This window comes from Alligator mississippiensis, chromosome 2 (assembly GCF_030867095.1).
Source record: "Alligator mississippiensis isolate rAllMis1 chromosome 2, rAllMis1, whole genome shotgun sequence".
Taxonomy (NCBI): Eukaryota; Metazoa; Chordata; order Crocodylia; family Alligatoridae; genus Alligator; species Alligator mississippiensis.
Window position 1 is genome coordinate 218,714,636 of NC_081825.1, and position 537,203 is coordinate 219,251,838.

The following is a 537,203-nucleotide window of genomic DNA, read 5'->3' on the forward strand; positions in this document are numbered from 1 at the left end:
GCTTGCCAGCAGCTTTGTATTTACCACTAGCTACTTCATTCCCAGACACTTGAATCAGGACTAAATCTTTGAAGCAAGTCACTGATACTGGCAAATTGCTTAGGCACCAAAGAGAAGATTTATTGATAAATTAATAAAGTTTACATATAATTCAATATGACTGGAAGGGATTGTTCTCTCTAGGATGTATAGAGCACCGTGCAGTAAACAAAGATGAGCATGAGCTGAAATCTGGGATACCCCCAACCCCAAAGATTCAGAATCACAACTTGTATCCAGGTCTACATTCACAGGCAGGATCTTTACCTTTGGTAACATGCTGAATCCAAACACCTCTGAATTATGGGACAGATAAGAGTCTGACCGGATTTGGCACATGATTTTCATCCCAGCCCCAGGTGCTGTCTATGGAAATTAAAAGGCAAAGACCCCATCTAAACAGTAGTGTGAGTAATCTGTGCATTATCGACATAGATACTGATGCAAGTGGGAGAAGACTTTCTAAGGGATTCCCTGCCTGAGGGAATTCTCTGCTTGAGGGATCTTAGATCAACATTTTCAAAAGTGGCAACTGAGAGTGGGTCTGTGAGCATCCAGTCAGAGCAGTGGTGGGCCTGACTTCCAGAATTCAGATTTTAATTTGAAGTCAATGGTGGGGCCTAAGTATAGACCGTCAAAAAGCCCAAGGTTGAATCCATACAATCTTTGTAGGTTAGACTAAACTGTGTAGATTGGACTGATAAGTAAGTGAACAGAAATTAACTTTTCTGAAAATGCAGCCACATGTTTGCAATGGCTCAGGCCAGAAGCCAAGGGGCACTAGAGCCTGCCTTCCTCCTTAGCTGGAGCAGACATCTTGGGCCAAGGCTAGCCCTCCCACCCTGCAAGGGGCTGGAGGTTTTCAGGGCAGTTGCAAAGCATCCTGGAATGCTGGGGGACTATGAGTTAACTTGAATCTGGAGGGCATCTGGAACAGAAGTTCAATAAACTGATTTACCCTAAATCAGTTAAATCTGATACTATATCTATCCAGGCTTTTCTTAAACCAGTTTCGCCCATGTCAAAGCAATTTGTGTGCTGCTTCTGTTATGTTACAGATTTGAATAGGTTTCCTATCACTTACACCGGTTTATGCGGACTGTTACATTGCAAGTTTGACTCTTATGATACTTAAGACAGAACTTCAATTGCAAGACTCCTTGGAGTGTTTGTAGAAGGATTGGGATGAAAGAGGAGAGAGAAACAGTAGAACTGTCTTTCATTGAAAAGAGGATTTTTTCTCCTGCTTATTTATTGTATTTTTTTAATATAACACTTCACTTGTAGTGCTGGGAGTACATCTACAACAACAGTTTCCTGCTAGATTAAGAAAACTTGAGTATTTAGAGGCATCCTTGAGTTACTTTTTCAAGTTTTCTTTGCAACCAGGCGAGCTAGACGCATTTTTTCTCTCAACAGAAGCTGGGATCCTCATCAGAGCACAGGATTCCAGATACTAGGGCTTGAAGAGAAATGCCATGTCCCATAAATCTCACAATAAAATTGTGACAGTTGGTGTCAAAGAGGCAGGAGATGAAGCCAATTCACCCGAGAGTCTTATCTATCCCTTTCTGCTCTGGAACTGCAAAGCCTACACGTAGAAGGGGATTAGTCTCTCGTATGAAGGGTTTTGAACACATGAGAATACCCCACAAACAGGGAGCAGTTAGTAGGAAAGGAACATCCTCAAGCAAAAATACAGTTTTACTGCTCTCTTTTGTCCCACCCACCTACACACAGCAAACAAGACTAATATGGCCTGTTTTTTACAGGTGCTCTACACCCATAAATCCCACTGGCTTTAATGGGAACTGCAGATGTTCAGCTTTTCTGACAATCAGGCCATAAATCTCTACCTATCTTTTATTTTTCAAGCTAGCTGTAATTAAACTTCTACATTCCCAGTGTTTCCAGAGGTTAGGAATGAAGTGTCAAAAATGCAATGGAAGGCTCTGTGGCTTCAGCATCTTAACATCCTTGAGAACTGGGATTACAGCCTGGGGCAGACTTTATCCTCCTGCCTTGGGGAGGAGAAGAGCCCCACTGTTCAGAGTTCACCTTGCACTAGTTGCGACCCTTGTTAAGCTCAGCACTGCTGCAGCTGCCCATTGGTGGCTCGTGGTATTTCTGTAAAGATTACTATGTAATTGTATTAGATCCACTCCACTACTACTGATAAAGCGCAGCCCTGTGAATAAATGAGAACAGGGAGAGGGCAAATGAAATGAGATTGGTTCTCGGTTTGTGAACTTGAACTGATATTTTTCCAACATTTTATGTCCCAATTCTTAGTCTCTGTTTCTAATCAACAACTCTCTCTCCCTCACAGTGCAGTTTCCTGCCAACCTGCCCTGGCCCAACCTCTGCATGTAAGAAGCTCCCTCTCTCTCCACTACCCCGGATGAGGTCTATCTCTCTCTCACATGTCAGCTGCAATCCTGTTCTCCCATTTACTCTGTGGCCTGGTAACCACAGCTAATGCTGCTGCCAACTGTGTTGTCTCCTTAGGCCATATGTGCCTCTGTGCTATATCATGTGGTTATTTTGTTCTCCCATGTCAGCTTACAAACAGTCAGTCCAATGTGAGCATAGGTCATAAGCTAAAGCTTCTAGATCTGCATGGCTGCTTCTCTAACTTGCATTTTTGTGTAAATGAGATAATTTAAGCCTTCACACTTGTTTGTGCTCACACACATTTTCTACAAGCACACAAGCAAGCAGTTAAGGGAGAGTCACGTTTAATGCTGCGTATGTTGCCATGCCACTATCAAAAGTCCTAGCAAAAAAGGTCAGGAGATTAAAGTGCTGCATTTAGTATATATTCACTGCGGCTGATTCTAAAACACCACCGTTTTCTTCCAACAGCTTTTTTATGCTGCTTTGTGCTGCCATCCTGCATTGTTCCCGCTGCTGTATTGCTTTGTGCCCTTGTGCTAGGGCACTGAGGTACGGCGGGAGCTACTGTTGCTCATCAAAATTTAATCTTTTCTGACATCAGGAACATCTGCAGCATGGCAGGGAAAACACACACACCACCTCGCCATGGTGATACAGAGAAAGCCTCCATTGCCCCTGAAAGGGAGAGATGCTGTGAAGATAGAAAGTATTATGTCATGTTTGCTTTACAAAACGAAGGCTGGAACCAGCCAGATGTTGCATTCTTACAACTCCCTGTGGAGCTGACAAGCATGGCTGAAAGTCACAGGCTTTCAAGATCAAGACTGTATAATATATTGCCCCTCCCAATAAACAACCAAAATGTAATCTGAACTCCCTCTATTAATACAAGAATCAAATATGCACCCACATGCATATTTCAGGACTGTTAAAATGAATACCCTGGTGATATTTTAACTTGCATTTTATCAGTCAGTCACTAGGTGTCTCTGTTCTGTACGGAGATCTAGTCACTCTGGGTGGGGATGTGCGGGCTAGTAAACCGGGAAGACAAAGCTGGAACCTGGATGTCCATTTTTATCTGTAATTTGTAGCTGTTTTGTTTCATGAACTCTCCCTGTCTATGTTTCTACAGACCATAGCCAATACTTAAATTTGAGCGATATCTAACAAGAAATGTCGTCCATTCATATAACTTTTCCTAAACACTAAACAGGAAAGGCACCCCATAGTCAAGCATTTGAAATGTAACACCATAGCTTACCTCTAGGCACCAAAACTAGGAACAGAGCTACATAACTTAGAAAGCAACACATTACTAAATGGATACGGCTATAAAAAGAGATATGTTTGCTTGAGATAACAGGAACCCGCGTTAACCACCCGCAAGGTTCTTTCTAGCTCCCTGTATTATGCTCATAACACCTGAACATGTCACCAGTAGACACAGTCAGAGGTGAGAATAATTGTTGGGCTGAGATGTGAAGAACATACTTGTATGTTTAGAAGCAGAACAAGCAACTTGTGGATTTCTTTTAGCTAATTTTACCCTTCTAGAATATGAAATGAAGTGAATAATCAGCAATGTCATCAATGAACACAAGCATGATTCAAATCATGAAGCTGCCCAGGGACTTCTACTTTTAACCCATCTATCCCCATTTGCACTCTCACAACCTTAAAAAAAAAAGTGGTCCTTTCAACTAGCAAGGAAATGGGGAACAAAGAATAATGTTGTTTACCTTGGCCAAATAAATGTCGCCCCTTGAGTGATTATAGCTGTCTCTAATTCTATTCATTTGAAGTATACTTTAACCGAATATTAAAATTTGCGAAGCAAGAACATGAGGTTTATCAATGCTAGACCTCCTCAGATAGGGCTCTCTTCCTCCTGAGGAGGGAAGAAGAGTTTCATGGGTTGACAATAAGGGAGGTAACTGAAGCTGAAAAGGGGGACTAGAGTGGAATGGAGATGGGGTGTTAAATGACTCGGGTGCTTATTCCTTAGGTTTTAGGGTTTTTTTTATAGTTTGTATTGGTAGAAAATGCAACCTAGCAACCTTAATGCCAAGTAGGAACATTTTGTGTGGGTGTATATAATGTATATGTCGTACATCTTCAATCATTCCCAAATTTGCTTTTTCCTAGCAATGGCTAATACATTTGGAAAATCCCTTTGATTTTTCTATATTCATTGGTTCCTCTGATATTCAGGCCTGTACCAAGTACATGTATGGATGTGTGAGCTCAGTAATTTAACATTCCAGGAGAAACTGAGAGCCAAAGCATTTTAGGTGTTATATATCCTCCTTTGTGCTACCTGTACAGTCTACAGGCTCTTGCTGTCAGTATGAAAAACAACATAGCAAAGGCCCATCAGCAGTCTTAGCACCACACAATTCCCTTATTCCTTTCCATTTCTGTGTCCTATTTGTTCAACTCGACATATTTATTACTAGTTTCAGTCTTGCATGGTCAACCTATCCTATGGGCTGTGCAGCACAAAGCAATAGGGAGAACTTAATAAAGGCAAGTCAGACTGCAAAGGATATTCCTCAGGGCTTCTTTGTGGGGGAGAGACTTTATAAGCACAACTTTGCTCCTCTGCAGATAGGCTAACAACATATCTGCCAATATTTCTTACTGAGGAGTGAGGGTGATATTACCTTGGCAAGGGAGGCTGAGAGATTTTCATTATTTACAGTAGGAGCTGGTCCCCCAAACACCAGAAGTCACGTTTGTAAGCTTGAGGCAGTGATGCTTTATTCTGCAGCCTGCACCAAGGTAAAGGAATGAGAGGCCAGGGAGGAAATGGCTCAGGAAAGAGTAATGGAGCAACAAGTGTACCGATCAATGGTTCTTATCTAGCCCCCACGCTGAGTGAGTGAAAGCAGTTACTGTAAGTACACCACACAGACATCAGCGTGAAGTGAGATGGGGCTTCAGTCAAGCTTCTGGTGGCCAAATGTTAGTACAAATTAATCTCTCTCCCATAACTGCCATTAACTGGCTTCCTTGCTGCCACCTACAGAATGGATTCAAGTGATAGAGTTTGCAATGTACTCAACATCCCCAGAGACCCTTGGGTTATCTTGCTGGGATCCTATGATCCCAGCTGACTTCCTGCCCCTGGGCCAGGGGGCTGGACTCGATGATCTTCTGAGGTCCCTTCCAGCCCTAATGTCTATGAAACCTATGAGGTGTCTACACCATGTCAGTCAATGCTAGGGAGTGCTGCTTTGAACACATGCCTTGCCCATTCACTCCTGCTCCATGCTCACCGCATGCCAAAAAAAAGTTATATAGTTGTTATTTGGCACATGCTCAGTACTGCTCTCAGCCCCGAGAGCGTGGGCACAAGCGGATGGAGGGAGTTCTCATAACAGTGGTCCTAACCATGGTCCAATGCAATGTAGACATGCCCTGTCAGTTTGTTGTAGCACTGTTACCCAGTATGTTTCTAACATATTTCATGTCTGTCTTTGGAGCTAAAAAAAAAAGTGTGATGGTAGAGTCACAAACATATTTCACATTTGTGCATATGAGAACTTGTTTCAGGTTTTGAAATCTCTGGTCTTTGCCTTTTGATTTAAAGGAAAATATTTTTACTAGCTAGTATTAGTAGCCGGTTCATTTTTCCCTTTGTATCATTGCTTGCTTGTTGCACACTCTCTCACTCTCTCTCGTTCTCACATTCACACTCACACAGACATGTCGCTTTACTGGAGAGTGCTGGACTAGATGGGCCAATGATGTGGTCTGTTATGGTCAATTCTGTAAGATTTATAGGGAGACAAATGACAGAGAGAAGAGAATGAGAATAAAAATGGTTGACGTAAGTGTGTGCAAAAGAGGAGAAGCTGGACACATTGATAACACAAACACTACTGTCTGTGGAGGAAAGAACTAGAAATAACTATTTCAGAGACATCAAATGTCCCCTAGGGAGTGAAAGAGTTAATAATGCAAGCTGTTTTCTTTGTGAAGCAGACATCCACACTGCTAATGAACCTGAAAGCAAGTTTTTCTTATCACAGCTATGTTTGCATTCACAGATCTGACCACAGCATAAGCTTTGTGGTGTGACAACATTCAGAGACACTCCTCCATCCTTTCTGATAGGCAGATGAACAGCCAGGTCCAATCAGCTGTTTCATTAACCATAATAATTTCATTTTTACACAGAACCTTTCCTCTCTTCTGGGTTCCTCTACATGAGATACTTTCCTGCGGAGGTGACTAATTAACTCAGCAGTAAAGCATCACCATCTGCATGTGCAGTGCTATTAGACTTCAGTAAACTAATTAACTCCACTGTAGGATAGTGCTGCCTGACTGACACAAGTATTATCCTATAGCAGTGTAGTTACATGCAGTAAAACACATATGTAGTCAATGATGGGCCCTTGTGCCCCAGCCAGCCCGTCTGCAGCACATTGAGCTGGGTCAGAGCAGCCTCGGGTTGGCAGGCTGACCCCTGGGGATGCCTGCCAACCAGGGCTGCTCCACCCCGGCTCAATGTGCTGCGGTCTCAGGCATGTGTGCAAATATCATATTAATATCATGTGTAGACACACCCTCTGTATATCGTTTAGAGATTGTGAGTAGTTTTTATAATTTATGTGTGTGTATCTGCTTAATTGTACGAGGAAATAATTTTATCTTCGACAGTTACTTGCATGTGAAATGACCAGTTCTTTATGCATGCTGCACTCCATTCAGAGTGTTAGGGAGAGGTTAGATTGGGTTCAAAAGGGCCATCTGATCTAAGGTAAGTTGGGATGGGGAAGCTAGTGGGGGAGCTGGGAGGATGGGGGGGCAAGCACATTCAGGGGGAGGATCAGGGGTCCCTGGGGGATTGCAGGGGCAGGCAAGCTCCACAGGAGTGATCAAGGACGATGGAGGGGCAGATGGCATCTGTGGGAACGATCAGTCAGATTAGGGATGCAGGCAGTGACCACAGGAGGGATGGGGGGACAGGCAGGGTCTACAGGAGCAATCAGGGGGGGCAAATGGGGCCCATGGGGGGTTTCTGGGGTCCAGGAGGGTCTGGCAGGACTCACAGGGTCCATGGGTGGGGGGGAGGGGTTGGGGAGGACCAGGGGCACTTTTAGCCCCCTGACACCCCCCCCCACCACCACCACCCTGGTGAACCTACACCCTCATCTCCCTCACCCCTCTCTCCACTGATACTTACTTGCTCAGCTCCCAGCAGTGGCAAAGGCTGATAAAACTGGCAGCAGCTTCTAGGATGAGAGGTTGGGGGCAGCTGGCTGGTCTGTGGTGGGGGGCAAGGGGCTGGGGGGGCTAAAATGCCAGGCTGGGGTGGGGGGCATGAAAAGTGCAGCCCTGGTCTAATGTAGATGAAGTACGTCTGACACTACATGGATCCAGGTGTATCTTAGACTGGGTTCCACAATTTTTAGACTGGTCCGTGTGCACAGGTTTTCTGTACTGTTACAGGTTTAGACTGATTTCTGATCACTGAGACCAAGTCTAAGTGTAAAGTATAAGGTCTGCACCTGGGGGGAACTAAGTTAGATCTGGTGGCCATTTTGAAACTGATCTAACCTTCTCCCTCCCCCACAAATGTTTGCACTTAGCCTTGAAGTCCTTGTGAACACTGCAGGTGTGAACCAACAATATCATGTGACAATTTAGGACTAAGAATCTATTCAGTAGACTCTCTATAGAGAGAACATAAGAGACGACATTTTGCCTTGGAAACCAGGGTAAAAGCTGTCTTTTGAGACACATGCCATGGGAATTATCAATGGCCACAATTGGTCAGGCCCTGTGTTTTACATCTCAGCCAAACAACAGAAGCCCTGGGAAAAACACATCCCCTGAGTTATCAATACTATGTGGGAAGGGCAGGTGCAACATTTGCTCTCTCTCTCTCTTTTTGTGTGTGTGTGTGTGTGTGTGTGTGTGTGTGTGTGTGTGTGTGTGTGTGTGTGTGTGTGTGTGTGTATATAAGAGAAAATTTCAAACCTTGAGGTAGAACTAAATTTTGGCACCTCCTCATCGTTTTGATTTTGCCGGTCCAAACACATTATTCTTGGGGAGCTTTTCAGTTTCTCCTATTAAGGACAACATGATTTGACTGTCTGTATAGTTATCTTTTTAATTAAAACTTCAGGAGAGAAAGGAAAGCCAAAGAGCAGGCCTGTTAAGTAAATTATATCAAATGTGTAATCTCTCCCCAGTGCTTATTAGCTGTTCTGCAGGAACTGCTCACTCTGATGAGGGAGATGTGTAAAACACTGGTACATTAAGCCTGGGCCCTGCTACCTAATATGAACTAGATCCCTGAGAGTCCAGTGATAAGGAAAATCCCAGGTGCTGACACATTCCCACATGGCTCTGCTTCCTCCTAGAGTGAGAACACAGCAGAAATCACTTGACAGGCAGGTTCCTCTTTTGTCTCTTCACTAGGGACCAGAGCAAAACTGAGAGTGACCTTGACAAGTTGGGGTAGGCAACACTCTTAGCCAAAGTGCTGCTATAAAAGGCATCCATCTGTGTTCCTTATCAAGTTTTTCTTAGAGGACCTACATTTCAGTCAAGACTGGCATTGGATCAACCTATTCTTGAGACTCAGGGTTTTCAGCAGTGTGTCAGTGTCTAGGAAAGCAATAGTCCTAATCACATAATGCATTCCCTAAATCTCAGTGTTCAGCTGAGAGGGATTTTATCTGTGGAGATTTTGTACTTAGAAGGGCAGAAGGTTAAAGTCTCAGGGCCTGTTGTGAAAAGTATCAGGTGAACTCAACACCCACTGAAGTCAAGGATGTCTGATGAGATTAACTTTCTGCATGTATGTTGTAATTCTTAATGACTATTATTTATTCAATTATCTAGCACCATCCAGATGGGGCATATACTTCAAAGGACTGGTCCTCCACTGTACTCCTAGCTCAAGGGTGGGCAAAATGCAGCCCGGGGGCCAGATGCGGCCGGCCAGGCCATTCTATCTGGCCTACGGGGCCCCTAAAAAATTTAGAAAATGAATATTTATCTGCCCCTGGCTGCCTGTCATATGGCCCTCGATGTCTTGCCAAAACTCAGTAAGTGGCCCTCCGCCCGAAATACTTTCCCACCCTTGTCCTAGCTGTTAATAATGCTATCCAAAAGTTAATAATCAAGAGGTAGCATTGGGTTGGATCATTCTGAAATATGGATTTGAGGTGGTCCACAGCCAGAAGAGTGACCTTGTGGAGTCTTTCCAGTAAATGTTCTCCTCTTGTAGTGCCAAAGTGCAGGACTCAACTGATTTTAGAAGAGCAAGGTCCCCTAAACCCACAGATTCTGGGATGGGGAAGAGCAGCCTCAACTTCACTGAAACAGAAAGACGAAATTTTTTCCTCTGTAGGCGAGTCTACGTGAGATGCTACTGCGCAGTTGTTACTGTGTATTTATTTAGTACTTGTATTAGCAAGTACTAAATAAATGTGCAGTAACTGGAATTACAGTGCAGTAGTGCTGGCAAACATCTTTTGGTGACATTACAGTGCAGTAGCCTAATAATACCGTGCAGTAGCATATTAACACTGTCCATGCTGTGACGCACTACTGCACAGTATTTTTCAGCTACTGTGCAGTCAGTGTCTCATGTAGACATGCCCTGTTTATTCAATGCCTAGTGCAAAGGGATCCTAGGGCACAGACAGAAGTGACTATTTTCACCCAAGCTGGGCCATAGAAAGCAGTCTATAGCTGTGGCCAAACACAGGTGCACAGCTGCAGACCCCTTCAAAAATGGCCAATCAGGTGAAAATCTGAACCCTTGTTGTATGAGGGTTCAAATGAAGACATTTCAAAACAAAGCATCTTCTGTAACTTCTTTCTGCACTGCCTCCCAGCTATGGTTTTCAAATGGGAGGGGGGAAGAAGAGTGGAGGGAGTTTGGTCTGAGGTTTCTTTCATCCCCCACAGGAGGGTGAAGTGGGTGTATTGGAGCCTCCTGGGGGGGCCTCCAGCGCTGCCTGGGGAACCCCTAAACTAGATGCAAGCTGGCAGCAGCAGTGAGATTTCCCCTCCCTGCTGGAACCAACAGTGAACTTCTGTTTGGTCTGGGGGATTGATGTAACTCAGAAGGCTTCCTGCAAAGCATTCAAAATTAGAGAGGGGAGCTGCACTTCTGTCTGTGCCCCTAGTCTATGACTGGGCTCTCTGGGCACTACTGAAATACACATAGATGAGAAATCATGGATGACAGTGGAGGAATATCTGTATTTGTTTTATGAAAAGTAACTATGACTCAGTTTTCCCACCCACTTTTGTGTTGTGACTCACTGTGGCAGAATGGGTTAATGTCTTCCCTAAAACAAAGGACATAAGAGCTGGGTATTGATCATGAAGGTATGTCTGGCTTAGTCTTAATGAACTATCAAGTGCTGTCAGCATCTGAAAGGAAGACCAATGACTGGGCATTAACTTTTAACAACTGGCAACTCAGGGAGACAGAATATATAAAAATAGTGTGGCTGGAGTTTGAAACAAAGAGTTAAGAAGTCAGGACACCGAGGTAAAAGCTTTGTTGCTCACCTTAGGGAGAGGTAGAATCCTGCCTGTACAGATGTACATGAACTTTATTTTGCCATTTTTAAGGTAAGGATACTAGTATACTGTTTTCCAGTTGGCCAATAAAAACTGTCTGTTTTCAAAAGGCTGTTCCATGTTGCTGATAAGATCTGCTAGTTGCATGGTCCTGATGAGGGTAAATTCTCTAATACAAGTTCAAATTTCCTTGTGCTTACTGCAGGAGACAAAATGGGAAATGGAGGTGCTGGAGCCAGTACCCAGTCTATAAGCAGTGGAACTGCAGGGCTTCATCTTGCAAAAGATGGAGATATAGGGCCTAGTGCCCTAGGACCTGATACACAAACTGAGATGCCCTCAGGGAGACTGTGTAAAGCTCAGAGGCAAGCTCACCCTGTAATTCTGTGACAAGGGATCCTGGTTCCACTGTTCCCCTCATAACACACACTTGTGCCTTCTCCCCACTCTCTTCCTGCCACCCACCAGCATATCTTCCATGGGAACTGTTCTACCAATGCCTCTCTGCTGCCACTAAGAAGACACAAAGAAATAATACATTTTTAAGCTTTTAAAAATATCTCCATAAGTAAAGGGTGGACATGAGCATGGATTGGTGCAACACTGAGTCTGGGCCCTTCTTTAGCTCCAGCTCAGTCTGCTGTACAAATCCCATGAGCAGCTTTCACCCAGATCTCCAAAAGAGGCAGGGAAGAGATGGAGGGGACTAATGGTGGTGGTATTTCCACTCAGGTAGGTGGGAATCACCCCTCTTCTCTAGTGGGGATACTCTAGCACTTTAATCTTTAAGTGTAAATAACTGGAGTTGTTACTATTACTAAATTCAGCATGATAATTTTCATCTTGGCAGCAAGCCTGTGGCCTGAGAGTGACAGCTGTATGTTGGGAAGATGTGAAAGATTTAATTAGTGAATGACTGAATTTCTAGGATTCTGTATGAACGGGATTGCTTTCCTGGAGAGAGCAGCACTTCTGGCATCTCATTTAGTGATTACAAGAAAGCTTTTTTCCTGTTGTTAATGAACCATTTCGCTCTACATATCTAGGCTTATTTACTGAATTTATCATCATGATACCCTCAAGGATGGCTTCCCAAAATGATTAAGTGGGTCCAAGAAGGTATTTCCTGCTCTTCTCCTGGACATTATTCACCTTTTCCCTTTGTTCTCACACAGGGATTAAGAGGTAATTGGCCAGGAAGGTACTAAAACCCTACAACTACTGCAGTTCTCCTATTGTAGTAGAAGGATGATGACAGGGCCTTCATCTCCTCTGTGACATGTTGTTAGGGAGCTTTGTGTTTTTGTGCTTTGCAATTGTGGTTCATGAGCGTTAGGAATGGATAATTTTTTTTAGGAATCTTTGGGCAAAGAGTTACCTGTAAATGCAGGGTATTGGCCTGAGAGACCCCTTCTGCTCCTAAGGTTGCAAAGGTTTGTATTGTACTACTACTACCCCATTTCCCCCTCAGGTCCTGCAAAAGGGATGGAGTTAACACCTACTGATTGCTTCTGAGGAAGGCATACTTCTCTTTGGTATACTATGCTGGGGCTCATAGACTTGAGACTTCATTATGTGTGTTGGGGAGGCTGACCCTTCTTATAGTCCTAGATGATCTCCTGTTGACTGGGTTTGAGACACTGAAAAATCAATTCCCCCATTGACTTTAGTTAGACAGGAAGCTCTTTGCAAAGGTTCAAAGTGCAGTTTAAGGAAAATTAATGAGGGAAAGGAAATGGTTCATGGAAAGCAACATGACGAAAACTTCAACGGAAAAGAAGCAATTAAAAAGTAAAACAGAGTAACTCATTTTTAGGAAATCCTTCCATGAAATATTTCTTTGCTAGTATAAGCCAGTGATAGCTGAAGTACCTAAACTGCTGAAATGAAAAATGACACTGTTCTAGACTCAGAAAGGTTTCGCTGTGATAATCAGGATCTTCAAGCAAAGACAATTGGGGAAGGTATCTCTGTCATACATAGTTTTGCTCTTTCCATGACGTCAAGTAAAAGATGTGCTGAGGTGGTCAAGAGTAGACTGAAGTTTCTTGTCAAGTCATTCTCTCAGACCACCAAGCTCTTCGGTGACCTAAGGTCTTTGCTAGCGGATAACAGCTTGTGATATGAAGTGAACTGATAGTTCTCAGTCCTGATTCTTCCTGCCCACCAAGGACAATGGCCAACTGACTGAAAAGGCATGGAGGAAGAACTACTCTCCCATCCTGATCTGTGATTGTTTGGGGATAAGTATCAGGTTTCCTGAAGGAAATTTGCATTGTATCTCAGTTATAGTGTGAACCAGTTAAGGACTTTGGGAGTTGATTTCTAGGCATGCTCCATGCCCAGGGTCTCACTGACTTTACATGGAGTTGTAGGTGCTCTGCACCTCTAGAAATTAAGACCTAAATTTAGGTTAAACAAAGGCAAAGATGCATTCAGCAGGGCCAATATTAAGAAGCACATAAGCTCACACTAGACAGAGAGAGTGCCAGCACCATCTAGGAAACAAGGTAGCCCATCCATCATCATCTCCACTCTGACATCTTTGGGTTGGATTCTAATCTTTAGTGACACTGGAATAATTCTATTTACTTTGTCATAGTCACTCTGTATTTACACTACTGTCACCAGGATCGCAGTCTTTCCTTGGCTTTTATTCTATTTCAACATCTCTACTACTCCCAAATAGCTACGTCATAAATTTCTCCTCGCTCCTCCCATGGGAGGGAACATAACCAGAACTCCAAAGCCTCCGAGACACTTCATGTTAATAAAAAAAGTGAGGTGATGGCTCATCAGAAAGGTCCCCAAGGAAGCATTTGCCATTGTCAGTTCTTGAAAGATGATCAGCCGTTAGATTAATCACCCATAAAATATCACTTAGGCCAAAGTGAGTTAGCTAAATATATGGTCTTATGAATTTGCAAAGTTCCCCTTCAGGCTTAAAGGCAGAAAAGAATAAAGAGGCTGAAGTGGTGGGGTTTTACTGTGTAAGCACCAAGTGGGGCAGTTCCCTGGCTTTGCCTGGCAAGGTTTTACTGCTCTTACAAGGGGTCTTCATCTCGTGGACCAGCCCAGCATTCACCATCTCAGTTATTATCTTCACAAATGCTAGATTTGGTGGGCAGGATGATGAGAAGAGCCTGTCTGGAGGTCAGAATTCAAGTCCTAAGCAGTGTCCATCTGAAAGGAGAGGGGGTGAAATGGGGAGAGAACTTTGTCTCTCATGTTGTTGGACAGTGACCCCTGCTGTCCAACTGGGAACAGCGTTGACAAGAGTCCTGCAAAATGGGACCTGTTCAAGGAGATAAGGCTAAAAACAAAGGTACCATTTAATTATATATTGTGCCTTGGTCAATCACAGTGAGGATTTAGGCTCTGCATCTTATATCCTATTCACTAATAGCTTTTTCCACCCTTAAAGTGGCTTCATCTATTGGAGGAGATGGCAGAATATAACCCTGACAATTGCTTATTGGTGAGAAGAAGGAACAAAAGCATGAGAAAAGTGGTATGCCATTCAAATCATGCCATTTTCCAGTCAGGGAGCTGAGCTAATCTCTGTTTTGTGCACTCAAACATCTTCCCAGAAGACATGATGATCTCCTGCCACATTATAAACATTGAGTAAGCCAATCTCTTAGAGATAGATAAGATTACTTCGTCCACCACCAAAAATACAGCGACCTTTGGAGCAACACTTTTCAACAGTGCACCCTGGCATGACTGAGGGATGAACAAACATGCATTGGGAGCAGTTTCAAAAGGGGAATAGGCACTGTTGTTCTGGGCCTTGTAGCAGCTGTATCGTTCTAAAATCTATGTGCAGGCAAGCCAGAAGCAATACAAACCAGAAATATGAAAACTCTCCAACTTCAGCAGGGTTAAAGCTGTGGCAATTTTACTACTTTTGTGTCACTCCCAGCCTGTGCACATATAATTGTTAGAATATAACAGCTGCTGCATGCTCCAAAGGAACAGCTCTCTCTCCCCTCTTGAAACTGCTCCAAGTGTCCGTTTGTCCATAGCTGCAACAGCTTAGCTGAGCATCTGCAATTGCAGTTGAAGAACAGATACTGTGAAAGTGGAATGCAATTAGCCATGTGGAACATAGGCAATATACTGAGGGCAGACCTTGGATTTTCATGGGTTTATTCGCAACATCTGTCAAGGGAGGAAGTTTTGGGAAAATGCTACAAAATTCTAAATGTTCTTGATTAATGAGAGAACAGCAGGACACAAGGCAAGATTCATATCAGGGTGAAAATATCTAACTCAGCTTTAGCCCTGATAGATCATCTTCTATTTTTGGCCTCCCTTCATGGAGAGAAAAGATGGTTCATCGGGACTTGGGCTTAGTTCCCAGCTCTAAAACAGATGTTCTTTGTGATCCCAAACAAGTCACTTAATCTCTGTGTGCCTGTATTGCTCATCTGTACCTCACAAAGGTGTCACAAGGGTACAGGTATTAACCTTTGTGGTGTTACTGAGTATGTAAGTATCATGGGGTCTCATTTTATCTAGGACTGATTGTCCCAATTTGACCCAGATCAAAACAGGAGTGACACAGTTATTTGCTTACATTGCCCTTCCAACTGCATTGCTGATCCTTTGTCAGTAGGTGGCCAGGGAGAGAGCACAGTGACTTCCTTGTCCTTGAGATGAACCACAATATTTGTACAGAGATACAACAGGATGTCTAGGGAAAAGGCTTAGTGCATTTAGCCGGAATACTTCAGGGGATTTGAAGCATGACGGTGGGTGTGTACATCTGTATAATTCCAGGACAAAAGGCTTTCTATTGGGATAAATGCAATGTCTGTTTATAACCACATAAAGAAACGCTTATATTTGACCACCCAATCCTTGTAGAAAGGTGTGGTGGTAGAAGAGTTGAAGTATCTTGCTATGGCTCCAGAGGAATGAATTCAAGACTTGTTCCCCAGTTGATGTAGCTGTAAATGGGTACATTTGGTTTTGGGAGCCAAAGGTGGCTGACCATGATGCTAGCCATATCCCTTTTTTATGTGCTGTTTGTTAGGGTGACTATATTTGGATCTTGGGGAGCACTGGATTTGCAGATGAATACAATGCTGTAACCTGTGGCCTAGCAAAGCTACTGACCACAAGGCAGAATGATATCTAAGCCAGCCATTTGCTTATGCTAAGTAACCATCTTAATTGTGTCAACTATTTTCTGAGAAAAAACAGCAAGTGAGTCTGTGTGCTGTGAATGAGGTGAAGGTTTAGGAATGTGGAAGATGGTACAACCTGGGATAGAAAAACAGACTGGAATGTGAAAAACAACACATAATTGGTAACAGAATCTGAGATGAATATATGCAAAAAGGTAAATAGTGATTGGTGAAGAAGTCTCCAGAAGCTTCCAGGTTTTGGCGAAAGTCCGCCCATTGACCGAAGGAGTAAGTTCATGGCTTTGGACATGCACTCATAGCAAAAAGGCATGTAAATGAATGAAATGCATAGGCAATTCCATGTTAATGAAGTAAACCGTAAATAGAGGCGGAGCTTGAGATGGGAGGAGAAATGGGTGGAACATAGGAGGGGTAAGGGTAGAATAAATGTTAATAAGCATAAACCAAAGTATATAAAATGTGGAAAAAGCTATTGTTCAGGGCGGCTCCCCGGCTTGTTGGTTTTTTGAGAGCTAGTCCGATGCTGTCTCCATTCTGAATAAAGCTGTTGTAAGCAATGTGTGCTGGTGTTTGCTCCCTGCTTGCTCTGGCTAATGAGTAACAGGATCCATGGGCAATTGGATTGTTATCTCCCTAGTCGTTGGGCACCGAATGGAGTTGGGGTCTAACACTATTGTCTACAGAAACTGGTGTGCCTTAACCATGGTAGCTCAGGGTTGAAACCTTTACCTTGAAACCCTTCACAAATCAAAAGCAAGGATGTTGTAATTTTCTGATTACTGACAAATCAGCTCACTTAGGATTTTACCATACATATATATTGGTAACACAGAAACCCCCTTGATTTTTGTCACCACCTATAATGCAAGGGAGGAGACTACCAGGAGGATGCAAAACCCCTTGGAGTTGCAGGAAAGTCCTTTTACACCTGAAAAAACTTCCTAGGAGTCTTCTAATTCATCCTTTTCTAGGAGTGCAGGGAAGCCTAGGGCCTCCAATGGAAGACTCTCTTGCCTGTACACAAATGCCAGGAGCCTGGGGAACATCAGGAGGAACTGGCCTTTCTGCTAAATAGAAATGACAATGATTTTATAGGGATAACGGAGACCTGGTGGGACTCCACCTATGACTGAACCAAATGTGTAGATGGTTATACCTTGTACAGAAGAGATCACATTGAAAGAAAAGGTGGGGGTGTAGCTATCTATGTGAAGGAGCAGTATACTTCCCTACAAGTGGAGATTGGCACCCAAAGAGGGCGACTTGAGATTTGGGTTAGAATATGAAGGAAACATGGTAAAGGAGATATAATGGTAGGTGTCTACTACAGACCTCCAAATCAGGAGCAAGAACTTGATCATGAATTTGCTAGGGAACTGGCTGAGGCTGCACGCTCTCAGTACATGGTTGTCATGGGAGACTTCAACTACCTGGACATCTCATGGGATGAGCACTCAGCCAAATCCAATTGGTTCCAAAGCTTCCTCACATTCATGGATGAGCTCTGCCTGTCTCAAGAGATTGATGGGCTGACAAGAGGTAAGGCGCTGCTGGACCTGGTATTGGCCAAAGAGGATGATTTAATCAGTGACCTAAGAATCGAAGGGAAGCTGGGAGACAGTGACCATGAGTGGATCACTTTCGTTATCTGTTGCAAAGCTGGCAAGTCAGCCAGCAATGCAGAAGTCCTCGACTTCAGGAAAGCCAACTTTTATAAACTCAGGAGGCTAGTTGTCTAGGCCCTGAGAGGCCATAATCTGACAGGGAGGGGAGTCCATGATGAGTGGTCACTCCTTAAGGAAGAGATCCTTGAAGCACAAGGGAAGTTCATTCCAGCCCATAGGAAAGGTAGTAAAAGGGCTAGGCAACCCCCTTGGCTAAATTCTGAGGGTCTACTACAGACCTCCTCACCAGGATGACAAGCTAGACAAGGTATTCTTCAAGCAGCTTTCAGATGCCATATAGGCAAGGGAGGCAGTGGTCATGGGGGATCTAAATTACCCGGATATCAGCTGGGAGGAACAGGCAGCCAAAACAAGCTGCTCAAGGCAATTCCTACACTGTGTGTAGGACCTCCACCTAACCCAGGGGGTGTCCAGTCCCACCAGGGGTAGCGCCCTGCTAGACCTGGTCCTAGCAACAGGGGATGATCTCGTGGGGGACCTGCGGGTACACAGTAACCTGGGTGATAGTGACCACCACTTGGTAGAGTTCACTATCTGGTGAAGGGTGACAAAAATATCCAGTAATGCTAGAGTTTTAGACTTCAAAAGGGCCAACTTTACTAAACTTAAGAACCTAGTTAGTGAGGTGGCCAAACTCAAGAGCATTGGGCTAATGGGGGTCCAAAAGGGTTGGAAGTTACTCAAGGGAGTGATCCTTGTAGCACAAAAGGAGTCTATTCCCTTATGCAGGAAAGGGGCTATAGGGGTAAAAAAGCCCTCTTAGCTGAACAGGGAGCTTCAGGAAATACTGGGAGCAAAGAAAGAGATATATAGGCAGTGGAAGCAGGGGCAGCCACCAAGGAGGCATACACCACCGTGGCGTGCTATTGCAGGGAATCAGTTAGGCAGACCAAGGCATGACTGGAGCTTAGGCTGGCTACAGCAATCAAGGACAATAAAAAGTCCTTCTACAGATATGTAGCAAGCAAAAAGAAGGCGCAGAGTAGCATAGGGCCCCTGCAGGACAAATCAGGTCAGTTGGTGGTTGTTGCAGACAAAAAGGCAAAGCTCTTCAATGAGTTCTTCGCTTCAGTATTCCTTAATACTGACCATGACAATCCTCCCACCTTGAACACAGACAGATGTCCAAAAGGCACCAGACCGCCAAAGGTTAGTGCTGACTTAGTTAAAGAGCATTTGGAAGGGCTGGATGGGTACAAGTCAGCTGGCCTGGATGACCTCCATCCACGGGTGCTGAAGGAATTGGCCAGTGTCATTGCTGAGCCACTGGTATAGCTGTTTGAGCTCTCATGGTACTCCAGACAGGTCCCTGACTGGAAAGAGGTCAACGTGGTGCCCATTTTTAAGAAGGGGAGAAGGGAGGAGCCGGGTAACTTTAGGCCAGTCAGTCTTACCTCTATCCCTGGGAAAATACTAGAAAAAATTATCAAAGAGCATATTTGTGAAAGCCCAGCAGGGAAAACGATGCTGAATGGAAACCAGCACGGGTTCATTGCAGGTAGATCCTACCTGACAAAACTTATAGCCTTTTATGACCAGGTCACACACTGCCTTGGCACAGGAGCGGAGGCTAATGTCGTCTACCTGGATTTTAGGAAGGCCTTCAACACAGTTTCTCATCCTATTCTCATAGGGAAGCTAACAGGCTGTGGAGTGGACAACTACACAGTTAGGTGGGTGACTAACTGGTTTAGGGACTGCACCCAGAGAGTGGTGGTTGATGGGTCATTTTTAACCTGGAAGGAGGTGGGCAGTGGGGTCCCCCAGGGCTCGGTCCTTGGGCTGGGATTATTTAATATCTTCATCAGTGATTTGGATGAGGGTGTGTTGAGCACCCCCTCCAAGTTCACAGATGATACCAAATTATGGGGCAAAGTTAATACACCAGAGGGCAGGAAGCAGTTACAGGCTGACCTGGACAGGTTAGATCAATGGGCAGAATGTAATAGGATGCAATTCAACAAAGATAAATGTAAGGTACTCCACCTAGGAAGGAGGAATCCCCAGCACACCTACAGGTTTGGGGATGTCCTCCTCAGCAGCTCAGAGGCTGAGAGAGATCTTGGAGTCATAGTTGACTCCAAGATGAACATGAGCCAGCAGTGCAATGAGGCCATTAACAAAGCCAATCGCACCTCATTATGTATTAGCAGATGCATGACCAATGGATCAAGGGAGGTGATGCTCCCACTCTATGCAGCACTAGTCAGGCCGCAGTTGGAGTACTGTGTCCAGTTTTGGGCGCCGCACTTCCACAGGGACACAGAGGATCTGGAAAAGGTTCAGAGGAGGGCCACCCGCATGATTAGTGGTCTCCATGAAAGACCCTATGAGGAGAGGTTGAGAGATCTGGATCTCTTCAGCCTATACAAAAGACGGCTGAGGGGTGACCTTGTGGCTGCCTATAAATTTATCAGGGCAGGACAGCAGGGAATTGGGGATGTGCTGGTTTCCAGAGCACCCCAGGGAATAATGAGGAATAATGGGTGCAAACTAGTGGAGAGTAGATTTAGGTTAGACATTAGGAAGAAATTTTTTACAATAAGGCTGGCCAGAGTCTGGAATGGGCTTCCAAGAGAGGTGGTGCTGTCACTTAACTTGGAGGTCTTCAGGAGGAGGCTTGACAATCACCTGGCTGGGATCATCTGACCTTGGTCCTCTTTCCTGCCAGGGGCAGGGGGTCGGACACGATGATCCATTGGGTCCCTTCCAACTCTATAATCTATGAATCTATGATGGATAGCACCATGGCTTTGTTGTGGGTAGGTCTTGTCTGACCAATCTCATTTTCTTCTATAACCAGGTGACACATCACCTGGACAAAGGAAAAGAGGTTGATCTCATATATATAGACTTTAAAAAAACCTTTGACTTGGTGTCCCATGATGTCCTCATGGCAAAATTTGGGAACTGCAGCCTTGACAACCTTACAGTCCAATGGCTGGGGAACTGGCTCCAAGGTCAGACTCCGAGAGTGGTAGTTGACGGAACCAAATCAACATGACACTCGGTGACTAGTGGTGTCCCCCAAGGCTCTGTTCTTGGACCTGTACTCTTTAATGCATTTATAAATGATCTGGACTCTGGTGTCAGAAGTGGACTGGCTAAGTTCGCTGACAACACCAAACTATGGAGAAGCGTGGTCACACTTGAGAATAGGCTGGTGATCCAGGCTGACCTCAGTAGGCTCACAAGGTGGGCGAATGAAAACCTGATGGCATTCAATATGGAGAAACGCAAGGTGCTCCACCTCAGAAGAAAAAACCCACATCACACTTATAGGCTCAGCAGTGCTATACTCCCTAGCACTGTGAGTGAAAGAGACTTGGGGGTCACAAATGACCACAAGAAGAACATGAGCCACTAATGCGATACCACAGCCGGCAAAGAAAACAAAACTCTGGCTTGCATCTACAGATGCATCTCAAGCAAGACTCCGGATGTCATCCTCCTGCTGTATTCGGCCTTGATGAGGCCACAGCTGGAGTACTGCATCCAATTCTGTGTTCCACAGTTTAGGAAGGACGTGGAGAAGCTTGAAACAGTCCAGAGGAGAGCCACACATATGATCAGAGGGCAAGAGAGCAGGCCTTATGAAGAGAGGCTGAGAGCTATGGGACTCTTCAGCCTGGAGAAGCGTAGTCTCAGGGGTGACTTGGTGGCAGCCTATAAGTACGTAAGGGGTGGGCATCAGAAACTGGGAGAACGTCTGTTCACCAGGCACCCCAAGGAAAGACAAAGTCCAATGGTCACAAATTCCTGGAAGACCGTTTTAGGCTGGACATAATGAAAAATGTCTTTACTTTCCTGGAATAGACTCCCCCCAGAGGTGGTGCAAGCACCTACTCTGGACACTTTCAAGAAACGTTTGGACACTTATCTTGCTGGGATCCTTTGACCCTAGATGACTTCCTACCCCCAGGGCAGGGGGCTGGACCTGATGATCTTGCGAGGTCCCTTCCAGCCCTAATGTCTATGAAATCTATGAAATCCACAGCTGAAAAGCATTGCTATTTTTGAGCAATCCCCTAACTAAGCTCCTTTGCCAGTGATCAGGCAGCCCCCGTCAGGGATGGAGGCGGTGTATGTGTATGTGATAAAGAGTGAGAGAGCAGTATGTATTATTACAGGCAGTAGGCCTGCCATCTGCTCTACAGAGAGGATCACTTAAGAACTCCCTCCTCACCAAAAAGGAGAAAGGCTGTTTCTATAAAGTTAAATTATCATTATTCCTGATGCACAACAAGGAAAGCAGAGAGATGCACTGTTTCTTATCTACTTTCTCCTGCACGTAGCACATGGATTTTAGGAGCAGATACTGTCAAAACAGTATTCTGTTGCTTCCTCACCTCAGAAGGCTGAAAGATGCAAGGCTAAAGCATTACACTGGTAAGGAAAATATACGTGGAGGACACACTTCTCAGGCTTGGTTCACTCTCTGTATGATGACTGTTTGTCCACACTGCTATATTATTATAGCATTGCATTGGACATTCAGGACTCCAGGCACAGGTTGATTATTGTAAGGTTGCTTTGTGACTGTGAAGTCCCACACACTTGTTGGTAATTATACATCCTAACAAAAAGTGAGACAGCAACAAAGTGTCTTAGCTGGAAGAGAGCCTAGGGAGCCCCAGGTATATCCAGGGAGGAAAGGTGCTCCCTGGAAGCAGCTGGCAAAGGAAGGAAACAATGGGGAAGAGATATTGCCAAGATGCTTTGATGTTTTGCTCTTAACAGATCCCAGAACAACTTCTGGAAGTGAAACACCTGCTTCCTGTGATAGTTGAGTTTTTCAAAAACTTGACATGGAATATTACTGGCAAGCCACCAAGCAAAAAATAGATGTGACAGAGAAAATCTACAGGAGAGGCAAGTATAAGTGGTATTCATGCCACAGACAAGTCTTGCAAACAGGGATCAGAGGATGGTCTGATATGCTCGGGAAGTAGTTTTAATATATCTCTACCTTGGGCAGGATGAGAGAAGAAGTCGCATCTTGACTTAAATGCACACAAGAAACACTGGTTGCAGCTCTGCAGATACGTCCCAGCCCCAAAGTGGATGTGTTTCACTGCAAGCTGAACTGATTAGTTAAGAAATAAACCAGAAAACTCCTTTCAGCTCCACACTAGGGATCTTGGAGCTCACATGCTGTTTGCCTAGAATGCCCAAAGCTTTGTACCCAAAGCCTGAGGGATGCCAAGAGTAAGCTGAGTCTTTCAGAGAAGTTTTAGTTTAATCCACTGTCCTCTTTTCTGGTTCTCTTACTAAATTGTGGGCTCTTTATTCAGGGAATAGGTAATTGTGGACCAAGAGCATGACTTGCTAGGAAGGAAGGAGCATGTTAGAAAGCGAAGCTCGAGGCCTGTGTGGAGATTGTATGTATGAACAAGGAAGGAATTTATTTTGGTGAATGTATTGACTGACTGAGGAGGGACAGTAACTTGTTAGTAGCTTGTTAGCAGGGTCAGTTTAGGCTGACACAAAAGAAGGATTTCTTGTATGGAGGGAGTAGGGAGTGGAGGCTTTTCCAATAAAGCATGAGGGGATCCTTGGGGAAAAAAACAGACTCTACTAGGGCAGTACTGGAAAGCAGGCAGCTGCTCTATCATACCAGTCCCAGCAAGAGCTAGACTCTCCTGTGAAACACCTAAAAGCAGTGAGAAAAATCATGCAACTGGGAGGATGGAACTGAAGGGAACCTATAGTCCAAGGGTGGGCCAACTAGGGTGGCCATCACAGAGGACATCCCAGTTTTCTGCTACTCTGTCCTCTCTCCTCTATTGATATGAAACCAGATGCTTTTATGTCCTCTGTTTTTCTCTTCAAGAGAAAAATGGTGCTAGCTATATCCCTTTCTTGTGTGCTATTGTCTATAGAAACTGGTGTGCCTTAACCATGCTAGCTCAGGGTGGTTAGGTTTGGAAAGACCTTTACCTTGAAAACCTTCACAAATCAAAAGCATTTTCCAGAGGCAAGGATGTTGTAATTTTCTGATTACTGACAAATCAGTTCACTTAGGATTTTACCATACATATAATTATTGGTAACACAGAAACCCCCTTGATTTTTATCACCACCTATAATGCAAAGGAGGAGAAGACTGCCAGGAGGATGCAAAACCCCTTGATATGAAATCGGATGCCTTTATTTTTCTCTTGAAAAATACGATATTTCGTACGATACAATAATATTGATACGGTTTCATATCAATAGAGGACAGAGGACAACTGCACTGTCCTCTATGATGGCCACCCTAAGGCTGACCCTCCTGATGTAAGGGTGGAAGGAAATCTCTGGAAGTGAGAAGGGAAGACTTCCCAGTTGCACAAAGTCATCTTAATTGATGTAGGGACTTCCCCAACTTCAGAAAAGGAGATGTCCTGATATGACTACCAGACCAAACAACCTAAACTGCTGCTTTGGGGTATTTGGTGGAAAAGTGGTGTGTGAAAGGGCAGGGTTGACTTCTTCCCAAGCATTGGGATCTTGGTAACAGCAAAAGCTGGTTGTTTGAGGTTTTTGTCTGGAATGTGTTGACGCTCCTGCCAGTTTTAGAAGACCCAGAAGTTCCTGGCTCAGCGTGTTGCTCAGGGTCATGCTAATCACCAAATCCGGGGTCAAGAAAGCATTTTTCTCCATAATCGGACTGGCATGGCTTGTGGGGTTTCCCCCCCTTCTTCTGTAGCATTGGACATGGTCCTTTCCTGAGGATCCTCTGAACACATACATAAATAATGTTCGTTGTCAGTCTCCGCATTGCCCCTGCTTTTACTGAGTCTTTTTAAGGGTGGTTTTGGTGTTTTTGATTTTGTTCCCTGTATATGTGGGTGAGGGCTTGATGGAGCAATTTTGGGGGGTTCCTTTGGTTAATGTATGCCTGAAAATGTAGGAAGCTGGACTTCATGATCCAGGATGCCTCACCTTTGTGCTCAAGCAAGTAAATAAACTGAGTCACCCGAGGAATGAGAGGTAAATTGTCCACTCGTGATTGAATGCACTCGTGGTGAGATGTTCAGCACAAAACTTTTGCACCAATGAAGTCTCACTTAGGCCTTGCTTAAGATGCTATGACGCAAGATGCTGTAAAAGTGTGGAACAATGGTGTTAGCAATATCACATAAAAATGCTGTTCAATGTATCGTTTCTCAAAAAAATCTGCCTTTCTGCAAAAGGCTGAGTCTCAAAGAAAACCCAGTGAATAGTGAACCCAGGGGAACAACTCCCTGCCTTAATGGAATCTCTGGACCCGCACACCGTTGTGTTGGAATATGCCTCGGGGAGAAGAGGAATTTGTCCTGTTTGTAGTCCCTTCTGTGTTCCTTCCACTCTGCTTGACTCTGCTGCACAGATGTCCTGGCCTTGGTCTACATTGCCCTTCTGATTTTAATTATGGCTTCTAAGTGCTTGTGCCTAGCACCTCCTTGCACAGACTGTGAATCGGCAACGTGGCCCCTTCTCCCACATTGTTTAGATTGGAGATGTAGTGGTGGGCCTCTTGCTCAGAGGAAATAATGATGTCAGCATAACAGACCCAATTCCTACTTCTGCATCCTGTGCTGGGAAGTTGCAACACAGCCACTGCAGGAATTCAAGATGGGGGGGCAAGGATTGGCGTGGGGAAACCCAGCAGCAAGTATGTGCAACAGGCTCCTGCATTATCTAGGACTTCAAAATAGGACTTAAGAAGAATTTGATCTTCCATGGGCCTTTTACTAGCAATCTGTACAGTGGCTGATCTTGACACACAAAAATCAACATTGCCTGATTTCAAAGGATGTTAAAGTGCTTCCCATATTTCCAACATTCAGTGCATTTGCCCTTGCCCTCAGTTCCCAAGGGGTTAATTAGGATTTTATCCTTCTCCAACTGCTTTCTGCTGAATGGTATCTGTACATTGGTTAGTTATTGTGGAGTTATTCAGCATATCTGGCTTCTTACACTGATTTGCTTTTTGTCTGTGACAATTTAGCCGTATGTGCTGAATCAGGGAATTGCAAATGCTAGAGCTGGAAAAGGCAGACAAATCACTCTGTCCATCTCCATCCTGCTGCAGGCCTCTCATAGTGTCCTGTCCAGTCTAATTTAAACCATCTCAAACAAGAGGGGACAGTTACTCTTCTCTAGACAGACTATTTTGCAACCTCTCATTTATTATCATTCATGAATAGCAACAAAGGCTTGTTATTCATGAATGCAAGGGATGTATGGAAGCCTTCAAAATTTGTAATGCATTTTTTTTTATACAAAGAAGGGTGGAAATTTACCTTTAGGATATTTGAATGATTGTGCAAGATGATATACATGTAGGGGTTTTTTGGAGGGGTGCCTATGAACTCTGCCCTGGAAATACTGGTTTGTAGGTGATAGGTTGCTGGTGCACCTCTAGATTATTATGCCTTATGATTTGTTATTGCTCAGATGTCTTGTAAGAGCCATAGAAGCACACAATAAAACAGACAGCCTTGAACAAGATGCAGCTCATGTTAGGGTATGTTCAATTTTGGATTTTTTTTTTTTACTTTCAAAGAAGGAAGGGAACAGAAAATTAGGAGTGAGAAACATTTTGTTGAGTGAGAGGTATTTTGAGTGAATACCTGTTCCCTTTGTTTCACTGCAAAGACTGGGATGCAATGTGCTGCCCAGTGTAGCAGGCATAGGTAACTATTGTGTCCCAGTTCAACCCCGTAAATGCTTTTTGTTGTGGGTATATTTATTAATTAGCAGTCATGCTGGTGCCAAACTGACCCTCTAGAGATGGAAGTCCTCTGTGTATGCAAACAGTAGGACCAGCAGGGCTGAGGTGCATTTGCAATGCATTTATGGGTCAACAAAGCCCACTGAGCAGCACAGGACAATTTGGTAGACTTTGGACCAGACTTTCTGTATAGGAGAAGCTTGTACTATTTCTGTTCTGGTAATGAACATAAGACTTTAAACTCAGGCCTGTCTAACTGGCAGCATTCAGCAACCTGAGTGCCTATTTTTGTGATAAAAATACAACATTTACTAGGAACCATTGGCTAATGTTGTAACCTCTTACCAGAAACTTGCATCTATCACAGGCCAGGTTCAAATTGTCACCATGCTTACCAGGGCATCCCTCCTTGATGACCTCACTTCCTTATTTCAGTAGTTATAGTTCTGTTTCATGAAGCTGTCACTATTTGCGATAAGGGTTCATTGTCTATTGAGGCGAGTGCATCCTGAAGTTTTGGAAGGGTTAACGACAAGACAACTTCAGTGTAAGAATTTCAGAAGCTCCAAACGTATCCACCCAGGAAAGACCAAAGCCTAGGCCCCTGTTTTGTGGCTCAGTGAGCAACGTAAAAGATAAAAAGGGTGTTTTATCTCCGTTGAAAAGATTAATGTCAAGCGGGAGGATTAGTTCTCTGCAGCGCTGGAGATTAAGTTTGGATTTTGCAAAGTTTCCCATTATCAGCTTCCCCTTAGACAATCCCCACAGGCCTTCATAACCCTCCTCTGCCAACTTTGGAGTTCAGTGAGTATCTTTTTTTCAGCCATTAGTTCCTCTTTCTGAAGCTCTACATTAAAACAATCATCACATCATAGGTCTGTGCATCGTCTTGGGCTTTTGTTTGCTCTGCCATGCTTCCAGTTTCCTTTCACACGCACAGACGCCACCCCCACCACCTGCCTATCCCAGATGCCTAAATATAGATAAAATCTTTATTCCAGAAGGGAAATTGTTTCTTTTCTTAGAATGAGGAAAATACCAAGACAAAGATGACATGTGTCCTGCAGAATCAAGTACATGAAAGAAAACTGAATCATGTTGCCTTCTCAAGCTGTGATTCTGCTAGTTTTCGACTTCTTAGAATGCTGTGGGAGTGTGACCTGGAGCCTATTCTGGCTGATGTATCAGCCAAACAGTTAATGTACTTCCAAATGTAGGAGGACTCTGTGCTATCAATTAGACTTCTGCATGATACTCCTTGATAACTTTTGGAGATCTGCTGGCTAGCTATTGCTAGAGTTGGGCAACATTTTGTGGCCAAAACATCAAAGATGGAAAATAAAACCAAACCCAAAGTTGGCAACACTGAAACATGGTGTAAAGTGCCTCTGCTTTGCCAAACTGCCCATGGTTGAGGGAAATCACAGAAGTTGAAATAAAATGCTTGAAAGAAAGCATTTCAATGGGGTTCAAAATTACTCTTAAACTCTACATTGTTTTCAGTTTTCATTTAGAAGCTGTAGCTGCCCAGATCCAAATCAAAACCCTGTTGTTCTGGTTTAACAAAGTTGTTTTATTCTAGGTCAAATGAAATGTTTTTTCTCGATTTCTGGCAGAGTGCAGAGAAGAGCCACGTGCATGATCAGAGGTCAGGAAAACAGACCTTATGACGAGAGGCTGAAAGCTATGGGGCTCTTTAGCCTGGAAAAGTGCAGGCTCAGGGGTGATCTGATAGCCACCTATACGTTTATAAGGGGTGTTCACCAGGATCTGGGGGAATGTTTGTTCACCAGAGCGCCCCATGGGATGACGAGGTCAAACGTTTATAAACTCCTCCAAGACCATTTCAGGCTGGACATAAGGAAGAACTTCTTTACTGTCTGAGCCCCCAAGGTCTAGAACAGCCTGCCATTGGAGGTGGTTCAAGCACCTACTTTGAATGCCTTCAAGAGAAATTTGGATGTTTATTTTGCTGGGATCCTATGACCCCAACTGACTTCCTGCCCCTGGGGCAGGGGGCTGGACTCGATGATCTTCTGAGGTCCCTTCCAACCCTAATGTCTATGAAATCTATGAAATTTCCAGTGCACTCAGTTATTAACAGTTTTAATTACCCAGCAATAATTGGCTTTGTGCCATCAGTGCCCCTCAGAGATGATCCAATACACATGACAGAGGGTGTACTGGAGCCCTGCCATGTTGGTAAGACTCCAAGTTGTCATCAACTCTGAACCTTGAATGGGAGGAAGGGTGGGAGGGGGTGAAAAAATCTTCCCTGTTGCTGGCTCCTGGAAGAGCAGATGCTTTCAACAAGCCATAGGTGCATGCCAGATGCAAAACTGAGACAGCAAGGGAACACTGAGAGATTTCGAATTCAAATTGTGTGCAGCAACCCAATGCTGTCATTAGACAGGTGCTACTGACTTGGAGAGGACGTAGACCAAGATATTTGCTGTAGAACCTGTGATCTGTTGCATTAAGCTTATTTCCCATGAGTCTTTTGTCTTTGAGAGATCAATGTCATCCTCCATCTCAGGAAAGCCCCTTTCAAAAGGGTTGGTACCCTCATCTTCTTGCTAGGGCAGAACACCCATTCAGTTCAAGGCAGTGAGGTTCTAATTCTTGTGAAGGAGAGACACAATACACTTGTCCTGATACCATAGGTTTTAGCCTAAAAGATTACACTCTTTTTACCTCATCCAGCATCTGAAGTCTCAATGAGAATGGCCAGTGACTCCCTAATGTGCCAGGCCAACTGCACAATGTTGCGGTGAGGCTGGAGGTACAATTTCTCGTAGACTTTAGCGAGGAGCAGCTGGCAGCATAAAACATGATTATCTCTCTAACTGCATTATTAGTGATTATCACACTCTTCCTACATTCAACTGCAGTACTCAATTACCTCCTATGGCACTTGATTTCTTCCTCTTTATTTGAAATGCCTTCCCATTTAATTTCATAGGGAGGAGGCCCTGAATAGGAGTCCTTCCTGTTGACAAGAGCTAGTGTGGGAGAAGAAAGAATCTCATTCACGGCTTTCAAATGTAATTACAAATATTTAACTAGTTAAGCTGAATCTTAGGTGTGCCTCAAATGTGCTTTACAGGTGGGGAAACCTAAATGCTGGAGTTCAGTAACTGTCTAATGTCATACAGTGAAGTAGTGGCAAAGCCAGAGATAAAAGAACCCAAATCAGTGGCATACAGATGGTCCGCCACTCTAAAAAAATAAAAGATCTGACACCTCTTTTAATTTAAAAAATACTGTATATCTTTCCATGCACACTCAGGGCAGTGTTTCCTTTCTTCTTTTTTATTGTAAATTGAAAGCACCAGACTATAAAGAAGTACTTGATTACTTAATGTGCCTGGCCATCTGTGACTCTTCTGCATACTGTTCACAAAATAACACCAGTTTATATGTAGTGTGAACTGTCTGTCTTTAGTGTGAAGAAAAGAGAATGAAATAAAACGGCCATTAGTCTTCCCTCTCCCACTTCCCTTTTCCACCTTCTTTTGGGGATTTTCCCCATGACACCTTCATCACCTGACAAGTAGGAAAGTGGATTTGTGTTATCCTTTTGTTGGATAATGGAAGCTTTAATGTGCTGTTTCTTAATTTTTTTCCAATTACAATTCTGACATCATTTTGCCACTGTTAGGCTGAGGCCAATTAATTGGGAATGTTCTTTCCTGTATTTCTTTCACTTCCCCCTCTTCCATTACAATGATTTACATTCTTCATTTCAGTATTTGTGGTCTACATGACCCCTGATGCCAGTAACCTGAACTGGAACTTTACTGAGGCTGTACTGTTTACATTCTAGTATATCTAGGGACTATGCCACTGACCTTGCAATAAAGCACTGAAATTTGAGAGCAGTGAAAAATGTGTTTCAAGTTTTAATAATCAAGAACATATTGAAGTGAAGGTCCCTTTTTATGATATCTTATAAAATACTGGGAAAAGGTCTCATTCATTTTTCCTTAGCTTTATTTTTTATAGATTACTTAAAGGGATGCTGTTGGGGTAAATATATATGTGAGAAATTATTATGGAAATGACCTTTATGATATTAAAAACCAAGGAAAACTTGCAAATTTAAATATTTTCCCCTGTGGCTTCACAGTGAACCACAATGAAGTACAAAATTTACATTGCATTAGTGGCTCACACTCTTTAGGTTCTTGCACTGTGCTATAAGAACGGATTGGTAATCCAGTTACAAACAGGTTAAAAGAAAGAGCCCATGTTGGATATAATAGTGTCCTATAACTGAGCTAATGCCCTTTTAACCTGATTAGGGGGCCTGCCTAGATAAGAGTACCTTGTTACCTGGGTTTCCCACACTAGCTGGACAATTAGGTCAGTAACACTCCATCCCTTAAGCAGGGCCAACTGAGCCTGAGTCTGGTGATTGGTTCCAGGGCTGCTCTTAAGGAGCTGTTGCAGCACCAGGCCCCTGCTGTGCAACAAACTGGTCTCAATTTGTGTGTAGCTCTCGCCCACGTGACCACTGGCAATGCATAGGAGAGTGGCGGTGTACCCCCTGCAAAAAGGCAAGGGCAGTTGCCACTTGCCGCCACCCCTTGCTGCTGACACTGCTGGCACTGTCTGCGTGTGGTCCGCGATCACCGTTGGCCACTGCTGCCATCCCCCATACCCCTCCCCCCCGCCATCAGCACCACAGCTGCCTGTAGGAGCTCCTGATTGCCACCGCCATGCTCTCGCCACTGACAGTGCCACCGCCACCTGCAGGAGCTTGCCGTGACCCCCCAGCCTCCGAGGGCATGCGACATTCAAGCACATGACTTCCCTGGTGTCTGTTCCTGCATTCCTGCCCATGTGCCCAGTCCCTGCACTTTGGAACCCATTTGACCTGGCCTTTCCTGGTGGAGCCTGATGCTTCCAGCTGTGCCACAGGAGCTGTATTGGCCCAACCATTGAGGGCACGGGGATTTCCTCATCTATGTGCCTACTTTTCCAGGAAACTGATCCCTTCTAAGTGTAATTATAATATTATGAACTAGGAATTTCTAGCCATCAAGGAAGCTTTTGAAGAATGACAGCACCATTTAGAAGGGGTTTAGTTCCCGGTGCAGGTACTAATTGATCATAAAAATCTGGAATGCTTGCAGGCTGCCTGAAATCTCAACCAGACACCAATCCAATGGTTCTCCATTCTTTACCAGGTTTAGTTTTACCATCACCTATCAGCCCAGGACCATGAACAGTAAGGCAGCTGCCCTGTCCTGGAAAGATGAATATTCAGAACCCCTTCCTGCAACTCATTTCACAGTCCTGAGTCCAAGGAATTTTATCAGGGCCATAGTAAACAAGGACCTGATGGCAGATCTGTTTCATGATTCTCAGGATCCTTTCAAATCTGACAGGACTCAGAAGGGGCTGAATCATCCCCCACATCAAATTTCCAGTTTTGTGATGGCCTGCTCTGGTACAAGGGATGCCTGTACATCCTAGAGAGAGAACTACAAGTTAAAACCTTATGGCTGTGCCATGGTGCCTCTCTTGTGGAGCACTTTAGACTTGCCAAAACCACCGGTCTAGTCCTCCAAAGCTTCTGGTGGCTCCAACTTCAGTAGAGTGGGCTTCCTACGTTGCTTCCTGTGAGGTGTGTACTAGCACCACGACACCACCCATGAGGCCACAGGGCCTCCTCCAGCCACTACCAACACCAGACCAACCTTGGCGCACAGTATCTAATTTTATCACAAACCTAACCTTGACCCTTGGTCACTCAAGCATTCTGATGGTAGTGGATCTTCTAACTAAGATGGCAAATTTTGTTCCCTGCCTTTAGAGCTCTACAGCTCCTGAGACTTCACAGCTGTTCGCTAACCATGTTTTCCAGCCTCATGGCCTCCCCACGAGCATCATTTTGGACTGAGAACCTCAATTTATATCTCATTCAACTCCTAAAGCTATTAGACATCTAGCCACTTACCTCATCTGCCCAACATCCACAAACTGATGGAAAAACAGAATGGGTCAGTCAAATACTCAAACAGTATCTCTGGTGCTTTCTAAATTACCACCAAGACAATTGGGTCTCCCTACTGCCCCTTGCATATTTTGCATACAAATATGCTGAACATGCTTCCACTACTCAGTATCCTTTTTTCTCAAATTATGGTTTCCACCCCTATTTTCATCTCCTACCTCACTGCCCACCCCAGCCCTCTCACACACCAGCCACCAGGTCCAAAGGGAATTAAAGAGCAACTGGAAGCCACCAAAGAGGTCTACAATAAATTTGTGGATAGAGGTCATCAAGAATCGCCAGTCTTCTCGATGGGAAATAGCAGGTAGATAACCAGAGCTTATCTGAGGTCCACATGGCCATCCACCAAGCTTGATTACTGGTAGCTGGTACCCCGTCACTGCACAGATTAACCCAGTTACCTGCAAGTTAAGGATCCCTAGGACAATGAAAATACATCTGGTTTTTCATATCTTATTACTAAAACCTCATAAGCAAAACCCCTTTCCAACCTGCACACCCACTCCTACACCTTCCATGCAGGTCCAGGGACAGGAAGAGTTCTTGCTCCATCACATCTTGGATTCCAGGAGGATCAGGGGAAATGTCACTTGCTGGTAGACTGGGAGAGGTATGGTCCAGAGGAATGATCCAGGGAACCAGTGATGTTCATGTGCCAGAACTAATCAAGAGTGTTTCATTAGGCTCATCTAAACAAACCTGACCCTACTGTGTCTGGAAGCTGCCCTTGAGGAGGGGTGGATAACTGTAAGGTCTCTGTGCTTCAGCTAGACAACTAGGTCAACAACATTTAACTCCTTAAGCAGGGCCAGATGAACCTGAACCTGCTGATTGGTTCCAAGGTTGCTCTTAAGAAGCTATTGCAGGACCTGGCCCCTGCTATGCAACAAACTGGTCTCAGTCTGTGCGTAGCTCTCATCCATGTGACTTTCCTGATGCCTATTTCTGCCTACGTACCCAGTCCCTGAACTTTGGAACTTCAGTTTGACATGGTCTTGTTTCCTGGCATCCAGTTCTGGTAACCCCTTGGCTTGGTATGCGAACCTCAATTTGATCTCAGTTCATATCCTGACATCCACTTCTGGTAACCCCCTGGATCAGTACGTGAACTGTAGTTTGACCTTGGCTCGCTTCCTAACCTCCATTCCCAGTAAACCCTCTACCTCAGTGTGTGAACCTTCATTGGATATTGGCTTGCCTTCTGACTATGGATGCTGGTAACAAAGCCCAGTTCTAATCAAATCACTAGGCTTAACTCCTCCATGGACCCTGACACTTACAATATGGCCATGGGATGAACAAATAAGACCGGTCAGTTTTATTCTCCAGTGCAAAAGCATGTGGCTGGCTGTTCTGCTCTAGCTACCTGATACTGCAGGGCGAGGTAGTTGATGTTACGTAGCTTGGCCAGCATTATTTGTGTAACAAAAAGTTTCTTCTATAGAAAGAATTTTCTTCATTCTGACACTCCTGTCCTCAGTAGAAAATAATTTCTCCAAGCTATCAAGCCTGCTTTGTGGAAGGAGGACTGGAGGTTTTGGTACATGCATTGTCTTCCCTATTCAGAACAGATTCAGCAAAGACCAAATGCACCCTCCATGATGCCCTCTCTGCAGACCGCTGTTTTTTCCCCTAAGGAGGAGAGGAGGTTGAGGGAAGTCCTCCAAGAGGACCATAAATTCAGGGAAGCAAAGGAGAACTTTACCAGATGCAAGATAAGAACAGGCTGTGGTGACAGGTGAAGGTGGCAAAGGCTAATCTACAAATAAAGCTTGACGAACGTGCATAACCTTTAACAAAATGTACAATATGACAGACTTTTAAAAAGGACAAATATGGGGACTTTTATGATCCTTTACTCTGAACTGCTTCCTGCCATAGGGAAGATAGTTTCATCCAACTGGTAAGGGCCTGTGCTTTGGGAGACAGAGAGATCTGTGCTCTCTGTTTTCTCTTGGCATGCCATTCTGAATGGCTAGAAACTTTTAAATGTTTGGAAAGTCTATGGGAAGATACACCCTTTAGCAAAATCAAAAACATCTCTACTATAACCTTGTGAGCCCTCTGTTGTTTACTGGGAAAAGCTAATAGGAAATACAAAGAAACAAGAGCATTAAGATGAAAAGAAAATAATTATATTGGATGTGATATCAAATCAAGGGCAATATTTTCTCTCTCTGCTGGAGGCACTTGCATTTGATAGGAAAGTAGTGGTATAAGAAGTTATTGTTCTCCTAGAATAGCTGAAGCAAATGTAAAAATCTCAGTCTGGTATTAAAAGTGACTGTAGAAAGCTGAGTAAGGCTATCTTGATCAATATCACTGTTTTCTCATGTATAACTCTATTTATTTCAGTCTACATAAAAGAATCCAGAATTTCTGCTCAAGGGCAAGGCATGTCAGACATATATCTGTGCATCAAGCTAAAGTGTACGCAAAATACATTTTAGGGCCATTGTTACAGGGTTATTTTGGGCAGCTCCTGGAGCTCTTAACACCTGGATTATTTGCACACCAACTCCTTAAACTAGTTTTAAACACTCAGTTATGTGGCTCAAAGTTACGCCACTCCAGGGCAGGATTATTTCTGATCTGTGCTACCCAGCTCATGTTACACTAAAGTGTAGTCACTTGAGGCTGCACCTTAGTGTAAACACTGCCCGCCCCCCACTGGGCTGGATCAGGTCCACTGTACTGCCTCCCCTACTCCCCCACCCTACCCAGCCCCCCAGATCCCTACTCACTGCCTCCCCCCACCTTACATGTAGCTATGCTATCTGCCCTGGGGAAGCAGGCAGGGAAGCCCTGAGAAGAGCAGCAGCTGGTTAACCCTTCCCTGTCTGCTCCACCTGGGACAGACAGTGCAGGCAGCCACAGGTAAATGGGGGGGGGGAGGGGGGGGAAGGCAGGGGCAGGATGGAGAGCCCCAGGGGCAGGGGGAGGGGGGGAGGTGGGGAGCCCCAGGGGCCAGAGGGGAAACCTGGAATGGGAGAGGGAGGATTCTTACCTTTCAGTCCTCCCGGCCCCTGCTGGCCTAAACGTGTGACTTCTCTGAACTTGAGCTAGCACTAACACCAATCAACATGTGTGTGGCTCACAGTATAACATGTAACAAAGCCCTTAGATTAGAAGAGGTCTTTTTCTGAAGCCTTGGTGTATGTGCCATTAAGAAATGAACAAAGACTACCGACCAAATTTAATTCTGTGAATTAGTAGAATTCTAGGAACTGCAAGCAGTTCTGCATATGTTGGCATGTGCATCATCCCTGCTGAGAGCCCATTAATACCTTGTGACATTGAGCTCAGAAGTGCCAAGCTAAGAGAAATGACCTCTTAGAGGACATACGGCTTAACCTTCTCCTTCAAATAATTTAGAAGGAGAATTTATGGCTAAAGGTTAATTCATTCAGAATTACCCAGAAGATGGTTATAACATCTGTCAGTGAACTAAGAAGCTTGTGAACAGAGACTTGCATAGAACAGATGTTGAGTCAGAAGGTACTAATGTTACCTAAACACTCATTTGACCCTAACTGTATTCTTATTGGTATCTCAGTGTTAATACGTTCCTGTCTGCTAAAAGAGGATCTGTGGTGTCCCGTGGTTATGTGTGTCAGAGCAAGAATAATATTTTAAATATGAAATATCAGGTTCTGATACTTATGATAGCCATTTACTCTTAGAATCAGCAGTGAACCTGAGCCCTGGTGTGTTTTAGATGTTAACGCACTGAAGGTGCTGTCCTTTGGTATTGTGAGAATGTTACGGTTGTATTATGGTGTTAATATTAGGCAGGCAGGTTCTGTCCTCAGAAAGTGACTAGTTACAAGACTGAAATATTCCTTGGATGAGGAAATCTCAGTCTTATTTCAGTATTTTAACTTCCTTTCTGTACCACTTTTGAAAGGCCTGGATCAGTCTGTGTTTCCCTTTCAGTCAAGGAAAGGCTATATGTCAAGCTACCATGCTCTTTATATACTGATTCTGGATTAGCTGAAGAGTCTTGGAAAAGCAGGGCTGGAAGGGACCTCCAGAGGTCATCTAGTCCAACCTGCTGCTCAAGGCAGTATCATCCCTATCCAAACAATTGTATAACCTGTTTCTAAAGATACATAACAACCCTGTCATACAACTACAAGGCAAATTGCCCCAAATGACCAAGAGTATCCTAACCTGCCACAGGTAAAGCAGGGAGCTGAAGGCACTGTCAATGTCCAGTTGCTACAAAAGTTCTTAAAATATGTTTGAAAGGTATCAGGGAGAGGACTATGCCCCTGCTACAGGGAAAGGCAACCTAGCCCTGGCCCCACAGCCCATGCTGGTTTGGCCATAGGGTAAAATTTCTTCCTGCTGCCAAATATGGTGATTGGTCTAACCCTGAGTGGAGGGGCATGACCCCTCAACCAGAAACCTCCAAGATTTTGTTTTAGCAGGAGCACTGCCATACCCCAGTCAAAATCTCTAGCTTTGGCTGCATCTAAAACCTAAGCAACCCCCACCCCCTCAACCCCCCCCCCCCCCACAAAACTCTCTGACACCTGTAACAAAAAAAGGGTTAAAAGGCATCTTTTGAGACAGACCTGAGTTCTGTCTGAGACCTAAATGAATTAGTTCTACAGCTTGCGCCACCTTCGGAGAAACACATGAGTTTAGGACCCAAGATGGCCACATTACCATAATAAGAAATACATCCCCCTTTCTCCTTAATGTCTTGCTAAAGTGGGCAAGCAAGTCAAAAAAATAATTTCAACTTGGTATAAAAAGTTCCAGCCCATGTTGTAGATGCTTTTATACCTCCTGCTGGGAGGAATTCACCCATCATACTCCAGCTTGAAATGCAACAGCTGCAGAATCCCAGCTGAAATGCTAAACAGGAGCAGTTCATTTCTTCTGTGGTATGTTATTACAGGACTCCTGTAGTTCTGGGGGCAGGCAGCAGGCCGTGAGGCTGTTTTGCTTGGAAGCCACAACTATAAGTTATGGCATTTTTAATGTATAAGCACTATAGTAAATCCCACTAATATGTGTGCCAGACTCTTGAATACTGAAAATCATGGGCTTGACAGGATGGTTCAAGGACTGGGAATAGAGATTGAGCATTTTCTCTCTAAATTACCACTTTAATTCAGCCTGGATATAACCAAACCTAGGTCACTTCAGCTAATGGTTAGTCAATGACCTGTGTTTAAGACAGAATCATAGGAAAGTAGGGCTGGAATGGATCTCACAAGGTCATCTAGGCCAGCACCACTCTCAAGATAGAAGCATCTTTGATTAAGCCATCCCAGCCAAAAGTCTGTCTAACCAGCTCTTGAAAACTTCCAAGGGTGGAGATTCCACAGCTCGTCTAGGCAGCCTGTGCCAGTGCTTGACAACCATCGTAGTCAGAAAGTTCCTTCTAATCTCCAGCCTAAATTTCCCTTGCTGAAGCTTGAGACCATCGTGCTCAGTCCTGGCCCCTCTGGTCATTGAGAGAAACACATCTCCATTTTCTCTGTAATTGCCCCTCAGGTATTTGAAAACTGTTAATAAATAGCCTTTCAGTCTTCTCTTTTCCAAGCTAAATAACCCTTGTTCTTTCAGCTTTTCTTCATAACTCTTGCCTCCAAGGCCCCTAATCATTTTTCTCTATGTTGAACATTTTCCAGGTGATGAGCTCATTCTGGTTCCTATTGGTCAAATGTTCATATTGCAAAACACCCTAGAGCTACTGGCTTTGCTGGAAGTCTCAGCAGAGATGCTGACTTGCCCTCTTGGCTCTAGCTGGTAGACTCTCCCAACCGATTGGCAGGTTGGTTTGTGGAGGTGGTCTTGCTTAGTTAACTAGCTAAAGAGATGTGCCTCTCCAGTGCCTGGCTCCTGTCTCCTCTCTTATCTGAGGGGATGGACTTTGGTGTGCTCTGTCCTTCTATCCCAGGCATCACAAAGACCAGCTCCATAAATTACCACTACTTTTGGTAAGGAAAATGAGTCCTTCCTTCTCTTCAAAACTGAAAATAGAGTTAGGGCAACTTTGGCTATTTGCCTATGTCAAACTCTTGTATTTTTAAGGGCAGACATTGTACACCATACGGAAACATTTCTAGAATACTGGTACTAAGAAGCCACAAACAAGATACTCTCCCTTTTGGCAAGCACTATACAAACACGCACAATCTGGCAATCTGAGGAGACAGAAAAGGGGGGAGGGGGAAAACTGAAGCACAGAGAAAGGGGCGAAACTCACCCAGATTTGGGCATGGACCAAGACAGAAATCAAATCCAGGTCTCCTGTTTTCACATTCAGAGCCTTCCCTGCATAATCCTACTGCTTTTCCATATACTGTATAGAGACCACATATGTGTGTGCAGGGTGAAATGCGTATGTATGTCTCCAGGAAGCTATTAAGATCAGGATTTTACAAAGCAATCCTCTATGAGTATGCTCATAACCTATATTAAGGTTTGTTTCTGTGAAATGGCTGTCTGATGGTTAAACAAGACGGGAGAACTTTAAAAAGCAACTTTGGGACCAGTTTTATGTCATATAATGACATTTACAGGTAGCAAAATTAATAGATTTTTGTTTTGTTTTAGCTGACAAAAAATACACTAAAAAGTCATGCTGGCAATTTTGGCACCATCTATCAAATGTTCTAATGGAGCAATGACTTTGAAACCATTCTGTAATTTGAAATGCTCTTGCTAGTCTCAATTTATCCCCATTCTCATTTTCATGGCTGTGGGTAAATATCCTTGTTTTTCAGATGCTTTCAGCCTTGCTTTCCTCTGATGTTTCTCTTAGGGGCATTCTTCAAATATAGCTCTGGAATGAGACCCACATGAAGGGCACTGGGCAATGAATATTTCAGATATTTTGGAAAATTGTTTACCCAAAAAGGAGAAGAAAAGGGTCACAACTGTAGGAGACGTATGAATTTGAGAATGCTGGTTCTTGGTTCTCAAGTGACTAGGGTTGTGAAGTCTTCCAGAGTGGGAAAAGATACTAGCTTAATGAGTGTTCATATAATGTGAAAAAGTGACAAAATACAGGATGCCTTTGCTTCTCTGTTCCCAGAGGACCTCAAAGGGGGAGTTTAGTGGGATCCCCCAGGGGATTTTAGATTAAATGGCTTACAAGAATACAGAAGAATTTGGGAATCCAGCTTCCTGGCAGGCCCACCAAATGGGTATGGTATAATACAATATACAGGCCAGTCCCTATACAGCCCCTTGCATCATAAACTTTGTCTGCTAGGGTAAGGAATTAATATATTTAAAGGCCTGAAGAGAACATACACCTAGCATCATCTGTCCTTCTGCATCACATAAGGTTTTCCTGTGTTCCAGCTTAAATCCAATAGCAGTGCTTGAACTAGAGGAAATCTTTTAGAAGCATTAAGTCTTGCTTTAAAAATTTCCAATGATTGAGAATTCACCACAACATTTAATAAATTCCTCTTCCCTGATGAGTAGCACTTGCTGTTAAACATTTTGTCTGACTTCTAGCCTGCAGTGGTCTGGCTTCAGCTCCCAGCCATTTGTCCTTGCAGTACCTTTGCCTGCTAAAGCTACTGCTTTGCAGGTATTTTAGCAATGGTCAGCCAAACACCTCTTAACCTTAACCCTCTGTTTGAAAAGATAAAGAGATCGTGTTCTTCAGTCTTTAACTAAAAGGCATCTTTTCCAGCTCTTAGGATCCCTGTAGTGCTTTTGGTTGCTACATCATGCTTTAACCTCAAGTTCACCTGTGACTGTCAAGTCTTTTTCAGCACTGCTGCTACCCAAGATAATCCCCCATCCTGTTGGCATAGCCTACTTCCTTTGTCCCTAGATGTATAACCTTATGTTTGGCTATGTCAAAATGCATATGATTTGGTTGTGCCCAACATGATCCAGTTCCGTGACCTATCCTCTTCATTATTTAATACCCACCCAGTCTTGTGTTATCTGTAAATTTTATTGGTAGTGTGGCCAAGCACCTTTGGGGTACTCGCCACGTGGTGGTGGCTGCAGTAGGCTGGGGCAGAGCCCAGCAGGCAAGGCAGCCAAGTGAAGCCCTCCCAGATCTCAATTTAAGGGGGGAGGTATGTGGCAGACCACCTTTGTGGGTGCTCGTCACTTGAGGGCTCTCAGGCTCCAAGGGGAGCCTGTTTTGGAGAAGCAGCAGGGGAAACCTTCCCTTAGTTCCATTTAAAGGGGGAAGATGTGTGGCAGGGCACTGTGGATGCCTGCCACTTTAGACCAGAGCCAAGCAGACAGCAGTTGCTTGACTGAGGCAGCGATTTTAGATCCCTGGCTGCCTATATAAACAGCTCAGTTCCCTGCTGGCTGGCAAGGCAGCAAGGTCTCCTGGCTGCGAGGCTTCATGTATCATCTGGAGGTAAGGGAAGAGCTGTAGGACATGGATTGGAGGCTCCTGGTCCTGGGCATGACCTAAAACTGTCCCCTGCCATGAGTGGGTGGCCTGGTGGGGCTCTCAGTGGCATGGGAGCCCCCAGGAAATGCCAGGCCAGTTATCACCCTGGTAAAAGGCGAGGAAGGGCACCTTAACCCTAGCCCCTCACCTTCAGGTGGGTTGCGTAACACCGGAGGTAGTTGGGGGCCAGGCATGGCTGTGGCCACCTGAGCCCTGCGGGGTGCAAGACCCTAAGAGACTCCAAGGAGGGAGAGTGGGGGCCTAGGCATGGCTGTGGCCACCTGAGCCCTGTGGGGTGCAAGACCCTGAGGAGAGAGAGTGGGGACCAGGCACAACTGCGGCCACCTGAGCCCTGTTGGGTGCACTACCCCAAGGAGGAAGAGTTGGGGCCAGGCACGGCTGTGGTCACCTGAGCCCACCGGAGAGGGAAGCCCCATGGCCCCTAGTGGAGGGGGTGGTGTGGTGCCCCAAGTGGTGGGGGCAGAGATGAGTAGCCCCAAGTAAAGCAGGGCAGAACATAGCACATTGACATGCTGCTGCAGGGAGGGGAGTGAGAGTCCCCTGTGAGACCCTGGAGCACCCATCGTGGTGCCAGATAAGAAGGCCCTGGTGAGGGGTAGCCCCAGTGAGGGGGCAGAGATGAGGATGAGAGATGAGGTGGGGGGGAGAAGAACCAGAGGGCAGAGTGCCTAGTGTGTTTACATGTATTGAGTTGCCCCTGTCAGGGGACAGAGTAAGCTTAGACCCGGTCAGGTAATTGGCTGGCCGCTACCCCGGTGAGGGTCATGGGAGAGGCCCAGAAGATGGTACGTCTGCCACCCAAGGGATGTACTAGCTAAGCCTATGGCCTAAGGGGCTTGCTCCAAGAGGGAGCAAGGCAGAATGAGTCGTGGATGTATGAAAAAGGCCCTAGTGAGAGGAGGGCGGTATGAATGCGTGTGTGACTGTGGCCTGACGGCGTGGCCTAAGCTTGCTCCAGCAGTAGGCTGGGAGCACTGTAACAGCTGGATGCCATTGGCGAGGCATGGGCTGCAGCGTAGGGAAGGAACGGAGCCACAGATAGCACCCCCTGGCATCAGGGCAGAATTGGGCAGCCTCCTGCCTTAATTAACAGCTATTAATTAATTAAGAACAAGGCATGGCAGATGAGTCAGGTGGGTGGCGTGCCCATAGGCAAGTGGGGAACCTAGCACTGTGGCTAGGCGGGGAGCCCCACATTGCCACAGTAGTGATTTTTTTATTTTTCCCTAAAGCACTGATAAAAATATTAAATTACATAAGGCCAAGACCCCACAAGAAACACTGCCATTTGAAAATAATTATCTGTTGATAATTAATTCCATTTTGAGACCATCAATTAACTGATTTTTTTCAATGTGTGCCAAGTTGATTTTTTATCAGTCTAGTTTTATTAATCAAACCTAATAGGCAGGGTGAACAAATGATGGATGACATGGAGAAGGCTGACACATTCAATGTTTTTTGGCCCCATTTGCCACCAAAGAATTCTTAAAACAAGGTAACAGCTAAAGAATACAGGTCAGTCACATCATACGTGCATTTAACTTGTGCAAATTCAACTATACGCGGGATGGGAGGGGGGGTGGGGCTTGAGCTTGCACGCGGCGCTGCCACTTACCTGGAGGCCCATTCTGGCAGTGACAGCCACTGCCTCCAAAACCTTCCACTGTCACCATGGAGCCGTGCCTGGAGCTGTATAGCCAGCCGCTGGGTGTCAACAGCAGCGTGGTGGTGGCCAGGCAGCACACAGTCATTCCCACCACCACCCCGCGCTGCGCCACTGCCACCAGCCGCACAGCTCTAAGCACAGTGCCACGTGCAAACTCAAGCCCCGCCCACCCTCCCACCCCGCATATAGTCACCGATTTTCGCCTTACGCAATTTTTGCTTTATGTGCTGACTTCAGCACCTAACCCCCGCCTAAGATGTGACTGACCTGTATGTAGATAAAGTAATTTTTTTTTTCATGTCAGCTGGACTTGATGAAATTTACCCTAGAGTACTTCAGGAGCTAGTCTTTCAATCATTAGCATTGATCTTTGGAAACCCATAGATTCATAGATGTTAGGGTCGGAAGGGACCTCAATAGATCATCGAGTCCGACCCCCTGCATAGGCAGGAAAGAGTGCTGGGTCTAGATGACCTCAGCTAGATGCTCATCTAACCTCCTCTTGAAGACCCCCAGGGTAGGGGAGAGCACCACCTCCCTTGGGAGCCCATTCCAGACCTTGGCCACTCGAACTGTGAAGAAGTTCCTCCTAATGTCCAATCTAAATCTGCTCTCTGCTATCTTGTGGCCATTATTTCTTGTAACCCTCAGGGGCACCTTGGTGAATAAATACTCACCAATTCCCTTCTGTGCCCCCGTGATGAACTTATAGGCAGCCACAAGGTCGCTTCTCAACCTTCTCTTGCAGAGGCTGAAAAGGTCCAGTTTCTCTAGTCTCTCCTCATAGGGCTTGGTCTGCAGGCCCTTAACCATATGAGTGGCCCTTCTCTGAACCATCTCCAGATTATCCGCATCCCTCTTGAAGTGCGGTGCCCAGAATTGCACGCAGTACTCCAACTGCGGTCTGACCAGCGCCCGATAGAGGGGAAGTATCACCTCCTTGGACCTATTCGTCATGCATCTGCTGATGCACGATAAAGTGCCATTGGCTTTTCTGATGGCTTCGTCACACTGCCGACTCATGTTCATCTTGGAGTCCACTAGGACTCCAAGATCCCTTTCCACTTCCGTGCCGCCCAGCAGGTCATTACCTAGGCTGTAGGTGTGCTGGACATTTTTCCTCCCTAGGTGCAGCACTTTGCATTTCTCCTTGTTGAACTGCATTCTGTTATTTTCTGCCCACTTGTCTAACCTGTCCAGGTCTGCTTGCAGCTGTTCCCTGCCCTCCGGCGTGTCCACATCTCTCCATAGCTTTGTGTCATCTGCAAACTTGGACAGAGTACATTTCACTCCCTCGTCCAAGTCGCTGATGAAGACATTAAAGAGTATCGGTCCAAGGACCGAGCCCCGCGGGACCCCACTGCCCACACCCTTCCAGGTCGAAGCCGACCCATCCACCACGACTCTCTGGGTGCGACCCTCCAGACAATTCGCCACCCACCGGACTGTGTAGTCATCCAAGTCACAGCCTCTTAACTTGTTCACCAGTATGGGGTGGGATACCGTATCGAAGGACTTCCTGAAGTCTAAGTATACGACATCCACCCCTCCTCCTGTGTCCAGGTGTTTCGTAACCTGGTCATAAAAAGAGACTAGATTGGTCAGGCACAATCTGCCTGCCACGAACCTGTGCTGGTTTCCCCTCAGCATAATTTGTCCTGCCGGGCTCTCGCATGTGTGAGCCTTGATAATTTTTTCAAAGACTTTGCCAAGGATGGAGGTGAGACTGACTGGCCTATAGTTGCCCGGGTCCTCCTTCCTCCCCTTCTTGAAAATGGGGACCACATTGGCCCTTTTCCAGTCCTCCGGGACTTGGCCCATGTGCCACGAGCGTTCGAATATTCCCGCCAGTGGCTCTGCAATGATGTCAGCCAGTGCCTTCAGTACCCTTGGATGGAGCTCATCCGGGCCTGCTGACTTAAAGGCATACAGTTCTTCCAAGTAACTCTGCACCATCTCCGGGTCTACGCATGGAAGTCTGGTGCCTTGCTGCTGTCTCTCTACAATCCCAGTGAGAGACTTGTCATGCCCCTCATTTAGGAACACTGAGGCAAAGAACTCGTTGAGGAGTTCAGCCTTGTCCCCCCCGTCGTCACCAATTGTTTCTGCCCATTTAGCAGGGGTCCTATTCCTCCCTGGGCCTTCCTTTTACTCCCTATATATCTAAAAAACAATTTCTTGTTGTCCTAAACAATTTCTTGTTGTCCTGGAAGACAGGTGAAGTCCCAGAGAATGCAAAACACAGTACCTCTCTTTAAAAAAAAAAGAGTGGAAGGGAGAAGGGCACAAAAGGAGATGAAGAAAATGACGGATCAGTTAGCTTAATTTTGACACCCAGGAAAGCACTGGAACTGATTATGAAACAATCAATTTGTAAGCACCTAGGTGGTGATAAAGTAATGAGAAAATTAAGGTAGATTTGTCAAAAACAGATATCATGGCAAATTAATCTAATTTCCTTTGACTAGGCAACTGAGAGGTAAGTGGAAAACAGTAAATGTGATATATTTTGAGTTATGAGAATGTCTCTCCTGAAATTCTCATACGCAAATGATGGAAATACAGTTATAAGGCTGCTTTGTAGTCTGGGTCAGCTCTGTGAGGCTCAGTCAGGATCCTACCCTGAAGACCTTGTTAAGTATAGCTCGCTCAGTTAAAACTAAGTAAGGCCAGTTCCCTCTGATTGGTTGTGGGACTGCTTTTAAGGAGCTTTTCTAGTACCTGACCTTTTTAGTGTGCAACCTACTAGTCTCCAGTCTCTTGAGGGGCTCCTGTCCCAGCAGTGTCTCTGGCTCTCCTGGTTATTGACCCTGCTATTGGCTTCTCCCTGGATTTTGGCTTTGTATTGCCCCGTGAATGTTTCCTGGCTTATGACCCTGGTTTGGCTTCTGGACCTCTCCTACTGATTGTCCCTCAGACTTGGTAACTAGGCTTCTGATTCCTGGATCCTGACACTGGCTTGGTGTGTGGTACCTGACTTGTGGCTTCTGACTGCCACCCTTACAATGCCCAGTCCTACTCCCAGCTCTACCTACTAAACCAGCCAGCCAGTCTGGTAGATTGTGACAGTCTAGAATAAATTTATATGATGCTGTTGCACACTTGGAGAAAATGTCATACAAGGTCCTTTTGAACTTTATCTCATGTTTAGTACTATTCATCATTTGACTCTTATATTACTTAATTAAGATTAGAGAGGTCCCTTTTAAAATTGGAGGATGCCGTCAAGCGGGAAGGGGTTGTAAACATTCAGGGAAAGAAGAGCAGAATCCAAAATAATGGTGAGAGATTGGAGAAAGGACCTGAGACAATTAAACTAAATTCTGTGAGCGCATGTGCAAAGTATAGTGCTTAAAAATGAAGATGAATGCAAAATTCTAATACTATAAAAGACTTAGTCTGCCTGTCTGTCTGTCAATAATGCTTTATTCACACTCTGATTGGTTGTCTCGACAGCCAATCAAAGTGCTCCAACAGACAGAGACACACGGAGCGCTGCTATGACAGTGGAGACTGAGGGGCTGGAGATGGGGGCAGGGCCAGCAGCACTGGCCTCAGCCCCCCCACCTCCTGGCCCTGCTCCTTGAGGCACAGGGTGACAGTGGGGACCAGAGCACTGCCATGATGGAGAGGATGGAGGTGGGGGAGGGCCAGCAATGCTGGCCTCACTTCCGCCCCCCCGGGCCCTGCTCCTTGGAGGTGGCAGTGGTGGCACAGGGTGGTGGAGCACCACCATGACAGTGGGGACTGAGGGGCTGGAGTGGGGGTGGGGGGAGGTGAGGCCAGTGGTGCTGGCCTTGCCCCCTCCCTGGCCACCTGGGAGCCAGGGGCCTGAGCGCCCTCCCCCAACAACAGCTGGCAGGGAGGGTGAGACAGCGGGGAAGATGGGGGGGAGGGAGGAGAGTGGGAAGGGGATGGGGGGTTAACGGTGGCAGTGCGCAGCCGCCCACCACTGCCATGTGCAAGCTCCCCTCCCCCCCCCGGTCCTGGGAGTCAGGGGGGTAGGCACATGTGCCCGCACCCAAAGCAGCAGGTGGGAACTGAACTCAAAATGATGGGGGGGCAAGTGGAGGAACGAGTCCAGGCCCGAAGCAGTGGGTGGGGAAGGAAGGGAGCGGGCATGGACTGGAGGTGGCAGGGGAGAAGGGGGGAGCCAGACCACAAGCCACAGTGATGGGGGGCAACACAGGCCTCTGTCCCCCCCCCCGCTCCCCCCACCCCCTCCCAGTCATGCTTGACCATCACTTTGCTAGTGCAGAATAACTGGCTGGGCAGCAACTCTGTGGCAAATGATTTGGAAGTCATATTGAACATAAGCCAACAATGTGATGCTACCAAAAAAATTTAAAAAGCACAAATGCCAACTTGATATGTATTGATAGGAGTGTGGTATGTCAAACACAGAAGACAATGATTCTACTCTACTCAGTCCTGTTAAGGCCACATCTGGAAACCTGAGTCCAGTTTTGGGTACCATTTTTTTTTTTTTTAATGTAGACAAAGTAGAAAGGATCCAAAGAAAATTAACAAAGATGAGAGCTTTAGAAAAGTGATCTCTGAGGAGAGGTTGGAAAAAATGGGGTGAAATCAAGGTTCTTTCTGTTTAGTATAGAAAGAAAGAACATACATTTTTCCATGGGTACATAGCTATTGAAAAAAGAACAGTGTTCAAACGCTCTCCCAACCACTAAATGAAGGATAAGAAGTAACAGGCTTAATTTAAAGCAAAATAGATTTAGGTTAGATACTAAGGAATGCTTTTTAATTATAAGGAAATTAAACACCAGAACCAACTAAACAGGGAGGTTGTAGAATTTCTCTCACTGGAGTTTGAGTACCACTGTACCACCATTGAGTAACCAGTTCCTGAGTCTTCTGGCCCTGTGGGCTGGACAAGTGGCCCGGGGCCTGTTCATAGGCCATCCTGCACAAGGGGCTGGCACATGGATGTGATCTTATGCACCAGTACAATTCTGTGCACTGAATCTGGGTACATGCTGGCCTGACCCTGCACACTGGAACTGGCTGGGGAGTGACTCCATGCATGGGTCCCAGTGCAGACGGGTGATCTATGTGCAGGGCTACATCATCTGGCCCACTGGGTCAGAAATTTGGCTGTAGGAGAGTGACAATTAAGACTGCCACTACGAGGGGTGACTGGTGCCTCTTAAGTCTGGGGGGGCACAATTTTTGGGCCCAGGGGCGGGCCAAAAGCCCCATATCCACTCCTATACTTCTGTGCCACAGCTTAGTGCCCCCTCCCCCCCAACACGCTGCCAGCCCACACAGCAAAAAAACTACCTGTCCTGAGCGGTGCGGAGTCAGGAGCCAATCTCAGGAGGGGCATGTGCCGCGCCCCCATATTTCCCTACCAGTTTTCTGTGGCCGCCACATTTCTGGGCCCAGGGAAGCCACATGGGCTGGAGGACACAGCTCTGCCGAATGATTCTGGTCTGCAAGCTGGAGTCTGTGCACTCCTGGATTAAACAAACATCTGTCAGGGATGATTTTAGAATCCTTGATCCTGCCTCAGAGCAGCAAGATAACATTGATCTTTCTATGGTTGCTTCTAGCCCCATATTTCTATGTTACTTTATCACACAGTACCAAGTCAAGTGTGTTATAGCAATCTAAGTACATTATATCAGCAGGATGATCTTTATGAAGTACACATGCACTTTCATCAAAAAATAGAAAGCTAATTTCACAAGACCTATGTTCCACAGACCTCTGCTAATTAGCAATCTTACTACCTTCCTTTAATTCAAGTCCCATATCAGCCATTATTTGTCTCCGAATCAATGTCAGACTGACATGTCTGTAGTAACATGGGTCATTCTGTTTATAATTTTTAAAATATTGGCATAGCATTAGTTTACTTCCAGCCCTTTGGTCCTTCCTCAGTGTTCCAAGAGTTATTGAAAATCAACTTTAATGGTCTGCAGAACTCCCCAGCCAACTCTTTCAAACCACTCAGGTGCATGTTACTTAGACCTGACAATTTTTACAACTCTAACTCTAGTAACTGTTGCTTAACTCATCCTTAGTCACTGTTGGAGTAGAAACTAATCCATCACCATCCAATGTATGAATACATCATCAGCTTTTTTCCCCTCAAATATACACCAGAAATATTTATTTTAAAAGGTCTACTTTCTCTGTGTTGTTACTGACAAATATACCATGCCCATCTATTAATCAACTAATTTCATTGCTGGGATTCCTTTAGTCTTTAACTCTGCTGGCCATAGGAGTTACCCCCTTGGTTTCTTTTGCTTCCGTTATCAATTTTCTTTACTTACAAATCTAAAGACGGCATATAATGAGGGTAGAAAATGTACAGATATATATAAAATATTTGATGATTCCTGAATGCAGCTCCTATCTTTGAAAGAGGCCAGGATAGATGCAGCCATCTTTTAACTCAAAGTCTCCTGCTGGGTGCAGATATTTTGCTTTTGAGTGATACTAGCTGCAGTATGGCCTCCCGTGTCAAATATTGGGGTGCCTCCTGGCAGGGTTTTGACTGTGGTTTTAGTAAAACCAATTCCCATTTTCATGCCATCACAGCAGTTCTGACTTGCAGCACTGTTGGCAGCCCACCTCTGGAACTGGCTAGTACTAAAGTTTGTAAGCTCAGGGGAGCAGTGACTGTCTTGATCGCTATACAACTGGCTTTTTACATACTAGAAAAATGCCCTTACAGTGCTCTTGCTGCCTGTAATAATATGTTACCAATACATTAGTTGTATAAATAATCCATCTGTTACCCCAGACCAGATAAAATAACTCAGTAATTGTAGACTATAGTCTTCCCACATCCTATGAATTTGAACAGTACTTAGCCTAAGGGTGTAACTGTAAGACAAATAACAATTAAAGTAGAGGAGTCAAAACTAGAACTTTGGGAATGAACTACCTGATTTTGGATGTGACTTGTATTCAGATCCAAATCTAATTCTGCCATGCTGTTCAGTAGCAGTATTCAAACCAGAAGCAACCTGTTCTGTTTTTAATTGAGCTGTGACTGAAATCTTGGGAGACTGCACTGCCACCAAAGCTGACCCCACTTTGGTTTGGAACCCAGGCATATCACTTCATATGAATCTGAGCACAGTTTCCTGGGCCAGCAATGCTATAAGAGCACAATATTTATAACATGAAAAGCCACCACACTGCACACTTCCCTGCACTACTACTACCATATGTATCCTAACCAGGTGAAGGGAACCAAGGGCACTGTTCCCCACCCTACAATCTTCTGTTTTCAGCAGCATTGGACTAGCTTCACCATTTAAAGTTTTAATTCTAATGATTGTTTTATTAGCTATCTTGTACTCTCTCATCCCCCTATGTCTACAAATGTTACCCATTGTTTCTTTAAATCAGCTACACATGCCCTGCCATCAACTTGGTGTAACTTGATCTTAATCTTGTGTTCCAGACATTCCTTGATGCATATGCGCAGCTTTGGAAAGTGCCCTATTAACTACAAAAGGGCTATTAGTGAACATGACCTCTATTATTAAATTACAGAGACAGGAAAACATGTTCAATAAGCACAAGATGCCCTGAGGAGTAGCTCAAACCAGACTTTTTATGTAAATTGGACTTTATAGCTGGAGAGGGAAAATATACAAAGAGGGCTTTTACAAATACTGGATGGTGGGAGATGCTATGATTTCAGGTGCTAACAGAGCTAATTGTTGGATTCTAAAGGCCAGTGTGCTAATTTGAGACTGAGACCATGCATTTTACTGGCAGCACAAGCCAAGTTTCCAAACGGTTTCTGTGAACTGAAAAGCCCTTTGTGCTCTGGACATGCAAGCCGAATGGCCGTGTGTGAGTGTTTGTGTTCACATCAGCCTGCCATCTGGATAAGTTCTCTTTTGTTTCTTTTCCAATGAAATTTTAGGAGAGGGAGATGGGTGGTAGTTGAAGGTACATTTCACAGAGTCTGTAATTGCTTACGAGCTTTCAAAGCTAACGGCATTAACAAGAGACTGAGAGAAGATAGACAAGGGTCTGCCGCTCTCTAGAGCATTGTCAGGAAGAGCAAAGAAGCATGAAGAGGGAGGGTGGGGAGAGACTGCACTGACAGTGCATGTGTAATCTAATCTAGGCCATAATCATTTCCTACTGGCTCAGCATCAGTCAGATCATTAGTCTGACCCTGAAATTAGATCTTGTCTGTCAGTCACATTCTCATTCAGACCTGGACCAACTCGTCACTGAAACTTCCTGTCTACTATTTAAGCTGGCATGAGACTTTCAATTCCTGTTGCATTGACCTAGACATAGGAGCAAGCTTTTACTGGATTCTTATTGCCAATCAGGAAAGTCATCACACATGAATGGTTAAAGAGGCAGCAAAGAATAAAAACCCTCATCATCTTAAGTTTTATCCCAACACTAACAAACACTGGAATCTATCACATGGAATTTAAAAAAAAAATATTCAGTCAATGAATTCTATATGCTTTCCATGTAATGTGTAATGGGCAGAATTCATGCAGGCATGACTCAACTGTCTGCAGTGGGCAGTGGGGATGAGCTTGATCCAGTGTGTTTGGCCAGTAACCATACAAGCTCATGCTGCAATCTTGTAATCTAAGTGCGGTCTAGTGAACCAGCCTACTGAGGTTGGAGTTTTTAGGGGAAGCTTACATCTTGAAAGAAACGCTGCTAGCAGTGGACTTAGGATCACTATTCTACCAGTGTCATGGTATTACTGCATGGGGATTGTTATGTCTCTGGGCTTTATCTCCCTGAGACTTGATGACCCGGCTACTTGTCATCTATCATTAAAAAGCACTTACAAAAGTAAGGAGTCACCACCAAATTCCAGCGTAACTGTTTTCTGTATTATCTTAATGCTCCTGCATTTTCAATTGTGTGTTCCTTGCAGTCCTAACCAATATTGTAGTGCTGCTGCATTTCTTCCACAATGGTAGCTGCATTTCAGTGCTAAGCATTACAATCTAAGTATATATGGACACACAGTCACTAGACTAAAAGAGGTTCAGACTGGGATTGTACCAATACATGGTGGATAGGTCTATCAAGTAGCTATTAAACATGATAGGTAGGGCTCTAACCTTGAAATTGGGACTTCCTAGGCCTCTAAATGCTGGAAACTGTAGTGGGAGTGGGGCAGGGGATTGATGCTACTCTTTCGCTTAGTATCCACTCTCTGCCACTGTCAGACAGGCCTATTTGTTGTGCAGTAACAGCAGGCCTAAGCTTACCAGGAACTACGAATACATCTCATGGCTATAGAAAGGCCACTAGGTGCACAACAAGTGATTGCTTCACACAGCAAATGACAAATACTAGGATCAATACTAAAGGTTACAAATTAATAAGCAAGATGCCAAGTGAGGACACCAAGCAGGGACCTCTGGCTAATGTTCACTGCTCCTTGAAAACATAGGGAGTCATTATACAGTGCCCAGTGAAACCCAGCTTGAAGATGTGTACAGACAGGGGAAAGGAAAACACTCCCGCAATTACCTGGGACCCCTGCAGCCAGGCTCTCTTTCCTGGTGTGGTATATGGTTAGGAAGAAACTAACCAGAAAGTCCCAGAATTTCTTTGGGACTACAGATGGTATGTAGATAGAGTTGGAGGTGTGGGAGAAAACGCAGCCCGAAAAGGTAGAAGAGAGCTGGCAACCTGGCACACTCCAGATGTGCATGCATCAAGGTCTCCCTCTCTCTATAGAAGGCACAAATACCTGGGAGTCTATGAACTGTACCACATACACTTCCATGCTGAGGTTTCCATGCAAGAGTCATGAGAGATAGGATACTGGGCTAGATGGATCAGTTGTCTGATGCACTATGGTATTTTTTATGTTCTTAGTATTTATAAGGTGCTTGGTCCTTGGCTCTGATTCTGTAAAGTGGAAATGTATGTGCTTAACTTTAAATACTTCAGCAGTTCTGTTGACTTCATTATTAGTATGTACAGTCAGTGGATGAAAGTTAAGGCACTTAGCATCTAGCAGGATAAAGCCCTGAGTGAGATTCTCAGTTAGTGAGGCAAAGTGAAGCATGCTGGGTACCATCTGGATGAAAGCTGATATAGAAATGTATCATTGTGGTCAAAATCCTGATTAACTTGCTTAAAAATGTAACATTTTAAGCTCTATAAAAGAGATAATCAGGCCCTCAATTTATTAAAGAATGAAAAATCATCAGTTTTTATAATAAGAGGAATTATAATTCCTTATGAGTTCTTTAACCATCATCCTACTTGCTGGCATTTCAGGAGGGTTTGGAATAATTACAATGTATTCATTTATTCAACCCGGGTCTGATCCTGAAGCCTGTAGTCAGTCCAAACCCTTACTGAAGTTGGTGGGAGTTTTTCCTGATTAAGAACCCAGGATTGAACTCCAAAAGAATTAATTCAGGATATGGCCTAAGATGACTCAATTTAACTTAGCTTTAGGAGACTTTTTCAGGGTTTCCAATGAATGTTGCTTGATCCTTATTCTTCTATTCACTCCCTTCTTGTTTTCACTATGGCCTATTTTTTTTGTCTTTTACTACATCTGCATCTTCCTGCATATGAAGTCATCAGCATGTGTAGTGCTGAGAGCATTTCAGCAAGGTTCATGCTATATATAAATGCACACACACGTATTTCATTATGTATTTTTCATGACCTGGGGATAGGGGACTAATTTTAGAAGATGTGTTAAAACAGAGGCTTGAGGTGAGACTACACTGTAAAACTCTCAGGGGCCAGCTCTGCAGCTGGAATAAATTGCTGCAGCTTTTACACCAGCTGAGGATTGAAACCCTGGCTCCTAAATTACACTAACTGTTTATTTCACAGTCCAGATGTATTGATTTGAATTTTGTAATTTATGGGTCAGAACTTCTGCTAATGGATGTTTGGAGGTAGGTTTCTGTATTCAGGGTAGGGAACATCTATTGAGCTGGTCATTCATTTATTGATTATCTATTCTACCACTAAACGATCTTCTCTGATCACTCATCTTCATTATGCTTGGGATTCTGGGAGCAGCTTGTGTATTTTGCACACTCCCCATCACACTAATGGATATTATTGATATGGTAATTGCTTAGGAGGCAATCTTTGGACTTGTAGATTACAGAATTGTCTCATAAGTCTACAAGTTGTCTATTATGACTACTCTAGAATAATTTAAGTAAATATTGAAATGTAGATAGAATTGGATAATTAAATTAATTTCATATGAAAAGGTTCAGAAACATTTTAATTTTTGGAATAAAATTAAAAGGCCCAGTTTATCTGGATTTCTGATTGGTCCCTGCAGAAAAAAACAACCCTCCAAGTCAGGAAGGTTATACAAACAGTGATATCTTGCTCTGATATTGTAGCTAGAGATTTTGAACCACTTCCTTAGGTCAACACTTTCATTGCCCCCAAGAGGGACACTGGCAGGGTTCAGGTTCTGGGCCCTGAGTATGGTGAACAGGAGCCCCTCCATCTGGGAAGCCAGATTTTGGATCCTGCAGGACTTTCTGCACATATCTTTTTCTAAGCACTCCTGCAGAAGTCAACGGGACCATCTGTGGTAATAAAGCATGCAGGTAAGCATTTGGAGGAACAGAGTCCAGCACAGATCCCTAGCAGGAGGCATAGTCACATGAGCAGGTAATGACACTTCAGGAACCCTGCTGAAGTCACCAGCTGTTGACCTATGCAGAAACGGAGTTGCCCCACTTCATCTTCACAAACGCTTGACCCAGGAAAGGCAACAGGTAAAGGTAGGAAAGAGACAGTGGGGTGCTTCCTGAATGGTTTATAAATGAGACGATCTAATTTAACAATTTACAAATATACATATAGACGTATTTACAAATATGTAAAGTGGTTACGCTAGAAAAAGATTTCTTGCAAATGAATCTGATAGTGTGGACCACGCCACTCTGCAGGGTCAGTTTAACGGATGGGGACTGGGATTAGAGTCTGGCCCTAAAACTTGTCAGATTCTGTGTTCTAGCTCCTCTACAAAAGCAGTTTCACGAAAAGCAGCTGAAACCATGAGGCTTAGAATACCGCTGGTGTGAGATGGGGAAGATTCCCTGGGAAAGAGTTGAGCAAACATATATCCACTGAGAAGTGAGAGGGGTTTTGGAGGTAATTGGAACATTTGGCATTCCTGCTATTCTGGGCTAGCACACCAGCCTTTAGGAGGCTAGCTATAAGTTAATGGCTTTATGTAAAAAAGGGGACTGTAAAAATGCCTTTGCCCTGCCCTTTCTTTGTATTTCCTGAGAGGGACAGTTCAAAACTGGGATCCTATGTTTTTAGTATGGTCAAACTATGGCTAAGATGATGATAATCATTACTAATACCTGAAAGAGATGCTCATTGAAGGCAAAGCTGTAGGTTTAAGTTGCTTCACACATTATAGGGCTATTGGTACAATGTACCTCAGTCAATTGCCATGCCTACAATAATAGTGGAAAAGCACTGAACAGGGCAGCTTCCCCTATTCCAGTTTATAGGGCTTCCAGGCACTGTCCTGAATCTGCTGCACTATTTGGCTCTGGTGTTGGAGGGGCTATAGGTGAAACTGCAAGACCCAAGACTGTCTGGCACTACCAGGAAGGGAGAGGGATGGCTATTAGTGCCATCCTCCTGGTAATTCTGTTTAGGGCCTGGCACAATTATGTACCAAGGCCAAAGAAGAGTACGAAGGAGGTTAGTACAAATGGCAGTAATGAGATGAAAGGGCAATGGAAGCAGAATATCAGACATCACTTCCTGACAGGGAGCTCTCTTAGCCTGTGGAATAATCTTCCGAGAGAGAAGAGGGTGGGAGCCCCCTCTCTGGAGCCATTCAGAATGAAGTGGACAAAGCAGACAAAGAATTACTGTGCTGTAGGGGACAATCCAGCATTGTCAAGGGGCATGGACAAATGGAGCTAACATGTCTCTTCCATCTCTGATTTCTGAGTCACAAACACTAAGTGCCATTAAAACCATGTGTCAAGCCAAATGAGAGCTACACAGCAGGAGGCCATTTGCAAGCAGATGATCTGTGCTGAACAGAAGGGGAAGGAAACCAGGAGCCCTGTCAAGGGCACAGAATTATGAGAGAGATTTTACCTGGGTATTTTTAAGCAAAGACAGCTCAAGTTTCCTTCTGGTTTCTGAAACACTAAGCCTGATATCTGGCAAGAGAGGAGGCGGCTTTTATACATGATTAGGTTAGGTTCCACCAGTGTAGGATTCCAGGTCGAATTCTTAACAGGATGTATAAATCACATCTGGATGCTTACACAAAGAGGGAGCAGCATGAATCTCCAGAGACTATTTCTAATATTAACCACTTGAGTTCTTCAGGAATACAATGTAACTATCTGAGGAGTGAGCACATGGAAGCTAAAAAGGTAACAGGTTATACCTGCTAGCTAGAACCCTTTATTCTTGCAGCTTCATGTCCAGGGAGCTGTGGAATGTCTGATTATTTAGGGAACAAGATAGGTTATTCTAATTTTCTCTTGGTGAAATCTGTAGGCTTCTTTTTTGTGAGGTTTCTAGTGTGCTTTCTCCTACCTAAAGATTGCTCATTGCTCTTAATTAAATTGATATAAAACAGTGGTGGATGCCCTATAAATGCTTACAATGAATGTCCCTTTTATATGTCAGAGTACCTATTTGATCATCCACGTGTGGGAATCTGGATGTCCTATTAAGACTTCCCCTTTGAAAACTGAGCTCTAATTCTGCTTTCTAAGCTGAATGCTGGTGGAACAGTCAGAAGAGCTCCTAGCTTGATACAAAGCTACAGATCAAAACATTACAAAGCCATAATGAAGATGAATTCTAATGGGCAGATGGATATATGCCGATATGCTAATGTGCCTGTTTCACTTGATAAATGCTAATGATGACGACCATTTTATAGACATTTTCGGACCCACATTTATCATTTTGCTGTGAGATATTAAAAACTGGATTATTATTATTTTGAATTCATCAAAAAGCTGTTGCTAAGCCCTGTGCCAGGCTCACTGGCATGCCAAAGTGGCAGGCAGTCATTTATAAAACACTGCAATATATTAGTACAAGTTTTTGTCCTTAATTAACACAACCCCAAATTTTCATCACCATCAATCCTGTTGCCAGCCCTGACATGTATAAATGACCAGAATTAATTTTTTTCCCCCTGAGTAACTATTTTTCGAAGTGAAGCCAGCAGGTATAGATTACTGCTAGAGACATTATTAGATTTTGCTTCTTCATATGACTTCTGGATTATGAGGAGAATTGTAAAACAGAATACGAGTTGCATAGTCTGCTGCTTAGAAAAAGGTTATCAATGCCACATGTCGGGCTTAATCTTCCAAAGTGCTGAGCACCCCCAATTCCCAAGGCCATCAAGTTGTCTTCAAGAAGCTGATACTACAAAATGTGCCACATTGGTAGCCCTTTGTCACATGCGAGTAAAGGCCTACAGGATTGCTGTGAGAGTGGAGGGCACTCAGCAGCTTTCAAGATCGTACCCTTCAAAGATTAGAATGATTAAAAGCTAATACTTTCTGCCTTTTCATACCTAATGTTATCTGAAGGACTTCATATAATTTTGTAGGAAAAAGTAGAAGCTGATAACAACAGCTTTCACTTATGGGGTACCTTTGACGTGTGGATCTCAAAGCACAAGGTAAACATTAAATAATTAACCTTCATTACCAGTATCTGTTTTGAACATGTTTTGCTGTGACTAAGGCCCCTGACAGATGTTCACATGATGGGCTTTGATTCCCAGTCCCAAGAATTGCACCTCCTGCCATGCCACACATGTATGGCCTGAGGTACAATTGTGTAAATAGGAATCAGAGTACAATTACGCCATATTGCCAGTGCAGGGGGAAACCTTGAGTCCTGGGACAGTCTCAATTTGCTGTTGCCTGGCAGGAACTGCCCCAGGTTTTAAGCTCCATGGTGGCACATAGCCTTTTGTTCAAAGAGGAGATTAAGACACCCAGTTTATCCTCAAAAGTGCCATGATGAGCGTGGCTGGGTACCTTTGGTGCCTGCCACTTGAAGGGCAGCAAACAAGCAGCAGCCAGGTGACTGGTGATGAGGGCAGCCACTTTGGCCCAGGGATATAAGCTGGGCTGCAGTTTGCTGCAGGAGGAAGGAGGTAACATCAGGCTGAGACGCTGCTCTGGTCAGAGTCAGGAGGTAAGGGCAGGGGCTATGGGGAAGAGGTGTCCCCTTGTCCTGGGTAAGACATAAAACTGCACCCTGCCAGGGTGATCTGGTGCGGTTCCTAGTAGCATGGGAGCCCCCAGGAAATGCCAGGCCAGTTACGTCCCCAGTGCAAGGCGGGTCTGGGTGCCTTATAACCCCAGCCCCACATCCCTAGTGGTGTTCTAACAAGCAGGGGGAGCCCAGGGCTCGATCAAGGAGCCCTAAGGCAGAGCTCAGGCTGGAGGAGGGACCTGGGGCTGCACCCAGGCAGCAGAGGAAAGCCTGGGGGCGTGAGTCAGACCCTGTGTGAGAGGGGTGATGAACAGAGCGGCCCCATGAGTGTGGGTGAATGAGAAGGCCCAGTGGGGGCATAGTGGCCCAGCAAGAGACTAGGAATGAAATAGGCCTATAGTAGTACAATTGCTCAGGTGAGGGTAGTGGGAGACACCCATCAGACTGTGCCAGGGCTGACCGAGGCAAGAAGAGCTAAGCCCAATGCCAGGTGAGGCCGGGCAGCATGAGTGTAGCCTCTGAGAGAGGGCAGTATGAAAGAGGCTGGGTGAGAGCCAACAGAGTGAGTGGGACCCTGGTGAGAGAGGGGTGGTATGTGAGTGGTCCTCCAGGGCTGTAGGAAAGAGCTAAAACTGTGTGCCCAGTTTGCTCCAGCCATAGGCCAAGGAAGTAACACCATAGTAACATCTGTGAGGCATGGGACCCATGGAGAGAAGGTTAGAGTGGGTATTAGGCCCTTGTCAGCAGGGCGAGTAATGGGTATCCTCCCACCTCAGTAATAACTCTTATATTTTCCATCAAGGCGTGGCAGGAAAGTGAAGCAGGAGGTTACCCCAGGGTGGCCGACAAAGCAGGGGGCCAACAAAGACCTGATGAGGAGGCCACCCTGTTACAATGAGATTCTTAACTTGAATGAAGGCACTCAATCTTCAGAGGCAAGTTTGCAGCCAGTCAAGCCGTGTGGACCCGATCACCATTTAATCACATGTAATTGCATTAAATGCTATTTATGTCAGTAGACTGGGATATTTATAAACAGAGGATTATGATGACCTCATTGTAGGATCAGCCAGAAGGAAAAATTGCATTTGGTAAGGAAAATCTCTCGGAAAAATACACATCTTTCAGAATAGTAATGGAAACACTAGATATTGTGGTCAGTAGCAATTATGTATGTAACCAGCCCAGCTCTGTGTGACAATTTTCACTGCTTTAAGTTCCACAAAAGTATAATCAGGGGCAGATTAACTTTTTAGTGGCCCTTGGGCAAACAAACTCATGGGTCCCTACTTTTTTCACTCAATTATAATATGTAAAATAAGCACAACTGGGCCCTTTCTTCACTTAGGGCCCTAGGAACGCTCCTAGTTTGCCTATGCATTAATCCAGCCCCGAGTACAATACCTGCATATGAGAGAGAGGCTTATTTACCAAGTCAATCTTGTAATAATATGGGCCAATGGGAACAGTATCCAGGAAGCCAAGATGAGTATGTGATTTAAAAAAAAAAATTATTTGGCATAAATTTCTTCATTGCATTTTGATTGCATTTGTGGTACTCTGTATAATCTGGATCTATCAAGGTACCAAGCAACCCCCAATTCTCCCCAAACCCCTGCTATAAGACCCTCCTAGTATCATCGGGAAGCTGAGTTGCACAGACAGACTTGTTCAAACCTATGCTACAAATCTGCAGCAGAACTGGAATTTGAAAATAGATTGGTTGACTGGCATACTGGTTCAACGTCTTAACTAGAATATCATCCTTCAACACCTGCAATCTAACTATCTTCAATTCTTGTTAAAGCTAATTTGAATATATTGCAGATTACATAGGGGGAAATCTAGAAAATGTGCTAAAATCTTCAATGTGACTGTGCAGCTTTACCTGCATCAGACTTGTTCTTGGTCTTATGGAAACCACTAAGAATTGCCCTCACATTAAGTAGTAGTACAACTGATACCCTCTTTATTGTGCTTACTGATGGACTGAAGAGAAGGAAACTCATGTATAGCCTTAGAGGCCTTTCGGAGTCCGTCACTCTTCTCCCAGCACACTCTCTCCAATGAACACAAAAGAGGCTCCCTCTCTTACTGTGCTACCGAGACCATACTTCTTTCTTGGACTCCCCTGCTTGCTGTTGCATACCTGAGCAGCTGACATGCACTGTCGCTTTCTTTCTGGCCTGGGAGAATTGTTTAGAGCCAATGAGTGTCATATCAGGAGCATAGGAGAAGTGTGGGGAGAAGCCACATTCTGACAGTGGAGAGGAAATTATTTTTCCCACAACCCTGATGTAGCCACATCTGCTAGGAGGCAAAAATCCCTTCTCCTCTCTTAAAGTCCTCCCCTTTTTCCTGCAGTCTCCTTCCCAAGTCAAAAGCAATATTCAACTCTGGATACTAGCTAGTTGTCAAGTTAGTGTCTACTTGGAAATTAACCATTAAGGGTTAAAGCTTCATTCCAAACAAAAGCTAAATTTAGGTATTCAGATAATACTTTTATTTTAGCTAATAAAGCATGCTCATCTTTCCAAATGATGTGAAGTTCTTCTCATCAATAAATCTCTAGCTCATAAGCTTCTCTGACTATATTAAACATGCATTACAAGAACTCCACTTGTATCCAGAAGTATTTTTGTACAGATTAGTTGAAGACAATTTTAGAAATCACTTGGCAGCTTTTGGCTGTTATAAACTGACTTTAATTCTTACCCAGAAGAACTCGTGCACTCAGCATTTCTGTACAACTATTAAAGGTATGCTGTGAGCTTTTTGAGAGTTAAAGTTTATTACATGCATGCAGATTTAGTTGCCTACCTACCACGCACTCAGGAATAACTTATGGTCCAAAAGGTATCACTGTTTTTAATGAACGGGCCCCAAATATCCCACAAAAGCAAGAGAGATCAAAATGGTTATTGTGAACTAGTGCAGATCTCTCAATCCGTCGTGTTCTTTAAACACTGAGAAAACAACTAAAGACCTGTATCAGCCTGCCTTGGGTCATGAATGTAGCCCCCCTCCCCAAAAGACCATTGAGGGAAAGACCCTGGAGGTCTTTCCTACCTTGATAGCCACCTCTCCCAGAAAGTGAATGTTGATGAAGAGTTCTAGCACAGGATCCAGTGTAAAAGTGCTTCCTTTGAGAAACTGCTTTGGTGTGTCTTTATTCATTGTGATCTCTGAAAAGACACCAAGATCCAGGTCTATAATGCAGTTATCATCCCCACTCTCCTCTCTGGATGTGAAACGTGGGTGATATCAAGAGCCTGGAGAGGTATCACCAACAATGCCTCTGGAAAATCCTCCACGTCAAATGAGATTTGTTGCACAAACGGCAGCATCTTTGCTGAAGCCAATCTTACCAGTACTGAGTTGTTGATCCTCAAACACAAGTCTCACTGGACTGGACATTGTGTGTAGATGCCTGACTCTCAACTCTCAAAACAAGTGCTCTATTCCCAGCTTAGTAACATCCTGAGATCTCACAGTGGCCAGAGGAAACGCTACAAGGACACTTTGAAGGCATACCACAAGAAAACAGATGCTAACATCCAAGAGTTGGAAGGAGCTGGCTGCTAACCAGCTCCAGTAGCGTTGCAACCTCAACCAAGTGGCAGCCTATTTTGGGGTAAAGAGTCTTACCCTCAAAACAGAGAAAAGAGTACAGAGGAAGGAAAAGGAGAGGAATCTGCACCGCCTGCAACCTACTCTCCCCAGTGAAAAGACCTGCAACTTCTGCAGACAGGTCTGTGGGTCAAGGATTGGATTCTTAAGTCACCTCAAGACACATCGGTAGAGATCATCTTTGAATGGAGGTATTGCCAATGAGTTGTTACACAAGGATACCTGTCTCTCCAAAGCAAGGCCTGCTGTTGCTCCCGTTGAACATAAGGATTTCAGTGTTGTCAGGATCCAGCTCATGAACAGCAAGTATATTATAAAAATGCATTACGGCATTCCTAATGCTGGGGTTAAGTGACTGACTGTGGTTTACAAGGACTGTGAGTGCCACTGACTAGTTTTGATTGATTAGCTATAATGAAAAATTCCATCAATTTCCAGTGACAATATGGTAAGACAGATGGCAGGACTTCCAGTGGTGAAGAATGAAAGAAAAGGCTTTTTGAGAGGTAAGAAATCTCAGTGCCTTGCTTAAGTGCAGAAAGAAAGAGACAGCATGGATCTTATGAGACTGGATCTTTGTTTTCAGAGACTGGACGCTTAGCTACAGATCTGACTCTCCCTCTCTCAATAACCCTTCCAGGGGGCAAAACAAGGGCCCCTCCATGCATGTGTGCTATGTGATGCACAAGGGTATGGACTTGCAACTTTCCCTTATGTCATACATCCATTCCTCATGTTCAGGACCTTCCATAATTGTTGCTTGGGCAATCGGGGTCCAACCTAATGGGTTTAATTAAAATATACTCTGTTTAAATGCATATCTCTGGCACTGAAAACATGCTATGGAAGATGCTACTCAATGAGTATTATTTATAGCCCTGTCAGTGTTGTGTTTAGAAGCCATGAAACCGGCTGGCTCCCCATATTTACAAGGCTTCTTAATAGCCTGCTTCGGGACTGCTATTAGAAGCCTTAAAAATAGAGGAAGAGAAACAGAGAGGGAGCAGTTGTGAGACTGACTAGTTCCTGTTATTATCAACCAGGACTCGTAGTAGAGGTGATGTCTTTTATTAGACCAACTAGGTTTTTGCAAAAAAAATGAATGAAAGAACTGCATTCTTGAGGTATGCAATTAACCCTTTTTTCTTTTAAAATCCTGGTTGGTCTAATAAAAGATGACACCTCTACTACAAGTCCTGATTGCTTTTTCCTCTAGACCAGGGGTGGGCAAAATGTGGCCTGGGGGCCGGATGCGGCCAGCCAGGCCATTCTATCCAGCCTGCGGGGCCCCTAAAAATTTATAAAATTAATATTTATCTGCCCTTGGCTGCCTGTCATGCCACCCTTGATGGCTTGCCAAAACTCAATAAGCGGCCCTCTGCCCAAAATAATTGCCCGTCCCTGTTCTAGGCCAATATGGCGACAACCTGGATACCTGTCATTCTCGAGACTTTTAACAGCAGCCCTTTGACTAATTTCTCCTCCACTGTTTCTGGTACATTTATATGGAGTGTAATTAGTTGAAAAATAGGTATATGCAGTTAGCAGGGTACTTAAATTTCAGAGCCGACCCTGGAGCAGGGAGTTCCTATGCACCTAAGTGGTGCTGGGCGTAGAGGAGCTGGTTACACTGGAAGCAGCTGGCAACAAACTGGGAAGGGCGGCGTGCTGGGCAGCTGAACAGACCAGGTACCGAGCTGATGTGCACAGCAACGGCTAGACACGACTCCAGTGCCCAATCCAGGAGGGAAAGCCTAACCCTTCACCAAACAGGAGGCAGGCCAAAACAAGCAAGATTAGCTAAAAATAAATCGATATTTTTAGATGTTGCTTCTCTGTATTTTTCTCTCTCGTTTTCTTCCTTTCTCTTCTTCCTTTCTGTCTGTGGCAGACGCAGCGGACTCCCCGCTCCTCCGCTGCAACCCGGACAACTTCCCTCCAAGCACACACGTGGCCGCTTTGTTTGCAGGGGCCGGAGAGGTGAGATGAAGACTTGCCGAGCCCGGCCGGGAGCGGCCCAGGGCGGCACCGCGCTCGTTGCAGGGCCGGGGGCAGCAGCGCGCACGGAAACTTCCCGCCCGCGCGGAGGGCCGGGGAGGAGCCGCCCCCGGCCGCGCCTCCTGCCTGCCCTGCCTTGCCCGGTGCGGCCCCGCCCCGCAGCCGCCGTCTGGGCCGGGAGCGAGCGGAGCCGCTGCGAAGTTGTCGGCGCGGCCATGTGGCTGCTCTGGCTGGTGCTGGGCTCGGCGGGTGAGTGCGCGGGGCCGCGGGCTCGGCGCTGTCTCCCGGGGCCGGGGCCCGCCAGGCGGGGAGGTGCCTGCTGCGGCTGGAAGGGGCCGTGGTGTCCCTGAGCTCCTGGGGCTGTGGCAGGGGCTGCCTCGCATCGCGGCGGCGGCACAGTTGTGCCGAGCCCGTTTGCGGGGGTCAGGGCAGCCCGCCCCGCTGAGGAGTGCCGGAGGTGGCGGGGCGGGCGGGCACCACGGTGCCGGGGCAGAGCGCCCTTCTTGGCAGCCCTAGTCCTGGTTCAACAAGGCCAAAGGGCAGGAGCGACCCCTCACACGGGGCTTGAAGCGGGGTACCTTAGCCTGTGGGTCGCCACCCGAAAGTGGGTCACACAGAAGGGTCGCGAGCAAATTTGGAAAATGGATCAGCAAACTTTAGAAATGGATTCTCCCTTAAAAGGAAAACACGTGGGGAAACTGGGGCTTTCCCCTTGCAGGCTGGCGGAGTTGCAGCCTGCTTGGCACGCCCCCTGCACCACACCCCCACCATCTTCCTCATGCACTGGGGGGCGGGGGCGGGGGGGGGCAGGAGTGAGGGGTACTGGGTCAGGACGGGCCATCGATGTTTACAAATGGGTCCTGGTACACAAAAGGTTGAGAAGCACTCTTTTAAAGTCCAGTGAGACCTGGCAAGATGGACCTGCTAGTCGGCTGTGTGCCCCCCATTAGAAGGTGGAGCCAAAGTTGTTTCTTAGGGTGCAGCTGCCTTTTCAGGTTTAGCAATGTTGCCAGTAATAAGGCCATAACTCAGAGAGAGAGACAGAGAGAGAGGAAGGAGTATGTGGTACAAGCACCTGGTCACAAGGCAGCAGTTGCAGGAATCTCCAAGTGATTCAAGTGCACTAAGGTGCCTATGCAGACAGCATATGTAGTTGGGGAGAGGAGTTTCCTCCTTTGACAATTATGGAGCTCAGGCAGAAATAAGAGATGCCCAAAAGTATTGAGGAAATTGAGGCCCCCTCCACACCTTACAGGTATCATGCAATTAACTGATTAATTGCACACATGCCTTGAGACCAGCTACATGTGCAAAGTAACTATCACTCCATAAGAAGTGCCAACTGGCTATAAAGTTAGTACACATTTTCCAGGTTTAGCTTTATTGCTGGTTGCCATCTAGCTTTAATTTGCAAATGTAGCAGGGTCCTTGAACATACATGTCAGGGGGTTGTGTCCATCTCCCTGACTCGTTTCTTAATGCTTAGCCGCTTTGTAAATTATCACCTTAAAACAGTTTTACAAAATTGCATGCTGGGAGGTGAACTTCAGTCTCAATCTGCAAGGCAGATATGATGCTGTCCCTCTGGGTAGGGTGAAGATAGCATTACTGAGTCTTGGCAAGTCGTCTTTTCTTTTCCTGAAAGCTTGTAGTAGGAATCTCCCACACACCTGTTTAGTGAAATGATAAGCCAGTGTATTTGTTAAGGGTGAAATTACTGGGTTAATGCTTGCAAGGAGAGCACTGATTCCAACTAGCCAACCTGAATGGATGATAGTTGAAAATGCAGTGTTAAGAAATTGAGTAAAATACACCCAGAGGGTGGATCAGTATTTCAAGTGTCTCACTGTGTTTGAACATTTTCTAGTTTTATGAAAAAATTATTTTCAGTTAAATCATACAGGTAAAATGCTTGTCAGATGCCATACAAAAAAACTAGAACTCTTGGTTCCGAAATGATACGTTTTATTAGACCAACTGCAGTTGGTCTAATAAAACGTATCATTTTGGAACCAAGAGTTCTAGTTTTTTGTATGTCTTTTTGTCTCAGATCAACACGGCTGCCAAGTACACCCCTGTCAGATGCCAGGCATATGCCTGTCAGTGCTTGATCATACTTCGTGCAGCCTTGCCGCAGGTACGAATTACTTCTACAGTCTGATTTTAGCTTGCACTTTTTCAGACTGTGTCTGTGAAAGTGTGACTGGCCTAGCTTGGTGTTGCTGCATTTGTTATTGAATCGCTCCATAGCAATGTACTGTCTGAAATGGCTGTACAAAACGAGTAAAAACTGGAAAATCAAGCTCAATTTCTCCAAGAGTGAAATTTATTTAAGTTTCACAACTTCCTAATAAAGCTGCTTGCATAATTTATACTTGGATTAAATGGGAAGCTACCCTTGTTGGCCGTTTTGTTCCTCTGACTTACTGCAGAGGAACAGAGCTCTTCCGTCTCCCCCCCTTCGACCCCCCCCAAAACAAAACAAAACAAAACAAAGCCTTAAAAATAAGGGAAGGCACAGTGAAGATTTTCTTGTGTTAAATCCTGAGGCATGTAATATCTGTGGCTCTTGCATGGGCTTTTTGCTGTTGCGTCAGTAGTTCATCTTTTGGAAACCTTCAGGCAAAGCTTGGGTGTGTGCACCTAAACTATGTTCACTTCATTCTATTATTATGTGCCATCATACTCTGATAGTGTTGCCAAAATTTGTCTAACGTACTCCTAGTAACATATCCATCTTGTGCTAAATGTAGTTGTTTCTGAAATATAGCCAATCTGTCAAGATGTAAGAATGTCATAAAATACACATAGGCAGACAAGGTTCCTTGGGTGAATTTGATATCTTTTATTAGACCAACTCAAATAGTTGGAGAATTAAGCAAGCTTTCGGGTTCAAAAACCCTTTGTCAGGCTAAGGAAGCTTCAGCAGTTGGTGTGCGCTCTTCCTGGGTGGAATGAATACACATACTAATATCAGTCTAATTTTTCTTTACACATTTCTATTTATATTGAATTCTTCCTTCCCCCTTCTTTTTTTTCCTCCCCTGACCATAGGGGCAAATAGCAGCTGGGATTCTTATGAAAACTAGTATTTTAGTTTTCTTTTTATAGGTAGAATAAGTCTGTCATAGTTATGCAATATCTTCCCTACAGTTATTTAACCAGAGCCTCAGGTTTTCCTCAGGACAAGAGGGTACTTAACATTCAAAAAGCTTTTTACAAACACTTTTTGGGAATCCTTGTAATGTTCACATTTCCTTTTGAAGAGGGAAATATTGAATTTTTGGGGATTTTTTCCCCATGTTTTGGTATGCGTTTCTTACTTCGTATGTATTGGCGTCTGCAGTTGTGATGATTCACACAGGGAGAACTAGTTTGTCTCTTCCTGGTCCCCACTAGTCTCTTGAGTTTTAGTTTTTATAACCGCTGAAAGTAGTTTTTGTTCCATAACTGGTCTCTTTTAGGGTGTAGGAGGAAAAGCTTGGAACTTCTGGGGATCAAGCCTAATCATAGAAAACCCAAAAAATGTACAAATCTCTGAGTTAGCATTTGTCCCAGACAGTATGCAAGAATGTTTGAAGACTTGCCTTGTTTTAGTCAAAATTTGCCTTGCTAATCGTACGGCCCTGTACAAAGGCCAAATGTTATTTCTGATCCTGAAGATTTTTTTTTCTTGTTAAGAAGTATGGTGTGAATTAAATCAATATATTTATGCCAACCTAACTCTTGGGACTTGTATATGTGGGAAAGTTTATTAGTTATTCAAGTATAATGTACATGGGCCCACAACGGTGCTTCTTAATAACTTTAATAGTGGCTTTCTTTCAGTTCAGTTTAAGCCCCTTTCTGTGCATTACAAACTAAATTGGAAAACACTCTTAAACTGTAAAATTTCCTAATGATGGGGTGCCCATGTGTGTTATATAGGTGGTAAAACTTTCACTTGTAGAGAAGAGACAAATGAAGAACAAGCTCTGCTTAAATTTTGTTCCTTTTTTTTTTTTTTTTGGCTTTGTATCTTTAAACTCTTCCAGCGAGGCCTAAAACAACTAGCTTAAATTAAAGACTGTGTTTTTAAATCTGTTTTCTCTTCAGTTGAGAGCAAAGATTGCATAAATCTAAGCTTAACATGCATGCTTTAATAATTTTAAAGGTATAACCTGAGGAAAAACAAGGGTAAAGGATTATTGGGTTTGCATAACAATAAGCTCTTTAAATCTTGTCCATACTGGGGATGTGATGTAGTCTTAGAAATATGAAAAACCTAAGATGGCTGGAGAGTCAGAATGCCATACACAACTTGGATTCCTGTGTGTGGCCTCCAGAATGCCAAGATGCAATTTAAGTCTTCCCTGATTAACAGGCCCTACACATGATATACATGTTTCCTAAAAATGTGGTCAACTGGCCGTTTGTGGAGCAGTTTTTCTTTTTTCCCTTGTTCATCAGAGCTAATGCTGTTGGAATCAGTGGATAACTGCCAGGGAATAAACTCAAAACATGCATGCACAAATTTCCATCATCACAGGCATTTGTGAATTCAGGAACTGTGCAAAAAAACAGGCGGAGATTTGGTTGGCGAGTAGAGCGTATTAAATTTAACAATACGGATTAACTTAAAACCTCTGTGTGTATTTACACAAATGTACAATGTTTGCTTAGGTTGCTCTTCAAGTACCTGACTTTCAAAGCATTGCAGAGAGGTATGATTTTTAATGAGAATTTTGTGGTGGAGAAATCCCATCTATTGTATGGAAAACAGGCCCTTGAAAATACTATTATGCTGCCATGTAGGATAGAGTGGTTTTCTTCCTTTTTCCTTCCGAGGATACAGAATCATTGGCTTGTTGTGAGCGCTTACAGTAAAAGCTACGTATGAAGAGTAATAGCAAGTGGTAATGAAAAGCTTTACAGATGAATACTTGAAAGTGAGTAGGAGTATTTTTGGAATAGTTATTCCACTCCTCTCCTCTAACTGGCAAGGCCAAAATCATACACACTCCTCTCTAAATAGTGCATTATCTACTCTCAAGAGATTTTACAACAGACTTGATATTGGTATTCCTTGGTCCAGCCCTACAAAAAACCTGGGCCTGACTCTCTTAACCAATGCGTCTCTCTCTTATTGGGCCTGTCCATCATGGGCTTATGAACCAAAACAGCATTCCTAAAATTGACAATAATTCTGACAGTGCCTTTGTACAAGTCAAGAAACTGCCTGCTCAGCAAGCTACTGGGAATGAAGGTGCTGTGCAATAAGCTTCAAAGCTTTTTGTTAGAGAAGTAAATCTGGTAGTATGGAGGAGGCAAGAGGCAACACTTGGGTGAAATGCCTTGTCAGCTATTGAAATGGGGCTTTGAGTTTCTACTCGGGTTGTATCATAGTATCATAGTGCTTAGAGTTGGAAGGGACCTAGATCATCAGGTCTGATACTTTGCCCCTTGCAAGAATGGGTGCTGGGGTCATATCACCCCAGCCAAATATCTGTCCAGCCTCTTCTTGAAGACCTCCAAGGTAGGAGAGAGCACCAGCTCACTTGGGAGCACATTCCAGAGTCTGAAAGCCCTAACTGTAAAGCAGTGTCTCCTGATGTCCAGCCTGAATCTTCTATCGATTTGTGGCCATTATTCCTAGTAACCCCCAGTGGTGTCTGGGGGTACAAAGTCTCCCCCAATTCTTGCTGGTCAACCCTGGTGAGTTTGTAAATGACCACCAGATCCCGTCTCAGCCTTCTCTTGTGGAAGCTGAACAGGTTCAGGCCCTTTAGCCTCTCCTCATACAGCCTGCCCCTTGACTATGCGAGTGGCCCTTCTCTGGACCACAATGCTACATCCCTCTTGAAGTGCAGTGCCCAGAACTGGACGCAGTACTCCAACTGTGGCCTGACCAATGCCACATAGAGGGGAAGGATCACCTCCCTGGACCTGCTTGTGATGCCTCTGTAGATGCACAGCAAGGTGCAGTTAGTCTTACTGACTGCTTCCTCTCATTGGCGGCTCATGTTCATCCTGGAGTTAACAATGACTCTTAAATCCCTTTCTGCCACCGTGTTGACAAGAAGGGTGTTCCCCAGCCTATAAGTGTGTTGCTGGTTCCTTTTCCCTAGATGCAGCACCTTGCACTTGTCTGCATTGAACTCCATCCTATTCTCATTCACCCACCTCTGCAACCTGTCTAGATCTAGCTGGATTCTGTCCCTCCCCTCCAGCGTGCCCACCTTGCCCCACAGCTTTGTGTCGTCAGTGAATATGGACAGCATGCATTCCACACCCACATCCAGACTGCTGATAAAGATGTTGAACAGTACAGGCCCCAGGACCGAGTCCTGGGGGACTCCACTGCCCACATCCCTCCAGGTCGAAAACGACCCATCCACCACCACTCTCTGGGCGCAACCATCTACCCAGTTTGCCACCCATCTGACTGTAGGTATCAATGCCTCAGTCACAAGTTCTTTTAAGAGAATGAAGAGTTTTTGTATACCTGGACATTGTGTGGGGCAAGGCCTTTTGTAACAGTGCTAAGCATCTCAAGTTTGAAGGCATTCCCTCTGTTCTGCTTGTCTATATTATTATTATTATTTCCCTACTCATTGGGCTACTGGAAGAGGAAAGGAGCTCCCTTCTTGCCATCACTCTCCTGTCCTATCCTCCCCTTATTATCAAGAGTCTCCTGACTGCTACCAGGGATGTATCTCTCTGCTGCTTTTGCTGCTGGCAGTCAGGTAGTTTCAGTGTTCAGCACCACATCTGCCGATTAGATGTTCCAAGCAGTAGCAGAGTAAAATTGATGATTGATTGCTGCAAGGGTTTTAAATGGTAGTATTGCAACTAACCAGCAACCAGTCATGTCAGTTTCTGCTCGCTGGCCAAACCCAGAAGTTCCAGTTCCCTTGTTGCTGTAGCTCAGGGTGTGTGCGCCACATGCAGGCCTGCTTGCGAAGCTGGGTTGCAACAAGGAACCATGACAGGATGAGGAAGTGGGATGTGATGTCACTATTGCTTATGAAACCAAGAGTAATTATAAGTAATGTTATTTGTAATTTTATCTTCTGTTCTGAATACAAGGGAGGGCAAGAGGAAATTACTGGCAGATAAATTTGTGCGAAAGTTGTATCTTGATGCAAGGACTAGTCAGTCCATGGTGTTTGGTGAATTGGGAGATGATTCAGTCAAATTCAGTGGCTGAATTAAAAAACAAAACAAAAGTAAAAGGTCATTTTTATGAGAATACTGAATTATGTACCTGTATCTATGGGGAAAAATGTATTCCAGTGTCTTGCTTCACAGCATAAATTGATCATCTGCAAAAACAGGAGTGGAATGTCACCTCTTGCAGCTAGACGGCACAGTTGCTAGTTGCGTTCCTGTTGTCTTCTGAAACATCCTGGATTTACCACTGGTTGAGGTGCTCTGGTATGGCATCTTCTTTGTCCCTATGCATTCAAAATAGTACAGCTGAGCTAGCAAGCAATTCTGGCAACTTAAGACAGTTGTCCAGGAACACCCGATGCAAAGTTAGACTCATTATTCTTATTCTAAAGTTGGATTCTTATTGGAAAAACCTACCAAAACAGCATATTTTGTGGTCACAATGTCTCTGCTTTTGTGGCAATGAATTGATGTGGCATGCTTAGGAACAATATAGCAGAACTGAGATTTGGAGTAATCGTAGCCATGGCCTTAATGTCAGTGCCCTTGCAATGACAGACCTAATGATTGTTCAGCTTTGTGAGCTGGTGGGGGGCTCTGGGTTGTCATTATTTAATTGTCTTTTCTGCTGCAGATTGAAGCTAATAATGCCCTACTTTGGTAAGCAAGCAGCTTGTTACAAGTATTTAAAGTGGCATTCTCAGAGGTTTGACTTGAAAGCAGTTTTGTTGTCAGCAGGTGTTAGTTCAAGGTAAAAGGGGTGAATAGCCCTTGGCTTTTAGGTTAAAAAAACCCCACCCTTTAAAAATGACTGTCACGGCGGAGTCCTCTCAGAGGGCCATGATCTCCTCGAGGTCCCTCGCTCCGTGTCAGGCCGGCCCAAGGCACCCTCTAATTCTCGCCCACCACGTCTTGCTGGAATATGATTGGGAGGCTGCCTATGACTCCCTGGGCACGGCTACTCGGGACCTCTGTCCCCGCGGTTCTTCCGGACCCCCTGGGGGTCTCCCGATATGGTGGGTGTTCCCCGGACACCTTAGCCTTATGGGCTATGCGTGGCTCCAACCTCCCCTGATACCACGCCCCAAGCCTCGCAGATGTAATAGACATTGGTATGTCTGTACGCCCTCTTCCTGGGCCTCCTCTATGATCTAGCCCACTCTGGGCTTTCTCTAGTACCCAGCCTCTCATTGGGCATCCCCTGATGGTGCGGTCCCGCTCAGGGACTCCCTAGCGGGCCCCGGCCCTTCCGGCCAACCGCACGGGTACCCTCTCTGACCCCGGCTCACCGCGCTGCTACTCCCTGTCTTCTCGGGGGCAACCGCAGCACCCTGCCTTGGTCTGAGGGGTGTTGCCGCACTAGCCTGAGGCCGGGCTCGCTATGCCCGTCTCGGGCTCCTCACTATGGCCCCTCTCGGGCTCCTCGCTATCGCCCTGCTCTAGGGCTGCTCAGTAATACGATGTGGCGCTCCCCCTCTTTGGGGCTCACCGTGCCCACCCTGGGCTTCTCAATGAAATCGCCCCTCGCTCTGGGGCTGGGGTCTATGTACCCTGCGTGCAATCCGGGGTCTATGTCCCCCCCCCTGTCTGCAACCTACTGGTTGCGCCCGCGACCCACTGGCCATGCTCCTCGCCGCCAGTCGCTCCCACACTGGCGTGCAAGCTGCGCCTCCACTGGCGCTATGAAATTAATGCGCTCTCCTGGTGCTAGCCCACGACCTCACTGGCGCTAGGGCACCCCACACTCTCTGGGGTCCCTATGAGAGGATACTGTGCCCTCCTTGGGCTCTGGGGCCCCCACGCTCCCGTGGCGCCCTTTATGAGGACACTGCGCCCTCTTGGCGCTAGGGCACCCCACACTCTCTGGGGTCCCTATGATTGAGGTCTCCTCCAACCCCTACAGCCTCACCCAAGCCTCCAGGTGTAATATCACAACGTCAAAACAAAACCACAAGCCCCTAGGCTGTAACACAAATGCAAGCTCAAGCCGTCTGGCTGTAACTCAAACCCAAAGCCCTATGGCCATAACAACATTGCTCCATATGACCATGGTACTTGCTGCTAGGCTCCTTTCCACATCCTCACTCCCAGAGCTCCTGCCTCCCAGGCTGCTGGCAGAGAACTGCTAGCCTGGCTTCAGCCCTGGGCTTCATAAGGGCCAGGCCCTGCCCCCTACAGGCAGCTGGCTCCGCTTAGTTGCTCCGGCAACCCACAGCTGTGCTCAGTTGGCTCTGCCAGGGCTCTCTCCCTGGCAGTTTCTCCTCTCTAGGAGCAGGCATCCGGGTGCCCTGCGACAATGACAGAAGCGAAATTTTCCTCTCTTTTCTTCTGCAAATCTGCCTTGACAGATTATGCCAAGATCCAATCAAGTTTTTCAAGCAATACTGATTTTAATGATGAGTCGCATTTTAAATGATATATCTGCAGTGAAGCCTTGTACCATACGTTGCCCCCTGCCTTTGAATTTAAATAGCCCAAGGATTATTTTATAGGCTGGCATCAGTCATCAGTGGTATGCAGGTAAGCTTGCTGACTGCTGGAAGTTGTATCAGGCAAGTTGCAGCAGTATGACGTAAGATGTGGACTTACATGAACATAGTGGTAAAAGATGTGTGGACACACTTTCTTAGTATAAAAGGGAATTATTTTGGTTTCATGGAAGTCAATTAGGAACAGGTTTGACACAAAATCATCATTTCTTATGTTAAAAGAAGAGTGTGTGTGCAGCTTCTTGCACTGGTTTAATTGCATTAGATTCAGAAGCCAGCTTCTGGATGCAACGTTCTGTTGTTGACAAGGCCCTGCTATCATCACAGGAAAAACCTTTTAGCCAGAGTGACTTTGTGCAGTCTTTATTTACATGAAAAGAAATGTGGTGTACTGAAGCAGTCCAAAGGTGATCAGTAAAATGCTGCTTGGCTCAGTTACATGGCACTGTTTCTCCTGGTTTCCAGCTGCTGTACAAACGATCAGGCTCTTCATTGTGAAGGAGAGCCTGGAGGCCCATGGCTGGACACCACGGGCTAACTTAGCTAACTTTTCTGGCGGCCTGTCTATAAAAGCAGAAGGAAAGTAAGGAGATGCTACTTTTGGGTACTGCCTCCCTACCTGTAGAAGAGAAGAGCTTAGGGGAGCAAGGAGAAGCCTGCAAAGGAGTAGATGACCAGATGTACACAGAGAATGGCTTGTGAGCAAAGAAATGAAAAGCAAAAGAAAACTGCTTAATGTCATTCCCAAGAGCATAAACTAGTGATTACTCTAAGGGCAATTAAAATGCATGAAGTGAGGTTGTTTTAGCAGCTGCTACAGGGCAGTGCTGTGTGGACAGGACAGGGGTTGACTTGTGAAATTGTTCATGGCAGGTCACTGTAAGAAGGAATTTATAGTGGATTGTGTAGGGTCCTTTGAAGCTGGGAGTTGGTGATTCAGTAGTAGATCTGGACAGGTGTCTAGAGTGTCCTTCCGTAGGCCGCAGGCAACCTTTAGGTGCATCTGTCACACAACTTTAAAATGGGTGCAAAACCTTCACCCACCAGGCAGACAGGCTAAGAGGCTTAATGGATTAATAGTTGTGAAGGGTTTAATCTTAATACTCTCATGATATGCCATATTATCTTTCAGTGAGATTTGAAAAAAAAATCCTTTTCAGTTTGTGTAATTTTTTCCCTCCTCAAGCTGAGACCTGCTTTTTTGACTGTATTCTGAGCCTTTAGTATTGTGAAACTATCTTTATTATCTGCTTAATTGGAAAACTGTTCTGCAAGAAAATGTCTGTCTTGAAATACAACTAGTGTGTTTTCAGGGACAGTGTTTCTGGAAACCCAGCTGATTGTTTTGTTTGGTTTGAAGTGGAAATGGTTTTAAAACAGGATGGTTTTAAATGAGACTAAAACTGAACCATTTGGGAGAGGTCAAACTTGATGGCCTCTGTCCAGTGAATTTTAAAATGGCTCAGTCCAGAAGGGGAAAAGTTCAATTCTAATACAGTGTTTTTAAGAGAGTTTTAGTACAGTCTATTGCAGGTGGTAAGGTTACTGCAATGATTGGGGTGTGCTCACAGTAGATGCAATTTAAGATGAAAGTATGTGAACATGGGCTGCTAAGAATAATTTCTTTTTTTTCCCCACTTACAGACTCTGGACAGAGTTTATGATCAGTTTTTTGTGAATTCTTTTGTAGAATTCTCCAATTTTTTTGCCTTAACCACGGTAAGTTTGTCTTGGGTCCTTCTCCTTTTTTATCCTGGAAGTGGTATTGTTACAGTGACATAATTAAGATCACGCACTGCCTGAATGCATAAGAGAAACAGTTCCTTCTGCAAAGTCTTTACAGTAGGGAAGAAAGAAAGCAGTCAGACTAAATTTGACAAGATATGGACAGCCACTAAAGAACCTGACAAATGCACACATTTTGTTAATAACATTATTTTTTCTTGCTTACCTTACTGCTGGTTTGGTGCAAAACCAACCTGCACCTCCATTATTTGTGCAAAGTGCTATTCATTTATAATCAAAATGTACCCTGTGTATTGAGTATGCAAATCTAGTGACTGTTTCACATTGGACAAGGATATTGCCAACAAACTGCTCACTAACTAACATCTCATTGCAGTGATGACGCCTGGGGGTGCCTGGGCAGGGTGCCGGTGGGCCGGGTCCTGGCTTTGAGCAACTTAGGGCCCGCTGGCAGTTCATCTCCCAGCAGGCTCCGCTGAGGCAGGAGGAAAGAGATCGGGCCCCTCACAATAAGTGACAGAGCCCCTAAACTGAAATGGTGGATTTTTAACCATTTCAGTTCAGGGAGAACTAAACCCCACCTCGCATGTACAAGTGGCCCTAGATTTCTAAAGGGAAGGTCTTCATTTTCTGGAATAAAGCCCCTCGAAGATCTATGAAGCTAGGCACACAAGAAAAAAGCAAATGCAAAGAGAGAAAGAGAGGAACAAAGAAAGAAATCCTCCAAATGTCGCTTCCAAATTTCAGTGAAACAGCAGGCTCCATCCATGTTCATGTTTTGCTCCTGCACACATACCTCCCCCGTTTAATTGTTAAAATGCTTTGCAAACACTAACATCACCCTGTGAGATAACGCATTTATATTATGGTTAGTTAAGTATAGGACTAACTAACCTCTTGGGTATAGGACTAAGAGGTTCATGTTTTCAATGCTGGTGGTCACAGTTTCTAATGAAGTAGTCATGCTTCTACCCTCCCCACCCCCACAGAAACAGATTCACCATTAGTTTGGAAATGGGAGTGGAAAGAATACAATCAATACAAAGACTATCTAGAGGTCACTAGTGGCCTGTCCTTCCTTCCAGCCATCCAAAGGTCTGCAGCAAAAATAACCACTGTCTCCCTCTTGCCTAGATTTATTACCACCTCCCCTTTTCTTAGTGTGTCAGGTTCAGACTCCTCACCTTCCCCTGCCTTCATCTCTACTCTCACACTCTTTTCCTTCTCCTTACCACACTTCAGTGACTTTGTCTCCACTCACTCCTCCTTGGATGATCCTTTTGTCTCACCTCCTCCCACTTGCATCTCAGTATCTCTCTCTCATGCTGTCCTTTCCCCCTCCCCCCTCTTTGTGTCAAACGGCTTGCATCTCAGCCAGATCCCTCTGTGCTCAGTTGTGGGCCAGCCTGCTCTTGCTAACCTTCATTCTGTGTAGTCTGCTTTTGTGTCTGACTTAAAAAGACTGTGGCATACTTCATCATTTCTTTAGGTCAGGCTCACTGTACAGCTCCTGGCATTCCTTCCTCCTCCCCACCTCCTCCAATGGCTCTTTATTGGCCATGCTTCCATCTTACTGTATTTTGGGAATTCCCCATTTTCCCCTCTGCCCCAGTTCACTGTCTTCCATTTTTTTAGTTTCATGCCATGATAGGAACCATGTTCCTCCCTCCATATTGTCAGTATCTCCTATATCTTCTTTGGGTAGGACCTAAGTACTCTCAGCCAGCAAAATTCAAGATAGGTGTCTTACCCCTCACCCCCTCCTTCCTTGCCAAATCATGAAATCTGAGGAAGAAATCAACAAGATAATCTTTTTTTTCCCCTCACTACTCCTTGTCTGCTGTTATTTACTGGACTGTGCTTTGATTTTTAACCTCACTGTGTAGCACAAGCCATGATGCTCTCTGTGGACCCTGATTGCTTCTCTGCCATCAGCGGGGAGGGGTGGCATTACTTAGAGCAGAGGTCTGGGAGCCAGGATTCCTGGAGTCTCTTCCCAGCTTTCCTACTCAGTCAGTCTTGAACAAGTGACTCAATTCCTCAGTGGCTGTTTATGAGATAATCTTAATAGTTACATACCACCCAATGTAGGGCGTGTTTTATGTGAATGAATTCTTTGTGTGTTCACTGTATTTGACATCCTGATAATCAACATATTAGAACAATCCTAAATATTGTTTTTAAATATACAGAATCAATTAACTTTTGCTAGGTACCATAAAGCACATCAGTTCTTCATAAATAGGTACATTTCTAGACTTGGCACTTATAAACTTATACAGGAAATGCATTGTGGAAATGGAAATAAACTTCACAGGCAAAGTACTCCTGTGATATTATAACAAGCCAAAAAACTAACAAGTCTCTTATCAAAAGCACAGATTCCTCAGGTAACCAGGACCAGAATTATGCAATATCGGGGGTTGGGTAGAATTACGCAGTGTTACAAGTATTAATCCATCTGATTGGAAGGTAAAGTGAGTGTCAGTGTTAAGGCCTATTCTGGGATGTCTGTTCAGCCGCAGGATCCTGGGTTATTTGGAATTCATCACTACGCTGATCTGGACCAATAAGTAAAAGAAACTATAGTGATTCATCCAGTGGCAAAACACATTTGTTTTATCAAGATCTTGGCATTATGTAGAACAGAATCTTTCAATTTAGTCATCTGAACATCCAGTGAGTGGAGAGACAATGTAGATCCTGAGATCAAGACCCACACGGAGCTGACAAAATGGATATTGTTCTTGATGGGAATTCTGGAGTCCAGAAGCACTGGCACTCATTATTTAATCAATTTTAAAAGAATAAGTCATTAAACTAATTGGACACAGTTGAAAAATCGGCCACAAAAGCAGCTGCGGGACGTGTTTTTATTGCCCTCTGCTAAGAGACAGTTAAAAAAAAATCTTCTGAATCCTATTAAAAAAATACATCCACTCTGCATACAGTTCTCTGCCTGGGGAGAGGTTGATGGAAAGAACAAATCATGTGAAGCAGATGTTAGTCACATCACTCAACATACCACTTGAAGGAGTTCAGATACTGTGATTACAAAGGCATTATAAGAACCTACACTAAACAGAATGCATACTACAGAGTCCCCATACCAGGAGGCACTGGGCATAAACATGCTGTGCTGCTTCACATGGGCTACCTCCTGCCCTGGAAGCAGTGTGGCTGTATGTGCACAGTGCTGTAAGTGGGCTAATTGTCACTGCTGAGTGGCAGCAGGGTTTCTGAATTGCAGTATTAAAGTACCATCCTATAGCCAGGTTTATTCCTTGAAAGCTGTGTATAAAATGAATGCAAGGTACTCCCTTGCATTCATTTTATACCTTTTCAGTCTGAGCCTCTGCTTTCAAGCCAAATCCCCCCCAAATTAAACTATTTAAATGCACATTTTCTAGCTTTAATTAATTCTTGTCCTTGATGGACACTTACTGACCATTTTTTGCTTTGTTGCTATCCTAGATTACAGACAAATCTGTTAAAGTATAATTGCCACTTTATAATCTGCAGGTATATAATATAACAATGTAGATTTAGCCAAAGTTTTAAACTATCTACTGATTTTGAATGCCCAAACTTAAGGGCTGATCTCCCATAAGTCTAAATGAGATACCTAAAAGCAGTGGCCATCTAAAAATGTTGCCTTCCATGACTGCTGTCATGCATGGAAAATATCCGTCCAATTTGGCTGTTATTTGACAGAGACTCCTTAGATGCATTGGTGGCCAATAACTTTTTATTGTATACATTAGAATGATTATATCTGGGAGGTCTTAAAGCAGCTCTGATCTTTTCACTTCATCCAAGTCAAAGACTTGAGAGATGACATCCTCCTTGATGTACAAGTCTGATCAAAGTGGTTCTTCTGAAAAGTTGTAATGGTTGAAAAGTTGAAAACCTGCCAGGTAGGTTTTATCTGCTTCCTGATGAATCACTTAAACCATGGCTCTGGTCTTTTAGTTGGTTAAAAGTCCTGAAGTTAGGCTCTGGCCTCTTACTTTCTAATTTCTACATGTTGTCTGTAGATAAATGCCCACTTTGATGGATCTTATTACTTCATTACCTGAGTCAGAATCTAAAAATCTTAGAAGCAGGTTTTATTACTCTGACAAGGCATTCACGTCCTAACTGAGTTTTAGTGGAGACTGCTTGCCAGTATGGCTTATTATTGCTGTAGCTCCTTGATGTATTTGCATGGGAAATGGCATTCAGTCTGTTTTATAAAACAAAGTTTAGTTTAGCTTCTTTTTTTTCTCCATTTTAATTAATATTACAGTGAAGCAGCATGCACCTTGTGTCAGCATACTTTCCCTTTTAAAAAGCGATTAGTGTAACTTCCTTAGTACTCAGGTAAGATGTTTAACCTCTCAAGAAATGTGCAGCTGAAATATTCATTAATGACTGGATTTATTTTGGCATCTTCAACACTTTTTATTTTTTGTTTGTTTGTTTTTTGCCTTCCTCCCCATCAGTGCAAGTTTGCTTGTTTTATTTGAGGCTTCAGATACTTTAGAAGGTGCCAAATTTTTATTTTCATTGTCTAAAAGAAAATTAAGTGGGGTTTTTTTAAATTATGGTCTGAACGTTAAGAGCCAGGCCATGCTTGTTGCTGACTTTGTGTAACTTCAGTGCATTTCAGCTTCAGTTTGCTCAGCCATAAAATGAGCATAATATAAATGCAGTTATCTCACGTGGTGATGTTAGTGTTTGCAAAGCATTTTAACAATTAAACGGGGGAGGTATGTGTGTGGGCGCAAAACATGAACATGGATGGAGCCTGCTGTTTCACTGAAATTTGGAAGCGACATTTGGAGGATTTCTTTTTTTGTTCCTCTCTCTCTTTGCATTTGCTTTTTCTTGCGTGCCTAGCTAGAGATCTTCAAGGGGCCTTATTCCAGAAAATGAAGACCTTCCCTTTAGAAATCTAGGGCCACTTGTACATGCGAGGTGGGGTTTAGTTCTCCCTGAACTGAAATGGTTAAAAACCCACCATTTCAGTTTAGGGGCTCTGTCACTTATTGTGAGGGGCCTGATCTCTTTCCTCCCACCTCGGCGGAGCCTGCCTGCAGCTGGGAGACAAACTGCCAGTGGGCCCTGAGTTGCTCAGAGCTAGCACCCTGCCCAGGCAGCCCCAGGGGACATCACTGCAATGGAGGGAGGTACCAGGGCCCCCTGCAGCTCACACACCGCCAGCAGCTTTCCCCTCTGGCTCTGTGTACACTCCACTGGAGAAAAAAGAAAAAGGATCGGGCCCCTTGCTGCTTTTTATTTCTTAGTGGAGCCTGCCCGATGCTGGGGGGTGAGCTGCTCGTGGACTGGGGGGGCCCCAGTCGTTCCCTCCAAAGGGGCAGCACCCTTCAGGGCTGCCCAGGCAGTGTGCTAACAAGCCATGTGCTGACTCTGAGCTGGGGCAGCACCTTGCCCGCTAGTATCCTGCCTGGGTGGCCCCAGTGGGCATTGCCACCATGGAAAGAAGGACCAGGTCCCCTGCAGCTCAGATGCCACCGGCAGCTCACACCTCAGCCACAGGAGAGGCAGACAGGCTGCGAAGGCAGATGGGGGGTGGGGGTGAGAAAGGCAGGTCCCATGCTGCTTTTTTTTTTTTTTTTCCCTTGCCAGGGCTTCCAGCACCCCGTGTGCTGTCCTTGTCTTGACCCTGGGGCAGTGCAGGATGGCTGGATGTGCTGGTGGCCAGAGAAGGTGGCAGGAATGGTGCGTGGGGCGCTGGAAACCTGTCAAGCCCGTGCTTCCACAAGCCTGCCTGGGCTTCCAGCACCCCATGCACCGTCCTCTCTACCTTTTTTGGCTACCAGCACACCCAGCTGCCCTCCTGCCATCCTCCCGTACTGCCCCAAGGGCAAACTAGCCCGTTCCCAGGTGGTCCCCAGTGACAGGAAGGCAGTGGGGACAGTGCATGGTTTGCAGAAAGCCTGCCAAGCCTCTCACCATTCCTCCCCCCATCCCGGTGGAGCCTGCCCATAGCTAGACAGTGGCCTCTGAGCTGCAGGTGGCCCTGGAGATGGATGTATCTTTGCAATTTATGTGGCAAACTAAAATACATCGGGATGTGTTTTAGTTTGCTACATAACAAAGTTATTTAATTCTCAATATGCCGCCGCACGTGTAAAGTGTAACGCCATTTAATTGCCCTTTTTTTAGCAATTTACCAGCTAAAAAGGGCAATTTTGTCACGTGTACAGGCGTCCTAGCTCCTTTAAGGCATTGCGTTCAAAGTAGCTTGGCCAGTCATAAAAAGAATTATGTTGGCATGGCTTTGTATGTTTGTGTATTCACTTTTGTTGAAATGGGCTGTGTTTACCTATCAGGTGTCTGGTATCCTGTTTCATTGAAATGTTGTAGTAAATCTGTTTGTTAGGGAGCCTGAGTGAGAGAAGCCAAACCTTAAACCAAAGCATTCAATGGAGGTAGTTTTTCCAAGAAAAGAACTGCTAACATTATATTGCTTATTTTACTCTGGAAAAAGAGCATGCAAAAAACAAAACAAAACCAGAAGTATACAGTAAGTTGCTCATAAAATGGAAGCAACATTTGTGAAGTCTTTGTCATGTGTTCCATCAGAATTTAATTTCATTTTATTTTTTTGGCTAGTTCTAACATACTTTATGTACTAGGACAGAATATGAACGAAATCAACACCTACAGCAGGAGTTAAAATGAAACCTGGGTCAGTGCAACAAAAGACTGCTGGCTGTTAAGTGGCCCATATAAACTGCTGGGGAGGTAATAGATTCAGTGGAGCATTCATTTCTTAAAAAATAACTGGCAGTGTAAGTAGAAGCTAAAGATTAAACAGGTTTGGGAATCTTAGGGCTTTGGCATAGGTTACCTGTATGTCAGAAATATGTAGAATGTTGCAATGTCATAAAATTGTGGCATTTTCAGAGCAGTTGCTGGTGAAGGCTTCATGTTACTTCAGCCCTTCCCAAGGGCTGGTGTGCAGGGATCAGGACTCTCTTCTTCCCCTTATGGTAGGAGAGGGTGGCATGTAGCTGGGAAGAAGAGAAAACAGCCCTCCACAGCTAGCAGGTGCCCAGCCAGAGCAGAAGGTGGGAGGGGAGAAATTTTGCCAAACTTTTTGAAGGGAGGTTGGGGGTGGGGGGAGTAAAGAAAAAGGAGTCTGTGGTGGGGGGGAATCTAAAATTTGCATGTGTCTCAGTGAATTGGGATGGGTAGGGGGAGAGTAGAGTTAGGGGCAGCAGGGGTCATGCTGCCTGGGATGGGAGAACTGTCCTGGCCTGGGGGACTGGGGAAGAGGAGCATTAGCCAGGCCACAAGGCTGAGAATCAGCATGCGTGCTGCATTGCACATAGCACATGTCAGGGCAGAACTGAGGACCTGGATGCTCGCTGCATGGCACAGAGCATATATCAGGACAGAGCTGAGAAACAGGGGTTTGCAGGGCCAGGGGAACTGAGGCACAATGAGGTGGCTTGTTAGCAGAAGGAGGGGGCGATTGACTGGTGTGGGGGAGGGGAGACAGCATTTCTCAGCTCTAGGCTGGTCTCCCTCACCTTGGTATCAGTTTACCTTGGTCTGCATAAATCCTGTAAGGTTATGAAAAGCATTTTCATGTAATTATTTAAAGCATTTTTATTTGAAATGAAATAAAAAAACTGAAAACAATACTCTCATGTCATATGTTAGTAAACTGTGGGTGGTGCTAGAAGGCTGAGCCCTAGGGAGCTGCCTAGCTGAGCCCAGCTGGCTAGCCCTGTGCCAGCCTGTCCCAGTAAGCCTGCTGGTGCTGCCCTTTCTGGGGAACAGTGAGGGGCCAGGATTGGGTCAGGGTAGTAGGGTTGTGCAGGCTGAAATGGGGCATAGCGGGCTGTGTGTTCCCATCCTGGCCAGAGGAGTGGGAGGGAGCTTAGACAGAGCCATCTGCCTTCAACAAATCCAGTGGCCCTGTCCCAGGTGGGTGGGTTTAGGGTGGCACCAGTTATCCTCCCATGAGTCCTTCATGGTCCCACCCATTTTAGGATGGAGTGGAGTAGTGAGCAGAGCTCTACCAAACAGGACCTCAGGCCCCCATCCTATCTGAGCCTCCACAAGCCTTGCTCAGGGCTGCCTGTGCCTTCAAGCCCAGTGGTGTGGGAAACTCCAATTAAGCTCACTTCACCTACGGGTAATTGAAAGTTTCACACAGGATCATGGTCCTAGTGCCATGTTCTCTTCTGGGCAGGTGGGTAGAGGAGTGCTGCTTTCCCTCGCACCCCCAAGTCTGGTACTGGATGAGGGAGGGCTATGGAAGGCCAGGGCAGAGAAAGCATGCTTCCTTATCAACTCAGGATAATACTCCCTCCTCTCCCTGCCACCCTCCTGGTGCCTGGGAGTAGAGCCTGAGGGTACCCAGCCCAGACCATTGATAGGTAGTAAGGCAAGACCCTGGAACCAGAGGAAACATGCTTCATGATCTTGCTGCACTTAAACCTGGCAGCCCCCCACTCAGTATGGAACCACCAGGACCCTGGAGTCACGGGAAGCATGTTTTCTGTGGCCATGTGGTTTTAGGTTACCAGCACAGAGTCTCCAGACGGGGTGGGGGGTGGGGGGGGGGCGGTTATGTGGCCATGGGAAGCAAGCTCTCCACCCCCTGCCACTGCACTGTCTCCCTTGAACTCCATCCTTCCCCTGGCTATATGGTTGCTCTGCAAGTAAATGCTGAGAGGGCTGGGGGTGAGGGAGGAGACCATTGGAGGGTGGGAAGGGGTAGAGCTGCTGGGAGCTGTGCATCCAGGGAAGCTGGAGGAATGGAAGTAAGTTGTTTTATTTCCCAGAGCATCCATACAATACCCTGGAATGACCTAGGCAAAGGGAATCAGAAATAAACCTCAGCTAGATTGGCACATCTTGGAAATGTGTAGAGGGTATTTATGGCAGTTAAACACCACTTAACTAATGACTGCTCTCTTTTTAAATGCCTTCATGCCATTTTTAAGGTAACTTGTGTCAAGACCCTTACGCTTAGAGGGATATCACCTCAAGTCTTTGTTTTACTGCTCATCTCTAATTGGACTATCGAGGAACCTATATCTATGATGGAGTGACTTCAGAACTCTCTGATCAGATGAATAGTAGCCATTTAAAGCAAGAAACAAGCAAAGGATGTTTTACTCTATGCCTTTGTTTTAATCCATGTATGAAACACCCCTGGGTAATGCCCTTTAAATTAAAAGTTATTTAATCTACTTTGTGCTTTTCTTTTGGTACCTAATCTGTCCTCATCACTTAAGCATCCAAGCACCTAACAGACCCTTGCAACATGCCCTGAGGATAAGGAAGTGTGTTATACATGTTTGATTTTGTAATGAGGAGCTGGGGCCCAGAGGAGTAGGGAAGACTTCTGAAGCCATGCAACGCCAAGATTTGAATTTTGATCCCTTGTGTTTCAGTTCAGAAAATAATTTTTATCTGAAAGTGATACCACCAAGTTCAGTTTTGAATGTGTTTGGGGGAGATTCAAGTTAATTTCACTTTTCCTCATTTCTCTAGCTGTTCCTCTGATGGGAATGTTACTGTCAGTCAGCTCACAGGCAGTTTAGGTACTATTTTTGTCTGGCATTCCTCTGAAAACATGAGGACACAAGTTTAAAATATTAAAACTTGTCTGCCAAGCATTCTTACCATGGTTCTTACTAACAGAAGGTATAGGAAATATTAGAAAGATAGTTAAGGTGTAGGTAGAGCCCAGGGCTTATCAATCCGATATATTTCACCATTTTCTAATATCACTTCATGAATAACAGGGGATGTAGGGGAAATTTGATAACGTAATGTTTAAGCAAATTTTTGTGCTGCTTATATCTGTTTCATTGTCTGGCAATATAAATAATGACAGGACAGCGGAAGGCTTGAAGGTAGACCGGGGAAGATATCAGGAGATAGTGCAGTGGTTTTTCCCCATCCTCCTAATTGCTTTTATGCATTAGTGATAGGAAATGTGCCTGCATGGTTTGACAGTGTTTGTGGTGTTGGTTGAAGTATGTGAAATCCAAGACTAAATGACTTTGCTTTCTACTGAATGGAAATTGACTTGATTAGTAAGAAAGTTGCATAACTTGGAGGCGTGCTGTTTGTATTAAGACAGACTTAAAAGAATCTTGGAAGAGTAGGATTTGGAGGCCTGCTTTGATATATCCAGGCACTTTGGCCTCTGGCAATATGTTAGGGCTTAAGTTTTCCAAAGTTCAAAAGAAAATGCAGCTTCTAGTTTTCTTTGGCTTGATTTCGGCTGTATTCACTCTTCATAACTTTGTTAGACCAGCAAATGCACACAATAGTGCAACGTGATGATAACATTATTGATTCCATATTGTACTTTGTGCACATACTTACTGTCCCCTATTTAAAGTAGGATTTAAAGGTGAGAAAACTCAAACATGAAGTTTGCTTTTGGTAAAACAGCAATTCTGTTTGCCCTGTCCCGCAGAAGTGCTAAGCTTTTCGGGGTTTATGAAAGTGAAAGACATCAAATGCGGGATATCTGTTGTTCATTATCTATCACTTAATTGGTGTTAAACTATCTGAGTTAATTTTTTTTAAAGCAGAACACTGAAAATGTATTTAATGTTATGTTTTGTGTTTCCTTAGTTTCATTCAATCCACTGCTGTTCAAAAAAAAAAGGATTTCATATTTGTTCTAGCTTCTCATCCCTTTTTCATTGACACTGTGCAAGTATTATAATTACTAGCAAATTGTCTGTAAAGAATGGTTGGGGGCGGGGTGGTGGCCCTGCACTGCCCTGCTCCACCCCCCCACTGCCGCTCCAGGTCCAGCCCTGCTCCACCCCTGCCGCTCTGAGTCCAGCCCTACTCCACCCCCACCCCCTCCTGGCGCTGCAGGTCAGACCCTGCTCCCCTCCCTGCTTTGGGTCCAGGCCTGCTCCCTGCTTTTCCCCTCCACTTTGGGTCCAACTCTGCTTTACCTCCTCCTCCCGCTGCTTCGGGTCCAGCCCTGCTCCTTCCCTCCCCACTGCTGCTTTGGGTCTGGCCCTGCTCTCCCCCCCTCCTGCCACCCTGCTTCGGGTCCACTTGGCCCGTGTCCACCTGCCTCCTGCTCCCCTCCTTCCCCCCCCCGCCCACTGCCTCCCCCTCTCTGCCGTCTGTTCGGGGTAGGGGAAGGGGGCACCGCCACTGTGATCTTCCCCTTTGCCCTCAGGAAGGGAGGTGGGGAGGGCAGCCCTGCTGCTTGGATGGCTGAGGAGTGTTCCCCACCACCAAGCTTCCCTGGCAGTGGCACAAATTTGGTCCCAGGCTGCCCAGCCAGGTGAATGCGCTGTTGGCCAGAAGCTTTATGGACAGGCAGAAAGACAAACAAACAGACTAAGCCTTTTATTATATTAGAATAGTGGAGATAAAAAAGAAATGGCTGACTTGGCCCAGAAAGTGAAAATTTCCTTTCTGAGTTGTGGAACTAGATTTGAAGGCAAATTGCAAATAAGATAAAGTTGGGAGATTCTTAGACACATAGAGCTAACTTTAAAACATAAGTGAGTTTGCCGGGTTTTTGTGTGTTTGGCTCATCTGTGTAGAGACTCTTTCTGTCCTGTGTTCCATTTGCTATCCCCCATTGTGTGAAGTTCTTAGATTGACTCCAAAACGTGCTTCTTGTCTGCTTCTGTTGTCTGTAGGCTTGGTTGAAGGAGCTCATTTTGATTTACGTGTATGTGCTCCCTCTTTGGAATAGTTTTCTAAAGGCAAATGTAGAGAGCATATGTTAATCACAATCTTTTAAAGAAATGGGAAACATCTAAAATTATTTAGTCATTGAATAGTACATCAGGCATTAGGAGCTGGGATTATAAAGCTTCTCCTTTTCAGGGTTTCCTGATCAAATGATGAAAGTAGCTCCAGTCACTGCTTATAATGTTTCATAATAGATATCTGAGGTATGTGTGACCACTGCACTTTTCTAGAGCAAGACAGACTCTGTGGGATATACTAAATTAGAATAAAGCCAGGAAGCAGTGCAATATCACATGTAGCCATGTCTCTCATTCATGGAAATGAATGATGGAAAAGCTCTATTTGGTTATGTATCCACTTCTCCCAAGACTACAGTAAGATTATATTCAGTGCACCGTACACCAATTATTAATTAATGTAATAGAGGACTTTAAATATTTAGCATATTATCTTCTAATCAATCCTTTTGTTTTGATTGTGTAAAATAAAGTTTCTTTAATATCTCTTAGGCTCCAGTAAAGTGAATAATTCCCAAACACTGCTCTAGATTTAAATCCCGATACCCATATGCTTGCAGAGCGCATGATTGTTTTTGCTGTGCCTGATGGATTGCCAAGAAAGCATTAGTAGTGTTGTAGTAGCCATGATGACTAGGGAATATGTGAGAATCAGAGTTGTTTGGTAATGTCTTTTATTGGATCAGCTTTACTGTTGGGAGAGATGTCAGACAAGCTTTCCGGCATGAAATGCCCTTCCTCAAATCTGAGGGAAAAAAGCAACCTAAGCTAAATACCAGGTAGAACAATTACTGTTGTTCTATTCTGAAAGCCCATTCTATAATGGAAAAGATAGCTTTAGAAAAGAGAAGTAAGCAATAAACCCGTGAAGCAAAGTGAGCAGAAGTAGTTACAGACCAAGAAGAACCCTTGAAATAGATGCACCTAATTTTCTTTAAAAAAACAGTTCCTTTCCTTACTACCCGTGGAGCAAAGAGAGGTTAGCAAGTGGAGCAGGGAACTTTAAATAATCCATAAAACTTTTATCTGTGTTAAAATATTATTTTTTAGTGTCCAGGCAAGTCACATAATCTTGTTCTCAGACCCACCTTCTCAAGGTATTGCATGGATTTCCCTTGAGGACAAGGCCTGATGAGTGTTCATAGAATCATAGAAGTAGGGTTGAAGGGACCTTGTAGATCTTCAAGTCCGCCCCCCTGCCTGGGCAGGAGGAAACTGGGCTCAAATGACCCCAGCCAGGTAGACATCAAGCCTCTTCTTAAAGACCCCCAGGGTAGGAGCCAGCACCACTTCCCTTGGAAGTTGGTTCCAGATACTAGCCACCTTAACTGTGAAGTAGTTCTTCTGGATGTCTAATCTAAACCTAATCTCCAACAACTTGTGGCCGTTATTCCTTGTTATCCCTGGGGGCGCTAGGGGAAACAAAGTCTCCCCCAAACCCTTCTGGTCTCTCCCTAGTGAGTTTATAGACGGTTACCAGGTCCCCCCTCAGCCTTCTCTTGTGGAGGCTGAACAGGTTCAGGTCCCGTAGCCTCTCGTTTAGGGTCTGCTCTGCTGTCCCCGGATCATGCGGGTGGCCCTCCTCTGGACCCTCTCAATGTTGTCCACATCCCTCTTGAAGTGGGGCGCCCAGAACTGGATGCAGTACTCTAACTGGGGCCTGACCAGTGTCACATAGAGGGGGAGGATCACCTCCTTGGCCCTGCTTGAGATGCACCTGCGGATACACGATAGGGTCTAGTTGGCCCTGCCGACCGTGACCTCGCATTGTCAGCCCATGTTCATCTTGGAGTCAGTAATGACTCCAAGATCCCTTTCAGCCTCCGTGCTCTCAAGAAGGGAGTTTCCCATCTTATAAGTGTGCTGCTGGTTACTAGTGCCCAAGTGCAGCACCCTGCACTTGTCAGTATTGAAATGCATCCTGTTTTTGTTAGCCCACCCCTGCAACCTATCCAGGTCTTGCTGCAGTCTTTCCCTCCCTACTAGCGTGCCCACCTCACCCCAAACAGTTGATCCTTGAAAACTGTTCTCCCACTGATGTTGGGATGTTTCTGCCTGTGACATGCCCCTGGCCTCAGAGGTGGCTAGAGTGCCTTTGAGACATACTCTGGAGGTATCCCCACACCTTCAAGGGTGTCCTTCTCTTCCAAACCCTTCTCTGTCCTCTACTGCTTGACTAAAATACTCCAAAGATCACCTTCTTGACCTATGGTGCCTCAGCTTTACCTGTCTCACCTGAATCTTGCCAGCTCTTAGCAGAGGGGATTTTGCCAGCTAGAAGGATCAAATCTTTGTCCAGTCATGCACTCAGAAAAGATGGACCCCACCACCCCCTTCTAGGGAAGAGTCCTGCCTATATGGTCAAATATGCTGAAATCACACTTGCCCTGGCAATAAGTTTATAAATCCTTATGTTATCTTTTATTATAAGAACAAAAGCAAACCTAAGAAATCAGTAACCATATGCTGAGATACAGAGATAGTAGAGTAAGCAAACAAAAGAAAATATCAGAACAACCATCTAATCTTACCCTGCATCTTAATCTGTGTCCAGGAGCAAGCTTAAGGCAAAGTTTAAGTATAGTTTATCTGGCCATTTACATACATCATCCATTGTATTCTTGGGGAGCCCACACACAGTGCATATAACTTCCTGCCCCTCCCACCCCAAGGTGTATTTGTTTAACCGAACAGGAGTCTTTCCTGATTTAATTAGGATCAGGAGAATATTTCCACCCTTTTAGGCTTGAAGATTTCTAATATATATATATATATATATATATATATATATATATATATAAATAAATAAAAATCAGGGGATCTTACAACACTGTCAGCTGTCCTGTGAAATATGAATTTTACTTAGGAGAAATTTTACAATCTTTGCATTCTCCTATGCCTGAAGAAGGGTGAGTGTGCCTGAAAGCTTGCAAATAAAGAACTTTTTTGCAAATATCTAGTTGGTCTAATAAAAGATATCATCTCTGCCGCGGGTTCCTATTCCTTTTGCCTGTAGACCAATATGGCTACTGTGGCAGAAAGGCCGCCGTCTGTGTCCCTCTCCAGAAATCTGTCTCTGCCAGCATGAGAGGCTGGTGTTGAATCCCTCAGGGCGGGGGATCTTCCTCCCTGCCTACACGACAAAAGCCTGGTGCCTCGGAGGCAGATGCTCTGGTCACCTGGGGAGGGGGAGGGAAAAGCCCCACTCACCGGCCCAGGTAACCAGTGATGCTTTTTTAGATTGGTTGGCTAGTGGCCAGCACTGGCAGCTTCAATTGGACCGGGCTGCTGAGGTCAGAGAGGTTATTTAAAGGCGCGGGCCAGGAAGAAGGCAACCATTAGCCATGCGGTCACCCAGGTGAATCTGGAACTGGCTCTCTCCTCATAACCGCATGCTCAAAGAGTGACCTGCCTCCAGAGGAAAACTCCAGCCACCTTTGGATGATGCGTGTGAGTAAGCTACTCGAGATCAGACTAGATATTTAGCTTACAGTAACTCAGATGCGTGTTTAAACGGCTACCTCAGCCATTCTAGTTTGCTCTATGGGATTCCTCTGAGATTTCTCTGATATTGCTCTACCTTTTACCCTGTTTTCACCCTGCCCCCTGTAATCAATAAAGTTCTCCTTTGTGACTGGTGTGGGAGACTTATTGAGGGGTGGGTCTAAATTATGCCGAGGAGGCCCCTTAGGTCTGTGGACTAAGGGAGACTTTTTCTACTAAGCCCCTGACTTGGGGAAGTGCCCCAAGTGCCTGTATTGGGTCTAGTACCCATTGGACGATCAGGCCTGCGTTTTCCATGGTGCACAGAGCCAGAATTGGGTCCAGAGCCTTGGATGGTGGCAGTGGGAACCCCAGGCTAGCGGGTGTGCTCCAGGGAAGGGGTGGGCCAGACGTGAGGCACCCCAGGGAGGGCACTCGGAGCCTGGAAGGTGGTTGGGCGCAGTGAGGTGGGCGGCTCAACGCAGGAGTGCCCCTACTGGCCCACCACAGCTACAACCTGTACCTCTGAAATTTGGAAGATATCAAATTTAGCTGTTTTAGAAATGAAAGCTTCATAGTTTTATAAGAAGGAAGCAAATTCAGCACCTTGGAACCTGAAAGCTGACACCTTGGTACCTGTCTGTTGTTCCAGCCAGATCTGTATGTTCACAGAGCTCAAAGTGCCTCAATACAAGAGAAATTCCTTGCCGAAGAGAACATTCCATTGCCCCATCCTCCTGTGAAATATGAAATATCATATTTCAACATCCTGCTTGACACCAGACAACACAGGTAAACAGATTGTTGTAACTTTTACCTGAGCCTAATTTGCACAAAATGAACTGTTCCACCAACCGGGAGATCTTGCAACACCTTCAGCTGTCCTGTGAATTTTCATTTCCACCTAGGAGAAATTTTACAATCTTTGCATTCTTCTATATCTGAGGAAGGGTGTGTGCACCCAAAAGCTTGCAAACAAAAGGTTTTGGGTTTTTTTATTTTTTTTTATTTATTTTTTTTGGCAAATATCTAGTTGGTCTAATAAAAGATCTCACCTCTACTGCAAGTTCTGATTCCTCTCTCCATTGAATACATTGCTCTGTCCATGATCTGTCACAGCATCTGATGAAGAGAACTGAGTGTATTTGTTTTCTTGGTTTTGTTTTGTTTTTTGGTATGTGGTTTTCCATTCTGGATGTGGATCATGGTATCTAGAAAGCTGATGTTAGTGAAAAGAAAGGAGGAGTATTCCACAGAGCGTGTAATGGAGAGGTAGCTGTTGAAGTTTCAGTAGAAATCAGTAATTGAATATGGGTGTTTACTCCAGATGAAGATGTTGTTATCTGTGTACCAAAGATGCAGTGCAGGTTTGGATGTGCATAGTTTTTTAAAAAGACTCTTCTTCAAGATGGCTTATAAAGAGATTAGCATGTTGGGGACCATCTTAGTGTCTATGGTTGTACCCTTGGTTTAGATAAGGGAGGATGAAGATATGACCTGCAGAGCAGTCATCTGGGGCTTCCCTTGAGTCTGGAAATTAGGTAGTGGAGGAGTGGTGGCAATGTTAATTGCTGCCACTGCTTGTCTTGCTGCCAGACTTCCAGATGTGGGGGGAGCCCTGTGTACCCACAGAGATGGCCTGTGTGCCTGCAGACCAGACTCTTGGGGCTCTGAGTGAGGTACCAATGATTTAGATGAAGTGTCTGTTAATGAAGGTAAAATTGTTCTGGGTGAGAATGAGACGGATGAGTTGTGGCTGGAAATCCAAGTCTTGTCTGTGGTCTTCTAGGTATTTCTAGCAGGCAGTGATGCCTTCATAGTGTGGGATGGTAGTGATTTCCATGGTGGCAAGTACAGCCTTCTCAGGGAGATGCTTTATGTGGATTTGGTTAGAAAGTCCATTTGGTCTTGTCGCACAAAGAGCATGTTTTTTCTATAAGTGGCTTCAAGATGTTTTCTATGAACCCTGATTGTTGTTCAGTAAGAGTACTGTAGCTGGATATGATGGGTCTGACAGTTTCCTCATTTGTGTATCTTGGGGAACATCTTATGATGGCAGAAAGGGGGTTTTAGTTTGTGTAGTTTTTCTTAGAGCTGACAAGGAAAGGATTTGAAGCTTTATTTATTTATTTGCCATACTGGCATGGTGTCCTCTTTTTCCTTATAACAGTATTGGGGAATTCACAATTCTCCTTGTTGATCCACTCCTAGTGCTTGAGGATAACTGGTTTTTTTTTTCCTCGGTCTGATAATTTGATTACTGTTTGGTTGTTGGATCTTAGGGACTGTATGGCTTTTCTCTCCATTGGGGAGAGGTTGTGGCAGTGATCACGTTAAACTTTGTGATACCGTGACCCCGAGTGCTGGATGGTGGCGGTGTGGGACGGGGAGCTCGCACGCGGCAGCTGCTGCCACCATCCACCACTCTGCGCTGCCGCTGTGTGCCTTTTCCCTGCGCCATCACGCATAGCCCCTGGGAGGTTTGTGGCCCCACTTTTAAGTTGTTTGCGACCCACCAGGTGGTCGTGACCCACAGTTTGTGAACCCCTGTGTCAGACCAATTTTATTGTTAACTTTCTTCCTAAAAGTTGATGGTTCTACCACAGGGACGTGTTCAGCAGGGATCCAGGTTTCTGTTTGCTAAGGAAAATCATGGACTTTTTCCTTGAAAGTAGAAGAATGCAGGAAACTGTGGCTTTCTCTTTTCAGGCTGGCAGAGGGTGAGGAGAAGAGCAATCAGGCAGGGGGTGCTTTGTGCATGTGCACGTGCCCACATGCATGTGGCAGCCAGGCAGCATGATGGAGAGCAGCTTTGGCCACTTTCTTCAGGATAAGTCTATGGGGGGACATAGATGATGCATTGGGGAGGAATGGGGGGGACATGTATCTCCCAGATTTGTGCACCCACAGCAGGTATAGGGCTGCAGCCTGACAGGTGCGTGAGGGTGGAGCAGGGTGGCAAGAATCATTGAAGCCACCACCAGGACCCCCATGCCAGCTGCGCTGCCAGCAGCAAGAGGAGTAATGGACTGGGAGTGGGGGCTGCACTGCCCTCGCCTCCTCCTGCTGCCAGCTGCTTGTGTGCCAGGCCATGGTTCTGTCCCGCTGCCATGGCCCGGCTGCCACCACTTCCCTCAGGGTACAGCCCCATGCTCGCTGTGGGCTCTTAAATCTGGGGGGGCACATGCCTTCTCCCCATGTCCCTCCCAACGTGTTACCTATGGTTGGGCATGGCCCTGCCCTACTCCACACACTCACTGCCCCATGCACTGGCGGGCTGGGGGTGGGAGGCAGTGGGTCAGGAGTGAGGGGCATCAGCAGGGGTGCGTGGGTGGAGGGGTGCAGGTCGGGAGTGAGGTTTACCAGTGGGGACAGGGAGCTGTAGGTCAGGAGCGAGGGACACTGGCAGGGTTGAGGGGGCTGTGGCTTGGGCATGAGAGGCACCAGCATATCAGGGCTGCTCAGCACCACAAAGCAGCAGGGGGAACAGCTGTAGCTGAATCTGTCTCGTAGGTAGCAGGGGGAGCTCTGACTTCCTATGATTTAAAAAACAAACTCAAAATCAATCACTGAAATATATAGGTGTTTAGAATGTATTTTATTGTAATGACTGAGGCACTGGTAGGCTTCCAAAATCCTTGGAATTCAATCAGCTATTAGATAAAGGTGCCAAAAAGTGCCAAAATTGTAAATATATCAATAAAACATTGTGTTCAACTGATACCCATATATATAGTGGCATTTTAATTGTAGAAAAACATGGATTTGGGGGTTTTCAACCAGAGAATCTGGGAGTTTTTTATCAGCAAATTTGCAAGTTTTAAACAGAAAACCAGGATCCCCGGTGTTCAGTCAGAATTTGTCATTGTTATTATGTGGCTTTGTAGGGAGAAAATGGGTGAGGTGGTTTTGTATTGGTTGTGAAAGAATTCCTCTAATTCCCCATGTATTAAGATTTTGTTGGGTTGTTTGTCTGGGCAAGGGTTTCAATCCTTTGGAGACTACAGCATGAGTAAAGGAATGTTTTTATAAATTGACTATTTTGGTGAGTGGTATTCTCCTGGTTTGTTTCTGTATTACTGTTTCACTGTCTGTTGAAATGATTGTTGTTTATGTTAGTGGTTCCACTTCTTACATTGCATAGCTGTCATCAAGTTGTTTGGTTTTTGTTATTTTTTTTGGAAGTAGTTTTGGGCTTGCTGCATAGTCATTTCTTGTGAATTTGCTGCAATGTCTATTTCTTGCAGTTTATCAGAGTACGTAATAATTTCTTGTGTTAAGTTGATCCCTCTTTTGGAGTAGATGAGTGCATCCAGATGTGTGTGAACGTTTGGTTCCCTGGGGACAAGTAGCAGCGGCCCAGTTTGCGCAGCAGCTACTTATCCCCGGGGAATGCCCATGCTACATGCGCTTTGGCATGCAGAAAGTTACCCCAGGGGCGGTAGGGGAGGCTGGGACCATCACTGTGCTGGCCCCAGCAGCCTTACCTCGGGTCCTTGGGGCCTCCCGAGGCTGCAGCCATGGCAATCTTGCTGGGCAGAGCTTGGCTGGCAGCCACAGTGCAGTGCAGCTCTGAGCTGCTGGCTCCGCTTTTCAGCAGCGCATGCTGCCTGAGCATGTTCTACTCCATTTTTTTTCCTGCGTGTTTTTTACCCAACTGGATATCCAGAGATTTAAAAAAAACCTGCAGAGTAAAGTGGAGCAGTGGATGCTCAGGCAGCGTACCATTGCAGCGCGGAGAACACCGGACTGTGTGATATGTGGCATTGCAAATGCTTTTGCAGGACCACATGACCATGCTCATCTGAATGTGCCCGGTCAGTGCTTTTGATGTCCTACTTAGCTATATAGCACATTTAGAGTTAGCCTTGGGTTTGCAGATGGCAAGTCATCTGGCAGTATTGTTTTGTTTCTTGCATAAGCTTAGAAGGTAGATGATATTATTTAGTTTTGGCTTCTTGGATGCTTACAGACTTAAAAAATAAAAAATGGCACTTTAAACTCTGCACACCCCTGTGCTGAGCCCAGTGCGTGCCTAGAAAAGGCACTGCATTAGATGGACCCAACTTACCCAATGTCTGTATAGATCAGGCATTTCAGCAGGGCTTTTTTGGCAGTTTTATCTACTAGCTGATTCAATCAGCTAGTAGATAAAAGTGCCAAAAAGCTCCACTGAAGTGAATGATCTATACAGACATTGCAGAGCTGGGTTGAACTAACACTGCCTCTTCTGGTAATGCACTGTTTTTGGTTATGTTTCATGTCTATCAGAAGCCCTTGTGTCTTTGGGTTGAAGAAAGCTTATACAATAGCCTATAGGAGGTGGGCGTAGGAGGACAAATACATAACTTTAATAGACACCGAAAACATGAACTTAACACAGACACATTTATTTTGCTTATTATAACCTACCTGTTCCCTCTGTTAACTTCTCTTCTGAACTTTTTTTTAACATAATTTAGGTTTATCCACTTCAAGGTTTTTTCTTTGTCTGCAAGTACTTGAGAGAACTTTTCTTTCTTCCACAGGTTTACTTCCTACTTCCCTTTATTTATTTATTTATTTATTTATTTTTAAGTAACCATTTGCATTTACAGAATAGGGTTAAACATTTGTAATTGTTCTACCTGCTATTTAGTTTAGGCTGTATCTGCTTGTTTCCCAGATTAGAAGAAAGGCATGTTGTGCCTAAAAGCTTGTCAAACATTTCTCCCTACTGAAATGTCGATCCACTAAAAGAGGTTACCAAACAAATCTTTTTCCTTCTAAAACTTTCTTACTAGAAACCTTTTTTTTCCATAGACATGATTAGTTTTACAATAAGTTAAAAAATATTTTGCGATTGAAGATTGGAGAAAGAAAATGGAATAATTGTTAGTGGTTTTAATTCTCCTCTCATTTAGACCAGGGATGTTCAACATCTGGCCAGTGGGCAAGAACCAGCCTATGGAATTGTCTCATCTGGCCTGTGGGCCTCCCCAGTGGGTCCAGAAATTTGGCAGTGGAGGAGCGACACCACCTGTCCCCTGCTGTCAAATTTCATCTAATCTTGGTGTAGGTGACTTGGCGGGAGCAGTGCTGGGCTCCCAGGTCCAAATCTCAGCATGTGGAGGGCAGGAGGGGGCAGCAATGGGCCCCCAGGGCCCAATCTCTGCACAGGGCAGGGAAGGGGCAGCATTGGGACCCCGGGCGATCCAGCCTGCAAATGGGTCCCATGCCCTTCATCTGGCCCCTGGGGCCAAAAGTTCGAGCACCACTGATTTCGATTTTACACTGGTATGTTTTTAATTTGGACCTCAGTAAATAGAGTAAGAAACAACTTATTTCTGAGAATTGAGTTTTTAAAAAAAGGCCTTTAAAATTGGCTCTATGATAAATGTGTCTTTAATTTAAACCTGGATTTGTGAAATCTAGATATAGGAATACAGGGAGTATTAAGAAGAAAAAAATATCAGCCGAAAATGGTTGCTCGTTGATCAGAAAGCAGAGTTGGTCCTAATGCTTCTGTCTTCCTTGAGTAAATATGGAATAACTTTCCAGAAGTTTCTGTTCCTCTAAAATATGGGTAGGCAGGGAAGAATTGGTCCCAGGAAGCCCATCACTTTGTAGCACAGATTTTTATTGTCCAGCTGTTCCAAAACTTTAAAATCCCACTACACTAAATGCTAAAAGTTTTGTCCAAACCATCTTGGGTTTGATGGACATTGAGTGCATCAAAGGTAAGCTTCTGAGGAAACCCTGCCTACTTTCCTGACAAGTCTCTGAGGACCTTGTTTGTTCCAGAATGGCTACCTATATATACCATGCTAGCTTTGCAGCCAGAAGACCAAAAGCATTAGGAGCCCCAGCTTGAACCTAGATCCAGATCCTGCAAAGGTCAATATGGGTATTCAAGATGCATGGTGTTGGAACTGTCAGACTTGGCAGGGTTTCCACGTTCCTTGTTACAGAGCTGAGGGTATTAAGGTTTTGGGGTTACAGCTCTAATTGGATCTTGGCTTCTGGCTCCACAGTCTTAACATTACACTGGCGCTCAGAGCCTGGAAGTAGCAGAATGGGTTCACAAGGCCTGTAGCTTTAGGGCAGCATCGCCATGTCAGCCTCACCAGCCATTCAGCGAGAACAGAGGGGGCCTAGAAAATTGGAAACCTGGGGCTTCCCTGCATAGGACAGTCTGTATGGTGGAACTGCCTCAAAGCCATTGACCATACAAGCCTCAGCCCCTGCTCACTGAAACTGTGGAGTACCTTTAATTTCATAAACTGCAACTTCTGGTATTTCAGAAATGAGAAGCTTTGCTGGGTGGGGATTTCTGGTTTATGGAAACATTTTTACTTCATGCGTTTCAGCAAGCTCTAGTCTGCTGTTCCTTCTAAACAGCTTTGTCCCCTTATTTCTTCCAAGGCAGAAAAAGAAAATGAACCAGACACAAAGGAAGCTATTGCAGTTGTGGTGTCTAGCAAAATGAGTGGAATTCTGAAATCAATGGCAAAACTAATGGGAGTTTTGCCTTTGATTTCAGTATCCTGGGATTTTACTCCTATGTTTAATGGAATGATGAGCCTGTTTAGATGCATCCCTATGTAATCTACTTTTTTCAGTTGCTCACTGAAAACTTTGTTTTGTTTTTTGTTTTGAAAAGCAGAGAAGTGGGAAGGAAAAAATAGCAATTAATCATTGCTCTTAAGGCCTGCTAAGTGTAAAGCCGTGCATCTTCAAAAGGATCGTTTGTATAAACAAAATACTTGATTCTATATGCTTGGACCCTTGCAATTCCATTAGCTTCAAAGGAACTAGTGTAAAATTTTTGTAGTAGAAAGGAGAGCAAGGCCCCAAGTGTTAAAAGAATCACTTGATTTCCCTTTCCTCTTTTCCATAAGCAGTATCTTTTCTTTTTTTTTTTCCCCTCCTCTGGTTTTGGGTCTTCATCTTCTCTGTTTAGGTACAGTGTTAGCTTGATTCTCATCTTGCAATGCAAAATTTTTTGTGTTAAGTAAAAGTGTTTGATCACAAAATGTAGCTGTTAGCATTGACTTCTTGATGGCAAAGTGTCTCTGAAAACTGGAGCGTATCTTGTGTTACAGGATAAGTTGGCAGTGTCACCTGGTTCTGGCTGTCAGTGTGAATGAAGTTAGCTGCCTGTCTTCTCTGGGCCTCAAAGCAATGTCATTCCAGGTCCCTAAACCTCCACCCTTCAGTTGTGCAGTATAATATTTGGTGCCCATCATGTATTAGCTTTGATCAAACATCTTTATTAATGAGTAGTCCCCAGCTCTGGTAATCCAGATTTACAGTGAGACTCTGGAAAACGTTGAGTATTTCCTGTACTTCGGAAGCCATCTCTTGCAGAAGGTTGACATCGACAAAGAAATCCAACATCACAGTGCAAGTGCAGCCTTCAGACGTCTGAAGAAACAGGGATTCAAAGATGGTGACATCAGATCCAAAACCAAGCCCATGGTTTATCAAGCAGTTGTGAATCCCTACTTTACTGTACAGAGTTGAGATGTGGACAACATACAGGAGACATCTCAAGTTGCTGGAGAAGTACCATCGATAGAGGTGCTTTGGCTTGGATACATTGGTCCATCAGTCTGATAGTGGATCGGCACTGATATAAAGAAAATTGTCTATATCAGAAATAGGCCTAATTTGGCCGATAAATGACCTGTGCATGTGTGCAGCTGCAGCACAACATGTAGACAGTGAGGAGCACAGGCAGCAGCGTGGAGAGCTGCATGCAGCTGGTAAGTCTGTTGTGGTGGAAAGGGAGGGGGAAGGGGTGGAGCGCAGGGGGACAGATGAAGGCCTCCATGGTGAGGAGGGTGTGGGGCTGGGGCAGGAGCAGGCACTGCTTAGCTAGGGTTTGCCAGGACAGAGATGTGGCTTGTCCAGGGACCACAGGCAGCTCCTGCTGCTGCACGCAGCTTGTTCGGCAGCTCTTTTGCTCATCTGGTGGCTCCCGCTGCTCGTCCAGGAGTGCCTGGGGGGGGGCATGCCCCCAGATTTGCATGGGGCGAGCAGCAGTGGTGCTGGGAGGGGGGCTGTGGGGCAGCTATGGTGATTTTTGAGGTTGCTGCAGACCTCCCCCATTACCCCCTCCCAGTGCCACTGCTGCCACCTGCCCGGCGCCGCCCTGGTGCCAGCCCCAGCCTGTAGCTGCAACTGCAGCCTGCCCTGCACAGATCTGGGGCACATGCCTCCCCATGCCCTCCCGGGGTGTGCCCCCCTCTCCCTGCACCCCCTGGAGTAGCTGTGGCTCCATCCTATGCCCTGCTGTGCCCTAGCTGGGCAGTGCCTGCCCCATCCCCACTACCTCCCTCACCACAGGGGCCTTCATCTGCACCCCCCCACCCACGCCCCTTCTCTCCCCCCCTCCCCCCCTATTTCACTACAACAGACTTAACAGCTGCATGCAGCTGTATTGGAAATTGGATTGGTATTGGCTGATATGCCTCCTTAAAAATCAGCTATTGGTATTGGCCCCCAAAATCTCCATCAGTGCACACCTAACCATCGATCCTTTGAATCCAGTGGGAAGACAGATGCAGCAACATTAGTGTCCTCTCAAGCAAACACCATGGTCATAGAGGCAATGATTATCTGACATCAACTTTGCTGGGCCAGCCATATTACCCAGATGTCTGACCCCAAAAGCAAGTTTTATTTTCCTAGCTCAGTCAAGGCATACACAAGAGAAGGGTAGTAAAAGCACATCAAGGACATCCTTGAGGCCAACTTGAAAAAACGTAACGTTAACGTGTGGGAGGCCCAGGACCACCCCAAATGGAGGAAGAGTCTGTTGCAAATAAATCAGTACTTTGAAGCATCATGGTGGGAACAGGAGACAGAAAAGTGGGAACAACAGAAACAGCATGTCATAGACCTAATCAACAATCCAGAACCACCCACCCTGCACAGAAACATGTGCCTGAATTGCAACAGAGTCTGTCAGTCCCAGATCAGCCTTGTCAGCTGTCTTCAGCCCCACAAATAAAGCAATCGTGGAAGACAGTCATGTTCGCCTGCGAGGCATTGCCAATGATGATGGTTTCCTTTATTTTTGAATATCTTCTGTGCAAAGTTCTTAGCGCTTTCCAAGTAGTTTAACTGCACAATATCCATGCTATCTGTTTGTAGGTGAGATGCAATTGGAATACTCCACGCACCTGTAAGAAGGAGTGTAGCTGCTGCTGTAAATAAATTTCTTGGTAAAATTGCTGGATGTGAGAGGAAATAAAGGAAACCCAATAAACGGGATTTTCCCAGTCTGGGAGTTCCCTGCAGACAGGAGCATCTAGACATTTTCTTACCACTTTCCACTGACTTTTCAAGTGCCCCTATTCTCCATTTTCCTTTCTTTCAATTTTCTTGATTGTCCCTCACTCTCTCCCCCAGTTGGGTATATTTGGTCCATTAGAGGCGAGTGGAAGATAGATTCCTACCTTGATGGGCTTATATTTTCTAGCCCAGTCTACACTATCTAATTTTACTGGCAGAACTTTGAATTCATCCATACTCAAAAGTCCTTTGTGGCGAGACAGACTTCCTTTCTGACAGCAGGGTTACGTTCTGCCTTGAGCTTGTCTAGCGGCTGGAGGAAGGTGTGTGTAGACTCTCCCACACCTTCTGGCTGATACTGTCCCTTGAGCAGGTGGTGCCTTCCCAGCGTGCCTTTCCTGTTCTGTGGCACAACTGCTGCAAGGGAGCTGGTGAAGGTGCACAGATACATTTGCATTTTGGCAGATAGCCAGCGGCTGGCACTATCTGCTGCCAGAACATCTGCCAGCAGTAGCAGATAAGTATAGAGAAGGCCTAGGATAGTGACATTCATCTTGTAGCCCTTTGCTTAACATGTGCTGACAACCTATTCACTCCGAGGTAAGCTGTGGCAAACCCTTCTATTGTGGCTGGCACAACTTATTGTCCCTGAGTTTGAACACACTCGGTGTGAGTCATGAGCTTTCCATGACTTCAGTCACTGTTAGAGAGCTGATCAGACTGCCGGCCATGGGGAATTAAGCAGGTGTGCATTTATTCTAGAGTTATTTTATGCAGGTCAGGCATTTACACATTTAAGTTTCTTATAATTCACAATCTACTTCAATCATATTAAAACACACATATGTAACTGGGTATTGATTATACATGTACTTTGATTTAAAAAAAAAAACCCAGTGCCATCTGGTTTTGTACCCAGCACAAGGCCTTTGGTTCTGTTCACTCAGGCTAAGTACAGACAGTCAAAAAGCCTGAGGCTTAATTGATTCAGTCTTCGCAAGTTGGTCTAAACTGCAGAGATTAAACTGAGAAACACCTGGACAGACATCCATTTTTGATTCAGGAAATGCAGCCACATGCCTGCAGTAGCTCAGGCCAGAAGCCAGAGGATGCTAGAGCATGGCTGTCTGGCACATAGCCAGCATGGGTTGTGCAGTTCACTTCCTCTTCCTGTTGCTCCTGAGGTCTGAGATTTACAATCCAGAATCACAGCAGCAGGACTGTGCAGGGTTGCTCATCACTTCTTCTTCCTGTTTCCAGGTGCCTCTGGGATTTGTAGTCCATAGTCGCAGCCAGCACTAAGTAAACCAAGCAGTAAGTTTTTGGCAGGGCGGGGCAGCTCTGTACTTGTGGAAAGAGAATTTTAATCCCCATCCCTAGCCCCAGAACCCAGCCAGGGTTTGCTGGGGAAAGGAGTGGGGACAGTCCCTGCCTCCCTCCCCTCACCCCTCTATTCTGGAGCAGACAGAACAGCACAGCCCAGCCCAGGACTGGAAAGCATGCTGGGATGCTGGGGGACTGTCATTTGACTTGAACTAGGAAGGGGTGTAGGATAGAAGTTTCATAAACCAGTTTGACCCAAATCAGTTAAGCCTGATACTACATTCAACCAGATTTATTTCAAATCCATTTCAGCCATTTTGAAACTGGTTTATGTGCACTGAACTTCTGTTCTGCTACAGGTTTAAACCAGTTTCTGATCACTTAAACCGGTTTATGTGTCACTTCTGTCCCTAGCCTCAGTGCCATTGGATACTGCAGGTCTTTGACATTTTGAGAGAGTTTTAGCAGTTAACCCTTCCAGTCATGCTAATAAGACTTGTGCATGACTTGGCCAACAACTCCAGTTCAAGATTAAAAACTGTAGCATGTTAACACAATCATGGACAAGCAGGGGAAAATACTTTAAAAGAGGTAAGCCTCTTTAATGTTTGCTGATTCAAGGAAAGGCAGACAATGCATGCAGTTTCAAATCTTTGCAGAAAACATCAAAGAGCTGCAGCTGACAGTTTAAAGAGCCATGTAGGGCTAGGTAGTTGTAGTCTGAGTAGTACTGGCTTAAGACATGGCAAAAGACCGACTGACATTAATGGATGTAAGGTGTGGGGGGAAAGGTATTGAAAAGATGGAGCAGACTGCATGAGGGGGCACAGTTTGTAACACAGCAGAAGAGAGAAGCTGGTGCCACCACAATTTTTTTTGTTTCTCTCAAATTACTAAATGCAGAAAAGTTTTGATATCAAGTCAAGTTTCAATAGAAGAGGAGGAAAAGTGATTTTTTTTTTTTTTTTTAGCAAGGCATGTAAAGAATGAAAGTGGTTTCCCAGGGAAAAGCTGCATGAGAACTAATGTGACGCTGTATGGAGGAATATAAACCAGGTGCATGATGGCCTCCTGCCTAGGGAAGTTATAACTACGGAGCAGTTATCAGGAACGGAGTTTATCCTGGCAGAATATTGTGTGTGCTGCTTAGTAAAAAAGAGGGAAGCAGCGTATGATTGTAGAAGGTGTTGCACATAGGATGAAAGTCTTTCTCTGTCCTCTTCAGGGTTAACATCTTGTGATCAAGGTGGCGACTTTATTCACAAAGCCTGAATGTGTGGCCTTGAAAATGGAAAGGAAGCTACTCTGAAACGATAACTGGTGATCCCTGTAGCTTGGCCTGTGATAGTGTCATATTGCAGGCATACTTGCAATATGCATCCCCAGTGCCTTGGATTTATGTGATGTGTGCTAGTTACAGTAATTAATGAATTAATGTAATTAACTTTGCCTCATTTAAGCTGTGATCTAGTCATAGTTCATAATGTAAGAAAGTATGTATCATGATTTTAGGGATCTTTTAGAGCTGTGGTTCTCGATCATTTTAGACTCAAGGTACCTCTCAGATACTGCCAGCTGTTAGTTTTCACTTCTTTTTTTGACCATAAAAAAATAACAGAGGAATTCTTCTGTTGCAGGAAACTCTAAAGACCACAATTAGAATATTTTTATATTATGGATTCCAGTTGAAGTCCCTACATTTTATCTTGTTAATCACGCGTGGGTGTTATTTAGCACCCCACGGTACCTGTAAAAGGATCTCATGGCACTCCAGGGTACCACAGTACCTTGGTTGAGAATCACTGCTCCAAAGAAAACTCAGATACTGGGAAAAGAGTTTCTGGATAATTTTGATGCTCCTCTTCTCTCCAAATTGGTACTCTAGTATGCGGACAGGAAGCGCTGTCCATCTGGGCTATTTACCTTTCATATGAAGTAAACAATTGGTCCTGGCCATCAGTTTTGAATCATGATTTAAATCACTATTTAAATCACTGGTCAGGAATTCTTGATTTAATCACTGTTTTCTACAAAAAGTGCGTTCTTGGTGTTTGATATAACCTTAATACATATTATTCACAATTCAGAGATAGATGTAGGTTTCATTTTTAGAAGGTGCACACTATACATTTTAAAGCAGTGATTTATTTTGATATTTTTTCAGATTAATTTTGCAGCTGCATCAGAACTGAATTATGATTTGTTTATTTTATTACCAAAGCTAATTGAAGCAGATACTTGTAAAGTCATTGGGAAGTGAACTATGTCCAATTCACTAGATTAATCATGGATATTTGGGGGGGATATTTTTGACATGCTATATTAGGAGGACATCAAATGAGCCCTGCAGCCATATATGTTATTATTTTGTGGCTTTCTTCACTTTCTGCTAGTTTTCTTCTCATCTTTGATTTCTTCTCTCTTATGGCCTGGCAAATATGCTGCCATGATAGGGTTTTCCCTTCTACCATACTATTCCTTCACTAGATCTCAAATCAATGGAGAAGCTATACTCACAAACTTATCCCTCAAGACTTCTGGAATAGTCTGCTCAAAATATATCTCTTTTGCTTGTACTGTCCCTCCCTCCTTGCATTTATTTATCTCCACACTCCTCCTTGCCCAGATCTACTCCACCCCCAACAATCCTCTATTCTTTTAACTTCTTGAAATGTTGCACGTTTAGAGAGAGGTAAGGGCTTGACCCTGTGTACACAGACTTGTAGAGAAGACAGTAGGGCTGATGGGTAAGTAATCAATCTGTTCTGTCTCATCTCCATATACTGCTGTTAACAAGGATGTTACCTCTGGAGACACAAAACCACAGTTTAAGAACTAAAACTAAGCTTCACGGAGATGCTTAATGGGTTCTTCTAGACTGAGCACTGAGCCCAGTTGGGAAGAGTAGTTTTCTTTAATCTTTACTAATCTATAGAGGAGCTTCTGGGAACCCCATAAAATGACCTGTTGTGACCTATTTATAAAACTTTTCTAAAAAGGTTACATGAATATTTGTCTCAAATAATATATAATTAGAAGTTATAATCTCTATTCCATGATGATATCTTCGAGCTTTAACGTATCTTTAAACTGTCTTTATATAGGAAAAAGCAGTTTAGCAACAAAAAAACCCCCCAAAAAACAAAAAAACCCCCATCTGATTTAAATTTTAAAAATCCATTTTTTTTAATGTTGAATTTTATCCACCCTGTTGGCTATTAAACATACCATGGTATTTTCATAGGAACTGAATTATTAGCATTGCTGTCCTGAACAGTTTTGTAGCCAATGTTGCCCATCTACTGTGATGGTCCCTATCAGGAGAGTCGACACAAATGGTTAACAATTAATTTTTTCTTTATAGGTGTTAACTTCCTGAGTCAGGAATATCCATGTAGGTTGCTTGCAAAGCGCAATGACAACATAAATCTCTTTCTGCTGTATATTATAGACTATTGCATTTGAATGCAGGAAAATTAATTGCATAAGGGGCTAGGAAGACAGGAAAAACCTATAATAGTTTATCACGTTCTGCATTTTTTATGAGTGTTATAAATTTAAGTTATACAAATTTATTATTTAGGCTTTGTGCATTCATCAGTCTCCTTATTTAAATAGGGCTGACAGGTCCTTCCACAGAACAGGGGCCCTGTTGTTTAAACTGAAAATGAAGGCTGCTGAAAAGAGATGCCTTGAACATAATGGACAACAGCAGAGTTCAGACCTCATGAAAATACTCCAGTTACATGGCCATTAATAGCTGAATTATTAATGCAGTGTTGCTGGTGGAAGACGCTTTTGACTGTTGGCTATCCTTTTACATTGGCACATTAATCGTTGGAATTACAGGAGTCGCATTCCATGTGGGGCCTTTCATAACACAAGCCGGCTTTCTTTTCAGATTTTGGGCACAGCAGATAGACTGAGTTTTCAGTGTTGTTTCTTCAAAGCTCAGAGTCCTAATTCCTGAATGCGTGGAATTTACTTTGGTGGGTGGAGTGGAATGAACAAGGAGCAAGGGGCAGACAACATCCTCTTCAGTACCAGCAGGTGAAATCAGCCTAGGATGAACTTATGAGAGCTCCTTTTAAAAATAGAATAGCCTGTCATACTAAATATTGCAAAATTGTGGGTTATCAGACAGGATCACTTACTTTTCCCTCATGTTCTTGAATCCTGTGTCTTAGTGCTGCTGCTTGCTTTATGTTGGTGTAGTAATTAGTGCAGCCACCCTGTTGAGTTGCTGTGACATGGTGTCACCGAGCATTAGCCATTACTAACAGGAAAGCATCATTTTTTTGGAAGTTGCCCTAAAGGCATTTTAATTGAGGGCTTTTATCCATGTTCAAAATGAAGTTTCCCTGATCCATAGGCTGTGTTACCTAGGTGCAGAAGGACTTGACCCTACTCCTTCATGGACAGACATATTTATAAATGACTTCCATACTAGAGTGCTCGCTCATGTGTCCATCATTTGTGGTTTGGCAGAAGAGAGTGAATTTCAGAGCATTTATAATTTTTTTTTTTGAATGCCGCCCTCCCACCCACCCCCCCATTCCTCCCCGTTTTTTGTTTGGGACGTGGTCTTCAGCATGTACATTTTTGCTGTTCCTTGGGCTCTTGCCTTATATGATCTCCTGTATTTCTAAAATGACAATAGTATGGGAACTAAAATTTTCTTAATTTTATAATTTGGACCTCTTATCCTGAAGAAGTCTATCAAACTACATGTACAAAATCACTTCTCTGATCCCTGAAACACCAGCAGAATTGAGGGGAAAAAAATCTCTGTATGTGACAGGCTATTGTTTTTCAACCCATGGATCAGATGTTGTGACTTTGCCCTGCGACTGTTCTTCCTGTGTGGCAGAATGACATGAGAGCCTATACATTACTTACCTGTCTTACATGGCAAGTGGAATTATCTTTGATATTCATGTATCCAAGTAAATGGGTCTCATCCGTGAGTGAGTGGCTTGTGTCTATGAAAGGAGCTTTATTAGCTCTCAGCAACCTTTTGATTCACAGATATCTTCAGGAGAAACATAGGCCAGGCACTACTGCTGAGAAATGTGTTCAGAGCAGGTTTGCAGGATTCATTTCATCTCTAATATATGCAGCTTAATTAAGGAGAAAATATTTTTGGTAGTAGTAGTGTTATTATGAGGTTGCAATAACTCGCAGAGTTAGAAATGAGACTTGAGTTCTTCATCACTGGGTCAAAGTAGGCAGAGCTTTCTGGTGATCTAGAGGGTTTAAGGTGATATTTCTTTTCATTCCTCTGAAAATCACATCCCAACCAACTGTTGCCCAACAGGTCTTTGTGCCTCTATGGTGTGAATCAAAATGGAATCCAGAAACTCTTTTTTGATATCCCATCACTAGTAATGGGCAGTGTCAGCAGAAAGGCTAAGGAGTGGTGGTGACCATAAATTGAACTCATGGGGCATATAGATGTGCTCTGGAAGGGGGGAGGGGAGGGCACATTAATTAGCGAGCCATGCTAATTAAAAGTACCTGAGTATCATGTGCATCAGTGTCCCCATGCCAAAAAATGGCAGCAGGGCTCTTCGAACTAAAGCTTGTTGAATGAGCTTTTGTTTAAAGTATCCCACCACCATTTTTTTGGTGCGGGGACGTTGATACATGCGACTCTGGAGGCTGCTGGAGCGCATTAATTTCCATACTCCAGCAGACTTGATTAATTGAGTCTGCTTCAATGTACTGCATTCACAGCATGTTGGAGGACTGCATGGGGGACTGCATGTCTATAGGAGTCCATAGGGCTTGATTATCCCAGTTCAGGGCCACAGTTCACTACCAGGAGATGATTTTGGGGAACTTTTCACTGCCGTTCTTCCCCTCATGTTGTTCATTCCAGTGTCAGTTGTAGTCAGTCCATTGCTAAACTTGTACTACTTCTCTGAATTATTTTTAAAAATAACTATAGAGATGCTATGTCGCAGGGGTTTAGGTTGTAGCCGTGTTGGTCTAAGGATATAGGCAGACAAGTTTCCTTGGGTGAATTTGATATCTTTTATTAGACCAACCTAAATGGTTGGAGAATAGTTATTAAGCAAGCTTTCGGGTTCAAAAACCCTTCCATGTCTAATTTCACTGTTTTTGGTACATCCTCCAACCTGGATTAAGGACAACAAAAAGTCCTTTTTCAAGTACATTGGGAGCAAGAAGAGGGCACCAGGCAATGTAGGGCCCCTGCAAGACACAAACGGTAATCTTGTGGCCACGCCAGACAAAAAAGCTGATATTTTTAACAGTTTCTTTGCCTCTGTTTTCTTGAACAGGGACCGGGATATCCCACCTACCAGAGGTAGGGACAATCTCGGGGATAGCTCTGTCAAGCCTTCAGTCAGCGCAGATGTAGTTAGGGATCTTGTGGAAGAGTTAGACGTTTTTAAATTTACAGGTCCAGATGCCCTCCACCCAAGGGTGTTGAGGGAGCTGGCAGGGGTCATCGCGGAGCCTTTGGCCCGGCTGTATGAGCATTTGTGGTCATCTGGCCAGGTGCCAGGGGATTGGAAACTGGCTAATGTGGTCCCAATTTGTAAGAAAGGGAGGAAGGAAGACCCAAGTAACTATAGGCCTGTAAGTCTCACCTTGGTGCTCAGGAAGATCTTGGAGAGAATCATCAAGGAGTACATCTGTGGGGGGCCTGCAGGGAAGATCATGCTCAGGGGCAGTCAGCATGGGTTCATCAAAGGCAGGTCCTGCCAGACCAACCTGATTGCCTTTTATGACCAAGTAACTAAATCCTTGGATGATGTTGTCGCTGTGGACATAGTCTTTCTAGACTTTAAGAAGGCCTTTGACACTGTCTCTCACCCCATCCTCATCAATAAATTAAGTGACTGTAGCTTTGATGCCTGCACAGTTGGATGGGTAAAAAATTGGCTGATGGGGGTGCACCCAGAGAGTAGTGGTGGACGGGTTGTACTCAAGATTTGAGCAGTGGGGTCCCCCAGGGCTTGGTCCTCAGTCCCGCACTGTTTAACATCTTCATCAGCGACTTGGACGAGGGGGTGGAAGGCACGCTGTCCAAGTTTGCTGATGACACGAAGATGTGGGGCGAGGTGGGCACACTTGAAGGGAGAGAGAGGCTGCAACTAGATTTAGAGAGACAACAAAAGTGGGCAGATGAGAATAGGATGGGGTTCAACGTAGATGAAAGCAGGGTGCTGCACCTTGGGAGAAGGAATCCACAGCATACATACAGGCTGGGGAGTTCCCCTCTGCGGAGAGGCAGAAAGGGATCTTGGAGTCATTATTGACTCCAAGATGAACATGAGCTGCCAATGCTAGACCGCAGCCAGCAAGGCCAGCCATACCTTGTCATGCATCCAAAGGTGCATCTCAAGCCGGTCCAGACAGGTGATCCTCCCCCTCTGTGCGACTTTGGTCAGGCTGCAGTTGGAGTACTATGTCCAGTACTGGGCGCTGCACTTCAAAAGGGATGTGGCCAGCCTGGAGAGGGTTCAGAGGAGGGCCACCTGCTTGGTGAGAAGGCAGCAGGACAAGCACTATGAGGAGAGACTGAAGGACCTGAACCTGTTCAGCCTCAGCAAGAGGGGGCTGAGGGGGGGACCTGGTGGCTGCCTACAAACTCATCAGGGGAGATCAACAGCAAATAGGCAGAGCCCTTTTCTCCCCAGCACCATCTGGGGTGACGAGGAATAATGGTAATAAGCTGATGGAGAATAGGTTTAGGTTAGAGATCAGAAGGCAATATTTTACAGTTAGGGTGGCCAAAACCTGGAACCAACTTCCCAGGGAAGTGATCCTTGCCACTACCTTGGACAAATTCAAGAGGAGGTGGGATGGGATCTTGTGAACCCAGCATTCATTCCTGCCTGTGGTAAGGGGTCAGGCTAGATGATCTGATCAGGTCCCTCCTGACCCTAGCTACTATGAAACTATAATGGGGCAGGCGTAGGTTTTATGTATTTCTGGTGTAACAGTTTAGTGCATTGAAGAAATGTAGTTGGAGCCAGTCCTTTCCCATACTCGGCCACAAGTAGAAGAGACTCAGACATACTTGCTGAAGAGAAAATTTTTGTTTTAAAAATGTAGTTACTTTAAAAGTTGATCTTTTTCCCCTTTCTCTCCACCTCTGACTGAACTGTAGTACTGTTAACAATTCTTTGTCCTCAAGTTAAGTGTGGGAAAGAGATTTTTAAAACCCAGCACTTCAGACAAGCTTTACTAACTTTAAAAAAAATCTTTATCTTTCATATGAACTCTGTCCTGTGTTTTGCAGAGTAGAAAATGCATGAATTTCTAATGTGAAGTGTGGTTTGCTCCCAACTAGTTGTGCACTGCCTACCAGTAAAGGAACACTTTGTTGCAAGACCCACCCTGCTAAATATATACCAGGTCATTTTTGGAAATTTATTGCCACTAAATTGGCAGAATGGCTGGAGCCAAACACACCTGCTTTGCAATTATATTTGTTGGGTTGATAATTATGGTAATAAAGTACTGGGGCAAAGAGACCTGTCAATTAGAATTAACTCTTACTGGCTGTTTTCTGTTTTTTGGGTATCAAGGTGAGCCATGGTTGAGGTTCCCAGGTATTACTTCAATACAAATAATGGTTGAATTCACATGAGCCCTGCAAGTAGATAGGAAAACTACAGATGTGTGCAACATTGGCCTAGATCATGATTGCGACTCCTGAGTGTTACTCTGTCACAAAATAAATATTGAATAAATATGATGATCTCAGTCTCACAAATTTCCAAGTGGAAATGAAATACAGAACAGAATCAGAAATTTAACTTGAGTCTGAATTCCGAAGGAATTTTGCGACGCTGTTCTACAACTCTGTTCTACAATAGTTGATCCCATAATGTTCCCTCATGGCTAGATTTCTAACATAATTTCAAGATTTGGTTTTCTTAGAAATTTGAAATCAGTCTCCAAAATGAGGGTAACTTTTTATTCCAGTCCTTTCTGAAATATTGCTTGTTATCTGCCTCAGATCCTTCTATTAGGACAAGAGGAGGGCTATTGGATGTAGTGAAGAGTCTTCGTTTTTGAAAGTGATTAAAACAAGAAAACAGGAAGTTCTGTGGGGCTGTCAGGGACATATAGGGACTTCTTGGACTGTATTAACTCCTTGAAGACTGCATTTGGAAACTGCTAAGCTAAGTCTTAAATGTGAGATGACTTTTAGGATTTGTCAGTTAATCAAAAGTACTCTGATTTGAACTTCTGGAAATAATCGGGAACCAGACTGCCCAGGGCATTTCTGAGTTATTATGAAGTGTGTTTATGTTAAGGTTTCCTGACTTTGAGGCATCTAAATTCCTTTTTGGATTACAGACATAAGCACCCATTTGGAAAAAAATGGGCATTTCTTGTTAAGCAACAGCAGAGCTTCTGAAGTTTCCTGTTCATGTTTTGCTGAATTTTCTCAATGAACTCCTGTACTTGTGTGGTTTGGAGGAGGTGAAAAAAAAACAACCAAAACCAAAAAACCTAGCTTGCTACTGTTCCTGACCCCTTGTCATCCCCAGTAGAGAGAGAGAGAGTATGTGTGTGTATATTTAAAGTAGAATTAGAATTGATAGGAATGTTGCAGTTAGACTTAATAAATCATGAAAATGAGAGAAGAGAAAGCTTGATTACATCATCTAGCTCATCACTGTCAATGCAAAAGTGTTTCCTACAGTGAACGTTCCTACAGATTTTGTCTGAACTGCTGAATACCCACAATTGTCTCCTTTTCTTTCCCCTGGGAGGCAATTGCATTGTCCAACTGAGCATGTTAAGACTCAAAGCCCAAAACTTCCTCTGCTCAATAGTGGAAGAGGGAATTCCACTATTCCTCTTTTCTGGTTGTATTGCAAAATATTGCTGATGTGTCACAATCCAAGATTAACTTTATATCTCACAAACAACTGCATTACTTTCCTGCCAGCTTTTAATTGTCTTAATATACAGCATACTTGGCTAACACCTTGCTGCGGTCATATTGGTTGGAAAGAATTGGTCATCTATCCCACACAAGAAGATTATACCATCCATATTACACACCCCACATTAATTTTCCATCTCCATAGATTGAAAATATATTCTATTGTAGTAAAGAGAGATATTTTCTTTCAAGGTGAAATTAAACTCCTGTGAAAAGAATGAGCCTCTGCCTTCAATATAATTCCCACGGTGTATCTTCATAACAGCATGTGTCCCATTGACGAAATGCAAATGCCATTCATCTTTTTATTATTGATTGGCTTACAGAAAGCAGTGGAAATCTAATCCATGCAGCAATACTGAGTCAGTTTATCTTCTGTACTTATTTTTATTCTTACCATATAAAGCACATCAAAGAACTCAGCTGAGAGGGAAAAAATCATGTTTTAGAAAAGGTGGTTATAAAAGCTGTTATTTTTCACTTGAAATGATTATTTTCTAGCTGTCTAGTACTGATTATGGGAATTTACCAACTTCAAATAAATAACCACTTATCTACTTTTTACCCCATTTAACTTGTTTTAAGGGTTGCATTGGGGAGGGGCAGGAGACCTATCCAGAACTGCAAGAACTTGACAAATGCACAGAGTGCTTTATCTTATTTAACAGATCTAATATCTGAAGACTTTGGCATTACTTGTGCTCTGTGATGTATTGCACTTGAAATGGACCCATTTATGAGGAGGTCTCCAAAGTGGACTTATGAAAATCAGGGGCAGCCCTTGGCATTATACAGTGAAGTTTGTGGTTGCTCCATGGTTTGTTAGATCTTGGTGTGGGCAGGTTTGGGGGCAGGTAAATAACACTTACCAGATTGTTGTAACTCTTGAATGACGCTTTGGAGCCTATGACTTTTTTTTTCTTTTGTTATTCATTCAAATTCTTGATGTTCCTGTAGTATTTGGTGTCTGTTCCATGCAAACACAAAAATTGCTGGAAAGGGCTCTTTGACTTCAGATTTTCACTGCTGATGAATTGGTTTTAAATTTGCTTGTACAATTTGTCCAGAGAGATGGAAGAATAAGCATATGTTGTAGGAATTAGTGGAAATAAGTGCATATAATATATACATAGTTGGTGAGATGCTTGTTGAGACTCTTGGGCAGCTCTAAGCATGGCAGTAGTTGGGTACTCTCTTGATTTAAAGGAGCAAGTCAAATATGACTTTTAAATTGGGAGAACCCAATTACGTACATGCATGCAATATTGTATATTTTCAGTCATTATCTGCATTTGTATCAGCACAAAACATTTGTATTATGATGATACCTTCTTTCCTGACACTTGCCTGTCCAAAGTTAAGAACTAGTATCCCACCCATATCCTCCTTGGCCTGTCAGCAGCACTGGATATAATCCGTCTGCTCCTCTTAAATGTTTGTCTTCCTTTTGCCTCCTTGTCTTCTCCTATTTGTGTAAGCTGTTGCTTTAACATGGCCTGTGGAGGATCTTCCTCGTGCTCTTTTGAAATATCTGTGGTGGTTCCACAATTGCTCTTAGTCTCCTTTTCCTTTACACCTGAACTTTTGGTAATAGCCATAAAAACAAATTCAGTTACCCTTTCTGTGCTGAAAACTCACAAAGCTACCTCTCTGGTCCAGATTTGAGTCTCTCCATTCAAATTAAAATCTAAATCTGTGTCTGTGGCACCTCCTTGTAGAAACTCAACCAGGTAAGAATAGAGATGTTAATTTTCCCCTCTCATCTCAAACCCTTTCTGCTATACTGTGTCTTGATCACTAGATAACTTCACCATCTAGGCTTTACCATTCAGGCCCGTAACCTTGCTATTTCTTGGATACTCATTCAGTTTCCATCAAATTTTGTCAGGGCATCTTTAACATGGTCTTTTCTATGAACCCACAGAGCTGAAAGCCTCATCTAACTTTCATTAGTTGCCACAATATTTTTTTTCTTTTCAAGTTTGGTCCACACACAACCATTTAGGGTGCTTCTGCAAATACCATTGTCCTAATCTCTCCCTTTGATAATGTCACCCTTTCTCTGTGAAATTCCCCTGCCTGTCCATTTTGTCTTCTCAAACATAACCACGGTCTATTCCAAGCCTTCCTGTCTCACTTGCTATGGAGATGCTGACCTAGGATATTGGGTCTCCACTTCGTATATTTTCAAGTGCATACTTCTTGTATTCTCTCCCCTGCTGCTCTTCACACTTAGGAGCTTTTGAAAAATATTCATGAACTTATACCACATCAGACTTCTTGGATATGATGCATACAAAAAACTTGACAACGATTAGATTGCAGTTGTGTTGATACCACTGCATCACCACTGGTCACACTGATCAATATTGTCCAGTTGTTCTCTTGTATTTCCCATCACCATCTATGTTTCTGCATCCATTTGTTCCTCTTGCGATTTCTATGTAGATTGGAACCTGTTGGTAAGAATACTTTCTTTTTCCCTCCCCCTCCCATGTTTGACCATTGTCTAGCATAATGAAGTCCTAATACATGACAGGGTCTTGTGGGTGCTGTAATTATAAAATAATTGTAATTTGGATAAGACATTCTTGTACCTAATGTTCATCACCTGCCCACATACAACTGTTCTTTAGTATTGTAGCAGTTGCTTATGCAGATACATTGCATTTTTTTTCTTTCCTCTTTCCCAAATTGTCTGTCAGATGACTGATTTCTGTATTGTGGTCTGTAAAACACCCAGTGGAATACTAATTATGATTACAATCATAAAAGTAAGCACTGGGCCAAGGGAGAGCAAGGGTGACATTCTTTTGATTGTCCTGCTGATACTTCAGGTCAACATGGTTGCCTGGTCTTCTGCATTCTCATTGCTCCTACTTTTATCCTGTTCCATGTGGCTACGTATCTAAGCATAGGTTGTCTGTAGTGCTATATAGTACAGGTGACCTGTGCCAGGCAATCGGGTATTTCTTCCAGAGGCTTTATGATACAGTGTACCTTGTAATGAACAGAGGCTACTGCATAGGTAAGCTAGTGCAGTGGTTTTCAACCTGTGGTCCATGCACCCCTGGGGAATCTGTGAAAGATGGCAGTGAACAATCACAAGTATGTTAATACCCACACTTACAAATCAAAGGGGTCCACACTTCCATTCAAAATTTTTTAGGGGTCTGCAAATGAAAAACGGTTGAAAACCACTGCTGTAGTGAGATACTTTACAGCATATCTGGGATTGTAGGTGTTTTGTTCTGTTTTTTTTAATAATGAAATTATATATTCAGATTGATCACCTAAATTATAGTTTGTACTGCCTTGTAGAGTAGTTCCAAAGATGTGGTAGGGATTACTTTAAAAACGACTGTGTTTATAAACAGCTCTCATATCACAGTGGTGCAGAGAGATGTGGGGGGAATAGATGTGTGTGGCAAGGCATGTTGTTTTGGCTAGACCTATAGCAACAACTCTGGGATTTTTCTTTGTCTGGTGTGTGACATAATTAAAAGGTACTGCTCTCATTAGCTGATGAGAATACTTGTCCTACAGTTTGCACAGCTAATTAGTATCAGTGCACACAATACCTATACATAAGTTTTAAAGCAAGAAAACTTTTGTCAGCAGCATCAATTCATAAAAGAGCTTCTCCTGCATGGTGCCCAGGACTTTACAGAATCAAGACTTAAAGAGCAGTGTAGCACCCCACAGTAATTTTTGGAAATAATGAGTCTCTGTTTTGCAGTTACAAAAACTTTGGTTTCTGTTTCTACAGTGAGAACAGTTAGAACCCAAGGCTCTTCCTGTGTTGACAAAAGCACTTGGATTATTGAAACAGAACCTCATTCACCAGTTTTGCTGTTAAATGGAAAAGTGCACAGTTACTTATTTTGGATATTGAAAGCTAACAGGCAGCACTCGCTTCCTGGCCCTCTTACATTTGTTGACTGTGGTTGTGTTTTGGATTTTACTAAATTGATAGGTACGTTAATGATTGCTAAAGTAGCTTTAATAGCTTAATTCTGGATGTGATCCTTTTGCAACTCTAATTGACATTTTTCTCTTTTCCTTTCCTTAATCTGAGATATTAAAGTTAAAAATACAGTCCAGTGTTCACTTCTTCATTCAGGATTCTCTCTCCCAGAGCATCCAGCTTTGCATCATGTCATTACCAGTTTATACAAGATTATGATTTATTCTGAGTGTTGAGCAGAAGTATCCATTTGTCAAGGAAAACGTTAAACAAGAAGCACCATGCTTGCTGGGAACACAAGTAGCTAAAATAACTTATTTTAGCTGCTAAATGACAGAAACTAAACGTATTCAGCTCTAAAAAGAGTTTTTTTAAATATTTGTGTTTTACTAGAAAGAGTTAACAGACAAGGCTAGTGGTGCTCAACCTTCTAGCCCAGAGGGCCAGCTGAACAGTGCAGGATCAGTCCAGCACATGTGGCCAGCTTGTGTGTACCAGATCTGGCCATGGAGTGAGCCCACTCCCTAGCCCCACTGAGCGACAGTGTGATTGAGGGCACAGGGCCACATCATCTGGTCTGTGGGGCTCCCCACAGGTTCAGAAATTTGGTAGCAGGGAAGCAGCAATTAATGCTGCCACTTCTCCTGCTGCCACTACTTTTCACACCTGTGGGGAGACCCACATGCTGGATTTGGCATGTTGGTTGGAGGTTGAGCTCCACTGAACAAGACTATAGGGTACCAATGCAAGATTAAAATGCTCCTTAAATGCCTAATGCTTGTGCGGGCCGGGGGCGAGCCGGGCCTGTCTTTGCGCACACGGGCTGTGGCCAGCAGCCCGGGCACGCGGGGCCGGAGGAAAGTGCGCGGCGGCAAGGCACGCACAGGCTAGAATTAGTCACAGAGGCGTAATGGTTGATTGAAAGATTATTTACTTACACCCAAGATGGTCGCGGTGTAGGCTGGACAGTTTCCAGGTGCAGCTCCGCTTAAATCCTCGTTGGAGGACTACGACAAATTCGGTTCTTTGGCCCCAGAGTTGTAAGGCTCCGCGGGTTTGGCAAGTCTTTCCCACGGAGTTGTCGAAGCTCTGTAGGCTCTGTTCGGTTCTCAGGCCCCGGAGTTGTTAAGGCTCCGTGGGTTCGAAAATTGAGTATATAGGAAAGGGATACGTCTAGGATTGCGCTCGGCGACGGGGAGAGGCCAGAGGCTGTTTAAACCTCTGTTGCCTGCTTAAGAAATGCGTTGGGTCCGTGAGGATCCGCAGCGCTTAGAGATCTTCACGCTCTTTAAGTGATTTCTCTCCAACTTTGGGCGGAAGCCATCCAAGCCCTTTATACGGCCAGCAAGCCAATCGCCAGCCACCATGTATGCATATATTAGAGTTGCCCAATAATGTGGCACGAACTCTTATACAAATGGCGGGAACTCCTTTGCACCGTGCATCTCCAAGATGCAAAAGAAATGCACCATGCAAAGAAGCTGCAAATTTGGCGGGAAAGTCCCCATTGCACCGGAGTTCTCTCCTGCAGCAGAGAACTCCACCGTGCAAGGAAGCTGCAATTTTAGCGGGAACATAATTTAGCGTTGCCGAAGCGCACACAAACAAAAACTCACAACTCTGGGTTGTGACAATGCTGTTTTCTTTTTTTTTAGACTGTATGTATCCTTTTGTGTCAGTAGTTTATAAAGTAAAGGTATATTTGAATCTTTTCTCAAACCTGCTCTGAGTTTATCCAAAGACACTATTATTAACATGATGTTTCCCACCAAGGTATCTATGGAGAATGGCTTGTTGTTCTCTTCTCTCCTGTAATAAGCCAGTCAAAGTTAGAATTTAGAGACAGAGACTTCTCTTGAAGACGAAAAGAGGTTCACCTTGCAACATTTCTCTCTGGAGGGATGTTGGGCTTTAGAATATAATTTTTTTTGCCTACAGAAGTTTATCTGTAGGGTAAAGGCTTGACTGGTGAAGGAACAAAAAAAAAAGATAGAGCTTCTATAGATCGGAAAGTGTAAATTTTACCTTGAAGGTGGTGGATTTTAAAATTTTTTTTTGAAGTAATTCAAGTTCTGCACCAGGCATTGTAATGCTGAACTGAGAGAGTTGTTTTTCTTGGTGACATCCTTCAGCTTAGTTCTGATCAAAAGGCACTTCATAGTGCATTTGTCACTATGATATATAGATTGCCATTTATGAGTTTCTTTTTGCTCTGCATGCCAAAAAAAATGGTACTGACTAGTCTGAATATCCAGTCTGGTATTATTTGACTTTCTGGTTTTAAAGTGGGTGTAAGGATGGTCCAATGATGGTGGAGTTTGTCAGCACCACTGTCTTCCAGGTAGCGCTAAGGGATTGTTAAAGCACAATTATTCCTTAAATGGAAAGTGAAATACGAAAGCAGACAACTCAGCGTCCTAAAATGAAAGTCTAACTTTATTACTACAACAAGTATTATCTTAGCAGTTTCTATATTCAGAGAGAAAAACATTCAGTACAGTAATCTCACCCAATTGCAGATGGTACTTTGCTCAACAGAAAAGACAGACACTTAGTTCCTGGAAGCAAAGGGTACGTTGTGGGCTGGGACGATCCAGACAGATGTTGAAGGCTAGATTTATGATGATGACAATGACGACTAACTTTCTTGCTCCCCCCTTTTATGCTTTTCTTCAACTTCACTCCTTTGATGACTCTGCTTTTGTATTGGTCTCTCTGTGGTCAGCATCCTGTCCATCTTTTATCCCATCAGCGTATTTCTTTGTCTAACAGACAGACCCATCACAAGCACACCTCTTAATTTGGCCTTTTCCTGGTGTCTTACTTTGGGCATTGTCCATTAGTCTCCCTTATCACCTTTCATTAACATATCCAATCCTTTCATCCCTCTGATTCAGCTGGTTAGTGCCAAGTTCAGTTAATTGGAGCCGATAACAAAGCCATTGCTATGTTATGTTAAAAGTACTTCTCACTATGATAAAAATAAAACGTTAATAGGACAGAACTTAAGCAATGATTAAATAAGGCTAAATATAAACAATACTATAAGCAGGTGCAACTTCAAAGCATTAAATATAACAAGCTACCCTAACAAGTTGGCATGGGATGCAGAAGGCCAGAGCTCAGTTTTCTGCTCCATCAGAATCTTCCTCCATGTCCTTGAAAAGTCTTTCACTTCCTTTGTGAAGTGAGAGTAATAGCATTTCTGCATCATATTAATGTGTTCAAGATTGTGAGCTTCAGGGGCAGATTCCAGGAGAGGAGGGTGCAGTTGCATGTCTCCCTCCCTCCTTCCTTCCCTCCCCTTTGGATTCCTTTTCTTCCCAAACTTTAAAAACAATTGCCTGGGAGGGGCAGCAGCATTTCTGTTCAGACAGCAATGAGAGAGTCAATTGACTTTATGGCTCATTATTAGGGGTCTACTTAACTTGAGGCGAGACAAAGCAATTTTCATGGCTTTGGTTGCAGCACAAAGAGCTGATTTCGCAGGCATTTCCCGGCAGCCCTGCCCCTTGCAGCCGATTGGTGGAGAGGCATATACTGTATAATTTAATAGCAAATCCCGTGGAAAGTAAATCGTTATATAATTTATCATATTATAAATCTAAATATTAAATTTAAATCTAAATTTAAATATATTATAACTGTATATACAATATTAATTGTAACATATCTTAATTTATTATATGTAGCATTCTACAAAAAGTTTAGAAATATTAATGCTAACAATAGAAACTTTCACTTCACTAACTACTGGCAGCTAATCTATGTCACTAGCAGACGTGTCAGTAACTGTCAATCACATGAGCTATGGCTCCAGTGGTTGTCATGCTGTCTTTGTATTACAGTAAGCATTGGGACATTTTAAAACAGTGTATTATATGAATAATGGGTTGGGTTTGTTAGGCTGATTTCATAGGAAATCATGGCTAATGCACTATTATGTGGTGATCAGACAGTGCCATTTTTCATGTGAACTCTGCAAAACCACTAATTAAGACCCCCTACTCATTATCAGCTCTCTGATTTCTGCTAATCTATCTCCACTTCATAGGTATTAACAGTAGGGGTGTAGGAAGTGGGCAGTATTAGATTTGGATTCAGCCCAATTTGGGGGACAGTGATTTGATTAGCTGATGTGGAACGCTGTCCCAATTTGATTTGGCCGAATCTGAAGGTTTGATTCTGATTTGGAGAATCAGCGATTCAACCATAGACACAGCTTTATACGTTTTTTCTCTGTACCTTGAGGCACCAGGTGTGGCTTGTGAACACTGAGAAGGTGGGGCAGATGGAGTATCCCATGGGAGCACGGGCAGGGTGGGGCCCTGCGTGCTAAGTGGCGAACCCACAAATGGACTAGAAGCACTTCCAGGTCTGCTGCTGAGTATGCAGGGACCCCCCCCCCCCACCTCCCCAGCTTGGCAATTGGCCATGGGGGGACCCCGGGTGCCCCCTCAGACCCAGAAGGTACCAGTCATGGAACCAGAGGGTGGGGGAGGGTCCCCCACACGGTCCGCGGCAGACCTGGAAGTTGACCAGAAGTACTAGTGGTCCACTTCTGGGTCCACCACCAAGCGCGCGGGGGATCTTCCTGTGCTTTCGTGGGACACTCCATCCACCCCACCATCCCAGCATTCGTGAGCCATGCCTGGTGCCTTGAGGTACATAGAAAAAAACATATAAAGCTGTGTCTATGGTGGAATTGTAGAATCTCTCCAAATTGAATTGGAGGCTTCCGATTCGATTCGGAGAGATTAATGGGTCTCCTGATTTGATTTGGATTTGGAGATTCGGTCTCCAAATCGACCCGAATCTCCTCCGAATTAAATGGGTAATGGAAGCTTCACATGGCCTTTGTTAATAGCCCTCTATCCTTTTTAATGGTCTTGATGTTCCACCACTCAAACTAGGCAGGCAAGGTTCTTTGATCTTATCTCTGCATGTCTTTCATGTGATATCTTTTACTAGACCAACTGAGTAGTTGGAAAAAAGTTCTTTGCAAGCTTTTGGGCGCACTTGCCCTTCTTCAGGTATAGGGAGTCTCTGATTATGCCCGAAAGCTTGCAAAGAACTTTTTTCCAGCTACTCAGTCTAATAAGATATCACATCTGCTCAAAAAACTTTACCTTCCTATGTCCCTTGACCAACTACAACCAAAAACCCAGCTGCTCAAACTATGCTTTCTTCTGGAATTGTGGTGTCAGTTTAGTTTTAGTTCTAGCTGAAAATCTGAATTCAGGTATGGTATACCATATTTACTTGAATCTAAGAGGACTCCCTAATAATTAGATTCTATATATGGAAAATTTATAAATTTGTTATAATTTTCCACATATAGAATCTAATTACTGGAGGGTTGTCATATACTTCATCTCTCCCACTGCTGCAGAGAGGCAAGCAGTGGGGAGACAGGTGGTTTGGGGAGGTTAAGCAGCTTGCTCCCTACTTGTGTCTACCTCATTGTCATGTCTGCTTCCCTCCCCCTTTCCTCTCCCCCCACAGCCTTTGTTCCCTTCCTTCTCCTTGTCCCCCCCCCCCAACCTCTGCTCCCTGCTCTTCCCTCCCTCTTACCCTTGCTCTGCCCCAGCAGGCTTTGTCCCCATTCAAGCCTGGGGCATGGGGCACACCTGGAGCCATGCTCAGTGCTGCAGCTTGCAGCATGGACAGAGCCTACTGGCACAGAGCAAAGTAAAGGTGGGGAAGGAGAGGGGAAAATGGCGGAGCAGAGGCTGCAGGGAGCAGAGACTGGATGGGGAGAGGGGGGGAAGAGGCTGAAGTGGGGAGTTGACAGGGACCAGAGAAAGTGAGAGAGGGGAGGGGGAAGGTAGGGACTGGAGCTGAGGCACAGCAGCTTGCTGCTCCCCACCCTCGCACTTGAGTCTGTCTAAGACAAGGGGCTTTTCCTCCATGTTAAATGGGAAAAAACCCTCATCTTACAGTTGAATAAATATGGGATTAATGACTAACAGTGAAGCATTGGCAGCACTACCAATTGCTCAGGAAGGCTAAATTTTGATTTTTGAAGCTGAATAAAAGATGTACATTTAACTGTAATGACTACAGGACTAATGACATTATATTTTTTGACTATTTTGACTTTTGGTTTGTTGTGGGTTTTTTAAAACGTATATTACCTAACAAATTAGTGTTCATGTTGATAGTTGTTTGTTTTTGCTTTGATCTTAAACTGAGTAACACAGTTCTAGTCCCGATATAGCATATTAGTAACACTTCTTGTTTCTCTTTAAATAGAGAAAAGTATATATAGCGTTGTGTGTGATATGCCACATTTTTTTTACTGCCCTTTTCAAAATCCTAGATCTGCCCATGGGAGGCTTTCAGATATTATGTTGATGGGGCTATGTAGTTACAGTAGATTCCCATTCTGACTGGGAATACTCAGCCCTTCATCATCTTTGGAGGTAGTAAACCACATGCTAATAGTTTATCTGTGTGAGGGTCTGTCTGCACAGACTTTAAAAAATATGGTTCTCTGGTCTACAAAGGCTCTTTTGATCTGTCCTTGACCTAGTCCCATGAGTTTTGTCACACCTAACCTCAGTTTTCTAGTGTAGTATGTCTGTCTTAGGAAAAGCTAGATTTTAGTAGTGTGCATTGTGTTTATGGTTGGAAAAAGACTTTGATCTTTTTAAGATTAAAGGCACTGCATGTATAAATTGTTCCATGTAGCATAGTACCCTGTCCCTTATACTGCAGCACAGGATATAAATACAAAACTAAATTCTGTTAAATTCATGTTTAATGTACTAAGGGAATTGTTGGATTTTGTTGCTTTGTGCCGGTGCATTTTTGTGTGTGTCAGTATGTACTGTCACATACAGTATGCTTATTTTTGCCCGCATCACTTTCACAAGCTGTGATCAAATTAAAACTTTAAGAAGTTAAACCAAAAAAGCATACATTTTTAGCAAGAGAAGTTTTGAAAGAGGATTATAGATCAGGCACTGGTAATATGATTGCAGCCGAAGCAAAGTTAGCTACAACAGCTTGTCCTTTGGGACTTAGCACTGTGATATTCTATAAGGGTCTAAGCCAAGCTGTTGGCACCAGCTGAGTTGGGAAAGTTGGAGCTGATTCAGGAAATGGCAGATCTACCATAGTGCCTCTGAGGACAAGTGTTGTTTTCCGATGCTGGAGCTGAACTTCCAAAGTCATCAGCCTGTAAAACCAGACAATGCCACCTTGAAGTGTTACCACATGAGAAATATAAAAGGTTTAGTGCTCCAGTGTTTGGGGGGGTGGAAGGGAAAATGCTGGTGAGTCAGTAGAAGTGGCATCTCTTGGAGATGTAAGACTCCAGGAGCACTTGTGGTCATTGGCTGCCTGTACACATGCTCCTTCTCATTCTAATTACAATGCTCCAGCATCACTGCGCCATCACATGTATTAATCTCCTGCATATTTTAAAATGGTTGCAGGGTGCTTTATCTAAACCTCGTTGATCAAAGTTTAGATAAAGTGTCCCCTGGACATTTTTAAACTCACGGGGGCTTAATAGTGCTGTGGTAGTTTAATTGGAGTGGCTGCCCAGAAGCAGCTCTAATTATAACAGTCCTCCCCCCTCCCCGCCTTCGAGCTTCCATATGCAGCCATTGAGACTACTAATGATCTATTGAGTCCTGCATGGCTTGGACATGCATCTGAGGTATGTCCTTATTTTGCTGCACCTGAAGGCAAAAACTCCAGCAAAGGAGTTTGAGTGTGCCACTGGGTTTTCATCTTTATTGGTATTGAATCAGGATCCCATCATGCTAGGGGTTCTACAGTAGCACAAGGATAATTGCCCCCAACTGCAAAATGAGAGGTAATTCATGTGCCTAAAATTAAATATGAGCAGCCACTATGAGTGTGCACATGTGTTTTGTGGTACCCCAAAGCCATTTGAGGCACTGCAAACTGAATGTAGTGCATGTGCACCTGTGTGCCACACTGCTAACTTCCAGCATAGTGGGGTTTTTTGACACACTGGGAGATCTTGGCATCAGAAAAAAAACACCACCAAAAATAGTGGCACTGCAGGAGCATGCCCTGCCAGAAACTACCCTGGGCAGCCAGAGACATGGCTAGGCTCCGAGTGGCAGGATCGCTGTTGCTGTTGCCTTGGGAGGCCCCTAGGACCACAGGTAAGGCTCCTGGGGTCAGCACAGGCGCTGGCCCAGCCTTCCCTACCCCACCCGGGTCTTTTTGCCATGCACCATATTTGACCCACTACTATTTGCCCAGAAGGAAATGCGTGACCCTGCATGTGTGTGCTTGTGGGGATGTGCCAAAGTGAACTACTCATGCTTATAGGTAGATACGTATAAAAACCCATATCTGAATCTATCTTGAAAGCATTCTGACAGAGCATTTTCTCCGTGTATAGTTTCTGAACTTATTTCTTTCTCTGCCTTCCTTTGGTCAGTAGAATCAATAGAATCAACAGAAAAAGAAGCAATAGTCTCAAGTTGCAGCAAGGGAAATTTAGGCTAGATATTAGGAAAAAAATTCTCACTAGGAGGGTAGTAAAGCACTGGAACAGGTTACCCAGAGCAGAGAGGTTGTGGAATCTCCTTCCTTGGAGGTTTTTAAGACCTGACTAGACAAAGCCTTGGTTAGCGATCGTCATTTTTTGAGCAGGGGGTTGGACTAGATGACCTCCTGAGGTCCCTTCCAACCCTCATTTTCTACACTTTTATGAATGCGTTTGTCCTTATCTGTTCTCCTAGAAAGTCATTCAGGTATGCAGCAATTGAACAGTGAATATTAAAATGGTCAGAAGAGAGTGGCTGCTTTTTTGTGAGATGAGGCACATAAGGTGGAGCAGTTTCTTTAAATTGTCTGGATTTTTATTCTTACTTAAACTTTCTGTGCAAGTGCCCAAAGGTAATGGCTTAGCCCATCTGAATATATTCAGAACGAATTATTAGGGAGCGTGATGATGATGATTACGATCCTCCAGGGTGGATTGCACTACATAAATGCATAATCTAATTATTTGCAAGCTGACTTTTCTAATCTTAAAGTCAGTTTCTTTAAAATGACAGAAAACCTGAAGCTTAAAGCCTCCCTCCCCCTGGAATGCTGAGCTTGTAGCAAGGCTGTCCGGGTGTCTGGGAACCTGGGTCTGAAATCGACAGGTGGCTTTCCACCGCAGGAGAATTATTGTGGGGGAATCTACTACAAATATAACCCCGGTTTTCTCAAATGGTCATTACACTCAGCGGCTAGAAGCCCTGGGTTGCATACTAGTCATTCTTTCTTCTTCATGGCCATCTTAATTATAAATCCTGCAATGTCCCATAGTGGAGACTTTTAATATGACAAAGCAGCACATTGCTTTGGTCTCCAGTGACTACAAGGGATTATCAGCCTTATCCCTTATGGGATAATAAGGGCTTAACTGCTTCATTGCTGAATTCTTATCTGCAACGTCATATGTGCTTTTTTTAGGGGTTAAAGGCTTAAATGCATTGTTGACAGAGATCCCACAACTACAGTGGGGAGTAACCATGAGGTTATAAATTAGCGATGAACTCATCACATTCTAGGCAAAGTGGCAGCATGGTTCAATTATTGGGTCATTGGACTGGATTTTGGAAGACCTTCTATTGATCTGAACAAATTAAATTTTATTGCTCTCCCTCCTAGTCCCCACCCTCCACACCTTTTCCCTAATTTTTTTCAACTTGAAAGCTCTCTGCAGCAAAAACAGCACAGTGACAGCCCAATGGATTTGCTGTAATAATACAAATAGAGAGAGAGTCAGGTTTTCTGACTCATTAGAGTAATGAAGGGAGACACTTTCATCTCATTTTTACAGTATGAGTGTATTGGTACCCAGCTACAGTAATAGACAAAGTCAGCAGGGTCACTGTTGTATAGTCTGAGCTGAGTTTTGGGGAGCAGATCAATGACCCTTCAGTCTTGGAGCTGCCGTGTTCCACTGACACCTCTTTAAAGGTTGATTTGAAGTTAAAGCAATCTCAGATTTTGCAGGATTATGACCAGGTGTTTGTATACCTGTTTAGTGCTGGAGTATGAGATTGGCTTCATATCTTCAGGATGGGGAGTTTTTTATAACTCGTAAGTAAAGTTGTGAAAACATAATTTTATCTTTTTCAACTAAAATGATAGTTCCTCTTGGCACATCTGTCCAGTACAAACCCAAATTACATTCTTGAGAGAGAGAGGAATAGTCACATCATCAACCTAAAGCAGAAGACAGTGGTCAAAACCCCTAAATATTATTCCTAGATCTGCTACAGGTCTTTTATGGGACCTTATATAACTCTTAGCCTCCTTACCCCAGTTGGCACACTTTTAAAACGAGGATACCACTTCTGCCAGAGTGGTCATGTAGGGATTCATTCTTTCTGATCATTAAAGTGCTGTGAGATCCTTTGATGTCAGAAGTACAATCCTTGCTAACTTTATATAAAAAAGGAACCTAGTTAGGTAATGTAAGAGCAACGTACAACTTCCTTATCTAGTCTTTTCTCTCCTGTTTACTACTGCTGGTAAACATTCCTTCTGACATCCTGGCAACCACATGGAGCCAGTTTAGTAATAAAATATGAAACCATTTCCCCTTTTCACCCTTTGCCCTTTCTCTTTTTGTTTAAATCTGTATTGATTTGGTGCCACCTACTGCTTCCACATTAGCTCTGTTTGTAAGCAGCCCACGTTCCCCTTCTCTTCCACCACACTAAACAGGCCTTGTGAGCTTTGACCCTGTTGAGTTTTTTGGTTGTTTTTTTTGTCTGTATATAAGCTGAAGTAACAGCTGCACTGGAGGAAGCTAAACTTGGGGTTGCAGATTGCACCAGAAATCTCCCACTGTCTGCACTGATTAAAGTAGGCCATGTGCACCTCTTCACTATGCACAAGGAATTCCTGTCCCATCCACTTATCAGAATGTAGGTGCAAATTCGCTGTTTATTAACTAGCATTCATAAAGCACACTTAATTCAGAAAGAGTTTGGAGCTGTGTGTATGGTGTAGGCACATATTTTTGTAACCAGCACTAAAATGCCATCTTTGGGGTGGAGCAGGGCAGCTGTTTGATGCTGGTGGACACATGGAATAGGAAGAATAGAGTACCCTCATTTGTTTATGGTAGTGTCTGGGTTGTACAAGGCACTTTTCAAACCTTCAGTCAGAGGCACTCTCTCCTTGCCTTGGGCACCTTAGAGGTGAATGACAGACATCCAGCAGTGGAGTAAGTTGAGATTTCTTAAGTGATGTGACTTTTCTGCTTTCAAACTGGATGGCTAGACCTAATCTATCCTAGATCAGGGTGTCCAACTAACTCCACCCCTGGAACTGATCTGTACCATGGGGCTCTCCGGGGGCTGGTTCTGGATACGTTGTGTGGCAGGTGGTGGCAGCAAGGGTTGGCACAACTATTGCTTACCCCTGCCAGGCATTGCCAGTGGGGCTCCATGCACCCGCTTTCAGTGGGTGGGTCCTGCCTCTGAGTCCCCCAGAACCCACATGAAGCACTTTGGGCCAGACCGCCTGCGGGGTTTAAGGTTGACAACCCTGCTCTAACTTGTACAAATGTTAGGATCAAAGGCAGTGGTTCTCCCAACGTCTGCCATAGGTTGTCACTGATCTTCAGAAGAAAAATAATTGGGGCCACCTAATGAGTCATTCTTTAGATTGAAGGTTTAGGAAACAGAGGTTCATTCTTGTGAATGAACGTTACTTATGGATTTGCATTTTCTTGTGCCTGTCCATCTGCCTTCATAAGTAATCCTCCCTTCCTCCCAAACTTTGAATCAGAAATGTAACCATCACAATTTTAAGTGGTGAGGGAGGAGAGAAGGATTAAAATTGTTCAGTCGGATTAGAAGTCTTCAAATAATCACTAGCAAGTGTCCATTTTTTTTGCCTGTAACAGATGGTTTAGGTGGCACTGGAGCTGTAGAGGGAGCTTGTCTCATCCTTCAGTTCTCAGCGCCAGCTTGGGATGCTTGTCTTTCTGTACTTCTGATATGTTTGGCATCACTGCAAACAAAAGCAATCCAGCCAGAGACTAGTCCCTACGGGGATTTAGGAGGCAAGTTTACAAATAGACCGCTACAGGCAACCTTGTGGGTGGCATCAAATGTAATTTTTTAAGGCAGGGATCAGGAGTTTTCTGGCAGAGGGGTTGGAATGACCCAGCTCCGGGCAGAGGAGGGTGGGAATTGGGGCCCAGCTGCCACTGTCACTTCTCCCCACTGCTCAGCTGAAGCGTAGCGTGGTGAAAGCCCCCTTCTGCTGCAGCCTGTGTTGCCTGACTGTGGCATGGCACAGGCAGAGACCCCCTGTGGTGCTGTCCAGGGAGAGCCCTCCCCCAGCTGCTAAATACAGCCATAGCCCCCACTCTGCAGGTTGGATCCAAAGTTGCTGCTGACCACATCGTGCTCCTGGGCTGTAGGTTGCTAACCCTTAATTTAAGGAGATACAGAAATTAAAAGGAATTCTTCTTTGCCCTCTCTGGGGATGGACTTGGGCCAAGAGGCTGCTTCTATCCCTATGTTGTGTAGTGCAATTAATGTGGAATTTATGTTCTACACACCCTGCTTAATCTAGGGTTTTCTCCTGAATGGCAGGCAGGTACGCCATCTTCATTATACAGTTGAGTAAATTCAGATAGAAAAGTTTGTGACCTGTTGAACTGTAGAGGCAGGAGCAAAACCAACAAGAGTTCTTATTTGTAGTCTTCTGTCATATGTAGAAGTCAACACTAATTCCTGCTTCCAGTAAACTAGGCTGTGTCTGTGCCAGTCTTACCAGAAAAAATGTTCTTAATGTGGACGAAGCTTGTATATGCAGACTGAGCAGCTGGCTTGGTTGTGTCTGTTGGAGATCACACTTCTTCACTACCCTGACCAGCATAGTTATGCCCGAAGTCTGGTGTAGGTATTGCCTTTGTGAGTCAGTTTTATGTTAATGAAACAAGGTAGAAAGTGGGAGTAGCAGCAGGGCAAGTGCTGTGCTTTTATGTAGCATCTTCATATGACAAAGCAAAAATTAAACCTCACAGTTTCCCACGAGACAGGTAAACGCTATCTCTATCCATGAAATGGAGATGATAAATTGAGGAAAATCAAGTGAAGTCAGTTAGTTGATAAGAGACTTCAGTAGTCTGAATCTTCTACTTAACTAGTCTCTCTCTTTTTATTGTTAGCCAATTTCTTCTAGTGTGTTAGACAGTGGGGACTTGGGATACATCATTTCTCTTACCAGAGAGAACACAGAAAGATCAGATTTGAGTACTGTGCAGATGTACTTTGTAGAAGGATGATTTCAGAGCTCAGACTCTGGTTTTGCTTCCTGCCTTTTATCATGTCAGAGCATTTCATCCAAACGGGGACGCAGGAGTAGATGCAAATACATATCTGATACTCTGTAATCAAACTGATCTCTTTTCAGGGTTTCTTGTTTCAAAGCACAGATACTGATCAGTTGTAGCTAGAGGTCTAAACACTTTTGGAATATCTAACCACGTTGGAAACAGGTTTGAAATATTGGTAATATTTAAGCTGCATACTGTTGTATACCAGTTATAGCACGCGTGGGTCTTTTAAGCTAAGTACAGGCATTTGGGGGAAGTTAAATCAGTTCAAAATGGCTGCCCAATATCAGGTAAGTCAGGATGGGGGGGCTAGCAGGGGGTTGGGGGTCCAGCAGGTTGGAAGGGGTGGGGGGCAGGCATGATCCATGGGTTGGGTGGGGCTTCAGGTGCGACCCACAAAAGGTAGTGGGGGCAGGTGTGACCCACAGGTAGGGTAGAGGGGCAGGCATGACCCACAAGGTTGTCTGCTTGTGGGTTGTCCAGAGTGTCTGGTGAAGTCTATGGGGAGGGTTTGGGTGGGGATCAGGGACTACATTTAGCCCTGGATCTCCCCACCCTCGCAAACCTATACCCCAATCCCTCCTGCCCCTCCCCGCACTGGGACATCCTTGCTCGGCTCTGGCAGCAGTGAACACTGATAAAAGTGCCTGCGCCCAGAGCAGCTTTTGGGATGGGGTTTGAGAGGGCTAGCTGGACTGAGGTGGGGCAAAAAATACCCCAGTGTGAGGATGCGGGGGGCAGAGGGTGAAAAGAGCAGCCCTGGATCTGGGGCTAGTAGCTGGGTTTTCCCAGCCCCAAGGCTGCATAGGTAAAACTTAGAAGTGCCATGCACTGGTTTGACCTAAATCGAGTATGTTTGATACTACGTAGGTCCAGGTTTATCTTAGTTCTGTAGTTTTTAGACTGCTTTGTGTGCATGGAACTTCTGTACAGACTAACTGCTGGTCATTGAAACCAGGTCTGTACCAGGATGAGCTAAGTTTAAATCGGGCGGCTATTTTGATCCCTGTTTAAACACCTGAATATCTGTAGTTAGCCTTAGAAGAGACATGAAGAACTTTGACCTGATTTAGGTAGATAGGAGGTCCAGTTTGTCCTGAATATTGCCTACTTTTATCTTCCTGTACCTCCCACCAGAGAGAGAGAGCAGCATTGCAGTAGCACTGAATGCTGTAGAAATTGGTTTGGAATCCTTTGCAATGAAAGATGTTGTCTGAGTGATATACTTGTCCTTCTGTACTAATAAAATGTGAAGAGCGTAGTATGAAATTTTTTTCCCTGAATACTTAAAACTTTTTTTTTTTTAAAGCAAGTGTTAAATATTTCGTGCCAATATTTTTGGAAGGAGCCATACTTCCCCTCCCCCCCCAACCCCCTTAAAGTGAAACACGAGGCCTTTTTTATTCAGCCCAGATGGTGTGTGCTTTTTAAAGTGAGCAATGTGTTACAGTGAAAATGGGCCACTTTTTAACTTTTCTTAACTGAATGCATGCATGTAGTTAGTATCTGCTTTAGATTCAGAATTAGTCAAAGAGACTTGTAGGGTAAATATATCAGCTATTGGAAGCTGCCTCTGCCAGACTGAAGGAATTTCTGCCATTGCCAACAGCCAGTAGTATAGCAACTTGGCTGCAGAAAAGCTGACAGCTGTGTGGACATTATTTTAAAGTAGTGGTTTGATCCTTCAGAGAAATGGACAGTATGAACTAATTTGGTCTTTCTTACATCTGTTTTCAGTGTTTCTGTAACACCTACTCCCTATGAATTAGCCAGCATCCTGTGTTTTGGTTGAATGGGCAGAAATAGTGCATGCCAGGGGTCAAGGGGCAACAACTGGATTGAAGATGCATTCACAGACCTTTAGATTTGTTGATATTGATTAGGAGAGACTGAAGGAGACTCCCAACACTTGTGACCAGTTGTGCTTATTTTACATATGATAATTATTGAGTGAAAAAGTAGGTGCCCACGAGTTTGTTTGCCTCGGGTCCACTGAAGGGTTAATCCGGCCTTGCTAATCATAACTGTGAAGTGAAGATTTTATGTGAACTTAGCTGAGATATTTATTCACTCTGTATCACTTTCCCCTCTGGTAAAAAGGGGCAAGGAATTCTTTTTTAAAGGACATTGTTAGGATAAATTTGAGTGTCATTAGAAAGCCTATAAACAATCCTTTATTAGCTGCTGAATGGGATTTAATATCTATACCAAGAATCCTGATCTATAATATCTTTATCTCTTTGGGACAGCATAATCATTTTGTATTTAAAAGGAATATTAAAAGGGGAAGAGAAACTTGGAATGCAGAGATTTCCTTTAAGAAATTTGGCTTGACCTAGAATGAATCTGAGGCACTTGTCCTGGTCATTTTAGGTCAAATATAGAAAACAAATAAAATACTAGAGTTTAGAAATTCCAGAGTCTACAAGATCCACTGTATCTGAATCATGTTCTTTGGAAACCGTTATGACTAGCTGTCTTCTGCTTAGAGAACAGTAATTAAGGCAAAAGAGGGGGGAGTTAGATTTGGGTACCATTCTTAGCTCTGCCAGACTTCCTGTAACACAACTCTGGCTCTCATTCAAGGGTGGATTCAGGGAGGTGCAGTTGCAGCCTCCCCACCTTCGATTACTGCTCCACCCAAACTTTAAAACCAACTGCCTTGGAGTGCAACACCATTTCTATTCAGGCTTTGCTGAGAGAGTCGATTAACTTTATGGGTCATTATTGTCTCTCTGATTCCTGCTAATCTCTCTGCCCTTTTCACAGGTGTTAATAACAGTCTATCCTTTTTAATGGTCTTGATGGCAACAAAAATATGCGAACCCTAGATCATACTTTTGCTTCCACTGATAGCAGTAGTATCAGAGGAAGATAGGCCTACACCTGCTGTTACTTGGATTTGAACCTTCTTAGTGTGGACTAGGGCTTCACCTTAATTTCCTCAGCTGCAGAACAGAGATAATACTACCTGTATTTAGTGCATGGTAAATCTTAATTCATTAATGGTGTAACAGGATAAAGCCTTTGGCTCTTTCTGTCTCAGGATCTCTCAAGAAAATGCCTGTTATTAAAATTACTAAACAGGGACCGTCTCCAAAGAGAGTGTTCCTGTAGCGTCACATTGCCCATATGTATGTGTGTTGTTTTTTTAACTGATCCCATTAGGATCTGGTACTGAAGTTTAAGGTGTTATATACTGTATAATTAGACTAAAAAGAATGAAGATCAGCTGTGAGCCAAGAAAAAAGAGGATCTAGCCCTGTTGTTTTGGTTTTAACCTGGCTAATCATATATTGCTTTCACTGATAGTGGGGCACGTGCACTGTATTTTTAGCATATTGGTTGCTTTTTGCTGTTAAAAAGTTACTGTAAGGTTCACAGTGTTCACCTTCTGTGTGTAGTTGTTTAAAAGTGTTGATTTGACTTAGCAATTGCTTAGCAGATATAGATCAGTGATGCAAAGAATGACTTGAACTGGATTCAGGTGATGATAACAATTGACTTGTTGGTTGAGCATAAAATTACAAAACTCCTTGTATCTGCAGTAATGCTCTGAGGCTCTTCACTTGCCAGGTGCTTACTGCTGGTAACTGTAGCCAGCAGTGGCTGCAGTTGAACTGATGCTTCATGTTGTTTTCTCTGCAAGAGTAGTCAAGGACAAATCGTTTTCAGTACTACTTTAGGAATGGCGATTCAAATCTGAACTGGATCTGGATATGGTTTGTCTCAAGCTGCTGACAGCAGTAGATACTTCTGCTAGTGAAGACAATCTAGAGTGGGCAGGCATTCAGCTCAGGGACTCTTTCCAGCATGTACTAGGTAGTGACCTCTATGCATTGGGATGTGGGTCAAATGAAATTGGCTTCACTTGAACGGGTATGTAATGAAGCAGAGAATGGAAAAAGAAGAAATGGATAAAACTGACAAAAGCAGAAGGAAATAAAAGTGTTTGCATTGCATGTGGTCTGGGCCTGTTCTTTGAAAACTGCTTTCTTTTATGCAGCACTGCAGATTAATATGGATAGAGCTGAAAGTATAGCTAATAGTTAAATTTCCCACCTCATAAACAATCGAAAATACTAGTTCTTAACAACACAGGCTAAATTTTTCTAACCATGGCATCTGCTCCAGCCAAATTATCTGGAAAAAGTTTCAGTAAAAGAATAGATTGGCCATTTGCAAAGATAAAATTAGAGCAAAATGTTACATAACTGGTATTGAAATAAGTGTAAGATCCTCTCTCTTTTGTTAAAAAAGAATAGGCCAGGGGTCAGCAACCCCCCACACGCGTGCCAAGCATGGTACGCAAGGCCATTTTGCTCGGCACACCACCGCCAGCCAGCTGCTGCCAGCCATGGAGCTGAAGCTGCTTCCAGCAGGTGGCTGGGAGGCTGCAAGCCCTGCTGCAAGAAGACCGGGCTCCATGGTTCCACTGCAGCAAACAGTGGCTCCAGGCATGCTGGCACTCTGGCACCTTCCAAGGTAGACGTTGTGGTTTTTTCGGCACTCCAGCCAAAAAACGTTGCCTACCCCTGGAAGGCAACTATCAAGGGAGCAGAGAGAGTAGATTGTAGTATTATCATCCCCAAGTGTTCAAAGAGCACAAGAATATCTTAACAATCAGAAGTTGTTATTCTTTTTTTATACGTTTTCTTTCTTTCATTTTTTAAATTTGCCTTTCCTGGTTTTTGAGTCCTTAGGATACAAAGAGTAAAATTTTTAATTTGCACAGCAAAGTTTTAGGGTTAGAAATGTTGTTGTTGTTCCCACTCCTGCTCCCCCCCCCTTCATTCCCCAGCTCCTAAATATGAGAAAGCTGAGATTTTCTTAAAATTACCTGTCTCCAAGAGATGAGGCTTTATGCAACACACCAAATATGTTCATATTAACATTTAGAAAGTTGGTAATAGTGAGATTGGAATGGGGGAGTGGAGGCTGCTGGGAAGGGGGTTAGGACCACTGATGGGGGTTGGAGAAATGATGTCTTAGGGGATCAGTAGCTGGAAGAGAGAAGACAAAAATGGGATGAGAACCCTGAGTAGGGTTGGCAGTCTACGCAACTGAGGCGGCAAACTATGAAGGGAGGAAAAGCATCTTTCTTCCACCATCTGTCCCATTCATTATTATTCTGTAGTTCAGATTTGAAGCTTTACAGTATTGCTCTTCACTTTGAATCGGAAAAAAGGGATTCCTATCTGTGAGCTCGCACCTTCAGTTTTCTTTAAGAGATTGTTGCATATTCCCTCGTCTATTTTTCCTGAAGTTTAGTGGGGTACCTGCATTTAACACCTCCAAGGAATTGAGATTACTGAGTGGAGCCACATTTGACCCAGAGACTTGGCCTTCATGCTTCCATCCTGCTCTGAAGCCCTCCTTCCATTCTAGTGCTGAATCTGCTTTCTTTGCCAGACTGTTTTAATGTGCCAGCTGCCTTTCTTGCCTGTGAACAGATGTATGCCAGGGGACTAGATTAAGACCAGGAAGCTCACTTCTAATTTTCACTAGCAGCACTGTATTTAAAACTAAATTGAAAAGCTAGTATGCATTAACCAACATACCATCTAGTTCCCAGCCCCTGGGGGATAGAAAAATGTTTTGCAGACAAAATACTAATCAGGCAGAATTATGGGGATTTGGAACCCAATTTGTAGTCTTGTTTGGTTTTACATGGGTATATGCCTTAGAGGAGAAGGAGCCCAGAGATCTCTGCAATTTGGGAAAATCCCACAGGATGTAGTGGCTGGGAATGAGGGAGGGGAAGATGATGCTTCTGGGTTGGAGAGTAATAGTAAAGGGTAAACTTCTCAAGGAAGCAGGTTCCCTGAAAATCATCATGTGTTTTAATTCTTCCATTGGTGAGCAGCAGCATCATTGGCTTTGCATTTGTCTGTATATACCAGTGGACTACAATTTAAGAAGTTAGAGTCACTTCTGTATATCATGTTGGATCTTTTCTTTTTGTCCCCTTCTTTTGCAGATAGCCAGCTGTTGCCTGGAAACAACTTCACAAATGAATGTAATATTCCTGGAAACTTCATGTGTAGTAATGGGCGCTGTATCCCGGGGGCCTGGCAGTGTGATGGGCTGCCCGACTGCTTTGATGAAAGTGATGAAAAGGAATGCCGTAAGTTATCACTGCCATTATCTTTGCACATTTTTATCATATGGCTCTTTTAGGTATCATTATCTTCTTTGCTTTGATACGAATTCTTTTTAGTGATGAAGCATCTGCTGGACTGTTAATCTTTCAGTTAGTGATGATATACTCTGAAAATGCCTTTGATTCCAGAGCTCCCAAGCTCCTAATGTGGTTAAACCTCATGTCATCCCTGTGATGTAGATACCTTAAGCCCATTGTTATATTAAGAAAAACTTACCTGTGCTTTTGTACTAAGCACACTCGATTTCAGTGGGCTGCCCTCTGCATAGGCATGTAGGTGAAATAAAAGGCATATGCATAACACTTGGAATGGAGAAGGAGGTGACTCTCCTATCTTTTTTTGCCCATTTAGACCAGTAAGTTATTGGTTAGGGCATTTATTCTGAGAGCCAGTAGAACTGGGTTCTGGCCAGCCCTCATCGAGAGTGAGTTGCATCTTCCTTCTTTCCAGCCAAATGATCTAGTTATCAGGCTACAGGCTGTGCATTGTTCAGAGCACTTTCTTCTGAACAGTGACCATTAGCACAGAGATACTACTCTTGTCTTTAGCACTGGCTCTGTAAGTGTGCTATTTTTTATTTAAGAATCTTCCCTTCTGAAACTCCTGTCTTGAGGAAGAGAAGCAATGGTTCCTGTATCTCTCCAACTTACTTTTCATGTTATTTAAAAACATCTCTTAGGCTTTATCTATGATTCTTACTTTTTTTCTCTTCCTTTATAACCTGAGCTTGAGAAGGTAGGTAGTTATTCTCTAGAAAGGTATCAAATAAATTTAAGATTTTTTTTCTCCTTTTTTTTTTGTTTGTTTTTTGTTTTTTTTTTTTAACAGGAAACCACCTTCTTCCCCCAATCTCTTCCTCTGCAGCATTTTGAACCATAGGAGCTAATGACAGCCTCTGGGAATCTAAGCTGAGTCTCCTGTGTAATTGCATTTTCTTTTAAAAAAAGAAGGCTTTTATTTTAGTTAGTATGAAGCTTGGCATATTAGTTAGCTTAGTTAGTAAGATGGTTGGCATTCTATACAAAAAACAAGACTGTACAGTCCATGGGTACAGATATGTGATTAAAAACTATACAGGAAGATCAAACTAGAAAAGGTTCAATGAGATTCTAAAGTGGGTTAAAATTAAAAAAAAAAATTCACAACTGTCAGCTTAAATGAAAAAGGGGCCACATTTGTTTGACCTCCTTGATGCTTTTATTCATCTTAAACCCTGTTGTAAGAAGCTTACCGTTACAGTTTATTTCCAAGTCATTATTCACTCTCCTTATATGTGCACTGAAAGAAGGAAGAGCTTCAGCTAAATTCATCAGATTAGAAATAACATGTCTGGTCAAGTGCTGTTCTTTCATTAACCCTCCTTGGATTTTCTGCCTCACTGAAAGTAAAAGAGTTTTACCTACTGTACAGTAAGAATTCACCTAATTGCTGACATAGCCACTAAACTAATTTTATTTACTTTTATTGCTTTCTCTTAGAAGTGCCTAAGACACCAGACAAATTTTCCAGTCTTTTATAAAACATCAGGCTTTGACCTGCCCCATCTTTTTACCAAGTCAGTTTTGTGACAAAACGATAGTAATAAATATTAATACTTTGTCTTAGCCATTAAAATGTAAGTTCCTATTAAGGGACAGTCCTTGACTTATATATAAATAAAACACCTAGTGCTCTGCGTCTTGGTTTTCACTTGGAGCCTTTTGGTTCTAATGTAAGATGATGATAATTAAGAGTGGGATAATAATAATTGAGATTCCTTTCTGAGCTCACCATGTCCATCAGTTATGCATACAGAAGTTGTCATTGGTGTATATCATATCTTTCCAAGCTTGGTGGGGCCCAGTGTGCTTCCATGCCACAAACTGCCAGACCAAAATGTGCTTTTTAAAACTAGTTGAACCAAATGCTCTTTGTCCTATAAGATATTTATAGGATGCAACCTTGGAGCTTTCTCCTTTTGCTGAGAACTTTGTCATTCTCTGCAGTTCTTTTCCCCTGCCTGTAAATAGACTCTTCATGAAATATCACCAAGCTAGAGTTGGCGCTCATTTGTTCACGAATCAGTAATAGCCAAATGTGCTTTGTGACCACCTCCATTCAGCTGCTCTCTTTATCAGGAATTGGCTGAATCCAAGTGAGATGAAGGCAGTAATGAACACAGTAACTGACAATAAAATTTAAATAGCTGTAAAACCACAGTTCATAAAATTATTTTTTTTCCTCAGGCAAATTATAATAAACTCTTCAGATCAAAGTTCTGCATTGCGATCGTGTATTTAGGTTTCCACAGAATTGTCCTCTCCAGGTTTTTTATTTAAATAATACTCTTCAGCTCAATCAGACTAACAAACAGATTTTTGGTTGAGTGTCCTTTTGGGCCTGCCCAAATGAACAAAGATAATTAGGCTATTCTTTCCTCTTCCTGTATATTTATCTGCCAGCTGATCCCCTGCAGGAATGTAAAATTAGCATGGAAGAGAGTGAATTGGGAGAGCAAATGATTCATATCCTGCACTGGCCTGCTGTTGAGAGGTCGGAGAAGCCAAAAGCAGAAGGGAGGTATTTGAATTCTCAGACCTCTGTGAGCTAAATTGATCTTCACATGGGCAAGATGGATCCAGTGACACGTCCCAAAACCTTTCAGGAGCTTGGGGTTTCCCTTTTCCTTAGTCTGGTGGCTGCTAGGCTGCTTTAAAGCTAAAGGTAAAGACAGACACAGAAATTATATTGCTGTGAAAGGACACGATACAAGCTGTTATGTCTGCTTGATTCTGTAGTGATATAAGCAGTAGCAAAACCGCTTCATCCAGGGGTGAATTAGCAATTTAGCTCACTGGTGTCATTACAGGATCACACAGGCCTAGCAGTTACAGCAGATCTGAAGCAGCTGTCCCTTTCCCCTTTTAAAGCAGCTAAAAAGTATGTATCCTAGATGTTCATGTCCTAATGTTTGCCCTTGAGGAACTCCTTTAGTTACCCTCAGGATATATCAATTCTGGTGGCTGAGCCAAGCTATAAGCCCATTAAACTTTGTGCTGTCCCAAGACTGTTGGCAGACATCTGGTTACAGCTGGGCTTTTTTTAGGTATGCTTCCACTCCACTATTAACCCGGGTGATTTGTACCCAGGATTAAGTAGTCGCATTAGCCTGACCTGGGAATGAGCACTTCTATATCAAGGCTTTAACTGTTACTCTGTCCTTGTTTCTGCAATTGCTTGTGCATGTGCCTGGGGACATATCTTGTGAAGCATTGTGCAAAAGCACTCTAAGGTTTTTTTGTAATCAGTTATGGAGAAACTTATCTTGTCCTTCAGGGGGAATTGTGGGAAGGGCATTGGAGAGCTATCAGTACTCAGGTGACTAAATCAGCTTCCTCATTGCACACAGGTGGATCTCAGCCCAAGCTTAATTGAAGTTCAACATCTATTCCATATCCCAAGCTAATAGCACCTCCAGACTTGGGCTATATATTTTTCTGTCTGGATAATTAGGCTTGGGGGCTAGCATGCCTCTTACATCTGGCAGAGACAGGAAAGCCTTTGGAGACTGGTGATACTGACTTCACTGTTTGTTTAATAGACTCTTATGGTCCCTTGTTCGCAGTTCTTGATCAGCACAGGCATGGGATCCTGAAAAGGGTGTATGCATTGAGAGTGGGAGATGGTGGGCACAGTCCTTGTCCTGTGGCAAACAGACTGAAGTTCTCATGATTGACTGAAGTTCAAAGCCCATGGCTGTGGAGGGGACTCCAGGATGGAGTGAGCTAATTTATGCATTTATGAAATCATGAGTTCAGAAATGGCCATGCTAGATCAGCCTTGCATTCCACTGTGTAAGTGATTGTTTCTGCCAGAAGCTGAAGGAAAGGGTGCAAGAAATCCAAGACAGAAAAATCATGGAATAACTGGTGCAGTTTTTTCCCAGTCTCCATGACTTTAGTGCTTGCCTTTATTTTCTGAAACATGAAGGTTTATGTTCCTTTGTTCATCCTATTTTAATGAAGATGTGGATGGTTTTTAGCTCTCTCTTATAAATGTCTAATCCTGTTTAGAATTCTCCAGTTCTTGGCCTTAATGATAACTTGTGATCAGTCACTCAAGAAGTTCAGTATGTCATGTGTAGTTAGAATAGAATAAATAATATTTGCAAAAAACCTTCAGCAGTTTGGAACAGGCTGGTTCCTAAGCGGTGGTGACACAGGAGCCACTAATGTGGTCAGTTTCTTGATAGAGAGGACTGGAATTGAATTAAGAGCATGAACAGTTCTAAAGGTCTAGAATTTTCTGTAGTTAAGACATACTAATAGGTAGACTTTTTAAATGGGCCTGAAGAGTAGATTTGATTTGGTTCCTGGCTGCTATTGGCGGTGGTCAGAGCTGTTTTAAGGATGGCGGGGGGCATGGGATGGTCAAAACGCTTTGCAGGAAATGGGAGGGGGTTATTGCAAAGTTAAATTACTGGGGTATATAGTAAGGGTGCACCAATAAAGATTTTCTTAGCCAATACTGATAGCCGATTATTAACCAGCCATATTGGCCTGTACCCATCTGATTTCCAATTTACAAGAATGCAGCCAGGCAGCATGGAGAGCAGGGTCCTGCAAGCAAGTCTCTGAAGGGGAAGGGGCATGGGGGAAGGAAGGAGCGTGGGGGGTGGCAGTTGAGGCCCCCATGGTTAGGGAGGGTATGGGGCAGGGGCTGGGAGCACTGCCCAGCCAGGGCAGTGAATGGAACCCGGCACTGGGGCAGGTACTGGACAGAGCTGTGGGTGGCTCGTCCAGGGGATCAGCATCTTGGCGTTTAAAAATAGTGGCGAGGGTGCTTCAAGCACCGCCCCCACCATTTTTAAGTGCGGGGATGCTTTTAACCAGAGTGGAGCCAAGCAGGGCAAGAGCAGGTGCAGGCTGCCTGCTGTGGGCTTGGGGCTCTCCACTCTGTTGTCTTTCCCCTGGGGGTCCCGCATCAGCCATTCGCCTCCTGCTTGCCTGGCAGCAGGAGGCACAACTTGCCTCTCCCACCACTGCCAGGCAAGCAGGGCACAAGCAGCCGGTGCAGGGCTCCTGGGGGAAAGGCAGCAGTGGGGAGAGCCCTGAGCCCACAGAGGGCAGTCTGCATCCACCCCACACATAAATCTGGGGGGGAGGGGTAACATGCCCCTCAGGCCTCCCCTGGAGGGTGTGCGTGGCGGAAGTGCCCCTTTTGCTCCCCCTCTCCCCCCAACACCCTCTGGACAACCCACCCATGGCTCCGTCCTGCTCCTTGCCCCAGCCCTGGGTCCCATTCACCGTCTTGGCTGGGCAGCACCCCCAGCTCCTGCCCTGCTCCCTCTCTCACCATGGGGCCTCGATCTACACCCTCTGTGCCATTTCCCTCCATCATGCCCCTTCTCCTCCACAGACTTACCTGTAGGTCACTGTTCTCCACGCTGCCCAGCTGCATTCCTGCGTGCAGCTGCATACGACATCCGGAGGCCCTGGCCAGAAGGCATATTGTATTTATTGGTGACATTATTGGCTACACCAACCAAAAAAAGTCAATAGCTGATAATGTTAATTTTCTTTTTGTCAGTGCTGATCTGATATGCAACCAAAATATTGATTCACCTCTAGTATATAGGAAAGTTTGGGAGAGTTTTTAGGCCTTGGAATCCAGCTCTTTGTGCTAGAATTCAAGCAGTCACCTTTTCAAAATATGTTTATAGTCAAAACCATTTAAGGTGCCCATAGCTAAGTTAGGCAGCTGTTTAAATGGCTTAGATAGCATAAAGTGATGTTGTTGCCATGGGCTAAGTACAGACAGTCAAAAAGCCTGAGGCTGAATTGAATCAGTCTTTGCAGGTTAGTTTAAGCTGCAAAGATTGTGAACCAATAAGCAAATGAACTGACATTCACTTTTGATTCAGGAAATGCAGCCACATGCCTGCAGTGGTCAAGCCAGAAGCCAGGGGGTGCTACAGCATGGCTCTCTGGAACATAGGCAGTGTGGGCTGTGTGTTTGCTTTCTCTTCCTGCTGCCCCTAAGGTGTCTGGGATTTGCAGTCCAGAATCAGAGCAGCAGGACTCTGCAGGGTTGCTCATCACTTCCTATTTCTGCTACTAGGTGCCTCTGGAATTTGTAGTCCACAGTCTCAGCCAGCACTAAGTAAGAATGGCAGGGCAGCTCCATACTCATGGGAAGGGAAGTTTTAACCCCCACCCTCCCTGGCCCAAGATTCCAGCAGGAGTGTTCCTAGGGGGAGGGGTGGGGGGCATTGAGCTGTCCAGTGAGCCAGCCCTCACTCCTCTAGCTAGGGAGCAGAGGGGAAGGGGCAGCCCTGCTCTCTGGGGCAGACAGCACAAGCCAGCCCAGCCCAGGGATACAAAGCATGCTGGGATGGTGGGGGGACTCTGATTTAACTTGAGCCAAGAAGGGGTCTGGAGCAGAAGATTCATAAATCGGTTTGACCTAAATTAGTTAAGTCTGATACTACATTCAGCCAGGTTTATCTTAAACGTTTTGAAGCTGGTTTATGTGCACTGAACTTCTATTTTGTTACAGTTTAAACCAGTTTCTGATCAACGCTGATCTGGGTTTTCTGTTTCCCACGGGAAAACAGAGAAAAATGGGGATTTTCCCCTTTACCCACTGAAAACATGGATTTCTCATTTTAAGATACGGGGAGAAGTGGGCACGCTAGAAGGGAAGAATAGGCTGAAATCAGATCTAGACAGGTTACAGGGGTGGGCAGATGAGAACAGGATGGGTTTCAACACTGACAAGTGCAAGGTGCGCCAGACTTCCATGCGTAGACCCTGAGATGGTGCAGAGTCACTTGGAAGAACTGGATGCCTTTAAGTCGGCAGGCCCGGATGAGCTCCATCCGAGGGTGCTGAAGGCACTGGCCGACATCATTGCAGAGCCACTGGCGGGAATATTCGAATGCTCGTGGCGCACGGGCCAAGTCCCGGAGGACTGGAAAAGAGCTAACGTGGTCCCCATTTTCAAAAAGGGGAGGAAGGAGGACCTGGGCACCTATAGGCCAGTCAGTCTCACCTCCATCCTTGGCAAAGTCTTTGAAAAAATTATCAAGGCTCACATTTGTGAGAGCCCAGCAGGACAAATTATGCTGAGGGGAAACCAGCACGGGTTCGTGGCAGGCAGATCGTGCCTGACCAATCTAGTCTCTTTCTATGACCAGGTTACGAAACGCCTGGACACAGGAGGAGGGGTGGATGTCGTATACTTAGACTTCAGGAAGGCCTTCGATACGGTATCTCACCCCATACTGGTGAACAAGTTAAGAGGCTGTGACTTGGATGACTACACAGTCCGGTGGGTGGCGAATTGGCTGGAGGGTCGCACCCAGAGAGTTGTGGTAGATGGGTCGGTTTCGACTTGGAAGGGTGTGGGCAGTGGGGTCCCGCAGGGCTCGGTCCTTGGACCGATACTCTTTAATGTCTTCATCAGTGACTTGGACAAGGGAGTGAAATGTACTCTGTCCAAGTTTGCAGATGACACAAAGCTATGGGGAGATGTGGACACGCCGGAGGGCAGGGAACAGCTGCAGGCAGACCTGGATAGGTTGGACAAGTGGGCAGAAACCAACAGAATGCAGTTCAACAAGGAGAAATGCAAAGTGCTGCACCTACAGAGGAAAAATGTCCAGCACACCTACAGCCTAGGGAATGACCTGCTGGGTGGCACAGAGGTGGAAAGGGATCTTGGAGTCCTAGTGGACTCCAAGATGAACATGAGTCGGCAGTGTGACGAAGCAATCAAAAAAGCCAATGGCACTTTATCGTGCATCAGCAGATGCATGACGAATAGGTCCAAGGAGGTGATACTTCCCCTCTATCGGGCGCTGGTCAGACCGCAGTTGGAGTACTGCGTGCAATTCTGGGCGCCACACTTCAAGAAGGATGTGGATAACCTGGAGAGGGTCCAGAGAAGGGCAACTCATATGGTTAAGGGCCTGCAGACCAAGCCCTACGAGGAAAGACTAGAGAAACTGGACCTTTTCAGCCTCCGCAAGAGAAGGTTGAGAGGCGACCTTGTGGCTGCCTATAAGTTCATCACGGGGGCACAGAAGGGAATTGGTGAGTATTTATTCACCAAGGCCCCCCCGGGGGTTACAAGAAACAATGGCCACAAGCTAGCAGAGAGCAGATTTAGATTGGACATTAGGAAGAACTTCACAGTTCAAGTGGCCAAGGTCTGGAACGGGCTCCCAGGGGAGGTGGTGCTCTCCCCTACCCTGGGGGTCTTCAAGAGGAGGTTAGATGAGTATCTAGCTGAGGTCATCTAGACCCAACACTCTTTCCTGCTTATGCAGGGGTTCGGACTCGATGATCTATTGAGGTCCCTTCCGACCCTAACATCTATGAATCTATAAGGTACTGCACCTGGGGGGGAAGAACCAGCAGCATACATACACGCTGGGGAACTCCCTTCTCATCAGTGCAGAGGCAGAGAAGGATCTTGGAGTCATTATTAAGGCCAATATGAACATGGGCCAACAGTGTGGGGACGCCGTCAGGAAGGCCACCCGCACCTTGTCATGCATCCACAGATGCATCTCAAGCAGGTCCAAGGAGGTGATCCTCCCCCTCTACTGGTCAGGCCGCAGTTGGAGTACTGCATCCAGTTCTGGGCGCCGCACTTCAGGAGGGATGTGGACAGCATGGAGAAGGTCCAGAGGAGGGCCACGTGCATGATCAGGGGTCAGCAGGGCAGGCCCTATGAAGAGAGGCTAAGGGACCTGAACCTGTTCTGCCTCCACAAGAGAAGGCTGAGGGGGGGATCTAGTGGCTATTTACAAACTAGTCGGAGGGACCAGCAGGCATTGGGGGAGTCCCTGTTCCCCTGAGCACTGCCAGGAGTGACAAAAAATAATGGTCACAAGCTAGCAGAGGGTAGACTCAGGCTAAACATAAGGAGGCGCTACTTCACAGTCAGGGCGGCTAGGATCTGGAACCAACTTCCAAGAGAAGTGGTGCTGGCTCCTACCCTGGGGGTCTTTAAAAGGAGTCCGGATAAACACCTGGCCGGGGTTATTTGACCCCAATACTCTTTTCTGCCATGTCAGGGGGTTGGACTTGATGATCTGCTCTGGTCCCTTCTGACCGTACCAACTATGAAACTATGAATGGAGAAACCTGCAGATTTTGCAGTTTTGCAAATTGCTGTCTGCAGGCTGGCAGATTTCCAGCCTGCAAGGGGCTGGGAGGGAGTGGGAGGAAGGTGGTCAGGCAAGTTTGGAGAGCAGCTCCCGCAGGTAAGTGTTGGAGCAGGGATTGAGACCTTCTTCCCCCCCATAGGAATGAGTTGGCCAGGGATGGGGATGGGGCTGCTGCCCAGCCAGGCAGGGCTTGGGGTCACAATGCATGGCTTCAGGGCCCTAGTGTGGAGTGGGACAGGGCCACAGGCAACTCGTCTGGAAGGTGGGGTGGGTGGGGCCAGCTTCCTGCTGCTGCACACACTCCTGGGGGTGGTGCAGGGATGACCCATGATCTGTGCACGGGGCAGGGGTGGGCGCAGGCTGCTCACTGCAGGCTCAAGCTCCCTGCTTTGCTGCCCTCCCCCGGGCCTCTGCAGCTCAGTGGGTGGGACCCAGCCCTGCAGGACACAGCAGGGCTACACAGGGAAGCTGCTTGCTGCTGTGAGCTCCACATTGCCCTAGCAAGGTGTCCCCTGTGCACTCGGTAGGAGCAGGGGTGGCAGTGTAGGGTTGTGCCCCTCACTGCTGTCATGCAGGCAGTGAACACATTGCCAGGGCAGCGCGGCGCTTGCAGTGGTAATGAGCTTCCCTTTGTGGCCCCACTGTTCCCTGCAGTGCTGGGTAGCACCTCCTGGGCACCAGAGACCCTGGAGGATGGCAGCAGGGGGGAGCCTGAGCCTGCAGCAGGCAACCTGCCCCAAGCACACATCTGGGAAATATGGGGTTTGTTGCGGGGGGTGGGGGTGAGGGGCATGAGCAGGGCCAGGGGCCTGGGGAAAGCGAGGAGTACGAGCAGGGCCAGGGGGCTGTGGGGAGGGGGGAAGTGAGGGGTACGAGCAGGGCCAGGGGGCTGGGGGGGGGGGGGAGTGAGGGGTACCAGCAGGGCTGGGGGGGCTGGGGAGGGAGTGAGGGGCCTTTCATTTTAATCACAGATTTTTGGTGTTTTATCAGAGAATTTGCTCTTTTTTTTTAATCGGGGAAAACCAGGATCCCTGCTGATCATTAAACTGGTTTATGTGTAGCTTGTTTCCCTATCCATGATGGTCCAAGAAATATGTGAGATTCAAGAATTCTTGCAGGTGATATCTTTTATTGGACCAACTGCACAACTGGGATACACATATAGGGTTAAGTATGACAGTACCCTTGCCGTAAGAGACCTGAGGAAGGGTACTGTGATACCTGAAAGTTTGCCAACATCTATCCCAATCACATGGCTGGTCCAATAAAAGATATCATCCACAAGAACTCTTGCCCCTTGCAAACAGGATAAGCCATATGGTACCTCCCATTGTTCTCAGTATTAAAGGTACTGGAGCTGGACAGTTCCTGCAGACACAGCATGTGCCCAGGGATGGTTCGTGAGCAGGGGTGGGCAATTATTTGGGCCCAGGGGTCACATAGGGATTGTTGATGAGTTGTGGCAGGCTGGGTCAGCAGTGCCCCCCCTGCCCCCAGAAACTTAACAAAATTTGCTGTGTCCAGTCTGCTCCTGGCTGGGGCCAGCCGGTGCGGGCAGAAGAACGGCCCTGCCTGTCCTCGGTTGGGCTCAGCCCCATGCAGTGCCATAGGGGCAGTTGTGGGCTGGATCCAACCAATTGGAAGGCATTCCCCATGGGCAGGATCCAATCAGCCGGCAGGATGGATCTGACCCACAGGCCATATTTTGCCCACCCCTCCCCAAAGGGTGTGCGGCTGTGTAGTTGCACCCCTGCTTCTGTCATTGTTGCTGCTGTTCCCAGCTGACCAGATATAAGGGGAGCCACATAGCTGCTTGTGCTCTGCTCCAGTCTTGGGTTTGTGGCTGTGCCAGGTCCAGCAGGGGACAGCAGCGGAAGTGGGTGAATATCCTCTTTCTGCACTTGCTCGCAGTTTCACGCCCCGCCCCCCACACACACACATGCACCATGAGCCCCTGCTGACTGGGAGCAGGCACTGCAAGGAGGAACTTGCCCACCTCTGTTGCCATCCCAGCTGACATGGGGACGGGAGCCCCAGAGGCACTCCAGCCATGGGTTGCTGGGAGTGGCTATATGGGGAGCTGGGCTCAGCCAGAAACAGTGTCTGCAGTTGACAGGTTCCTTTCTGGCATCTGCTTCTGACTGGAATAATTGCATGCACAGATACAGACTGGGGAATAATTAGCTAGGCTTCAGTACTGCAGAGAAAGACTGAGGGTTATGGTGGACCATAAGCTGAATATGAGCCAACTGTGTGCTATTGTTGCAAAAAAGGCCAACAGCATTCTGGGTTGTATTTAACAGGAGTGTCTCTTGCAAATCAAGGGAAAGGATTGTTCTGTTCTATTCAGTATTCATGAGGCATCACCTGGAGTAGTGTGTCCAGCTTTAGGCCTCACACTTCAAGAAGGATGTGGACAGTTTGGAAAGAGCCCAGTGCAGAGCAACAAAAATGATTAGGGGCCTGGGAGGCACAACTTATGAGGCAAGGCTGAAAGAACTAGGGTTATTTAATCTGGAGAAGAGAAGACTGTACAGGGATTTAGTAACAGTCTTCAAATACCTGAATGGCAACTGTTAAAGAGATTTTCTGTGACCATAGCGTTGGCTTTAACCTTCAGCAGGGGAAATATAGGTAGGAAATTAGGAAGAACTTTCTGATTATTTCAAACATTGTAACAGGTTGCCTAGAGAAACTGTGGAATCTCCTTACATGTTTTCAAGGACAGATTAGACAGACACTTGGCTGGAATGCTTTAGTCAGGGATGATCCCGGACAAGATGACCGTGTGAGGTCCCTTCCAGCCCTATGTTCCTATGATCTTCTGTCCATCCAGCTAATCTTTCACAGGCTTTACAGGTGTTTTAAGTGCTTCAAAAGTTACCTCTGTCCACACCCTCAGGTGATAGTTTCATGGTTTAGCAGCTGTGAACCTGACTAGCAGCAAGCAATTTTGGCACTTTTCTCCAGCCATGTCTATAGCTGTGGCTGTAAAGCTGATACTGCTGCACATCATGGTAGTAGTGGATATGCACTAAAGGGTTTAACAATCCTCTGTGTATCAAGACAATAGCTGTTTGCCAAATGAGTACGCTGTATGTGGTCTAGATTGTATACACATCCCACTGGGGTCCTGACTTCAGTGCAGTGTTAGCCTGAGTTAGCATAATTCAGGTTAGGGTGGCCCTTCTGTAAACTCCACGGTTAACAACACAGGATTGGTCTTAGCTGGTAAAAAGCTGCATTTTTTTTTTTCAACCAAGCATGGAGATTTAGGATCAAGTTCAGTGAATTTCTTTACCATGTGAAAAAAACTAATACTTTGATTTCCACTGTGGCATTATGTCAAAGTAGTGAAGACAAGCTCACACAGTGGCTCTGTTGGCAGCACAGTCCCCCTATGCCCACTGTGGCACTAGCTTGAGCATCAGCAGCGCTCTAGATTCAGCCCCAGCTAGAGCAAGTTTAAAGCATATACTTGAACTGGAAGTTTGTGTGCATTTATTAGGAGTTCAGGTAGGGAAAACATTTAAGTTGTTCCTCAAGCTAATCTTGTTTTCAAGACCAGTCCATCTAAAGTAGGAAGGTAGAGTTCTGGAGGGCAGTAAACTTTGATTGCTGAACAGTTTCCTTGCATGTTGATACGTACTGAGTAACAGTCTGTTCCTTTTGTACTATAATTGCTGCATGCAGAAAGAGACTAGTAACATTATTATAATGGACTGGTCAGATTATCTTGACCTCATCCTTCCCCCCACCCCCCCAAAATATTAACCATCTGCCTCGAAAGAAAAGAGAGAAAAATAAAGGAGAATAAAAGGCTGAAAAATCACTGAGCTCTACTTGTTCTATTCCTTTAGTGCCTTTCTTCTTTCCTGTCATGTGAGACGTACTCTTTTAATGTTGTCAGTTTCCACATTTTAGCTGAAGGTTTCCTTTTTGTTCTCTCTTTCCCCCAAAAAGGTGGAAGCAGCAGCAGCATCTTTTTTCCCTTCCTCTTCCACGTTTACAATATCTGTGCCGTCTCCCCCTTGGCTGTCTCCTGTGTTTTGCTACTTGCTTCTCTGCCCTTACCTGTAGTCATTCTAGCCTCCTCTCTGCTATCTGTTTGCAGTTCTGTTTCACATTCTGAAATGTAAATCAGCTGTCCCATAGCTCCTGCATGCACAAGTGGGAAACTGAGGCACAGATATTGAAAGCAATTTCCTTGTGGCCACACTGGGCACCACTTTCTGAAGCGGGATTAGAAGTTGGATCTGATTTTTATTTCAGTAGGTTATGTTGTTGCAAGTTAATATACAGCCTCTACCCATCTCCAACAATGAATAGACATCTGTAATTCTTTCCACGTGGCTTCTTGGCCAGTTCCTGTCTGGTAAGAAGATAGTGTATAAGCTCTCCTTCATAACAGGAAATAGCCACAACAAATGTGTAACCCTAGCGATTGGTTTTGCCTCTTCAGGGCTGTTGCAGTAATGCCAACTGGCTATTTCTAAGTCATTATTTCTAAGTAAAATTAAGTCTGACTCATGATCTTGTGATAGAACTCTCAACTCTCAGTATTTTTTCTTATGGCGCGTCTCATGTGAGCCTTGTGCAGCCTTCCAGGGCTGGGCCGAGCAGGAGGAAAGTTTGGGGTGGTCACAAGGTGAAGCCCAACCAGGCTAGAACTGGCTGCAAATTCCCTGGGAGCCCAGGCAGGGCCCAGCTGGGGAGGGAAAGGCGGGGATGCAGGGAGTCCAGCCATGTCAGCACCGAGCCCAGGGCTGTAACAGGTGGGGGGGCTGCTCAGGGCACATGTGCAAGGAGCCAAGGGGAGCGGGGGTTAGAATGGAGGATCTTATGATTTACATACCAAATCTCTTAATTTTTAATAGTTTGTCTTGATTTTTGACATGGTGGGGTTGGCAATACGGCTGTTGTCAGACGTATGTAGTCTTTGTAATATAGTGGAGATCATTTAAGAAGTACAAAATCTTAATAGCCAAAATGTGCTGTCTGGGGGCTTCAAGCCACTATCTCTGAACTTCCCAAAGAGCCTGAGCATGTTTGTGTATCATCAGCTGTGTGCTGTCTCCATCTTTTTTCTGCATGTAATCAGAGCACCGTTGTTTATCTTGTACTCTAAATCAGAAAGTGTGCGTGTGCATATAGGTGGTGGCGGGGAGAATGGAAAAGTGCAGGAATGAGGATTTGCAGAGGAGGCTGGAAAATACTTGCTTATTCCAGGATATTTTTAGGAAGAGTGAAAGCATCTAATGTAGAATTCATGTCAGTGGAGACGTTCTTTTCAGGTCAAATGTAGGCTTCACTGATGTCAGGGGTTCTCCAGTGGAAGCAAGGTGCTCTCATTGCCGGGTTTATCATTATCTTTTTAATTTGCGTTTCCTGTTCTTTTTGTTCTTTTGTATATAATTTTATTGTTTCTATAATCATCTAATAAAATGTGAGCACTGAAAACGGCTTTTGTCAGCTAATGAGCAACATCCTCCAGCTAGTGGGGAAATGGCATGTTGCTGCTTTTCTGTCAGCTAACGAGCAGCAGATGGTGCCGATTCGGAGCATGGCACATCATCTGAGCTAACTGCCTGGCATGACAGGAGCCAAAATTAGAGATGTACCAAATACTTGGGAACTCCAGCTTCTCTTTCATCCCTCTTTTGAGAGTAATTTCTTTTATGCCAAGTCCTGTGTATGTTCAGTTCTGTTCCCGTGAACTGGCAGTGATGCACAGTGACCAGCTACCTTAATCCATGTTATGTTGGAAAAGCTCATGTAGAGGCTGTAGGCTGGAAAGATGCCTGAACCAAGATGGCCAGGGGGCGGGTGGCAGGGGTGGTGTTTTGTAGCTTCCAGGTCATATGTGCCTCTCAGTTTGCAATTGCTATGGGGACAAATTCCATCTGAGATATTAAAATCAAACTGGCACGTGTCAGGGGGAATTGCTTGTGAGGCACTGTAGTTTTGATTTCATCCCCGAATTCTAAAATTCCCTTGGGGGGGGAAAAAGAAATGATTAATTTAGCCTCAATCATGCTTCAGATCAACAAAACTCTTGGAGACAAATGCTTCTCATGGACTGTAAGATCCATTCACACCCCCTCACCCCAAATTGTATTACTCCTGTATTCACACAAGTAACAGAGGTTCTGTGATGGTAACTCAATTAACTTGTTTTTTGGATGCTTGTTAGATGATGCAGATTGGAGTTTGGGGTTGTGCACTCCTGGCTGAGCTAGCATCTGCAGGACTATATGGAGACAAAAATAGTAGTGACTTATTTTGTTACTGAAGCCCGCTGATCTGACTAACATTTGGGAAGCTGATGTGCTGAGCAGGGCTTGGCTGCCTGGCAGCTGGTTGAACCAGGACCCAGGCAGCCCTGAAAGCTCTGGCTAATGCTATATGGATTTCCTGGTTCTGTGAAGACAACTGGAAAGTCCTGAGATTGCCAGCCTGGGAACTTCCAGGATCCAGAAATCCCATTAATTTTTGGTATTCAGGATAAAATACAGCAGGACTCGGGGGGGGGGGGGGGGGGGGCGGAAGAGGCGTGTGTGAATTCAGTTCCCAAAACTCAAGCATTTTTGTGGAACATACATTTGATTTCCCACTGAGCTCTAGTGTTCACTACAAAGGTGCTCTTTTTAGTCAACTTTTGTAATCCAGATCATGCTTCAGAAGCATTGGGTGACCTAAGCACAAGTGGGAAATAAAGCCTAATTTTTTTTCATATTTCCTCCTAGTGTTTTGTACACTTATTTCTGTAACTTCTCTATTGGGTACATTTTCAGCAGCTTAATGTAATGTAGCTTAATGTAATTTGCTTTTCTGTGTATACTTAATATAGTTATAATGCTTGGTAGTCTCTGAACACTTATAAACCTCCTCACAGCAGCCCTGTGAAATGTGGGGTATTGAGGGAATGGGTGAAGAGTGGGGGGTGGCAAATGCAAACCCACGTCACACACATACCTGCTCTTTGGCAATTCTGTATTGGCAGGGGATTAGACTAGATGAGCGATTATATTACTGTGTGAAAATACAGCCTGCACTAACCACTTTTAAGTATCCCCAGGGTTTCCTGTACATTTTTGTACTACCTCTAATTTAAAGAACCACCTACCAGACACATGTTTACTGCTCCCTCTGGTGTTCACTTGCAACAGGTTTTAACTGCTTCGTACAGTCGGGAAAAATAGATCCTACAGAAAATGTTCACAACAACAATTGTATACAAGGTTGGATGAGTTATGAAGAGAATTAAAAAACATACCAGATGAAACCCACACTCTGCAATTAATAAACTGGGTCTCCTGAATTACGTGACAGATCTTTTTGTGTGCTCTAAAACCTTTCAGTTAGAAAATTGAAACTCTCACAGAACAAAGGCAGGATCTGTTTTCATTTCAAAACTGATGCTTCAGAAGCAGGCATTGACATACGGAAACTATTGAATAATAGTTCATGAAGAAACTTCTTTATTAAGCTGTGAGGAATTTAGAAGAAGTTACTTTTTAGGCTTCATAAAAAGGAGTTGGGATCCAGTTTGTGGTTGCTCTTTGGTGGCTTTATTCAGCAAAGCAGCTGCACAGACCCCAGGAGGGTGTACCTGGGGCAGGAAGATTTGTAGCAGCTGCCATGCCTAGATAGACCTCCAAACAGCAGCAAACAGAGGAGGTGGCTGGCAACCTGGGATATTATTAATTTACCTAATTAGCACAGTGGCTAAACAGCTCTAGGAGGCCTAGGCATAAATACCTAATCCAGCTACTCTCTCCCCTGTCCCTGCACTGGGCTCACCACTGGTGTGTAGATTAATTGGGGGTGGAGCCTTTGGGCATACTTCTGAGCTCCTGCACCCAAGCGCATGTCTAGAGTTACTGTGTTGAATCAACAGGATTGCATCTGTGAGATCAGAATCAAGCCATAAGTCAGTGGTTCCCAAACTTTTTTTTCTTCAGCATGACCCCATTTATGGCCCCACTTCCTCAGCATGGCCTCTCACTCCCAACCCACAGTCCCCCACCCCTGTGACCCCATCCACTGATGGGAACTGCTGCCATAAATCCACCATGCAACATGATAACAATCTGGAAACCCATCAAGAGCTGTCTCTTGCTTCATTTTCTGCATTCTCACTCATTAACATCATAGAATAAAATGATGGCAGCAAAGCAAGAACATATTGACTTTTATTAGTAAATGTTTAGGATTGTGAATCCAAAAAAAAGCTGACAAAGCCGGTAGGGAAATACATAGTGCCCGAGCGAGGGACTAACAATAGAAGGATGGGGGTGAGGAGGAGAACACAACTAGGTTACAGGAGATGCAATGTTAGCCAACTAAGCCCGGAGGGAGGGAGGAAGGGGGAAAGGGACGGAGGGGGTTTGCGACGCTGAGAGAAAAAGAAGATAGATACACACAAACCCGTTACAATGGTCCGCAATGGTGGAAGAAGTGGTCCAAAGAAAAAGTGTCTCAGTCCATATAAAGTCTCATCGCGGGGGTCCTCTTTGGGTGGAGCAGGGTCATCCATTGTTGAAGAATCCTCTCGAGGTGAAGGTCCGTCTGGTGTTGGGGGGGGAGAGGGGGGTTTCAGGCGGTCCCCTCTGGGTCCGGTCTGGCGGTGGTTTGTCTGGTGGGGTCGGTGTACTGGTGGTGGCCCGTGATGTGTTCCACGTAGATGTCACAGGACCAAGGGATGGTATAGGACACCATGAGGCAGCGCATGAGCTTGGCGTAGCAGCGGGAGACCCGGCAGGCATGTAGGATGCTCTCGTTGCTGGGGTCCCAGGCTCCGAGCGTTCCCACGATGAGCGCGTCGACCGTCACGTCGTAGCCGCGGCCCCTCAGGATGTCGGCCAGCAGGGCGTACTTCTCCCGCTTGCGAGCCCGGGCGTCAGTGAAGGCTTGGCGCCGGTTCTCGAAGGGGATGGTAACGTCCACGATAACGACCTTCTTGGCCTCCTCATCAGTGATCACTATGTTGGGATGCATCTGGCTCTCTCAGCCCGGGATGGTGCGGTTCATGGAGACTAAACAACTCCAAGTGCCATTCCATTCATCCTCCTTATTTTGCCTGTCCTGGTGACATTTTGGGATTTAGAAGCAGGACAAGTATTAGTCTTTTTGTCTCCCCTAGACTTGTAAAAGCAGTCAAGAATAAATAGCCAGTTTAACCAGCCACTTCAGAAAAAAAATTAGCTTTGTAGGGATGGCAAATGTTGGAATCTCTGTAAGCTAATTAATGACTGCTTATTACCACAGTACAATTATTATGGTTGAAGTTATTTTGCTTGGATTTGCTCTGCTCTGCAGAGTCAGAGGCTAATGAATGGCTTTCATGTACAAGAACAAAGGGCACAGAATAGCTCAGGCTGCTATCCTTTAAATACCAGGCTTTGGGATAGACATGCAGAGCTCAATGCACTGGAAGAATGAGATGTAGCATTTTGTTAATAAGAAATGTCTGCCCAATTCTGTGGTAACAACAGTAAACCCCTGGAGCGGTTTAAACCATATGAGATCTTCCTTGAAGTAGAGCAGCAGGCCAAGAACCCAAGTCAGACTAATCCTATGCATCTGTAAAGATTACCGACAGTATGTAATTTAATGCATCAGAGGCAAAGAATTTTCTTGGAGCATCAGTTACTCTTTTCTAGTTAGCATCAGTCTCCAGAATCTCAGATTGTTGGTGTGTATATGTATTCAGGCCAATGGGATTAAGATAGAGTGCTGCATGCTTGGAGCCATTTTCTGGGCTGTACTGCCATATACAGAGAGGAGGGCACCTATTCACTGCTCAATTGCATTGCACACTAGCAGCGTCCATGGAGATTTGCCAGTGACGTCTTTGGCTAGGCTGGTCTCTGGACTCTTGCATCCTAGTTAATAAACAGGTGCAACTTCAACTAAATATGCATAGATTTTTTTTCCAGATATCAATGGCTTGGATTCCTATTTCTGTATACATATAGGGATCCAATTTATTTCACCCCGCTTGATGCCAGGATGTTAGTAGGAATGTAGCTGCTTCATAGAATCATAGAAACTTAGGGTTGGAAGGGACCTCAGGAAGTCATTTAGTCTAGCCCCTTGCTCAAAGCAGGACCATCCTCAACTAGCTCATTTCAGCCAGGCCTTAAAAATCTCCAAGGAGAGAGATTCCACCACTTCTCTAGGCAACCTGTTCAGGTGCTTCACCACCATCCTAGTGAGAGAGTTTTTCCTAATATCCAACCTAAAACTCCCTTGCTGCAACTTGAGACCATTGCTGCTTGTTCTGTCATCTGCCACCACTGAGAACAGACTAGCTCCATCCTCTTTGGAACCACCCTTCAGGCAGTTAAAGTCTGCTATCAAATTCCCCTTTAATCTTTTTTGTTTGAAAGTTATACTGAAATGAGACTTAAGAGCAAAGTGGCACATTGTTCCTTTACCATCAGTGTGTCACAGGGCTAGTGGCTGACATTAATTTGCTGTAGTTGCCACGAATTGTCTATAGCAGGGGTAGCCAACCTGTGGCATGACTGTCTCTGTGTGGCACCCAGAAGATTAGGGAGGGCATGGTGGCTGATACAACTTGAAGCAGAAAACAAAGCAGCACATTGGGAAGGCAGCACAGGAAAGGAAGCAGAAGGTGAAGCAGCAGATTGGGCAGGGGAAGGAGATTGGAATGGCACTTGGGAAGGGTTTGGGGCTAATTTTGTGTCACTCCTGCCAAAAAGATTGGGACCCACTGGTCTGTACTCTACTGTCCTCTACTGGAAGGAATCAGCATTGGTAATTCCCCTTCCCTATCATTTGGTCCCTCCCCCTCTGGCCATCCTGTGGATGGTGCACTAAAGCAACACATGTTGAATGGTAAGTGCCCACGTATTTCAAAAACCTGTTGGGATCAGTTCATGTATGTTGCATTGAAGAAAATCTGCAGTTGGTTCCATAAGTTGGAAAGGGGTATCCAGTGCAACCCTTGTTGCCAAGCCATCATTTGTGCCCTACTGGTGCTATTGGGCTTACAGGGTGCATCTACTTACGTGCTTTAATGCGCATCAGTCTATTTTAATGCACATTAAAGTGTCACTAAGAAACCATGTTATGTAGTTAATGTGCATTAAGACAGGTTAATGCGCATTTTCCAACATCTCACTGTGCTTACACGCGTGCAGGGAGCCAGCATGTTGGAACATGAAATCCAGCACATTGGAGCAGACTCAATTAATAGAGTCTGTTGGAGCACATAAATTGATGTGCTGTGGCAGCCTCGTGCATCGTATGTTTTAGCGGCACAGCATGCTTCCGCACTGAGAAAATGGCAGCAGTGCGCTTTGAACTAAAACACTTTTGATGTGCTTTAGTTAAAGTGCACTGCTGCCATTTCTCAGTGCGGAGGCACTCTGCGCCACTGATGCGTGTGACGCACAGGCACTTTTAATTAGCACGGCTCGCCAATTAAAAGCGTGCTTGGCACTATGTCAGAAACACATGTAAAAATGCCCATAGATACTAAATTTAATGCACATGAACTAAAGCGCATTAATGCACGTATAGGCATGTCCACAATGCTTCCTTCAAAGCACAGGCTCTACATATGTGTGTGTGTTTAGAAACTAAGGGGCCTTTGTTACTAGCATAGTAAATCTTTTGGCTTTTGTATATCTGATCTTTCAGGAGGGCCAGAATTACACTTGACTTTACAGAACAGAGACTATGTAGCCCAGCCTCCTTGTTCTGTGTACCACAGGCACCAACATAATGTACCTGTTGAACAAAAATAAATGTCAAGTGGTTGATTAGAGAGCTTGGTCTGAAAATCCATTTCAATTGCCCTTGATAAAACAAAAGGGCTTCTAACAGAGGAGACATGGTAAGGGTCAAAGAGGCATAGGGTAACCCTGACTGCAAGAGCAACTAAGATCTTTCACTGTAATTTGTGGCAGAACCACCACTGACTTCAAAACAAGTGGGAGTAAGCTAGCAAAGTAATCATATTTGTATTGCTTTCTGGGAAAGGAGCAGGGAGTGCTTCTGGAAAATGAAGCCCAGAACTACTCAGAAAAGGCTTCTTAAGCAAGGAGTTAGAGGAAACAAGCTTAACAGATCCATTTTTGGGGGTTCTAGAAAATGAACTGTGATGGAGTCTCCTGTGGTTCAGTGGTAGAATTCTTGTCTGCTACACAGGAGACCTGGGTTCAATTCCCAGGTACTTATACAAATACAGCCATTTAGGCATCAAGTGTCTGGACCCATCCTAGATTCCATCTCAGTGGTCTCTAAGGATAGAAAGTCCTCCAAAAAAACTCCTGCCTAGGCATATGCATCAAATGTCTACGATGACCTCTCATATACACACCATGATTTGGAAGGATCAACAGCTGCCAAACCTCATTCAAGGAGGGGCAGGCTTTTTTCATACAAGGTGAGCCTGTATCTGTGGGATTCTTTTTTTTCTGGGAAAGTATCTGCATCTTGCTCCTCTAAGAAGGACTTGGCTGTAAATGGGAGAGGGAAGAGTTGTGCCACAGAGGAATGTTATTTAAGGGTGGAAAGAACAGGAAGCTTCCTCACCCTGCTCCTCTCTTTCTTTCCTACTGAGAAGCTGTTAGCTGAAATTCTGGCTGGGAGATATGATTTGAAGCAGGCTTTTTCTGTTTGGTTCAATCCAAGTGTCAGCTGGGTTTGATAGAGATAGTTAAATTCTGTATCTCCCACTGGATCAGTTTGCATAAATGTTTTCAATAGTATTTATTCATCGTAGCAGCATCTGTCTGAAGATCTTAAAGTACTTTATAAATACCAGTGCCTGCATCCTTAAAAACATCCCTGTGAGAGAAGTTAATTTGTTCCCATTTTCAGTTAGGGAAACTGAGACATAAAGATTTTTAGTTAATTTGCTAATGCCTGAGAGTAAGTTTGTGGCAGAACCAAGAATAGACTACTGACCTCCCAAGTATTAGCTATGTGCCTTCATCACAAAACCAACCATGCTTTTTAAGTTGTTACTGTTTCACTGGTGATACTGCCTCGCTCATATGAAATTTCATTTTCTAGATGCTTCAGTTAAAGTCATCGATCCACAAAATGTCCCTCTGAACCCAGTCTGCATTGCAGAAGTCACCAAATATGAAGGGCAGGAACAGTGTATTTCTGGTCTTTTCTTATTGGTTGCCTTTTGAGTCTGTGCCTATTATTGCTTTTGGAGACTAATCCTGAATAGCCCAAGCATAGGTGAGATGCATAGGAGCCTAAAATACCATTTGGGTTTGCGCTGGAAGCAGAATAGGCGTTGAGCTGGTAAGGAACAATCATGGTGCCTGGCAGAATGACCTCCTAGGCCAAGGGTGAAATTCTTCTTTCCAGTAGGAAAGAGTTGCTCTTAATGCCTCCAGGCCAGCACAGGCTTTGGAGGTGGAATTTTTAGCAGAATTCCTAAACAGGGCTGTTTCTAAGTGCAGAGTGTCAGATTTCTTATGCAAAGTAAAACATTAAACAGTTAATGGAACAAGAACTCAGATTAATTTGGAAGGGGCTCCAAGCCAACAGATTTGTATTTTCTGTTTGTCCCTTTTTCTGAGTCCTTAAGCCATCCAGTATTGGACTAGAATCAACTCTGATCCTCATTTGCACTTGACCAGTTGAACAGCTGACGCATTTATGATAACTTTTATGATGAGGTGACTATGCTGAGGGTTTTGTTTAGTTTGAAGCATGGCTACAAATAAGAAGAACAACTATGATCGTTAAGTTGAATTTAAAGCCTTGCAAGTACTTTGTGCATGCTAATTTAATTCTCACGTTATCCTTTTATGACATCAGTAGAGGTGAAACTCTCCCAGGTTTAAAGAGCCAAACTGAGGCAGAATTGCCAGAGATTGAACAATGTCAGTGACAAAGTAAGAAACAAATACCAAGAAATCTTCTGTTCCCTTCTTTAACCAGGGTGACAAACTGAAAAAAACAGTGTACAATTATCCAGTGACCAGAATTTGCATCTATTATTGCATTCTTGTAGGGCCGAATTCCACTGAATGAGTCAATCCAAAATGACTGCATGGAGGTCAGTGAAATTACTCTGAATTTACATTAGTTTAATGTATGATTTTGGATATGTCCGCATCATAATTTATTTAAACACTGTTATAAATGTTGAGTAGGTTTCTAAACCTGTATTCTTCTCAAGGGAAACCATTCTTCCAGTAATCTGAAAATTACATTTTTTAAGCCTCCTTGGGTACCAAGTATAGGGCATTGTAATTAGTATTGTATAGGGCATTACTGTTTTGGACTTGTTAAATCTAAGATAGAAAAGAAAATAAGACTCCTTTTCACCAAATGTACTGTTCAAATCCAAGACACTTATGTCTTGTGTCTCATCAGCTTTGTAAAAACTATGAGAGGTTGCTAGACTTAAAACCCTGGGATAGTTCAAGAACTTACTTGCCTAAGAGCAAGCAAGGGCTACCATCCCTTTAGCACCCTAACTACAAAGCTGTTTGCCCTTTTTTTCCCTCTTTCAAAGGAAGTGATTCGTTCTCTCTGTGGTGGGGGCAGTCTCTAATTTATTCCCACTAGCTTAATTTAATTGTTGAATCTTTTAATTATTTGCTAGGAGAAAAATGGTACTCATTAGAATAGTTTTCTATTTCAGGTTTCCTATTTCCTATTTCTGTTGCATTTCTCTAGTGATGTATAGGTACACACAGCTTTAAGTAATCAATTGGAATGGTTACACTGGGTTCTTGCATGAGAATGAAATCAGATAATCACGGGGAATTTTTCAATGCAATAGGTGCTGTGCAGGACATGGGAAAACAGCCATATTTTGGACACAAACTAACTGAGGTTCGAATAACTGCATTTCTACTGTGTGTGAAAATGCATAGTGTTAATGACCCTGAATTAATACTGGGGAATGGTGCCAGCTTTTTAGTCTTATTTTCCATGGGACATGCCTAGGAGAGGCAGTGAAACCTACTCAGTACCAGGCCAACATGCTTCTACCCTACCCCTAAGGGGGTCTGCCCTTAAGCCAGCAGGTCATGCCCTCCCATGCCCACATAGTGTGTTGACTGCTAATGGCAGTGGGATTTGCTGGTCCACTAAGAACTGAAATTACAAAACTCTTTTTAAAAAGGGCCCCCTGAAAAGCAATTAAATAGCTGGGAATAACTTTCTTTCACAGCTGAGCTGATACGGATTTGCATCAGCGATCCAGAGGTGAAAGGTGGTGCAGCTCATTGCCATTTTTCTTATGGAGCATAGCTTCATAAAGCAGAGTCCTTATATTGATGCTAAGCTCTTCACTCAGGAGTGGGGGCTATGACTGGGGAAGAAGGAAACTATTCTTAACTCTCTCATAAAGCAGTTGCTGTGTTACTGCTTTATACCCCAGTTGTATCAAGCTGTTTGAGCCTTCAGCATGGTCTTGCATGACAGAGGGGCATCATGGTGCTTTGGCCATTTTGCTGGAATGTCTGAATAGCCAAAAAAAGCCCTGGTGTAACAGAGTAGCTGGAGTTAGGGAGGGACTGGCAGAGAAGAGGTTAAGAAAATATTAGTGGCAGAAGCATAATGCAGCATCTGCACATGGTACACAATTAGTTTAGAGAGTTGGGGCTCTTGCATGGAAGATATCAAAGTTTGATTAGTCAAATACATCATCATTATTGTTGGATTGAGACCTGTGAGCATGAAGCAGCATAGACCTATTTTGCATGATTGCTATTGAAATTGTGGGGAAAGGAGGGAGGGAGTTTTGAGGCAGTATGTATAGCTTATTTCCAACTGCAGGGAGTCTTGACATGTCTGCTCCTTAACTGGTGTTTTGAAATACAGCTGCATCATCAGTAAAGTTTTCTTTGCTTCCTAATGGAAAATATCTGAGAAAGTATGAAGATGTCTCTGTTTTTTTAGAGAATTAGGTGGTGGGAGGAGTACAGAGGTATCTGTTTGTTCTAATGGGTGTGCTGTGTGTAGTAGCTATTCTTTACAGTCCAGTATCTTGGTGGGATGCACCAAGGTGGGGTAGAACAAAGAGTGAAATGCTGGAGGCATGGACCAACTGATTCAGGAATGGAGATCCAGCCAGTGAGTTTTCCTCCCTGGAGTTCCCTTTGTCAGATTTAGTGCATTGACTACAACAAGACAAACCATTTAGTACATGGAACTTAAAAATCCTCCGTTTGGGACCCTCCTGGTCCAGAGGCTTCCTAGCATGTGGCTCTGACTTCTCAAAAGCTTTTCTCTTTGACTTCCCAGCAGTGTGGTTTTTTTTTTGTATTTTTTTTTTTTAACAATTTTGGGATTGTCTTGAAGATCCTGAGCCAGTCCTTCTGTTCTCAGCCTTTGTTCTTTACTTCATCTTCTGTACCTCCCCTGCTGGTAATTAGCTCTGCTAACTGATCTCTTGGCTAATCAATTGCAGCATTAATTATGCAATACAAAGCATCTGTGCATCTGAGAAAGAGGTTCTGCTTTATTACTCTCCAGTTTCAATCATGTTTTGGGACCCTATAACCAAGCCGCAGGGTTTCATAATTTCTGTTTAACCAAGTATATATAATTATGTTTGTACACAGTGTATGCTGTGTCTGCCTCACTTCACACTGTAGATATTGTTCTTCTGTATGCTGAAAAATATAATGAAATAGATTAAACTTTTGGAAAATAATGCATTATGAGTTTCACTCTTTTTGTGCCCTAAAGCTAGTAATATGTTCTTCTGTTAATCAATGCTGCAGAACACTGCCTGTGAGCTGTCATTTCTACATTGAAATAAACAACCCAATTCTAAGGGAAATTGCTATTTTTAAAGTAGACAAAAAAAAAGTTAAAAACAAAGAGCAAGTTTGCTTTTAGGGTGTAAATTCCTACCCTGTGCAAAAGGGCAGCAGGAAACTACCAAAATAGGTCTCAGTTATGACTAGTGGGGTGCACAGACCTTGTGAAGTTCAGTATTAACCAGTGAATTAACATGAGGCTTCATGTTCTAGAGATCAATTTTTATGCTGTGGCCAGTAGCTATTCCCAAACTCAGGTGACCAGCCATTTTCTGATGATGTAGTTTTGAGAACTGGGCAGTGATTTTAGGGAACTACTAGTGGATAATTGTGGCCAGTGTAAGGTTCTGAAATGCATAGTTCAGTGGTTCATTTCTCTTGTGCTCTTTTTCAAATGCTCCAATCTCTATTTGAGCCTAGCTGATGTAGGTACAAATTAAGACTTGTGTTACTTCTGAGATTTCTCCATAGCAAATGTAGCTGGACAAGGGGGAATATTAACTTCCACCATACATAGGTATACTGGAAATTTCTGTTTATTGAATGGAGGTAATTGTACTTGATATAAGCATGGAAATCACGTGGGCTGCTGCTACTCAGGTAAACTGTTTTACTCTCCATGGGTCATAGCCATCTACTTAGATACCTGACTGAAGCAGGATTTTGGTGATATGGACGCTTGTGGAAGTGGGCCGAAGCAAACACCATAATCATCAAACGGTAGCAATTTGCTACTGCCTCTATCTAAACCTCCAACCTAGAAGTGAACGTTTCTAAATCCCACACACTTGCTTATCATAGGCATTTGAGAGTCTAAGGCTTTAAAAAGATGTTTGCTTTTTTTTTTTTAAGGTTCCTGAATAGTTTCTTGTGATTCTTAATTGGACTTAAATGGTTTTCTGCCATGAATGAAAACCCTGGTCCCATTGTTTTTTTCTCATCTTCAGTATAAATTGACTTAGTATCTTATGTTTCTTAACAACTTGTCAAAAGATCAGCATTAAAGTTGCAAAGACCAGCACTCAGGAGTTAGGAATAGCCAGCATTAAGGTTGCCTGTGCTCTGTTAGTATGGCGAGGGGAGGGGGTGCATGCACTAGGAGTTGTAACCGAGTAGAGTCATTGAGTCTTTTAACTGCTACAATCAAAGTTTCTGAAGCAGAAGCAGAATGAAGTTTCCCCAAAAGGCTTGTAAATTGGCCAAGGTTACATCTATGCTAAAATTCTACCAGTAAAATTTCTGCTGGCATACAGCTGCTGACATTGCCGGGTCACTAGGAATGTGTTTGCATTTGTCTGCCCTTGTTGTTGCAACACTTTCTCCCAGAAGCAGATTGTATCAGCAAAGGTTGTTCGGCACCACAGTAGACATCCCAGCGTTCTCTGCATCGCTTTCTTGCTGCGCTACTTTCTCAGAAGTTATTGTAGTGCATTGTGGGATATCAGCTATCCTCTTGGGGATATGCAGTGATTTTGCAATTAAGTTTCCACCATTGTTTTCATTCCAGTCTGTTATCTATTCTTCCTTGGGTTTCGATTCCTCTGCCATTTGGGTGTCAGGGGTGGGTGAATGAGCTGAATCGCCTGTTAGAGAGAGGGTGACTGGCTCTTTGGTATTTGTGGAACTACAGCTACCTCAGTGACTAATCACACAGCATTAAAAATGAGACAGCTTGAAGAGAAGGTAGTGAATGAAAGTTGGCGGAGACTGTAGCTATTTGCTGTCCAGCTTTACACAGTGGGTTAGGCTTTGGGGGGTTGGTGAAATGAGCAGTTAGTGGTGAGATTGGATTCTGATGTTAGTCTGGGACTGTCAGCCATAGGTGAAGAAATTTCAGATTCCTTAAGTTGAGTGCACCAGTCCAGTGGCATGAATATGAAAACTGTTTTGGTTGTGGGGAAAATGGGGTGAATGGGTGTAATTGGACTCAGAGAATGCCTGTAGACATTACAGTAATTACAGCGCATTGAAGCAGACTCGATTCATCTGCACTGATAACCTGTGCTAATAAGCACCCGTGGCATCTTGTGTATTCAGCATCCCCATGCTTCAAAATGGCAGCAGAGGCGTTTTAACTAAAGTTCGTTGAACAAGCTTTAGTTAAAGTGCCCCCACTGCCATTTTGAAGTGCAGGACACCAAATGTATGAGACTCTGCAGGTGCTTTAATTAGAGCGGCACTTGGATCTGCTTTAATTAAGTGCCCCACCCCTGGAGCATGTGTAAAGATGCCCAGGAAGCTTGCAGCCTTGGGTTGGGCTAGATCAGTAGGCAGTCCATTTGGTGTTGGAAAATGCATGGCGTCAGATAACTGTTATTCAGATGTGCAAGGCCATTATGTTGCATAGAACTGTGCCTCTGACCAGTTTGCAGAAAATGGTAAACACTTTCATTAAAATGAGCTTTCCTAACAATAGTGAGGTGATGAATGAGCTTCTGTCTTGATTCTTCCCCACCCATCCCTCCTGTTGGTGTTGAGTTCACAAACAAAGTAACCTGTGGTGATACCATCATGCATGGACCACAAAAGGCATTTTGTTGACACTTAACACTGGGTGATCGGAGACAGCTAACGACGCTCATATCTTAGGAATACTGTATGCAGGGACACTTTCTCTGCACTGGCACTTTCACGTCAGAGGTATTCCAATGCCAGCTGCAATTCTTGCTGCCCCCATTTGCCCTTTTGCTTTCTTGACTCATTAAACCACATACCAGACAGTAGAAAGAAAGGATTTGGCTGGAACCTCAGGGAAGTACTGGATGACCACCGAGGATAAGTTTGGCAGGTTAAAGGGCTGGTAGAGATGGTTTACAACTAGGCTGGATCTCAGTTGAGCCAAGTATTTCTATTATTTTTGTAGCATGTTGTATTTGCAGTGCCAAAGGGAAAACTCTGCCAGCAGGTTAGAGGGAGAAACTTGGAAGACTGCTAATTTAGGATAGCCGATACAAGAGCAATTACCAGAGTCTACTGAGGTTCTGAATAGCTGAAGGAGGCCTTAAGAGCATGCTCTGACCCTTTGCCCTAGCCAGGATAGTTTGCTGCACAGTGGTGTTCTGGGAGTGTGCAGTACACGGCCAGGTTATGAGTTGTTCTGAACTCTGAATCTGATGAGATGTATATTGATTTGGGACTATCTTATCTCTTTAATGTAAACCAAAGAAAATAAATCAGATTTTTCACAAAAACAGAAGCCCATTGCATCTTAATAACTAACAGCCTCTATTAGAAAGGAATACACAATGGGTTGACTGCTCTGGGCTGCAGCCCAAGTGTGCGTATATGTATTCATTCATAGCAGCCCTCCTTACTGTCTAGTGCAAATTTGTGCTACTGTTGCAACACATGCTGGCACTTTGAGGGTGGAGTGTGGGCTATATAGGTGTGCCTGTATAGCCCAAGGAATTGTCCATGTATCAGGGCTGTCTAAGGATAAGTCTCTGGATGTTTTGGTGCACTTCTCAGTGCATTTTGGTCCTTCTGCCTTTTCTCTAGCATGCAGTCTGTCTGTCCCCTAATTCCTTGGGCTTTGGACTTGAGACTCTTGAGCAGCTCCAAAGCATGTCTTCCCTTTTTGAGGGTTTTTTGTTTTTTTTGTTTTTTTTTATGTCGGTCAGTCCTTTGGGATGTGTGGGATGGGGAGGGAGTTTCTCAAGGATACCAAACCCAAGGTCATCAAAGCAGTCTAATATACAACCATTATTTACTTGTAACACTTTAAATATAAGGCAAAGTGCCAACTCAGATTTTTCCCCCAGGTAGGTTTGCCTAAAAAAGTCAGGTCTGTACATCATTATCAAGAGATACTTCTGAAAACCTTTACCAATGATGGGTGTGTGCTGGGGAAAGGGGAGGGGCAGGTGACTGTAGACTTAATTCGGTAAACTGCTGAACTTGCTACTGTCAGTAATGGTTCATAGATTCATAGATGTTTGGGTCGGAAGGGACTTCAGCAGATCGAGTCCAACCCCCTGCCCTGGGCAGGAAAGAACCCCAGCCCAGGTGCATGTCTAGCCACCTATTAAAGGCCCCCAATGTAGGGGAGAGCACCACCTCCCTTGGAAGCCCATTCCAGATTCTGGCAACCCTTACTATAAATAAGTTCTTCCTGATGTCTAACCTAAATCTGCTCTCCATCACTTTGTGGCCATTGTTCTGGTGCCCTGGTAAACAGAGCATCTCCTATTCCTTGCTGCCCTCTGCCCCCACAATGAATTTGTAGGCAGCCACAAGATCACCTCTCAGCCTTCTCTTGCGGAGGCTGAAGAGATCCAGTGGCCTCAATCTCTCCTTGTAGGGCTTTCCCTGCAGGCCCCTAACCATATTTCACAGTTTGAGTGGCCAAGGTCTGGAACGGGCTCCCAAGGGTGGTGGTGCTCTCCCCTATCCTGGAGGTCTTCAAGAGGAGGTTAGATAAGTATCTAGCTGGGGTCATCTAGACCCAGCACTCTTTCCTGCCTATGCAGGGGGTCGGACTCGATGATCTATTGAGGTCCCTTCTGACCCTAACATCTATGAATCTATATGAGTGGCCTTCCTCTGAACCCTCTTGAGCTTGTCCACATCCCTCTTAAAGTGCGGCACCCAAAACTGGATGGACACAGTACTCCAACTGTGGCCTGACCAGTGCCGCATAGAGGGGAAGTATCACCACCCTGGACCTGTTTGTCATGCACCTGCTAATGCATGATAAAGTGCGGTTAGCTTTACTGATTGCTTCGTCACATTGATGACTCATGTTCATCTTGGTGTCAGCAATGACTCTGAAGTCCTTTTCCGCTGCTGTACTTCTGAGAAGGTCCTCCCCTAGCCTGTAAGTGTGCTGGTGATTCCTTCTTCCTAGATGCAGCACCATGTACTTGTCCTTGTTGAACTGCATCCTATTCTGTTCCGCCCACTTTTCCAAACTGTCCAGATCTGCCTGGATTTGTTCCCTACCCTCTAGTGTGTTAACTTTACCCTGTAATTTGGTATCATCTGCGAATTTGGATAGAATGCTTTCCACACCTTCATCCAAGTCACTGATGAAGACATTGAACAACACAGGTCTAAGGACCGAGCCCTATGGGACTCCACTCCCCACATCTTTCCAGGTCAATACCGAGCTATCCACCACCACTCCCTGGGCGTGACCCCTAAGCCAATTTGCCACCCACCTGACCATGAAGGAGCAGGGCAGGAGCAGGGGCTGGGGTGAATGGGGTCCCAGCCAGGCCAGATGGTGGGCAGAGGCCTTGGGGTGCCACACCACCTGGCCCGGCCAGGGCCCCACTCACCCCAGCCCTGCTCCTGCCTATGCCCTGCTCTCTCCCTCACCACGGGGGCCTCAATCTGCTCCCCTCCATGTCCCCTTCCCTTCCCCCTGCTCCTTCCTCCATAGACTTAACTGCTGGGGGGAGTGTACACGTACACACTCAGCCCCCACAAATAATTTTTTCTCTCTCCACCTATGCAATGCCTGCCAGAGCCCCACTCCTTCCCTCACCATGGGGGCTTCAATCTGCGTGCCCCCTCCCCCCCCCCCGCCAAAAAAAACCCAGAAAAAAATATGAAGGGGCACATGAACTGAAACTTTGAGAACGAAGGGGTACACTTATTAAAAATGGTTGAAAACTCCTGATATACGTCATGGCTGTTCAGTTTATCAGGTTCTGGAAGACCTATCCTTTATGACAGTGCTAAAGGTCCTGGAGCTTGTTGCATTGCTATGAGAAAATCTTTTTCTGTAGAAGAAGAAACAAGCTGCCTTTCCTCTATGAATTTTTGGGCAATGATCAAATAATACCTGCTCAGAAGTTTTGGGTGTTTATACTCTAAGAGCTGATCTAATTAAAGCACCTGGAGCATCTCGTGTATTGGTGTCCCTGCACTTAAAAATAGTGGCGGGGCCACTTTAGATAAAGCTCATTCAATGAGCTTTAGATGAAGCTTATCAAGTGAGTTTTAGTTAAAGCACCCCCGTGCCATTTTTAAAAGCGGGGATGCTGATACAATACACGAGAGTCTGTTGGAGCACGGTAATTACCATGGTCCAGCAGATTCGATTAATCGAGTCCACTCTGACATGCTGTAATTACAGCACGTCGGAGTAGCCTTGCTGCTCATTGTCACAACCCAAAGTTGTGATTTTTTGTTTGTGTGTGTGCTTCGGCACCGCTAAATTATTTCCCGCCAATTTGTTGCTTTCTTTGCACGGTAGAGTTCTCTGCTGCAAGAGAGAACTCTGGTGCAACGGGGGTTTCCCGCCAGATTATAGCTTCTTTGCAGTGTGCATCTCTTTTGCATCGTAGTGATGCACGCTATAAAGAAGTTCCCGCCATTTGTTTTAGGATTCGCGCCACGTTACTGGCCAATTCCTAATATAGGCACACATGGCGGCTAGCGATTGGCTTACTAGCCGTACAAAAGGCTTGTGTGGTTTCTGCCCAAGTTGGAGGACTCTACGAACACCGGAGGAGGGAGGACGAGAGAGATTCTGTGTGAAGATCTCCAAGCGCTGCGGACCCAACGCGCCTCCCCTAAGCAGGCAATAGAGGCAATAGAACCGAGCCTACGGAGCTTTCGCTTCTCGCCTCTCCCCGTCGCCGAGCGTAATCCTAGACGTATCCCTTTCCTGTAACCGGACCCGCAGAGCCTAGCAAACTCCGGGGAAAACTTATCGGACCCGTGGAGCCTAAGTAACTCCGGGGAAACTTTTCGAACCCAACTTAACAGGACCCGCGGAGCCTAGCAAACTCCGTGGGAGCAATCGATTTGTCAGAGTCCTCCAACGAGGATTCAAGCGGGAGCTGTGCCTGGAAACCTGTCCAGCCTACACCAATACTATCTTTGGGTGTAAGTAAACAATCTTTTCAATCAACCATTACGCCTCTGTGACTAATTCTAACTCGCGTGCGCTAAACCGCCCCGCGGCTCTCTCCGGCCCCGCGTGCAACGAAGACGGGTCTGGTACGACCCCGGTTCACCCCCGGCTCGCCCATGGCGGCAAGAATGGGATCGGAATCACCACCGCACATGGCGATGAGGGCGGGATTGGGGCCCGGCCCGCACGCTCATGTATGTGCACACTTTAAGTACAGTTGTGCCAGAGGGCCAAAAAGGATGTCCAATCTAAAATAAACTGCAAATTCCACAGGTGGAGAAAAGTGCTGTGAGCCTGCCAAGCCATGCTGCTTTGAGCTAGCAGAAGTTTCAGCCAAACGTATCGGAGGCCTCTGCTAAAGATTATGTTTTGGAAGGTTTGTTTTGGTTGCTTTAAAATATTGTGTTCTTGTTTAATCTATTACAAATAGTGCACAGTCTTGAAATGAAAGAATCAGCTACTCATTAATGAAGATGCTTGGCATGTCTACATGGGCAGTTAACGTGCCTGAATTTTCTGCGCGGAACATTCAGGTTCATTAAAGCATTCCCTGGTGCACATCTACACATGAACTCCCATCAGGAGCAAATTGGAGCTCAAGGCTCCCCCAGGTGCCAGCCCCAAGCTGGCAGAGGGTGTTTGGGTTTAGCCCCAAGCTCTGGAGGGCTGAGGGGTGGCGTGGAGGAGCTGTCTTGGATTGGTGTGCATCCCCAGCCGGGGGGTGATCGGGCTTGCCCTTAGTTGGCGGGGCCAACTCTCGCACCCATGTGGAGATCAGGATGAGTCCCAATGTCCACATGGCTGGGAGGCAGCTGCCCAGTAGCTGGGACAGCTCTCTGCCGCATGAAAATTGGGATGGTTTAATACTGGTATCTACAGTACCTGTATCTACAGGTACTAGAAAACAGCGCATTATGCTAATATACTGCACAGTAATTGCTGCACATGTGTAGTCACTGACACTTGAATGCAAATTAGATTTGTTTAATGTACTGTAAAGTGTCTCATGTAGATGCACCCAGTAAGTCTACATGAGCCCCCTTTTCTCTTCGGTTGGTTCTGCCCCAGGTTCAGTGGTGTTTCAAAGTGCTTTTGGCAGTCTGTGAAATCTGTATTTCCCCACATCCCCATCCACAGGTGACTCTGTTGCCATATATGCAGTGGAAGACATTCCATAACTATTTCACAATGTCCTCTAGTTTTTCAGTTTTGATGGTAGGATTCCTGCATGGTGTCTAGTTCCATATGGTTGCAGCAGCTCTGTGGCTTTGGCCTCCTTTGTCATCTGTGTAGGACTGCTAAAATTTCATCCCCTTTTGTTGGCGTTGGACCTTGGGCTCCAGGTCATGCATATCATTTGCAAAGGGCAGACTGACACATTTTACTCCCAGGTGAATTCTGCAACTATGCTTGCGCTCTTCTTTCCACCCCTTACAGGTAGAGGAAATCCATTTGGTCCTTTTAGAGCCAGGCAACAATGTGTTTCATGGTAGTTTTGTTGGTGGCATTTCCTGCAGGCTAATGAAGGTATGGTAGGAAGCAAGGTGTTTCCCAAATAAGGTCTTAAAGTAAGAGAGATGGGTTTTCCTTACTTTAAGAGAAGCAGCAGAGATCAGAAATTCTGCCTGCTGTGGTGGTACTTTCAGTGGTCTTTGAAATCTGTAGCTGAGGTGGTTTGAAAAAAAAAAAAAAGGAGTATGAACTTTTCTCAGACCCTAAGGCTATTCAATTACATTGATAAAATCCATGAAACCACAAGCTCTGTGTTTACAAGTTTTATCTGTAGAAGGAGTTCTGAAGTCTTTCAAATATTTTGCAGTTGGGAGGGTTTTTTTTCCACTGCCAAAGTTAGTGTGTGTTAAATGTGGTGGTAACTCCAGGATAATTTATTACCTGTTTTCTTCAAAGCAATGGCCCATTATTTCTGAGTGGACCTTGGATTCACTTCAGAAAATATGGTAGTTTGGTGGATATGTAAAATTCACTGATAGATCTCATTTAACGCTTCCTAATCTGAACTGAGACTGTCTTATACGATGAAGAGAGAGTTTGAGAGGAACTGCAGACTTTGTTTTGAAGGGTATTAAATCAAGTAAGAGGTATTGTGTGACTTCTCTTAAAACAGTTTATATTACAGTATCTGCTGAACAACATAGGAAAGAGGCTTCAGTGCATCTGTACTTGCTTCAGCTCTACAAGAGAGAATCTCCTGCAAATTTAATACTGAAGTCTCAGAGCCAAAGCAGCCATCACCCTTCTTAACGGCTATCACTTTTCTGTTTCTGTTGCCATCCCTTGTGCGTCCTTTTGATCTCTCCCATACCACTGCTTCATCATACTCTCATTAAACTTTGCCAGTCTGTGCCATGCAGGCTCATTCTGGCACTGTTTGAAGTCCAGTTCAAGGGGCCTTATCAAAATCTATGTGATGCAAAAATGGGAGATTTTTTCAGCTACCCAAACATGCACACATAAAAGCCAGCTTTGTGAAAGGGCACTGCCATGAACATCAGGGCTTTGTGGGGTATCTTGCATGATTTAAGTTTTGGTGATATGGCATGCATAATCTCTACGTACAGGTAATGTCAAGGTGCATTTAGCCTTATCGCCCTTCTGTTCACATGTATAGTGGTATTGGATATAAAATGTATTTCTTATGTGCTATAATAGGGCCAGGATTGCACAATATGAGAATGACTTTCAAGTAGTAAACTATGCGTTTCTTTGACCTGTAAGAAGAACCCCGAGCCTAAGTGTTTGAGGAGCAGTAAGGGGAGGAGCAGTTATGCCTTGAAATTAGCATTTGACTTGAGTTGTTTTCTCCTGTCCCACATGGATGTGCTCTCAGGCACAGGAGCCAGACTTTACCTGACAATGGCTAATCAAACTATTTGGGGGAAGGAGATTTCTTCCCATGGGGGGGAAATTATCTGTGAGCATCTTTAGGATTAGTAGTCTCCATGTCTGAAATTATGCACATATTCTACTTTTAATTAGATGAGGAAAGGTGTTACTCTATCAGACATGCACCTTGGTGGAGGGTGGGGGACAGAGAGTTATATGCATAGAGTTGGCCTCCCGAGAATCAAAGAGTCGATATATATGAATAGCTACATAAACAACTATATTTAAGCCTGCCTTGAGAGCATGGTTGGGTCTTCAGTTTTTCCTGGATATAGGGAAATGCTGGAGTCCCCCAGCTCATGAGCTTGGTGGAGACTGCATTCTTGGATTAAAAATGTAGAGCAAGAACGGGTTAGTGTTCTGATATTTTCTTTTGTTTGTTTATTATTATACTTCTGTCTGTATCTCAACATATGGTTACTGATTTCTTACACTTGTTCCTGTTTTATAATACAGGAAGATTTTGGTTATCTTTTTATATCCCACTTTTTGTCAGTGATTCCAGTGATTTTAACCATACAGGCCTGCCCATTCTAAGAAAAGTAAGGGGGTCCATCTTTTCATAAAACTTGACTGGTCAAGGGTCACGCCACTAGCTGGCAGAATCCCCTCTACTAAGGGCTGGTGAGGCCTGAGACAGACAGGTAGGGCTGAGGCATATCGGGCCAAGGAGTTGGCTCCTGGTACATCTCAGTTTATTCTTAGCGTTCAAGCAGCAGTCAGTAGAGATGGGTTTGGGGCAGAAGGGCGCCACAGAGGTGTGGAAGTACCTTGGGAATGTCCCAGAGACGCACCTGGCATGCATCTGGGACTGGGGACTGTTACAAGCACTGTAAGATCAATGACTGGCTGTAATTTGGAGGAAGCCTTTCAAAAGGAACCAGAATGCTGGGATACAGGTGTAAGGACATATTAGCTGCAGGCTAATTCTAAATAGCTTAAGAGAAGGGAATCAAGGAATTTGAACATGTGTTGTTCATCTACCCTATTGGATCCCTGAGATAGGCTCTGGGGAATGGGTTATCCATGGTTGCGTTATCCAGACCTCTTGCATTGAACAAAAGTGATGGAGACCTGTGTTTTTGCAGCGTGGGGCTCTGAGTTCTTTGTTTGCTTTTGCCATGATAAAAGTGGCCTTGCTGTGCTGCAAAGCAACAAACAAAAAGATCCAGATTATGGAGTGGTTGTGTTTAAATCTTGTTTGCTCATGGTGTTTTGATGCTCCTGTTTTTATTCCTTATTATTTACTGTGTTGGTGCTCTTAAACTGACATAGTCACTGTCATGAAGAACTTATGATCCAAGAAAAGCCAAATACCAGAGGAGAAAGGAAGACAGTTCATGCAGTCCCTGTTTTCCTGTTGCAGAAAAAAAAGTTGCAGTCTTCCTAATATTTATTTAATAAAGTCAAATACTTAAAAACTAAAAATGTTAGAATTCAGAAAGTTGCCAGTGTAACTTCTAATGTGTATGTGCATGGATGCTGAATTAACAATGTTAATTCTAGCATTTTTGAATGCTTAATTTCTAAGCTTAATGTTCGTGTGTGTGTGTGTGTCTGAGTGTGTAAGTGCAAACTGAAAAAACAGAAATGTCTTAAGTGGAACTATGGTGGCACCCACGTGTGCCATGGAACCTTTAGGGCTGCTCCACTGACGGCATCCAAGCAAACCAACTGATAGCAGTAGTAGGTTGTCATCTTCCATGTGGACCAGAACTAGAAAGAGACTGAGCATACACAATCATTAGTTGGTTTTCACGTAGATGCGTTTGACTTCAAAGGAACTTTGGGGTCCCATCCAGGTCCTGGATGGGAGTGTGCACTAGTATCCCCAGTTTCTTTGCCCTGTCAGTCACAGGACCCAATTGCCTGGCACTTCAGCTAATCTTTCTTCTTTTCCCACTGTTCCGGCCTCTTGTCTTGCTCCTCCCACATGGTTTTACCAATTGCTTTTCAGTCCCAGACTTTCTTCACAGGCTCTTCATTAAATCTGGGAGTTCCTCCCTTCCCCTGATTCCTAATCCTCTTTTCTTTGTGTAGCAAATTCCTTTCTCCCTCTACACCTCAATTTCTAATCCCAGTTTCCCTCCCCTACTGCCAGGCTCTTCTTTCCAGTCTATGACCCTATGCCTAGCTCTTGTTTCCTATGCATTTAAAATAGGTATCTTCTTCAACTAGGCTTCTTGAGCCTGGCAGGAAGAGCATTAAAAATCAGTAACATAATTAGGGAGTGGAGGGGTGGAGGAATTGGAAACTGAGACATCAGCTCTTCTTTTGTGTCTTAGGGACAGCGGCAGGGGGACCCTGCAGCCATCACAGCTATATGCATCATAGCTGCCAGTTACCCTGCTTACACCTCTCTTACGAACCCAGGAGAAAGGAGCCCCCGATTTACGTTCTCATTTTAAGTACCTAGACCCATCGCAGACTGTAATAGACCATACTTTCAGGGAAAATCTTAGGCTGTGGCTGCAAAGCTCTTACCAGTGCACCCACCTCTGCATCTGGCCTGCTGGGCGAGCGTGCAAGTTACTTCTATCCTTGTGTCTCCATTTTCTGCCTGTGTAATAGGTAAATGGTGATGACTGCCTTCTGTAAAGAGCTTTGGCGATCTTGTATACTAATTGTGAGTTTTTTTCCACCCAAAGATGGGAAATTCATGTGAATTTCCAAGGGGATAGCAGAGGGCATTCTCCTGGATGCTGTGAGGGCATGGTCCGGCCCTCCTGCTAAATTTTGAGTCTGTGGTCAAACCCTAGGTCTTTTAGAATCCTCCTAAGAAAAGGTCACCAGAACCTTTTAACAGGGCAAAAATATTTGGGTTGACCAAAAGATTCAGGTTGAGGCATGGAAACATATAGTTCAGCCAGACGGTTTGGCAGCATCATAAGCCACTGGAAAACTAGTCTTACAGTGGAGAGATCACTGACAGCCTTAATACCGGTTGATGCTATCACCTCACCTCTAATAATAGCTCCTTTTGTGATGGAAATGTTTTGGTCTCCTGTAAACCGTTCCTAATTCCTGCTGTTTTTGTTTGTATTTCAGCAAAAGCCAAATCTAGATGTGGGGCCACATTCTTCCCCTGTGCTAGTGGTATCCATTGCATCATTGGCCGCTTCCAGTGCAATGGCTTTGAGGACTGTCCAGATGGCAGCGATGAGGAAAACTGCAGTAAGTGCCAAGTCTGTCTGGAAACAGAGAAACATCTTTTTCTTTCAGCAAATCGATATAACATGGGAAGGAAACGCTGTTGAGCCCTAGTCCTGAGTCAGATGCACACTCCCTATTATTTACTACCCAGCTTGTCTTGTGCTTTTCACTTTGTAAATGACAAGACACCTCGGTAGTAAGCAGATATTTATAGTGTTAATAACAGTAAGGAATCTGCCACAGCAGGGAGTGAAAACTTCAGCACTTCTTAAAAGAGCTTCTCTTTCTCTCTCTGTCTTTTAAAAACTAACTGACTTATCTTGGCCACAGGTCCTGCTTTTAGAAAGTCTGTTTATTCTCTGTTTCTAAAATGGCATTTGCAAAAAGGTGAGCCATAACTCCACAATGGCCCCAAAGCACCCCTCATTACCCTTTTTGCATTGCCCCTGTGACTTCAGATACTCCCCCAGCTCCACTCTGTCCCCTGTTAGCCACACATCCTCATGCTCAACTCCACCCCAAACCCATCAGACCCTGCCATCCACTTTACATCCCGCTGCATCCTACCCTGCCCCTTCACTGCCCCCATGAATCCATTGCACCCTGCACAGACTTATCCTGATTATGTCCCAGTCCCCCCAACCCTGCGCTATCCCTCATGCTTCACTGAGCCTTCCCCTGACCCTTTGAGCATTCAACCCTCACTGCAGCCCTCCCAACCCCCCTTGCACTCTTATTTCACCCTCACAGACCCCACCGCCTCCTTTAGCTGCAAACCCCATCTGTCCCTCACTTCCACCCCATAATAACCCAGCCCCTCCCTATTCCACACCTCTACCTCACAGGCCCTTTCCCCCCACCAAATCCCTGTTGCCCATGGACCCCTGCCCCCCATTCAGATCTTCAGAGCCCCTTCCCTTAAACCCCTCCGAAACAGTCCCCCTCACATCTCACAGCCCCCAACCATGGAGCAGGTAGGGGCAGGGCTGTAACTACTGCCCTGCTCCCCCACTTCCTCACAACTTGCCCATAGCTGGCCTCCATTGCTCTCTACCCTCAATTTACAGAAATAAACAGGATTGAGGGAGGATTTGCTCTAGTCATTGGCCGTGCTTTTACCTGGGAGACAAACCACTCTTATCCACCATTCCCCATTTTATGCTGCCATGATTGTGCTGCTGGCTCAGCCTTCTATATCCTCTGTAAAGGGTCACTGAAAAAACTTACCTCTTTGCCTCATCTTTGCAACGCCTCCTGTCTCTGAATGCTGCCCCACTGCAGAACTAGGCCTGCTTCTAGCTATTCCCTTCCCCCTCCTGTTTCTGATTTATTGCAGATTTCTATTCCCTAGAAACAAAGCCATTCAGCACAGGTTCCTAGGTAGAAGCACAACTTTATTGGACATGCTGGGGGCTGAGCACAGACACATTACCAGGGGTAAATAACAGACAGGATAATTGTCAAAGAAAGCCTAGCTTAATTAGAGGTAGATCAAGGGGTGCTAACAATGAAGAGGTTAGCAGGAATCAAGCATTGCTATAAATTCAGTTGACTTCCTCAGCTCTCCTTGAACAGAAATGCAGCTGTCTGCCCTGGGCAGTTGGTTTTACAGCGGAGCAGGAATCAAAGGGGTGAGGGGGTGCAAATGAATCCCAAACCTCCACCCTCAGATCTGCCTCTACTGTTTAGCCTTTTATTATTGGTGGCAACAGAAGATAGTAGGGTCCAGCTGGACATTCAGATCCCAGAATCTGGCTGTTGAAAAAGCAGCACTTTTTTCATGTGACTTCTAACAAGACAATTCCCCTCTCTCTGTTACTTAAATGTCACTTAAAACTTTCTAATGGGAATTCTGTTGCAGACAGGCATTGTAAGGCTCTTGTACGCAGAGGCGAATCTCACCCAGATTGGGCAAATTTGAGCAGCTGAAAAAAATTAACTTTTGCTTTGCTATGTCATCTTTTTGTTTTAGGAAGAAAAAGTTGACTTATTTGAGCAATAAATATACTTAGACACCTTGGTATATCCTAGTTTACAAAATTAAAAATTGTTGAGGTGAAGAGCATATTTTGCTTAACTTCTTGTAAAGAGGATAACATTTTTTCCTAACCTGAAGATGCTTGATGATGCACTGGCTTGAGTCATTCTCCTGGTGGGTAGTTTGCAGAGAAGTCAAGGTAGAAAGTTTGAGTTTCAAATACTTTTAGTAAGAACTTTGCACATGGCTGGATAGATCTGTTTGTATGTATAACTACTGCTGGGGTTTATCGTAGCAATAAAAAAAGGTCATGTTCAGTATGTTCGGTGGCTCTGCTGCTCTTAGCAGAGCTTAGTAAATACCCTGACGTGCTGTGGGTCTGTAGGTGGTAGCTTGCAATAAATACTCTCTTGCTAGAGTGAGCTGGATTTTTTTTTCCCTTAATTACATGTAAAGGTCAAATGGAGGACAACAGACACCAGCTTTCTCAGATAACAAAAGGGTGATGCATCACTGTCTGCTGCTTGGAGGACATGTCCTCCTTGTCTTTATACTTCCTTCCCACACCCCTTGAGGTCTCTATGGTAGCACAGATGTCTCTGATCTTTCTTTAAGATGCCATCTGTTGATGACTTGTAATGCCCATTTGGCATCCTGGAAGGTTTTGAATAGGTATATGGCACCCCTGCTGAGAGGATGAAGTTAGATAAAGAGGATTAAAGGGCATGGAAATGATTGTGTTCTTTGGGTTACTTTTGGAACAAATGGCACCAGAAGGAGCTTTGGACAAATGTGCCTAGAACAGGGGTGGGCAAAATACAGCCTGCAGGTTGTATATGGTCCACTAGGCACTTTAGTCTGGCCCGCAGCACCCCACAACAAATTGTACCCCGCCCAGCTGTTCTGCCCATGGGGGTGGGAGCGAGGCGCCTACATCTGCCCTCAACATACCCTATTATGCCTTGCTCCCACCCTTATGCGTGTCCCTCTAGCACTGGGTGGGGCTGCTGCTGCAGGCTTCTCTGCTCCCTCTGGGCAGCAGGTAGGGAAGTACAGGGGAGGTGGGGTTGCTATGTGCAGCATTGGCCAGAGCCAAGCACCAGTGCCCCTACCTGATGCTGTACCATGGGGGGAGTGTGTGTGTTGGGGGGGTCCGCACACCTCTCCTACCCTCCCACACCATAAATGCCACGCATGCGCGCGCACACCAGTGTTGTCTGCCTTGACTGCAGGAGAGGACAGCGTGTTCCAGAGCCACACCCACACCCCACAAACACCACACAACCCCCCAACATACCGTATGGCCCCACATACCTGCATGTCCTCACAAATTCCCCCCACAGCACCACACATACACACACACACACACACACACTCTCTCTCTCTCTCTCTCTAAAAGACTAAGAATTTATTTTTGAGCTATTATGCAATCACCTCTATATACAGTACACAAACACAAATCATGACATATTTTTTTGGTAATAAAATTTAAATACGTGACAGTAGGTGTTTGACTTTTAGTGTATGATTTGTTTTTTTGTGGATCTAAGATGGCAACCCCTCCCCCCCCCCCCCCGGAGCATTTCTGTGGGGGAATGGGAGGGACTTCCAGTGGCAAAGGTCAAGGGTTAGGGAATGAGACTTCTGGTCCCAATATGGTGACTAGGGCAGCCATCCAGGGGTGGTGCTATGCTTGCGGCCCTCACCATCTCACCAAACCTCATTAAGTGGCCCTCTGCCTGAAATAATTGCCCGCCTCTAGGCTAATAAAGCCTTTGAGATGGTGGGAGGGAAAACGGCTATCATCTTAGCACACATGCAGTTTGCTACCAATTTCGTAATTTCCAAAGTGGATACAGTATGCAGTTCTAGGCATACCTTACAATTAGTTGTATAGCTCCAGTTCACTCCCCCTCTTGCAAGCTTCTCTAAGGCTATGTACAGGCAGTCAAAAAGCCCGAGGCTGAATCAGTTCAATCTTCACAGGTTAGTCTAAAATGTGTAGATTCAACCAATAAGCAAGTGAACAGACATTCACTTTTGATTCTGGAAAAGCAGCCACATGCCTGCAGTGTCCCAGGCCAGAAGCTGGGGAGCACTAGAGCTTGCCTCTCTGCTTGGCTAGAACAGACAGCTTGGGGCAAGGCTAGCCCGCCCACCTTGTGAGGGAGAGTTTGCAGGGGAGGTGCAAAGCATTCTGGGATGCTGGAGGAGTGTGAGTTAACTGATTTAGGTTAAATCAGTTTATTGAACTTCTCTCCCAGATTCCCTGCAGATTCAAGTTAAATCTGATACTACATCCATCCAGGTTCATCTTAAGCCAGTTTCAGCCATTTTGAAAGTGGGTTATATCACTGAACTTCTGTTGTGTTACAGATTTGACATTATTTCCAAACACTTATACCAGTTTATGCATAATTTCTGTTCTTAGCCTAGATGCAACAGAAGCAGTAGCCCCTGATGTGACCTCTGAAATTAACTGCTATGTGTTTATGCAGCAGCTTCAGGGCAATGCAAAGTTGGCATTTTCATTATAAACACATACTGGGGTGTATACACACATATAATTAGCCCAGACATGGAATTATATACTGTAGATTATATGCACAGAAGTCTCTAAACTCTTTTTTTTTCCAATTCTAGGATTCAGAAGTTGTACCACATGACAGGCTTTTTTGCTTAGCTTAAAGCAGAAAATTAGGCAGCCAGTTACTCTTTGACAGCCATAATCCCCTTTGTAATTCAGTCAGGGAAGCACTTTGAAACAGATGAGGCATCTAAAGGGACACTGTCAACTGCTTTTTAAAGTTAAAATTGGAATACTGCATTCAGTTTCAATCACCTCATTTCTAAAAGTTGGAGTGGGTTCACAGAAGAGTGACAAAAATGATCAAGGGGCTGGAGGAGTGATTTATCAGGAGATATTAGAAGAGCTAAGTTACGTACAGCCTTGCTTAGTGACTAAGCAGGAAGATAAAGCCAGAAATGTACTATATGAATGGTGTAAGCACTCTTTTGGGAAAGAGATTATTCGTGTAGAAATTTGGGAGAGTAGTTTGGATGAGAAGTGTGGTACCCAAAGGAATGTGAAAACTTAAGATGAGTATCAGGGAAGTCTTCCTGATTTAGAGATGTGTTAGGCTGTGAAACTGTGTCCCAAGGGAAGTGATGAAAATCTTACAGTTTGAGACATTTTGAAATAAGACTGGACAACAATGGAAGTGCTATAAAAAACAATGCTGGCTAGGCTGTGTAATAAGAGGGCTTTTTCTTACTTTTGTTCACTGTGTTTTTTTTAGTCTAGAGCGTACGGGCAGGCCTTGCAGGCCATGAGCCCAGGCCATGTCCGTGAGGCCCAGGTGTTCGGGCCAACCTGTACATACTCTCTACTGGCCCCGATTTGTCACCCTCCCTGGAATAAAGGCCTCTTAAAAGTCAAAGTCCTATTTTTATGATTCTATTTGGACAGCAGGCTCTTTGGGCTAATCTTGTCTTTCTTATTTTGTGTCTTTGTATCACATAGCACAATGAGTTCCTCTTCTGTGTGTGGTGGCTTTGAGCATTGCTGTGACAGAAATATTGCACTCGGGGAGGGGGAAAAATTAAAATAACATTAGTAAGGTTGCAAAGCCAAACACTCAAAAGTTAAAGAACATCAGATTTCAAGTTTCTTATGTAACTTTAATTTAGTCTCTTAGTGCATATGTATTATGATGCAGTCTCTAATTAGACAGCCTGTCTCCGCTTTAGTTCCATTGCCTGGACCCAGTACAGCATTTGGGAACTGCGGTTGTAGGCTATATGAAGTGGGAAGCCCTATTCAGACTGGGAATGGAGGATGTTTAGTGGGGATGCAATCTTTGGGGAATTAAAACTGCAAAGCTCTACGAAGTCTCTGAAAAAGAACAGTTTGCAGATGCCTTGCAAAGGCTTATGCCATGACCATATTTGAACAAATTTTCAGCGGGATGGCAAGAGGCATATCCTTGACATAAAGGTTATTCGGTGTCAAATTTCAAATCCCTGCTCTAAAACGTGGCAGAACTTTTCTAGGAAAGGTCATAAGAGGGTTTGGTTTTGTTTTTTAAAAAAAGCAGGAGGGGGGACACAGTAAAACAATGTTTCTTTTTTAGCATAATCCAAATAATGTATTTTTCCACAGTCTTGTGCTCAGAAATGATTGAATACCCTTAATTAGAAATTAGAAAAATGCCTGAGGCTGGTACCCCATCTGGCATTTTTCAGCCTGGATGGCTAAAGTCTGACAAAGTTCTAAGTAACTACAATGGGATCTTATGACGTACCAGGCAATGTTACAAATAGGCAATGTTAACAGTTCTGCCTGTAACGTCAGTGAATATTAAATATCAAAGTGTGCGTGTGCATGAACATACTATCATGTAGTAAAAGAGGGCAGGATTTGCTACATCACCTATTCCATAGTAATTGTCTATGTGCATTCTCTTATCCTGTGGTATATTAAAGATAACCCACGGTAGCATAGTGTGAAAGTGGGATACTGCTAAACTACCCTGATTTGGCTTTGGTTTACCGTGAGTAAGAGTCTCTGGCTTCACAGTTACCACAGAGCAGATGAAATGTGACAATCCCTTAAGCTCTCTTGCCTGACTGTGGGCGTGTCTACATGTGCTATTAAAGTAACTGAATAAACTCGGGCATAGTTTGTGATGGAGTTTATTGCTCCTGGGCTTGCTGTTTGCTAGGGCTGTATGAAACGGCTGTGTTTCGATTTGGTTTTGGATTCGTCTGTTTAAGAGGAAAGTGTCTCTGTGGCGGTAGTCATGGGGGACCTAAACTACCCGGACATCTGCTGGGAGACGCAGACAGCAAGGTCCCATCGCTCATGCAGGTTTCTAACCTGTGTACAGGACCTCCACGTGACACAGGAGGTGCATGGTCCCACTAGGGGGAATGCCATACTGGATCTGGTATTGGCAACAGGGGATGACATGATAGGGGACCTCCAGATCGGTAGCCATTTGGGAGACAGTGATCACCTAATAATAGAATTCAACATAAGACGTCGAGTGGGTAAGGTAACTAGTAGGGTGAAAGTGCTAGACTTTCAGAAAGCTGATCTCAATGCACTCAGGCGATTAGTCAAGGACGCACTGCAGAGTAGGAGTTTTGAAGGGATGGGAGCCCAAGAAGGGTGGCTGTGCCTTAAGGAAACGATCCTTTGGGCACAAAGCAAGATGATCCCCGAGCGAGGCAAAAGAGGGAAAGGGGCCAGGAGGCTTCCATGGCTGACCAGAGAAATCCAGGGCAGCCTAAGGGCCAAAAGGGGAGCACATAAAAAGTGGAAACAAGGCGAGATCACTAAAGATGAATATACCTCCTCTGCTCGTGCTTGTAGGGAGGCATTTAGACGGGCCAAAGCTACCATGGAGCTGAGGATGGCAACCCAAGTAAAAGACAACAAGAAATTGTTTTTTTAGATATATTGGGAGTAAAAGGAAGGCCCAGGGAGGAATAGGACCCCTGCTAAATGGTCAGAAACAAATGGTGACAGACAGGGGGGACAAGGCTGAACTCCTCAACGAGTTCTTTGCCTCAGTGTTCCTAAGTGAGGGGCATGACAAGTCTCTCACTGGGGTTGTAGAGAGGCAGCAGCAAGGCGCCAGACTTCCATAGGTAGATCCTGAGGTGGTGCAGAGTCACTTGGAAGAACTGGATGCCTTTAAGTCGGCAGGCCTGGATGAGCTCCATCCGAGGGTGCTGAAGGCACTGGCCAACATCATTGCAGAGGCACTGGCGGGAATATTCCAACGCTCGTGGCGCACGGGCCAAGTCCCGGAGGACTGGAAAAGGGCTAACGCGGTCCCCATTTTCAAAAAGGGGAGGAAGGAGGACCCGGGCAACTATAGGCCAGTCAGTCTCACCTCCATCCTTGGTAAAGTCTTTGAAAAAATTATCAAGGCTCACATTTGTGAGAGCCCGGCAGGGCAAATTATGCTGAGGGGAAACCAGCACGGGTTTGTGGCGGGCAGATCGTGCCTGACCAATCTAGTCTCTTTCTATGACCAGGTTACGAAACGCCTGGACACAGGAGGAGGGGTGGATGTCGTATACTTAGACTTCAGGAAGGCCTTCGATACGGTATCCCACCCCATACTGGTGAACAAGTTAGGAGGCTGTGACTTGGATGACTACACAGTCCGGTGGGTGGCGAATTGGCTAGAGGGTCGCAGCCAGGGAGTCGTGGTGGATGGGTCGGTCTCGACCTGGAAGGGTGTGGGCAGTGGGGTCCTGCAGGGCTCGGTCCTTGGACCGATACTCTTTAATGTCTTTATCAGTGACTTGGACGAGGGAGTCAAATGTACTCTGTCCAAGTTTGCAGATGACACAAAGCTATGGGGAGAAGTGGACACGCTGGAGGGCAGGGAACAGCTGCAGGCAGACCTGGACAAGTTGGACAAGTGGGCAGAAAAGAACAGGATGCAGTTCAACAAGGAGAAATGCAAAGTGCTGCACCTACAGAGGAAAAATGTCCAGCACACCTACAGCCTAGGGAATGACCTGCTGGGTGGCACAGAGGTGGAAAGAGATCTTGGAGTCCTAGTGGACTCCAAGATGAACGTGAGCCGGCAGTGTGACGAAGCCATCAGAAAAGCCAATGGCACTTTATCGTGGATCAGCAGATGCATGACGAATAGGTCCAAGGAGGTGATACTTCCCCTCTATCAGGCGCTGGTCAGACTGCAGTTGGAGTACTGCGTGCAATTCTGGGCGCCACACTTCAAGAAGGATGCAGATAACCTGGAGAGGGTCCAGAGAAGGGCAACTCGTATGGTCAAGGGCTGCAGACCAAGCCCTACGAGGAGAGACTAGAGAAACTGGACCTTTTCAGCCTCTGCAAGAGAAGGTTGAGGGGCGACCTTGTGGCTGCCTTTAAGTTCATCACGGGGGCACAGAAGGGAATTGGTGAGTATTTATTCACCAAGGCGCCCCCGGGGGTTACAAGAAACAATGGCCACAAGCTAGCAGAGAGCAGATTTAGATTGGACATTAGGAAGAACTTCTTCACAGTTCGAGTGGCCAAGGTCTGGAACGGGCTCCCAAGGGAGGTGGTGCTCACCCCTACCCTGGGGGTCTTCAAGAGGAGGTTAGATGAGTATCTAGCTGGGGTCATCTAGACCCAGCACTCTTTCCTGCTTATGCAGGGGGTCGGACTCGATGATCTATTGAGGTCCCTTCCGACCCTAACATCTATGAATCTATGACTCGTTTCAGTGTTTGGATCACTGTCCTGTTTTGTTTTGGCCGAATCTTTTTCGGACAGGCTGAAAAGGAAGCTTTGTACAACCCTACCCAGCCAGGTAGAGCTGCAGGGCCTCAGCGGGGAGCAGGACAGTACCATGTGTGGCTCATCCAGGGGAGGTGGAGGGCCACTGCCCTTGTGCAAGTGAGGAGACCGCCGCACGGGTTTCTGATCCGTGTCACGCTGGGTCGCAGGGCAGGGAAGCAGTGCGAAATGGCGAGCAAGCCTGCTGGTCGCCACCGCGCAACTTGGCTCTGCAGGGAACAAAGGTCTGCTCTGGGGGTCTCCTTGCCGCCACTGCCTGCCCCCAGCTGCCCTGGCAATGTGAGCATCAGTGAGGAGATCCCAGCACAGATCTCCGTTCCCTGCAGAGCCAGGTTGTGCGGCAGGGATTCCCCAGCCCCCAGTTCAATTTTTCCCCAACTCTTCCCGGGGGGGGCGCAGGCCCCCAACCTGTGCACTGGGTTTCAGCAGGCTGCTACTGCAGCCTGGGGCCAGCGGCAGCACTGCAGTCTTGCTGGCACTTGGCGTTGGCTGTGCTGAGCAGCTGCTGCTGGCCCCAGCCTGCAGCGGCAGCCTGCTGAAACCCTGTGCGCAGATCGGGGGCCCGTGCTCCCTGGGAAGAGCTGGGGGAAGCGATCAGAGAGCTGGGGATGCTAACTGGGAACTAGATGTCAATATCAGAGCAGTCCTTCTCTCCCTCTTTCCCCTCCCTCTTAGTTTTTGTTTCCCTGCAAGCCCGACTCCGAAATTCTCCAAAACATTCCCAAAACATTTTGAAGCCTTCCAGTTCATTTCAGAACTGTTTCTGAGCCTTCCATTTCAATTTGGATTTGGTGTTTCAGGCGCCGAAATGGCCCGAAACACCTCTGAAAGGTAATAGCTGCCAAAATTTTGCACAGCCGTACTGTTTGCACGTGTGCCCAGGACCACAGCATGTTGAGCCAGGGTGAAGCAGCCCTGGCTGGCAGGAGGTATGAGGGTCAGTCTGTCATCCTGGGTCTGCTCCAACCCGGCTCAACATACTGCAGAGGAGCTGGCTGGGGGCACGAGTGTGCTTCACCGTGGGGCTAGCTGGCAGCCAGCCCCTGAGCTGAAGCATCCTCATGCCCCAGCCAGCCTGGTCAGTCTCTAGATGTGTGCTGGAGTGTACTAAATAATGCCGCAGTTGGATAGTACTTGTTTACTGCAAACTAATAGTGCTGTACATGTAGATGCTGATGTTTTATTGTGGAGCTAATTAGCTCTGCAGTAAATGTCTTATGTAGATGTGCAGTAAGTAGTTTTTGTGTCTGTGGACTGTGAGTGATTGTGATAAAGTACAGTTTTAACACGAGGCCTATCAAGGCAGGGAGCAATTAACTTCCTGTTACTTGTAATGAATGTTACTTTATACCTCCCTTTGTTTAAAAGTAGTACATTTACATGATTTCCAGGTCATTCCAACAGACTTGGCGAGTCAACCAAGTTTTGAATTGCGATCCATAATGAGTTTTAGGAATGCCTAAAGACAGCTTAGCTCTCTGGGTGACAGCTAGAGTTTCTAATGGAAGATCATACTTTGTTTTCTCAGCAGCCAATCCCTTATTGTGTTCAACTGCCCGATTCCACTGTAAGAATGGACTTTGCATTGATAAAAGCTTTGTGTGCGACAATCAAAACAATTGCCAGGATAACAGTGATGAAGAAAGTTGTGAAAGCCCTCAAGGTAGGTACAGGGTTTGGGGTTTTTTAATTTAGCTTCTCTTGTGAAATAGTATGCCACACATAAATGCTAAGAAACTGATTTATGAAGAAATGTGATGTTACTGGCTTGACCCCTGTTGGAAGTACCAGTTCTATCACGATCTTGAAAGTAGTCTTACCCAATATGCATGTAGCCCTCTAACTGAGCACCCTAAGGATTCCTTACAGCCGTTTTAGGGTAATCAGTAAATGTGTCTGTAGCCTGTTTAGCATAGTTGGAATGTGCTTCTATAGCAGCTTTTGTAGGAAGATCTTCAAGTGCTTATAAATCCTGAGAAGGCCTCTCTTGGCTTCTGTGGGAGTTGGAATGAATTCAAACAGATAAATAAGAAAACCCTGTGAATCCCCATACTTCGAGGTAAGTCAGTGCTCTACCCATTTTACAGGTAGTTTCTGTATGCATGGGGGAGGAGTTGGGTTTTTTCCTTCTTTTTAATTTGAACTCACAAAAAAAATATTGTAGCCTGAAAAAATATCCAGCCTGAAAAATGTCATCTGTAAAAATGAAAGTTTCGAAGATGTGACCAGCTGAAAACAGGTTTAGATAGAAGGGAAATAAATTGAAGAGATGCAACCCTGGTGTGCAGCTTGCACTGTAATACATAGTTCATGACTCAGTTGAAGTGCTATGGGTGTCTAAGGTGAATAAGAGTATTCTGGAAAGTTTTCATCTTTATTTTAACATTGTAGCCTCAAAAAAAAAACCTGTAACCAAATGGGCATGTTATCCACTGCTCAAATTGCAGTTAGGATCCCCATATGCTGTTCCTACCACTCAAACATTCTGGAACAGATTTGTTTATGTCTTTCTGAAATTGGGATGGCATTTTCCTATCTCTCAAGGTTGTTGAAACCTAATTAAGCTGTCCAAGTTTGCGCAGGTAGAAGACACTATAAAACTGCAACATATTCTTTCTTATTATAAAAATATAGATATTATAATGTAGCTGGGAATGCTATCCAGGTTTGAATTTTCCTCTGGTAAGTGAGTATATGCTGTCTGATGAAAAATGAAGCTGCGACAAATGCAATGTGCTGGATTGCAGTTCTGCTGCAGGAAAGGTTGGCAAAATTGCAGCTGGGGAGATCAGAGGGAAAGTTTTCTAAAAGGGTTGGGGTTTGTGGAGCAGTTTTCAAGCATGGAGTCAAGGAAACGGGCTCAAAACTGAAAAGAGGACCGTTTTTAATAGTGGTTGGCAGCACTGATGTTTTGGTATTTTCACTGATTTGGGGGGGGGGGGGGGGGGAATCCAGAGCTTAAAGACTATGATAAATATTTTTAACAAATGTGAAGCAGCAATCCACTGATATGTTCCTAGCTAGTACGGTGAAAAGCAGCATAGTAGCAACATTCCCAACTTCTCTATAGCATTTGCTGTTTCTTCTTGCATCCTGTTTCCCTGCTGGACTTGAACAGAAGAGCTTGGCACAGACCGGGTTCATTTAGTGAGTGGACAGTCTGAGAACACACCTCTGCTTCCAGAGCTCCTGCTGGGCTGCTGCTACATCATGATCTAAATCCTTCTTTTAAAGGAATGACTCTGAAGGAATTATCATGTGTGCACTGCTGCTGTTATGATGCCATTGCAAGGATGCTGAAGGGTGCATTGTTTTTAACTGTAGGCCTGTGGCAGTGTAATAAGATTAATGTGCATGCGGGTTATTTTGGCATTTGAGGCTTAAAGCAGCAGTATTCTTTTCAAGGTTGGGATGACTACTTCCTCTGCAGATTAATTGGCTGGATCGCCTCCAGGTTGTTTGTTGTCATGACAGTTTGCTTTTGGACGTGACTGTCAGGCTTGGGAGAAGAAAAGACCCGCATTTCATGAGGATGTTACTTTTGTCTTCAGTCCTCTGGAAAAGTCAGATTAAGGGGAGTCATTCAGTTGGATTCTGTGCATGAATGAGCCCCTATACAAGGAAATCATCCCCTGATTCTGTGCTTTTTCACTCGGGCCAGAATAGCAATTTGCACAATGCAGTCTACTGTGAAAAAAAAACACTTTCACAGCTATCAAGAAGAGAGACTGAATCTGAGCACCACACTAGGGGTGAGGAACTCCACAGTTCAAATCCTTGCACTGGCAAATGATTTCTGGCTCTTGGCCTCAATCAACAAAGCTGTGACACCATTTCCAGGTGATGTAGCTCCCCACCCAGCACATCCACGTGATGCCCAGGGCAATGCTTGCTGCCATAGTGCCAGTCCCAAGGGCATGATCACCCACTGCTATAGTCACAGCTGGTTTTTATGCCCTCCCCACCCACAAAGGCAGCTCCTGGGGCTGTTTCCCTCGTCTCTCCCACCTTAGTTATGCTACTGCCATTTCCATACCTGCTTAGCTCTCTTGATCTGTCATGCATATTTTAACATATTTTTATCAAGCATATTTTATTGGATCTCTCTAGCATATTTTAACAACCCTCATAGCTGCAGAACATTGACTGCCATAATCCTCCTGCCTTACCTGTGGTAGGTTAGAGTGTTATGTCTTGTGGCTGAGTCAGGGTTGACTGTACAGTTTTACTAACAGGTTGGACAGTGGTTTGAATAGTATGATCCTGCCTCTGAAGGCCGGGAGTGGGGAAGGTTAGACTAGAAGACCTCTACTTTACTTTTCTATGATTCTATACCTGACTCTTACAAGTCTAAAGGATTAAACTCTATACAGTTTAGCATGCTATATTTCATACTTCAGTATAAATAAAGATTTCATATATCCAAGTTTACTATTATGAGTCTTCACTAGGCTTCAAAAGTATTAAATCCTCAATTTTCTTGACAAAGGCTGGTGTGAAAAGGAATGTTGTTTTTCTCCTATTTCCTTGTTGAGGATATTGAATCAGCATGATGTCTGTTGGAGGCTATGTTGAGGAGGAGAGTGATGATTACTTGTTTTACTGCAGCATGTAAGAGTCCTACTTAAGGACTGGAACTCTGCTGTGCTGGGGGCTGTACCCAGAGCCAAAAGATGGTCCCTGCCTCAAAGAGCTTACAAGCTATGCATTATTATTAAAATATAGTGTAAACATTTTCACTGTGAGTAATGTTGAATGTACTTCCAGTCCTGTACAGTATATTGAAGTCTGTATTGTTCTTGGGTGCATCTACATGTGCAATTAATGCACATGAATAAACTCTGGAGTTTATTGCTCCCAGGCAGGATCGCAGCACATTTAGCTGAGGTGGAGCAACCCTGGCTAGCAGGAGGCCTGGGGGTCAGCCTGCTAGTCTGGGACTGCTCCCCCAGCTCAGTGTGCTGTGGAGGGGCTGGCTGGGGCACGAGGGTACTTGAGTGCAGAGCTAGCTGGCAGGAAGCCCTCACGCTGAAGCACCCTCGTGCTCCAGCCAGACAGGGCAGCATCTACACGTGCGCTGCTGCAGATCATAGAATTCAATATGTGCTAATTAAGCCTCACAACTACATAACATAGCAAGTTGGCATCATTATTCCAATTTCACGGTTTAAAAAAGTGAGGCACAGAATAGCTGAGCAAAGTGCCTGAGCTCATAATGTAACTTGTTGGCAATCAGGAGTAAAACTCAGAAGTGGCATTTCACATGCCTGTTGTGAAAATTAATCAGTGCTTATGGAATGGTGTAGAATACCCTGGAAAAATGTGCTTTAGAACAGTGAAATATTAATTGTGACCTTGCTTTGTGCCTGCTCTTTGAATACCCTGACATTTTTCTTAAATTAACACCTCTTCACATCCCTCATGAGCTTCAAAGGCCTCCTCTGTTTTGCTGTCATTACTAAAAGGCTCTAATAGTACATCCATTTGGTCTAAATGTGTCAAATACTCTTTGATGCAGTTAAAGGCCATTTCACTAGGGAATGGTCACTAAGGAAAGCAAAAACCACCTGGTGAAAACTTTATTGATCTAGCACTAGCATAGAGGACTTCAAAATGAGCCAGTGTCAATAAGTAATAACTTTTGTTAGGTCATCGCAACTCAGACTGAACCTGAGGCTGGGGGAAGTTGGTGGATGTATACAAGGCAGAGGCAGCGAAGAGAGACAGAGAAAGAGCAGCTTCTTGCTTCAATTGTAGAAACAGGAGAGTGGTTAATTTGTCTTTCTGTAGACAAGCATTCTTTTACTTTGCAACTGAATTCTGCACATTTATGAGACTTTCAGATCACAGCTGAAGCAGCAGTTTAAAATTTCTAAATGCTCTGATTTAGAAGCAAGGAAAATGATTCTGAGCTCATTCCTGATTCTGATTATTTGCAGATCATATAGCTGCCATGGTAATCCATAGAGCTGTTGCTTAATCTTGCCCCATTTATGCTTCTCATTCTGTCATCTCTATATATATTACACTACTGTAGTAGCAGGATGACCAGAGTTTGCTCTTGTCCTGGAGTGTAGCATTAGTCCCAGTGTGTCTGTATCATAAGAGCTGAAGCCAAAAATAACTGCTTACATCATCCAATCCATCTCTCTTCAGCTAATGCAGAATTCCTCTTTATAGGATATTATTCTGGTGACTCATTTAATTTATTTTTAACTCCTGCAAGTTCTAGGAGTTCTGTTTCTGTTCTGCTACCTAATACTTTTTTCTGTTGGGTAGATTTGGATATTATGCCTAAAATTTCCTTTTCTTAATTTTCTTCTTACTTCAAGATCTTTCCCCATGTGTTAGACTAAAGAAGTGGTAGCAATAATTCAGAACACCTGTTCTGTGCATACTCTTGGTGCATTAACCTTATACCCACCTGTGTTGCAGGACATTTCCTGCCCTGTGTGATGATTCCACTGGGCATTTTTTTCAACATGTGTTTAAGATACTATCCATGAACTTTATGGATGTTTTTTAGGCTCTGGGATTATATGTTCATGCTATCTAATTATTCCCTTAGCTGCTCTGCATCAACTGTTTTTGGCACTGGCTTTTCCTATGTTTTATAGAACAAGATTTTAAGAGGAGTTCAGATTGTGGCCATTTATGAATCAACATCATTTTTCTCTTGCAATATTTCTTTTTCCTTTCCAACATGTTATTAGAAGCCTGTCTTAATCCCTTTAACCCCTGTGCATACCAGGAACTATTTGTTACTTTTATTGGTGCTTTTATCTATTCCCAACAATCCTGAACAGACTCTGAGAAATGCCTTAGGAGCAAAGATTCCTAGTAATATTCCCCACATTTCTAGCCGTGCAATCACTAGTTTAATGATAGCATTGTTAGTATGCTAGGGTAGTTGTTTGTTATAACTAGATCCCACTAGTATCAGGAATCTTACTACCATGTATTCAAGTCATTCTGGTTATACCAATTTGCCTCTAATCCAAGACTTCTGGAGGGAAATGAGCTATTTTTTTCCAGCAGAATTCTACTTGGATTAATCATCTAGTTTTCATTGTAAAGCCTCTTGTTGTTTTAACCACATTTACCATCTGTCTAAGACTGAGGCAGAAGGTCAAGTGACTTACCCAATTTTTAGTAGGTTAACAGCTAACCTGCAGTTACAATTGGAGAACTTGGTTCTGACCAACAGATGAAACAAAGATAGGCCCTCAGATAATTGTAAGTTTCTGTTAGAAACCTATTTGGCCATATAAGAAGGCTAGTTAAGCAGTGGATCAGGTTACTTCAGGAGGTTGTGAAATCCTGTCGCGGGGTTTTTTTTAAGAGTGGATTAGACCAACACCTCTCAGGGATGGTCTAGTAGGGGAGTGACCTCTTCAAGTTTGATTCAGTTCTAAATCTCTGTGATCCTATAGTCTGCAGCACAGGTAAGTACATTCTTCCAGGTTGTAGATTTCCAGCGTGTTTCCTTTTTGAGATCTTGACAACTTCATTTTGTGAAGTATTAGACACATAATCAGTTATCAGTATTCCAGCCCTTTCCTCAGCTGTGGATGCTCTTTGTTGATACAAAAAACTGCAGCACACTGAAATGGAAAACTTTGGCACTGTGTAAAACAGACCAAATTCAATATCACTGTAAATAATGCAAGAAAACCTGCAGTGGCCACTTCTGAGTTTAGAGCTGTCACTCTATCAGGCTCTGGTTGTCATCCATAGGGGACTGTAGGTACATCCCAAAAGCTGATTGGATTTGTATAGGTATCTTTCAGCCAGCGAATAAGTAGTCCTGGGCAGCAGGAAGGGGGATTTAGGAAGATCCTAGACAGGTGATAAAACTTACGAAAAGGCAAGAAAAGCTATTCCATCCCACCCACTTCAGTATTTCTCTTTCACACTCCTCAGTCACAGGCACAGGGCCTGATCCTGAAGACACCAGAGACTATAAATATTCCCACTGCCTAGTTAAACAACTCACAGAAGCAGGCACAAGACAAGTACTGAGAGTTTTCAAGATCAAGCTTTTAACTCTAAGTGTGTTCCAGAGCTGGCTGCCAAATGGAGCAGACCTACACTAATTTGTAATGAAATAGCCTAATACCTAATTTATAAAACACAAATAGCTCCCAGCACCTCCCACTCCATGTGGAGCTGTAACCAATCCTCTACACGTGGCAGATTGAAACCCTCCTAAATTTCCTATGCTGTGGTATCGTTTAGACTTTCCAAAGCTTTGCAGTCTGATCCTGGCTGTGTAAATTTCCTTTTATTGAGTCTGTCTTTGACTCATTATTTACATAGGCTGTAAACTGAAACTTAACTTGCAATTACTGTACATCAGCTTAGTCCAAATGCAGCCTACAGCTGGAACTTAATACTCAAAAGCAGACTAAATAAAAAGCAGAAACTTAAGAACAGATACAAATAAAATGTCGCTGAATGCTTAATTAAATAAAGGGTGCGCTTGTGCATATTTAGTAGTCTGCTATCTCCTGGTTATAACAGCTGGTGAAGGGAAGTAGTTATATCAGCTGTGAATATTTCTCCTGGTTATTTTAATTCTCCTTTCTTTTTTCTTCCTTAGTTCCCACAAAATGATTTATTTGATGGAATTTTTATCAGGGATAAAAAGCAAATTCATCTATGTAGAGCGTAGAAAGATAAGATGTGCTGGACAAGATGCATGCTAGAGCATTAGAAGTCAGTTCAGGTAATCCATGTGATGAATGGATCTGTGTACTTTTTCCCCATGCAGTTTGGGTCCCTGTGGCTATACCCCTTGGCCAGGCACTGGTTTGTAAAATTGAGTATTTACCCATTTCTTTTGAACAGTGGATACTAGGACATTCTCTACTATTAGTTGTACGGCTTTGTTTAAACCAGTGGTTCTCGACCTTTTTAGACTTGAGATGCCCCTTGTTAAACTTCAGGTATCCTTAGAGAACATCAGCTCTTCGTTTTCACTTGTTTCATAGATTCATAGATTCATAGATGTTAGGGTCGGAAGGGACCTCAATAGATCATCAAGTCCGACCCCCTGCATAAGCAGGAAAGAGTGCTGGGTCTAAATGACCCCAGCTAGATACTCGTCTAACCTCCTCTTGAAGACCCCCAGGGTAGGGGAGAGCACCACCTCCCTTGGGAGCCCGTTCCAGACCTTGGCCACTCGAACTGTGAAGAAGTTCTTCCTAATGTCCAGTCTAAATCTGCTCTCTGCTAGCTTGTGGCCATTATTTCTTGTAACCCCCGGGGGCGCCTTGGTGAATAAATCCTCACCAATTCCCTTCTGTGCCCCCGTGATGAACTTATAGGCAGCCACAAGGTCGCCTCTCAACCTTCTCTTGCGGAGGCTGAAAAGGTCCAGTTTCTCTAGTCTCTCCTCGTAGGGCTTGGTCTGCAGGCCCTTGACCATACGAGTTGCCCTTCGCTGTAACCTCTCCAGGTTATCCGCATCCTTCTTGAAGTGTGGCGCCCAGAATTGCACGCAGTACTCCAACTGCGGTCTGACCAACGCCCTATAGAGGGGAAGTATCACCTCCCTGGACCTATTTGTCATGCATCTGCTGATGCACGATAAAGTGCCATTGGCTTTTCTGATGGCTTCGTCACACTGCCGGCTCATGTTCAACTTGGAGTCCACTAGGACTCCAAGATCCCTTTCCACCTCCGTGCCACCCAGCAGGTCATTCCCTAGGCTGTAGGTGTGCTGGACATTTTTCCTCTGTAGGTGCAGCACTTTGCATTTCTCCTTGTTGAACTGCATCCTGTTGTTTTCTGCCCACTTGTCCAGCCTATCCAGGTCTGCCTGCAGCTGTTCCCTGCCCTCCAGCATGTCCACTTCTCCCCATAGCTTTGTGTCATCTGCAAACTTGGACAGAGTACATTTCACTCCCACGTCCAAGTCGCTGATGAAGACATTAAAGAGTATCGGTCCAAGGACCGAACCCTGCGGGACCCCACTGCCCACACCCTTCCAGGTCGAGACCGACCCATCTACCACAACTCTTTGGGTGCGACCCTCTAGCCAATTCGCCACCCACCGAACTGTGCAGTCATCCACATAACAGCCTCTTAATTTGTTCACCAGTATGGGGTGGGATACCGTATCGAAGGCCTTCCTGAAGTCCAGGTATACGACATCCACCCCTCCTCCTGTGTCCAGGCGTTTCGTAACCTGGTCATAGAAAGAGACTAGGTTGGTCAGGCACGATCTGCCCGCCACAAACCCATGCTGGTTTCCCCTCAGCATAATTTGCACTGCCGGGCTCTCACAAATGTGAGCCTTGATAATTTTTTCAAATACTTTACCAAGGATGGAGGTGAGACTGACCGGCCTATAGTTGCCCGGGTCCTCCTTCCTCCCCTTTTTGAAAATGGGGACCACGTTAGCCTTTTTCCAGTCCTCCGGGACTTGGCCCGTGCGCCACGAGCATTCTGCAATGACGTCGGCCAGTGCCTTCAGCACCCTCGGATGGAGCCCATCCGGGCCTGCCGACTTAAAGGCATCCAGTTCTTCCAAATGACTCTGCACCACCTCAGGATCTATGCATGGAAGTCTGGCGCCTTGCTGCTGCCTCTCTACAACCCCAGTGAGAGACTTGTCGTGCCCCTCGCTTAGGAACACTGAGGCAAAGAACTCGTTGAGGAGTTCAGCCTTGTCCCCTCTATCTGTTACCAATTGCTTCTGCCCATTTAGCAGGGGTCCTATTCCTCCCTGGGCCTTCCTTTTACTCCCAATATATCTAAAAAACAATTTCATGTTGTCCTTTACTTGGGTTGCCATCCTCAGCTCCATGGTAGCTTTGGCCCGCCTAACTGCCTCCCTACAAGCACGAGCAGAGGAGGTATATTCATCTTTAGTGATCTCACCCTGTTTCCACTTTTTATGTGCTCCCCTTTTGGCCCTTAGGCTGCCCTGGATTTCTCTGGTCAGCCATGGAAGCCTCCTGGCCCCTTTCCCTCTTTTGCCTTGCTCGGGGATCGTCTTGCTTTGTGCCCAAAGGATCGTTTCCTTTAGGCACAGCCACCCTTCTTGGGCACCCATCCCATCAAAACTCCTACTCTGCAGTGCTTCCTTGACTAATCGCCTGAGTGCAATGAGATCAGCTTTCCTAAAGTCTAGCACTTTCACCCTACTAGTTACCTTACCCACTCGCCGTCTTATGTTGAATTCTATCATAAGATGATCACTGTCTCCCAGATAGCTACCGATTTGGAGGTCCCCTATCATGTCATCTCCCGTTGCCAATACCAGATCCAGTATGGCATTCCCCCTAGTGGGACCATACACCTCCTGTGTCAGGTGGAGGTCCTGTACACAAGTTAGAAACCTGCGTGAGCGATGGGACCTTGCTGTCTGCGTCTCCCAGCAGATGTCCGGGTAGTTTAGGTCCCCCATGACTACCGCCTCTTTAGCTTTTATGGTCTCCGAGAGTTGCCTCAGGAGCCCCGCATCTATTTCTTCCCCTTGGTGTGGGGGTCTGTAACAGACCCCTACCACCAAATCCCTTTCTCCTTGCCCCCCATGTAGCCTAACCCACAATCCTTCTACTTCCTCAGCCTCGGATTCTGTCTTGATGAGGGTTGATGTATATTGCTCACTGACATAAAGTGCAACCCCCCCCCTTTCTTCCCCGACCTGTCCTTTCTGTACAATCTATAGCCCTCAATATGTACCGCCCAGTCATGGGATGAATCCCACCAGGTCTCTGTTAGCCCCACTAAGTCATAGGTGTTTAGTGCAAGCAGGAGCGCTAGTTCATCCTGCTTGTTCCCCATGCTCCTAGCATTAGTATATAGGCACTTGAGCCCTGCGACTGGCGCCTTTGCTGCCCCCCCGCTCCCAGTCCCATGGGGCCCATTGTTTCTTACCTTCTTGTTCCTTACCTGTTCTGTTGTGCTGGCCTCCCCATGGCTTTCAGGTTCCCAATGTTCTCCTTCTTCAGGCTGGGCTGTCCTTGTGGGTGCCACATGGTTTGGTGGTCCACAGCTTCCCCTGCCCTCGTACTCCCCTCCCCCCGACGAGCCTAGTTTCTGTGACTACAGAAAAATAATGGGTCAACTTTCTCTTGCAAAGAACTCAGACAGACCACAACAGATCAGAATGTTTTTAACACAATGGGTTCCTATTAAAAATCTCTGGGTCTATCTTGTGACTCATGTTTGCACACCTAACAGTGTTAAAATGAATGGGACCCTTGAAAGGCAGTCCCAAGGAGTTCTTTGCAACAGAAGAATTGTGCTATTATTTTTCAAAATATCATTCGTCAAAAAATGAATGATAACTAAGAGATGGCATTTTCCAAGGGGTGCCTTGAATCTAATGAGGTTGAGAACCCTGGCTCCAAGGTGCCACCCTGTCTTGCTTTCTGCCTTGCTCCAGTCTGTCATGGCTAACTACCTCTCCGTATTGAAAAGAGGTGTATGTTTGGCATCACAAGTATGTGTCTGGGCACTGCTATGCCTTACATTTCCCTGAGTTTTACAGAGATGTGAAGTTCTTTTGTTGCATAAGAATAAGGATACAGATACAGAATAATTCTCTGCCTTGGCTCATTAGCCCACATTCTGCTGCAACCATTAACATCCTGGCAGAACATGAGGCCATGCCTAGTATCCCTTTCGCTAGTAAAGCGGATGCCCTTCACTTGGAACACAGCAGTCAAGTAGCTATCTCAGGACATCAGAGGTACAAAATGATCAACACTTTTACAAAGATGGGTTTTGATGACCAATGAGGTATACAGTCTTTTCTCTGAAGCACCTTGTTCACATTCAGCTCTGGTGAGTTGAGACTGAAAGCAGTTTTGATGGTGTCTTGGCTGAGGTCAAATCAGTTTTGTGAGCTCGGTCAAGTTCAGGTAGATAAGTGTACATATCACACACAATCTGACAGCTTTTCTGGCAGCTTTGATGAATGAGACAAAGAGCAGGTCACTCAGTCTTACCCCTGGAAGTGCTGCTTTCAGGGTAGCTATAGGGGAGAGTCTGGTTGGGGTCACAGAGATTCCAGTGGCAGTAACCCACATTTCGTAGATGGTTTTAGTCCCTTCAAGATTTCTCTAGTGCTAAATTCACCAAAAATATAATGTTGAAAATGGAGTTAAATCTATGCAGTCTTGAAAATGATTTGCACTGGTGCGTTACTAAACTTTTTCTCTGGTACAGTATAGTGATTTATTTTGCAGCCAAGGCTGAAATAATGATGCAATTTTTATAACTGTCTTAAGAACAGGGATTAGTAACCATTTTTTCCACTAGATGTTGGTGTTTCTACTTCAGCTAATGGATAATTATGGGAACTGGGAATTCAGATAGTAAACGATTTCTTATCAATTATATAGTTGTAAATTATGAATTCAAGCAGTTTCTTCCAGCTATCTTTCTTTTACTTCTTAATTAGGCTTACATTCCACTAAACAGTTCTAGAGAGAGGTGATGACAAACTCCTAGCATCTTCCTATAGAAAATCCAAGTCTTTAGAAGCAGGTGGTCAAAGGATCATCTTTTTGTAAGTTAAAATAAAAGGCCATCTTTCCTCGGCCTTCTTGTTCATTAAGTTCTTGTTTTTGAGCTTTCATACATAGAACAGTCCTTATGAGGTGCTCTTTCAGAGTTTTCCGCAGAGTGAAGATGCTTGAAACATGCCTGTATGTTGCTTTATTGTACCAGAATCCTCACCATTAAACTGCAGAAATTTATCTTGGGTATCACTGTAAAAACGATCCCGGTTGGAGAATAGCAAGCACATGTCTGAGCCTTTATGCTGTCATTGGAATGAATCCAACCAGAAGGCACAAGTGAGGTTAATTTTGAGTTGCTGTAGAATACAATGGATTCCAGGGAAGCAGAACAGAGCATCTTGATCCAAGTGATCTCTGTAGAATTATTGGAGCAGTGTGTTTTTTGTGGTTTTTTTAATACATTTTTTTAAATGCAATAGCTTTCTAGCTAGGCCTTTTTCATGGTGCTTGAAAAGCCCAGTCATTGCTGACAGGAGAGGTGGTTTTAACTGGCAAGCACATGTGTCAGGGGAGGGGGTGACAACAAAGCTACCAGTTTTAAGTTTTTATTTAAAAAAAATTGTATTCTTGATGACTACGAAGAAACCTTCTAAACTGAACAGTAATTCAGTGCTTGCCTCATCTAGAGAATGCTCTTTTACTGCTACTTCAGCTCAGACTCTTGTTGCTGAGGAAAAGGTAATGAACTCCTGTAGGCAAGAGTAAAGTTATCCAAAGCTATGTAAAATTCAGTCTGACCTTACTTTAGAAATCTATGGACAGCAGCAAAGCCAGGGGAAAGAGACCCCCAAAAATGGAAGTTGCAAGTACAGTTAAACTTATACTCGCTTAGTTGAAGCTCTGATTGGATGCTGGTTGAGAGAGTGAGAGTGATCTCGGCATAGCTTGTCTCATTTTATAAGTACTATCTAAACTGATATTATTATTATACAGGAGTTGAGGTGCATGTCATATACTTGGATTTAAAAAAAACCTTTGATATAGTGTCACATCCCATTCTCATAAAAAAAAAACAAAAACTAAGCAGCTGTGACTTAGATGATTACACGGTCAGGTGGGTGGTGAATTGGCTACTGGGATGCACCCAGAGAGTGGTGGTGGTTGGGTCGGTCTTGACCTGGAAAGATGTGGGCAGTAGTGTCCCCCAAGGCTCAGTCCTTGGGCCAGTGCTGTTCAATATCTTCATCGGTGATTTGGACGAGGCAGTGGTAAGTACACTGTCCAAATTCGCGAATGACACCAAATAATGGAGCAAAGTAGACACACTGGAGGGCAGGGAATATATTCAGGTGAATTTGGACAGGCTAGAAAAGTGGGCAGAACAAAATAGGATGCAGTTTAACAAAGTTAAGTGTAGAATACTGCATCTGGGGAGAAGGAATCACCAGCACGCACACAGATTGGGGAATGACTTTCTGGGCAGCACAGCAGCAGAAAGGGATCTTGGAGTCATAATTGACTCAAAGATGAACATGAGTCAACAATGTGTAGCTCTATCATGCATTAACAGGTGCATCACAAACAGGTCAAAGGAGGTGATACTTCCCCTCTATGTGGCATTGGTAAGGCCGCAGCTGGAGTACTGGGTCCAGTTTTGGGCGCTGCACTTTAAGAGGGATGTGGATAACCTTGAGAGGGTCCAGAGGAGGGCTACTTGTATAGTTAGGGGCGTACACGAAAGGTCCTATGAGGAGAGATTAAGGGACCTGAATCTCTTCAGCCTCCATAAGAGAAGGCTGAGAGGGGATCTGGTGGCAGTCTACAAATTCATCGTGGAACTGGGGGCAACAAGGTATAGGAGATACTCTGTTTACTAAGGTGCCCCTTGGAGTAACTAGAAATAGTGGCCACAAACTGACAGAGAGCAGATTTAGACTTGACATTAGGAAGCACTTCTTTATGGTAAGGGTTACCAGAGTCTGGAATGGACTTCCAAGGGAGGTGGCGCTCTCTCCTACCTTGGAGGTCTTTAAGAGGACACTTGACAAGCACTTGGCTGGGGTCATCTGACTCCAGCGCTCTTTCTTGCCCAGGGAAGGGGGGCCAAGTCATTGATCTACTCAGGTCCCTTCCAACCCTAAAAATCTATGAAATCTTTTAATTATAAAATTTAGAATTTTCACCTGCAGCAGCTGAAGCAATTTAAGAAACTTCTGCAAGATAATCTTCGTAAACAGCAGAATTATACCATTTTAACTGTGGTGGTAGAGTTAGTGATACAGTCTCTTGATGGCAGACATGGTTGTACCTTATTTTATATACTGTTATAAATCATTCTTGTAAGGGAACATGGATAGACAATAGCCATAGAAGTATACTCTAACTGGGCATTGACCAATGTAGCTATTTCAGTAAAAAATTCAGATATTGCATCCCTAGCCAAAATAATTACACTGTTAAAAAAAAAAAAATTAAGACCAGGTCTTAATTGGTGAGTTGTCTGCTTACCAGTGCTTATTTTAGCCAGGTTTGTAAGAACATTCAGCTTTCTGTAGCTGAGGCAAATAGCATTTGTCTCTATGTGCAGGTCACTCCGAAGTTACTATAATAACATGCTGTTATAATAACATGCTCTCACTGAAAAGCATAAATCACCATCAGGATGATTCTAAAACAAGAGCCAGTTGCCAAATGAAGTGCCAGGGAAAAGTATTTCATGCAAGTGGGTCTAAAACTAACAAACACAATCAACAAACAGATTATTAAGAAAAAAGACTTTGCCCCCAGATTTAGATTCAGCCAAAATTCATCCGCAATCGCTTGTTTTCAGAAAAGTTATAAATATTTGAAAAATGGGGCTAAGGAAACATGAGCTTTTCCAGCTTTGTCTCTTTCATTTAATTTCTGATCTGCTTCATATCCTTGGAGAGTCTGGCACCACACCAGATTTTTATAATGGTTACTGGATGCAATTGCGGGGTGGAGAGTATTCTTGAATGTGTGTGGTGTTCTCCAGGCTTGCAAAAGCAACTCATGTTTCACATCTAACGTTACCAGATAGTCTGCACTAATTTGCTATAAAGAATTGTATTTAAAAAGGACCATACATATTTATGAGGGATGTTAAAAACATAAAGCAATTATGTGGTTTGCAATTAAATAAACATCAACATGCAATGGGAATTAGAAGCTGAATAATTAATTTTCCGTTTATTTGTAGTAAAGAATCTATGCAAACAGTAAAACCTGGAGATCAAGGAGGGGGAGGAGTGTAGGTGGTCCAGTGAATTAACACTTCAGCTTTTTGTCTAGAGAGAGATGTAGCTGTGGTCACCAAAATAGGTGTTTTCCCCCTCTCTGGGATAGCTAGGTAGGAGAAAGGCAAACATAGAAGTAATTATACTACTGCTGTACAATCTGTGTTTCCAAGGTACCTGCTAAAATGGGTCCAGAACAGGAAAAGCAGCAGGTGACAAAATATGTCCTACTGTCCTAAAGACAAACCTGAAATTCAGGACTTTCTGGGTTTTAAATGTTTCTGCCACTGATCTGATATGTTACCTTGGGCAACTCATTTGGCATTGAGCCTATGTTTCTTTGTCGTAAATGAACCTTCCAAGGCTTTAGGGCGGATTAAAAGGATTATAAAACACTTTGAAGATGAAAAAAACATTTCTTGTTGTTCTGTTAATGTCTCATATCAGATATAAATGCACCTTCAAATCTGTGTGGGGGTTTGGTTTGAAATAAGGGAGGAGGGTATAACTCAGGACCAAGCTGTGTTGGAGGTGTTCGTGCAGTTGCTGTTCACATTACTTCGGCACATGCCTGGCCAACAGCATTATATTTCAATGAGCATGAAATTAACTAACTCCTAAAAAGGTAAGTGAAAATACATTTGGGGAATCTGAGAAAGTACCTTTGGCAGACATTAGGAATGCACTGAGCTCTCCTGAAACTTATGGGAATTGAACTACCGGTACTTTATACCCCATTGTTCAGCCCTCACTCTTACATCTTTGTTCCCTTAAACCTCCTAGTTGCTGAGTAAGTAGCTAACATCAAGTCCTGTCTTTGGTTTCTGTTGTCCAGGAGACAAGTGCCATACTTTTCTGACACATTTGTTGTAGGAAAAGCCTATTTAAAAATGGCTTTGGCAAGTTGCCTTAAACAAGACAAAATGGAATTCATCCTGACCTCTCACAGTGGGGAATTCTGCAGCATCAAGATACTCTTTAAGAATTTGAACCCTTATAGCTTTTCAGATGGTTGTAGCTGCCCTCACTGATCATGTGGGGAGAGGCTATTTCTGAGATAAAAGACTTGACTGAGATTTAAGGACATCAAAGGTAAATGATTGATCTCCCCAGTTGGATGCGAAGCAGTGAGAGACAGGGCAGTAATGACTTTGTAAGACCCATAGTTGGGAAGAAAAAGATACCGAATGCTTCACAGGTGAAAAGGTGGGAATTGGTCTCTTTCCTGCAAGCAGTTCTAATCTTCCTACTTTGCACTCTAGGACAGTCGTAACATGTGTGAAATGGTAGTATTGGAAAGCTCTTGAGTTTGTTAAATTGGCTAAATACTTGGAAGGGAATAGGGGTGTATAGCTTTAAGAAAAGTGTAGCATGAGAAAATACATACTCTTGCCTAACTAAGGAATAACTGAGTCGTCAAACCCAAGATGGAGAATGGCAAGAGTAGATGCTCTGTGAGATGGTTCCAATCCCGAGTCTTTGACATCATCAGAAACTGATGTCAGCATCCTCTTGAAGCATGTATGATTGGGTGGTGGTAATGGATTAGACTGGAAGACCAGAACTGACCTGGCCAAGCTAAGAGGATGCCTCACACCTACCTGACTGCTTCCTGGTTAGACTGTATTTGAGAGGGTTTTACTTGCCCATGTTTAGAACCTCTGTGTAAAATAATGATGTAGGTAAAGGCTCAAATCAAATGCTCTGCTGTTATTTTTCAAGGGCCCTCTGCCTGTGATCTAGACATTGCAGAGTGTTATAGTCTGCACACTTTATTACTAACACAGCAGCAGAATTACAATATTGTGCCCTAGATGGACAAATTTTGTGATAGACAAGCTGCAGCTACCCCAGTGGAAGGGATACTTGGTTTGTTGCAAATTCAAGCATCAAGCTCAATTTCTTGGCGATTTTACTGAACTCACAACATGAGTACAGTTGGCTGGTCAGACCAGAGGTCCATCTTGCCTAGTGTCATATCTCACAAAGTGCCAGAGAGAGTGGATGCTGAAAGGGAGACAAAACAGGATATGACCTGAGAGAGGTGTTGGATTATGGGCTCCAGACTGGAAGTGATTAGACACTGATGGAGCAAGATCAGCCTTCAGTTTTGTTGGTAATTACATGAAAATATGCAGAAAGAAGCTTTCCAGCCAAACTGGATAGAATTCAAGACCCTTTAAATAAAGGAAATCTTTGACTGGAGGTGCTTGAGGAAATGACTAGTGATAACACTTCAGTGTTCCATAATAGAGCAAGGACATGGTTTGATGCCTTTGCAAGCTGTAGCATCTTTGTTTGTGGAGAAGAAACCAAGCAACCTGGAAAATACTGCAAAATATGTTAACCATGTAGTAATGAATTTCCCAGAGAAAATGAAGGAAGGCTTTGGGTTACGTGTTACTTTCTTACCAGTACTCTGGCAATGTGTCCCTCTTCCCAAAAAGCTCAGTGTATAGTAGGGGGAGGAGGTGTATTTTTTTTTAAGACAGTGAAAGAGAACAGCACCTGGAACATAGTGAATATGTTATTTGAGATCTTTCCCTGGTGGGTGTTTAAAATATCCTATTCACTGAATAGTATTCAATGAAATGCACATAGTCGAAATATGCTTAAATATGTTGACTATTTGACAAGACATATCTATCTATCTGGATACTCCCATTAGTACCAACATATTCCTGTACTGGGTCTGACCTGAAAAGGTCTGATCCAACCAAGGGAGGCATGGAGGATCTCGCGCATGTATCTGTAGTTAGCTGTTTGTCCTCTCTACAGCATTCTCCTCTGTAGCCCTTCTTGCTTCTCTGGTGCTTTCATTTACCTGGCCTCTCTGCAGCCAGGGTATCTTCAGCAATGGTAACAGCAGGTGGCTTGACCTCTCCAGGGACAGAGATTTGCAGCTCAGGGCAGGGAGCAAGGTCACCAGCTCTGTCCCAAAGCAGAAAAACGTTGCTGACCCCTGCTCTAAGGCTAAAAACAGACATCATGGACGCAGACAGAAGTGACAATTTTCGCTTGATCTGGCCACAGAAAGCCTTTACTAAGTACAAGTGCCCAGCTGCAGGCTGCTTCAGAAATGGCTGATCAGGTGAAAATCGAAACCCTCATTGCATGAGGGGTCAGATAAAGACATTTCAAAACAGAGCATCTTCTGTAACTTGTGTCTGTGCTGCCTGCCAGTCTGTTCCTGTTTTCAGAATGGGAGTGGGGAAAGGGAGCTGAGGGGGTTCGGTCTGGATTTTTTTCAGCCTCCGCTGGAGGGCAGGGCAGGTATATTAGAACCCCACCAAGGTGGAGGGAACTCCAGTTCACCCACCCCATCCTCCAGCGCCAGCTGGGGAACCCCTAAAATAAGCTCCCTCTGCTCCTTCCTCCCTTCCATTCTGAAAACAGTGCAGCCTCACGGGGAGGAGGAGCCATTGCTAGGGGAAACTGTCTGCAGGCTCCCAGCCAGCAGCTAGATTCACCTCCCTCCAGAACTAACCAATAGTGAGTTTCTGTTTGGTTGGGGGGGGGGGGGGGGGGGGATGATTGTAACTTGATCAAGCCCAGTGGTTCACTTTAAGTACCTGTGAAGTATCTGAACAGTATCTGGGACAGTCAGAGGCTAATGTCAGTTAATTGCCATTCAAGGGGTGTGTGTGTGTGTGTGTGTGTGTGTGTGTTAATTGCCATTCAAGTCGTGTGTGTGTGTGTGTGTGTGCGCGCGCGTGCGCACGTGCCCTGCACCTGTTTGAATGAGAGGCAAAGCCTAGAACTAACCTGAGTATTTTTAGGCTAAGTGAACTGGGCCCAAAGCAATCCCTTTTAGAGTTTGTGTCTCTGTGGAGCTTAAAATATTGGGCTCTTACTGTCATTCATCATTCCTGATTTTTAAAAAATGCAAATAGGGAATAGTTTCTGTTTTATTTTTACTAAAGAGCAGATTTGGGAAACATTCAGATCTATGCCATGTAATTTTCTAAAAGCTGCCAAGTCTCACTACCTGTTCATGAGTGCCAACTGGTGGCTAAGTGCTAGAAGTCCTGCCCAGTTATTGAAGTTCATGGCCGTTGGTTGGAACTGGGTTGCGCACGCATTTTTGCCTGTCTCTTCCACTAAGACTCATATCAGGATTTTAAAGTAGCTGCTGGTTTAACCGAGCCAGGTGAACCAGAAGTCCATCTCTGACCCAGCTGTGCTAACCCTGTCTCAGCAGGAATTTCCTCTCTGCATGTTGTACCGTATGATCCATACTCCTTATGTTTTATTACCTTGATTTACTGTATGTGTCATGAGTGTCTCTGACTTTGCTAGAGATCTGTATATGTGGTTTATTTGGTGGGAGCAGCTTCCTGATGCTTTTGACATTAGGGATGTATTTGGCAGTAGCATTTTCCTATACACCAGAACCAAACAGTTAGTGGGGGAAAAAAAAAAGGCCTCAAAACGAGTTACTGCATTCAACATCTGTTGAAGGGGAAAATTTGAACAGGTACTGATTTAACAGTTTTGTTCTGGAATGTAATCTTGGATTGCCTGCCATCCCCTCCCTTGCAAGCTGCAGGTGGCAGCAGGTACAGAAGCACAGTAGTTTGTTTGACACAGTTCACTGAATTTTCAATCTTCAGCTCAGATCATCCCCTACTGCATTAAAACCCCTGGAAAGAGCCTTAGAGGAGAAGAAAATCTGATCTGGAAAAACAAAATCTGCCTCTCATTTTTTCTATGAGTGCAGACATTTTACATACCCTCTCTCGTTAAAAATATTGCAGGGTCCTTTCCCTAAGCTTTTGGGGCCCGTAGTCTCTGTATCCTCTCTAGCCCTTGGTGATTTGCCTTTTGTTCATGTCCCTCACCACCTCTTTCCACTGAACCACACAGGCAGAATGCCTTTGGGGCTACTTCTGGAACTACAGTCCTGAAGTGTACTAGATATTTCAAGAGACTGGCTACTGAAATGGGAAAAAAAACAGTATGCGTAGGGTGACCGTACGTCCTGGTTTGGCTGGGACAGTCACAGATTTCACAGGGCATCTCAGACAGTTGGTGAGAATTAAAGAAGTCCCCCACTCTCATGTCCCCAGCCCGGCTCCTGAGCAGGCAGGGGACTGGCTGGGCTGAGCACTGCTGCTTCTGCCAAGGCAGGGTGGGCCCGGGGAAGGGGCCAGTGTCTGGGTCTCTGGCACCTGCGCAAATGGGATGGCTGAGTGGGGCTGTTATGGGACAGCATGGAGGCCCACAGCCAGGCTCCATCCCCTGCACTCAGAGACTGGACCCAGCTGAGAGTGACCCTAATGCGGTGCACCCCCAGATATACCAGCCCAGGCTGCACAGCCACACAGTACCTCCCCACCACTGGCAGCAGTTTTATGCCCTGCTGCTCTAGCCATTGCTGAGGTTTGGGCTGCACATGGCAGCCCTGGGCAGCTGCCAGCAGTAGGGGAAAGATGCAGTGTTCTCTGCAGTGCAGGCTAACGGAGCCAGGAGGGGCACCACACATGGGCTGCTCCCAGCCTCTGTACATGACGAACGGAGCATGGCCACGGGCCTTGGTGCTGTCCTGGCCCACCATGCTCCGCCATCATGGCTCCTGAGAGTCACAGGATTGGGGCTGTGTGTGTGTAGGGGTCTACATGGGGAGAGGGGTGCAGAGACATGGTGTGGGTGTCTGTGTACGTACACATGCACTGGTATTTCTTGTCCCAGATTTCCTTAACCTGTCCCAGATTTCTCTAAAATTATTATTGTCACCCTAACTATGTGTTCTCCCCATCAGCCTAAACATTTTTCCTCCTTCAGTTCTTTTAAGTCTTCATCCTTGCCATCAATGCCATATGGAGAGGCAACTGGAAATCTGGAATATAGTGCCACAAAAAGATGACCCTGGTCTTTTGTATAGGAATAGAAACTATCTGGCCACAGTACATTCCTAATGTGCATGGATCTAGGGGTTATAATTGTGTCTAAACCAGGGTGCCATGAGATCCTTTTAAGGCTGTCACAATATTAGTACTGTTATGTATTCAAATGCATGTGTACAAATCACAAGATAAACCCAGAGTTAACAAATAGGAATTGATAGTGTCAAAAACATTCTGTCCTGCTCTGGTCTTTCTGAGTTCTTCACAATAATTGCTCACTTATTTTTCTGTAGTCAAAAATTGAGTGAAAGTTAAGAGCTGACATTTTCCAAGGAGTGCCTTGAGCCTAAAAAGGTTGAGAACCAATAATTTAAACCAACAAAATGGAGAACTTTGTAAAAGATGATATTTTTCTAAAGCACCTAAATGTTTTAGGGGTGAATTTCCCATGGAATTGAATAGTTTTGTGCTCCTAAGACATTCAGATGGTTCACTATATCCTACCTTATCATTATAAAGAAGTAAAACCCAGATAAATGCCAGGATTTCAAAAAGAGAAGTTGATTTTTTTTAAAAAGGATGCAGTTTCAAATCATCACAAAATACAAGCAGCATTGGTTTAAACATTGCTGCCTTGCTTTGGATGAGGCTCATTTTTAGGTAGAAATAATTTGTTTTGTCATGTTTGAATTCCCTGAATATATACAGAAACATGGAAATTAGAGATGGGCAAGATCTATGAAGTCTCTAGTCCATCTGCAATCTAACATTCAGTGCCTCAAGTAAGAGATTCCGCTACATTCTTTGGAAGATTTTACTACCTTGTAATCTTGCCATTAAGTTTTTCAATTCTAACTTCATCTCATTCTCTCTAAGTGTTTTACAGTTTTGGACCAACCTAAATATTTCCTTCCCTTCTTGGTGATTGTGTTTCTCAGACAGGATATTTACTGCGGGTATAGATCAAACCTTTCTTTTACTTATTCTTGTCTGTTCTGTATGCAGAACAAACGCACTGTCTGCCCATCCCCCTCGTCTGAAAAACAGTGAATTTATCTGACCACTCACGGACAAAGATTGATGCAGAGATTAAAGAGCACATTGTACTGCACGACTCTGTGCTTTCTCTATTTCTGTAACCGTGCTGTGAATCCACCATGTCCATTTAATTTGTGCTCTACATTAAATAAAAATTCCAGCTTTACTCTCTACCCCTCCATATCCCCTATATTGTGCTGTGATTTTTTTTTATGGAGGTTGCCTGTGCGCCTCATTGTCCAGAAGTTTTACTGAACTTCATTGAATAACTTCCCCTTGCAGGAAGATCATAATTGATCTAGAAAAATGATGGTGGTAATGCTGAACATACCTTGTCACTGGTCAATTTAGTGTCATGGTGAAATTAAGGTATCTTTGAAGAATGATGCACGCTGTCACTGAGAAGCACATTAGATTGTTGTAACAGAGACTTTTAAAATACAGAATTTATTGTCCCTGAAATACTGAATTTATTGTTCTCACAGGGCTCTATTTGGCAAGGAAGGTCTATGCCTGGTCAGTTTTCCCTTTTCTGTTTCTCGTCCATTTCACCTTTGTATGCTGTAGTCCCATAAAGCTGTTCAGACTCATTTTAAAAGATGACTGGGAGATGATTAAGTTGAACAAGTTTGTATTTATTTTATCTAATAACACTTTTAATCTTGCAGTTTCTACCACCTAGTTCTCAAAGCATCATTCAAACAAGGCTAAAGATAGTTACCTTCATTCAGAGATGTAGCAACTGGGATCTATAGAGATGAAGGGACACTGTTCCTGAAGTGTTTTCTCCCTATGCCTGAACAAGGGTGTTTGTGCCCGAAAGCTTACAAAGAACAATTTTCCCAACTATTTAGTTGGTCTAATAAAAGATATCGCATCTATTCAAAAAACCTTGACTCAACCATGCGTTAGATTATTGACAGAGCTTCCTTTTGTGTCTCCCGTCCCACTGCTTTATCTGTTGCCCTCATTAAATTTAATAAACTGTCTGTTCTGACTAGATCTTTTAATCCTTAACAGAAACCTCAACTGTCCCACAGAATCAACTTTGCTAAAACATTCAGTTGGCATTTGCAGTGATTAAACTGATTCTTGCAGCTGAAAAGGCTTCAGGGGTTTTCCTTTAGCTTTGGAAGAGAGTTCAGCAAACCTGAGGAGTAAGTCCACGGTCACTAACATGGAAATCCTTCGCACTTGAGCAGAAAGCTTTGTTCAAACTTCTGTATGAACACAGGTCACATGAGAGAGAGCTTGAGAAAAAAAACAGTCTTTGCCCTTCAGTCTAAAGCCATCTAACTTGCACTGCCTTTTCGTGTTGGAATTGGAAGAACTCCATCTTGTGGCCAACTGCTATGAGATGCTTGCAAACTCTGCAGGATATTCAAGGACCTGAGGGAGTTTATTTATTCAAGTTCCTGCACGAGTCACATTTCAGGAATTTAAACCTGTGTTTTAGTTCCCAAGTGTCATGAATGTTTAGGGAAAGGATCTGTGTGAAGGAGGGGAAAATAGCTTTTTGAAAAAAGCACTGTTACCTTTTGTCATGGCTTTAAATCATGTTTGTCACTGCTTATAAGGTGTTTGAAGCCTGTTTGCTTACTGACTAGACTAGGTCTCTTTTCAAGCATGAATTTAGCAAACATCAATTTGGCAAGCCTGTCCATATAGAAAAGTGTAGTGCATCTTAACAAAGCCCTCCCTTAGAAAGCGTTATGTATGCTACTCCCTCCTAGTTCTTTTTCAGAACCATCACATGCAGAACAGTTTCAAAATAATAGAGTATAAATCTTGTTTGGAAGAAACCCCACAATTTTACTATGTTCAGTGTCTTGATACGCTTAGTCAAATATCTTTTTAAAAAGTGTTTAAAATGATACATGATCATCAGAGTGAACATGATTGAAAAGAGAAGATATTTTTATCCTTTTCTCCCAGTAGATAGGATAGCAAATCAATCACCAGTCATGTGAACTACACATGGTCTGTTTGCTTGTTGCAGCTTTTATCCTCAGCCCCAGTTTTCAGAAGACCGTTCCGTTAAGTTCAAGTTTGCAGGAGGCAGGGAAAACTCCTTAATATTATTTTAGACTGGCAACTCATAGCTAATTTCTGACATAGGGAGATGGAACAAGATTTGAGGGCCCTTTCTCTATCATGTCACTTTGAGGATTTGTGGACCAGGTTGGTGGATATGAATTATGTTGATTCATTAAATATTTCTCACACCTTTGTAGTCTTACAGAAGAGGTGGGGAAGTTATGCTTGCCCTTGAATCTCGGAAATCCCACATTTCCAGCAGACGTGTGTGTGTGTGTGTATGTGCGCGCGCGTGTGTGTGCTGGGAATGTGATCCCTGTCCAGTCCCTAGAGGGGTGCAGTTACTTCCTTTTCTTCTCTCCAACCCTCATTTCCCTGCTTTTTGTTTCATGTGGATGAGCTAACACTTAGGGGAAAAATATCTACCAATAATGTCTTAGGAATGTGCTAGTACTAGAAAAAAGTGTGGTTGACTGCTAAGCAGAGCCTTATGAAGCACTAAATACAACTCTCTTACAAATCACATCCATTGCTGCTTTCTCTCAGAGCACATTTAATTGAATTTATTCACTTAGTCTCTCATTCACTGATAAGTTTTAACCAGACCATAAGTTCCTCCCCCTTGCTACCCAATTCAGTGGAGAGCTTTTCATTTGCCCCTCAAGAAGAGTGTGTTGAAGTAGAAGGTGCTTGTTAGGTGGCCTTCATTTGCGGAATAATGGGGGCCTCCGGTGAATGAAGAGAATATATTAACTATCTAAGACTGCAGCAAAGAGTGATTATGGCCAGGACTGGTAAGTCTAAAGATACTGAGTTCCCCTTTTTTGCTTTCATTAGTGTGAAAAACCCAGAATATTTTCCCTACTTCATTTAGCAGTCAATTTTTCTGAGGTGGTATGTGTATCAGAGACATGCTTAAATGGTGGTGTGTCTCTGAACGTCTTAAATTCTGAGATTCCTAGAGGCTGACATTTTGGGGGCACCCTTCCTGCTAGTTCTCCCTTTTTTCTGTTTGCGATGTTGAAGTGGGGAGCATTTGTGTAATTTAAGATGCTTTGACCATGCATCCATTGATGCCCCATCTTAAAGTTGATTTAAAGGGGAGGGGTAGCATAGGAGGAGGTGCTATGGGGAATACTGCTTTCCCTAGCCAAGAATAAAAGGGGTCACACTCCTCTGTTTTTAGCAGGAGAGAAATAAGTATATGCTCTGATGTGCTCATAATTTAATTTATTTGATGCCCTCTTCACCAAACTAATTCCAAAGGTACCTATACCTTTTGGATGCAGGGAGTTAAGGTAAAGTGTAAATGATGAAACATCTCCTTTAGGAGATAAAAGACAACATCTAATTGTTTGTAATAGAGGGGACTCTTATCATCCCTCACATTTAATAAAGTGTAGCTTATGGGAGCTACAGGTGCTAGCACAAGACACAGATCAAGATGGACTGCAACCTTCATAGATTTGTAGATTGTAAGGCGGAAGGGACCTCAGAAGATCATCAGGTCCAACCCCCTGCACTAAGGAGGAAAGATAACTGGGGGTCAAGTGACCCCAGCAAGGTGACTGTCTAGTCTCCTCTTGAAGATTTCCAGAGTAGGTGATTGCACCACTTCCAGAGGGAGCTTTTTCCATGGTCTGGACACCCTGACTGTGAAGACGTTTTTCCTAATGTTGAGCCTGAATCAGTCTTCCAGGAGTTTGTGGCCAGTACTCCTGGTTTTCCCCTCAGGTGCCCTGGTGAGCAGTTGTTCACCGAGCCCTTGATGTACACCCCTAGTACAGTGGTAAGCTGCTACCAGGTCCCGCCTCAGCCTTTTCCTCAAGCTCAAGAGTCCCAGATCCCTCAACTTCTCCTTGTATGGCTTGCCATGGGAGACTGATCATACGGGTGGCTCTTCTTTAGACTCTCTCAAGTTTGTCCTTGTCCTTGTTAAAGTGTGGTGCCCAGAACTGGACACACTACTTCAGCTGCGATCTCACCAGTGCTGAGTCGAGTGGAAAAATCACCTCCTTGGTTTTGCTGGAGAAGCATCAATTGATGCATGCCAGAGTATTATTTGGCTACAGCATTGCACAGCCAGCTCATATTCATACTGTGATCTATTATTACCCCCAGGTCCCTTTCACTGGGGGTGCTAGTCAGTTTGGTGCCACCAAGCCTGTAGGTGTGTTGAGGGTTGCTTGTCCCAAGGTGGAGCACTTTACATTTCTTGATGTTGAACTTCATCAGGTTCCAATCCGCTCACTTGCTAGCTTGTCTAGGTCCGCCTGTATCTGTAGCCTATCCTCAAGCTTGACCACACTCCCCCTAACTTGGTGTCACCTGCAAACTTGGCCAGTGAGCTCTTCAGCCCCACATCCAAATCGTTAATAAAGATGTTGAAAAGTACTGGACTGAGCACCAACCCCTGTGGGACACCGCTGCCCACTTCTTGCCAGGATGACACCAATCCGTTTAATACGACTCTCTGAGTTCTGTCCTACAGCCAGTTTCTCACCCACCTGACTGTCTCGGAGTTAAGTCCACAATCCTCCAATTTTCTCACAAGGATACCGTGGGATACTAAATCAAATGCCTTTTGGAAGTCTAGGTATACAATGTCAACCTGCTCTCTTGTGTCCAGGTGGCAAGTTACCTGGTCATAAAAGGAAATGAGGTTGGTAAGGCAAGACCTGCCCGCAATAAAGCAATGCTGGCTGTCATTCAGAATCTTACCTTTACTTTATTCTTACCTAATCTAACTTTAACTTGAGATCCACAAGGTTCAGTTGCTCTCTTAGAGGTAAGGACAGCATTACACATTATACCATATTATTAGGAATCTGCCCAACCCGAGGAGGCAGCTGGGTGATTTTGCAGGGAGATTGTGGGTCTGGTCACCATTTTTGCAAGCTGATTGTGGTGCCCCCCACAGCCCCCAATGCTCCTGATTGGTTGAGGGGCCCTGGTGGCCCCACCCCTCACTACTGATTGGTTGCAAAGGCTGTCCATCATGCAACTGCCCCTTACCACTGATTGGTGGAGAGGAGCTGAGCTGCACAACAGGCAACCCTCTCAGCTAATCGGTGATGAGGGGCCAGGGCAGCAGCCATCTCCCCTTTGTGCTGGAAATCCCACTCCCTCCTTCCCCCCTGGCTGGGCTGCAGCGCTGTGAGGACAACTGGCTCACTCTGGGGAACCAGCATTTTATAGCCAGTAAGTTTCCCCACCCCCACTCCTGCAGATTTGGCAGACATTGCCTGATTTTGCAGGCAATACTGCATTCCATGATTTCTGCAAAAATTGCAATTTTGGTAGATCCCTACATATTGTAAACAACCTTGGCTAGTGATACCCAAACTGTAGCCGGTGGTCCTCAAGGCCATAGTAAGTGATCTGCTAATGTTCCTCAGATTGCATCCCTCCCTTCTGCCCCCCTTACAAGTTAGCAGGGTGGTCAACAAGAAATTTTGAGAGATGACAGTGGCCCTTTGATCCCAAAAGCTTGGAAACCACTATAGTAGGCTCATTTTACTTTTATTTTATGCCCTGCTTATTCTTTCCCTTAGCTGCCATCAAACTTGTATAGCTGAGCACCCACACACTTGTTTCTCTTAAAGATGGGAATCTCAACTTTCAACTTATGTATAATCATTGTAAAAATATAACATTTTAATGCCCTATTCCTAGGCTTGTTTCATGTGAAGAAGAGAAAACACTGACTGAGAATGTTGGCTTCTTTTTCCACCTTTGCCATACTCTGGCACCAGAGTTAATACTATCAGCTGATCAGCAGAAGTTGACAGAAGAATAGGCATAGGAAGTGGCCATATCCGTATGTCAGAACATTCCCCTTCCCTCAGAATTTAGTTCATGTTAACAGCTAGTGCACTTCTTACTTTTAGTGCCTGGCAGCTAAACACGCAGATTTTAAAATGCTGTACTTCATAAAAGGATCCAGAGCTCAGTTTTTGCTCATCCAGCACTTAATTATATAGCCACATGAGATGCATTATTCCTCCCAGTTTCTCTTTCCCAATTAATGTAGCTCAAGCAACAAAAATAACTCATTGAAAGCAGCATATTTACGAAAGTTCAGAAGACTAGCTGAGAAGCCTAAGAGCTCAGATGGAACACTTGCTGTCAGTTTCAGCAAACAGCCCATTTCACAGTAATTCTTGTATTCCCTCTATTCAGCACTGGTGAGGCCACATCTGGAGTGCTGTGTTCAGTTTTGGGTTCCTCACTGTAGAAAGGATATAGGCAAACAGGAGAGAGTTCAGCAGAGGGCAACGAAAATGGCTAAGGGACTGGGTTATGGTTATGAGAAGAGGTTAAGAGAACTGGGCTTATTTAGTTTGCAGAAGAGAAGATTGAGAGGGGATTTAATAGCAACGTTAAACTACCAGAAAGGTGGTTCCAAAAAGAATGGAGTGAGCTTGTTTTCAGTAGTGGCAGATAACAGAGCAAGGAGCAATGGTCTCAAATTTCAGCAAGGGAAGTTTAAGTAAGATATTAGGAAAAACCTTCTCACTAGGCAGGTAGTAAAGCACTGGAACAGGTTACCCAGAGAGGTGGGAGAACATCCTTGGAGGTTTTTAAGACCTGGCTAGACATTGCCGTGGCTGGGATGATCTTGCTTTGAGCAGAGGGTTGGAATAGATGACCTCCTGAAGTCCCTTCCAACCCAAATTTTCTGATTCCATGACTCTTGGGTAACTTTCTGGAAGAACTGTGCTTTATGGCTCTTACAGCAACACACTCGGTAGGGCATTGGATTAAGGACTTGGGATACTAAGTTTTTATGGCGTCTTTACTTATGATATTGGATGAATCATTTCTGTTCATTTTAAAGCAATGTGGGGTACCTGTCAATCTCATAGGGTACTCTGAGAGTTAATACTTGGAACTCATTTTGCAGACATTAAGTGATATTTGATTTCTATGTAATGATTAATGTGCCATTCATTTGGACTCATGACATGTGTGAGTTAGTAAAGTGATTATGGTAAATGATTATGATGATGTAAATTCGTAAACAGCTTTGTTAGCGTCTAGGTTGCACGCTTTCTATACATACATATTTCTTCTCAGACTTGCCCTCCAAAACACTTCACGGATTGTAGTGTTTCTACTGGAGTTGCTAAAAAGGGGATAGAGCACAAAGGCTCTTTTGTTTGCAAAGTGGCTTAGAATGGGGTGGGAAGTAAATCATACCTTATTGAATTTTAAACTGCAGGAGGAATTTGTCATCAGAAGGTAGCAGAACTTGTACTTGAATTTGGCTGTTGCACTGTGGCAACCTACACCCCATGAAGTGCCATAGGAACTTTCCCAACAAGCAGTTAGGAGCTTTGGGTGTTTATACATGTGCTCTGTGGGGGGAGGCTTTAAGAGCCACTCTAATTAAAGCACCCAGAGCATCTTGTGTATCAGCATCCCCATGCTTAAAAATGGTGGCAGGGGCACTTTATCTAAAGCTCATCAAACAAGATTTAGATAAAGCACGCCACCACTATTTTTAAGCGTGGGGATGTTGATGCATGAGACGGCTGGGGCGCAGTAATTATCAAATGCTGGGAGACTCGATTTAATTGAGTACTCCAAAGCGCTGTAATTAACAGCACGTTGGACAGAGTAGCCTCGCTGCTTGTGTATAAGCACCTTTTGTGTTTAAATCTCACCTGGGAGAGGCCTTGAGGAAAGCAAAATATCTTATCATGTTGCAAAGCCAGTGTTTCAGATGGAAATCTTGAGTTTCACTAGCTGAACTGGCAATTCTGCTTTCTTCTGTAATCTAGGCATTTCATAGTTTTTCCCCAGTCAAAAGACAGGCCTAATCTACTGCTGTGCTTTGACTTCTGAGATATATTAAGAGATATGTTTGAAAATAGATGACTGCAGTCATTATACCCCCAGCAGTTCTGGACACCTCGCTTAAAGTTCTTTTTTGTCAATTGATTAACGAGACATTATTTTCAAAACAATCCAAAATCTCATTAGATAATTACCTCAGAAAGTAATAACATTTCATGGAAGGTAGAGACTTCATGTTTCCTAACCTTACGTGAAAACTTTTTTCTGTATCAGAAAGTTAAAAGTTAAACTCTATCAATTAAAAAGTATATGCAGTCTATCTGTGCTACACAAAGCAAACAAGCGGAAAATTCACTGTTTAATGCTGATATACTTCTTTTTTTTCTTTGTAATTTAGTTTTTCTTTGCCTCATTCCATTGTTGTTGACAGTTTTGAATACTGGCTTAATTTTTAAATCCCTGGTTTACAGAGGTTTATTGCTCAATTTCATTATGCATTTTCTTTAAACTGGAACAGTTGGCATGAGAATAGGTGTTGCCCCATGCAGTTGTGATAAACTTTCCTGCTCTATTAAAACTAGCAGTGGCATTGCTTTGATTTATAATTAATCCTGAAAACTTTGAAGAGTCTCATTAGTATAAAACAACCTGCATCTGACTATGTGACAGGGGCATCTTCTGTTGTATACAAAGTGTCGCACATTTTAATTTTTGTACTGAACTAAAAGTCAATAGATTACGCGTGAATAATTTCTGAGGAAGAAAAGATGTATTGTGTGAGACTCTTTGAACTTGAAAAGACTAGTCAGCTTCTTCAGGAATGCAAGATTCTGGCAGTTGTTTTAAAACTTTCTGTTTTAAAACATATATAAACATATTTGTGCTTTTGTTTTGGGACATCTTGCATTTGCATGGGTCCCTAAAGTAACATATCTGCTCCTTCAACTCCAAAAAGTGAAGTTCACACTTATTTGTCATTCGTAAATGCCTGCGATCACAGTTCGAAAAGGAAGAATTTGTCAGTTTATACCCAGTGCGTCCTTTGATAGGCGAAGAGAAATAGCTGCCAAGATACTTCTCACAGTTGTCCTACTGGATGAATAGACTGAGAAGTCAAAGTCCAGTAAGTCTTTTTTTCCCCCTCAAAGTATATTTTATTAGAAATGATCTGATCTGACTTTAAAAATAAAGCCAGGAGAAGAAGTGAAAGGTGACATGAGAGATTTAGGGGAGGGGGAGGGAAATGACAGAACAGACAGATAACTGACACATCCTTGGTGAGCAAGAATTCAACCTCTGGTTTCTATGGCAACTAGCAGATCCAGCCAAATGTGTGCTCTTAGAGGAGGGTGCACAATCCCATTGCCTCCATAGTTCTTCAGTAGTACAGTATTGTTTGCGGGTTGCAGTCATATATTAGGTGGGAGTGATAGGCTGGAGAAGTAAATGACGATTTATTTGCATCTAGAGAACAGTACTGGAGTAACAGGAGGCTGGAATATATGCTGCCTCATGTCAAAATGCGTTATCAGTAGGTTTGGTTTTGTTGAGTTTTACTGGACAGGCTGTTGAAAGTCCATCTATTGATATCAGGTAGGTTGTGCATGCTGGTATAACGTTCCTCATTCTTCTTACAAAAATAACTTCACAGTGGCAGGAGCTATCCGTGGTGATTTGAATAATGATTCTACTTCAACACATTTTTCTCTTTAAAAGACTTGGTTTAGGCTTTGGATTCTCAATTGGAGACTTACAGCACATGTTAGGAGGCCCTGATCAATATTTCTTCTGAAAAATGACTGGATAGATGGTGTGCCCAATATGGTAAAAGAGAGTTCGGGCAGGGAAATGGTTGAGGATTGCATAGTCACAGTATACTGTACTGCTAGTTTAGACAAAAACGTTTTCTGCATGTGTCCTACTTGAATTCTGTTTAACTGGCAGCAACTTCTGCTCATGGGGAGCTTGTACACATGACAAAAATTGCCCGTTTTTGCGGTTTAATTGCATAACACTTTACATGTGTACAGGGTTTTTTTGTGAGTTAAATGAGTTTTTTATGTTGCAAACTCAACCACATCCCCATGTAGTTTAGTTTACAACTCAGCTACTTGTAACATTGAAGCCTTTAATCTGGCAGCTCTCCCCCTGGCTGTAGGAGAGGCAGACTGAAGGCAGAAATGGCAAGGGGCCTGAGCCGCCTCTTTTTTTTCTCCCTGCGGCGCTTGACCATGTCTCCCGCAGCTGAGGGGCAAGCTGCCAGTGGGCCAAGCAGCCTCTGATCTGCAGGGGGCCCCAGTCCTTCCCTCCATGACAGCGGTGCACCCCGGGGTTCCCCAGGTGGGCAGCTAGCAGGCAAGGGCCTGTCCCAGCTCGGGGACCCTAGGCCCCCCCCCACAAGGAGCCGGATTCCCTTTTTTTATTTTTGCGGAGCATGCCTGTGGCAGGAGGGTCAGTCCTTCCCTTTGTGGCAGTGGCACCCCCTAGGTCCACCTGCGTGGGCTGTTAGTAGGTCAGATACTGTTCAGCATCCAGCCCAATGCAAATTTTCCCTCAGCTGGGGCAGCCCCTGGCCCACTAGCAGCCTGCCTTTGTGGCCCTGGGGGGCGCCGCTGCCATGGAGGGAGGGACCGGGGCCCCCTATTGCTCAGGGGCCACTTGGCCTGCCAGAAGCTGCCCCCAGGCTTCGCGGGGGAAAAAAAAGGATCAGGCCCCCACCATAACAGTGACAGAAACCCCTAAATTGAAATGGTGGGTTTTTAATTATCACAATTAAAAACCCACTGTTTCAATTTAGGGGACTAAACCCCCATCACATGTACAAGCGTCCATGGAAAGCAGAGTCTTTGTAGCATTGTTAATAATTATGTTTTCAGACTGTTTGAACATATTTAGCAAACTCTATAGTTAGAGTCAAATACAGAATTCTTGTAATATCAATACCTATCTGCTTTTTCAGTATCCTGTGTCCATACAATGTGTAAACAGAGCAGCTTTAAGGTTTTGAATACAGTGTAATAACTTAATGATTTCTTTCAGCTCAGCCTAATCTCTGCAATGTCACCTTCTAATGGCAGGCTTTGATATGAACATTGCTTTGCTAGTCTCGTTTACAGTGTGGTTGCCTTCAACCCTCATCAAGCCAGATGAATCGTACTAGGTCTCTCTGGCCTGTTAGTAGAATATAAACTGATCACTAAGGTCTCTAGATTTTGTGGTTGTAGGCAAGTCTGTGCCACAAGCAGCAGCAGTCTGTTCCAGGTAGAGGTGGTCTGCCTGTGTCCGAAAAGTCATGTTACAAATTTGGCAAATAGTGCGTGTAGCCACCATATTGGAATCCCAGATGGCTGCCGTGAATTGCTTTGAATTCACATTTTGGTCAATATTTCAGCCGCAGCTAGGGTTAGAAAATTAATTCCAGTGACAAAACCAAAATTGTATCAACCGAGAATATCAAGCCATAATGTTTCTTTCGTGGATTCCAAGATGGCTGACACATTAGCATATATATATCAACTCAATGTATTAAAAATCCTAGTAAATAATAATACTAAAACTTACAAATTCTGTCAGTACAAATTTCACAGCAGGCCTACCGTAGTAAAAACATTATAACTCAGGCTAGACTACTTGTTTGAGTTATATATTGAATAAGACAATGAATTTTTAATTTCAGAATGCAGATAAGTCTGATATTAATAATACATAACTCAGTGGCAATGAAACAGACATGTTCGGCTCGAGGTAATAGGAAGATGTAATAGTCTCGAGGCAACAGGAAAATGTAACAGTGGTAATATAACAGTAATACTATAGTATAACATTAATACAACGAGTAATTGCAGTTTTTCAGATCTCTTCATCACTTGAATCCATTTCTGAATCCCTTTATTTATTATACCGATTGCAACATACTGTCTCATAGCACTTGCAGCCAGGACTGCATGGCACATTAGCCTGCTTGCATGTGCATGCAGGTCCCTGGCATTCCGTCTTGCACTTGCACTTTGTTATTGGACGGTATCCTGCTGGTAATGGCTTAAGTGTGTTTATGATAGGAACTTAACTGTCATTTTCAGCTTGCCAACCACACTGTTCAGGTGATGGCAGTGTTGGATTAGGTTCAAGTGCAGCTTGCCAAATGAGACTTTGATAATTGGCTCTATGTACATAGTGCACAAGGGAGTTGTGTGTAGGCAGAAGTTTATCCAAAGCTTTTTCTTGATAGAGTAATTTCACCCTAATATCCAGAAGAGTTGTCATAGATGTTGACAGCTGATACAGCAATACAACAAACTTTTCCACACAACTGTACAAATCTTTATCAACATTAGGCCTACTTCCTAGACTTGCCAATAGATGCAGATGTCAAACGAACAATTTCTAAGCAGTTTTCTTAACATGTCCACTGAACTGGCTGGTGGTGTCACAACTAGTGATGCTGGAATCTAATTAGATATTCATGACTGATTTAGGCAATTCTGACACAATATCACCAACTGAAATTAATCTTAGTGTGTTGCTTCTCATCATCTAAAATTTAGGTGCAAGATTATGCGTAAGAAGAACGATAAGTATATCTGTGTCATCTCAGGAGAATATGAAAGCGGAGTATCTCTGACTAACTGCATGTTTGCTGTATAGGAGCATTCTTGTGCGCATCTCTTGCTGGAAATGCAGTTGTGAAATGTCACATAAGCCAGAGTGCTCTGTGTTTCCATTAGTGAAATCACCAACAATGAGCTCTCCATCACTTTGGAAGCATCAACGTGATTCCTTAAGAAGCTCCTTACTTAAAAAATTAACTAGGTTTTCTTTGTTTGCTGGTAAGGCTATGAAATTACTCAGTGATGCCGGTGATGGAAGAGTTCTGCTGATGATGATTCTGTGGATTGGCTTAGTAGTTAGGGTCCTTAATATTCTTGTGCTTGCCTTTATGGATGGTGATATATATCGATTGAAGACAGCGTTGACTTGTTTCCACATGTTGGACTAGTTGGTAAACACTTGTTGCATAAAGTTATTAGCTAAATCTACAAATGTCCATGCAGTTTTTGGCTTTCCTATGCTCTGTATAAGAGCCATGTTGTCAAAAACAGCTGATTTTTCAGAAGTAGCATTGGCAGAACAGTTACTGTTTTATCTCCAATTAAGGTCCATGACAAGGCTGCTTTGTTAGCCACATTGAGTAATTTGTTGGGTTTACAAAGTGACACAGGGTATCCAGACAGTATGTGCTATAGGAGACGGCATATGTCAGACCTTCTACTTGCTGCAAATGCTGCAAGTAGCCTTTGCTGGATCTCCTTTGCATTTTGTGTCTGTTGCATTTTGCTGCACTGTCCCACAGTTGACTTTACATCCTTGAAGGTTTTCAGTTTTGATTTGGGCATGTTTTCATAGAAGCTCTCAATAGCATCTGCAGTAAGACATTCCTCGATAGTAGTGTTAACAATTTTTCTTCTTTTGTCACATGCATTCTTAATGTCCAAGCCTGAAGTTCTTGCATCAGTGTGGTCAGGGGACATTCACCACCTTCATCTTCTACTAAATTGCAATATCTTTCAAGTATATATTTCAGACTGCACACATTTTTCCATGCAAAACCAGCATCTAGTTCATCAATCACTTGATGCCATGCTCTCGCTTCAGGAGAAAGAATAATATCTTTTTGCGCAGTCTCCACATGCAAATAGGAATGAGAGACTTGTTGCTTCTGTTGTTCCTCCCACCTGCATTCAGGATGGTAATGTGCCTCAGCAGCTATTAAATCTTCAACAACAATTTGGCAGTGTATCACTTCATTTTTCTCTGCCAGCTTGTGTATTGCAGGTGATAACACTTGCCTCGCTCTCTTCTTATTAAAACATTTCTGGTAGAGTATTCACATCCTCCAACTGCTGGAGTAGATGATCTGCTTGATATCCTAATGTGTTCTTCACTTTATGTTGATGGTAGGGTTTCCCTTTCATCCTCTACCTTGCATGACTTTCTTGACAGTCTCTCAATATGTCCTTTATGTGTAAAAGAACTGTAGCAAGAACAGTGCCAACTGAGGCTTTTGGAATGTTGCAGTGCAGGATCAACACAGTGTGATAGTCTGGTAAGAATACTGCCATAACAAATGTTGAACTCAGCAACTGTCCTACACTGAATGAGTGTCTTGTTTAGTTGTGCAATTCTAGCAAGTGTACTTTGGCTAATCATTAACTGTAAATCTACTTTGAGACATATGATGCATCTTGTAGATTCCAAGTTATACCTCCCATGCTTAGCTGGACTCAGTGATGCTATTGGCTCCCTTGTAATGTTTACTTAAGGACGATAAGGGCAAGTCTCTTGTTGACAGTCTTCATTTGAGGTTTTAACTTTGAGGTAATCTGAAACAGAGCAGAGTTGATGTAGCAATTTTGAAAAACTTTTGGGTATCTAATAATGAACAAAGCCGTAAATTCATGGCATCCATCTTGGAATTCAGTATGGCTACCATGATGGAAAGGTTATGATTAATTTCTTTGGTTCATACAATGTTGCTTTCATTATTGGAATTAAATTTCTAACCCTAGTAGGGGCTGAAATATTGACCAAAATGTGAATTCAAGGCAGACAATCTTCGATTCCAGTATGGCAGCTGAATGCGCTACTTGCCAGATTGGCAACATGACTTATCTGTCACAGGTAGACCACCTGTCCCTGAAACACCGTTGCCATTTATGGCAATATATTGCCTACGGAGTGACACCATTGCCCTTCATCAGATTGCCACAGGCACCTCAGTATTCAGTCTCCATGAAGCAGTGTTATGAGAGGCTGCAAATACAGTGATATAAATGAATGCTTGGTGAGAATTGTTCCCCTTCCTGCAACTGGTAGAACATTAGATCCCATTATGCTGATCCCTCCATGAAAGGATATTGTGAGAGAGGATTCAGAGAATTAGTGGATTTCTCCCTCCCCCTCCCCCCCCCAACATTTTTTAATCATATCTTACCTACTATATGTTACGCAGCCTGTTTCTATGGGTCCCCATACTATCTGTTCCATCCCACCAATGAAAAACTATGTTGCACATTTCACCACCAAACTGCAGTACATTACACTACATTCTACAACTTAATGTATGGCCAGTGTGGTATGTGGTTGGGTTGGAGGGATCAGGAGGGTTGGGGGGATTAGAAAAACTCTAAACTGCCTCTAATCCTCCACTCTGACTTTTACTTCGATTGTTTCCTGCCACTGGAAGCAGCTTGCAGGATTGAGGAGTGGGAGGGTGGCAAGGCTGGTCCAATGAAAGAGCAAGCTTCAGTTCTGTTTAAATTGGGCCTTTCTTCTATATTGTAGTGACTCATTCAGTACTAATATTCTACCACACCTTTCTAATATATTAGGATAATGCTATTGAGTGCTCACCCATGAGTGTCAGGAATATTGTTATCAGTGGTCCTAAATGAGTGGTATCTGGTCTGCATTTTCAGTTTGTTAGAGCCAACAGAGGATTGACAAGGGCAATTCATAAAAAGCTCTGGAATAATTTGGCTAATTTAATATCAGAATTATTTGGCGGATTCTCCATCACTTCACAGTGTAATATTTTTCTTTCCCTCCCCTATTATTACAATGTATTTGTTTAATTTATATACTTGGTTTATATGCCTCCCTTCCCAATGGGGCTCAGGGCAGGAGGGGAAGGGAGGTTTACAACAAGAAAAACAGAATATTTATAAACAGGAAAACAATAAAACCCCTTAAAAGGGAACTGGAATATCAACATAAAACAGAGACCACTCCTCCCCGCCCAAAATAATATTTCATCCTAGCTTTGATTGTTAAACACGTGCCCAGTGCTTCTAAAAGATGTCCAAGATCGGGTTTTGAAGGGCCTCAAAAACAAGGGAGTGCTAAAGCTTAGGGGCAATTAAACCTCGGGAGAACTGTGAATCTTTATCTACAAACATATAATGGTTGTCTGTTACAAGCTAAGATGTCTTGGACAGTGTTGTATAACAAAATGTGGACTTTGCATTAAGATTGGCAAGCTGGTCAGTTGATATTTTTTGACCAGTCAAAGATTATAGCACTTCTACAGGGAGTGATTTTTTTTTTTTTGGTAGATTTCTTGATAGAAATATGAATTGCTGTTGTTTTTTACACGTTTCTTAATGGAAAAATTGTGCTTTTTCTGTGCATTATTTGACTATATTGGCTTTTTTTTTTTTACATATTTTGACCAATATTTGCCAGGTCAGTTGACCAAACTCGATTTGATCGGTCAAATACCCAACCCTCCTTTGTATAGCTGTTTGCTAAACTGCTTTAATAAACTTGCTGCATTTGAAAGGTTCCACTGATAATCCATGAAAATGACATTCTCTGTTTACCTGCAGCTTGAGCATTAGTAATGCAAGCTTCCAATATACACTCAGTCATTTTACATCATTTTACTGTTTCATCAAGTCCCTCAGTAGTTTTCTGGATCTTTAATAATTGGTTCCCCTGGCATGTTGTTATTGCTTGGAATCAATTTGTAGTTGTTTAGTCAGCTGTTTGTGTGTTTAAATGCTCAGAGTTTCAAAGGGGAGACGTTTCTACATCATATGGACCTTTATTGATCAGGATTTAGTGGGAGGCTGACTTGCTTCTCTGAATGGATCATGTGCATCAAGAAAACCTGCTGACCAAGGAGAGATTTTAGGCATTGTTAATAACTGAGGGAATGTATTGTCAAATGTTTTCTTTCCATAGACTATTTCTGGCATCACATCAGATAAAATTCAGCTGATTGTATTGGCATCCTTAGGCTCCATTTATTTTTTTCTGCATGTCAATTGGGGTTAGGAACCCATATAAGTTATATGATTAGATTATTTTCTTTCTGTCATTAAAAAAATGTTGTCAGATACAGTACTGTGGGGTTTTTAAGGCATTTAGTATTTCTGAAAGGTATAGTTTTTCAGCTCTAAGTTATGAGGCTGTCTGTCCTTGGTTAAAGTATGGATAGGAGCCATGCATATTGTCCTTTAACTACTTTTCAAACCTCTGAAAGGGAAAAAAGGGAAAGATCAATCTTTGAGATTGCCGACAAGTTTTGCATTGTTGTTGTGGTGTTAGTTAGCAGAAGGCTGCTCCTCTAGAAAACATATTAAAATTACCAGGCCCCCTCACATAGGCCAGCAAACCGTCATTGGATGGTAATTTCAGTAAGCCCGTATGCCCTGGAGTAGTGATCTAAAAATGAGAAACACAAAAGCCCATGAGGCATAAAATGTAAGTTTCACTTATTTGGTTCCTAATTCTCTGGGTTATTACTACTGCAAATTTTGTCACAATTACTTTCTAATTGCCCTGCATTAAGGTGGGGAGAGAAGATGAAGAGAAGGCTGCTTCTGCCAGCATTGTCTATTGCTATTGGCATAGACTTCGGAGCAGGGTATCAGCAGCAATAGGACTCACACTCCTAAGCTGTTTCGTTGTAATGATTCTAATGATCCCTTTATAGCAGATCTTTTGTGTGGTGAACGAGTGCTATTATTAGGGTTACACAGAGCTAGGTTTTATGAATATGTCTTTTATAGAAGAGAAAGGGGTATGTGAGACTGCATCTGACATCCCATGTGCTTTGACAATGCCTCAAATTGCTTGCCTGTGGAATGTACAAAGATACACCTCACTTCTGAAGCCTTTAAGTGTTTGATAATAACAGCAGTTTTCCTTTAGCAAAGGGTTAGCAAGTTTCAAAAGACAGGTGCTTACATGCATTAAAATAGTACATGCACTTATGCTAGCTAAAATAAAAAGACAGGAGCTATCTGGTGATACACTTCATAGTATAATAAAGTTAGGAGAGAGGTCACAAATTAGCCCTCCACCCTCTCCAAGTACCACTCCACTCCCCTTCCCTTATTCTCACCTGCTGCTCTGCTTTCTGCTCCCTACCCAGTGCTGTTTGACCAAGCAGTTGCTCTGCTTTCTGCTCTCTTCCCTATCTGCCACTGTGCTACCTGTCTGGTCCCCAGTCTGCTGTGTGTCACACATGCAGGCTGCCTGTACCACCTGTGGTACTTCAGCTGCAGATTGGCCACTCCTGATCTTTCTCAGTCCTCTACATAGAAATAGGATTTCCTGTTCCTAAACCACCCCAGACAGGACTGTCCAGATTCTTTTTGACAGTCTCCAGTGAAGGAGATTCCACAGCTTCCCTAGGAGGCTTGCTCTACTACAAAAAGTAGCCCTCCCTAAGATTTAATCTAAATCTGCTTGTCTGCTGTTTAAACCCACCACTTTATATCCTGTCTTGTGTGCCAAAGGAGAAAAAAAATCCCTCTCTTTGTAGCAGCCTTTCCAGTATTTAAATAGCGTGGTCATTTTTCTACTTAATCTTATTTTCCTCAAATCAAATACACCTAGTTCCTTCAACTTCTGTCATGTAATGACTTGTATTCCATTTACTTTATCACCTCTAGATATCCTCCACCTTCTCTACAACCTTAAAATACATTGCCCCAAACTAGCCACAGCACTCCAGTTTAAGGTCTAAGCAGTGCTTGGTCTCTTGCTGATGCTGCTTCTATTAATCTAAGCCAAATTTTGCTTTTTTTGTGACAGCCTACTGCTGACTCATATGTAACTTCATGGCGAAAGTGTATCATCACTGGGGTCGCTGGGGAAGACATTGCAAGGAAAAAAATCAGGCTGTTAGTAAGGTCTAGCCTAGAAACTGGAAGACCTGAGTGTATTTCCTTGCTCTGCCATAGGTATCCTGTCTAACTTTGGGCAATTTGTTTATGAAGCAAGACTAAGCTACTTTGGAGCTAGACTGTTCTTAGTGGTGGCAGATAACAGAACAAGTAATAGTCTCAAGTTGCAGCAAGGGAACTTTAAATTAGATATTAGGAAAAACTTTCTCATGAGGAGAGTGGTAAAGCACTACCTAGAGAGGTCATGGACTCTCCATCCTTGGAGGTTTTTAAGATCAGGCCTTCGGTGGGATGATATGTCTGGGGCTGTTCCTACTTTGAGCAAGGGGTTGTCCCTTCCAACCTTAATTTTCTATGATTCCAAAACGAGTCAGCAGTGGAAGTCCTTCCTTTCCCTTTCTTCTCCACTGTAGCTCTATGAATTCAAATGCAAGCAAGCAGATACCTGAAAACTGATTGAGCTCTTTCTCTAGTAAGACTCCTGAAAGAAGGTATGGATGTGTATCTCTTCAGTTGATAACTATGTATCCCTAGTACTTAGTGATCGGTAGAAAGATACAGTGGGGTGGAGGTATCTCAATAGAGTTCCAATTATGGTGATGCTTAGCTGAAAATAGATTTTGTTGCTTCATTGTAGGAAGGCAAGCTATTTGATTGTTCAGTCTCACACTCCTGCTTTTGGCATCAAAAGCAATCTTGATTGAATGAATTTTGCTATTGATTTATTAGATTAATAGATTGTAAGGCTGGAAGGGACCTCAGAAGATCAATGGGTCCACCCCCCTGCACCAGGTAGAAAAAACAAGTGGCTGTCAGGTGACCCTGGCAAGGTGACCATCCAGTCTCCTCTTGAAGATTTCCAGTGTAGGCGATTGCACCACTTCTAGGGGGAGCTTATTCCATAGTCTGGGCACCCTAACTGTGAAGAAGTTTTTCCTAATGTTGAGCCTGAAGTGGTCTTCCAGGAGTTTGTGGCCATTACTCCTGGTTCTCTCCAAGGGCACCCTGGTGAACAGTTGTTCACCAAGCCCCTGATGTACTCCCTTGATGTAGCAGTAAACTGTTACCAAGTCGTCTCTCAGCCTTCTCTTTTTCAGGCTGAAGAGTCCCAGGTCCCTCAGCCTTTCCTTGTATGGCTTGCCATGCAAGCCTCTAATCATACGGGTGGCCCTTTTCTGGACTCTCTCAAGTTGTCCTTGTTAAAGTGTGGTGCCCAAAACTGGATACAGTACTCCAGTTGGGGTCTCACCAGTGCCAAGTAGAGTGGAAGAATCACTTCCTTGGTCTTGCTGGAGATTCATCAGTTGATGCATGCCAAAGTATTATTTGCCCCACTGGCAACAGAGTCACATTGCCAGCTCATATTCATGCTGTGGTCTGTTATTACTCCCAGGTCTCTTTCATTTGTAGTGCTGGTCGGGTTGGCTTTGCCAAGCCTGCAGGTGTGCAGGGGATTATTTGTCCTCAGGTGGAGCACTTTACATTTCTGACTCGCCTAACTTGCCAGTCTGTCTAGATTCACCTGTATCTGTAGCTTATTTTCAAGCGTGACCACACTTCCCCATAACTTGGTGTCATCTGTGAACTTTGCCTCCTGCATCCAAATCAAGATGTTGAAAAGTACAGGACCAAGCACCGACCCCTGCAGAACGCCACTACCCACTTCTCGCCAAGACGACACATCTGTTCATTAGGACTCTCTGGGTCCAACCCTGCAGCCAGCTTCACACCCATGAGCAGGGCTCTCCTCCTCTCCCTCACCCTTCCAAAATATAGGTAAATGTTATTTACAGTTCTTACAATTGATGACAGTTCTTACAATTGATCTCTGTAAGACTAAGGCCTTGGCTTTATTTCAGATGCATGCAACATCTAAATATGAGATCAATTTTAGAGAGTTGAAGTTGAGTCTTGCTGCAAAACCTTGCGTAATTGTGTAAAGATCTGTTTATACCCTAAGCCTCCAACCTGCTGGAAAAGAATGACAAGAGATGAAAGCACACTTTAATCATCTGATCACGAGTTTTTAAGAGACTTACCATTTGATTTGCAGTGTTTTCTAGGGGCAACATAAATCATATTTAAAAAATTGCAAAAGGGGATTGATTTGTTGGCAGAATATCTTTTTCTTTTGCAATCCTGAGATTTTATTTCCTATCTCATACTACATCTTTTAATGCTTATTAGCATCATGATTTTTTTGACAGCATACATATAAAAATAAGTTTCACTATTTCCTCAGGGGCTCTGATAAGCTTCTGGGGAAGGAAGGGTATCACTGCTGCAATTTTAAGCTTGAAAGAGAAGCTATAATTTCAAGCAATTAAAAAAACCCAAACTATTACAAGTAATCAGTCAACTGTGTGCTGAAAAAAGCAAAATTTCAAGATGTTGGATTTTGGGCAATGTTGTTTGCAGTCTAATGTGGTATCCAGATTATACATAGTTTACCTATTCAGTGAAGGATTATATCGGTATCCATTTTTAACAAGAGCGTTCTATATTGTTTATGCATGCATTGAGATGCAAAGTAAAAATGTGTTGTCACACATACATAAGATAAAGGAGCGCTTGTGGGAAGCGAGAAAACATGCTTCATTTCATTTGGAAAAAAACACACATGTATACAGACTGTAGTTGCATGTTTTGTCTAGAAGTTTTTTTTTTTTACAAAGGGCCTTAAATGAACTTTCAAATGGTCTGACCTGAGCGTTCACTTGTCTTATGTTGGTATCCAGTGGAGCAGAAACTATGCTGTGGCTAATACTTGAAGTACGACAGTTAAGATGCTGATGAGTTATGTATGTTTGTTTTTCCTCTGGATGGGCCCTTGTTACTGGAGGGTTTAACACACAGAATTTCCCTGTGCATCTAGATGAGGCATATTGGTGAAGTCAGTGGGAATCTACTGGTTATTTTGTAACTTGATTCAAAACATGACTCTCTCATTAGACTGGTTTACTTGAAAAAAGAGCTTATTTTTTGGTTTTTTACTCCCTTCTAAAATAAATCAAAACAGCAAATGAAAAGCAGAGAATCAATAGCAAACTGGTGTGGAAGCTGAAGGGTTTTTTTTTTTCCTGTTCTGTTTCCCTGGTCCTTTTACTTTTCTCTCATCGCAGGTTGGTGCTTTCTTCTAGTAATCTGATGAAGATAAACCAAGTTTAGCACTTGCAAACTCACTTTAGCTTTTATTTTAGCTTCCATATTGAGGGTTTTTTTCCAAATTTAGTATATAGTAAGGGTGAAAGGAAGTTAACGTCTTCGTCTTAATTCACCACTGTGTTCCAGTTTTCTGCAGGAACCAAACACAGTGCAGCTGTGAATTAGGCCATCTAATTTTAAGTTGCTCACTTGATATGTAGTCTAGTTATTATAAAAGACACCAGCTATAGGGCCAGATTCTCTCCTGATTTAGGATATGATCTTAAAGAGATGTTGAGGAGGGGAAAGCTGATTCTTCTTTCTGCTTTTCCAGTTGTTCCTGGTTCCCAAATATCTTAAGCTACTCTGCCTCAGCCCTACTGCTTCTGTCATTTAGGATCACATCATCTACACTAGATGTCTTCAACAATATAGTGGTACCACTTGTGGGGATGTAATTTTTATGACATTTTCACTGAAAAAGCCTAGTGCAGACATAGTTATATCAGAAAGAAGTGGAGGGAGTTTTCACTGAAATAACTCACTTATTTTAGGGAACTGGTATGAATTTTACCAACAAAAGAACTTTTACTGATATAAACCATGTCCATATACAAGGAGGTTTTGTCAGGATAGTTTTATCAGCAAACCCCTTCTGTGATTTTTGTGAGGAGATGGTTTACTACCTGAGAATTTCTGTAGAGGGGGGAACAGGGTCCTTTCTCACCCCCAGCACAGTCTCTATGCCAGACAGGAGAGGGTTGGTGTAAGCAGAAGCTCATTCAGCTTCCGTGAAGGAATTCTCCATTGTCCACCAGCAGACAAAATACATTGTCCTTGCACATTTTTGGATGAGGAGGGAGCCAGGCATAGAAACTGGCTTGGTATTCCTATGGCTTTTCCCCTGTTGAAGTTCAATATGAAGACATTCTCTAGTGGTAGAACAGTGTATCTGTAAGCTTTGTGCCTTTTTTTCTCATAGACTCTCTTGATCTTTGCATGATATTTTATCTAAACCTTCAAGGCATGTAACTTATAAGAGGCATTTCCTGTTTGCTTTGAACGTTAAACAAACTATGAGAGAGAGTCGTTTTTGTTCTTTTGCCTGCTGGGGTAACAATCAGCAAGCTTGCCTGCATTCCTACTCTTCTTTCTTTCTAATGGACTGCTAACAGAGAGTAGTAACAGGGTATTTCTGGGAGAAGGGGAATCTGTCTGAGGATGTGAATGTGTTGTACACTCTAATATAAGGAAGACTTACAGGTCTGGGGTCTTGTGAACCCAGCATTCATTCCTGCCTGTGGCAGGGGGTCAGGCTAGATGATTTGTTCAGGTCCCTCCTGACCCTAGCTACTATTAAACTACTATGAAACTATCTTTTGGTTGTCTCGCTTGACCCTCAAAATGTCATGCTGCGGATTGTCCTTTAATTAGCACTGGAGCCTGTTATTATGAAAATCTGGCCATTCTGAAGTTATAAAAGTAACAGAAATTACTATTCTAGGGCCATTAGCAGCTCCCCTTCTTTTCATGTGAGCTCAAAATCTCAGAGAGAGAAAATGTTGCTTTTAGAAAGATAAACTGGCATTCAAAACTTTACAGGAGAGTTTCTGGGATTTGCTGTAGTCAACAGGCTTGGGTTTAGATACTTAACATGTAATGGACCCACATGTGGAATGGATGGTCCAGTGCAGTGTGTTTCAACTTTTTAAGTAGCAAGTACCCCCTAACTTCTGAAAATTTTAATAAGTCCCCAACACTCAATTTTCCAGGGGATTTTATATTTACAGACTAATGTGTGCCATATGTTGGAAGAAGGGTGGTGTATGTAAGGCCGTGATATGACAGATGTTTAATCTGGTGTGGGTAAGATTGTCACATTTTACACCAGGGCTGCACAACTCAAGTATGTACCTGGGCTAGAGGTGGTGTTGGCCAAAGGTAGGAGGGCTGAACCCTCCTAGCAAAGCGCAGCACACCAAATTATTACTGGGGAATTTAAAGCATCCTGCAATGCGCAGCGTGCCAAAATTTTTTGCCATAGTTTTGAGAGGAGGAAGAGGTGAGAGAGAGGAAAAGAGGGTGAGAGAAAGAGAGAGTTTTGGGGTACCCATGTACCCTCTGCCTGTGTCTCACGTACCCCCAGGGGTATGTGTACCACAGGTTGAGAAACTATGGTCCAGTGGACAGGGCACTGGATTTGTACTTAGAAAGCCTGGGTTCTGTTAGTAGTTTATCTTTCCTGTGTGACCATGGCCAGGTCATTTAATTTGCCCTGTGCTTCAGTTGCCTGTCTGTAAAAAAAAAAAAAAAAAAAAAGTCAATATTGCCCTACTGCACAGCTTTGACAATAAAATCTTTTAATAATTGTGAGGTACTCAAGAACTACATTACTGAGGACCATAAAGTGCCTGAGCAGACTAATTAATTCTTCCAAGATGGATCATTTTAGTACTGTGAATCTGCAAGGGAGAGGATGTTCAGAAGAAGTTGTTAATGCAAATATGTGTAGAATTCTCTGAAATTGATCTTAAGATGAGGTTGGTGCTGTCTGCTCCATCTGGACTTTGTTGCCTGTGTTGTGCTTCATAAGAGCAAACAATTGCTCCAGAATCCTTAGCTAAAGTTTTATTCATTGTGCCAATCTAACTATCACTCTTCACCCTAATCCTAAATGAATTAAAACTAGTGCTGCCTGTCTGTTACTCAGAAATCCCAAAGCACATTCTTAGGAATAAAAACTGATTTGTTATTTATTAGTTATGCAGGAAGAATGGACTTAGTGACGCATAAGGCATAGATATGAAGAAAGTTCCCAACCCTGCAGGGCTTAAAATCTGAGGCAGAGACAAATTTACTGGGGGATGCTGAGAAGAGTGCAAGCTCAGTTTGTTAATGTAATGTAAATGAAAAAATATGCTATTTACATTTATTTTGGATTTATACATGCTGGAGAAGGACATTAATATAAATATAAATGTAAATGCCAAGTCTCTCGACCCAGAGACTTGCCTGTAATATAATTTTAGACCCTTCAGAATACTTTTCATAGGAAACACCATTAAAATTAAAAACAACTTTATCATCTGAAAATCCTAAAAGCTACCACACATGAATGGAATCTAAAATTGGTTGAGACTGCAGGATTCCTGCAAAGTAAATTCCTGCTTTCACATTTTGATCTTTAAATACAATCCATCAAATTGTTTTTCATTCATTTCCAGCAAAATATGAAAAGATACACTTTCCTGTCTCCCTTTCATATTTACACCTTTTCAATTGATGTGAGTGTGGGTGAAGAATGTTACTGAATATTCATGGCACAAAATAATCCACTCACTGGTTTGCTTCCATGCTGCGTGTGAATATGGATGAAGTTTAGTCAATGGCATGTCTCATTTTTTCATTCCTTTTGATTCTTATACACATTGTATGGAAAATAAATAAAATAAACCAGATACTTGAGTAACACTGTCTTCTGCCTGCCTAAACAGGGAGCAGCCCATTTTGCAAGTACAGTTAGGTACAATATCATTTATATAATTTAGAAATTAATGTTTGTTCAGCATTTTTCATCCAAAGGATTCCAGAATAACTTACAAAATGTCCATGCACATCAATATTCCTAAGACAGCACATTTGGAATAGAAGAGTAACAGCTGAATGGAAGTATGGGTCTTTACCAAGTAGCACAGGAGGGAAAGCTTCAGGACAGCCCTGCTAATATAAAATGTGCTGTGGTTCGGTGTAGAACAAACAGCACTTTGCATGCTAATGATCTCATCCAAAGTAAGTCACACGGCATAACTTTTTCCCCATGAAAGACTGAGTTTCGACTGTCTTTTAATGGTTCCAGTAAGCCTACATATTTCATGTTTGTTCCCCAGACTCTCCACTCTGACGTAGGTTCCTTATTACTGTTGATTTATGGACAATTGAAGAAAATCTGGTATTTGATTCTTGAATGCAGTGTCTTGATTAATCAAATATGTTGGCCACCAGGAGAAAAAGTCTCCTGTTAAATATAATTGGCTTAGTTAGAGGCTACTAATGACACAGCAATAAGGTGTCATCAGTGTATTGCCACTTACTTATTTTAAGACTTTGGCTATCTTTAGTTTGTTCATCATTGCTGATAAAACCAAGGAGTAGACATGCAGACCACACAGAGGAGGCATAAAGGTTCTTCCTGGGTAAAATGGTATGTAGGAGCTTTATAAAAGAGCAAAAAATCCTGAAGTTCTTTTGATAAACAGTGGGAAGTATTGTAGTTTTGCAGCTTGCAGAAAACTCCACGTAGCCTATAATGTAATTTGTCAGCCTTTTGTTATCCATTAACTACAACCAAAGCAGATTGCTTATACCTACACTGATGTCTAAGTCCTCTCGTTTGAAAAAATTCAAGCTTCCAAATTAGAAATTTCCAATAGGCATCCATATTGTCAAAGCATTCTGACTTGTGGTCATTGTTAGTTCTTTTTCATAGATTTCATAGATTTCTAGGGCCAGAAGGGACCTATTAGATCATCGAGTCTGACCCCCTGCTTTGGGCAGGAAAGAGTGCTGGGGTCAAGTGACCCCAGCCAGGTGCTTGTCTAATCTCCTTTTGAGCACCTCCAAAATAGGGGAAAGCACCACCTCCCTTGGAAGTCCATTCCATATTTTGACAACCCTCACCGTAAAAAATTTCTTCCTGATGTCCAATCTAAATCTACTCTCCTTCAGTTTATGGCCATTGTTTCTAGTAACCCCAAAGGACATTCTGGTAAACAGTGTGTCCCCTATTCCTTGCTGACAAACCCCAATGAGTTTGTAGACAGCCACAAGATCACGTCTCAGCCTTCTCTTGCAGAGGGTGAAGAGATTCAGGTCTCAGTCTGTCTTCATAGGATCTTACCTGCAGGCCCTCAACCATACAAGTAGCCCTCCTCTGAACCCTTTCCAGGTTATCCACATCCTTCTTGAAGTGTGGCACCCAAAACTGGACGTAGCACTCTAATTGCGGCTTCACCAATGAACCATAGAGGGAAAGTATCACCTCCCTAGACCTGCTCGTGATGCACCTACTAATGCACGACAGAGTGCAGTTAGCCTTTCTTATTACTTCGTCACATTGGCGACTCATGTTCATTTTCGCGTCAACTATGACTCCGAGATTCCTGTCCACTGCTGTGGTACTCAGAATGGTACTTTTCAGTCTATAGGTGTATTGGGGATTCCCTCTCCCCAGGTGCAGCCCTTTACACTTATCTTTATTAAATTCTGATCTGCCCACTTCCCCAGTCTATCCAAATCTGCCTGAATTCTCTCCCTACCCTCTAGTGTGTTTACTATACCCCATAGTTTGGTGTTGTCTGCGAATTTGGACAGAGTGCTTTCTACACCCTCATCCAAATCACTGATGAAGATATTGAACAGTACTGGTCTGAGATCAGATTGCTGTGCTGGTCAAAGTGCTGTATTCAGTGCTGATCGTTAAACTGCTTCAGATCAATTACTGGGGTACCCTGAGCACCACTCTCCTTAGTTCTGCAAAATTCAGCATTGATCCCTTTAAAAGACATTAATAAATCTCACTTGAATAAATGTAATAGTAACAATTTAAATCTTCAGTTCAAGGAAAGGGCTGGCAATGCTGAAAATCTAGTAGATGGGTTCAAGATGCTCTCTTGTTTGCACATGGGTGTGTGTGTGCGTGTGTGTGTGTGGTTGGCACAATTATTCAAATTGATAATACTCAACAAACAATAAACCAGCTATCCATTATTGCATTTCCGCATGGCAGACACACTTCCAAATGAATGATGATTTACCAGCTAAGTTTCAGTACAAATATCCACAATTCTGAAGTCAGCAAAAACTGAAACAATGCAGTAATCACCCAGTGGGAAGGTTTAAAACAGATACTGATAGAATTTTCTACTTAACTGCTTGCATAACGTGCATCGTTGCCAAAACTGGAGCATTCCATTTGACACTGCCCCGTAGTTCAGTGGTATGGCTGGTTATTCATCATAAGATATTAGGATTATACTTCAGTTAGAATTAGAATTTTTCCAATAGTTCCTCTAAAAAGAGGGCCCAATCTCTGTTTCCCTATATTTAATATATTTAATAAAACTTAAATATTTTAAGTTTTACATTTATGCCGGTTGTATAGTGTGTGTATGTGGTGGAGGGTTGACAGCTGGTGATCCAGGGGAAGGAGACTTCTAAAACTTGACTAGTCCTAGATTCTTTAGTCTCTTTCTCTAAGCACCTCTGCTGTACATCATAGTCCTGACCTACAGCTGCCTTGCTACTTCAGTCTTGCAGCCTGTACACCAGTTCATCCACTACAATCAGTCTTGCCCTCCTGCTTCTCTTCCATTCCAGGTCAGCTTCCACTTTCCTGAGTGCAACCAAAATTAATTTGCACTTGGGTATTACAAAATGAAAGGTTTAGGAGCTGTTGCACACTTGTTTCCACATACTTTTTGACTAATAGAATCTATCACAGTGAATTATAGTTCCTACAAGTGTGGGTAAACTGAAGAATTGTAGTCTAATGTCTAAAAGGTTCTTTTATGAGGTGTTGCTTTCCAGGATTACATTTGTACCTTTCTTCAAAAGATTTCAGATGATGTAAGTGATAAATAGATTCCAATATTAAAAGCACTGATTGTCAGAAGGAAAAGGTGTGTTGCTGAATCAGGAGTCATCACAAAAGGACATCCATTCCTTAACCATTAAAGGACTGTCTTGCATTGGACACCCTTGTGGATTCATTTCTGGGGTGCTTTGTCATACAAGAAATCATGCATTATTTCTGTATGTTCTATTCAGTGTGATTGAATTGTTCTACTAGCTGGTGAGGAGGGCTTGGGGTCAATGTCACTGCCCTTTGTCCATCCCTAGCTTCTTGTGGCCCCATGCCACAGGGTCTTTGCAGTGGAGTATGCCTAAAAGATGAGGAAGCCTTGTGGTGCCTCCCCTTTCTTCCAAACTTCATGCTTACACAGACAGGCTCAATTTGGAGGAGAGTTAGGTATGAGATAGAGCAGAATAGACTGGAGTCTGGGTCTAGGCATGAGAAGAGCTGTACAAAATATTCACATTCATATGGGGGTTTTTAATAGATTAAAAATACCTTCTATAATGACTTGGTACCAAGGCAATCTATTAGGGTAAATTCACAAGATAAGATTATCCTAAGTGGCAAATTGTCTAAAATGAAGACAGTTGATCTGATCCCATCCAGAAGAATGTGGTTGACTTCTGTTCAGTTTACCAGAAAGTCTTTGACAAACCTCAGCTAGATCCATTGAGCCACAGTTGTTCTCTAGCTCTACTAAACTGAAAATTACTTTGAGTATAGGCTGCAAGATAAGATGCCAAGGAAAAATGTTTCCTTTCAGCAGCACAGTTTATTAAAAAAGTTATTGACATCAGTCTGAAAACAAAGCAGATCTGTGCATCAACCCAAGTTGCAGCAAATGCCTAAAATTAGACTCTAGTGTCAGAGAGTGAAGCTGTTATCAAATAATGTTCAGTGCAACAATATCTCTAGACGATGGGCTGCAATATCTTGTCAACAGTCTTCAAGGTCACTTATTTTGAAAATGAGGGCAGATGTGTCAATGTGGTTTAAATCCCTGTTCTGTAAAAGAATTTCTGTAGCTTTTACAGGGGTTTAGGTTGTAGCCATGTTGGTCTAAGGATATAGGCAGACAAGGTTCCTTGGGTGAATTTGATATCTTTTATTAGACCAAACTAAATGGTTGGAGAATAGTTATTAAGCAAGCTTTCGGGTTCAAAAACCCTTCGTCAGGCTTTTACAGATATACTTCAGGACATACTGGTCCTATGGGGGAGCCAAAGGCATCTCAGGAAATGTTCAGGGCCTGATCATATAATGCAGTTTGCACCAGCTTAAATTAGAATCTTTGAGTTAAAGTGATGTAAATCATATTGGAATCAAGTATTTTAGTGACTATTTTAGATTGAAACTGATACTGACCAGGGGAATATGGGCTGGTCATCTATGAAGAGAAGGCCCCTTACTTAGCCAAAGCAAACTTCGTCTTCCCATTTGCTGCCAATCTCTACCAATGAGTCTGAACTTCGCACACCTCCATAAACTAGAGTTAAGACCTTGTACTCCAAAACACTGCAGAATACAACTAAGAGAATCCCCCAAGGAAAACAACTGCATTTAAATAATCAACTGCTAATCTCTGTTATGAAACATAAGCCTAAAGCCGGAGAAGATGGTAAAAATGTATAGAATGTAAAATGTCACAGGAAAAAAAACAACTGTAGCCCAGCAATAATGGGAATGGCTTAGGTTCTTACTTTCCTTTCACAAGTCCCAGTTCTGTCTGGCATTTCTCACAGACTTACTTTATCAGTTGTTCTCTTTGCTTCCTACATTCAGGTTGGAATACAGCTGGTTGACAGATGAGGGGGAATTACATTTGTTTTTCTTTGAACAAACTGTATTAATTAAAATGCCTCCCACTGGGCTTGCAGTTCCCTATAAGTAGCACATATTTCATTAACATTTGCTTTTAAAACCAACAGGATCATAAACTCAAGATTGCTTTAGCCTAAATGTTTTCCAAGTGTAATATGCACACTATAACCCAGAGGCAGAGTTGTAAACATGGGTATACAACTTTGGGAGCTTCACAGATCTGTGTATGTGTTTTTAAGTGTAGAGGGAGTAGGTAAATGATGGGCCTGTGTTTTACCGGCAAAATACACTGTTAAGAGCAAACCAAAGAACTAAAGTTATCATTTAAAAAAGAATTGAATTGTAAAGAGTGGATCTGAAGTGAGATTTTTGCTGAAGGGCCTGTGCATTATCAGGGAATGCAAGGGCTGAGATATGCATTTCCTGTTGAGATGCATTCAGTTAAATGCTACATAAAATTTGTAGGCTTCCTTTGTAACATGCCAGGGCTTGAGAGAAAATAAAATATAGTCCTTGAGCTTCAAAATCCCACTTGTCAAGCTACAAAACCAAAAATTCTTTGATGGACAGGCGAAAGCACCCATGCTAGGCACTTCATATTGTTTTAAAGAAGTAAGGTTTAAAGCTTGAGGCTGAGCCTGTTTATCTTTTAAAATGGGAGAAGCTTGAAATTCAGTAGGAGGAAACAGATTGATGCTATATGATCCTGGAAGGAGTAGGTGGTGAAGAGGTTTGCAGTAAGTCATCAAGGGGAATTTCTAGAGCTATGAGGAGTCCGTTTCAGGAGCATGCAGCAGTTGTAGAGTGGAACCAAAAAAAGATGCCATCTGTTCTAACAAACTGCAGTCAGATCTGGGTTTGCACTGACAGGGGTAATCATTTTCACTATTAACTACACTGTGTACAGTCTGTAGTGAAGGAAGAGACAGGAGAGCGTTCAAACTAGAAAGTGGGTAGTTTGTGTACCCATTTCAAACATTTACTGGACACCTACTTGATCTAGTACTAAAGCCATGGTGTTAAGTCCAAAATAATTATTGGACTTATTTTAGGGGCAATATTTCTTAACATACAGTGTAACAAATATAAGTAGAGTCAACACAATTGTGTTTTGGGAGAATGGGTGGGTGATCAGTTTTGCCTCTTGGCTGTTAAGGAGGGGGGAAATGTCTGTTTTAAAAAATCCTGAAAAAATTAGCTCTGGGTTATGTTGTTCAGAGTTTATTTTGACAAATGCAAAATAGAAATGCATTAGTCAAATGTAGCTTAATATAAGTGCTCATTTCATCAGGATATATAATTCATAAAATGAAAGACTTTGTATTCTGTTTGTCAGAGAAAATAACAGAACAAATAGTGATTGCTTAAAATTCTGAGTCTGTCTTAACGAAGAGAAGTCAAAAGCAAATGTATGTATGCTTTATTTGTTTAAGAGCATGCTGATAGTAGATAGCACTGGGAGTAACAGAATAAAGACAAGAATAATAGTCTTGAAGTTTAGTGACATAGAGATATCAAGTGTAGTTATCCTAAAAATTAAACTTTGCCTTGTGCTTTTGTATATGGAGATGCATTTTTCAACCATGTCCATCTAGGAGCAGGAGACTTCCACCTGTTTCCATCTTTTCAACTGGTGAAATTATGAAATTAAGCTAGACTCCAGCAATGAGGGCAACTGTTTTATGCGAAGTCTTGTCTTGTGGCGCAGATAGTATAGATGTGAACCTTAGAGGACATCCATGCCAGGGAAAGGGTGTTGTAGTGGCAGCTATCTTGAAGAAAGGAAGTGCTAGGGTTAGGAATTATAAAAGAGTGGCCAGAAATAAAGATAAGGAATCTGAGGTAATATTCAGATGAAAATTTGATTAATTTAGGGTTTTAGAGGCAAACAAAGTCCAAGGTTCAAGTGTCAAATGGACCCACTGTAAAATAAAAAAGGTAATGTAAAAACACATAGGTTTAGGTGCCTAAGTCCTTTTATGGATCTAGGACAGAGTCCAGGCGTGTTTCCAGATGAGTGCAGTCATGCAGTACGTGGTGCCGCAAGGTGTGCTGCTGCTCGTTGTCCCCGGGGAACCAAACAATCCACGCACGTCTGGGCACAGCACCCCAAGAGTGTAGTCAACAAAACCTTTGTCTATCTTAAGCATGTAACGTCTGCAAGCCCCTATGTTTTTGTACATAAAGTTCTCTACACACCTGAAGTTTTTTCTGTTATGTCTAGAGCTGCTTCCATGTTGGCAGGACTAAGCAATTTAGCACCTGTCTCATGCTTATATCTGACTGGGATCCCCTCTCCTGAAGTCCCTTTGAGGGGCTGATCTGGTAGACGTACTCCGAGCACTCATAATGCATATATTGATAGGATTGAATTCTGAGGGGAAAAAAACCAAAAAAACTTAAGGCAGGTTCACACAAGCAGGGGCATGTTTTTACAGTAGCACAAATAGTAGTGGCACAAATTTGCCCCTGCCCATTGTGCTTTGCATCAGGATACATTGTCCCGCTGCTCCATGTGCTGGGCAGGGGGGGAGGTGGGGGCTGGCTAGATGCCTCAGCAGAGGTAGTCATCTCCTGTGCTGCAGCACCCTGGGCAGCCAGGGAGTGGCATGTGGAGCATAAACCAGCTGACTGGAGTGCGGTGTGCCTTGAGAGAAATTAGCAGTGCCATGCACTGATTAACATGCAACTCATGTGGTTTGTGGTGCTGCAGAGAGGTTTGCAGTATCACAAACTACATGTGCCTGCATGTCTGGATCTAGCCATAGTGGTCACATCTACTTCCATTCAAAACTGCTGGTACTGGTTGTGGAACTCTTTTTTTAAGTCCAAATTCTTGTACTTCCTACAATGTGGGAGACCTGAACTCAAGATCCTCCTCCACCTGAGAAGGTTCAAACCCACATTTCCCACCTCCCAGGAGAGTGCTCTGATATCCTGGCTGCTACTGTTCTGGGGTGTAGGCACTCTCCAACCCTCCTTTTAAAGGTGTGCTACATTTTCTTCCATGCCTCATGCCTAGAAAATAAAGAACATTTGTAAGGCTGAAGAAGGAGGAAGAATGCCTCTAGCCTAGTACTTTGGGCACTTACCTCGGGGCAAGGGGAGACCTGGTTTCACATTAGTTTTTGCAGAATGAATTGGAATCCAGGTTTCTGCTGCTGTTAGTGAGTGCTATATTCACTAGGCTGCAAGCTGGGATGTGGGAGTTGTTCAGCCCAAGACACCCTATAACCCAGGCTCCCACATCCTGGCAACATTCTCTAACCACTAAACTGTTGTTCACAACAAGTTGGGGAAGAGCAGGGTGTCCTAGTCACAGTAACCATACCTAGCATCACAGGACTCCTATATACACATGCAGGGCGCCTGCTCCGATGTGCATCAGAGCAGACTCAATCAAGTCTGCTGGAACGTAGATATTCACACTCCAGCAGACTCTAGTGTCGCGTGTATGAGTCCCTGCACTGAAAAATGGTGGTGTGGTGCTTTGAAGTAAAGCTTGTCAAACAAACTTGAGTTCAAAATGTCCTGTTGCCATTTTTTCAGGGCTGGCACACTGATACACGTGATGATCAGGTGCTTTTCATTAGCGCGGCTTGCTAATTAAAGTGCTTCTCCTCCTCCTCCCCTCCCCCCCCCCTCCCCCCCCCCCCCCCGGTCCTGGAGCAAATGTAAGAATAGCCACAATGTCCAAGTTCCTTTGTGAAAATAGCCCTAACTGAAGAATAATGTGCAAGTATTTGGTAAATTGGTGCTTGAAGCTTAAGAATAAAATATGAAGTTTGAAAATAGGATGGGCAGTGTGCTCAAATAATCATTGATTATTCTGCTATTCATGATATTTCTATACTGATTTAATTGTTCTCTAGGGTATAGTCTGCTACTCATCCTTAAGGCAACATAGTTTCATACCACATTGCAAAGAGCCCTTTCTTCACTCTGGCTCTGAAAGTCACTCTCCGAAAAAAACAATGATTTTCTCAGTCTGTGAAACCTGATTTATTGGTTAGAGCCCCATAGGAGAAACTAGATAAAAATTGTTGGCTGTAAAAAGCTATTATATATTATGCTCTGTAGATTTTTGTCTAGACAGAGTACAAGACCCCAGTGTATTTCCTAAGATACAAAGGAATATCTTACTTTTGAACATGGGGGCAATGCTATTTTGGACAATTGCTTAATTGTTATTTAGTCTTGACTCTGCATTTACATTATGAAAATAAAAAATTCTAAATACACATCAATGCTTTTAACTAAATAGAGTTGGCAGCAGTCTATCAATTCAAATGTAGTTGTACAGTCATCTTGCATCCCTGGGGTACTGCCCCTGTAACTATCTGAGAAGGGCCATAATCATTTGAGATTTGTGACCTAGAATCTTGGCACAGTAACACACTGAATGCGTAACTATAAGGGAAACAGCCTGCCTAGCGATGTTAATTGACATTGTTAATAGCGAGTCCAATAGCTCCTCTTGTTCTCAGTTCAGGAAAATCAAGAACACCTTGACATTGTCTCCCAGGCTTTTTGGTCTCTCCCAAATCGTGGATATGAAGAAAATCCACACCGGTGAGACTGCTATGATGGTTGGTATTTCCTAAGCATTTGAAATGCATAGAGGAAGAGCATCTCTACTACCTTGCCACAGAAGGCACAATACAAAAGCAGTGCCTTTAAATTGGAACAGAGTAGATTTAGATTAGATTTCAGGGGGCACATCTACATGAGACGTTTACTGTGGAGCTGCCTAGTTAGCTCTGCAGTAAACATCTCATTATCTACACATGCAGCCCAAGTAGGCTGCAGTAAACTAATAAACTGCTCAGCAGGATAGTACTTGTAAATGCAAGTACTGTCTTGCTGTGGAGTTTTTTAATGTAATGTACAACAATGCATGTGTAGACACTGACCTGCCTGGCTAGGGCATGAGGGTGCTTCAGTGTGTGGGCTGCCTGCTGGCTAGTCCTGCACTGAAACATCCTCGTCGCCCAGCCAGCCCCTACACAGCACACTGAGCCGTGCAGGAGGAGCCCTGGGCTGGCAGGCTGACCCCTAGGGCCCCCTGCCAGCTGGGGCTGCTTTGACCCAGCTCAACATGCTGCAGTCCTGGGCACACGTTCAAATGGTAAGCACCAGAGTTTATAGTTTCGCATTAGTTGTGCGTATAGAAGCACCCAGGAAACGCTTGCTGTTAAGAACAGTAAGACAGCCAAATAGGCTGCACAGAGAAGTTGTGGAATCCCCTTTACTGGGAACTTTCAAGGGGAGACTGGATGAGCAGTCATCATGGATGATTTAGAAACAGCATTATGACATTCTTCTGGGAGGCTGTGCCAGATGACCCTTAAGGTCCCTTCTGATCCTGTGATTCTGTAATTTAGGAAAATTTGTAGGCTTTGGGCTTGGAACCTAAATCAGACTGTTCCTAAATCAGGCTCCCATGCATCTATATTACATACAAGAGATTCTCTTCCACCTCCCTATTCTTTAGAGCTGATTCCTCCACCTCAGAGCCCCCTTCTCCTTCCCCTCCCCACTTCCCCTCTCCCTCTGTTCAGTATGCTTTTATCTCCTGTCTCTTTTGGAGTGGTATCAGTGGATACTTGAACACCCTTGGTGGCAGTGGCGCACGGGGCAATGTCAGCCGTGTCTGGGCTTCTGATGGCAGCAGCAGTGGCAGTGCTGTTTTTGCACACTCGCCCTTTGATTCATCACCTGTGGTTGAAGCTGTGGTTCTCCCCAACCCTGTTATGCTACTGTTACACTACTGCCCTTTTCCCAAGGCATCAACAGCTGCAGGATATGTATCATATCAGTGAAACTGCTCACAGAAGGAAACTGTCAGTGAACCTGTGACTAAGTGCTTTTGAAAATGAGCCTTTGCTTTTTTATTGGAATAAGCATTTAGAAGTGAACAGATTTCAGTATTTTTCTAAATTCCCCAGGTAAATAGGAATCAGAACTCGTGGCAGAGATGATTAGACCAACAGGATATTTGTAAATAAAATTCTTTATTTGCAAGCTTTCAGGCACAATCAGCCTTCCTCAGTCATAGGAGAATGCAAAGACTAAAATTGCGCCTAGGTAGAAATGAAAATTCATACCTCTAGGTTAATGGTATCCCTAGGTTAGTAAGTAAATTGTGCCCCTAAGTTAATAGGTAAATTGATATTTTTTAAGAAACATATTTTTAAAATACAGTTAGTCATTTCCCTGTAATCATCTTGATCTTTATATTTGCATGCAGTTTTCAGATTCTTAGGAAGACGTTATTTCTGAGTACATTTGAATTGCAGACTTGCTGAAGCAGTACTTATTTTGGAACATTATACTGCAGAGAATGTTATTCAGCTATGCCAATGGGGACAAACGCTTGTAGTCAGCATCTTGCCAAACTGGGATTTTAGGTGAGAACGAGGTCAACTCAGTAACCTTCCTTAGTTCCAAGGGGAAACAAGTTCATTTTAAACTACAGCCCTAATTAAATCTTCAGATCTGCTTAACCAATCTGATATTTAATTAAAACAGAAGGATATTGAACTAGTTAAGAGAGAGTGGCACTGTCAACCTTTGCAGGGCACTGATATTTTCTGGGTCCTTTAAATTATTTTTCCTAAGCTTCCAAAATGCTTCTTAGTGCACTGTCTGGGCACACACATGGAAATCACAACAAAAAATATTTACGGAAATTAAGGCTTCCTATCGTGCATTGCCAGTGTGTTTGACCCTTGTCCAAAGAACACTTTGTATGTACTTTAGTGCCTTTTATCTTCATATCAAATTATGAAAGTTATGTGTATTCTGTATAAAATGCATTCTGTACAACAGAATATTCTGGATTCATGTAATGTTTAGTGTGTGTGTGTATTTATGTATACAGGTTTCTCTCGCTTCATGCAGGTTCTGTCTATGCAAAATAGCTTTTATGCAATGGCCCTTTTTACAACCAAAATTCATTATATGCGAGGTAAATTTGTTATATGCGAGGTACATCTGTAGGGGAGGGGGGGAGGGGCATGGCACAGTCCAGCAGCTGCAGGTAGGTGGTGTTAGCCACTCCTGGGGCTGCAGCAGGGAGTAAAGTGGAGGGAACTATCAGTGGTTGCAGGGCATGGGGCGGGGGGATGTGGCTCTCGCTGCTATGTGCACCCCGGGAGGGCTGCAGGCTGGGGGACTATGCTGAGCTCTTCCTTGGGGGTGCATGCCCCTGGATCTGCACACAGGACAAGAGCAGGCTGCTCCTGCAGGCTGGAGCTGGCAGTGGCACCAGACTCTTCCCGGCATTTGGGGCAGGTGGCGGCAGCTCTGGGAGGGCAGGTTGGTGGGGCTACAGCAAATTTTGCAGTGGCTGCAGCCCACCTCCCAGCACTGCCACTGCCCACCCTGAGTGCTGGGAAGAGCCTGATGCTGCAGCTGGCCCCAGCCCACTATGGCAGCCTGCTCTCGTCCCGCATGCAGATCCGGGGGCACACGCACCCCAGGAAGAGCTCGGCACAGTCCTACAGCCCTCCCAGGGTGTGCATAGAAGCAAGAGCCGTACCCCCACTCCCTGACAATTCCCTCCACTTTGCTCCCTGCTGCAGCCCCGTGAGTGGCTGACACCACCTGCCTGCAGCTGTTGGGCTGCATTGAGCCCCTCCCTTTGCCCCTTCCCTAGTCCCAGCCTCCCTCCCTCCCTGCCACCCTCACCGCTGTGGGAACGTATCCCTATTTGTTACCTTATAAACTGGGTTCCCTTTATGCAAATTCAAGTTATGCACAGATTTCCGGGAATGCATGTACCATATAAAGCGAGAGAAACCTGTGTGTGTAACAAACAAAAAAACACGGGGGGTGTGTATAGTGTGTGTGTATGTGTATATGTGTGCTTGTGTGTGTATACTAGCCAACTGCCTGTTAGGAATGATGGGGGGGATGGGGGGCGGGCAGGGAGCTGCCGCCCCCAGGGAGCAGGGCTGGGGGGGCAAGGCCAGCTCTACTGGCCTCGCTTCCCCCACCTCTCCCCGCTCCATTGCTGCCACTTGCAGTGATGTCATGGTGGAGCATCACCTCCACCCCTGTCCACAACGCTCTTGGAACACTCTGATTGGCTGCAGAGACAACCACTCAGAGTGTGAATAAAGCATTATAGAGAGACAGACTAAGGCTTTTGTAATATTAGAATATAAATCTCTGTGTGTGTATAAACAGTGTGCATGTTGTATATGCTATAGTAGTGTCAGCCTTTAAGAGTCCAGAATATTATACATTTAATTAAAAGTGGTTTTAGTTTAGTGATTAGATCTCTTCTAAAATATTTGGGCATCTTGCATAATTAAAATTATTATTTAAATGAAGGTTGTTATAATAAAAATAAGTTTTTGAATTTTCATGAAGACTGTACAAGTAGGGATTTTATGCAGTGGATTGCAAATTACCTGGAGAAGAGAAATCATTGCTCTTTAACACCACACCCTGGCTTTATCTGTTCAGTACCTCCTACTTAATAATACACACATGGCTCATAGGTTCAACAGCCCTTAGCCTACTGAGATGGAACAAATACCACATTCATTTGTTTTACTGGTAAAGGATCACTAATCATAGCTCCTAACCTACATTGTACTCAAAGTGCCTTTTCAGCCTTGGGCCTCTTGACTTAGATTGCATGTTCTTTTTAATTTCCTTTTAATTACTTCTGATCCACCCTGAAACTATTCTAGTTGTTCTGGACTCTAGAGCTGTATCATGAGGAGTTGCTTTTGGCTGTTAAGGGCACATTTTAATAGGCAGTTCACCTAACTTAGTGAAAACATTATTCTGTCTTTTTAATCCAGTCTGTTCCTGTGGTACTGAGAAACAAATGCCCGTATTCTTCAACGAAAGATCTTCGTTTTTAAGGCATAACTTTGTTGTTGCCAGTTTGTTCTTCCCATCGTACTAGTTTCCTGCAGTGGGGGCTTGCACTGTAGTGCTGTAGTGTAGTTCTAGCCAAGATCATCCAAGGGCTGTACAAGAAGCAAGATTTGTTTGGAAATACCTTTTATTGGACCAGCTATACAGCTGGGAGAGATGTTAAACAAGCTTCTGATCACAAAATTTTCCAGACCTGAGAGAAGGCATTTTGTGTCCAAAAGCTTATCTAATATTCCTTCCAACAATTACATTAAAAAATACCAATTCAGTTATAATCTGTCCCTGGAGATGATGGAAGAAGTAAATATTTTATTTATCAGGCTCCCCTTTTTCTGTCAAAAGTGCTCTGGTTGTCATAGTATAAGGTTGCTGTAATACACTTTTGGCAGAAGGAAGAAATTTAGAATACTGGTGCCCAAAAGCTTTAAGGCAAGTATCTGTGACAAAAAAAATAAATGGATTGACTTGGTTTTTGTAGTAAGATGCCATTTTACAGGGCCTAAAAGCTTATGTTGCTATTATTGGCAGGTGATAAAAACATAGGTTATACCTGGTATTGAGCCAGTGTCAGATGCCACTGACAACCACAAAGACATACTGGTGACATGTTGGGCCTCTATCTTGGAGTGCAGGTTGCTTTGGAAACTGTTAACCAAGGTCAGAGAGATCAGTTATGAATAATTTTTATGTAGTTAAGAAAACAGCTTTTGATGTAGATAATGAATTTCTTTCAGGCATTGGTATTTCTTTTCATGGCTTTAACCTCCTCTACTTTCTCTGAATTTACAACTGTCTTCTGAGTGTATTACTTAGCCACCTCATTATCTTTCCAATTATCCCCCCGCCTTGTCATTTCTGACCTCTGTACAAATCCTAGGCTTGCAGTGCAATCCTTGTCCCTAATGTAATGAGACGGCTTTGATGGTCCTTTTGGAGCATTGGCTGATCCTCAGCATGAAAGATGAATAAGAAAACTTTGTGGGGGCTTTACCCAAGATAAGCTGCATCCACATTAACCCAGGGAGAACAATCTCGTTAGACTTTTACTGGTAGATCTAAGGCCTCTGACAGATGTTAAATTAAAGGCGCAGTGAGATCCGATACATGATCCCCAACAGTTCGCTTCCTGCTATGCCATATGTCCATAGCAGGAGACACGATTGTGGGATCAAACATCTGATCCCATCGAGCCATATTGCCAGTGCAGGGGAGCCTGGAATCATGTTCCCAGTCTCCCCATGTACTAGCAAGCAGCAGGCTTGGCTCTGCTGTGCTCCCCTAGCTGGGAACTTGTCAGCTAATTGGAGCACTCGGCTGGGGTAGCACGGAGACACAAGCTTGCTACTTGCTGGTTCAGGGAGATCCCAGGATCATGACCCTTCCCCCCACCCCCGACCCACACAGCAACTTGACTCATTTGGATCTGATGCTTGAGGCTGGGTGCCCTTGTCAGCTGATTAAAGCTCCCAGCTGTGGAACCCAACTGGAAACCCCAGTCAGCTTAGGGCACTCCCAGCCTCCAAAGTACATGGGAGTCTTGAAGGGCTCCTGTGTGCTCTGGAGGCTGGGAGATTGGCTATACATTCAGTTAAAGGTGTGATAGGAAACAGACACAATGTTATTACACAATATTTATCATGCCATCAATTAATTGAACATGCAGCCAGGTCACTACTTAAGGCATGATTAACCGGTTAGTCATGTCTTAAGTTTCACATCTGTCAGGAGCCTGGAAGACTCTTCAGGAAGTGTCGTAAATACCATGTTTTCACAGGTATAACTTGCCATTTAACCTGTAACCCTTTTCAAGTATTTTTCCTTAAAAATAAGTACTTTGTAATTGGCATCCTTAACTATATTTTACCCTTGTAAAAATAATGTTCCTACATGCAGCTCTGTACAGGTATATTCCTTGCTCCACAGAGAAAACAACATTTCTGCTTAATAAACTTATATTACCTGCATATGAGTATAAGTTTCATTGCTGCTAAATTAAGGTTTTTTGATAGATAACCTGAAGGCTATAAATGTGAAAGTATGGCACACCTGTCAATGACTGCCACAGTACTTCAACTTTTTACTTTCTGTTATCACAAGACTTTATTACAAGCTAGAACAAATCCCCCTTAGAAATGAGTTAAGCTGATCTTCTAGATTCTTACCCTTTTACCTTCATTGGCTTGTAGCCTGATAGTGTTGTTCATTCAAAAAATTAAGAATTACAAATGAAATAAATAAAGTGCAAGCTGCTTCAAATTCTTTTTTTTCCTTGCCCTTCCTCCACAGGACTTTTGCATGCTTATGTCTATCTCCACAGCATGGGATCTAGACATGTTTTACAGTACAGTGCAAACTTATGATATATAGCATCAAGCTAATAGACCACACTCAGCATTACAGATGGAGCTCGAATTGCATCCTGCAATTAAATTTGCCAAACAATTTGTAGTAAAAGATCCTTTTTTATGTTTGTATAGAACTTCGCCACACTTTTTAAACTTGTTAGATTGGAATTTTCTATCAAAAGAAGGTATCTCAGGCTGCCTTTTTTTTTTTTTTCTTTTTTCAGTTTCAGCAAAAATGGTTCAGCTATATCTTAGAATGAGGGTACGGGAAGATGCTTTGCTCTACCTATACATGGGTGGGGAAATAACACCTTTATTTAAGAAGCTCTCATGGCCCCTTTTTTAGAGGAATGTGATTTTTTTCTGGAGGAACACCCTGGTGCCGGGCTGCGCTTTGTTTCATTAGAAAAACACCCAAATTTGCTCAAGCTAAGAGCTGGGGGAGGGAAAGGAGAATCCCATATGCACATGCTCAGTAGAAATTTGAGTTTGGCAGCTAAATTTTCCAAAGATTCTGTGCTGACCTCAGTCCAACCCTGCTTTGTTGCAGGCACCAACAAATACTCCCCCTGTAATCATTTCCCTGGCTCTTGTAGTATCAGGCAGGAACTGAGGGTAGAGAAACTAAGTTTCTTGTGCTCCTCCTGGTGCATCACTGGCTGCTGAGAGGAGGGAAGCTGTGTGACTTGAATGTAGAAGAAATTATACAGATCCTGAAGGGAGCAGGTTGGGATAAAATGTTTGGGGACACTGGGATTAGACCTAGTTGGTTGATGAAATAAGATTGAGATTTGTTGGGTAGAAAAAAGATTTGGAATGAGGATGGAAGGCTGAGAGGAGGACAGTGAGGTGGGGAAGAAAACTTGAGGTCAGATGAAGTGTTAGGACAGGAGAGGGACTAGAGGTATGCGTAGAGGAAGGGATGAAGGTAAGTGAAGAGACAGGACTGGGACAGGCCAGAGTAGATGAGAATAAAAGTATACGTGCCCAGTAGAGCACACTTCCCTTAAAGCCTAAGATGAAACTCGAGAACCTGCATTTCACCATTTCTTAGCCATTGGCAAATATTTGTAAAATCTCTGACAAAGTGCATGCCTCTAGGGTCAGTCCATGCACAGGATAAAAATCTATTATTGCTATTGGTTGGTCCATTAGTTTAAATGTATCTTTCATTGGACAGATGACATAAAGGGTCCATCTCTTCTCATTGTCTGTATAGAAATAAGTATAATGTCTTAAAGTATTGTTATGTTTTCAGTTTGTTTTTAAAGACAAGACAAAGAAACAAACAAAAACTACATTAAAAGAAAGCTGTTCTGAGTGCAGAGTCTAGCAATTAAGTGAGGAAATGCCAGTTCAGGTTGCCTGTGTAACCTTCATTTGGACTCTTCTGCGAATATATTAGGATACAATTTCTAATGAGATAGTCATGTGCCAGAGGATTGCTACATCATTCTCAGGAGCCACAGTAATTGTAGGAGCTATTCAGGTACAAATGGAGGAGGTGGTATAGGAGGATGTCTTCTGTAACATAGTTTCCACATTTGCTTCAGGGGTTGTAAGGCAGGAAAGATTCAGGAAGAAGAGGTTAAGCAGCAGATAAAGGCCAAAGAGAGACCAGGGTTGACATTTTCAAAGACTGCATAATATGGGGTGGCCCAAATTTTCAGAGCCCAACTTGGGATTGATCAAGAATCATATCTTTTTTAAAGGAGGGAAAGTGCTTGGCACTTGTTCTGAAATCAGGTCATATTAAAAGGTCTGGAACAAGGCATCCAAAAGCATTCATTGGTTCTGAAATGTTAGACCCAAACTTTAGAGTAAGGTGGGAAAGCTTTAAAGAGAATGGGAAATTCTGAACCAAGGTCAGAAAAGAGCATGACATCGGGGGGGTTGTTTAAAGCATGTGAGGGTGATGTGTTGCTCAAGTTGTGGGCAGTGGCCAGTGAGTATTTTGAAATAGTATGAGATCCTGCTATATTTGTTCAGTAAATACTGTATTTTGAGAACAAATTTCAATTGTAAGTGATGAAATTTACAATACTCTATGTACCGTATAACTGTAAGCAATTAAGGGAATATTCCGGTGTATGGCACAGTCTGAGGTAAAGCACCATGCTTACAACAATGCCTTGGTTGGAAAAAAAAATAATTTTCAATTAAGCTTGAAAGTACAAAGTGCAGAATTAACTAACTTGCAATTAATTTCAGTAGTAATTATGTAAAAATTCCAGGCATGTAGAAGGCGAGAAGTGTGGCATAATTAGTTGCACGGGGTTTTTTTGTTTTTTTTTTGTTTTTGTTTTTTTTACTGCTGTAATTACAGTGATGAATATGCATGAGACTGTTTGGGAAGGAAAGCACAGCAAGCAATTGTATTTAATTAAACTTTAGCTGGCTTAGCCATAGAAGCTGTTCTTTGTTTTAATCCTTTTAAAACTAGAGTGAAATTTACCCCCCAAAAAACAGTACCCCAAAGTGTGAAAATGGGGCTTTACGATGCTTTCTTATTTTTAAGTTTACAGACTTCTCTGTGGTCATCTGTCATTTCCTGAGCCCTAGATAACCATTATGCTCCAGTTTCATCTCTCTTGAAACCCTTGTGTAAGATTTGATCAAAGCAAATTGTACTTTTTACTCTAAGATTTTAGAATGTTTTGAAGAAAACACTTAATACAACATAGGAGCTGCAGGTAAGAACAAAATTTGGGAACATGCTGGTAAGACCAGAACCAAGGCAAGAATAATTCCATTGTAATCAGTGGTATGAAATCAAAATTGGGCCATGGGCCTCCAGAAGTTTTTATGGGATCCCAACCTGTGTACAAAAGGTGCACAGTTCAATTAAATGATTAAAATGAGCTAAACTGGAATAGAAGAGAGAACAAAATCATGGAAGTGTTCTGATTCCAAGTTTTCTAAATGTTTCGGAGAGTTCAGAACCTCATGTAAGTTTGATTTGCCCTTTTTAATGGAGAGATGTTGGTGACAGTCCCATGCTTTTTATGCTCTAGTCACGTTTCCAGAATCATATTACTGTTTATATGTATAAGACATTGCTACAGTATGTGATAAATACCATAAAATATTGGGGATGTGGGGATGTAGTGCTGAACCACTAGAGAATAATCATTCAACTGTGTTAAGAGATTTCTTAGGCTAGGGACAGACATTACACATGAACTGGTTTAAGTGATTGGAAACTGGTTTAAACCTGTAACAGAACAAATGTTCAGTGCTCATAAACAAGCTTGAAAATGGCTGAAACCAGTTTGAGATAAACTTGGTGGAGTGTAGTATTAGACTTAACTGATTTGGGTCAAACTGGTTTATGCAGTGTTTGTCCCAGATCCCTTCCTCGTTTAACTTAAACCAGAGTGCCCCAGCATCCCAGATGCTTTGCAGCCTGGGCCGGGGCTTTCTGCTCCAGCGGGGGTGGGCTCACCCCTCTGCTTTCTAGCTGGAGCTCCAGCAGAGACAGCAAGCACACCAGGGTCTGCCTGGCTTTCCCATGTCCCCTCTCCCCCACCACTCCCTGCTCAAGCAGGGATTCCCCGCTCCCCTCTCCCACAGCATGGACCATAGCCAGATGATATGCTAGCTAATGCTGATAGGTGTCTGTGTAAGGCAGACAGGACAAAGGCAGACAGAACAGTGTCTGCTTAGGACTTTTTGGAGCTAATCAACAGGTAGATGGTAATGTCCCTCCGTTCCTTCCTTAGCAAAAGTTGTTTAAGAAGAGCTTGAACTAATGAAAGAGGCTTTTGTTTTCTTAATGGGCTAATAAACACTGTGTTATCAACTTCCTGCTGGGCTGGTCAGGAGCAGCAGAGCCCCTCCCTAATAAGAATGTCCTGCTGGGCTTGGCCACACCCCCCTCCTCCACTTAGTACTGTGGAAGGGAAGGTAGGGCTGCTCTAGCATCCCCCGGCTTCTAGCCTGAGCCACTGCAGGCATGTGCCAGCATTGCTTGAGTCCAGAGAGGACGGTTACAAACCGGTTCAGCCTAGCCAGGGTAGACTAACCTGCAAAGATTGAATCAATTCAGGCTCAGGCTTTTTGAATGTCTGTCCCTAGCCTTGGTGACCCACAATAAAAGACAGTTTGCTACTCCAAAGCACAGAAATCAATAGCTCTTTAACTTGTTAAATTCCATGTGGTCATCCAGTTTTTTGTTTAAAGAGTCAGACAACTTGATTTCACCTATTCACCCTACTCACTGTAAAATTCATCCTTAAATTCTTCTTGTATATGTTCCCTCTTAACTTTCAACGCTGAAGCCTTTATGTCTGGTCTGCCCAATAATCTACAAATAAATCATCAAGCTTAATTTTATAATAATCCTTAACTATTATGAATATCTCAATGATGTCACCTCATAATAATTTTTTCTCAAGACTAAATAAATCCCACTTTTTTCCCCTCTTCATATTTAAACTAGTATTTTCTATTCATCATTTTTGTTTCTTTGTCTAATACTAGACAGTCTAATTCTGTCTTTCTTTAAGATAAACTGGCCAAAACTGGACACTGCTTCAAATATGGTTCTGCAGGACTTCATAAAATGACAACACGGTATATTTAGACTTGTATAATTTATTCCATTTACAAAAAGCTTGTGTTCTATTCACCTCCTTTACTGTAAAATGTCAGACTAAAAATCTGCCAATTCAAGATCATTTCCTTCTGACATATTAGCTAATTTGATGCCTTTTAAGCTATGCTTAGTTGTATTAATCATTATTATTTGCCTCCAGTCTCACAGTGCAAAATGAGAACCATGTCAGCTACCAAAATCTCGTCATTCTCCTACAGTAATTATCTTGACATAGTAATTAACAATTATGATTCCTGCCTACAAATATAATTGTAAAATATATTTTTGCATTGTTCATGACCTTTTTATGTATTTAAAATGAAACAATTATATCATTTTAGGTCAGAAGGAAAATAAATGTTTCCATGATCTTTCTACAATAAACAGCATCAATAAAAAGCTCATCTTTTAAAAGAACAAATCCAGAGTATTCATATTCACCAGGCTACTCTATTTTATCAGCTATGAATAAAAAAAAAGCTTTTGTCAAATGCAGCAGTTTCTCCATTCGGTAATTAAAGATTTTTTGCCTAAAGATATTTATATAAAAATTTGCTTAAGGGCAACAACATTTTTTTATAATATGTATTTCAAAGGGAAATGAAGAATCTGGATAGAGTCCCAGATACTGTAAAGTCTTGATATGGTGTCTGAAATGCTATGCAGATGCCATGTACAAAAAAAATAAAAATTAAAAATTCCAAGTTTAATTTACACATTACTAAAGGCAATGAGTTCCTTATTCCTTTATGTACTCCGTTTTTATTTGTGAGGATGGCAGGAATTGTACATTTGCTAATAGAGTATAAACCTTTTGCTGAAATTATCATTAGAATGGGAGCAATTGAAATAAAAGCTATAAAACTCCTAAGTAAACCACATAATTGGATGTGGAGGTATTTTGTTGCTCTAACAATATAGGTTTAGTGGAACTCCAGAGTTTGTTTCCGAGTGGGTGTGTCAGTTGGAGAAGTGAGCCAGATTTTATTCATTTTATGGTCTAGAGCTGGGGTATAATTGGAACTATATAGCCTCTGTGGTACTGTGGCCTATCAAATAGGTTGACCTAAACTAGGGGCTGCATGTTTGAATAGTGAGTTGGGGACTAGTGTTCACAGAACTTTTTATGTATTAGTAGGTGGTTCAAATCTGACCCAAGTGAACAGTTTTACCAAAAGTTTATGGGTTTCTTCAGAGGCTTTTGAAAATGAGTTGGGAACCTGTATTGTGCCCACCAGTGGAGAATAGTCCACGTCAGAAAACCACCAGAATTTGGTAGCCTTTCCGGCAACTTCAGCAGGAAGATCAGAAGTTAGAATAATGGCAAACCTAATCTCTTCCCCATGAGGGATCACTTCCTCTTCAAACAGGACCAAATAGCTATTGTGTGAAAGTGTTTTGTGCTGTGCTTTGACTGTGGATAAATAGGAATTCAGTCTCTGATCTTCACCTGGGACCTTTCTTCACACCTTTCAGCAACAGAATATTGTCAGTCATCACGTCTGTTACTTAACCTAATTTTATTCAGTTCAAAGAACACGGTAAACAAGGCTTTTTAAACCTGTCCTGTTTATCTGACTCTGCACAGAACTGCAGATTGAAACTGACATATGTGATTTTAAAAAATATTTTATTTCTTGTGTTTAACTAGCATAATGATAGACTGCTATAGAAAATTGTCACTGCTATCAATGCATATTAATTATATTCAAAGACTTGCTAATGACAAGTTAACAGTATGCCTATTATGCCACTAGTGTAATCCATACAGCATCTGTGATTATGTAATCATGTAAGAGATGTGGTTACTAAAAGATGTTGAGGGCACGCAGTTTAGCAGGTCTACTGTTCTATACAGTGTGGGATATGTACATCATGGGAAATCATCTAAATGTAGAACCATGCTAAATCCTATGACCTTTCTTTCTGTTGCCATACTATCACATTCCAGAGCAAGAGGATAGGTGGGAGTCATGTGGCATTCTTGTAGAAAGAACGAAATATTTCATCTTATTAAAAACCTGTGTAAGCCCAGTAATACATAGTAACAATTGACCTTGTGCAATGGGGCATTAGTTAGTTAGAGTCTTTAATGATGCTGAGATGTTTTGTCTGTGCCTGTTACCAAGCTGACTTATTTCTTCTTCTAGTGGAAACATCTTTACAGTGTTTCCATTATTGGATATTTAAAGAAAGTAGATTAACTGCTCTTTTTTCTGGCTGTTAGCTTGCTCCAGGATAGATATGCAAGCTGGTCTGCCATGTCACTCACCTAGTTACTGTCCTATGCCTTGAACTTGGCTATAGTTAAGAAAAAAATCTGTTTTGGAATATATTTAGCTCCACTTAGCTCCATAGTCATAGGCTGTGCATGATTGGCATAGAGCATGATTGGCTGTATACTCTATGGAGTTCTGTGACCCAGGAATTCCTATTAATGAAAACAGAATACCATCTGCTGGGGAGTCATAGGTGCTAGGGTCGGAAGGGACCTCAATAGATCATCAAGTCTGACCCCCTGCATAGGCAGGAAAGAGTGCTGGGTCTAGATGACCCCAGCTAGATGCCTATCTAACCTCCTCTTGAAGACCCCCAGGGTAGGGGAGAGCACCATGTCCTTTGGGAGCCCGTTCCAGACCCTGGCCACTCGAACTGTGAAGAAGTCCTTCCTAATGTCCAATCTAAATCTGCTCTCTGCTAGCTTGTGACCATTATTTCTTGTAACCCCCGGGGGCGCCTTGGTGAATAAAACCTCACCAATTCCCTTCTGTGACCCCATGATGATCTTATAGGCAGCCACAAGGTCTTTTCTCAACCTTCTCTTGCGGAGGCTGAAGAGGTCCAGGTGCCCCAGTCTCTCCTCATAGGGCTTGGCCTGCAAGCCCTTAACCATACAAGTGGCCCTTCTCTGGACCCTCTCCAGGTTTATCCACATCTCTCTTGAAGTGTGGCGCCCAAAATTGAACACAGTATTCCAACTGCGGTCTGACCAGCGCCCAATAGAGGGGAGGTATCGCCTCCTTGGATCTGTTCGTCATGCATCTGCTGATGCACGATAAAGTGCCATCAGCTTTTCTGATGGCTTCGTCACACTGCCGACTCATGTTCATCTTCGAGTCCTAGTTAAGATAATTCTGCCATGTACAGGAATGTGGAAAACATTACATGTATTTCCTAAGTTTTTGAGTGAATTATTCCTATGTCCAATAGTGAGTCATCAAAGTCCTCTTCATCTAGTATTCTCACAATGCATGGCTTACTCAGAGTATAGGTGCATTTAATTTCTGCACAGATGGCTCTGGTCCTTGTCTAATAGGTAACAGCATGGGTTGCCTAATTAGTCTCCATTAGGTAGAACAAAGGGTTACAGCAAAATTAAAATAAGATCAGCTTTACAAAAATCCTTCCTGAAGGGAACTTTCTGCCAATATGATATTCCCCAGACTGGAGTGGCATTTGAGTGTTCTGAATACATCAACAGAAGTGTTGTTCACTTTCTGCAGTATGATGACATCAGCAAATGCTTGGGGTTTTTTTTCTTTCCTGACACTTGAGCATGATTTCTTTGCTCTTGAACTTTCACATTTCCTTCTCTTGTAGAATCCTGTGATTCAAACAAATTTCAAGGTTGGAACCAAGAATCATAGAAAATTAGGGTTGGAAGGGACCTCAGGGCTAGGGGCAGACATTACACACAAACCGGTTTAAGTAATCAGAAACTGGTTTAAACTTGTAACAGGACAGAAGTTCAGTGCATATAAACCAGTTTCAAAATGGCTGAAACTAGTTTAAGATAAACCTGGTTGAATATAGTATCAGACTTAACTGCTTTGGGTCAGACAGGTTTATGCAATGTCTGTCCCAGACTCCTTCCTGATTTAAGTTAAACCAGAGTCCCACAGCATCCCAGATGCTTTGCAGCTCTGGGCTGTGCTAGCCAGAGCTCCGGCAGAGACTGCAGGCATAACAGAGCCTGCCTTGCTTCCCTCTGCTCCATCCCCACCTCACTGCTCAAACAGGGATTCTGCCCTCACAGCCCCACAAACCCTAGGCATGTGGTATGCTAGCTAATGCCTGAAAGGTGTCTGTGTGTGTTTGTCCAATTTCACTGGGACAGGCAGACAGAACAGTGTCAGCTTAGGGCTTTTTGGAGCTAATCAAGAGGTCAGGTGGTAATATCCCTCTGTTCCGTCCTTGGAAAAAGCTGTTTAAGAAAAGCTTGACCTAATGAGAGAGGCTTGTGTTTTGTTGATGGACTGATAAATGCTGTGTTATCAGCTCCATGCTAGCTCTCTCATCTATCAGGTTTGCAGACAGTAAGAAGAAGCAGGGGTAGGGAGATTCAAAAGCTCAGTATCATCAACAGATGCATGCACTGCACACTCCCCCACGCACACTTTGCCTCAGAGTTCTAGCCCGGAGCTGGGGTCTGGCAACACTCACGCCCCTTGAGCAGTGAGCGGGGAAAAGCCTGGGATGGTGCAGACAGGCTGGGGGTTTACACCCCTCCCTAATCAGAGCATCCTGCTGGGGCCTGGTGACAACCTCCCTCAGCTCAGCATTGTGGAAGGGAAGGGAGGGCTGCTTTAGCATCCCTTGGCCTCTAGCCTGAGCCACTGCAGGCATGTGCCTGCATTTCTTGAGTCCAGAGGGAAAATCTGTGCAGTTGCAAACTGGTTCAACCTAGGCAGGTTAGACTAACCTGCAAAGATTGATTCAATTCAGGCTCAAGCTTTTTGAATGTCTGCCCCTAGCCCAGGAAGTCATGTAGTCCAACCCCTTGCTCAAAGCAGGACCATCCCCAACCAGATCATTCCAGCCAGGGCTTTGTCGAGCCAAGCCTTAAGAGCTTTTTAAGAAGCTATAAAATTGTCTTGTTCCTCCTTCTCTCACTTCTTATGGCCAGTCAGTTGTCAATGAGGCCCTCATAGTGAGAGGTAAGGCTCCACATGGCAGGTGATGAGGAAGAGGTAGTCTGTTGGGAAATCATCCTCCAAGGTACCTTTTTGGTTCAAAATTTGTTTTATGTTTACATAAGTGATTTTAGCAGAAACTATTGCAACTTTCAGTTAAGCCTAAAATAAACCTTGTTTTGGTATTGGGTTATCAGTAGAATTAGCTGGCTGAAACAACAGGCACTTAATCATATTCATTAGGAAGTAGAATATCAACTAGTGGTTGATGGACATGTCACTTTATTGTGAGTGCATACATGTACAAGGGAGAATGAGACCTTGAACCTTTAAAACTCTAGTCTCAGTGTGGTTGTGGAAAACTCTTGGGCCCTGTTACCCAAAATATTATGAACTGGACAAGATACTTGATTTTTGATTGCTCTGTTGTTAACCCAAGGTTACTAATGATGGCAAAAAAATTGAGATGCAGTGTATATACTCCCGTTCCATTTTCTTTCCTGTAGTAAAACAACTAGAGAACCCTTGAACAAGAGGTCAGTCAGTCTATTGTCGCTGTTGGGGGAAAGAAAATGAATAGATTCTTATGAAGGATGCAGGATAAATAAATTGTGGCTGATATGTTTAATTGTAGCTAACAGTTATAACAAATTAGAATAATTTTTATATCATTTCAAATGCTTTGCATACTTCTATGTAAAAGCAAATCTCTTTGTGCATGTCGTGTGCCTACCGTAGATGGCGTAAGAACCACGTAAAGCTGTGACCACAGCAGTTTAGTCATGATTGATTTATGAGCTATTCTTCTTCAAAGTCAGCAACAAAAAACAAAGTTCCTTATTTTTTCCATCTCCCTCTTGTGTTCTGTTAGTACAATGGAGCATAGCTGTGATAGCAAAAAGGGACAATAAGGAGCTTTCCTGGAATAGCAAGATGTGTAGCAAGTAATTTGCTAATAAGATGTTAACTGATCTCAATTTACTTCAGATGCAGAAGATGATTTTATTCATCATCCTGCTTAGGATTTTGAAAGTAAAATTGCAATCTCTTGATAAGGTGATAGTCGTATCTTCATTAATTTACAAAGGGGTTGCCTTTTAAAGGAAATGGCTACCCTGCATTATCTAATTGTAAATCCCATTGAAGGCAAAGCAAGGCAAGAAGTAGTTTTATGTTGCTGTAGCTCAAACATAGGGCCCATGGGCTGGATCCAGCCCACAGAGCCAGGTCTGCCCTTGGTTGGGATGGGGAATCTTCTCACACTGGCAGCCAAGTGGCTGGATGACAGCCGCAGTGCTGGGAGCCTCAGTAACACCTTAGGAACAAGCCTGGCACTGCGGTTTGTTCCTGCAGTGACAGCCAAACATGGATGATAGTGGGTTTCTTCCTGTGGTGTTGCTGGGGCACCAGGACTGCAGCTCTTGCCTCGGCCCTTGGTTGCTGCTGTAGGAATAAGCCACGGTGCTTCTGGAGCTCCAGCGCCCACCTGGCTGCCAAACTGCCGAGCAAAAGCAGCAGTGCGACAGCCCCAGCAGTACTGGGGAAGAAGTCCAGCACCACAGCGTGAACCAATGGCCATAGACAGCACTTGCAATGTGGCATCACTTGCACTAGATCACATGTGGGTGTCCGTAGGCCTGGCCAGCCCCCAAGCTATGCCCAAGCCACTCATCCAGACTCTGGGGCCAGATGAGTTTGACACCCCTTCTGCAGCTGACCAAATGTTTTTGCCCAGGATTTTCCCCAGTTACCTAGAGGTGTACCTCATGCCTTGTTTCATGATTTTTATTACAAATGTTGTGATGACTGGTGTTTTTCTTGAGGTCCCAGTTTATGAATTCATGTGAATATGTCATGTCACTTAACCTCTTTCTGCCTCTCTTCCCACATCTCTAAAAGGTGCATAATTCTTACTCACTCCACTGTGATTTTTGTGAAGCATAATTCATCTTAGAAAAGAAGTTTGTCCTCCTGACAGAAGCTGATATAGCTATGCAAAGTATTATGCTTTTTCCATTTTCTCCCTCCTGTGCTGCTCATGATGATTTGTATCTGAATTGTTGGTTGAGCTACAGCCCTAATGTAAAAGCATTAAGTTTGCCTTCTGAAATGCATGAATGATATTCTAAAATAGCTGGATAAATAGTAAATTTATTTTAAAACGCTATGAAACTAGCAATACTCTATGATTCACCTACATAGAAATTGTTTTACTCTTCACTGGAATGCAGGGCCATGTTTACAGTATATCTACATGGCATAATGCAGTGCTTTGTGGAAAGACTAAGCTAGCTCTAAATAAGCTAGCTGAGGGGCCAGAAGCAGAACACTTGTGTTAATGTGGCACTGTACTCACACTAATGAATCCCTCAGAAGCATGATATATTAATTTGGGTGAAGTCCTGAACTAACATGGTTATACTACTTCCAAAAATGAGCTAGCTTGGGTACCTCTGTACATCACTGCATTGGGGCACATATGCATTCACTACGTATGTTAGTTGTTTAACAGCACATGGTTAAAGAAATTCACTAAATGAGCTCCAGGGAAAGTTTTTAGGCTATAGAATTTGGTATACATGGAAATGTATCTCTCTATTTTACATCTTATAATTGCTTAAAGAATTCTTGGACCTCTTTGTAAGTACTAGGAACCTGTGTTTCTCATCTCATTTGAGGACTCCCTACGGCCACACCAAGGAAGATCTCCCAGCAGTGGCCAGACCATGTATAGGCTCTCAAAAAGGTAGCAGTGACTGGGCCATTGGAACTCACATAAATGTACTCTTCTTTCCTAAAAATAATCCAGATGAATCATAGGCAGTTCAGTAAGGAGGAAAAATTGCAAGTGAAAGCCACAGTGTGTTTTTCAGAGAAATCTAATTTTTTCTCCATGTTGGTCACGTTTCTGTTTATCAGGAAGGTACTTCACTTCTGCCATTCAGCTTATGCTAAAATTGCTTCCTGGTTTCAGGTCTTCTGTGCATTTTGAGACATCCCATTTATATTCACCAATTTCTGAATGACTTTGTTGTGTTCATAGGTTCATAGAAAAGCAGGACTAGAAGGGACCTCAAGGAATGATCTGGTCCAGTCTGCTGCACTGAGGCAGGTGCAAGTCCAAGAACACCTGAGCTCCCTGTCTGGTTCATCTAGTCTCCAGTGAAGGAAATTTGACAAGACCTCTAGATAAGTTAGTCCTAAGTTTTAGGACCCAAAGAGTTAGAAAGGTTTTCTTAATATCCAGCCTACATCTTTTGCTGCAAATTAGGTTTATTTCTTCTCATCCCTCCCAAAGAGCCAGAAAGAGCAATGGATAATTAATTATCCCCTGTATAAACAACCTTTTACATAGTAAAAGACTGTTATCATGTCCTCCCTCAGTCTTGTGTTTTCTAGACTAAACAAACCTAGTTATTTCAACCTTTCCTCAGGTTTTCTAAATATTTATATCATTCTTGCTCTTTGGACTTTCTCTAGTTTGCCTACATCTGTTTTAAAGTATGGAGCAGAAAACCAGACACCGTTTAAACTGAGGCCTTACTAGTACTGGATAGAGTAGAATAATTGTTTCCTATATCTTTCACACAGCGCTCCTGTTAATACATCCCAGAATAAGATTTGTGCTTTTTTTCCCCCAGTCGGCATCACATAGTTCCCTCCTTAGTTTCTGATCCACTAAAACCCATGGATCCTTTACTGTTGTATTGCTGCATATAGCCAGCCAGTTCCCATTCTGGGGGCATGGTCACATGGTAAAGATTTGTAAAGATCACCTGATTGTCCTGTTTAGTCTGGTCTAATTTAGTGCCCAAACAGCTTCAAGTCTCTCATAATGCCAGCTGGTTATTACAGTTAACTTGCTTATCGATCTGAATGTACCTTGTTTAGCAGTACATTGAAATGCATGATTTACTCTACATGGCAGCTGGCATGAATATGGAGTGTTCATGTATATCAAAAGGGCAAGATATGTATTTCTCAATGATAAGAGCAATGCATGGTATGTCCAGTTTAAACATTTGCTGTAGGGGGTTCAGTCTAGATGAGGCTTGCTGGAGAGATGACCTAAAACACAGTTGCAGAACAAAGACCATTTATTTTTAATGACAACCACTATTTATTTTTATTTTTTTTTACTGACATATATTTTACATAACATAAAGGTAACCATTTTTCTGCCAGGCCCTGAGGGAAGGCTCTGATTCAAATTTAGGGGTTTAACACTAACACAGTAAAAAAGTAAAAAACATAGGAAAAAATCTTGGGTTGGCATCTCTGCCTGATGGTTTTACATCATGCTGTCCCCACCCTAGGGTCCCCTATTTCCCACATACCCCTGGCACCCCTGATCATGATGTTACCCCCGTGCCCACCCTGCAGCCTTACCTCTGCCCAACCCATTCTGCCCATCCGCCTACCCAAAATCCCTATTATCTGCCTACTTGCAAGGCAAGCAGTGGTACAGGCCAGTAACCCAATGCAGGCACACATGCAGAGGGGCAGGGTGGGGTGGGGCTCCTTTTTTTTTTTTTTTTAAAGACTTTATAAACAGACATTTTTAGGTTTGTTCTTTATGGACTGTCTGTAAACTTACAGACAGTTGGCTATGCTGATCTAAAACACTGTTGATCTGGTGTTACATTTGAGCTTTGCTGAGGACACAGCGTGGTTTGTTTGCAAGAACTTTTTTTACTTGATTTTCATGTTCCATGCTGAATTTGCATGTCTGTCCTCAAGAAAAAATAACAGTTTTACTTGCACACTAAGCATCTGTGATACTAAATTTGAGCAATTTAATGACTAGGGAATCTCATGATGCTGTTTGCATATTCACTTTTAGAACTGCATTTTCGGCTCACTGTTAGCTTCCTCCGAATCCACCAACTCTACCCGTCTGTTGTGGCTTTGCTTTCTTCTCTTGCCAGCTCTGCACTCTTTGTGGGCCGCACAAATGGGGTCTAGGATCCTGGCTGGTTTTCAGGACCAAAACCCTCATTCCTGCAAACTGTCTGGCTAAAGAGATGGCAGTTCAGGAATAGCAAATATACCCTTCTATGAATAATTGAAGTTAATATGACTGATGGGACTGGTTTGCAGAAGAACTAGATGACCTAATAGATACTGTCTATCTCCATTTTCTGTTTTGATTCTTTCCTGTGGTCATGGTGCACTAGAGGGCTGTAAATCATCAGGACACTATCTTTAGGGAATGAAGCCATATGGACTGCTTATCTGACAGTATCTCTTCCTTTTCTCATTTCTGGAAATGGTGCATGAAAATAAAATACCAGTCAGAATTGACAGACTTTGCACTAGCAGTTTTTGTATCTCCTTTAGAATACAATCCTTGAATGATTAGACTACGTTTAAAAGCTGATTAAAATACACTCTACAGTGTATCTAAATTATACTTTAAAAGTATTCCTAGCCTAGCACAGCTGACTCTGCAGGCTTAGTAAACCCTTGCATTGTAGCTTCCTGAGCTTATTATCCTTCAAATACACCAACTGTCCATACTGCTAACACAATGCCTGAGAGGAACTTAAATTGCAGTTTTTAGCTGAGTGTCATGTATGTCCTCTCACCCACCCCATCCCCCCAGAAACTCTTTGTGATAGAACTGTTACTACTTTGCAGCGAGTGTTTGGTTTTTCAGTGAAGCAGTGTGTATTTATATAGGCATATAGATTTAAATCATGCCGAGATAAGTCAAGTATCTGTACTTTTCTGACATGGAATTCTTTGAAGAAACCAGGTTGATGAATGAAGAGTATGTGGTTTCTCCCTCCTCCTACAAATTTGCATGCTTTATATTTAAATGGAGTAAGATATATATTTATATTATCTGTTTTGGTTGGATGACTTTTACCATCCTATGAATTAAAATGATTAGAAGGGAATACCATGTAAGCTAAAGCACCAATTTACCACAGTTTATGGTATAGTCCAGTGGTGCTCACCTGTTGGGCCCTGTGGGCCAAATGATTGGTGCAGCACATGTCTATGGGCCAGATCCAGTGGAAGTTTTAATCCATGGGTGTGATCCAGCATTTTGTCAACACTAGCCTGACACCACATGCAGCTCAAACCAGCATGCCAAATCTGCCCATACACCAATTCACTCTAGTGCGCACAGCTCCCTATGGTCCAGAAATTTGGCAGCAGGAAAACTGTAATTAATACTATCACTGCTCTCCCTCCACTACATTTTCAAATCTGTAGGGAAACCCATGGGCTAGATGACATGGACTTTTGGGCTGGAGGTTGAGCACCCCAGTATAGGCAGGCATAGAGTTGCATTGATAGCAATACCATGCCAGTATAGGCTGTTACAAGTGATTCCGTAGCAATGCACATGTAACAAAATACTTTCAATTTTAACTGTACTTCATTCAGAGCCAAAATTAGAGCAATTTAATTTATTTTGCTGCCAGTTTATGGAGATGTAACAGTTGCATCATGTTAGTTCATATGGACTCTTGAGCAGTCAACTCTCCCTCCTTGCTAAAAGACTGGCTTGGTCCTTAGATTCTGAAATCAGCAGCGTCACAGATCAGTAAATTTCTCTACGCATTTAATTTTGGCAAGTTACTTGTTTTCTTTTATACTTGGACTTGATCTACTCTAGAGACTCGAGAGTAAAGTGGACTTGAATTGATACACTGGGTGGAGCACGCTAGGAGTGGTAGAAAGCAGGGAACAGGCTTGCCTGCCTTCAAGACCTTGCTTACCTCAAAGTTCTGTGATACTAACTAGCTTTTTATGAAAGAGAGGACAAGGGATTTATTCATTGGCTACTCCCACAGTTATTCAGTGAAAAATCCACTTGCATGTTCTGCTTTTGGCTCAAGCTGATGTGGGAGACTAATCTTGTGTCCTCCTGAATGTTATGGGTTGAATTCATAACTTACCTTTCCATCAACACATTTTCCCCCTTTTAATCTCCTGAATCCCTGATTTTTTTTTCTTTTAGAACTGAAATGGTTTTCAGTAATCTGGATCCCATGGCTCTTCTTTAATGGAGATCTGTCTCTTTGCCTGTTACCTTTTTTTGTCTTTCTGATCCCAAATTTGAAGCATTTCTTTCATAGTTGAGATCACACTGTGATCTCAGAAAGTCCCCTGGTGCAGACCTTTTCTCCATTACATCTTTTCATGAGTTTCCAGGTAATTTGCATTGTTCAAAATGGGTTACAGATCAGCCAGCCAGATAAATAGCTTCTCATTCTGGCATTTTTGTTCTCTCCACTGCATTTTGGGAATGCTTGCTGTGACTTGAAGCAGACAATGCAGAGGCAGTAGCACAACTAGGGGTGTGTAACTAGGGCATGAACCAGATGCTGGAATGGTGGTAGAGGGATGTGATCAGAACAGGCTCACCCAGAGGTTGCTAAATGTAGCTGCCTGGGCTGGAAGCAGGAGTCCCCTCATCAGCCTCATTCCCCCTTGCCATGCTTTGCAGTCAACTGCTACTGCATTAACCTTCTTTCAGCTGCCCTCTAACTAAGGCTTTTACATTCACATTCCACATTCAAATCAGCAGCAGTTATGCGGTTAGCCAACTGTTGAAGCAGTTGCATCTTCCATGGGAATAAGGGTGACGAGGGGACTCCATCATGGGAGCCTCCAGCCTGTGGGTGAGCCTAGGTCATAGCGAGAAAGACTGTCTGCCCCCGCACCCCCATTATCTGAGTCATTGTAAAAGGGAAAGGGGGAGCTGCTGCTCAGAATAATGCATCAGCTGTTATGATATAAGTCTTGCACCTGCATGATCTTGTAGTGATGCCACTTTTATAGTTAAATCACCCTAACTTTGACCCTAAGTAAAGCAGAGTTAAGGCTGGAGCAAGTTGCTATACTTTCACAGTCTACTGTGATATCATGCATACATAACAGATGCTTTGTACTAGCTACATCCATATCAAAGTATATCCATGTAATTGTTACAACTCTCTGTACCCAGGTGCACGACCTAAGTTTGTTGCTAAGGGTGCTTCTGACAGGCTTAAATTTTGGCTACAGTTTGTTGGCACTGGATTTAGGACCCAGATACCTTGTTCCGAATGGACCCAAAATCCTCAGACTGACCATGACCTTTCTATTTGATAATAGGCAAATTTTATTGATACATAGTGATAGCAGATAAGAATAATGCAAACAGTTCTATATCTAGCAGTCCCAGGACTGTCATCAGAGGGAAGGTAGGTCTGGACAATACTCAAGCTTTGCCCTGAGGTTCTCTCTTGAATGTCAGATGTCAGCAGCCTGGAGATCAGAGGCTGAGGCCCAACACTCATCTCACCACCGCCCCCCCTACCCCCCCGTGGGATGGATGAGATGGGTTGGTGGTGTGCCATATATTCGTGGTGACTTCAGGTTCCCCTCTCTGGGGACCCTTGGCTCTGAAATCCCACCTTTTGTATCCTTTTTTCTCCTTCTGATGACTTTTCATCTTAGGCATCTTGGATTGGTGTCTGTGGTTGTCATACTGTCCATGTTCTGTCCTGTCAGCATATTCCTTTGTTTCACAAACCCATCACACGTACACATCCTCAATTGGGCTTTTTCCGATCTTCTAATTGGGTCTGTTCCCCAAAACCGGAAATCCCAAGGGCTCTGCAGTTGGGCACTGTGATCTGGCTCCACCTTATCTCATGTTATGAGACAGTGTGGTACATGTCTTCAATATCACAGCCTGTGTGTCTATTTGCTGCTTGCCTGTGTCAAACACAGTGGGCCTTGAGGAAACTTTGTCGCAAATCAGGCATTTTAGAAATCAGTTAACCCTTATCATTGCCCTGGACAATGGTTCTAATACATATCTACTTTACCTACAAGCCAATTCCCAGAGGCAAACATCTAACTACCATTTTCTAGCCATCATAGCTGAGAGCATCTTCCTTGCCCTGAAAAAAGGATACAGACTTTTCTTTTTCAGATACAACCTTGGCCAAATTACCATGTCTTTCTCACCACATGGTTAAAATATAGAAAAGCATTTTGCATGGAGATGCACCTTGAAACCATGTGCTGCAAAGCAGATGTAAGTTACTTGGTGGTAAAAATACTGTACTAGGGTCTCATCAGTCAGCATCATTTTGTGTATTGCAGAAAAGACACAGGCTTTAAAAATGTAGGAAAACAAGTTCTTGCCAGTTTTCTGGATGATTTCAACATTTTATAAAGAAAAAAAGTGGGGGCACAGAATTTGAAGTAACTCAAGTTCTCCCCGTTAAAAGTTGAGAGCATTTGTAGAAGAATTTTAATCTTTTTATTTTCTTCCCAGAGTTTTGTGCATATTTTCAATTCTGACTGTATTTATAGTCAGATCACTAGTCTTTGGCCTATCATATGTCCAGGAAGTGCAGCTTTTACTCATGAAAAAAGAAAAATGCTCCTTTTTCTCTCTTTTTTTTTTCTTTTTCTTTTTTTAAAGTAATGCTTTAATTTCCTCTTTGGCCTCCACCCAGGTGCAAAGGCTGGTTCCTTGTTTCCATGCTTAATAGCAGATTCTGGCTTTTCAGGCTTTTTTATACCACACGGGTTAATTTTAGGGCTTGAGTTGCTATGGCTGCAGCAAAGTATTTCTTCATTCTCAATTTATTTGCTCATTTCGCTGCTCTGCTTTTTTACATTTTAACTTGGGATACAAGAAGTATGTGGAATAATTATCCTACCTTGCCCAAGATAAAAAGGGGGCATGTGAATGTGTTGCCCTTGATAGTTAATATGATGGGTCAGCTGCTCTTTCATCAGTTGCAGAGACTTGCAAGTTGTACTCTTCTAATGAACAGTCAGGACAAGAAAGGTTTAAATCTTACAGGACTAAAGCACAGGTTCGAATATTCAGAGACTACTGCCAGTCAGGCTGACTACTATTGTCTCACTGTTTCCTTGTGCTCCCTGAATTGTTTTATTCTTAGACCGTAAGCTCTCTGAGGTGGTGCTTTGCATCTGTACAGCACCTAGCACAGTGGAATTCTAGGCCTGCCAGTGGCTTCTAGGCCTCTGGCAGGTGATACAGTTAGCACAATCACACAATAATTTGTGGCATGATATGCTTTAAAGTAAGTCATCACCTGATAAGAATGGTTAACAAGTCACAAAAATGACGTACCTGCTTCAGATATGTTACTTGTTTAATGCAGAACATCCTTGTGGCTTGTCTGTATCAGGCTTTATTTGAACATGTGGCATGTTACACAACAAGTGATAGGGCTTCCCTTGGTCTTCCAGCATCCTGGAATGCACTGCTTCCTCCCCCACCAGGGCTGTCAAACAGCCTGAAGCTGCCTGTAAGGAGGAGGAGGGCATGCTGTCCATACCCTCACCCCTGCTGACAAACTGGAGCTGCAAGTTCAGTCCTGGCTGCTGTGAGCCAGGGTGATCCTGGTCCTGTGCAAGGGAATGGACCTTGCCATTTGCAGAGAATGGGAGTAACTAACTGATCTGCGAGAGAGGAGGCCATTCCCCCTCCCAGGGGCACCTCTGAGATCCTGGGTTGCAGCTGGTCTGGGATCTTCAAGGAGCCCACCTGCAGCCCAGATTCCCAGGGCTCCGGGTAGCAGTGTTGCCAGATCCCAGGTGGCTCTTGGAATTTTAAAGGGCTTACAAGCTCCTCTGTGAGCCTTTCTGGCTTGCTGACGGGCTCTCACCGGAGATGGTAGCTTCTGCCACACTCCAGCCTGGGGACTTTGAATATGTGTCTGTAGCATTTTTTTATTTTTTTTTTGCTATAACCAAAATAATAATGTCTGCCAGGGGTGCCTAGGTAGTGCGGTAAGAAAAATATTGGGTACGTAAAAAGCCTCCATTCCCTCTGATGGCATTCTCCTTTTAAGCAAGCAGGGATGTACATCTGTATTCTGGCGTCCACTTTGCTGGTCCCTGATGTATACTTTCAGCAACCTTTTATTAATGCGGGGCATAGCTTGTGACCTGGGTGATGCCACAGGCCACCATTTCCCTCCAACTGCTCCAGTGACTGCACTGAGAAAGAACAGCCTTTCATGCTGACTGGAACAGCCAGAGGCAATCATCACACCATCAGCAAAACACTGACTGGCTCAAACAACTGGGAATCAGTGTATGCTTAATAAAATGTGGGCCGGGCTGGACCTTCATGAGCCAGATTCAATCCCTTTATGGGCCTAATCTGTCTCATGGGCCATAGGTTGCCAGCCCTGGTGCATGTGAAAGGAAACTGCATACTGCTGCCCAGCCCTTAGCTAATACAGTTCTTTCAGCTGTGAAAGAACATGGTAAAATGAACCGAGAGTCCTCCTGCACTTTGAGAGGTATGGGACTGGATTTCAGAGCACTGGTGCAGAAAAGTGCAAATGTCATCTCCCAGGACTATCCATGGCCTGCCTGTGGGAGGGAGTTACAACAAAACAGAAGAGAGTAATAGTATAAGAGCTAGGTATTAGTCGTACCTTTTTTCACTATATTTTGAAAACACAGGTGGGAAAACAGAAGCAGGAAGAGGCAAATTGACTTGCTAAAGGTCAGTCACCTCTGACAGATCAGAATAAAATCCAGGTCTTGTCAGTCTACCCCAGTTCAGTTCCCTTTGTGCTAGCCTGTACTGCAGCCTTTTACCCACAGAAGGAAGTAGACTTTAAAATGCCTGAGTCAGAAGCTGAGAGAGTGACTGAAGTCAAAGTTGCTGGCAGTTGCTGCTTTTTTTTTTTCTAATACATGTTTTAGTGCCTACTTCTTCAGCTAAAGGCTAGCTCCTCCCAGGGATACAACTTCTGTTATTAATGAAACTGGTCTTCAGTGTTTGCAAAGGTGAAAAACAGAAAGAAGCATTTGTTTCAGACAGAATTTTTCGTGCTGTTGGAACAAATCTCATTCCTTTAGGGTTTAAGGTGAAAATTGTACAACAGTTTACTGCAGAATAATTTATCCCCAAATGTGTTCTGTGATAAGTTTATTCCATAGTAAGAAATACATCTCACAGGGGTAACACTGTTACAGACGTTGCCACTAGTTGGCAAGGGAGCCAGTTTACATAGAGTAAATTGCTGTCCCTGGGGTGAAACAGAATATGAGAGAGGACACATGATGCCTACTCCATAGTAAATCGGCCCAGAATAAACCGATAGAGATTTTTTTGTGGGTAACTTTATGATGAAAGAGAGAGACTTAGTCTAAAATAAGGCTGTTATGCATCCACTCCATTTTTACTAAAGTCAATTCACTCCATAATAAAATCACACTCAGAGTGAAGAAACTGAAGGTAGGGAATGGCTGTGGAATACATGAAAGTGTTTTACCACTTGGTTGGCACTTATTTGGTAGCATTCAAAAAAACAGATATAGAAATTGCTGCTGAAAGAACATTGCCAGAATAATGAGCATTTTGACAATCCAGTGGACAAAATTCATGTCCGATTTGTTTTAATGGAATTGTGCAAAGATGAGAAATCTGAGAGGTTGGGGTCTTAATTGGAGCCTCTAGGCACTACTGCAGTGCAAATAATAAGTAGTAATGTACTCACTTTCTGCTTGCCTGTAGTTGATTTTCATCTCCTTTAACCTTCTGAGCTGTAGCCATGCTTTTTAACCGATTGGAATTTAAATGTGTTGTTACAGTACTGTCTTTGTTGGAGATAGACCGTGACTTGTGTTCATTAATGCTACAGATGTCTGGTCAGATTATATATTTCAAAAGCTCCTTCCCTGATGAAGTGTGAAAAAGCCAGGGTTGAGCAGAAGCTTGCAAGAGATAAAATAATAGCCCCTCATCCCAATGTCTGACAGTCTTAGTGTAGTTACTCTCAGGTCTTTTTTTTAAAAAAACGTTGAGACTGTGAATTTATTCCCAGTCAATAAAATAGTCCTCTGAGCACAAACCATAATGTTTCTATTATCAGTCTTTCCCTAAATTATTCAAAACACATTTTGCACTCCAAAATTTCTAGTCTGCATATTCAGCATTTCCCAGGTAATAAAGTTTTAATAGGCATAAGTGGCATTGATAAACTGTTTGTACCTGGTGCTATCAGAAAACATAGCTCTTTTTAAGAAAAAGCCATGAAAGAATAAAATGCTATGAATTTGAGTTAAATCAGCCTGCCCAGTTGATTTTTGTGAATTGCAAGAAACAGTATAACAGACATGGCTTTATAAACCTGCCTGGCCTTACACCTGTTTCTCACTCAGGAAAGATGACTGCATTACCAAGAAACTTAGTTCAGCGACTTCTGCAGTGTGTAAACATTTGCAGAAAATTATTAGAGCAGAACTAAAAAGTCATATATTTTTCTAAGCAACTATCATGCTTACATCCAGCCAGTATGTTCTCAGGGCCCTTATACCTTCCTGCCATATATATTATATACAGCAGTGGTCACCAACCAGTAGATCTTGATCCATAGGTAGATCTCGGAACCTCTTGCAGTATATCTCTGAGCCTCTTGGAATCAATCCAAGGCTGGGGTGAGGGGGGCTGAGTGCCCGTGTGCACGCACACGCATGCCTCAGCCCAGCAGGTCAGTCCTTGGGGGAGGGAAGGGGGGGACTAGATTGAGGCCCCAGCAGTGAGGGACAGTGCTGCAGAGGCACGAGCAGGGGTAAGTTGAGTGGGGCCCTGGCCAGGTGGGACTTACCTACTGGAGAGGCATGCCCTCAAATAATTTTTTCTCCATCTGCCTCAGTCTGCCCCCACTTTCCTCCCCACAGACTTACCTGCTGGGGGGGAGCATGGTAGATCTTGGGTTGCTTTTAAATGCCAAAGGTGATCTCCTGCTTAAAAGGTTGGCGACCACTGATATACAGTGTGTATACTCTTAAAATTCATATAGCAGACACTGCTAACAGTCCCACTACTGCACATATACTATAACTCTGATGATACCTAGAAGCACCATCTATAGCAGGGGTGTCAAAGATACCCAGCCTACAGAGCCCCATCACCCAACCTCTGGTGGTCCCCCGGGTCTGATTTGATGCACACGGTGCATGGTGGACTGGTCCTGCATGTGGACCTGGGATACATACTGCATGTGGCATCTGCTCTGTCGTCTATACTACACATGGTAGCCACCCCCACCAGTCCGGAACTGCACTTCATATGGTGCCTACTCCAGGATCTGTGCTGTTGAGTGGGCAATCGCAAGTAGCGTGGTCCCAGACCAGCAGCACAGCTCCCAGACCAGTGGGGCAGGATGCTGCATATGGCACAGGTCCCAGGCTAGCTGGGGAGGACACTACTGCATTGCAAATTAAAGAACAGGCTTTGTGTCTTCTTGGTCCAGCATGGAGAAGAGGGGTCAATGGGTCTTATCTGGCCCATGGACCAGCCCCACGCCACTCATCCTGCCCACAGGGTTTGACACCCCTGCTCTCTCTGTTCACATCTATAACGAGCAACTTCGTGCACTACAGTTAGTGGGAAGTTTTCTCTTCAATTTAAAGAGTAAAGGTCATGTACTGATATTATGAGTGGATTGCTATCTTAAATCCTTCCTCTGAAAAAGGACTATGAATGGCTTTCTCTTAGTGAATATTTTACTGGGTAAAGAACTTACAGATATTAGAAATCTCTCAAGAAATATATTTGCAACGTGCTGGATGAACAACAATCATACATTTCTTTTCCTCTGCAAATGTTTCTTGACAAAAGAGAAAAAAAATCATCAGAAATTCTTTGCACATTTTAGTATGATCCAGCTTAGCAGAAAGAAAACCTACAGTAAATGTCTTCTGTAGCAGAGCTGTAGAAAGGTCATGTGTACCTCGTTTTGCTTTAAGACATATAGCAGTTTTCTGTCTGGAGTGTTGTTTTGGAAAATGACCTTTAAGGGATGCTTGTTTTTTCTAATCTTTATTTGAACTGGAAACTGTCTTTTCAAAGGTTGCCAACTAAGCTGCAATGGTAAGCTTATATGATAGGACATGCTCTGGGTTTACTGACTTTAGGTTAGTGCCAGGGGGTGGTCAGGAAAATTAGACTCGATTATTATGTTAAACCAGCACTGCCATGGAGTTGGAATGCCAGGAAGTTTCTGTTGCATCACATCTTCCAAAAATAACTGAAAGTTAAACTATGAATAAAGAAAGACGGTCCTGGGGTTCTGTTCTTCTATCACAAAAGATGAGTAACTCCTGTTCACTCCTGGTATGCTGTGGTGGGAGCATAGGGGCTAAGTAATCATTTTTTGGCAGAGCCCTATTCCCCATATGGAAGGCCTGTTCCCAGTAAAGGAGAAAGATACTCTGCATTGGTAAAGGAAAAGGAGTTTTCAGCAGGATTCTTTTTTTTTCTCTGAACCATCAACATTTTGCCAGTTCCAGAACACTTGAGTGTATACCCCAGATCCATGTTGCTTGTGGCAGCTTCCTGGAGTTATAATGAATTGGCTGGGAAACACAGGAAAGAAACCTAAACGCCTGCTAAGTAGATGAGAAATCCCAGTAATTATAGGTGGTGATCAACTAAGTGTGACATTTTAACATACCATCTAGACTGTTAATGTACCTGAATTCTTAGTACAGGGTAGGGATTTCTTGTGCACAAAAACGAATAGCAAACCAGCTAAAATAGATGTTTCACTTCATAATTTTCCTGGGCTAGTCCCTTTCGGGCAAAGTGGGGCTTTTATATATTCTTTCTTCTGCATTTATAGTTAGACTGAGATGCACAGACACTTTCTATTTCAGTCCATAGTAGAGGAATGCTAAATAGAAACAGCAACCTTGAAAAGTTTTGTAGAGAAGTTGACATACTGCTCTAGTTTTTCATCCTTTTAAAATTCTCTGCCTTATTAAAGAAATGGAAACATGCAACTTCACAATGAACTGTTGATAACTAATTAGGTTGCCTATGCTCTGTACTGATGTCCTGTTCCACTCAGATCATGTCAAACTGCTGTAAATGTATTGAGTTTAATGGAAGACTCATGATGGGGGAGAGTTACCATATTTCCAGTTTCAGAAAAGAGGATAGCTGTCAGAGGGGTGGGATATATGATTGTGGGGGGCAGTGATATGCCTGTGTCCTACCCCTGCCCCTCACTGCCGACCTGCAGCACCCTGGCATTGCCCGTGCCTCACTGTCCTGACCCACAATCCTCCGTCCCCCTGGTGCCCCTCACTCCCACACACAAACACACACCCCAGCACCACCCGCAAGACTCTCATCCTCCCTCGCCCTCCCCACAAACCCTACATACACACACACACACACACGAACCACACCCAACATACACTGCACACACAATATACAAAAATAAGACTTTATTTTGGGATCACCTCTATGTACACTATGCAAACATGCATAAATCAGGACAAAAATGCTTTTTGAAATTAAAATATATTTGATTTTTAGCATATGATTGGGGGGGGGGGTTGGTTCCAAGGTGGCAACCCCTCCATCCCAAGGAGTACTTCTGGGAGAAAGGGGAGGGATTTCTGGTGGCAAAGGTCAGGGGTTAGAGGTGAGGCTTTCAGTCCCAAGATGGTGACTAGGGGGTGGGACACCTGTCAAGGGGTGGGACAACCTTTACAGTCCTTGATAGCTCACCAAAACTTAAGTGGCCCTCCAGCCAAAATAATTTTCCACCCCTGAATCTTGGATTATAGCATCCTCAAATCTTCTGCAAATAATTATTTATTATATGAAAAGTATCTGAATTATCCCTGATGTAAAAATAAGCCCCAAAACTAGATCGCTGTAGCTCTTTTTTCCTCTTCACCTCATAACTCAACTGCCAAAGAAACTCAAAAAGACCTTGTCGCTCTTCCTAGTGACAATGTCGGTTGACAGAGAAGGTCCAAATTAGAGCAGAGCTGTGTTAATTGCTTATCACTGTCCTCCCTCTAGCCCCTTTGCATGTGTAATATGACATGAACTCAGCCATTCAGTTTGTGAATTAGGGACTGGATTAGAGAAGCAGCAGCTGTATGTGATGAGCTGTAATTACATTTACTAATGCATGTAAATTCCTTTTGCCTCTTCCTTCTATTCTGCTTTACTTTGAGATTCTTCACACAAACTTTCCCTGGCTCATTTTATTGAACCAGAGAACTAATGTGGGTTGTTAATTTCAAGGTTTTCACAGCTTTCACTTGAGCACATTTGTGTGGGGAGAGGAATCGGAGCTTTGACAGTCCACAGTGTTGACAGCATGAGTAAAGATCTTCAGTGAAGTCTGACAGTGGGTATTCATGAAAACTTGGAATGAAGCCATGGCAAGCTTGGAATATGATTAGCCCATGAAAGAACTTTCTGGTTTGTGGTTATGATGGTTATGTCAATAAACCAGATTTATTTGGTTAAGTGCAATAGATTTTTAGACACAGATAACACAGCTGATAATTATGTTCCCTCATTTCTGGCATAGCTCCTTTCTCTCTCTCTTTTTTCCTCCTAAGACATCAATTTTTTTAAACTAAGATATTTAAAAGTAAAGAATGGGACACTTTCAATTTTATTACCTTCCTTGAGTAATGGGAAATTATTTTAAGTGTGGCCATCCAGGGTGTATGTTGCATTTATTATCAAAGTGAGCTACCAACTTAAACACTAAGAGCCATAGCCTAGAAATCCTGAGGTAGACATTCAGTGAGCATTGCTATGCAATAGTGGGATAATTCTTTCAAGCTATTTGAAATTGCATGTACTATTTTAGCAGTCTCCTTCTCACCCCTCCCTTCACTCCAAATGCTGGGGAAATTCATTACAAAGTTTGCAACACAATGGGCATGTCTACATGAGATGCTACTGTGCAGTGGTTACTACACATTTATTTAGTACTTCTATAATCAAGTACTAAATAAATGTGTAATAACCGGAGAAAGTCTTTAAGTGCCACTACTGCGCAGTAGCGTATTAACACTGTTGGTGCTGTGATGCGTTACTGTGCAGTTTTATTTGGCTACTGCGCAGTCAGCGTCTCACTCAGCACCCAGTGTGGCCAATAGTATTGTTTGTCAGTAGACAACAAGGAGGAAAATTATCTGCTAACATTGGTTCTGCAGCCTATGGTAGGGAATGGGATGTTTTCCCCTTGAACCTTAGTCTTTTCCTTCTGCTTAAAGTAAATAAATGATTTTTTTTGTTCTGGACTAAAGTGAGATTTTAATGTATTTAGTTACTGGAAATTGGGAGATTTAATTCAATTCCTGGCCGTGTCACTGGCCTTCTGTCACTTCATCTCTCCCTGCCTCTTTCTTTTTCACAGCCCTTATGTATAGAGTGACCATACGTCCCAGTTTGACTGGGACATTCCGGGAATCAGTAGTGCAGTCCTGGCAAGTTGGTCAGAAGTCCAGGGCCATAGGCTGGCGGGGAGGTGGAGTTACATGGTGCGCCAGGCAGGCAGTCGAGCAGGAGCAAGGCATGTACACTGGAGCAGGCACCACCCCGCCCACATGTGGCACATCTTTGCTCCCATACCTGTCTGGCCACTTGCCCTGGTACACCAGGCTGCTCCACCTCCCCTCCAGACTCTGACCCGGGACTTTGACCAACTAGTTGGGACTGGGCTACAGAATCCTGGAGTGTGCCAGCCAAACCAGGACGGTCACTATATATAGATATCTATATAGCTACATAGATATGTATAGATATATAGATATCTATATATATGCTATAAATAGATGAGCGAGAGAGAGAGAGAGAGCGAGATCTTGTCTATTTATACCATGAGGTGTTCAGAGAAGGGATCCTCTCTGAAGAGACTTTTGCCCCAACCTCTAGGCACTAATGTAATACAAATAACAGTAATTGATACTTTTGTTATCAATTTAAATGCTGCTTTAAATCATCATCTCGGCTACCTTTTTGTTTCTCTGTTCCAAATCCTAAACTAAATCTCTTATTTTCCTCTTGTCTCCAGTTTCTTATTAAATTCTTTTGTTCCTTTAGTAGCTGCAAAATCTGCCCATATAGCATCCTCATTCATATGCTTCCCAGATTACTACTATCTTTTCTTTTCTGGTGTTCCTTTCTCCACTTTATTCCTCCAGTTTGCTCAAAAGACAGTTGCTAATGTCATGTTCCATTTCCTACCCAAATGCCACGTGACACTGAAGCTAACCAACAAGGTTCTCCCTGACCTTGTCTGACTGTGTTCTCATGTCAGCCCTTTTCCCTATTTTGTTCTCTGCATTCATCACCTTGCGTTGCCTGATCTCTTCTGTACCCTTGGCTTTGCACCTTCTATTTTAATACCCTTTTCTCTGTGAAGAAGGATTCTTGATTTTTGTCTCAACTGCCCTCAACATATCTGTTCTTGAAAGTTATTTCATCAGGCAATTGTCCTTCTAAATATGCAAATCCTTCCAACACCCACCCATTACAGAATAACTTGTCCAGTATTTTCTCTTGCTTTTACCCTAGTTGGTAAGGTCTTTGGAGCAGAAAAACGGGTTACTGTTTGTTATAGGATACCATGTAAATTTAAAGTGCTTTGGAAACTGCATTTTTAATATTAACAATTAGCCTTTTCTATCTTGGATTCAATACATTAAAAAAAATACAATAAAATAAAGAGAAGAATGGAGAGAAAATGCTGTTAAAATGCTGTGCATGCATGTTCCTATTCTGACCTTTTTCCATCCATAAAAAGTATCACACTGTCAGTTAGGCGTACAGATGGAGGATATTTTTGCAGCACATTCACTGCAAGACTGTCTCTTTAGATGGATCTAATGTATTTCCTCTTTCTTAGTCAGTTTGCTCTCTGCCTACAGTGTGTGAACACATCTGTGAAGATCATAGGCGTGCAACTCAGCCAACGGGGACTGAGTGATTCTGTCAGCCAATCTCTGATTGGTGCGTGCACTTTTTTAATAAACTAATTTTCCACAGTTCGAAGGAAGAAAGAAAATTCAGTTGGAAGCATAGTCTGGCAACATGTCACATGGTGCATTAGCAGCGAACACAGCTGAATATAAGCACAGAATTCTACACTGTGGCTAATCCCAGGCTTTCCCTTTCCTTTTCTGTCTCTTACAGAGACTGGTAGTGGCCAAGATTATGTGACCTCGGAGAACCAGCTGCTGTATTACCCCAGCATCACCTATGCTATCATCGGCAGTTCAGTCATTTTTGTGCTGGTTATGGCCTTCCTTGCCTTGGTCTTGCACCACCAGCGAAAGCGCAACAACCTCATGACCCTGCCTGTGCATCGGCTGCAGCACCCTGTCCTCCTGTCCCGGCTGGTTGTCCTTGATCATCCACATCATTGCAGTGTCACCTACAATGTGAACAATGGTATTCAATACATGTCAAACCAGGCCTATCATAGGCCAGTGGATCTGGATTCTCCTCCATCCTACTCAGAAGCTGTTTTAGACCAAAGGTATGTGCAAAAGTTAATTGTTCCATCACCAGAGTTATTCTAACGGTAGACTGAGAGACAGGTGTCTCCCATGTGTTTGCATCATTGCCTTGATAGCAGTCCTCTACTCTGGAAGCTGCACACATTGTGTACCGATTGTGTCTCATGAAAGTAGTCCATGGGAGAAGATGTCCCTTTCCAACCTCCACCTGAGTCTGAAAAATAAGTGAGTTTCAGGTCCAATTCCAGAGCATATTATGAAGGAGATTTAGATATGCATGGCATCCAGGTCCTTATTGATGTTCACCTGGCTGATCCAGGCCACAAGGTGCTTGGGCACCTCTCTCTTGAAATCAAGCCAACTCTTAGCAGAAGTAGTCAGTGCCCCTGGCAGTGCTGTATTCTACAGAGATGACAAGGAGAAAACCCTCCCTTCCTTAGCTACTCCTTGCCAATGTGGAGCAAAGCTTGAAAAATTCTAAAATAGCTCTTCTGCTAGAGGCCCTGAGGCATACATTTTGAAAGGTATTTAGACACCTCCCCCATTGGCCTGAGCACATTTAAAAATTTAGCCTGAAACATAACCCAGGAATAGAACAGTGCTGGTTTGTTCCAAAGGGTGTAGGTTTTAGCCGTGTTGGTCTAAGGACATAGGCAGACAAGGTTCCTTGGGTGAATTTGATATCTTTTATTAGACCAACCCAAATAGTTGGAGAATAGTTATTAAGCAAGCTTTCGGGTTCAAAAACCCTTCGTCAGGCTAAGGAAGTTTCAGCAGTTGGTGTGTGCTCTTCCTGGATGGAATGAAAAGTAAAGAAGCCAGAGGCTGGGCTGGGGAATCAGTGGGTTGGTCTAATAAAAGATTTCAAATTCACCCAAGGAACCCTGTCTGCGGTTTGTTCCAAAGGCATTTGGTGGGTAAAGGCTCTGCGTTTGTGTAAATATACAAGAAAAAATATGCATTTGTGATCCCTTCCAAAATCCTTTGTCTCTTTCCAATTAGCCCATGTCACTTTTTGTGTTGTGCATCCCATCCACACACAAATACAGATATACACCCCTTTTGGACACTGCCTTTATTTATAGGACAGCACATATGCCTCTACAGCGTTTTTATCTGTTTGTAAATCTGCACATGAGAGAGATGGCTTAAGTAATGGCAGTGGAAACCTCTATCTGTTGCCCTACCGGTTTTCCTTAAAAGTAATTGAGAAGTTTAGGGATGAGAGGGTCATTGATTCTCCATGCCTATTCATTCCCTTACTTCCTTGCCGAAACCGGTTAAGTAGTTCCTGTTTCAAGCATGACTTTTTTGTAATGACAACACCTTTCCACTAGCCGCTTCACTGAGACCAACTAACTGGACAGCTATCCAAATTATGATTGCGACTTACCTGGGCTGGTATAAAGCACAGGCAACTCCAAAATTAAATGTTCCTTATCCCATTATCAACCTGCTGGAACATTCATTTCCCCTTTCACTTGTTCTTTGACAGTAACTGTTTGTTTGAAGCCATTAACAGTATTGTCCGTACTTAGAGAACAGTTGGTTTGTAAGCTGTATCCCAGGAGTGAACATGAAATGTCCTGCGTAGAATTCAATTTATTGTTTGTTTGGATATAGTAGATCACACGAGCCATTACCTTCCTGTATTGGTGAGGTTTTTTTTCTTGAGCTTACATCTAAAAGGTATATACCATCTTCTTATTGTCAGTATCCCAAGGTGCTTTCCACACTATGTAATTGTTATCCCAGAAAAGGCTTTTATTCATTGCTGAATGGCAGCCATTGACCATAGTAGGTGATTGGCAGCACAGGGGATGAAATATTTTAGGACATAAAATGAATACCCTGTCAAAATTGAAATAGCAGAAAAAATCATTTAGGCAGAATTTTATTGTCACTATTAACTTTTGACCAGAACATGGTTTTAATATCTATGGATGAATTTCCCCCAAACTTTTGTATTTACATCCTCAGTAGGCATTACCATGGAAAGCATCATAGGGCTGCTGTTGTTTTATCACTTTGTTGGGGGAAAAATTCATAATCAGTTGGACAAAATTCACTATTCCTCCCTACATGCCATTGTCTTCAGTAACCTGTTGCTTTTTTGTATATCTTGCAGCAGACCCCCTTGGTTTGATCTTCCTCCACCCCCTTACTGCTCAGAATCTGAATCTCCCAGTCAGACAGATCTCCCTCCTTACCGATCTCGGACAGGAAGCTCGGTGAGCACAGGCACCCCAATGGCAGGAAACAGCCTGCACATAGACCACAGTCGGACAAGATGCATCAGTAACAATGTGGACCATCATGAGACACTTCTCGGGACAAGAGCAGAGCAAAATGACTCTCTGATCAACTCTGCTGCTGAAAGAGAAATGTTACAGGTTTTTTAAATGTGTATATGGGTTAGTCTGTTGTGGTTTATTTCCTTCTGAGATAGGAGGGAGCAGCAATGTTTAGAAAAGGATTTAATTTTGGATCCAACTCCAGATTGCTGCACATTTCACAGACACTTGGACTCAATATTTGAGCTCATCACTGACTTCTTGATCTAGGTTCATGTCAGAACTTCCAAAAGCTTGTAAGGAAGAGTTCCAGTTCAAATCTGTATAATATGTTGATGCTAAGACTTTGTGATTTAATGTATTTCTGGGAGATTGTATATGTATGTACATAGGTGCACATATAATATATATATAGATAATACACACATGGCCACACACGCACAGACACACACGTTTGCATTTACATTAAAGTTTCCAGACTGGCTCTTGTCCTCTCCACGCTTCAGTCAGGCACAGTCACCTGCACAGATGACGGGGAGTAATTGAGTGTACAGGACAGAAAAATAAGGTATCCCTTCTTTGAGATCTGATGCTTAACTACACATCTGCCCCACAGCAGCAAGAAGCAGCAGTCCTGTTTGGCCCCTCCATCTCCAGATGGAGCATGCTCTGTACAAATATAGTCATTGAAAATGGCAGACAAGGTTCTTTGGGTGAATCTGATATCTTTTATTAGACCAACTTAAATAGTTGGAAAACAATTATTAAGCAAGCTTTTGGGTTCAAAAACCTTTTGTCAGGCTAAGGAAGTTTCAGCAGTTGGTGTGTGCTCTTCCTGGATGGAATGAAAAGTAAAGAAGCCAGAGGCTGGGCTGATATGCAGACAAGACAGGTAGTCAGTGAAAATGTAGATTGAGGAGTCAATGGGTGAGAGACAGGCTGGGGAGTGGGGGGGGGAAAAGAGTGAAGGGGAATGAAAGTGGAGAGATACCTGGGGAGTCAGATGTCAGGCAGGTTATAATGTGTCATAAATCCAATGTCTGTATTTAGTCCATGATTTTTAGTATCCAGGAGGTTGATGAAGTGAAGTTCATAGGCTCATCTGTGGGATGTGTTTTGTAAGTTTCCTTTGAGGATCAGGACTGAGAGATTGGAGAGAGAGTGGTTTTCTTGTGGGAAATGTGCCCCCACCAGTAATTGGGTATTTCTGTCTTTGATAGATTTCCGGTGTGCATTCATTCTGGTGCGCAGTTGTTGTTTGGTCTCTCCTACGTATTTTCCATCAGGGCATTTGGTGCATTGGATGAGATATATTACATTTCTGGAGGTGCAGCTGTAAGATCCTGGGATGTTGATGGCTCTGTTGTGGGGTGTAGTAATAGTTGGGGAGGGGGTGGGGTGGGGTGGAGATGTGTTGGCAGGTTTTGCATTTCTTGTCATGGCACGGTCTGGATCCATTTGGTGTGTTCTGTGCTTGAGGAAGTTTGCTTCTGGTGATGAGGTTAGTGAGGTTTGGTGCTTGTTTGAAGGCTAGGATGGGTGGCTCTGAGAAGATCTTTTTAAGAATAGGGTCTCCTTTTAGTATGGGTTGCAATTGTTTGAGGATTTTCCGTACAGGCTCAAGGGAGGGGTGATATGTCATAACCAGCAGTGTGCGATTTGTGGGGGGTTTTCTTCTGTACTGCAGCAGTTCTTCATGTGGTATCTGGGTGGCTCTTTCAAACGTGCAATCTATCTCTCTGGAGGAGTGTCCTTGGTGGGTGTAAGCCTTTTTAAGATTGGTGATGTGGCAATCCCGGTTGTTCTCTTAAGTGCAAATTCGGTGGTATCTGAGGGCTTGGCTGTACATCACATCTTTTTTGGTGTGTTTAGAGAGATTGCTGGTTCTGTGCAGGTATGTATGTTGGTCTGTGGGTTTCTTGTATAACGTGGTCTCTATTTTACCCTTCTGGATACTGATCATTGTGTCTAAAAAGGGGATGTTGGTGCTGGAGTATTCTAAAGAAAGTCGGATGGAGGGATGGTGATTGTTGAATTTCTGATGGAACTCAATCAGAGATTGTAGGTTTTCAGTCCAAATGATGAATATGTCATCGATATAGCTTAAGTATAGCAAGGGTTTGATGGTGCAGTTCTTGAGGAAGTCTTCTTCCAGGTGGCTCATAAAAAGGTTGGCATACTGTGGGGCCATTTTAGTGCCCATAGCTGTTCCCATCATCTGGAGGAAGTGTTGATTATTAAAAGTGAAATTGTTGTGTGTGAGGATGAAGTGTATAAGGTCAGTAATATCTTTGGGCCTGTATTCTGAGTTGTAATCTTGTTCCTGTAGATATGTAAGGCAGGCTTGGATGCCATCCTGGTGTGGGATGTTGGTATATAGGCTGGTAACATCCATGGTGGCTAGGAGTGTGTTGCTGGGAAGGTAGTCTGTTTTTAAGTTTCCGTAGAAAGTCTGTAGTGTCTTGTACAAAACTTGCTCTGTGGGTGATGAGCGGTTTTAGGATTGATTCAACGAAACCTGATATTTCCTCAGTTAGGGTCCCATGGTTGGATATGATAGGTCTGCCAGGGTTCCCTTGTTTGTGGATTTTAGGGAGCATATAAAAAGTCCCCGGGTTAGGTAGTGGGGGGATCAAGGTCTGTAGTTTTTCTTGTAATCTTGATGCAAATGATTTGATGGTATTGTTGAGTTTCTTGGTGAAAAGGGGAGTAGGATCTTCTTGTAGTTCTTTGTAGTAGGTGGTGTCAGAGAGCTGTCTGTTGGCTTCCTTTATGTAGTCTTCACGGTTTAGGATGACTATGGCTCATCCTTTATCTGCTGGTTTTATTACTATTTGGTGGTTAGATCTTAGAGATTCTATGGCCTTTTTCTCTGGTAGAGAGAGGGTGTTATGGTGGTGTGTGTCGCTGATTATTTCATCGTTCATTCTTTCCCTGAAGTAGTCAATGTAGCGGTCAAGGTTAGGGTTTTGTCCACTGTGAGGTGTCCAATCTGATTTTTTTTTGTTTTTTTTGGCATTAATCTTTTCCTGAATGTTGTCAGAGGATGAGTTGTTGGGAGTGGGTTCAGTTTGGTCGTGGAAATATTCCTTGAGGCGGAGGAGTCGGAAGAATTCTTCTAGTTCTCCACATTGAAGTATTTTATTAGGGTATATTTCTGGACAGAAATTTAGGCCTTTAGAAAGGACAGATTTTTCAGTTTTGGTAAGCGTGTGTATGGAGAGAGTGATAATATTTGTGGGTTGGTTGCTGCTTTCAGTTTTATCAAGTCTGAGATTGGAATGTTGTAAGGTGTTGGTGTTGTTGGTGTCATTGAAAATGTTAGCTTAGCTTTGAAATTTTAATAGGGGGCTGGACTCGATGATCTTCTGAGGTCCCTTCCAGCCCTAATGTCTATGAAATCTATGAAATAAGTTCCTACCAAGGTTCCTTCTAAGGTGCACGTGTATGCGGCCACGCACAACTAAAAGTGTGGCTGTGCACAGTCTTTTCAAGGCTGCGCACCATGAGAGGCTGGAGCCGGAGCCTGGCGTGGGCTCCGCCAACTCCGGGGAAGTGCTCTGCTCCCCTGCATCAGGGCCAGGGAGTGGAGCACTTCCCCGGAGCTGGCAGAGTCTGTGTCAGCCACCCACTGCAGCCTCCATTCCTGCTTTGCCTCACCTCGGGGAGGAGCCGCTGCCTACCCCGAGTGAGGCTCCACTGGCTCTGGGACACGGCCCCGAGGCCATGCTAGGGAGCGGAGCACTGTCCCGGAGCCACCAGAGCCTCACTCAGGGCAGGCAGCGGCTCCTCCCTGAGGTGAGGCAAGGCAGGGATAGAGGCTGGCGCAGGCTTCGCTAGCTTCGGGGAAATGCTCCACTCCCCGGCCCTGATGTGGAGAAGCGGAGCACTTCCCCAGAGCCAGCGGAGCCCGCACCAGACTCTGTCTCCAGCCACTGGCCCCTGGCTTCAGCCCCTGGCCCCAGCCCCTGGCTCCAGCCACCAGCCCTTGGCTCCAGCCACCAGCCTCCGGCTCCGGCTCCCGACCCCAGCCTTCAGCCCCTGGCCCCGGCCCCCAGCTCTGGCTCCCAGCCCCTGGCCCCCAGCCCCAACCACCGGCCCCTGGCTTCAGCCCCTGGCCCCCGGCTCCCAGCTCCAGCCCCTGGCCCCGGCCCCGGCCCCCAGCTTTCAGTCCCCTTCAGTAAGTGCCCTACGCTGGACCAAGACAGCACGCTCACGGACCGTTGCTCCATGAGAATTTTTTTTAATATGGTAGAACACCATCTTTCTATAACCTTGTTCTAGGAAACAGCTAAACTGTTTTTAGCTGAAACTTTCCAAAACAATTCAGCCTGAGGCAGGCACCTAGTCTGAATAGGAAAAGTTATAGACCCAACTGAAAACAAGGTCTTATTAGGGAAAGAGTTGGACAGCCTTAATAATAGATGGGTGTCAGCATCATCTATAATTCATATGTGTATGCTTGCATGCACACAAATATCTTTATATAATGTGTGCGCATACATATATTGGATTTCATAATGTTGGATATCTTTCTGGTATCCTTGGAAATGTAACTTAAATTGCATACTAAATGCTTTCAATGTCGTGTAGAATACTAGTTATTCTATCAAATGTTTGCCATGATTATTCATGGTTTTCACTGGTTGAAATTTAAGTTCATGCATAAAAACAAAGGCACAGCAGAGCTGCGCAAAGTATGAATATGGCCCACTATTTACCTTTGTTCTATTTTCTGTCCTCATTCTTGGAATATTTCTGTCTGAAATTTGTAGACTGGAAATGAAGCAGAGCTTCATTATGAAAAAACAGCTTTTATGCACAGGTAATGAATGTGGAAGGAAGGAAACTAAACTGTCCCTATTGTTGCAGCTTTAAATTCCTGTGGCTGTAGTTGACATTCAGAAAAGAAGGCAGTTCATTCTCCTATCCAGAGGGAAATCAGCCCTAAAAAATAATTGTCACTTCTGTTTGTTCATACAGAGCCTGACACCATTGCTGTACTCCAGCTTTATGCTAGTGCACATTGTCATAAAACAGGAATAATGGAAGTGATAAGCCTACAGAAAGGAAGTCAATATAATATCTTTAGATAATTATTGTTGACATAAAGGTTATCTCCTCCAAATTGAAACCTGACCTTGGAAAATTAGTCCAGTTCAGTTAAAGGTCTGAAACTTGCAAGTAAATGAGCATTCTACATACCTGATATGGGTATCTGCATAGTGCCAATCACTGTAATATCAAGGGGGTCAGAAACTGGGTGTATTTCTGCAAGTACAAGTCATTTAAAAAATGAGATGATGTAGTAGAAAGCACCAAAAAGCTTTAACATACATCACTGGCTTCTCTGAACAGAAAGCAGAGATATTGGGCTCTGGGCAGTCCAACTAGAAATGTAACAGTGAGGAATGCTGATTAAATATTACTAAATACTTGTAAAGCAAGTTAGATGTGTTGGGCCAGATGCATTGTTTAGTGGAATTGCAAGCGGTGTCTTTGCACTTTCTCACAGAAGGCTTAATGGGACTTGCCCAGTAGGTCACTGACAAAAATCCATTCCATTTTTTACAAATACATAATATAAGCCACAGTTCTGAGTTAATGGCAAAACAGGATATTATTGTTGCTGGCACCCAGGTTATTATCACTCATGGCTCCCAGACCTGTGTTGTAACCATCACACTCTGTTGCTGTTTCTTCCTTTATTTAGGCTCCTGATCAGCCTTTCACCAAAGAACTATGTACAGTGGCTGAATTAGTCTCCCTTGTTCCAAATCTTGAAATATCACTCAAAAGTTCTTAGTGATGTCACTAAACAAGTCTCTTTATTTTTTCTTTCCTAAATTTAGATTGGTGGAATTTAGTCATAGGGTCTTACACAGCTTACAGGCCCTCTGCAAAGAGGTGAATGTTACTATGCATAAACTGGTTTCCCAGATGCCAAAGCATATACAAATGGTTATGCATTTTCCTTGGGGTATCTGGCAACACTGCTCCCACCGTCAAAAGACAGGAACCAAGTACACATAATGCCACCTTCTCTTTCTTCCCATTGTATCAGTTATTGTCATTTGTAAGTATGATATTCTTTCAGGGTGTACATAATTTTGTAAATTTGAGTTGTGATGAACCATTTTGACTAAAAAAAATGCATTCTAAGTGGTGTCGTTTTGTTCCCTTCCAGCTAAGGGTATATTTATCTCTGTACAGGAACCCTTTTTTTAAATGAGGCCAAGAATTGTAAAAGGAGATTGTGTGCCTTCCCAACTGAATGTTGGATATTTTTTAATAACAAGGTAGATTAGACTAACCTGTGTTGTAACAGTTTGTGCACTGTTGCATATTTGGTTATTTATCATAATCTCCAAAGATACAGAGCAAGAAACATATCTCTTCTCCATCTTGGTGGTTATTTCTGGTACTGGAATCTTTACTCCCTACACTATGGGGCTGTCATCCCTTTACAGGAACCAATGAATTTGGAGAAGTGGGGTGATTTCAGCACTTTGCTGAAGCAAGCACTATAATTTAGGTAAGGATTTTGCCACATTGAATTTAATTACTGCTAGAAATGTATTCACTCGTGATCCCTTACTTAGAAAATGCTATAATGTCACCCAGGAATTATCTGTAGTATGACAGCTTCCAGTAGTGTTACTACCGTGTCTTACTGCATAATTCAGTGGTATCTTTAGAACAGGTGGTAGTAACACTGAATAGATGGAATTAAATATTTAATTGAAAACCTGTAAGTTCCTTGATCTTCAGTTTTTAAGGCTGAAGATAAAACAGTTACAAAATGCCATTTGAAAGACATTTTTCTAACAGTACCCCATAAAAAAGGAATTGACCATACAGTAGCTTGCAGCTGCTGTTCACTGAGTCTTAGTAATTATCTTCAACGATTCTTTAAGTGTATATTGCTTAAGACCAAATGAATGCTTGCTTGAAAGCCTGATTGTGCACCATTGAAGTCAGCGGGGGCTTGCCATTGGGCCAGATTCTGATCTTTCCATTTTTGTTGAGCGGTACCATAGGACAGAATGAGACTCAGTGTAAAAGATGAGAGTAATATCACTGATTTCAGCACAGCTACTTGAGAAGAAGCAAAAAGAGGTCAAATTTGGCCCAGACAAGTTCTTAAAGCATAAATTTTAGGATCTGGACATAGGCAAGACAAGGTTCTTTGGGCACACACCAACTGCAGGTGCTTCTAAGCCTGACAAAGGGTATTTATACCCGAAAGCTTTCTAAAATGTATTTTCCCAACTATTTGAGTTGGTCTAATAAAAGATATCAGATTTACCCAAAGAACCTTGTCTGCCTATGTCCTTAGGCCAACATGGCTACTAACTATACCCCTGTAACATGCAGGATATGGACAGACATCCATTTAAAGCACTTCAGATGCCACCAACCTGAAGCACCTTTCATTTGTAGCATTCCAGTAGCATTCTGAAATACCTCCCAGCTAAATGACCATTGTGAAGTGCTTTAAAGTTATTCCTGTTCTAGCCAGGTTCATTTTTCATATGGTTTGGGCCAGTTTGTAGCACTGCACATCATCTGTCCATCATTTTCTGAAGTGTTTTCAAGTTGTTCACATCTGTCCATACCCTCAGAAGATCTGAGTATCAGCAAATCTCACTCAAGTCACTGAAAACTGCACAGTTGAAAATGTAGGCCTTTAATGAATATGCTTTGTAGTCATTCAAAGTTACTTAGAAGACAAATTATAATGTACCTCTCTTGGGTGTCATGCTAATGGAAAACTATCAGTAATGTTTTTAAAAAGGACCTGTGAATACTTTTCTCCATTCTTGTCTGCAGTGACACATAAAGGAACATTGATTATATAGTGATTTTAAGTAACTGGCTTCATACTTTATCTCCTTTTAAATCCGATCGGTTTTATTTTCATCTCTTTATTTTTATACAATTAATAAGACCCTTGCAGTAGATTTAGAAATTGGGTGAGTAAAAGAGAAGATTTTGATTTTAATTAATGCTGCAGTCCATTAATCTTATGCTTCTTATTTTTTGACATCTTAGAAAAGACAAATGGTTTTCACAGATAAGGAAAAACTATTAATGACAAAAAGGAGAGAGGGACACACATTCTGAATTCAGTGTTTTAATGAATGAAAAAAAAAGCTTTTTGATCCAAGTGGTAAGCTGTTTTGCATATGATGCCCCGGATTAAAACAGGAAGATTCAGAAACTCACAGCAACTTGTGCTTTTGTCTCAGAGCTGGAATTATTTTTCAATACAATGCTAAGCTATGATCCTGGAATCAGATCTGTGTGACTACGCATGGAGCTTCGAATTGCTGTATGTATCCAGCTCCAGGATTATGGCCCTAGTATTCACCCTGTTTCCTCTACCCTGAGCCTTCTTTTCATTTTTCAAACAAGATTTTACTTGATTGACTTAAAAGAAGTTGTATGTTTCAACCATGCCTTGTTTACATCCCTACAAATGGGAAATCTCTTTAACTGGTTTCTGTATTCCTGAATAAAGGGGGCATTTCACTTTTCAATAGCATAAAACTCAAGAGGCCTGTCCCTATAGCAGGAAATCTTTGTCATTTGTGATTGCGTCCTGAGAGAGGTATACTACTTTCTCAGTCCCATTTTATGTTCACTTTTATTAATATTGTTAAACGTTGTTCAATCTGTTAAATATGTTTCAGTGTTGATCTTTTAATTTTTATAAAAGTTTTTATATATGTGTGTGTGTATAGATATATAAAATTAATACTGTTTTGCATAATTTTACTCTTTGTACGTCTCCCTTTTGTTCTGTGCTACAGCTCACTGCCAGGCATCTGAAGGAAGTCAAAATGTTGCTGTTAGTATTATATTTGTATTATAGTGATGTCCAGCAGGCCTCAAACAAGATCTATGCTGGGTGCTATAGAACACATAATAAGAGACATCGCTTCCTCAGTCAATCTAAGGACAGAGTTTTGCAGGTATTCTTTATAAAGTCCTTCTCTCCACGCCCCCAAAAAATCAGGAACTAGGTACATTCTTCTAAAAGCTTATGATTGCAGAAAAATGTTTATTTCATTGATCAATGACTTCTTGATGGCTTGATAGATCCTTCAGTCATATGTACTGTATTCTGACAAATTGCAGCATGGGAACTGGACTTTTGCTGATGGACCTAGTTGTCTTGGAAGAAAGGGCATCCAATAACTGGTCTTTTCATAAGCCTCTATTAACCACTATATTGGAATATATTGCCACTTCTGCAAATGTCACCTTAGCCTATCACAATTTAATTTAGTTCTTGCATTAACTAGGTTCCCTGTCGTTCCCAACCAAATATGTTTGACAGGGAACTATATTTTCAAGTGCTAAATTACTCCAAATTTTAAAAAATTGTGGATGCTGATCACCTCACAGTAATACAAGAGGAAATGAGTCTCTTGACATTGCTACAGTATATCCTCTACAGAAAAGAAAGCACTGGAGTTTCTGAGCTAGCTGACTCACTTGCGTTCCAGCAAGAACTAAGCTTGAGATGTTGATTCAGAAGACAGCCGCTTATGAAAACAAATGGCATGCTCTCTGGCTAAGCTCCCAGTTTAATCATTTTTATTTTCACTACTTTGATTTATTTAAATGTCTTATTTTTTACACTTTACACGTGCAAACACATGGTTATTTAGCAACAGTATCTGCAGATGGTGTCTGTTGGTATCGATTGTAAGATGCTTCCGGATCATTCAGCCTAGATTATCTGTCAGTCACAGGGGTGAAAGGTCCTTCATGCTTTGCTGCTCTACAGTCCAGAAAGGTGGTTTATTGATTGCCTTAATTGAAGTAAAGGCATCTTCAAAGGAAAATTCACAGTGCTTTATTAAGCGTCCTCTTCAAAACAAAGAGCAGGGCTTGTTCATTGCATAAAGTACCTTGAAAAAGTGCTGGATGGATGTCCCTGAAACTGTCTGTCTCTTCACAAGTTTCAGTAGGACAACAGCAGCCAAAGCTTCCCTATCCTCACCAGCATCCCTGACATCTGACTGTGGGTGAGGGTGTTGAAGATGGCCTGTTTAAACTTGAACAACCTGGCAAAAATGTACCAGTAGTCATTCAATTAGGGCCAAGCATGTTTTTGAGTGATGGACATCTGCCCATTGAGAACGGAGCTGAGCTCATCAGTTCCTTTCATATTATACCAAATAGCCATTGTACAAGCAACTACTTTTAATGGACAATTAAGCAAAGTTGGCTTCACACTAGTAACCTGGGGTGTAAAGCTCCATATCACATTACTGGAGACTGCAACCTGTAAACCCTCTCTGTGTAAAATATGATTTATCTCTTAACACAAGAGTACAACAGCCTGTTATTACTCTTAATAACAGTATATGTTATAGTCCAGTTCCACATCAAATGGCAAACTTTTGAAATGCTGCATCATTCTTACTAGAGCAAACAAATTGTCTGTTGCATTTAATTGTGAATGCCTTCTGTTTCCCTAACTAACGCAAGCCACAATGCAATTACAGTGATGAAGAAGTATGCTGCTTTGTTTGACAGGGCAAATTTTTCTACTCGTTTGTGACAGAGCTAGCTTAGGAAAAACTATTTGCCTAACAAAGCATCTCAAATCATCTATGTTCTATAGCCTTGGGGTTGTGGGGAGGAGAAGGAATTCAAGGGTTTAATTGATATCAATATAAATCTTTAGAGGTTTTGTACTCATCACATATGGATATATATGAATGAGACCAAGATTTTTCATAGGCTGCAGATTAATTATGCATCTCCTGTTGTTACTGAGCTCTTGACAGTGTTTTGAAGCATTTGTTGTACAGTATATTGTAGAGAAAACTGTTCCTTATGCAGCTCTTGCCTTGTTTTATGTTCACAATGCAGATTCAGAGCTGGAATGAGCAAGTATAACGAAGGCCCAGTTCAAAATGGTTCAGAAATTAAATAAGTATGATGACAGTGATGATGATAATAGTTTCATAGTTGGTAGGGTTGGAAGGGACCAGATCATCAAGTCCGACCCTCTGCCATAGGCAGAAAAGAATGCTGGGTCAAACAGCCCCGGCTAGGTGATTATCTAGCCTCCTTTTGAAGACCCCCAGGGTAGGAGCCAGCTCCAGTTCTCTTGAAAGTTGGTTCCAGATCCTACCTGCCCTGACTGTGAAGTAGTGCCTCCTGATATCTAGCCTGAATCTACTCTCCAGCAACTTATGGCTGTTATTCCTTGTTATTCCTGGTAGCGCTCGGGGAAACAGGGACTCTCCTATTGCCTGCTGGCCCCCCTTAATGGATATTAGTATGCTACTTGTCCCAGATTCATAGATAGTAAGGCCAAAAGGGACATTGGAAGATCATTGGGTCCAGCTCCCTGCACCAAGCAGGAAAGATAACTGGGGGTAAGGTGACCCCAGCAAGGTGACCATCTAGTCTCCTCTTGAAATGTTCCAGGGTAGGTGATTGCACCACCTCTGGAGGGAGCTTATTCCACAGTCTGGACACTCTGACTGTGAAGTTTTTCCTAATGTTGAGCCGGAATTGGTCCTCCATCCTACATGAGAGCTGTTAATTCCATCTTAAATTTGATTTTCTATTTTAGCTTTTCTTTGATCTCACCTGTTTAACACCAGAGATGGATCCTTCAGTGCTGCCAATATTTCAGGCACTTGAAAACTAAGCAAATGCTATCGATATTTTGCCTCTTCCCTTGCCAGGTTTTGTTTATATAAATACACTATAAAGTCAAGCACGCACTTTTCTGAGCATCTGTCAGTGTATGAACTCTTATTCCCGCTATTGTAAGCAGAATGGAGGAGTTGGTATGATCAATGAATTATCCAAACTGGGTCTGGAAAATGCCATGCTTGGAGAAATAATTTAGACCATGCCACAGTACTCTTTCTAAGGTATTCTGCAATAAATGTAGCATTTAGGGAAAATATCATGTTAAGTGAAGACATATCTCAACTTGCATGGGAAAAACTGCCAGTCTATCTTGCCAGTATGCAACTTGCAGATCCTCTTGCTGAAGTTAGTGCCAAAGATTCTGGTACCATAAGAATGGATGGACCCTCTGCCAATGGAAGGACAGTAGATAAAGGCAGTGCCAATTCCAGTTTCTGCAACAGCAACAGGCCCTACAGTGGTGTAAATCTTAGAGGTATGTTTAGGTGGGTTGATGCCTGGGATCACAGCAGGGTAGACTGCTCCTCTGAGCCTTAGATGGTGCCTTATGTCTGTGCCAAAGACTTGAGTGCTGAGGAAGGATGCAGTGCCATGGTCATCTTGGGTTGCTTTTAGGGATGCTATCGGCCTCCAGTGCCATCCTATGACTTTTGTGATGCTTAAGCAATCCACTCTGTAAAGCGATGTCTTGATGCTGGATTTTTGATGTCATGATGCACCCAAACTTCACACATGGTTGCAAAGTCTCAGTGGAAGGTTTGTGTGGAAGTGGAGATAGATTCCTGACCCAGAGCTCCTCCAAGAAGCTATCCTTCAAAATCTTACCAGCTAGATGCCAAGACTTATGATGGAGGGGCACCAAGTCAGAGAGCCCACACTGGTACTCTTGCTGTCCCTGGCAGAGCTTCCAAGAAGGGAGGGATTTTGCACTCTGGGATTAGAGGCTAGACCCACAGATTTACCCAAAAATAAATCAGTAGCTTTGCCTCTGTATCTAAGTGGGTCAGGAGGTAAAAGATTTATAGACAGGACTCCCCCTGTATATGGGATTCACCCAGGCAGTACAGACACTTGAGTACCCATTGTTAGTGGGAATAGCTAGGACAGGTAGTATCTGAAGCTGAGTGATCTACAGGAGGTTTAGAGTAGAACAGAGGCCCTGCTCTCTCTTTGAGAAAAGATCCACTGACTCTTCTTTTTTCTTTTTCTTTTTGAACAGTGAACAAAAAAGCCACCAACAGATGGTAAAAATGAATCTCTAGCAAGAGCAATACAGTAATGAAAGCTAACTAAAAGCTAGGTCACAGGAAGTCAGAAATAACTGCAGCCTGATGGAGAAGAGAAACTTCCATCTTGTATCAAGAGACCCTTAAGAGGAAATGGAGGAGCAGGAAGTGCACACTGTCATTCAAGCATGAAGAGAGCTAGGGTGCAAGTGTATCCTACAGGTTTAGCTAGTGAGAAGTCTCCAGGATTGAATGTGTGAGCTGCATGTTCACCTACTGTGGAATGTGCCTATTCACCACCATCTCAAATTGCTCCAGTTTACAGCCATCAGGTTAATACGTTCTCTTTCAGTCATTGTATTTTGCTCTTAACATATGCCACTGCCATTCTCAAGATCTCTTTGTTGGAGACTGGCAGTTGAGAGTACCCACAGGGTGGCTTCACCCCCTCATTCCTGCTTCTTTGTGGGCAAAGCCCATTCTTGAGAGTAATGCTCTAGAGAGTGCTGTAGAAAGAGTATAGACAAGCATAACTAGCAATATCACTGTCCTGGGCAGAGATGCTGTTGAGTTGTAGAAAGGACGGTGAGGGGAGAATGCCAAGTGCTGGAGAAAAGGACCTGCATAGCACTGCTAGATGCTGCTGGCACCCCCTCTAAGTCACCACCCGGGGTAGTTGCCCCACTTGCCCTGCCCTAGTTATGCTACCAGGTATAGGCACATCCTGTGTAGCACTAAGGTATTACTGCTCATTTTGGGTTGTTTTGTTTGTTGTTTTTTTATTCCCTCCCACCCCTCCCCCATGTCCTCTTTTTTTCCCAGACCAGGCCTTCCCTTTTGCATTACAGGGTATTTCCATGAATTTTTTGTCAACCAACTCAAGCCAGTACTGCAGTATCATAGGAACTCTTGATTTTCTATTGGTATTCCAGATACAGATGTACTATTTTATAACCAGGAGGGAAGAAAATGAACCAGATTTTGTTAAGGAAACGTTACTATTTAGGACTAAGTTTTGCTAGTGACATATTTTTGGTTGCTAAATTTTATGGCCAGAAAGAGAATGTTATGTTCTAGTTAAGCCTTCTGCACAGCACAAGCTATATTGCCTAATGATACTGTTTCCTGACACTCCCTGTTTGGCTAGAGTGCCTTTTTGAAAGACATCCAAAGTTGATTTAAAGGCATCAGTGCAGAAGCCTTGGAATCTGTTCCAGTGGCTGGTTGCTCTCATTAAAACTTTGCATTGTATTTTTAGCTTAAATTTTGCAAATGTGAATTTCCTACAATTGGATTTTTTTTTTGTCTTTCGTCTCCTGGATTGAAGCACCATCTAGCATCTGACATCATCATACCGTGTAAGCAATTGTAGATTATTATCAGGTCGTCTCATACTCTTCCCTTCAGCGGACTAAAGGGACTAAGATCCTCCTATTTCTTAGTGTAAGATGTGTTTCTCAACCACAAATTATTCTTGTAACTCTTCCCTGGACACTTTCCAATTTTTCCTCACAAAGTGAATTTACCATTAGCTCCTTTTTATGAATGTAAAACTGAGGCACAGAGAAGTGAATTGACTTGCCCAAGTCTATCCAGCAGCCCAATGGCAGATCCGGGAATATAATCCAGGTCTCCTGATGTTTAGCCTAGTCCCCTTTACCCTTTAAGCACAACTATCACATTCATACACTCATTTATTTGAACCAAATCTACAACATTTTGAGGCAGTGGACAAAGTGGAGGGTGAGCAGAAAGTGTGACAGGGCTCTAGGAAAACTCCCATCACAATGGATCCATCTTCCCAAGAGACTCTCCATTATTTCTCACAGCCACATAAAATTTTGCTGTCCACAGATGCTTTATGCTGACCATTCAAAGTGTATTTTCCACCGCACACTAGTTGCTCAACATTGTTACCCATAGACCAGTAAATGCTGGGTGCCAGGCTCTGACTGATTTCTGAAACCAGGACTTCTTGCTTATACTATTATAACTGGGGAGGGAAGTTTTAATTTTGATCGTGATCATAGGTACTACAAAATCCTATGGGGATCTGTAGAGAAGCATAAACTTTCAAAAGCACCAGCTTAATTCATCAGACGCAGCTCTATAAAGAAACAAGAGTAACCTGACTATTCTCAAGTTGTCAGCTGAAAATAAGCTCAATGTAGCTCTTTGAAGGGTTGGATTGATTTTTTTTAAAAGCGACTACTTGCCATTTCTTAGTATCAATGGCAAGATGACTGAGGTGGGGAAGAGACTGGATTGAAATTATTTTTGGATTTTTTTTCTTCTTCCTTTGAAAATTCAGGTGAAGTTAATTATGGAAAGGCAGCAGTGTCTGATCTAAAGCAGGTTCCCTTTCATCTTAGCTCTGCTTTTAAAATGTATGCATTCTTATCTCAACTTTGGGGAAGAAAAAGGAAAAAAATCTGTACACTCAGGTCTGGCAGCCTCCAGATGAATGAAATGCATTGTAAGATCTGAGGCCGTTAAAGATAGCGAGTAAAGAATTAATAAGAATTTAGGAACTAATTTCCCATGATGGAGATGACCGGAGGAAGGAAACTCCATGGCCTGCAGAAGACAAAGAAGAAATGTTAAAAATTAATGAGCCCAATTATTTTAATAGTGTCCAAAATATGTTCTGTTTAAAAGTAAGTAGAGAGATACAAGAATTTGGAGATGTGATGGGTGTTTCCCCTGATCTGCTCTGACAGTCTCAGTCATTCAAATACCCACACTAACCCCTCAGTTCATTTATCAAGCTCAAGTCACTAATATTAATCATTATTAAGAACAGCCTGCCCAATGCTAATGGCATTTTTATATTAATCTAATAAGGTAAGCAGAGAAGAGCTCACTTTCCAATGTGGCTAAATTGTAATCTACATAATGCAGAGAGATGCATTCTTCAGATGGCAGCATTGTCTCATGGTAGGACTAATTTAAGGCTATACCTTTACTACAAAAATGAGGGTAATTTTACCTGGAGATGATAGGAACACAGGATCATAGGAAAGTAAGGCTAGGAGGAACCATCTGGGCCAGGCCCCCACTCCAGACATGAGCATCCCTGACTAAACCATCTCAGCCAGGTGTCCACCTAATCTGCTCTTGAAACTTTCAAGGATGGAAATTCCACAATTTCCCTAGGTAGCCTGTTTCAGTGCTTTACCGCCCTCATAGTCAGAAAGTTCCTCCTAATCTACAACTTAAATTTCCTCTGCTGCAAAGTGAGACCATTGTTCCTAGTCCTGTTCTCTATAGCCACAGAGAAAAGCCCATCTCCATCCTCTCTGTAATCACCCTTCAAGTATTTAAAGACACTTATCAAGCCCCCCCCCCCAGTTGTCTCTTCGTCAAACTAAAGAACCCTAGTTCTTTCAGCCTTTCCTCATAAGTCTTGCCTCCCTAATCCTGTCACTCTGCATTGAACTCTCCAAAATTGTCACGTCCTTCTTGAAGTGTGGGGCCCAAAATTGGTCACAGTACTTCAGGTGAAGCCTCGCCAGCGCTGAATATAATGGAAGTATCACTTCCCCTGATTTGCAAGTGATACTCCTGTTAATACAACTCAGTATGCAGTTGGATTTTGTTGCAACAAAAGCACACTCTTGGCTCATTCAGCTTATGGTCTACTGTAACCTTTGCAGTACTAAAGCCTAGCCAGACATTTCCCCAGTCTCTCTTCATGTATGCAGTTATTCTGTCCCTGGTGCAGGACTTTGCACTTGTATTTGTTGAGTCTCAGCTGATTGACTGAGCCATTTCCCATTCTGGATCCTAGCCATACCCTCTGGAGTATCTGCAGCTCCACCCAACTTGGTGTCATCCACAAATTTGCTGTTCGTGCACTCGATCCCATTGTCCAGCTCATTAATGAAGATATTAAACAATACTGGACCCAGAATAGACCCCTGGGGAACCCCACTTGATACCTCCTCCCAACTAGACATTGAGTGACTACTCACTGAGTATATTGGTCCATCCAGTTAGGTACCTACCTTACAGTTTTTTATCTGGTCTGTATTTCCTGAGCTTCTTAATGAGAATGTCATAGGAGACAGTGTCAGAAGCCTTGCTAAAGCCAAGGTACAGCCCATCCACTGGTCTCCCCCACAACCACAGAGCCTGTCACTTTATCCAAGAAGGAAATCAGGTTGGTCCGATAACTGTCTTGAGGAAAAAGCCTTGGGTCTTCTGTCCCTCACCACAAGATTGTCAGCATGAGTGTGATTCTCAGCATTCCTAAACTTCCATTTTCCCTGTGCTCAGCAGGGATGCTAATGCCTGTCTTACACAGAGCAAAAACTAATTTCATTGTTTGAGATCCATACGTAGCAAATTTAGAGGTGCATGAAGAAGTGGCGGATTAATATTTTTTTATGTTTAGTGATTGGCCTTAAGATTCAAATTGAAAATCGTTCTTTTGAACTGATGAGGCATAGCTAATGTAGATATGACTAATGTTTCTAAAGGTATTTTGTAAGTGAATGAGAGCATACTGGGGAGGAAGTAGGGCAATATCCATGCCTGCTTCCACCTAGCATGTTTTCCAGAATAAAAGCTGCAATGTACAGCCAAAGTGAGCATCAGGGCCAGGATGGCATTTGGATCCCCAAGGGTCAGCCAAGCAAAACTTATTTGAAAGCCTTTAACTATATCAGTGGGCTCAAAAATCCACTGAGGGAAGAGTACCACAATGAGTCTTTAACGAACAAACTGTGACAGTTCAAACAGGGGCCTAAGGGAAGTCACAGAGAAAAAAATGGCAGGATTTAAATAATGCTAAAGTTCTGATATCAAAGCCCTGCTGCTAGCACTTTTCCCTTCAGGATGGCATGTTGGATTGAATTTAGCTTTACACCCTTCTCTTAGAGCACTGGCATAAGTGACGTAGGGTTGGCATATATACTCGGGCGATTGGGGTGGGAGGGAGGCTGTCTTGCCAGGGTTACTGTAAGGAGCCATCACTGGGTTGTGTTTGCTTCTCTGTTTAGGCTGTGGGCAGCAGAGGTTTTCACATGGCCCCAAGGAGCTGTTTGTTTTGCTTATGCTAATGGCTGAACCGACATATCCACAAGCTCTGACTGCACAAAATTATATTCCTTTCCATGTGTGTCCCCAGTTCGGGGACTGTACCTTTCACTTGAGCAGGAAATGGATTCCTCAAGTAACTCCAAGGTCTAATATATTTTTCACCTCTAATATAATCCCATTTCAGAGTTGAAATCAGAGTTCAACTGGAGGAGAGTATACATACAGCAATCTGGGCCTGTGCTGCACTTCTCCAAGGAGCTCCCGTAGTTCTACCGACAGAAGTTTTGCTGCCTTAGCCAAAGCGGGCCAAAAAAAGCTAAGTACACACACAACAACTGCTGAGCTACTCAGGACTGACTTTTCCTTTGGATCAACCTCTGCTTCTGTATTGAGGCAGTGTTCATTCCTCACCCCATCTGAGGGGTATTGCAGTCTCTGCCAGCTGTCAGGACACCCCCGAACAGAGTTCTAAGATGAGATAGGGTTGGCAGGAACCCTCTACCCATTTACCCTCTCTCTGTAGCAAGTTTCACAGTCCACCATGTATTACAATGAATGGAAAAATTCACTCCTGTCAGACTTATTGTTTAAGGCTGGTGGAAGACTGAAGCAACCATTGCTGATTTAGTTAGATGGCGCTCACATTTTTGAGGTTTCTTTTTCAGCCATAAGTGTCAGAGAAGATTTTCTTCCATTAAGCAACCTGAGATTCTGCCATCATCATGTGACTCCAAAAACCAGACCCATAGACAGGGACTTGTGTCCCTCTTAGAGTAAAGTGAAATGTAAACTTTAGATCTCAGATATCTTAAAACCAGAGTATTAAGAAATTAATCTGTGCTGGTCCTGTCCCTCCAATTTACATTCTTGCACCACATCCATCAACAAAGACACCTTCTGCAGTTGTTGTGTAATGCAGAAAGTTTGGGGTTTTCTTCTTGCTTCTCAAGGGGACCTTATTTTCTTATCCTGTGCTACACAAAGAGATGCGTTGGAACCAAGCTGAATTAATCGTTCTTTCTCTGGCTCTGTGAGAAATGACTCTCGGACCCCTTCCTAGATCACTGATTTGCCGTCATGTCCCATGAATCTGGCACTCCTTGGTGGAGACATGAAAAATGATTCCCTGCCTTTCGTGCAGCAGTGGCACAGTGGGTGAAAAATGCACGCTTTTCATGCCTGCTTACTCCTCGCCTTTCTGCGTTCTCCAGATAAGCCGCGTCTGCCACAGCCCTCTCGTTAATCAAATGCACAGCTGGCCTGCAAACTGCTAGCCTAGAGCAATCTACTGCTGAGCTCATCACCATCTGGACACCACCCAGGGGTGGGGGTAGAGGGAGTTAGGTTGGACTATGCTGGTTTGGAAGGGATATGGGGGTAGGGAGGAGGTAATGTTATCTAATTTGTTTCCTAAAAGCTTGTTTCAAAAGCCTTGAAAAGGAAAATAAACAAACAAACCCACCAAGGGTAGCCCAGTTATTTAACAGCCTCTCTCTTTTTGAAATGCATGAGGCATTCATTGCTTTTGGGCTACAAGTAAACTAGTGTTTTCCAATTAAAGCAAAAAGGGAAAGGGAGGGAATTAGGAGAATTGTGCTGGGGGGACTTTTCCACACCATTTCTTATGAGCGCCAAATAATGACACTTTTTCATATTCTAATGGGATGTATTAGTTGTGAGGCTTTTTACTTTTTTTGGTCTATTGAATGCTCCTCAAAAAATACGCAAAGTGAGTCTGCTAACCAAACAGAGAGCAGGTTGAGAACAGCAAAAGGAAATAGTATAGCTGTTAGTCTGCCTTTCCTCTCTTTTTAAGAGATCTTGTGCTTTTAGTTAATGACACTCAAAATTTAGAGTTGGATGTTTTGGGGAAAAAATAGGTGGATGTATCGGTGATCAGCTTCAGCTGAAAAATTTGGATCTAAGTTCAGATTTCAGTAAACAAAGGTAGTGATTCTGGTCTGGTTTATTTTCCTGGAGTGCTGTTGGCCCCAGATGTGCAGCTTGTAAATGAGAATAGGGAAAGGAAATGGTTTGAAAACTGGCTTTCCTTTTTCCATTGCGCAACCTGAGAGAAATGTTAAATATAATGATAAATCTAGGATAAAGTCCTGAAATGTCTTTCACTGATAATTGAAGGTGATGTTAGGGGGGAAAAGGTATGGTGGGGGGGAAGGAGAACAAAACCTTATTCTTTATTGTCATGGTGCCCCTTTTAAAGAATTTATTTTTTAAATTTTGTGCCTACAGTTTTATGGCCTGGGGAATATTGGGAGCAGCATTTTTACTGGAAATCTTTGGCCTTGATCAGCAGTGGAGCTCAGAAATACAGCACAGCATGAGTGGAGATGGGGTCAGTCAACCTCTACACATCTCATTGCAATATCAGGGCCTGTCAAATGTCAGTCAGGCACTTATCGGCTCTCTGCTTTGAGGAACTCTTGAGAGAAAATACCAGGAGTCCTTTTCATCTGTCCTCTCCACCTCAAAACTCCCAAACAAACAAAAGTTGAAGTGTTCCACTTTAGCATGTCTTGCTGCTGACGCTTTTGCTTTGCTGTTCACTAGCATCTTCCCTCTGGAGATCTCAGCATGCTTCACAAACATTTATGCATTTAGACTCTCAAAGACCCTGGGAAGAAAAGTCAGTATTATTTACCTTATTCTCTGTCTCTGTCTCTCTCTCTCTCTGTCTCTCTCTCACATGCGCACACACACACACACGGACAGGATGTTACCCCAGCATCCTGACTAAATGTAAGGCAGAAAGCAGGGCAGGGTGGCACCATAGAGACTGATAGTTTCAGAGACATAAGCTTTTATAGCTGACACCCTACTTAGCCAGATGCTGTCATCTGATGAAATAGGCTGTCTCCTATGAATAGGGAACTATCCAAATCAGCGATTTTGCAGACTGATCATGGTACTAGCCACCATTTTCACAGGCTTACTGGCTGAGAGGGCTGCCTTTCATGTGGTCCTGCCCTTCAGGGTTGAAAGTAGAGCAGCTGCCATCTTGGCTATTCCCCTTTGTGCCCATGGCTTCCCTGCCAGCAGACTGTGAAGCCTGAGTAGGTACCTATGAAAACTTGTCCCTCTCTGAACCAGTTAATCTCTAGGGCTAAAACAAACAACTGGTTTGATGCAGCCTGGATTGGGCCCATATATGGCTCTAGCATCAAAACAGGCAAGGCTCAGCCATTTACACAAGGCTTAAATGGCAATTAAGTTGAATTAGCTGTGATTGTTCTGAGGCAAAGTATTCAAATAATTCACAGGTACTTCATGTAGGACAATGGGCTTTTCAGTCTGTCAGCTCTGGTGGATCTAAATGTAACTTCTGCACATCCCCTAAATATGTGAATCACTGCTCTATGGCCTAATGAAGAGGCTCTCAGGAGTTTCTACCATGGGGTTTATAAAAGTGCAGTTCCACTCAGACCATAATTGACCCAATTCACCTTGCTCCTAATGCTATTGCATGTGTCAGTTGTGCGGTACTTTGGGTACATGTGATATCTTTTATTAGACCAAGTAAATAGTTGGGGAAAAGTTATTTGCAAGCTTTCAGGCACAAACACCCGTCTTCTGGCATTGGGAGACTGTGGTAGAAAAGAAGCTAAAGTATAACAAGAAGTCTGTGAAAATGCAAATGATTGGAAGTTTGGAAGGTAACACTTTTAGAAATTGCTCTCATCACTCCTTGACCATATGCGGTACCAGGATGGAGATGTATTTACAGGACAGGTGCCCACTTTTAGCAAATAGCTTAGAAATTGTACGAGAGAACCAGAGAGGCTACTTGAGTAATGCCCTCCCCTATAGTAACTCCCTGTTGTAGACTGTGGTAGGCTCTAAACTGCATAATGGCAATATGGTAGACAGAGTATTTGCTTGCATTCTCTTGACCAAAGTTTGAGTTAGAGAAAAACAGGCAAAGGAAATAAGCAGGCAAGAAAATGTCGGAAGTGAGAATAATTTTAGGGGATTCCAGAACAGGATAAAAGAAGTAAGTTAAGGTTGCTCAGAGAACATTTAATGGTTTAATGCAGTTGATTCAGACAAGACACAGCTTAAATAGGTATATGAATATAAATTAGAGTAGAACCTATTAGAAACATTTTATCTCCCTCCCCACTCCCACACCTTATTTAGTAAGCTTTTTTGATATTGAGCCAGGTAATTGAGTTTAAAAATCTGGATTCACCTCATAATCTTTGCTCTTCAGCCTTGAACTACAGTTCTTGCTGAACAGCCCATTTGCACATTAATTGAGATAAGTACACCTTTAAAACTTTAATTTGAAACCTAGGTGAGAAGTCCTTTCTCTAACAGGCTGCTTACCTGTAAGAATCTTTTTAAGACTCTAGAAATTAATTTTAAAATTTCTCAAAAGTTAATAAGATTATTTCCTTAGATGAATGCATATTTAAACATTTTTTAATAATTTGCTTGCTATGCCTTACCTGTATTATTTAGTTATTTATCTCTTATATGTGTTTTGTTATTGAATTTGCTATTAAAATGTATTTATATATACTATATATAGGTTTATATACTTGTGAGTGTTTAATTTTAGTGGCACTGGCTATATGAACCTCCTCTGGGAGTCAACACTATCTACAACTTGGACTTACAATCACTACACTGAGAGGTTTTGTGAAAAATAAGATGATTTCCCAGGGCTCAGACTGAGCCATACATTTTATATGTAAAACCTATTGTCTGCAGTGTTTAGGGAGAATTAAGCTCTGAGATTTTGAGTGGGACACAACACTGGTATTTTGATACTTTCCTTTAAAATAGCATTGTTCTTCTGTCTGCTGATGTCTCAACATCATGCTCTCCATTTTAGGCCTTAGACCACCTTACCCCTCCTTTTCTGTACAAAATGTCCATTTGGAGGAGGAGCATGGGTGGAGGGTGAACAAAATGCTCCCTCCTTTTTCTATGTTTGCATTAACCTGGAGAGCGGGATGCTGGAAAAGGTTGGTGCCTGGAAGTCTCTATTCCACCTAGAAAATGTTTTGGAGGATGTGTGAGGACATGTTCATATAGCACCAGAATGGCAGTAGGGAGTACTGTATTGAAACATCCTGCACCTGCTCTGCATACATGCTATTGCCTGTCTGAAAAGGAAGTAGAGGAGCCCACTTAATGTGGGGCTGACATGCCAGTTTGCTCTCCCAAGAGGCAGAGTTTGTTGGCGTTAACCCAGAGTTGCACTGAGCCTGCTATGCTCCTGGTTCAGGAAGTAGTACTCATCTGGTCGGCACAATGCATCTGAGTACGGTGCCCTCTAGTGCTGTACAGGGGGTAGTATAGACCTTCCTGTGCCTCTCATATGCATGTGCACACACAGGTGCACACCCCCTCACAATATGGTTATTTTTTCACCCCTGCTGTGCTCCCCTCTCCTTTTATTGTTATTATGATTACTGGGAACATCACACACAGCAGAAATAAATATGAGCAGTAGGTGCCTTGATGGCCCAGCTTGGTATTGTTCATTTTTGTGCTGATATAATTGTGGGAACTGCCAAGTCTCACAGAGGATCTTTTGCATCGCTTTGTGCTTCTAAGTAGGTTTATTGAATAATAAATATGTATGTTAGGCTACAGAGGCCTTCACTTTCTCACACTCAAACATGCACACATACAATCTCACTGCATATGCTCAAACACAGTCCCTCTGGAGACAAGGTAACTGAAGCAATAACAATTTAATTTAGGCTGGAACCTTTTTGAAGAGGATCAAATCGGGTAGTACTTTACAATTAACTAAGCCTTACAACTTGTTTGAGTGCTGGGTAGGTATGATTACAGCATGGGTAACTTGGTATAGAGAGGTGAAATAACTTAGCCCGATCATAATGCAAGTCAGGGAGAAAATCCAGAAGTCTCGAGCTTCTCTTTTAATTGATAAGCCACGTATGCCTCCTATCAAGAGACTGGCTCACTGCGGAGATAGTCAAAAAGCACCGAAGGGATTCAAAAACCTTGTAAGGTTTCCTCCACTGTAAGAATCCACTGTTTCCAACATAGAGAATGCAATCTGTGATGTATTCCACACTGCAAGGACTATTGGTGTGCCCGCAGCTTGTGAAAGCTGTGAAGCCAATGAGCATCTTGTCTGAAACACATCGTTCACTGCACTAGTGGCCGTCTACTGCCTGGAATCTCTTCCTGAGAAGTGTGTTGTGATTATACTACTAACAACTGGTGGAGAGCAGCCTTTAGCTCAAACAATAAAGGCCTGGGTTTTTGGAACTGGAGGGACACTGTTCTCTCCCCTCTTGCAGGCATTGATTACTGTGGCCATGGTTTTGTTAACTTTTTTGTAACAAATGGCTTCTGGAACCTATCACACGTGAGTATTCTGGAAATAATCATATGCTTCAGAATGGGGAGGGAGTATTATGCTTGATCAAACCATTTGGTGTAATGGCATTTAAATTTCTCTTACCTAGGGAATTCCTTATATGTCTGAAAGACTTCACTGGTCTTCCAGGACCTCAGGGAAGGGACATCTTCAAGGTGCTACTACTTGTCTAGCTTGCTTAGTTTTCTTCTTCATGGCTGTCTGAAGAGGTGTGAACATCTTCCTGGGTTATAGACTGGCAGAGTTATACTTGCTAGCTGTGAAAAGAGGAGCACTGGAGACTGAAGCCTCAGGAGAAGGTAAGAGCTGACAGCCTAGGACTGAGCAGGCTAACCAGAGCCAAAGCATCAAAGAAGAGAAAGAAATCCTTAAGGCAATTTCAAGGAGCAATGGGGAGGACTTAGAGAAGGCAAGAGCAGATAGAAGTAATTGGGTAGAGAGTACATCTGGGATCAATAATCCAGGAGCAGCTGTGGGCTTGTTTTCCTGGGGTGAAAATTCTATATTTTAAATTAATGTATTTCTTGACTAACTGAGGGAATTGACCCTTGCAGTGACCAGATCTAGTTGATGTGACTTACCATTTGCAGAGCATGGCCTGTCAGGCTGGTTTGCTTTAGACTGAGGGCATAGAGGTGGAGGTGGGGAGTTGCTCCACTGTGGAATGGAAACAGTGGAAAGAAGCCCCTGGAAATAGTTGCTTTCCAGGAGAGACAGAGAGAGGAGCCCTCAGGGGAAGTGCAAAGAGAATTCTGTGTGTGTCAACAAGATAAACTGGGATTTATTGGATTTATGCCTAAAAACATGCTGCATATGATTGATTGTTGCCTGTTGCCCCTTTGAACTAATTAGGCTGGTGTGAAAAAACCATAGGGGTGGTCCCTGAGGGCTTGCACATTGCGCGTGTAGCAGCCGCAAGAGAAGGAGCATAAAAGGGGGATGTGGCCAGGACAGAGCTGAGCCTTGGTTTTGCTGTGCCTGTGTAAAGCCCGTCAAAACTCACAAAGCAGGTACATAACTTAAGATATCCTTGGGGAATGTGCAGGCATTGCATTTAGATCAACCTAGCTTGGGTTAGGTTGATCTAAATGCCCATCTGTGCAGATGTTCAGGGGGTTTAAATCAGGCCAAAAAGTGGTGGGCCTGATCTAAATTAGGTCACTCAAGGAGGTGAATTAACTTTGTTAGGTACAGGTTAACTCAAGCTATCAAACATCTGCACATGTTCAGAGTACAGAACTGGTAAAACCTAGCTGATTGCCCCAGCCCTGGGACTGTGCTCTTCCTAGCCTCTCCCTCCCCCATGATCAGGCTATTTTTAGTGCCCCCCCTCCCCATCCCCGTCCCCGTCTCCTGCCCTTGGATGGACAACCCCCTACCCCATGGACCCACAAACACCCTGCCCTGTAGACCCAACCCCTCAGACCTGCCAGCTCCCCCTCCCATCTTGCCTGTCCCTTGCCCTACCCCAGGTTACTTATACCAGGTCTCCAGCATGGCCTCCAGTACCGGTGAACATCTGCACACACTACTGTCAATCTGCAATCATGTAGCTTAAAACATGTGATCATAGCCAACATTTGTATGCACCCTGTAGATAATGATGGTGCATAGATGGTGGTAGTTTCTGCTGTACCGCTACTGGGAGTAATCTGGTTTGTGCTTCATTTGAATGACAGGAACTGGGAAAGAGATGGAGGGGCAAACATATATTAGGAGTCACAAAAAAGAGCATAGTTCTTTAGGCAGCTAAGCAAAAGGAAGCCACTAAACAGTTTGCACCATTCCTCGTCTCCACTGAGTAAAAGTGAGCCTCCAGCGTGTCTTTCCACTGAATACAGAGGCAGAGGAATCCACTCACTTAGTTTTTCCTCTCTTGGCTGGTAGAGGATCACTACTGCACTCTGCTCTCCAATCTAGTGTGAATGACCAAAACAGTGGGGATTTCCAGTAGCCCTCTTGGGAATCTCAAGCGTGTAGGAGATGTTAGTGTCTAGAAGTGATTCTGATATTTCCCATAGCACCACAAAAAGTAGGCTGTCACCTATGAAAGCTTATGTCTCTGAGCCAGCTAATCTCCAAGGTGCCATCCTGCTCTGCCTTCTTCCTTTACTTCATGTTTGCAACTGTGGAGAAATAAAGAACAACTCTCTTCAAACAAACCTACTGCCATGGCTCGAGGCAATTTCTAGCCTGCTCTTTGACATACACACACATGTCTGCATAAAAGGGAGGCTATGCAGACATGGTAGAATATAGCCATTGACCTTTTACAATGTGCTGTAATAAAATGATGGAGGAGGAAGGATAGGGGAAAAAAATCAAAGTGTCTCTACATCAAAGGCAGAGAAAGAATCCACAGTTAACATGGGCGGATGTGGGGAAATCTAGCAAAGGACAGAAAGGGTATCTACATTTGCAGAAAGACCTGGCATCCCCTTGTCCAGACCCCTATCAATCTTGCCAGGAAAGTTGACAGGTGAGGAAAGTCAAAGAGCAGCTGAAGGATTCCAAAATCAAAGGACTTTGAAACCTGGATCAGAGGCTGAAGCTCAGTTTTCCCATCTGCTTTGAATTTATTGCTGCTAGTGTGGAAGCAGCCTCTGTTTTGAATGAACATGTTGGACCAGAGGGGTCATTTAACATTTCCATCATTTTTAGGAAAGAATAACGAAGACCCTCTCTTTCTTATTTAACCCTTTCTGAATCAAACAGGTACAAATCAACAACTTAAAATGAGATTGCAGGAGAGAAAAAATTGCCACCTTAATAATAAAAGGATATTTTCTGTTTGCATAACCCCTGTTCTAATCAACTGTCCCTGCCCCCAGTCACTCCCTTCCTAAGTCAGCTTGCTCCCCTAGAAAAACAAGGTTATTGCCTGGACTCCACACTGCCTATTTTAAAAGATACTGAGATCGTTATAACCAAGGCACAACCATTACCTAGATTGAAAGCTAGGAACAAGCTGGACTATCTAAATATGATATATATGATAGAATTACAGCTGTTGCATTTGGGTGTCAAAATCTTATATCATTTGGAGACTTTGGATGGCTCAAGGGAATCCAGCCCTTAAAATAGTTTGCTAATTTGAATCTAGCCTTGTTTTGTAATGATCAAAAAATATTTGATACTTTTTTATCAACCTGTGTGAAATAAATGGTTGTGTCACTGGTTTCTATCCAGTCCCCAGCAGCCAGGTACAAAAAAAAACAAACCATGTTTGGCACTAGTTTATGGGGAGAGCTACACACACTGAACTGCCCTCTGACCTTAAGAAGTTCTGGCCCTGCTAGCTCAGAGTTGAGGCATATTGATTGCAGGGTGATGGTAGTGTCAGGGAAGCTTGTATAAAACTATGTATCTGCTTCCCTAAGGACTCCCTGGCCGCATCCACACATGCTTGGATGTTTAGTTCCCCAGGGACAGTTAGCAGTGGCACACCTTGTGCCACTGCTACTTGTCCCCAGGGAACACCTATGCCACATGCCCTTTGGTGTGCGGCAGGTTACCGTGGGTGGGGTAGGGGAGGCTGGGGTTTTCACTGGGCTGGCCCCAGCCGGCTTACCTGGTGTCCTGGGGGCCTCACGGGCCTACAGCAGCGGTGATCCTGCCATGTGGAGCCTGTCCAGCCAGGCTGCAGTTTTGAGCACCGCATGCTGCCCCTGCTTGCACTTCTCTGCTTTTTTTTCCCCCATGGGTTTTTTACACCCCTATATCCAGGGGTCAAAAAAAACCCCAGCGTGAAGAATTACTGAAAGTATATTATGTGCCACTGCAGACATGCCACATACTGCGTGGATGTACTTGTCTGGACGCGGCCCTTGAATATTGGAAGGGATCAAACCCAGGGCTTTGAGCTCCAAAATTACAAGCCTCTACCAGCTACACTATATAACTAACATTATGTGTAGGTAACAAGCTCTTGTCCTAAATCTGGGTCAGTTACCAGTGGAGACATGAAGACCTGTAGGTTAGGACACACAATAATTGAACCATTCTACAGTGTCACTGATTGGGAACCCATTCATAATTGTGTGAAGTGCTGTGGCTCCAGCACAAGGATGAGAGCGAGCACCGAGCCTAGCAGGCCTCACAGGACCAAAGTAGTGGGGCAGTGCTTGCACCCAGAATTTGGAGGCATTGGGGGGTGGGTGACCTGTGGTTGAAGGAGATTTCATTTTTCTTCTTTCATTTCCCTCCTGAACGTGAGTTTAGCAAACTTCAGTAGCCTGCAATTGTCTTAAGTCTGCAGGGTTCTTGACTGATATGTGGTGTATGTGTTTGTTGCAGGGTGGGGGGCAGGGGATGTGCTTGGACTCGTACCTTTTAGCTCTTAGGGACTAGGAGGACATGATGACATGCTGTAGTTTAGTAGGGGGTAAGGACACAGCTTGTTGTTAGATAGTTTCTATTGAACAAGCAGTGCAATTACTGATAAAAATATGGGGAAAAAAAGGGAAAAAAAACTGGGGCAGTAGAGTTCTGGCTGCATATCACATCAGCCAGTTGCAGTGGTGGGGGTGAGGAAGGGGAGATGAAGAGCGATGCAGTGTGGGATACCTGGAGGACCGACCAGACCCATGTCATGGAACATTTAGTGTCTGTACATAAAACACTCAGTTCACAGTGAACCATTGCCATATAGTACATATGGTAATTTTCCAGGTACAATTTTGAAGTGTTCCAGGTGGCTTTAAATTGATTTAATAGTCTTTAATATGCCTGTCCTCTTTTTCAGGCTTAAACTGCTTTTGAACCTTTCTAAGTGTTATGTGTGTCCACAAACTAGGTGTCACTAATGCAGGGGCGGGCAATTATTTTGGGGGGACTGCCACTTACCAAGTTTTGGGAAGCTGTTGAGGGCCTCATGGATAGCCCCACCCCTTGACAGTTGCTCCACCCCGGTTGCCATATTGGGACCGGAAGTCCCACCTCCTAGCCCCTGACCTGTGCCATTGGAAGTCCCTCCCCTTACGCTGGAAGTACTCCTTTTGGGAGGAAGGGAGCTGTGATCTGGAAACAGTGACAAAGATATATATATATATATATATTTATACACACCTACCCCTACCCCCCCCACACACACACAAAACATCTAGTATAACCTATTTTATTTTAAAATATTTTTCTACTGATTTCTGAGTTTACAAAAAGTGTATCTAGAGGTGGCTGCGTGTTAGCTTAAAATACAGTCCTACTGTGCGTTTTGTGTGGGCAGCAAGGGGGTATAAGTGGCAGTGTGGTTGGGGAGACTGTGTGAGAGTTTGTGTGTGTGCGTGTGCATGGTGGGGTGTGGGTATGGTGGCTGGGTGTGTGCTGAGAGAGAGCTGGGGCCGGGCTGCCAGCTCCATAGAGTGCAGCTCTAACACACTGCATGTGAGCCTCACACGATGCAGCCAGGCAGACCCCATGCCCAGGCTCTGTATTTCTGCAACCTCACCCTGGGTCTCTGCCAGTCCCAGGGCACTTACACAGGCTCCGTGTTTCTGCCCGCCACCACCTTTCCCTGCGTTCCCTCCTGCAGGCTTGCCTGCTGATCCCTGCAGCCCCCTGCTTTCTGCAGTGCTCCCCACAGCCCCTGCCGGGGCCCACCACCTGCCGCAGCCCTGCTGTGACTCCTTTGCCTGCCACAATCCCGCCACTCATCGTGGCTCCCCCGCTGTGGCTCCACTGCTTGCTGCACACCACATGGGACCTGCCACTCCCTGCAGCTGCCACTTCCCACGCTGATCCCCACGGGCCCCCCCGCCACCGCGCCGTTCCATGCAGTCCCCACCGCTCCCCGCGGTGTATATCAGACGGAGGGAGGGGGAACAGCTCCAGGGGCATAGGGCCAGAAGCTGCAGTGGCTTCTGGTTGGGGGCTGAGGCTGGGAAGGGGGTGGGAGGCTGGGTAGAGCTGGGCTAGCTTTGTTGCTCAGCCACAGGCTCCCGCTGGGTCCTGCTACTGCTGTCCACCTGTCATCTTTGCCAGGCGGCCATGGGCAGATATAAATTAATTTTCTAAAATTTTTAAATGCTCCACGGGCCGGATAGAATGGGCTGGCGGGCCAGTTCCAACCTGCGGGCCCTATTTTGCCCATCCCTGCACTAGTGTAACTACAGAGGCAAAACCTGTCCTGAGACTTGAAGGAATTCAAATCTTAAGCGAATTGGTCTTTTATAGTGAACTGCTGACCACATGCCTCCATCAGAGGTCACTAGCAAGGATTACTGTGAGGGGCTTCCTACAGGTGTTGATGTCTAGTACCCTCCTACAAATACAAGTGGTGGGAGCATGTGTATTTACTGCTGAAAATCCCAGGCTTGATTTCAACTGGTAATCAAGGCATCTGTGCATATATAATCTGGATTGCTAAAATTTGCATTGTTGCCACTTAGGTTATTTTTTGCTCTGCTGAGCTAGGACTGCAGGGCTGTGAATGCAACATTAAAATGGACTTTAAAGTAGAAAAGAAGAAAAGAAGAGCTGCAAGTGCTTTTGCTATATATAAAAACAGGAAATCATTTTATGGATAAATTACATCTAGGTCCCAAACCCCCTTCAGATTTGACACTGTCGCTGTCAGCAAAAGTTATATGAAATGTTACTGCTCTTTTCTCTCCTCAGAATGACTTCCCCTCTCCTCCAGCCTTCCCGTTATGTTTCCTAAGCAACAGAGGCTGCCTGGTGCTCAGGCAAGGAAGCAGATAAGGCAGGCAGGCAAGTCAATGAGATTTAAGCAATTGTCAGAACTGATTTCAGGTCTCATGAAGCTGATGAGTTAAGGAAAAGATCCCTCGATATTGAAATCAGCAGCCTCATTATTTTTAATAGCATTTGGTATTATTTTCTTGTGCTTCCCAGGAATCACTGCCAGTTGTGCTAAATTCCAGTGCCATCACAGTCTGCCTTCCTCGGCTACTTGTAATAATGTTGCAGACACGGCAGCTGACGACTAGAGCCACAGGGAGTTGCTCGCCAGGGTTATGAACACTGCCTAGAGCTGAACCAATTACAATTCTAGGCTGCTGGTTGTCTAAAAAGCTAAAGTAATAGCTGCAACTCAGCAGAAAATTCCTACCCTTCAGGAGAGGGCAAGCATGTGAGAGGGAGCGTTGGTTTAATAGTCAAGGCTCAAAGCATCTAAGAATCTATGTCAGCCAGATAACCTGTGTTAGACAATAGGCTTGAGGGCTTACAGAGCCAACTTTAGACCCCAGATCGAGTTTTCGAACATTTCAAAAGTTCAGATCCAGGTTTTTATTCTTCTTATTACAGGAATAGAGACCAAGTGCAAATATCAGTTCTGCGGCAGGGTTAAGGAAAACCCACAAGATGCAAGTAGATTGCGTGCATCTATCCTTAGGGAACCTCTTTATAGCAGGACATACTTAAACAAAGCTCATGCCAACATAAAATCCCTGCCCAGCATGAATGACTGTAAGAGAGACTATCATGAGGCTGAACAGGCTGAGTCTTAATGCAGCACTTAACTTTGACAGCATTTCCAACCTGGACAAAAACAGCGGTAGTAGGTATCTCACAAGGATCCTGTCCTCCTGAAAATTTTTAGAACAAAGAAGTTCCAAGAGGCTTCCAAACTTCTGGATTTTCTCTCTGGCAGACTTTTGAGAGTTACCTTCAATGTAAAATTTCAGTTGGTTTTGCTTATTAGGATTTTAATGATGATGGTGGAATAAACTTTATCCAGAATAAAGTTTCTGGCACTGTACTGTCATCTTCAGTCTCTTGCCTTCTTGCTGCTCATAGTAACGGGAGGCTAGGAGATGGACACTCGTCTGTCACTGGTGCTCCAAGGTCCTACTGCTACAAATTAGTAATACCAGGCTTTATCATTCTTATTTATGTATTGCTATTATTTCCCTGTATTTATTGTTGATGATTTATTATTGCTAACACCAATCAGGAACAGAAATGTGAGTCTTAAATTATCATAAAATAATAAAATGAAACCGCATAATTAATGTTAATTCACATATAAAGCTCTATTTTGGAATCAGACTGAGGTATATAGAACTTTCTCTATTAATTAAATAAGCTAGGTTCAGTTTCTCTGTTCCCTATTGGCCATAGTCTGCTGAAAGTCTACTAATTGCCTCTATATTTCTACAACTTTTTCTTCGTTTATTTGTTTTTCCGAGTCACAAAATTAAATAGTCATGATAAATAGGAAATCTATCCAGTTCAATATAATAATTCTTAAGTCTTGTACTAGCACTTTTGTAGCCTACTCAGTTGCTTGTGATGTAGTAGTAGTAGATGTGATGAGTGAGACGTCAGCTTGCTCAACGTAATCCTTACTTAAAAATAAAGTGAAGCTGGAGTGACCTCTGCAGAGTGCAGAAGCCTGGGGAATCCTGGGAGCGGATGAAGGATGTGGTAGCTATTGGTTAATGTGATGTTTAGGATTATATTTTTAAGCAGGAGAGTTGGGAATTAAAGGGACAATGTGTTTTCAGGGACATTTGATGTACTGGGAATGGTTAGACCAGGAAAATTGCAGTGTTGATAATGTAATAAGAGGATTAAAGCTCATTGCTTCTGACTCCATCAGAATCAGAACAATTTAGTTGCCAGCAAATAGCTAGAGCAGAAAACCCTTATGCAGCATTAACTCCCTGATTTGGAGGTCTTACTGGTCACTTCCTGTGAAGTTTCAAGTTTTGACTGACAATTGGCAATTTAGAGCCCTGTCTGCCTTAGAAACCTCATCTCAGAAGTGCTCTCTAGCTACCCGCTCTGTAATCTGGGCTAGGCCATAAATTAACTACTGCACTCAGTTAAATTACTAGATTTTCCAACCATTGCACAGTTCTATGAAGAGAAGTCTACCCCAGTTGGGTTTGTCGAAACTTGAATTTGTGGGGGTGGGTTTTAACTGCAACTGGTCCCTGTGGTAAACTACAAATATTTGTGTCCTGGAAGAAAAAAGACGAGTATCTAGACTGCTTTACAATGGTGTTAGGTAATATAAATTATAGGGCAATTAAGTAACTTATGTTAAAATTGGACCATAAACTTGTCTAAGCAAACTCCCCTGAAGTTTCCCATCACTAAGGCCCACTGGCTGAAATTTTAAATCTCCTTGCTTTTTCACAGTGTGATGGAGCTGCTTTTCTTTTAATGCTCCCTTGCTTTTCTTTTAATGCTTCTAGTGAGGAATAGGAAGAAAAGCTGCAGTAATCAGAGCATTATTGATGCTGTCCTCCCCTTAATAAGGGTGCCTGCCAGGTGACTGGAACACCATGCTGTCTGCAGTAATGTCATGTAGACACACAAAGCTGGGATTAACATCAAAGAGCTCCAGTGCTGGGCTGTAGTGGCAGGCCTGCCCTTCAAAGCTTCCTTCAGACTGGCCGCAAATGTGCTAACAAGGCATGAAAAAGAGCTTCTGAGACCCAAGAGAAAAAAAGAATATCAAGCTGTGGAAGATGTTTTGGATTTATTTTCCAAAGCAGATATGCTAATGCCACAATAGCATATGATGGCTAGGGCGGTAGAAAGAAGCAGCATCCTTTGTAAAGCACTCGGAGATCTTCTGATTAAAAGTGTTATTTAAGAACCAGGCAACAGCAGAAATAGTGCTGTCTGCAAACTCATTTGATGACTATGAAAGATCCCCTGATGCTCTCTGCATGTTTTGAATTAAATTAGATCTCCCTTGGGTGACACTAGTGAATCCCTCAACCCAGTGGTTCTCAACTTTTTTTCACTTGAGGCATCCCTTCTTAGACTCGAGGCAGCCCTTGGAAAATACCAGCTCATAGTTTTCACTTATTTTTTTTACTGCAGACAAAGAACTGAGAAACACCACAACAGGCCAGAATGTTTTTAATATCATCAGTTCCTATTTGAAATCGTTTGTGAATCATATTTGCGCACCCAACAGTACTAACATTGTGCGCCACCCCACAACATGCCTGAACGGATATCAGGGCACACTAGGGTATTGCAGCACCCTGGTTCAGAATCACTGCCTTAACTTCTCTGTGGGTCAGCCTCAGTAAAAGGCAACATCATTCATACACAGTGTTATCCTGGCATGTTATGACAGTTTGTCTTAACATACTAAACATGACAGTGAAAGCAGATGGATACAGCAGTAATTGGCTGTGGTGACTTCCCTGATGCAGTCATACTATGTGCAGAAATTGCTTATAGCATTATTTTTCTCCCTCCAGGATGGCTCAGATGCATTTCCAAAATAGGTTAGAAGGGTTTTCTCCCTTTCCCTGGACATTTTTGCTTCTTCCCCTTCCCACGTTCTCATAAGTTTGAATTAAGCAGACCTATTTTTAAGGGTCTAAAGAGGCTATACTGCCCTCTGGCTAAGGTATATAGCCTTATAGCAACTAAAAGGAGGTTAGTTTAATTCCACACAGACAAAAACAAATCAGTCAATGGAGACTCAGTTGTTAAAATGAAATTTCACATCAATTCATCTATCTGCAGGCCTGATTCATTCAAAAGTGCCAAAAATGTCTTTCCAGTTGCGCATTTGCATGTTAAACTGTGCAGAGAGATGTGTTGTAGTGGACTTACATACATGAACTGTTCCTCATGCCCCTTAAACTCAGTGCTCTGCTCACCACATCTGCAAACCTAGAGACAAGTCTTAAGGAACTCTGTGCCATCTGACTGGGGATCCTTCTTTTGGGTAGCTAGTTTTTGAAAGCGCTCCCCTATTCATCTAGCATATTTCACACTGAAATGGGCCAGCAAAGGGTTCATCAGAAGAAACAAATGAGCAGCACTTTGATTCTGGCCTCTGTTCACAACAATTTCCTTTAAGGGCCTGATTTTTATATGAATGAGTTATAAAGGTAAACTTGGTAAGTGGGCCAGGGATGGGGGAAGATTTGCTCTAAGCTATAAATGCCATCAGGACATATGCTTCCTTTGAAGAGGATTGTAATAATGATTTAGGTTGTAGTCCAGGGGTCAAACCTTGTTGTGTTTAGAAAGCTGCAGGGTGCTCCTGTGCTCCTAAGGAACTCTCAAGAGAGAAATATTATAAAGTTCATTTTTCTTAGTAGCCAGCAAGAATCATTTCAGCTTGGCAGATAGTGGCACTAACCCACATAACAGTATTGTCTCATACTGAAGTCCGTTTTCAGCTACGTAACCATACATTGGACTCCTTTGCCCACAGACTTCAAGATGTTTAACAAACACAAATCAGATGATTACTTGATCTCTAAGTGAAGTAGGTATGTTTTACTTTTGCACCCAGTATGTGTCATAGGTTGGGACACATTCAAGATCACACAACAGCCAAATGGCAGAGGAGGTGCTAAAGCCTGAGGAATCTGGGCTCATAGTCTTTCCACTAACCACTCAATGATGCCCCTTTCCCCAAATTCCTGAGTAGGGAATAGCTGTGTCTGTTTAAGCCTGGGTACCATTTGTGACTAAGATATGTATTTGGCATTCAGTGATTGTTCCCAGAGTTTTTCTACCACTACTAAGAATTACCAATGAGTTGAATTAATTCCATGGAAGTCAAGTTCATTTTTAGTCACTGGCAAACTTCACAAGTCCTTTAATTACTTCAGTAGACGTGGTTATGCGCCCTGGAGAAATTTTTGCTTGAAATTTTGATGTAGATGTTGCCTTGCTAGAATTCTTGAAATAAAGGGGCATTGTTTCACTAACAAAGTGTCCTGAATTCCAGGGTAGCAGGGCATGATACAGAGCAACAGAAGAGGAGATACTGGCCATGGATGCCAAGGCAAACTACTACTCTTAAAATTGTCTTGAGATCTCTCATAATCCTAGCAGTGCTGAGCAACACAATTTTTAGACAAATTGCTCCACTCCTTTGAAAAATCAGTCTGTCTTTGCAAGGTGTCATTATGAAGCTGAAACCTGATCCTGAGATAACTAAGCTATCCTTGCAAGGCACTAAAAATTAAATACATGTTTGTTATTATTCTGTTGTTGTCTGTTGTTGTACCACTGATTCTCAACCTGGGTGCCCAGGGTACCCAGATTGTTTGAAGGGTACCACCAGGTATGAGGGGATAAGAAAGATATGAGGAGATGGGCAGGTAAGCACAGTTTTGTTTTATAAGGCTCAGATTAAATCTGCTTTATAAGGCTCAGGTTTGTTCCTGCCTAGAACATTCTCTACCCCCACTGCCTCACCTTTATAAGAGGAAATAAGCACTGTACTATACAAATTAATATGCAAAAGTTATGGAGGAGTGCCTTGAATCCATTGAGGGGTGCCTTGCATCCAAAAGGTTGAGAATTATGCAGACTAACATAGCTAACTACCTCTCTCTACTCATAGATGGCACCACACTCAGTAGAGTGAAATGGATTGCAATCAATATGCATTAGAAACTTGCTCAGGTACTGTCAGATATCTAACCAGAAGCAAGCAGATTAATATACTTGAGCCATTCCCCAAGAGGAGATCTCTGCATCCAGCCATGAAACCTATCACAACTCTAAAGTACCATCCTGCACTGCCTTCTCCATATTGTTATTTGTAAAGCATCAACAGGATGTTGCTGTAGCATCTTGCAGATATAACAATTCAGGCCCCTGCACCAGACAACTTCAGTCAAGAGAGATAGTGGACAAATACAGGACAAAAAGTGGTGTGCTTGAGTGGTATATCTTGAGCTATCAATAGCTCTTGCTATTCTTTAAAGCAATCTTTATAGTTTCATAGTTGTTAGGGGCTGGAAGGGACCTTACACCAGCCCCCCTGCACTTGGGCAGGAAAGACTGCTGGGATCAGATGACCCCAGCAAGATAGGCATTAAGATTTTTTTGAAAATCGCCAGAGAGGATGACTGTACGACACCAGGGCGGGGGCTGTTCCAAACCCTCAGCACATGACTTGTAAAGAAGTTTTTCCTTATGTCTAGCCTGAAGCAATCTGCAATCACTTTGTGCCCATTATTTCTTGTCTTCCCTTGAGGGTCTTAATTAATAGATGCTCCCCCAAGCCCTGATGTGCGCCCCGATATAATTATAGGCTGCCACCAAGTCCCCTCTGAGTCTTCTCTTCTCCAGACTGATTTCCAGGCAAACCTTTCAGCCTCTCCTCACATGACCTGGTCTCTAGGCCTCTAATCATGCATGTGGCCCTACTTTGGACTCTCTCAAGCTTCTCCACATCCTTCTTGAAGTGCCGCACCCAGAACAGGACTCAGTACTCCAACTGCAGTCTCACCAAGGCCAAGTAGAGTGGGAGAATGATATCCTTTGCCTTCCTTGAGATGCCTCGGTGGATGCATGCCAGTGTTTGATTAGCTCTGCCAGCTATGGCATCGCATTGGTAGTTCATGTTCATTTTGTTGTCAGTCATGACACCTTGGTCTCATTCAGTTCTGGTGCAGGCAGACATAGCACTGCTGAGCCTGTAAGCGTGTTGTGAATTATTTCTCCCCAGATGGAGCACTTGACATTTCTCCATATTAAGCAACATCGGGCTGAGGTCCGTCCACCTCACAAGCCTGTCCAGGTCAGCCTGTATTGCCAGCCTGTCTTTGAGTGTGACCACGCTTCCCCATAGTTTGGTGTTGTCAGTGAACTTTGCTAGTTCACTTATAATACCTGAATCCAAATCATTGATGAATGTGTTGAAGAGCAGTGGTCCAAGTACTGAACCCTGAGGGAGGCCACTGGTCACCTTCCACTGTGATGACTCAGTTCTGTCAATCGATACCCTTTGGGTCCCACCACAGAGCAAGTTACCAAGCCATTGGACTGTAAAGTAGTTGAAGCTGCATTTTCCCAATTTAACCATGAGAACATCATAGAAGACCAGCCAAAGGCCTTTTTGAAGTCCAAATATATGACATCAACCTCATTTCCCTGATCCAGGTGGCGAGTTACCTGATCATAGAAGGAAATGAGTTTGGTCTAGCACAACCTGCCCATAATGAAGCCACGTTGGCTATCCTTCAAAGTATGCCTTCAGTTAGCCTGTGTGTGATGGATTCTTTGATCATTTTCTCCAGGATTTTACCAGGGATTGAAGTCAAACTGATTGACCTGTAATTTCCTGGGTCCTCTCTTCTCCCTTTCTTAAAGATAGGTACCATATTGGCCTTTTTCCAGTCTTCTGGTATAAAGAACTTTAAAGTATAAAGACTTTTGATTCTCAGTTTGATATACTCTGAGGACAAGGAAAAGGCAGCTTGTATAAGCAGCTTTTGTTTACCCAAAAGGATCTTTGCTTTATTAGGAAATATATTGTTGCAGCCAGATGAGTTCAATTTAGTCCGTTCCCATTTTATTTTGTGTACTATTATTGAAAACTTTTTGTCTGGCAAGTAAACACCAAAGTGAAAACGGGGTCACAGGAAAAGCAATGAGTGAGGAGGGCAAGCAAGAATGTCCATTAGGCTGATATTGTGGTTTGAAGTTTCCCATCTGTTGCCACAAGAATTGAAACATCCTGAAAAACAGATTCATAGATTCATAGATGTTAGGGTCGGAAGGGACCTCAATAGATCATCGAATCCGACCCCCTGCATAAGCAGGAAAGAGTGCTGGGTCTAGATGACCCCAGCTAGATACTCATCTAACCTCCTCTTGAAGACCCCCAGGGTAGGGGAGAGCACCACCTCCCTTGGGAGCCTGTTCCAGACCCTGGCCACTCTAACTGTGAAGAAGTTCTTCCTGATGTCCAATCTAAATCTGCTCTCTGTTAGCTTGTGGCCATTGTTTCTTGTAACCCCCGGGGGCACCTTGGTGAATAAAAACTCACCAATTTCCTTCTGTGCCCCCCGTGATGAACTTATAGGCAGCCACAAGATCGCCTCTCAACCTTCTCTTGCGGAGGCTGAAAAGGTCCAGTTTCTCTAGTCTCTCCTCGTAGGGCTTGGTCTGCAGGCCCTTAACCATACGAGTGGCCATTCTCTGGACCCTCTCCAGGTTATCCGCATCCTTCTTGAAGTGCGGTGCCCACAATTGCACGCAGTACTCCAACTGCGGTCTGACCAGCGCCCGATAGAGGGGAGGTATCACCTCCTTGGACCTATTCGTCATGCATCTGCTGATGCATGATAAAGTGCCATTGGCTTTTTTGATAGCTTCGTCACACTGCCGGCTCATGTTCATCTTGGAGTCCACTAGGACTCCAAGATCCCTTTCCACCTCTGTGCCACCCAGCAGGTCATTCCCTAGGCTGTAGGTGTGCTGGACATTTTTCCTCCCTAGGTGCAGCACTTTGCATTTCTCCTTGTTGAACTGCATCCTGTTGTTTTCTGCCCACTTGTCCAACCTATCCAGGTCTGCCTGCAGCTGTTCCCTGCCCTCCGGCGTGTCCACTTCTCCCCATAGCTTTGTGTCATCTGCAAACTTGGACAGAGTACATTTGACTCCCTCGTCCAAGTCACTGATGAAGACATTAAAGAGTATCGGTCCAAGGACCGAGCCCTGCGGGACCCCACTGCCCACACCCTTCCAGGTCGAGACCAACCCATCCACCACGACTCTCTGGGTGCGACCCTCTAGCCAATTCGCCACCCACCGGACTGTGTAGTCATCCACGTCACAGCCTCTTAACTTGTTCACCAGTATGGGGTGGGATACCGTATCGAAGGCCTTCCTGAAGTCTAAGTATACGACATCCACCCCTCCTCCTGTGTCCAGGCATTTCGTAACCTGGTCATAGAAAGAGACTAGATTGGTAAGGCACGATCTGCCCGCCACAAACCCATGCTGGTTTCCCCTCAGCATAATTTGCCCTGCTGGGCTCTAACAAATGTGAGCCTTGATAATTTTTTCAAAGACTTTACCAAGGATGGAGGTGAGACTGACTGGCCTATAGTTGCCCGGGTCCTCCTTCCTCCCCTTTTTGAAAATGGGGACCACGTTAGCCCTTTTCCAGTCCTCCGGGACTTGGCCCGTGCGCCACGAGCGTTCGAATATTCCCGCCAGTGGCTCTGCAATGATGTCGGCCAGTGCCTTCAGCACCCTCGGATGGAGCTCATCCGGGCCTGCCGACTTAAAGGCATCCAGTTCTTCCAAGTGCCTCTGCACCATCTCAGGGTCTACGCATGGCAGTCTGGTGCCCTGCTGCTGCCTCTCTACAACCCCAGTTAGAGACTTGTCGTGTCCCTCTCTTAGGAACACTGAGGCAAAGAACTCATTGAGGAGTTCAGCCTTGTCCCCCCTGTCTGTCACCAATTGTTTCTGCCCATTTAGCAGGGGTCCTATTCCTCCCTGGGCCTTCCTTTTACTCCCAATATATCTAAAAAAAAACAATTTCTTGTTGTCTTTTACTTGGGTTGCCATCCTCAGCTCCATGGTAGCTTTGGCCCGTCTAACTGCCTCCCTACAAGCACGAGCAGAGGAGGTATATTAATTTTTAGTGATCTCACCTTGTTTCCACTTTTTATGTGCTGGGTAGGCACCTTTCCTCTCCTTGCGCGCACCCCTCCCCACAACATCAAAAGAGAGAGAGAGAGAGAGAGAGAGAGATGCACTGGGTTAAAATGCACTTATCAACATTTATATCTCTGAGGTCTTTGATTTCTCTGTAACACCCCTATTTGTTTATCCGTTACCAAAGCCCTGTTTAATGAAGCCCTGTTTCCTTCTGGTGACATCTAGGTCATCCTTTCATGAATTTCCAAGCTCCACTCTTTCTCTAGCTTATTAGAGCACAAAATAACAGTGGTCATTATTGCTAATGGGGTCAAAAACTTGAAGAGCAATCTTGCTGCTAGATGGAGAGGGCAATCCAAATGCTGTAGGAAGATCCCCTGGAATAAGACGTAAATCCTCCAAAGTATTCAGGCACCTAAATGCCAAATGTACTAGAGCCCTAATGTAAGATAAAGAGCTCTGTGCAAGTGAAGCCCTGGTCCCTTTGCAAAGCTTCTTGATGAATCGAGGCCTAGGTGGTCAGAAAGATGCTGACCTAAACAGGGTTACACTTAAGGGTACTGGAGGAATTTGTCCCTAGAGATATTGGTAGAGAACTGGGGTGTGTCCTCCTCGGGATCAGTAAGCAGGAATAAACTAATTAAAGTGATGTAAGGCATTTCAGGCTAGATCAATTTTCCATCAAGCAAGGAGCAGGCACTGATGGACCTCAGTCTTCATTTACATCACTGTGTCCATAACTTCAACTTAACTTACAATGCAGTCAAAAGCAAATCTGATATTTATTATATTTATAAAAAACTCACTCACTCCAAGACCCAAATCTTATATGCAAAGTTTCATCCTGTGTCTTATTTGGCATAGCTGAGTTATAACCCCCTAAATTACAAGCAGAAGCACTGGCAGACTCTAGCTAACAGCTCTAATGGATGCTATTATAATTCTGCTGCTAGTTGGCACTGAACCTTCCCCATCTCATCAGCATAAAGGGATGCTGTCAACTTGAAAAATTGCATTTCCCTCTGCAAAGCTATCCCTACCATTGTTACAAATAGCTTCCATGACAGCTGTAACCAAAAGAGATAAGGGTGGGCGTGGGAGTGCCTTTAACTCTATTTATTCAGCTTGTTTACTTTGTGTGTTTGACAATACTTGAGCACAGTGCCACTTTCACAGTTTTGCTGATGGGCAGTTGTACTTCCTGTCTCATGCACTAGCAAGATGACTTCCCTTGGATATTACTTTGGTAAGGGCAGAGAGCATATTCCTTCTGAGTCCTAAGCCTTAGATTAACAAACCTGAAAAGCAGCAAGCAGATGGGCATGTGTATAAGGGAGGAAAGGAGGAGAGGTGAGCTGCAGGAAGGGCATTGGGCAGTGTTGGTATCAAACTGTTTAGAGGCTCTTTATGATTCCAGTAAAAGAGCAGAAAATACCTGCCTAATACTGCTATTTTGCAGTATTTTTGTATAAGTTCTTTTTACATTATTTAAAGTGGACTTGTATTGTTTAAAACAGACTAATTTTATGAGCTTTCAAGTCACCAATGTGCCTTTAAATATAAAACTTTCATTTTACGTTTGGGTGCCAAAGGTGTCCCTGGGGGAATCTGTATGTAAATAGGCACAGAAGGAAGGATTCATCCCTGGTGAGAAGCTTTTTCCATTAAAAAGGCAAATGACTGGCATTCTATTTAGAGTCATCTGCTAGCACCAGTCCTGCCAGCTTCTCCAGGAATCAGCTCAACTGCTTCAGCCTACAAATGTGCTAACAGTTGGCACTGGCCTTGTCAGGGAATAACAGCTAAGAACTAACCTGGAACTAGCATCCACATCACCCCTATTCTATTGCTAAAGCAAATAGCTTTACTGGGGTTGTGGCAGGTACCTGATTTCTTCCAGATTTTAATAGCACCAGACCCAAACTTCTGCTTCTCACTGATAAACTGGGATTGTGGAGCAAAATTGGGAAGCCAAGTGTGCCATCTTCTGGAGGAAACATGGAAGGTACCAGGTATGTTTGCAAAAATGCTTGCTTTGTTTCTGCTCAGACTCCTAAACTGTCAGCGTATTTGAGAGGGTCTGAGGATGAGCCTAGGATCCAATGTCTGCTGGATTCCAATGCCATCGCTGAGGTTGCCATATTCCATAAGCATGGGCAAGTCACTGACACTCCATGTGAATGCATGTCAAGTACTAACATGTTCAAATGTAAATGATCTCAAATGTATTTTGGCAGCAGCTCCAGGCATGCTAGTTGCTGTACACAAACAGATCAGGAAATGAAGAGTTTAGAAGGGTGCTGTTGAGCAAAGCAAGCTCTCTCCATACTGAAGTGGCAAGAATTAGCCAGGTGTACGGTGACAATTCTGGGGAGCAGGTGGAAATCATAAAATCAACATTAGTTCAGTCTATTTTGTGTCATTAATAATTATATATCAATTGGTTAAATAGTATTATTTTTCTGGAAATATTCAGATTATGAGTATCCAAACTAGCTGCCCATTTATGGATTGCATGGTCAGATTTTTAAGTGATGAGCACCCAGTGACCCCATTGTCCTTCATATTATATCAGAAAACTCTCTCTGTTTCTGGCCTCCAGTTGGTAATCCTTCCCTCCTGATGTATTGTCCATGGCCTCAATCAATCCCAAGATTTCCTGAGTTCTGGCCACTAGACAAGCCCCTGCTCCCTCTCTCCCCTCCCTTCCTCCTGCCTCCACTGTGCTCAATTTACCCATGTGTTAAACTGAAGCAATAACCCCTGCTGTGCTATACTCAGAGTTGTACTTGTAAGGCTCCATTCATCAGCATTTATAAAGCTATTGCAGATCCTTTTAGTGATGCCAAATAAATGCAAAATATTAGTGCTATCAGGTAATTCTGTAAAACATGGCACAGAAGGTGAAGTGCTGCATTGTAATGGTACAGAGCTTGCTAGTGTGATTCGTGATGTGGTTATAGGAAAGCTGTAAACCTATGGGAGATTAAATTATATCACCTTAATCAAGTTACATCCAGGAGGTGACAGTTATTCAATAAGCAAGCTTCTAACATTAACCTTTTATATATGAAAAAGAAAAAAGAAACTAGCCAACCACCCAAACAAAAGCAGTCTAGAAGAGAGAAAAAAAATGTGAAGGTTAGCAACATTACAATAGCATGTAATTAAAGTTTCTAATGCCAGAAAAGGTGCAATGGTTAAAGGCAACAACAGGCGAGTTGGGAGCTGAAAAATCAGTTGTTGGCTCAATGTTCAGGGCCATCCACCATGCACAGCATCATCCAGCACTCTCAGATACGAGGGTGCTTAATTTAAATAAATTCTCTTCTGAAGGAACTAAGCCTTTGAACAAGCAGACTGAAAATCAGCCGGTCTCATTTTTACAGTGAAAGCATAGAACAAGCTGTACACCATTCAGAAATATCAGAAGATATGTTTGGGAAAGCCCTGACAGGACCCAGAAAACACTACAGCAGAAGCAGACAAGCACAAGGAAGGCAGCTTGGTCAAGGGATTCGTGAAAGAGCTGACCCAAGATTTCTAGAGTCCCAGCTCCACCACCTGGTCAGCTGCAAGGCAAATGTCATCTCTTTTCTTTGCCTTAGCTGATCCATCCAAATGCCTGAAGGAAAGAGAGGCTATTAACAGAATAACCTGAGACAAGTTGCTTGTTTTAGCTTTCTGTCCTTAGACATGTATTCTTTCAATAGAGAACAGACTGAAGAATATGAATTTAGTTAGCCAAACTAGTTTTAAGGCAGGTGAGGACATTATAGACAGGAAAATAATGGTGGGCTGATTTTAGAGAGAGGTTCTATTTTATTAATTCAAGATTGCATTAAAAATTTATTACAAATGCAGATTTTTCTTCTAGTTCTATACTAATCCGAGTAGCTAGTCTTGAAAGGCTCCTTCTGTTTAGATCCTTATTTTATCTCCAATGAAGTTTCAACACCAAACAGATTATGGGATTGCTTATTTTTGTTCATGCAAAAAAAAATGTTTCAAGGAGGACATTAGACCAGTTACTGTATTCGCCCAAATTCAAGATGACTCGCCAGTTCTTAGATTGTCTTAATTTTTCCATGTCTAGAATCTAGTTATTGGAGGATTGTTTTAAATTCATCTCCTCACCACTGCCAGAGGGAAAGTGGCAGCTAGGGGGCAGGGAGCCTGCCCCATACCTCTTGTTCTCCCCTTGCCATTTGCTCCTTCTGTGCCTGCCCCCCTGCCACCTGCTCCTCGTCCCAGTGCCTACCGCCAACCACTTGTCCCCCTCTGATGCCCTTACTTTTGTAGCTACTTCCCCCACCACTTGTCTCCCTGCAGCCTGCCTGTGCCCTTGCTACCTGCACCCCCTGCAGCATCTGGTCCCACCCCCTCCTCCACTCCTTACTGTCAGGTATGCTCCAGCTCCGGCTCTATTCCCCCTGGGCACTGAGCATAAACAAGCCCCAGCCCTTGCCTCGCCATGCAGCAGCATCCAAGGGCTGAGCTGCTACTGTCACTGCTGCATAGCCAGGCAGGAGATGGAGCTGGCATGTGTTTGGTGCCTGGAAGGGAATGGAGCCAGACTGGAGCAGTGCCTGATAGTATGCAGCAGGGATGGAGTGGGCGCAGAGGCTGGGGGGAGCCAGGCAACTGCTATGGCTCTGACTCTGGCTCCAACCCAGGCTCAGGATAGAGTTGGAGCTGCAGGAGCCACCTGCCCCCCAACCTTGTATTCAAATCCAAGGGGATGGCTTCCCTCCCCCATCCCTTCCCCCCCGGCTGTTGAATGTGGGCGGGGGGCTCTTTGGATTCAAGTAAATACAACATATTTCAACTTACCAGTTAAAGCTGGCCTGAAACGTGGGGTCTCTGTCTCAATTTTGCACCTGTAATGATGGTGTCTCAATAACGAGTTTATGTGATTTACCCTATGCCTGATGATGACTGCTGTATTCCTTCTTCATGTTAGTAGGAACTGTGGAGCTTGATCAGTTTACAAAAAAGACTGAGACAGGGTTGCCTGTGATAGGAGAGGGCTGGACTTGATGACCCAAGAGATACTTTCCATTCTTATTTTCCTACACTCTTTGCAGATTTTACTGATGTCTTTTTAGGTGATGCTTCGTCCAGATATTTTGGCTTTGGGGGGCAATATATTTTGTAGCAAGTGTTTTATATGCTTTATTGCTGGGCAAAGCTGATACGGGCCAGTCATGAAGTGACTCATGCTTATGACAGAGTCTTGAAAAAATGTCCAACTGGAGTAAGAATGGTGTCCCTTCTCACCCGAGAAGAAACTTCTTTAAAAGTTCTTGAAACTTTGAGTTGCAAGATATTGTGTCAAACCAAGTTTAAGACATATTGGACAACATTTGCCCTTTTCCAGTCATCCAGACCTCTCCCGATTGCCGTGAGTTTTCAAAGATGATGGCCAATGGCTCTGCAATCACATCAGCCAACTCCCTCGGCACCCTCAGGTGCATCCCATCTGGCCCCATGGACTTATGCATGTCCAGCTTTTCTAAGCAGTCCCTAACTTGTTCTTTCACCAGACGGCTGCTCACCTCTTCCATAAACTGTGCTGCCCAGTGCAATAGCTTGGGAGCTGACCTGGCCTGTGAAGACTGAGGCAAAAAAGGAAGTTTTGTTGTACTTAATTCCAGTCAGGAACTTGTTAGTACAGGTTGCCGTTTGTGGCATACTTTCATCTACTTTATGCATCTCTGTGCTCTTAGCAGGTTGCAGGTATGTCCAGCTAATACTGACAGGTGGGTTGCTGGAAGTTGGAATGAATCTTTGTGCTCCTGGAAGGCTTTGTCTTTGTCTAAAAATTCATTATAGAGTCATTTGACTGGTTTGCTGGGTCCATCATCCAGAGGATAACACAAAACAGCTGAACACACCTCTCTACCACTGCTAGATTATTCTCTACAGTTTAGCGGGAAGGTTAGTATCGATTCACATTCAAAACTTTCTGTGCAATTGCCAATCATGCAGTTAATTAGCCTTTATAACATTTCAGTTTTTAAGATTTCCATGCTGAATTCCCACCATTCCACCCGATGGTACCAGCTTCTTTATTGTTGACTACCTTGTTTTATTAATATATAAATATACATTATACAGACACAGACGCCATTGTTAAAAACCAGTTATTTCTTATTTAAAATATACAGCGTGGTCTGAATTTTTTCAGTGTTTTGGCAACTGTCCTCTCTCAGCCACAAGAAGTCTGTTACAGAGTGCTAGATGCCTCTGATTTTTGCAGTGGTGCCCCCTGATGGCTGTGTGACACCTGCCAGGTTCAGTCTCTATTGCAGCCCTCCCTTAATTGCTCACCTGCCCCACCTTGTTTTTACTACAGGTTGAATAAGGGAAGCTGTCTATGGGACTTAGAGTGATCCTTAGTTCATTTGCAGTACCACTGGGTCTCTCTTGGACCTCCAACAGCCTTGATTCAACCCTTAAGCTCAATGGGCCCTCTTGGCTGGCCTGCACCCCTGCAGGGCCCCTGCAGCTTCAAGGGCTACATGTGCATCTGCCCTTTCAGGGCTCCCATAGCCGTAAGAGTTCAGTACGTGGCTCTGTTCCTCCCCTACACCATGCAACTTAAATAAACAAGACGCATCTCAGCCCTCTGACAGACACCTCAAACTCTCTAGTGGTTTAACATAAAACAAAGGCCACTTTACTATAAAACCCAGTCTTTCTCTACCCAAAGAACTTGCCTCGCCAGGCCTGCAGAGTTGTTTAGATAAATCCAGGTCCCTTCAGGAGCTCTGCTGCCAGGTGCTCCTCACTTCATGTTTGCCAGGGAGAGACTCCCTGACTGGTTCAGGCTCTGGTCTTACATAGCTCCAGCCTGATCCCTCTTCTGGTCAGGCGAGTCTTTCATTAGTCTTCCTCCCCACCTGCAAGCAGGCTCTCAGGCTGCTTGCTCCCATAAAGGAGCAGACACACCCCAGCACCTTGCTACAGACATATATTAAGAAAGCCTGCATTTTCCTGTACTGTCACTGCAATTACTTCCTTGAATGAAATAATGCTTGTAATGACTTTGAGACCTTGCTAAAGGAAAGGTACACTGGGTGCCAGCTGCAGAGGTTGAAGTGGGGCTGAATCCCATTCACATTATAGAAATATAAAAGACCTGTTGAAAGCCACACATTTTGCCCTCGCAAAAAATATGCCTGAAAGGTTTTGACTCAGACAATGCCCAGCTATATCCATGATAATGCACAGTGCTGGAGCCCACAGAAAAGATGACTGACTTGAACTGGCGAGGGAAATGGAGTGGGACAAAGGAGAAAACAAGCTAGAGACTAGGGGAGACAGCCTACAGCAACATCTCTTTCGGACAAGAGAGAGTTTATTTAACCGAGTAGCAGTTTCATTGTGTCTTTTATTAAAAGATTTGTTTTACACAAACATATAACTTGACGTGTTGGGGAGTACAGGCACTGATTGCCACACAAAAGCTTTTTGTGGTACAGACAGTTGCTATTGATCCTTTACCTTCTGTCTTCACTTCTTTTTTTTTTTTTTTTGCAGGAGACAAAGCTTAAGTCTAATAAACTCAACACCTGTGATCAAACCCCCCTTTTCTTTTCAAATGGAAGGAAGAAATTACATGCTGCTAAAGATGTTCCAACCCAGTTACTTAGACTGAGGAGTTCAGATTAGTCATTTTGCAAATGGTGATACAGAGCTGATCAGAAGGGAATGCACTGCAGCATAATTGCCTTATTTCAAAGCATTACCCTGTAATAACAATCTGCGGCATGGCTGTGCCTCATTGAGAGCAAGAGAGAAAAAGATTCATACAGCATGCACCTCCATACATGCAGTCAAGAGAGAAACACCCTCAATGTCTGCTAATGCTGGAAGCTAGCCCATTAGCCAGCCTGAGCTTTTTTAGTCCCTTATTTCAGGGCAGGGAGATAAATTCGCTCCATTGGTTGCTGGTGTTTGTTATTCCCGTTCCAGCCCTTGTGATTAAGTCAGACTCTGAGGCTTTAAATCCTTCCTGGAAATACCGACCAGTTTTCATTCAACATTAGTAAATACATTTGGCACTGGACCAAGGGCACGTTTAAGTGTTTGCCTGGGAAAAGCTGTGTTATCAGCAAAACAATTCATTTAAAAAAAATGTTTGGTTAACAAAGAGATCAAGATCCCAAAAAGTAAGAGAGCTGGAATTAAGATGGAGGAGAGTTCCTTTCCAGGTTTGAGTGGCAGCTGAGATGTACACCCCAGGCATTCATTTGTTTGCAACGGCAGAGAGCTGGTCCCGGATCCTTCCCAGGCCCTCTAACATAGTATCCAGGGTTTCTTTACTCAGCTCCACAGTCATTGCAGAGATCATCGGGTTATTCCCACACAAGGCAGCATCTTCCTGAATCTGAAATAGGAACATGGGTTGAAATCACATAAGAAATCCACACAGCCCCCAGGAGCAAATCAAGGTTGAATGGAAAAGCAAGGCATTGACTAAATAAAACAAAAAGCACATCCATGACTCGTAGGGTAATTTTTTTATCCTGAAGAGCAATAGAATATTTCCTAAACCAAAGCAACGCAGCTTCTTCCAACACAAACAGTAAGCAACCAGCAGGTCTGGTACACAAGGGGTAAAGAAGTTCTGAGTAAAGACACCAGGACAAACCTCATCTCTAATAAGCATCTCATCTGCTACTAGCATCTTGTCACTAGAAATAGCATGAGATTGCTGCATAGACATTAACTATTACATTTACCCCAACTCTTCTCTTCTACAAAGAAAGAGCTGACTCAATCCAAACCCATCTTCAGTGCTTGTGCAAAATGGAAGGTTCAAATCCCACCCAATTTGTATTTGGGTCCAAGGAGTCCAGCCATTTCCTTCCCAAAGCTGATAGATGTCGTATGTGAGAGAAGTCTTTTTGCCAGTACACTGCTAGCCAAACCCTACATCCTGAGTAACACAAGTCTGGTAAAGAAGCTACTGAATAAACCGACTTTGAAAAATGAGCAGGTGGCATATTGTGATTTACTGTCCTTATGCTGTCCCCATATTTCAGACAACTCAAGTTGACCCAGGGCCTAGTCAGCTGGCTCCTTATTGTAATAGTAAAGCACTCTCCCTTATAGCAAAGAGTCTGTCACTACTGCTATAGACCTCAGTTAGTGGCAGTGAAGAAGAATTCAGTGATAATGGTAAGAGTGATCAAAATAGCTGTGCTTTTTCAGGGCATGTTTAGAAATCCTATAACTCAGTCACTTAAATGCTGTAAGCCAGAATCTAAAGTAGGTGTGCATTAACATTACCTTCAACTGTAGCAGGCAGGTAGGGACCGCCATTCTGCTGATGCTGTCCGAAGAAGTCTTGATGTCCACTCTCCAGTCCATATCAACCAATCGAGGTAGGGAGACTGCGGGATTAAGTTACGCATCTTTTAATTTAGTGACATGTACTGTTGATTCAGCCAGGCTTGTCAACCTGCAGTAATCTCTGGCTTTTCTACAGGAGAGAGATCCACATTCCCTGACGACAAATTGCACAAACCCCTTCAAAGGTTCAAATTTTAACAGAAACAACTTGCACTCTTGTTCCCATCTGCTGGGACTAGTTCTGCTCTCCTTCACAAGCAAGTTGCAGACAGGTGGATATCCCTTCCCATGGCACCAAAGGGTTCTTCCACCACCACAGGCAAGAATGGCAAAACACACTACAGCCCTAGGAAAGAGTATTAACATCTGGGAGAGTGGACCAGCAGAGCTCATTAACCCTCTACTATCCCCCTGCCCAAGGTAGCCCAGCAGCAGCCCATCCTACTACACTAGCTTGCTGCCTGTAGCAGGCAGCATTTCAGCCCACCCTGGTTTGGGACCTACCGCACGCGTCGTTTCATCCTGCAGCTGAAGATAAATCACGTAAGAACAATCTGAAAACCAACCAGCGTGAAGTACATGATTTCAGCTCCCATGGTTGCTAACAAAGGAATGCCAGGGCAATGAATGTGTGCAAGGGGCTTGCAACCTCTGTGATCCTTGCCAATTCATTAAAAGCACTGAGACACTTCCATTTGATGGATGACTAATGGATGTCAGCCTGACCTTATTTCTATTGGACTAGATCTAATGAATTCAACAGTGTAGTGCAACACTGACATAAGTGCTTAAGAGACCTGAAATGCTATAAACCTTTCAGGAGATTGAGGCTCTATGAACTTGCTTGATTTATCAAGCTATTTGTATAACTGTATTTCACCTAAGAGAGAAAAAAAAAGGTGGCAATTGTGTCACCTGGTGGTGTCTTTTTTCCATCAAAGTTGTTGAGAAGCCAGGGGCTGACAGAGCTCAAAACCATCAATGATACAATAAGCCTATAATGGCACAAACGTGATCTGGTGTTCATGATGGAAACCTACAGATTTGTGGGAAGTCTTAGAAATATAGTAACTACCAGCTGACCTCAGACAGCAAAAAAACAGTTGTGATCCAGATTGGATTGGTAGGAGAGAGAAGAGGTGGTAATAGTTTATGTAATGGAAGTGCTACTGTTTTTCAGAGATGCAGCTAGGAGGCTAAGAGTGAAAACATGGTATACCCATATCATCCAGAAAAATGAAAAAGTTCTATACAAATTGACACAGAGGAGTAAGTCTACCAAAGAGATACAACCACCTGAACACAAATGCCCCATTAGCTCACAGTACCATTATGTATTTTCTGTAATATATCTTTCAATGTGATATTCAAGGACAATTATTCAATATTGCTAAGACCATTAAGCTATCCAAAAGAAACTACGAAGGGGGTTTAGGTGGGGAGATTATTACCCAAACTGATTATATTCCTACTCTTGCAAATAGAACCCCCCCCACACTCACACCCACACATGCATCCACTATCAGCAGCTAGACTGAGACTCTGCATACAGTACACTTCTTGGGCAGGTACTGCTGCAAACGTCTTTGAATTGGTTACGGTTTCTTATATAACAAAATGCCAATAATGGATAAACATACTTCCCCACCTGGGGTGCATGACATCAGCCTTGCTGTGCTATAATCCAACTTTACAAATAGAGGAAAATTTCAGTAAATCATGAAATCCTGCTCGCTGCATCTCACCCCAAGAAGCAGAATGCTACTGGTTTCATGCTGTCTTAAATAGAAGGTAAGAGATAAAGATGCTGCCTACTTGTCTGCCTGATGCAAGATACGAGAAAGGCAGCTCAGCACCAGAATCCAGGAGACTGGCAACACGGACATCAGGTAAGTTCCAATTTTAAATAAATGGATAAAGCTTGACTATTCAATGGCACATTTTGCCACAGTTATATTTATAGGAAATACAACTTCACTTACAACTTTTCAATCCCTTTTCTCACAAACACTGGCCGTTATGTTCTATGCTCCAAACTACATCATCATCAGGACTTCTTCCTGGAGAAATGGCGGTTCTCACTCTATCAGATGCATGGAAACAATGATAATTTTACTAACATTTATTTTTCCTCTCTATTATTTAGAAACTGCCCTAAGATTGGAACCACTCATTTTGTGTTTCCGAGTGAATTTCTGTCCTTGTTGACTCGGACTGAGGATTTTCAAAGGAACCTACAAAGGACATAAGGATGCAACTCTCATTGGACTGCAGTGGGAGCTGGACACCTAATTCATTGAGGCTCTTTTAAAGTCCTGTCCTTAATGTCTTAGAGTTTTGCTACTGTGCAGTTTTCATACATAGTGATTTTTTTCAGAGTTTTATGAGCTCTGGTTTCCAGATTCCCCAACAAACAAAAGGCATTGGAAAGAATTGGACACACAAAAACTAATGGTACCAGGCCTACTCGCAAAGCAGAGCATCAGGACTTTCCTCCCACAGTGACCAGGATTTTCATGCCATACCTAACTATCTCACTGGCCCTCACAAACCTCTCTCAAATGCTGCATAAGCAGAGGTGGCTTTTAGTACTCCGATTACTTGTATGGAGGCTCTAGTGTAATATTCCTCAGTTCCCTCACAAGATTGAAAGGCTCTGCCTAGATACAGCCATCCTCCCTGTTCTGACTCCAGCTGATAGATTGCTTACTGATGCTTCAAGGAGAAATTGCTCCTCATATCATTACAGTGGTGCTTTCCATCTCTCCCCAGAGCTAACCTCCGGGGGCAGCACAGCCTTAGCTGACAAGGGCCCATGACTGGAACCAACTCCCATGTATGGTCCACCAGAGCCAGCATTTGGCAGTGTTCACAGCACAACACAAAATGCATCTGTTAAGTCTTGTATTTTAATTTGCAAGGATTTGTTGCTGGCGCCTTTGGAAGGGCAGAAAACTGTCCAAATTTTATGGCTATGTTGATTGATCATTTACAATGCCCGCTATTTAAATCATTCTATCTGCCCCTATGTAAGGCATGACAGCTGCTTCGTAAATATAGTGATAATGTAATCCACTCTTTCCCGTAAAATAATCTCCTTTCAGACATGGTGAAATATTCATTTCACCAATTAGCACTAGTTAAAATAAAACCCAGAAACCTTAGAGCGGAGGTTCCTGAACATGGTCCAAGAGTCACCATCAGTCCACAGAGCCCCTGGAAAGTGGATTAGTTACATTGTGTTGGCTCTCTTTCTCATTTCCTAGATCCCATTGCAGTGTTAAGGCTACATTAACTATTGTCCTGACATTACTGTTCCTTGCAAGCAATTGCTGTAATTGCCATTAAGATTCTGCAACTGTGAAAGACTCCCCCTTTTTAAGATGCTTAACTGAGATTTTCTTTCCAGGAAATTTTCTTCTTCCAGTTTGACCAAAATTTTTGGCTTATCTGCTTGTGAGGAGGCAGTAAGGGGCCAGGAATGTCCTCAGAGAACCCAAACTGTTCTCCAGAATAAAAGCTGTTAAGGTTGTCAAGCAAACTAAAATAGCAAACCAAGTGCCTGCATCCATATTACATCTCCTTGCGCTTGTATAGAGTTAGAACAAGTGGCTTTTGTGTGCGTCCTTAAAATGGATGCTAACTGAGATGCAAGTGATCAGACTTTCAGTGTTGCTATTGTTAACTGTGTGAAAGATCAAAACATGTACGAAAGGAGAACAATTGTATTTTTTTTAAGTTGCCTATAGTGGCACTTCCCAGAAGAGGTATCTGGGGGAAATGCTTACGCTGAGTCCCTTAGCAACCCCTGGGAAGGTTGCAAGATGGCAGCATGGTTTAATTTTCCTAAAAGAAGCAGCAAGAGACAAGTGTGGAAAACACTTGGTGTGTCTCCACTGTAGCCTGCAAAATAGGGTACAGGAGCTTACTTTAAAATGAGCTAGCTGTGTACCCAGAAGGAAGCTATCTCCATGGAGCTCCATGTGGGTTAATGCGCTCCTGGTATGTTAGCTAAACCACTGTAAAGCTAAACTTAGTTTCTCTATACTATGCTTCAGTAGTCAAGGTCATATTGCCTTAATGCAACTCACTGTTCTAAATTCCAAGTCCTTGTAAACCATTTTAGGAATATTAAATTGCTACAAAATGCAATTAACAACTTACTCTGATTTGCTTGAGCTTCATTCCTCCAGGCAGAGCTGTGGAATGGAGAGAGAGAGAGAGGGAGAGAGAAGGGAAAAAAAACACCTTATCAGCAGTAAAGAATGGTCTCCACTAGGTCAGCAGGAAGGTGCCAGGGAGACTATACACTGTAGCAGATAGCAGCTCTGTTGTTGCACCTGAAAGAGTCCATGGGGTGAATGCACTAAAATAAAACAGGAATGCTAGCCCAGGGTACTCAGGATGAATACAGGTATGCCATCAGCACAATTGATGGATGATATATCTATTTCTCCTCAGGCTCCTACTGGAGCTAACAACCAAGAGAAATAAAAACTAACATGTAAACACAATACTTTCTCCCAACTCTTGAGATGATATTCTTATTGAAGGCAGGATGGTTCTTTGCTTAGGATACCAGCCTGAAATTCAGGATAACTGGGTTCGAATTTAATCTCAGCCAAATGTCTTGACTGACCCTGGACAGGTCACATCTGCAAACTGATGTCACCCTTGTTGCTCCACAGAAATGCAAAACATGTCTTTGCCCTTTGTCACACCTCAAATATCCAAAAAACGGAATGCAACAATTCCCATTAATAGTTTGTGTTGCTTTATCCCTGCAGAGGTGCGTTCAGTTATGGCACAGTCCCCACAGCCCAGAGATGTCCATGCTCTCCAGCCACCCTGGACAGATGATTCCAGAGTGCATGTTTCATGCCTCAGAGCAAGAGACCATGGGTTTCCTCACTGTGCATTTGCAGATGTGCGCCCCAGGATGGGGCCAGGCACTTGGGGCCATTGTGCCACAGGATCAAGCCCCTGAAGCCCCAGGAATGGCAGGAGTCCAATCCTGCCAAACAACAGTTCCAGTGATATCTGTACCTGCTAATTAATTGGATCGGCTGGGCCGGGGCACATCCTGGCACAGCTGATCCCCTGACAAAAACAATGTTGGTTTGTAAGCTCAGGCATAGAACCACTAAGGCTAGGGACAGACATTCACAAAGCCTGAGCCAGAACTGGTTTAATCTTTGCAGGTTCATCTAACCTGACTAGGCTGAACTGGTCTGTAACCAGACATTCCCTCTGGACTGAGAAAATTCAGGCGCACCCCTGCAGTGGCTCAGGCTAGAAGCTGGGGGGCGCTAGAGCAGCCCTCTCTCCCCTTGCACAGAGCTGAGCTGAGGGGGGGCTTGACCAGGCCCCAGCAGGACGCTTTGATTAGGGACGTCTGCCTGCACAGTTCCAGGCTTTTCCCTGCTGGCTGCTCAAAGGGCAGGGGTGTTGCCAGATGGGAGTGTTGGAATTTGGGTCTCCCACAGCTACATGCTCCAATATTAAAATAAATAGTAAAATAAATGGAGCACTGCTATTACTACCACCTCCACTTCCTGGCTCTAACCTGTGAGAAAGGTACCTAAATGTACCCCAACTCCAGTGGGTTGTGAAGCCTCTTCAGTGGACAGCTCCTCCCTGCAAACTAGCTGGAGGCACCAAAATCCCCAAAAGGGGCAACGTTTCAGTTTTACCCTCTCCGTAGGCAAGTTCTGCTGTGTGGCTGTCTTTTGCAGATCCTTTCTTCAGGTGCCTTCCTTTCCTGGGCACTTCCCTCGTGACAGCAGAGTTCACTGGGTGACAACATACTTGCAGTTTAGATGCTGCAATGCTGTGTGCTACAGCACTCTAATCCTTTTGCATATCTATTGCTTAGTTCCTTTATGAATTTAGCCCAGAAGAGAGGTGCCCAAGTCCTCAGTGTAGATCCTGAAAACGTAATGCCTAATTCTGGAGATGTCTATAAAGTCCATGGGTAAAGTTTTTACCAACAGCGCTTAAAGTTTTACCTGTATTGTGTCCAACAGCACTCAAGTCTAAACAGTCCTGAGCAGCTTGGCACACAGCTTATGCTACCATCTACAAACTAGCCTTTCCTCCACTTATGCCTGCTTCCTAGTTTCTCAGAACACACATATGAACCACACAAACCAAAATAACTCTAACAAGAAGAGGCATCCCCTCAAAACTCAGTAGTCAGATCCCCCATGCAGAATGGAGAAGCAAGGTTCAAATCCCTCCTGCCCGAGGAGATAGGAGGCCATATCTCCCACTTTCCAGGAGGCTCTCACAAGCAGGGGATTCTGCAGGGTGCTTTCAACTCCTTCTGTTGAAGCTGCTCCTCTATACAGAACAGTAAAATATTTGCTGGGCCAGGGAGTGAAAGAGTGAGTATGGCTTTGCAGACCATTAGTTAGGCCACTAGTCATTCTTGTGCTCACATACCATCTAGTTAGTTCATGCTAACACCCAAAGTGATTTCCCACTCAGCCTACTGGCTTTCATGAACATGTTCTTACCTGCGTGATTTTCTCCATGCATTGTCAGGGAGTGGAGGTGCCTAACTCAGGGCTGTGAATTTCATAAGGCATGCAGGAACCTAACGGCTAGACAATTCAATGCTAGTCTATGAATCTATCTATGAATCTAGCCTGCTGCATCTGGTACCCATCTGTAAGATGGAGAAAATAAAAACGTTAGTGATTGCAAGAGATTCAAAGAACGTGGTCAGGGGATCTAGTTACGTACAAGGGTTGGAGGATCTTTAAGACATCTTCTCCTGAACTCTCAGGCAAAAGCTCAGTTTCCGCTGTAGGGCAAAGTCTGCAGAAAGTACCACGTTACACCTGCCTATGATGAGGTGCTCAGAAACTGTGGCAAAGTCTCCCTTTGCTAACTTAATATCTGCTGCTACTTTCCAGCCGCATATGTATTGGAATGGGTAGATAAACTCCAGCTCTATGTTCTCAAGTAAAATCAATTGAAAAGCAGGTGTTGACACTTACATGTTTTCCAAGATTATCTTGGTTAAGAGGTTTTTTAAATTCTGGTGGAAATTCCCTGGGAAAAGAGGGAGAATTTCTTCTGGTGATGTCAGGCCTCGATATACAACGTGCCTGGTGAGGCTGTGCAAAGAGCAGATTAGCTGCAGGAAAGGAGACAAGAACCAATAATAGTAAGGAAGCTGCAGTGAGGAAGGGCACCACATGTTGTACAGGAAGTGACTTGACTTAACTTGGGTAACCAGATGGGGGACAGGATAATGTACATCCTTATGCACTTAGATCAGCACAGACGAGCCCTGTGGATCCAGCTACAGGATGGCAGTCAGAGTACTTCTTTTTATGTAAAGAAGGACAAACACCTTGATATATGCTGCTTACATATCTACTGTGCTTCAATTTGTACCTACCAAATTTCCAGCTTCCTATTAAAGATTCTGGGCTATATCCAACAACCAGTTCTTTTTACTAGGTATTATAATTATACAACCTAAAAACCTTTTAAAACACTAAGGCCCTGATTTTCAGAGCTGCTGAGCATCTGCTGATTGAGCCAGTACACTTCAATCTAAGTTGTTTTAAAGTCAGGTTCAAATGGTTTGTTTGGCTTTTTTTTAAACAGAAAAAGATAAATTTAAGCATTGACTAGCACAGGAAATTATAAAAAGTATAAATGTATTTTTTCTTCCTGCCCTTGGGGCAGGGGGCTGACCTCGAAGATCTTTTGAGGTCCCTTCCAGTTCTAATGTCTATGAAATCTCTGAAATATAATACACCCATGAGGTACCTCGGCCCATTCTTCTATGAAAGTTTTGCTCCCTACAAAATATTCCTATGTGCACTGTATAATAATTATTCACTATTTGACATATTGAAGAAAAAAAAAAAAAATCAGTGGGATTGAAGGTCTTAAGTTACACTTCAGCACTGGGGAAAATTTTAACCCAAGCTTGAAAAATATAAATCCATGAGTTATGGTCCAGTGAGGTCCTGTAGGGCATAGAGCTGTTCTAGGCAATTCTGATGTAGGATTGGAGCTCAGCCCTGGGCTGCAGTTTAATTTGAAGAGTACGTTTTAAGGGCAATGGTGTACGCACAATTTATTAAAGCCTTTGCTATGAAGCCTGGGGTGCAAAAACACCTGATTGCACCAGGTGCTTTCTTAGCTTATCACAGGAAATAATTCTGAGTTGTATTTCAAAGTGTTTAAACCTTTATTCTTAAACATAGCAATTGCTTCATTATACTTAAACACCTTACATCTTCAAAGCACTTTGCTTATGTTCTCACCACCCCTGTGGCAAGGCAGGTGAATGTTACTCTGGTGTATACTGAACATACATCTACTTTGATTGTATTTGGAGAGCAGTAATTCCCATTTTGTGTACCAATAACTGCATGCTGCACTGATTTCTTTGGCCTCAAAGACCAGTACACATACAAGTTCTAGACAAGCTGGACTACAGCATCGAGGCCTCTGGACAAACTCATTAGCCAGTGAGGTGAAGCAATCTGCTTCTCCTCAGTGTTTGAAGAGAGATGAAGGGAGAAGCACCTGTTTGTTATATCAGGCCTTCATCAATAAGACAGCATTCTTACTTGAGCTGCTTCTTCCGGTGTTACAGACAGACTGGAACAGGTGCTGTCAATTAACCTGTTTGAGCCACTTGTTGAACTAGAAAAGCTCTCCTGGCACAGTTGTCTAACTACATCCTTTGAGGAAGCCTGGAAAATAACAAGGGGAGAAAAGAGGGCGTTAAGAAATCATTGCTTATAAAAATAGTAGAGTACTTAGGTAGTGCTTCAAAGCACTGAACTGCTAAATCCGTGGTCTGCCTATCCTGCGGCTTGATACCAGGCCGACTTTGAAGGCAGAGAAATGAAGTGATTTGGGTGAGGCTGCATAGAGTCAGTACCAGCAGGGGGTTTAGAAGTCAGAACGTGCTGCATGGTCCTAAACCCCCTGCATGCTGCCTTTCAAACCTTGGCCCTTTGCTGTTAAGACTCGCAAAGCAGGAAAATAAGTCTTGTTTTGCTGAGCATGAAGCCACTTGGAAAAAAGATGGAGGGAGAGGCCCTCTGTTCACAAAGTTTGCGAATGCTTGCTAGGAAGTTATGAGATCGATAGAGCTCCATGATACAAATATGGCTGCAGAGCACTTGTGCTGAGCAGGTGGCACCTTTCTAAACCCTCTCCACTTTAAACATCTCATCTCCCTTGTTTCCCCAAGCTCAGGGAAGTACCTGCAGTCAGCTCTCCTCCAAGAGCCGCAGCTCTCAAAGTGATTTCAGGAAAGGGAAGGGGAATGAAGGTTTCCTATATACTTTGCAGAACCCATGCAGGCGTTGGCTCCCTGCAGGCTCCTCTTGGACACATTTCAGCAGCTGTTTTGCCATACGCAGATTTTAAAAAAGGAAGTGGTATCATGCAAAGGAAGGCAGCCTGTGAGACTCGGCATTTACCTTCAGTAAGATCTGCAGAGCTGCAAACTGCTCTTCTGTCACTGCGGCCATTTTCACCCCAGCACGTGACCACCGAAACTAACCAGCATAAGAGGAGGAGTGTCAATCACATGATGGTCCCTGCTGCTGCTTTGCATTGTGGACGCTGTAGTTCTCCCTGCAGCCTGGCGGGTCATGTCAAGCCTGGAGTTACAGGAAAATGATCACCAGTTTTTGTTTGTTTGCCATGTCATGGGACTCCAGGCAGGGTTTGTTCAGGGTAGATTCCTGGAGCCTCCATCCTGAAAGCAGTCCTGTGCAGGAGCAGCTTTACCCGGTGAGTAATCCCACTGAAGTCCACGGTATTGCTCACGTAAGTAAAGATACACACGCATATGTTTGCAGGGCTGGGGCCACCCCTTTTTATAGAGACGTGGTCATCTTAAATTGGACTCAAAGCTTTGCTGTTGCCAATTCGTGTAGATCTACAACTGAAAAAAACAAATTGCATGAGCAATTGCTGAAATGAGTTTGGCACCCAGAGGTCACCACACTCGGGGCCTAAAAGTGAACTTTAAACCAAACAAAACAGGAGTGAAAGCGTCTTCATTGCTTTTCATTGGCTTTTCTACACACACACTATCTTCTGCCTCTGTTTCCCCTGCTAACCCACCGCTTCCTCTGAATCTAGGCTAGTCTAGTGTGAGCGCAGAGGTCCCTGAGTTGAACCTCAGTACAGTATTTTGCATTTATTTTTGCCCTGTATCCACGAGTTTCAAAGTGCCTTATAGCTGTTAACTTCATTTAAGCAATGTAATGCTCTTTGGAGAAAGGGGAACATCAGGACAAAATCATTAACACGTGTTCGTTTTCATAATGTGGCCAGTTTACAGATGAATATCCAGGCACTGGGAGGGGTTAAGATTCTTGACCATGGTTTCACTGCAAGTTAAGGGCAGAACAAGAAACAGACTGAACTTCAGAAATCTTGACTCCTAGTTTTCTGATCTAATTGCCAATCTACTCCCATTCCTAAAGATCCAAGCATCTTCTCTCTATTAGATGCATAGCACAGATGCATAGAGAGCTAATATCAGTACTTTAACAAAATACTTCCTGTCCTAGCAGCGGTAAGACATTGACAATGCCCTTGTCCCCCTGCTTTACATGTGTTAACTTAAAGCATGTGTAGCAGGCTTGCCTTTCCAAGTTCGGGTTGAGTCCAAGGTTTGAAATCTTGCTGTTTTGATTGGTGGAGCCCATCCACCAATCAGGAGGCAGCAAGAGGAGTTGAGTCATGCCCCTTTCCTGAGGGGAGGGGAAGAGGAGCTCTCCTTCCCCCCCTCCCCCCTGGACCTGATTGAAGACTGCAACAATCAGGTCTGGAAGACTTCAGGGGCGGAGCCCTGGAGCATATAAAAGGAGCTGCACACCCAGCATGAGGGAGCCCATACAGGACAGAGAAGAGTGGGGTTAGAAGAGCTGAGGAGAGCTGCTCAGTGGGAAAAAGCAGTAGCCCAGAAATGTCCCTGAAGACTTCCATCAGCGGGGAATGCTGAACAGCTCCAGCAGCTAGGCTCTCGGTGTGTAGCACAGCATGCAGTGTCCAGACCCTAGAAGCTGCATGAGGTGGCTCGGGTCTGCAACCCCTGGTATGCAGCCAGAGACACAGTGCAGAGGCCGGTGCAGGATCTTTGGAGTACTTGGGCAGCTCAGGTGCTCAACCCCCAGAATGAGGCTGGGAGCTCGGTGCAGGAGGCGCTGCATGGAGGGTCCAGGAGCGGACCGAGCCTGGTGCTGCACAAGGAAGCCTAGGTCTCCGACCCATAGCAAAAGGTTGAGTCTAGGGAGCCAGATGGTGCTTGGGCTACTGAGCTAGCAGACAGGGCTGAGCCAGAGGCCCCTGAAGCCCTGCATAGCGGAGCCCCATTCCAGGGGACTGCAAGCCCCCCGAAGCAGGCAAGAGAGCAGCTTGGCACAAAGGACAGGGGCCATGAGTTGCAGGGAAAAGAGGATTCCCACAGTGGAGGGGAGTCCCTCCTGGTTAGTTAAGGGCTCCTGAAAGTGGAGGTCCCACTGGGAGGGCCCCCCTGAAGTTACCAGCTTTCTTGTAGGGCTTGGGGAAAAGCCCCAGGGCATTGGGGTTTCCCCTGGGGATTAAGTTTATCTTTGGGGTTCTTGCACCATAAGTGGTGTGATGTCATGCCTTATATTTTGTGAACTCTCATGTTTGTAAATTAATAGATGAGTAGAGTCCTAGGGCTCTGCTGGGCCCCCCCCTGTTGCTGTTATTTCACCTGTTGTTTATTTGTGGCTTATTTATTGTTTACCCATACTTATCTATAGTTTATCTGTTGGCTATCTATGTTTATTTTGGGGTTTATCTGTTTCAGATCAGATACTTACCAGTATCTGGAGCACTGGTGTAAGGTTTTATAGCATTTACCCAGAGGGTATTGTTTATGTTATTTGTTTAGATATCCTATAAATATATATTGTATATATGTTTATATCCATGTTTCTTTTCCTTGTGATAAGTTAATGTAAATAAACGTGTATATAGTTAAGTCCCCTGACTGTCCTGGCCTGGCCTGGTTCTATGGGGATGGAGGGAAACGGAGTGGTCTGCAGTTCCCCCCACAGCCCACCTGCCAGCTAACAATCCCCTTCAACTGGAGAAGGGGAGTATATACCCGAGTTACCTGGGCTACACATGTTTTGGGCATTGTGCCTGGTTGCTATGTGTGAGGGTTGTTCCTAAAGTTCTTAAAAATGCATTAGACCCCAGATTGGGATGGTCCTGCCTTGAGCAGACTGGTTGGATGAGATGACCTCCTGAGGTCCCTTCCAGCCCCACTTCTTGATGATTCTATAGGAGCTTGATCCTGGGAAATGTGGAATTTCCATTGTCTATAGCCAATTGCTCAGACACTTTCACTATACAGCCCAATGGATAGACCCACCCTGACTGAAAAGGGAACACTAGCTATTCAGAGTAAAATGAAAGGAAATGCCATACCATCTATTGCTGCCCAAGCGGAAATATCTGCAGGACTTGGCAAAGGAATTGCTTTTGTCAGTGCTCAGACTGTCATTTCCCACATGGAGAGGGCACTGGATTGACCGTAGTGCTGTTGCAGTGGCATAGGCCATTACCTTGGCTTATTGTGTGTTTTTTCTTGTAAGGGTAATTTTAAATACATCTCCTCTCAAGTAAAAGCAGTCTTTTTTTTTTTTTGCCCTGTGCAGTTCACACATTTGTTATCAGGTGTTTTTTGCATAATCCAAGGACTTCCCTCATCTCTACATCTCTGCCCAAACACTGGCTGCCACTTCAGTTTTTGTTTGTGCTGTTCTCCTGTAAATAAAAATCGTAAGTTGTAAGGTGTACCAATGTTGTTTGCACTGTGATGGAGAACGCTTGGCAAGGGAAAGGAACTTCCACTCTTATTAGGGGAACTGATTTCACTTTCATGTGCTGGGAATCCTTCAAGGGCAGGGGAATCTTAGGGGAGATGGTTTTATTTTCTATCATTTTTCATGAGCAACAGGAAATGAGGCTCTTGGGGTGGGGGTGTATATGGAACTATTTCAGTGCGTGAGTTTACCATCTGTGGCCTCTTGAAGTTAATTAGTATGATTGATCAGTTTGGAGAGCTGCTGTATTAGTTGTGCCAGTTCCTTAAGTACTGCATTACCATTAAATTAACCCACTGTAGGTATTGTGTTTATCATGTGAAGCAACTGGTCTGCTGTGCATATCTACCACAGTGGACAGATCCTGCACAGAGTACTAGCCTGCTGCTGTGCAACTATGGCAGTGTGCAGACACTCAGCTTTTCTTACTGACAATTGCCCAGATAGATACTCAAATTATACAGCCCAATCCATATAGCTGCCCTGATCAGAAAGGGAACACTAGTGAGTCAGAACTAACTTAGATGAAGTGCCACATCATCTATTCCTCCACAAGTGGAAATGTCTAGGAAACTTTTTGGAAAAGGAATTGCATTTGCCAGCGCCCAGACTGTTATTTTCCATGTGCAGTCATGCTAGTGGCACTTGCAAATTATACACTGGACCAATTCTGAAGGAAAAAAATTGTTAGGTAGGCCCTGAACTATTTTTCAGCATCTGAAATGTGAAGAGTTAAGAAGCTGAAAAATGGCATCAAAAAGAAAGCAGGAATTAGTAGCTAAAGGAAGGCTATTAGGAATCTGTTCTTGGCTCTGTTGGTGCCTTGGAAATGATGTTGTGCCTCGCTTTTGTCATGTGTGTGCAGGTGATGAAAATACTTCTGTCCCACACACGAATACGGATATTGTGAGCCTTTATAAATTAATTCTGCTAAAAAGTGTGGAGTTCCTGAAGGCATGAATATAATAAAGGCATTATAAAAGAGGAAAATATTACTGCTATCACCATGCTAGCAAGCTGAACATACGCTTCTTTTCAGGCTTCCTATAGGGTGCTGTATTATTCTGTTTCAGAACTTATAAAGCTCCACTTTTCTGCAACTGTAGATAAGTGAAATATTTAGGTATCTCAAATGTCAGAAAAACCCCAAACCTCTGTACCCAACAGGAAAGAAGGGCTGCTGTCTTTTGGCAGGGCTCTTCTAAGAAATGCATGGCATTGGACTGTTTTGGTTTCCCTGTTTTAAGGATTTCCCTTGCACAGAAATCAGACAAACACATCACTGGACTAAGGAGTTAACTAGTACTACACGAAGTATTTTCCAGTCAGACAAACAGGAGGAGAGGCTGAGAGATAGAAAGCGGGGTTGGATGACTATCATTGGCATTAATGAGTGTATGACAAAAGAGAACATTTACTTTTGAGTCACATATTCAGAACAAAGAATCTGCCTGCCAGTGAGCACAGCTGGCCTTGTACTGAATGCATATTCCAATCCACCTCCTGTTGTCATTATTTCCTCACTGTAGGAACCTTCTAATTATGGAGAAATAATAACACCATTGATTTAATATCAAAATCGAAATGCTTTGTCCATTGCTTGGAGATGATCAAAAAGCATCCGGCAAAAGCTGCTTCAGTTGGGTGGGTGGACTAACTCCTGATTATTTTTGGTACTTTCTCTTTCCAGCTACTCTCAGCAAACAACAGTCTAAAATCTATTTTTTTTCCTATGTAATAGTTGGGAATGAGTTCAATCATCATGACTTGTCTTCTCAAGGAAAGGCAATTCAGTGGTTCTAGGGTTAGCAATTTGGTTTGATTCCCTGCTCCAGTACTGACTTCCTTATGAGCACCAATAAAATACAAAAAAAGGAGGTATGCACTTTAATGTTAGGTGCCACTGTGCCTAGCTTCTAGGTGTCTCATCTCTTGAATGGATGTCAGACTAGAGGGCCTAGACTTCCAAGCAATTTAAATACCTCAAAAACCTGCACCTTGATTGGGGACCCATAGAGAGCTAACCAACTAAGGAGTGTTTCTGACCTCCCTCACCCTCACTGGAGTCTGGATTCAATAGGAGTATCTCCATCCACTAACTGGCAACAGCCACTGGAGGAAGACGAGACGGTGGCAGTGGTAAAGTGATTGCCTTTGACCTAATAACATTGTTAAAGCATTCTTCTTGGAAGCGTGCAATTGATTTCTAGCCCTTCCCTGGCCTGGAATGATTCAAACCCACATTTCTCACCTCCCAATTACTGCTAGAAAAGACTACAACCCCTTTCATAACAGACTCAAGGGCATTCTTGCTTTATTTCTCTCTGGTCCCTGAATTTTGTATTCCTGGCTTCATACTTTCTCAGGTTTCTGTATTTGGAGCTTAACTTAGTGCCGCATGCTCTAAGCACATGAGCTGGAATGGGACTTTTTGCTGGTCTGCCAAGTTTATGGACTCACATGGGGTTTAGTTGCATAGCTGATTAGACTGGGCAGTTTCGGGCATGTACAGAAAGTAGAACTGACTGTCAGATTGAAAAGGGAAGTGTCTTGTGTGTTAGGCAGTCGTGGTCAATAGCAGTAATTTTTGGACAGTAATCCAAAAAAGTAAAAGACATCAAAATCCTTCTTTGAAACTGACCCGTAATCTCCCTGTGCCCTCAATTCCCTATCTTCAGTGTAAATACATTTACTTCACAGGGATGCTGTGTGGACAAATATATGAAGGACAGTGAGGCAGCTGGATATGGCAGTAATGGCCCTTAAAGCCTTGCATCTGGTGTCTCCTGAATTCAGGATCTTCTCAGACAGTTGAAAGTCCTTAGTCTGTGTGCCACCCCCACATTAAGTTTCCAGTTCTGTAAAAAAAACTTCAGGGAATTTCCTTGCTGATGTCAGAGTCTTTTCCATGACCATACAGTTCCACTGACACATTTAAGTGCATAGTTTTAAGATCTGAAAAAAGACTCTGCGCTTACCTGAAGTTAGCCTTTATCTAACCTCAGCATAAACAATGCTCACTATCTACAGGAGCAGCCTGCCCTATAGGTTTTTGCACTTAATTAAGGCTCATTAGCTTGTTTCTCTAAGAACTTCATGCCTCCAACATTAGAAACCTTGAAAGTAACAGTTCCCAGCCAGTTTCATGCAGTATGCATTTCAACAGAGTACAGTCACCTTTCAAAACAGACAGGCTGAAGAGTTCTTGTGCACTTAAGCAACCCATGCACTTACTGGATATGATGGATGGTAACCAATAGTTGTTATAATCTAAGAAAGAAGCAACAAGTTGGGAATAATTAGCCTGTTTCTGAATGGTCTAATTCCATATAAATGGAACGTAATGTACGGAGTTCATTGATCGTGGGCACAGGATCACTGGGTAGCAGCTACTGATTTTCATGGGGGGGATTTTTCTTGTGGGACTTAGGAAAGGCCAGTTGTTTTTCATTAGGTACTAGGCTGGCCGAGATTTCTGTAGCTAACCTGTGCTAGCTATGAGATTTATGTCCACACAAGAAGTGTGACTCTGGGTTGTTCACATGCACGTTCCAGCGTCCTCATGGCACTGTGGCTCGGCCACACAGCCTGCCAGGGGGGAAGGGAGAAGGAGGGGCTGCTGGCACACAGGGAGACCAAGATGGTAGCTGCCCCTCCCCTTGCCACTGGTTGGCTGAGATCTGCCTGTCGTGTGGCTCTGCTCCTCTTCACTAATCAATGATGAACGGTGGGGCCACATGACGACCAGCCCTTGCAACCAATCAGTGGCAAGAGGCAAGGCCACTAGGGCCCCTTAGCCAATCAGAGGCATGGGAGGAGGGACAGTTACAATAAACCTTCAAAAATGGCTCCTGGCCCAGTGATCTATCCATAAAATTGGCCAGCTGCCTCCTCGAGTTGGGTAGATCCCTACCTATAGTTATAGTGCAATATGGGTAATTGCATTGGGCAACTACTAGCCATATGAAATTGATTGTGGGTTGGGTTGTATGTATCTTGTTCTCAGTGGGATCATGAGGGAATTAAAACTGTCTGCCGGATTTACCATCTTGAAATCAGTAAGGCACCTCCCTGGAGCTTTTTTCCAGGACTGGGGATTTAATGTGAGGTCATAGACTCATAGAGCAGTAGGGCTGGAAGGGACCTCCAGAGGTCATCTAGTCCAACCCCCTGCCTGAGGCAGGATGATCCCTATCCAAACCATCCCATACAAGCTTCTAAACTACATAGGACTACTGTCAACCCTGACACAACATAGACCTAACACCATAACCTGCCACAGGTAAAGCAGGGGAACCATGGCAGCCAATGTCCTGCTTCTGTAAAATGTTGTCAATATACGCTTAAGAGGTCCTGAGTAGAGGCCCATGCCTCCTGGTACAAAGGAAGGCAAAATCCCTTACAGTCTATACCCATCTGACCCTGAGCTAAAATTCCTTCCTGACCCCAAATATGATGATTGGTCTGACTCTGAGAGGAGGGGCAAGACCCTCTAGCCAGGTACCTCCAGCTTTGGTCCCAGCAGGAGCATTGGCACAGCCCAGTCAAAGCCTTCAGCCTTGGCTGTAGCCACCAACCAATGCCTCTGGGAAGGCTTAAAAACACCCTGACACATAGCAGAAAAGGGGGTGAAGGGACAACCAGCAAAGCCCAGAAGCATGGGAAATACCCATAGTAGAACATAGGCATGGCTACACCTAGATCATCCCTGACCAGTGGCTGTCCAACTTCTTCTTGAACACCTCCAGTGATGGCGCATCCACAACTTCCCTGGGCGATCTGTTCCACTGCCTCACTGTTCTAACAATGAGGATTTTTTTGGCTATCCAATCTAAACTTACTTTGCTGCAACTTCCAGCCTCTGATCAGCATCCTTCTCTCTGCAGTAAGAGAGAAAAGGTGCTGTTTCTCTTCTTTATGGAAGCCCTTCAAGTGTTATGTCAAGCACCATCATGTCCCCTCTTAAGCACCTTTTCTACAAGCTGACCATGTGTAGCTCCTTCAGCCTCTCCTCGTATGACTTGCTTTTCAAGACCTCTACCATCTTTGATGCCTGCCTCTGGACCCTCTCTAACTTCTCCATGTCTCAGAACTGCACACAGTGCTGCAGGTGAGGCCTAACCAGTGCTGAGTAGAGGCACTGTCACCTCCCGTGTCTTGTACCTAATGCTTCTATTGATACAGCCCAAAACTGCATTTGCCTTTTGTGCAGATGCATCACACTACAGATTCGTATTGAGTCTGTGGTCTACCAAGACTCCCAAGTCCTTTTTCATAGTGCTGCCATCCATCCAGCTGTCACCCATTTTATATCTGTTTTTGATTATTCCTCCTGAGGTGTAGCACCTTGCATTTGTTGCATTGGACTTCATCCTGTTAGCTCTAGCTCAGCTTCCCAATCTTTCTGAATTGTGCTTACAACCTCCAAAACGTTTGCAGTCTTTTCCAGTTTCGTGTTGTCCATAAACTTGCTCAATAAGCTTTCTATGCCAGCATCTAAATCATTAGTAAACATAGCGACAAGGAATTCAATAGTAGAGTCCAGTATGTTCCTGCAAAGTAAAAACTGGACTTTGTCACCTTTACGCTTCTTAATAATAGATAAAGAGGGCCTGGAGGCAGTTGTCATATACAGTATGTGTATTTTAAGTTAGAAATTTATAACTTCTCTAGCACAGGAGACATTTCTTACTTGAAATTATAGGCAAGTATTGTTACTAGTGAACTTGACACCACAAAATTTAAAGACTGAATAATTGAGGGGAGAAATAATTCTAATTGGAATGTGTAAATATTTCCATGTTTAATATGTATATAATAATATCACCCCAATGACTAACAAACACATTGGGGGAAATGTCATCTTTGTTACAAATTCAGCATTCCAGCCCCTTGAACAAGGTGTGAGCTCATAATAAACACATCTGAGAGTCAAGAGGTCCACAGAAAAGAGCATGGAGGACTGAACATTTTGCTCTTCCTAACATGTCTAAGGTTTAAAAATAGGAGCAGTTAGAACAAGTATGTAGTAACTTCTAAAGAAAAACTTCTTAGTTTGTCTTCAGGTGAAGTCTGTCTATCTTCATCAGAAGTTTGAAGGAAAAAGAATTCATTTTTTTTTTTTTAAATACTGTGTGGACAGCCTTTAATTTTTGCCATTTTTGGGAGAGGAGCCTGCTGCTTAGGCTCCTCTTGGAAGATGCAACTGAGAACTAGAGGCTTACTGAAAGAAATTCATAAGACAGTAAGGGTTTGATTTTTTTAAGACTCTTGGGAAGAACTTAAGCTCCTTCATGTGTTCACTGGAGTCTGCATTTGGGAACAATGGTCTCTTCTTTACATACCTTCTGCTGCAAGTCAGGATTGTACTGTTTAGCTGCACCATGCTTCGTGTGGCTTCCCTGTTGAAAGAAAAAGCCATGCTGCTCTCTTTGCCTCCCTCCTCAATAATTGATTCTGATCTTAAAAAGAAGACATTTGTTTGTATTGCTTGTCTGAGCAAAGGATGAGCTATCAGCTGTAAATGATATAGTGTAGCAAGTGGAGTTGTAGGAAAGAAGTCTGTATAGAGGCTGCAGTGGATTTGGGGCAGAGGAGTGCAGTGGTGTGGATGAACCACCTTCCAGTCAATCGTGTCATGGGAGCAGTAGCCAGGGACTTTTTCTAAAGTGCCAGAAGCAAGTAAGAATCCCCACTCTCTTCTGCTCAATACCCAGGAGCATCTGCCCATCCTTTCCACCCGCTGCTGTTTCCAGCTGCCCTGGGAGGGTTAGGGGAAGCACTCCAAAGCTGCTCCTGCCCACTCCTGCTGGGCTCCATGTGGAGCCAGGCTCAGCCAGGGACAGTGACAGTAGCAGGCAGGTCCCTCCTCCTTTCCCAGTCTCCTAGGAGTTCCCTGCCAGGCCAGGAGCAGGAGCACCACTGCTGCTGTCTCTAGTCAAGCCTGGTTCCACATGCAGCCCTGCCCCCGAGTCATCTGGGGACAATGGCAGTGGCATCAGTGGGGAGGGGTGGGGGGGCAGGGGGGGAATAGGAGGGGCAGGGAGGGATTGTGCTCCTGAACACAGGGGGGAAAGTAGGGGGGAGGGAAGATTCCTATCTTCTTGAGGGACTTAAAGAAGTCCCCCATTGTTGCTGCCTTGTGGCCTACCTGCCCTGGTGCGTGTAGTGAGGGAGGCTGGGAGCTGGGGTGCCATTACACTTGTAGCACAGATTGCTGCTCCCACAACCCCCCTTTCCAAAATCCTGAATCTGCCCATGCATAGAGACATACGATGTCTAGAAGTTGCTTGGCATCAACTTACATGTCTGTGCTGCAGGTATCACACCCAAAAGGTTGCTTCTGAAATCTCAGCATCTTTCTTCAGATCCCAGTTACACTGAAGTGAAGAGGTTCTCTGATGTATCTATTCTGAAAATGTGGCTTCCAGCATATTATAGCATGTCAGCTTTGGGGAAAGGGATGGAGGGGATAGATCATCATTGTTGTTGAGAGATTATGTCTGGATCCATTAATGAAAGAACAGTTTTCCACTTTTCTGTGCCCTGGCCCTCATTTAATGCATTCTATTTAAAGTTAATCTTTCAGATAGTTTAGACTCTAGTTTGTTCTGCCTAAACTGCACAGGGGCAGCAATCTCGGAGACTACAGAAGCTCCCCTTGACTTTAGTGACTACAGGCATAGAATTCTAAAATTCAAGTCACAAATGCCATGCCTCTAAATTCTCAGGACAAAAGGTGCTTATCTAGGACAAAGGGCAAAGATGCTTATCCACCTTTTGTGAAGCATTTTAAAATTTTTAAATCTAAACTTGGAAAGTGTAGTGAAAGCTGCTCAGTATTATTAAATAAGCCATGAAGAAGTTAAAAAAATTGAAAATCTCTACTAGTAAGACTACTTGACAGTAGACTTTGAATGTGTATCGATTCAAAGATCCTTGCAGGCACAAAAACAAAGCTCTTGTATTTAACATCTTGACACCTGAGTTCTTGTTACTGTAATGCCGACTCATTGATTGGGATTGCGTGACTGAGGAAAGCTTCCCTATTGATTACTGTAGCTGACAGCTAATCCTTGGCTCAAGAATTTGTCCATACCAGACTCTTCCTCCCCCATTCTGCCCCGCTGCCTGCTAAAGTTTCCCACAATTGTTTCTGTTCGTGCAGTTCCACTGGTCATTGTGATGTGAGAACCCAACTCTCCCTTGCACTGCTCTTTGTTTAGTCATTTAGGCTAGGGACAGAAGTTACACATAACTAGTTTAAGTGATCAGAAACTGGTTTAAACCTGTAACAGAACATATGTTCAGTGCACATAAACCACTTGCAAAATGGCTGAAACTGGTTTGAGATGAACCTGGTTGAATGTAGTTTCAGACTTAACTGATTTTGCTCAAATTGGTTTATGCAATGTCTGTCCCAGACCCCTTCCTGGTTTAAGTTAAACCAGAGTCCCTCAGCATCCTGGCCTGCTCTCTGGTCTTGGCTCTCTGCTCCAGCGGAGCAGGGCTGGCCCTGCCTCTCTGCTCCGTAGCTGGAACCGGGACAGGCAGGGGCAGGGGCCTGGGCAAATGCTGGCCCCAGAAGGAATCAGGGAAGACGTTTATTCCCCGCACCCTCTCCTGTCCCACCCGCATGGACCCGCATTTCTTCACTGGCTGCTCCACCAGCAGGTGTGTGGCCACCCCAGCAGTAGCCTTGAGTGAACTTGTCAGGGAGGGGGTTTAATTCCCTCCTCCCTGTCCAACTGGCATGGACCCAAACCAGAGTCCATCAGATGCAGGGTCCATCAGGGGTGGGGGCATGGTCAAATACTGGCCAGCATGGTGCCCTGAGGCAAAGGAGGCAGGAAGCAGGGGTTACTTCCCCTCTGCCCCTGGGGGACCGCAGATGAGGTCTTCCTGCCCCATCTGCCACCACCACCACCACCAATTGCTCCCTGTGTGGGGCAAGTGGTGAGATAAGCCCCCTCCCTGCCCCTCCACCAGATGCAAGAGAGAGTGGAGAATAATCCTCCTCACCTAATTGACTATGGCTGGCCGGCCTCTGGCCATGCCCCTGCCCTGCTGCTGGTGAGGGGGCAGGGCCCTTGAGGGGGGCAGCACCCCCTGTTGTGGTGTCCGGGGACCGTGCACCACAACAGGCAGGGGGGCTACCAGCAGAGTGTCACAGCCGCTGCAGACTGGATGGGGTGAGTGGCAGCACCAGGACTCAGAGCGGTGGTTATAGCTAGCCCCCCAACATTGCTGCCACTCACCCCGCAGAGTCTGTGGCAGCTTTCTGCACCCCGTAGCATGGCCCCCACTACCAGGAAGAGGCTTGTGCTCTGGGACACCATGAGATGGGCTGCAGCCCCCATCATGGTCACCCTCTCCCCCTCGCTGCTCCAGTGGTGGGGGGTGTGGCCAGAGGGGTTATTCCCCCCTTTCTCTGGCATCTGGTGGAGGGGGCAGGAGGGTTTTATCCTGCTGCTTGCCCTATGCAGGGAGCAAATAGCGGTGGTGGCAGTTGGGGTGGGCAGACCCCAGCTGTGCTCCCCTGGGAGCAGAGGAGGCAGGAAGGGAGGTTATTTCCCCCATCCCTGCCCCCTCTGCCTCAGGGGGCTATGCCAGCCAATGTCTGGTCATGCCTCTGCCACTACAGAAGTGAGTGGGGAGCACCAGGCAGAGCCTGGCTCAGGTCCATGGGAGAGGGAGGAGGGAATTAAACCCCCTCACTGACCAGTTCACTTCAGGCTACTGCCAGGGCTGGCCATACCCCCCCAGCACAGCTTCCCTGCAGCTGAGGACATGTCTACCCCTCCCTAGCTCCTGGCTTGAGTGGCTGCAGGTAGGTGCCTGCATTTCCTTGTTCTAGAGGGAATGTCTGTACCCTTGCAAATTGGTTCAATCTAGGCAAGTTAGACTAACCTGCAAAGACTGAATCAATTCAGGCTCCAGCTTTTTAAATGTCTGTCCCTGGCCTTACACAAATGCATAATGGGTATAAAATGCTGTAGAGTGAGAAGGACAGAATTCTGCTTGTGCTTTGTGTTAGTACAACTAGCTATGCAAGGGAATACATAACTGGCTAAACAGTGGAAAATCAGGCTTGATGCTCTCTAGAACTTCTCTGGGGTAAAGCTTGGGCCCATCTAATCCCTGAACGATCCCATCCTAAAATCCTTTCTATATAGGCAAGGACCCAAGCTGTGGCTTGTTTGCTTTTGCACCCATCTAAAGCCTCTCTCATCTTTAACCCTCTTCCTCTGGCCTCTCGGATGAAACAGCTTTGCCTTTTTCCATTTCAATTGCTGACAGTTGAGGCTGTTACAGAGGGAGTGCTAATATATCTGGTGATGACCTGTAAGACTCCAATGGTGCTCCCAGATATCAGTAAGTGTCTGAGCTATGTAACACTGCCCAGGGTTATTGCAATTGTACCTGGGAAATGATCAACTTAATGCCACTGTGAAGCAGACATTACAAGTTAATGGCTTGTTCAATACAATGTGCCTTCCTCTGGCCCCATTGAACTCTTGCAAATGGCCTATTTAAAATGTGATTGGCAGGTCAGGCCATTCCACACTGTACTATAAATTTGTCTTAGTTGCAAGGTGTCAAGAAAAAACAGACAAAGCACAGGTATTTTTTTTTTAGCTATTGCTAGGTTTCAAAGCCTCTGTCCAAGATCTCATCCTGCCTTTAACAACTGTACAACTCCTGTGAGAACATTCAGCATAATACAGCTTGGATCAAGAGAAATGTTTCCATTTTTTGAAAAGGTGAATTTTGTTTGCATTTAAACATTTCCTTTCTTTGTTTGCAGCCCAGACTTTGGAGCAAGTTGCTGCTGGAGTGGCAGAAAGGGCAAGAATTTAAGGACAGAAGTCCCTCATCTTCCTTGTGAAGACAGAAGTGAAAAATAAACAAGAAGCCTAATTGGTAACAGTAAATGAAATGTTTCAAGCTCACTGAAAATGTAACTTCCTTCTTTAAAAAAAAAAAAAAAGTCCAGTATCTTAAAAGAGCTGAAAGCACTTATTAACTTCCCCTTTGCCTTCCTTTACAATCACCAGTGCAAGGATTGAGTAAAACCTTGTATTGGCATCTGTAAGGAGTGTGGTGGATACTGACAGTGAACGGACTTCAGAGACAGCAGCCAATTACGTGTCTCGTTTTCATTACAAGAGCTTGCCACCCCACAGTTCTTTGCAACATCTTAGCCTCCAGACTTCAGGCCCAAGCTATCTGACATAACCTATGGGCATTTTAAATACCTGTTATCAGTCAACTGAACTGATTTTTCTTGCACTTTTCATCTCTACCAAGTGACCCAGCCTCGCTTAACTTTCTCTGCACCGCTCTGCTTTAACCACTAGGTGTCATTGTGTCATGCTCCAGGGACCCAATAAATACCAGTGCTTCTTAATGTAATGGGAATATGCCATCCAGGTAGATCTGCTATAAACTGTTGGATTCTTTAAATATGAGATACATTCGTACAGAAGGAACGTTATGTGAGGCTAGTTTCCACCTACTCCTTTCAGAGGTGTTTGGTTTCTGTAGTTAATTATGTCGCTAGTTTAACTGGAAGGAGGAAGGTACAAGGTGCTGGTTTGACAGATCCTTCAAGTGCCCCTGTCTTAATCTGGATGAGCAATAGACATCACAGCATCTGCATTCATTTTGTTTTTAACCTCTCTTTTCTTGCTGTCTCCAATGGCGCAAGCTAATGGCAGATGTAGTTGTGGTGGTATAGCTTGGACATCAGAACACACTCCCAATATTTCATTGTCATATATTACTAAGCAGACAATATAAAATCTCTTGGTCACCGCCGACCTAAATCGGATTTAAGGAAGTGCCATCTGATTGCTGAGGTGAAAAGATCCACATCCCACAGACAGTTATCCAGCCCCACCCACAGTTCCCAGATTATTTTTACTGAAGGCTTGATTGTGCACTTGTTTGTGGCAAGGATTGCCTTTTTTGATCTGTATTTGATTTGTGCTGTGACTAGTACAAAGGAGAATAATAAGACAGTACCAATAAAAAAGAATAATAAAGTAAGTTGGAAAGCTTCCATGTATTTCATAATGATGGAGCAGGCATATGATTCCAAAAACCAAACAAAAGCCATGTCTGTCCCCAATTCTGGTTGAATTAAAATTCATGCAAAAAGATGTGAATAAACAGGAAAAGCGAGGCATGCCCTGAGCATTCAGAAAGTTTCTGTAACGACTCTTTAAAGCAGAAGCTAAATAGGGTTTGTACAGGGCCAGAACTTGTAATATATATTAAAAAAATTCTGTTGTCTCTCTTTCTCCAATCCATCACGCTGAGTGACTTAATTTAGCAAATCTCTGAAGGGGGAAAGTGTCAAGATAATTTAAAAAAATTATGTTTAAAAATAGGTCCATCCCTGTATTACTAACAGCCTCATAGATCATTAAAACTCAAAGAACTCTTTATAATATCATCAAGTTGTCATTATTTATCTGATGGTCTTTTCTTTTCACTTTCCGGGCCATGGACTGTGCCTCTTCATTGGGAGTTTATATGTACATACACAGACATACGTATTGTTAAAAGTTTCATTTTCAAGAATTAGCATCAATACAGTTGTATTTCTCCATCTGTCACTTCAAGATCAACTGCCGGCTAACGTGAGTTATGAAGAAACTTTTGCTTTCGGCTTGTGATTTACCTTTTCTGTCCCTGCCTTCTGTGCTGTATTGTATACTTTCCTCTAAAACAGGGCTGCCCAACTTCATGGCAGCTGGGGACCACATGCCCCATGGGCTCCATAAGAGGAGGCCCCGTGCCGCTGGGACCACACCGTCATGGACCATAGATGCCTGGGTGCTCCCTACCTCTTGTTGCACCAGACGCACAGACACTTTCCTCCCCACACTGCACTGTACATGTGGGCACTGGAGCACCTTCAGCTCCCCGGGTGTGGGCTCCTCCACTGCGCTGTGCCAACGCCCCATTACATAGGCTTTCCTGGCACTATGGGTTGCGTTCTGCTGCTCTGTCCCACTTCCTGGGGTGGCACAGGAAGCAGAAACCAGAGGGGGGGGAACCTAGAGTCTCTCGCTGCTGCTACTGCAGCTGGAGTGAAGTGGGGAACAACAGCTGGGTGGGAGCCTAGGGACCGCAAACCAAGTCCTTGCAGCCTAAGGGCTGTGGGAGTAACAGCTCTCCTCTAAAGCATCTGGTAATACTGAGGACTGTCAGAGTCAGACTGATGAACTATGTGGACCAGTGGTCTGTTCTGCAATGGTAGTTTCTCTTATCCAATTATACTGGGGCAACTTGGGGAGTTCAGAGCTGTGCATCTTCTATAGCCAAGCCATTTATGTATGTGATACATTGGTGTAACACAACAAGAGAACTAAAATGAAGCCTTCTCTAAGTCTGCATGAAGCTGCAGCCTGACTTTGTTCCTACTTACATTTCAGCATATTTTATACCCTTACCTCATGGGATTTCCACAGTTGGCACCAAGCACGCTTTCTGAGCCAGTTCAGTCTGGGGTGGTATTTTTATCTGCATATTTCTGGTTAGCTCAGAACACTGGAAATTAATTAATGTTATTAAGACCTCAGACTGAGTATGCCTGAAACATTAGGCAACAAACAAATCAGATCCATCTAAATCTCTGTTGGCCTTCTAGCAATAGTACAAGGATGGAATATGATACCATGTGAAACAATTAATTCTCTTCTAAAGGAAGCTGTTCAAGCAAAGTACACAAGATGCATGAATACATACTTCCCTTCCCCACCCCCTAGTCTGCATGGTCCATTACATAGTAAATGAAGCATGTGTAATAGAAATTAATACCACAGCGTTTTCTCCAGAAGAGGTACCTATAACCACTGTGTATGAATTAATTATCTACCACACCTCCCATTCCCAAAACAGTGGTTTGGATATGAATGTCATGAGCTTCGTTTGAACACACTGGGCACATCTACACGAGATGCTAACTGCACAGTAGCCTAATAACACTGCACAGTAGCATAATACACCACTGTTCAGTAGTATTAGGTTACCACACAGGAAGCGTCCCTAAATAACCGTGTGCTGGCACTACTGCTCAGTAGCACGTTACTGTGCATCATGGGTGACTGGTGCCTCCTGAGTCAGTGGCGGGGCACCCACAGGCACTGCTGGAAGTGTTGGCGGCAGCCCTGTCAGGAGGGGCACATGCCCCCACCCCCCGTGCCCTCCCTATGTGTCGCCTATGTTGCGCATTGATTTAGTACTTAGTTAACCAAATACTAAACTTAATGCGCAGTAACTACAGCACATTAGTGAATGTGTACACATGCCCACTGAGGCCCTGAACCCATTTTTCTTCTGCATAAGTTTTGTTTGCCTTAGGGGAATGGAGGTTGGAGTTTACAGTGACTGCTCTGCTACAGGATGTACTCGAATGGAATATGCCAGCAACACTTTGAACAGAAGGATGTCTTGAAGGATGGGCCAATCAGTGCTGTCTTCTTTAGGAAGGTTAGAGTGTAGTGTGACCGGTTAAGGGTTTCAGTAATTAGCCTTTGAAACATTCATCTGGGATGGGTATTGTTACACACAGGGCCATCCCTAGGGGGGTGTAAATTGGGGTGACCGTCCTGGGCCCTGCGATTTGGGGGGCCCTGCAGAGATGAGCAGAGCAGCCGCGGCAACTCCATGCTGCTGCCAGCTTCGCGTTTGGCCGCTGAACCCCACCCCCTCGCCACCAAATCCGCTGACAGCTTCCTCGCATCCGCAGGTGGGGCCCCACACGCTGCTCGGTTGTCTCTGGTTATACAAATAAGAAAAGAGGTACAGAGAAATGAAATTACTTTCCCAAAGACAGAGAAAGTTGTTGGCATTGCTAGGAATAAAACTCCAATGTTTTTTCTCCCAGGCCCTGTGTCTTTTAAACTCTAAAACCTATGATTTTGAGAAACAAATTCAGCTGTAGATTAGGACAGGAATTAAATGGTCTATGGTAGATATCAGCAATATTTTGCAGTGAAGGAGCTTGCCGTGTTATTTGAGCTTGGTTCTGATGGATCTGATGGATCTGATTTGAGCTTGGCCCACACTGCTACCATGGGAGCTGGAGCCAGAGCCACCAGTCATCAATCCCTCAGGCAGCGCTTCCCTTCGCTACCTGGGCAAGGCCTCCAGTCTGCAAATTGTCAGTTCCTGGTCTATGGTAATATAGTCCTAGGTGGTTTCCGCTGTTTATTTTGCTGCCTCCTATATTGAGCAATTAGAAATGAACTAGATCCCAAGGAAAATTAAATGGTAGTAGGCAAGAATCTAACTCTCTGATGCTGTCTGAGCCATGTAGGACCCAGTGTTGTAACAGCTGCAGATATTGAGGACCAAGAATGAGATGCATACATGGGGTAGTGGGGAGGAAGAGCTCTATTGGAAGTGGGGACTTTGGGAAATGAGTGATGTGCATTGGTAGGACTGTGTAATGTCCAGGACTAATATCACAAGGAGTGCTTTCATCTCTGTTTGTGGCTATGATTGATGCTCATTTTCTTTGGATTGAATTAGTTTAGAGCCATTGACTACATTGGGGTTAGCTCAGTTTAAATGATAAAATACCAAACTGCCCTCACAAGAGTTTATGGCTGATGGGCCTTTGCAGTCCTTTTCAGTTAGGAGACTTACTGAGCAAAAAGGACAAAAAGCATTTACAGAAGATTTGACTTCTAATCCTGATGCCTCAGAAATACATGCACATGTATCTTGATCTATCAGTTTGATTCTCTGACTTGCGCACGGAGCACCTAAGCACTAGCTCGCTTGTTTTTTTCCTCTGGCTGACACATCAGGCAAACAAGCAGACTTCGTTCCCAGTTTTCACAAAGGGAGCATTATACAATGAGTGCAGACACAAGTCATTGTTCAGCAGTGGGAATCACACCTCATGGTACCAGAGCTTGAATCAAAAGGGGGCATGGCACAGCATTAAAAATGGTATTCTTAGCTACAGAATTTGTCTCTATACCGTAAAAAAGTTTCAGTTTGTTAACGCCCTTCATCATCATTATCCAACCTAGAAGATTTAAACATAATTCAGAGATAGAGCCATCACCTGCCTCTACTCTAAGACATTCAGGACAGTTATCATGAGTATGCCTTATCCCACATCCCGGCAGCAAAACTCTCTATCGTACTGTAAATTTTTGTCAGCTAACAGTTGCTGATAATGCTATATCTCTGGAGCATGTGTACACGTGGCTGCATTTGCTAATTTTCATCTTCACTGCAAGAGACTGTTGTCAGAAGATGCAAGAGGCAGATGCAAAAAGTGACATCTTTTATTGGACTGACTATTTAATGGAGATAGTTAGACCAGCTTTCAAATGCAAGGTTCCTGACAGACATTGCACTTAAAACATGATAAAGTGGTTAATTGTGTCTGAAGTGGTAACCTGGCCACATGTTCAATCAAGTAATGGTGTGATAAAACAAGGAGCAAGCCACAAAGTTATTACACAAAATATGCATGCTTTGTGACGGGTTCCTTGATTCCTAATCCATCTTTAACTGAACATGGAGCCAGTGCCCAGCGTTTGGCGCATACAGCTACAAGCTAACTTTTAAGACTTTTGGGTGCTCCAGAGGCTTCGAGGCCCCTCCAATGATTCGGGCTCACAGCCAGGGACTGCACCCAGATAACTGGGGCTTCCAGCCAAGGGAGGGCATGGTGCACTCCCCCAGTTCTTAAACAATCTTACTTCTTGATGGCACAAGGGAAGCCCAGGATCAGTCTCCCCTGCACCGACAATATGGTGCAAAAGTATCTGATGCAGGATCATACAATTGTGCCTTCTGTCAAGGCGGGAAGCAGGATTGTTGGGATCCCGCATTGGATCCCATCATGCCCTTACTTTAACATCTGTCAGGAGCCCAAGACAATCTTCCTCAGACCTGATCATAAGAACCAGGCACAGCGTAGTAAAGAACAGCAGTGGAATGGAATAAGAGAATTTCCCAGGAGTAACAGACACACAACTAGCAGAAGAAATGAAGCTGATTACTGGAGATCAAGGTCTATCAAAAGGGAGAAAGATCATTCTTACCTTTCATGTATGGAAACAATTCAGGAGTCAGATAAATATAATGTCTATAAAACCAATATCAGTGTTTAGTCCTTGGCTTTTAGTGTCCAGTCAGCTTCTGAATTTTTGTTCCCAAGTTCACGTTTTAAAAGTGTTAGGTAGATTTCCCTTGAGCATGAGGATAGTGAGGTCAGAGAGGGAGTAGTTGTTCCATAAGAAATGTTCTCTTAATGGTGTGCATGTGTCTCCATCCTTTATATTTTTTTCTTTGAGAATTCATTCTGGTGTATAGTTACTCTTTAATTTTACCCACGTGGTTGCCATAAGGGCACTTGGTGTATTGAATCAGGTATATCACATTTTGGGAAAGGCATGTGTAGGAATCATAGTATGTTCCAAAACATCATTGCGTCTTGCATAATTCCTGGACCATCTCAACTATAACATCACACACCACTACAACATTGTCATGTCCATCCAGGGTTTACAGCTGCCAAGATAGCTATATCACTGGAGCACACCTACTTTGGGATTACACCAGTGGCAATGGACTAGCTCCAGGGCTTGTTTGTATTTTGGGGATGTAGTTTTAATTCTAGAAACAGAAAGGCTAGTTTTTGCCAGTTCTCATCAGATTTGCATATGGACACATCTAAGCCTGTTGTGACAAAAGACAACTCTGGGCGTGTCTACGTGAGATGCTAAGGCTAGGGAGAGACATTCAAAAAGCCTGAGCCTGAATTGATTCAATCTTTGCAGGTTAGTCTAACCTGGCTAGGCTAAAGCAGTTTGTAACTTCACGGACATCCCAGAAATGCAGGCTCAGGCTAGAAGCTGGGCGGGGTGATGCTAGAGCAGCCCTCCTTTCCCTCACATAGTGCTGAGCTGAGGGGGGTGTGCTCAGGCTTGTCAGGATGCTCTGGTTAGTGAGGGTTTCCCCATCTTCTGACCATGCCAGCAGGAAATTGATAACAGTGTTTATCACCCCTAACTCAGTGCTTATCACCCCATTAAGAAAACAACAGAGATATGACCTGTTGATTCTCCCTTTGTCCTGCCTGCTATAGCATGGACTGTAGCCAGCATGTGGTCTACTAGCTAAAACACAGACACCTCTCAGCACTGCAGAGGGGAGGGGTTAATTCCTGCTTAGCAGGGAGTGGTGAAAGGGTGGGAGAGCAGCTGCCTGAGTTGCAGCCAGGGAGCAGAGGGGTGGGGCCAACCCTGCTGTGGAGCAGAGAGCCCTGCCCAGCCCAGACAGCATGCCAGGATGCTGGGGGAGTCTGATGTAACTTAAATTAGCAAGGGCTCTGGGACAGACATTGCATAAACCAGTTTGACTCAAATCAGTTAAGTCTGATACTACATTCAACGAGGTTTATCTCAAACTGGTTTCAGACATTTTCAAACGGGCTCATGTGCACTGAACATCTGCTCTGTTACAGGTTTAAACCAGTTTCTAATCACTTAAACCAGTTTATGTGTAATGTCTGTACCTAGCCTAAATACGCAGTAGACTAATTCTACTGTGTGTTAGCATGTCACGACAAAAGCCGTGCTAATGCGCAGTAGAATGAATCTACAGCACATAAGCATCACTAAAAAGGCATGCACTGACACTACTATGCGTTAGTGCTGGTTGTGCATTGAGTTACTACCTGTTATTACTGGTACTAAACTTAATGCCAGTAACTATGGCACATTAATGCACATGTAGATGCACCCTCTGTCAACAAATCTCTGTAGTGCCTTGTATTTCTCCTTTGTCTCTTGATGCAGTACTACAAGGGAAGACCACAGGCTACATCCTCACCTTGTGGTGTTGAGTCATTAAAAGACAGTGCAATGTTGTGATATAATGTCGTTATGCAGTGACACAAACATGATAGTGCAACGCCACAGTTATTATTCTATTTCCCAAGAGCATAAACTACAGCAAAGCATATTTAAATCAAATCTCAGAAAACATTTCCTGACTGTAAGAAGAGCAGAACAGTGAAACAAACGTCTTGTGGTTATCGTGGAATTTTTTTCATTGCTGGTTTTTAAGAATCATCTGTCCGGGATGATTTAGGAGCAGTGAATCTTGCATTTGTGCAGGGGTTGGACAAGATGATCCTTGGTTCCCTCCAATCTTATATTTCTAAAAAACTCAAGCTTAAATTAAGATGTACGCAGACTTTTTGTGTTAAGTCATCTCTGTCATTGGTTATGTTGGGTTTAAAAAAACAAATCAAAACTTGTTGTATCTTTAAATGCAGCCTACCACAGTTTCTGTGGTACTTTTAGTGTGGGTACAGTTTCTTTGTTTTGAAAAAAAATCCCCAAAAGTAAAAATCCTAAGGCTATGAGAGCTGCTCTCTTTAAACCTGATGACTTTGTAGATATAATATGTGAAAGAACTGCACAATTTAGTGGACTGAGCCTGGGGTGAAGTATCAGAAACTCTTAATCTGAACAACTCACAAAGACACTCATGGACCCAGAGGGACAGATTTCCACCTCCAGCTTCCTCTGGGCAAAAATGAAGTTTATTTCCTACCTACAGGGATTTCTAATCTTTAATTTTCTCTAAGCCTGATGAAGGGCCTTTGAGCCCAAAAGCTTGCAGAAAGGATTTTTTTTTTTGCAATGTCCTAGTTGGTCTAATAAAAGGTATCATTTCCAAACTAGGAGTTCTAGATGTTTGTATATAAGTGACAAACTTGTAAATATTTCACACATCAGTGACATGCAACCTCTTCTGAAGTGGAACTTATCAGCACATAGAGGTAACTGTGCAATTGTGTGTAAGATGAGAAGCAAAGAATAATGCCCTATCCAAAAAAAATAAGGAGTATAACAGTTTAAACTGGAATTTGGCCAGTTTGTCAGCATTATGAAAAAGGGGTGCCAATATGCCTTTACAGAGTTGAGATGCTGTTTTTTATAATTGATTGAAAAATAGATTATCTAAAAAATCTCTCATTAAAAATAGGGAAGAAAACATCTACTAGTGAGAAGTCTCTGAAGTGGGAAAGGAGATGATCATATTGTCTTTGATATTTTGCTTTTATGGCTCTCCATAAGAAACAAATGATCATTTGACATAGTGGTCAACATAAGGTCTTTACATTAACAGGTAAAAGGTTAATGTGGAGGAAGTGGCTGTTAATGGATCACAGAGAAATATGCGGCATATTGAAGCAAGGAAGGCTTTTCTTTGCTGCAGCAGAAGTTCAGATGCATAATTCTTCAAGGCTCAACATCAATTCTGGTTTGATTCAACCCAGGAAGGCAAAGCCTGTAATTAAAAAAAAAATCTTTCCTTCCTGGAACAGGAAATGTAAAAATAGGGACAGTGGGAGGTAAGAATAAAACTACTTTTTATCTCAAGACTACTTTTTTGAAAGAAAAAGATTTCAAATGTCAGTGCTCTCCATGTGAAAGCATTGTGAACTAATCAGTTTCAGATATAAACATGCTCATTTGTTCCTTTTTAAGTGCCATATGGGGAAGAGATTAGGGCATACAGAGCCTTCATCCAAACTGATTTCCAAGGCAGTTTTAGCATGTGAGCGAGAACAAGAGACTTGGGTTTGGACTCTAGCTTTGAGCCTGACACACTCTCACTCTCTCTGGCTTCTAAATTTTGGGTTGTCTGACCTGTGGCTCATTTTCACTTGCAAATCCAGTTTGCTTTGACAGCACCAATAAGAACTTTCAAAGTCGGAACTCAATTATCTCAAAGTTGTCCTCTGATTTTTTGGGTGCCAGTTTGAGAGGTAGGCCTTAGCCTTTCGCTCCTTGCTGGCCCATCTCTAGAAAGGTCAGGAAAGATAACGTAAACTGCCATAAGTCCAAAACTTTCCAGAATAAGTATGTCATGCATTTATTTTTATATGTGTATGTATATGTGCATAACAGGGGTGGGCAATTATTCTGGCTGGTGGGCTACTTAACGAGTTTTGGTGAGCTGTCGAGGGCTGCACACAAAATCTTTCAGAAGATATCATTTTAACAAATTACAGATAAAAAACAAAATCATATACTAAAAATCAAACATGTAATATAATATACTTTAATTTTATTTAAAAAATAATGCTTGTCCTGATTTATGATTTTTTGAGTAGTGTATATGGAGGTGATTGGTAGGTCTGCGTGAAACAGCACTGTTCCGCTTTGACTTCCGTTCCGATGGGACAGTGTTTCGTTTCAAGTTTTGTTTATTTTTGAAAGCGCGGTTCCATTTGGTTTCATCAAAACTGTTTTGCTGTTTTGATGCTGTTTCAACATTTTGGCCACCCAGTGCCGGGAAGATCAGTGCTGCCACTGGCCCCAGCCGGCAGCACTAGCCCCCTGTCATCCAGCAGGCAGATTGGGGGCCCATACCCCAGGTGGAGTCTGGCAGAGCCCCTCAGCCTTCCCCACGGTGCAGGCCCCCAATCTGCCTGCTGGATGACAGGAAGCTGGTGCTGCTGGTGGCAGATTGGGGACCCACCGCATCCCCGGGAGGAGTCGGCAGAGCCCCGCAGACCTCCTGGGGGTATGGGGGGCTCCAATCAACCTGCCAGATCGCAGGAGGCTGCTCCTGCCACCTGGGATGGCGCTGGGCGCAGCCCGCACCCAGCACTGGAAAGATTGGTGCTGCTGCTGGCCCCAGCCAACAGCACCAGCCTCCTGTCATCTGGTAGGCAGATCAGGGCATGCATCCCCGGGAGGAGTCTGGCACAGCCCCGCAGTCCTCCCAGGGGTGCGGGCAGCTCCCGATCTGCCTGCCGGATGGCAGGAGGCTGCTGCTGCTGGCTGGGACCAGCGCTGAAGCCAAGTAAGCCTGGCTTTGAAACTCAAAACTTTCTGAATGTTTCAAAATGTTTCAAATGCCCTTGTTTCATTTTGAAGCTATTTCAAAGGCTTTTGTTTCATTTCGATTTCGCTGTTTTGAGCTTGAAACGCATCGAAACAGCTTTGAAACAAAACACCGGGTGAAATTTCGCACAACCCTCGTGATTGGATAATAGCTCAAAATAAAGTCTTACTCTTGTATATTGTGTGTGTGGAGGGGTGTACATGCATCTGGAGGGGTGCGTGCATGCTAGGTCTGGGAGCCAGCCAGGGGTGGGAGGAAGGAAAGGGGGCAGGGGCCACATGCAGCAAAGTTTGCTCAGCCAGTGTGGTGCAGTCCACCCTTGCACCCCATCTGGCCCTGGCTGTCCCTGCAGCGCTCTGCATGGGGCTGAGCTCTGCCCGCTCCCACTCAGGTCAGCCCACACCATGCTGCCACCCACACCCTCCAATGGCCCCAGCCCCAGCCAGCACGCATAGCTTTCCACTCGGCTGTTCCTTGTGCCGCTGCAGCTGCCTAGGTACTGCTCAGGTCACACCACCTCCAGCAGATCCTCCTCCTCCTGCCCCTCTGTGCTGCTGCTCCAGGCAGTAGGTAGTGCAGGGAAGTGGTGGCAGTAGCCGTGGGGATGTGTACCAGGCCCCACATGCCCAGCCAGGTGGGCGTGAAGCTGCAGCCACGTGGCTCCTGCCCCATTGCACAGGGCTCCAGTTCCAGCTCCCAAATGGGTGGAAGATGGCTGGGAGCTGGACCTGGAGTCCCACGTGCTGGGACAGGAGCTACCTGGGACAGAGCTGCACCAGGAGCAGCCCTGCCTGGCTGTACACATTGGCCAGGGCTGGGGCTGTTGGCAGGTATGGGCAAGAGCGTGGTGCAGGCTGCCTCAGGTAGGAGTGGGCAGGGATTAGCCCCATGTGGAGTGCTGCAGGGGCAACCATGGGCTCCAGATACAATCAGTTGGCAGGCTGGATCTGGCCACAGGCCATATTTTGCCCACCTCTGGTGTATAGTTTAGTATCACTTCTTGGCCTCTTGAAAGCTCAGATCAAGTATAGTATAGTATAGTATAGTATAGTATAGTATAGTATAGTATAGTATATATGTGGGGGGTGGGGTTTGTCTTCTGCAGGACAAGTCCTAGAATTCTCCCCTTTTGTATAAATGCTCCTTGCAAAACACTTCTCCAAGACTGGTAAATGCAAATGGATGCCAAACAAATAGCCTCTGCATTGCTTCTTGTGGGGCAAGAAGAGATCAAACCTTTTAGGCTGACCCCTGTGGGTGGCAGTGTTTGTTGTTGTTAGCCATGAAGGCCCAGGGATAGGAGAGAAGTAAGACTTGTGAAGTGAGGTAATATCTTACATTGGATCGAGTTGCATAGTTGGCAGAGATGTCAGACAAGCTCTCAGGCATCAAGTACTCTGTATTGGGTTTGGAAAAGAAGCAGTTGTGGTGCAAGGTAAGTATGAATTAGTACAGTTGCTTTAGTTTAACCTGCTTTTGTTAATGGATTTGATCACTAGAACTGAGCAATTATGACTGAGGAGCAAAGAAACATTAGTAGAGAGAGGTGTTAAAGGTAAGTTAAAATGAATCATAAAACAAATAGGTCTAAGCCCATGGTGTTTAGGCTCCAGCAAAGTTATGAATTTCTGTTCCCAGGCCTGTGTATTGTATGTTTCCTTTAAGGGCAAAGACTGAGAGGTCAGGGTTGGAGTAGTTATTTTGAAAAAAGTACAGTTCTGCTGGAGACAGAGTATTTGTGTCCTTTAACATTTTTTCTATGGGCAGTGACAGGGTTAAGAAGAGGGTTAGTGATACGTGGGCAGCATGGAGGACAACAATTTTTGCACGGGTCCCTTCTCCCCAATATACTGAGGCCACCTCACTCCCTGTCCCTGCAGCCTGAAACTTTTTTAGAACGGTGTTAACTATGTATGTGATCTATATGATAGGCTGGAACAGAGCCAGTGCCCTTGGACTAAGGGTCAGGATACAGGAGGACTTCATTAGGACTTGGGTTTCCTGGAGGGAAGTCTAGTCAGAGAGTGGCTTGCATTCTCCCCAAGCTATTGTTCAGTCAGACTTGGACCCTGGCCTTTTCTGTTTATTTATCCAGACTGGCCATCTTCTTGCATGCTACTCCTTGTGTACACAGTAAACAGAGGCAACTCATTGCAGCTGTAATAAATGCACTGCAGCTATGGGTTTCCTCTTCTTCCTGGCGTCATCTAGTACTCCTACTTCTTTCTGTACTATTTCTCCTTTTTGCCAGGCTCATACAAGAACTTATATATCTACATGGTTTTATTCCCTGTCTACACAACTATGTACTGGAAGTTTTGCCAGTAGAAAACCTGTCCTTAAGTAAAAATGTTTTTTGTTGTTGGTCAAAGACCCATTTTTATTTTCTCCTAACTTTTTTAAAGAGTCTCCTTTGTGGGCTGGAATTTTCCATGCTTGCCTCTCTGCTATTGTGCTTGTGTATGCTTTTTCTATGCATAAGAAAAGTTACAGGAAGATCTTTTGGTTGTTTCTGACGTGTGGTGGGGGGGAAAGGCTGATATAAATCAGTATTATAAAATAGCATAATAGCTAGCAGGGAGTTTATGCCTTAAGAGCCCAGCATGTAGTAAAATTCAGGAACTGGCCCATTTTCTCCAAGCTAAATTTAAACAAACAGCAGTAAAAAAAGCCTGGCTGGCATTTGGTGCCTTGCAGATAATTCTAAATGGTCTGAGCTTTGCAATGCAAACTTTGTAGGGAAATGTGGGGGTGTGTGTATTTCTCAAACTATAGAAGACAAAGCTGGAGAAATGAGAGAAGATGTACCCATACTGACTGTAGTGAAAGTCTAAGTATAGTGTAGATCAGTGGCTTTAGTACTTATAGGAAAAGCAGCGAAGGTGCAAAGGCACCAGCTTCTCTTGTCGAACAATCCAAAGGCAAGCCTGCTAGGGGACCTGGGGATGTACTTGGATCACTAACCCATGCTGCTACATCTTCAGTAATACTGTTATCCATGCTAGCTAGATTAAAGCTAGTGCAATTGTACATATCCATGCTTCTGTCAGACTTTGCAGTTGAGAAATACAGACACAAACATCTGAAAATAAATACCCTAGTGTGCTGATGTGGCCAGTTCTTGTGCATACTGAACTCAAAAAGCATGCAAAATTAGGCAGCAAAAAACTACACATTGCTGTTATGCTTGTGGGGAACTGCACTTTTAAGAGGTTCTAGGAATCATTTGCTATTATTATGTAAAGGCTTTTGTTAAACAGTGCTGATTAGCTAGAAATTAGATGCTGAAGGAAGTAGAACTCTGTCAGACTTTGGCTCCGAGTGATCGCTGAACCACACGTAGTACCAAGAGTAAAATGAACTAAGAAAATACCATACCCTTACTTTAACTCTCTGGAGAGGTATGGAGGACTGGGTAAGATTTAAATAGGGATACGCTGTCTCCGGAAGTGATGGTGCCAGCAAAAAGGAAGACAATTGGACAGCAGCCCATTTTCTGATAACACCTGGTTCTGAAACACTTAGGCTAGAGGCAGACATTACACATAAACTGGCTTAAGTGATCAGAAACTGGTTTAAACCTGTAACAGAGCAGATGTTCAGTGCACATGAACCAGTTTGAAAATGGCTGAAACCGGTTTGAGATAAACCTAGTTGAATGTAGTATCAGACTTAACTGATTTGGCTCAAACCGGTTTATGCAGTGTCTGTCCCAGACCCCTTGCTGGTTTAAGATAAACCAGACTCCCCCAGCATCCTGGCATGCTGTCTGGGCTGGGCGGGGCTCTCTGCTCCACAGCTGGGCTGGCCCCTCCCCTCTGCTCCCTGCCTGCAGCTCCGGCAGAGACTTGCAGGCACAGCAGAGTCTGCCTGGCTTTCCCCCTCCCCTCACCACTCCCAGCTAAGCAGGGTTCCCCCCATCCCCTCTGGCTTGCATAGACACCTCGGCATTAGCTAGAAGGCCACATGCTGGCTATGGTCTGTGCTGTGGCAGACAGCAGTATTGGCTTAGGGCAGTGGTGTACCGTGGGTCTCTGGTGCCCGGTGGCCAATGCTTGCATTTGCACCCTCCCCCCACCCCAGGACAACCCAAGCAGGGTGCAGGATCCAGGGCAAATCAGCCTGTGCAGGGTCCTCTCTCCCATCCCATGGCACTTCCACAGGGAAAATAACAGCGTGGCACATCAGATGCAGGGGGAGGGGTGGCAGCCAGAATTTCCAGCCAAAACAGCTAAAGGAACTTACAACCCACTGGGTGGGCGGACTACACACCAAATGCAGGAGGTGCTGCAGCCTCTCTGGCCAGTACCCCTCTCCAGGCCGGTGCCCGGGGGTCATGGCCCCCTCTTGCCCCCCGCCCCATTGGTACGCCACTGGCTTAGGGCTTTTTGGAGCTAATCAACAGCTCAACTGGTAATGTCCCTCCATTCCTTCTTTGTTTAAGAAGAGCTTAAACTAATACGAGCAGCTGTTTGTTTTCTGATGTAATGATAAATGCTGATAGCAGAGCTGATAAATGCTCTGTTATCAAGTTGAGGGAACCCCTCCCTAATCCTTTTGGGGCCTGGCCACTCCCCCACAGCTCAGCCCCGTGGAAGGGAAGGGAGGGCTGCTCTAGTGCCCCTGGCTTCTAGCCTGAGCCACTGCAAGCATGTGTCTGCATGTCTGGGATGTCTGTTCAGTTACAAAGTGATTTAGCCTAGCCAGGTTAGACTAATCTGCAAAAATTGAATCAATTCAAGCTCAGGCTTTTTGAATATCTGTCCCTAGCCTTTATAATTTAAATGATTTTGGGTTAACTCAAGCTGAGGGGGCTAATTGTGAAAATTAAAAAAAAAAAAAAATCAAACAATTGCTGGACCCTGCAGTCCCCAGGTTCAGACTGAAAATCATGGAAGGTGGAGTATGGACAGTACTCTGACACCGCTGTGACATGATAGTGAATTCAAAATACTGCATGGAGATTTGGAGAGCTGTGGCAGAGAAACATGCAGAATTCAGTCAGAGGCCCCAGAAAACAGACCCTTATGTAGTAAACAACATACTAAATAAATAGCAGTGCCTGGTATCTGGAAAAAAGATGCAAGCCCAAGCAAATTGTGCATAGCATGGACAAGCAGGATGATAAAAGCACTAGTTATAAGGAGTTCTTCATAGGAACAAGTAACAGTGTTACAGCAGAAGATAATTGGGCTGAAAAGAAATGGGTATTTATTAATTCTAAATTAAACCCTACTACACAAACTTGAGTAAATAGGCAAGATTCAGGGACTACAGTAGTAAATTTATCCCCACTCTAAGAATAGGAGAACTAAACCAGTAAATAAATCAGAAAAGATACAATTTACAATAGTACCAGGGAACAAAATTATCCATTGCAGAGTCAAAAACCTGTCTGGCTTTTAGTCTGATCAAGAATATGCACTCATGGTAGGAGTATGGCACCAAAACAACTGAGGGAGATTCAGGACATCTTCTCCCTCAGGTCCTACTTGTACCATAGTACAGGAGAGAGAGTTCAGGTTGATGGCATATGAAATACCAACATAAGTTTATTTATGTAGGCTGAAAAAATTAGGTACTTCTAGACTATTAGTAGGGTGTATCAAAGCTGTTCTCTCTGGCACAGTAATCTCCGACTAGAGGCCACAGTTTTGTGAGCACAAGTTTAACAGTTTGTACTGAAGTTTGGGTTTAGATATGCAACAATACTAAAGCACCTACTAAAAAGAGTGTGGACTCAGAGCACACACTTAGTAGTTTCTCCTTTAAGTATCCAATACATGTATGTAGGGCTGTCCCAACATGGGGTGACCACCCTGGGCCCCACGCTTTGGGGGGCCCCACAGACCATGCTGTACAGGCCCTGCCGTGGCTGCTGCGCTCCGGCCGCTCGCCACCCCCCAGCCTCGCACAGGCCCCGCACACCCCAAGGGATGGCTCTGCATGTATGTAACAAAGCCATGCCAATACTGTAGCTGGTGAATTTGCATACTTTACCAGATAAAAATGTTAGATACATAGCTTCTGCACTTCGTCTCTGCAGATTGTAAGCCCTTCAGGGAAATGATTATCTCTTTCTTATGTTTGGAAAGTACCCACCCTCATAAGATCTCAATCCTGTTGTGAGAACCACCATTAATGTACACATTTAATCGGAAGCATAATGGATTAAATGAAACTTGGACTTTCAGTTACCTCTAAGACTTTTAAAATGAGAACGATATGGATGACTAATTAAGGTCGCCTCACAGACATCCACAATAGACAGACAACTCATTTTTTAAGCAGAGCAGTCGCTTAGGGGTTACAATATTGTCATCGCTTTTCTGTGGCATACTAAGAAGTAATGGTTTACCTTAGAGAGAAATAAGGTCAGTCCTGACCTTACTGGTTACACCTCTGATTGGAGGCAGTGAGGAGTGCCCCTTCTTAGGGCCTGGTTGCATTAATCACGAAACATTATGAATGACAATCTAGTGTAAATTACTATTTTATCTTGCTTGACATTTTCTCTGCCATTTCCATTTGCCCTCTGACTTCACATTTGGGTACAACAGAAAAGTGTTTTGTTTTGTTTTTCGTTTTCTTTTGTTGTTTTTCTTCCAAGCCTGAGAAGAACATTAATAACTTGTCTGTTTTAAATTTGGCTGGTATTAAAAAATAAAACGTTTCTTGGATTTCCCTTACAAATGACTGAAACTGTCAGATTTGCTTGGCAGTAAGTAGATCCTATGGAGAAATGGTCATTTTGGAGAGTTTTAAACAATAATTCTAAGAGACTATTTCTGTTGGGTGTTCATGGTATGAAATATTAGTCACTAGTGCAGATTTGGAGGCGTGACAAACTTCACTGTATTAGTCTATGATGGTAGTTAGATGACTAAGTCCTCCAACACAAAGACATGCTCCCAGACACAGATTCCACAAGTAGTATCAGCACATCCACACTGACTCTCCTAAAAGATGGCACATCTACATATGTACAGTTGCTCAAAAAATACACATGCATCCCCATGAAAACAGTTTGCATAAAGAAGGAGTGCTCCCTGATTAATTAAAAATCTCGGTCAATCACAGGCTGAATTACATGTTGAGGTATACAGATTCTGCTCACCTGTATAGACCCACCTTGCACCAAAGAGTCATAATTATCCTCAAACTGAAATGCACCATCTCAGGCATATGCTTTCAGGGTACCTCTTAGGCCTGATTCATTGAAGTTTCTACATGCTGACCACTTCAAGATCTTAGGTGTGGGCTGGGACCAAAGGTGGTCTTATGTCATTGGTGTGCCTTCCCTACTCTGCCACCATCCATATTAAAGCAGCTTCAAGACTCCCCTTCTTTGTATCCACCTGTTTTTCTAAGAGGCTTTTATGGTTATTGTCAGTGTGACCCTCACAGATTCATAAATGCTAGGGTCAGAAGGGACCTCAATAGATCATCGAGTCCAAACCCCTGCCTAGGCAGGAAAGAGTGTGGGGGTCAGATGACCCCAGCCACATGCCTATCCAACCTTCTCTTAAAGACCCCCAGGGTAGGGTAGAGCACCACCTCCCTTGGAAGCCCATTCCAGATTCTGGCAACCCTTACCATGAAGAAACTTTTCCTGATATCTAGCCTAAATCTGCTCTCTGTCAGTTTGTGACCATTGTTCCTTGTTACCCCAAGAGGCGCCCTGGTGAACAGCATCTCCAGTCCCTTGTTGCATCCCCCTAATGAATTTGTAGGCAGCCACAAGATCACCTCTCAGCCTTCTCTTGCGGAGGCTGAAGAGGTCCAGGTCCCTCAGTCTCTCCTCATAGAGCCTGTCCTGTAAACCCCTAACCATACGAGTAACCTCTTCTGGACCCTCTCAAGTCTATCAGATCCATCTTGTAGCGCGGTGCCCAAAACTGGACGCAGTACTCCAACTGCGATCTGACCAATGCCGCATAGAGGGGAAGTATCACCTCCTTGGTTCTATTTGTCATGCATCTGCTGATGCATGATAAAGTGCGGTTAGGTTTGCTGATGATTTCATCACACTAATGTTCATCTTGGAGTCCACTATGACTCCGAGATCCCTTTCCGCTTCTGTGCTGCTGAGAGGGTCACTTCCCAGGCAGTAGGTGTGCTGGATATTTTTGCACCCTGGGTGCAGCACTCTGCACTTGTCCTTGTTGTGCTGCATCCTATTGTGTACTGCCCACTTTTCTAACCTGTCCAGGTCTGCCTGCAATCATTCCCTACCCTCCGGAGTGTGCACTTCATCCCACAATTTAGTATCATCCACAAACTTGGACAGAGTACACTTCACACCCACATCCAAGTCACTGATGAAGATATTGAAGAGTACAGGTCCATGGACCAAAGCCTGCGGGACCCCACTACCCACATCCTTCCAGGTCAATAACGACCCGTCTACTACCACGCTCTGCGTGTGATTGCTAAGTCAAGTTGCCACCCACCGGACCATGTAAACATCTATGTCACAGCCTTTTAATTTATTTATGAGACTAGGATGAGATACTGTATTGAAGGCCTTGCTAAAATGCAAGAAAATGGCATCCACCTCTACTCCTGTGTCTAAGCATTTTGTGACCCTGTCATAAAACAAAATGGGATTGGTCAGGCATGATCTACCTGCCACAAATCCATGCTGGTTTCCCTGCTGCATTGTTTTCCTGCTGGACTCCCACAAATATGATCATTCATAATCTTTCCACACTGGCCCTTTTCCAGTCCTCTGGGACCTGACCCGAGTGGCACGAGCACTCAAACAGCTGTGCCAGTGGTTCTGCTATGACACCGGCCAATTCTTTCAGTACCCTCAGATGCAGCTCATCCAGGTCTGCTGACTTGAACACATCCAGTCCATCCAAGTGACTCTGCACCAAGTAAGTGTCAACAGTTGGTGGGCTGGTGTCCCTTTGATGCCCATCTAAGAACCCATTAGGAGACTTATCTTGAGCCCTGTTCAGGAACATTGAGGCAAAAAACTCATTGAATAGCTCAGCCTTGTCTCCCTCCTCCTGGGGTCTTTCTACATGTCCCCCCTCTAAACCAAAAAATTTCAGGCAAAAAACAGCTAAAGAGAAAAAAAACCCAAAAACCAACTCCCCCCCCTAGAAACCAAACAACCCCGCCTATGCAAATACAACAGTCATTGGAAATGCTTAACTGAGAAGGAATGCTCTCTTAATCTGAACTCTATCCTAACCTTTCCGCATATTTTTCATTATACGGTCTTTAAGTTATTAAAAAATAATACATAAACACAAAGTTTTAAGACCCATTTCTTTAGAGTTTTAGGGATAGCTTTTCCACCTCTTCATGAAGAAGAGCTGGCCAAAAGGAAAATTGACCAGAAGCGCTATAGCGTATAGTTACAAAACAGTTGCTATACCAATATAATGTCCCATGTGACTACTCTATCAAAAAGGTCACCTCAAAATACAGATACTTGCAAAGTAATAAATTTTACTGAAAAAAAAAATCACTTTTATTTCAGAGTAGAATATCCACTAAGGCACAGAGCTAGGCAGCCATAGTAATAACACAGTGTTTCAGCTAATCAACTTCCCCATGCAGACAGGGCAACAGTGACTGAGGTTTCCTTCCTCACCCCACCACCTGCTTCCCGCCTAGGTAAAGTTGAGTTATTGAACCACTGAAGAGCAGAAGAGGGGAGGTACAAATATTACTCCTTTTCAGTTCTGAAATGTACAGCAACCATGGATGTCTTTAGTAACCATAGAGTTGCAATGGCTCCACTTTTCAGCTGCCTGTGTTATAGTGCTTACTTCCATTGCCCGTGAATGTATAGTCTAGGCATATAAATGTTTAAATAAGAGGCATAAAGAAGCAGCAGCTTCTCTTAGCTGCAGATGGGATCTAATGCTGCTAAATCTGCTCTTAGCAACCATGGTTTAGGCAAGAGTTTTTCTTCTTGCGGGCCTGATAAATATTTTGTTCCAGTGAATTAATATCTCCTATAATTGGGTTGACATAGCTGCCTACATTTTTTTTGTATTGACTTATTCTGATCAGAAAAAACATTCATTTCAGGGAAGTAAACTTAATGTATCTGGGTAGAGGTGCCAGCATTGCTGTCTCTGCAATGTGATAACAAAGGAGAAGCCTGCTTCAGGTAAGAAATAAGTGCTTGCTAATCATCCTGCTGACAGTGCAAAGGCCAGTGAACTTGAGTCACTGACCCAGTCTGGTCTGAATAAAATCTAGCCGGAGACACTGTGATCATTTCCAGTATGACACACTGTTTATCATTGTCTTGGACTAAATGAATATTTTTGTGCTGTTTAGCTCAGAGGTGAATATGGCCTTGTAGTCCACAGACACATCCTTGCCTGCTTCAGCTGGTCCTAAAACTTCAATAAACAGATATTACTTGCTTCACATAGATCTTTTTCAATGAAGAAAATTTGAGTTTCAGACAAGGGGAAATCACTTGCACTGAAGGCAAAATAACTGTTTTTGTTGCTGCAAAATACTTGTGTTTCAGGACTAGATACAGGCAATTCCACCTACAAAAGCAAAGCAGCCGTTGTATGGTCAAAGTCACCTCTAGGAACAGAAATGCAAATAAATCGCACCATGGCACTGAGAATAAGGAAAGGTAATTTTGGGGGCTATTTGTACTGATAGGGTGTTATGACACAGAGTGATTTAGTATTCATTTGTCAGTTAGAGTCATCTAACTCCCACTAAGTCATTTACCCTGCTCAACTGGAGAACTGAATCATCTCATTTAAGTTGGATCCAAAACCATTTTCTTGTGTACATAGATAGTTTTAAAAGGAAAGAATAAAACGCAGTGAGCAAAAATTGTTACCAGCAGACAGTTTGGGTCATGACATAGGCCTCAGTGCAATTACAAATAGTCTATATGATAATAATGCTTACCGTATTATGCCCCAAGTGGTGCATAATGTGCTAAGCACCAAACTCTCAATTGCTTTAAGGAGGCCTAAACAATCCTCTTGTTATTGGGGTTATTCTTTTTACAGCAGAGTTGAGGTACACTGGGGCTATGGACAGACATTCAAAAAGCCTGAGGCTGAATTGATTCAATAATTGCAGGTTAGTTTAACTGGGCTAGGCTGAACTGGTTCAAAACTGGACAGACATTCTCTCTGGACTGAGGAAATTCAGGCACATGCCTGCAGTGGCTCAGGCTAGAAGCCAGGGGGAACAGAGAGCCCTGCCCAGCCCAGAGAGCATGCCGGGATGCTGGGGGACTCTGATTTATCTTAAAACAGCAGGGGGTCTGGGACAGACGTTGCATAAACCGGTTTGAGCCAAATCAGTTACGTTTGATACTACATTCAAACAGGTTTATCTCAAACTGGTTTCAGCCATTTTCAAACTGGTTTATATGCACTGAACATGTGTTCAGTTACAGGCTTAAACCGGTTTCCAATCACTTAAACTAATTTATGTGTAATGTCTGTCCCTAGCCTAGCAGGCAGGGAGTGTGGAGAATGGTTGCTGCCTGCTTTCAGTTGCACTGGGGGCACAGTCCCCTGGGCTCTCATCAGAGTTGTGTCTTTCATCAGTTTTGAATTATTAAAAAGAACCATGAAGAAACAAAAATGGCCCATGGAAACTCTTCTTAGCCATGGATGGAAAGGCACTGGGAAGACCCTGGGTGTTGCGTAGCAGCCTTGTTTGAGGAATGGGGAAAAGTGTGTGTATGCGCATATATGCATACGTGCACACATGCAATGCAATCCTCTTTGACTGAGAGCAGAAGGCCCGTGTGGGATCAGTCACATACAAAATAATGCGTTTTTATTCTGCTTTCTGTTGGAGCTATGGCAACCCAATTTGAAAACCTAGATACTGGTTAGACCCCAAAATATGAGGATTAATATTCCTTTCATAGTTTGTTGGCATTAACTTTTTATAATGCTTGATATCCTTGTTACAAATACTTAATTCCTTTTTTATTAACCCTTATGTTTTCCACAATTTCCTGTGGCAATGGGCTTCACAGTCTGAATGCATGCTGTAGACCAGGGATGGGCAATTATTTGGGCTGGAGGGCTATTTAAGGAGTTTTAGTGAGCTGTTGCAGGTGGGGGAAAGGGTGGGGTGCAATTGATCCCATCTGGCCCTTGCCCACCTGTCCTTCTCCCAGATGCCACTCCCCGCCTGCTTGCACCTCCATCCCATCTGCTTAGCCGAGTTTGCCTTGCCTGCAGTGGTCCAAAGCCTGTCTCCTTGGAGACCCTGCCCACCCACCTGCTCCACCCAGTGCCCCTGGCAGTAGGTGCAGGGCAGAGGGATTGGGGTACCCAGGCAGTGGGGCCAGGGCTGGCAGCAGTGGTGGAGACACTGGCAGTAGCAGCTGCACAGAGTGAACCAGTGCTGCCATGGGGACTGCCAGGAAGCTAAATCGGGCTGCTGGGCCACCCCCTTCCCAACACATGCCCCGGGGGGGAGGGGGGGCAAGACCAGCCAGACATGCCACAGCCCAGGCTACCCCCTGTGCCTGGGGAAAGAGTCCTGCTGCAGGCAGGATAAAATCCTTTCGTGGGCCGAATCTGGCCCAGAGGCCGTATTTCGCCACCCCTGCTGCAGAACCCCTCCTCACCCAAACCCAATGAAATCCTAGCCCAAGAGAACGCCGATCTTGTCACCATGATGTCTGTTACTGATGAGTGTCTACAGTGTCCCACCTGAACATCTAAAACATCCCGGGAGCTTCAAGATGAAAGGGAGAAGGGAAACCAGGTGGTATTTGGAGGGACTAGTGAAATCAAGTGAAGTCAATTTTATTTTTAAAAATGGGAGAGATTAAAGTACTGAATAGTCAGCAGCTATTCCCTTGTGTGGGGAAACAAATGTTACTCTGCGTTCGTAGGAGCTTTACGTTATCCTCTCTCTTGGGGAGAGTCTTACCTGCCACCGCTCCCCCAACCATAGATATGCTACTACAAAGACAACCAGGGGTGATTTAGGCACCCTTTAAGTTGGTGCCCAGAGTGAATGCCCTGCTTATGGCCCTCCCTCTCCCCCAGTTACACTGCTGAAATAGGGCTCCCCATAGGTCTAGAAATGTTGCGTCATGGTAAGCAGTGGCAGTGTTACTTGCCATGGCTCCCAGAGCCACGGCAATTAACTTGGGTGCCTCTCAACCGGCTGTCCAATTTGGATGCATGGGGAGCCCCGCAGGTCATATCTGGAGTAGGGAGCTGTGTTACCTGGTCAGGGCTGGAAATTTGGTGGTGGAAAGAGCGGTGGCTGTCACAGAAATTCCAGCCCTGCAGGGCAGATGACACATGGCCCTGGACTCCGGATCTGACCTATGGATCAGCTTCGTGCCACTTATTCAGCCCCCGGGGCTGGATGAGTTGAATAACACTGAGGTAGTCCTAATTGCATACCGTCAAACAATGCTAGATTGCACCTAACTGCTTATTACTAGCCTGTGGTCATTTTAAATGACCCAGACAGGAGGGTTGCCAGGATGATTATTTTTACAGTAATTGATTTAATAGCCACGGCTTTTTTATGTTACTCCTCCTAAGCTTTTGGCTAATTTCAGCATCCCCTTGTGCAATTGTGAATAATTCCGTTGCATCCTTGCCTTTTTCCCCCTTTCAAATGTTTAGGGATGTAGGATTGGAAGGGGCCACTGGGCCAGTTCCCACTTTTCCAGATTCTTATCGTAATCCCCAGCCAGATCTAATTTTTCACTTTACAGGTTAGTGTCGCCAAATCTGTAAGCATTTTTGGTTGCTTTTCTACAAACTCCCTCATAACAGGGTGCTTAGAACTGAAGGCAATATTCCAGCAGTGTTTACACCAGAGCTAGACAGAGAGGGACTATTATTCACTCTGTTACATAATTTCTGTTTAGGCAGCTTGCAATCCCAGTGGTCTTTTTGCTGTTTTCTCACATTACAGGCATGTCTTGTTTGCTGTCTACTCTGGCTACTTTGGATCTCTTTCAGAATTACTCTTTCTCGGAATCCCCCTGCCCAGTGAATAGCTGCAATTTGGGTTATTTTTCACCAGACATAATAAAATTGCATTTTGCCACGTGAAATTATATTTTGTTTCCTAAATCTCATTGTGTGCCCGAATTTTTACTTGCAAAGCCAACAAAACAATGCTCCTTGCCTGCAAAAACATACCCAGCCATTAATGATGGCTCCCTTGCCTTGAACACCAGTGTTGCTGTGATAGAAAATATCCCACAAGAAGATACACAACCCCCTTTCCTCCCCCTCTGCAAGACACCTCCTAACACTCCTTTGGTACAAGTCAGTCTTATTACACGTATGTAGGAGTAGGGGGAAACTGAAATGTTAAGTGACTTGCATAACTTCATGCAGAAAATCAGTGGCAGGACTAGGAACAATACTTGGAAACTGCGACCTCTTATTCATTGCCTGAATTCTTGGACTCCATTGTGGCACTGTCTATAGAGGTGATTTCTGGGAAGCCTCTGATTCAGACGACCTGTTGGATGAAACATCAGAAATGAAGATTGACATCCACACGGATCCTTTCTGAGACCTAACTGAAAATGTATTATAAAACAAAGCAATTAAAGGTCATGTTTGTTAGTCACAACACTTGTGGTTTTGCTGTCTTTAGAACAACTGCCTGAATGAGAGTGGGACATCTGTGTGTGTGAGGGCTGAATTACTAAAGCAGTTGCATTGGTGGGGAAGGCGTGTGGCATAAAGTCAAGAAATATGAAAACAAGCTTTCTGTTGCAGCCAGTTCAGGTGTGGTTGTTCGCTATGGGAAGGTCTGTAACACCATCTTTGCCACTATTGATTTGACAGTCTTCAAATCGTTTAATAATGGTTTCAATGGGACCCAAGGAGAATTAAACTTCTCTGTCCAAAAGGGTGAACTGTAGTCTGTTTTGTATCATGCAATTTGACCATGTGCTAAGAGTAATCATTTTTAAGACTAGGAACAGACATGCAAAAAGACCAAGGCAGAATTGATCAAAGTTTTGTGGTTTTCTGTAAGCAGCGTAGTTTAGATCAATAGCAAGCAGAACGTACATTTGCCTTTTGGTGGGGCGGGAGACGCAAATCTTAGGCCAGGTTTCACCATTTTTAAACCAGTCTGTCTGTGCCAAACTTGTGTTTTGCGTATAGACTGGTTTCAGATCACTTATACTGGTAAAAGTATAATGTCTGTACCTGGCCCAGATGATTGTTTTTATGTGCACAATAAGGAATTTTCATTAGGAGCTGTATCCTTTCTCTGTAACCAAACCCCAAAGGGAAAATGAAGCTGCTGAGATGATCCTTGCTAACTAGGGTGACCAACTTTTTACGATGCAAAAGTGGGACACATTGCCCCCCCCCTTGCTACTCCCTGGATGAGCTGCCTGTGGCTCTGTCCTGCTCCCCATCTGGGCCCCGCGGCTGTGCATTTCCACCCTGGCCCTGGGCCCCATGCACTGCCTTGGCTGGACAGCAATCCCAGCCCCAGCCACCAATCCTGCCTCACTCCCTCCCTCACCGTGGGGGCCTTAATCTGCCCCCCACCCCGCTGCATCATCCCCCCCCCCCATTGACTTACCTGCAGGCAGCTGGGGGAGCTGCTTTCCACCGCTGCCTAGGGCTGTATTTTCAGCCACATGCATGTGTGCACGTGCACACAAGCATGTGGTATCCTACTCCCCCCAGTCCCAAGCAGCCCCTTGCAGGCTGGAACTCTGCCAGCCTGCAAGGAAAAACCCGGGGTTTCCCATGGTTTTCTTGCAGAGAACGGAAAGCCCGGATCCCTGCACATGATACTGGGACGATAGTTGACTGTATACAGGGAAATCTGGGACAAACACTGTCCTAGAGTCATTCAGCCTGGGACTGGGACTTCATATTCATGTTTTGAGACCATTCCACCCAATTAGGGACAGGTGATCATCCTGTTGCTAACTGATCTGACCCATGCATCTTCCTGTTTGGTCAAAAAACACCCTTTTTTCTGTTTGTTTGTTTTGGTTACATCTCCCCTACCAGCAGTGACCTATTAGCCCTTTTTTTGCCTGAGCTGCAGCTGGAGCCAAAGCCACTGCAGGAAAGATGTGAGGTGGGGGGTGGAGTGGGGTGAGTGCTGCCCTTAGGCAGTGCCTGGGGCTCCTGCTCCCCTCTCCCACCCATCATTATGCTACTGGCTCCTATTTCACTCAAATTTAAATTTCTTGTCTTCCATTTCCAAGCCTTTTATATTGGATTAAGGCGATTATAGCTCTCCAGCCCACAGTGACAATAGCCACTTGGGCCCAGTCCCTTGCACTGTGATCTCATGCTGACTTGGACTGCCAGTCACAAGGGATGCCCCTGCATCTCCCAGTATAAGAAGCAAGAGGGTACTTATTTTTCCTTAGAAGTGATAAAAGGGACCCTCTTTAGCTGCTCCCAAACAGGCAAGGCCCCCTCCCCAAGTATTTAACTTACCAACATTGATATTTAGGCCACTGATTCAGCGTGGCTTGGACCCTCCTTTACATTTGTTCTTGGAGTTAGCACTTGACAGCTATGAGGCAGTCTACCCCCGACAGAGCTATTGTTTCAGGTTCTCAAGGGACTAGTATTTATCACTGAAGCTACATTCGAGTTATATTTTGAAGGGTTTTTTTCATACTAAAATATTGTTTTTTTTAGGTTTTAAAATAAAAACTGCAGTTCTGAAATATTCACAATTCCAGAAACTACCCTCCAGAAACTACTAGGACCCTAGACGTGGCTAAGATTTCATCTGGCCCTGTGCCAGCTTTGTCCAACTGTTGGCCACTTCTTCACACAAACTTTTCTGCATCTTTCGCTGGACTCCTCCTTGCACAAGATGCTCTTCCTGACCTGGTATGTTAGATCAATACTCGCTTCTCCTTCAAATCCAGATTTGTTCACACCCAGTTCTGCCATGAAGAGCAGTTGGTTTGAAGGGCAGATGAAATCTAGGTGACACTATATCTCCTTGCAATAATTAACAAATATAGAAGGATATAAAATGTTGTATATTTGATTGTATTCTTCACCTTTTGTGTGTCAAATGTTATCATAAACTGTAACCCTGTTGAGATGCAAAAGATGTCACTATACATTCATATAGCTCATAATAAAATTCTGAGCATGGGCTGTGGCCACTTAGGATTTTATAATATAAAATCCTATGTGTGTAGCAGATAGGAATGGATGAAGATAGAGGAGGCAGCCTAGGGCCTGTAGTGCTAAATCATCATCATCATCATCATCAGGTATGTAGTAGGAAATAACAGTAAAGAAACTTTGGGGAGGAGCGGGGACCAGCTATATGATTTCAGCTATACGCTGTAATAGCTGTCTGTTAGATACAGAAATGCGGGTTATAGTATTCCGTAACATTTATTGAACACCTTTCATTGCAAAGTCAGAAGGAGAATGAAATAAAATTCTGAATACTCATGTAAGAGGGTCCTTAATTATACGTCTTAAGTAAATGAGGTAAGTTAAGCAAATGAATATTTCAATTTACTAGCTAAATGGAGATATTAGAAGCTTTGTCCTGATCCACTGAAATGAATACCTGACTTCTTAATATCTGTGATGGAATGGGCTTGTGTCTCATGGGACTTGCTTCACTGGTGCACAGCTCCCTGTCTGACATCCAGGTACTCTGACAGGGATTTGGGTTTTTGGTTCATCAGATTGCAATATCTGGGCCAACTCAGTTTCCGAGTCCCAGCATCCGGGGTCTTCCCTAGGCCGGACTCTCTATTTGAAGCACATGATCATTTTAGCTATGTCTCATAATATATATGAAACAAAAACAAACCAAGATGCTCTGTATTTACAAACTTTGGGGTCAGTTCTGAAAATACTTGGGTGTCTGAGTAACTTGAATCACACAAGTAGCTGCACAGCCCAGCCCGAGCAGTTCAGTGCATAGTCATTCAGGCATGTAAGCGTCTGCAGAATCGGGTCTGATTGTGGCTTTTCTGCGTTGCTTTCAGACCCTTGTTGCAAAGGCGAGTGTCATTTCAGCAGCTTCCTGCCTGATCCCAGTTTAAGATTACTACAGCTGAATTTAAAAATACTGCAGATGAACCTGCAGCAATCAGAAAAATAGGTCTAGCTTTTAAAGAAGAAAAATAGGTCTAGTTTCATGGCACCCTCGCTTCAAGTGAGCTGTGAAGCTCCAAACCTTTTTCGCCAAACTCTTTTTTGCAAGGTGCGTTAGGCCAGTGGTTCTCAACCTTTTTTGTACCAAGACCCATTTGTAAACATCAATGGCCAGTCCTGACCCAGTGCCCCTCACTCCTGACCCGCTGCCCCCTGTCCCCAGGCTCCTGCCTGCTAGTGTGGGGCACCCCAGGGGTGGGCGTGGAGCTCTGCCAGCCTGCAAGGGGAAATCCACTGTTTCCCGTGTTTTTTCTCCTTGAAAGGAGAATCCATTTCTAAAGTCTGTTTGTGACCCTTTCGTATATTCTTACGACCCACTTTGGGGGGCGACCTGCGGGCTGGGAAACGCAGCGTGCCAGGCCATCAGTCCCTTTCTTAGCCAGTCCCTTGATCCATAGGCCAGCCATCTCTTTTCCACAGCAAGTTCTACATACTCTTCACTTAGGTCTGCAGGGCGCTTGGGCTCTGTCTTTAGCCCCAGCTTTTCCCTCGGCGGGGAGCAGCTCTTTTTTGATGTCATTTTGGTTTTTCAAAGGAAAAGCATCCAAGCAGCAGCTCAATAAGGAACCTCCCCCCTTCTTAAAGACACAGGCACGGAGTTCCCCCCCGCCGCGGTGCACGCCCTGGAGGCTGAATGCAATCCAAACTCCGGCATCCTTTTCTGCCTCCTCTTTTTAAGGGCAAAGATCTCCAACTTCCTGAAATTGTTGGAGTGGATTTTTTTCTTTCGACCCCCCCCAGGGGCAGAAAGCAGCCGCTCAGGAAAGGCTGCGAAGCAGGCAGAGCAGCCAGGAGTCTGCCTCCCTCCCTCCGTGCCTCCCTCCCCCTCTTTACGGGGCTCCCCCTGCCCCTTTTGTCTCTCCTGGGAGGAGCCAGTCAAAGGCACATTGTACCGATCACAACCGGGCTGGAGCCGGGGGGTGTAAAACTCGGACTGGTGGCCACTGGGAGCAGATCGCGGTGGATAAATAGCGAGTCCGCTCCCTGGCGCGAGCAGTGTCTGGAGGGAGATGGGCAAGCGGGTCTAAGCAGCAGCAGCCTGCTCCATCTCTTGGTTGGTTGGTTGGGGTGTTTTTCCTCCCCCCCCAAAAAAAATCCTCGAGGCAGCCCTAATTTAAAATCCAGAGGGTGAGTGGAAAATGCACTTCTTTTTTTTTTGGTCTTTCAAGTAGCAAACTGAGGTAGGTTTGCCTCACTCCGGCTGCAGAGAGGGGAGGGGAGGGGAGGGGACCGTGCCGATTTGAGGGGTGCCAGCCCTGCCTTCTGCCATCACCTTCATTGCAGGGGGCTCCGTCTTGTAGGAAGAGGCGATCCTCGCAAGGCTGTTGCCATTGAAAACGGGCTTTGTTGGGTTGAAGAGGTGTTGATCCGGAGCTGGGGGCCGGGAGAGCAAAAGCAAGCTGTGCCCCAGCCTCTACGAGACAAGGGGAGGGGGGCTTGGTTGCTCAGCCGGATCCTTGGCATCTCGGTTTTGCCCGCGCCTTGCTCTTTGCGGGGCTGTGCATGTGCTGAGAGCGGAGCCCCTGTGAGTCAAAACAAAAAACAACCCAATTAAGTTCCCTCTGTACAAAAAGAAACCAAAATAGAAGCTCCGGGCTCGAAAGCTTTGCAAGAGTGAGTCATTTTCAAAGCAAAATGCCTCATGCTAACCCTTCCCCGGAGACACCATCAGGCTGAAACTTGGAGGAGGTGTGTATGTAGGGGGGGGAGGTGCATTTTTGCTCTCCAAGTTTGCTAAATCAATGTAATCAATCTGGAGCCTGACTGAAACCATGGCAGTGGCAGAGGTGTGTTGGAAGAGGCTGAGCAGCCTTCCCCTGTGTCCTGCTCCCCCATGGTGGTGAACAATGCACTTGTCTGATCTTTTTGTGAATGGAGCTGCAAGACTCTTCCTTCCCTAATAAGCTACAATGACTGGAAAAGATATTTAGAGCTGAGGCTTGGTTACTTAGACACATCTCTCATCGGACACTTCAGAGTTTCCATGAGTAGAGAGACTCCAACTCCCTTTCTTCCCCTGAGTCTGTGAAATCCCCCAGTATTTGCAACTCTTATCACTTGCCCGGGTGGGTAGAAATGCAAATGTCTGTATGCAAACTTTGGGTGTGGCGCAGTTCTTAAGTGTCCAGATTGAAAAGAAGATCCTAGTGTTTTTCCCCCTTCTGTCCCTTCAGTCATATGGCAGATCTGTACTAAGCCATGTCCTTTGATTTTATATGGTTTGTCCGTCAATGCTAAGTGCTGAGAATATTAACAGACCATGGTGCAACTTTGTGGTGGGAAAGGTTTCATTTACCAGTACATGGTTCAACTCGCAATGTGTTTGAATTTTGCATTTACGGGGTGTATGTATCTTTCATAGAATCATGGAAAACTAGGGTTGGAAAGGACTTGAGGAGGTCATCTAGTCCAACCCCCTGCTCAAAGCAGGATCATTCCCAGCGAGATCATCCCAGCCAAGGCTTTGTCTAGCTGGGTCTTAAAAGCCTCCAAGGATGGAGATTCCACCACCTCTCTGGGTTACCTGTTCCAGTGCTTCACTGCCCTCCTCATGAGAAAGTTTTTCTTAACATCTAATGGAAACTTCCCTTGCTGCAACTTGAGACCATTGCTCCTTGTTCTGCCATCTGCCACCATTGAGAACAGTCTAGCTCCATTGTCTTTGTAACCACCCTTTAGGTAGCTGACGACTGCTATTAAATCCTTAAAATGTGTAGTGTGGCTTCAACTGGACAGTGTGCAATCACACATGGTTTTTTACCTGTACCGGTTCCAGAAGCCACTTTGAAACTGTGCAGTAGGCCATGATAGCAGAGGGTGCTGCTAGTTCGATGTCTGTGTTGGTCTAATACAGGGGTCAGCAACCCCCGGCACACGTGCCTTGCATGGCACGCAAGGCCATTTTGCTCGGCACACCACTGCTAGCCTGGGCTCTAAGCAGCTGCTGCCGGCCACAGAGCCCAGGCTGGTCCTAGCAGGCGGTTGGGAAGATGCAAGCCCTGCTGCAAGGAGACAGGGCTCCGTGGGCTGGCTGCAGCCTGGAGGCTGCAAACAACTGCTCCGGGCTCCAGCATGTCAGCACTCCGGCACCTTCCAAGGTAGACATTGTGGTTATTTTGGCACTCTGGCCAAAAAACGTTGCCTACCCCTGGCCTAATATGTATGCAAAGTCTTTCTGCAAAGGCAGTCTGGGTTTATGAGTTGTGGGGAAATTTGTGCTGTTAGTTTCATCAACTTTACCCGCAGCACAAGGGATGATTTGTTGCTGACACTGCACAGCAACAAAGATGCAGTGCCTAATACTTTCGGTGTACTCGTGTTCAGCACCCATTTAACCTCAATGGCTCTCAGCAATGGTAAATTTCTGGTAATCTGGACAGTGTTAGTGACTTCTGCAAGAGAACGAATTGTAATGTCACAAACTGGAGAGAAGAGTGGCACTGGCTTAAAAAAGCTCACAAGAACAATAAGCAGTGTTTTCCTCTTTTCCTGGAAAAAGTGGCATGAGAACCCTTTTGGAGCCCTCATTTATTTAATTTTGGTTTGTTTTTCTCATGTCCTGGTTTTCTGTCTTAAGCCCCAGATAATATTTTCCCCTAAGAATGCTGGCTGTAGGTTTCAGAGGTGAGCTCTCTTCCTCCACAGTGGTCTTTACTTTTAGCTTGTCTCTTTCTAATGAGCTATGTGCTATGGTTATAAACTGTTTGTGCCATTCTAGAGCAGTAGGAATAATTTATCCAAATTAAAATTAGCCTGCTTGGATTGGAGAAAATGTTGCTACTTCCTGCATTAACTATTATAAATGAGGACTCCAGGTATAGTTTTTATAGGCTTATTTGCATGGGATTGTTAGGCTGTTTTTGTGGCTAAATAGGTTTTTCCCATGTCAGTATAGTTATGCTTATCCTTCCTATTAGGAATTGCTTAAAATGTGGATACTTTTCCTGTTCTATTTTTGTAGTGCATAGCCTCATCACAGGTGTCCAGCATGTTGGCAATAAAGTAATCCTTAGAAAAGAGCTATAAAGGACCAAGGTGAAATAAATTGCAAAAAATCCACGGCCATCTATGAGTTTATGGCTGTTGATATGCTGCACACCTTGGTTTATGGGAACCTCAGCTACGGCAGGGGCAGAACTCTGATCTTTTTGGTCCATAAGCACATACCTCCTAATGACCCACAGGGAAATCTGCCTTTTCTGTTGCAGTGGAAGCAGCACACACACCAGCTGGTTCAGTAGGATTTCAAATGGGATAGCAGAATGTAAGACAGCAAATAAGAATTACATTAGCTTTTTAACTCACACAAGACAAAAAACACTTTTACTTTTTTGGGCGGGTAGAAGCTGGCATCTCTTTCTTTCATTAATTCCATTTATATATTTTGAGGCAAGAAGAAACCAGCGTGATCTAGACTGACTTCCTGCATAACATGAGCCATAGGAGCTCACTTAGTTCTTGTATTAAGCCTATTTCTTTGTTGCAGGCAGAGCTGTCTAACTTCCAGGTATCTGGGGGGTGTTATGCTAACATGGTCTGCAGACCTGGTTGATGCATGGGTGAGTGTCCCCTGGCTCCCTGCTCCTGGACTGCCTGTTATGCCCCCTTTGCTGCCTGCATGGCTTGGGCAGGCTGACTCCCTCCTCTCCCAGCTGCCCATGCCACTTGGCCAGTCCCTTCCCCGCCAGATCTCTCACCACAGCACAGGCAGCCCAGCTTCCCCCCACCCCATTGTGCCCCCCTTCTGGCTGCACGCACCATTCACCGGAGTGGGCTGCCCAGCTGCCTTCTTTGCGCCATGTGCTTGGGCGCTCCAGCCACTCTTGGCCACTGGGCCAAAGAAACTGGGGGAAGAGTGGTGGTTAGGCATGGGGCTGCATGCTAATCCTTTGGTTAGCATGCTAGTTAGACAGTCCTGGGTTTAGGGATAGTATTGTTTTTATAAAGACATCAATTGAATTTTTTTTCTCCTTTAATTCATGTGTTTAAAATACTGCATCAGAACACGGTAAGTTGGGCTCTCCTTTCCCATAACACCAGAAAAAGAAGACTTGAGATTTAAAAATGATCAAAGAAAACTTTTTTTTCCCCTACACCATGCATCATAATTCATCTGTGGGATTCATTGCTGCAGGATGGTACTGTTGCAATGTTCTTAGTAGGTTTTCAAAAAGGATTTGACATGTACAGATGGGCTATAATGCGTCTCTGGAATATAAACTCTTGTAGTTGGATCAGAGGCCAAACACTAACTGAGACTGGGAAGGAACTTCACCAGGGAGAGAATATTCCATAATTTTGGAAGTATTTTGCACCTTCATTAGAAGCAATTGATTCTGGTCATTATTAGGGATGAGACACTTGACTAGAGAGATCATGGGTTCGTTGTATTTTCATGAATTCTGTTTATCTACTTATTCAGTGATGAATGTTTTCAGTTGGGGTTTTGCTGTGGTTGTTCCTAAAAGAGCATTTCCTGTAGCATCAGGCACCAAAACCCCTTTAGAGAGACTTTCCTTGCTTAAACATGTAAATTTAGCAGAAGCGTGAATATTTTCTTCTACTTATTTTACAGTGTAGTTAAAATAACCAGTGCATCTATCTTGATTGCACTTTGCCCTTCAAGATAGAGGCCCATCTAATCGTGTTGTATAATATTTATCAACTCCGTTTTGTCAGTTTTGATCAATGATAAGGCTTTCAAGGTTTGTTTTCAAAACTGAAACACTCAGTTACACTAAAAGTAAAAAAGAAGCACTGGCACAGACACATCCCTGATTCGATGTTGTCCGCTCTTGTGCTATATGGAGGTTTTCTTGAACTTCTCTCTCTCAAAGGATGTGGGAGGTGAGAATCACAGTTTTAATTTGAGGGAGAGGACAGAAAAAGTTTATGGCTCTTCTTGTACAAGAAAAAAAGCTCGAGGACATGACCCAAGTCTATGCTCGAGGCTAAGAAAGGCAGCAGGCAACTCAAAAGAACAAATATATACATATATATATTTAAAAAAAACACCAAATTGAAATTTTTGGCCAATTTTGTGATATTCATGATTGTGCATGGTTTGGAGTTGGTGTCTGTGTTAACCATAAATTCTGGTTAAACTCTGGTTAACCTGTCAATATTAGGTGTACTTTCTTACCAGGTGATCTTTCAAGGTCCCTTCCAGCCCTTACTTTCTATGATTCATCACTGCGGGTGTGCAAATCTAGGTTTAGCACAGTAGCAAAATGTATGCCATGATTTGCTCCTTGTCTAGTAAGGGATAAAAACTTACTGCCTCTGTATGCTATGGGGTTATCCTTGGTTCAAATGAGCCGTGTGAAGTCCTCACTGAAAACACATATGAGGACTCGTTAGGTAAATAGGTCTCATGCAGCCATGAGTATTTTAGCCACTACATTTTCTAACCCAGAGTGGTTAAAATGCTGGTCACTGGTCCTTGCTAGCACGTCCACTGTTCTTTACTGCCAGTGGAAGAGTGGGTACAACAGTGGGACATGTTAATAAAGGATGTAGAGCAGATGGCCCAACCATGTTGGACCACTTCTACTATGTTAAACATGCATCCTGCATTTGTGGAAGAGGTGGAACTACATATCCCTTGAGGTCCCTTCCAACCTTGTGATTTGCCCCTAAAAGATTTGTGGTTATTTAAACTGAATTAGGTCATGTCTAAAAAGATCTTTGGTGCTCTCTCATTACCATCTCATAGGGATTTAATCATGCTCTTAAATTTAACTGACATGGCTTCCTTTGTTTTGCATCTATGTTGGGTTTTTTTTTGTAATAGATTACTTTGTAGCTGACTTACTGAGCACCTACATACATTTCTTGTTTTTCTCAAAAAATAATTTTCTCTGTAGTCAGAACAAACCTGTTTTGATCTGCACAAATTATTCTGTGCCTAGGACAGTGCACTTTGTCTAAATTAACAAATATAAATGTGTCCTGTGGATGCTACTAGTATTGTTGAAGAGAGACTGAAAACAGGTTAAAGCAACTGAAAATTCACCTTGCTTTATGAGTTCAAAGGCATAAATGTATTACTGATAGAGTATGCTTATACTTATGCTATATTGATAAAAAAGTAATTCCCATAACCAGAACAGTTGTGACTTTCAAGTGTAGCCTTAGCCTACTTAGCTGCACTGAATTTCCATGCATAAAGTCTGGCTGGACGAGAATTTGAGTTATTACTAAGATGTTTTATGTGTTTTACTGCCCAAAAGGGTACGATTTTACATCGAAATAGCTCAAGTGAGTGATCTTCCTGTAAAAAAAGAAGAAATCCCCCCCCCCAGCAGAGACAAGGTATTGGTAATTTTTACCTCAGTGTAAATAGTCAAGGTCAAACTATAACCGTATTCAGTTAGCTACATCTTGATGGGTGAACTTCAAATGACTGGTTGCAGATAAATTTACTGCTTGGTAAACCTCTTAGAGAAGAGATTGCAATACTTTCTGCAGCCAAACACAATAGAGGATTTAGGCATATTTGGAAGGGAACGACTTTTTTTAATTATTATTTTTTTAATTAAAACTAAATTCTGCAGAAATTAATTGTTTAGTATGCCTGCTTTTCTTTGACCCCCTCCTCATGCTATTTCACCAGGAGAAATGTCTTACTTGGCATTTGCAATTGCTACAGTGGGTTTTCAAGCCTTGCTATCAGGTCTGTTAGTATTTGTGTTTAAAACACTGCTGTACCGTTTTGCTACAGGCTGTAACCTGTCTTGTAGTGTGGTTGCTGCTTATACGAGAAATTTAGTTTGCCTTAAACCACTTGAAATCAATTCAGTGGTTTTAATAAATTTAATTAAAAACGATAACTCGACCAAATGATCGAGTTGCTCTTTTATTGCATGTTCCATTCACATGTGAATTTAAAGCAATTTAACCCTTTTCACACCCGTGAAAGGTAGGCAATATTTTCTGTTTTTCAGGTGCAGAAACTGAAGCTGAGGATTAAGTAATTTGCCAAAGGTATTGTTCGCAGTTGGTGACACACATGAACAGAAGCCAGTTCTCTTGCATAGTCATTTCATGCATTCATTACAAAGTAGTTCTTTCTCTGTATGCTTGATAGCACTATTCACTCTCACTCAAAACTAAACTAATGGGGTACCGCGTGGTAACTATTTTCTTAGAATTTTCATAAGTAATGTTATTGCCAGTAGTGCAGCATGTTTGTGAAGCGTACCTATTTAATACCATATACTTCAGAGGCAGATGTGGTCTCTGAATTATAGTGGGAAGCATCAAATCGCAGTGGGTTGAATGCAAAGGTTTTTCACCTCTCCTGTTCTTATACATTTCCTTATCACACTTACCCAGCGCCTTGCTGATCTGTCGCCCCTGAGTTTCTCTGCAAATTGTGGGTGTGTGCATGAGCACGTTTTGTGCATGTGTTTTATAAAATGGGCCTGGGTTCCAGAACTTCTGCTGAACCTGCTCAGAGTTGATGATGAAATCTCTCAGGCTGGGGCAGAAATTACTCATCAACTGGTATAAGCAATCAGAAACCAGTTCAAATCTGTAACAGAAGTTCAGCACGCTTAAACTGCTTTCAAAATGGCCACAACCGGTTTAAGACAAGCCTGGATGGCTGTAGTATCAGACTTAACTGATTTAGGGTAAATTGGCTTCTTGAACTTCTGTCTTAGATCCCCTCCAGATTCAAATTAACTCAGTCCCCCAGCATCCCAGGTTGCTTTGAAACTCCCTTGTAACACCCCTCCCTGCCTCCACCCCAACAGGGTGGGCGGACTAGCCTTACCCCAAGTTGTTTGTTCCAGCCAGGGAGGCATACTCTAGCACCCCCCGGCTTCTGGTCTGGGCCACTGTAGGCCTGCAGCTGCATTTCTGCAATCGAAAGGGAAGGTGTGTTCCCTTGCCTATCAGTTCTATGTGTGCAGCTTTGACTAACCTGTGAAGATTGAATCAATTCAGCCTTGGGTCTTTTGATTGTCTGTACTTAGCCTCAGAGGGCACGTCCCCACATATCACTGCTTTGTGCCCCAGGGCATGCCCCTGCACGCATGCTCCAGTGCATGCCCAATTGTCCCGGGTGGAGTAAGGGAGACCAGGGCCAGCACCTGCGCTAGCTCCAGCAGTCTTACCTGGGGTCCTGGGCAGCAGCATTGCCGACCCAGCATCATGGAGCCCAGCTGACAGCGAGAGTGTGGCTCTGGATGGCCAGGCTTAGTTGGCCAGGCTCTGGATGGCCAGTGCGTGCTGCTGTTGCATGTGCCACACTGCTCTTTGCAGTGTTTTTTTTTTTAATACCAGGACATCCCACTATCAAATTTTGGCCCTGCAATGCTAATTTGCAGTGCAGTACATGGTTGCACATTCCCCATGTTTGGTTTGCAGTGTTACAAACAGGCTTGCAGTGCTGCAAACCACACGTGTGTGCTTCTCTGGACATGCCCAGAGGGATAGCCTCATTAGGAACACTTGGAGACATGGCATTGTCCAGTGAATATGGCCCTGGATTAAGAGATGGGTTCTGTGCCAGCTCATGCTTATTCATCTGGGTGAGTCAATTCACTGGCTGTCTAACTGCATTTCCTTATCTGTAATCTCGAGATAAGGATCCTTGCTCTTTCATAAAATGCTAGGAGATCCCTAGATGAAAGTACTAAGAATGCACAGAGCTATCTGAGCACCCACATAACACTGTTCTGTTACACTCACTTCGTCTTAGTCTTTTCATGAGACTAAATGGAGGCTGGGAAAGCCAGTGGGGGCGGGGGAGCCTATGCGTTCTTCCCTGATTTTGGATGTAAGAGATACTGGAGCAGCAAGTTCAGGCTACAGGGCCTAGGGGCAGCCAAAGGGAGGGCTGCTGGGAGGGGGAATCCCATTTCTCTCTTAGCCCTCCTCCTCCCCACAGCTGTGACACTGCAGGCAGCAGTTAGTGCTGTGCCTATTTAGTGAGCAGATGTCTGGGTATCAGGGACTATGATCAGAAGTATGAGACCTGCAGGAACCGGCTCCAGAAGGGGAGTCTTTGGCCATGTGTGGACGAAACGAGGGACGTGTATGCACAACACTTTAAAGTGGGCTAAATGCTTTTGCACCGCTTTAATGGTGTTGGTGTTTGCACACCTCGGCTGCGTATGGTGCATTAATTCCAGCTGCTGAAGGAAATTCGGCGGCATAATGCACCTTAAATGACTTGGGGCACAGCAAATTTCCTGCCCCTACAGGCACAGAGCAAAGCACCAGGCTCTGCGCAGCTCCATGGCTCTGCAGGAAGCCCGGCAAGCAGCCTGGCAGCAGCCTGGGAAGGCAGGCTCTGCCCAAGAAAAGTGGCGAGCCTGATCTTTTTTTTCCCCCTGCCCCGGAGCCTGCCTGGGGGGAGGTGGGGCGTCACGGCTGTGGAGGGAGGCACCAACCCCCTCTGCAGCCCAGGGACCTCTCTGCCCGCCAGCAGTTTGCCCTCCCCACCTCACCACCGGAGAGGCAGGTAAGTTGGGTGTGCACATTACATGGGGCTTTAATTGGCCCTAAATTGAAGCGATGTTTTTAAAAATCCACTGCTTCAACTTAGGGTCCCCCTTTCATCTACACACGCCCTTTGAGTCTATGATTCTATTGTAGAAGCAGGACGTCAGCTGCCTTGGTTCCCCCGCTTTACCTCTGGCAGGTTAGGGTGTTATGTCAGTGTTGTGTCAGGGTTGATGGTAGTCTTATGTACAGTTTAGATGATGGAGTGTATAAGAAGGTTTGAAAAGGGATGATCCTGCCTCAGGCGGGGGGTTGGACTAGATGACCTCTGGAGGTCCCTTCCAGCCCGCTTATCTATAAATCTGCACCCCTATCTTTTGCACCTTGGACACTTCTGCAGCTGTTTTTTGGGGGGGATTGACTGATTGACAGTGTAGCACCACTGGGTAGACACTAACTTTACCAGCCCTTGAGGCAACTCCTACATGACATCCAGTTTGGGCTTTGCTTTTCATTGCAAGTAGGAAGGTTTTATCAGCATGCCTGTGTAGAGGGTGTAGGTGTTACCCAAATGAAGACCTGCAGAAGCTGAAGCTTATATCTAAACTTGTGTCAGTTTGGGGCTTTTTGAATAACTGTCTGTGTGAAAGCAGATCAGAATCAAGGGGAGGAAGGGTTGGTGTTGTGGCCGTTGTATGCTGCAAAAACATTTTCAAACAAAATATAGTGGCAAGGTTAGCCTGTGCTTAGAGCTGTTGTCTGCCTTAATTTAAATAGGGAGGGGGCGGTGGGGGACATAAGTGATAGCAATCTGTGAAAGCAAGTTTTGCTTTTTGATTTTTCTGATAATACAAATATTTCCTTAGGTTTTAATACAGCTAATAATAATACAAATATAATACAATCATACATATTTTCCTTATAATACAATAATGCATCATTTTTGATCATACAAATTTCCTTACACACATTTTTACAAGATGACTTTTGACAAGGAATTGAAAATTCAAGTCCCTTTCTAATGCTAAAGAGAAAGAGATGCTGCTATGCCACATGCTCCTACGTTCACGGTCTAGGCTAAAAGAAATCTGTGCCACTTAAGAAATGCCATTTACTGGCTCAGACTGTAGGTGTTGGTGAGAAGCTGGTGATTATCAGAGGCAGGAACTTCATGGAGGAGATGGGATTTGCACTTGTGGGCTAGTCAAAGTCCTCTTATTTGCAAATTGCCATTGGCACTGAAAACTTCAGCTAGGCATGGCTTTCTGACTTCCAGGGGCTAGAGCAACCCTGGTGAAGAGTGAAGCTGAACATATGTGGAGTAGTTTTTCCGACTCAGGTTCTGTTTTGGGAGATTGAAATCTCAAATAGTTCTTAAGTTCCTGGTCTGGTGTTCTGAGTGAAGTCTAGTTCTTTCGTCTGGAGTTTCTGCTTGCAGAATTTACAAGTTTTCCCTTTTCTTCTTTTTTTCTTTTTTTTGCCACTGGGATTTTCAGAGTAAACAAAGTTTTAACGTACTCACAGAAAATACTTTCATTTGATGTGCGTGATTTGACAATCTGACCAAAGGTGTTTATTTAGCCTTGTAGTTTAGTCCTCACCATTCTTATTCACACCCATGGATTTGAAGTGCCTCAGTCCATGGGCTGTCTTTCTTCAATATTTGGATATAACATGTGACAGTAAATAAATAATGAGTAATCCTTTTTTGGCATGAGAAGTCCTGTTTAAGTGAATAAGACTGATTACATGGGTAAATGTTCTTGCCTTGCTTTGGTTCAAGCAGGTTGAGGTGCATGGTAAGGTGCCCATTTCTTTGCAGGTCTGTTGGACCAAGCCGAACATTTTAATGAGGTAGCATTTCAAAAATGGACCGTGTAAGGTGCAGGTAAAGCATCCAAGGGGGATTTTCAAAAGCATCCAGGTGCCTAATTTCTGTGGTCCTGTGGGTACCTAGTGGGATTTGGGGATTTTGAAAATTCCAAAATTTTGAGGTGCCTAAATACCTTTATCAATCTGCTCCTGTGATCATACTTCAAATCCTGTAGAAGTCACGGGAAGACTCCTACTGATTTAGATTTTAAGATTTTTTAAAGTTACTATTTTTAGCTATCCTTGAATTAAGGCACATTTTCTCATCTGAACCAATTCGTGGGGTTTTAATAATTATGTGAATAAATCCTAAATTAATTATCATTCCTCCATTGTTCCAACCCTTCATAAATTAAAACCTTTTACGGATTTTTCTTGAGGAAACTGAGTAATTGGAAAAAAGAATGGAAGTTGGATTGTGAACTTAACAGCAGCAGACTCGATCTGCATTCACTTGAAATATGTAAACTACACCCATGCACAAGCACACCATTTTGAATGGTACAATTCTGTGAACTGCTCACATCTGTCAGTAAATTATTTAAAGAAGCGTGATTCAGAAATAAAACTATCTTTGAACCTTATCTGTTGAACTCAAATCAAGGATTTACTGATCACACATTCTGTTAAAGATTTACTGGGCTTGAATGGGAAGCAGCTGATAGATATTTTTTCTATACCTTTTCATGTCTAAATAGACTGACTGCGTGAAATAGAGCTATGCTTTTGCTAAAGGAAGCCAAATGTGGATTTGTAAATCTAGGACAGTGGGATGTTCTTTTTGAAATGATTATTTATGTTTCCTAGAGCTTTATGGAAAAGTCCTAAACTCTTCTGGCACATCCTGTCTTTTCCAGTACATGCATTGTAAGTTTAACCTTATCCTACAGTGGCGCAAGAGTATGTAAAGTGAGAAGGAGAATGAAGGCGATCTCTTGTTTAAAAGAATTACATTAAAAAGTTGAATGTCTTCATTCTCTTATTTCTAGAGTGGCATAAAGTGAAAAGTGTGTCTTATAATATCTGAGTTGTGTTGGCTAGTTTTGAGGAGGGGTGTGAAGCTTTGGTTGAGCGAATAAGGCTCCGATTTTTTTGATTTTTCTGCATTGGGTTTAAAGTTGCTTTTTGTCTTGTGGCAATTTGGTGTGAATTTGCTTATGGTCTTGACAAACACAAGTGGTGCCAGGTACCTTATCGCAAGCCCCTCAGCCCTTATTGCTACCCCAGCGTTCCCACTGGCAGCTCTTCCAATACCCGCACTGCCTTTGCCAAATAACTTGATTCCAGTGCATATTGGCCCCTTCCCTGGATTTTACAGAGAAAAAAATCAAGGGAAATTTGACATTACTCAAGATACAAACAGTCTGTACTCTTGTTAAGTATTTGTTGACCTGCCATTTTTTTAAATGAACCCTGGATCATCAAAAAATGCATATTTTTGACAAAGTGTTGCCAGTCTCTATCTCTTGGACACCGTTTCCCATAAGGAACAACTATTTTGGCTGAGCTTGCTTCTCTTCTAGGCAGTCAAATGTACTTTTGTCTATTGCAGGGATGCCTTTTGCTAAAATATTTCTATAATCAGTTCTTTATCTTTTGTTTGCTTTGTAAACCATCAGTTATAAACTTGGAGCACTGATATGGTTTGCTTATGGGGAGAGGCTATCTTTTTTAAATTTTAAGAAAAGGTAAAACCAAAACAAACTAAAAAACCAGATCCTAAGAGATATACCGGTATGTAGGTGGTTGTTTCCTGAGAGGTTCCTGATTAGAGGATCTTGCTCATGGTCAGTGGTGATTTGAGGATTCCTTCAGGGAATGTTTCCTTTGAAATTCAGAGGATGGTCCAGGAGCTGCCTATTTTCCTAAGTCCTATATTCTGTTAAATCTCTCATGGAAGTATTTTCTAACGTGTAACTACCTGCAGATGGATGCAATTACACTCTTGTTAGTTTATGTGCATTTCTTCAGTTCAGGCAGCCGGAGACCATTTGAAGACAACAGAAATCTGACTGTCTTGACTGTACATACATGGCAAATCTGCTTTGTTTTGGCTCTGGAGGCTTTTTGCAGATCGGTTATTAAGTTTATCTTTTGGGACTAGTTGATTAGTTCGGGTGTTGGGCAATGGGTAAGGGGGCAAAGTGGAAGACAATATCACATCTCCTTGATCCTTCAGCAAGCTTCCTGTCTGAAATACATAGGAACACTGCTAGATGGGTGGATGGGGAATCTGGTTGGGGAAGACAATGATGGAATTGGTATGAAGACTGCATTATTCTGTTGGACTTGGAGGTGTTCTGCAGGACTGGACCGTGTGGTGCACACTGCTGCTGACCAGAGCTGTTCTTGTATTGCAGTCAGTACTCAGATGTGGACATTAGCAAAAATAAGACAACATAGTTGAGTGACTAGAATACTAAATTGTCACTCAGGACATTTGGGCTCTATTTTTAGTTTTATTACTGATGTGCTGGGTGACCTTGGCTAAGCCACTTCATCTGCTAGCCCTCATTTTAAGGATAGCAATGTTTCTCTCTTTTGTAAAGCATTTTGGGTTCCACGGATAACAAGTGGTAAGTGTTATTAGAGCTGGGCGTTATTGTTGTAAATATAAATATAATATTGTTCTGTCTCGCTGATATCCATGATATGTGTGGTTTCTTCATTGCCACCAAAGCCACCTATGGTCTGTGTACTCAGGGACCGACCCCAAGCACTCAAGGACCAACCCCACTGCCAATGGAGGAAGGATGGAGGAAACCTGATGGAAAAAAGGTTGGTCCCTGAGTGTTTGGACCATAGATGACTTCCTCCAAGGTTGGAAGAAACCTGATCAAGGAAAGAGGAGCCATCAATGCGAAAACCCTCCCGAGCTATTCCTTCCACTTGCTGAAGAGCTCCTCCTGGAATCTCAGTGTGGATTTAGGGCATCAAGAGGCACAACTGACACGATCTTGCCAGCTGCAGGAGAAATGCTGGGAACAGCATAAGCCTCTGTACATGGCCTCCTATAGCCTAATGAAAGCTTTTGACTCTTGTCAGCCAAGAAGGGTTGTGGAGGATCCTTCTGAAGTATGGATACCCACCAAAATTTGTCACCATTCTCTGCCTGCTCCATGATGGTATGTGAGCGGTGGTTCTCAGTAATGGATCTATCACACACCCCTTGGAGGTTAAAATGGGGGGAGTTAAGCAAGGCTGTCTCATCGCTCCAACACTCTTCTTAATATTCCTTGCCATGATGTCACATCTGACTGCCAACAAGCTTCCAGCTGTAGTGGAGCTAAACTACCAAATGGATGGCAAGCCGTTTAACCTCAGTCAACTCTGAGCCAAAACCAAGACCACCGTGACCTCAATTACTGAGTTCCAGTACACTGATGATGCTGTAGCATGTATTCACTCAGAAGCAGACCTTCAGGTAATTGTCGACGTCTTTACTGAGGCATGGAAGAAAATGGGATGAATGCTTAACATTCAGAAGACTAAGGTTCTCCACTAACAAGCTCCTAATAAACAGTCCCCAGTTCCATTAATTCAGATCCATGGTGAGACTGTACAGAACATTGAATATTTCCCATATCTCAGAAGCCATCTTTCGCAGAAGGTTGACATCGATGAAGAAATCCAACATTGCCTAAATGTGCAAGCACAGCCTTTGGATGCCTGAAGAAATGCGTGTGTGAAGATCACAGCATCAGATCTGAAACCAAGCTCATGGTTTATCAAGCATTCATGATCCCCATCTTGGTGTACAAACCTGAGACATGGACAATGTACAGGAGACATCTAAAGTTGTTGGAGAAGTACCATCAACACTACCTGTGGAAGATCCTCCACATCCAGTGGGAAGACAGATGCACCAACGTTAACCTCCTTCTGCAAGCAAACACCATGAGTATTGACGTGATGATCATCTGACATCAACTTCGTTGGGCCAGCCATGTCAGCCAAATGTCCGACTCCAGACTCCTGAAACAAGTTTTATTCTTCCAGCTCAGCCAACATGTCCACTCAAGAGGAGGCCAGAGAAAGCGCTTCAGGGATGTCCTTGAGGTCACCTTAAAAAAATGCAACATTAATATCAACTTGTGGAAGGCCATCCTCCAGGACCACCCCAAATGGAGAAAGAGTTTGTTGCAGGGATCTCAGTACTTTGAAACCTCACAACAACAGGAGATGGAAGTGTTTGAACAATAAAACCAGTGTGTTGCAGACCAAATCAAGGATCCAGCACCACCCAACCCACATGGAAACACATGTCCAAGCTGCATTCGAGTCTGTCAATCCTGAATAGGCCTGATCAGCCATCTTTGGACACACAGATAAGATAATCACAGAGGACAATCATCCTTGACTGTGAGGGATTGCTGAAGAAGGAGGAGGAAAGAGGAAGTGTTTGGAGAAGATTGAAGGAACATCAGAAGCAAATCCCTTTTCCTGAAATGCTTTGTGTGTGTATGTATAATTCTCTACTAGATTTCATAGAAAATGGAGGGAAAACAGTTATAAACTTGTCATACTCAGCAATTTGTTACATACTGTGCATTCCTGGTAGCCAAAATTAGCCAGAATGTCATGAAGACTCCTTACAAACCTATAACTACATTGATGCCTCTCCAACCACAAAGATAGCTTCTCTCAGCAAAAAACCCTCTACAAATTGCACATTATGGAACACATAAAAGAAACACAACCAATAAAATACTAACAAAATATGCCTGTGAAAATGAGGTAGTGTTTACAAGGAAACCTTGTCTTAAGATATCTAGGTATAAAGTAGTTACTGTGGAAAGAAAAACTGGGTCTCATGGCTTTTGGCAGATGCTGCAGAGGAATAAGGAGGACCTAGGGGCCTCATTTGTATGCTTGATTTATAGCTCAGTGGTTCTCAACTTCATTAGACTTGAGACACCCCTTGGAAAATGCTAGCCCTTAGTTGTCTCTTATTTTTTGACTATGGGAAAATAAGAAAGCAGTTTCTCATTTGCAAAGAACTTGGAAAGACCACAACAGATGAGAGTGTTTTTAATACTATGGATTCCTGCTTGAAATCTCGGAGTCATGTTTGCACACCTAAACAGGGAAACATTGCATGACACCTTGGGGCACCCTTGAAAAGATTTTGAGGCACTCCAGGGTGCCGTGGCACCCTGGTTGAGAATCACTGATATAGATTAGGTCTCCAAATTAACATTTGCTCTAGCAAAAATATGCTTTCTTGTGAGTCGTCTGTTGCTTTTTGATGGCCTGAACATAGCAAAAGAAGGCAGTGGGGAGAGGCTGGAGGCAGAAGTAATTGTTAGCAGTTCCAGTTGGAAATGGCCAATGAACTGCCAATTATTTTTAATGCCCCCTAGTGGATGGGCCATATGCAGATAACAGCTTACTAATTCTCTTAGCCAAAGTGTTTTAAGTCCTCATGTATTTGAGTCCTAAAGCAATGGAAAGGCTCCCACTGATCTATGAGATCATTGGATTAGGCCCTTCATGCTGCATGTCTTGTGTTCAGTTCTTGACGGTGACCTGTAGTGATGGGTGTGTGCGAAGGGAATGTGTTTATCTTCTGGACTTGGATGTGAACATGTACTATCTGTCTGGGTGACTTTTTTTGATAGAAGGTTAAGGAAAACAGCACATAAGTCTCCGTGAGCAAGAGCAAGCATGTTCTTTTAATAACAGCCATTCAGGAAGTTTGTCACAGGACCCCGTCTATCCCATGAACCTGCAACTGTGGAATTTGCTGTGGAATCTATCTAATGAATTTGCAGGAGGTAGGGCCAGAGGATCATAAAGATCCCCGGGGCTTTAAAAATCTGTAGAAGCCAACCCAAGAAATTCACACTGGCAGATCTCTCTTCACAGATTTGTGCTCCAGGATCTAAGATTTCATGTAGTTGTTTTAGTACTCTTTACTGCAAAGAAAACCATTAAACATGTCAACTGAACACGGCCTAATGAAATGCTGTGATGTAGCTGTGTTAGATACACATGGGCATTCTTTTGTTAGGTAGGTGGGATGCTACTAATGATATAAAGTCATGCAGAGTGACACAAGTTTTCACCTAACTCTCCTATTTCCTACACTGGTATAAACTAATGCCATTGCATTCACTCTGAAAAAATACATATGTATTTTCCCTTCAAGCCTTTATATTGTCCCTTTACATAGGCTTTATATTGCCATACCTCTGAGAGGTATGAATTGTTTTTATTCACTTTGTGTTGTTAGTTTTTAAATCTAAAGATGAATAATGTCAGCACAGTTAACTCTTTCACTGCTACCTTTTTTCCTTGTTTTTAGCAAAACATCCAGCTAGAGGCACTTTATCCCAAAACACCCTATCATGCCAACATTCAGCAGATTATCAGGGGATTTGCTTCATTAACAGGTTCAGTGTCAGAAAAAAATGGATTTGAGCATCACTGTTTGCACCAGAAAGAGCTTATCCAAATTAAATTAAATGCATCTAAATACTGTACCTGGAGTTTTGCACACAGGGTTACAGATTGCAGCCTTGGGATGATGTCTTGGTGATTTTAGTGCTTTGAACATATTGTCAGTGCTTCATAAATGAGGTCTGTTTCAGTAATTTCTAGTTAAAGCACAAGATCCCGATACCCTTGTAATATGATCTGGGGCAGACTCCAGAGTGCGTGCTAGTTTTAGAGCAATTAGTCAGAATCTAGCAAATAGACGTCAAGGATGGGGGTAGGGAGAAGAGCTGGATCCTAATGGGACTAGCTCAGTAGGGAGAAACCTGCCAAGCCTGACATTCAAGAAATGAATGTGTGGGTTGGGGGCAGAGGGGGCAATAAAGCTTCCCGAAGCTGCTAGAAATGGATCATGCCCTCAGGGGATAATCATTGAATGGGAATGTGGTTGTTTTACCATAGACATCCTAATTTATTTATTTTTCCTGGTTTTCTCTTGATGTAATAGAAAAGAAAGAGATGTTTGCCTTCTATCTCCTGAGTGTTCAGCTCAGTTGCCCCCCCCCCCCCCCACTATATTGCCTTCAAACTCCTAAAATACTATCTAGCCAAATACAACAGGAGCTTTGGCTCAACTCTGAATTTCTATGGGTTTATCCAAACCCAGCTTAACCTCTGACATTTATCTGGTTTACCGAGGGCTACTTGTTCATCTGTATGAAGATGATAATCAAAGGGAAGAGTTGTATGCTTTGTAGATAGACAGAAGCAACTGCTAGGCTATGTGGATCAAAAACCCAATATGCCTTTTAATTAAATCACTGGTTCCCTAGCATCTTTTGTAGAAGCCCCTTATTTTCTTACTCATTATAGACTCATGTTTGGGTACCTTGCCACAGAACAGCTTCCATTGTTTATTGTCCTCTTTCCCCTGGTATGTATCTCTTTTTTTTTTTATATTCTCTGCAGTTTCCCCTCCCAACTTCATGCTTCCTAGGGCAGGCATATGAATATATAGCTCTATAATTAAGGCATTTCTAAAGTCCCTCTTGTACTTTAGAAAGATGATCTAAACTGAAGTGGGAGGAGAGGAGAAACACCAGGCTAAATTGAAGGGAGAGGAAAGGAGCTGCTTAAGCCTGCAGGTTTCTACCATGGCTTGTTTTTATGACTGGCTACTGCAGGGGCAAGACAAGAGGGTAGTGCTGTTGAAGAGCTATCAGCTTTGCCTTATTCATTATGGTGATTAAGGCTTTATATAGTTTTTCTTCCTCCCCCTCTCTGCCCTTTATCTGTCTTCATTTTTAAAGCCCAGGACTACAGTAGTCCCTGACCTCTGTTTTGGAAAACACTTATTTGAAGACTTGCTTTTGCTTTTGCTGCAGTTTGAACCCTTGGGTTTGAAGAACGGGGACCCAGTCTGTGCCAGTGCAGTTGCATCCTTTGCACCCTCCTTAGTCTGACCTTCAGAAGAAGACAGCTCCCAGACTACCTGCTTCCACTCCATCTGAATCTATGACTGGGGGCTCCACCCTAGTCCCACCCTTTGCTTTCCCATTCCAGAAGATGGGTTCATTTCGAAGACCCAGGCCTCGCTTCATGAGCTCTCCAGTGCTCAGTGACTTGCCACGGTTTCAGGCAGCACGGCAGGCTTTGCAGCTCAGCTCCAACTCTGCATGGAACAGGTGAGGAGGACCCACTGGGCCTAGGCCAAACATGTCTTGGTTTGTGAAGGTCTCCAGGTATTGACCTCGTGGATCTGAAACGTGGTACTTAAAGGCTTTTACACCTTAGCTATTCTGGTAGTAGGCTTGAATGAATTTCTGGAACTTTTCCAGTTTTGTCTACATTGTGGAACTGACCCATCATTGACACAGATTGAAGACTGGTTGATCTAACTGCTCTCTGTGAATGTGTTGAGAGAGACTGTGTCCATATGCACTAACAGTTAAGCCATTTTGGCAGGAGTTCAGGAAGACCCATGTTTGGCAAACAATGTCAGCAAAAGGTCAGTTTTCAAATGCATAGAGAAATCTTTTGCCTTTTGTGGTGGTTTCTAAAGCTGCTTCTGCTCCAATTCTGGCAGCTGGTAAAGTTGTCTGTTGGTGGCATGAAGCTGTACATGACTTATCCTAGTATTCCCTAATAATCAAGCATCTCCAGTGCATATCATAAAGCAGAAAATACTGGAAAGACCTTGTCTACAGTAGGCAAAAAAATATTAATTAAGAAACTACTTTTGAGCGCACACAGAAGCACTCTAGCAAACATTTTACAAGCAATGACTGCAAAACACGGGAGTAGGCTGGATCTGACTGAACTGTTATTATCTACAGCAGAGATGTAAAAAATATGGCTCACAGAGCCAGATCATTAGGCCTGCAGAGCTTCTCATGGGGCCAGCGTAAGGTGGCTGGACGAGTGATGGCAGCATTTATTACCACAGCTCTCAGAAGTTTGGCGATGGGAAGAGTGGCGGTTGCTGCGGCTTGAGAAGCTGCGGGATTTGACACTCTTACTGCCAAATTTCCAGTCCCACAAGCAGCCTTTGTGGGCCTGATGACATGGTTCTGGATCTGGTTTGTGGATCAACCCTATGTGACTTATCCAGACTACAAGGCCAGATGAATTTGACACCCTTGACCTACATAACTTGCTCCAGAAATGTTGCAGAGATTTAGCCTGTCCTCCCAGTACTGTTTTGTCATGAAGAACTGAGTTCACCGACACCAAAACTCCTTGTCCTGAGTACTGTGGGAAAGGTCCAGCAGCAGTTCAGGAGCTCACATGCAGCCTTGGTTTTATGATGTATTCTGTGTGCCTATAATGGCTTTCCTTCACCTACTGTAGACACAGGCTACATTTGTTCTGCTCTGTCTCCCGTGAGAGACATAGGCAAACAAGAGTGATGATTTCCAGGGGAGAAAAAGTGGAAGTATTTAAGTGCAATTAACCTTCCCACCCCATTATATCCACTTGGCTCTTGGCTGCTGGTTCAGATTGCTCCATGTGCTAAATCATCCTGACACGTGTTATTTATGGTTGTAATACTGTCTCATTTCTTTTTGGCAGTGTTCAAACAGCAGTGATAAATGTGTTCAAAGGGGGAGGCTTGCAAAACAACGAACTTTATGTCCTCAATGAAAACATCAGGTATGTTGAACTGTGCTCTGAACAGCGTTTTATCTACAGCACAGGTAGCAGAGTGGAACTTTTGGGTCAGGTGGGGGTTGAGAGACAATGATCTTGCTCTCAAGTGCATAAACTGTATTTTAATTTCTCTTTTTTCCCCTCTGCCATTGGTTGGAAAGAAGTAGGCACTAAGAGGGGCTATACACATACTCTGGGATGGGGGTGTGGGGGAAATTTAGTGAGAGCAGCTCTTGGGAGGCACTCTAATTAAAACGCCTGCAGTGTCTTGTGTATTCAGCATCCTGCGTTTCAAAATGGTGGCAGGGACTCTTTAACGAAAGCTTGTTCAATTAATCGAGCCTGCTCTGAAACGTTCTAATGAGAACACATCCGAGCATGTGTAAAAGTGTCCTGTAGCTCTAAGCTCTAGGATCTCCTCCTCTAGCTTGCCTGGATATAGAGCAGGGTTTGTGCTGATTTGGGTAGAAGGAATTTCTGTTCTCTGGAGGAGTTTGTCTCCTCTTTGGATAATAATGCAGCCTTGCAGTGATTTTGCAATTGTATCATGAACCTTGTGACGATTGGTGTTTTTCCCTAAAGCCCAGGCTCCTACAGATGTAGGATTACATCAGTTTCTCCAGTTTCATGAACAAAAAATGTTGCTGGACCTTGTGAATGTTGAGTAAAACTTAGGAAACAGAAGCCCTAAAGATTAAAAACCTGGAAGGCAAATAATAAGAAGACCTCAACTTCTCTCAACCATCTTTTAAGCAAAATGGTATGGTTTTGGTTGGACTTATTCATGGGTGCTGTAAAAGTTAAAGTTGGCGGTATAGATGTTAAGACCGCCTTATCAAAGGCATCTTGAAACCTGCTCTTAGGCAGGCAGAATCTTTGCTGAACATGAGCTCTTTGCTTATGGTTTATTTGCTTTTGGGGTCTGAACAGAACTATTTTCAATATTGTTTCAAAAGATGAGACTGCATCTTGACTCTTCTAGAGAATAAAGGTAAAACTAGTTACCCTTTCATTTCCTTGCCTGGCCAACCCTGAAGAAAAAATCCTGTTTCAAAACTTACTGATTACAGATTTGGAATGGGTTCAGTAGAAAAGGTTCTAGCTGCCAGAAGCATGGGCTGTATTATAGCTCCAGCTGTTTTTAAAATTGGTTTCTCTGAACTGGTTTTAAAATAGGTTCCAGTTGTTAGGAAAGTTTCCCTTATGTAGACAGGCCTTTGCAACTGGATCTATTACTTGAAAACTACTTTCAGCAGTAGGTGAACTTCCTAATATAGGAAGGTAGGAGTGCATTCTAAATGGGTCTTTGTCTGTCTCACAGAGACCACTTTATTCTTGCCCCAGTACCTAATGAGACTGGTTTAAGATACTTTCTCAGGGGCAGATGTCCACAGAGGTCATGAAAAGTGTGATCTCCTTTTTCCTTCTTTCTCACCACACCCACATTCATTTAGTTTGAACATTTTCAGAGAAGGGGAAGTTAAATTAATATAAAATATGAATCATAAGACTTTATTGCAGTTCTGCTGTGCACTGGTATAGGTTAAAGTTCAAGTAGCTGTTCCAGCTCTAGCTCTTATTTTCAACAGTCTAATCACCCCTTTCTCCACTTTCCAAAGAAATACAATTTACAGATCATGAAATTTGTCTGACTTAATCTCAGCCCAAAGGTAAAAGTTTAAGAAATTCCATTGAGTTAGACAATTCCTTTCATGCCTCTAATGACTGCTTCATGTGCTGCCATTGGAGTAAGAACTCAACTTCAGTTTTTTAATGCTTGCCAAAAATTTAATCTTCCAGTAGATAAGTTGCATTCATTACTAAATGAAGAAATATTGTTTAAAAATAAGTCTTTCTGAATAACATAGTTCATGGTGAGCTCATTTTCATTTGCTGAAGTTTTATACATGGTCAAGAGCTGGTTGAAGAACAGAATTTTTTTTTTTGTGAAATCCAGAAATTGTCTGCTCAGATTTAGCAGGGAGTGTGTTCCTTTATATACAGACAAAAGCACATGTCTTGAGATAAAAGACTGATGTTCTTAGAGGTGCCTCGAATGATGGTTATGTCTCTAAGTGTCAGCTCCTAAATAAACAGCTTTAAAAATTACAGTACATTCATTTCAACTTAGGGAAGCAAAGGATTTGCATCTGCAGGCATGTATGCAAACAGATTTGAAGTTTGGTGCCTGTGACTCTCTGCATCTATTGTTCAGCAAACCAGAGGTGTAACATCGGCAGAATGTGCCTCAGTACTCTCTCATCCTTCTCCCACTGCCTCTAGCTTCAGCACAAAGCAGCAGGCAGGAACAATGACCAGGCAACGTGTGATGGAGTGCATTATTTTCTGGGAATTGTATTTCTCTATAGTGGCAGTAGAGTTTGTTGCTGCTGGGGGCAAACTTCCACCTCATTTTTTTGCTGCAGAAGTCCATGTCAAGAAGGCAGAAAAAAATGCTGATTTCAGTGGGAAAAAATAGGCATCAGTTCTTTCCCCCACCAGCCGCTCTACAAAAAAACTCTGATGCCCAGAATGCCTTGTGCTCTATGATATACACTGCTTGCACCAACTGCTTCCTTCAGCCCTCCGTGTAGGTGCAGCATGATATGGGCGAGTGAGGCACAGCCTCTCCATCCTTCTGCACCCCTCCTCCCATTTGGCAGCACCCAGGGCATGTACCCCGCTTGCCCATCCCACGTTATGCTACTGCAGCAGTGTCTGCTCTGCCTGCAGGAGGAGCTGAGACCTGTCAAAAAAACAAACCTGTAGAAAAACCAACTCTTGTGTTTCTTGAGTTTGAACTGGCACCCTTTCCTCATTCATAACCCACCTAACGTGCTCCCTGCATGCTTTGAAAAAAATGTACTAAGAACATCACTTGGATTCTCCACAGATCTTATTTTCATGATTCTGGGAATGCAGGGGGGACTTTCCGACTGGGGTAGTGATGACTGAATTACGACACAAGTGACAGCTAAAAACTTTGCTCTGGATTGCTGCCACAACGCTGCTCTTGTCATTGTGCTCTTTCCCTCCTCCTTCCTCTCTTTTCCCCCACCAAACCACTCCCCCCCCACAAACAATTTAGACTGAAATCCTTGCATAACGTGTATGGTCCTGGGAGGGATCTATACAAGTGTTCAGAAGGAATTAAAGCACCAATAGCTCAATTTTTATGGAAGAAATATTTTATCGTGAGAATCTACTTTGAATGAAGACTAGGAAAAAAAATCTGTAGTAGTGTCATCAGCTAGTTAGAGCACAGGCCTCAGGATTGGACCTCTCCCTGGCTCTAACAGCAGTCCCATCACAATCTCTCTGTGTTAATCTGAGACAGTTGTTCTACGTCTCTGTGGGTATGTCCTCATTGTACAGTTCAACCCTGGCATGGGCATCTCCTGCCTGCAAAGCCTTTCCTGTGATACTGAGTTCTCACAGCTCTAACGCCTGCCTGCATGCATCTGTAGCTCTGGGATGCAGCATACTCAGGGCAGAGAATTTAACCATCAAACTCTTAACAAGTCTCTACTGAACATGAACAACCTGTGATGTTTTTAGAGGTATTCAATTTGACTTTTGGGTTAATTTTTATAGGAACAGCAAAAAAACGCATCTTTCTGATCTCCCTTCACTGTCACCAAATTCTAGGCTCCTTGCTCCAAAGCACCAGAATATCGCACTGTTTCAACAATACAGGTCACATTAAGGCAAAATTGCACATTTCCCCAATCTTGCTGTTGGATACTACTGAACTAAAGAAAACTTTTCAAGAAAAATTCACCCTTGAGGTGGAGACCTGGCAGAGGAGTTTTGAGCCTGAATGGTTGAAGGATTGACAATTGTCTCTGTACCATATTTACTCAAATAGAAGTCGACCCTGAATTTAAGATGACCCTCCCAATAATTAGATTCTATATATGGAAAATGTATAAATTTGTGATAATTTTCCAGGTATAGAGTCGAATAATCAGAGGGTTGTCTTGAATTTTTTCCTCCCACGGCTGCAACAGGGAAAGCAGAGGCTGGGGGGATCAGATGGCCCTTGACTTCTGCCCTTCCACTTCTTCCCCCTGCAGACTTTCTTTCCCTTCCACTCCTATGGGCATCCCCCACCCCAGATCCCCATAGCCTCTGCTTTTCCATGTCTACTCCACAGTCTCTGCCTCTTCCTCCCCCCAACTCCCCACATGTGGGGCAGGGGGCAAGAGGCTACTGTGGGTCTCACTCTGGCTCCAACCCAGGTTCAGGGCCAGAGTAAGAGCTGCAGCAGCCGCCTGCCTCCCACTCTCTCTGCTTTGTATGTGAATCGAAGACAAGGGGCTTTCCCCACACTACTGTTGAGGGGGGAGCACTTCATCTTAGATTTGAGTAAATATAGTAATAGGAAACAAGAGCTTATAATGGAAAGTGTCAGGTAACCTTAAGTAGAAGAAAAGCTACCAGCACTGCTCATTAATACACAAGTATTAATGTAGCTGGGTGATAGCTGAAATTTTAATTATTATTAGGATGCTCAAAAGTTTTGTTTTTTTGAATCCATTTTGAAAGTTTCAATAATGATAACAATAATGTGTGTACTCTACTGTCCATCTTAAAAATCTGTAGGTTTTGGAGGTAATCATACTGAGGGAAAATGAACAAACAAACAAAAACCTCTTTTGTTTTCCTGCTGGAAAAAAAGTGGGGACTTTTTCTCTTATTTTACTCTCATTGTGTACCTCATTCTTCAACTTTTTTTGTACTGGAAAGGATGAAGAAGTATAGTAAATTGAAATGTCGTGGTTGGTGGGTAGAGGGGGGAGGAAAAATCCTTTGTTTTACAAATATTTATTTTATTCAAACTAAATGAAAATGTACTTTCAGCTAATTAGTTAATTCTTTTGAAATCTTTTTTGGGAGCCAAAATTTCCGTCAGCTTTGTTAATAAGATCCACATAAACAGACTTGTAGGGAGTATAATGTTCTTGCCTACCCAGGCCTAGTCTCTGCTGGTGTTGAAGAAGGTATGAATCAATGTGAAAGGAATCTTGCTGTGAGCAGATTGATTTCTTTTCCTTCTGGTATACATATCCTTACATCTTTGATATGACTGCAGGGGGTGATTGAAGTGCAAATATATCTGTGACAGATGACCAGCAAAACCTTTAGTTCATAGGGTGTGTTCTCTCTCCCTTCAGGCGTCTGTTGAAGAGTGAACTTGGATCCTTCATCACCGATTATTTCCAGGTAAGGTACTGCATCTGTTCCTTCACAGCTTGTTAAATTTTCCAATCTTTTTCTTTCTCTTTGTTCTCTTAAACTTCTTGGTATGCAAAAAAGCAGAGAATTGCTACTGAAAAGCAGGTAGCTGACATGCAGTTTTCTGCCAGCAAAATATATCAGTGGATTTTTTAAAATAGGGTTGCCACAGGGTCAGTAAAATTCATACATATATTTGCTAATTTAGGGATTATCAGCTCTTGTGTTTTTGTGCAACAGGCAGTTTACCTGCTGGGTTTAGGAAGGAATACCCTTCACAACCTCCCCAATATAAGACTGGGCCTTTGTTTTATGCTGCACTTTGGATTTGAGTTAGCAGTTTAGTACTGAAAGAAGTGGGCTGGAGGTTTTGGAGTAGGAGAGAAAAGGAGACGCACTCCTGGCTCTCTTACTTGCTTAATGCAATTTGATAGATCATCCCTCTCTCAGCAAAATAGAATTGATTCTTAACTACTGTTTATTAATTATTTCCAGATGAAAAGAGCTACATAAAGGCTAACCATCACTATCATTATCAATACCGGATTAAATAAATGTATGCTGTCGATTTTCTCTCCAAGACACATGCTCAGTTTTTGTGTGTGTAACTTTATTAAAAATAAACTGGGAATAGTGGCTGCAAGCCTCTCTCTGAGCTCAAATGGCATGGCAGAAATACTCTCCTATCAGCAGAAATCAGTCTGGTCATAGTTTCTGTTTGGCTTCCAGAAATATAACTCCAGTTTGTGGAGGATCAAAAATGTAAAGCTTGGGGAACAGATGATTAGTCGCAAATGTGAATAATTGTAATTATCATTAGCTAATAATATCCCTATATGTTGTGGTTCAGATAACCACATAAAAACGTGTTTTAGATGATTCCTGGAGAATGCTGCTGGATTTTAGTGCCACAGTCACTCAGTGGCAGAATTACAAAAATAAGTAAATAAAGCTGTTGAAAGCAACAGGAATTTCAGTGTTGTTTTTTTTCTCTACCAATAAAAGAGAGAGGAAAATTGCAATACTTCCTGAGGTGACTGAAGCAGCCCATGTACTGTGCCAGCAGTAGAAAAAGAACCGCCTGGTCTCATTTCCTACTGGTATTAGATTGCAAGGCTTTAAAAAGAAACAACAACAAACCTCCCCCCAAAAAACAAACCAAAAAAACCCATGCTGTGCTATTGAGTGAGAAACAAACTCCAGTGCAATGTTTCACCTTGTCAGACCACATCTACACAGCTCATTTACTGGAAGAAGAAAGCCCTTTCCTTCACTTAATGGCAGGGCATTTCCTAGAACGTGAGCTAAGACTCTAGCAACTGTGAAACTAATGCTTAATGAAACTGAGCTCATAGTATAAAGTGGTTACTCTGAATGGAAACCTAGTGTAACTGGAGGTGGCTTTTTTTTAATGTTACCAACAATAAGGCATGCTAGAAACTGCAGTGTAAAGTAGTATATGAGCATTGATTGGAAGGTACAATATTCAAAGGCAAACTGTTCTGGAAGTGGCTAGTTTTCTTTTTGATTCTTAATAAGATGCACTAGTATTATGTGAACCAAGTGTAAAAGTCCTGGAAGTCAATGACCTGCAGGGTTAGTAACAGGATATACAGCTTTCCTCTTCCAGGTTGTAGGCTGAGATGTACACCAGTGGTATTAGTTGACACTCACTGGGCATCTTGACAGTAGAACAAATGCTTAATGGACCCTCTCATCCTTGTAGGTTGGACATCCAGATCAGGGCTAAGTTATTAGCAAGCAGAGGGAACCTTGCCTATTCTGCGTGCATTTCAGGGAATCTGGTACCAGGGCTATCAGTCAATAAACTTGGAATTCAAACAAAAGCGTGCAATATCTTAATAGCAGAGCTTGGTGACAGATATTTCACTTGAAGGCCACTGTCAGAATTGGCACTTCATATGTTCTAATACAGAGGAAGCAATGGCCCTTGTCTCGAAGCTAGACAGTCATCAAGGGGGGTAAGAGTGCTCAGAAACCCCCTTGGCTCAGCAAGGGCATTCAGCAATGCCTGAGGACTAAAAGGGAGGCGTACAACCAGTGGAAGGGAGGAGCTATCACCAAGGAGGAGTACTGCTCCTCAGCCCAGGAATGTAGGAAGGCCAAGGCAGAGATGGAGCTCAGGCTAGCGTCCAGGATTAAGGACAACAAAAAGTCCTTTTTCAAGTACATTGGGAGCAAGAAGAGGGCACCAGGCAATGTAGGGCCCCTGCAAGACTCAAATGGTAATCTTGTGGCTATGCCAGACGAGAAAGCTGATATTTTTAACAGTTTTTTTGCCTCTGTTTTCTTGAACAGGGACTGGGACATCCCTCCTACCAGAGGTAGGGACAATCTCGGGGATAGCTCTGTCAGGCCTTCGGTCAGTGCAGATGTAGTTAGGGATCTTCTGGAAGGGCTAGACATTTTTAAATCTGCAGGTCCAGATGCCCTCCACCCAAGGGTGTTGAGGGAGCTGGCAGGGGTCATCGTGGAGCCTTTGGCCCGACTGTATGAGCATACGTGGTCACCTGGCCAGGTGCCGGGGGATTGGAAACTAGCTAATGTGGTCCCAATTTTTAAGAAAGGGAGGAAGGAGGACTCAAGTAACTATAGGCCTGTAAGCCTCACGTCAGTGCTTGGGAAGCTCTTGGAGAGAATCATCAAGGAGCATATCTGTGGGGGGCCTGCAGGGGAGATCACGCTCAGGGGCAATCAGCATGGGTTCACCAAAGGCAGGTCCTGCCAGACCAACCTGATTGCCTTTTATGACCAAGTAACTAAATCCTTGGATGATGGTGTCGCCGTGGACATAGTCTTTCTAGACTTTAAGAAGGCCTTTGACACTGTCTCTCACCCCATCCTCATCAATAAATTAAGCAACTGTGGCATTGATGCCTGCACAGTTGGATGGGTAAAGAATTGGCTGATGGGGTGCACCCAGAGAGTAGTGGTGGACGGGTTGTACTCAACCTGGCGAGATGTGAGCAGTGGGGTCCCCCAGGGCTCGGTCCTCGGTCCCTCACTGTTTAACATCTTCATCAGCGACTTGGACGAGGGGGTTGAAAGCATGTTGTCCAAGTTTGCTGATGACACTAAGATGCGGGGTGAGGTGGACACACTTGAAGGGTGAGAGAGGCTGCAACTAGATTTAGACAGACTACAAAAGTGGGCAGACGAGAATAGGATGGGGTTCAACGTAGATGAATGCAGGGTGCTGCACCTTGGGAGAAGGAATCCACAGCATACATACAGGCTGGGGAGTTCCCTTCTTGAAAGCACAGAGGCGGAAAGGGATCTTGGAGTCATTATTGACTCCAAGATGAACATGAGCCGCCAATGCCAGACTGCAGCCAGCAAGGCCAGCTATACCTTGTCATGCTTCCAAAGATGCATCTCAGGCCAGTTCAGAGAAGTGATACTCCCCCTCTATGCGACATTGGTCAGGCTGCAGTTGGAGTACTGTGTCCAGTACTGGGCGCCGCACTTTAAAAAGGATGTGGCCTGCCTTGAGAGAGTTCAGAGGAGGGCCACCCATTTGGTGAGAGGGCAGCAGGACAGGGCCTATGAGGAGAGACTGGGGGACCTGAACCTATTCAGCCTCGGCAAGAGGAGGCTGAGGGGGGACCTGGTGGCTGCCTACAAGCTCATCAGGGGACATCATCAGCAAATAGGTAGAACCTTTTTCTTCCCCTTCTCACCTGGGGTGACAAGGAACAATGGTAGTAAGCTGATGGAGAATAGGTTTAGGTTAGAGATCAGTAGGCAATATTTTATAGTTAGGGTGGCCAGAATCTGGAACCAATTTCCTAGGGAAGTGGTCCTTGCCCCTACCTTGGGCAAATTCAAAAACAGGTTAGATGATTACCTGTCTGGGGTCTTGTGAACCCAGCATTCATTCTTGCCTGTGGCAGGGGGTCAGGCTAGATGATCTGATCAGGTGCCTCCTGACCCTAGCTACTATGATACCTCTCTGGGGTCACCTAACTCCAGTTGTCTTCCTACCTAGAACCGGGGTGGGGGGAGCGGGGCGGGGAGTCTGTTTTGCACTGATACAGCTATAGTATACTGATGTAGCTGTACCAGTTCAAATGTGATGGCTTGTTTGCCATTGAAGTCCATGGGGTTAATTTTTTACAATGCTATTATAATACAGATATGGTGACAGCTCTAACTTTAGAACCAAGATTTCAAGTTTCATTCAGATTTGTTGCAAAGGTTGTTCCTAGTTGACCAAACTAGCAGCAATAAAGTGGGTATCTGTCCATTTAGGCTGCAGAGTCAAGAGTGGTTGACTATAATAATAGCCACGCCATTTCTTTGTGTCAGCAGGTATAGAAATTGGCATAGGCAACTGTCAGGGGGCATGGGGGCGGGGGCATGTGCCCCCCCTGACCAGACCGTCCATGCCACTGATGCCACCAGCTGTATCTGCGGGTGCTTGCCAGCTCCATCCCTGTCGACGATGCTGGCTTTTTGCATGCCTGCCCAGACTCAGGAGGCACCAGTCACCCATGGAAATTGGTGCATCTTAACCACAACAGCTCTATATGCTTTTATACGTAGGAGGACTTGTGGCCTTGATTGTCATGGCACCAGTGCAAAAAAGTGACTTAACAACATTCTTGTCAAAAATAAAGTCTTACTCTTGCATATTGTGTAGCAGGGGAGTAGGGGTTTTGTGGTTGAGGGAGTATGTGGTTGGTGTGTGTGTGTGTGTTGGGGGGGAGTGGGTATGGTAGGGGTAGGGTACGAGGGTGTGGGGGGGATGTTGGTATGGCATATATGTGTGGAGGGTGTGGGTGGGGTGTGTGTGTGGGTATGGTGAGGGTTGGGGTGTGCGGATGGGGTGTGGTGCATGTGGAGGGTTTTGTATGAGTGTGTGTGTAGATGTGGTGGGGATGGGGGGGGGTGTGGCTGGGGTGTGTGTGGCTGGGGTGTGGGTTGGGTGTGTGCATGTGGAGGGGCTTCTCCCTACCTGTTGTTTATGACATGGCTGAGCCCAGCCTCTCCTTAAGCAGAGGTGGGGACAAGGGATCAGCCCTGCCTGTCTGGCTTGCAGCATGCTTCAATGGGGCAGGAAAGCAGCTGCACCAGCAGGCAGCAAGGGAAGCCCTTAGGAGAGGGTAGGTGGGGGGAGCCAAGCCTAGCGCTGCTGGCTCACTTGGCTTCTATCCCAGACCTGCCTGGCAGGGCTGCAACTGAGCCTACGCTGACTCCTGCTCCTGCTGCTCCCACCCCACTTGGCTGTCCCATGCCACGGGGCTGCAGCCAAGCCCACGCTGGCCTCTACTGCTGCTCCTACCCTTCCTGCCTGTCCCATGCCTGCCCAGCAGGGCTTTGCGAGCAGCTGAGCTCCTTCACACCCCCCACCTTCATCTATGTGCCCCCTGACTCAGCCATTCACGAGCAGGACCAAAGCGAGCTGCCAGCAGAGCATGCCCCCTGTCCCACTCTCTTTAATGCCACAACTTTCCCTCTCTATGTGCTGCCCAGAGCTCTGGAGCTTGGGGGAGCCCAGCAGTTCCCCAGGTAGCTGCAGGAGCAGCCCTGCTTGGAAGCTATGCCCACTGGCCAGGGCTAGGGAGGCTGGGAGCACAGCACCTGCCACCCCAGACAGGGTGGGTGGAACTCAGCCTCATAAGGAGTGCAGCAGGAGCAGCTGCCAGCTGGGTCAAATACAATTAATGGCAGGTGGGTGCCTGCCTGCAGGCCAGATCTAATTGGATCTGGCCTGCAGGCCATATTTTTTCCACCCCTGCTGTAAGGGGATAAGTGAGATGTAGGCTATTATAAGAGGTCTTTCTCCCACTCTATACTGAAATACTGTATTAATGAAATTCAGCAATATGCACTTCTATGCTCTGAAAAGTTGACAGTACTTTTTATAGATCCCTAAACAAGAAACACGGAGGCACAGGAATGGGGAATACGGAAGACAGAAGGAAGACAGCTTTATTAATCTTTGAACTAACATTGCTGTTTTTCTTCAAATGCAAGACGCCATTTATTCTCCTTCCTCTTTTTTCCATAAGGACAGACCCGTTTTCTCCCAAGGTTCTTACGTGCAAGTGCATGCTTTTCTAGTAGCAAGTAGAACAACTCATTGAATCTACCAATGCTTCAAATGTTTAAGCTACTTTTATTATTTTACCGTCTTTTTACAGAATAGAGGCTCCCATTAGTAAGTGCTAAGATAACTTTTGAATCATATTTTCCAGAGTTAAGAGTACTGGCTCTTACATTATTTTGTAAAGAATTGTTCTAACCACTGAAGGTTAAGAACTTTTCCATGGAACAGACTTCACATTCAAAGACAAAGCTAACTTTGTGATTCACTTGAATTGGTTGCTCAGAAGTAATTTTATACCAGCGCTCTTGGAAATGACCAGTTCTAAATTTCAAGAATAGAACGAGCTACTGGGTTTCTTCATAATTCTCAGATTATTTTCATAGAATCTAGGAGGATTTTTATCTCTGTTACCAAAGCCCCAGGTCCTCCGTGTTAGTCTGTTTTGTAGTTAAATGGAAGTATAATACAGTAGATCTACACCCACTTCTATAAAGACCCCAATGGAAACTCAGGTGTTTGATTCTGAAGGAGGTATGTGTTACAAACCTGGTTCTTTAGCAATAGTAGCAGAGCAAGCCACAATGTTGACAGTGACTTATGAACATAAAAACTAAATACTGTAATTGGTATTCTGTATTCTACAGCTATGGATGTACTTCATGTTCTCTGTCACACTGAAGGCTTCAGATTATATTTCAGTTATAATCCCTCTAGCCCTTTTGGTTTTGAAGAAAATATGAACCTGCTGCAAATTGATATATCAATACCTTTTCTTTTTGAGTCTTCAGATAGCCTGAACTGATGGCTTTGCTGGGCAGCGGAAGGGAGGAACTCTCCCTACTCATGTCCAATGGGTAGTAATTTTGAAACCTAAAAATGAAAACATAAATGTTAACAATTTCACTGCTGATCATTTTAGTAGAAAGAGCTAGCCAGTAGTGTGCTTGTCACAACTGGCTCCTCCTGAGATGCAGAAACCCAAACAACTATTTATAGCTATATGTCATTAGTACAGAAACTGGGGTGTACTGACAACACTGAGCCAAAAATGCTGGTTACAGTCTTGGTATCAAGAACGGACACATGCTGTATGGTTTATAGTTTCATATTTAATTTAATGAAAATCTTAAGTTGCTTAAAATTCAGATGAAGCTGCTGCAAAGTTTCCAGTCTGTCACACTAGGGATACAGCAGCAGGGACCTTGCTCCAAATCTTAAGTTTAGTCTCCTGTGGTGTGTTGCAGGGTCTTGTGGATAACCAATGTACAGGATAATAAAGTGTCCATTAAAGTGTACAGGTCTCTAAGGAAAAAAGACAGGTGCAAAATGGAGCTGTTCAAAAAAGGAGGTCTTGTCCCCTCTTTCCCAGGCTCATGTATTGTAAAGGGAAAAAAATATTGTTGGCTTAAACTTTCTGTAGCTCTTAATCTGATGTTTCATCTCTTTTGTACCATACATCCAGCTAGATAAGTTAATACCACACAAAGCTAAAATCTTGAGGTGCTGAGTAAGAATACTAATAAACTATAAAGGCCCCGGATAGGTTTGTCCTAGTAACCAGCAGTAGAAGCAGAAGGTTCCCTATCCTATTTACAGTCTCTCCAACTATCTGTTTTCCTTCTGTGATCCCTTCCCAAGCAACGTTTGCCTTTGTAAAGCATTGCTAGTAGCAGAAATAGTCTTTTGTCCTGTGTTTTGCTTCTGTTCATGTTGCAAAATTTAGATTTCTATACTACTTTCCTTTACACGCTCTGTTTTGCCTATTACATTGAAGAAGGGAAGCGATTGTTTGGTTGTCTAGATGTGCATGTTCCAACCAGATAAAGATATAGCTGACCGTTATCTGACTAAATACTATGGCCGCTATTGGTTGGAGTAGTTAGGTCACTTAAAAAGGGAAGAATTCACCCTTTTCTCTAACTGAGTTCAGCTGTGTAGCTGCAGTGGCCTATAGGGGCAGATTGGTCTTTATTATTGCAGTTTTATGCGGGTTGGCCGGGATCCCAAGTTAATCCTGTTCGTGCAGATCCAGGTCCCCTCCATCTGGTACTTTTTGCAACTGAGTTCTTTTAAGGCTGCTTCCCCAGAGACTCTAGCAGCTGTCCAGGTCTGTTAAGGTAAAGAGTTTCAATAGGCAGATCAGTCCCAGTAAGCTGCATTTGGGATGTGAATCTAATAGAAGGCTTAATACTGCCTGGTGCAGATAAAAGTAAAGAGCGCTTATCGCCTTAACTCTGGCAGAAGGCTGGTTTGTGGGTTTGATGAATATACCATTGGGCTCTGGATTGTGGGTGGTGGTTACCACTAAAACTAAATGTGAAATTTCGTGACATGCAAGACCTGCCCAGTCATTTTACTCTTAACTGCAACTGTGTGGGCTAGAGTGTTGTCTAGTTTTCCTGTAGCTTTTGCAGACCTGAAAGATTGTGGTCTAGATTCTTACAGTGATGCCCCCTCAGAGAAGTGTATTTATTCTGCCCGGCACGCTTTCTTCTTTTACTCACATCTGTTACTTTCTCTCTCTGATTTCCTTGCATTAAATGAGCCCCTTTGAGATTGTTGGCATCTCTCTCCCGATTCTGAATGTGGTCTGCTTTATTGAGACACTATAAGCACCTATTTCCTGCCCTCCTCACCAGCCTAATTGCAGCTTTAAAGCATCTCCACAAGTAGGAAGGTGCCCAGCTCCAGCCTAGAACTGTTCGAAACCAGAAATCATCTTGCTGAAAAATCCTAGGCAAACACTTTTGAGTGGTGCTATTTTTGCTTTCTGTGAAAGTTCATGCATTTGTTAAAAGTTTGCTACAAAATCTGTAAAATCATATGCTTAGCACTGAATTTTGAAACCTGGTTTTGGTCAGAAATGGAGGTTTGGACTTCAGAAATTGTGAAATATTGCTTTTTTTTGTTCCTCCAGCAAAGAAACCAAGATTTTTGGGTTTGCTGTGAAAAAAAGATATTTGTATTTTGAACGGTTTTTGTTTTTAATGAATGTTTTGTGGCTATCTCAATCTGATTAATAGAAATAACCAGTATGTCTGGTGCTGAAAAGTATTTTTTTTTCTTCCTGAAATCATTCAAATGGCATGGTACATCGGAGGATGGCTGCTTCTTTCTTTGGTTAATTAGAAAATTCCTCCACATCTACCTACGTTTCAGGGATATGGGCATAGGCATGTCTATTTGACAAGATCTGAAACTGATTGTGGTGTCTAAAGATTCCCCTGACACTTTTTGTAAGACTCTGGGTGTTAAATGTTACATCCTAGCCAATTTCCAGCTTAGGCAGTGGCAATCTGCCAACTTAAAATTCCTTGTGCAGATACAATTGGAGAAGTTTGCTTCATTTCCCCTCACGGAAGGCGGAAAAAAACCCAACAAACAGCAACAAAAAAAAGTCTGTGTCCTGTTGCTAGGCGAAAGATGTTGTCACCTGCAGAGTGGCTGTTTTTTACACATTGGCACATGACTCACTTTTGGATCCTTTTTTATATAAATATCTTCCAAGCAGATCAGACAAGGCTTAATGGTAGAGATCTTATAAAAAAGAGCTCCCTCCACAGACATGATGGGTGCATCTACACATGCACTTTACTGCAGAGTTGACTAATTAGCTCTGCAGTAAAGTGTCACAGTCTAGATGTGAATCAGTATTAGGGCACAGTTAGTTAATTAACTCTGCAGTAGGATAGGATTGTCTGGGACAGTACTGTCTTATGGTAGAGCGTTAACATGTGCTGCAATGCACAAGTAAACTGTGAATGTGTTGGCTGAGGCATGAGGGTGCAATGGTGCAAGGGCTGCCAGGTGGCTAGCCCTGCACTGCAGCACTCTCGTGCCCCAGCCAGCCCCTCCACCACCTGATGCTGCGACCCAGAGCCCAGGACTGACCTCCCAGTGCCCCTACCAGTCCAGGGCTGCTCCCTCTCAGCTCAAATTGCCGTGGTCACGGGCACACACGTAAATACTGGGCTTGGGAGCAGTTTTCTCTGGTGCAAACTGTGCCAGAGTTTATTGCTCTGAGTTAATTGCTTGTGTAGATGCACCCGATATGGAGGAAAACACATGGTGCCCAGCTGATCTTTCTTGAGAAGAAAAACCTGCTTAACTCTCTAAGTGCTTGGGACAGGTAAACTCAAGGCCTTGTTCTTTTCCAGTCAGTCTCCTCTTTCCACAATGAAGTCATAATGCCATATTTGTCCTCCATCACTACAGCCATAACAGCCGGTGGCATCCTAACTGCAGGGTTAAGACCTCACTGTGGGGATGAGGAGAAAGCTTCTTGGGAAGGGGAATTATCTCTGACCCTAGCACACAATCCTGCTGTAGTAGCAAAGGGACATTAGAAGCCAGCTAAGTTCCCTTTCATATAAAACGATGTCCTTCAAGCGATGTCCCTAGGTATAAGTCTTTATTTGGTCATGCTTGTAACTGTATTAGATTGCTTTTTCCCCAGGCTATGTCCTGCTATATTGCCTGTACTAACCAGGTAAAAAGCAGGATCAAGTTGTGTAATGTAGCAGTCTGTTGCAAACCTTCACTTCACTCTGTGTTTATTAGGTTGTATGGATTTGTCAGCAAACTACAGAGTATTAGATTCATAATGCAAATATACCTGGCTGAGTGCACGATCTGGAGAAGGGAGTGCTTGGAAAGGCTTTTTTGTATCTTTCGGCAGTGAAGACCTAAGCAATAGACAATTTTACCATATTCTGCTAAACAAGTCCAAACTGAATTTTGCATCCCAACAAGCCAACACGTTGTCTCCAAGGTCATGTCCTCCTGCTAGGGAAACTTGGTAAAAATGTAACAACACAATGATAGTGTCCTTCCTAGAAGAGAAAATTTGAACAGCTTTCCCTGCAGCTGCTAATGTTCATCTCTACTGATTCTTAACAACAGAGCAAGGCAAAAAATTGAATTATTTTTCCATGGAAATCTCTGTTGTTGTTGTTGTTGTTGAAAAAAAGAAGCAGAAAGCAAGTACTTCTAATGAAAATTTCAGCCTAGTTGGACAGAAAGTTTTGGGTTTTCAAAAACAGCTTTAGGAAGATTTTTAACAGATTCTGGTTAGCAATCTTGCTTGTTACAGTACGAATGGGTGCAGACTGTCATTTCAGCACGACGTTATCTGATTGCTCAAAGCACATCTGGTTGTTCCAGTGCTTAAAAATACATTTGTCATGAGTTTCTCCTAATGTTGCCAACTTTGGTGTGAACCGGAGGTGTAGAGAGGGTAAAGAATATCATTAGCGTTGAGAAAGTCAAATACTCTTAAGCTGAAAGCTATGAACCACCGGAGGCATAAGAACCACGGTTCTGCTAGCTATAGAATTGTTTTCTCGTATCAGCATTTGGAACTTTTTAACTAACGTTAACGACAGTCATTTGTGCTTCATTTGCAAATAGATGAAAAATTCAATTGCAGAAACTCCTTAGGGCTCCATTCCTCACATACTTGCCCCTATGTATATCGACAATTTCAGGTCCCTGAAACAAACCAGCAGAACTACCCTGGTCAGTTTTGATGCATATGTTACAGTTCACACCAGGAGGGGACTAGGTAGCAAAGGCTGGTCCACGGAAACTATTTTGAGTGTACACTAGCAAAAGCCAAACCTTAGGCCAATGCTTCTCAACCTTTTCCTCAGCATGACCCCATTTCCTCAGCATGGCCTCTGACTCCCAACCCACAGCCTCCCACCCCCTAGATGCCCTTGGCTGTCCACCTACAGGCCCCTGACCCTGCCAGTGCTCTGCTCTGTGGGCGACATGGCTGGAAGAGAGCCCATGGGTGGGGGCAGATGTGGGCTGCCCACTGCAGGCTCGGGGCTCCCTGCCTTGCTGGCCTCCCCATGGAGGCCTCTACGGCCCAGCAGGTGGGACCTGGTGTGGGAGGGCAGCGAGGCTTGGTGTTGCCGCCATGAGCCCCACAGCAGCTGTGCCACCAGGGTGAGGCACCCCCTGCAGTGGCAGCGGAGGTGACAGTGGAAAGTTGCACCCGCCGCTGCTACTGGGTGAGCAGGGGGTGCCTCACCATGGCAGTGCGGCCAGTGTGAGGCTCCCAGCAGTGGTATTGAGCCTTCCTGCTCCGCTCTGCTGTGGAGGCCCTGGGGGGAGGGCAGCAGGGTGGGGACCACCAAGCCTGCAACAGACATCTCACATTCACCTCTGCCTTGTGCACAAATCTGGGGGGCACATGCCCCCCCCAGTGTCTCCCCAGGAGAGCATGCAGCAGCGGGGAGCCAGCCCCCCGATGCCCCCAGATGAGCCTCCCATGGCTCCATCCTGCTCCCCTAGCCTGGCCTCACATTCCCGCCCTGGCCTCAGGTCCCATACCCAGCCCCAGCGCTGCCCCACTCCCTTCCTCCTTCCTTCACCATGGGGACCTCAATTTTGTCCCCCAACTATAGACTTACCTGGAAGGAGCTGCCGGAGCTGCTCTTCATGCTTCCTGGCTGCCACGTGCATGTGTGTGTGTGCGCACATGCATGTGGCACCCCCCTGCCTGATCACTCTTCTCCTGCTCTTCCCAGCCCCAAGCAGCGCCTTGCAGACTGGAACTCTGCCATCCTTCAAGGGGAAGCCTACCATTTTCTGCTGTTTTCTCCTTTAAAAGAGAAAATCTGTGATTGTCTTTGTGACCCCATTTTTTTACCGTTACAACCCCAAATGGGATTGCAACCCCAGGACTGGGAACCATTGCCTTAGAGACTACTACTGTGTTATTAATAATAAAGTATGAGGGCTGTATACACTCCACCTGTGTTCCCATTTGGATGTGCATTAAAGCATTTGTCCATAGATCATGTCTGTAAAGTAAACTGCATTAACTGGACCTGTATCTAAAAATGATTCTTCTAACATGCTTTTCCTGGCATATATATATTTTGGAGGTGAATTCTGTCTTGATTTGTATCCCATACAGCCTCATTGCCTTGAGAACATTTGATCCTTTATTTGGGGGCAAATTCCTGTTGCATGGAGTGGTTTGAGGCCTTCTCATATGCAAGTTATGAGCTGTTGGCTCTTTCAGTGGCTCATTGTTTCAGTCTGAAATGTTGACAAAGATGTCAAGGGGGAAATGTGACTTTTTCATCAGGAGCAAAAGTAGCTGCTTGCTGTACTGAATTAAAAAAAAAAAAAGATTTGCCTAGTGGAGCACTTCACGCTATTGCTACTTTGAGAGCATTGTGAAGAATAAATTCTACCCCCCTACCCCCCGCCTGTCTAGGCTAGTGCACACAGACATTGCCTTATTAATAAGACATGCAGATCTTTCTTCACACCCTCAGTCTCCATCTGTTTTGCTGAAGACTTGTGGAACTTATTTTATTAACAACATTACAAAAATGACCCCCTCCTTCCCCCATGTTTCCCTAGACTAGGGCTGTCCAACTTCCAAGTGGTCAGGGGCTGTACACACTGTGGGCTGCACTAGCATTCACTCTACTACACCACACATCTGTGTCAGTACCCCTCCCACTGCTGCATCATGTGCCCATGTGGGCACCCCTCCCCACTGCTGTACCACATGCCCTCCCATGCTTTGCAGTGCTATGCCACCCCTTGGGGCAGGGACAGGAAGAGGAAGGAGGAGTCTGGAGCCCCCAGCTGTTGTTATAGTGAGAGCAGTGGTTGAGCAGGAACTCATGGGTTTCAACTTAACTCCTCAAGGGCTATCCTGCCCTAGACTTAAATATAGGACTTTGTTCTGCAAGCCTATGTCTTACTGTAGAAGCAGGGCACAAAGGAAAGAGTCACAAAGCAACAGATGTGATCAGCAGTACCACAGTCCTTTATTGTTTTTTTTTGTTCTTGGCTTTGGAGGATGCAGAGACATGCTGTTCTCTTCCTAGCTTGAGCTGATTCATGCTGTAACCTTTTGCTACCCTCATGATCCAGCGCACCCTATTAGATAACTGCAAGAGCATTTCAGGCATCCGGAGTGACGGTGTGGATCTGAGTATGTGGTAGGAAGGCCATTGGCTCCAGCTGGTGTGAGGACTGTCTCAGTGGTAGAATATTGTGCACTGGACATTAAGACTGGTTAAAGAAGAATTGGGGACGAAGGTTGTGACCTCTGCACAGTTATCTGTACCAGGTTGCAGGGATGTTATGCCATTTAGAAAAGAACAAATAAAGCAGTGAGCGACACAATTTCATCATGAAAAACATGTCCCTGAGTATTCAGGGCTGCTCTGATATTGCAGCGTTTCCAAAGAGCCCAAAAAACAGCATGTAATGGCTGTGGCGGGGCCCAGCTTTTCTGAAGTGCTAACAGTTAGTTATAGTTCTCTGCTATTTCCATCTGAGATGGTCAGGGCATTTCAGAATAACTAATTTTTCTTTCCCCCAATAGCACTAAGAGATAGATAAGTATTATAAATCCCTTTTTACAAATGGGGAACCTAGACAATGTAGAGACATATGGGTGAGATGTACAAAGATATTTAGATGCCTGAAGATGTATGTAGGTACTTGTATGCCTTCATAAATCTAGCCTTTAGTGATTTATTTTTCTTACAGAAGACTTCTCTTTGACTCCTAGTCTTGCAGCCGAAATCCAAAATCATTCTTCCTCCTAATATGGTAAAGTGTGATAGTGTTATAAACGTTATGATTTTTTTCTACACCTGTTCTGTTGCACAGAAATATCTGCGGTTGACAAGCGAGTTGGCCTGTGTGAGCTTTATTATGTGACCCACTCAGATGGCAGCATTGGGAGGCTATGACTAATTTTTAGGTTCCTGCATGTAAAGTAAATACCATGCATAACCATGCATGGTCTTGAATGTTTATTTTAAGTCTTGGAAAAGGCAAATGCATGTCTCTTTCTTCTCTCTTGGCAGAACCAGCTCCTTGCGAAGGGATTGCTGTTTATAGAGGAGAAGGTTAAACTGTGTGAAGGCAAGTACAGAGAGACTGCTTTGGTCCTGATGGGCCCTTGTGAGTCACCCTTTGATGTTTGGACAGCTGAGAGGCATGTCTTGTGGGGAAAAAAATACCATCTCCAAAGTACTTATGTGGCTGGAAGATTTAAAATCCTATCTGGACAGGGTGTCCATGCTCCCCCTTGGGAGTGAGGTTGCAGTGAAGCATTTACATTGCTTGGCAGATGTCAGACTATGTTGAATCAGAGGTACATCCAAGACTCTCCCATTAGTCCTTTTCTTCACCAGGGTTCAAATATCTTTCTGAAATGCAGTTTTAAACCCAATTACTAAAGCTCTTTGATGTTGGTACTTCTTTCAGACAGAGTACTAAGCCTCTCAGGCTCTTGCCTAATACCTTGAGATGGTTTGAAACTATTTGTTGTAAGGCAAAGGGTTGTGATATCTCTGACCGTAACTTTGGTGCCAGTGATTTTGTGTCCTTTCTTTTGAATGCTTAACTACTAGGCACTGTGCAAATGTAGAGGAATGTGTGTTGCACCTGGATGAAGATGAAAATTCAGTGGAGACTGATATTTCCATATGCGAGGAGCAGGTGGCTCTGTTAGCTGCTGGCACTAGTTCCTAATCAGGACTGTGGCATCTAGATGTCTGGTGGGGGAAGGGCAGTGGCAGAGCAACCATCGGGGTTGGTCTGTGGTGATAAGTCATGTTTATTATAGGTTTGCTCAATCAGACTGGCATGGACAGCTCTCCTTTTTGAAAACTAGACTGCCACTTGCCAGTCAGAGGGCACAAAACTGGATCACGAGTCAGCCTCCCCACTAACCCTCTCTATATAGGTTATTAAATACCAATGAATTCACATACTCTCACATCACTGTTGGTACTTCTCTTTTAAGCTGATTTCTCAGCTTGACAAGGAACTCGTGGGACTTGAGCAGTTGCAATCCAGTGCATGAGCTACAGCATCAGTTGCCCCCTTCCCAGGGTCTGGTGTGCTTCATAAGAGGCAGTCAGTTAAGCGTCCTTAATGTACTGCTTGCCTCTTTGAGATGAAGAGATGGGACGGGATGGGAGGGAAGGAATGGAATATGCAGAGTATGGTTATGGACATACGAACAATTTTGAATAGGGCTGGGGATTTATTGCTCTATGGTTACTGTCAATGTGTCTGGTCTTATCCTATTGTAAGTGAAAGCTAAACTGCAGCAGCTTAGCCCTATTTCTTTCAGGACTAAGCTGTCCTGGTTTCACTTACCACTGTGTAACAGCAGACACCTGGATATGTCTCCAACCCCTTTGAATTTGTGATAATGTTTTTGTTTGCCCAGGCTTTGTCATTGAGAGCTAAACTGCTTCCCTTTCCCATGGGATAAAATTATGTACATGGACAGCTATCACCCCCCACCTTCTTTTTCTCCTCGCATTAAATTGTTCATATGACTATACCGTAAAGCTAAATGTGAAATTCTGTTCAGTGTCCTAAAAAAGGGTATTTATTTTAGCTACCAGTTCCTCAACAAACATTGATCAGTTAACAAACAAACCAACCAACCAAATCCTAATGCCTCCATGTAAAGCTGTTGCAATTTGTGATTCAGATTTAAAAAGCTAAGCTCCAGTCTGTCACACATTCATGAGTTACCCAATTTCATGTACAAGTAAAGATGCAGCTTGTGGCTGCTGGAATTACTTGGGAAGAGTGATGGTTTCTTCTGTTCTAGTTTAATAGCAACCCCCCCTACCTAACGATGCAAATATGCTCCCTTATATGGCCTGTGTTTGAAATAGTATTGTAGACATGGTACATAACGATCTCTGTGCTGCAGTTAGGACTCAGATCATTTATGGATTTTTTTTCTTCTTTTCTTCCCATAGATTATTTTTTTTAAATGGATATATCTTTTATAAAACTATCCAAATTCTTATTTCAGGGAATCTGGCTTCTTGTCACTGCTTGTGCACACTTCACTGTAAGTTTTGATTCCACAAAGGGACCTCTTGGATCAGTTTGGAGATGATGAAGTAATGCCTGTGCTATGGATACGGCACCATTATTAGTTCAGTGCATGTGTTCTGTAATCAGAACTTCCAGTTTTACTTTGTTTTCCTAGATACAGTCTTAAAAACTTTCCATTTAATTTCTGTGGGATTTATGACCTCTAAAACAAATACACCATTTCCCTCTCTTGTGAGAGAAAGTATTCTGGAGCATTTAATTCTAGCCCCCCCACACAGCAAGAGCATAGTTATAGGGAGTGGGTGTGAGGGAGGGGGAAATGCTGAAACTCAACCACATACATTTCCATCCTTCTCTTTTCACTCAGTAGCCAGTGCTGCTAAATATGTCACTGGCTCAGAGGCAGATGGGCGGGTAGGCTATATCCCTTTCACTGTGGTTAAAAAACAGATTAAGACTCGATTCCATAAACCCTACCTCACAATCTTGTTGAAGTCAATAGGGCCTTTACTCTTTATGGCTGTGTCCAAGATGAGCACAGCCATGCACATTCAGGTGTTTCCCATGCTGCTGCCTTTCACTGTGGTCTGGGGGAGTGGAGATTCAGGGGTCAAAAAAACCTGTGCAGTAAAAAAGCAGGGCAGCTCATGCGGGGACAGTGCAGACCACCCAAAACTGGAGCCTGGCTGGCCAGAGCCACACTCTAGCTGTCGGGCAGGGTCCAAGCTGCAGGAGCGACATGGCTGTAGCTTCCCTGGCCCCCAGGACCTGGGATAAGGCTCCTGGGACCAGCAACTGTGCTGGTCCCAGCCTCCTGTACCCCACCCAGGGTAACTTAACGGATGCCAGATGGCGCATGGCGTGGGCTTTCCCTGGAGACAACTAGCAGTGGCACAAGGTGTCCCACTGCTGGTTGTCCCTGGGGAACCAAATATCCATGCTCATCTGGATGTGGCCTTTAAATCCTGTTTGCAGAATTGTTAGACTGGTGTAGTTTCTCTTCTGTAAGTCTCGTTTCGCAAGGGCGCTGTGCTACAGGAGTGCCAGGGGAACAATCTGTGGGAAACATAAAAGCACAAACAGACGCTTTGTAAAACTTCCCTTTATTTGTGAAAACATTTGGGTGCTAATAGGCAACACTCCAAGGAAATGCAGCTTATATTAAAGTCTCTGTACCATGAACTGATACTGCTGCTACATACAGGCTTAAGGTTGAGCTTCCAAAGCTGCCAAAGAGAATGGGACACTGGGTATTCAAATCCTCTAAACCAGTGGTGCTGAATGCTTGGCCTGTGGGCCAGATCTGGCCCATAGAGCCATGTAATCTGGCCTGTAGGGCTACCCCCAGGTCCGAATATTTGGCAGCAGGGGAGCAGTGACACCATTAATTGCAGCTCCCATGTTGCACATAGTCCACCATAAAGCCATATGTCCACATAGCACTGTAGCTTGGCCGTGCAGGGCAAGGCAGGGCTGATCTTGGCATGTGAGGCTAGGGCAAGGCAGCATGAGCCCTAATTGGGGTGTGCAGGGGCAGCATGGGCTCCGATCTTGCACATAGGGCCCAATCCAGCCCACAGACAGACTACCTGGCTTGGAGGGCCAAAAGATTTAGTGCCACTGCCCTAAGTTAGCAATCAGCATCAGCAATGTTTTCCAGCAGCATGCCCCAGCTCAGGTCTGAGACAAGCCAGCACTAGGATCTGGCTGCTGCTGCTGCTTCTTTTTGCTGCCCAGCCATGGCAGGATGTGGGCAAAGCCCCCTACTGCTGACTACTGCTGAGGCCCCAGCTCTGCAGGTTGGATCCAATGCCTTGGTGGACTGGATCTGGCCTGTGAGCTGTAGGCTGTCGACTCTTACCCTAAGTAGCTTGGAGATCACAGCTTAAGTATTTGGAAAGATAAGCAGTTCTGTAAATTCTGTATTCTCATAACTGAACCCCCCCAAACCCTACACTACTACATTCACCAACTGTATGATTGCTAATGTATCACCTTATGGCCCCTGGTGGTCAAGTTACATTCTTGTGAGGAGGTTTCTAGATTGCATGGCTTTCAGTCTGTAGTTTTAATGATCCAATATTAGGGGCTTTTGTTGTGTCCAGATTGATACAACTGAACAAGTTTCACTTGGAAATCTGAGTTGCCGGGTGTCTGATGAAAAACTCTGGTAGAAGAGAAATTCTCACGTGTATGGCTTTCTAGTTTGCCACACATCCATGGACGTTTATGTGCACAAGGGGTCTGTGACTTATGGCTCCATGTTTGGGACAGCAAAAATATCAGAACTAATGTTCTTCAAAGAGCCACCCGTACAGCACAGTCTTCCTGACTCAGCCTCTGCAAAACATACAGTAGTGGCTGGCTCCTGCTGGTTCTTCCCAGCTGCTGCAGTAGGACCATAACGGGACATTAGCTTCTGGTTATTAGATGCAAAACTGAAAAGTTCTTTGCCTGTGAATCTAGACCCTAAGTCTAAGGAGATACTTCGGCCTCTTACTGTAAATGACCTGTTTAATATTTGGGGCAGAACTGCTCTTAGGACTGTGAACATCTCAGCAGTTTCTGACTGGCTTTTCACTGGCTTTTGTCCCTGTCATTCAAAGAAAAATTTAGCTGAAGCTAGCTGTTTTGGAGTTTGAGCCTAACAGGACTTACTTGGAAGGACAAAGAGCCTGGAGACATTAACCTGGCGGCTAAAAGGATTTTCTCTGTCCAAATTCCTGACATTTAGGTGAAGATCGCATTGATCTCCTCTCTCAGATCTGGGATCACTTCTTCACCGAGACCCTTCCTACGCTCCAAGCAATATTCTACCCAGTTCAGGTAAACCGGTTTAACATACAACCTGAGGGCAGGGAGAAGAGGTAATGTAACAAAATGTAAAGAATTTCACTTTAACCAAAAGACGCATTTTTTTGGAACTTCTTGAACGTTTTCCAATTTCTCATGATTGGAGAAAAGTGCTAAATATGTTCATTCAGAGTTTCTCAGTTGAATTTCTGATGCTAAAAACTAAGCTAAACGAATTTATATGCACTTCTGAAGAATGATCCATTTTTAAACTCAGCTGCTGAGTACTTGTAAATAGGTCTAAAGTGGCATCATTGGTTTCTCCCTATCTACGTGGCCCCTTACTAATAAAACATCTGAGGTGCCAAGGAAGATTTGTCAAGGTCCCATCTCCAAATTAAAAGCAGTGGAAGTTACATACCTTCATTTGTTCCTTTGATAATGCTTTCCTGGATTTACTAGACTCTGGATTTACCCTAATGCCAACCAGCCTTTGGTGACCAGCCACTGAAGTTGCAGAGTCAGTGAAGTGCCAAAGGCAGAGCCCCTGGTGGAGCCAGAGGCACCCCAGTGGCTGAGAAATCAACAGGTCTTATCAAATGAAACAGAAGTCAAGACACTGTGGTCTACCCCAGGGTACCTATTTTATAACAGTCAACACTGTATGGACTACTTGTATGAGAAGGCCATTTAGTCCAAGCCACAATTTGAAATTTTAAAAATCTAACTGGCACAGACATTGCCTTAGCTGCAGTAGGGGAAGAGAGGAAAATCTAGTATAACCCTTCCTTTTTGGCTTGTAGCCAGAGATGGTCTTTCCAGGAGCAGATACTTTTGCCTTTTTTTCTTTTATCACTTGAAAGTCAGCAGGTAAGACTTGAAGGCTGCCCTTTCCTGTTATCCTATTAAAGCTGGCATTTCCTAAAAGGGCTAAGGATTTGTATAAAGAAACCTTTCTGATGTATTTGTTTTTATTTTTTCCTTGCTGCAGATGCTAGAAGGTATGTGCACATGTGTGGGAGAGGAGACTGGGGGGGAAAAGGGACTAGGGTGGAGCTAGGGGAAAGTATGCAACAGAGAGGTCTGCACTTTTTCTGTTGTGCTTAATTTGGGGACCTGGAGTTGCCTACCCTAACAGGGTAAGGATATGTCTGTCCACTGAAGACTTTAGTGTAGTGTAGAGATACCTTGGTTCCCTGAGCAGTGACATTTACTGACCCTAAGGGCTTTGGCATCCTACCAACAGAATGGGTTTCTTTCTCTAGAGAGAAATTGAGCCAAAGTCTCCGCAGTGCTGTGTGGCTTCTTAAAATAAGATGTTATTGTTGATTAAAATATTGACATCCTTTTCTAAATTTATTTACAGACTTTCCTTTGGTGTTTGTTTGGAGCACTAATATCTGAGCTGCTCATAAAAGATCCTACAGGCTAAGGAAGTCATTTCTCTGGAAGTCTCTTCCAGAGAAATGGAAGGGCCAGGTCCTTTAGGTGTCTAACTGCCTTTGAAAATGGTGAAATCTAAGCACCTAAGTACCTTTAGCAATCTGGGCCTAAGTGATCTGCCCAGGGTCACACAAAAAAAAACTGTGGCAGAGCTGGAAACTGAATCCTGATCAGCTGTATCCCACTCCAGTGCCTTTCTTACACAAATAAACTGTACTTGTCCCCGTATCTGGCAGTACATTGATGATTGGACTGCAAATTTTCCTCAACACAGTTGCTTCATACCGGTCTGCAGGAGCTGCCTTTTGTTGTTGTGAGGGTTCAGTCAGTTTTGATACATCACTAGGCTGTGATTTCCTTGCCTCTGTGGGGACATAATTATGGCTTCTGTGATATGAACTTAAACCACCCGGAGACCTAACTTTCCCATATAGATGAGAACAGTTTAAAGAGGTCATTGCCTTCCACTGAGATACTAAGGTCAAAGTGACTGCTGTACTAGGCATGGGCAGAAAAAGAAGGCATCACCTTTCTTCCCTGGTATCTTGTGGTGCTTTTACTTTAAATAGAGGTATTAAACTGCTTAAATGAAATAAATAGGAAAAGTGTCCTGTTACTGCAAAAATACGATTCAGTCCTTTGCCAGGGTGTTGAGAGCAGCACATTTCCAAATAAACACTCTGATGTTTTAAGAGAGCAAAGCAGTTGTTTAATGGCCAAGCCAAACTTGATGCCATCGGCTATAGGTCTTATTTGAATATTGATGTAATTGCTAATTGCAGCATTAAACCCATTATGAATTAATGATTAACTGGCATTTATTCCCACCAGTCAGATTTGCTTCGCTGGGTGTGTGATGGAGGTTGTAAAATGATCCCACAGCAGAACATAGAGCAGAGGTTAACTTGCAGTAGAGAGCTGGGGAGTCTCCACATAAGACAGGACAAGGGAGAGGGGGAAAAATGTCAGCAGTTAAACCTTTGCTGCAGCTGATTTGATGGTGCAGGAGATTAGCAGCTGTGTCAGGCCTAGCTCAGGCTAACCATAACATCAGTGTTGGATTAGGTTAACTTGTTGTGTAAGAGCTGTGCTGTGAAATATTTTGACATCTTGATGATGCACATGAAAAAGGTTTAACAACTCATTAATGCAAAAAAAAAAGAATATTGGGAAGAAAAAAATATTTATATTGGAAAACCAAAGCCTCTGCTTTCTTCATCCTGATAGACAGAGTTGGATGGGATGCTCTGGCCAAACTGAAGAGATAACCAAGTAATTAATTAAATTGTGTTTTCATTGGCAATTTCCAAAGTTAAAAGTTGAATTAAATATGAGATCTGACACAGATCAGAAATAGGCATAGTTCAGGTGCACCATATGCAAAGTTACCCCACACAACTGAGTGGCAGCACAACTGCTTTAGCAGCCCTTGGCTTCACATTGCCCACCCTAACTGCAACCATCGCACCTCTTGCTGAGATTGTGGCTCACTTTTGCTTGACTCCCACTAGATTTGGATTGAAGCCAGAGCTCCGAGGGTTTGCCACTTAGATCAGAAATAGGGTAAAGCAGTGATACTCAGATATGCTGTTGAGGAGCACTAGAAATTCCCTAATGAGTGCTCCACCATTACAGCAACTTGCAAGATAGGGTGCCCATGTGTGTGTACTTGTGCTATGTACATACTGTGCATATGTTTTCCAATATGTTTTTTGTTTTTTTTCAGGGTCAGGAATTGACCATCCGCCAAATTGCCCTTCTTGGTTTCAGAGACTTGGTCCTGTTAAAAGTGAAGTTGGAAGAAATTCTTCCCCTGGTCCAGACAAAGATCCCACCTTCCATTGTCCAGATGCTGCTAATTCTACAGGTGGGGAAAAGCCTTTTTTCTTTCTTTCAAAGACACCACATAAGCACACGACTACCTAATTCATATTGTCCCTGGATAGAGGGCAAAGAGTTGAGGAGGTGAGGAGGGAGTTGTATGTGTTCACTTGGGGAAGTTTCATATGAAAATAGAGCTAAACTGAACATTAAACATTGTGGCTTGAATTTTCCTGAGCAGAGAGAAGGGTGGGTCTAAACTATCCTTCTGGGTTTAATCTTGGCATGTTTTCCTTGGTATGTGAGCTCCACAGCCATGAGTTATCTCAGTGCTTTTGTTTCACTTAACCAGTCATCATCTTCTAGCATCCCTAAATGCTCTCATTTCTCATACTTGGAATGTCATATGCCAGGTCATCTGTTTCAACAGCTTTATAGTGACAGGGATGGTTTGCCTCAGAGGAGTTCATGGAATCAGATGAACACTGGCTACTAATACAGTCTCTAATACAGATTGCCTCAACTAAGAAGGGAGTTCAGTTGGGGCCCAGCTTTGTGAGGGTACAAACACCTCTGGCAGTAGACAAGGGTTTGTCAATCTTTCAAGGACATTTCCCAAGCAGCACAGACTTTTGAAGGGGACCACCCTCCAAATCTAGACCTCAAGGGGACAGAGAAGTAGTTTCCAAGTGTTATCTATACAGTGAGTCCCCTGTAGTTCAGTGGTAGAATCCTTGCCTACCCAACAGGAGACCTGGGTTCAATTCCCAGACACTTATACAACTACAGCCATGGAGGCACCAAACATCTGGACCCAGTCTGGTCTTTAGATTCTGTTTCAGTGGCCTAAAGGGAGGGTGGAAGGTCTGGGCAGCCTCCACTCCTCCAAAAAATTCTGCCCAGGCATATGCATCAAAGGTCTGGGTGGCCCTCATGCATACACCATGATCCAAGCATTCAATGAAGCATATTAGCTCTTGTATCATCTGAAATGCAAACCATGGAAAAGATCTATATTCCAGACCTTTGTCTAGCCCTAGACCCTTCTGGTTTTTATTTCCCCACATTTTAGTTTCCATGGATTTTGATTTTCCTTTCTGAAGGAAGGCAGTGTGGAAAGTGGCGAAGCTTGCGTTCTGCAGATGAATTCTTAGTTTTCTAACCATTGCTATTGGTAGTGTTGGAGTTATGTTGTAGCCATTTCCTGGTCCAGGTCCAGGAAATATTCCCTTACACATCCCTTCTAGTTCTTTTGGCTTCCATAAATATAAAAATATATGATTTGAAACTGTAAGTGAAATGTTTGCTTTAATGCTTGAATTTCAGAGTGTCCATGAACCTACGGGTCCCAGTGAGGGCTACATGCAGCTGGAGGAGCTGGTTAAGCAGGTGGTCTCGCCATACCTGGGTTTGTGTGAGGATCACAGCTTCCCTGGTAGCACCTGTGCGCTTGGTAAGACCCACTGCGCTGAAGTTGTTGCAGCTGTTGCTCAGACACCTCCACTGGTTAATGCAATGTAATGGAACATAATGTCAGACAAGGAAATGTGAACTGGCAATGAGTTTCCTGGTGTTTTTTCTCAAGGACTACATTACATTACTCATACAGAGACTTCCTTCCTTGATCATAATTGTTGAGGGAAGCTACATCTCTGCTTATAGATCAATAGGATTTAGACTCATATGACTCAGCTTGTTACACAGGCCACCACACTTTGTGTGACTCTAGGAGATGCTCTGTTACAGGCAAAACCCCTTGAACCAGAAAGCTGCCTTATTTTAGGAACTTAATAAAAAGTCAGGGAAAGCAGGAGACCAGTCTTATGCAAGATGGTTATGTATCCTGGCTGTACCATAAATTCATTATGTGGCCTCTGGGCAAGTTATTTCTGAGGCATTTTATTCTTTCTTAATAAAGTACAGCTATTGGTCAAATAAAGTACTTAATATTTGCTGTGGAAGTGCTAAGAACTACTCGCTCTCCAAAATCAAAATTGACATAATTGTTGTACCTGTTTCATAGAATGATAGAAATTAAGGGCTGGAAGGGACCTCGAAAGATCGAGTCCAACTCCGCCTCGCTGGGCAGGAATACTGCTGAGATTGAATGATCCCAGCAAGGTGTCTGTCTAGTCTCCTCTTGAAGACTTCCACAGTTGGGGACTGCACCACCTTTTTGGGAAGTCTATTCCAGATGCTGGTCACCCTTACCATAAAGAAGTTTTTTCTTACATCCAACCTGAAACCCTCCTCTAACAGTTTATGGCCATTGCTCCTTGTCCTCCCCTGGGGTGCCCTAGCGAGCAGTTTTTCTCCCAGCTCCCAATATTCACCATTAACATACTTATAGATGGCCATCAAGTTCCCCTTCAGTCTTCTCTTTCCCAGGCTGAACAGTCCCAGATCCCTTAGTTTTTTCTTATAAGGTTTGTCTTCCAGGCCCTTAATCATTCTTGTGGCTCTTCTCTGGACCCTTTCAAGATTCTCCACATCTTGAACTGGACACAGCACTCCAAATGGGGTTTCACTATGCTGAGTAGAGAGGAAGTATCACTTCCTTAGCCCTGCTTGTGACACATTGGCTAATGCATCCCAGTATGCTATTAGCTTTTTTGACTACACCGTCGCACTGGTGCCTCATGTTCATCCTATGATCAACAATAACCGTGAGGTCCCTTTCAACCATTGTGCTAGCCAGGACATCTTCTCCTAACCTGTATTCATGCTGCAAGTTACTTATTCCCAGATGAAGCACTCTGCATTTATCCTTATTGAACTGCATCTGATTCTGCTCTGCCCACCTTTCAGCTTATCCAGGTCCACTTGGATCTGCGTCCTATCCCCTAGAGTGACTGCTTTTCCCTATAACTTAGTATCATCTGCTAACTTGGCCAGCATGCTTTCCACATCCTCATCTAAATCATTGATAAAGATGTTGAACAGCACTGGGCCAAGAACCGAACCCTGTGGGACACCACTGGCCACCTCCCACTAAAACGATACAGACCCATCCACTAACACTTTGGGGAAGAGAAGAGTGAGGGGGGAGTTGGTGACCGTTTTTAAGTAGTATGTAAGGGGTGAATATTGGGAGCTGGGGGAAAAACTGTTCACTAGGGTGCTCCAGGGGAGGACAAGGAGCAATCTGTGTGACTAGAAGTGGTTAGTCTGCACATCTGAGTGCAAACCTGACTGCTCCTCCCACGTGATAAACCCATGCACCTTGCTCCACAGTGAGACAGTCAGGTCAACCCCAACAAGTTTGCGTGTTTGGCCATTTATGGGAGTACACATGCTACTGAAAGTATTTGAAACAGTCAACAGAGCCTTGGAAAATTCTGGGCCATACTGTTCTCTGCAAACCAAACAAAGAGTTAGTGTCAAAAAACCATTGCATACAGTCTGGCCTTGTAAAGTTTTATGGGATTTAAACTTATTGCATTTGATTTGATTTAGCTACTGTTTATTTGTGTGTGTTTTTTCCCATGTGGCTGTTAGCCCCAGCCCTTCTCTTTATCGAGCACGAGGAAAGAGGGAAGAAGGGACAACTTCTGTTTGCATTACACAATGCTGGCAACAGAGCAGAACTTTTCCCCAGATAGCGTTGGCATTTCAAAAGCACATGCATATTTTGCAAAACTCCTTTTCTAATCTGCAAGCTTCTCTGTCTGTCTGTCTCTGGTTCTGGGAAATCTAAGAGATGTACAGAATAATAAAGGGACCCTGCTGCATTTCACTTTTGTAGTATGGCACCATGTTGTTGTCCTTTGACCAGTGACTTGATCATTATCAGGACCTCTCCCTCTAGTGCTGGTTGCTCAGAATTATATAATATAGGAGGAGAAATGGGATTCCCTTCTTTGCTATGGATAAAGAACGGACTTTAGCCTGCAGGGTTGTCAGCTAGCCACATTACTCCACCTTAAACTTGGTTTAAAAGGAGAAAGGAATATAATGGGAACGTAGATGAAGGGGAGGCTGAAGAGTGAGTATCAGGGACATTAGAAGGAGTGGAGTATTAGAATGCCTAAGGTGGCATTTTGCAAAGCCAACTTGGGGTGCTCAGTAAGAAACCCTAATCACAGGCTGAGAAGGGACTATGGCCTTTATTATTATGCACTATTTTACTTCTACCCTCTCTCACAGCAGCATGCCATTGTGAATGAGGCTGGGTCTTGGCCATGGCATTAAAGATGTTCAAGATTAGCCTTCACAGTTTTTCAAGCTCCCTCTTTCTCTACAACACTCTCATCTTCTCTACCAGCATCCTTCCTGTTTTTAACTCTGCCCCATGTAAATCAGCCACAGCCTGCTCCAGGAAAAGGCAGTATGCTGGTGACACCCAGCTGTCTCAGAAACCAAATGTTTTAGCTATAAATGGGGAAGGAGATACTTCCTCCACACCTTCCCTGCTCCCCAGCTAGAACTGCATGCCTGCCTCAACAGGCAGAGAGCGTATTTGACACGAGCTTTGCTGTTGATCTGTGTTTGCATACAAGGGTCCCCCTCAACATTTTTCTATTTATGTTCCTATTTCAGTTTTAACAAACCATGGTTGATCTAAAATCCTAGCTAAACTATTCACAATAGTTTCCTGAGGGCTGCATCTTGTGTGGCTGCTGGGAGGATACAAGATGCAGCCTGGTTTTTGGTTTGAATCGTTTCCTATAAATCCATGAGTAATGCTGTCCATATTCAGAGCCAGCATTCCCTTTGCTTTCCGCACTGCAAGCTGGCTGTGGTGGATTTCCGTCCAGGAGTATCTTGGCTTTAAGCTCTTGGCTGTAACCTCAGCTGACTGGGTTTCAGAAATGGAGAACCCAGGACAACTTTCTTCTCCAGAGGCCTATCTGGGGAAGATTTCTAAATGAGAAAAGAGTTGATTGACTGTGGTGTCCCATGTGGCAGAGCATCTCTGTTTTTACATATGCACTTCTCATATTCTCCCCTCTAAGGATCAGAAGGAAGGTCTCTTGCCCCTGCCTCTCCGCATGATGGACTTGAAGATTTATGGGTACATCCCAGTTGGCACTGGTTTATAGCATATGGATTTGAGCCTGGCAGTGGCACATTGCATGATGTCTACAGGGAGAACCAAGTATAATAGGCAGAAGAGCTCCAGTCATTCCTGCTGGTGAAAAAATACTGTATTTAATGGATCTTTGTTTTGCTCTAGTTTAGCAAATCCTGAAGCTGAAAGCCACGTGTGTTCTTCAGCCTGGCCAAGGACAGATCAGATACTCCAGTTAATGGCTCCCAAACTCCCTTCCCTCTGTTTTTAGTACTTTCTTCTACCAAAGGACCACATGTCATCTGCTCAGATGAGATTGTTTCTCTCTCTCTCATTCATAGCTGTAATTTGCTGCCAAACATGTACTGATACAAGCAGGGCAAAGAATTATTCTAGCCTCTTTCAGTGTAGCAGAAATCTGGAGCTGATTCCTTTCTGGTTGGTGCTACAGTGTGATCCCATCTATTCGTTTATGAAAAGGATTGTATAGACTGCTTGCTGTGATAGCAGGAGAGTGGATCCAGTGACCCAGAAGATCAATTCTAATCCTTTCTTCCTAGCTAGCTAAGGCACTTGTATCGTACCATCACCCCAGTGTCTGACCACTTCATAGAGCTTCTCTGTACGCCTGCAGCAGCCAGTCCCTGAGAGGACAGAACTGTACACATCTGTCCATGCCTGACTTGAACACCAGAACTGGAAGTTCATCAGTGAGGTGGCTCTATGCCACTGTCCATTCTGCCTCTTAGGCATTTAACTCCCTCCCTTTTTTTCCCTGCATATCACTCTTGGCTAATTTAGGCAGCTTTGTATTGAGCTGGTTTCCCATTCTTTAGTTGCTGAATTGTTACCATATATTCTGTGATGAACTTAGACACCTGCCAGGGGCTCAGGGTTACTTGGGGCTGTCAGGAGCCTAGGGGATAGTGTTGCAGTACTGTGCATGTTGAAGAAGCTAGCCATGAGTGACTCCCTCAAGGTCACAAAGGACGGCAAAGGCACAGTGGAGAATCAAACCAGTGTTTCCTAGGGGTTAAACTAGTGTCCCGAACACTGGATCATCTTTCTTTTTTGCTCCTCTGCTTGTCCTAAGAGAGATCTTCACCTGATTCCTTCTAGCCAAATTGTCTGCTTGCTGGAATGGGAGTTGAAGAGATCTCTTTGGGGCCTCCTCACCACTCTGAAATAACAGAGGTTTTCTATCTGCCTTTGCTGCTGTTCTTACAAACTAGCAGCTACAAGGGGTAATTGAAGGTATAGAATGCAGATCACTAAACAAATGAGACACACGTGAAGCCACTGCAAAATCTAATTTAGAAAAGTGGGATCATATGCTGGCCCAACAGAATGCTGCCATTCAGCTCCTTCCTCATCCCAGCTGACGGAAATAAATAATCTACAGTTTAGACAGCCCCAGCAAATTCCAGCAGAATGAGACACTTGGTTTGGTAAGTTTTTGAAGCTGCTTGTTTCTGTAAAAGCCTATTTTGCTTGGGTCTCTCTTCTTCTGTCATACCTTTCCCATTTTGCAGCATTCTACTGCATTTGACCCTTAACACCAGCTTGAGCATCACCTTGCAGTCTAAAGCACTGAGGACAGCAAGAAAGAATTGGTGAGCTGTGCTTCTCCAGGATTAGCATGCAGCAGTTTATTTGTGCCAGCAGCATTATACCACAGCTCTTAGCCAGGGGGAGTTCATAAAATTTGACTCTCCTCTCAGGCACAGGAGAAATTTGGCCACCATGTGCCTGGAAAACACCACAGGGAATGATGATAAAGGGTATATCTCCACTTTAGTGTGCTGTGACTGCAGTGTGACAGTGTAGCCTGAGAGGACCTTACATGCGGGTGCTAGTGGCAGGGTGACTGCTGCAGCCTTGCAGCTCAGCTTGGGCTTGCCCCAGCTTCTCGGGCTCTGAGCTGTGCTGCGGCAAATAGACTGCTGTCCTTGAGCTAGCTATTTTAGTTCGGTTCTTCTGTTTCTTTTCTTGCCCTAAAGACAGCTGCAAAGTAGTCATATTCACATACTAGTTTCAGCACTAGAGTGCTGAGAGGGAAGAGCGTGATCTGTTAAATTGCCCTCAAGCCTGCAGTATCTGTGTGGGGGTTAAGGACTCCCTGCTCAAATTCTGATCAGGCCTGGCACTGTTTAATTTGTGAGCTGTGACTAGATCTCAGCAGAGTTACTGTGTTGTGTAACCACAGCAGTGCAGAGCTCAGCCCAGACTACAAAATCCTGAGAAGCTGCATAGATACCTGGGCAGCCAGCCTGCTCCATGCTGCCACTTCTAGACTGCTAGCAGAACAGCAGCTAACTAGTTTAAAGCCACCCGGGGTATCCCTACACAAACCACAATGACTGCAATGTACACCTACCCTCTGTAGTTCTGCAGTAAACTTAGGGGTGGTGATTAGCTTACTTTCTAAAAATCAACTGAGCCATATCTTCTCTTGAGCTGAAGACTTCTGACTGGAGAGGCTTAACACTTAGTAATATTTAAGACCCTTTAAAGATGCTTAGAAGCTTGAATTCCATTGAAGTCAATGGGAGTGGTGGGTCCAGGTATTTAAGTACCAGTACTTGTTACTAAACTGAGGGACTAGTGCACTGGCTTTTCTCTCCCACTGTGTCAACCCTTGGGTTGCATTTCTTCGTTCAGAAAAGCAGAAGCCCTTGTGAATACTAAGGATGGTGAAGAGGCAGCTGTTGCTAATTACCATTGTGTCCTTTAGGTCTTGCCTATGGTAGATCAGCTTTTCTTCAAATAAAATGTCCCATCGCCTATTTGGGGGAGTGCTAGTGCAAGCCCAGCAGCGATAGGCAACAGTGCTGCAGCAGTCTGAATGGGGTTAGATGATACAATAGTTAAAGTGCAGTGGCCTGTCTACTCTAGTGCTCCCACCTCTGGTTACCCTCAACAAGCTGCAATCCTGGGATGCTTCAGGGCGAAAGATCCAGTGGGGATACACCTTTAAATAATTTTTCTTTCCTCCCTTGGAACATAGCTTGCTGTGGGGCTAGCTGGAGCCGGCTTCTAAAAAAACACACTTATTTGCCCATAATATGCCTAAAACGAATTTGAACATTCTTTTAAGCACAAAATGAACCTTTCCAAATGAATGTGTTACTGGCAGCAGCAGGGTAAAGTGTTGTCATAACCTGGCTGCTGCCAGTAGTGGATTTTTGGCTGCTCATCCATCCCTCCTTGTAACAATATAGAGTTTGTTGTCTGCCTTTCTTACTAGTGCAAGCTTCCAAGAGTGTTTCATAGCCATCAGTGCTTTACATTTTGTTATTCTTTCCCTCATGCTCTGCTATTTTCAGGTGGGAGGATTTTATAATGTCTCAAAAGCACTTTCTAAATATTAATGGATCCTCACTCCTCAGCACTCATAGGAAAGGGTAAGAAAGTTACAGGGAATGGCTTTATGTGCTTTTGAAATGCAGTCACCTCTGGGGTAGAAAACAACAGGTGTTCAATACATACAACAGCACCATTGCACAACAGTTAAGGGTAGGAGGTGAAGAATAACACTGGGTTCACTTAAGACTTGTTGAAGGAATGTAGTTAATGCAGTATGATATTACCTGAATGGCAATGAGCCAGGACACAAGTTAAGATCCCTGTTTGTCCTAAAAGTAGCTGAGTCAGTTTTGAATCCATGCCCCAGACTGCTGGGGGGTGCATTTTGGTAATGGAGTACTCCTTGATTTATTTTGCAGGCTTTGAACCTGAGTCCAGGCCAGTAATACCATCCTGTCTTGCTAAATTGCCCCAGGAGTTCTAAACACACACAGTCTCCTTCTTTACCTCCTGTTTTAAACTGTTGTTCAGTGTTGCTATGGAGTGTTGGATGCTTTCTGATCCCTGCTGCAAAAGTGGATACATGTTGATAGTGGGCAAGTATGGTATAACATGCACTAGGATAGTTCTGGCACCACAGGGGCATGTAACACCTGGGGAAAATGGTTTCTTCCTTGCACATGTGCCTGCCGTTGCCTCTGCTTGTGTTGTAAGTGTAGGATGCTTTGCATTGACTTCTCATGGCAGAGCATTTTCTAGAGCAAAGGGATGACCCCCCACCCATGCCTGGCAGAAGGGTCACAGCTTCTGATGAAGTTAGCTTTGACTCACAAAAGCTTATGCATCTCTGATTCAGTCAGTCTATAAGGTGCACCTCTACCTCGCCTTCTGCTTAACTTCAGACTAACATGGCTACTTATCTCTGATAATTGTGAGGGAGGGGAGCATTGAGACCTGTTGTAGCCCCACTTCCCCAGCAGGGGGCAACAGCTCTGCTGCTTTCACTTGCACATGACCTTGAGACAGGCCTGGCAAATTCAGCAGGGGGTTTTGTCCATGTTGGGATTACCTTTCCTGCTTCCTTTCTGTCTTCTAGAGAGGCGATATTCCAGATCCCGTGCTAAGACTGGTATGCTGAGCTACAACTCCCACATGATGACTGGTCGGCAGCCCAGCGAAATGGCTCTGACGCCACTCACAGAACAGGAGGGCGAGGCTTACCTGGAAAAATGTGGCAGTATCCGTCGCCATACTGTTGCCAATGCCCACTCAGATATTCAGCTTCTGGCCATGGCCTCCATGATGCACACAGGGATGGTAATAGAAGAATCGGATAGCAGTGATAACTGTCTCCTCCTTCAGCCCAGCTTCAGCCACCGTCAGTGCTCCAGTGAGCCCAGTATTGCTGACGGGCCAGAAGGACTGGTCACTGTGGACAGGCAAGAGTCTACAGAACTGAACTGCACATCTGTCGGCTAGGAAGGATCCTTCTGTGGGAGAAGAGCCATGTGCCCTAAACTGGACAATGGCCGTTGTGTTGCTGCTGGAAACAATGGAGAGAACACAGGCTTTGGGGACGGATTTGCTGATACCATGGGAATGGTCTGGGTTCTTTTGTCTCTTTGGAAATGTTCCAAGATTTTTATTTAAAAAAAAAAAAAATTTTTTTTTTTTTTTTTTTTGATCATTACTTTCCAGAATCATTGTCAGTGGAGGTACTCTCAGCACAGCACTTGGGGCTGCAAGGGTGTCACTGTTAAATGCCACTTTCTGTCTCCTGTAAGGTTTCTTATGCGGTGTTGCACTGCTTTCGCCTTGGGTACCATTCTGTTTTCTGTGAAGAAAATGAATCCCCCTCTTTCTCTCTGCCTCATTTATTTTTATTTTTTTTCCCCCTTCTCTTTTTCTTGTCATTCCTAACTCATAAAATGGAGCCCTATCCCTCTGAGTGCAGCAACAAGTAGAGGGGATTATGCTAAAAAAATCTCTTTTGGTCCTGCCTCGGACTGTGGGATGGTAATGACTGGGGTTGCATTTTTGTTTTATATTGTACTTGGGGATGAAACTTATTGCGTCTTGCAGAGAACTCAACCCAGATGCCTTGTGGATTCTGGAGGGAGAAGGGGATCTTCTTCTCTGGGCTCCTGCTGCGTATAGGGAAGGGGCCTATTCTGATGGCCTGAATTCGAAGAAACTGGAGTGGCAGATGACTTTTTCCACCAAGAGTCCATTGCCTATCCGCATGAGTAGAATATGATGCGTCAGGGGCCCAGTTCAGCCTTTATGCAAACCCACTAGGATGTGGGGTGAAACTCTGGGCAGAATCTACCTAAAGCTTTTGGAGTCTGGCAGGATGTGTACTGTCGAGAACGTCAGCATTTTTAGCGTTCCACCATAAAGAGAAACTGAAACTGGTGGTGTTGGAAAGGAAAGAGGCATTGTGGTAACCGAGGGTATATACCTGCATCGTGAAGGTAGCTTCAAATGCTTTTTCAAGGCCAGGCCTCCACACTTCTCACCCTAGTACTGACACAGCCCCCAGCTGAATCCCATCTTGTAGATTTTTATGAAACCAAAGAGCATCATTTGGGCTTTGAGACAGGAACTTCTTGCTGCAAATGGCAAATCTATGCCATTTTTCTGACCTCCCTTTTGTAGCTGGCTGATCTGACTCCCTTGTTTTAATCCTTATCTGTCCAATTTGCAGCTAGGTACCATTTTAAAAAAAAAAAAAAAAGAAAAAAAAAAAAAAAGCTAAAACTGGGTCGAGTTCTTAAGAGATGGTAGCATCTGTCCACAAAACATTGTACAGTCCTCTGTCTACTTCATAGCTATTGTTTGGTACTTAAATGCTGCTTCCATGAGAGTGGAGCCAACCTGCTCAAGAAATCCCCCCTAGAGACTCTGCTGATGTCTTGCTGATAAAACTCTATGTAGAATGATAAACCGAAAGGTGAATTGAAATACTGCTTTAAATATCAAATTCCATGAAAAAGGGAGCGCAACTCCACAACCTTCCCCAATAGTGGGTAACACAAATTTCTTAATAAATCTGTCCCAATACTGAACTGAAAGGTATTTTTACTTGCCAGGACTTGAATTCAGGGCTCTGTGTGAATCATGCCATAGTTAATAACCTTGTGTAAGACCTGATTCTGCAAGACTTGGCACATACCTTCATTCCTGTTGTCTCCTTGCCATCTTTCAGAGCTGGGGTTCGATGGGTAGAGGAAATGGAATTTCTTCCTCGGCTACTGGAAGCACAAGAAATTCTAATGTCGAGTCCTGAACCTGAGACTTTTTGTAAATGAAAGGATTGCTTTTCATCCCGTGTTTGAGAAATGCAGGTAGATATATTTGACAACGGCCTGTTCCTGTCCCTAGTCAAGGAGACTGGAATTTAGTTATGGGCTTTTGCCTCTGATTACCATAGGCTTGCTATTTGAAGAGCATGGGACTTAGTTGGGTTCTGAACCTGCCAAGAAGAATACCACAAAATGCAGAGAACCAGGGGAAGATGGGCACAGGTGGCTTTAAGCCAACTATACTTTAGCTGAATTCTGGGCTGGCTTGCAGGGGGTAAGGGGCAGGGGCAGGCTAGTCTCCAGGATAAATTTAAATTGCCCTCATAGTTATTGTAATTTAAGATGGCTTTCTCAGGGAGGTGGGGGCTGAGCCCAGAACCTCCATAGGATGCCTCCCACCTTGATGTGTTCCCTAATCTCTGAGAAGGTGGCAGCATAAGCCTGATTAAATGTGCCCTGCACTGCTCCTGCACTGAAGGAATCCTCTGGTCACTTTTGTTGCTTATATTATAGCCATATGCATCATCAGGTGCATCTCCCCACAGTATTTCAGATCACTTTAATAATGTTTCACTTTGTTTCTCTCTCCCCTCCCCCATTCTGCAACTATCAGGAACCTTTTTTGGTAGCAAGCATTATCCTCTTCATATAACTAAAATGACAAATGTCACTTGGTTATTCTGAGTATAAAACAACAATCCATTCCCCCTCTAGGGGGAGGAATTGCTTGAGGATTATGAACTCCAGTCCTGGTTTTAACTTGAAATTTTTTTATTTTTTATTTTTAAGTACCTACATTTCTGGTTGTTTTTGGTTTGGTTTGGTTTTGTTTTTGTTGTTTTAGGGTGTGTGTGTGTGTGTGTGTGTGTGTGTGTGTGTGTGTGTGTGTGTGTGTGTCTGTTACTTTGCAACAATTTGCACCAAGCCACTGTGACATGCACTTCCCCAAATAGTTTGATTTTTTTTGTAAAGATAGGTGAAGTTGTTGGTTCCATTACATAAACAGAACATGAGACTTAAGTAACTCTAGACGAGGATTGAGAAAAGTGATACTTATTGGGCCACCCCACAAAGGTTGAGTACACACAAGCGTTTACAAGTAAAGAGGCCCATGTTCCTTGTCAGCAGCTTATGTGAGTGGCCAAAAGCTCTAGAGTGACTTGCACTGATCTGAGAGAAGAGGATTTCATTGAGTGGCAGCATACAGGTGTCTCTATACAGGGCAGTAGCCTCCAGAAGGGTTTTCCTCTATTTGTTCAGTGAACGATTATTTTAACTGTGGGTAAGGAGCCTTGGGAGTAAAAGGAGCAGATGATAACCTAGACTACCGCATGCAATGTTTTAGCTTGTTCTGAGCTGCTAGAAAGGACCACTTTGATACCACAGTGTCCAAGATGGGTCCTGTCTACTCACAATCTTGTATGGACATAGCTTGTAGGGAAAGGAGCATTGCCAGTCAGCAACAGGGGGGGAAGGGGTCCCCCTGTGGCCAGTTGCACCAACCGGAGTGGTGGGGTTCCCTCTGCAGCCAATCGCACCAGTTGGGAAGCATGAGTGGTGCTCCCAGAAATGTCAGCAGCTCTTCACCTGGCGCCCTCACTCCCTGACTGGCACTCGCAGGGGGACAACTGGCACTCCCACCTGCCCCCCCTGCCTGTCACCTAAGTGGGGAGCATTGCCTGTCTGGGGCGGGGGGTACACCAACGTTTTCAGGGGGTGCATGTGCACCCCCACGGACCCCCTATGCATTGCCACTGCCTTGTTGCCAGGGCTGGGTTGGGTGAGTGGGACAATCCCACCCCACACCCCCTGTCACCGCAGCTGCAGCAGGAGTGGGGAGGGACATGCATGCAGTAGTGAGTGTGGGGAGTGGGGCTGGCGCAGGTGCTGCACAGTCAGGGCGCAGCACAGGATGGAGCCACGAGCAGCTCATCCAGGAGGCATGGTAAGGAGGAGCACACAGCCCAAGAGGGCATGGGGGGGCGCATGTCCCCGGTTCTGCCCACGGGGCAGGCTGAGGCCGGGGCAGCACCGGGCTCTTCCCAGCATGGGTGTTTGGGCCAGGCAATGGAAGCAGAGCTGGGAGCAGGGCTATGGGGGAAGCTGCAGGCACCCAAAAATTTACCATGGCCCCCACCAACCCACTCCTAGTGCTGCTGCCCGGCACAAACCCCTGCACTGAGAAGAGCCTGGAGCTGCCCAGGACCCAGCCTGCAGCTTGCCCTGCCCTGTGGGTAGAACTGGGGGCACATGCCCCCAGTGCCCTTCCGGGCTGCATGCCTGAAGCTCCCCTGGAGGAGCTGCTTGTGGCCACAGCCCAGCTATGCAGTGCCTGCCCCAGCACCATTCCTTCACGCACTGCTGGGGGGGGGGGGGGGGGTAGATTGAGGCCCCAGAGGTGAGCGAGGGAGGGAACACGGGCAAGAGCAGGAGCTGGGGAGAGTGGGGGACAAGTGGAGGCCTGGGGGACATGTGCTCCCTGGGCCACTGCTTATCCCACCACCCAGACCTGCCAGGGCCCCACTCCCCCCAGCCCCTGCTTCTACCTGTGCCCCATTCCCTCCCTCACCTCGATTTGCCCTGCCCTTTCCACCACAGACTTACCTGCTGGGGAGGTGCAACCCCAGATAATTTTTCTCTCTCCACCTCAGTCTGCCCCCCACCTTCTCTCCCCACAGACTGACCTGCAGGGGGGAGGGCAGTGGCGCAAGGTAGATTTTTGGGTTGACTTTTTTTAATTACAAAAAAAAAAAAATGATCTCCTACCCAAAAAAAGGTTGGAGACCACTGCTATAGATAAAGTCACTTCTCACCTCACTAGCTCTGTCTTCCTCTTATAAGATTTACTACCACATTCTTCTCATTTTAAGATGGCTGAAGTGGTTTGTTTTTTATCACCTTTGTGTTCTCATACAAACTCTGCCAAAGTCTGTACTATATATAGGCTTATTTAAGGGTCTCAGTTGGAAAGCTAATTATATTAGCGTAACATGCTCTTTTACTACCTCCCTGACAAGGCAAACTGTGTGGTTTTATTGCTAGCAAGCTTAGCTCCTCCCCATCTGCTGCCAGGATGGGCAGCAACCTATATTTAAATTTTAATTGTGCATCTGAATGCACCCAGGAAATGCCGTTGCTACTAATGCACTATTGTCACTGTTGCATTGTGACAACTGCATCAGAATTTGGAATGTCTGTCATGTAGCATTTGTCTTTCTCCTTAGGTCCTACTCCCTGCTGGTTGGGATCACTTTGGGAGTAACATTTGTGATGATTGCAATAAACATTGAATCCATGGACTGAATATTCTGGTTCATATGAACCACCTGTGTGTTTGCAAAATGCTTTCTCTCTAAATTTTTTAGCTAATTGCTTGTCTTCATTTGGTTGTAACACTTACAATTATTTATTTACACCTATTTTTAATTTTGCAGTTCTGTTGCAGCCTCAAAGGGACCTGTGGTTCCTCTCCTCCCGACAAAGGCAAATTTGTCTTGTCAATAGGTAAAAACCTAATGCTTGTTGAAACTTAATAGCACAGTTCCACCATTAGCCTCACTATAATCAGGACTGCACCCTCTATGTTTGGAGTGAAACTTGTCCAGCACAGCAGGCCCTGATCCTTCTCCTGCTATAGGCCCACCTAAAGCTGCCCTACCATTGGATCTTTCACATTAATATAGGGCAGATCTACATCTTGCCCTACAGTGATGTTACTGTGCTGTGCTTTAGTACTTCCTTTTGAAAGTAACTACTGCGCCATGTATGCAGCGCATGATTAGTTTTAGCTGCTACTTCACCAGAGCGGCACACTAAAATGGGGAGGGGGGGCTCTATGGCAAAGTAGCTGCTGGTCACATGTATATGTATGTGATCGCTACATCACCGTAGCACATCGTATGGTGACGTAGTGTGTCCCTACAGTGACGCAGGGTGATGTGTAGACACGCACAGACTACATATAGGAAGAGCCTGTTTATTATATACTCCTTGTCCATGAGAGAAGTAGCTTCTCCCCGGATGAAGAGACTGATGTAAAAATCCAACATTGATGAAAATACACTGGGAGGTCCAGGAAGAGAGAACCTCATCATGGAGCAGAACATCACGTGGTATAAATCAGCATAGTTTATCGACATGAACAGACCTTACAAGAGCTGAGGATCTTGCTGTTTTTAAATATAGTATTCTTTCTTTTCCCTCCTTCTAACATAGGGGGCTGGGGAGATATTTGTCTTGTAAGTACTTATGTGCTGGGGATAAGATTGAGGAGATGGAGAGTGCCTGACACACTGGGGATAGGGGAGATTTCATGCCTTAGAAAAACAGAGAATTATGACACCATGGCTAGATGGAAGCTGATATAAAATTGGGAAGGAAGGGTGAGGAATTTAAATGCAGTATCAGACTCTGGGTGAACAGGAAGGATTTGGGAGAGGAATAAGGCCAATTTATAACAGTACCAGCTGCATCTGAGTTCAAAGCAACAGCAAGAAGCAAAGGAAAAATACAGGTTTTCATAGACACTTTCTGTATCTGGTGTCCTCAAGTGGTTTCTGCTCTGGCAAATATCTGCTTTCTTCTGTCCCCATGAAAGGCTATGCTGTCCTGGCAGGGGATGGGTAAAGTACTCAGTAGCAAGGCCTTTTCTGATGAGGCAACAGTGTTCATGGTTGAGAGGGGTGTGTAGCTGGCCTGCTCAGTGTGGAGGCATGGAAAAGTTGGGAGGCTTCAAGGTGGTAAAGATCCTGCATCCCTCCCGATGTATAGCTATTTGGGGGCTGCATCAAAACAGCAGGAGGACCTGCTCTGTGTTGTTCTAGAATTGCATCTTAGATGTTACAACTGCCTGTTGTTGTTGTTGTCTCCGTGTGTTTGTTTAAAAGCTAGAGCCATGTTGGTAATTGCTGCTTTCTGTGGAAGAAAAAAACAACCTGTCAGCAGAGATCAGGATCCGCCTGATAGAGTGAGTGGAAAACAAGCCTTTTAACAAAGGAGGTCCTTGAGGACCACGGCTGACACTTCCACTGAATCTTACCACAGTTAAAGTCACCAACTGAGTCATGTCACTGCTGGAAAGCACCCAACTACCACAATATTCAGGGAATTTCCTAAAGGGCAGCTACCCTCTCATCAAGTACGTGGGATTTCGGTGCTCAGGGTTCGCACTACTCCTCCTTCCCAATGTTAATGGAAATTTTAACTGTTAATTCAAAGCGAGTGGAGGTGGGGTGGAACTGAGTGCTTTTCAAAATCCACCCTCTGCCCTCACTGCTCTGCCTTCATCCAAGCACGGATACAACACGGCAGTGTGTGGAGCTACCCCAGCTAGCTGAGGTCAAGCAGCAGAGCTGAGCTGGCACGGTGCTCTGCCTGGGCAATGTAACGTGCTTCTCAGCAAAGCCAATTAACTTTGGCAGTCTGCTCTCCTGTGTAGCTGCACTGCTTATAATAGTGTCTGAGCTCACCTGTTTAGAGCTAGATTGCATGTCAGTGCATGGCTCTGCATTTGCTATGTAAATACACCCTTAGATTTTTACCACCTCCTCAGTGAGAAAGCAGGATGCCTCAAGCCTTTTTAGCACTTTGAGAAACAGCTTTGAGTAAAGTGGTGCATGGACCATCACTCCTCTTATAAGTGGTTATACAGGGCACCTACCTTTCTATCTGCAATTGTAGCAGCTCTGTGCTAATGGGAACAATTGCCTTAGCTGAATAAATAGTACTGGGAACAGGTTTTCAGCTGTCTTCGAGTGCCAGCTAACAGTTGGAGACCAGCCAGCTCACAGTGGTCTAGAGTTAGACAATTAGTGCCCTGTGGTTTGGGTTTTTTTATAACTTATTTGACATTGTGCTTTATAAAGCAACTGCCACCTTCCACCTGGGGCTGGCTGTTTTCTGTTCTATAATGTGACAGAAAGGCATGGTTAAGACCTGATGTAGACTCCTATAGCACTAAATATCAGTTGCACCGATTTCTCTGAGGCTGTTTTCCTTTGGTAAACTAAAGCAGCCATGTGGTTTTCAGAGTAAAGGATCTACATATCTTTTATGCTTCACCTGTTGGAACTACTGTGGCATTTGGCTTCTTCCTAACCACTTGCATCTACATCAAAATTCAGTAAAAGGCAACAGTTGTAGCATATGTGCATCTTGCATGGAGTTTCTCTCGTCGGAAGAGAGCTTCCATCCAGCTACAGTCTTACTTAACTACCAGAATTGCATCAGCCCACTATAGGAGATGCTAAATGTGCAGTAGAATTAGTCACAAAAAACTGTGTGCTAGCGCTACTGTACAGTAGCACCAGTTACTGTGCACTACATGTTATTACAGGTACTAAACTTAATGTGCAGATGCACCCACTGGGTCACTGTGCTTTGGGCTGTGCTGTCACAGCATTAAGACAATCTGGGAGGATAAAGCAGTGTTGCCATTTTATTGGAGATGTAACAGAAGAGTCAAAAATTACTATCTGAAAGTGGTAAGCTACTGGCTATACATGATGATGTTGTGCCTTTCTGAACCATCTGCTTGGGAAGACATGGGATGCATATATTGACTCAGGTAAACAGGTGAATCCCTTGTCATAGGACCAGGTAACTGTTATGGAGGATTAACTATAGTTTATACTATAAACTCTATATCATTGCCCACATTCCTACAATGGCAAGAAAGAGAAGATCCTGTCACCCTGAAACAGAGTGGTCTCATCTGAAAGGGGCGGTTCCCATTCTTGCCACAATTATTCACAGCCTACATCTAAAGTCATTACCAATTTTGTGAAGTTTCATTTTGGTATCATTATAGTTCAATATTAACCCCTAATTATACTGAATGGGGTAAGGTTTATAGCTTTTCCAGTAGTAATTAGTATAGGCGAGATTGGGGGCTTATAATCATCGTAACATTTTCAGAGCTGCATTGGGCCATTCTCAAAAGTGTTCCTCAACTGTAAGCAGCACTAAAAATGTATCAGTCTTTAAGAAGTACTGATATTTCAAATTCTGCGCAAACTGATCATACTCCTAAAAGAGAGTACAAGCCATGTCTGAACTGCTCAAGATGGAAGTGCCAATATTAGCTGAGGGAACAGAAAGTGACTCCTGAATGTTAAGTATCAAATGGAAAACCATACACTCTGAGCTATAGCACATGCCTGTGATGGCATTTAAAATGATTTGCACCTGCTAATGGTAAACATGGCTTCTGGTTTTCACGATCTCAATTTGACATTACACATTGAATATTAATTTGTAAACAGTCTTTGGAGGTGGAGCGAAGAGTACTCTTATTGCAGTGTAATCTAAAAGTTTGGTAGTTTGGGCCACCAAGACCTCTGCTAAGGGGTTAGAGATGTGGGTTTGAACCTTCCCCTTCAGGCAGAGAAAAGTCTCCCACATTTGGCCAGTGAAGTAGTCAGTAGGCCATACAAAGATCTCTTCACCCCACTGGATTGCAAGGAAAGTGTGAGCTCTGCTCAATTCCTTGGAAGGCCAGCAGGAAAGGTATGCAGAGTCCTGAGTGAGGCACCTGACAGGTGAAATTTAAATTTTATCCCTGTCTTCAGGTTTGGGTAGTCCCCTCTTGCCTAATCTAACTTCAGGCAAGTGCTCACCCAGTCTGAACTCTTGGATCACATTCTGAGGTGCCTACTTCTCTCTGCCTTGTGAAGGGAGCATCGCTCAGGATTATAACTTCCACTCCAGAGACCAATCACTTGAAAGTTAAGCATTGAAGCATCCAAACCCTTTTATTGGTACTGTACTAAGGGATTTGCCCAAGGTCACACAGGATGTCTGTGCCAAGCAAGAGATTTAACTCTAGATGCCCCAGATTCAAAGGTAGTACCCTCTGGCTGTGATCATACTTCCCATATGGGCTGTTCTACGCTCAAGGAATGTTAGCACTTGAAGAGCAATGGGGTATTATAAAAGCAAGCCCCAAAACTGCCCACAGCACCTGTATTTTGGTTACCCCATCCCAGAGTCAGAGGGGCACCAAGCAAACCACTTGCAATTTGATACACTGCTTCCAATGCTGCTTTTAAGCTGCGTCGTGTGTAAAGCAGCTAGACCACATCATCTAGGCTAGGGGAAAGGCTAATGTGTCCCACATGCCACAAGTGCATGGGCAGCCTTTGCGGGTGGCACATGGGAGACTGGAAAGGGGACAGGCAGCACAGAGGGGATAAGGCAGAAAACAGAGCAGCAGATCAGGCAGGGAGTACAGGCAGGAAGCAGAAAGCAGAGCAGGCAGAGGAAGGGGACTGGAGTGGCACTTGGGAAGGGTGCAGACCGAGTTTGTGGCTTGACTGCCAAAAGGGTTGGTCCTCACTGATCTAGGCCATAGCTTAAAATTAGACACCCAGAATTTGACGCACCCAAAATTCAAGCCACTATTCAAAAGTTAAGTCTAAAACTCATTTAGATTAGTCCCACCTTGTATCTAGACCAGTTGAAGCGTGTAGGACTAATGATTTACTCCCATCCACAAAACACAAACATTGCTCATACCACGGGACTGAAAGTCAAGCAGAGGCATTTTCTTTTGAAAAATGCACCAATGTGGCTGCTATGTTACCTCTTCTATTAGAAGATCAGTGGCTAGTCCTTCTGAATTAAATTCCTATTGACACAGGGACACAATGTTTCTGGGAGTGCTCTATGACCCTCAGGCAATGTACTTAATGCCTACTGTCTCTTGGCTGCAAAACATTCTCTATCTGTGGTTAAAGACTTGATCTTTCATTTTCTGGATATAATCAATGGGGATAGTACAAAAAAAACTGTTATTAGGAAGAAACCGATTACAAATAAAAATAAATAGCTAAAAAGCCATAGTGCATACAGTTTGGGGGAATTTCCTGGCTTATTTTGTATGCACAAGTGCACTGAGTAAGTACATAAAGTAAAACATAAACTGCTAAAGCAATAGCTGTGCAGATCTCCCAGGTACACAGTATTTGCCGTTCAAGCTTGAGGACTGGACTGATGCTGCCCTCTGCAGCCAGCCAGATGCAGTCCTTGCAGCTCCATGAAGACTGAAATTTAACATGGAAGTCATTAACCTTGGTGTGTTGGGTGACGCAGGTTGCAGTTTTTGCTGCTCTGCCTAGAAGCCTGTAAGGATCATCTTAGTTAAAATGGTTTAATGGCTCATCCTTAATATTCTGTCATTAAAAACTGACAGCCATTAAAGGACTTCTTAGTCATCTAATCATTCCCATGCCAAAAGCACCTGTCCCCTACTGTATAACATCCAGTGTCTTGTCAGGCCACATTTTCTTTATTATTTATTTATTTTTCAGTCTATTGGCACATATAGAATGCTTGTCTCAAGCTCCCAGGCCAGCCATCAACATACAGCCTCATTAAGATGACACCAATAGGAACAAAACAACTGCCTCTCTGGAAAAGAGAGAGAGCCACCTGCAAACATTCATGCCAGGCCCTGTACCCAAGTGCCTACAAATCTGAACCCATCATACTGTCTAACCATGCTGCAAAACCTGCCCCCTCAATGTTTTTCCCCTCCTCGGTTTACCACGGAACAGTGGCAGAGGGTAGTATGTCTTAAGATATTCTTCCTAAATCATTTTTGTCATCACAGGATGAACTTAGTTCCCACTGCAGAGCCAACCTATGCCCTCAATGATGCTTGGACAGTCATGATGAAGAAAGCAGCACACTGCACAGTACCTAGTGGCATCAATAGATATAGATGTGCTGAGTACCCACAATAAAATAGGGAATTTTGACACTAGGAACAGGCACCCAACAGTTAAACATTCACTTTTGAATGCAAGGGGTTATAAAGAGGAAAGGGCAGAATGTGCCCTGAAAAAGAACAGGTACTATGTAATTGTGAGCTGGTCTGTAAGGATCAGAGATTCTTTTGATCACCACATCCTTGCAACAAGGGGTGAACCAGATTCAACTACTGCTTCTTCATCCACACAAATCTCCAAGCCAAAGGATGCTGCAGCAGTGAAAAAGAAATGCAGGTGATTGGACCCAAGTGGCAAGTAGATGGCTCTGTAAAATAATTGTTCCTTCTTTGAGTACTTGTTCCATTGGGTCCTACTAAGTGGCTGGTCAGCATATATATCTATGGAGAGTTGAAACAGCTAACCCTCTGCATCTGCTGACAAACACTACAAGTGACCCTTAGGACTTGCAAAAGAGCTTTCTTCTATAAAAGGAGGAGAAATGTGTCCTAAAGTTGAACGTGTGAGGTTTTCCTTCTCTAAGGGCATGTCTACACGTGCATTTAAGTGCACATAAATTTAATGCATATTAGCTTATTGCACATTAACACCTGCATGTCTTGCTAAAGTGCATTAACTCTGTGTGTGGACCAACCTGGGACTAAAGTTAGTCCCAAGTTAGTTGACACACACACAGCGTTAATGCACTTTAACACATCTACATGTTTGTTAATGTGCTTTAACTAGTTGCGCCTAAATTTGATACCTGCATTTGCAGGTATTATATTTAGGCATGAATAGCCCACATTTGCCATTTTTAATGAGCATTAAGGGTGCACACATGTAGACAGGTGCCCTTAATGCATATTAACTTAGGCTAATGTTCATTAAAGCATCACATGTAGATGTTCCCCAATAAATGAATGAGGTTACAGGACTCGGCAAGTTTTTGCCAACACAGCCCCTGCTACAGGCTACAGATTTTTGTGCACTGCCCCGTAGCTGCCGAGGAGCAGATGCTATGGAGGAAGGGACTACTGAATGAAGCAGGTGGTAGGACTCTGGGGATGCCACCTCCACTGCCCTGCCTGGCACATACTGCTAATTCCCTTAGCTGCCATGGGTTGGATCCAGTCTCTTCTCAGGCTGGAGTCAGCCTGTGAACTATGAATTGCCAATGCCTGGTTCAGGGGGAACACTAAGAAATGAATCTATTCAAATCAATGCGTTAGAGAGTCACTTCCTGTTTGTGAAAAGGCATGTAAGGACATCCTGACATTACCACTCAATTCTCGCTGCCCCTTCACCTGATGAAGACACCCACCAAAAATGCTGTTAGAAAGGTGATCTAAAAAGCGTTCTTCTAAAAGCCCAAGGAGGGATTCATTAGGCCCAGGTTACAATATTTCAGGCACAAGGGGCACATCTACACAAGATGCTTAAGGTGCAGAAGACTAATTCTACTGTGCATTAGCATGGTGTGGAAATGCACAGGAGATTTAGTCTTATGTGCAGTTGTGTCACAAAAAAACACCCGTTCATCTGTGCTGATGTGCAGTAGCGCCGATTACGGTGCATTAATAATGAATGCCCAAGGAGGGGAAAAAATAAATTGCACATGAGAGAAAACAGACCCTTGAGAGTTTTAGATACACCTGGATGCAAGAGTATGAATTTGAAGGGTGACAGGCAACTACTACTGCTAAATGAACCATAACACAGCTGACTGAATATTTGAAAGACATTGATAATCCATGATTACAAGGATAGATGCCTCTAAAGCTTGAAATGCAATTGACCACTCCAGAAATAAAAAATTTTGATTTACATCGGAACATCAGTCTCTCTTTGAATCTTGCACTTGTATAGAACAGCTCCTGCCTATAATACTTACCCAGCTGGTGTGTGTGCGCTGTCAGGTAAGGTGAGGGGTCTAGCTATAAGAAAAACAATAGACAGCTTAGTTGATAATACATCAAATAAGAATAATAGCACTAATATTGATAGCATCTGCATGGCTGATGCTATCAGTATTAGTGGGTTTTTATCTGGTTTTACTTTCCTGAAGACAAAGAAGCTTAAACAAGATCGACAGGAAAGCACATCATGTTTTGGTCCACGGGAAGGCAGTCTGGACTCATGCCACCTCAGGAACAAAATGCCTAGAACTTCTTGGTTAAAGAGGTCTTTAGTGAAAGTCTTTGAGAATCCATTCATAACTAGTAAACCATGTCTTGCTGAGTTTGGGGTACCAGGTTACTTTGAACAGCTCTTATGCATAGCACCACGATGAGACTGATTTGGTACTGTATCAGTTCCATAGTCAGCTACCTCCTGACAATCTTGCTCTACCTTCTCTGTTTGCAGTGTGGATCACCACAGTGCTTTCTATCAGAACTTGAAGGCTGAGCTTTTGGAAGAGAGAGAAAAGCTTTCCATGCCAAACCTGTGGCCTTGATTGTTCAGAGTTTGATGACTATAACTTTTGTCTGGGAGCTATGAATTTAAATGTTCTGCAAGTTAGGGAGGCCTAGAACACAAGTCTTTGGTTTTCTGGGCAAACGCTCTTAATTTCAGGTTCTTGGGCCCATGTCTCCTCCTGTACTTTATTACTGAGCTACATGCTGCTGTTGATAAGGGTGGTTAGGACATCAATCCAATAAAAAAGCCTTTAAAGCAGCCCTGTTTATGACACCTAGGCTCGAGACAGTCATTACACATAAACTGGTTTAGGTGATCAGAAACTGATTTAAACCTGTACTAGAACAGGTGCTCAGTGTACATAAACCAGCTTGAGATTGGTTGAAACCGGTTTGAGATAAACCAGTCTGGGACAGACATTGCATAAACCAGTTTCAGCCAAATCAGTTAAGTCTTGATACTACATTCAACCAGGTTTGAGATAAACCAGACACCCCCAGCATCTTGGCATGCTCTCAGAGCTGGGTGGGGCTCTGCTCCACAGAAGGGCTGGCCCCTCTCCTCTGTTCCCTAGCTGCAGCCCTAGAGACTGCCAGCTACTTCCCCCCTCCCCTCATAACTCCCTGCTAAGTTAATTTTGAACATTGACCAAGTCTCTTTTTTGGAGAATTGAGTTAAAGTGGTTAGAAGAAAGCAGCTCCCCCCCATGCACATGCATATGCACATGCTCCGAGTCAAAGACATTAAAAGTTTGAGATGCGGGCAAGTCAGAGGAAACAGAGACTAGAACCCATGGTCTCACCCTGCTGCAGAAAAATCTATCTTACTGAGTCACAGCCGTCAGCTTTACCTGCCTTCTGGCCCAACATATTCCTCATTTGGCTGCCCAGTGGGCTTACTTTAAAGACATCTGGAGAACTCTCTGGGCAGCATTGTATCCCCTGGCCTGGGAAGAGCTCTAACAGCAGGAAAATGAGATGCAGGTTCCAACCCCTTTTTGGGCAAGGTGGACCTATAACCTGGGTATCCCACTCCCTCTGCAGATGCCCTAATCCCTAGGCTAAAAAGATCCTTTACTCCTATTCTTCCACAAAGCATAAGTGGTACATGCTCAGAAGGGTAAGAGTAGGTATACATGTAGAAAGTTAGTAAGATCTATTGCAAGTACTCCAGAAGTCTATATACATAGGACTGGATAAGTAGCATTTAAGCATAGAAAGATGAAACAGGATGTGGACCTTTAGCTTCTTTTATGTATGTGCATGTGCACTTCAAATATAGAAGCTGAGTACTTTTTTCCAGAGGAAAACCTCAACTGACTGACAACTTGTAATAACACGTACATGAACGACGCATGCCCCTGGTGGCTGGGGGAGCATGGTGGCAGGACCACAGCAGTGGTAAGCAGGGAAACTCCCGCAGAAGCTGGCAGCACTGTCAGCGGTGGGGAGAGAGGGTGGCGAACGCTGACCGAGGGTCGGCGACCACCTGCAGCATTGGCGGTAGCCAGTGGGGATCGCGGACTCCCTTTTTGTAGGGAGTACACATGCATCATCTAGGTGTCACCCCAGACCATGTATATGCCTGACTGTTACAACTGAGAGATTCCAATGCAAAAGCTCCCAAAAGCCTTCAGAGGAACCCTTCAACTTTCAAAGAAATCTAAAGGCCTACAAACACTTAAGATTATCATTAAAAATGCAGTTATTCACATGCAGTAGGGAATATTCTGCTGCAACTCATTACTTTTCCTGAAACAAGTTCCAAGCTTTGCAGAAACAGATACATTGAAGCTGCATTTCTCAAGGATCAAACAATTTAGATCACTAAAGAAATTGGTGATGCTCTTTCTAGATTTTAAACTCTGCAGGACAACAAACAAAAACAAACAGACAACAAACCAACAAACTATGATTGGTTGTCCTATAATACCAACTATATGCACAGAACTTTAATAGAGCAGCAAGAGGGCTGTGCATTTTAACATCAGTGCTTGGTTAAACACCTTGGTCTTTATCATCAAATTATCTAAAGTTGCTCCTGCTTTTTCAGTCAGATAACAGTCCTCTCTTCTTAAATAGTGCACTGCTTAAAAAGTTGCCCAGGACTAATTTGGGGTTTAGCAACTAACTGTACTATCAGTTTGTAATATATGAACATTTTGGCAATTGGCTGAAAGACAGACACTATTACTTATAACAGTTTCATAGGAAAGCAAACCATTGCACAAGAACTGAGGCCCATATCACAAACTCTTTAATGTGATCCAGGGGTATAGGCTGTAGCCATATTAGTCTAAGGACATAGGCAGACAAGGTCCTTTGGGTAAATCTGGTATTTTTTATTAAACCAACTCAAATAGTTGGAAAAATTCTTCTTAGCAAGCTTTCAGGTTTAAAAACCCTTTGACAGGCTGAGAAAGCATCTGCAACTGGTGTGTGCTCTTCCTGGAAGGAACAAATAGTAAAGAAGCCAGAGGCTGGTGTGCATGCAAGAAAGCCAGTCAATGAAAATGTAAATTGAGGAGCTAAATCCAGTCATGGCAGTGACCAGCAAGCTCTGGGGCAGCAATTAAGACTTCACTTTGGCAACACAGGACCAGTAGGTGAGCATCAACTCCAGCCTCTCTGGCTGTACTGCACATAAAAACAGCTCAGAAACATTGGTTTATGGGTTAGCAAGAGCAAACTGATTCAAGGTTTCAAGCATGATTCAAGCATTCAAGTTTTAGGTTAGAGCTGTCCAGAAAGTGGTTTCCCCCCCACATACCACAATTCCCCCTCCCACCCCTCTTTACCCTTACAAAAGGTTTTTATGACAAGTGTCTGAATTTCAGATGAATAAGGAGTCCCAAAGATGTTCAACATAACCCCCCTCACTGTACAACACTAAATGGCTTTGAGTACAGAGAGGTTAGATTGCTTCCTCCAGCAAAAAAACAAACCCCTAGGACAAAAGGCTTCAAAAAGGTCTGTAAGGCAAATGCATCCTTGTGAGACTAGAAAGAACACGACAGTATAGACAGAGACAGTTAAGAAGAACTCAAGAGCATAATGTATTGTCCTTTACAACTTTGATACATGTCACATGTATGCTGCATAGGCATTGCTAGGATCTCCCCTTCCCCCCGCCAAGATCTCTGAGCTCAAGGGTCTGAGATGTGGGTAAAGGCACTGGAGTAAGACTGTGAATATAAATAAGCATGCAGAGGAGGTGGTGCTAAATTGCAGATTTAGCCCCAAAAAGGACCACTTCCTAATGTCTGTTTTTCCCATGGCTACCTTGCCTTCCATTCACAATCATGCACACCACCTCTTCTCTCACAGATGACAAATTCAGTCCACCAGTTTATGGTAACTACTGACATGGGTTATTTAAATTTATTTTTCAGCTTCTTTTGATTTTGATAGTTGTAATCAAGAAGATCATGCACCATACGAGTGAGCCAGCCCTCCAAGGCTTATTAAGAGCTTTGCAATCGGCAAGTTTGGAGACTACTATGCTAATTCATTCTAGATCCTTTAACTAGTAATTCCTCTAGGTAGTCTTAGGTATGAATATAAATGCAACTTTTACTGCAAAAGTTTAGTTTATTTAAAAATATTGGTCAGAAATATGGCTGTGCATTAGTTATAAAATATATTAAACATCAATCTATCAACACTTCTAGGAAACCAGGAGCACATACATAATGATTTGCATTCAAACATGACAGATCATAACACCAACTATTATTCTGCACCAGAGTATCAGTATATTTTATCATAAACAGTATGTAATATAATCAAAACCAAAAGGCTACCCTCATCTTATTTAATACCAAATTTAAATCCCTCAGGAAACAGGACCATTGGGTTTATAGGCAGCCAATGGAAGGAGTCTTTCCATCTTACAGTTATGACCATATATACACATACATATATAGCACTGGTAACTGCCCCTGCTTCCCACCCTGCAGGGCGACACCTTGAGAGGCAAAAAGAAAGCTGCATTTGCAATACATTATACTGGAAAATGCAGACAGCAGCAACATGGCAAGCACGCATGTGTAACACACATTATGGCTGTTTGAATTTATAAATATACTTCAGGTCTTTAGAGAGACAACAGACATTTAAAGGAAAAGGAAATTAAAACCTGCTTCTAAAATCATAAGATCTGATATATTTACAATACTGTAATATGCCAAGATGATCATAAATAGAGAACGTTGTGTCACAAAGCCTACATTGACTTTGTGTCACAAAGAGTGAAGCTGCAAACTAGGGCAGTCAACACGTTGCTTCGCATTTGATTTAGATGAGCTTTATTCCAGAATTTTTTATAAGTTTGCGGCAGTTGTGGTGCACAAGCTCTTCTGCTTCTGGTCCTCAATCTCTCATGTTTGATTCTATTCATCACAGCATAAATGATTTCTCAAAAGAAAAGTTAGATTCTGGTAGGGTAGCACGGCTGCACAAACACTATACACCTCAGCACAGAGTTCTCACTTCTTCAACAATAACAATCTCAAAACAGTTAAATAAATGACATTTCACAATCAAGATATATCTGAGATGGCAACTGAGTAGTTTAGCACTTAAATTGTATTAATTTCGATCCACAAACTGAACTTACATTATCATGCGTGACATGCAAAAACAATTCTAGAACTGCAGCTAGAGCATTTGTAAAAGTCAATCGGATGAGTTAATTCTGTATTAGCAACTAAAGATGATTAAAAGAAGTAATCTGACTTGTTTAAGGGTATCAGCTCTGAATGTCTCCCATGTAAGCTTTCTTTGTGGTTGCATCAGTCCTGTACTGAGTTTAAACTCTACATTAGAAACTTTAAATACGCAGAAAGTACAATATCAGCAGTGTTAATGATCCACGGGCAGAGTATAATGTGTCACACGCACCATATTTCCTACTTCTATTAGGCTTTGTCATTTACAATACTATTCCAATTTAAATAATAAAATCTTACATATTTAAGAGAACTATCACCAAGATGTATATTTCTTAGGTCAAAAAGTAGAATATTTTAAAAATCAGCTTATTATACTTGTAAATACAAGAACTTTTGTAAGACTCTCTCACCAGATTTAAAAGGATAGTGTAAGGAGACTTTACAGACCTTGGATTATAAACTGGTAGATGTGTTAAACAAACTCCATAAAGACTGCTATAATAAGAGGCACAGGCATTGATACTTTAAATCACAGCTAAGGTTATCAAACAAAGGGGAAAATGGAAGGACAAGGTACCAAAAATCTGTTCAAAATTTCCCTCTCTCCTCATCTCCAAAAATGTATGACTCTATAAATGATAGTTGGGAAAAGGGAGAGAAATCTGTACTAGGACACGGAGGACAGTTCTAAGGGGAGAAAACGAATATGTCTTAAAATACTGTGCAAGTGATAATGCAGCTGCTTTACATCACCAGCTGCTTTACATACTATCTAGTTTGGCCCCATTCACCCTACCCAGCCAAACTTCTTAACAGGAATTCAGAGGGGAGGTCATCCATTTAAATACAAAAGACCCCTACATAAATAACAAACAAATACAGTTAAATAGCACACTCCCTTCAATACAGACTCAAACAAGTTGACTGTGTACAATACTCACCAGTACTCCAATTGTCAAGAGTGTCTATGTTTGAAGAGTACAGCCACCGAGTGGCTACACCAGTGTTCCTCTACCACTGGTAGGTTCCAATTACTACCATGTTTTATTTCATTGAGACACCATGAACTCAATGCTCTGCCATGGCATTTCACAATTATGATCTTAGAGAAACAGGCAAAACATAAGTTGTGATAATATAGCACGTCTTACCCTACTGGGGTTATTGTACATTAACTGACTTTCCTTTCCAGTGTGGGCTTTTTTTTTTTGGGGGGGGGGGGGGGAGGGGGGGTGTTGCTTAGAAAACACCCAGTATTTAAGTTACCCTTACCAGGATCTGCATAATTAGTGACTCGGTCAGACTGCACTTGGAAAAGTATATCCTGAGCTGATTGGAGATATGGGTTTAAGTACAGTTTAAGTCTGTCTTTTGCCTCATATTGTCCAACTGTTTACACAGTCTTCAGAAGAAAAAGAAAAAAATTTTTGTTTTTTTTCTTAAACCTATAGAAGCATGTACGGATAACAAGTCTAAGACTATGAAACTGGTAAGTTTCTGTAAAATGTTAAACTCCATTAGCACCAGAGAACTTAAAGACTTTGACTGCTTAAGATAAATAATTCATACAGCATTCAGAAAAATCAGTACTGAACCTAGATAATGGGTTTTTCTCGGGACTTTTAATGAATGTAGTGTTTATGAAATGTTTTACTATGGATGCCAGAATTTGGTAGTTTATTCTGTGAACAAGTAAGCTTCCCCGCACAGTAGTATTAGGAGACTACAAACCTCCTCTTTTTTGGGAAGCAAGTAGGACTTGGCTATGTCCAGGAACACTGTCTAATCAGAGTCAAATGCAACTGTTACTTGTTGAATGGGCAACTATCTACTGAGAACTAGTGAATGAACCAGCCATTCATTACATGTTCACTAAGGCACTTTGTGCCACCTGCATAGGAATGATTTTAGATCTTTGGTTTAAATTGGGTGCATGTCATGTGTGATCAAGGGAAAAACTTTTTAAACCACTCAGAATATAGCTCCCTCCTCTTCATACACTCGTGTAGTCAAAACACAAAAAACATATTTGGCATTAGGATGAGCTCCTAACACCACAGAAAAAATGGCCTATAGTCATAATGAGCCAACCTGTCCATCAGCACTTTAATGTAGCTTGGAACAAGAATGTCAGCCACGTGTTTACAAAAGACTGACAAAATTAACTAATTAACAAAAGGCTAAGAAACTGATAGAGAAGTCTGGAAGTCTTGGCTTCAGTGAGCTCAGAACATCCAGCAGAAACAAAAATCTCTTATTCTTCTCTAGGGCAGTACTGCATAAGATGTTGTACTTGGATTCCTATTTAACTCCACTCTGTTGTCATTATCGCCAGGTTTGAATATTAAAACACTCACTAGCCTTGGCAGGAGGAAGGATTTCTGAATAGCATAATTTCTCAGACATCCAAGCATCTATACCAAACGTTAACTGGTATTTTCCAGGAATGGAGAAGGCAGATCTCTCTTGTCTTACCTAGATGCTGTGCGGGCCAAATACTAACCTCACCTCAGATTCCAAGAAGAGCATGGTCAATTCCCTTGCTAAGCTATAAGCTGAAGTTTTAGCCTTTCCTTCCTTTATTCTTGCCATTTGGATTTTATGTCAATTCAGAAACTGTTTGAACTCCATGGTAAAATCTCTCTTAAGGTCTGTAGCAAAACAGGGCTTGCTTTAATAGTTTAGGATGCTCTCTACAGGCTGTATATGTAACATGTATCACCTAGGCGTCTAGGAGCAAGTATTTCTACCATCACCACCACCAGTCAGCAGACCCATTTTCCTCATGGCAAAAAGCATTTAATGAAATTCCTCTGCAGAAGTTTTAAGTTTGAAAATGTATCCTTGCTCCATTCAGTTAGCTTAATAGGTTAATAAAGAACAATTGCAAGTAGTTAGACATGACATATCAAGAGGGTAGTGGGAATGGAATCTAATATGAAAGTCAAACAGGTTCTATTGGGCAAAAAAACAACCATGCTGTCCTGTAGAGAGACACTGTTTCAGTCATAAAGTCTTCTCATGACGTTTTTTTACATTACTGGAAAATCTCTTTGACCATATGTTTTGTCCCTATAGACCAGGGGTGTCCAACCTTTTTGAATGTGGGGCTGGATCATGAACTTTTTATCACCCAGTGGGCTGGCGAGCCATATTCAAAGACATCACAGGAAGTGGTATATCAGGAAGTGATGTCATGTGACCTTTGACACCAATGAAGTTGCAGAGGTTGACATGGTGCTAGTTGACATGGCATGCATGCCCAGGTTAACATGGTGCTGCAGGAGCCGCTTGGCTACAACTGGGTTGACCTGGTGCTGGAGAAGCCGCAGGGCCAGGCCGGGGTTAACTTGGGGCCCGCTTGGCCTGCCAGTGCCATGCCCAGGTTGACATGGTGCTGCAGGACCCGCCTGGGCAGAACCGGGTCGGCACTGGCCAGGAAAAGCAGCATGCAGCTGAAGCAGGCTTCCTACGTGCTGCTGGGGACGGGAGGAGGCCGGCCAGGTCTGCACCAGCCAGCAGAAGCGGCAGCGGAGCTGTGTGCTGCTGGGGACTGACCGGTGCAGGCTCGTCCCATCCCGAGTGGCACACGGCTCCGCCAGCGCTTCTGCTGGCCCGTGCAGACCCGGCTGGGCTCCTTCTGTGCCCAGCAGCATGTGAGAAGCAGCCCCCTCAGGGCCTCGTGCGTGGGCGGCCGGGCTCAGAGGGCTGCAGCTCCAAGGGGGAGACTGACCGGGGGAGGAGGCGCCGCCTTGCTGTGAGGCAGGGCAGGGCAGTGGGGCTGGCTTGAAGCAGGCATATGGGGAGGCAAGCGCGAGCCAGCAGTGTCAACGGCCGCTGCTTGGCCTCCCACGCGGAACTGCTCCCCTGGGCCCTGCGGGGGTAAGCAGCTCCCCTCCCCTGTCTGCCTTGCCGCGGACCACCGCTGCCTGCCTCGCTGCAGGCCGCTGCTGCCTGCCTCGTTGCGGCACCGCGGGCCGCTGCTGCCTCCCTTGGGCCAGATAAAATGGCCTGGCGGGCTACATGGTAGCCTGCGGACCGTATGTTGGACAAGCCTGCTATAGTCTGTTGTGGAAGGGAAACAGAACTCTTTTGGTTAAGGTACAGACTACACCACACCATCAGTACTACGAGGCTGAAATCCCTCCCTCCGGAGACTGTTAAAATCTAATCGTGTTACAACTTCACAGCGCACAAGTAGAGTATCATCTTTTACAAAGGTTCTTTGTTTCAGAGCTTGCAGGTGCATGAAAGTCACGTAACCAAAACCCTTTGGGTTGCGGTGGATTGTTGGTCTCTGGAAGGCTAGCAGCTCAGGTTTGGCTTCCATTACTTCTTCATGATTCAGCCTTTCAGGTCCTTCTGATTGATCCAGAATAGAAAGCCGTATGGTGCCCTGGAATGGCCAAGGCAGATAGCTGTCGTATTCCCCTTGCATAGTATGGACAAAAAGGGATATAAAGTTAGCACAACGCTGAGCATTTGGTAGCTGGATATGCAGACGCAAACACAGTTTGTAGCCAGGTTTTCCAGTGTAGAAGCCAGGGCTGTGTGTCACAACAGGCCTTTCTTCTTCTTGGGCTTTCAGAAGTGAAGAGAAATTCTCAATCTTCCAGATATAAATGCCATTACATTGCTGTGCCTCCATTTCAGCAACTTTCCCCTCTAGGTTTCGGATAGTACGTTTGAGCTCAACCATGTTAATACTCTGAGTTTCCATTTTAGCAATCAGCTCTCTGATTTGGTGATCTTGTCTTACCAAGCGACCTTCCAACTGCTGAATGGTCTCCTTGAAATTCTCTACTTCCGGGTTGCACTCATATGGAGAAGATGAAGGGTGGGAGAAAAGGGCTGGCTCAAAGGATGGGCCATTGGAGAAGGATACAGGAACTGTGGCAGTCATACTGATACTTCGGAGAGTCTGAGCCATCATTCTCATGTGAACCTGAGTAAATTCCTGCATGTGGCGTGCCAATTCATTTCTCTGCATCTAGAGTTTAAAGAGATGTGACGTTATGAACATAACAAGAATTAGCAACATTTCATGCAAATGAGTCGCAAATATGTGGCTAAAAAAAAAAAAGGCTGTACATATTAGGAATGTGGTCAGTACTATCAGATACGATGAAATTGAAGACAAGCTGCAGAATTCATAAGATGTTTGGGGCGCAAGGGATCTCAGTAGATCATTGAGTTTGGCCCCCTGCACCCTGGGCAGGAAAGAACGCTGGGGTTAGATGACCCCAGCCAGGTGCATGTCTAGCCTCCTCTTAAAGACCCCCAAGGTAGGGGAGAGCACCACCTCCCTTGGAAGCTTATTCCAGTCCAGATCCTGGCAACCCTTACCATAAAGAAGTTCTTCCTGATGTCTAACCTAAATCTGCTTTCCGTCAGTTTGTGGCCATTGTTCCTAGTTACTCCAAGGGGAACCTTGGTAAACAGAGCATCTCCTATTCCTTGCTGCCCCCCCCGATGAATTTGTAGGTGGCCACAAGATCACCTCTCAGCCTTCTCTTGTGGAGGCTGAAGAGATCTAGGGTCCTCAATCTCTCCTCGTAGGGCTTTGCCTGCAGGCCCCTAACCATATAACCTCTGAACCGTTGAGGTTGTCCACATCCCTCTTGAAGTGTGGCGCCCAAAACTGGACGCAGTACTCCAACTGTGGCCTGAACAATGCTGCATAGAGGGGAAGGATCACCTCCCTGGACCTGTTTGTCATGCACCTGCTAATGCATGATAAAGTGTGGTTAGCTTTACTGATTGCTTTGTCACATTGACGACTCATGTTCATCTTGGTATCAACAACGACTCAGAGATCCCTTTCCGCTGCTGTGCTGCTGAGAAGGTCCTCCCCAGCCTGTAAGTGTGCTGGTGAGTCCTTCTCCTTCAGACAAATAGGTTTAATATTTTCTTATACTGCAGCACTACAGTCCCTACATGGCACTGCTGTAATGGGAAACCCAAATAGGAAGATGCTCAAAAAAACTAGGGAGCAGCAAGATGAAGAGAAAAATTACATGATTAAAAGGAGGCAAGGCAACCACAGAACATGGGAATATTTCAGCAAATTAGTATTTTCACAAAAATGAAATAAAATAATTTGGGAATCATGGAGATGCAAGTCACATCATTAAATTTCTCTTTTCCCTAAATTTCAGGAGCCATTGTATTCGGATACACCTAACTGTACAGCCCTTGTTTAAAAGAATAGGGGACAAGGCTACAGAACACTATTGGCATTTAAGTACAAAATATACTTGTGAATCAACATAGGTGAGAAAAAAATCGTTCACCAAAATTTAGCACTCAAAAACCTTCTGTCAATGTTCTTACCCTACCCTTACTGATTTCTACAGGAGCAAAGTCAGGCCACCACTTGGTCCTTTCCACAATGTCACTCAAAATCAAGCCAAGATCAACTGTACCTAGCATCAGGTAAGATGGTAACTGTGGTGCTCCTTGCATCTGTGGAACAAGAACAGACCTACCTTTTCAGGACATCCAAAGGCACTGTAAGTACACGGAACTGGGGCTGTAGGACAGTCATTATCATAATGATTAGGCATCTAAAAACAAAGTCAGAGTTGAGGTTAAATACCTTACATTAAAATTCTTATATTTTCTTCAAATGAAAGTTTTCTAATATCAGAAAAGATATGATTACCTTAGCTGACATGTGGAAGTACCCACATGTTGGCTAAGTATTGACTTAGGGACGTGTGACGAGGAGGCATCTCCTGGGTCAATGAATCCAGTTTCAGGCTAGATCATCATAACTTTATAAGCCTTTTCATAAACTGATAAAGTTCCACCTTCATATTAGCTAGTTTTTTTTGCTCCAGTCCTTTTATGGAAAGACTGTTCCAAAATCTCATTCCTCATAACTCCAAACCTAAATTTATTCCCAGTCAGTTAACAGACATGTTTTTATGCCAGCATTGTTCCTTAGCTTAAATACTTACTCTTCCTCTCTTGTATTCATCCCTGATGCATTTACAGAGAACAAACATCTCCTCTCTCAATCTCTGTTCTAAAAGGCTAAGCAAGCCAAATTCTTCCAGGTTATGCCCAGGATCGTATTTGCCCCTCTCATAGCTTTCTGACAACTGGTGGATCACTCTTGGAAATGATAACATGAATCAAAACCTAAATAGGTGGCTATAATTTAAGAGATTTCAACAGTACAGGGTAATCATCATCATACACCAGCTTGCATCTTGGTCACTGTTTGCATGAACTGCTGACCAAGAAGGTCTGACAGAAGATTTTCAATGACAGTGACATCAACGAACATTTTCTACACAACGAGCATTTATAAACATATATTTTTGTGCAGGGATTAATCGAGTCTGTTCCACACACAAGCTGATGTGCACTGTGCTGTGGTGCGTACAGTTGTATAAAAGGTGAAATGCACGTCAGTGTGCAGAAAGTGGGGACGGTGTGCTTTTGAATGAAAGTGCCTCTGATATATTTTAGTTCAAAAGCGCACTGCCACCATTTTCTCAGTGGTGACACGCACGTGGCTACTTGCATAACTGCGGGCACCACAGCACCAGGTTCTTTTTCAAAGCACTCGCCACTGCGGTGCGTGCATGTGTACAAATGCCAAATATGCACACGACAGCAGGACTTATTATTGCCTTGAAGAAACTGGTCCTTCCATGTTCAATCATAAACAGTAGATAAATGAAGATCTACTTGGATTCCTGTTTAACTCCACTCTGTTGTCATTACTGAGAGGCCTGAATGTTAATACACTCACTAGCCTTGCCAGGAGGAAGGATTTCTGAATAGCATAATTTGCTGCCAAAACACAACATTTACATTTTCCTTGAATTTCAAACAAAAGTGGTGTTACACATACGTGCACAAACAATCTGACCTATAATACGTCAGAAATTTAAATGGGAAAGTAAAAATCTTAAATCATTTCCAATTAATAGGCTGTTTCTTGCCATTACCTCTATTTGAGATTAAGGTATTTCACATTTGGACTGCTTCCCGAGCCAATATGGACATATGGAGAAAGATAGCTTCTTACCTGTTGTCTAATAAGCATAGTATTACAATATTCACAAAACACATTTGCCAGTGGACAGTGCTGTTCGTGGTGCTTCAGTTGTTGAAGAGGTGAGAAAGAAGATAAGAACCAATTAGTTAAAGAAAGTTAAAAAGAATCTTTTATTGCTGACTAACTGTACTCTAGATGACCAATTCTTGATTGTTTTTTAAGTCTCAAGCTAGTTTTAAATCAGGAAATAGGAAGGTACTGAACAGATTTCCTTCCTCATTTTCTTCTCCCTGAACATACAAGTATCCACACTTTCAGGTGTTTATTCCGTTCTTGTATCAGAATTAGTTTTTAAATTAGTAAAAAAAAGTTTATTGCTCAACAAACACCACAAAAGTGATAACATTCATTTACATAGCAACTTCCATTCAAATCTGTTTTTTCAAAAAGGCTAATATGCCAGGCCCATTTACAAGTAAGGAAATTGGATCCCCAAAATGGTAAAGTAATGTGTCTAAGATCACCAACATTAGATTTAGAGCTAGGAACATAACACAGAACTATTTCTAGTCTCTTACTCTAAGAAGAAATCTATAGATGGGTGAACAGCTCCCTCAGCACCATGCTTATTTTGAGCAGACAGAGTGAGTCCATATCTATCAGGATTTTTGCCCTTTGGTTATTTCAGGTCTTTTTAAAAAGGTTGCTGTAGGATAGTGACATTGTTGCAACTCCTAGTAAAGCAAAAAAAATAATAATTTTTTTTTTTTAAGTTAATGGTTTCTTTTTAGGCAAACACTTTTACCTATCTATGCACTGTAAAGTCCCCAAGAATGGTGAGACAAGTATGACCCTTTTCAAAAGAAGGCTACTCTTTAACCTGCTCTTGAAGAACGCCTGTACTCATTATGGGGTTTAATCCATATTAATTTAAATAGGTTTATAAAATTTAAACTTGTTTATTTTGCAGCATCGTATCAGTGTTTGCACACACTAGATTTTCAAACAAATTAAGCCCGGTTCCTGGCTGGCACTGCAGGAGAGTAGGATAGTCCTGTGCTGCCTCCCTGGCCTGGGGCCCCTCACCCTGTGCCCTGCCACGAAGCTGTGGGAGCAGGGAGCTGACACACAGCACAAGGGAAAAAAAAAAAGTGGCAGTAATTCAAAGTGGTGAACTACTAAAAAGCCACAGTGCCACCTGCTGGACAAAGAGGCTCATTACATGTCTTTCAGTGCCTTTGTGTTTGCACACAAAAAAATCCATAGACACAACGCTTTGATTCGCAGCAAACCAAACTAAACGATGTCCAAGGAGTTTCAGTTTAATGCACCAGAAATACTTTTAAAGTGACTGGAAAACCTGTTTGTGCAAAGTCACGCCATTGCACTGCAAAAAACATGACGTGTACAAATGCCCAAAGACAATCAGGAGCTCACAACTTTGGTATGGTGAGCAGAGCAGAAGAAATTGCTTTCTTTCTGAAGCAAACTAAAAAACAGCCTTTACTGATTCCGTCCTCACCTCTTTATCTTCATAAGCCATAGATGTGGCACAGTTGGGACAGCAGACTTGTCGCCGTGGACATTCCTGTGTCATGTGCTCTTTCATCTGATTCTTCTGGAAGAAGCCCAGGCACTGTGGGCATTCCACACATGAAAAGTTGCACTGTAACTGATGCTCCTGTATAACAGCAATAAGAGGACATAGTATTAAAAGCAAAACGAAAAATTCAGGTACCACATTCTCATTAGCCTTGAAAATAACAGAAAAGCACTTTTAGGCCTTTCTTTGTTGCCCAGCCAGCCCACAGTGATTGGTCTACACAGACACTTATACACCTGAGCAGGGCACCACTGACTTTAATGACAGCCAGTGGGGGGGGAGGGGGAGGGGGGCACCAGCAACTGTAATAGAGTTAGGGTTTGAAAAGACTAGACAGTGTTTCAATACTGTACTTATATGATCAATAAAATAATTACTACTTAAGCCACTGTTTATCAAACTTCAAGAATTATTTTAAAAAATCATCCATTATTCTAGCTGTTGTAAACTGCTGCTAGCAGATATTTTGGATGCTGAGGGTGCATCTATACAAGACATTTACTGAGCAGCTGATTAATTAGCTCCACAGTAGTCTCAGCATCTACAGTGAATCCCTGTTAGGGAACAGTAAACTAATCAACAGTGCCATAGGTTAGTATCTGTCAACACAAGAACAATCTTACGGCAGCATTGTTTAGTGCACTGCAATGCATGTGTAGATGTTGATGGGGTTGGCTGGGGCACAAGGGTGCTTCACTGGCCCCAAGCAGCCCCTCCGTAGCTTGTTAAGTTGGATTGGAGCAAGTCCTGGATTGGCAGGCGAGTGACTCCTCTCTGCCAACTGGGCTATTCCGAACTCACTCAACATGCTGCAGTCCTGAGTGTACATGTAAATACTGCACCCAGGAGCAGCAGACTCCAGTGTGAACTGTGCCGGAGTTTATTGCATCATATTAACTACACGCGTAGATGCACCCTGTAGATAGAAAACTGCCATATATATGATAAAAATTGATCAAAATCATCTCTTACAAGAGACAGTCTACATTGCAACCAGGGTGCTTAAGAGATTAGTATTATTTGTGATGCAAAAAATATTGCCTATAAACTATGCCAAACACTCTTGGGTCACTTAACTTAGGTCAACCACTTCCAAAGGAACAGTAGCAGACTTGAAAAAAAAATCAGCAATGGATCTGAACAACAAATCAGTAAGATGAAAATTGCTTAACTGAAGTCATTTAGGGATTTTAAGAAACTTTTAGAAATAGAAGCCACTTTATTTGCATTTATAAAATGATTCCTACCTCTATATGTCTCAGCTCCATCTTCAAACGGCACCCTTTGTTGGGACATCTCACTGTTAGCGAGAGGATTTCTCTCTTGGCAAAGTTGTCGGGGAAAAGTTGATTTTCAAGTAGAATTTCATTGTCTACTGGACATTTGTGACCTGCATCTCTACCATAAGAGGGGGACAAAGGGTATTTTTGTATAAAGTGAAAGAATAGCAGATTTCATAATTCTTCTCTTGCACTTATTTTAAAATCCTCTTACACGCCAGAGAGAAGCTATTGTCATATTTAAAGAATAAATTAAGCACATGTCTACAAGTAATATAGTTAAATAGCCAAGAGTAAGCAGAGAATAAACTAAACATGTGTATAAGTAACATAGTTAAATAGCCAATTGTGATCAAAGCTTCTGAATTGTAATACTACTAAAAATACTGATACTATAACAACACACGCAGTCGCACATGACTGGGTTAAAGACAAGGAGAATGTGTGGTTCAAAGATCAAAGGCCATACCATTGTCTTAGTTCTCACATTCTTGCTAGCAGAGACCTACTGCAGTGGTTCTTACCAAGGGTGCTGAAGAACCTTGGGGTACCTTTAGATCCTCCCAAGGGTGCCATGTAATGTCAGGCATGCACACAAAATTCACAAGATAAATCCCGAGACTTCAAATAGGAGTCTATAGTGTTAAAAGCATTCTGATCTGTTGTGGTCCAAGTTGTTTGCAACAGAAGAAATGTTGTATTATTTTTCTGTAGCCAAAAATGAGTGAAAACAATGAGCAGGCACTTCTGAGGAGTGCCTCAAATCTAACAAGGGATGCCTCAAGTCTAAAAAGGTTGAGAACTACTGACCTAGGGGGTTGGAAAGGAGATGAAAGTTTTGTTCCTTGCTGAATAAGGACATCACTGATCAGCAGCTCAACTATTGTTAGGGGAAGTAGGGCAGAGTTGAGACTTGAAAGAGATGAACTTCCGTTTGAGAGTTTTGCTTTTAGGAGGTGGCTTGCCAAAAGGCTCTCTCACTCCTTAACAAGCAGGAAAAACAAAGCAGTGGTATACTATTTCAGATCTTACACCTTCCTCAACACAGTGAGCAGTCTTGTAATACTGAATAGACCTCCTATGCAAAAAGCAGTTAGACCAGGTATAGCAATGTCATGCACTGCCTATGCTCTGTTTATAATAAAGTTTATGGGCAACTTGTGGGGAAGGGTCTTCAGAAGTGAGCAGCCTGTTTCCAGATGTAAAAAGCTATACTGTGCTAACACTTAACCTACTGTTAGTTAATGCTAGGCAGCACTATGTACGTCTTTAACTTTTAAATTAATCAGAGGAGTGGGGTCTATCTCAACTGTAGAATGGGGATAAATACACATGCACTTATTTTAGCCAGACATGACTGTTTAATCAAGTACTAGCTAAATGCTAAGCATTTACAAGAATGTAACATGGATGTTAAGGAAAAAAAGAAAAAAAGCTCACAGTGGGAAGATACTATACAAGTTTCCTGCATAATTCAGTTTACATACTCCTCTACTAGTCTGAACCTCTTGTTTTTCAAGTCTGGTGTATTTTCTGAGAAGTGACTGCCCAACAAGATAAGTTATATCACCTCGGATGGTGCACATGCCTAGGGACCTACTGAAATTGCGTTTTTGCAGAAACCATGAAATCAGTAGGCCCCCTGAGAAAAAGCACAGGGACTGCAAAAAAAGGCCAGTGTGTGGGGGGGCCGGGAGCAAAGGAGGAAGGGGGAGAGCTATAAACAGAAAATGGCAGGAAGCCCTGGTGTCCTGAAGCTTGGGGGGTGGGGGGAATTTTCATGGAGGAGCATGCCTCTGGCCAAGGGGCACCAAAAGTCCTGCCCCTCCCCAGAGGGCTGGGACATTCAGGGCTCCTGGTCCAGTAAAAGGCGTGGGAGAGCCCGCCATACTCTGCTGCAAAAATACCAACTGGCACTGTGCTCAGACCACGAAACTGGGAGGCAGCTACCCCAAATTCGGTAGGTCTCTACACATAACATGAGCAAAAATCCATTAGGAAGTATTCTTGGAATATTCAACTAGCTTCACTAGTGACCTAAATTCAGATGTGGAAAGGAAAGCCACAATACCACCTAACCACTAAGAAAACTGACCCACAATGCTACAGCACTTTGGGCAGCTTGTCTGAGAAGTGTAATAACAAGGCTGTTGTTTAATCAAAGTCATCAAGTACATTACATCTTAAATGATCATCAGAGTATGTAGGTTGGGAAGGATGCAACAAGCATAAAGGAAGAAGGCAAAGTAAGAGAACTAGACTATTTGGTTTGTAAAAAGCTACTGCTTCAAACAGTTACTCCAAAAGTGTTCTAAAAAATTTAAGTAAGTTTAAGAAATCTGGCAAAAAGCATTCACTCCCTTCTCAGACTGTTTGAAGGCATCGTGTGCATTAAATATTCAGATTCCTGAATAGGTTTAAGATAAGCTTCTCAAAAGTTTGAGCAAGTGTGCAAGTTTGAGCAAGTCAAGCAAGTCTGTGCAAGTCATAGCGGGGTGGGAAGGCAGCATGGGGCAGAGGCTGGTGGACAGGTGGCATGGACAGAGGCAACAGTTGCAGTTTTGACTCCAATCCTGAGTTGGGGCCAGAGCTGGAGCTGCTCTCTTGCTCCCACCTGTACTTGAATCCATGACAGGTTTTTTTCCTCTGTGGTGAATGGGGGAAAAACCTCATCCTGGATTCAAGTAAATACAGTAGCTTACTTGTACCCCTCTAGGAGCATGCAAGTGTAATAGCTGCATCATAATGCTGCATTTTAAAGTGCTTGGAAATTACCTCTGGCCGCAGGCTAACACTATACTTTCTGAGAACTGTCATTACATCTGATACAATGTTGGCAAACAGCTTGACACATTTTTCCTTTCAGCTGTTAAGTGAATTGTTTGCAGACACTTTTTTCTACTGCCCAGCTCTACAGGTTGCTTAATATTATTAGCATTACCTCCATATTTGGAGTAATCAGTATATTCTCACTTTTCAACCAACTCTACTGGTTCTATTAGAAATAGCCTCTCTTTAGATTAAATTACAGCAACTTTAATTAACCAAAATGTTCTTGTCTCCCAAAACTGAGATGGGACAGAAAGTTTTTGTGGGTGTGTCAATAAAGGGCATGACTCCAGAACTCAGACCCTCCTACATAACATTTCTGCTGACCTAGCAAAAAGATTTTTCTTACATTTGGCATGTACTACAAGCCTGATGTATGTCATGGCCAGAGAAGATTAGAGGAAGGTTCTTATTTTATTTAGTTATTGGATTTGTGTTTAGGGATTCACTTCTAAAATTTGCTAACCAACACAAAGCAAATGCAATTACTCTAAGCTGAAAACTAACACTAGCAGACACCTAAGAAAGTCAGTTAACTTGCAACTGCTGATCACCACCTCATCTGCTATTACCTTTACTTACAACAAGGCTAAAGCTTTTTAAGAAGTAACTTAGCCAACTGTGATCCTATCCATGTTATCTGTGTAGCCTATATGACATAACCTAACATTTCAGTTTTAACATTTTTTGATACCTCATGGATGCAGGAAGCTTTCCAAACACGAACCAGTTCTAGCCAATGGAGCATTGTCTACCTGAGTTTACCAACAGACTGAAACAATGACTCAGAGATATGAACTCACTTGCTCCTTATTAAATCTTGCTGGAATATCAATTTTAAAGCTCAATGATGACAATTTGGTGTCAACTTCAATGCATACAAGCAGAGGGAATAAATAGAGATCAGGAAGGAAGAGAAAAGAAAGGTAGATATAGAAGTTTTCAAGCTGAGTAGAATTTCCACACTAAGCACTGCTTGTGACAATTGTATTGAACATCTGTCTACTGAACATTTTGTTACTACACAATGGTCATTTCCCCCTTGTGAGGTTCTTATTGACATCACCGTGAATAGTAGGTACCACATGTACTCCAACCTATGGATCACAAATAAGCGAGGAATTCAGCACTTTCCTCTGAAGGAGTGGGACACTTGCACTATAAACTCTCTGCTTTCATTAATACTCACTCCATGTGAAACCTGTCTCAGCTATGTGATTGAAGTAAATAAAGAGTTACTGATAGCCCTTGGAAAATCCTGGGGATGATCAATGGTCTCTCACATCTTTAAGCGATTTATAGTCACTGAAATAATGACTACTGGACTGAAAGAGGACAGAAGTAGGAAGTTCCACAGCTGTGAATCAAATCCTACCCCTGTAGTTATTAACAGCATTTACAGGTGACACTTATCAGAATATTTGTACTGCAGTTAAAAGAAAAGGCAACTGTTTCCCAGGCTCTGGGATTTAAAACAGAACCTTCTCCACCTGGCAGAAAAATGTAGTTGTTTTGAACACCACATCTCCCCTACTTCCTCATTAAGCACTGCCATAGGAAATCTCTATGAACTGGCAGATTGTTACAAACAGCAGTTAAAATATGGTCATACTAGGAGATTATCGCACAAGGAAAGATGAAGAATCCTATTGATGGGTTTTTTTATAAAAGAGTTTTCTTTTGAACTGGCTAGATGACCAAGATATTTCTAAAGCTCCATATAACCAAACATCCAGGCTATCAGCTTGGAAGATCCAATAAATTTTGTTCTCTTGAGACAGTTTTGACTTCTTGCATAAATTTCATCATAAAAATCCCAAAGTTAGTGTGAGCAGAGGATAGGTACTGGTGTCAGTACATAAAGCAAGTCTGGTAGGAATATATCGAGGGGGCTTGGTTTCCTATGTATCCAACTAATATTACACAGACTTACTATACAAATGCTAAAGCCTGGTTTTATAGACTAAGATAATTCCTCCCATTTTAGATTACACAGGAAGAAGCACATATTTGAAGTTACATAAGACAGCAAGTTAAGGTTGGAAAGTCAAGCACTTAACCTCAGTTCTGGTATTTTCTTTTTATCTGTACAACCTTAATTTGATACTAGCACTTATATGTTATATGTTCATATTTTTATTTCTGCAGGCCCTTGCCTCATTTAATGCAACTCAAAAGGGCACCGTGAAGATAAATGTAGTAGTACATTATACATTAGTAGCGGCAGCCATAGAAAAACCATGGAGAATAAAATTTTGTATTGAGAGAAGAGTTTGTATGATGTGCAATAAATAAGAGATTTTGTGGGCAACACACTAAACAATAAGGATGACATAAAATACAGGATAGAGGCTTATTATTAACTAAGCACTATCCAGCATTTGCTGCAAGTGAAACAGGTTCCTGTGGGAAAATGGCATGTGTACACTTTTTCACAACTATTATATTGTACATAAAGGAAGGTTGCATCAAACTCAGTTCTGGTGTTTCTCTATTTTCAAATGAACAGCTCTGTGACCCATATCACTTTTATGAATGCCATTTCCAAGGCTGATTTTTTTGTAAAGTAGATTAAGACAAATTGGTTTCATCACGTGGCACCATATTGAGTCCCACCTGGGTCAGCAGGGTTGGAACCTTTGGATTAAAGCCCAAATGGCAGAATTCTATTTGAAGGGAACAAGCAGCTAGATCAGCGGTTCTAAACCTTGTTTGTACTGAGACTCATTTGTAAACATTGATCATCAGTTCCCACCCAGTGCCTCTCACTCCCGACCTGCTGCCTCCCACCCCTGGCCTCCCAGGAGTGTGAGGTTGGGGGGTGGGTGTGTGGGGCATGCCTCCAAGCACCCCCTGGCAGACTGCAGTTCTGCCAGCCTGCAAGGGAAAAGCCATGGTTTCTGGTTTTCTCCTTTAAAGCAGAATCCATTTTTTAAAAGTGTGTTGATCCATTGTTAAAGTTTGTTTGTGACCCTTTCATATATTCTTGCAACCCACTTTTGGGTTGTAACCCCCGGGGTTAAGAAACAGTAAACTGGATTATTCTTAGTGGGGGCAAATGGCAGAACAATGAGCAATGGTCTCAAGCTGTAGCAAGGAAAGTTTAGGCTAGATATTAGGAAAAAAAGCGTTCTTACTACATGGGTAGTAAAACACGGAAACAGGTTACCCAGAGAGGTTGTGGAACCTCTATCATTGGAGGTTTTTAAGACCCAGCTGGACAAAGCTGGGGATGGTCCTGCTTTGAGCACAGAGTTGGACTAGATGACCTCCTTAGGTCCCTTACAGCCCTAATTTTCTATGATTCTAACAAATAAAAGGAGGACAATTTGCTCCTGAGCTACAGGGCGATATCACAAGTTTGACAGGCTGATTCTAAGTTCCAAAAGAATGGTGGTCTAGTAGTTGGATAACCTCCTGCCTCCCTTACCTGATCATCATTCTTCCTAGCCAAGCCCATCTGTTCCTCTGCACTCTCTCAGATTCTTCAGGTAGAGCCTCTACCAGCTCTCTGGATCAGTGTAATCCCCTGTAACTCTCCTCAGACCAGCCTCCTTGCTTACTCCCTGCTGCTTGGACATCATTAGGGGGAGCACTGGAAACCTGCTGTTCCTGTAACAAGCATAATAGTAGTCTCCAGGTACCCAGAACCACTGCAGTGAATGGCCTGCATAGCCTTGGCCTGGAGCACAATCAGCATAGATAGAATCTCTGGAGAATTTAACTGATGAACAAATCTCTGCAGTGCACATCCAGAGAGAGACTTACAGAGGCCTTTATGTTTGTCCATCTTTTAGCCAAATTTCAAACCTTTGCTGTCTTTAACACAGAGACAAACACCTTGAAAATATTAGAGTATTAAGCAGGAAGGCACTAGACCATCTCAACAAGAGAATCCAAAGATTTGTATTTAACCTATGGATTGACAACTTATTTTCCACTAACTTTGTTCTGAAAAAGAAGCTACTATTTTTGCTAAAATTATCAAAGGAAAAAGAAAAGATATATGCTCATTTTGGGGCATGTACTTGGCCTGAACAGCTGAAGTTTGGCATTTATAAGCAAAGATGGTTTTAGGGAGCAACCTAAATATACCTGGCTCTGCATATGATACAGTAAAGGCAGTCCTCAACTTCTAACATTTATAAATTGACACTGTTTCAACTTTACAAAGCTAGTTTCAATTTTACAATGCTTGATCCGATGCAATGCAATACAAGTTTGCTGTGTCACTCATCTCCCTGGAGAACATCTATCCAAACTTGCTTGGACACTTTCTTTAAGAAAGCAGACAAGACTCCAGGAACACCTGCAGCCAAGACTCCTGAGAAGACTCCAGCCAAGAACCCTTCAAAAAGTCCAGCAAAGTCACCTCAAAGAAGTCCTTCCAAATCAATATGATTGCTGTTTACAATATAAATACATTAATGTAGCTATGTTACTCATCTATAATTGATCAAGTACAAAATTCTGGGGTATTTTTGGTGAAAATAGGGTATCGGGCCTTGGTTCAGGAATCAGTGCCCCATTTATAATGTTGTTTCTTATGAGAACATATGTTCTGAGTTACAACGTTTCGACTTAAGACATGGTTTTCAGGAACCAATTGTGCCTTAAGTCCGAGGACTGCCTGTATCTTTCAAACCATTCTCACAGGTCATAATCCATTATGTAGCATCAACACAAACATGTAATGTGCCTTCACAAGTTGTGTTGTGTTTATGTTGCCCCTAAGCACCTGTACTCAAATTGGTAAATGTACTTTCTTTGTAGATTCAATTCCCATTAGCACTCCTTTACCTTATTGATTTGACAATGCAGCCTTTGCAAAAGCGGTGTCCGCATGGTGTCTGCACTGCTTCCCGAAGAGCCATCAAACAGATAGGACACTCGTATTTACTTTCCAGGGGCGGATCGAACTCTACATCATATCCCTGGGTCTCTTCCGTGAAGGAATTTGGTGCATTTCCAGTCCCACTGCTGACACTTGCACTGTCTTCTTTTGCTCCAGCGCTGCATGCGCTGGCCATGGCTGCACAGCAACCACTCTCCAGTTCTCTGGCTCCACAGCTGTTATCACTTTGTAGCAAGCTCATAGTAACCAGCTCAGTGCCAAGGAGGCGCTCTGCAAGGCAGAAAATAAGTGTTAAATTAAATATCTGAGGATTCTGCTTTCCAACAGGACATCAATCCCACCCGTAACACAAACATCATGGCGCATGATCTGTAAGATTTTTCACAGATTTTTTTTTTTAGTTTATGAACTCTAGCCTTTCATTGCTCTTTTTCCCATCCCTCATCATCATCATCATCATCATGCAGCCTCTGAGGGAACAGCAAGGTGGGTTGTCCTACACCAAAAACCAAATGCAGCCCTCATGATGTTGGATTCATCTCCAATTCTAGTTAAAAGCTATTTTCCCCATTGGCTGTGCCTATTAAGAATGCCCCTTTTTGTTTTCATACTATATATTTCTAAAGTATTTCAGTATGTTCAAATGAAAAAATGATTTCCAAAACGTTTTCTTACAATCAATCCCTTGCTTTACATTTCCTCTGCCACCATGCGTCACACCTGACATTTTTAGTAAAGCAAGACTCGTGGTTTAGGTTTCAATTTATTTGATAAGAGAATTTTGGGCATATGCCTCCAAATAAAATGTAATATAAATAACTTGAAGAAAGTAGATACTGAGCTGCAAAATGTGAGTTAAACATTACGATGCTGATAAGATTTTCTCATATTGGCAACAGGACTTTCAATTTAGTTAGACTATAAAATATGAGATAAGGGCCCCATTTCTGCAGTACAAGCTAGAAAAGCTAGCTACATACTAATAGTACTCCAAAATTCTTTCCTGATCTCCTGTAGCACCTTCTGATGTAGCTGGAAAAACAATATTAAACCAGGAAATGAGAATTATTTCTCTCTGCAAAGGGGAGAATTTTCTAATAAAGTCAATTTCTTAAACACCGCTCTCAAACATGCAGAACTCGCATAGCAACAAAGCCGGTAAAGTCTAGTTATCCAAAACGATTCAACAGCAATTGGAATATTCATAGTTTACACCTTTCTTCAAAGCCCTCTATTCCTTTTAGCAATAATTTGACAAGTCTAAAAATAGTTTTGTTCCATTACTGATGTCCTTTATGATATCAAAGACCAATTTTGCTGCCTGTATTTATACTGAGGTTATTTGGAACCATTTGTGGTTTGCTTCCAATACAAAATATACTTAAGTATGGAGTCACTAAGGAGTATGACTATGTAAATGTTGTAAAATTGAGCACTTACCATTAGGGAATAGCAGACTCAAGATTGCCTGTGTAACCTTAAAATGGTATCCATACCCACAAGCATTATGGATATGGAGGATTAAATGTCATGGCTTCATACCATTTGGCTACAGCTCCCCCACCTCATTCAGAACATAAGATAGAAATTTGCAGTTTAATCAGAGTTGGGCAGTAAATTTGCCTATAGACCCACACGTATTATTTATTGCAGAAGCTGGCAGATGAGTGCTAAATGAGCCAGGGTTTTAAGAAAACTGAATGCTACCTTGATTAATCAGATTATATCCCTGCCTTTGCCAGAGCTGTCCCATGAGTCACTTCAACCAAACATTCACTGGCTGTTACTACCCATGTTCCTCATTTTCTGGGCGTACAGCACGAGGTATGGGAGCAGATTTGCAGAAGTACTGAGCACTCCAATATGCAACTGAAGTAATCTGGAGCCATGTACTGAGTATATTGTCACAGAAGTACATTTTAGTCGACCTTAACTGTAGGCAGAACAGATGACACTGCCTATAATAATGGGATAAAATAGTCATATTTGGCCTAAAACTAAAAAAAAACAACTAATAAATAAAATAAAATCTAATGATGAAATCTATTAGACTGGAATACCAGTAATGACCCTGTTGGGGTCACTTAATCTTAGACTGGATATAATCCTGACGGGTTACCATAGGCAGATGGAGAAAAAATTATTTGGGAAAAGCCTGCCTTGCTGCAGGCTTTTGCCACCTTGCGCTGGATGGTGAATTCCAGCAGGCGATGATCACTGTCGCCCAGGTGGTCGAGCACCCGCAGCCCCCACACGAGGTTGTCGCCTGTGGCCAGCACCAGATCCAACAAGTTCTTTGGGTAGACGTGATATCTTTTATTAGACTAACTAAATAGTTGGAAAAATTCTTCTTTGCACGCTTTTGGACACAAACACGTTTCTTCAGGCGCAGGGAGAATTTGTCGTCTCCAGAGATAACATCCTTGTTAATAGCAGTATATGGAGATCAGAGATAACAGACCTGATTACCCGCCCATCAGCCCTATTGTCTCTCTACAAGTCTGTGTACACAGAATCAAGCCCTTACCTCTCTCTAAAAGTGCAAAGTTTCAAGAAGCTAAACGAATAAAGGATATCAAAAGCAAGAACGCATTTTTTGTGGAAAACAAGGATTAAATTGAGGCTTCCTGGCCAGTGATTTAAATCAATTTGATTTAAATCAAATCTACCCTGGTTCTCACTAATCCACTGGTAAGAAGCTCCTAAAGGGAAATAACTACAGAGGGCAAACCAAGCTGGAGGCATTGCAACCCTAGGCCCAGTCTAGGAATGACAGAATTATGCGATCCTACTCCCAGAGGAGTGAAGGCACAAGCCCCAAGAAGCACCCAACATGACCACACAAGACAAAACAGGAACAAGCCAGCACAGACAAACAGAAGTCAGGTTTGATGAGCACACATATTCCAGAGAGAAGTAACAGTTAAAGGAAGGTCTCCATCTTCTGTTTGTTTTTTTTTAAATCCTTGTTTAGCAGTACTTCAGCAAGATATTGCAAGTACTATCCAACTAAATAAAGGGTCACATCTTGCTATATAATCTTAATAGTTTGATATTTACAGTACTTTACAGCTCTAAGTGCTGCACAAACAGAAAATTTATTCTGTTCCATCTTGAATTGTTCCTATAACCAGAATAGTTGTGCACCATTTAGTTCATGGAAACAAAAAACCACCACCAGATATTAATTGTAATGGGTGAGTCAGAGCAACCAGTCATTGTCCCATCGTAGTACAAAAATCCCGTACTTTTACAACCTGCTAACAGCCCCCTTTTATCTGGAGCTTTCCACCTGCACATCTCCAAGAAGCTTACAAAAGTGAGGCAAGTACATTTATCTCCATGTTATAAACTGGAAAGTTTAGACACGTTAAAAAAAGGCAGATATAGGAGAGCTTTCTGAGCCTTCAAGTCTAGAAGAACTGTTACACAATAGCCAAAACCCATATTAGATCACTGCATTGTATTTTAGAATAATTCACTCTTTTTTAAATTGCGTCCCTATTTTTTAGTCCTTTACTTATTTATTTATATATAAGTCCATCTTTGCATTTGTTTTCTCCTTCAAAGGAATAGCGGCTGTGCCTCTACTCCTGCGCACCTAAGTACCTAGTGAGCAGACACCTATTCTATTGCACTGTAGGGTGCGGGCTTCTGTCTTGGACCAGCTTAGGAGATAATCAAATAAACTAACTGGAATTTATGATCTTCCTGGGAAAAGTACTGCATCCAAGTCCAGAAGCACCAGTATGATTTGTTCCTGGAAAATTTCCTCACAAAAAGTAAACTTAAAATAAGCCACAGGCCAGGAAAAAGGGACGCATTTGAAAATGAAAGATACTTTCAACCGAATACCCAGTTTAATTTGTTCATCTCTACACTTCACTAGGAGTTCACACACTAGTCAAAATTTAGGAAAACCAGAAACATTGAAAACCACACCGTTTTTTCTTCAATTACTTTGAGTTATATCACTTCTTCTCCTGGCTAAGTAAGACTTCAAACTAGAGTTTGGCATTATGAATAATTTGACAATCATTTAATTCCTTTGTCCCAGCATTACTGCTTATGGCAAAGGTTCAAAGGAATGTGCTTATTCATAATGACATGAGCATGGAGGCTAAAAATAAGATAAGTTACTCTCCCAAGAACATTTATTCAGTCATCTCTCTACATGAGAGCCACCAGAATCTCTGCAATCTTTCGTAGTATGGAAGAGTTATGCCTTTTAGAACATTTATGTCTGGCAGCTTAGCTACAAAGACAATGCCAAATTAAGCAGTTCATAATGCATGTTACTCAATTAACCAAACATTGAAAATTAAATCTGCATGTAAAAACCCCCAAACAGTAGCTTGTTCCCTTGTTCATGTAGAAGTACCCGAACTGGAACAAACCTAAACATTAAATTTAATGATGCTTCCTGATCAGCCCTTTCAAGAAGCTAGAACAGTTGTTCTCAACCTTTTTAGAATTGAGGCACTCCTCAGAAAATGCCAGCTTTTAGTTTTCACTGCTTTGTTTTAAAAAAAAATGGAGCAGCTCTTATGTTGCAAAGAACTCAGACCCCCAAAACAGGTCAGGAAGTTTTTGATACTATGGATTCCTGTTTAAAATCTCTGGATTTATTTTGTGAGTTAACACATCTAACAGTGTTAACACTGTGTGGCAACCTGTGGCACCCCTGTAAGGATTTCACATCACTCTAGGGTGTCATGACAACCTGCCATTGAGAGTCATTGAGTTCTAAACATCGATTTGCCGATGGGCAGAATGTGCACATTCACACAAGCACACGTGCGTCTTGCAGCGTCTTAAAGTCCTCAAAAACGCGGCAGAAAAAAGCAAGGCAGAGCACAGTCCTGGACCATGCCCTGAGGCAACCAGGGACGTGGTCCTCCACAGAGATGCTCTGGTAGCCTGCCAGAGCATCTCTGTGGTTGGCCCTTTCCTGCAGCAACCGGGACCTGGGCTCTGTGCCAGGTAAGTAGGGAGTGGGGGGAGCTGGAGGATGGGGGACTACTGAGGATGCAGGGGACCATGGGGGGGGGGGGGGCAGCTCGGGTGGGGTGGGTCTTCCAGCCACACCCCTGCATGGCTCCATCTCTCTCTGCTTGCCCGCGGCCGGGTGCAGCCCCCACACTCACCTCCCTGCTTGGCTCCAGCCCCCCGCTCGGCCTGCACTTGGCTCCAGCCCCCCCGCTTGGCCCGCACTTGGCTCCAGCCCCCTGCTTGCCCCTCTGCTCAGCTCCAGACCCCCAGCCTGGCTGCAGCCCCCACAGCGTGCTCCCCACCCGGCTGCAGCCTCATCGCTCGCCCCCAGCCTGGCTCCAACCCTCCCGCAGCTTACCAGCAACAGCAGCCACACTCTTGGCCTTGTGGCACAGCCCCCCTGCACGGCGGGGGGCAGTGCGGCTCGGCCCCAGCCATCAGGTATCCACGCGGCCTCTGCCACAGCGCACTGCTGTGGTCTGGCTCAGGGGGCTGTGTGCTTTTGGATAGCTCTGGGCTGTCAGCCTGGGCTGTGCGCTGCCCGTGGGGACCACCAGCCACACCAGCCTGAGTCCTGTGTGCACGAGCCTTCCACCATCCAGCCAGGGTGCTTCTGTGCATGCAGGACCCAGGCCGGTGTGGCCAGTGGTCCCCACAAGCAGCCCCGGGTGACAGCCCAGAGCTGCCTGAAAGCACACAGCCCCACGCCAGGCTGAGCCAGGCCGACGCAGTGTGCTGTGGCAGAGGCCGCGTGGATACCTGGTGGCTGCGGCCGAGCCGCGCTGCCCCCCGCCGTGCACGGGTGCTGTGCCACAAAGCCAAGAGTGTGTCTGCTGTTGCTGGTAAGCTGCGGGGATAGGGAAAGCAGCAGCTGGGGGCGGGGAGGCAGCAGCCAGGTGGGGGGCTGGAGCTGAGCAGGGAGGCTGGAGGGGGTGGCATCCAGCTGCAGGCCAAGCTGCGGGGGCGAGGCTGGAGCCAAGCCAGGCGTGTGCCAAGCGGGGGGCTGCACCTGGCGGCAGGCGGGGGGGGGGAGCTGGAAGAGAGGGGACTACTGAGGATGCAGGGGACCATGGAGGGGAGAGGGGCAGCTCGGGTAGGGTGGGTCTGCCAGCCACACCCCTGCATGGCTCCAGCCCTCCCTGCTTGCCCTGCAGCCAGGTGCAGCCCCCCCACTCACCTCCCTGCTTGGCTCTAGCCCCCTGCTCGGCCTGCACTTAGCTCTAGCCCTTATATGCATAGGTGGGGCTGCACCCAGCCATGGGCTGAGCAGGGGGGTTGTAGTCGAATAGGGAGGTGAGCGGTGCCCACTGCAGGGCAAGCGGGGGGGGCGGACGCTAGACCCATGTTGGGGGGGTGGCCAGTGGACCCACCCCTCCCAAGCTGCCTCCCCATGGTCCCTTGCACCCTCAGTAGTTTCCCTCCACCCCCTACTTACCTGGCACTGAGTCCAGGCCCCAGTCACTGTGATTTCTGTGGGGGGCATGTGGCCCCTGTGGGGGAGCAGTCCATTAGGTACGCAGGGGTCTGCGCCCTGCAGGGGGCAGGGGAATGACCCCTCCTGAGCAGTCCCCCCTCATAGCCCCTTCCATGCCCACACTCACCCCCACAAACCCCACACCCCCCCAAAACTTCTCACCCACATTCCTGGCCCTGTGTGGCGGGAATGAGGGAAATGGGTCACGATGTAATCTGTGGGTTCAGAATAAGGGCCAGGAGCAGAGCAGTGGTATATCAGTGCTGCTCAGCAGTGGACATCCTGGTGAGAGAAGGTGGTAGGGGCAGCTCTGATTTTTCCATAATAGAGAAGCCCAAAGTCAATGCCAAACTGTATAGATTATTAGAATTTATTTTACTATGATAATGGAGGCATTGGTAGGCTTCCAAGTTGCTTTACAATTGTCAACATATTAATAAAACATTGACCAACTGATATATCTCTCCCACTCATTTTAATTGTGGATGAACATGGATTTTGGGGTATTTTAAAGAGTTAATCTGGGATTTTTTTCAGAGACTTTGCAGGTTTTAAATAGGGAATACTAGAATTCCTGCTAGTGAGGCGAGTGGCAGGACCCAGGCAGAAAAGCTTGCTCAGGGCTGGCACCTGGGACCCAGCTTTGAAGCAAACCACTATACAGGAACATCTTCCAGGTGACAGCTGCCTAGATGGCTGGGCAGGGGCACACATGGCAGTAGTGCCACACAAAGGCTACTGTGCAGCCACAGCCTGCTGGCAGCTGGCCCAAAGGGGCAAGTGCCTCTACTGGCTGTGCAGTCTCCATCCGGGTCTGGCAGGCGTGCAGCCTTTGGGCCACATGCTGTTGCAGGTGGCAGCAGGTCATAGCAGGCAGCAGCCCCCACTGCCACACTGCTGCAGCGGGTAGAGGGTGCAGGGAACTCTCAGGGCTGCTTCAGGGCTAGTTTCTCCAGATACCAATTGGCCAGTCCCCAGAAGCTCCTGAAAGCAAGTACCCCTGAGCTACTTGCCAGGGCAGCTCTTTATACTGCTGAGGCCAGCATAGGTGCTAGCCCCAGATTCTAGCTCCCCCTGGCTGCAGATCTAGGAGGAGGCAGGCAGGGTTATTTTGCTCCAAGTGGCACAATTTGCCCCACATCAAAGTGAATGTCCAGGCTCGTGCACTGAGGCAAAAAGCCCCGGCTCAAATTTGCACTGCTTCTATTTAAGCTGCTGCAAGCGCACGTGCTTGCATGTGTGGATGCGCCCAATGATTTTAACTAGTGTGCAAGACTGAGGCACTTATTTTGCGCAACTATGAGCCACTCTGGCCCTGGGGGTGGCATCTCTGTGCAAGGGGACAGTTTATGTGACAATAGATGAAGAGGTGTTTTCCAAGTAGAATGGGAGGACAGGATTTTTCTAACAACTGTCCTGTCATAATTTATACCAAAAATTACTAAATGCAATGTTGGAACACCCTGCAACTAAGCAAGTCCAAGGTATAATTAAGGTCTCTAAGAGGCATCACTATTTATGATCGAACTGCAGTAGAATTTTTAAGCACTAGGTCATTTGATGCCATGGAACAGTTTCTACTCCTGCATTATGAAGCAATGAGGTTAATTTAGTATATTCTTAGTCAGACCTGAAGAACAGGCTCTAGTGTGAGCAACAAACCTTATGTTTAACAATAAAGATTCAAAATAGTCCAATTTAAAATTCAAATTAATCACTACATTACAGTACTACAGTACTGTAGTGATTCAAATTAATCACTACAGTACTGTACCTGGCAAAGGCCTGTATTTTGACCTGCACGCTTTCATAACCTGGTAAAATTTTTTTAAGTAAAACAGTAAAGAAAACTCCAAGTTCAGCTAAATTTTCTGACTTTAACGTACATGTCACAGGCATTCTGGAATCCCTTTTGCACCCAGAATCCTGTCAACATAAATAAGTGCCTAAACATGTAAAGAGTGTCTGAATATGCTTTAGAGCAGGGATGGACAATTATTTGGGCAAGCAGGCCACATAGGGAGTTTTGTTGAGCTGTTGCAGGCCAGGTAAGCGCTTCCCCCCCGCCCTCACATAATAGCTCACCAAAACTCCTTATGTGGGAAGGGGCTGCAGGCAGGCAAGGAGTGGTGTTTGGGAGAGGGACAGCCAGGTGAGGCCAGGACCCCATCCCAAGTGCCTGGCCCAGTGTTTTGCCCACATGGGTCCTGCCTCCAGTGGTTGGTGTGGGGTGGGTGGGCGGGCTAGGGTGTCTAGGCAGCAAGGCTGAGTCTGGCAGCAGCAGCTGGGAGGAGATGCCGCTAACGGAGCTGCCAGGAAATGGAGGCCTACCACTGTCAGCCCTACCTTGCTGTGTGCCTGGGGGGCAGTGGGACCAGCCACAGGTGCAATGGCTCAAGCTGCCCCTCATACCCGACCTGTATGGGGACAAGGGACCCGCTGCGGGTTGGGCAAAATCCTTCCACTTGCCAGATCCGGCCTACGGGTCATGTTTTACCCACTCCTGCTTTAGAGTGACTAGGGGGAGAAAAAAAGATGGAGGTAACAATTAATTCTAATTCTACACCTTGTTGGGCACTGACACTAAAGTGCTTAATGCTATTCCCTAAATAATGGTGATAACTTGTGTGGCTACAGACACAGTACAGAAAATGTATTATACAGTATAACAATTTTAAACTTAAATACTAAACACAATAGACATTATTAAGAGATATTTTAGTATTAATATTTCTCCTCTTTGTGTACAAGAAAAGCAGGACTAAAAGAAAGCCAATACAGATTATTGCAAACACTGTGTCCCTATTTGAAGTTACTAAACAAAAATTTTACCCTTTTGCTTTCATCACTGTAGTCTATCTACTGCTGTAATTCTCAACCGGGGTGCCACAAGATCCTTTTAAGGGTGCCATGCAATATTAGCAGCTATAGGTGTCTACAAACACCTACACATGATATGTAAAGCAAACCTAGAGATTTTAAATAGGAATTCATAGTGTCCAAAACTTCTGACCTGTTATGGTCTGTGTTCTGTGCAAAAGAACAACCACTCTATTATTTTTCTGTTGTCAAAAAACAAGCAAAAGCTAAGAATTGGAATTTTCTAAGGAGTACCTACAGTCTGACAAAGTTGATAATCATTCATCTAGAGTGTTGTCAGTAGGGGACATCCTTATGAATGCAAGGAAGGAATACAATTATTTCTGGGAAGAATTTTTAATTGCCCTATATGCACAGGTGGAATTGGGGAGCCAGAAAATACATTCAAATTCTTGAATCTGACATGGATTTATTGTGTAACTTCCAACAACTTACTTTGAATTCAATCTGGTAAACACTCACTACCAGGCCCATTAATCAAAGGGAAGACTCACCACTAATAAGCACTGTGCTCAGCGGTGTTGTCAAGGTCAGATGCTTATTCACTGTGTCTCAGATTTGCCTCATCTCAGGATAATAGGATAAGGTGTTGCAAGTTTACACTCATATTTTTAGAATGCTTTGAGATCCTCAGCTGGAAGGTGCTAGAGAAACAAAAAGCAATATTAGATTCAACCAGAGCTAAAACTCCAAGAAACAAATCACTTTTCTTGCTAATGCCATTAGGTGACGGTAATTTTTGTTCATACATTTCCTTGAAGCATAAGCAATGCCTGCTAAATCTCCCAAGTCTGTTTGGCAACAGCTATGATTTAATTTTTTTATCTCATCAACCTGAGACTCTGAAAAGGGAGAAAGGTATCTGCTTTGAATAAGAAACCTATCAAAGAGCAATAATAATAATAATAAAAAGTATTTAACGCTTCTGTGCAGCTATATTCATTGGTGATGGGTATAACAGGCCTTTGGGAACTTCTGAAGCTTTTTAGCTGGATGCTTTTGCTTGGAGAGAATGGTGACATACTTTTATGATTAAGTAATTGTGTACTTAGTGTTACTTAAGATACAAGATAGGAGCCAGTCAGTTATGCAGGTATTCTTTCCCTTGTGGGCTTAAGTTATGTTTATCAGAGCCAGTTGAATTTTATTGGATGTTCAAACTGCTGCATCTTCCAACTAATCTCAAAAAATATTCCACCACAGGGCTTTTCTTACACACAAAACATTTTTTCAATTGGAGACAAATTATGAAGAAAAATGCAATTGGTATCCAAGGTAGAATATTAAGGAAAGAATATTTAAACTATATTCTGAAGAGGAGAAAGGGCCTTGAGCATTACATTGGTAGTAAATAACAAAGAAAAAAACATTTGATAACTTAATTATAATCTGTTGATCCTATGTTTAAATTAAGTTGAAATTATTCTTTGTGAAGCTAAGAAGTCTTTTAAGAACTGTACCAATTAAATGGACTGAACATAGTAATCAACACAGATCATGAACTGCTAGCTTTGGACACAACAGCTAGGTTCAGCCCTCTGTTCTGCCATAGACTTCCTGTACAACTGTTTCTCCCTGAGCCTCAGCTCTCTCCTCTGTAAAACAGGAAGACCGAATAGAAGGTTTGTGAGGATTTAAAGAGCACAAGGTTTTCAGAAACTATTGTAATGTGCATGCTATAAATACTGAGGAAGTGCAGAAAGCAGGAGTAGACAGATCCTACGGACCAACGAAACAAAGGGCCAAGTCTGTTAGACTGATTCACAGATGCATATGCAGGCAATAGCTTTACTAGCACAACAAATGCTGCTGAACTTAAATGTAAGTCGGTGTCTAGTCTCGTTGAACTATATTATAGCATGCTGAAGGATTAGGGCTGAAATCAGGACTCTTATACTTTTAGCTCTGCTATGGACATGCATGTTGCCATCTCTAAAGCAGGGTCATGATTTACCTCATTCAGTAGTTTCAAAATTTAATTTGTATTTGTAAAACGTTTTGGACTTTTGAATATGAAGGGGTATTATGCATTCATTGTTAAACAGTCTCCGTTCTCTATTTGACATGTTTTAAAATTATTGGCCTTGTACTGTGTTTATATGGGTTATTATAGCAATAAAGTTCTGATATTAACTTTGACAACTGCCTACCACAGTGCTACAACTGAAGTAATTTTCTGGCCAGCTTGGATTCACGGAAGTTCACAAAACTGAATGCAGACTACGCTTACCTCCACACGTTTCACAGATTGGAACTTATATATCTGAACAGTTTGTAGCATACTTCTGAGAGCATACTGCATTGCTAGTTTACAATATAATGGCACAGCACAGATGTAGCATGGGCAAGAGTTTTGTTCTTTTTTCTACCGACTGCCATGGAAACAAATTCTATTGCTTCACTAAGGTCACAAAATGCAAATATTTTTTCTATGGTTATTATACTACATCTTGCGATGCTTTTTTTTTTTTTGCATAAAAGGTGAAATCGACTTATATTGAATTCACATACTTCATCACTGTTCCTATTGTCATTTTGTTCCATCAGCACAAGGCCTGTTGAGATGCTCCATTTAGTTGCATTAACCACCCATAAATTCTACGCACCTATAAAAGCGTACCGGCTTTTAAGACAATTATCAGAAGTTACCAGAAGGGGCTCCACATCTACAGCAAATTTCAACTCCACTTAAAATCAAATCTAGTCTTTATCACAGCAATTCTCAGCCACGGGGAAATGGCATGCTGATGAGCCTTGAGATCATTTTCATAGTTTCACAGTAGCTAGGGTCAGGAGGGACCTGAACAGATCATCTAGCCTGACCCCCGGCCACAGGCAGGAATGAATGCTGGGTTCACAAGACCCTAGACAGGTGATCATCCAACCTCCTCTTGAATTTGCCCAAGGTAGGGGTGAGGACCACTTCCCTGGGAAGTTGGTTCCAGATTTTGGCCACCCTAACTATAAAATATTGCCTCCTGATCTCCAACCTAAACCTATTCTCCATCAGCTTATGACCATTGTTCCTTGTCACCCCAGGTGGTGCTGGGGAGAAAAGAGCTCTGCCAATTTGCTGTTGATCCCCCCTGATGAGCTTGTAGGCAGCCACCAGGTCCCCCCTCAGCCTCCTCTTGCTGAGGCTGAACAGGTTCAGGTCCTTCAGTCTCTCCTCGTAGGGCCTGTCCTGCTGCCCTCTCACCAAGCAGGTGGCCCTCTTCTGAACCCTCTCCAGGCTGGCCACATCTCTTTTGAAGTGCGGTGCCCAGTACTGGACACAGTACTCCAACTGCGGCCTGACCAAAGTCACATAGAGGTGGGGTATCACCTCTCTGGACTGGCTTGAGATGCACCTTTGGATGTATGACAAGGTATGGCTGGCCTTGCTGGCTGTGGTCTGGCATTGGCAGCTCATGTTCATCTTGGAGTCAATAATGACTCTGAGATCCCTTTCCGCCTCTGTGCTTCCAAGAAGGGAACTCTCCAGCCTGTATGTATGCTGTGGATTCCTTCTCCCAAGGTGCAGCACCCTGATTTGTCTATGTTGAACCCCATCCTATTCTCGTCTGCCCACTTTTGTAGTCTGTCTAAATCTAGTTGCAGCCTCTCTCTCCCTTTAAGTGTGTCCACCTCGCCCCGCATCTTAGCGTTATCAGTAAACTTGGACAGCGTGCTTTCCAACACCTCGTCCAAGTCGCTGATGAAGATGTTAAACAGCGTGGGCCCGAGGACTGAGCCCTGGGGTACCCCACTGCTCACATCTCACCAGGTTGAGTACAACCCATCCACCACTACTCTCTGAGTGCACCCCATCAGCCAATTTTTTACCCATCCAACCGTGCAGGCATCAATGCCGCAGTCGCTTAATTTATTGATGAGGATGGGGTGAGAGACAGTGTCAAAGGCCTTCTTAAAGTCTAGAAAGACTATGTCCACAGTAACACCATCATCCAAGGATTTAGTTACTGGGTCATAAAAGGCAATCAGGTTGGTCTGGCAGGACCTGCCTTTGGTGAACCCATGCTGATTGCCCCTGAGCGTGATCTCCCCTGCAGGCCCCCCACAGATATGCTCCTTGATGATCCTCTCCAACAGCTTCCCAAGCACTGAGGTGAGGCTTACAGGCCTATAATTACTTGGGTCCTCCTTCCTCCCCTTCTTAAGAATAGGGACCACGTTAGCCAGTTTCCAATCCCCCGGCACCTGGCCAGATGACCACAACTGCTCATACAGCCAGGCCAAGGGCTCCGCAATGACCCCTGCCAGCTCCCTCAACACCCTTGGGCGGAGGGCATCTGGACCTGCAGATTTAAAAATGTCTAGCCCTTCCAGAAGATCCCTAACTACATCTGCACTGACTGAAGGCTTGATAGAGCTATCCCCACGACTGTTCCTACCTCTGGTAGGTGGGATATCCCGGTCCCTGTTCAGGAAAACAGAGGCAAAGAAATAGTTAAAAATACCAGCTTTCTTGTCTGGCGTGGCCACCAGATTACCGTTTGTGTCTTGCAGGGGCCCTACATTGCCTGGTGCCCTCTTCTTGCTCCCAATGTACTTGAAAAAGGACTTTTTGTTGTCCTTAATTCTGGACGCTAGCCTGAGTTCAATCTCTGCCTTGGTCTTTCTAATAGACCTCCTACACTCCCGGGCCGAGGAGAAGTACTCCTCCTTGGTGACAGTTCCTCCCTTCCACTGGTTGTACACCTCCCTTTTAGTCCTCAGGCATTGCTGAATGCCCTTGATGAGCCAAGGGGGTTTCTGAGCACTCTTACCCCCCTTGCTTTTCTCAGGGACTGTTATCCTTTGGGCCTGGAAGATCGCCCCCTTAAGGTATGACCATCCCTTGTGGGCTCCCATCTCCTCTACCTTCTGGGGCCTTAGTGCCTCCCCCACTACTCTCCTAAGCTCATTAAAGTTGGCCCTTCTGAAGTCAAGGGCTTTAGCCTTGGTGTGAGCCCTAGACGCCCTGCGTTGGATAGTGAAATCCAGCAGGTGATGATCGCTATTTTGCTGCAAGGTGCCATGCCATGTTAGCATGGTTAGGTGTGCAAATGCAATTGACCAGATAAACTCACAGCTTTCAAACAGGGATCTACAGTGTTAGAGAAGCACAGAGAAGTCAGGCTGGAAGGGATCTCCACAGGTCATCTAGGGCAGCCAACCCCTGCCTGAGGCATGATCAGCCCAATCCAAATCTTTCTGTTCAAATCCATAATCTAAACTTGGTCAAAAAGAATCTGATCGGGAGAGGGCTTTCTGAGCTCCTTGCAGCAAAAGGAATGACTCTAGCATTTCTCTGAAGTCAGAAAAAGTGAAAACCAACCAAAGCTGGCCTTCAACATGAGCCTTAAAAAAATGAAAAAAGAGAAAAAGGTTGAGAACGACTGACTTGGCAGACCCCAGCCCGTGAAACAGAGGGGCAGTTTTCTGGCTGCACAACCACCACTCAACAGCAGCACTGGTGCGCAAGCTCACCCCAGAGAGGTCAGAGGTGAACACACAGCGCTAAGGACACCCTGCTCCACTGTGGCCTGCCTGAGGCCTGGCAACCAAAAGAACAGAAACTAAAATGGGGCGTAAACAAAGAGGGAGCAGAGCTGCCTGCAACTGGAAGAGGCTGCTGCAGGGACTCTGGAGAGGACCTCCAGAGATCTAGTCTAGTCCAGCAGTTCTCAAGCTTTTTTGTACCAGGACCCATTGGTGGCCAGTCCCAACCCAGTGCCCCTCAGTCACAATCTACTGCTCCCCACCCCCAAGTCCCAGCTCCCCACTGTGTGGGGCAACAGGGGTGGGTGTGCAAGGGAAAAACCAAATTTCTCTCCATTAAAGGAGAATCCATTTTTAAAGTTTGTCAACCACCCTTTCACCCTTGCCACTCACCTTTGTGCCACCCTTGACCCACGGGTTGAGAAACACCGCCCAGTGCCTAGCTCAGACTTGCCTGTCAGTGGTTTCCTCTCTGTATTCATACTACTTTACGCAGCTTAAGCACCAGGTGAAGTCACATTTAGGCATATACGTACAGGGTCTTTATAAAGTCCTTGCACACTTTTAAACTTGAATAACTTTGTTTCTATCATACCTACAACCTATCTGTAAACAGCGTTTAAAAGCAAATTTATTAAAGTTTTAGGACAACTAGAGTACACAATGCTAGGTTTCATAAGTAATAACGAGTTTATTCTTAAATAAGATGGAGCTCAGTGCCACTACGCTCTGAACGTACAACGGTTCCTAAATGATGTTTCCCAGAGAAGCGGATAGGCAGAGGTAGACCAATTTCTTGGCCACCTTGTTCACTCGACCTGTCGCCGTTGGACTTCTTTTTATGGGGACACGTTAAAAGTGTAGTTTACTTGTGAAAACCATGTTCTGCACCAATACAATTAGTGCAGTAACTCAGGAGCAACTGGGAAACATTTTCGAGGAGTTAGATCAGATTGAGCACTGTATCATGACAGATGGTGGTTATGTTGAAGTCTAGCATTATGTACTCTAGTTGTCCTAAAACTTTAATAAATTTGCTTTTAAATGCCGTTTACGGGCTGTTTTTATCATACCTACAACCTAAGTTACTGAAGTTTAAAAGTGCACAAGGACTTTATGAAGGCCCTGTATACATATACATGCACACACACATTATATTATAGATATGTTTTATATACTGCACAGTATACAGATACACACACACTAAATATATATATTATATACTCTATATGCGAATATACTATACATTACAGATATATTATTACAGATAGATACAGACACATATAAGAGAAATCTATTGCACACAGGACGGGCCCAGCCCGGAGCCTCCCGCGCAGTCAGAGGCGAAGCCCCCTCAGGCCGGGCACGACCCGCCGCGGCGCTGTGCCTGCAGGGTCTGCGGAAGCTGCGCACCCCCCGGCCGCGGCGGGGGTAGGGCAGGGCCGGGCCCACGGGGGAAGAAAAGCCTGAGCCGAACCCGGGGCTGGGACCCCCCCGCCTCCCACGGCCGCTCTGCTCCCCTCCCGCTCTCGCCCGGCACTCACCCGGCCAGGCCGCCGCTGCCGGTGCGGAGCACCCCCCCCCCGGCCGCCACTTCCGCCTTGGGCGCAGGGCGAGGAACTACGCCGGCGCCAAGAGGGCCCCGCTCACAGCAAGAGAAAGCTTCCTTGCTGCGCGCAGCGCCCCCTGCGGTCGGAGGTGCGCGGCGCTCCCCAGCGGCCTGCCTGCGGGCTGCTCTGCGCCCAGCGCCCGTGGGGCTCCTGGGGGCTTCCCCGGCCTGTGTTGCCAACTCTCGTGATTTGTTCTTAAAGTCTACGCTTCGGGAATGTGACACACGTAGCTCTTTGTTTCATATATATCTATATAGATCTATATATCTATATTCTTAAATTTTATATATATATAAATATATATTTATATTGCCCCCCCCCATGAAATGGAGAGAGCCCCCCCCCCCGAAGCCCCGAGGAAGGAGCTCCAGGGTTCATGGAGAAGGGGCCACAGGCAAAAGGTTTCTGCCTTAGTTTGCAAAGGGCTGAGAGAGGGATGATCCTGCTAAGGAGATCCTAAGCCCTTTTCTTGATCCACTTGTTGCCACTCAGCCTGCCCTTAGTGCAAAACTCCTCTGTCAGGCTGCCTTGCAAGCCTTGTGAGGGTGGCACGCAGGGCTGTCACTGTTCGATGGGCAAACATGACTTGCTAAGTAAACCCCGAGCTTTCAAATAAGAATTAAAAAAAATTCTGACCTGGTGCAGTTGTTTTGGTGGCCTGGCAGAAAAAGAATGGCTCTGGTACTGTCAAGAAAACAAGGGGCAGTGTGGCGTTTTCCAAGGGGTGCCTGCCTCGAGAGTAAAAAGGTTGAGAGCAACTGACTTGGCTCATCCATGCATTTGAAACAGAGGGACAGTCCTGTGGCTGTGCAAACACCGTTTAAGTTCCAGTCCTGCAGACCTTCAGACATGTGCTTGAAACACACACACAGTCCCGCTGCTTTTTGAAGGCAGTGTGTGTAACACTGGGGCCTTTCCTCAGGTGCTCTCACCATGTATGTGAATCCTGAATAGGAAACGGACCCCCCTTTTTTTTTTGCACATAATGCCTGGGACATACTTCCAGACCTCTGCATGAAAAGACTCTGTTCACATCCAGTCACATAAGGAACATATCCTTGCTATTAACTCAAGTGTTCATTAGGTGTCTCTGCTGCACCACAGATCAAAATGTAGAGCTACCACTTATTCAAAGTACTTGCCATTAGTTCTTTGAAGTGTTCTTGCACTGACAGCTTTTGGGGTGAACAAGTGGGAAATTTCTTGTCATGGTCTGTGTCTGGGCTATTTTTTTCCCCTAATCTACTATTGTATTGATAAAGTACACTCTACCAGCAGAAAAAAGGTAAGCAGGCTAATACAGATGAAACACCAGTTTCTCTACCATAGTGGGTGTGTTTACACATGCATTAATGCACTTTAGTTAATGTGCATTAGATCTAGTACTTTGACATGTGCTCTGGGGGTGATGAGAAGCATTGCTTTTATTAGAGCAGCTCTGAGAGCCGCTCTAATTTAAAGCACTGCCGTATCTCATCTATCAGCGTCCCCATGCTTAAAAATGGCAGACGGGGTGCTTGAACTAAAACTCATTCGATGAGCTTTAGTTCAAGTACTCCTGCTGCCATTTTTAAGCACAGGGACGCTGATACATGAGATGCAGGCGGCTGCTGGAGCACAGTACATTGCCATGCTCCAGCAGATTTGATTAATCAGGTTTGCTCCAGCATGTTAGAGCAGGCTCTGCGCTCATGTATAGGCACCCTCCATTGTGAGGTACTAGGAAAATATGTGTTAGCCTATCTTAATGCGCATTAATTAAGGAGCACAGTTTTTAAGTGATGCTTAATGCACATTAGCCTATTTTAATGTGCATTAACTAAATAGCACTTTTTTCAGTGATGCTTTAATGCACATTAAAATAGGTTAATGCACATTAAAGCGTGTGTGTAGATGCACTCAGTATGCTCTAGCTTCATTTAAGAGTTGTTGCCATGACACCCCCCAGCATTTAATCACATCAGCCACTTTTACATGTCTCTAGTGCCATCTAGTGGTAGATTAGGGATTTTGTATTGGTTTTAATCAAAGACGTCGGTTTTTGGGGAAATGTGAGAGAGGCAAGGGTTTCTTTGGGTTATACCTTTTATTGGGCCAACTGCATGGTTGGAACAGAGTCAGACAAGCTTTGTAATGCAGGACATGCTGCAGGTCTTGTGGGAAGAACAATTAAATTCAAGGTGATGAAAAGCAACAACCTTGTTTTAATAAAAATATTATTAATAAATTTGTCCGTGTTGACAAAATGTGAAGTTTCCAGGGTAACAGAAATGGTAATATGAAAAATTTCATTTTTTTTAAATTTAAAGTCATCTAATATAAGCGACTTTACTTTCTCTTGTCCTTGCAGGATTACTCTTTATGGAAGTATATAGGGAAGTGTGGAACTATTGTAGACCTTAGGCTCTAGTCCCTGATTCTGACCTGCATAAGTATAACCTATGAATATTCAATATTTCCTTCTTATCTAGGGAGATCTTTGGGGGATTTGGGGGTATGGACAGAGTTGGTTGAAATATATTCGAAGAAGAATATCATAAGAACTTTTGAAATGCTCAAATTGTTTGTTTTGCAGGGCTCAAAACAAATTTTTTCATGTATGTGACAGTTTCATTATGATGACGGTGGCTACCTAGAGAAGATGTGGAATCTCTATCCCTGGACATTTTCAGGAGCAGGTTAGAAAGGTTAGACCAGTGATTCTCAATCTTTTTAGACTCAAGGCATCCCTCATTATACTGAAGGCATCCCTCAGAAAATGCAAGCTTTTTGTTTTCACTCATTTTCGTCTGAGAAAAAAAATAATACAGCAATTTTTCTGTTGCAAAGAACTCAGAAAGACCACACTAGGTCAGACTGTTTCTGACACTATGGATTCTGAGCTCATATTTCTGGGTTTATCCTGTGAATCATGTTTTCACACTTAATTGTACTAACAATTTGTAGGACTCTGTGGCACCCCTTGAAAGGATCTCAAGGCACCCCACGGCCCTAACTGAGAGGTAGTTAGCTGTGTTGAGAATCATTTGACTGGGATGGTTTAGTCAGGAATGACTCTGTCCTGACCACGGGGCTGAACTAGATGATCGTATGAGGTTCCTTCTGCCTCTGCTTTCCTATGACCCTATTGGCCCCTGGCTAGGGAGCATGCCTTTGCAGGGACTTCATAGTGCTCCAGCCAGGGGGCTTTGAATTAGTGTTTGCCCCTGTCATGTGTATCCTTTATAGAATGATTAATAGGTGGGGGGAGCATTGTGGGGGCATGACATATTATACACGTGTTTTCCCAAATTGGATTTGGGAAAATGTGTGCGCAAAAATGTTTGGTCTCTATTCACAGCTAACTTTAAGCTAAGTTCAGTTTGATCATTTGTATATTTGCATGAGCCATGTTTTTTGGTATGAATGTATATTTGTATTTTGTCATATGACTTTGTCAAAAGATCAGTAGGGAATTTATGGCTTGATTAGGTATCAAGAACAGTCCTCATTAGACAATAGCTATCTGCATACCAGAGATGATTTTAGCATGCATATCTGTTAAACAATAGCTTAAACCTTAAACAATAGCTGATTGCATTCCAAAGGAAAAAATGAATAACAATCTATCTATTCCTAATAACAATCTCATCTATTCCTAAACCCTTCTCTTTGCTGTATAAACAAGTGACTATGCAATAACTGGAGTTGTTATACAGTTGCACCAAGGAATGGCTTTTTTGTGACATGTACGCTGCTATGGGTTGGCCAACAGGTGGTGATTTTGCCTGTTTTTTGGCTAAGGGCAGTGGGTTTTGAGCTGTCAACCAGAAGGCTGAGTGTTGCACGCTGCCTAAAGAGCCCATCGTTCAGCCAGCGAAAACAGTGCTTGAGGCCTCTGCTGTGACACATGCCAAGGTGCAAAGTCCCAGAGCTTGCCTGACATGTGACAGGGCTGCGGGGTGGAAAGATGCCGAGCCCCTGATGGTAGCCTGTGTTTTGATAGGAGCCCTGGCAGTGTCTGTGAGGACGGCTGAGTCAGTTTGGCCAAAATCCCCCTTTTTTCCCCTTTTTTAAATTTTGGGGCAGCTGAGAGTATGGAGGCCCTAGGAGGTAAGAAGCAAGCAGCCATGCAGGCCTGGGTAGCATCTCTGAGGCTGAGCATGAGGCTGGCAGGTATAAGCGGGGTGCCTGTGGCTACTTGTAGGAAGGCGACATGTATGCTGGTATGGGGGTAGGTTGGCTAATAGGCTGTCAGCAGTGTGGTTGTTCTGCTTGTTGTCCGGCTCAGGCCACTAGGTTCTGAATGATTGGCCAGAAGGTACAGAGTTGCAGACTGACTGGAGAGCCCTGTAGTTAAAGTCACCAAAAACAGCACTTGAGGCCTCCAAACTTCCTCCCTCACCCTCGCAACACATGCTGAAGTGTGGAGACCCAGAGCTTGCCTGATGTGTGCCAGGGCCGCGGGGTGGAAAGATGCGGGGCTTGGCATGCCACACCAAGCCCCAGCCACTGCTTCAATCAGAGCCCTGGCAGTGTCTGTGAGGATGGGCTAGTTTGTTCAACCAAAATTGTTGCAACCCGGCGGTACTCCAAGAGGTACCCCCTCTCCAGTTGAAGGGATCAAAGCAGGTGCACAAGTGCTGTGGGAGGTGTAGGGACTCTCCTCCCCTTATAGAGCAGAGCCAGACCATCAATGGGGCCTTAACCATATACTTTTTAATGAGAGAACAGTACTAGGAACATAACAGGCATAAACCAGGGGGTATAGGGGACACTACAATGCCCCGAGGGGGACAGGATTCAACAAAGGTTAGACACTTACAATCATAGACATATTCATCCAGTTGACAAAAGACAGGGTTAACAAAATATAAAACACAAACAGCAGAACAAACAATACTAGTTGGTGAAATATAAAAGGCACAAAATACAAAATGTCAAATAACAAGGAATATAGGGCCTAGGTACCTGGAGGGAGAGAAAGGGGGAAAACACAATGACCCCTTTCCACTGCAACAAGAATTTTACCCTGTTACTTCACTCACCCCACCTGGGACTTGAATTCATATCTCCTAGAAACCTCTATCACACAGCTACCAGTGCTGGTACTGCGTTAAGCTGCTAGGAGTATTGGCCTTCCTGGAACCCCAGCCTCACATTGAGCTGCCTGGCCTCTTATTGGATAAGTTGGAAGCAGAGCTGGGATCCTCTCAGGTCGCTGCTCAGATCCTTGCTGGAGCTGGGGAGCCTCTCCTGCTGACAACAGCCTCTCATAGGGGATCCTGGAGCCCAGCGGGGAGCCTCTCCTGCAGGCTGCACTGCTGAGGGTCCAAGTACTGCCTGCAGGTCCCACTCCTTCAAGTGCTTCTGGGGCAACTGCTCCCACCCCACTGGCACAGCTCTTGCCAGCTCTTTGAATATTCTTCCTTGTGATCCCACACTGGTCACCCCTGAGTCAGCCATGCTGCCCCTTTTATCCCCCTCCAGATGACCCAAGGGGCCAATCAGGGGCCACAGAGGGTGAGTCTCTGGGGCCTGATTGGTGAGGAAAGGGAATCCCAAGTCCTCCAATCATCTTTTACCCTTTCAAAACCCCTGAGCTAAGTCACTGCCAGCTAGCCCGTCACAGTGTTTTTTCCCTGTTTTTAATTTTGGAGCATCCAAGACCACAGAGGCCCTAGGAGGAAAGAATACAGCAGCCCTGCAGGCCTGGGTAGCATCTCTGAGCCTGAGTATAAGGCTGGCTGGTATAAACAGGGCGTTTCTGGATGCTTGTGGGCCCTATTTGCTGGACACAGAGCCCTCTGACAGGTTCCATCATTTTTTTTAATTTCTTTTTTTTTTGTGAAGTGTGTGTGTGTGTGTGTGTGTGTGTGTGTGTGTATGGGGTAGGGTGGGGTGCGGAGGCTGGGGGAGGTATGTATACTGGTATGGCAGTAGGTTGGCCGACCAGCTGTAGGTAGGGGGCAGACCCCTTGTTGTGTGGCTCAGGGCACTGGTTTCTGAATGGTCAGACAAAAGGTTGAGTTGCAGACTGGCTGAAGAGCCCTGTAGTTCAGTCAGCAAGATCAGCAGTCCACCTATTTTTTCCCCACACGACACATGCCAAGGTACGAAGCCCCAGAGCTCTTCTGATGTATGCCAGGGCTGTGGGCTGGAAAGATGCAGGGCTTGGCGTGCCCCACCAGGACCCAGATCGTAGCATGTACTTTGATTGGAGCTTTGGCAGTATCTGTGAGGATTGGCAAGGACACTTTTTTTGTATCTCTGGGGCTGCGCAGCATGCTGGCAGGGAAAAGGGGGAGGTTTGTGGCTGCCTATGGCCTCTTCTTGGGGAGTAGAGGGCCCTACCTTAAGGCACTGAAATATTTATTTATTTATTTAAAGTGTGGGGGTGGTAGAGTGCAATATGTATGTCTGTGAATGTGGTGCAGGTGTGGCAGGGAGGTTGGGAAGACAGCAGGCCTGGTCTGGTTGTGTGCCTCGTGGGTTTGTGTGTTGGGCTTACGGCAGGAGGGTTGTGAATTCTTTGCACTTAGAAACTGAATTTCTAAACCTACTGCTTTAAGAATTGGCACAACACCTGTTTGATTAATTTATTATTTTAATAACTACCAACAAGCTATGAAACCGAATGACAGAAAAACAAAATACTTCTTCTTAATATTCAATAAATGAGCTATTACAGTCCTTGTATTATTTTAGCTGCAAGACATTTTTACCCAAGCAGGCAGGAAGCGGTTCCTATACAGCTTCACAGAGTGTGTGGTTCCTTCATTCTTTGCCTGGGTGCTGGATGGCTTTTTGATCTTCTCTGGACTGCACACCTTGCTGGCAGTTCTGTCTTGCTTTTTCTTATACTGTTTTAATTGTATAGCTTCAAAGTATACCTTCTTGATAGTTGGTTAATCAAAGTCCGAATAGAGCAGGCAAGGTCAGAATTAACATATTACAATTGTATCTTGTTTGTGTGTGTGAAGTTTGCAAGCTTTTGATCAGTTTGGAATCAAATGGGATGGGTATTGATTGAATGCCATATCTTTAGGAAGCTGATCACAGAATACTATCTTTCAGTAGTTATTTTAACAATGGTGCCTAATAACTAGCTGCATCAAAGGGCTTATGGAGATACTGAAGATCAGAGGCCATTGGATACAATAGGTGTGAGTTTCAGGAGAATACAGGAAAATACACTTGTTCAGCATAATAAACGTTTTGACATTTGTAAAACTTTAGATGGATATTGGATGTTTGTTATGGGAAATATGCCTTAATCAAAGGGGGAAGGTATTAACTAGGATATATTTACAGTCATGTTTTCAGTGCACTTTGGCTTCCTGCCTCTTAAAGGCTTTGCTTTGAAGTTGATATTTTAGTTCGTTTCCTTTATTCACACTTAGCTCTATTGAGATGTATATGTAGTTTGTAGTTCCTTCTAGGCCATTTGGCTTTCTAGCTTGATCTTTGAGTTTTGTTATATACATGTAATGAGTGTGTCAGGTCTCTGCCAATAATTTTAACCATCATTTTAAGTTTTTTGGCGCAGGTGTGGTAGAAGGTTGAGGACTGTTATCATGACTGTTATCATTTTATGGCACGGGTCAGGTATTGGGTGCTGCAAGCTCCACTTTCTCTTATGCCTAATGGGTTGCAACCCTAGTGGAGACTTGATTTTTCTTGTGGCAGACTTGCCACCACAACCCAGTCTTGCCCCAGCCACTGCGCTTGCCCCATTTTTGCGCAACAGGCACTGTTATTTTAATTTAGTCCAAGCTTTTACAGCCATCTGGGAGTGGACCCAGTGATTCAGCCTGAAGATGTAGGCCCGAGAAAACCTTTTTCCCATCTAAACACATGGGAAGCTGCAATGGGCTCCAGAACCCACTGGACCAGTGCCAGGGCTGCAGAGGTGAAAGCTGAAGGGCTCAGCATTTCAGCATGCCACGCAGAGCCCCAGATTTAGGCCCATGCTTCAAATGGAACACTCAGAAGGAAGGGGAAGGAAGGGGAACTCAGGAAGGGGAACTCAGTGTGGCCAAAATTTATTTATTTTTTTTTTAATTTTGGTGCAGTCAAGACAACTGATGCCTGACCAGTGAGGAAGCCAGCATCCCTGGAGGCTTGTGTTGTATCTCTGGGGTTTAGCATCATGCTGGCAGGGAAAGGGGGGCTGGTTCTAGCAGTCTGTGGCCTCTTCTTGTGGGGCACAGCATCCGGCCTCAGGACACTGATTTTTTTTTTTTCTTAAGTCTTGGGGTAGTGGATTGCATATGTATTTATGTGTGTGTAGTGCTACTGTGGGCAGGGAGGTTGGGAATGTTTGGCAGCTGGTCCTGTTTTGTGGTTCAGGAGTTTGTGTTCTGGATTACTGGTGGGAAGTTTGTTACTTCAAGTGTGTGTTTGGACTTAGAGGCTCAGGTGAAATGTTTGTCCTTGTGGGGAACAAGAAAACTTTTTTTTTCACTCTGACACATGGGAAACTGCAATGGGCTTCAGAACCCAATGGACCAGTGCCGGGGCTCCAAGGCTGAAAGCTGTAGTACTTGGCATGCCAGGCTGAGTCCCAGATTTTAGGCCCATAATTCAATCAGAGTACTTGAAGTGTCTCTGATGAAGGGGAACTCTGTGCATGTGGAGCCCCAAATTGTAGCCAGTTCTGTGATCGGAGCCCTGGCAGTGTCTGTGAGGACATGTGAGTCAGTCCTGCCAAAACCTGTTCTGTTTCCTTTTTTATTTTGGGGCAGCCAAGACCACGGAGGCCCTAGCAGGAAAGAAGCTAGGAGCCTTATAGATAGGTTCATAGGTTCATAGATGTTAGGGTCGGAAGGGACCTCAATAGATCATCAAGTCCGACGCCCTGCATAAGCAGGAAAGAGTGCTGGGTCTAGATGACCCCAGCTAGTTGCTTATCTAACCTCCTCTTGAAGACCCCCAGGGTAGGGGAGAGCACCACCTCCCTTGGGAGCCCGTTCCAGACCCTGGCCACTCTAACTGTGAAGAAGTTCTTCCTAATGTCCAATCTAAATCTGCTCTCTGCTAGCTTGTGGCCATTATTTCTTGTAAGCCCCGGGGGCGCCTTGGTGAATAAATACTCACCAATTCCCTTCTGTGCCCCTGTGATGAACTTATAGGCAGCCACAAGGTCGCCTCTCAGCCTTCTCTTGCGGAGGCTGAAAAGATCCAGTTTCTCTAGTCTCTCCTCGTAGGGCTTGGTCTGCAGGCCCTTGACCATATGAGTTGCCCTTCTCTGGACCCTCTCCAGGTTATCCGCATCCCTCTTGAAGTGCGGTGCCCAGAATTGCACGCAGTACTCCAGCTGCGGTCTGACCAGCGCCCGATAGAGGGGAAATATCACCTCCTTGGATCTATTCGTCATGCATCTGCTGATGCACGATAAAGTGCCATTGGCTTTTCTGATGGCTTTGTCACACTGCCGGCTCATGTTCATCTTGGAGTCCACTAGGACTCCAAGATCCCTTTCCACTTCCGTGCCACCCAGCAGGTCATTCCCTAGGCTGTAGGTGTGCTGGACATTTTTCCTCCCTAGGTGCAGCACTTTGCATTTCTCCTTGTTGAACTGCATTCTGTTGTTTTCTGCCCACTTGTCCAACCTATCCAGGTCTGCTTGCAGCTGTTCCCTGCCCTCCAGCATGTCCACTTCTCCCCATAGCTTTGTGTCATCTGCAAACTTGGACAGAGTACATTTGACTCCCTCGTCCAAGTCGCTGATGAAGACATTAAAGAGTATCGGTCCAAGGACCGAGCCCTGCGGGACCCCACTGCCCACACCCTTCCAGGTCGAAGCCGACCCATCCACCACGACTCTCTGGGTGCAGCCCTCCAGCCAATTCGCCACCCACCGGACTGTGTAGTCATCCAAGTCACAGCCTCTTAACTTGTTCACCAGGATGGGGTGGGATACCATATCGAAGGCCTTCCTGAAGTCTAAGTATACGACATCCACCCCTCCTCCTGTGTCCAGGTGTTTCGTAACCTGGTCATAAAAAGAGACTAGACTGGTCAGGCACGATCTGCCTGCCACGAATCCGTGCTGGTTTCCCCTCAGCATAATTTGTCCTGCCAGGCTCTCACAAATGTGAGCCTTGATAATTTTTTCAAAGACTTTGCCAAGGATGGAGGTGAGACTGACTGGCCTATAGTTGCCCGGGTCCTCCTTCCTCCCCTTCTTGAAAAAATAGGCCTGGGTAGCATCTCTGAGGCTGAGAATAAGGCTACAGGTATAAGCGGGATGTTTGTAGCTGCTTGTGGGCCATTTTTGCTGGATATAGCACCTTGTCACATGTTCTGTAGTTATTTTTACTTTTTTTCATTCTTGAGGTGTGTGTGTGTATATGGGGTAGGACAAGGGATGTGAATACTGGTCTGGGGGTAGGTTGGCCAATAGGTTGTAGGTCGGGTGTGTATTTTGTCTGTTGTGTGACTAAATGTTGTGAGTCCTGAGCTGGTTGCCTGATGGTTGAGAGTTTCAGGCTGGATGGAGAGCCCTTCAGTTCAGTCTGGGAAAACAGGGCCTGAGGCCACTGGCTCTTTTTTTTCACTGTGACACTTGCCAAGGTGGGATGCCTTGGAGCTTACTTGATGTGTGCCAGGGCTGTGAAGTGGAAAGATACAGGGCTTGGCATGGCATGCCAATGCGGGGCTTGGCATGGCAGGGCCCTGTCACAGGTTATGTAATTATTAATTTTTTTTATTTGTGGGATTTGTGTATATATTTGGGGGGAAGGTGGCATATATACTGGTATGGGGGCAGCTTGGCCAACAAGATGTAGGCAGGCCAGTGTTTTTGCTTGTTGTGAGGCTTATGACAGTGGGTTCTGTGCTATAAGGCATAAGGATTCAAGCTCTAGACTGGCTTGAGAGCCTTTTAGTTCTGCCTGGGAAAATAGAGGCTTCTGGACCCTTTTTTTTCCCCATGGCACATGCCAAGGTAGGAAGCCCCAGAGTTCACCTGCCATGTTCCAGGGCTGCAGGGTACAAAGATGCAGGGCTTGGATAGCATGTCCATCCCACCCCCCATATATACATACATACATATATTCAACTCATGAATGAAATTTTTTTTTTTTAATTATGGAACTTGTGACAGGGCCTTGTGTCCAGCAAAAAAAGCCCACAAGCAGCCACAGGCACCCCACTTATACCTGCCAGCCTCATGCTTAGCCTTAGAGATGCTACCCAGGCCTGCAGGGCTGCTGGTTTCTTTCCTGCGTGGTCTTATCTGCCCCAAAATTAAAGCAAGGGGAAAAAAAGGGGTTTTGGCCAGAGTGACTTACTCATCCTCATAGACACTGTGAGGGCTCTGATCAAAGCACAGGCCACAATCTGGGCCTTGGCATGGCATGCCAAAACCCCAAAGGGTGGGGGGTGTATATACTGGTAGGTATACCTGAAGTTTGGCCAACAGGCTGTAGGCAGGGCCCCTGCTCTACCTGATGTGCAGCTCAGAGCAGTGGGTTCTGAGCTGTCAGCCAAAAGATTGAGAGTTCCTGTTGTTCAGTCTGAAAAAGAGAGCTTCAGGCCTCTGCCCTCTTTTTTTCCCCCGTGACACATTCGAAGGTGAGAAACCCCAGAGCTCACCTAACTTTTGCTGGGTTGCATAGTGAAAAAATGAGCTTGGCATGGCGTGCTAAAAACTCTTTGGGATTTCGGCATGCCACACCAAGCCCCAGATTGTAGCCTGTGCTTTGATTGGATCCCTGGCAGTGCCTGTGAGGATGGCTGAGTTGGTCTGATGAAAATCCATTTCTCTTTCTGTTTTTAATTTTGGGGCAGCCAAGACCATGAAGGCCTTAGGAGGAAAGAAGCCAGCAGCCGTGCAGGCCTGGATAGCATCTCTGAGGCTATGAGGCTGGCAGGAATAAGCTGGCAGGTATAAGTGGGCAGTCATGCAGGCCTGAGTAGCATCTCTGAGGCTGAGCATGAGGCTGACAGGTATAAGCAGGGTGTTTGTGGCTGCTTGTGGCCCCCAAAGGACCCTCTCCCTGGTTGGAGGCCCTTGAAATTCAGTCTGAAAAATCCAAACTCGAGGGCTTAGGGCAATTTTTCCCCTCCCGATATATGCCAAGGTAGTATGCTCTGGATCTCGCTTGTCCTGTATCAGGGTTTGGGGTGCAAGGGTGCAAGGTTTGGCGTGGCATATTTAAACCCTTCTGGGTCCTCTTCTCCTCATTGTTTTTTTGTGACTCAGGCTTATTAGTAACAAAAGCAAATGCATTAATGGATTTTCAGGGAATGGAATGTTGACTTAAACATCTCTTAGGTATAATCGAATCTAGACTGAAGTCTGGGTCAAGATAATCAATAACTACAAATATACACATCAGAGACCCCAATAATTTAAGCAGATATTGAAATTCTTTATTTTTACTTTTGCTTTGGCAAAGGCATTTTTACTTTGAATTCTTTTGTAACCCAGGTGGTACTCTAAGAGGTACCCTCTCTCCAATTGAAGGGATAAAAGCAGGTACACAGGTGCTGTGGGAGGTGTAGGGACTCTCCTCCCCCTATAGAGCAGAGCCAGACCACCAATGGGGATGTAACCATATACCTTTTAATGAGAGAACAGTATTGGGAACATAACAGGCATAAACCAGGGGGTATAGGGGACAACACAATGCCCCGAGGGGGCAGGATTCAACAAAGATTAGATACTTACAATCATAGACATATTCATCCGGTTGACAAAAGACAGAGTTAACAAAATATAAAACACAAACAGCAGAACAAACAATACTGGTTGGTGAAATATAAAAGGCACAAAATACAAAATGTCAGATAACAAGGAATATAGGGCCTAGGTCCCTCACTAATCTCCCTTGAGTTGGCCGCACTGCCCCTTTTATCCCCCTCCAGATGACCCAAGGGGCCAATCAGGGGACATGGAGGGTGAGTTTCTGGGGCCTGATTGGTGAGGAAAGGGAATCCCAAGTCCTCCAATCATCTTTTACCCCTTCAAAACCCCTGGGCTAAGTCACTGCCAGCTAGCCTGTCACACTTCTGTTATGTTTCATTACTCTGTGTGTGTGTTATGGGTGGAGGCTGGAGCCTTAGTAGTTTCCTAAGAGGAAATACTAAACTGTCAGTGAATTTATCAAGAACAGCGATTCTCAATCATAAGATCCTCTTAAGGGTGTTATGCAATACTAGCACTGTTAGATGTACAAACTCCTGCATATGATTTGTAAGATAAACCCAGAAATTTACAAGAGGCATCCATAATATCAATAACATTCCAACCCACTGTTGTCTTGAGTTCTTTGCAGCAGAATTGCCCTATTAGTTTTTCAGTCAAAAAAAATGGTCGAAAAGTAAAAGTTGGGCAAAAGGTAAAAGCTGGTATTTTCCAAGGGGTGCCTCATGAAAGGTCCCTTGAGTCTAAAAAGATTGAGAACCACTGGTCTAGTCATTTCTTTGGGGGTAAGTAGTAGGCATGCTATTCAAGAGTTCTGTGCTAAAGTAGATAAAAAAGTCTGTTATTTGAAGAGGGAGATGTAGTTAAGAAGAGCACTGAGTAGCATGCAAGGACAGAGAGATTTAAAGAGGTAATGAAAAGGCAGAGTTCTGCAAACATTCATAGATCTGTTCTTCTTGAAGAGAAATCCACTGTTATGGGTGGAGATGTGGTGGTAAGTTCACTTATCAGCTGCATATGTTTCTATCTAGCAGAATTTTGTGCTGGCTATTGCCTCTCCCCATTGGGAAGGTCAAACTCCTCTGCAGTGAACAACTTCCTTGACAAGAGTCTGAGACCAGAATGGACATTTAGGTCTAGATTCTGTTCTACCTGTTAGGTGTCTAAGGGAATTTTGGTGCCTAAATGGATTCTATTCTACCCATGTCCCGTCCCTGAAAATCCATTAATGCATCTACTTTTGTTGCTCATAAGGCTGAGTAAGAAAAAAGCAGTGAGGAGGAGGACCACTCACCTTTTGCATTAGCCATTTTTCAGAGTGGAATAGAATCACACTTAGGCTCTGACCTCCACTTACACACCTATGAGATAGAATAACATCTGGCTGTTAGGCCTTAAGAACATTTATGTTCTATGACTACCTATCTTCCAACAACTTAAGTTGACACTGAATGGGTTGCAGCCCCAGCTGAGGTCTAAAATGGAAAAGAATCTGGATCCTCTGTAATGTCTCTGAAGACAAGTTTAACATAGCTTAATTCTTTTAAATATTAAACTTGTAAATTGGCTTAATTAGCTAGTGTATTAATTTGGAGATTGGAAAATTTGAACCAACTGATTTATTGATTTAGTCTTAGTCATGACCTCAATTTGACCATTGCATTGTTCTAGCTTTAATTAGCTCAAATGAAAATTCTACAGTACGGTTTAGTAATGTGCTTGTTCATCCTTTTTAATAAAACCCTTAAACACTGCATAGAATGGGTTTATTCTATCAAATTGCAGCATGTGTCATGAACTCAGATGGCTTAGGTGACCTTGGTTAAGACATTTGCTAACCATTTGTCTCTGTTACCAAATTAATGCCTAGTCCCTCAACCTCACATGTGGTTCTCTACGCCCCTCTTCAAGGTCCAGGAAAAGAAGCTGCAGCATGGTCCCCTTCTCCTTTCAAACTGGGTCTTGCAAGGAGAATTGGGAAAGAAAAGGGAAGGGGAGGAGCAGAGGAGTCATTTGTGTTCCTCACAGGAGGGGAAAGGGAAGAAAGAGATGGAGTCTCCTACAGCTGCTTGGATTTTCCTATTCTCTCCTTCCCACTAGCCCTTCTGCCTACCAGAATAATGCCAGCTGTTGATATGAGGGAGAAAAAGAGCTCTGCCTGTTATTTGAAGCAGCTTTGGCTGGCTGAATTACTCTATGGGCACATCCATACATGCAGGCATGTGCGCTTGCAGCAGCTCAAATAGAAGTGGTGCAAATTTGAGCCGGGGCTTTTTGCCTCAGCACACATGGCCAGACAAGCACTTTGGTGTGGGGCAAATTGTGCCACTTGAGGCAAAATAACACTGCCTGGCTCCTCCTGGATCTGCAGCCAGGGGGAGCTAGAGCCTGGGCCAGCACCTGTGCTGGCCCCAGCAGTACAAAAAGCTGCCTTGTCAAGTAACTCAGGGCTACTCGCTCTTAGGAGCTTCTGGGGCCCAGCCAACTGCTACCTGGGGACACTACCCCTTGTGCCAGCTGGACTGCTGAAGCAGCCTGGAGAGTTCACTGCACTCTCTACCCACTGCAGCAGTCTGGCAGTGGGGGCTGCTGCCTGGCTGTGACCTGCTGCCACCTGCCAGACCCAGATGGGGACTGCAGAGCCAGTAGAGGCATCTGCCCTTCTGGGCCAGTTGCCAGTGGGCTGTGACTGCGGAGTTGGCCTTTGTGCAGCCCTACTGCCATGTGTGCCCCCTGCCCAGCTATCTGGGCAGTTATCACCTGGAAGATGTTCCTGGCATGGTGGCCTGCTTTGAACTGTCAAAGCATGTCCTCCTGGCCCCAATTGGCCAGGTCAGCCACCTCCAGCTGGGTCCAAGGTGTCAGCTCTGAGCATGCAGGGTCCTGCCACTTGCCTCCCTAGCAGGAATTCTGGTGTTCCCTATTGGAAAACTGAAAAAGCCCTGATAAAAAATCCCAAAGTCACTCTGTAGAATATCCCAAAATCTATGTTCCTCCACAATTAAAACAAAAGACAACTACAAAGAGAGAGAGAGAGAGAGAGCGATCAGTTGGGCGATGTTTTGTTGATATATCTGCAGTGTTAAAGCAATTTGGAAGACTACCAGTGTCTCTATCATAATAATAACGTGAATTCTAAATACATGTTTTATGAATTCATGAATACATGAATATATGTTTTGCTGACCCCCACAGGAGCTACAGCCCCCCCCCCTCAGTGGTTAGGGCCCCCCCACAGGGGCTACAGTCCCCCATAGGGGTTACAGCCCCCCCACAGGGGCCAAATGGCCCCCACAGGGGCTACCACCTTCTGCTTGCTCCCCCAGCCCCCTGGATTGCTGCCCAGGCTTGCCCCATACCCTCCCGGCTCCTGCAGCCCCTCCAATGGCTGCCCCACCCAGGCCCCCCTCCCCTAGACCCCGCAATGGCTGCCCCATCTAGCCCTATTCCTCACTTGCACCCCCAGCCCCCAAATGGTTGCTACCTCCCTGCACTTAAAAAAGAAAAAGCCTCTACTTACTGCAGGAGCAGGGGCTGTGAGGGCTCCAGGGCCTCCTGGCAGAGCACCCCCATGCAGCATGGGACAGCAGGGGGCAGCAGGGCCTGGGCTGGGGCTGCTGGCGCTGTCACCCCACCCTGCACTGTGCAGGGGGGCCTCAGTGACCCTGGTGGGCAGCTAGAACTGCCGATGAGTGCCGGGGGGGGGAGGGGTTAATTTTTTTATTTCCTGGGATGCTGGGGTGGGGGGGCAGGGATCGGGGGAGGGGGTTTGGGGGGGATGGGGCCAGGTGGGGCAGTGGTGGGGGAGTCTGGCAGGGGGCAGGCAGGGGATGGGGCCGGGCAGGGATTGGGGGGGCTGGGGGAGCTGGCAGGGCTGGCGGGGTCCCCCGCCCCATGGTCCCCTCTCCCCTTCTCCAGCCCCCCTGACCCCTTACTTACCACACTGGAGCCTAGGTCCAGCTCTCTTCCAGTATGCTGCCTGCCCTGCGCAGCTTTTTTTCTCTGTAGGATTTTTTGACCCCTAGATATCCAGGGGACTAATTTTGCTCCTGCGCTACAAATTTGCAGTGCAGGGAACATTTTCTTGTTTCTGCACATGCCTCTTGCAGCCTGTCAAGGGAGTTTGAGACACTGCAAGAGGCACGTGCAGGCTGATTTGGACATGTCCTATGAGGTGAAAAAATGTAGCAGGCAGCTAAGCAGAGGTTTTCCTCTATGCAGGATTTACATTGGCAAGTCTGGAATCTGGAATATCTACTAGTACTATGCCAGACTAGTTTCAGTCCCACCAAATGTCTCTTTGCTTGGGAGAGAAACTGACTCTAAGTCTGGTGCCTTAAGTAAAAGGGCTGAGCCTTCCACATCAGAGCTGAGGTAGATTAATGGAACAGCCTCTTAGGATGCATCTAGACATTCATTAATGCACCTTAAAAACTCCACATTTAGTTTAGTACTTGCTTAATAAAGTACTAATTGTGCAGTAACTACAGTTACTGCACAGTAGCATCGGTGCATGGTTATTTTGTGATGTTTACTGTGCATTAGCATAATAACACCGCACAATAGGCTATTAGCATGGTTTTTAACCGCCATGCTACTGTGTAGTGTTATTGGGCTAATGCGCAGTAAGTGTCTCATGTAGATGCACCCTTTGAGAAGACTGCATTGCCACTTCTGTTTCTGATGAAAAATCTTCAGTCTCCAGGGCCCTTTTGCTGAGCACACGCGTGAGGGGATGTATATAGACCAGGGGTGTCCAGCCTTTTTGAATGTGGGGCCGGATCATGAACTTTTTATCACCCAGTGGGCTGGCGAGCCATATTCAAAGATGTCACAGGAAGTGGTATCACATCACCTCCCCAAAACGAAAGTACATTGTTTACTTTAATTTCCCGTCGCAGCAACTCGGGTCTCAGAAAACAGCTTGGAGGGCCGCATGGTGGCCCGTGGGCCATATGTTGGACAAGCCTGATATAAACAAATAATGAAAAAATGAGTTAGGTTCCGATTTTAAGCAGCACACACTGCAGCCCCATGTGCCACCCTGCTTTTTGGCATGTTTTTTTTTTTTACACCAAGATTTCCCGGTGTCAAAAAAACCCCACTGCGCTGCAAATTAGCAGCATTGTGAACATGTGCATGTGTGATGCATGTGCATGTGGTTTGTGGCATTGCAGATGGGTTTACAGTGCTGCAAATCTCATGTGCACACACATGGGGACACCCTTTGTGGTTGTAGGGGTCAGGACTAGGAACAATGGTTTCAAATTGTAACAGAGGAAATTTAGACTGGAGCTCAGGAAGAACTTGCTCACTATTGGGGTGGTCAAGCACTGGAACAGAGAGAGGCCCCAGGCTCTGGCATGTCCATCCTTTGGCATTTTCAAGAGCAGGTTAGACAAACATTTGATTGGGATGGTTTAGTCAGAAATGATCCTTGAGCAGGGGGTTGGACTAGATGACCTCTTTAGGTCTCTTCCAGCTCTATTTTGCTATGATTCTAGGATCATGTAAAACACTGAGAACAGTTTCCCCTAGTGTACATAGGCAGGATATATATATTACGCTAAGTGTTAAGTTGGTGTGACCCTAGTGCCCAATCTGTAATTCAAATGTGTTAGCTGCTCACTGACAGTAAATGGGTTTGAGCTCAATGTTCAATTGTGAAGCTAATGCAATTAATTAGGATAAGTTTGTGAGATGTTGCCATGGTCCTGATTGTGATGAGTAGGTTAATATACTCATTACGGATAATTCAACCTGGTTTATAGCTCCATTGAAGCCAGTTGTTCTCACTTCCTCCAGGGCTGAAATTGGTCCCAACAAAATGACCGAGCTGCATAATTTGAACCACATACCTTGGGGATCTGTACAAAGGTTCTTGTTGACTTCTGTGTGAGCTGCATGTATACAGAAATGTTACTGTAGAATGACTGACAAATGGCCTTTTGTTAGCTGGTGGGAAAGACATTTTCATCCCATGAACGGAACAATGAAATACAATGGTCTCAGGTCAGTGATGCTCAGCCTCTGGTTCCAGGTCCCCAAGTAGTTTTTCAAACTGTTTCATGTGTTCTTCCAGGAACTCAAACCTGAATATCATCTCATGCTTGTTACTGAAGTACACCCCCCCCCCCCCCCAAAATAGTACCTGACACTGTACAGGCAGTGTAACAGTATACACAGCAGCTATCAGAATTCATCTTGGCCAGACCAGATGCTTAAAGGAGGTGAGTGAGCATGCACCCTACATCAAAATGAATCAGATAATTGTGTCTGGGAGGCAGCATTAGCCAGGAGTTAGAAGAGGAAATCAGGAGCACTGGAGCCACATAAATAATGTGCTAACGACTCCTAAGCACTTAATTTACATAAATAATGAATAATAGTAAATAATGGCCGTGTCTACACGTGACTGTACGTCCCCGCAGCAATGCGCTATGACAACGTAGCGTCCATGGAGAAAACCCATGACGACGCAGTTATGTCACCATAGCAATGTGTTCCCTCATTATAGCATGTTGCTGCAGCGACATAGTGCCTAAAAATAACCATGCACGGCACACACGGTGCAGTAAGAACAGCACCATAGCAGCACGTGTGCCCAGTAAGCGTTATTCCTTTCATAGCTTTTGCATCCTTTCATGACCTTAATAGCTCTCTGTGTTTCAAAAGTCTCCAGGATCCTGTCAGAGAACAGTGTGTATATGTAGCTAGGGTTTACCTATATGTTTGGTAGACACCACTCTGATTGGCTGTTTGTTTCAGGTTGTGTTTGCTGTGCAAGGAGCAAAAATACAACAGTTTCCATCACTGCGTGACATTGGATAAGTAATTTCTGGTTGCTGTGCCTCAGTTTCCCTAACTGTAAATGAAGATAAAGATCCTTACCTACCTTAGTATAACATTCTGAGGACTTAAGATGAGATTCTCTCTAAATAGGAAAAATATTATTATTGTTATGATGAACTGCAAGCTAATAGGAGTGCAGGTATCCATTGCAAGAATGGGAATAATCTGTATTCTGAACTGATTACAAAATCCAAATCAGAACTTAATCTGAAACTGTATTCTGAATCTAGCTTTAATAATCATATTCATTACAATCTCAAGCTCCTAATGAGTTATGGAAAGCTGTGCCTTGAAGACACCTCTGCTAAATACTTATGCTGTAACCCAACGCGATGCAGCAACTGTGTTCACCACTTGGTGGTGCCAGTTGCATGAGAAAAACAGATACCCACTTTGCAGCAGTCCTGCACAAATTTAGCAGTTATGCTTTTGCTGGGATTTAACCATAATAGATGCCCAAGATATAGCAATTCAAGATGAATTAAAATCTCGACTTGGGGCCAGTATCCACATGAGCCAGCTTCCCTACTTGTCATTTCATGTGTGCTTGGGAGGTAAAGCATTTGGCTACACATATAGGAACTCAAATGGTTATTTGATAATCAAATTGTTGCTGTAGAGTGCCTTATGGCTGGCACTAAAACTCTGTCTTCAGGGAGAGGGAGCAGTTAGCTAACTACATCAATGAAGTCCTGAGTGAGCACCTCAGAAGGATGGATTGGTTAAACTACTTACCAACCCCTCCCCACCCTCCCAACCCAACAATCTGCATTGTCGGTGAACTGCACCTGCTGTTTCAAGATAAACCTGGAGAGTGTAGCCTGTGTCTTTGGAGAGAGATTTTGATTGATATCTGCTGTTTCAGCCTGTCTTGAAAGGCCTTTGAAAAGGTCTCTCTAAGAGCTAGTGGGTGAATAGTACCAGTCAGGTTGTTAGGAAATCCAGATAGCAGGGAGATAGGAAAGACAGCAGGGCCCAGGAGAGCCATTCTGGTGAAGGGTCTAACATTTTCAGAGGTTAATAGCTCAGTTGCAAGATTTCACTTCCTTCTGACACTTGCTATAGTTTGTCTTAGTCTGGGAAGAATCTATGTGTTTTCTTTTTCGCTATGGAGCCAATCCTGACTTTTTCATTGGCATGCCTCTCAAGCATGAGCTAGAATAGCACTTGCATCACCAAGTGCTAATTCTTGTTTCAGTGAGAATTTTGCCTCAGTCAGAGTTTGAGTAGGGAGGCCAGGATTTGGCTCTGCATGCAGTCTACATCATTGTGCATAATTTGTTTGGGGGTGGCTCATTGAGCCCAGTTACTGGGGTGCTGAAGGTTGTTTAGTTGCCATCTGCTCTGGTACATGGTGCAATTTGAACTGATTATTCAGAAATAGCTACACTTCTCTAAGTGTCATCCATTTAGCAGAGCCAAAGGCAAATGCTCTATTGTGGTATTGGAGCTGGGAAGTTTGCAACTTTCCTATCTACTTTTCCCGTAACAAGAAAGTTGCTCTCTGGCCTTGTAAAAAAAGTCTTAAATAACCTCTTAGGGAGCACACTGTAGTTTGAAAGAGAGGAAAATGCTGGAAAATGCTGGAAAATGCAAATTGGGTGACCCAGGACTCTCTTTGGCTCTGCCAGTAGCCTGCTTTATCTGGGCAAGTAACTTGATCTCTCCATACCTCATTTTCCCTCTTGATAAAATGAAGATAACAATATTTTCTTTGATTTATTAAGTGCTTTCAGTTCTTTGGATACAAATTGCTATAAAGAGCAAGGTACTGTTAGTAGCTAGGAAATATGGGCTCAAATTTGGATTCTTGGGTCTTGATCGCAAGTGGGCTTGTCTATACCATAGCAGCCATACATCTCAGAGATCACAGGTCTGGGTATGCTTGCCTGCCCTTGTCTGGTGATGCACTCCAGAGCCAAACATTTGCCAGTGACTTTGTCTACTTCTGCATTGGACTACTTCTACTGTGCATTATCGTGACTGGCAAAAACCATGCTAACGCACTAATGTGCAGTAGATTAATCCAATGGGCTTTATGCATCACACAAAAAGCATTCATCTGCGTTAATGCACAGTAGCTTTAGTCCAATGGGCATTAAGCGTCACTTAAAAAGCATTCATTTGCGCTAATGTGCAGTAGTGCTGATTGCGGCAGATTAAGTTAATACCTGTTATTATAGGTACTAAACTTAATGTGCTGAAACTATGGTGCTTTAATGAATGTTTAGACTCCAGCAGTTATTTGACCCCAGCAGTCTTTCCTGTCCAGAGCACGGGGGCTGGACCTGATGGTCTCACGAGTCCCTTTCAGCCCTAAACTTCTGTGAATCTCTAGACATGCCTAAGGAGTCTGTTCCAGACTCGTCCCCAACACTTGTTGTCAAGCCCTCAGCCTGAGAGTCCTGGGGACAAGTCCAGCCAACTAGCCTCCAGGCCCTGTGAGAGACACTTGACTGCATAAGTTGGGTTAGTATAAACAGAGACCTAAGGCAATAATGAATGGACTGTAGCTTGTGTTTTTTACTAGCCCCTTGGGTGTGTGCAGGTGTGAAGATAAATTGGAATCCCGTGGAATACTTCTGCCTGGAGAAAGAGCCATTGCATGTGGAGGGACGTAAGTTTTATTTTGCTTTTCTTTTTTGTTATTCTTCCAAGTTCTCATTCTTGGCTTGTGAACAAATGTCCTGTTTGGGAAACTGGCTGTGTTGTTGCTAGAGTTTGTTGTATGAGGTTCTGTGTAGAGGCAGTGATCGTGGAGACATTGTTGTGTGACCAAAAGAAGAGTTTTCTCCATGCTTTACATTCTGTTTAGAGTTCATTCTTGAAGCAGAAATGTTCCTTAGGCCAGGAATTGTGTGGGGATGATGCTCTCAGATTCCCAAAAAAGGGGATTGCCCTGCATGCTGTTTGTGACTGCATGTTATTGAGCACTGCTATATTGTATAAATTAAACAAGTTACATAGTGATTATACCTTGTCTTTAAATATCAATTTCTCCTTGACTAAGAAGCCGACTTACAAGACACTGGTCATCTGCTATTATCTGTCAAAGAGTGACACTGTTATGGGATGCTGGTGCAAAAAAGAAAGGACACCAGCATGTGCTTCATATTGTACTTGCCAAATGGAAACATGATTTGAACAGGACTGAAAATACAAGCTAGTCTTTCAATAGGGTTACTTCTGTGAAGAAAGGTGACCTGACTGAGTCACAGATTTTCCTACCCAGTTCATATCTGAGTGAAGAAGTTAGCTCTGCAGCAATAAAGACATCATCCAAATACAAAACTTTAGCTAAGTAATGGGGCAGATGCCCTGGGGAATTACTCGGCATACACATCTCAGAGCCTTGGAGTCTCTCATAAGAGGACTCTGTTTTTATAAATTTCATGGTTAAGCCTCATCAATTACCAGGTGCCACCTGGAGTCAAGAGTTCTGTGTTGCGTGTGGCTGACAGTAGCTTGTGGTTAGCACCAGGGCGGTGTTGGGAGCTGGGAGGGACAGGGAAAGGGTGAGATAAACGGCCCCACAGTGAGCTTTAAAAAGCAGAGTGAACAGTGAGAGAAAGAGAGAGAGAGATCAATCTCTCTTGATATTTGGAACAAACTGAACGGACAAACGACGCTACAAACTGGCAGTGAGTGACAGGTAGGCTGACAGGTTTAATGGCAGCATTCCAGTTGCCTGTGAGACCTGCAAAAACTGATTAATTTTCCTGTTTGAACATGCATAGCATTGATTGTACTACAACTGTTCCTCCTCATTTCTGAAAACCCTATTCATTCAGTGGGTTTACTCTTGGAGTAAGGTGATACTCAAGTGTGAGTACAGGCAGTGTAATCTGATCCTTGTTCAGAAGTAACTGAGATGTTCTGATATAGTAAAAAGAGGAATATTTTTTTTCAAGCTAAAAAGAGGTGACATTAAATACAGCTGTTAGATCCAATTAATTATCAATGTATCTGACAGCTGGGGGCGGTGTTCAGGACAAGAACAGACAAGTACCTGACAGGAGTAAACAAGGAGGAGGAGGGTTGTTTAGTGTGCCTCAATTAGAAAAGCAAAGAAAAAGCAAAAATAAATGGAATATGAGGAATATATTCCTAACCTTAAGGTATCTGGAAGACTTCCAATTTGCTGGGAACTGCAGAATTTAACTAGACCAAATGTTTGATGAATAGACTGTAGGCAAAAATTCTGTGCTGGCAAAATGAGTGGTCAGATGACCCAAGAGGGCTTGGTTGCTGTTTGTCTTTTTAGGATGTAGTTGCCAAAAGGAAGTAATGAACTTTTGAACTTTTCCTCAGCAGTGGGTAAAATCTGTCTAATACATTTGAGTTGCAGAATAACAGCAAGCATTAGGCCATGGCCCTAGGGATAAGTATGGAGCTAAGATACACTGTTGGAGGTTTAGACAAGGAGAGGAGGTTTTGATTTAACTATGCCCATTGCAGGCTGGTTCATTGTAATAAATGTATGGGTAGATTATAGGGGGTGTTGCTTGCTGGCTGCTCTCTCATGCTGGATATATACTGAAGCTGCTGCTGGAGATGTTGAGAAGGTAGTCCATTGTATAGAAGTATAGGGAAGGTATAGAGAAGCTCTTCAGTTACCCTGCAGGCATTACTATTCCATAATCTTGCTTCTGGGGCAAGCCAGATGCTTCTGTGTAAACAGGAGGTTTCAACACAGATGGGTCCAGAGCATGGTAAAGCCAGGGAATCAAGGCAGTGGGTACGGTTCTCTATACATCTGGGCACAGCTGTGTAGGATAGTAGTGGATAATTTTGTAGACAGCAGAGTAAAAGCAAGCAGGACATCAGGCAGCAGCTGAAAAGAACAGCAGGGGATATACAGGCAGCGATATTCAGCCTTGCAGGCAGCTGGGTATAGCAATGCAGGCAGATGGGTACAGCAATACAGGCAAGTTGTTCTCAGTGGGATGGAATTAAGAGAAGCTGGGAAGAAAACATAACTTTTTTGCCAAGGTCCACTTGGAGGATTTTGAAATTAAACACAGCTCTTAAGGTGTGAGCTGAGTGGGCTGACATGTCACTCTGGATCAGGAACTTAATCAAAGCAAGTAATCATTTCCAGCTGGACTCTGAAAGATTGTATTGAAATGTTGCTCCATTGAAAGGTTATATCTTAATTTTTTAAGGTGATAATCTTTGAAGAATACTTCCTGAAAGACAGATCAAAACTTCAGACATTGAATGGAGTATGTTCTTATGTAAAGCATCCTTGAAACTGACACAGAATCTAGGCTGATAGTGAGCATGGGAGCTAAGTGAATATACAGCATTTTTAAAAAGTAATGTCAAATGAAAATGAGATATTTTGAAGAAAAAGTCTCCCCACTTCTGTTATTAACATTGACCTAAATTGTTAAAAACAAAATAAACGATCAAATCTAACTTACTCTTCACTATGCCCTTTATTTACTTTTTTGCACTTCCTCTGGCTGGGCAATGAAAAATGGGCTAGTCCTTTTCAGTTTTGTTTCTAATCTGTTTCTCTTGCCAATTTTCTTTTCAGGCTCTTCTTCCCTAGAAGGATGTTGAAAGTTCTGTATTCATGTGTATTAAATGCAATATTTTAATGGCAATGATATTGCTGTTATATTTGATAAAAGATTATTCTTCCAAAACCTGAAATAGAGGCCAGATGTGACCAGACATTTTCAACTTTCAGTTCTTCCAAATAACCCAGCTCAGCTTCCCAAATTTAAGCACAAGAATAGTTCCTATGGGTCAGATCTTCAGCTAGTCTAAATTGTCAGAGCTCTGTTAAAGTCACAACTGAGGAAATACCCCATTAACTTTAATTCTTAAATTCAGAATGCACTTAAGTGTCTTGCTGAACTGGAAGAGGAAATCCTGACTCTGAATTGGTTTTGGGTGATATCATATCAGGATATGGTTACTCAGCATTTGGATCACTCAGCCTGTGCAAAACCCTTTTAAGAAACTACAGCCAAGCAATTCCATTTTAGGTTCAGAGCCTAACATATGAAGTAGAAATGATTGTTTTGATGACTTAAAGAATATGGTATAAGGCATGAAGACTTCCATTTCTCAGCTCCCAGTTTAAGTAGTGATGACCAGTCATGTACTATTATAGTCCTCATTTAGCAAGGAATTCCCTTGATTTCAGTAAAATTACTTGTGTGAGCATGTAGTACAGGAGTGAGTGGCAAAGGTTGTGTGATGCTGTTATTTAATAGGTATTAGCTGCTCTACTGTATATAAAATGAGCAAGTGGTTTCATGCTGTTTCTAGGGACAAATGGGCTACATCAGATTGAGGCACATAGCAGAGTTGTGTGAAGAACCTGAGTGACTGCCATTTCCACAACTATCAATTTTGTGCCTGTTATGTGTATTTAACAATGATTGAATCCTGTCTCCTGGACAAAAATCCATATTAGTTATGATGATTATGTATGCATTATTACACTACAAAATGGGTTAACTGCTTTAAAAAGTTTGGAGGTTGGTGGGAAATACTAAAAGCACAGCTCAGGTTCTCTCCCATGGCAAACTTCCTCTACATAGATATGCCAGTGTACCTTCTTCTACAGTAATGATTCTATTCCATAGGTGAGGGATGCCTATGATACAGGCTTGCATAGTAAATAATCTGGGCAAATATGACATCTGATGAAGTGATCTTAAGTTGACAAAGGCTTATGCTTTTTATATATATCTTTGGTTAGTCTATAAGGTTCATGTCTACCCTACCTTCTGCCTGATCCCAGCCTAACATGGCTAGTAACTACCCTTAAATACCATCAAATTTTACATGTCATTAGTGATACTTAACCAATGACAGTTTAAACTAAAACTGTTATTTGCTGTGCTCACCTGCAAACTCATCCAATATTGGGCATTTCTCCCAGCATCTTTTAATTGTAGCTACAAATCCAGAGTTACCTAAGGATTAAGTTATTTTGCTCAGGTTATGGCCACTAAGATTTTTGAAGAAAAGGTACTACATATAGAACTCGAATCTTTCTGTTAAAAGATCTAGGTTCTACCACTTCAATTAAAAGAAATTCTTCTTTGGTTGTTAGCACTGTCTCACTTAAATCCTGTTTTGAGGGCTTAAATTAGCCTCTAGATTGTGGACAGATTATTTTTCACTGTCTGTGCAGGTTGACATTCCCTTTTTGTGACTGTCATGTCTCCACTGTCATCCTATCGTTTATAATTATTTCTACAATAATATGGTATACTTCAGGAGGTAATTTACCTTCAAAGCAGCAAGTCAGATTGTCTGAAGGAACATGCCAATTATAATCCATGTGATTTACACCTTGGCATCATTGTTCATGCTTGAATACTTCACTTACTTAAATCCTCTCTTTCTGTTTTTCTCTCTCTTTCTTTTCTTTAGGTGATCCAGTTCCTGGAAGAATGGAGATGTTACCACCACCAAGCATGAACCTGCCAGAAGAAATCCAGCATCCATACACTAAGTTTTCAGAATGGAAATTTAAGCTGTTTAAAGTAAGATCATTTGAAAAGACACCTCCTGGGGATAGCCACGTGGTAAATAAAGATAAAGCAGAAGAGGCAGCCTCTTTGGACAAAGGCAATGTGGTACATATGGATGCAGTAATCCCAGTGATGGATAAACAGGTTGTGCTACAAGCAGAATTAAAGGTCACTAAGCAGACACTTGAAAAAGATGCCAACAATCTGAAGATGCACGATAATGCAACTCATCAAGCAAATCTGGAGGAACTTTGCCGCATCTGTGGAGTTTCATTCAAAACTGACCGCTACAGAAGAAGTTATCCAGTGCATGGACCAGTGGACAATGAAACTCAGGGGCTTTTGAGAAAGAAAGAGAAAAAAGCAACATCTTGGCCAGATCTTATTGCCAAGATCTTTAAGATTGATGTGCGAGGAGATATTGACACAATTCACCCTACTCGATTTTGTCACAATTGCTGGAGTATCATTCAGAGAAAGTTCAGCAGTTCCCCATATGAAGTGTATTTCCCGAGGAACAGTGCCATGGAATGGCAACCTCACTCCCCAAATTGTGATGTTTGTCACACTAGCTGTCGGGGGATCAAGAGAAAGAAGCAGCCGCCCAACTTACAGCTTGCAAAACGACTGAAGATCATTGCAGAACGTGCTCGAAAAAACAGGTGTGTAAAGAACCAAGGAAAGCTAAACAACAAGAACCTCATGAAAAAGATTACCAACTGCAAGAAGATACATCTTAGCACAAAGCTTCTTGCAGTTGACTATCCAGTAGATTTTGTTAAGGCTATCTCTTGTCAGATCTGTGAGCATATTCTGTCAGATCCAGTGGAAACAACGTGTAGGCACTTATTCTGTAGAACCTGCATCCTTAAATGTCTCAAAGTTATGGGCAGTTATTGCCCCTCCTGCCTATACCCTTGCTTCCCTACTGACTTAGTGACCCCAGTGAAATCCTTCCTAAACATTCTTGACTCTCTGACTTTGAGATGCCCAGTGAAAGAATGCGATGAAGAGATCTTGCTGGGGAAATATGGTCAGCATCTCCCCAGCCACAAGGAGCTGAAAGGGAAAGAGATTTATACACACATAAATAAAGGGGGGCGACCAAGACAACACCTTCTGTCCTTGACCAGAAGAGCTCAAAAACATCGTCTGAGAGAACTCAAGCTTCAGGTCAAAACGTTTGCTGAGAAAGAAGAAGGGGGAGATATAAAGGCTGTTTGCATGACTTTGTTTTTGTTGGCTCTCAGAGCAAAAAATGAACACCGGCAAGCAGATGAGCTGGAAGCTATAATGCAAGGGAGGGGCTCAGGGCTTCACCCAGCTGTTTGTTTGGCAATTCGAGTCAATACATTTCTCAGCTGTAGTCAGTACCATAAAATGTACAGAACTGTAAAAGCTGTCACCGGGAGGCAGATCTTCCAGCCATTGCATGCTCTTCGCACTGCTGAGAAAGCCCTGCTCCCAGGTTATCATTCATTTGAGTGGAAGCCTCCTTTGAAAAATGTGTCTGCTAATACAGAAGTGGGAATTATAGATGGGCTTTCAGGCCTGCCACACACAGTTGATGACTACCCAATTGACACAATTGCAAAGAGGTTTCGATATGATGCAGCCTTGGTTTCTGCCTTAATGGATATGGAAGAAGACATCTTGGAAGGCATGAAAGCACATGACCTGGATGACTATTTGAATGGTCCTTTCACTGTGGTGGTGAAAGAGTCTTGTGATGGGATGGGAGATGTCAGTGAGAAGCATGGATGTGGACCAGCAGTCCCAGAAAAGGCAGTTCGCTTTTCTTTCACTGTCATGACCATCGCTATAACTCATGGCAATACAAATGTAAGGATCTTTGAAGAAGTCAAGCCCAATTCAGAGCTATGTTGCAAGCCATTGTGTCTTATGTTGGCTGATGAGTCAGACCATGAGACTCTGACAGCCATCCTGAGCCCTCTCATAGCAGAAAGAGAGACCATGAAAAACAGTGTACTACTTCTTGAAATGGGAGGCATCCTCAGAACATTCAAATTCATCTTTAGGGGTACAGGGTATGATGAGAAACTTGTACGTGAGGTGGAAGGCCTTGAAGCCTCTGGCTCCACTTACATTTGTACCCTCTGTGATGCAACCCGCCTGGAAGCCTCTCAGAATTTGGTCCTCCACTCCATAACAAGGAGTCACACTGAAAATCTAGAGCGATATGAGGTGTGGAGGTCCAACCCATACCATGAATCAGTTGATGAGCTCCGTGATAGAGTGAAGGGTGTTTCTGCAAAACCATTTATTGAGACTGTTCCCTCTATAGATGCGTTGCACTGTGACATTGGCAATGCAGCTGAGTTTTACAAGATATTCCAATTTGAGATAGGTGAGGTCTACAAGAACCCTGATGCATCTAAAGAAGAGAGGAAGAGGTGGCAATCAGCTCTTGACAAGCACCTGAGGAAGAAGATGAACCTGAAACCAATAATGAGGATGAATGGAAACTTTGCTAGAAAGCTGATGACTAAAGAGACAGTGGAAGCAGTTTGTGAATTAATAAAGTGCGAGGAAAGGCATGAAGCCCTCAAAGAACTGATGGATCTCTACCTGAAGATGAAACCAGTGTGGAGATCTTCATGTCCTGCCAAGGAGTGCCCAGAACTGTTGTGCCAGTACAGTTTCAACTCACAACGTTTTGCTGAGCTCCTATCCACAAAGTTCAAGTATAGATATGAGGGCAAAATTACAAATTACTTTCATAAAACTCTTGCTCATGTTCCTGAAATCATAGAAAGAGATGGGTCCATTGGTGCCTGGGCAAGTGAAGGAAATGAATCTGGGAACAAATTGTTTAGACGTTTCCGAAAAATGAATGCCAGGCAGTCAAAATGCTATGAAATGGAGGATGTCCTGAAGCACCATTGGCTGTATACATCTAAGTATCTGCAGAAGTTCATGAATGCTCATAAAACATTGAAAAGCCAGGGCTTCACAGTTGATCCAGAATACAGTTTAGAAGACTCCCTGAAATTGGAAGACTCTTTGGAAACCAATAATTCTATGGAATTCTAAATGTAACGAGCATTTGGAATTGGTTAACAATGACGTCTTCCTTTAAGGGGGTGCAGTAATGTCTGCAAATTCCACTTTTCACTGAGCATTAAAGGGAATCTGTCCCTGCTTCGAGGAGTTTGGCACAATTGTTTTCTGGAAAATAGGTGCCAGAAAAATACGATGCATCAGTGTTGGTGTCATTTACCTGCCATTTTGTCAGGTAAAAGTGGAAAGAAAAGTTCTTCTTTGGTCTCAGATATTTGTCTGCTACATAGCCAAAGTGAACAAGGTTTTAGACAAGGTGATGCAGGTTGAACACGATTATGAAGAGTTATGATGATTGAAAAGATGAGGATGGGTGTTCTTTTTATTTACATTATTGCATTTTATCTACTATATAAGCTGGTTTTATTTCTTTTTTTAATCAATGGACCTTTGGTTTTTTAGGAACAGGGATTTAACATGGAGGCTTTTAGACATTCATTTTGAGATAAAGGCTCAGTTATTTTTGTATAAAACAATTGACTTAAGGTCCAAAAGTTGATCTTACCTGTCGCTTTAAATGTTTTTTTTTAATTAACATTTATTTTAATAGTCTAAGTACAGGAAAAGTAGCCAGAATTTTAGAATGATATCTAAAATACAGGCCAATATGTTCTAAAAATCAGGCTTGATCATGTGTTCTTAAATCAGACTTTACAAGAGAGTATATTTTTCTCTGTGCACTGTTTACATTCAAGTGATGCTATAAACCTGGCTATCAGCTGGCAACCACAAGGAAAAGTTTGTTCATTGAGCATTTTAGATTTCTAGAGTTAGATCCTAACTGGTGGGCATATACAACTGTTCTGGGTTAAACCCTGGCCTCCCATTGTTTTCAAAAAGACTAGAATTTCACCACTTAATATTAATGGAGTTTCCTTTATATACACAGGCTGTGGTGACAGTCTATTGTGGTTGCTCGGCTCTGTTACATTATCTGATAGGGATATAGTTCACATATCACTTTTACTGTGTTCTAACTCTCCTTCTGATATTGACCCTCTTTGTCTCCTGGGACACATCACTTACATTCTCTGCCTCAGTTTCCATGTCTCTAAAATGGGACTAGCAATTACCTACCTCAAAGACATGCTATGAGAATTAGTTAATATTGATAATCTTTGGGAATTAAACTGCTTTATATGTGTTAAGTAGCATTACTTCAATATTTAGTCAACACTCAGAGAAGCAGTTTACATTATAGTGAAGGCACGATTATTATGAATTATTTACTTTTATAGTGATATTGCTACATGCAGATATAGATACAGATAAAGAAAGAAAATATGAGTAGATAATACAGGAAATTTAATTCTTGCAGGTTATAAATACCCAACTTTTAATAATGACCATGAGGCAACTAGAAATACTGAGTAATTTGTTTTAACAGTATTGTGAGATTTGGTACTTCAGTTATTCCTGAACGTATTCAGTGAATGACTGTCTAAATTTGAGATCCTTATTCAACAAAACTCTTAAGCACATGCTTAATTTAAGCATGTGACTGGTCTCATTGCATGTAATGTGATTACCCAGAAACTTGTTGATTGGAACTTATAACTATGATTTTTTTAAAATCACTGACTAATTTATTTTAGAAAATCGTAACATGTATACCATAACTTATCAGGAAATATAATTGAAAACTCCTAAGTTACTGTGGCTTGTGCTCCTAAATCACTTATGCAGTTTTTAAATTCTCACTCTTACCATCTAATACCTAATGATTAATTGAGGCATTTAAATGTTTGGAAAATTAATTTTGGAACAGGATTAAATGCACAAATATCTACACCATATGCTGTTTTCCTTAAATTAAATTCTGCTTTTGTTTTCTTTTTTTGATATGTTGTTGATTCCCAAGTAGAAATGAATAAATGAAGCCAACAGTTTTTGGCTTTTTTGTAGTAGTTTGTTGTGCTTATATGCTATATCTTTAGGAATTTTGTATTTATCACTTATGGCCAATGTATACATAGAGCTAGTGTTGGTAATTTAGTCATATGTGGACAATTTGGTGATATTGGCTGAATTGAATATTCATTTTTAAAAGCATTTTATAATTTAGATTTAATGCTGAATATAGTTTTGAAACAATCTTTCAGACGTCTCAGCACTTTGAGTGCCAATAATGAATAGCTTTTTAGAATTTTATGTTTCTAGATTATTTGCCATAAATACTACCTTTTATATATTTCACAACATGATTTTCAATTTCTGGCATGCTGATTTTGAAACTTTTATTATTTTTCCCAGATCAAACCCTCTCCTTTAATTCTTATTGATGGTGACAAGTATTTCCCATGAACCATAAATATCAGGTTTACATAGAGTCACATTTTTGTAAATAAATGCATTTATATGTTTTTGGTTTTTTGGGACTATGTCTGTATGCAAATAGCTGTATCCATTTTTCCCATCTGTATGTTTATTTTCTGTGATGGTAATATACTCTATGTTTTCTACTTGAATTTGTTTGAATAACACAAGGGTCAAGCCAGCAATCCTTTCTTGTTCATTGTTAAATTCACCTCTGTGCAGTCTGTCAGTTAAATCTTTAATGGGATCTGAGTGGTGTATTGAGGTTGGGTTGATCCTCTGCACAGGAAGGAGTTTCAACCACAAGTGGTCCTTACTCACATTGGTAGTTCTGAAGTCAACAGGCCACATTCTTTCCTTTTTTACAAGTGATCTCACTGATTTGCCTGAAATACTCCAGTCCCAAAGCTCCTTCAAAATCTGCTCATGTGCAAGCAAATAGGATTTGATCCAATGAGGTCTCAACAGGCCTCATTGTAAAGATTTCTTACATATATAAGGATTTATAAGCGGGGGGGGGGGGGAAGGGAGGCAAGGACTGTAATGTAATTTAGTACACTGAACAGTATACAGACTGGGACCTAGATGTGCAATAGCATGCAAACACATCCTTCTGTCATATATCAGTGTTGAAGTCACACTATTCACTCAGCAAGACAGGCTACATGTATAACAGATCTGGAGAGTGTGGATGACATGAAAATCAAATGTCATTTTTCTTATTTTTTTTACACAAACTTGAATTTATTCTCAGTTTTTTTCCATTGTTGTCATCTAATTTAAATCAAGAGACTTTCGGCTGGAGAGTTTTGAACTCATTAAAACAAATAGAATTCAAATGCTAAACACCTGCAAGTGAAGCTTCTGTAAACAGGGAATAGAAAAACAATATTACAGCTACAGAGGCATGCATTTGAATGCAAGTAATTTTTGATTGCAGAGAGATGCACCATGTGTTCACTCAGCCTATTGTTAAACCCTTTGATTTTGAAGAGGCTTTAGATAAGTGGAGACACTTGTATTCATTTTGTTTTTTCATAAATCATATTTTCTTTTTACTCTAATAACTGGTATAAATACCTCAGTGATTTCTTTATGGCAGATATTTTTCTTGTGAAATTGTACTGAACTCCTGATATTTTTTGTCAGTCATGTTTCATTTGAGGTCTTTTGTAAGAATTTAGTAAAGGCATGTTTAGTTTTGCTGTAAAATATGTAAAATGCTGGGGGTTGGATTCTGCTCCTGCACCATTTTATCACTGACTTCAATGGAATCATTCCTGATTTACCTTGTGGCAAAGGAGTTCGGAGCCAGCCCCTTGGTAGTTTCAACAACCTAGTTTCTGTCTCAGATAAGATGCTTTCAGTGCATTGTCACACAATATTTGTCTAGAATATTTTATGTTTACTTAATGTATGCCAGTTTCTTTATTTTTAATATTTGATTTAAATAAAGTTCTCATAAATATTTACATTTCTGACTTTCTGTTTCTTGGACAGTTTTCACTCATCCTTCTTTTTCATTCGAATAGGCTAAGTACAGACAGTTAAAGACCCTGAGGTTGAACTGATTCAGTCTTTGCAGGTTCATCAAAGCTATGTATATTTAACCGATCAGCAAGTGAATAGACATTCACTTTTGATTCTGGAAATGCAGCACATGCCTGCAGTTGCCCAGGCCAGAAGCCGGGGGTGGGGGTGAGGGTATGCTAGAGCATGCCTCCCTGCTCGACTGGAGCAGACTGCTTGGGCCAAGGCTAGCCCAAACACCCTGAGGGGGGGAAGGGTAGTGGGGGAAGTGGAAAGCATCTTGGGATGCTGGGGGACTGTGAGTGAACTTGAATCTTGAGGGGATCTGGGACAGAAGTTTAATAAACCAAGTTAATCTAACACAGTTTTTGATAGGGTGCTGTCACGATGCTGGTCACCAAGTTGGCCTGCCCACCTTTCTAGGGCAGTCTGCCCTGATTTTCCTGCCATGTCTTGATGTATGAATAACTGGTGTAAAGTGCAGGAAGCTGCCCATAAGTGTCCCGACCCCTGGGGTGTTATACATGGTTCCAACCTCCCCTATACAGTGTCCCATGCCTTGCAAATGGCATCAAAAGTATACACTCTGCCTCAGACTTACCCTGCGCCTGGGCTTCCTGCCTTCTCACTAGGGCCTCTAACATATGCCTCTTTCACTAGGGTCTCCACTTATATTATCTAACTCTTGGGGCCGGCCTGTGCACAGTCCTTCAGGCCACACAGACCCTACTCTGCACGCCCCTGTGCAGCCCTTCAGGCCTGCCTACACGGACCCTACTCTGCACCCTCATGTGCAGCCCTTTAGGCCGCCCCTGTGACCCTCCTCTGCATGGCCTACTATGCACTCTCTGCCCCCTCACTAGGGCCACTATTCTGCCTCCTGGCTGGGGCCACTACTTGGTCCCCCTTCACTGGGGAAAAGGGGTCTTACAACCCATGGGACTCAGGTGTCTGTAGACATGTCTGGACCCTTAACCTGTCTGTGCTATGGAGTTACCCACCAGGTTGTGGGGGTTGGGGCTATACGGCTATAAGGCACACCATACTCACCTTTCACTAGGAAGGCAACTGGTGTGGCATTTCCTGGAGACCACCCTACCACAGACAGCCCCACCACACCATACTACCCTAGCAGGGTGTAGTTTTATGTCATTCCCCAGGACCAGGACCCTCCTCCATCCACATAGTTCCCGCACTGTACCTCCAAGATGTTATGCAATACTCCCACTTCAACTGATTGCAGCAAACTGCTGGCTCCACTGTTCAGGGCCTGCTCTTATCACTAGCACTTGTGCCCTCTTCCCAATCAGGCGGCCTTCTGCTGGCCATGTGACTCCTGACTGAGAGTGCAGTCACATGCAGGCTGCTCTCCTGTGTGTTTTAGCCCTTAAAGTGGCAGGTACCAAAGGTGCCCTGCCACACAGTTAAGTCCGATACTGCATCCATCCAGGTTTATCTTAAACCGGTTTTGTCACTTTGAAAGTGATTTATGTATACTGAACTTCTGTTGCGTTACAGATTTGAACTGGTTTCTGATCACTCATACCAGTTTATATGTAATTTCTGTCCCTAGCCATAAATGATCATTTGTCAGCGTTCATGCTACAGTGATGACCATAGATTGCAGTCTGGATGAAGTCCTCATCCTGGCAGCTACTTACATATAACGATTACATCTGGAGTCCCATGACCCCCTTCACTACCTCATTACCTCATGAGACAATGAAATGAAAAACAAAGACAAAATAAAATACCCTACTACTTCTGGAAGTTCCTTTGGAAATAGCATCCAATCTTGGTTTAAATTAATCTTTCTTGCTCCAGACACATTTATCTTTAGGTCTCCATATTAGCTTTCTCCCATCATCTGCATCAAATCCCAATTCTCACTTTCAAAGATGACTGAAGAAATACTTTTAGTTCTTCACTATTTCACTGTCACCAATCACTCCTCACTCCCCACAAGTTATGCAATCTTCCTTCCTTCCTTCCAGCGGGGGGCTGGACTTGATGATCTTCTGAGGTCCCTTCCAGCCCTAATGTCTATGAAATCTATGAACTCTATTACAGGCATATCTTGGTGTAAAAAATATACATTTCAAGCGCATTCAGAGGAATCAACTGGGACCACAGTTGACAGTTTACATGGTTAGCAATAGCTATACAATTTCAGTCACCTTGGTAACATGTAACCAAGTATATAAATGCTCTACTTTGCACATGCAATGTTATACTTTTAATTAACACTTGGGCACACAATCCAAATAGCGTGTGCAAAAGTAGAGCCCATTAAAAACAAAAAACAAATGTGTAGCTCAAAGAATCTTTTGGTTAATTTGAACTAGCTTAATATCTTGGCTGAGTATCTTGTCCTGCATAACCTTACAGCATCAGAATCCCAGGGAACCAGCAGATGCTGGTAATGAAGTACAGTGTCTATCACATCTATGCCATTGATTCAAATTCAGCAGGTTATTCAATTTGGCTTAATTTTTCAAAGCCTTTGAGCATCTGCAGCTCCCAACAGCTCTGGGAGATTTTTACCTTTGACATTAGACTAAATTACCATAGTTCTTGTTAGCATTGTCTATAATACAAACCTCTATCACAGAACTACTTCCCTGGTTAGCAGTCTCAGGACAGAGGTCAAGAAGCAAAGATGCTTGGATTTTGAACTACTACATCAGTCCAGAAGTGACCACTTTAACTCAGTTTATCAAAATAGCTTGCTGCTTATGAGTGGTCACAAAGAGGGTGAAGGATATATGACTGCTACAAGTTTAATTTACATGGTAGAATGTTTCCTCCTTCTACAGATACATATATATGCATGAAAGAGACGGAAGTTTATTAATCAATTGTATTCTTTTAAAAAAGTGAGCATTGATTTTGGGTGCTCCATTTGGAGCATCCAATCTAAGTTCACCTAATGGGACCTGATTTTAACAGGGTAGCAGCTGTGTATGTTCTCAGAAGCCAGGTCCCTTTCAGTTCTCTGAGGCTCGGCACCTCAATTCAGACCACTCAGAATTGCTAGTCATTTTGGAAAATGTGGGTTTGGGGGTTTTTTTTGTAGCACACTGATTTTTTTAATATAAGAATGAAGGCACCTTTGCAGGGAGATGTGTTGGAGGGCTCCAATGTCACTGTTATGCTATGCCTGTTCTGCGGATAGAGAGAACACTTCAGATTGCAGGCACTTGTCACAAGCACTACAATCAGTAAATAATTCTCTTAATGAAAACAACGTAGTGGGCATCTTTACACAAGCTCTGGGGGTTTTGCAGAGGTGCTTTAATTAGAGTGGCTCTAAGGGTCGATTTATTTAAAGCGCCCGCAGCATTTCATGTATTCACAGCATTCCATGCTTCAAAATGGCAGCAGGGTCACTTTAAAACTTGTTCAATGAGCTTTAGTTAGCGCTCCCACTGCCATTCTGAAGCACAGGGACACTGCTTACACAAGATGCGGAGGGTGCTGCAGTGCACTAATTAACATGCTTCAGCAGACTCGATTAATCAAATCTGCTCCAATGCTAGGGTTACCAAACCTCCAGGATTGCCCTGGAGTCTCCAGAAATTAGATATAAATCTCCAGGATACCGCTGAAAGTCACCCAGGAGATAAATGATAAGGCATCCATTAAAATAAACATTAAATGTTGAATCCAATTTATACAGTAGTCCAGTGGGTTTTTAAAATGTAATAGTAATGTACATTTCCCTTCCTGATGTAAAGTCTTTAATGCAGGGATGGGCAATTATTTTGGGCAGAGCGCTGCTTACTGAGTTTTGGGAAGCCATTGAGAGCTGCATGACAGGCAACTGGGGACAGATAAATATAAATTTTCTGAATTTTTAGGGGCCCCGCAGGCTGGATAGAATGGCCTGGCGGGCTGCATCCGACCCCCGGGCCCCATTTTGCCCACCCCTGCTTTAATGCTATTATGTCACATAATGAAACCTCCCAGAATAGATTCAAACAGAGTTGGCAACCCTATCCGACGTGCTGTAGTTACAGCGCATTGGCACAGCGTCCCCACACATCTACAGGCACCCTATGTTCATAAATTGGGATTGGAAGCCAGAATATTGCCTACTGTGGCTACAAAACTTATAGGTCAGATGGGTGCAGATACAGAGATTTATTTACCTATATACACAGATTTATTGCATTTATCTCTTTGATCTATCCTATATAAAAAATGAACATCTTCTATGATTAGACATCTTTCTGAACCTAACAATGCTTTCCCACAATACACATCTGCCTTCCTGTGTCATCTGAGAGATATAACAGAATTCATTACGTTTTCTAACCTTAAAAGCTACATTGAGCATTTCCGCAATAATGACTGATGACCATTGATCTCTTTGTTTCAGTCTGTTTAGGATATTGTTTCACACCTCTCATCACTTCCTTTTTCTACATTAACTGTACTCTCTGACTTGTGATTTAACACTCATCATGCTGACTCTCACTTGGAAGCTGGCTCATGGTTCTCAAAGCAATCTTGTTCTTTTTTTTTGGTACTAAATGTATACACGATTTACAAAAGGCTCCACATCAATATACCATTTATTAGCACAATGGACTGGACTCCTTGACTGGAAAATGAGAAGGCCAGGTTCTGAGCTGCTTTTCTTAGGTGGCAGAGCTCAGGAGTGGCTGGGGTCAGGAGTGGCTTAAGAGAGGGCTTGTCTGATCTGAACTCGTGTATATTTTAGATTGCTCTGGGTGCTGATGTATCCCCCCAGTTTAAGTTACAGCAGCCATAGGGCTTCTTTTACATATTGCAGCCTCTTCACAGCTGCCATGGGGCTACTCTATAGTTCAGAGTAGCAAGAGAGTTTAGGACTAGTCTTCCAATTTTAATTTAGTAATTCTTCTGACTATTATCTCATATTGAAGGAGGTGGTGGTGGAGGCCTATGTAATAAGGGTCACATATGCCAGCTCCACGTTAAGGTTATTCTTTGGATATTTTAGGCTCGCAAATGTTGATCTGATGGTTTGTTTTGTTAAAGGTGATTGGAGGAGTAATAAAAATAAATTATGAACTTTTATAAACAAATAAAAGAAACTACAAAAAGTTGGTTAAACAGTGTGCTACTTAACTTTGAGCATGTCTTTTCCAGTTTGAATTCAGTCTTCCCTTTTTGCTTTGAGCACAAGAGCTGCACTAGTTTCTGCCCCTCAGAATGGCCTGTTGGTGCAATGAATCATTCTGAGCTGCAGTTTACATTTTAATGCTTTCCAAATGCTGCAGTCACCTGGGGGGAGGATAGTTTCATAGTTGGTAGGGCCAGAAGGGACGTGAGTAGATCATCAAGTCCAACCCCCTGCCATGGGCAGGAAAGGATGCTGGGGTCAAATGACCCTGGCTAGGTGATTATCTCGCCTCCTTCTGAAGACCCCCAGGGTAGAAGCCAGCACCACTTCTCTTGGAAGTTGGTTCCAGATCCTAGCTGCCCTGATTGTGAAGTAGTGCCTCCTGATATCTAGCCTGTCTACTTTTAGTCAACTTATGGCTGTTATTTCTTGTTACTCCCGGTAGGGCTCGGCGGAACAGGGACTCTCCTATTGCCTGCTGGTCCCCCTTGGCCAGTTTGTAGATGGCAACCAGATCCCCCCTCAGCCTTCTCTTGTGGAGGCTGAACAATTTCAGGTCCCGTAGCCTCCCCTTGTAGGGCCTGCCTTGCTGCCCCCTGATCATGCAAATGGCCCTCCTCTGAACCCTCTCGATGCTGTCCATGTCCCTCCTGAAGTGGGGCACCCAGAACTGGATGTAGTACTCCAACTGCGGCCTGACCAGTGTCGCATAGAGGGGGAGGCTCACCTCCTTGGACCTACTCGTGATGCATCTGTAGATGCATGACAAGGTGCAGTTAGCCTTCCTGACCACGTCCCCACATTGGTGGCCCATGTTCATTTTGGAATCAATAGTGACACCAAGATCCTTTTCTGCCTCTGTGCTGACTAGAAGGGAGTTCCCCAGCCTGTAGGTATGCTGCTGGTTCTTCTTCCCCAGGTGCAGTACCTTGCACTTGTCAGTGTTGAAACTCATCCTGTTCTCATCTGCCCACCCCTGTAACCTGTCTAAATCTAGTTGTAGCTTGTCTCTCTCCTTCAGTGTGCCCACTTCTCCCCACATCTTAGTGTCATCCGTGAATTTGAACAAGGTGCTTTTCGCTCCCTCATCCAAGTTGCTGATGAAGGTGTTGAACAGTGCAAGCCCAAGGACCGAGCCCTGGGGGACCCCACTGCCCACATCCCTCCACTCTCTAGGTGCGAACCTCCAGCCAATTTGTGACCCATCGACTGTGTAGGCATTGACGCTAC

At 43.9% G+C, this 537,203-nt stretch overlaps 5 protein-coding genes and 1 long non-coding RNA gene across 10 annotated transcripts; 4 read left to right on the top strand and 2 right to left on the bottom strand.

Annotated features, from left to right (window-relative positions):
• Nucleotides 1–63,631: 63,631 nt before the first annotated feature.
• LDLRAD3 (low density lipoprotein receptor class A domain containing 3) lies at nucleotides 63,632–289,164 on the top strand. 3 transcript variants are annotated; one of them, XM_019477198.2, is made up of 6 exons: nucleotides 63,632–63,743; nucleotides 134,936–135,082; nucleotides 173,875–174,000; nucleotides 184,816–184,947; nucleotides 277,764–278,109; nucleotides 280,221–289,164. In XM_019477198.2, exons 1-6 carry the CDS (start codon nucleotides 63,710–63,712, stop codon nucleotides 280,489–280,491), a joined length of 1,056 nt encoding a protein of 351 aa, XP_019332743.1. In that variant the 5' UTR covers nucleotides 63,632–63,709; the 3' UTR covers nucleotides 280,492–289,164. The 3 variants fall into 3 exon arrangements, with proteins under 3 accessions (XP_019332743.1, XP_014457666.1, XP_014457667.1); XM_014602180.3 differs by having other exon boundaries at nucleotides 63,634–63,743; nucleotides 184,813–184,947; nucleotides 280,218–289,164; XM_014602181.3 differs by having other exon boundaries at nucleotides 63,634–63,743; nucleotides 184,813–184,947.
• A 39,302-nt stretch (nucleotides 289,165–328,466) lies between these two features.
• On the bottom strand, nucleotides 328,467–340,014 carry COMMD9 (COMM domain containing 9). Its single transcript, XM_006269609.3, has 6 exons — nucleotides 339,918–340,014; nucleotides 339,054–339,179; nucleotides 337,458–337,597; nucleotides 334,618–334,652; nucleotides 330,391–330,494; nucleotides 328,467–329,485 (listed from the first exon to the last, which is right to left on the bottom strand). Exons 1-6 carry the CDS (start codon nucleotides 339,966–339,968, stop codon nucleotides 329,345–329,347), a joined length of 597 nt encoding a protein of 198 aa, XP_006269671.1. The 5' UTR covers nucleotides 339,969–340,014; the 3' UTR covers nucleotides 328,467–329,344.
• Nucleotides 340,015–340,036: 22 nt separating this feature from the next.
• Nucleotides 340,037–354,272, top strand: LOC132248739 (uncharacterized). Its single transcript, XR_009460092.1, has 2 exons — nucleotides 340,037–340,233; nucleotides 354,121–354,272. It is a non-coding gene; the product is annotated as an uncharacterized LOC132248739 (long non-coding RNA).
• Nucleotides 354,273–384,235: 29,963 nt separating this feature from the next.
• Nucleotides 384,236–444,890, top strand: PRR5L (proline rich 5 like). The gene is made up of 9 exons (XM_006269610.4): nucleotides 384,236–384,493; nucleotides 403,516–403,815; nucleotides 405,203–405,283; nucleotides 410,458–410,506; nucleotides 425,444–425,501; nucleotides 430,183–430,274; nucleotides 433,411–433,551; nucleotides 434,832–434,958; nucleotides 442,919–444,890. Exons 2-9 carry the CDS (start codon nucleotides 403,646–403,648, stop codon nucleotides 443,299–443,301), a joined length of 1,101 nt encoding a protein of 366 aa, XP_006269672.2. The 5' UTR covers nucleotides 384,236–384,493; nucleotides 403,516–403,645; the 3' UTR covers nucleotides 443,302–444,890.
• A 15,935-nt stretch (nucleotides 444,891–460,825) lies between these two features.
• On the bottom strand, nucleotides 460,826–496,942 carry TRAF6 (TNF receptor associated factor 6). 3 transcript variants are annotated; one of them, XM_006269612.4, is made up of 8 exons: nucleotides 496,883–496,942; nucleotides 490,349–490,498; nucleotides 480,454–480,778; nucleotides 472,792–472,942; nucleotides 471,464–471,622; nucleotides 469,972–470,043; nucleotides 468,416–468,493; nucleotides 460,826–466,917 (listed from the first exon to the last, which is right to left on the bottom strand). In XM_006269612.4, exons 3-8 carry the CDS (start codon nucleotides 480,747–480,749, stop codon nucleotides 466,036–466,038), a joined length of 1,638 nt encoding a protein of 545 aa, XP_006269674.1. In that variant the 5' UTR covers nucleotides 480,750–480,778; nucleotides 490,349–490,498; nucleotides 496,883–496,942; the 3' UTR covers nucleotides 460,826–466,035. The 3 variants fall into 3 exon arrangements, with proteins under 3 accessions (XP_006269674.1, XP_019332765.1, XP_019332766.1); XM_019477220.2 differs by lacking the exon at nucleotides 490,349–490,498; XM_019477221.2 differs by lacking the exons at nucleotides 490,349–490,498; nucleotides 496,883–496,942 and adding an exon at nucleotides 479,084–479,265 and having other exon boundaries at nucleotides 480,454–480,541.
• Nucleotides 496,943–520,007: 23,065 nt separating this feature from the next.
• RAG1 (recombination activating 1) lies at nucleotides 520,008–530,807 on the top strand. The gene is made up of 2 exons (XM_006275935.3): nucleotides 520,008–520,086; nucleotides 523,836–530,807. The coding sequence occupies exon 2, from the start codon at nucleotides 523,856–523,858 to the stop codon at nucleotides 526,988–526,990; it is 3,135 nt and encodes a 1,044-aa protein (XP_006275997.1). The 5' UTR covers nucleotides 520,008–520,086; nucleotides 523,836–523,855; the 3' UTR covers nucleotides 526,991–530,807.
• Nucleotides 530,808–537,203: the final 6,396 nt, after the last annotated feature.

Coding starts and splice junctions, on each gene's coding strand:
- LDLRAD3 (XM_014602180.3), top strand. CDS start 63,710: ATGTGGCTGCTCTGGCTGGTGCTGGGCTCGGCGG. Junction 63,744..134,935: donor GCTGGTGCTGGGCTCGGCGG/GTGAGTGCGCGG, acceptor CTTCTTTTGCAG/ATAGCCAGCTGTTGCCTGGA. Junction 135,083..173,874: donor AAGTGATGAAAAGGAATGCC/GTAAGTTATCAC, acceptor TTTGTATTTCAG/CAAAAGCCAAATCTAGATGT.
- COMMD9 (XM_006269609.3), bottom strand. CDS start 339,968: ATGGCCGCAGTGACAGAAGAGCAGTTTGCAGCTCTGCAGATCTTACTG. Junction 334,653..337,457: donor AAGATAATCTTGGAAAACAT/GTAAGTGTCAAC, acceptor TCCATTCCACAG/CTCTGCCTGGAGGAATGAAG. Junction 330,495..334,617: donor TGAAGCTCAAGCAAATCAGA/GTAAGTTGTTAA, acceptor TTAATCCCGCAG/TCTCCCTACCTCGATTGGTT.
- PRR5L (XM_006269610.4), top strand. CDS start 403,646: ATGACTGGGGGCTCCACCCTAGTCCCACCCTTTGCTTTCCCATTCCAG. Junction 405,284..410,457: donor GTCCTCAATGAAAACATCAG/GTATGTTGAACT, acceptor CTCTCCCTTCAG/GCGTCTGTTGAAGAGTGAAC. Junction 425,502..430,182: donor GAAGGTTAAACTGTGTGAAG/GCAAGTACAGAG, acceptor CCTGACATTTAG/GTGAAGATCGCATTGATCTC.
- TRAF6 (XM_019477220.2), bottom strand. CDS start 480,749: ATGAGCTTGCTACAAAGTGATAACAGCTGTGGAGCCAGAGAACTGGAG. Junction 472,943..480,453: donor TGCATTGTCAAATCAATAAG/GTAAAGGAGTGC, acceptor CTCTTATGGTAG/AGATGCAGGTCACAAATGTC. Junction 471,623..472,791: donor TGGAGCTGAGACATATAGAG/GTAGGAATCATT, acceptor GCTGTTATACAG/GAGCATCAGTTACAGTGCAA.
- RAG1 (XM_006275935.3), top strand. CDS start 523,856: ATGGAGATGTTACCACCACCAAGCATGAACCTGCCAGAAGAAATCCAG.